The sequence below is a fragment of the Asterias amurensis genome, chromosome 4 (assembly GCF_032118995.1).
Source record: "Asterias amurensis chromosome 4, ASM3211899v1".
In the NCBI taxonomy this organism is placed as follows: domain Eukaryota; kingdom Metazoa; phylum Echinodermata; class Asteroidea; order Forcipulatida; family Asteriidae; genus Asterias; species Asterias amurensis.
Genome location: NC_092651.1, coordinates 18847876 through 19274630, shown reverse-complemented (window position 1 = coordinate 19274630; position 426755 = coordinate 18847876). Strand labels below are relative to the sequence as shown.

Below are 426755 nucleotides of genomic sequence, written 5' to 3'. Positions count from 1 at the left end.
CTGGTATGTAAATTGCACATTGCGTGCTACACATTTTGGTTAGCAAAATGAGGGAACATCGTGCTATTTTGTATGCGGCTAATGGCGGCATGACGCAGACGTGATTGTACGTCTGCTGAGTGCACATCTCTATGGTGTTTGCCAACCAATAGGGTCTGTACGCAGGCGTCGTTGTAAATACAATTTAACGAGAATTGTCTATTGTTTGTTTATTTTAGGTTAACAGTCGTCCAATGTCCATTATTTCTGTGTATGATATGAAACCTTGAGCTAACAACTCCAGTAACGTATTGTCGGACACGAGATCCTACCGACCGGTAACAAGACTAGTCACACTTCTGTTACCACTCTAAACTGTCCCGGATCAGAAATTGACCCAGATTCCGGGTCCAGTGGGGCCTGACCCATGTTCGGGTCAGTATGCAGGTGTGGCGGTTTTAGTCTTCCGCCGTGTTCAGTTTTCCGGGACTCAGTACGGCACTAACAATTGACTACTTTCGCTTGCTGTGCGCAGGCGTCGCACGACGTATTGTTACCGTATTTGGTCATTCGGAAAACTGAACACGGCGGAAAGTTGAAACCGCCACACCTGAATCTGCGTCAAAGTGGCCCAGAGATGGATCAAACTGATGCAGAATCTGAGATCAAATCTCATTTTTTAAAACCAGTCTTCGGGTCGCGTTGCCTCCGGGTCGGCCAGACCCAGATGTGGGTCAGACCTCCTAAACCGGAATCTGGGTCAACTCTCATGACCCGGACATGAAATTTTTAGAGTGCTTCATGGTCCTAAAATGAATTACAAAAAGGTATCCTTTTAACCAAAATAATGTTGCTTGCAATCAAACTGACATTATGTCTCAACGCAACCAATTAATAGTGTTCAAAAAGGTACCAGCCTATTAGTCTTTTCCATCCTCGTTTCGGATTCATTGGTTTTAATGGAAGAAAACACACGATAACCGCATTGGTATTATTATGTCTATTGAAGTGTTGGTCCCTGATCGTTCATACCAAAGATCTTCTAGGGAGCCGCAATTAAAACAAAAAGTAAGCATGTCAGTAATATTTGGGACCTCGAGTGTCCCGTCACATCATGACTTTTCAACAGGCCTGCCCTACGCGATAACATAATTTGAGTTATTTGAAATGAGAGAAACCCAAGATCAGGGCGAGGGTTCACAAAGTCAGAGCCTACTGATTCGAAAATCACAACTGTTCGGCATTTATTCAGGCTGGTTTGGATTTACTTCCCCAGGAAACATGTCTGAGATTGCAATCGATGATGTATAACGATACAAGTTTATCCAAAGGACCTACATTAATTTGATATCAAACCAACACACAAGGTTTGGGGTTGCCTGAGTTTCACATCCCCCTTGGTTGGGTGTTTCCCTGACTCCCTTGTTCGTTTTGCACATTAACCGGACTTGGAGAGAAACAACTTTTACATCGCACTGTAGAAATTGAACAAAATGGCAACGGGGAATATTGTTAGGTGTGGCCACGATTGGGGTCTCACATTCCAGACTGATTTACATGTATATCTCATAATGGAAGTCTAATGTTAGAGGTTTTATACATGATTGGCCGAGCTGACAAAGTAGTCACAGACAGTGTTAGTGTATTATGTGATATGATACGAGAATATTTGGGCTTAACACAATGTGTGAGTCAGGGGGATGTTAAGGTAACCATGCATGGAGGAAGATGATGTAAACAAAAACACGCACAACTTAAAGCATGAAAACACATTGTCCTTAATTAATCAATTAACAATTTGAGAGCTTGTCAATGGTAACGTTTCTGTTAATCAAGTGAGGTTTGAGGAGACGCGTTTCTGTTTTGTCAAAAAATCGTTTACTTTAATAGAATTTGAAGCTTCAAACAATAGAAAATAAACACTGAATATGAAAATGGATTGGATTGGATATAAAATTACGCATGGTTCGTCCCATTGCAGTCAGCCCATCATGCCACTTTGCTATAGTCTAGCTATATTGCCACGATAAAACACCAAGGTACAGAATGACTTGCAAGAAGTGGAAATAATCTTGCAGGAAATTCAAGTGATCGTTAGGCGATGTTCGTTTCTGGCATTTTTATTGGGTGAGTTTAGGCTCCTTTCCAACACACCAACACACCGTTTTCGCACCACGGCTGTAAAGACCGGCAACCTTATAAAAGACCGAAGTGTGGTTCACGGTCGCGGTTTTGATGCCGAGTGACAGGCGGCCAGGGCACCCCCGACCTCTTGTTGTTGGCGTTGGCGTTTTGCAAGTCAGCGTTCGGAGTTCCCGAGCTGATAATGGCAAAGTGGGGAAGTGAATGGATGAACTTCGGATGTTATGGAGGAGGAGGATTTTGTTTTCAAACTGATCTGCTTGTACCTAAGTGTGACGAGGTAGTTACTGGGGATGTGACGTCACGTTTCTATAGTTACCCATGTTGTTTCGTTTTTACCCGTTGATGTAACTGGCATTTGACAAAATTTGTTTACAACCGAGAAATCAGCAAGTGGAGTGGCTGGTATGGTTTCCAGTTTGATTAGTACTTTATCATTTGATGTCGGTGGATAATGGAAGTGTTTAGTTTAATATTATTTTATCAAAGGTGTGTGTATCCTTTCTATCGACACTCTAATACCTGGAATTGTAACATGAAGTCGCAGTTATTAGCCAATAAATCACCGTCAGATAGGAAACAGTTGACGGCTTGAAGTCACATGAAGTATTGCTCTAGCTTCTGAGATGTTTGGGCTCTGAAAGATACAGTAGGAAAACCGACTCTCAACCTGCTGTCCAAAACTATTAGTTACCAGATAAGTTTTCTTTAAAGAGAGTTGATATTTTTTTCTTTCTGTTACAATATAGGTTTGTTTGACGGGAGATAACGAGAAGTTGAGGGAGACATAACCCATTTATGAGCCCCCACCCAACCCTCATCTTTTCAGCCCCCACCCCCATGTACTTCCAAATCATTGATGCCCCAAATCACACTTATTTCCCGCACACTCCTTGTCACAGAGTACCGCACCTATATCAGTTTGTATGGTTCATTCGATATAAACACAAATAGCCACATTTTGTTTCGAGTGCAAAACTCCCCAAAGTATACACCCTCAATCATTTGACATTTTCCCAACCGGAATCAGCAAAATGCTATCCTTCCGTTCTCTAAATCGGTGTGGTGTGTTTGCAGTGTAACGTCATGCATTGACTGATCGCCAATATCTAGGGGGAAGTGTGGAAATGTCTTGTCTGCTTTCTGTATCTTTCAACACAGTCATTCCTTGGCCTAGTTACCGGTCTACATGCAAAGCTATGCCCATTGGTTATCATTATGTCTAAACGCAAAGCTTGCCCATTGATAACATTATATAAATGCTACCTGGCTGATTTGTACGGAAGCGTATTGCCCGCCACATGGATATTAAAACAAATCTCTTATCGTGCACGCACGATGTACATACACAAAAAGTGGTGTGCTTATGGTGTGCGTACACGATAACTTATCGTGTACGTACACGATAACTTATCGTGTACGTACACGATAACTTATCGCGTACGTACACGATAACTTATGGTGTACGTACACGATAACTTATCGTGTACGTACGCGATAACTTTGGGCTTACGTACGTGCACGGTACGTACGCGATAGTTTTGACTTATCAATGTACATGATAAGTTTGGAATTGTCGTTTACATGATCTTACCGTGTACGTACACGATACTTTCAAACTTAATATGTACCTTCGCGATAACTTTGGACTTATTGTGTACATATACACGATAAGTTTGATATTATCGTGTACGTGCACGATAGTACATGAAAACAATTCAACTTAATGAGTTAAGTAGCATACATTGCTTTAGGCCTAATGATGAAGGAAACACACTCGAACACGTCAACGGGTCACAATATTTGAATACGCGTGAGACTCGACCAATCTATTCCTAAACTAATTATTTCCAAATAACATGTACAACTTTCACAATTGGCAAATTATCAAGACCCTACTTTGTACTAAAGGGTTTGTGTGTGGGTGGAAGGGGTGTGACCTTGACAGGGGTAAAAGACCGGTCAGTATCAGCCAAACCACTCAAAACTAACTTCATTGCGAAAGAAAACCCCCCTCTTACTTTTATGCCGAGCCATTCTTGAGGCTTCGAGCCAAGCCTCACCCACGGGTGTTTTTTTTTTCCAAACTCCAAACCGAAGACATAACAAATTAACGTCAAAAATTGGAATGGGGGCGTAAGATTAACAACTTTGTAAAACTCTTTTGGAAGTTAGAGTTCTTGACACTGTGACGGGATGATTGGGTGCGGTTGTTAATGCCCACGTAAAAAAAGAGCTTGCAATAACACGTTAATAAGATTTACGTTCATCTGTCAAAATGAGACCTAAAAGCACCTTATCCTTGGCAGCTGGTACAAGGTGAATTTAGTACTTTAAGACATTACCCACCCTTGTTTACCTGAAGACGAGCAGAGTATACTGTTCGAAACGTCGAGACCAAAAGAGTTTTTACCCATGGTTGTACCCGCAAGTTTACTATTAATGTTGCTCCCATCTCTCAATATTACGTTGTCTTTTAGAAAAAGAAAAAACCCCCACTAACGCATTGTGGTTTGAAACGACGCGTTGTATCAAAATGGTGACAACTAAGCCCTGCTGCGACAAGACTTTGACCCACGGTGCTGGTGCTAGGTTAACAAGAATCTCAAAGTGGTCTTTGAGTTTGTCCTAGCTTATTTAAGCCCTGTTGTCAAATTTCAGATAGACACTCTATCTATTACTTATTTTATTTCTTTTAAGAAAAAACATAAACAGAGACAGGTATACTAGTATGCCATCCAATCAAAGTTTACCTTTGCGACCGTGTTAAAAATTGTCCTCCCAGCTTTTTGAGTTAATAAGTTCGGAATGCAAAATACCTGGGAAAGCCACGAATTTTCTATTTTCTCCAGGGTCAAAGTAATTTAGTCATAGTGAGCAGAGTGATGTGTGTATAGGACTTGATAAGGTCAGATCATTGGTCAGCAGCGACATCTTCTTGAAAGATATGGGGTCAAGGGTAGACTGGTCCCCTGTCCTTATCCACAAAGATAATCCACAAGGATGAGGACAGGTATTGCTCATGAAACACGTCATGCACGTCGAATTTAACTACAAATCTCAATAAGGAAATGTGAACTATGTTGAGAGGTCAAAGGTGATTGTGTACATGTCGGCTCTGAAGCCTCGAAATGTGACGTCAGATGATCAGGCTAGGTCAAGGGTCGGACTGCTACTCTTGTCAACGTAAGGCTGATTTAGGGTTAGGTTATTATCAAAAGTACATCACAGTCACATGTGAAGGATCGACCTACTTTTTACTTTAGGCCTAAACTTCGTTCCGAGGAAGCCCATCCCATTGCTAAAAAAAACATGTAATATATTTAAGTTAACAACAACATTGCTTTTTATTGAAGTTGAGTTGATATGCGACCACTCCTATCACTGCCCAAAGCCTCCATGAGGAAATATCTAGCTTCTTAAAGTCACCTGGAAGTGGTATTTTTTCAAAATAAAGCTTTTGTCACTAATATATGTGTTTTGATGAGTGGAATGTGAATAAACAGTTTACTAAGGTTTTAAAAAATCAGTTCTTATGTTATTTACAAACTTAAGAGTAGACCCCGACCCGAGAGGGCGCTGTTCGTGACGTCAATCGAGGCAGACTTTTCCTGTAATGCGTAGAGTAAACACAATTGCAAAGTACATGTACGGACCAAATCGTGAGTTTGTACGTTTCAAAAAACATTTTTTTTTTTTTTTTTTTTTTTTTTCCCGGCAATGCCGACCGGGTGTATTGCTGCTGAACGCAGAAAAACACTTTGACTTGGACGTACATGTACTTTGCACGTGTGTTTACTATACGCATTGCAGGCAAAGTCTGCCTCGATTGACGTCACAAAAGGGGTAGGCGGAGTCAGCCCCCAAACAACTTTATATATTTTTTAAACATATAAATCGTGACAAACAATTACTAAAAAAATTGTTTTATTGTTCGTAAGCATATACTCTTATGTTTGAAAGAAAAAAAATTATATTTCCAGGTGACTTTAAACTTCCTAGTCAACCCCCATAACTGCCTGCATCTGGTCAATCTCTTGCAGAGATTGTTTACTTATGAAAAACAAAAGTACATGTTTGCATTTAAATAATACTAATAGGCCTAGTGTTTTCCATTGATATGTTATTCAATCGACGGTTTTCATGCGATTTCTTATTCCACTGTGCGGTCCCAAAGTTGACTACACGCCATTTCTCTTAATGCGACGTTTCTTTACATCTTTGTGATGTATCAAACGAAATCAAGTCATTGTAAACAAGTTTTTTTTTATTATGAAAACGGGGCCATACTCACTGTAAAGTTTAAACGAAATAACATGTTTGACTATACAAAATATACAGACATCAGATATCAAACAAAATGGCGAAAGGACGTAATTATTTGTCTACTTCCATCCAATTATTGCTGATGATGTTGCTGTAATTGTCGTCCTCTTCAAAACGTCTGTACAGTTCTGTCAGCATTTTCAGTAGGGCCTATTACATATTACAATAAGAGGAGTTAATCAACTGCTTTGTTTACACATGTGATTCCTTATTGACTTTAAGCCATGGCAACATTGGAACCGTTCTCCAATCAATGACTAAGAGATGGACCGAGTTTCTTAAACAAAAATCTTACCAAACCCTTTAGCTATATCGGGTATAACTAGGTACTTCCTCTAACAGGGTGCGGTCGGTGTAGGGAAGTTCCGTATAAAAACACAGACTCGCGTATTCGCGGCATCACATCGCAAGTAGCTGCTTTTATCTGCGCTGTAAAGCACTCAGAGCTGCCAGCGTCATTTTACCAACGGTAGGGGTAGTTTTTGAGAGCTAGAGACGGCGTACCTCTGTGTTTGAATCACAGTAAAGGATAGCTGTATCTATCGGAAGTGAGAGCAGATCAGTGGGTAACGATTTAGGTAAGAACATTTATATGTTTTGTGATATATTTTATAGTGTAATAAGACTAGTTATGTACACTCAACTCGAAATTCCTGAATGCACTTTCAACGATAGGCTTATGGTAAGGTCTTATTAAGACGATTTGTGTATACTGTCATGGAGTTTAAAATAATACATTCATGAACTCCTAGGATTGGTATGTGCCATCAATGCCTCATATCAAAATAATGTTTTCTGTGAGAGCTTTGAATTATCATCCATGTATAACCGTATTGTGCGTTTACCACAAGAAACATACACAGGTTGTTGGCGTACAGGTAGCCAAAGCGTCTCAGACCAGGGGCCAATTTCATAGAGCTGCTTAATCAAACAATTTGCATAAGCACGAAAATAGCTCGGTTATTTTACACATGTTACTGGCCCAAATTTCATGCCATATACATTGCTTGTGACTGGTATTTAGCTGTAGTTTACTTAGCATAAAAATTGAGTGGAGTCTTGGCCGATAATCTGATTTTACTAAGCAAGTATTTTTTTGCTTAAGCACAATTTTGTGCTTAAGCAGCTCTATGAAATTGGGCCCAGAGCCACATACAGTCAAATCGGTATTCAACCCATCAAATTTGGTTTCTTTTTCCACTAAAACCGACGGGCAACTGATCTTTATGCACTCGACAAATCAAGTTTGAACTGTAAAAATTATTATTCCGCCGCTTTAAACTCAACTCACCAAATTCATCAAATTTCAACACGTCCAAGAAAGTTGAACACATCCTTTCTTTAAAATGTAAATCTATAACATCCTACCATGATTTTTTTTCCAACATGCGTCCAGAAGAATTTTCATAACTCGGGAACGCATTCTAATTATAGGTTTCTAATTCAAACCTTACTGGCACTCCGAGATCTCATTGTTCCCGGTTTTGGTTAAACAGTCGTAGGCTCTTAAACTGTGTCCATCCCCAGACTCAGACACTTCAAAACAATAACAAGGATCGTAGGAAATACGTAATTTAGGGAGGATGTGCTGGGAAATTAAATGTACCGAGGGAAAGAACAACGGTGTACGCCATAAAACTTCATTTTAAATTTGTCGTGAATAACAAGTGCTCGGGCCATCTGCTTACTCATCCTTGAAGGCACTGGACTTATTTTTAGCACAGAAACTTACTTGGTAATGAGCAATGGATAGCTGTTGCTGGTAAAAAACATTTTGTGAAACGGCCCCTTTAAAGTAACGTGGTGTTTTCGAAGGAGGTTATATTTCACTCAGATATAAAACAAACTTCAGGCCGGAAGTATTTTCTATGCATCTGAAAGCACATAAATTTGTGTAACAAGATATTTTCTTTCGTTATTCTCCTCCCAATTTGATGACCATTTGAGTCAAAATGTTCTCAGATTTGTTGTTTAAGCATAATGTTGGGATACACCTAGTGGGAATAATTTGTCTTTGACAATATTGCTAAAGGTGTCCATCGTGCCCTTAAAGAATGAGGCAATTTGGAAATATAGTCTTTGACTCGAATTCACGAAGCATTAATATTCACGGTATGTTGAAAGCCAAATCAAAGCCACTGTCAATGATTGGACTGACATTATCACATGATCTGCTGCGTGATCCGATTGGACTAATACTGATCAATTTGCGAGTGCCATAGAAAATTCTCGTAAACCTACTGCGACCAACACCCTTTGGTTATTGTGTACCTTAAAACTGAAGGTTTGGACCTTTTCTCGGAGGAATTTAATGAATCATATAGGGTGAAGTTTTAATGGCCTTTGAATCACACTGCTAGATCCTTCGCAAGAGACCCATATAAGGTCAGCATTGTGTTTGCCACGGCTCACTTTTGGCTCTCCCAGTAACCTGGGAGTTAAGAAAAAAATACCTGAGTCATTTCAGTGCATTTCCTTTCACTGCAGTGCCAAAAGAAGTCAGACTTTGTTGCAGGATTGGAAAGTGAACGTGTCATGGCCAGGACAGCTGGGGGGCCTTCAAGGAGGGGGTGGGGTCGGGTGAAGGGGTTCTAGAGGGAGGACAAGGATGTTCAAGACGTTGATGCGGTGTTTAGTGTGTCAACCGCAAACTTCCCGATTCTTGAGAGGGGGGCGTGGGTCAGGGATGTGGCAAGGGAAAGGATATATTATCCTGTAGAACAACAAGAAGTCACTAATAATCTACTCAATATTTGATATCCTTAGCTTGTCAGATTTAAGTTCTAACTCATGTGGTCTATTTGTAAAGACAAAAACATTCATGGCTAAGCTTCCAACACAACTTCCGCTTGACCGCAAAGTGACGCAAAATGACGCACAATTTGTAGAGAGACTTTTGAAATAAAAATGCACATAATAAATGTCTTTGGACATTATTTTGTGTCTAAATTTATTCACTGTGCAATTGAATCATTGAAGTGGTATTGGTCGAGGGTCCCCTTACCAGTGTATAAAATGTCTACACCACTATAAAGTAAAGATTACATAATGTTGTTGCTGTTAACACATAAACCAGGCGTTCCAACACAAAAATCTGTTAGTTCCTGAAAACTCTGTGTTTCGCCCGTTACAGAATTTGCGAAACTTTTGGGCCATTGCCAGTAGTTATGCATTGGCAAAACCAAATGACTTCGGTTACGGCTCTTGGCTACGACTGTTGTCTGTGGCTATTGGCTGCGGCTGTCGGCTAGACGGTAACAAGGACTTTTGGCGGGCGGCAGTAGCCGCTGCCGAATTCGGACACGGCCTTGGGCCGATTCTATAATTTGGAACACAAGGCCCTGCTTAGGAGTGTATAGACATTTTGTCATGCTGTCCGTCCATCTTGGTCATGTTCCTCGAATCGGATAATAAAAATGAAATCTATAATTAATTTGCATTAGGAACCAGACTTATTTGTTCTTCCAGCCTCACATTGATATCAATGGGAGAAAATCAAGATGGCCGCACGTTGATAAAGGTCAATAGGCCTACTTTATTCGTAATTTATTCCGTAACGTCATTGTGATCATTTCACAAAGATAGTGTCTTCATACTTATCCCGATGTCACTTACATCAATTTCTCCCTTCTTCTCATCCCAATCAACAGGTTCAGCTGTCTGTTTTTCCGTTTCAACAGATCAAGGTTAGCTCCTTATTTGTTTTTACCCAGTCACCATGACGAAGGAAGAGGCAGCAGCAGAGGAGGTTAAGACAGAGACCAAGACAGAGACATCAACAGACACACCGTGAGTATTAAACACAACCAGGAAATCACGTCTACTTTGTGTGGCGTCGATGGGGTCAAGAACTTCCCCACTCATACCCCCGCCCTCCCTCCCCCCAAAGAGGGCCACCAGGAAGGAGGTCAATGGTTTCAGGGGGTTGCTAAAGTTTGTTAGATCAGCACGCTGCGAAATTTCCTGTTTTGTGCGTATCATTCAAGCATGCACTGCCTCCTCTTAACTCTAAACTGACTGAGGAAATCAGCTTTGACAATATTGTGTTAAAACCGTAACAGCTAATAAGGCACTTGGCACATTTGGTAGGCCTATTTTGGTGTATCACACATAACAAACACAAATCTGTGAAAATTTTGACTCAATTTGTCATCAAAGCTGCAAGAGATATTAACAGAAAAAACACCCTTGGTGCACAAATCTTCAGATGCATAACAAAAGGCTTTAGCCGAAGTGGAAATTGCCTCTTTCTAAAAAAAACTGTTAATTTATTCATTTCTCAATACCTTTTGCCAACTCTGCGACCATTGTTTATCACACACAAAAGTCGTGACGTTGGGAGGCTAAGTATCGAGGCGCTGAAAAACAGACTCGTGGCTTCAGAGTTGTTTTCTTACTCCATACCTGTAGATTTCGGAGATAAAGGATGGGTCAATAATATGGCAGGGGAACATCATTAAATGCACTCTATACACGTTTGGTAATTGTCAAAGACCAGTGTTCTCACTTGGTGTATCCCATCAAAAAGCTTAAACAACAAGCCTGTGACAATTTGGGCTCAGTTGGCCATCGAAGTTGCGCGAAAATGAAATAAAATATATTTTAGTAAATAAAATTACCTCTTTCTCAAAAACTACGTTACTCCAGAGGGAGTCGTTTCCCAAAATGTTTTATACTACCAACAGCTATCCAATGCTCGTTACCAAGTCAGTTTTTAAGTTAATAATTGTTTTGGGTAGTTACCAAACGCGTACCTTCCCTTTAATTGCAAGTTTGAAGGACTGGGGTGTAAAGTAGATGTAACCAATCTGCTGATGGATGTTAAGTTATCATCAATCGGCCCTAATACATTGTTCCCTTGTGAAGTAACGATTTTTGAAAAGTCTGACATTTTTCTAATCCAAAGATTGAGTAATAACATTTACTCTTGCCGTTAATTTCACTGCTCCAATTCTCCCATAGGCTATACTATATCTTCCGTTGAACATAGGAAATCAGCGGCCGTGACAAATTTAGGTTATCTGAAAATGTTTGACGGAATGTTTCGAGAATGTAAATGAACTCTGTGTCTCGTCTAAAAGCAAACGTTCAAGAACGTCCTCCAATTAAAACATCATTGTCCCTTGGCTGTGTAATAATATTGACCCCAGCAAAGTTCACCATCTTAGAGCATCTCAGACGGCAAGGTTCGTCCTGTGTCACTGTCAAAATTGCATTAAATAGACCCAGAACAAACCCATAATCCGCCCCCACTGTATATACAGATGTCGTTATAGCAGATTGCTTAGTCTGCGCTTCCGGCACCCACATTACATTAGGAGAGAGGGAGGGGGAATATGGGATGGGGGTGGGGTCAGACTCAGATGTCAGGGTCGCGTGGGGTCGGCATTCTCCTAATTCAATCAGTCAGAGGTGATTTTTGGGGACCCCTGGTCCGGATGAGAACCCGTATCGGTTGGTGACTGACCCCTGTGACCCCGACCCCTGAGGAGCATGACGTCATCGCCTCAGTGCCCGAGTGCACGTCGTCAAGTTGACGTTCTAGTTCGCTCCGAGAACGCCCTACTATTACAGTTCCCCTGTTAGTTTAGTATTTGTATGTTCGTTTATTCCAGCTAGTTATAACCGAAATTCTAGTTTTTTAGACGTTCACGTTCTCTTTCTGTGAGTCTTCGTATGTACTCAGTTCAAACAACCCAATTATTCACCAATAGGGCTATAGTATTTTGATGTTCGTTGTTCTTTGCGTGTGCATATGAATTTACTATTAAGTATTTTAGTAATTGTATTTTATTGTTCTTTGTACTTCATGCCTAAGCCAACATATCCGTACAAAAGTGGACAATAAATGCTATCAAATCTAACTCTTTGTCTATCTAAATTAAAATGGTGTAATGTACAAGTTGGAAGAATGGAAAAAGACTGACAGCAAGTTTGTTTCTCTTTCTTTCATTTCAGAGCCAAAGAAGGTGCTACAAACGACGCCTCGACCACTAAACCGGCAGAGGGTGGTGAAACAGCGGGGTCAAGCGATGGAGGTGGCAGTGGGGGCGAGGGAGGAGAAGCGCCCAAGGAATCTGAGAAGAAGGAGGCAGACTTCAATAAGTCATCCAAGAAGAGGAGATGGTTTTGGTCTAAGAAGGGCGAGCAGGGTGGAGCAGAAGCAACGAGTGGGACAACGGGAGAGGGCCAAAATAGTGGTACTGAAGGAGGTGGGTGTTTGGAGCTGAATTTGTTTTTAATTTTGTTTTGTAGAACCTAATGTCCAGCTGTTGTAATTTTCGACAAAATGTAAAAGGTCGCTCTTTATTGCTCATAAATAATCACCATCACCATCATCATCTATCGATGTTTTCTACTTGAGTCGGAACCAAGCGCAGACTGGGCCCAACTTCGTAGAGCTGCTTATGCTTAACAAATTGCCGTAAGCAACCATGAACAAGATACCAGTAGCAGATGAAACATGTGACTTTGTATTTTGGCTGGTAATCTTATTCTTGTAAGCATACGTTTGTTGAGCTCAGCTACTTCAGTTGTACTTTAAGCAATAACTTTGAGAATGTGCTAAGTAAACTAATGGTGCACTCTCTGGTTACCTTCATATGTGACCAGTTTTAATTGAGCTTTGGCCTTTTCCCAACATTTGCTGTGTCCAAATACAGCTACAATAGTGTTGCTAAGGACGTCCTATACTTAAACCCATGATGACGTCGAAAACTAGCCGTAGCTGTAGCCGCAAATTTGGACACGGCCCTGTCTAGGGCTATGGCTCCAGATCCAGACGCCGGACCACAGCATTGATGAAAACAAAAACCAATATGAAGCATACAGCTCTGTGGCACCTAGCAATTACTTCCTTTAATCAGTTTTATGAATATAGGCCTAGTTCAATTATTGTATTATTTATCTGCACATTGGATGGTAGCCATCCCAGACCGAAGTCCCATGACTGCGAAGCATAGAGGATGTATCTTAATGTAATGTCGCCCGAGTAGACTGCGGTTTTTAAAACCACACTTAAGTCACAGTCATGTTACAAGTGACGAATCACACACACACACATTGTCAGCAGTCGTCTAATGTCTCTAAGGGTTTTTATCCGCTTTAGCGGGTGCAATTTCCTGGGAATAAGAACGCTGGCAGGAAACTGGGACCTGTACATGTTAGTTTGTGACTAGGTCTCTGTAAAAAATTGGAAAAAAACCTTACCCAGATTCAAATATTCCTTCTAGGTCGGGGTCATATTGTGTTTTCATAAAGCTTTGAAACAGAAAATAATTCATGCGAAAAATCTCAGCTGGGCATGTGGTCGCAAAAGTGTAAGCTTAATGAACTTTTTAGTTGGTTAACCTTTATTTACTGAGCAAGTTTGCTGCCGTGCTTAGCACATGTTTGTGTTGAAAGACATTAAATGACGTTTTGCAGGGGTCTCATTTTTGCTGATAACTTTATTGCTTAAAAACGCACAATTTTTACCGAGAAAAAATAATTACCAATCAAAACTATGTGTATACTGAACATGATTCTGGCTAAAAGGGGCACCCTTCCTTCAAATCTTTCAAAATGTTGCTGTTTGGCATACGATACCACACGTCCCCCTCAGCTTTATTAGGCCTAATCGATTGTTTGGTTTTTCTTGATCACACAGACAAAGAAACACCCGCCGAGAAGGCGATGAGCGACTCCGAGATGGAGGCCGAGATGCAGAGACGAGTCAAGGAACTCGAAGCCGAGAAAGAGAAACTTGCCGCACGGATCGACCTCTACAACAAATACGACTCGCTGGAAATGGACATATCGGACATGACACAGGAACTGGAACGAATCATCAATAAACACAAGGGCAAACAACCCAAGTCAGACTCAGAAGGTAAGGGTGAAACGCAGCTGCAGCCCGGGGCAGGCAATCAGCAACAGAGGGTAACCAACGGGCCGCTTGGCATCCGGAAGTTCTTAAGAGTTAACCCGCTCGGGTATTTCTGAAACAGGATTCAAACATACGAAAGACCGGCGTACCCGTATACACCTTTTTCATGGTACAGTCATCTTGAGTCCCCCCCCCCCAATCAAATCAATGTAACAAAACTGAGGTTGGAATGAGAAATAGTCTGGTTCCTTTTTGTACAATGAATACTGACATTCATTACTGTTATGGACGCAGGGATGATGATCAAGATGGTTGCGACGTGACAATGGTCTATTGGTGTAATGTATACTGGGGTAGAGCGCATTCCAAACTGCTTTTCTTGGCTGAATTTGTACTAGGGGTAGCCTATAAGAAGTGCAGCTGTGGCTTTACTTGATACTTCATTGACTTTCGTTATTTATGTAAATCGTGGAAGAAAGTTCACTTGGTCGATTCCCAGTCCACTATATTGGTCAGTTTATTTATTATATGTGTAGCTAAGCAGCAGACAGTATTCACAGTATTCTTTCAATGATATCCTAGAATGATATTTTATTTTAAAGCAGAAACGCCGTATGAATTTCACATTTTCACAACCTTCCATTACCCTCCATTTTGTTTCGTTGCTTTCAGAGTTGTTAGACACAATTAAGCTTAACCCACTTGAATCATTAAAAGGGGCTAAAATATTGTACTCAACCTTTATAGAATGTAGTGGTGGGTTTAGGAATTTTGCTCTAGGGTTGGAGTGAGGATATATTCCACGGGATTTTTGCCCCTTTCAAATGACTTGAGTTTTTAGAAGGTCGGTCAGGAGTCAGACCCGACATTCAACCCTTCTCAACACGACCCTGAAACCGAGCACTTTTTCTCCTTTCTACAGGCAATGGACACCCCAAACCAACCGCACAGTAACTGGATCGTGGTCACATCTCACCAATTCAATGAAAAACTGAACATTTTGTCATCTGTACTAAGTACAAAAAAAGAAGCAATGTGTAAATTTGAAAATCTTGTAGAAAATCCACCTTCATGGCAATGTATTTTTTAGGAAGAAAGGAGCAAGCCAGGTACTGTGTGAAACACACATGTACCGACTCATATTAATCAGAATGCTTTTTTGTAAAACTTGGGCTGAAAGTATATTATTGGTTCATGCATGGGTGTATAGCAGTGGGACGAGGAGGCGGAAGTGACGTGATTTTTGAACCGGAAGTGAAAGGTCACCAAGAAAGCGAACGATAATATGATCGACACTGAAGCGGGAGGTCGTCGCATTGAAAAGATCCGCCTTTATAAGTTTTGTTATTAATCTTACTCTGTAAATCTCGTGGGATTATATACATACGTATTGAGGGTCTTGTGACATCCTTTGTGGTAACCTTTATGTTGTTTAACTCATTTTGTTATAGATTCATAATGAAACAACTCGAAAACCGAATTCACAACCAAGTGTAACAAAATCATTGTCCGTAGATACAGCCAGATCCATTGACATAATATTTTGGCGGATCCAGACAACATAATTATTTCACAAAATTCCTAATTATTATACACCCTTTTTGGTTTTGCCATCCCTCCAATCTTATCCTGGATCCGCCCCCTCCAAATACCCAACAAGATCGGGTGAAAATGTGAAATTCATATTGGCCCCATGGGGAAATTCAATATTGTAATAGTTGACCAATGTGAGGTAATCTTTATAAATAAACAATACAGCAATATAAATAGCACTGTAAATAGCTTTAAATGCTGACATTATTGGGATAATTTTTTAAAAAGACGTTTCAAAAAAAGATAGAAAGGAAACCCTTAGCCCTACCACTAAACGAACGGATAACAACCTTAAGAGTCACCTTTATGGTTAAATAGCAGGTTGGTGAGTCTATTATTGCAAGGGGTGTCGGAGAAGGGTTTAATTTAATACAGCTATCAATATAATTCCCTACGAAGAATCTTAATGATTGTCTCCCCCCCCATGTAAATAATGCGTAGGTATGATCATGTTTATTTATAACTTTATTATCCGTTTCTCGCCTTAACTTCATTTCAAAAAATCACAATGCTGAGTGAAATGCTGCGTACAATTGTGACAACCAAATTGAAAATTAAGACATTTTTCTTTGAAATTCCTCGACAAAAATAGCCTTTGTACACTAAGTATGTGCGCCATGTATTTCATTATTAAAACCTCATAATGCCAATAGGAGCTTCTGATTTTCATGTTGTATTTTGATATCTCTGATTAATACTTGCAAAAGAAAGAGTAAATTACTTTTACTGTATCTACCAAGATCATGCACAGTCTTGTCTAATTTCTGTTCACCCTTACTTTAGCTTAATACCAATCCCAAGATATAAAATAAGGTGTTCAATAAAATTATAAGTATTCATTTACACCGGGCTCCAGTCTGGTTGCTTTTATTTTCTCCTGTGTCCTCTTATTGAGAGCAAAAATGAAATTGGGTTTTCCTCGCGTAATATGGCACAAAGAAAGTGGATACCAAACACGTGGCTTAAGGGTGTAGTCGTTGTATTGCCATGATTGAATTGAATGGAATTGTACACAGTTGGACAATTCAATAAACGTTGTAACCTTTGTTTACAACACGTGTGGCCTTTCAAAATTCTTTGACTTTTCTGGCAGGCAAGATACTGCACTGGTCATGATGGGTAAGTTGACATTTTGTGTCATAATTTTCACATAAATCCCAAGAGTTATGAAAGTAAAAGCTTGACAAGTTTTGAGATGTGCCCCCTTTCATCATACCAAAAGTTGACACAGTGCAATCTCCATAAAATATAACGTTGTATGTCTTCTTCCATTGGGCTCTGTACAATTGTGCCTGCAGGCAGTCCAGGCTTAGTGCCTCTTTCGTAAACATGACTTTGTGATATCACACGTCACATCGTCTATACAACCGATACAAAACCCAAAATCAAAGTCTGTCATTAACTGTCTCAATGACTAGCCAGGGGACCAGTTTCTACCTCCATGGTCCATCTTGTCTGCCAGCGTTTTCACCGGTCCATGGTGGTTCCCTTTGACCACTGGGGGACTTTCCCGCGTTTTTGTTTGAAGCGATATGAACAATCGGTGATTCATACTCAGCCAGCCGGACTTGCTCGGCACAATTTTGACTGGTCTTTGGCCATTTTAACCTGTATTTGCCAGTGGACCACTGAGAGAGCTTTGCATAATATTAACATAATGAAGAAAATTTTTCAATGAAAATCGTTCGCTTCTGAAGTGTTTAAAAATATTTACGAATACTGCTAAGGACATCAAGACTGCTGCTGCAGCAGGCCCCCGTCACCATGCTTTACAAACCCTTATCCTAATACAGTTTTCTTTCTTCTGATATTACTGCCCTGACCATACCATCAAATGGCGAGCAGGGACTCAAGAAACCTCGAGAGAACACCATCAAGTGGCTTGAAGTCACTAAACTACCAATTTGATTTATACATGCAATGTTCTCCTTGGTCTAGAGATTAAACGAAAGACGAAGAAAATCACTGCAGCAAGTTCCAGTCAAATGAAAAGTCAAAGCATTTATAGCTTTGTACATACAGTGTATAGGTACATTCACATGTTCAAACTTCAAACAATAGTTATTCACAAGCTCGTTACATGCTGTTTCTGTAGGTTTTGTTGCGTGAGCATTTCAACACACTCCTCTGGATCATTTCTCCTGAGTGGTTGGTAACCTGCCTCTACTCTGTGCTTATGTAGATGAGGTCCCCAGTCTGGTGTTGGCTTCAGAGATATTCGTACCCGCTGTCGTGGATGAAAGAAGACAACAACAAAAATCGAAATTAGTTTGTGCATTATTTGTTACAATAATAAGTTTTCTCAATATAAACTGATGACGTTTGAAAACTCTCTTAATAAGTTCTGGTGGTTCTAAAAAAGAACCTTTGGTTTAAGAAATCGACGATTTGATCGGTATGCTCTGATCGTTTCAAGGATAAACTTTCGAGATGTTAAAAAAAAAACGTTTTCCAGAACCACAAAGGTCGATGTAACTCTGCAAACCTTGACAGATTTTACTCCTAAAGATGAAAAGTTTCAAATCTTACTTTCCTGTTAGCATAATATCAGTTTGTGGTTATAAATAAATTAACATGATATTTTCAAAAAATATATATTGTTCCCAGCTCAAGTAACATTTAGCAAACTCTACTATGACGAGATACTCATTAGAAAACCGTCCGTTTGCCAGGAACTATTTTAGAAAAAGTACGTCATTCATGTATATAAAAAAAAAGGCCCAAATCTCCAATCATGTATGTGTGTTATCAGAGGATTTCGTATCTCTTACCTCGAGTATGGTTCCCTGTAGTCCGCACATGTAAAACACAGGGTAAATGAGTGGTGGTAAGAGTGAGGTTATGGTCAGGAGCCAGCCGAGAGCAAGTGCCCAATCAGGGTAAGGGTCGCCATTACCGTATGTTAGTGGTGTATAAGCAACAATGGAGGATATGACGAGAGCCTAAAGTCGAAGGGAAAGAGAGGTTATACAATTTAATTTATTGCCGAAAACGATTTGGAAAGACAATGATGACTTCCAATAACACTTAACTGTCAAAATAAAACAGACGAATATCTTGTTGGCTCAGTTACAGTTCTCCACAAGTACCGCGAATGTAAAACATAACAAAACTCAAAACTAAAATTATAAAAAAAATTAAAAAGCAATCTGAATTTAATCACAGATAAATGTTGAATCATAAAATTTTATTTGTACTTTAAAGGGAAGGTACACATTTGGTAATTGTCAATTACCGGTGTCCTTACCAGTCTTCTCACTTGGTGTATCCAAACATTAATGCATAAAATAACAAACCTGTGAAATTTGAGCTCAATTGGTCATCGGAGTTGCGACAAAATGGTGAACGAAAAAACACCCTTGTTGGACGAATCTATGTGCTTTCACAGGTAGGAATAAAAGACTTCTAGCTAGAAGTCTTTTATTATTTTAGTGAGAAATAACCTCTTTCGTTTCCCACAATATTGTATACATCAACAGCTCTCCAATGCTCGTTAACAAGTCAGTTTTTAAGTTAATACTTTTTGTTTTGAGTAATTACTAAACGTGTACCTTCCCTTTAACACCCATAACAATAAATACAAAAATCAGATGCATATTTCGCTCTACAAACTTGGGCGTTAGACGAACGGCTTCTGTTACTTTGTCGATTTTTCTATTTTTTAATTATTTCAAAAAAAAAATTCTTCTTTTTGATAACTGATTTTTTCATATTTTGTTTTCTTTTGAAGAGTCTTACCATCAGTGTAATAGGAGTGACAATCCACCATGATATCTTCCAGTATTTATTGAGTTGGAAACCAAGCATATATTTCAGATCCTCTAGAAACCTGTTGACACCTGTGTCAAATTAAAATATATACAACATCAGAATGGCGACACTTTTAAGAAAACCCCGAAGATTTTTTGTAATCATTTAATGAGGGAGGAATTGTGAATTGATCGATTGATGTAGGCCTACTGACCAATAACAACCATGTCTGACATTGGTCCTTCGAAAATGCCTCCACTATGCCCCGCCCGGAAAGGGTGATCTTTTGAAAAAGATGTTGCAGCGTTTGCACCAAACTGTTCCACTCGCTTTATCATTGCCAGGTCTTTCCAGGCACTGGGCATTTTACTCAAAATATTTGTTAGCATAAACACTTTACTTGGTAACAAGCAATGGAGAGCTGTTGATGGTCTAAAACATTGTGAGAAACGGCTCCCTCAGAAGTAACGTAGTTTTCGAGAAGGAAGTAATTTTTCACTAAAATATTTGAATTTGATTTAGAGACATCAGAATATAATTATGAGGTCCCGAAATCAATCATCTGAATGCACACAACTTCGTGTGACAAGGGTGTTTTTTTTTCCATTATTATCTCGCAACTTCGACGACCATTTGAGTTCAAATCTTCACAGGTTTGTTATTTTGATCATATGTTGACGTACACTAAGTGAGAAGACGAAAATATTACCAATAGTGTCCATTGTCTTTAAAAGGGAGGATTATTTTGTTCAACTGTACTGTACCAGTGGGCGGGGACAGTGGGAGAGGGGGGGGGGGACAAATAGACTGGTCAATGTCACGCTGTTAATATTATTCAAACATTACCATAGAAATGGCCAACAATGATGACCTCCAATGTTGACACAAGAAGCAAGGAAATATTTGCAGCAAATGCGTTCATCAGTGTCACGATGTGTATACCACCCTGGAGAAAACAAACATTCAAATCTCTAAGTCATGAAGTTTCATACAAGCAAAGCAATAGAATTGCATATAAAGTCAAAATTAATTGTATCTTGTTCGTAGAAGACCACCCGTGTTTAGCACGGGGAAAAATAACGCAGAGGAGAATACTCGTTTTCCCTGCCATTTCTATGCCATAGTTTTTATATAGATGGGCAGAACAAGTACATTTTTCAGGTCATTTTCCATTTGATAAGTTCTTGGCTCACTAGTTTAAAAAATAAATGGGTTTTAGCAATCAAGTCTTCTGCCACCTAGTGTTCTCAAGACCCTCTGATATTGTTACCTGTGTAACCATGGGTAGCCCAAGAAGAAAGCAGACGACACACAGGATAAGGGTGAGCAGCGTCTTGTACTTGCGTAGATTCTTGAAGCTTCCCTCGAATTCATCCACTAAGCCTGTGATGATTGCTTCGAATAATGTAAACTTCAGACAGAAACATAAAGTACACTTTAATATACAGAAATATGATATATAGGCACATAGGCAAGTTTGTACAGGGGTGGATTTCACTAAGGGTTAAGACTAGTCTTATCTCGAGTTAGGACGACTTGCCTTAAGTTTTTAATAGTCCCTAAAGAGTCCTATAGGACTGGTCCTGTTATAGGACTTTCTTTGTGAAATCGACCCCTGGAAAGTTGGTAACCAGCCGTCGATTTCACCAAACTCTTCTTAATTTAGGATTAATCTCAGGACTTAGGACGAGTTGAGTCCCGCATCCAAATACGTAGGACGAACTGAACCCATCCTAAGTTAGGACGGGTTACTCGTCCTAACTCGAGTTAGGATTCATCCTAGAGTTTCGTGAAACCGGCTGCAGGAGTCTTTAAAGGCAGTGGACACTATTGGTAATTACTCAAAATAATTATTAGCATATAAACTTACTTGGTAACGAGTAATGGGGAGCTGTTGATAGTATAAAACAATGTGAGAAACGGCTCACTCTGAAGTAATGTAGTTTTCAAGAAAGAAGTAATTTTCCACGAATTTGATTTCGAGACCTCAAGTTTAGAATTTGAGATCTCGAAATCAAGCACCTGAAAGCACACAACTTCGTGTGACAAGGGTGTTTTTTCTTTCACCATTATCTCGCAACTTCGACGACCAATTGAGCTCAAATTTCACAGGTTTTTTATTTTATGGATATGTTGAGATACATCAAGTGAGAAGACTGGTCTTTGACAATTACCAAAATTATTATAAGTTAGAAAATATTAGAACCTCACCTCACTTCCAATCCCAAGCATAAAGACCATGATAAAGAACAAGATCGACCACAAAGGGGCTAGTGGCATTCTTGCAATTGCTTCGGGGTAGGCGATAAATGCCAGCCCGGGCCCTGTATAAAGAAAATAAGAAGATGGGTGGTTAGTCAGAACGTGCACTGAGGATGTCGAGCGCATTTGCCTGATCTGCGTGCCAGAAACTAGATTGAGGAACAATATCATGAAGTTGAGACATTTTGCAATATGGCTAAAATGGCAATGGCACGACTTGCCCCAAAGCATTTGCGTGTGTATATATATAACATCCGTACTAGAGCATTGTGTGTGTTTTATTTCTACGGTACCATTAAACAACCCATTGTGTAGATTGAAGTGGTGTATAAGCAGAGGCGGCAGTCCCACCCAAACCCAACCCAACCCGTCCCGCTCACAACTCGTGCCCCCACATGAGATTTACAAACTCAACCAGTCCTAGTGTCCTGACCAATTTCAGTGTCAAGCTGACCCATAATGTGGTTAAACATAGGATTTAACTTGAGTGTTGCGTCAGTTTGATCCATTTTGGGGTAAAATGTTTATTCATCTGACCAAGAAAAGGGTCAAGACCCATGTGGGACCCGGATCTGGTTCAATCCTTATCTGGGAAGTAAGAGACTGCAGTCAAATTATAAATAAAGGTCAACATAAGAAGGAAAGCGATTCAATGGTTTCAAGAGGTTATGTGATGTGTGGAAGAGAAACAACGAATCCCGTTTTACCAGAAGCGACGACTTTATCCACCGTCGTACCAGCATCATGCGCCATAAATCCCAGCACAGAGAACACAACAAACCCGCCGAAGACGCTAGTGAAACAGTCAAGCCAAGCTACGATCACAGCATCTCTGTCAAAATGCAAAGGGATAAACTATTACAAGTCCCATGTTGGATTTGACCCAGATTCCGGGAGGTCCTGTAGGGGCCTGACCCATTTCTAGGTCAGTATGACCCGGAATCTGTGTCAAAGTGACCCACAAATTGACAAACTGACGCAGAATCAGAGTTAAAAACGAACCCATTATTTTAAACCAGTTTCTGGATGAGCCTGACCCAATTAACTTGTGTCAGTCCAGCCCCCACTCCTTCCCACCTCCTCTAGACTTGACTCAAGTCCCAATCACGTGGGAGTCCATTATTTTCATTCCCATCGCCTAACGTTAGAAAACACCCCAACCTGTGCCGCACTGCGGGACCACATTAGCTACATTTTGACGGCGGATATGCCAGGGACCTCTCGCACGAGAACGGGACTTGAATCAAGTCTACACCCCCTTCCTGACCTGGAATCCGGGTAATGTGTCTGACCCAGGAGAATGTATGGAGACATGCTGATTTACAATAAAAAAGTTCACTATGTGGCGTCAGTGCATTTTCAAAGTAACAATCGGGGCTACCAAAATTTGTTAAAATCCTTACGCATACAAAACCGAATCACGACTGTTAAAATATTGCACAGTTAGGCCTACAGTCAAATGATTGTTCATCCTGAAGTGAACGTGAACTATTGAAGGGCTGATACTTCGTTCGCGTAAGGACAGTTTCAGGCCTGTTATTACACAGCTATAGGCCTCAAAGATTATGCTCTCTGTTGGCCTTGGAACATTATTATGCACGTTTCCAAATGGCATTTTTGTCACTCTCTGATGGCTTGAACTACTCGTGCAACTAAAGTGTATTTTGAATTACGCGCGTAGATCATGCTTTTGGTGATAAGACTCACTTATGACTATTCTGATGCCACGTGTTGTAACTTGATAGCGTATGTAGTGTGCCGAACGTACAACCGAGAGAGAAGAATACTTGTACTGCAGCGTCTTGCCATACCTTTTCAATACATAAATGAAAATTATGATATTATGTTTGTGCCATGTTTTCCAGCAAATAATACTAATTTTTACTAGGTCCACATTGATGTTCATCTATGAGCTTTGTCATTCTTCGACGAAGGAAATAATTTATTCAAACTTAAAACAACTCCTCGTCAATTTACAAAGGGTTTTGTCATAAGTTAGGCATTGACATCGTCTGTGTGTCCTCCGGAAACTTCCGATGTTAGGCAGATTTAAATATCGGTTTTAATATTTAAGAGTTTTTCTAAGCAAACCATGCACTGAAATTCGGAAAACCATAATGATGCTTACCTTGGGTAAGAGAAGCTTCACGGGATCGGGTTTCATGTAGAAAACGATACCATCTATAGCGCCCTCAAGTGTTATACCACGGATAAAGAGGGCCACCAGAACAAAATAAGGGAAGGTTGACGTCACATACACCACCTGTGTAAATCAGTTAAAACAATCTTGCACATTATTAAAGTTTACATAAAAGGTTGCTTATTGTGAAACTACATAATAAAACGATAGCTGCCAGCATTCATTTAAGAGACAAAATACGTATATATTGATGGATTTTAGAAGGGAGTAAATAATAAGTACCGATTTATAATAGAGGGTAAAATGTCTTGTTGACTGTTTTTTCTGTCCATAGATATAATTTTACACGATGGTTACAACTAGAACAGGGCCGGTGAAGGTTATACAAAATTTTAAAAAACTGTCATCTTGAGATATGTAAAACTTTTGCAGTTGCCTCATATTTTTTTTAATGCACTAAGTTCGCCCTAAACAAGGCTTAAAGACACTCTAAGGGGGCTACCTGAAAATAACTCAGGAGAGCTGGAGGCAGGAATTGATATTCCTCTAATATAACGGGAATGTTTTGATAAGTGACAATGCAAGTCTGACTATTTCTAGGCATTCGAGCTGATGCCAAAATAAATATTGACGTTTAATAATATGTCCTCCATGATGTAACCATTACAATCCAACAAAGATACGATACACATTGTTATCACGCAATTTTAAGCCATACTTAAAAGCAGCCGAGGTCAAAAAAACACATGATTAACAACTAACCAAAATACCGTATCACATAAATCTGTGACTGGTTTCCTCTGCTTTAGTTTTGTCCTGCATTAAGCCACAGGTTCTAAAACAACCCTTTGCACGGAAATAATAATTTTAGAGTGAGGCTGTTCGTCAAGAAAATTATTCACTATTACTCGTTATTTTCTGATCAGCCAAATAGACTCGAGAACTTCAATTGAGAACTTGGGACTGTACATATTTTGGTAATTGGAACTCACTGTTGTTTCAATCATAGGCCTACTTGTGGATAATTATACCATAAAACTAACCTGTGGAAAATTCATTCCAAAAGGTGGAAGCGTTTTTGAGATGTTGCCGAAAATGTCCACGCAGGAGGAATATTTAATCTGCCGTTGGAATACACTATCGAATAAGCGTTACAACGGTAACGCTTTTGAGATTCAAATAGTGGTAGGTAAAAGTGATAGATTTTTCCATAACCGAAGTGAAAGGTTTCTCAAAAAGCATTTTATCTACAGCTGCTGTACTTTTTAAACCAAGTAATTATTTAGCAAAATTAAAGGAACACTAACTTACTGAATTTCTAAGAAAAGAATCGTCTATATAGATCACAGATTTACATATACGGTCTAATGATGATGATAGAATAAAAAATCGCTTGAAATATTTTTGTCTGAAATGTCATATTTGATTACAAATAAATAAAACTAAAACTCCTGTTTGAGGTTCACCGTTCAGTGAACGTTTCATTCTTTTTTTCTTCATCAGATGGCCGATCGATCTCAAACTTCTACAGGTTTGTCAGTTTGAGTATAAATGGTGGATTACATTAAAGGGTCTATGTAACTTTTGTAGGACATAAAACACAATGTCCACAGATTTACACTAAACTTACAAAGTTTGAAGATAATGATAGTAGAAAGCTTCCCTGAAAATACTACGTGCTGAGGTGCTGTAGTTTTTGGGAAATAAGTAAAACAATGTCATGAAAATAAATTATTTTAATCATTTACAAACGTATTTTCATGACATTGTTTTACTCATTTCTCAAAAACTACAGCACCTCAGTGAGTAATATTTGAAGGGAAGCTTTCCACTATCATTATCTTCAAACCCTGTAAGTTTAATGTAAATCTATGGACATTTTGAAAATGTATCCAAATCCTTTAAGTGCTTACACTACCAGAAACTGTTTTGTTACATAAACAAAATCTGAAATATTCCTTTAAGACGTACCTTTCCAGATGACTGTATTCCCTTTGCTAGAGACAGGAAGACTATAAGCCAAGCCAGTAAGAGGCACAACGTCAGGTCCCACTTCACCTCACCCAGTTTGTCTATACCGTCTGACATGTCTAGAACACGGTTACTGGAAATTGTCGAGGAAAGATGACATTGGAATCAATGAAAATAAGAAATTACACGTGGAAAATCAGGAAGAAAAGAAGCTGAAACAATCGCTGTGTAAGATAAAACAAAACGGAAGGTAGTGGAAATACTTACAAGACTAACTAATGAAGACCAACCGATGGTCATGCAATTTTATTTTCGAATGCATTTAGTGAAAGTGCTAACCTCCCTTGTTTTAGGAATAAAACAGTTTGTTCAGCCTTGTGCGATTAGCATAACATGGAAACTGAATGATATGGTTCTGTATTACATTGCACAACATTAGAGTGGTTAGAACGATGTTCTGATCTTTTTTACTATTCTACCTCTGGGAAGATATGGGAATTTGGGGAATTGTGCCTTTTTATGGTTGTTTGATAGTCAAACAATTAGGGCCATCGCAGATTAGAATTTTGAAAAAGTGACTGGAAGTATTAACCAGCGAGTTTCAAAAAGGCTGCACTTGCCCGTTGTTCTTTCTGGGACAAAAAAATCGATTAATTATTTAGACCATACAACTCGTAATCTTCCAAAAAGTATACTATTAGTTGTATATTATATATCTTTTATTTGAATTAAGAGTAAAAAAATATGCATTTATTTACTAGAAGTATTCCTCGCTAGGTCGAATCGCAACAAAAGAACCGTTCGAAGTTGTGTCATTGTCACTTAAACTTGCTGTTCCATTCGCGATGTCGTAAGTGGCACTCGTGTCATTGGCAAATGTGTCGTTGAAGAAGGTGTCGTTGATCCCAGAGTTGTCACTGGCCTTGGTGACTCTACAATTGGGTGTGTTCCAGTAGTTGTCGCAAGTCTTCCATGGCAGTTCCTTTGTGAATGAGGCGAAGAGGTAGAACAGAGCGTAGGCGATGATGACATTGTAGAAAGTGGCAACGAAGAATGTCATTGTTATCATACCAAATCCAAGCCCTGGGATATAAGAGAAAGATTGACAAATTGGTCATTGAATGCAAGGTTTATACGAACAAAAACTGGTTTTCAATTTTGAATTCCTAAGTTTATTTTTACAAAAAACGGCTTAAAGTAGGCCTACCAATATCATCCTGTGAAATAATTAATTTCCTTACTGACTCTGTTTTGAGAAATCGAATAAGCTTACCCCGAAAGACATTCCTCCATGTTTTCTAGGAAAACAATAACCACAATATTTTGGTGAAATATTGTATTGTTTCTACTAAAAACAAGGCGAGGATTTGGAGAGAAAAAAATGTAACTCCAAACAGCTAAAAAATAACCGCTAACAGCTATAATGTACCATACTGTCATTACAACTCTTGAACAGTCTGATAAAACGGTGTGGCAGAAGATACTGTCGCCCTGGATATTCTGTCCCCGGAGATTCTGTACCCCCCCCCCCCCCCATACGAAAAACAGTGTACAAACTACTTTGGATAGCGCCCTCTTTTGAATCACTCTCCTTCAGCCAAAGTGAATTTCCAATGGGGGACAACTTCTCCGGCGGGACAGATTTCATTGGGGCCACCGATGCTCATTGCTTCTAGTGACTCTATAAATTGTTGCCTTACCTTTAGCTATAGGGGTGCACTTCCAAACACTAAGGCATCCTAGGCTGGAGAACTGCCCCATCGCCATCTCTAAGTAGAAGATTGGCAACCCGACTACAAGCATCATTATCACGTAGGGAATCAAAAAAGCACCTAGAGTAAAAGTTATGGGTTTTGTCAGTTTGTTATATAGACCTTTCTTTTGTTGATAAACAAACCGTCTTGGTTGGCATTCACGATTCACAATTCACGAGTTCTGAAAACTTCCAATTAAATAAATTAATACCTCCAATTAATTGATTTGTTTTCAACAAAATCAATACAAATGTTGAATTTTTTTTGTACATTGTTACAAACAGTAACGACCTGTTTTTGATTTGCATTTATGGCTTTTTTCCAACCAGGGTTGGCAAAAACTCGGGCTGTGACATTGCAAAAGAAAGTGGTTAAACGTGGGGTTCGTACCCGTATTCTGCGTCACGTTGACCCAATTATTTGTGGGTAATTTTGACACAGCTCCGGGTCATACTGACCCAGAAAAGGGTCAAGCCCAACGGGACCTGGATTAAGACAGGTCAATTCTGTTAGGTAAAAGGCCCTAGATAAGTTACGGTCGTCCGTCTCCTGAAAAGATAAAAATAGTTACCGATTTCGGATTACCGATGGCTTGGTTATTGCTTATGTCCCACTAGTTCTCAGTTGGCGGCCGGGATAGATACATCCACATACTGCAGTTTGGGCACTAGTCTATAGTTCTTCAATTCTGTGTTGTTGTTGTTGTTGTTGTTTTTTGTTTTTTAGTTTTTTTTAGTTTAGGCACTTTAAATAATAAAAAAATAAAAAAGGTTTAATAAAATCATTGCACTCATAATGTATTTTGTGAAGTTGTCATTTTGTATATGCGTTTGCGAAGTTCTCCAAGTGTTTTGACCTACCTCCACCATCTTCATAGCACAGGAAAGGAAACCTCCAGACGTTACCAAGACCCACGGCGTAGCTCACGCAGGACAGCACAAAGTCGAGTTTTCCGGACCAGTTGCCCCTCTCCCCTCCTCCATCCTCCATATTTACCTCCTGCTCTTTCCCGGTCTTTGCAACCACACTGTTGTGAAGATCTCCCTCCATTTTAGCTTCTTTGAGTTTTTCCATCTGTACAGCAGTCGAAACTGTTTGTGACTTTAAGCATCAATTAAAGGAACACGTTGCCTTGGATCGGACGAGTTGGTCAAAACAAAAGCGTTTGTAACCGTTTTTTATATACTTCATATGGTTGGAAAGATGTTTTAAAAGTAGAATACAATGATCCACACAAGTTTGCCTCGAAATTGCGTGGTTTTCCTTCTACTGTGCGAACTAACACGGTCGGCCATTTATGGGAGTCAAAATTTTGACCCCCATAAATGGCCGACGTGTTAGTCGACGAGGTAAAAAGAAAACCACGCAATTTTGAGGCAAGTTTGTGTGGATCATTGTATTCTACTTTTACAACATCTTTCTACCCATATGCATTTTATAAAAAAACGGTTACAAACGCTTTTCAAAGACCAACTCGACCGATCCAAGGCAATGTGTTCCTTTAAGTTATCAAATGCTTGCTGCCTGTGAGGCTGTGCTGGAGATCCACCAGATGGAGTTTGCTCAGTAGCTGCAGATAACATAGACACAGAAGATAGTACCTTCTGCAGCATGCATTCAAGAACGGCTGAATTGTGTTTCCATCATCAGCCGAAAAATCAATACCCCAAATTTATTATAATGTATAAGGAGAGCCGGTTAAAACCAGTGTAAACACAGTTCATGGACATCGCACACAAGAGCAGAGCAACAAACGAGCAGACTGTATACTGTTTGAAACGTCAAAACCACACTGACTCTTCTTTCAGAGCCAACACTTCCCCAATATACATTTACACATGGTTGTACCCGCAGTTAACTATTTATTTGTAGTTTCTTCCTATTTCTCCACACTATGCAAAGCTTCAAACAATACTAACAAAACAGAAGTTTGCATACAGCTTAACTTCAAATTATTCAAGGGCAACAACCCAAACAAAGTCACACACGACGTGGCATACACCGAGTACAGCTTTATAAATAGCTGACGGACCAATTGCATGTCAGTGTCCAACACAATCTTTATCATAATATGAAAAGGTTATCACATCATTATCTTGATATCATCGTTTGTACATGACGACAGTGCGTGTGTTGTGTTTGCTAGATATTATGGTTAGTTGAAGTTCAACAGTTCAAGGGAGCTATTATTCTTAACAATTACCTGTGGAGTTCCTGTAACAGTCAAGATATTTTATTATAATGAGTAATTCTTATAAATAATGACTATGGTATTGAGAATTTGGCGCATAATTATAGGGCCGACATGAACATAACGTGCATCCGAGGTCCACTTTCTGCATCCACGCAGTCTATTATGGTCATTGGTCTTGGGTAAGAAAAGAAAGTCACATAATATGAAAGTTCCAGCTGAATACAGCGTCTAAAAGAGAAATATTTATACTCATAAGAATGTCGAATCCTTACACCAACCTGCCTTACACCAACCGTCAGAAATCTAAGAAAAGCTTCATGAGTGATTCGTTTCTGAGATAAAGGCACCAGACACTTTTTGTATTCGAATAAGCATAAAAAGGTACTTGGTCACGAGCAATGGTGAGCTGTTGATCTAACTAAAAAAACTGTGAGAAACGGCTCTCTACCCTCCGAAGAACGTAGTGAGAAATTAAAATTTCTCACTTAAATATTAAGACACTTCGGGCCTGAAGTCTTGTTATTCATCTGAAGGCACAAACTTTTGCAGCAGGGGTATTTTTTATTTCATTGTTCTCTTGCAACTTTCAAGACCGATTGAGCCCAAGTTTTTTCACAGGTTTGTCATTAATTTATGAATGTGTTGGGATACAGTGAGAGCTGGTCTTTGACATTACAAAGGTGTACAATGTCTTTAAATGTTTGAGTTGAAAAAAACTAAACAGCGGTCGCGCTTCTCACCAAACAAAGTTTATACTGTCATTAATTTGTTTACCAAGTATTTACCGATCTCTACGACCCTCCTTTAAGGGCAGAATGACACATAAATTAATGGGGTTTGTTCTTGGTTTCTGTTACTTGTGTTTTCTTTATTTGTTATCCACAAGCTACGAACTGTTGACAGGTTGTTTTTATAGTACCAGTATATTAGTTGAAAACCAATAGATAAAAGTTATTAATTTTGCCAAAACAAAATGATATATCTTGATAACACAATATTGTTACCATCATGCTAAACTACCAAAAGGAAAACCAAAAATATGTTTCGATATTTCTACGTTTTATCTATAATTAAAGATGACCTGAACAATGTGACATTCCAATTTGATCCAACAGGCGGGAATGTTTGCGTTGATGTCAAAACGGGAAGCAAGTCGGTTGTAGGAAATTATACACGGGCTGCGCTGTAGGAGGAGAATTCAACAGAGGGCGCTATCGGAAGAAGTTTGTACACTGTTCGCCGTAATGGCGGACAGAGTCTCCGGGGGACATTATCTCCTACCACAGTGACCAAAAAGTTTCTTTAGTGAGTGGTGGTTTTGTGAGTGGTGGTGGCACCATTGATAGAGCCCTGAGAGTAATGTGGCGTAGAGCTCTGCGGAAAATGTTGTGTTTGGGCCGGGTGGGGGCCCGGGCATTTTGTGACCCCGTTAACGCGTGCGCCAAAAATGCTTCTAAAAGTTTACCACACGCGCTTGGCTTGGGCCGGGGGTGGTATCTGCAACATTAGTTACAACGTGTGTAGATTATTATCGACTCTTGCAAAAAGTAAACAGGTGACGGGATAATAATTTATCATGGGAAACTTTCTTGCCAACATTTGGCCAAATCCAAGACGGGTGTCAGCTAGTGCTGTAGACGGACTAGCTTTCAGCAGTGAGAACCGCTTGCTGACGTTTGCTTCTTCAGCATCGACGTCCCGTGGTGAGCCGATTCACCAACGAGTATCATCAGTAGATCACCTCGAAAGGCTGACTGAACTTCACAATTGCATCGTCATGGGGAGACTGAATGACTTCAGACGGTGTCTTGATGTGGTAGTTACCGGCAGCGTGGATGAGCTGTTCCCTGCTCGATTGGTAGCACCTCGACTGGCCAGCCTTGCTCCTATGACTGGATTCTGTCGAAGTGAACCTCCCACGAGTCTCTGCCTACTCCATGAAGCCGCTAGTCGGGGCCGACCCGACATGTTGATTCTGCTCCTCCGGGCTGGTGCCTCACCCAACGTTCTAGACTCCAAAGGGGAATCAGCACTCCACCACGCTGCCAAGAATCCAGAGTTCTGCCATTCCTTGCATTTTCACTGCTGTACCGATCGCTCCCAGCTGTTGAAACGATGGGCATGCGGCAGCCATCACTGTGTTGAGATACTGTGCTCAGCACCAGGTGCTGATTTGAACATCCGCAGTCAGGTCGACATGGGTACCCCTCTGCATAGAGCTTGCGAAGCAGGTCGAGAGGCGATCGTAGAGGTGCTGCTATCCCACGGAGCCAATCCGAATGTCCTGAACAGGTACGGAGAAACCCCCGCAGCCATGGCACTAATCTCCGGGCACGAAGTGGTTTTCCGTCGGTTCCTTGATATGGGCGTTCTGCAAGGGAGGATCGACGCTATCCCGTTCATCTTGCACACTGCAGTCAATGCATATGTAGAGTTCCCTGATTTAGAGAAGTTCAACAATATCACTGGGATCCTCCAGTACGACGGGGACTTGAACGAGCAAGATCACCTCGGCAACACCGCACTTCATTACGCTGTTGCCGGCCGCATGGTCGACTTCCAACTGGTATCGACTCTTCTTACCAAAGGCTCTAACCCCGACTTATTGAACAAGATGGGTAGGAGTGCTCTGATAGAGTTTCTCTTCTCACACCAGACGCACATCAACAACGCTAACATCCGGTCCGTGGTTCTCCTTGCCTCCTACATGACAACCACGCCGTCCATTCCTCCAGGGCAGGTGTTTGCCGTCAGCAACAACCCACTGTCCCTGTCGACTCAATTGTACGATGAGATCACCGAAATCGTCCGTCACGTCTCCCGAACTGTGCCGTCTCTTGGCCACCTCTGCCGGCAGACACTGAGGCGCGGCATTGGACCTCATCACCTCGGGGACCCATCTGTTATGGAAACCCTACCCCTGCCTGTATCTCTAAGGGAAAGCATCAGCTCAAACCGAGTAGACCCAGAAAGTTTTTGCGGTTACTTACTGGATTTTCTTCTTGAGAGGGAGTTTTCAAATGGAGAATCCATGATGGCCACAGTATAGGAGTATTACACAATGACTCCATGTTATAATTTTGAACTGTTGCTAGAATGCAGATTTGTTTTACATAATATGAATTGTTTTAATGGAAGAAAAAAAAACTCCATAAGCCTACAAAAACTATGTGATGTTATGTGCGTGAGACCTTTCTCTCTATATTGCATGAAATGTATACCATTTTGAATAGATTGCGTAGGCCTATTCGCACGTCTGTAGGCCTACTACATGTATACACACTGGTAGACCGGCTGTAAAGCTCATGTTTTTTATATTAATATTGAGAAAAAAAGAAAAGAAAAAACAGTCATAAGTAACATAGAATGGGGTAAGCCTTTGTGTCCGATAAAACTTTCCTTTCGCCTTTTTACAGAGTTATTGCAGTTAATGCAGTATTAGGCGGCACTCCCCGGTGCGCCTAGGAGCAATTTTGTTCCCCTGCACATTGGATCATGGAATTGCCATCCTGAAAAATTGTTTTCCCTGTTTATCCCTTTTTTTAATCGATTGAGAAAAATCGTAGTGCGGAAAAGAAAATTGCGGCCGGTGTCAGATGCAATTTTGTCCGCCATGCGATACTGTCCGCTCCGGACACTTTTGCATTATGCAATCGTGTCCGGGTTATGCAAGAACCGTCCGGCGGACATGTACATGTACATGTATGTGCGCTCGTAAGCGAGCATGCATGCACTGAATTCACTATTTTATGCAGCATGAATATTCACGTATTTTATGATTGCAGCGAATACCCAAAGGCCGAACATTTCCCACATGTCATTCATGACATGCACTTAGCTCGTAAAAAAAATGACGGACGTGTTCCGTCGACCAAGGGCGTTTAATAATTTACTGCAAGGACGGTTTTGCACGGGGCGGGCGGACACAACTGCACATGCAAATATGTCCGGGCAGACACCATAAATTGCATTATGCAGCAGCGTCCGGGCGGACACGATTGCATATGCAAAACCGTCCGGCGAACATTATTGCATTGTCCTCCGGATAGTATTGCATGCGACACCGGGGCAACTGTAAGGGGTGGGATCTCTATCATCAGTGGGTGGGTGGGAGTTTCTGTGGAATGAAAAAAGACCGAATCATTTAGAAAGGCGCCCTCATTTGACGAAGATGTTCAATGTTTAACTAGCCAAGTCCGTCAAGAAAAAGTGTAAATATTCATAGTTGATATTGAACTAAGCGTAAGATTTTAGCCTATAACGTACATTTAAGAAGAAAAAAAGTCATAATTTATGCAAGTTTTAGGAGATTCATGTAAGAAAATTACTTAATTTTAAGAGTATGACAATTTGACATTACGCCCGCTAGACTTGAGGAAGTTTAATGACCTGACGACACGGCCCACAATTCTTCATGATATTTCCTGTGAACCCGTATTGACATTCATGACACTAAAATCGTAGTAATTTCTGCGTACTATTTCTTCTTCAAACTATGCGAAATGGACACCCAAGTTGACCCAGAAGCCGAGGTAAGGAAACTTCAAAGTCTGGTGAAGAAATTAGAAAAGCAAAATGAACTGCTCCGCAATAAAGCTGGTGGCATAGGCACCGACAAAAATCATACGCCTCCCCAAAAATCTCGAGTGCGGCAGAACAACATGGCGATTTCTGATGTGACAAACCACAACGACCGAGTGAGAACGGCAAATCATTTGGAGAATGGTTCTGGTGACGAGGACCGGGCAAATTATAGTCTGATGGATGACAGTGTTGAACTTTTGGACAGTGAAATCAACGACATGATGAAAGAAGAGGAAGATAGTTGGTAAGTATTGCAGTCAGTGCCACTAAAACCTAGAGTCTAGCAGCTACAGTACATGTAACCTAAATTATATTATTTTAAATTGTGATTAATGTGAATACACTCGACTTGTGTTGTATTGTATTGTATTGGCTGTATTCTGTAAAATTAAAAATGTATGTGACCATGGAGCATTGTTCCGGCATGGGTCATGGTGTGACTGAATTTATTTTGTTAATAACACTACACAGCATGCTGTCCAATACTGGACGTAGATCCAGTAACAGTAACCAGGGCACTGTACTAATTAATAAATAGTTTGACATCTGTTATGTGGGTGGTCGTACTGTAGGCCTACTGCAGATGTGTATGTTATGTAGATGTCACAATTTCTTTAAAATTTTAAAGGAGCACAGGGCACCGGTTAGTCTGGACCTGGTTCAATTTTACGCTGACCAAAGGTCTTGCACTCTTGAAAACTTTTATAAATTTTAAATTATGATGATTATTAATTCATATATTTACCCGACTTTTGTGTATGTTTTAGGTGTTCATTGTAGATGATATTTTATTCCTCAAAACGAATGGCAAATTATAGAAATGATTTTAGTTTTTAAAAGTATGTCGATTAATGTGTGAGCAGTGAGCACATACAAAATATGCATATTTTATATGCAACAAATGACATGCAACTCCGGTCAATTCTCACTTATGTTTTAACTGAATGGTGAATAGAAGTTAGAACCAACTCATCGTCAACAAAATTTTCCATATTCATTTAAAGACAGTTGGACACTATTGGTAAATGTCAAAGACCAGTCTTCTCACTTGGTGTCGTATGCATAAAATGATAAACCTGTGAAAATTTGAGCTCAGTCGGTCGTAGAAGTTGCGAGATAATAATGAAAGAAAAAACACCCTTGTCACACGAAGTTGTGTGCTTTCTGATGCTTGATTTCGAGACCTCAAGTTCTAAACTCGAGGTCTCGAAATCAAATTCGTGGAATATTACTTCTTTCTCAAAAACTATGTCACTTCAGAGGGAGCTGTTTCTCACAATGTTTTATATTATCAACCTCTCCCCATTACTCGTAATCAAGAAAGGTTTTATGATGATAATTATTTTGAGTAACTACCAATAGTGTCCACTGCCTTTAAGGCCTGCTTGTTTGTGTAGCCAATTTATGTATTATAGGTCTTTAAAAAGGACAGCTAAATCTGAGTTTTTCTTTTGTACATTCAGGCTTGGAATACTTCAAAACTTGTTTTTATGAGTTAACCACATCATGTCTGATGATGTCTGTAGGCCTGTGTATGCTTTGTTTTTGAAAGTTTTGAAAGGGCAAGGGCACCAAGGCATTTTTCCCTTGGTAAATGCCACCCTGTTAGGGCACCCTATGAGGGCACCCTATGAGGGCATTGTAATTTTCTAATGGAGCATTTTAAGGGCACCAAGGCAATGACCTGGGGGCATGGCGGCAATTGCCTTCGCTGCCTCCATGGAGTATCATGCCTGGCGTGCCTGGTGTTGTAGCAAAAGGCTACATGTAGCTTTTTTTTTAATTGACAAATTAGTTTAGTCATGACCAATCATCAGTGATGAATGTACAGATATTAAGTTACTTTACTACAATTCTGGAAGCAGCAGGTATACAAACTTGTATTAGATTCCCTTAATTTTGTGTAACAAAAGAGAATTTAAATTTTGATCATTTTCTACAATGCTTGAGTCATGCATGTGTAATCTAATCCCTGTTCTTCAGATACTTACTGGACTATCAATAGCCAAAATCAACAGTCCAGTCTACAGTCTACATATTGTGTGTACACACACAGTAGTAGTTTTAGTATTGGGTCATTAACCGCACAACTGTGAACATCTGGCCATCTAGTATTATTTTCCCTGACATATCTAAAATGTATTTGTGCTAATTTATTTGTCACAAAAGAAACCCATTAAATGTAGGTTGCTCACTAAAGTACAATCATTGTGTAACAGTAAAATAATACAATCCTCTAAACTTTCAGCAAGATATCATGATTTTTATCAAGATTTAAGTTCATGATTGTTCTAAAAATTATTGTTTTCTAATTGTACATGTGTACTTCTGGCATGTCTAGCTGTTTGGTGCAGATGAAATTCCTCAGTGCCAAGCGCATCATGACAAAATGAGCTCTGTAGTACTGTGTACTGTGTACATTTGTGTACCTACATTACGTACATGCACACCTACCCCTGGCGACCTTACACTTTCGTATTATACTACAGTGACGTCCTGGATATCAGGGTCCATTTCTGGGGCGGAAAATTTTCAAAGCTTCATAACTCAAATCTTACCTTGCAAGAAGCCACTCATTTCAACCGATTCACGTTCCATGGGAGCATGTTTATTTTTCTGCGGTGGGTTTTGGTCGACATATATTCTTCACAAATCTGAATTTTCATGAAATAATGTAGCTCCCAGTGTTAAGAAATTCTCGTTTTTGTTCGTATTCTTGAAAACGCGCAATCTGCTACGGTTGCAAACTCGGCACCCATTTGGAAATTGAAATAACCCGATCCTCGACAGGTTCGACGTCGTATCGATGATACATAACTTATAAATAATATGTATTTTTCACTGTTATAGTGAGGTCGCCCTTTTCAAAGATCTGTATCAAAATAATTAATATTTATTTTGTGTAAACTTTTCAAGACGTTTTTGAGTCGAAAACACGTAATTTCGATGTCCAAGTATTTTTTGGGAACATTTACACGAAAATTTGATCCAATAAAACATTAAATTCAAAATAAAAGGTACTTGTAAATAATTTCAAATACAGACTGCCGTGCACTGTGTTCTATTACAAGATGATCGTAGCCCACTTTAAGGCTGCTGAGTTGCCAGATTCCACTAAACACCGGTGAGCACACTGTCGCTGTGCCGCCGCCGTGGTGGGGCAAAAGTCCCCCACGGCCGACGGCCGCGATGTAGGCAAAACACGCTCCCAAATCAAACTCTCTTCAAAATCAAAAAGTCATTGTCAACCAAACGCTAACATTTTCCATGCATTTTCAAAGCCCAATACATCAACAAATAGCGATGCACTTTCACCAACATGATTGGGGAAAAAAAAAAAAAAAAAAAAAACTGACCGTGCGGACGTAAAGTTTCCGGGGAAAAAAATTGGTTATGGTCATGTAAGCTAGCATGCCTACGAATTATTTTAACTAAATTCAAACCAGTTTTTATGGTGTTTGGTTTGATATGGTTGATGGACCAAAATAGGCCGGTGCCGAGTTTTTTTGGTGCCGAGTTTGTTGGACCAATACAGGCCGGTGCCGAGTTTGTTTGGTGCCGAGTTTGTTGGACCAAAACAGGCCGGTGCCGAGTTTGTTTGGTGCTGACATTCTTGGTGCCGAGTGTGTGCCGAGTTTGCGAGGTGCCGAGTTTGCTAAGTGCCGAGTTTGCTGGTGCCGAGTTTGCAAGGTGCCGAGTTTGCTAAGTGCCGAGTTTGCTGGGAGTTTGCAAGGTGCCGAAGTGTCGGGTACCCACTAAAACAGGCCTGATACTCAACTTACATGTAGGTCCATGCCCCTGTTTTTGCCTCGGTGGCCCTTGAAATGTTCTGGCAAACCCCCCCAAAAATACATTTTCCAGTGGTTGAACACCTAACATGTGTCTTAAAAAACAAAAAATTACATGTAAAGTGAAACAAGATTTTGTTTAAGAATCTACATTTTATTTTTATGGTCGTCACTGTAGTTTTAAAAACTAACTTTGAGTACTTCAGTGGATTGTAGATTACACCTAAAGGATCAAAGGCTTTCCTTGGGCATCCTGTTATAGGACTAAATCATTTCCTGTATGTCATGTACAGGTTTATGTGGTTGGGAATGTGGTGTGTAGTATTAAAGTCACCTGGAAGTGGTATTTTGTCAAAATAAAGCTTTTGTCACTAATAATGTGTTTTGATGAGTGGAATGTGAATAAACAGTTAACTAAGGTTCTAAAAAATTAGTTGAACTTATCTTTTTTACAAATTTAAGAGTAGGCCCCGACCCGAGAGGGCGCTGTTCGTGACGTCAATCGAGGCGCGATATTTGAACATTAAATGCTGCACAGTGCTGAAAAAGACGTCGGACCGGACCACTAGGCACTATTACTTGTGTGAGTCTGACCAGCAATGCAGCCTGACCCCATCTTTAATTGTTTTACCGCATCCAGCAGCAATACACTTGGTCGCATTGCCGGAAGAGTGCAAGAAAACAACTTTTTTGAAACGTACAAACTCAATGACTTGGACTTGCATGTACTATGCACGTGTGTTTACTCTACGCATCAAGGCAAAGTCATGATATGTAAATCTTGACAAACAATTATTAAAAAAATTGTTACTAAACATTACTCTTATGTTTGACAAAATAAAAATTCTATTTCCAGGTGACTTTAATTTTGGTTGCCTTTGTCCTCTGTACTTTCCCCGAGCTCTGTGAAAAAAAACACCTGTAGGCAAATTATTACTCTGTTGGGTATATTATTACTCAGTTGGGATTCGAACCCATTACCTTTGCATCTAGAGCAGTTGTCTAACCAACTATATGCCACCGAGATTGCCCAGTAGCTACAGGCAGTTTGAACTCCACATTATATTTTAGCAGTACAGACCTCCAAAGTGATTTAATAGGTTTAATTTGCATACGCACATAAATTTATATGTTTAAAGACACGGGACACTATTGGTAATTGTCAAAGACCAGTCTTCTCACTTCTCAACATGCATAAAATAACAAAACTGTGAAAATTTGAGTTCAATTGATCGTCAAAGTTGCGAGATAATAATGAAAGAAAAAACGCCCTCTTCACATGAAGTTGTGTGCTTTCAGATGCTTGATTTCGAACCTCAATCTAATTCTGAGGTCTTGAAATCATATTCTTGGAAAATTACTTCTTTCTCGAAAACTATGTTACTTCAGAGGGAGCTTTTTCTCACAATGTTTTATACTACATGTACAAGCAGCTTCTCATTACTCGTTACCAAGTAAGGTTTTATGCAAATAATTATTTTGAGTAGTTACAAATGTACCAATTAGAGTCCATTGCCTTTGATCTTTACTGCGGGTTCTGCCCACAGTGGTTGGTGCCTAAAAAAAAACGTTCGGCCCTCAGAACTCTGCAATCACCACTGGCATTACCATTTCTACTTCCAATCACCACAATTTTTTTACAATTTTGAATGAATCTTGCCTTGAGATTTCCTTTGAAAGGTTTTAACAAAATGTAAAATTTATACCTACATGTGAAACACGTACCAGTTTGATAATGCAAGTACATGTGTCATAGTGGTTTCTTTTACAATTGAAAAGTTTTTAAACAAGGAACTAAAGAACGCTATTCCTGACAATTGTTTCCATGGTGGAAGGCCTCCGTTCATGTCGTTCAATTCAATGCAGGTTGCTAAATTAAGAAAATTTGGTTTCCCGGAAGATGTGTTGGCTGCCACGGCCAACTGGTCAACTGTTATTTTCGCAATGCACAGGGCTCACAGTCGCACTGGGGAAATTTTGTTTTAAAAGTCTGTTTATTAATTGTTGTGATCAAGTTCTATTGGGTAACAATAGCTTTGTTTTATTTTAAGGTTGTACGTATCCCCCTTGAGGGTGCTAACACCAGAGGAGCGAGCCATCAATGTCTATGACTGGGTAAGACAAGATCTGGATCATCCCAGTGAAGAAATGGAGTCTGCCAAGAGGTCTTTGCAAGCCAAACTAGACGAATTATCAAGAGGTACGTACAACCCCCCCCCCCCTGTTTCCCAACCAAGTTTTCCAACAAACACTCCCATTCCTGTCCCCTTAAAGGAACACGATGCATTGGATCGGTCGAGTTGGTCTTTGAAAAGCGTTCTGTAACCGTTTGTTACATTGTACAAAATCGGTATATGGTTAGAAAAATTTTGTAAAAGTAGAATACAATGATCTACACAAATATGCCTCAAAATTGCGTGGTTTTCGTTTTACCTCGTCGACTAACACGGTCGGCCACTTGGCCGACCGTGTTAGTTCGCGACGTAAAATGAAAACCGTGCAATTTTGAGTGATACTTGTGTGGATCATTATATTCTACTTTTAAAACATCTTTCTAACCATGCATTCCATACATGCCATAATAAACGGTTTCAAACGCTTTTCAATTCCATAACAAACGGTTTCATAGACCAACTCGTCCGATCCAAGGCAACGTGTTCGTTTAATTATGTTAAAAATCAATTTTAAGCCCATTGCCCTTTTGAGATGTGTTGGTCACTATTATGAGCACACTGTATCTCCAGTGTGGGTGCACACATATTTACCCAAACCAAGTAGTTCCCTGCCAGTGGTAATGTGTCCACCCTAAATGTATCCCAAAATGGCTAATTAGTAATTGTCACTCATCTGCTTGTGTTTCAATGCCAGGTTAGTGAGTTAATCAAGAATGCCAAAAATGATATTGCAATTGCATAAAGATATCATCATGTCCATAGCTCTTCAACACCGGGAAATATTTCTGATGTTACTGCACGCTGTATGGGGCGCTATTAGTATTACCATCCGGCCTGTCTGGTATGCATGTCCCCAATGCAATCGACATGCCAATCCAACACATACAAATAAATAGTGTAAAGGGTACCTCCCAGATTTATGCTAATTGATATGACCGTCAATCATACATCATGTACACAATTGTAATAGTGAACATTGACCATTGATAGACAGTTCAGCTCTCAGTGTTTATTTATGTTGGGCCCAGCCCTGATAAAAGTACAATTTTGTTCCCTTCAACATGTTCAATTCAACAGTACAGCAATTTAGGTAAGAAGCTTAACCAAAGGCTCTGCAAAATGTTGGAATATAGGCCTATGCTTTAGACTTAGTCTACAAACACCAGTCTTGCAGAAACTTTCAGGAACTAGCAAAATTTTCTCATAAGTAGTGTAATATTTAGGAATAGGATACAATGAGCGCACAGTTGTCAAATTCACATGCGCTGAACCTTCTTTTGGGTATCAGACATTGTACATGCCTTGTTGTGGCCTCGGTGCCTTTTGACTAAACATGATATTTAGTTCCTTCAAGGCTCAATTTAATGAAGCTTTTTAAAAACAGAAAAGTCTTGCTTTAGAGCAGAAATGTGTTACCAGTCAGAATACTATTATCACAAAATGACAAAATGTTGACTGGCTCACTGGAATCCCTGCTAATTTTTGCTTAGCAAATAAATTTGTTTACTTTCACTATTAAAGGCTGTATGATAAATTGGGCCCTATAGATGGGACCTATAGGCATCTTGAGACTGGCTTAATGTACATTGCACAATACCCTTTCTCTCCCCTGGACCTTTAACATTTAGACATTAGCTGAGGTGTTAACACACATGTCATGGAAGGACAAATTATATTAACATGATTAAATACATGTATCATGTCTATCAATTTCATTTTAATCCTCTGGTGTTCAATAAACACACACAGTGAATCAAATTGCAAGAACATTTCCACCAGACCAAAAGGTTCATGTAGCTCATTATGGACCAGAAATACTTTTTACCAGAAATACTTTTTACCAGTCCTCAAAATATATTGCCAAACTAAATGCAAGAGGTTTGGAGTTGAAAAGTTTACATTGTAACTGTAATTTTAACATTTTCACCAATTTGAAAGGGCAAGGCCTTTCATTTTACAAATGGCTTTTTCAAAAATCTTCAAGTCTTAGGGAAACTTTTGACGGGTTACCAAGGCCAAGACCAGTGTAGTAGAGGCCATGGTTTTAATTGGTCAACTCTGTCTGACCTCATCATCCCTTATGTACCAGCCCGTCCACTCCGCTCATCATCACAACATTTCACCATACCATCCGTTCGAACTAAATCCTTCGGTTCAAGGACTTTCTCTAGTGCCGCCCCCCAACTTTGGAACTCTCTTCCCGGCTACATCCGCTCTTCACAGAGCATGGAACAATTCAAAACTCTGCTCAAATCACATTTGTTTTGTATTGCCTTCTGTTCAGTTTAATCCTTTTGTTTGCATTTTGTTAGCGTATTTTTTGTTAATTGGTTGCTTTATTGTTTGCCTTTTGTTTTTTTGTTAAGCACATTGGTATTTCTTTCAGTTATGAAATGCGCTATATAAGAATTAGCTATTATTATTATTATTATTAATTCCAGGCTTTTTGATATTATTATTTTGCTCAGCTGTGGGTGGAACCCCGACACTGTGCAACCAAATTAGATTTTTTTATTTATTTTTTTAGTTACTGAAGAATTGTTATGGATTTGTAAACTATCATTGTAGGCCTCTACAGTACATGTACACTGTTATTTGCATTTTTTAGCCAATCCAAATAAGAAATAAAGTGTACTAAAAGGAATCATTTCCTCACACAAGAAGGAATTTCAGACTGGAAATGTCAGGACAAATTGTATTTTATCACTTACTTAGTAAGTAAACGTCTGCTTTACCGGTTATTTTTGACTAAATGTTTACTGGATATTATTTTTCATCAGCCCAGAGAAACAGCATGGGACCCAATGCTTTGGTTAGCCAGCAGCACCAACAGCAACACCAACAACAACAACACCAACAACAACACCAACCTGTCATGGTGGATGCGTCAGTGGGTGTAGGTCAGTAAAGTGCATGTAAAGATGACATTGTTTTAGGGTTTATACTTCCTGCGAATGTGTTTAGAATTTTGTTGTCACAAATGCGCAACAAATAATGAGCTGTGTTAAATTCTGGTGAAAGTTTCTCTGCGAACACACTCATGTGATGTCAAAATTCACTTCTCATTCGCAGGAAGTATGAACCCGGCGTTACTAAGATACAATAATAGACCGATCCATTAGGCTCCGCCCACTGCGCACGTGTGAGCAAGAACATGTGCCTCTCTCCAATGCCATTCTGCACAACTCTGCCGTGCGTGCCAAACATACACGCACGCGTGTCAGACCTGAATTTGTCAGACTTTTGGTTGTGCAATGGGTTGTGATTGGTCAATACATAATGGGACAGGGCTTAATGGAACGGTCTATTACATCGACCCTGCAAATGAAAGACATTTTAGAAACCTCAAGTTTGTTTGGCAACCTGAACCAGAACTATGTTTGTGCTTAGGTCATTGGTTGAGTGTTGTTCACATGTTCGGGTCAGTGGTGATGACGCTTTGTTATGACCATAACGTAACAGAGTTGATGGCTCAGTTGAAATGGTTTCAAGTTCTCAAATAAAAATAGATATTATACTAAAATATGCAAAATATTTCCTTACATACTCTTCTTCAGGCCGACTAGAATCCTCCCCATCACCATCACCAAAGTCTCCCCAGTCCAGTGCCTCCTCTAGCCACTTTCCGTACCAGTCCTCAACGATGCCTCGGAGGGAGAGGGAACGAGAGAGAGAAAGAAGGATCAGCGGAGACAGGAGACCCAGCGATGAGCTGGGTTACACCAAACTGGAGGATGTAACTGATGTCCAAATACTTGCCAAGATGCAGGAAGATAGTAAGTGGATCTTGTCGAGGGATAATTAAGTGTACGGTAACCAGAGCCCAATTTCATAAAGCCTGAAAGCACAAAAACATGCTAAGCACAGAGGGGTATTGATTAACAGAAAGAGGTTACCAGCCAAAATGTTATTACGTTTGCATTGTTGCAACTGGTGCCTAACTCATTTTCTGCTTAAAAATAAATTAAAATTATCCAGCTTTTCTGAACACTCATATGAGCCCCTCCACTTTCTATCAAAAACAAGAGGCTAAAATAAATATCAAACAATGGGCTCAGAGGTCTGGTGTACCTGCTCTTCAATACCAACAGTAAAAGCAGTGTTTCCTCCTCCTTAAAGGAACATTACAGAGTTGGTTTTGCTAGCGATGAAGTTGCTGGCAGTGCAAGCATTTTATGTAATCCCACCATATACATAAACTGACAAACATGTAGAAGTTTGAGATCGATCGGCCATCTGGGTCACGAGAGAATAGTGAAAAAACGATTACAAATTTTGCATTGCATCGATGTCAAAACAAAAAATGAATAAAACTCTCACTGAGCGATAAACTCCATACGCGAAATTAGATTATTTATTTTTCATAAAATATGAAATTTCAGACAGAAATATTTCAAGGGATGTTTTCTACTATAATCATCATTAGACCATGTAAGTTTTATGGAAATCTGTGGTCTTCAAGATTTTTGTTTCTTACCTATTCTGTAACGTTCCTTTAAATAATCTCACTCAGGTCTAAGACAAGCCATGCACCAATCTCCCTCCAATTCTCCAAGGAGGGCCGTCACCGGTATCTCACCAGCCTCCTCAGAGAACACCCTCCACAGACCGGCCTCTCGGACAAACAGCCACGGTAGCAACGCTGACAAGGACGAGGCCCATGAGGCACACCTCGCAGGCGCCGATGCAAACGCCAAGACGTCAAATGTGGTACGGCGGAGGCCCTCGCTTGAGAGAATAAAGAAAGTTGAAGGTGGGTAGAAGTGACTAGACTGATTCCTGTTCCTTATCCGCAAGGATAAGTACAGGTATTGGTTTACATGTGTATACATGTATGGTTGATTTAAGTACAAACCTCCACAACCATGAAAGCCATGTGAAATGACGCGAGGTCAAAGGTGATTATGGATGTGGGCTCAACAGCATATCTCTGTCGTAATTAACAAGCCTCATAAGTGTGGCATCAGATGTTCAGGCTAGGTAGAAGTTACATGCTCCGGCTTGTAAACAAACTGGATGGGTCTACTAGTAATATGAGACGTGTAAGGATACCTTGCACATTACTGCTAAGTTGACAATTGCTTAGCAATATTTTTGGCTTAAATTTGGGCCAAGTTGCAGTGGGAATGAAAAGCTCAGGTCATCATCAACATTTTCCTTTCATGGATCCCACTGATTCTCCTCTGTTTGGAAAGCCAGTTCCTATCATTGACATAAATTGCAGATCACATTCCATTTCCGTTCAAATATTTTAAATTTGAGAGCCACTCTAGAGGTCTGTGAAGTATTCCTGTACTAATAGATATTCCCATTCCTACACCATACTCATACTAAATTTGTGTACAGTTAGCCTACGTCATTTATTTCAGCGCATTCATAATCAATTGATTTCACAAATAAACCAGTTATGACATTGCCAAAACTACCAGCAAAAGTGTCTTATGATTTGTCATTTAATAACAACATGATTTGGGCATTTATAGAGTGTTATTATCACAGCACTTTACAGAAGTTCCACTTATTTTTGTCCATAAGTTTTCGGTTTAAATTGATTATGGCTGTAAAGTTCTTAAGAAGAAATTGTGATATTAAACATCCTACTTCACTTTATAGTCAACAGAACATTACTTGTTCTGGATATTATGAAAAGCAGGGATTCGAACCCACCACCTGTTGGTTACAAAGTCCACCAGTTTACTCCTCTAATGTTTGAAAATGATGTGGATAACAATATCTCCTTTCCTTATAACTTCTGGGTATCCTTTAAGCGTCTGCATGTTCAACAATTTACCACTAATATTCCATAAACTTGTTGCACGGGATACATGTAATTCACTGTACTCGATTCCAGAACACCAGTTAGTGTCGTACTGATCCATCTTCAACTCATCTTCCGCCCACTACTTCTGCCTGCCACTCCCCTCCACCTTCCCTTGTCCCCCTCACCCCCATCCTGTCCCGTTTGTCGACACCCCACCTCCTTTACAAAATGCAGGGGATACACGTAGATATAGTTATGGAGCAAAGATGGCGCCCAACCATACCGCTGATAACGGGGACAGTATCACAATAGCCGAGTTGCAGAAACTCGCGCTTGGTAAGTGTGCGTCTGCACGGTCTCAGAGCTAGATGCGTTGGTTGTGGTCATGTGGTAAAGGTTTGCTACGCAAATGTGCCATTTTGTGTACTTTTTTTCGTCAGTGCATCTGGTAGGTAAAACTCTGATGCAAAGTTACTTTTCTTCAAAAGTCTGGTCACCGTAAAAAAAATTATATTATTATTATTATTATTATTATTATTACCCACTATGTTTGTACCATGTCGTTACCACATTTGGTTTAAACATATCTGTGCAGCACCACCCAAAATGAAACAGGAACCCTCTTCAAATCAGGCATACAACATCTCAGCCTAATTTCCTATTGTTGCCTTCTCCTTTTTAATTGGCCTTGAAAACTGAAAAACAACTGCCTGTTTGGTTTTCTACGCAACAATGCTGCATGGTTGTCAATTACTCCGGATATGCATACGTGTAACTATGCCCAACCAGCAGGTCTGAAGCAGCAGCCCTTGATGCATGTGATTTGTGCATGACCTGTCCTACATGTACAGTACCCTCTAAGTTAGCAACCCTCTGTTTATCAAGATCAAAGATCTATAAGTGGGATAAGATTTGTCAAGAGCAAAGTGCATCACAATTCCTTTTATTTGATAACAGATTCAAACCAACGACCTTCTGTCGTAAGTTCAAGATGGGAATTCGGACTGATATGTAAAGTACATGTATGCACTGGACACCATTTCAGTAAGCAACTCTTTCGATGCACCAAGAGATCAGTGCAGACAAGGACCATTGCTATCGATGAATACTAAACATTTGCTTACTGAAATGGTACTTAGTGTACTTGAACAGTAGATAGAGATCCAGTTCCCCATCTTGCTTCTAGTGGGCTATACAGTCTTTGGTATAGACTAAGGAATGTTGCAGAAACATTTTTTGTTTTCATGTTGTTTGCTTTTGTATGTTGTTTTATGCCATGGATTTTCTTGTGATCCTTTGTCTTACATGTACAACTGTTTTGTAATTGTGTTGACACTTTTACTTTTACAATTTGTTGTTAAGAATTGTGCCTTTTTGTGTAATTTCAGAGAGGCAAGCAGCTCATAAGGGCAGCCTACCCAACCTGAACCGAACCTTCACCAAGGAGAGTCCCCCAGCCACGCCCCAGCCACCCACCGCAGCCACCGTCTCCCCCCAAAACAACCACACAGACCCCACAGAATCCAGGCTCAAACACCCAACCAGCCCCTCACCAACGCGGTCCTTGCCAAGCCCAGGTAAAACAAGCTCCCTCAAACAGCCATCACCGAGCAAACTACGGACCGCCTCGCCACAGCGCAGCGGGATACCGGTTAGATCGAGTGTCTCTGCTGAGCGGAGTGGTATTCCAAGGCCCCGGTCGGCGGTTCTCAGCCCAAGATCGCAGTTACTTGTTCCAGGAAATAGGAGGTAAGCCTTTAGTGTGGTACCTCTGCATGTTGATTCTCAGGGTTTAGTGGAGAGATGACTTGCAAGGCCCAATTTCATAAAGCTGTTAAGCAGAAAATACTGCTTGACAAATTTCTTTGCTTTAAGCGAAAATTGAGTCGGGCACCAGCCACAACAAAGCATGTGATTTGGGCGGGTAACCTATTTCTGCTTAGCAATACTATTCTGTGCTAAGCACAGTTTTTGTGCTTACAGGCTTTATGAAATTGGGCCCTGACCATTCCTATTCATCTGTGATGTGTGTCTATTGCTTTGCAAACCTGTCTGCCAATTGGACTGTCGTCCTGTAGTGCCTACTCTCAAGGAAGAGTATACAAATTTGGATTTACACAAGTATAATTGACCTGGGCCAAATTTCATGGCTCTGCTTACTGCTGAATTCTGCACTTACGATCGCCATTCTCTGCTTACAGTGTAAGCACCAATTTCTGCGTTAGCTGTGTAAGCGAAGGATGCCTAGTAACGTTGAATACGCACACACAACCAAATTGCCCCTGCTAACATGTGAAATAGACGCTTGATGTAAGTGCAGAATTACTGCTTCAATAAGCGCCAATTCTTTGGTTAAAGCAGAGCCATAAAATTGGGCCCTGTTCTGTACTACTTACATGTAGGCGGAACGTCAAACCCAGAGTAGCCTTTCTCAATTTGAAATCTTTGTCCAATCTCACCAAGTAAGATCTGAAGTGTGTGCTGTGTTTTTTGAAAACTCAATTGAATAGTATGAACATTATTTCATATTTTACTTGTGTTCTAATTAAACACAAACTAACAAAGAGTTTTTTAACCTGCACTTCAAATGAGGAGTGATTTCGCACAATTGGGAAAATACCTGAACAGTATGTAAATATATACCTGTTTACATGTACAATGGGTTCATTGCTTGCAGGTGATATTTGAATCAAAAGGGAACACCCTATCTCTATTGGGTTTAAAATATCAAAAATTTGGGACTGTTTTTGTTCACGCTACAAGCTCCAGTAGAGCCACCAATCAAGTCAAAAGAAGGCACTTCCGTTATTGACAGCCTTGCTTGTACATTCATGCAGTTTTCCATTGTTTTGATCGCAGCTATGAAAGCATAACAGATCTAGATTGATAACATTATTTGGATTGAAGCATAACTTTAAACTTTGGTTTTGTTGTTGATGTTGGCTGCCATGAAAAGCAGTATTGAATGGAGTTGTCAATGATTATGTGTGTGTCTTGTAAATGTACATGTATGATCAGCAGTTAATGTGCATGCAAGCCATGTGTTTAGCGAATTGTCAAACAGCCAAATCCCCAGCACAACGTTACTTGTATGTCGCATTGGCATCCCTAAGGGGTAAGGGGGGAGTAGCTTGAGCCCCCACTGCCCATTATGCCAATGAACGGCAGCTACGATGTACAGGTATGGTGTGGCTACCCAGCAAGATTGGTGTGAATATTGTGCAACAGTTGTGTGATTTTATTTATGTACTCCCCACAGCAGTGATACAGTTGTATATTTGACAGCATTATGTGTGGTTTTGTAATTAAAAGCAAAGATTGCCAGTGTAATTTGTGAATGAAGCTGTTTTCAAGCAGCTGCATGGCATGACAACAGTGATAATGTTCTTGTAGTTGTGGGGAAACTGTACAATAAATGTAAAATAATTACTGTACTAAACATGGGTAGATGCATTACTCTACAATATACATGTACGTTCACCTTTGCATTTATACCTTTCACTGACTAATATCACTCATAATAAACGTCAACTTAAAAAAAAAAAAATTACACTTCAGTGTTTACAAATTTGCTGTCAGGGTTTGAATTTAAAAAACTCATAATATTGTGTGTACTGTAAAGATTGCATGATCATTTGTGTACACATTTGTTTTTGTGAAGGTATTAAAGCAAAACACGTATCAAACACGTACATTGTACATTTTAGTAGAATGCCCTTGTTTAATGTTTATTCTAAGTTGTTTACAGCTACCTCTCATGTTTGCAATTTTGTTCTTCTTTTGATGAATGTTCAATAAGTTTTTTAGATTTGCTTTTGAATTGATATGCACAGCCCTCCCCCCCCCATGTAGGTCTGTACATATTTTATGGGTAGAACCAGTCATCTCTCTCTCATGCGACATAATTAAAAACCTAGTCAGCTTGTTCTCAGAGGTAAAGTGGCTATCATGTGTATTTTATGTTTAAAAGCTATAAGAATTTGCTACAGCTCTTCAGGCAGTATAAACACGTTGGCACATGCGTACATGTAAGTGCATATGTATAAAATTCATCCACATTTTTTAGACTAGAAAGTTTTTTACTTTTTACACACTGGATGCTATTTGATAAATCTTTTAGTAACGACTGATTTTGTGTAGCGATTGCAGCACTGAGCAAGGGAAATTATTCAGTTAACTTAAACTCTAGAACTTTAATTTCCACCAAAAAACAAGAACAGAAAAAAGGAGAACAAGTTAAAAAAAAAAAAAAAATGAATAGGGAGAGATGTCTGGTTCCCGTTGTACTTGTAGACCTACTGTAGTGCATTTGTTGAAAACGTCTGTTAAAGTACAGTAGTTTTAAACTCCAAACGCTACATGGTTAACCTTAATACTGCATTGCAAGATGGCCATTCTATTTTCAGGGGGGACAGTCCGATGATGAGGGAACTCAAAGAAACCCAACAGTCAGAATGGTAACCCTTGGCTGATAGATCACCAGCGGGTAGCCAGGTGAAAATATCTTCAATCCTTTTACCCCTTTCGTTCTTACATGTCTTAGTTCAGATAATATTATTTGCTAATCAACAGAATTAAGTTTAGGTGGTTGTATTTCTGAAATAATTTTTCCCCCTTAGTTTGTTATTAAATGTTTAATATTTTATTATTGAAACAATTTATTATTTTTATTATTATTTTTTCTAAAGTACATGTAGTAACACTAGTAAGGTTATTATTTGTGTTTACCTAAAACATAAACTCGCAACTCGGACATTAGACTTGTGGACAAGTCGTTAAATGTCTGTTGTGGTGATAGTGTTCCGACTCTATTTATGCTATTCCGAATCTCCTCGCAGTTCCCGCGGTATTTTCGCGAGACTGCTGGCCCTGCGAGACTACTGCTCTCACGACTAGTATAAGTCGGCAACCAGCAGTTTGCGCTAGAGCAGTGATCTTGCGAGAGTACCGCCACAACTCGACTACATGTGTCTCACCGCAGCAGACCATTAACGACTTGTCCACAAGTCTACTCGGACATCTGAGCAACTCTAGATTGGCAAATGTCTGCTATAGAATGGCAATTTCTTTTTTCAGGACTCAGGAAGGTACTGAGTATACAGTGCTTCACTCGTATTTAGCATCATGGGTAAACACAAATAGTATAATTTATCTGTGGTGCATCTAAGTAAAGGACTAAGGCTATTGACCCAATCCACCTGATGTCATCATCGGAATAATCTTGGATGCGCCATACTGGTGGGCAATGTCACTCTGCGTTATTCAGTGAAGTGCACATTTTAGACGACAAGGTGTTTACACGTAAACCTATTGCCCACCACCATGGTGAGTGTGGCACAGTCGCCACGTGCCTGCAAGGGTCAATAACTGACTAAGTAAAACAAAAACTGTCTGGCCCTGGGCAGGAATGAATAATAACTATAACAACTACTGTGGGATGAATTCATTATTTGTGGGGTTTATAGACTTCTCTGGCAATGGTTGCCTGCCTGTTTGCAAAGTATAAGTATTAACGCATTTGTTTGTACAACTCGTTAAGATTTGTACAAAGAATGTGTATATCCAGAAGCTTACATAGTTTAGGTAAAATTTAGCATACCATCCTTTATATTCACACATTGCCTGCTGGCTGCTAAAATGTACATGATGCACACTAACCTTAACAATAAACTAACAAACTGAACTAAAAGTAACTTGATACAAAGCATTTTTCCTTATTATTTATTAAGAATTTCTTTTGAGCAAACCAACTAATCTAGAAATTGTGCCTGCAATTGCAAAATGATCTTGTAACAGGTATTATCAGAATAATATTAATATATGATTTATTTATTTACATGCATACCATCATGTATGCTGGTAATAATGTGCACAATGTATACAGTAGATTGTTATTCACTCAAATTTCTTAGACATTTTATCAAAGAACTGTCCCACATCAATCAAAATCCATCACCATATGGATTCTCAACATTGACACAAAATATATGAGATGGACTCTAAAAGGTAACCAGTTGTAACGACCTCTGTTGACCTTATCAGTAATGATCCCATATGTTGCCTTATTGGTGAGGTCAAATGAGGTTGCGACTACCAGTTACCTTATAGAGTCTTGGCTCCCAATACTGTGGCTACATTTCTGAGGATTTTAACCATTCAGAGATAGATTGCTTAACTTGGGTATTTGTAGTGTGTGAATTATTGCAATACAAATGTAAATAAGGCATTAATAGTTATAGTGAATAATTTGTTACCGAAAACAATGTATTATTTTTTGGTTATTCTAACAAAAACGGGGTATTTTTTATGATGCTGGAACTTGGAAGTAAAGTATTGGTTTCCTATACAAACACTATTTGACTTGTATTAATGTGCTGTTATATTGGTTTCCTAACACACACTGATACAAGGATACAGTGTATCCAAACTAGTGGCTTCAGCAGTGGCTATGGATAGATTGCTGACAACTGTAGCCAAAGTCGCGTTGATTCAGACACAGCCTAAACTAATAAACCCCTTGCATAACGCAAAACACTACAGTGTTCAGAAGCAACTCACACAATTTTACATGCGCGCACACAAAGGGCAGCCAATGATTTGCCTCTTTTGGCCATAGTAAGGGCGCTTTTTAGAGGCTGTATCAGACTGCTTGAGCAGTGGCTATGGAAAGGAAGCCGGAAAACTCCTTTTTATAAGTGTTAACACCGTAGCCAATGGCCATATAGCCACAGCCAAAGTAGCTTGACTATGGCGCGGCTTAAGAATCACTAACCAGGAAAACATCAACATTGATTGCCGCTTGAGAGAGAAAGAGGGTAGAGCCTACCGGGTTAAAGGAGCTTCCTCAAAATGGTGAAACTAATCTTTAGCTAACAGCAGGTCCCAGTGTCATAGAGCGGCCTTTAAGCACGAAAAGTTGCTTAGCACAACAAAATAATGCTTACCAGAGTCAAGTTACTATAATTTGTAACTGGTAACCTGCATGTTCTGCTTAGCAGACATTTTGTTGAGAATGTTTTCTGCTTATAAGCAGCAGCTCTATAAAATTGGGCCCTGAACACACCTCTGCATATTTTGTTGCTCATTACTTTTCTTCCGTCTTATAATCATCCTCTTTGCTGCTCTTTTTCTCCCTCTCTCCATCTCTATCTCTCTGTAGCTCATTAACAATGCCCAGGAGATCACGTAAGACTAAAGATGATTCATGGAAGGATGGATGCTACTGAAGAAACAGTCTCGCCTCATCATTGCCAGGAGAATGCTTGCTAACCCCCTATCAAAATTTGTCAAAATTTTCTTATGGTAGACTTAAGACCAGTTCATACTTCCTGCCAATGCGATAAAATTTTTGACGTCACATGGCTGTTTTCACAGCGAATAATTCGCAAGTGTTAAACAACTGCGGCAAAGTTTTCGTTGTGAATTTGTGGCGTCAAAATTCGTATCACATTCGCGTTCGCAGGAAGTAAGGATCAGGCTTTAACCTTCAAACGCTTTCGGGAGAGTAATGCAATGAGAGTTTCGTCACGCAGGACTTTTTCCTCGATTGAACTTAGCTTAACTTCATGGCATTATTTACAGCAGAAATATGTTCTTGTGATCACCATTCTGTGTGCTTACGGGCCTAGTCACTAGTGTGGCTAGTAGACCATTCTGTGCTTATTGGCCTAAGAAACGGCCTAAGTCTCAGAAACACAATTTTCTTGTCTGTGCAATTCATAGACGCTAAACCAATGTTTGTATGAGAGACATCAGCTGTTGAAAGCTTGTTGTTTATGTCTCCTTGTGGGAGCTTCACCGAGTCCCCTTGTTGGGAAGATCATACAAACAAACAAACAAACATACAAACAAACAAACAAACAAACAAACATTTAAAATGGATCCAAAATAAAGAAAGAAAATAATATGTACAGAAATTGGGAGATACTTTTAAAAGAAGAAAATTTGTACACTTAGTAATAAATTTTCTGCTTGGGTTTTCACAATTTGTACACTTCCTGTAGCAATGTCATGAAGTTGAGCCAAGTTGTACATGTACATATAAATTGCAAAGATAATCATAAAACCATTTATTGCGCCAAACCTTTTACAAAAAGTCGCTGTAAGGATTTATTCCAGAGACCAGGGAATTCCCCTCGTTGAACTGAACTAATTTCTTGTTTTTAAAGGGCCTTGTTACACGAGGCACATTTGACAGGCGACTCGGAGGCACCCAAACTGCACTTCATGCAATAAAAACACTTCAGTTGCATGAGAGACCTTTGTAGAAACAGTGTCTGTCTATCTTGAAGAAATTGATGAAAACATTTTCATGTGAATGTGTTTTGTCTTAGAGATTGCCTGGAAAATGGTTGCCTGTAGATTGCCTTCTGTGAAAATGGCCCTAATCAAGCAACAGGGGTGTTTTCCAAATCTTCGCTCACGCTCAAGCTCGGGCTTCGTCATCAATTTTGAAGCAGGTTGCATTTTACATGGTGTTTCCAGTATCAATTAGAGCCTAGTGCCCAAGCCTTGGACCGAATTTCACAGAGTTGCTTTAGCAGAAAAAAAAGCTGAACATTTGCCTGCTTAGCAAAAATGACCAGGATACCAGTCCCAAATTGTACATGTGATTTGGCGTTTTGGCTGGTAACCTTTTTCTGGTGAGCATCGTTTTGTTGTGCGCAACTGCTTTTTGTGCTGAAGCAGCTCTGTGAAATTGGGCCCAGATTTGGAAATAACCAGAGCCAAAGACAGTAAATGCATTAATACATTTCCAATATATATTTAAAAAAAACTTTAAGGTGTAATAAATGTTACAGTGCATGCTGCTGGACTAATCAAAACAAACTAACACTATTAACCAGGACCCAATTTTAAAGAGGTACTAGAGCGAAACATTTTGCTTAACAAATTTCTACTAAGAAAGCTAAACAGGAAACAATTTCCTAAAAAAACTGGCAAGTTGTGAATGTTTGAAATATAAAAGTTAGGAAAATTTGAAAACTTATGTAGTTTCAAAACTTTGTATGATATACGAACTATTCTGACCACCTATGCATTATCAAGAATTGTCAAGGGTACAAAGAATTTACAAAGAGGTATTAAATATTTTGGTCACCATTTTTATAACCCAACAATTACAAAAGGTACAGATACTATGAACGCATTGATTGTTGGTTGGCCTAATGGGTTGAGTATGCTGCTAGCCTTAAAGACACTGGACACTATTGGTAATTGTCAAAAACCAGTCTTCTCACTTGGTGTATCTCAACACATGCATAAAATAATAAACCTGTGAAAATTTGAGCTCAAATGGTCGTCGAAGTTGCGAAATAATAATGAAAGAAAAAACACCCTTGTCACACGAAGCTGTTTGCTTTCAGATGCTTGATTTCGAGACCTCAAAATCTAAATCTGAGGTCTCGAAATCAAATTCATGGAAAATTAGTTCTTTCTCAAAAACTATGTTACTTCAGAGGAAGCCATTTCACACAATGTTCTATACTATCAACAGCTCCCCATTACTCGTTACCAAGTAAGGTTTTTATGCTAATAATTATTATGAGTAATTACCAATAGTGTCCACTGCCTTTAGCAAGTTTTGGCTGATTTAGTTATGGCCATCTACGACTATTGCTTAGGATGATGCTAAGGACACCCTAGTCTTCAATGCATGTCCACAATGCGATGTCACCGTAGCCTATAATTCGGACAGGGCCTAAAACATTGTAGGTGAATATCGCAAGGTTAAAAAAAAAAGGATCATTATTAACATTTTTAAGATCACAGTAGTAATCATGTTTGTTCAATCTTAAGGTAACCAGAGGTCAATGGCATTTTAGGAAACAAACCTGTTTGGCGACCTTTGACTTTAAAGTAGCACAACGATGAAAAGGTCAATATGTATTTCTGTAAAAAAAATTCAAATGTATATCAACGTTCGATTCAGTGTGTGAGATTGCAAATATTGTAAACAATAAGTGTGGATTGTGACAGGTTTATGTAGGGTAATGATAGATATAGATCACATACCAGAAAATTGGGTTGTCCAAAGGGCCCTGAAATTTTACAGAAGGCAAAATTTTGTGTCTATTGCCTGGCTGTTCATTCTTGAGCTGCCTTGAGGCCTTCAATTACATGGATGCCATGGCCTCTCTGTTGCCCCTGGCCTTGGTGCCCCTTTAGAACTTTGCCACAGACTTTAAGATTTGCCAACTGAAGTGCCCCTTGAAAAGTGAGAATGGCCTTACCCTCTCAAAGATGAAATTCCAGGGCTGCTGATTAAACAATCAATTCCGAAAATATTTTACTTAGGTTGTAGCCCGAATTACACCATTGTGCGATATATACTATACACTTGGTGCTTTGGTACAGAGACAAAAATGCGCAACCAGTCATATGAACAGTTTGCTTCAAACGGTCTTTTGGCAGGAAACCATTTTCTGCTTACGCAAACAAAATGTTTTGCTTAGTTAAAAGCAAATTACCTAAGCAGGTGTAATTTTAAAGAGCTGCTTAAGCAAAAATAAGTGCTTAGATCATTTCTGCTAAGCACAAATTACCAGGATACCAGTCATAAATGTAAGATGTCATTTTGACCGGTATACATACTTGGCTACTTTTTTGTGCTTAAACAGCTCTATAAAATTGGCCCCTGGTCTTGAACTTGATGGTCCCACAGACATTTAATTGTACTTTTCTAAATGAAGTGCTCTTTCACAAGAAAAAATTGTGTTGTCCTTACAAATATGGAAATCCGGGTGTCATCTGAAATTGTCAACTTGTCATAAAGAAAGCTACATTTGTAAACCGTTTTTTGATTAAAATAACTCTTCAGCCTTCTTCTGTAGCAATTTGCACTTAATGAGTAATGTGGTATATCATTATTTATATAAATAAAGAGATCAAAGATAAGGTTAATTATCGATTAAGTGTTGTAATGCAAGGGTCTGGCAGGCTGAGAGAGCCCAGAGGCTCAACAAATTAACGTCATACTTTTAATGAAAATATTGATGATCAATCTTAGCTCAGCATGAAGCAGCCATGCAGCTTTCAACTCAAAAGCAGGGGCGTATTGCAATAAAACGGTCTTAGTCAGCGGTCTAAGACCAGTCAGTTATAGCAGGCTATCTGCCTTAGACGGTCTTAGCAAATCATCAAATCATCTACAACTAACAAATGCAGCACCATCTTTAAAAACCAAAACAAAGACCGATTATAGCCAGCTCAGAGCAGGCTTAAGATTTAAGACTGGCCATAATTATAGACCACGCTATTGCAATCGGTCTATAATTAAAGACTGTCTAAGCGTGTTTGAAGTTAGCCGGCTATAGCGCATAGACCGGCTTAAGACCGCTTGGTGCAATCCGCCCCTGGTTTCTTTGTGCGTTAAATAGTTGTTATATGGCGTAGAGAAAACTGAAAAACAGTGTACAAAGTAAATTTTATTTACTTGGCCAGTCCTCCTCCTTTTACAAAGTTGCAATTCTGAAGAGATCTAAAGCCATTCAAATTTCAGATTGTTTGCTATTATTTAGTTTTATTGTGTATGCACAATTAGCACCACTAACAGAATGAATGGAAAATGAGAAGAAATGCTCACTTTAGACGTGGGAGGAAAACTATGATAAGGTTGCATACAAAATATCAGTTGAACTTAACCTTTTTTGGCATTTGAAAGATGCTAGTGGATCAAACACAAGTTCTGGTGGCCAAGTAATTAGAGAGTGGGTTCGAATCCCAGGGTTCGAATGACTCTTGTGTGCTTGAGTGAGGCATGTCATCCAGGATTGTGATGTAAATGATTAGCAAACTGTGCACTCATTTGATTTTCTGGTGCTGCATGTTTCTAAGGAGATGAGATGGTTTTTAGGAGAAACTTAGGGGGTAATATTTCTTTAAGGTGCTTTAAGGGGCCTATTTGGCTTGAAAAACACATACTATATATTATTATTGTTCACCATAGTAGCATGTCCACTGTCAGAAAATATGACAGGACATGCAACATGTATTTTAGTGGAATTTACTACTGTCTAATTGATGGAACTTTTTGGAGTGTAAGCTACATGTATTTTGTACTTTGCCTTATTTCTTAAACTGGGGAACCTTTTTTTCTTTTCTTAAAAATGAGGATGTTTTTCAAAAACAAGGAACTACTTTTTAGTAGAGACAAATAGCGCTTGGCAAAAGCTGAATACCAGCTACACAGAGCAAGGGTAAGCTGCCAAGGGGTTCTGCCAAGTCTCTGGTTAAATCCTCAGAGACTGGTTTCCATTCAGTGTACAAGAATAGTCTGTGCCAATTTTATAGTAATCTTTAAACCCTATAAACCAACCCTGCGTACACAATTTAGAGAGACACATACTTCTGGAGATTGATAAGAAATCTTTGGGCTGATTGTCTGATTTGTCTAATAAAATTAAGTTTAGACCTGACCAAATTTAGTACCTGCAAGGGTGTTGCTGGATTACATTTTTGATATAAACAGCCCCCCCAACATTTGTCATTGGCTTAATTTCAGAACACATACTGTTTAACAATAATGTCAAAATGAGTTGGAAACCACCATGTGGTAACAATGTAAACAGAATGTGATTTTGGCTGGTAACCTGTTTCTATTAAGCAAGATTTGACTGTGCTTAGCAATTGTTCTTGTGCTTACAAGCTTTTATGAAATTGAGCCATTGTGATGTACAGTCTTTTGGGGTTTAGTTAGTAAAAGCTTTAAAGGAACACGTTGCCTTGGATCGGACGAGTTGGTCTATAAAAAGCATTTGGATAACAGTTTTTTATAAAATGCACATGGTTGGAAAGATGTTTTAAAAGTAGAATACAATGATCCACACAAGTTTGTCTCGAAATTGCGTGGTTTTCCTTCTACTGTGCGAACTAACATGGTCGGCCATTTATGGGAGTCAAAATTTTGACCCCCATAAATGGCCAACGTGTTAGTCGACGAGGTAAAAGGAAAACCACGCAATTTCGAGGCATGTTTGTGTGGATCATTGTATTCTACTTTTACATCTTTCTACCCATATGCATTTTATAAAAAACGGTTACAACTGCTTTTCAAAGACCAACTCGACCGATCCAAGGCAGCGTGTTCCTTTAAGAGTAGCACAAGACTGAACAGGCACAATTTAGTTTTAGTGGTTTATCTGTTTGTTTATTGCTGAAAGAAATGAAGAATACAAAAAAATGCATTTTCATATTCTGTGTATAATTTATTATGTACAAAGCTGTAAAGAGTTTTAATTTATACTTTTTTGAGAGTTAGAAAAAAAAGAGAAATACAATAATGGATCAACAGCAAAACATGTAAATAATAAAAAGTTATAGTCCGAGGTTGCCGTGGGATTAATTCAAGAAGAAATTGATGTTTCATTTTGGGATTTTTTTTTAATTTACTCAAATTTTGATTCCCCTTACTATGTTTTTTTTTTTACTGCAGTTACATGTAGTCCTTTTTGTTATTGCAATTAACTTTTACCCTCTTCTGCAGGTAAACAAAATGTATTTTATCTCTTAATTTTTAGTACTATTTGTACTTTGGTTTGAGATGTTTCCATTGATAACGTGCAAGGAGGGAGAATGTCGTGTTTTAGAAGTAAAGACAAATTTAGAAAGTACACTATCTTCCTGGAACCAATTTCATAAAGCTGTTAAATAAGTGGAAAATACTGCTTGACACATTTCTTTGCTAAGCAGAAATTGAGTGGGCCGCCAGTCACAACAATGTAAACTGAATTTAATTTGGCTGGTAACCTGTTTCTGTTAAGCAACACTTTTCTGTGCTTAGCAAGTTTCTGTGCTTACAGCCTTTTGAAATTGGGCCCTGGGGTGGATTTCACAAAGGTAGTCCTAACTTAGGACTAGTCCTAGGCAATGCTAAGAGATAGGATCAGTCCTAAGTTAGGATGAGTTACTGGTCCTAACTTAGGACCAGTTCTATCTCTTTGCATTGCCTAGGACTAGTCCTAAGTTAGGACTACCTTTGTGAAATCCACCCCTGGTCTGCTATGAGACATAGATTAAGGTTGATTTCTGACTTCCATGATTGATTTTATTGTCATTGTATAACATTATTGCATTTTAAGTCACAGATTGTAACACAAAAATATAAGATAAAGCATATAAAGTAAGCTAACTATCGCATTGAACTGAATCATGCAAGTGATATAATGAAAATGGGTATTATTTGTTTTGCATGTTTTTGTTTCCATTCAAATGAACTGAATAAATATTATGTCAAAGACATCTTTATGAAGTGTTTTCCGGCTTTAGTGTTTCATTCTGTCATCTTCAGTGTTCAAAATGATTGCAAACTATCTATAAGATCTTCATCTTAGTTTAGCCATGGGTTAAGCACATCATTTTTTGTGTTCAAACTGCTAAAACGTTGATGGACAAAATAATGGTTCAGGACGTTAGTTTTTGTGTCCTGTTTGCTAATTGGAGTCGAGCTTTGTATAATTTTTTATGCTCTCCCTTGTTCTCTTTGACCAATACAATTGTATCCAAAAAGTTGTACTTGATTTTGTCAATTAATTGTGATACATCATCTGGAGGGGTAAAAAATATAATTGGGTGATTTCTTGATCAGTTTGTTTTTCTTCATATTACATGTATGGGTAGGACATACTGATAAATATTTCGGTTTTAAATGATGCTTTGTTCGTGAAGATTGTCTCTTCGCTTCATAAGTACATTTCTTCAATTGGCAATGCCATTAAAGATTGCCACTTTTCCTAGTTTAGTGGCGAATCGAGTTATTCGAAAATACAAAGTCGTCCTTGAGCCAAGACTATGCGAAATTTATCGACCATTGTTTCCTGTCACTGTTCGTCGCTTGGTGGCGCTTTGCTAGAAAATCTTACTTTTTGATTATCTGCACTTTGTTCAGTATTTCTAGTAAACATCGAGAATTATCCCCAAGTTTAAGTAAGATCCCGAATAAATCATGTTTGCTAACATTTCCAGAGTTTTGCTTCGAAAAGGTAAGTAATGGATTACCTATTTCTTTGCTTAATTTGGCTGAAATTCAACCGAAGATTTTTTGGTATCGAACAAATTTGTATAAAAATCGCTTCACTCATCGACCATATCTGACTCACGACACACTTCGTAGCCTGGATATTTTCGGGGGGGGGGGGGGGGGGCATTACTCTAAAAGTGGAGGCAGTGCTTATAGGTTTGTGATTTTCATGCTTTTATTTTGGAAGGTGTACACATTTTCCTCTTATTCTTTTCTTTTTTGTGAGAAATAGTGCAATTTATTTTTGTATTGCTTGGTTTGGTCTTTGGACTTTGGCCTGGGGCACCTCACCTGCTTGGTGGGGGGGGGGGGGGGGGGGGGGGGGGCGGTATACTCTTCCTGGCCCTAGAACTATGAATGAGGTTCGTTCCACTATTGTTACCATAAACCTCATACAGCACTAAAAGCCCTGTTCGTATATTTAAATACATTTTTGTATGGCGTCACCACTTTTTCACTCGTTTAAATTAACATTAAGTTGAAACCCAAGCCTTTTTTAAGCATGGAGGAATGAATAATACAAAGTACAATTATCTAAGAAAACAATGAAGGGTAAAATCAAACTAATTCCTCAAATACAAAATACTTTTACAAATTGTGTCTTTTTTGTATTGGGTTCAAACAAATGATTTTGCTAGTGCTGGTTATTTGTTTCATAGGCGGTGTAGTTATTATGTATTAACTTGCAAGAAAATTATTTTGATAAAAGATACATGCTACATGTACATGTAGGCACAGCCACCACCTACCACACATGCCAAACCAATTTTTCAAACATTACCTGTTGGCTATTGCTGTCCAGCAGGCATGTCTACCAGGATGCCGTCACTGGTAACCCGGACACCAACTACTGTCGTACGTCGCAGCATGGCCACTGAGCCCATGGAACTACCCAAGTTGTCAGGTGCTATCTGGATGGGTGGTGGTGTGGCGTTTTTCTTCCTAACTGCAGCCTGGGTAGGTCATTTTGTTATCTTTCTTTAAAATTTAGATTTTGGAAATGTGCTCAAGCCTTAGCAGAGGCAACGAAGGCAATTGCCTCCTTTGCCCCTTGGTCATTGCCTTGGTTCCCTTGTAATGCTCTAATAGAAATTAATATTTTCCTCATAGGGTGCCCTTTACCAAGGAGAAAATGTGTATCATACAGGCCTGCCTGTGCTTTGAAGTTGGGGGGGGGGGGGTTGTCATTTCCATTTTAATATTTTTACTAGGCCTGCAGCCGATTTCACAAAATGCTCGAGTTAAGACAAGTAACTCGTCCTAACTTAGGATGAGTTCAATGCGTCCCAACGTCTATGGATACATAAGTTAACTCGTCCTAAGTCCTAACGTCCGTCGATGTCGGTTTTTTCCCATAACCGATATATCGAAAATTTAATATCGAGTATACTCGATATATCGAGTATTTCCCGCGCGCAAGATGGAATCCTAAAAACAGCACTTGGTATACTCATGGAGGTAGAAATATATATACCGTAGACTGACAGTTTAATAGGGTTACATTTCAACCTGTTTTTGTCTGATCCCCCGAACTTGTTTGTAGTTCAAACAATTTCAAATTGCGTAGTCCCGCCCCGATTATTTCTGGTTTTACAACAAAGTATGATCGCCGCTACCGCTGGCTTGGCCATTTGGTGAACGCTCACCACAATTCTCGATTCGTGATTGGCCATGATTGGCCGTCTCAAAATGACACAGAGCCTTTGTGAGTTGCGTGACTCGCCGACATTAAGGTGTCAGTTGCCGATGCATTGACGTAGAAGTGTCAATCAAGTTGTCCGACAGGCGCCCGGACTACCTTTACGGTTGAAAATGGTTGAGATAATCATCGAAAAAAAATCACTAGAAAGTCCCGCAAAACACAGACCTACCACTCCGCATGCAGTCACATAGTCTCCAATAAAGGCTCGTAGTCTTTTTACTTTGCATTCTATAACAAAGGCAAGAAACATTGAATGCTAGAACGCCCTCTACTGTCGAAATAACGCAGTGCATCACGCGTTACCGCCTTGACCAAAGACTGCACGTGTCTGTGCATGCTTGGGCAAACGGGTTTTCCCCCCGAATTGCAATAACCATACACGCTGGTGTGCACACTTAAACCGTACAAAAGCATAGTCTTCGCTGGTACGCACGCAATAGCCGCCGACAGCGTGGTCTGTGCTGCGAAGCATAAAGTTCCTCGGAAATGTTAGCTTGTTTACCGAAAACAACACAACGTGTAGGCTTTATTTGACTACGAAACCTTGGATTGTTAGAAAGATTATTTTACTATATAACGTAAGATTGTTTTCTTCCTTGTTTTCTTTTGTCTTGTTGATTCGGGGAAGTTTTTGCGGGGTGAAGACGCATTGATTTTGATCACATGCGCAATGGGAAGTTGCATCTTAAACAGCCGATGGGGCAGCAGCGGCGGTTTCTTTTGAGGTTTTACCGAGCGCTCGCCGCGGGGTCGTGAACTTCTGCGGCGGGCCGGCGGCTGATGGCGAAAACACAAAGAACAAGCAGACATACTTGGTTGTAAAACGTATTTTATTTAATAGGGCAACTCAAAATGATGAAACTACATAACGACGACGGCTTTTCTAATACTCAAACACAGATTTCTTTTAAATAATCGGACACTCTTTTGGTATTTTCGATATCATTTAGGAACATCGAAATTTTCAAAACATCGAAATTATTTTCGATATATCGAAAATCCGATATTACGATATGATTATAAAAGTGATATCGGCGATTTCGATGTCAAAAAAATATCGAGTTTTTGAGTATTTTCGATATATCGACGGACGTTACTAAGTCCATAAGTAAGATTAGTCCTAAGTTAGGAGTTTGGTCATAGAGGAAGGGTTTGGTGAAGTCGACGGCTGATACTTCATGGAGGTTTCCTCTGTTGCTCCTGGTTAATGTTGCCTGGGTGCCCCTTGAAGTGTTCCAATATAGAAAGTTACAACTAATACTTGTTTAAATTGTTGAATACAATTCATACTTTCATGCTTGTAGGTTGATTTGTAGGATGAAAGTATTTTTTTATTACCCACCTTTCTTGTCATGTTCACTTTATTTACCATCCTGTACATTCAAGTATTTTGTTCACCTTTAATATTTTGTGTTTGTTTTTATCTTATAAATAATTTCATAGTTTGTGTTTTTGCCACATTCTCAACCATTTGCCCTATTTTGTGCTTCATTGATCACAAACATTACTTTATTTTTTGTAGGGGGTTAGTACTGGTTAAGGTCTGCTTTTAATGGGCCCCTCCACTTCCATTCTCAAGAAATGTTTGTTATGTTTTGCTTTGTACTTTATAAATTTATTTCTTATTCTTTGCCTATAGGCCTAGTTGTTATACTTCTACGTTTATGTTCCATTGTTTATCTTGTGTAGGCTTATGGATTAGAAATAAAAATGAATTGATTTGAGATTGATGTATAATTGAGATCAATTATAAAGTTTTTTTGAAATCGAGCTCCTAGTCTTCTTTCCAGTCACTTTTTGTTTTGTTAAAACCCACAGGTGAACTTCAATGATCTGGTTGTGTGGGGTACCGCTCCAGAAAGACCAAAGTCTGTATAGAAGATTACATTCAGATTTATGTAGCAACGATCTCACTCAAAGGGTAAGCATATACTCTTTAAATTTAACCAAACATAAAAATAATAAGGGCAATTTAAAGGCACTGGACAATGTTGGTAATTACTCAAAATAATTGTTCGCATAAAAACTGATTTGGTATCAAGCTGTTGGTATGATAAAACATGGTAAGAAACGACACACTCTGAAGAAACGTTTTTTTTGGGAGAAAGCAGTAATTTCTCACTAAAATGTTTGAATTTGATTTTGAGACCTCAGAATTTGATTTTGAGGTCCCGAAATCAAGCATCTGAAAGCACACAACTTCGTGTTTTTTTCTTCCATTATTGTCTTGTAACTTCGACGAATTCAATTGAGTTCAAATTTTCACAGGTTTGTTATTTTGTGCATATGTTGATATACACCACCTGAGAAGACTGGTCTTTGACAATTACCAAAGATTACCAGTGCATTTAAATAGCGCTCAAGTCCATCACGCAGCCACGCTCATGTCGCTTCATTATTACCCCTGCTCGCTGGGACATTTTATTTCATTCCTTAAAACACCCTCAGCTTCCTTGTGGAGTATAAAGCCTGTGTTGCCAAATATGTAACTACAGTGCACTGAGCTAAATCAATCACAAGAACATCTCTGCCCACTCAGATACCCATACACCTCTGGTTGAAGAGAAGCAGTTCTGGTAAAGCATCTTGCTCAGGAACATAATAATGTCATGACCAGGATTCGAACCCACATTGGGATGACTTAAACCACTAGAACTTGAATATGATGCTTTAAAGCCATGGACCCTTTCGGTTCAGAAAAAAAAATAAAAGTTCACAGATTTACACATAACTTGCAGGGTTTACAGAAGGCAATAGTGAAAGACTTCTCTTGAAATATTATTCCATGAAATGCTTTACTTTTTGAGAAAACAGCAAAACAATACAAATTCTCGTTAACGAGAATTACGGATTTATTTTAAACACATGTCATGACACGGCAAAACGCGCGGAAACAAGGGTGGGTTTTTCCGTTATTTTCTCCCGACTCCGATGACCGATTGAGCCTAAACTTTCACAGGTTTGTTATTTGATGTAGAAGTTGTGGTACACAAAGTGTGGGCCTTGGACAACACTGTTTACCGAAAGGGTCCAACGGCTTTAAACCATTTGGACATGACATCCTATTTGGATGGATCGAGACCAAATGTTTTTGCTGTTTGTACAAAATAGTGTCCGATGTAGGAGAGGTCCAAAGGGTGCATCTCCTTTGAACACCTTTGGTAATCGTCAAAGACTAGTCTTCTCACTTGGTGTATCTAAATGTATGCTTAAAATAACAAACCTGAGAAAATTTGATCTCATTTGGTTGTCGAAGTTGCGAGATAAATGATAAAAGAAAAAACACCCTTATCACACGAAGTTGTGTGCTTTAAAGATGTTATGTCAGATTTTTGGCCCCAAGCATTAAAAAATTGCTTTTTTTGGAGTGAATGGTATTTCACAGAGTATAACTTGCTCTAACGAAAAAAAAGTTTTGTACCATCAACCTCTCCCCATTACTCGTCACCAAGAAAAGTTTTATGCTATTAACAATTATTTTGAGTAATTACCAATAGTGTCAACTGCCTTTAAGATGTTTTTACATGTACGTAACACAGCCCCTTAAATACCACTTTGGTTGAATGGGCTACTGTGTATAAACAAAAAACTAAATAAATAAAAGAATAATTCATACCTAAGATAATGTAAGATCTTTGCTGTATCATTATATACATTTTTAAATTCTAAACGATTTGATTTTTATCTTTCAGATATGCGAGTCACATTGCACAATGTAGAGAGAAGTCAACCTAACATGCATGACTAGTCAAGCATTTTGACCATCCAAACATATCCATGTTCTTCGTTGCACGACCTTGGTCAGTAGTAGAAATTAGTTTGTTAATATAGTAATGATGCAGTAAGACAAACCAAACCTTTAAATACATTTGACGTCATCAACCATTCGAGATCACTTAGTGATCACCTTCATACATGCAGTCCAACCACTAACTTGTTTCTTGACTAGCTTCCCTCGCCCAACTTCAAAGGTGAAGAAAGCAGGGTCATTTTGACATCGGTGAGGTCTGCAAGCTGCCAAAATATGGGTAATTGTAGAGTTTCTTCTAGAAATTGTAAAACAGGGTATATTTATTTCAAAAATTTAATCATTGCAAATCCTATATTCACACCCATTTTTCCTGGTGGAAGTCGTTAAGCACTAGAATTCATCTCAGAGCTTTGAGTTCAGCCTGTTGCTCTTCGTACTGCTACCTTGCAGTACTGGAAAACAAATGTTGTGCTCTGCGGGCACACTGGAACATATTTTGGTGTTTGCAAAGACAAGTTGCAAGCAAAGCATAAAGATAGAACTCAGCTTTTCTGGGGCCCGCTTAAGGGCCCTGGAAGCTTTTGCATCCTAAGTACTCTGTAGTGCCAACTGAGCCACCATTTTGCACTTAAATGCACTTAACAAATAATGATGGTCCTTCAGAACCTACAACACTTCCCATTCCTGTAAAATGTATGCGTTGCTGTTAAGTTTAAAGATGCACTTAAAAAAAAAAGGGTATTTTTTTCAAGTAGTTTTGGACCAGTGTGCTTTGCTTGGAGTGAAATGATCACCATCGTGGTAATAATGGGGGACTTATGAGATTCAGCAGACTTACCAGGTAAATCCATTGTTCTTGTTAATAATATGAGCATGCTCAAAACGACAGAAACAAATCAAAATTTACGTTGTAAGTCTGCTGCCACCTAGTGTTCAAAAGTCTCCCAATGGAGGTTTACTGATGGTTTATGGCGTAGTTGCACATGGGTAGCTTTACAAACTGAATCATTGTTGAATGTTCTGGTAGATGTAGATTGCATAATTCATGTTGAAGTGTGAGTAGGTATTGCACAAGATTATTTGGCTTGTGTTTATTCAAACGACATTCGTAGAACTGCATTTTTATGAAAAGCATCATGTAGTAGTCAATCTAGTACATAAAAGTTTATAAATTTTATGAATTTAAATAATTGTAATAATTTCATCATGCTTCAAGAACCACTGATGAAAATATATGTGACAAGGTTTACAACAGAAAATTAAAAGTTTCAGAGGTCCCTATTACAAAAATATTAGCAGGACTGGCACCATGTATCGTTACATTGACTATGTTCGGAAAACATTGTCTTAAAAGAAACAATCTGTAATTTATTGAAGTAAACCTGCTGTGTAAAGTACACCTTTTCTCTAGTTTGTTTTCTACAGAAATAAACCAAACGCACAATCTGATTCATAATTCCTTGAATTTTGAAAATTAAGAATTTTATATTTTTAAATTTGTTCAAACAGTTTTTTCTTGCATTTTGTTCTCAAACCAAAATGTAGAAAGGTATTATTGGGAACTGATTTTCTTCCAAGTAACCTGGCTGCTATTTAGAGGCTATTTATGTGATATCGCACTTTCATATTTAGTTTTTTACTTGCAATATTTATCAGCATTATGGAAACATCAACAAGATTGTCGCAATAAAACAGTGAGGAAACGTCACTTTGCAAAGAAATCATCTGAGTTTTTTATTAAAAGTGTGCAAATCTGGACTCAAGAAGTTTACATTATTATTGAAATGTTCACTAACAAAGGGCGCACTTTTATTTACCCGCTCAAAGAAAAAAAACAACACTGGACTGCTTTGAAAGCCGTAGTCCGCCTTACAACGGGTCTGTCTGCCCCATATGTACAAATCCCATTCTTATTAACTTCAGTTATGGTATTCTCCCCTCTGAAAATTTCTCCCTAGTCTGATTTCTGATTATTTAGCTATTTGGAAAAAATAAAAGAACTATTGTGATTTAATAGTGGATTGTTATCAAGGCCCACACAGCATGTAAGAAGTCGGGCCTTTACTCGATAAACATTTCCATACCAACTCAACAATGTGGATTACTCGATAAACATTTCCATACCAACTCAACAATGTGGATTACATCACGAACATCCAACTCCTTGAGAATGTTCCTTCGATAGCCACAGATCCTCCCCTCCAAAAAAAGCCCAAAGATGATAAAACAAGGTGAAAGTCAAACAATTCTGATACATCCAAAAGTGGTAAACGTAATGCAAAACAAATCAGGAGTTGCTGGAGTCGTAACTCTAGCCCCTCCTCCCGCTTATGACGTAGACTGGAATATTTACTATATGGGTAAAACTTCTAACATTAATTTGTTCCACAATTTGTTTTTCACTTTCAATGTACACATCGATCGCACGTCATTGTCACACAAGTGAACTTCATATTATGCACTGGTAGTACCTTATCATCAAAATACTCACAAGAATCACTTGAGTTATGTGCGGTAGAGTTACTACATAGTTTTTGTTAAGCGGAACATGAACCTGAAACCTCTGGCTATACTGTGCCAGCGCTTCACCAACTGAGTAATCTTGTACTATACTGGTTATCTCCCCGTTTTGCCAATATGTTTAGTCGGGGCGCAAGTCATGAAGCCGTTTAACCATTAACTGCCGTATACATGCAGTATACACACATCTACATCTATGTGAGTTCTCACCAAAGCCTATTCAGCATCTAGATGAGGAAATAGGCTGCTGTATATACATTTTGTATGACATGATACCAATACAAACTCTATTCTACATGAAAAGGATCACAAGGTAGCACATGTAACTATATCAAAGGGATCATATTCACAAAAATTGAATATAATCCTTTTGATATAGTTAAAAGCATATTTAATATGCTTTTAACATTTCAATAACTTTTTTTAAAATATAATAAAAGGCAAGCAAAATGAACAACACTTCATCACAAAACTAAAACTTGTCTCTGTAAGTTGCAACATTTTGACACTTTTGGTCTGACCGTTCAGTTTTAATGTTCATTGGTCTGTCCAGCAGTTCCTAATGTTCCACATTGCTGTGTAAATGCAAGCAAAACTTATTACACACTTAAATGTGTAGGCGTATACATAGTTTGCGATTAATTTCCAGCCGTCCCTCCAAGAGTAGCCCCAGGATTCGGTGGCTATTGGTACCCGGCGACGGCTGAACCAGGCGGGCCTACGACGGAATACGGAGGTGGTCCCGGTGGTACTGCTGCCACGTTGTAATGCACAACACCGGGTTGGTTACCAGCTGGTAGATGGACACCAGGAGCTGCGGCAGAGCCGCGTGAGATCATGTATGTGGAGTTCTGATTATAAGTGGTGGCAGAGGTGGGATCAGTGCGAGACCTCTTCTTGTTCTTCATTTGCTTGCAGCAGACAGCACCGAGCATCATAACGAATATAATGACTAGTATTGAACCCGTCACGATACCCGCAATGGCTCCCACAGTCAGGTAGCCTTGTTCGACTAAGAGAAAGAAACAATTTTAAACGGCACAATTATTACTAACAATGCTTAACAAAAAAATTATACATTATTATTAATTGCAGCCCCTTTACTTTTCCCATTCACATATTTTTGTTTAATAAAACCGACGGTGGCTGGTCAAACCATGCTCAAACGTCTGACTCCCTTTCGGTGCATTTGGGACGCATTCAGTTGTTTCCGAACACAGGGGACACGACAAAAGGGCAAACGGGTTCAGATAAAGGTATGACGTACTTGCTGGTTCACACACAACTGCAGCAAGCTCCGTATTCCCGTAGCAGTTCTCAATGTACCATCCCCGGTGTGGGCATGATGCCAGTGTGGTCTCGTCCCCGTAACAGCCAACGTTATCCAGGAGGACGCGCATGCCAGCTGACCCGGCCTTGTAGTAGTCACCGTTACGCTCTCGCGCCTCTTCGGGATTACCGTACTTCAACTGCCGGCATATTACCTGCAGATAACAAACCAAGATGGTATTACAATATGTACAGTCGGCTCTCGTTACAACTAAGATCTCGAACTGGTCAAACCTCTTATAAAGTTACCGTGGAACGGTGTTAAGACAGAAAAGCAAACAAAGAACCACTATAATAACAGAAATGAGGTATCGGGAATTATACTTGGTTGTAGCTACCACGGTCGGAGCCGGTCGGCTATGACCGGCCCCAGCTTTTGCCGACCGGGATCCAACAAAAAATATCAAACTCCGACCGGCATAAATTTATGTAAAACTGTTTTAAATGCCATTGAAATAAGTGAAAAATAAAGAAAACAATCATGTAAAACTCCTAATTAGATGTGTATTTTATTTCTGTAAAAACAATCAAAACAATTTTCTCTCCAAAACCGCGATCTTCTCCGTGATTGTTGCTTAAAAATAAGCAGCTTGAATGCTGCGAGTTCTATGGAGTACTAAAAAAATCACGCACAATCTCCGGTAACCAAGATTCCGCACGCTGTGATTGGCCATTGATGGCTGTTAATAAATCCATATTCATGATCTTCTTGGCTAGCCTTCTTCACAATACACGCTCACGAACGGAGTAAAGAATTGGCGAACGTTGTGCATCACGCCTGCAGACTGTATGCACAATGCACAGCCTTGGAGGAATTCTAGTAACATGGACAACTTCTGCCAACAGAGGGCGTTGCGGGCCAAAGTTCATTGAATTATTTCTCAATGTGTGTTGTTGACCGATCGTTGATTCACGAAGATTTTGTTGCAAACGGAGATCAGAACATGTTCAAAACAAACAACTCTCAAACAACAAGTTCATTCAAATGGTTGTTGATAATTTAGGGCATAAATTAAGAGATAAAGTCGTCCAATTTTAGGGACTTCACTTCCGTGTTTTTTTTAATATTTGTTTTTAGTTTCAATTTTTTTTGTAACATACATGCAGCAGGCTAGTGAAAAAACCTGCGGGCGATCAAGAATTTTGGTTGACTCGCCCGGCGGGCGGTTGAAAATAAAGTTATTCTGATAGGCGGACAATGTTGATGGGAGTCGTCGAAGTTGCATTAAATTTTTATTTAGAATTTTATTTAGATGATTTTCCTGTCTATTAATACTTGTGGAAAAAAAAAATGAAATGACAAGAATCAATTTTTGAGTTTATTGAATGTACTTCGTTGAGAAATTGTCAATGAATACAACTCAGTGAAACATGGCTTTTCTATTTTACTAATGTGCTCCTTTTTGAAATGGAATAGTCTAGATTTTGCGGGTGATCGGACATGTGTCCCGTCATCCTGTGTTTCTGAACTTGTCTCTCCACTTTGATTGCCTACTGATGAATATATGCAACTGCAAGCTTTTCAATTGATGAACTCAACACTCAAAAATTCTGCCTAGTAGTCTACCTACCCTATTTTGAGATGGGATTTAAATCGCAAACAGAATATTAATTTTATTTATTTTACCCTAACATTTTACTTTAAAACTTAATAAGTATTTATTTTCTATGGCTCCCTGGACATGTTTTTTCCTTTGACAATGGCTATGTCAAGGCACAAATGGGCAAGATAGAGCCTGGGGAACCAATCAAAGCTTAAACAAAACCTAAAAATCCAACCGGGTTGTGAGGCGCTACGCTGCCCCTACATGTACACCCACCCTCTCGACCATGCTCTCGACAAAGCATCCAATTTGCCCTAGCTACAACCTTGTACTTGATTCATGGAGGAAATTATTCCTCCATGCTTGATTCAAGTCCCGTTCTCGTGTGAGAAGTCCGCAAGCATATCGCACTCGCCGTCCAAAAATGTGGTCCCGAGAATGGAACAGGTTTGGGGGAATGCAGAGCATCACAAAACAATAATTTCTGTCTGGCGACGACACGAGATTGGGAGTTTACTCAAGTCTATTGCTGGGTTGACGGTGGTGGGGGTTAAAACTCTCGAGATTAAAACTCCTCTGTAGTGTAATGAAAAGGGCTTTTAGAGTGTTTTGCACTTACCTTGGAGTCGGAGTAGCCCCAATAATCGTTACATATGGTTCCCCATATCCCACTGCTGTAATCTCTGTGGTATACCTCCACCCTACCTTCAAAACGATTGCTTCCACCCATCAAACGTACTGCATAATCTGTACAATGAGAATAACAATCGAACATTGTTTGCTTCACTTTTTTCTTACATAATGACTCGTGTATACGTGTACACAATTTTCAGTAAAGCATAACCCCTTTTTTATACTACAGAGCCATGGTTTATTTTTCCCGTGAAATAAAAGCCTGGACACATCCAATGAGTTTTTAACCCTACCGCCACCCAAGCAACCGTTCTAACTATCCCAATTTGGCAACTCCCGGGGGAGTAGGCCCTAGCTGTGTTATAGGAATATACACGGTCGTCTCACGGGAAAATGTTTTACCCCTTGACCCTACCCCTGATCAGGGTTAATTATTTCCTATGGGAACAAGTTAATTCCTGGGAAATTCCCGGGAGTTTTTTTGTAGTGTAAAAAGATCGACCAAAATTGTCCGGGAATTTCCCGGGAACTACATTTTATAGTGTGTGAAAAGGGCTTATGACATGGCAGCTGTTAAAGGGTAGATGAACTGGCAATCAAGCTTGGTTTCCCAGAATAATTATGTGCACTAAGCTGCCTTAAACTAACACGAAAAGTTGCTGTTCAGCAGATCAAAATTATGTACGAGAATAAGATAATAGCCACAGTACCATGTCTCATGTACGTATTGCCTGGTATCCTGCTCATTTCTGCTCAGCAATAATTGTCTGCTTATCCAGAGAGCAGCTTAATGCAAAGAAAACTGAGGCCATGCCGGTGTCGCATGCAATACTATCCGGATGACATTATTGCATATGCAATAATGTCCGCCGGACGGTTTTGCATATGCAATCGTGTCCGCCCGGACGCTGCTGCATAATGCAATTGTGTCCACCCCCGTGCAAAACTGTCCTTGTAAGAAATTAAACGGAGACCAGACACTTCCACCGTCGGATAACTCGTCCGTCGGACAACTCATCCGTCGAGCAACTCGTCCGTTCGGACAACTCGACGGTGTTGTCTGACATTCAATTAAACGCCCTTGGTCGACGGAACCGTGTCCGCCATTTTTGTACCTGCTAAGTGCATGTCATGAATGATATGGGAAATGTTCGGCCGACAATTGCATCTGACACCGGCCCTGTAATGTAAAATATTGTCCAACATTGCTACATCCCCAAATGAAGGACAGTTTATGTTATTGTCTCAGTCCCTATACAATATCGAGGAGTATGTTCGTATTGTTGTCTTTCTTCATATACGGTATACTCTAACGTCCGTCGATGTCGGTTTTTTCCCATAACCGATATATCGAAAATTTAATATCGAGTATACTCGATATATCGAGTATTTCCCGCGCGCAAGATGGAATCCTAAAAACAGCACTTGGTATACTCATGGAGGTAGAAATATATATACCGTAGACTGACAGTTTAATAGGGTTACATTTCAACCTGTTTTTGTCTGATCCCCCGAACTTGTTTGTAGTTCAAACAATTTCAAATTGCGTAGTCCCGCCCCGATTATTTCTGGTTTTACAACAAAGTATGATCGCCGCTACCGCTGGCTTGGCCATTTGGTGAACGCTCACCACAATTCTCGATTCGTGATTGGCCATGATTGGCCGTCTCAAAATGACACAGAGCCTTTGTGAGTTGCGTGACTCGCCGACATTAAGGTGTCAGTTGCCGATGCATTGACGTAGAAGTGTCAATCAAGTTGTCCGACAGGCGCCCGGACTACCTTTACGGTTGAAAATGGTTGAGATAATCATCGAAAAAAAATCACTAGAAAGTCCCGCAAAACACAGACCTACCACTCCGCATGCAGTCACATAGTCTCCAATAAAGGCTCGTAGTCTTTTTACTTTGCATTCTATAACAAAGGCAAGAAACATTGAATGCTAGAACGCCCTCTACTGTCGAAATAACGCAGTGCATCACGCGTTACCGCCTTGACCAAAGACTGCACGTGTCTGTGCATGCTTGGGCAAACGGGTTTTCCCCCCGAATTGCAATAACCATACACGCTGGTGTGCACACTTAAACCGTACAAAAGCATAGTCTTCGCTGGTACGCACGCAATAGCCGCCGACAGCGTGGTCTGTGCTGCGAAGCATAAAGTTCCTCGGAAATGTTAGCTTGTTTACCGAAAACAACACAACGTGTAGGCTTTATTTGACTACGAAACCTTGGATTGTTAGAAAGATTATTTTACTATATAACGTAAGATTGTTTTCTTCCTTGTTTTCTTTTGTCTTGTTGATTCGGGGAAGTTTTTGCGGGGTGAAGACGCATTGATTTTGATCACATGCGCAATGGGAAGTTGCATCTTAAACAGCCGATGGGGCAGCAGCGGCGGTTTCTTTTGAGGTTTTACCGAGCGCTCGCCGCGGGGTCGTGAACTTCTGCGGCGGGCCGGCGGCTGATGGCGAAAACACAAAGAACAAGCAGACATACTTGGTTGTAAAACGTATTTTATTTAATAGGGCAACTCAAAATGATGAAACTACATAACGACGACGGCTTTTCTAATACTCAAACACAGATTTCTTTTAAATAATCGGACACTCTTTTGGTATTTTCGATATCATTTAGGAACATCGAAATTTTCAAAACATCGAAATTATTTTCGATATATCGAAAATCCGATATTACGATATGATTATAAAAGTGATATCGGCGATTTCGATGTCAAAAAAATATCGAGTTTTTGAGTATTTTCGATATATCGACGGACGTTAGTATACTCGACCGTGCAGTGGGGCACTGAAATATTATTCAGAACCAAAAATAAATAGAGCACGAGTAGGGGCTTCATTCCTTCATATTCAAGAGCAAATGAGTGGGGCTTGTTCCCTTTGGATCTTGCTTGGAATGAGTGAGATAATGTGTGCATTGTTATGCACATTACCTCTTTCTTTTTGTCTTGTTCTGAAATAGCCTTGATCAAGGCTGTTGACGTACTGTTCCCCGGCCCGGTTCGCGGCACACGCATGCAGTGCATACACAAATGTACATTACCATACATTGTACAGCGAGAACAGTATAGTGTAGTCGTGAGAACGGTCGTGTCTTTGTATTTTCAACCTCATACACGTGGCTCAAACAACACTACTTGGGAGGTACCCAAGTACCGTAAGTGTACCGTATACAGATGGTACATGTACATGTACAGTAAGTATGTGTACATACGCTGTAGTACACGTATTATATGCACTGTGTTATGTATGGGGGTGCGCTGGCGGAATTCAGTGATGGGGACTGGGATTTTGCAGATCGCGGCTGGCTGTAGCGCCTTGATCAAGGCTAGTTCTGAAATGACGTAACGGTGCTGTAAGAAGTGAATGAGTTTCTTTGTGTAAATAGCTGGGTCAAAGACTACAAATGGAAGATTGGAACATTCCGAGCTGTCATGCTATATGCATGTTGTACAGAGATGCATAGCGTTTGCTCGTGGTCCTATATATAGGACCATACACTTCTCCTTGGACATTCACCGAAAAACTGCCGACCCGTCCGTTTGTACATTAAAAATGGCGCGGGTTATAAGGTGTTGGTTTGCTGATTGGTGGTTTTGGAATGATCGAGAATCTCACTTGTGTGAGGTTTACTGACGGTACGTAAAGGGTAACATTATTTGTTTGTCTTTGAAGTTTGGGACTGAACTATGCGAGAATTATACGCTGACTGATAATTATCTGGGAAGGACTTTATCGAGCTCGGAAAGTAGTACCGCCTACAAATTGAGATGAATATCTGTGGAGTGTGTGGTATGGGTTGAATATCTATGGATGTGTGATATGGGTTCGTCTAATGGCTCTTTCATGACTGCTACATTGGAGTTCGTACATGGTCACCAATGGTACAACACTGGTGAGCGAAGAACTAACATAATTCTTCCCCGTTTTCTTGCAGGTTGTATACACTGTTTGTAAGAGTGATGTCAAACAATAATATAATTACTAATAATGCAAAACTTATAAAGCGCACTTTCTAATTTACCCGACTGAGAAACTTTTTGTGTGTGATGTAGGCCTACTTATTTTAAAAATCGAACTTAAAGTCACCTGGAAGTGGTATTTTTTTTAAATAAAGCTTTTGTCACTAAAATATGTGTTTTTATGAGAGGAATGTGAATAAAAAATTAACTAAGGTTTAAAAATCTTAGTTTTGATTGTATTTACAAATTTACGAGTAGGCCCCGACCCGAGAGGGCGCTGTTCGTGACGTATTTCAAGGCGCGATATTTTGAGAGAAAATTTGTAGTCGGGCCCCCGTACATTACGTCTGGGAACATGGTACATCAAAACAAATTAAGACACGATTTTACACACATACGTACATTGAAACTTGAACATGTTGAACGCCTAGTGGTTTTTACAAAAGCTATTGCTGCTATTTTTATTTAACTATGCGACTTTTTAGTGACCAAATGGGTTGTAAGATGTGGGTCTGCCTATGTATTATTATAGAAATACGGCCACGGAGCAGACGCACGCACGCACTATGGCTGCTGTTTAATGGGCGGACGGTCACATAGGACCTGCACGCACGGTGAATCGCATGCGGTACCAACAAAAAATCGTGTCACTTGGCAAAAGCTAAAAACATACCCTCAAAGTTCAAACTTACCCGAATTTTTTCACGTTTAACAAATGCTCCTCTGAGTTCGTCACGTCTTTCAGATACCCTCCCACTAGCTAGAAAAATCGTTGGGACGGCGTCGTGTTTAAGAATGGCTCTTCTCGTCATGTCAAATGAGTTGTGTATCCAGGATTCGAAGCACGACGGCTCTAAGTGTTCGCTGCAGCGCTGAAAAAGACGTCGGACCGGACCACTTTGCTCTAGTTAATCTGACTTTCGCAGCCCACAACCGCCTATACTTGGGATCTGCAGGAAACAGATGAAGACTGACCCCATCTTGAGTTGTTTTGCTGCATCCAGCAGCAATACACCTGGTCGGCATTGCCGGAAAAATGCCAGAAAAAAACCTTTTTCGCAGCGTACAAACTCACGTCTTAGAATTACATGTACTTTTGCACGCGTGTTTATCTACGCATCGAGGGGGTCTATGTTTGATCGAGGCAAAGTCTTCCTTTTCCTACGTCACAAAAGGGGTAGGCGGAGTCAACCCCCCAGTCACTTAATTAATTTTTTTAACACATAAATCGTGACAAACAATTACTCAAAAAATGTGTTTATTGTTAATAAACATATACTCTTATGTTTAAAAGAAAAAAATCCTATTTCCAGGTGCCTTTAATGACTTTGGCATGTGTAATGCATAGATTGGAAGAATCAAATGATGTCATTGTCGACTGATTTTGGTTGTCACTCGCCACGTCATGTGGATGTTTGATATGCCGTGAATGTACATTTTATTTCACAAAAAGCATTACACAGCCTAATTGGAACGTGACTTCTCCGCGTTGTAAGCCATGTTGTAAAAACATGCACATCCTCAGAGCCCGTATTCATCACAATAACTTTACATAGGAAGTCTATGGCACATTTTAGATTTATGTGGTATGAATAGTATATAAATTTTTACCTTTTTACGAGAAAGGTCCGGGAGGGCACACCTTTTTTGATGACAGTTTCTAACTTTTGTTTCTATAACAGTTTTTGACTTTTGCCTTTCCCTGGACGGCCTCTGCTTGTTTTCATAATTTGTGTATTGTCCAAAGAATTAAAATTAAAATAAACAAATAAATAGTTATTATGCGCAAGTGCCGTCTTGAAAAATGCCGCAATGTGTCTTCGAAAAGAGAGAAAAAAATCAGGCAGCCAAGATGGACGCCATGCTGTAAATAGTTTTCTAAGATTTGAACTGTTTTGTACGGAGCTTCAGGAGTGCCATCCCACATATATTTGTTTCTTTGATTCGCATTTCATCCTCAAACATTATGCGTGTGGGTCATGCGCATTGGTGGAACGTACATGAGTGATGATTGCGATTTGGGGGTTTTGTGAATAATATATGTACATATTTTCCAGTTTCGTAAGACATGTAGACCACGAAATCTTTTTTTTTTGTGGAAGATGGAAGTTTTTTTCGTTTTTTTTTCCAGAGCTTTTTCGTTAAAATAATGAACGAGTCCCAACTTGAATCAATTTAGCTTTGGCATTATAAAAGCTGACAAAAAGTAAAATAATCGTTAAAATTAACGTTATTTCAGTAGTTCTAGGCCCTAAAGACAAATTAAAAGGGGAAATTATATTTTTAAATTGCCCGTACCCCCATAAATGAAACAATCAGTAACTGAATAGCGGCGAGAAAAATAAAGAGCCACACTCACCATCAATGGGGCTGCATGCAACGGCAGCCACATCCCAATCATCAAGGCATACAGTCAGGCTCGCACCCGTTTCATACTTAACAGTCTTGCAGTTCCCAAGCGAACTCTCTATCCCATAACAATGCAGCCAGCTCACCGTCACCACCATGTTGTTATTCCCGGGGAACATGTCCTGTGACTTCGCCGTACGCGTGTGGAGTCTGTAACCGAGTTGGCGACATACAACCATGGCTTCCTCATTGCCGAATTCTCCCGCGCAAACGCCACCCCAGCTGCCGTTGTTGTACACCTGAACCACACCTTCGTAAGGTGATACCTCATTCTGTCCAGTGTCGAGTCGAACATCACCGTCTGTAAAGGGGGTTTAAAGGAAAACCCATTTTGTAAAAAAATATATATCTTGGACCACCTTTAAAGATAAGGCATAGATTAGGGTATGCTCTCAGAACTAATGGCAACTTAAGGCTTGAAGCCTACATCAGCTTTATATAATAATTTTGAAAAACATTTAACTTCGAAGTAATTTGGTATTAAAAAAGTGTATCATTAACATCCCCTTTTTAAATGTTTATATGTGAAGCGTTACTGTCAGTAACGTTTCTCAGATTCTTCCAGCTTGGTCATTTGCTCCGGATTTTTGCGATATCTCAAGCAATCACCTTTTGAAATGAATTTTTTTCATGTTAGTTGTATTGCATAGGCCCACATGTGCATTTAAAGATCAAAACAATCGGACTATTCAAAAAAAAAAAAGTTTTATTTTGCTTTTCAGTTCAATTCAATTCAACAACGTTTATTTCCATTTCACAAACAATATTACAAGTATTATACAAAATAAAGATTAACATTAAAACAGCTAAATGATACTAAATAATAAAAGTAGGAAAAGGACAGAGTAAGTGAAATGGTGGCAATCCCCGTTAAGCGTTTGCTTGATTTGGGGATGGCAATCAGGACAAGACAGACAAAAAGACAAAAACATTTACAGACATACGGACGGTAGGGACAGACAGGTGGGCAAACACAAAGCACTTACAGAAATAGCTGCAAGAGTTTACATGAATCTACGATAAGTAATGATTACAAAACTAAGTATTAATACAAAACAGAAAAATAGCTAACACATAGTAGAATTAGAGGAAGGCTTTGACTTCACGTTTCAATACATTCAATTGAGGAAGAGCTTTTGATGTCACTAGGAAGCTTGTTCCAGTTGGCCGCATCAGAGTCCCGAATCGTGTGTTTGAAAACTTGTGTCATGCGCTTAGGAATATGAATGTTTGATGAAGTTCTGGTGTTATGGTCGTGAATGTTGTAATTAAATGTAAAGAGCGATTGGAGGTGAGTGGGAAGTTGTTTGTTGAAGAATTTGTGCATGAAGATGTTCTGATGGTATGTGTTGCTGTTATCGAGGTTAAGAAGGTAGAGTTCTTTGAATAGAGGATCCGTATGAGCAATGTAGTGTTAGTGAGCTTTTAAATATGCAGAATCGGTATAGTTATCAGTGGAAATTAGCTTCAATCTGAATGGTTCTAAAACTCAAATACCAACCATTTTGGAGAAACATTTCCTTCTGCAATACTTTAGAAGGAAATAGCATCTAAAAAAGATCAATCTTTCTTTCCTTGTTGCGTTTGCTGCCATCGATTTGTGCACTTAGACCCATAAAATGTTATTATAAACAGCGTGATCACGTAATTTCGTTTGGTTGGATGATTATGTCTATTCAAATCTAGGCGATGGACATAACTTCAAAAATGTGTAATTAACGTGTCATCGTTGCTTTCCCCCCTTCTTTTTTAATTATTATCAACAGATAAAAATCATCAACTGTCTAATAAAACAAAATAGAATGAAAACTTCTTCCACTGCAATGCATTGTGTTTTACCTGTGAAAGTGTTGGATCGAGAAAGAGAAAAAAACACCCAAAACAAACATAACACTCAAACCACAAAACAAAATAGCATCAAAGAACTCACACCAAATGGTTTGCCCTTTCCTTTACTGTTTGATTTCAAGCAGATATCAAACAAAAAATAACAATAATTTCTTTTTTAAATTCAGCATTTTCAAGGCAGTGAGTTGTCAGCTTGCTTTAAATATAATTTAAATCACTAATGCTTACCTTTAAAGTATGCAGTTGTGCAGGTATTAACTATGGCCGCTACCACGATAACAAGCAAACTGACGTCAGAAGCCGATCTCATCATCTTTTAAACACGGGGAAATATTGTTCGTAGGATTAAAGCATAAAACATACACCAATATTCTTGCAAATATCACAGGATTGGGTTTACAGATTTAAAATTAGATGATTCAAAGCACAAGTGCTGCACGGGTTCCAAATGGCGTCGGTGCTCGGTGTTCACGGTGCATCGTATGAGGGCAACACACTATAATAGATTAATTATTAAGAGACTACGAGCTGTGTACTATAGAATTCAGAGTCCAAAGACTAGACTGATTTTAACATTTCTTGTTTTTAGACCTCTTTACAATAATCGGCAGTCAGAGTTAATGAGTAACTTGTTTATAGACACGAGAGTAACGTCACTCACAGTGGCTAGTGACAGGCTGTACCACTCGGCCCGAAAGTGTCCAGTGAGGGAGACGTTGGTAAAGTTGCAGTGGTATATTAGATGGATTGTCAAACTATCAGGAAATTGCCTCATACCTTTGACACAAATTACTGTGATTTCAATTTCGTTCCCTGCAGGTTCGATTCAAGTGTCTTTGTTGCACTGTCTTGACTAACTCCAACTTGGTACCCAAGTTTGTTCTTTTTTAGCGCTATCTTGGCAAACTCAAACTTGGTATATAAAAGTTTCTTTGTGGCACTTCTTGGCAAACTCGAACTTAGGTACAATACATGAACAAGTTACCTTTTGTTGTAGTATCTTGGCAAACTCCAAATTGGTATTCAAGCACCTTTGGGGCAATATCTTGGCAAATTCAAACTGTGTATATACGTTTCTTCGTGGCACCATCTAAGCAAACTGTAACTTGGTACATGTATCTACGTTTCTTTGTGGTACTACCATAGCAAACTCCAACTTGGTATCCAATCACCTTCACTGTAAAAAAATTGGGTAAAAAAATTCCCAACTTTTTACCAAATTAAGGGCGAATAGTGAACTCCAACTTTTGGGCAAAATATTACCCATCAAAGTTAGGCACTCTGATTGCCAAATAATTAATAATAAAAATAATTGGGTAATCAATAGTTGGGTATATTTTGGTAACCAACAGTTGGGTAATTTTTTTTTACCCATTTTCTCGGGTATTTAATACATTATCAATAACCCACTTATTGGGCGATGGTTTTATTAAAGGAACACGTAGCTTGGATCCGACGAGTTGGTCTATTAAAAGCGTTCTTGAAACCGTTTGTTATGATCCACACAAGTACATGTATCACTCGAAATTGCACGGTTTTCCTTTTACGTCGCGAACTATCACGATCGGCCATTTATGGGAGTCAAAATTTTGACTCCCATAAATGGCCGACCGTGTTAGTCGACAGGGTAAAAAGAAAACCACGCAATTTCGAGGCATATTTGTGTAGATCATTGTATTCTACTTTTACAATATCTTTCTAACCATATACATTTTACAACAAACGGTTACAGAACGCTTTTCAAATACCAACTCGACCGATCCAAGGCAACGTGTTCCTTTAATGATTTAACCTTTTTCGGTGTTATTCAACAAATGGTGAATATATTTAACCCTTTGATTTACAGTTTCTTTTGTGATACGTCATACAACCAGGCATAGAAAATATATTTTCCACGATGGCAAACGGTAGTGAGATGTGACCTTGGCATCTCTCTCAAAATCGAGAGGGTGCTCAGTGGTTTGTAGATGCTATGGAAGGTTGGTTTTTAACTAAATACAGTTTGTTTCCTGTTCAGTTGTACACAGTCGTGACAATCGCAGCGCAAGCACGGATACATGCCAAAACCGGCGTTGCACATAATGGCATGATAAAACTGAAACTAAAGACTGAAACTATTTCAACAGTAGTGTCACTTTGTTGCTCCCTCTGCAACTGTCACGACTATGTACGACTGAATAGAAAACACAACTTCATATTTAGTTAAAAACTAACCTTCAAATTTGATCTATGTCTACTGGAAAACCCCGCTCGTCAGAGCCACTCCGCCACTCGCCATGTTGGAAAATATCGTTATGTTTTTTGTTATACCTTGCCCAACTTTTGGGCAACTCTTTGATCGTAGTGCGCATGATCGGATGATTTTGACCAACTAATGTGCATCACTTTTACCAACAATCGAATTTAATTAAAATTACCAAAAAAAGTTGCCCAATAAATAAGCAAAAGTGTAACCAACAGTTATGATAAATTCAGATTACGAATTATTTGCCCAACACTTGCCCAACTTTTGTTCCACTTTTTAAACAAAAAATTGGCAAACAAAATGTTTGCCCAACAACACCAATTATTGGTTTTGTTGGGCAATTATCGACCAATAATTGTTGAAGTTACTTTGCCCAACAAATGATTTGACCAACGTTTTTGCAGTGTTTGTGGCACTATCTTAGCAAACTTGAACTTGGTATCTTTGTTGTACTATCTTGGCTAACTATCAAAGTTTCTTGGTGGCACTACTTCGGCATGACTCAAACTTGGTATTATAGTATCTTTATGTGGCGGTATCTTGGGAAACTCAAACTGTCTATCTAAGTTTCTTCGTGTACTATTGTGCATCATGTTGGCAAACTCCCTGCACCTCTAAACTTCAAGACGATAACAACAAAACAAGATGGACGCAACTTGTAAACTGAGTAACCTGTTTATTTGCATAACAATTTGCATAAACAATACTAGATAAAAGAGACCAAACTCTCTAGTTGAAAACCACTGATTACAATGCTGAATGGAGTTGGTACCACTGACCTTAGGTTGTACCAGCCTAAAGTAAAAAGAACCACTATTGAGGTACGCAACAACATCGACTTTAAGACGTGTTTTATTAAAAATTATCATTAAATTGTTTTATTTTTTATTGTGGTTCCAATAATCTTGCAAGGAAAATCATACAAAATCGTAAAAAATAGCCTCCCTATTTCTTGAATTAATTGTATTTTCCTCATTTATTTATTTAAAAGAATATATCTATGATTAATATCAGTGTAAGGGGTATCGCGTGGTGTTGATTAAAATAATAGCAACAACATAACACACAAGCACTGTACAAAAAACAGTTGCTTTTGGTGGTAGGCATATTACATAAGCTTCAATGTTTAAACAAAATTATATATTTTATTCTCGAGTATATTTCACGAGACACGTTGATTGCCATCGAACACTATTGTTTACAATAGCTGGATATATAGTTTGGTCTCAATTTTCTGAAAGTACAATTTCGTATAAAACTAATAATTAAACAGCAAAATTATTTGGCAACTTGCACTTAATCTTGCATTAATGTCTCTACGTCACACCACTGACGTCACAATTTACTCCATTCCCATGTGTGACTGTAGCTATTATTAAAAGTTTTAAGGCACTAGACCCTATTGGTTATTACTCATAATAATTGTTGACATAAAAAACTTACATGGTAATGAGCAATTGAGAGCTGTTGATAGTATAGTATAAACAATGCGAGAAACGCCTCTCTCTAAAGAAGGGTAGTTTTTCAGAAAAAAACTCGGATAATAAAAACTTCAGCTGAAGCCTTTTATTGTGCACCTGAAAGCATACAAACTAAAGCAACAAGGGTGTTTTTCTAGCATTATTCTTTTGCAAATTCGATGACCAATTGTGCCCAAATTTTCACAGGTTTATTATTTGATGCATATCTTGGGACACAACAAGTGAATAATTAAACTGGTCTTTTACAAATTCCAACTGTCATAATTAGGTCGTTTGTAACAAATAATTTGCTTTAAATGAAATCATGCAAAATAACCATTGTCTCCTGACGATGACTAGAGCAAGCTAGTCGAAACGTTGAGACCAATTCAGAACTGACTCCGCGGCAGTACAGTTATTACGATCCTATAAGCTAAAGTAGTAGTCCAGTCTAATTTCTATACCATCCGCCCTGGTAATAGTTATAAAAACAGAACAGTTCTTTTCAGAACTGAGAAGTCTCCCGAACCTCCGATTATCTACTCCACGGCAGTAGAATAAGCAAGACAGTTCCCTAAGAACAACTCTACCTGGCAAGTAGATACACACATGGTGTTACCGCAAACCAAATATACATTGATACCCCACCATGCAATGACTCAAGTCCTATATACAAAATAACCATATTAAAACATTCTTCTTGTTAGTACGAAAGAAATAACACGTGTAATTACTAATTGCATCCTCCAACAATTCACATTTCAGTTATTTATGAAGATATCATCTCGTTTGATTATAGGAAATATGTATATTCTGTGAAACCTCTACATATATTAAGTTAAAACCGCCAACAAATGTACACACCGTGTCGAACTAAAAATCTATCCAATAAACTTTAAAAGTTTTTTAGATAAAAGTTTGTACATCATAAACCCGTTCACCGAGAAAGACACTTTTACACTCACACAAGTATTTATAACAGAGCTTGGTGTACAACAAAGGCATTATATCTCGTAATATTTATACGATGTTTTTTTAAACTATAACTTAACAAAGCATACTTCGTGAATATCAACCGAAATGGTCATTTCCTTCGTTTTAATCCTTGTGTTTCTTTGATTATACTAAGGCCCGTTCACACAGGCCCCGATAACGAGAACGAAAACGAGATCGATAAAAACCGCACAGCCTCGATGGGTTGAATTTCTCCACACAGAATACGCCCACGCTTATTCAACCAATCGAGGGCGTCGGGTTTTTTTTTTTTTCGTTCTCGTTTTCGTCTCGTTATCGGGGCCTGTGTGACCGGGCCTAAAGCCGTGTCCGAATTGACGGCTACTAGTACAGCTACGGCTATAGATGTCCATACAAAGCGTGTCAATTCCCTAATCACTACTCATGTCGTTGGCTATTAAGTTCCACCAACTTATAGTAACTAATAACATTAACTATACAATTTAACACATTGAACTTCGTTCATTCACTGAAAGACGCGACAATTTTAATTTTCACATTTAAAAAAGTGTTTTAGTGGTTTTAAACCTACACTAAAAGGCACATGATGGCAAAGTTTCCAGAAAAAAACATATTAATCCCACCACCATTCATAATTATATTTACAAATCAAAACCAATCACACACTTTATTGTCATGCGTATGATCTCTGGCAATCTTATAAAGCCATACAGATTTATTGTTACCAGTTAAGGTTGCCAGCCCAAAATACCACACCACAATGTGTGACTGGTATTCTGCTCAGTTTTTTGTTCTTGGCAGCAAGTTGTTAAACAACATGTTTGGCTTAGCCAGCTCTTCGATACTGGGCCCTACAGCAAAACGACTATTAATTCGCACACAACATTGCGTATCAATTCAAGGCACTTGATGGAATGATTTTCTCTGCTCTGTGGCAGAAAATGGATTTAGACAAAAGGTCATTGCCATGGTAATAAACTGGGTTTGCCTGGATAAAAGTCAATTAAAAAAAAGTTTCTGAGTTTCTCGTAGTTGAATGCATCTACACAGTACACATTCAACCCTGTATGATCACATAATGATAACATAGCCCCTTTCACACTACTCTATTCCCCAGGGTTGCCCCCTGAGAATAACGGTCAGCCTTTTCATACTTTGATCGCTTTCCCCCGGTCTGCCCCGGCAAAAGGGCATACCCTGGGGAAACCCCCGGGGTCAAGGCCGGTTTATAGTCGGTCGCGCGATGGTCGCCCGATGGAAATCTTGCGCGCAATCCTAAGACTGAGGCCTGAAAACTGTGTCTTTTTATGATCGCGCGTCAAGATTTCCATCGCGCGACCATCGCGCGACCGACTATAAACCGGCCTTTATTCTCAAAACGTGTAGCAGTATGTGGTGAATGCATCTACATTTACACAGCACTAGAACCCACCATTAAAGCTAAATTTTCACTGACGACTTCGCGAGCATCATCCACATTACACATGCTATGCTGGACTTCCAGGCACTTCATGCAGTACATGCCCCTGTCTGTCTGCGAATTGACAATCTTAATGACAAAGTCTTTGGCCTCGTTGGACTGGGCAAGGCCCTCCATCATAGGATGTATACTATCATCCACAACGTCATTTGCTGTAAGTGTCTCGTCATAAAGAAGTCCGAGGGATCGGTGACCCTTAAAGTCCTTACACTCTTTTCCTGTCAACCCTAATGCAGTACCGATGATCTCGGTTATGTCTCGCTCAGGTGAAGATTTCAGCTCCGGTTTGAGGGATCTTCTTAGAGGCAAATTCCCAAATATGTCTTCAAGTGTGGTTGAACATGCATCATTTAGGGTGACATTGACAAATTCTAAAAAGAACAGAAGTATTCACATATAAAGTTTCTTTAAGAGGGAACGTGAACAAAAAGGGATGTTGTGCAGTGCTGTTGACTGTACTGCAATGTTTCTAACTGTTTGTAACTATACTCTGGCCGCATATGGCAGAAATGTCCGGAGTGGGAATGTCTTGGCCGAGTGGTTAAGAGCACCGAATTCAAACTCTGGTGTTTCTAATCAGCAGACAGTGGCTTGAATCCCAGCCATGACACTTGTGTCCTAAAGGACGAGACATTAAACCATTGCTTCGTCCGTCGGATGGGACGTAAAGCCGTTGGTCCCTTGTGTTGTGTAACGCATGTAATAGAACCCAGTGCACTTATCGAAAACCCTAATAAGGTGCTACATAATTGGGTCTAAGAATTCATCACTTCAATAACCTATCTTTCTTAAAGTTTGTATATACTCGGCGCCTTGGGTACCTCGTCGGTAGATACGTTCGCTATTATAAGACTTCGATATTATTAATATTATTATTATGAAAATGCAGTACATAATACAAGCGGGCAACACCAACAGTTGAAAAGGACACTATGCTATATTACTTATCTTGATTCAACTGAAGTTTGTCAAACGGGGGGGGGGGGGATAGAAAAACGGTATTTCCTTTTTATAGGGCAAAAACAACACAGAGTTCGTTTTTAAAAATCACACATCCCTATACATTGGTGGTCTGTCTTTGTGTCTTACCTTCAGTGTTGATTAAACCCTCTGCGATGCACTCAAACTCCCCTCTTGTAGTAACTCTACCAGCCTTCACTGTATACATCTGGTGTGGGATCAGAACACCTTTTAGTTGATACTCATCCAATCCATCTGTGTTTATCCAATTTTGGAGAGGATAACGAGGGTTTGAAAAACATGAACAAAGTTGCAGAGCATTGCAGTTGAGACTCTGTAAACCTTTCACGGTGGCTGTTTTACTTTGACGATCTAACTGAATCTGCAATTGTTTATCTATTGGAAATGGCAAACACAAACAAAATCAAACAAACATTAGTGCTTTAACTAATGAAAATGGCAAATTCAAACAAACATTAGGTCAATCAAAGTACCGGAAAGGCAGTGCATGCATTGCAAATGAAATTTTTTCGAACAATTATTTCCCAAAACTTTGTAACTAAGTAAAAGATATCTGTTAGGACACCAGCAGTGCACTTCATACACAAAATCAACCCACATTAGAAGCACATCAACTCAGTAATTGGCAAACAAATGAACGCCAAATTTAAGTACCCATTTTGCTGTATACATTATATATACTAAGCGCCTTGAGTACCTTGTTGGTAGATACGTGCGCTATATATATACAAGACTGCGATATTGTTATTTTTATTGTTATTTACTCCTTGGTGATGAGTAGCAAGTAAAGTTACATGGTATTTGTGGGTGATTTAACCCTATAGTGGCGTGTAATATCCTAGTTGTCTAACACACCAGACTGAAATTCTGCAGATGTTCTGATCAGCAGAGTGTGAATTCGAGTCCCTGTGGTGCTTTTTCTTATCTCTATTACATTGTCCAAATCTCAAATGGAACCATCAATTTGCTTCCAAAGTTTACTCCATGATGTAACCCCCCCCCCCCCCCCCCCCCCCCCAGGCCTGGAGAGGCCCTCTTGCGATAGAGCACTTTTAGGGAATACTTACATTTCCTGACGGATATTTTAGTCTCCTCTGTAGAGTTGATCCAAAGCTTTTTCCAGCATTTTACCTTTCTGCACAGTTTGTATGAAAGATAAAATGATACCAGCGCCAGACTAATACTACCTACAACTAAAACCTTGACGTAAACATCTGAAAATCCTTCAAGAGAAACAGACAAAATAAGCAATTAAAATTTGAAGGTTCTGTGAAATAAAATTGAAAAGGTTTATACTAAAACTGTTAAAAGACAGGGCCTTCATTATTTGTAAAGCTATTCTTTCAGAGGTGTAAATTGACATCGGTGATAAAGAATATTAATTTTGGTTTTACCCCTACACCGATGTGTGTTAGCACTGTATACTCAGCGTTAACGTCCGTCGATATATCGAAAATACTCAAAAACTCGATATTTTTTTGACATCGAAATCGCCGATATCACTTTTATAATCATATCGTAATATCGGATTTTCGATATATCGAAAATAATTTCGATGTTTTGAAAATTTCGATGTTCCTAAATGATATCGAAAATACCAAAAGAGTGTCCGATTATTTAAAAGAAATCTGTGTTTGAGTATTAGAAAAGCCGTCGTCGTTATGTAGTTTCATCATTTTGAGTTGCCCTATTAAATAAAATACGTTTTACAACCAAGTATGTCTGCTTGTTCTTTGTGTTTTCGCCATCAGCCGCCGGCCCGCCGCAGAAGTTCACGACCCCGCGGCGAGCGCTCGGTAAAACCTCAAAAGAAACCGCCGCTGCTGCCCCATCGGCTGTTTAAGATGCAACTTCCCATTGCGCATGTGATCAAAATCAATGCGTCTTCACCCCGCAAAAACTTCCCCGAATCAACAAGACAAAAGAAAACAAGGAAGAAAACAATCTTACGTTATATAGTAAAATAATCTTTCTAACAATCCAAGGTTTCGTAGTCAAATAAAGCCTACACGTTGTGTTGTTTTCGGTAAACAAGCTAACATTTCCGAGGAACTTTATGCTTCGCAGCACAGACCACGCTGTCGGCGGCTATTGCGTGCGTACCAGCGAAGACTATGCTTTTGTACGGTTTAAGTGTGCACACCAGCGTGTATGGTTATTGCAATTCGGGGGGAAAACCCGTTTGCCCAAGCATGCACAGACACGTGCAGTCTTTGGTCAAGGCGGTAACGCGTGATGCACTGCGTTATTTCGACAGTAGAGGGCGTTCTAGCATTCAATGTTTCTTGCCTTTGTTATAGAATGCAAAGTAAAAAGACTACGAGCCTTTATTGGAGACTATGTGACTGCATGCGGAGTGGTAGGTCTGTGTTTTGCGGGACTTTCTAGTGATTTTTTTTCGATGATTATCTCAACCATTTTCAACCGTAAAGGTAGTCCGGGCGCCTGTCGGACAACTTGATTGACACTTCTACGTCAATGCATCGGCAACTGACACCTTAATGTCGGCGAGTCACGCAACTCACAAAGGCTCTGTGTCATTTTGAGACGGCCAATCATGGCCAATCACGAATCGAGAATTGTGGTGAGCGTTCACCAAATGGCCAAGCCAGCGGTAGCGGCGATCATACTTTGTTGTAAAACCAGAAATAATCGGGGCGGGACTACGCAATTTGAAATTGTTTGAACTACAAACAAGTTCGGGGGATCAGACAAAAACAGGTTGAAATGTAACCCTATTAAACACGGCCGTATCATACATAAAATAAGATAGCGCCCTCTTGCGGATGACTTTTGTCATTTAAACCCCGCCTCTTTTGCGTGGCGCAATGTGCCCATCACGGAAGTAACGGCCTAATTTGCATACAAGATAAACAAGCGGCACCCCTGATTAGTTTAGGTTAATTATTCAAACAATTTTTTTAAGTGGGCGTATCTATGACGCAGTGGTTTGTTTTCTTTATTTACTTGGGTCAAAGGTCAACTATTTTTTAATCTTGGGCCAAGTTTAGACATGCTGTTTTCTCCAAACGTTTCGAACGTACTCGCCACAATGTCACAAAAAAACGGCAAATCAGACCAAAATATAACTTAACATTTTAGAAACGTGAGCCATTCACAGAAGGAGTGTGTATTTTGCAGAAGATCGTGGGTCTAAAAAGGTAAGGGCAGCTCGGTTTTTATCCTAATTTTAAGACAAAGTTTGACAATGTTTTTCAGTTTTTCGTTCGTTATACGGACGTGTACACACGTACAACACATGTACATACATTACGTTTTTCATAAACGTGTTTTGTGTATAGGCCACGCGTGGAACTATATGGAGACGGTCGGTCATGTACACACGTGTAAAGTGTACATGGTCGTGTGTGGCCTAATCATAATGAAAGCATGGCTGCTCTGTGATTCGAAATAGGAAGTAAACTAGTCAACTTGGGTGTACATATACATTGCAATAACAAATTAACAATCAACACTTTGACGAAGAGCAGAACATTAAGAATTAAGCACTTAGAAATAGAAGTTTAGAACGGAACAAGTTTATTTTATGTACATGTATTTCAATCCAGAAACCAGGGTGCTGTATTCCTATTTTTGTTTTGTTTTATCCTGAACTGAAGGGAGTTATAACACAGCACCCCAATTACTGTCTCTAGTTATTTTTGGCACTCTACTCCTGGTAAATTTTACAAATAATTATAACAAGCACTCAATATATACAGTCACTTATCAGTCAGGCCTAATTTAACTATGCTAACTTTTGTTGACAAACTTTGAGTTGGAGATTCAAAGTTGGAAAGACTGTAAAGCTACATTTGCAAGAACAGTAGATCTACGTATTGTCGTCAGATACACTTTTGTTTTGTTTATCCGACTTAATTTCTTACGCTATTTATGTTAATCATGTTACCCCCCTTCTATAAACATGTTAAAGTCAATATTTCAAAAAACACATTTTGTGACTGGTTACATTCAAAATTTTCTATTTGCATGTATACGTAGATTAAATCAATATTGTTATCAGAAACATTTATTCCTCCTTTGGTCTTTTTACAGCAGTGATCACCTGAGCCTGGATTTCTGGTGTGGTGCTAACATGATGACGCCTCATGATGGTGAGAAGACGCTGCAGATTATCTTTCATACCATGAACAACACGACCTGTTCTATTGAACTCAGTGTGGACGAGCTCGCCACCCTGCTCGTTCATTAGTCCAAACCCTACACCAAATCTCCGAAGCTGCTCCACTGCATGGCGTTCCAGGAGGTGCATCTTGGGGGTAATTGAATGACCTGGAAACATCCTTCGGTATGAAGACATGAAGTCAGTGATACAGGCGTCTGAAATGTAATTACGTAAGACATATTAAATAAAGCTGTGGCATCAGAGGATCTATAAAATTAAGAAAATAATAAAAATTAAAAGTAATTTCCCCACATGATTTTATTACATACCAATTTGATTTAAGTCTTCTGTTGACACAGCTTTGGCATGATTAATGGCAAAGTGTACATCGGCGAACTTCATGAATATTTCCATGAAGGTTTCACCAATTGATGAAGCCTCGCGTATTAGGTCGGTGTATCTGACAACTGGGATGGTGTCACATATCATATCTTTCATCACATTCTTTGGCGTGGCTGTAAGGTCTTTGATGACTTCTATCTAAATTAAAATGAATAAAAACACTCAAAATGTGTAAGTTTGTTTATAAATAGGCATATTTGGAACAATAAAATACAACTAAATTGAATGTGAATGTACCCTGCAACACTTCTGTACGTGGTTGCCCACAAAGGCCTTCCCATGATACGCCTGTCTTTCTACTCTGTGTCTCTTTAGGGTGTCATCAAGACCACTGGCGATGGGTCCGGTGCCAAATGGCAGATCTGCAACATTCTGCGTGTGTTCCTGTCAAACAACAATATGACGTACAATATAGGTAAGTAGTTGGGTAATTTGATGTTGAAAAAAAAACCTGCAGCTGAAATTAAATTTCAAATAGTCTTAAAGGAAAAATGTTTGAATTACCATTTCCTCTAGTTCACATCGGATCTTAAAGGCCTTGTTAGCAATTCCTTCGAATGCTTTCCCCGCATTTTTTTGGTCTTGAAAAAATTGCAATGGTAGCTCCTCTTCAAGTTGTTCTAGCTCTTTTTGTTTTTGGGTCATGACACTGTCGATCTTCTGTTGCCTTTCAAACTCATTGGAGATCTGCTGTTCAAAGTTGGTTGCACTGTTGTCGTCGTCCTCATCAGCAAACTCCACAGACCACTTATACAATTTAAGGTCAATGTTGTGACAGCTGCTTTCGAACATATCAAACAACTTTTTGTAGATGCCGAGGGATATGTGGAGACTAGGAATCACCACCTGTACAAGAAATTACAAAAACATTTGTAATTAATGTTGAAACACAAAAAGTTACACCAAATGTAAACCCACATGTATCAATAACTTACTTGATCAATCTCAACAGGAATCATTGCCTTTGCTATGACACTGTTTGATACGTCTTTTGCCCGAACCTTGCGACAGCCATCTTCCTGGTATGCTTTGTAACTTTCTGCAAGTGATGCAAGGCTTCTGTACTGAACACTTTGATCTTGTTCTTCCAATGGAGCCTGCATGTCAGCCTTTGAGGTGTGACAATATAAGCAGCAATAACGGGCTGTCAAACAAACAATATATTAAAATAAGCAAGCAGATTGTAATTTGCATCGTAGTATTACAGAAGGAATGTAAGAAAACAAAATTGAAAGGTTTATTTACCATTGCAGCTGCAGATGCCATAAATCTTGGTGAGAAGTTCGTAGTCTCCAAAGACGAATGTGCGGATTATCTTCTCTCTAAATTCAACATGTTGAAAAGACAGATTTGTGTGTTAGTTATCCAAATATATTAATCATTAAGAAAACATTGAAAACCCAATTCAGTTTTATTTTTAATATACCTTTTCAAATCCCCCCCCCGTAATTTTAGATGGTGAATTTGAGATGCGTACTACTGTTATGGTTTACATTACCTCCAAGTCTGACGTTGAAGTGATGACAGCTGCTCAAGGATCGGAATGAGACACTGTAAGTTAGCAGTCGAATCTGGAGCTTCAAAACAAGCGAATACCACAGTGTTTTGAAGAGAATTGGGGCGGTGGGTGTTGGCGATTTGGAAGGCGAGTTTAAAGGAGGTTCCTCCTTTATCCCCACCTACCTTAATCCATATCTCGTTCTCGGGAATAACGCCGTTATGCCAAGTCAGGGATCCTTTCCTACACAAGCAGACACAAACAAATTAATTTTGTTATAACCACAAAGATTTTAAATTTTCATGCGATTGGTTAAAACTTGATGATGTTTTTGTTTTATTTTATTAGAATGCACTTACGATTGATGTCGTTCAAGATAATCAAGGATCATCGCAGGGAGATCCTTCACAAACACAAAGGGGACATCTACAGTGACTTTTCCATTTACCCCAGTAGCCTTGTTGGATGGAAGGAGCATGGGCTGAAGACAACCGTGTAAGTTGTCTTTCAAGAGACTGCTCTGTCGTTTCCGCATCTGTCGCTCTGATGTCACTGTCACTCCAAGTGTACCAAGATATCTGCAAAGGCATCAGTACAAATCTTGAAAGATTATCTTTTTAGAACTGTTGAACTATTTACAAGCAATGGTAATTTCTGAATTGCTTTATTTGATGCATACAATTAGGAAAAAAATTCAATTATTGAAAAGGATATGTCATCTACCTTCGCATTTTGCGGATCTGCTCCCAGGCAAGCTGGCAATCTCTCATCATTGCTAAAGCACGATCAGGTGTAAAGCTTTTGTTGTCAGATGGCTGATTTGTGGACACGTGATTGTTGGTAGTGGTCTCTGCACTTTTACGTTTAAGTTGAACACAAGCGGACTGGAAAAAGGATAACAATGATTTATTAATGATTTACTTTTAGTTACTGACATTTAAAATCAAACTTGAACACAGTATGAACATACTTTTTGAATGTACTTACCCTACCAGGGGTTTTCAGCTTTGCAGTTCCATGAACCTTCAGCTTGTGCCATGTCCACCTGTCTGCTGCAGCTTCAATTTGGGGTGGAATTGGAGTCCCTCTTACATGCTGTGAAGCAACTTTTTCCAGAAGTTTGGCTGCCTTTATGATTTCTGACTCCTCAGATGAGGGTGGAGGTTCACTGGGTGCATAACACAACTTGCAATGGCAGTCGGCTTTTTTTGAGGGGCATTCATGCGATAGCATTTTCTCTAATTTCCCTAAAGAGCCACATTTTGAGCAAGCTGTTGTCAATGTGCTCAATTGAAAGCGTAGAACTCTTGGGCATGGTGATACATTTGTGAAGTGTACTGGCTGCCTACACACTGGACATGGTACCTCAGGGCTGTTGTTGTACTTAAACCAGGAGGATAGGCAAATGGCACAAAAATTATGCTCACAGAGTGTTTGGATGGCTGGACTGCTCAATATGCATTGACAAATGGGGCATATGAAAATGTTTTGCTCCTCGGAAGATTTGCCACAAATTTCAAGCAAAGGGCTTACAGAAGTGCAGTTGTCCTTTTCTATTCCAAACAGATCATGTGTTGGTAAAGTACACTTGTTGGAATTAACAATTACAGATTGACCGGGTCGCTCTCTGTTCGGTTGATGACCCCCAACAGTTTGCCTAGAAAACTGCTCACAGATATCACATTCACCAGTCCTAGGATGCTTTGTCCACTTTAGTCTTGGTAAACGTAATGCATTTTCATGGTCAGGACTACTATCTAATCTGTCGCCCTGTGATGCATAGCGTAGAGATCGTGAACATTTATAGCAGACTGATCCAGGGTGAACCTCCGGGTTATCTTCCCATGTACTTAAATTAAAAACAGCATACGCTTCTTTTCTGTACTTCGAACAGTCAACGGGTTTTGTATTACTCTTACCAGCTTGTTTTTGTTTTGCAGTTTCTAGCCTTCTTGCACATATACGGCACAATTTTGCCAAAACTGCCTGGTGGTGCTCCATAATTTCTTGAAAAGTTCCATTGTATTGTAAGAAGTAATTAAAATAAAACAAAATAAAATTTGCTGAACCAAAACTGTGCCAAATGTAACTTTTATTCCTTACAGTGTCTCGACTGAATTGTATTCAATGCTAATGATGATGAGAATACCTAACGATGGTGCGCCGCTTACGTTAGAGATTGTTTTCTTAAATTTTAAAGTTTTAACACAATTGAACTTGGCGCCATTGCTAATGTGGCTATCTACGCAAATTAATCAAATGCACACATTTTGTATTTGCGCACTACGTTAGAACGCAGAAACCTACTGCGCAAAACAGGTCGGTGCGCACACATTCATTATTTGCGCAAATTTTTTACTTTGCGCAAACCACGTGAACAGACGTAAACTTTTGTCCCTATTTTCTCCTTGAAGTATTGCTTAACGTCTCTGTAAACTATAGTATGAACTTATTTCTCTAGTATTAACTAAATGTCCAGTCAGTTTAACTCTAATAAGATCAAAACCCACGTTATGCACAATTAAAGGACTTTGAATTCCCAAAAAGTGGTGTCCGGAAACTGGACATACCTGGGGGTATGTTGACGACGCGTGGGTTAGTTGTGTGAAGCCGCGTGGGAAAACACCGAACAGCTAAAACCTTGCTGAATCTGACGGCCACAACTCGATAAATTGAGCTGCCCTTAGTTTAAAAATCAAGATTTATGTAGACATTTGAGTAAATAATCCAAATTGTAGGTCGGTTTACAAATAAAAAGTTATTTTCTTTTATTTTACGCGAACTTTTGTCCGTCGGTTTTCGCCACGAATGTTTTAATTTTCCACACGATCGTGTTAAGAAACATCGTTTTTTAATATATTTCTCACTGAAATAGTGTTTCTAATACATGAAATGTATGACCTTTTAAAACATATTTAACAACTCACAACTTAAATTCGTAAGGGGATTTGTCTTTTATTATAAAACACATGTTTAATTCAATGTTTTGATTCCCTAGTTACGGACAATACGACGCCATCTTTGTCGTTCACATTAATACACATTATTGGAGTAACGAATCTCTAACAAATATTTTGGTGCACTTTATTGACACTGCGTCAATGGAATTGGGACGGCCGTGTAAACTGTCAGTCTACGGTATATATATTTCTACCTCCATGAGTATACCAAGTGCTGTTTTTAGGATTCCATCTTGCGCGCGGGAAATACTCGATATATCGAGTATACTCGATATTAAATTTTCGATATATCGGTTATGGGAAAAAACCGACATCGACGGACGTTACTCAGCGTTTACCCAAGCTCTGTGAAAACAAATCACAGGCATGTTACTCTGGTGGGATTCAAACCCACGATTTTTGCTATTCTAAAGCAGCGTCATACCAACCAGACTTTCCTAGCTTTCCTTTAACATATTGCACGAACAAATGATTACAAATCTTCAAGTCACCTCAGACTAGAACCAAACAAAGTAATGGTATCCTGTAGAGTGGTATATTCTTTATCTTAGAATGGTATATTCTTTATTCTAGATTGGTATATTCTTTATCCTAGAATGGTATATTTATCCTAGAATGGTATATTCTTTAACCTAGATTGGTATATTCTTTAACCTAGATTGGTATATTCTTTGTCCTAGAATGGTATATTTATCCTAGAATGGTATATTTATCCTGGAATGGTATATTCTTTAACCTAGAATGGTATATTCTTTATCCTATAATGGTATATTCTTTATCATATAATGGTATATTCTTTATCATAGAATTGTATATTCTTTATCCTAGAATGGTCTATTATTCTTTATCTTAAAATGGTTTGTTCTTTATCCTAGAATGGTATATTCTTTATATTAAAATGGTATATTCTTCATCCTAGAATGGTATAATCTTTATCCTCAATGCAAATTTAACATCTATAAATGGTATCCTAGTTTGTGTGTTCTTCCCCTTATATTTAGGCTGTGATGACCACAATCCAACATAATGACTTTTCTTTTACAGGGGGGGGGGGTACAGTTGTTTTAGTTTTTAATTCACATCAGTTTGTCCTTACCTCCATTGGGTGTCAATGTAGTTACCACTTGAGATGTGCTGCTATGGGTTCTTCCCGAAGTCATTAAAATAGTATCTGCAAAAGCACATTAAGAGAAATGAAAATAAATATCATTTATTGGACTATATGCATTTTTATTTAACAAATTTTTGTTAGGAAAAAAAGGAAAATTTCCTGGAGGGGACTTGAACCTCCGACCTATGGCGCTATCTAGACCAATTGAGCTAATCAATGGTTCTGCTGGTGGTATCCTCATTACTAATCCTCATGTTGTCAGTGTCTCTGTCCCGGGCTTCCCAACAGTCAGAGGCCATTTATGTACAACCAGTAGCTGTCATATAGCCAGGGATCACCAATTGGTGTTGTACATTTGCTATTTTGTTTGTCTCTGTATTTATATTCGATTCTGTTGGCTTTGTGTTCCGTTTATGCAGTTGCACCCTGACTTGGGACTAGTCAAAATGACTCTTTAGGAAATGTTAAAAACTTAAAGGAACACGTTGCCTTGGATCGGACGAGTTGGTCAAAACAAAAGCGTTTGTAACCGTTTTTTATAAAATGCATATGGGTAGAAAGATGTTGTAAAAGTAGAATACAATGATCCACACAAGTTCGCCTCGAAATTGCGTGGTTTTCCTTCTACTGTGCGAACTAACATGGTCGGCCATTTATGGGAGTCAAAATTTTGACCCCCATAAATGGCCGACGTGTTAGTCGACGAGGTAAACGGAAAACCACGCAATTTCGAGGCATGTTTGTGTGGATCATTGTATTCTACTTTTACAACATCTTTCTACCCATATGCATTTTATAAAAAACGGTTACAAACGCTTTTCAAAGACCAACTCGACCGATCCAAGGCAACGTGTTCCTTTAAGGCTAGTTGTAGAAGTTAGGACCCAAACTTGAGATAAGACTACTCCAGCCCTGGTCAAGTGTATTGAAATCGGCCCCTTAGTCAGTGTTGGATGCACATTATTACTTCAATAACCACTCAAGCGAACCAACTGTCCTTTTGTTCACTGAGGCAAATGACATAGCAAGAAGGGATCCCTGTCGAAAACACACACCTTTATTATTTAAAACAACTGAACCGCTGAGTTATATTGTTAAACCCTGCAAAGCATATAATTCCAACCCCTTCCTTGTCTGGTCAAAATTTGTGCGTTTTGGCGGTTCGTTAAAAGCCAAAAGATATTTTTAAAAATCGTTAATTAAAAGATGCCTTTTGAAAGATGCTTAATATTGTTTACTGTAACAACGACCCGTGAGGCTATTTCTTAATTCCGGAAATCCCCATGCAAAGTAAGGAAGACCCAAAATAGGCCCCAAATCACCCAAGCTTGTATACCCCTACAACCGTGAAACTCCTATTGTCCCTCTTTTGTTTAAACTTGTTCGCAACAGCTCCTATTGGTTTTGTCCACAATTACCAACTGTGTACCTTTTATCGAACCGTGGACTCAATTTCCTTTTTTGTTATAGGTCCCCGGTTTGAATGTTTATACCTACTCAACCTCTCATAAATTGTGTTTGTTGTGTTAGGCCCACTTGTTATCACTGTGTTGTCATCAGTTACCAAATAATGTAGCTTACGGTCGATCCAGAATTTACTGTTCACACAATATTATTTTAAGAAAAAGGAGGTCAAAATGCTTTTAGTTTAAGCTATTACGCATATTTTATTTTTTTTTTGCCATATTTTAGTAATTGTATAGCTACAAAGATATTTTGTACAAACATTAACTGTTTTGTCAAAATTTGTATTTGTTTAAAGGAATTTTACAGAATTTGTAAAGAAGAAAAACTCGTCTTAGATCACAGATTTAAATAAAACGTACATGATCAATGATGATAATTATAGTAGAAAACATCCCTTTAAATACTTCTATCTAAAATGTCATATGATGAGAAATAACAACAACAAAATCCCGTTAGGAGTTTATCGCTTATAGTGAGCGTTTAATTTTTTGTTTTTAAAACCGAGGTCATGCAAAATGTGTAATCGATTTTTTAAAACTATTTTCTTGTGACCCAGACGGTGAGACGGCCGATCGATCTCAAACTTCTACAGGTTTGTCAGTTTATGTATATGGTGGATAACATAAAGTGCTAACACTGTCAGCAACTATTTTGCTGGCAAAAAAAAAAACACTTTTGTAAGATACGGGTACTTTTTCAAAATGTCCACAGATTTACATTAAACTTACAGGGTTTGAAGATAATGATAGTGGAAAGCTTCCCTTCAAATGTTACTAACTAAGGTTTTGTAGTTTTTGAGAAATGAGTAAAACAAGTCACAAAATAATTTTGGTCTCATGAGACCAGAACTATTTTAGCATATAAAATCCCCTTAACCAGTTATGATATTAAACCAAAACCATAGCATAACTGGTTAATACGTTTTTACATGCTAAAACTGAGACGAAAATTATTACTTTTACTCATTTCTCAAAAACTACAGCACCTCAGTAAGTAAAATTTCAAGGGAAGCTTTCTACTATCATAATCTTCAAACTGTGTAAGTTTAATGTAAATCTGTGGACATTGTGTTTTTTGTTATGAAAAAGTACATATACCCTTTAAAGACACTGGACACTATTGGTACTTGTCAAAGACCAGACTTCTCACTTGTATCTCAACATATGCATAAAATAACAAACCTATGAAAACTTGAGCTCAATTGGTTGTCGAAATTGCGAGATAACTTTATGAAAGAAAAAACACCCTTGTCACACGAAGTTGTGTGCTTTCAGATGCTTGATTTCGAGACCTCAAACATCTAATTCTAATTCTTGGAAAATTTCTTCTTTCTCGAAAACTACGTAACTTCAGAGGGGGCCGTTTACCGAAATGTTTTATACCATCAACCTCTCCCCACTACTCGTATACCGAGTAAGGTTTTATGCTTATAATTATGTTTTTTTTCTTTTTCTAATAGGCGAGAGAGTGCGAGAGAGTGCTTGTTCAATATATGCTTTACTGAACTTTTGAGTCGCATTTGTTTGTTTGTTTTGGAAAAACATCACCAATCCCGTTCAACTTACTTTTGACTCGCCTTGTATTAAAGAGCTGCTTGAACGAAAATGTCAAGTCGTAAACTTTGCTGAATTCCACTTAAAATGTTTTCGATGAATACTTAAAATGTTTTCGATGAATAAGGAAATCGAGTCATATGATTATAAATAGGTTTCAATTGTGTAAAAAAAACCAATCATTTAGTATGCCCTTATCCAGAGCTTTTCTGCGAGATTTGCGAAAAGCCCCGTTATACGTAATCACTCTCAAAACGTCATAAGTAGATAAAGCCGCTTTGTTGCAGCGCGGATGTATAACAAAGCAAACTCCCACAAATGACGTCAGCGGCATTGTCCTTTGACGCCCGCTCTCAACGGCAGAAGTATTTTTAGTTTTTCAAAAAACCTTTAGGTAGGGGCCTGATTTTTTAATCGATAATTACGAAAAGTTCAGAAGTGTACACATATCAAAATCACATTAAAATGGTGAACAAGTGCATTATAAACAAGTAAAAATACCATTTCTGTTGAAAACATTCCGCTCAGGTAGCTGTTAAGGTGGAAACATGCGCGGTTTCGTTCGCACTGAAAACATGTAATTGTCCGTACTGGAAATGGGTTAAAGGCACTGGACAAGTATTCTCACTTGGTGTATCTCAACATATGCATAAAATAACAAATGTGTGCAAATTTTGGCTCAATTGGTCATCAAATTTGCGAGATAGTACTGAAAGAAAATTCACCCCTGTTGCATTACTTTTCGTGCTTTCGGTTGCATTTCAGCCATGGTCTTTAAGAGAAATTACCTCTTCCTCAAAAACTACGTTACTTCAGAGGGAGCAATTTAGTATGCTAACAACCATTTTGAGAATACCAAAGAGTACAATACTTTAACATTCGTAGTGGTAACTAGTTATAACTTGCCGGTCTGGAAACAATTTTATACTTCATACGCGGAAACATGTTACAGTCCGTTGGAATACAGTTCGAGTTTGTAGTGGAAACGAGTTACAGTTCTTCTGGCCGTATGAAAAAAATGGTTATAGTTCGTAGTTTATATCATCATCACTGTACATGACCATATACAGTTCGTAGAGGACACCCATGTTGTAATTCTTTTAGTGAACTGGAAACCAGTATATCATTCGCCGTCGATGGAAACAATATTATTGTAGTTCGCAGTAGAAACAGGTTAAAGTTCGTGTTGAAATATAGGTACACTCATTCTTTCAGTGAACTGGAAACCTGTGTATCGTTCGCCGTCGATGGAAACCTTTGCTAGGGTATAGCAGTAGAAACGGGTTATCAGATTCAGCGGAAATAGGTAACGGTTCACGACTGAACAATATGCATTCTTGTTTTGTATGTTTAATACAGTTTGTAGTAAATACCCTAATTCCTGTTCCTATTGAACGCACTTAAAAAGTTACACAAGATTTTCAAAGTTGTGGTTTAAAGACTGTACCTACAGTTCGTAGTGCACACAGTCTCCATCGGATACAAGGAGCCTGGCTCTGTGGGTATCTTCACTCAGTTCACACTGATTTCCTCTCAAGTTGAAAGACTTGCATCGTTGGTCTTTGTGACAAGCCAGACAGCACTGCAACTTCCCCCGTACGGTGAGGGTCTTAAAGGTGTGGTCAGACAAACAACGATCGATAGCGACAACAGAGCAACTTACGGAGTCGGTTATTACGGGAACTGGACGTTCGCACATGACATGCTTTTCAGTGTTGACACATGGAAATGACCCCCAGTTAGGAAAGTTTGTACTGAAGACAGAACATAGACTATCTGGGGAAGGACTGTTCCACCAGTCAGAGCGGTAACGAATGTCTGAGGTGTCTCCGATACAATCCCAAACCCCATCTCCGTCTTCGTCCGTACAACCAATCCAAACACCGGTAGAGAGTGCCAAACCCGAGTTAGTAAAATCCCACATAAAATCATATTCTTCTTTTGAGTTAGGCGTGGCAAGATGTGCATCAAGTTCGTTGCAGATTTCAACGGCATCTTTCCATGTACGCATTAGGTTTAATAAGCTCTTGTAGCAAGACCCTTTCCATTGCTGCCATTCTTCAGGACAGGCTCCGTAACTCACGGCATTCGTGCCCGGCAGAACCAGCAACACGACTAGGGACAAGGAGCCAAATACTACAGCGTGATACCCCATGATAATCACACAAAAGATAGAGACAAAATTGAGTACATGCAAACTTTTTACAGCTTGATTCTGACTCTGACAAAAACACCGTGTGTTGTTTCGATAACGCAGTGCAAACTGAAGTCAGCTATACCTGTGTATTCCCGCTGGCAAAAAAAAAACCACACCCCCAAAACACGGCTTCATTCTAGCTTCAGAAACGAACAGGAAATGACGCAGTGTGTGGCGTCTTCCTCATTAAACTGTTGCATCAGAAACTGGTAACTATGGGTGGTATCGCGCGAGCAAGTTATTAGAGAGAAAATAACGCCATATGTAATGCAACTGTGTTGATATCTCCGAACCGTTTGGTAAAAACATGGCGATCAAAAGATTGTGGTGTTTAATGTACGTATATTCCAGCTGTTTTAAAACCTTACGTGCAACCACCCACCCACATAGCGATCGTGTTCGCGGGGTTCTGCTATTGTTGTTTTACTATTTCAATTCTCTTGTGGGGTCCATGTTGAACAAAGAAGTGTCATGTGTGGGTCTAGTGTTCAATTGTCTAAAATACCCCCACAAGAGCGCTGCTCCCGTAAGCACACACACACAACTTTATACGGATCAAGTTTGGATCCAGCAATTTCTCTTTATTAATTCCCTTTTATAAAATAATAATTATAATAATTTGTTTTTAATATAGCGTCTTATATAAAAAAATCTCAAAACGCTGTACAGTATGTTACATATTATAAAAAGAGTAAGCAAAATACAGCAAAATTACATTGTACAATAAGAACGACAAAAACATACAATGACAAACACCAATACGAGACAATCAACAATAATATAACACTTAATGTAAAATTGTCAAAGGTAATGTCTTTTAAAAAGAAATGTTTTGAGATGGGTTTTAAAAATATCAAAGTTGGTGATAATCCTCAAATGAATGGGTAAGTTATTCCCAAAAATGGGAGCATAAATAGAAAAAGCCCGATTTGATAAAGAAAAAACATTATACAATGTGTGTTCTTTGATTCCTTAATAGGCTTTGGCCTGAAGTCTTTGATATTATGAGTGTGAGAATTTACATTTTACATTACGCTACGTTACTTCAGAGGGAGCCGTTTCTCGATGTTTGACAGCATCTTAAAGTGGTCGCACTTGCTTAGTTTTTTAAGTGTCAGTTTGGCATATTCTCACTCCTTTTGCCAGACCCAGAGGTTTTGTTTTGTTTTAATCTTTGTACACTATAATTCCCCTTTAAAGGCAATGGTCACTATTGGTCATTGTCAAAGACTAGCCTTCACAGTTGGTGTACCTTAACATATGCATATAATAACAAACCTGTGGAAATTTGAGTTCAATCGGTCGTCGAAGTTGCGAGATAATAATGAAAGAAAAAACACCACTGTCACACGAAGTTGTGTGCGTTCAGATGCTTGATTTCGAGACCTCAAATTCTAAATCTGAGGTCTAGAAATCAAATTCGTGGAAAACTACTTCTTTCTCAATAACTACTCCACTTAGAGGGAGCCGTTTCTCACAATGTTTTATACTACCAACCTCTCCCAATTACTCATTACCAAGTAAAGTTTTATGCTAATAAATATTTCAAGTAATTACCAATAGTTTCCACTGCCTTTAAAAGGAAAGGTTTAGCTGTTTTGTGTCTCAGTCTTGGTCTCAGATTCGACTATTGGGTCTCGACTACAACACTGTCAAGCACCCCCCCCCCAAAAAAAAAAAAAAAAAAAAAAACCACCAAAAAACACACCACATATTGGTTGGGGCTCATGAGTATCATAACACTCCTCCACGATTTCTTCGGTCCACACTTGACATCACTCGCTTGGATGTTCCCCGAGCAAACAGTTATAGGTCAAAAAGCTTCAGTGTAGCTGGGCCAATGAGTTAAAGGCAGTGGACACTATTGGTAATTACTCAAAATAATTGTTAGCATAAAACCATACTTGGTAACAAGTAACGGGGAGAGGCTGATGGTATAAAACATTGTGAGAAACGGCTCCCTCTGAAGTGAAACAGTTTTCGAGAAAGAGGTAATTTTCCTCGAATCTGATTTAGAATTTGCCCTCTCAAAATCAACAATCTAAAAGCGCACAACTTCGTGTGACAAGGGTGTTTTTTCTTTCCTTATTATCTCACAACTTTGATGACCAATTGAACTTAAATTTGCACAGGTTTTTGTTTGTATGCGTATGTTGAGATGAAAAGACTGGTCTTTGACAATTACCAATAGTTTCCACTCTCTTTAAAGGGTCTATGTAACTTTAGTAGGACAAAAAACGCAATGTCCACAGATTTACACTAAACTTACACAGTTTGAACATAATGATAGTAGAAAGCTTCCCTGAAAATACTACGTGCTGAGGTGCTGTAGTTTTGGGGAAATGAGTAAAACAATGTCATGAAAATAATTTTCGTCTCATGAGACGAAAATTATTTTAATCATTTACTAACAGATTTTCATGACATTGTCTTACTCATTTCTCAAAAACTACAGCACCTCAGTAAGTAAAATTTGAAGGGAAGCTTTCCACTATCATTATCTTCAAACCCTGTAAGTTTAATGTAAATCTATGGACATTTTGAAAAAGTACCCAAATCCTTTAAAGGGAAGGTTTAGCTGGTTTTGTGTCTCAGTCTTGGTCTCAGATTTGACTATTGGGTCTCGACTACAACACTGTCGAGCCAAAAAAAACCACCACCACATATTGGTTGGGGTTCACGAATGGTAGTATCATAACACTCCTCAACGATTTCTTCGGTCCACACTTGACATCACTCGCTTGGATGTTTCCCGAGCAAACAGTTGTAGGTCAAAAAGCTTTCAGTGTAGCTGGGCCAATGAGTTGAAACAATCTCCCTTCCGTCAAATGACATATTCCCTAATGTTAGGGAATCTGTTACTCTGTCTGCATTTCTGCAAGTCCTAAAGACTCGCCTTTTTTCCATGTTAATTTCTTTCTCTAGTGCGCTATGATCTTGATGGAATGGCACTCTTATAAATGTGAATTGTTATGTTATCATGTGGGTCACACTTACCTTTAGGACTGCTAGATGTAGCCTCGTACTCAGTGGTTGAAACAGGTTGAGGTTGTGTTGTTAGGGGTTTGGTTACTGGAGTCAATGATAAACAAAACGTAAAATTATGCATACCAGTACAATACTCACTCGATGAAAACACTTTGTTGGTTAAGGTTCTGAGGCTTTGTTTGAACGGCAATCAATATAGAAATTCAATTGCCAAAGCTTTTTTCAGCTTTGTCTCGTAAATATCCAACAAAAATATACAAAGTCCTGTTACAATTTTCCAGTCTAACTTTCCAGTCTAACAAGTAACTTGTCCTAACTTGAGACAAGACTAATCCTAACTATTTGTGAAATTGACCCAATAGGATTAATCCTATCTCGAGTTAGTAACCTCGAAAAGTAACATGTCCTAACTTAGGATTGGTTCAATGTGTCCCATTGTCTTGGGATATGGAATTTAACTCGTCCTAAGTTAGGAAGAGTTTGGTGAAGAGATCATTGACTGGTCCTTTCTCTTTGTTAAGAAAAGTCAAAAGTCATTGAAACCCTACCTTTTGGCTTCCGGAGCTTTTGACACAGCGTTTCATTTGCTCGTGGATTGCTCCCCAGTCCCATGGTGGAACTGCATATCTTGGGGCAGAACCCATTTCTATAACACGACCTGTAGACGTAGAGTATTCCTCTTTGATCCAAGTCATACGGATCCTCTGGGCAGTAAGAACATTGTACACACTGGCGACCTAGACAAAACTCTCTATAGGGAAGGTAAATGGGAAAAAAACTTATTGTAAAGAAAAAACTCCATAGGATTTGGGTACTTTTTGTGACACAAAACACAATTTCCACAGGTTTAGGACAACTTTCCGTATGGCGCCACCACTTTTCCACTAATTTTTACAAAAAGGGATATCTCATTGAGGTAAATCAGATACTATATTATGAAAAAGTGGTGGCACCATACGGTAATTTTTTTTCCAGACTTACACTAAACTTACACCGTTTGAAAAAAATTATAGTAGAAAGCTTACCTCAAAAAATTACTAGCCGAGGTGCTGTAGTTTTAAAGAAATGAGCAAAACAAAGTCACAGAAATCCATTTTACATGCTAAAATATTGAAGCCTTTAGAGACGAAATTTATTTGTGTTTTGTGTCCTACAAAAAGTACCCAGACCCTTTATCATTTATTAAACAACACTCGCTGAACCTTTAATCTTGGCCGAGCGGATAAGAGCATAGAACTCAAGCTCGGGTGTTTCTGTTCAGCAGAGTGTTGGTTCGAGTCCAGGTCGTGACACTTGTGTCCCTGAGCAAGACACTTTACTTTTATTGCTTCTCTTCACCCAAGGGTAAATTGGTACCTGTGAGGGCAGAGATGGTTCTTGCGATTGATTTAGCTTGTACATGTAGAGAGCATATTTGTTGCACATGCTGTATACTCCCCAAGGAGCTGACATGTTTTAAGGAATTAATGTTGCCAATTGCCTCCATGCCCCTGGTCATTGCCTTGGTGCCCTTGAAATGCGACAGTAGAAGTTTACAATTTTCTCATAGGGTGCCCTTTTTTTAAGGGGAAATCGCCCTGGTGCCCTTCCCTTTCAAAAACAAAGCATACAGGCCTGAGTACACAATCGACATGTACTTACCCACGTGAGAGGTTACACTGGAAATTGCATTGCTTCTCATCGGTGTCCATCATGCGTATCTCTGAACTACCCATTCTGAACACCATTACCAGGAACAGTCCTTTCAAGATGTCCTGTTGAAATAAAATAAAACGAATAAACGTGTCTATTATTAAACCTTGTGTAAATGTGTACAAATAATTAAACATTGTGGAACAAATTGCAAAACTTTATGGAAACTGCTCCACGTTTTGGATTTGGTTTGGCCCTCTCCTATGGCGAGGTATTCCAACCTTATATTAATGTTATATTATAAGTCCAAACACTGGAAATGATACACGAGAAGAGTTTATTGGTGGAAATGTGCAACATGCTAGCCAAACTGCCTGTAAAGTAGTACCAGACACCCCCCCCCTTCTTGGGGGAGGGGCAAGGGAAACACAAGATGGGTTTCAAAGTTGAAGTACCACTGTAGAAGGTTAATTGCTGTATATCCACAAAAGAGCACAATACGGAAAAGTTTCCGCATGGCGCCACCACTTTGACCATAAAGCCATTGGACACTTTTGGTACAGAATTGTTTTTTAAAGTTCACAGATTTACAAATAGTTTACAGGGTTTACAGAAGGTAATGGTGAAAGACTTCTCTTGAAATATTATTCCATGAAATGCTTTGCTTTTTGAGAAAACATTAAAACAATATTAATTCTTGATATCGAGAATTATGGATTTATTTTAAACACATGTCATGACACGGCGAAACGTGCGGAAAAAATGGTGGGTTTGATGACAGATTGAGCCTAAATTTTCACAGGTTTGTTATTTTTATTAATAAGTAGTGATACACGAAGTGTGGGCCTTGGACAATACTGTTTACCAATAGTGTCCAATGGCTTTAACGAGATATCCCTTTTTGTAAAAATTAGTGAAAATGTAGTGCCGCCATATGGAAACAAGGCATCAACATAGCTAACAGTAGTGAGATAGAAAGCTTGATAGATATAAAGATAGATAAAAGTACTAGCCTGGTAATACTAACATATAACCAAGTGCTGTTTGTTTCGACCTTGTGTATACATCATACATAAAATACGTGTTTTCATGGTCTAATTTACTACAAAACAATAAGTTGACACTAACTACAGTACACCGAAAGATAATTATTGTTGACTTTATTTAAGAGACAATGAACTTGGACACGTTGGACGTGTGTCTCACACCAAACACTCAAGTCTCAACAGTACCCTCTCACTCAGAAAAGAACAACCATTGGGGTTTTGGATAATCATAGAGGAAGGACAGAGAAGGGAGAAGTTTCATAATGTTTTCTTTACCTTTTTCTATACTCTAATTGTTCTAATAATAGTTATAATACTCTTTGATAACTTTCCGTATGGCGCCACCACTTGTTCACTAATTTTTACAAAAAGGGATATATCAATCAGGTAAATTTTACTATATTATTTCATCTCGAATGAAAAAGTGGTGTCGCCATACGGAAACTTTTCCCGCGCGGTTTATAATACCGTACTACTACTACTACACGAGGCACTAGGCATTCAATCAGTCAAAAAGGGGTAATTCCCCCCAAAAAATAGTTGGTCGTTCTCCTTGCTCAATGGGTCTTACCATGGTCTTATTGTCAACCTCAGCATGTCTGGACCCTCCACAGCATGGGCTGGAACGCCTTCGAGGTGGTGACACTCTCTTACTTAGTACATGTTGAGAATCAGTCAAACAAATCCGGATGAAACGAGAGTCGATCGAGGAGAGTAAACAACCCAGTTATTTTGCTTTCATTTCCGGGAGTGTAGTTGTGTGGCGCCCTCTGTCGTTGATTATTGATTTCCCATTATTGAAGACTTTGTGTCATTAATGATGGCCTCGAGGGGTCATCGTAAATTGGATTATCAGCGTAAGCGATGGTGATTTCATTATCACACTAACTTCGTGGCACTCCCGTGAAAACATTATTAAGCTCATTGTGTTAGTTATCCATTGTTTGCACTTTGGTTGTTGGTCGTTGCAATTTGGGTGAATAGTACCAAACCCCGAAAATGGCCCCATTTGGCTTACTAGTCACTATGGCCAAGATGGAGTTAGACTTTACTTATTCTGTGTGGAAGTTTTCTATAGTTACAAAATGCAATATTATTAAAAAATCGCATATTATTATTGAAAAGAATAAAGAAGATGAGTTGTCAGCTAGTAAACGGTTTGATTTGATTACAGTGGGCTGAAGCTGGAGAGACATTTGGTTGATATTTGGTGCGGCACTGCCCTCTTTTTTCTTGGTTTATCTCTCACCCACGCTTCTATTGAAGCATGAGTCTGAGAGCTTGCCCATGAGAGGGGCTGTCCAGACTCGCATATTCTACCTCCATGCTTTTATTGACAAGCACACACAGCGCAGCAAACGAAAGGAAAACTGATTATGGCCATGCACCCCAAACAGCCGGAACAGGAAGTTTTATCTGTACAACACACTGCTGGGAGCGTCCGGAATAAACAATGAGTGTAGCTATACATCCTACGTTGACATTGAATTATAGTTAAATCGCCTGATGAACCAATATGCTACCATAATTGCCACCTTTGCTGTCCTGTCAAACCCTAGACTACTCCGTCGAAACAAAATCCCCCAACTTGGTATTGTCTTCAAAACGCATGTAAGTATGATGGGTTATTAACTGAATACATTGTTATGTTCCAGAGTGGTGCACCTTGTTCAATGATAAGCAGTATAGGCCTAAAGCTAAAACATGTAAAACAAAAACAAAATGTGACGTCATATTGAACATTATTTTGTTGATTTCAGGCTTCTGTTGATTGTGTTGGTTTTTCTTTTTTAAATAGAAGATCTATTTAAAGGTTGTAGCTGTGTTTTGATTCAAAATAAATATTGTGTTGGTTTACTAACAGTGTTATTTTTTAGATATTTGGTACGGTAGAATCATAGAATAATATAGTATTTTGGTTAGGCCATTTTTGGATCTTAATATTAATTTTGTGTTTTTGTTGCGTGTTTGAGATTGCCGTTACAATTTCGGTTGCTGAAACTGTAAAAGTTTTGTTTTTTTGTTGTAGAGGGGGTTTAATACAGTTCACTCCTATTTCATCATACCATACTGTGTAGCGGTGTTTTATTGTTTATATTTTTATTTACACTATTTAGCATTAGGTTGTCTTCGTGACTAACACTGATTCAGGGGCAATGTACGGTGGGTGAGAAACGCCATGCCAATCATGAAAGCTTGTTGTTGTTGCCGAGTGCGAGCTGGATGTATTTTCTCTGGGATCTTTTCAATGGTGAGTTATCAAGATATCTTTGAATACGCTTTCTAAAGGCACTGGTGGAAACCATTGGTAAATAATCAAAATATATGTTGGACATTTGAACTTATTTGGTAACGACCAAGGGAGAGCTGTTGATAGTAAATTCTCACACTCATAATATCAAAGACTTCAGGCCAAAGTCTATTAAGGAATCAAAGAACACACATTGTATAATGTTTTTCCTTTATCAAATTTTTCCCTTTTAACTTCGACGACCGCAAGTTAATCCAAATTTTCACTCAGATTTTTTGTTCTGTTGGGAGAATGTTGGAATATACGCCGAGTGAGAATGTCTTTCCGAACGTGACATTAAGCTTTCAAGTTACGAAAGAACCTTATCACTTCCCACTGCATGATTGTAAATAGAAGTTCCTCCACAGGTTTACACTTTAGTTGTCACAAAGCAGAAAGAAAACCAAAAGTGAAACTTCGATTTACGGTTGAATAACAATAAAAAGTGTACATGCCAACTTTCTTTGTTTAAATATCTCGCAAAGGATCGCGAGGACATGAAGGTACAGATTCCCTTTGTGGGCAATATTTTTGAATAAGTACTTTTTACAATTATTGGGCGCACTAAATCCCAGTTCTTTTATAGCCTATCAAAAACGTTTATATTCTTTTGATAGACTGTGAGGCTGTGGACACATGAGAAATGTTTGAGCCTTGAATTTTACCTGCAGTAAGACTGATCTAATTTTATCAGCAAGGATATTATAGAACGGTCTTTGGAATTTGATGATCTAGCCAGCCTTTTTACATAAGAAAATTGTGTCCGAACTCGTCCTTAGCGTCATATGCACGTTGAGGACCAACTTGCCCATGAAATAAGCTTAGTCATCAAAATAAATTGTTCGTCCCTGAAAAACAACGGATTGTTATTACCTAATGCTTCCTTTTCCCCTATAGGTGACGTCATTGTCATGGGCGGCATGGGGTGTCTATAACTTGTTCGACTCTGGACTTTTACAAACGGAATCAGGTGAGTCAGCTTCGGACAAGGATTGTGGTCGAAGGGGAAGCGGGCTTAAGCGGCGCTATGAAATTGGGCCAAGTATGCTTTGCGGCAACATGGCGCGTGCAAATGGCCTTTTATGTGTGTTTTTTTTTTTTTTTTTTTATTTAAAAAAAGTGTCCGGAGCGGACAGTATTGCACGGGGAACACAATTGCATCTGACACCAGTATGTAAATATTCTAGAGAACCGTATGCTTTACGTTCCTTCAACAACTTGGAGTAATTGGTTTTTTTTCCCTCAAAACCTTCTATCATGGTAAATGCATACCCAAATTAACCCTGAACAGTGTAATAATCATTTATACCTTTTTGTACACTTATTAAACTACAGTGTCAGACGTTCCACCATTTTATTACGGATATGCAGTCGGTGTCGGGTTGTGGCTATTTCTCTGTATCACATCCTTCTTCATGGTGGCGGGAGTTTGTTGTGTGAGTATTATTTCAAAACTGTCCATCACAACGTCAAACTTTGGCCATTTGCCATAGAGTGCGCCACCAACGGTGTTCCCTCGAGATGACATAATAATTCACGCGGTGTGTCGTGGGAACAAGCCTGCCGTCGATTTCACCAAACTCTTCCCCACAATAGGATTGATCTTAGGACTTGAACGAGTCACTGCAGCCTGGTACTGTAACATGCAAACCCTAAGGACTAGTTACTCGTCCTAACTCGTGATAGGATTAATCCTAGCGTTTTGTGAAATCGGCTGCTGAACATCTGACGCCACACGTCGAGGCTCGTGATCTACCAGGGATCTTCATTTTAACCCACGTCCATAGTCACCCTTAACCTTGCTCCTGTATATTCACATTTAAATGCGACGTACATGTGTATACAAAGCCAATAGCCAAAGGTTATGTCTGCCTCCTTGGTGGCCCAATTTTCACGATATGCCTTACCGGGGAATTTTGCGCTTACGGTCCATACAACAGTTGTTTTTTTCTCTGCTGGTATAGTAAGGTTGCTCCTGGACTTGATTCAAGTCCCGTTCTCGTGCGAGAGGTCCCTAAGCATACCACGCCAACTATAAAACAAGCCGTCTGGAACTGTGCCCGTTCTTATTTATAACTTTATATAATTATGGTTCCACCGTCAAAATGTAGATGTTGTTGTTGGCGGCGCGGCACAGGCTGGGGATGCCCGGTGCGCAAATTTCGTCTTACGTTAGGCGATGGGACATACATTTTGTGTGTAAAATAATAGGACTCTCCCACGGGATTGGGACTTGAGTTAAAGACAGTATACACTATTGGTAATTGTCAAAGACCAGTCTTCTCACTTGGTACGTATCTCAACATATGCATGAAATAACAAACCTGTGAAAATTTGAGCTCAGTTGGTCGTCGAAGTTGCGAGATAATAATGAAAGAAAAAACACCCGTTGTCACACGAAGTTGTGTGCGTTTAGATGCTTGATTTCGAGACCTCAAGTTTATTTCTAAACTTGAGGTCACGAAATCAAATTCGTGGAAAATTACTTCTTTCTCGAAAACTACGTCACTTCAGAGGGAGCCGTTTCTCACAATATTTTATACTATCAACCTCTCCCCATTACTTGTTACCAATTTAGGTTTTATGCTGATAATTATTTGGAGTAATTACCAATAGTGTCCACTGCCTTTAAGTCTAAGTGCACCATGAAGACGGGCTCTGCTTGCTTGCCCGGCAATGTCGACTGGGGACTGGGCATCAGCTGTGCACAGTTTCCCCTAAAGCAGCAGCCGGTGTGACAGTAAATCCTGTGCATCCCCCCCCCCCCCCCCCTCCCCCCGGATGATTCTGTCCCCCGTTTATGGTGAACTGTGTACAAACTTCTTCTGTTAGCGCCCTCTTTTGAATCATTCTCCTCCAGCCAATGTTAAGTTTCCTTGGGGGGGCAGCATCTCCAGTCCAGTGGACAAAATCCACTGGGACACCGGCAACCCCTCCCCTTCTTAGAGAAACTAGTCTCCTGGTGTCACCTATAGCTTTCAATGCACTCTTTCATTGGTGTTGTTTTAAACTCCCTACAGGATCGTCGTGGTCTTCTCATACCATACATAGTGGCTGATGTTCTTGTTATCCTGGTTCAGTGCGTCTTGTGTGCCTTCTATCTGTATATAATGATTCAGGTGAGATAGACAAACTGGAACAAATTTAGGACCTTTTCGAAACCACGATTTGTGGCTTCAGGCTCCTTGAACTATTTTTGAAAGCGATTGTTTTTGGTATCCAACAAGGGAGGAGTACTGGACCTGTGTGGGAAGCCGAAGCTAAAGCCTTGCTTTAGAAAGCGCCAATGGTGCAATCAATTTTAAAAGCTTGTATCATCATGGATTCCTGAATGACGCCATCATCAATTTCCGCGAGGGTCATTTTAATCATCGGAGTTCAAACTGGAAATCGTGCACAAGAACGTTTTACACCGCGCGTAACTCACAGCGAATAATTGGACTTTATTACACTTTTCTTTCAGAACCAGTGATTCCATTGGGTCATTAATTCATTGGATAAACGTGCAATGACGTAAGCTTTCCATATCTGTTTCCATATCTGATTGGTCCGAGGTGTCGTTTGGCAGCTGCACTTTACGGTTGTATGCATTGAATCTAAGTGAAAGGTGCAGATGGGTGGGGATTGACCTAGGCCACTCTTTGGCGTTATTCACGAGCATGGAAAGACGCAGCTGATCAGGCTAGACTTTATTGGACTTAGTGAGGGCGCTGTTTGGGTTTAGTGACGTCATATGCAATGGGTATATTTAGCTATTACTTTTTTGTGATCGTTTCTCTTGTGATTTATATATATCTCTATTGCGTTTATCTCTTAAGGTTTTCGAAGATGGTTACCTGTACAACTTGGTGAATCTCATTGCTTTGTCTATGGCAGCTGTTTTCGTTGTTTTATACGTAAGTTAAAAAATTGCCACAAGACCTTGCGTTCATTATTTTAATTGATAACACACCTCTTGCTTTGTCTGTATTCTGGTAGGCTGAAACACGGTCACGTGGGATGAACTAATATAGGCTAGTGATCGCGCGCGCGTGTTTTGCGGGAATAGTACCAGAGCGGGCACTAGACTTTGCAAATAGTGCCCGCGGTAACAGCGCCCTCTCTTGACTTGAACCGTGAACAAACTACAAAATTCCCTTTTCTGTTCATATTTGACATTTTAAGACCGACCTGTGTTATAAAACACATATTGACTGGCATAATTCGGTAACTAGTGTACGTCTATTCCCCTCGGGCCTGTGAGTGACCAGAAGAGGGGCCTATTTCCCTCGGCCTTCGGCCTCGGGAAATAGGTCGCTCTTCTGGTCACTCAAAGTCCCTCGTGGGAATAGACGTATACTAGTAACCTCGTTGCCAGTCAAGATGTGTATAATAATCACTTTTTTTTTTTGAAGTTTTGAAACGGGCGTAAAGGACAATATTTGCTATATTTTGAAGGATTTTTAGCAAATGAATGTACACGCTTGATTGTATAGGTGACCGGCAAAACATGATTTCATGTCCTCACAAGAGGAGGCTATACATAGTATCACAACCAAAGCCGTACCATGATGAGAGTTTCGACAGTTTTTGATTAGAAGCCGTTTCCATTTTCATAATCAAACGCATGGGTGACCTCAGGGTTCAAAATTGGTGCTGTATTTGGACCGAAAATGGTGTAGGCATAAAGCAACCGCGTGATGACCAAAGAAAACTGGTCCTTATATGTCGAAGCTCTCTAAATACACACAGATCTGAACAAGACACTCTCATATCAAATATTTTGTTTGGATGGTTGTTGAGTCATAAAATCTATATAAACTGAAGTGTTTGAGCAGACCCGAGTTGAGATGGAATAAACTTAAAGACACTGGACACTATTGGTAATTGTCAAAGACCAGTCTTCTCATTTGGTGTATCTCAACATACACATAAAATAACAAACCTGCGAAAATTTTAGCTCGATTGGTCGTCTTGAAGTTGCGAGATAAACTATGAAAGAAAAAACACCCTTGTCACACGAAGTTGTGTGCTTTCAGGTGCTTGATTTCGAGACCTCAAAATTCTAAACTTGAGGTCTCGAAATCAAATTCGTGGAAAATTACTTCTTTCTCGAAAACTACGTCACTTTAGAGGGAGCCATTTCTCACAATGTTTTATACTGTCAACCTCTCCCCATTACTCGTTACCAAGTGAGATTTTATGCTCGTAACCTTAAACGCGTACTAAGTAAACATTAAACCGTGCACATGTACATTGTGCTCATTTATAAACATGTATTCCGGTACCAGTCTGTTCTGCATTCAAACAGATTGACACGACAATAGGAACATAATAATTTTAACTGGAAAAAAGTTTTTGCGTTGTACACTTTATTTATGATACAACACGTCATATAAAAAGCTCAAAAAGTCGAGCATATTCAAAATGTTTTTACAAATAACTAGTGCGCTGACAATTATTGTCAAGAGTGGAGCCATTGAGTTTCCTTGCATTTCTTGTGTAGGGAGGTTACATCTTTTGCAGACGTGGTTTTAAAAGTCTATGCTTATCAAAACAGCCCCATTTATTACATTCATCCTGCTAGGCTACTTTATAATAATAATAATAATAATAATAAACATTTATATAGCGCCAAATCCATTAAAAATGCTCCCAGGCGCTTTACAAGTAAAAAGATGAATTATAATCAATCAAACACTTTATGTCATTTTTGCTTTACTCAAATAGTAAACATGTACTTGTCGATATTTTTCATGGAAATAAATGTGTATGTGAATTTGAATTTAAAACTAAAATGATGACTTAATAGTTTTTTGTGACTCATTCATCTGCAGTCATTGAGTCTACTATGTGTGATTTCAAGATATCAGGAACTCCGCTACGGAGAAGATGCAAGGGTTATCAGACAGGTAAGTATAGTTAGACTGAACACCTAAAGTCACACTTCGAGGCCCTTTCACCTACATTCATGCACTGCAAATCCCGTTGGTCAAAAATTTCCCAACTTTTTTGCCCAACGTTGGTTCAAATATCAACTGACTACATAATTGGGCATAACTTAACCAACAGTGGTTGGGCAATAACGTTTATCCAATAGTTGGGCAAACAGTTTAACAAAAAAAAGTTGGTCAAATCATTTTACCCAACAGTTGGGCAATAACTTTTGACCAATAGTTGGGCAAGTTTGTTTACCATTATGTTGGTTAAGATGTTGCCCAATAATGTAGTCAGTTGATATTTGAACCAACGTTGGACAACCGTGTTGGACAAAGGTTGCTACCCAACAAAAGTAGCAATGATCGATTATTTGTTGGTTACTCCTTTATTCAATTGTTGGTTAGGCCAAAAAAAAAAAACGTTGATCGTCCGGATTTTTCCAAAAAGAGGAAGATGAGGGCCCTTTTTTTTTAACGTAAAATATGATAAAAATAATAATAATACCATTTATATAGCGCCTTTTCCTAAGGTTACAAAGCGCTCAGAGAATGACAGGAAAAAACAAAAAAGGGAATGCAAACAAAACCAAGAGGAAAACCACGACTAGGCAAAGCTAGCAGCATTTAGCCAAGAAAGTCCCGCGCAAAGCCGGTCTCTCTTTGACTAAAACCGCAGGCCAAGCATGCGAGATTTACTGATTGAAAATGAATGTTTTCAGAGACCTTTTGACAAGGTAACAGAGCTAGAACTTTTGGTTGAGTTTGGAAGGGAATTCCACATCCTAGGGCCTGCAACTGAAAATGCTCTGTCTCCTGATTTTCTGGTGGTTCGAGGAATATACAAGTTGCCCTGTGAACGTAAGTTGCTCTTTGTAGCCCTGGTTTCTAATGAGTTGGAAATGTATGTGGGAAAAGTACCAGACATACACTTAAACATGTTTAAGGCCAATTTGAACATTATTCGTTTTTCTACTGGGAGCCAGTGCAGCTGTTTGATCAGTGGTGAAGTGGGGACATGGTTTGGGTAGGAGAAGATGATACGGGATGCTCTGTTTTGTATCTTTTGTAACTTGCTTAAATCAGATTGCTTGAGACCACATAACAAAGAGTTGCAGTAGTCCAATCTGGAGAGTACAAGTGCCCTAACAGCGGCGTGACAGGCTTCAGCGTCAATGTACTTTCGGATTCTACCAATATTTCGGAGGTGGTAGTTAGCTGATTTGCAGACTGATGTGACATGATCACTCATCGACATAGTATTGTCGAAGACAACACCAAGATTCCGGATGGAAGTTGATGGGTGGAGTGTGCTGTTGTTTATAGGGAGAGTCAGATGGGCAAGATGTTTGTAGTTACAGCTTGAAGAGGCAATGAAAAATTCAGTTTTCTCTTCGTTTAGCTGAAGCTTGTTGCTTGACATCCAGTGTTGAACGTCACTGATGCACTTCGAGAGCTTGAACAACCCGCATTCTGCATCATTGGGGATTTGGGGGTCAAATTCTACGTAGATTTGGATGTCATCTGCATACATGTGAAACTTGACCTCATGCTGACGAAGAAGATCACCGATTGGGGACAGGTACATGGTGAAAGCCTGAGGACCTATAACAGATCCTTGTGGGACACCGAAACGAAGAACAGTTTCATCGGAGGTGACACCGTCAGGTAGGATAACCCGACTCTTACGATTGTTGAAGTATGACGTGAACCAGTCGAGCGCTGTGTCGGTTATACCAAATCTGTCATGGAAGCGTTGCAGGAGGGTTTGGTGGTCTAGGGTATCGAAGGCGGCGGAGAGGTCCAGCATGACCATGAAAATGGCATTGTTTTTGTCGATTGCTCTAAGGATGTCATTTTGTACATGAAGCAGAGCAGTCTCGGTGCTGTGATTGGGCCTGTATGCTGACTGTAGAGGCTCTGCTAGCTGATGTTGAACAATATGTCGGGATAGTTGTTCGCAGGCGATCTTTTCCATAAGTTTGGCTAGGTACTGGAGATTAGAAATGGGGCGATAATTTTTGAGTACTTCTTTATTAAGAGATTGTTTTTTCAGGCTAGGAGTGATGACGGCCTTTTTGAATAGCTCTTGGAAAACACCTGATGTCAGTGAGGTATTTACAATCTCCGTTAGCTTCGGTAAGAATGTAGCCGTATGCTTTTTGAATACCCAAGTTGGAACTATGTCGAGCTGGCACGATTTTGTCGCCGAGTTTTTGATCACTTTATGAAGGTAATCTTTGGTGATCGGCATGAAATGCGCGAACTGAGCACTTGGGGGGCATGTATGGAGATCAGCCGATGAAGTTGAATCAAGTTGAACGTCATCCATATGAGCTCGGATATTTTTAATTCTGTCAGTGACAAATTTACTGAAAGCTTGAGCAAGAACTGTGGGCGAGTCCTGGATTGATGGGGTTAACCGGGGTTTACCAGTGAGGTTATTGACGATGCGGAAGACTTCATTTGGACTGGATCCTATCAACGACTCTCTATAGAAGACAGATTTAGCTTTGACAAGCACTTCTGCAAGTTTGCGTTTGGATTGTTCGTAGTTCGTGCGGTCACTGGGTAGTCTGGACTTTCGCCACTTGCGTTCCGCTTGACGACGTCCGCGTCTAGCGTCATCAACATCGTTGTTGTACCATCTTGGTTTAGCGCGTTTGGGCTTTGGTTTAGAAGTCAACAACGGTGCATGGATGTCTAGAGCACAGTTTACTGCAGAGTTAAATTCCACGACTGCCGTGTCAACGTCGCCTTCACAGGTGACATCGTGGAGACGTTCTGTTAGTTCACGAGCAAAAGCATCATGGTCAATCTTACGAAAATTACGGAACTTTGATGCCATGAGCACGGGTTGAGGTTTAATGAAGTGAAGTTTGCAGTTGACAACACCGTGGTCAGAGATGTCATTCATGTCAACTGTGCAGTCACTGACCAGTTCATCATTATCAGATTTTACGATAATGCCGTCTAAAGTGTGTCCAAGTTTGTGGGTAGGGCCAGTAACAAGTTGTTTGAATCCATAGGCTGTTAGTGTAGTGTGGACGTGAGATGTATCAGGTTTGTGAGGACAATCAAAGTGAATATTAAAATCACCAAGGCAGATTAGTTTTCCAGGTAGCTCATCAATGTATTCGATGAACCGATCGAAGTCACTGAGAAATGTAGATGTCTTAAGTTTGTTTCTTGCAGACGGAGGAGGTCTGTAGATTACTGCTAAGTGGAGGTGATGCGTGGTATCAGATATAAGAGCATGCTCAAATGTACTAGTTTCAAAATTGTCACATGGAACATGTATTAAGTGAAGCTCGTCACGAAAGATGACAGCAATACCTCCATGCTTGTCCCCGGGGCGCGGAATGTTAATGCACATGAACCCAGGTGGGGTTATCTCGTTAATGATTACTTGATCATTAAAGCCAAGCCAAGTTTCTGTTAAAAACATTATATCAATGTTCTGGGATATAATGTAGTCGCAGATGATCAGGGATTTGTTGCAGGCAGAGTGGACGTTCCAGTGAGCTACATTAAGATAGCTTGATTCATTGTCTTGCGAGGGTTGTGACATAGATGGTTGCAGACCATTTCGGACATTTGGAATAGTGCTCTTAATTTTACGGTGGCGGATATGAGAACCAGCCCGCCGACTTCGTAGATGAAGCAGTCCCAGGTCCTTAAGATTTTGGAATACATGGGTTGGCAATGTACACAAGTTGTTGCTAGGTTTTAGAACAAGAAGTTCAGATCTAGTGTACAGGAGAGATGGCATTGAGTTTGTTTGTTCAAGCTGTACACTTTCATTCATAGTGACGTAATAAGCAGAGTCAAGCATTGTTGTGTCCATGGTGATAACAATGCCCAACGGAGTATAGGCAGACAAAGCGTATACAAGACTTACTGTTAGCAAGGTGACTGGAAACATCCTGCAAAACATCCAGAATATTTCAGCAAAACAAGGTCTGATTTTTCCTTTACAGGTCCTAGCTGATGCACTACACCATATTCGAAGCTATGTCAAGAATTGGGTGGTAAAATCCAAGCATAACAAGAATATTTCATTGAGATTTCCGGAGCAAATTCTCATAAGCGGCAGCAGCAAAAACAGCGCCATATTGCAACAAAAACTTCAGTTCGGAAAGGGCATTTAATTTGCGGTACTCAATCCACACTGGATTCATCTGATATGTGCAGTATATAATGTTTTCAGCCAGTCATTCCTCTTCACTTCTGCTTCAACTTCTGCTTTGTTGAATCTGCTGGAAGCTGGGCAACTGTTGGGTAAAATGATTTGACCAACTTGTTTTGCAGTGCAGGCGGCCAGCATTATCATAATGTGCTATGCCCATTTTGTGTGTGCGCATGGTCGGCCTGCCAGTGGTCGACCCAATGTTTACATGAAATGGCTGTTACAATGTAGATGACAAAATTCTAGGTCACCGAAAGCGTCAAATGCTCGAACTGACTAATAACTATAGCAAAATAAACTAAGGTTAAATAATATCATCGCCACAAATATTTGACAAGCAATCTTTGAAAGGAAAATTAAATTTGATCTATCGAAACCCTTAAAACTAATTGTGTTCATCCTTTTATAAAAAATAAAATAAAAAGTCATCCATACAATTCCTGGTAGCCGTTAACGAGACGCACTTATCACTCCTACGGGGATTCCAATCTCCTGCCCTTTGTGTTGAACATGGAGGTTTGAGTTAATTTATACCTTGCTCAGGGCAGCCTGCTTCCGAGTAAAAGTTATTGAGTTTTGGCCCCGAGCCGCATGACTTGTCCTTGTTTTCCCCGTGTTACAATAATAACAATAATAATAACAATACCTTTGAACGGGTTGTATGTAGTCTTGAAATCAAATCGGTAACTGTTGTGCGGTAAAATGCCCTTGGTGTGATAATAAATGCATTTTGAAATAATCTTATTCTGACTATATACTGCGTTGCAAAAATTATTTTATTTCTTGACTTAATACTGCATTATGTCTTGTAATGGATTATTCCTCAAATCCAAAAGGCCCAAGTTATACAGCTCACAATTTAAAGGTAAATAAATTTATCATGTCAGAAGTAACCTGGTAAGAGTCAGCAATCAACAGTGTTCATTGCCCTTTTTTTCTCTTTTTTTTTTTTTGCTTTTTTAAAATAACAATTTCCGAATTATATTGGGTCTATATAATTTTGTCGATATAACTGAGCCCGATCAAAAAGTCCGGAACACAACGGATTTAATCTAACCCTTGCCTTTCGATCGTTAACGACAACGGACTGTTCAGCCATTTCCCCAACACGGGAGTAAACATCAAACTATTCACGGTGAGCTCCGTCCTGCTTTACTTCTGAAAACTAAGCTGTGTCCCTACACATTAATCAGTGTATTCTATGGGTAAACCTTTAAATATTGGTTGTTTTTGCATCTAACCTATAACGTTTCAGAGAAGCACTCCATTCCCCAATCTCGAAGAGTATTTTTGACAGCCAGCCGCCATGATAATGCTTGTGTGTGTGTGTGTGTAGGCCTACCACTACTATACATACAGTACGAACGTTGTACATGTACATAATACTAAATCATTACAGTTTTGTTACAATATTGCGCACCGGTAACTTTGCCCAACAACCAGAAAGCTTTGTGCACAACACCATTGGTTACTGTGGTAATTTTGACCAACTTTCGGGCAAATCTTGCTCAACTACAATAATATATACATTGGACCAACCAGTTAACCAATAATTTGGTCAACTTTGCCCAAGCGTGTTGGGCAACGGTTTTGTTTAACCAACGTCCATTATTTGTGACCAACAAATTAGTAATGCATTTACCCAACACATTTTTTTGACCAACAAATTTGCAGTGTGTCACTTACCTCTACAGCGGTTCGGAACTTTTCGTGTGCTCTCGGAACATTCCGGCACGGTTCGCGACGATCCCCCACGCAGCAGGTTTGGGGAGTTGTTACATAAGAGTGGACTAACCACTAGGACCTGGTTGTTAATGATTTCATGTTTAAAAGATGCAAGCACTGCTTCAGACCTCTTTATTCAAGTTCATTTGTAGCAGCAGGTTTGGGGAGTTGTTACATAAGAGTGGACTAACCACTAGGACCTGGTTGTTAATGATTTCATGTCTAAAAGATGCAAGTACTGCTTCAGACCTCTTTATTCAATTACATTTGTAGCAGCAGGTTTGGGGAGTTGTTACATAAGAGTGGACTAACCACTAGGACCTGGTTGTTAATGATTTCATGTTTAAAAGATGCAAGCACTGCTTCAGACCTCTTAATATTCAAGTACATTTGTAGCAGCAGGTTTGGGGAGTTGTTACATAAGAGTGGACTAACCACTAGGACCTGATTGTTAGTATTTTCATGTCTAAAAGATCAGTACTGCTTCAGACCTCTATTAAAGTACATTTGTAGCAGCAGGTTTGGGGAGTTGTTACATGAGAGTGGACTAACCACTGGGACCTGGTTGTTTATATTTTCATGTTTAAAAGATGCAAGCACTGCTTCAGACCTCTTTATTCAAGTACATTTGCAGCAGCAGGTTTTGGGGAGTTGTTACATAAGAGTGGACTAACCACTAGGACCTGGTTGTTAATGTTTTCATGTCTAAAAGATGCAAGCATATGCAAAATGACGTCATAAGGTCATTCTCGCTCGGGTATTCTCCGATGGGCCGAACCGCTGTGGAGTTTAGTATTTAGTGCCTTCCTATGATATAATACACACGTGGACACAGCATGCAGACGACCGAAAGTGAGCTTTCAGTATCTGTGTTTTGATTGGTTCAAGGTGATGTTTGTCAGCTGCACAAACATAATACATACAAACATAATGTATCCAATGAAATCATTAGTTCTAAATAGCAAGTACCTGCCTAAAGACAGGGGCTTAGTCTAGTAATCTCTTCTCAAGTATTGTGGACAGTATTCGTGTTGCGATTTCGGCAACTTAAACAAAAATGAACGTCCCAAATCAAGACTAGTGAGGATAATCAATCATACGCTCTTAAAAATCCCGGGGTAAGAATTTGACCCATTTCTGGATTTTGGGGGGAATTTTGATTCAGATTATGCGTTAGTTTGACCCATTTGTGATCATTGTGACTCAGAATCTGGACCATAGTGACCCAGATCACAACAAAATAAAAACGAATAGCCACTTCAATTAATTTTATGTTCAAAACGCTTGATTGAGATTTACAATGCTCACTGTGCTTGGCATTAAAACTGCTAAATCCACCAGACTAAAAGCCATCATTTGAAGCCTAAAAGATCTCTCATGACTTATCCGCTCCAATGATTAATTTCTACAAATTGATTGGCTAATTGCCATAATATTTAGTCAAAATAGTGAGATGTCCTACTACTATAAAAACACCCAACTGGATGACGTGTTTTACCTCAGTACCTTCGTCAATAGTACCTTAAAAACACGATTTGACCTTTTAAAATTGCAGCACCTGCAATACCAAAGCCATTGTTTGCAGCTAAGATACCTCTCATGACTTATCCTCTCCATTGCCTAGTTTCTACAAATTAATTGGCTAATTGCCACAGTATATAGTCGAAGATATGTGTCTCTTCGTGAAACCTCAAAAGTTAGATGTGCTCAGAACACACAACTGGGTGACGTGTTTTTACCTCAAGAGAAGGGCGCGCATGTCACGTCACTCTTCGTGAAACCTGAAAAACGATTTGACCTTTTAAAACTGCAAAATCTGCCATACTAAAGCCATTATTTGCAGCTTAAAGATGACTCATTCTCTCCATGGACTAATTTCTACAAATTGATTGGCTAATTGCCATATTATAGTATTTAGTCGAAAATAAACGTCTCTTTGTGAAACCTACAAAAGTAGTGTTTTTGACGTAGGAAAGGGGCGCTCATGACACGTGATCGCACGCACTCTTCGTGAAACTCGAACAACGATTTGACATTTTTAAAGGCTCTATAGAGACTATTGGTAATTACTCAAAATAATTGTCAGCAGAAAAACTTACTTGGTAACAGCAATGGGGAGCTGTTGGTAGTATAAAACATTATGAGGACCGGCTCCCTCTGAGCAACATAGTTTTTGAGAAAGAAGTATTTATTTCACTAAAATGTTTAAATCGAATTCGACCTCAGCTGAGGTCTCGAATTCAAGCATCTCAAAGCACACAACAGTGTGCGACAAAGGTGTTTTTTATTCCATCATTCTCTCGCAACTTCGACGGCTATTGAGCTCAAACTAGATTTTCACAGGTTTGTTAGTTTTGCATGTTGAGATTCACCAAGTGAGAAGACTGGTCTTTCACAATACTACCAAAGGTATACAGTGCCTTTAAGCCTATGTTACAATCTTCTGTATGCATTTGGGGGGACCTGTGGCTCTTTCACAATACATTCGTGAAAACGCAAAAATACATTTCTTGAGATAAAGGCCCCTTTAATACTTTAGTAATCATAAATTTGTCATTTATGACGTGGTTCTCGTGGAAACGGTGACGTTTGTTTGTCTATACCAAAGAGTCTGGGAATATAAAGGGGTTTCCCCTCTGATTCGCAATCTTCTAAAAAGCACTGCAATCGAATCCTACGGAGGTTCTTTGTCAATGTAATTGACCCCCACGATAGGCAGCACAGGTCATAAAATCACACCGAGTTTCCCCCGCCCACACACGGGGAATGGACGAATGCACAGTGACGACTTTGGTGCCCGCCATTCATATCCTGTTGTGTTCACAAGGTTAAATATTGTGAAATTATGACGATTGTGAAATGGCTTTCCAGATCAAGGGAGCCAAATATTGTATTGATAAAATTAAAAAAATAAAAGATGACTTCCATTTTTATTCTTTTGGTACGTTATTTAGGAAAGTTTCATTCCGGTACAATCTGCAGCATTTGGTATGACTTCGAGAAACGAGTCCAGACGTTACTAACATCCGATTGGTGTAAAATGGATTGCATCAAGGCTATAGCGATGACCTGGGCTCAATTCCATGAGCGCGTGTAAGCACAAAAACAAGACAACTCTCGCTTAGTAAAACAAAATAGGTTACCAGCCAAAATACCGTACATTTACCATGGCTGTGACTGGTGTACCCGGCTCATTTCTTGCTTAGCAAAGAATTTTGTAAAACAAAATGTTCTGCTAAACAGCTTAATGAAATTGGGCCCTGTTCAGTTAAGCAATACTTTGTGTGCTTAGCAAGTTTGTGTGCTTATAGGCTTTATGAAATCGGGCCATGTGGCTAATGTTAGTTTCTGTTTCGTCCATACAATTATATTGTTTATCCATGTATAAATAATAATTGCTTTGCGTAATATAAGTACGACGTTAAACAGTCGTGGCTGAAAGTTCCATGTGTCTTAGGGTGTCGCCTTACCCTGCGGCTGTTTTATGTATGAGTGTTCTCAAAACGGGGACAACTCTCAATAACTTGAATTGTGAATATTGTATCTTTCTCAACGATTTACACACTTTTCCTGACAGAACAGTATGTCATAAAAAACTCACTGACAACAAACTACACACTACTGAATCTTGAAAACGGCACAGACATTTTAAAGGGTCTGTCTTCATTTGGCTTGGGACCACTCGAATGTTTCAATTCTATGTTTTTAGATATACAATAAAGCTAACCCATGACATGTTACTACAGTGAGTGATTTACTATTTGTAAAACCATGTAAGATAATTAATTTAGTTACCTTAATTTGCTTAAAATTAAACATTCAATATAGGTGCATCGTGGATGAATGTATACAAAGTTAAAGGCAGTGGTAATTACTCAAAATAATTATTGGCATTAAACCTTACTTGGTGACGAGTAATGGGGAGAGGTTGATGGTATAAAACATTGTGAGAAACAGCTCCCTCTGAAGTGCCATAGTTTTAGAGAAAGACGTAAACTTCCACGAATTTGATTTCGAGACCTCAGATTTAGAACTTGGGGTCTCGAAATCAACCATCTAAACGCACACAACTTCGTGTGACAAGGGTGTTTTTTCTTTCATTATTATCTCGCAAGTTCGATGACCGATTGAGCTCAAATTTTCACAGGTTTGTTATTTTATGCTTATGTTGAGATACACCAACTGTGAAGGCTAGTCTTTGACAATTACTAATCGTGTCCACTGCCTTTAATGGTTCATTTCTTTTGGATGTATTTCTTTGTGGAATTGTATACCGGTTGTTAGAATAAAGTCTTTGTTGACTGTTTGTGTTCCACATTTAGAATTTTAATAAAATTTATCGCTCTTCACGGCAAAAACGTTGGTCAAATCATTTGTTGGGCAAAGTAACTTCAACAATTATTGGTCGATAACTGCCCAACAAAACAAATAATTGGTCTTGTTGGGCAAACATTTTGTTTGCCCATTCTTTGTTTAAAAAGCGGAACAAAAGTTGGGCAAGTGTTGGGAAAATATTTCGTAATCTGAATTCATCATAACTGTTGGTTACACTTTTGCTTATTTATTGGGCAACTTTTTGGTAATTTTAATTAATCTCGATTGTTGGTTAAAATTATGCACATTAGTTGGTCAAAATCGTCCGATCATGCGCACTACGATTAAAGAGTTGCCAAAAAGTTGGGCATTAAACAGTAGAACAAAGATATTTTCCAACATGGCGAGTGGAGGAGTGGCTGTGACGAGCGGGGTTGTCCAGTGGATATAGATCCAATTTGAAGGTGAGTTTTTAACTAAATATGAAGTTGTGTTTTCTATTCAGTCGTACTTATAGTCGTGACAATTGCAGAGCGAGCAACACATTGACACTACTGTGATAGTTTCAGTTTTATCATGCCATTATGTGCAACGCCGGTTGTGGCATGTATGTGTGGTTGTTGTGTTGCTTTGTGTATGAAATACATGCATGGAACTATCACTGCATTGCTTGCGCTGCAACTGTCAAATTTGCGGTGGACCTATAGCCAAATAAACATAATCAAAAACAGTCAACCCTAGTTTGTAGCAACATGATATTAAAACAAAATTGAATTAGTTAGAAACAAATCATAGGCCTAAGAGATATTTCAGCCCATGAATTGTAAATAACAGAAAATGTTGAATTTTGTCAACATTCTTTTTAATATAGGTTTTCTCGGTAAATTTCGGAAAATGAGCAGCCAATTTAACCACCAGCCTATTCTATTTCGCACGAAATCGAATGCTACTAAAAAGGGTCATTCGATTTCATTTTAAGACTAGTCAAATCTACTTTTTACGTCATTCGATTTAACAAAATAATAATTAAATTTAACAATTCATCGAAGCTGCATTCAAATTCGCAGGAGTGTTTTTGAGGCGTGTGTTTAGTCATTCAATTTCATTTTGAGGCAGTCAATTCGGATATTTGTGCAGTCTTAAAAACGCTTGGTTAAGTTGTTGTTTCCTTATACGAATGTTAAAGGCATGCGGTTAATGTTTTGGTACTCTTGAACATAATATGCCAAGATGTCTGGCACGCCAACAGATGGTTGGTGAATATTTACGAAAAACAACAACTGGAAAAACATTTTTTTATAAAAAACATTCAAACACATTCAAATGCCAGGTCTTGGTCAGTTAACCATTGAAGGTCTCCCGAAAATAATAAAGAAGAAAACAACCCTTATGGGGCCCAAGGTAAAGTCTACTGGAAACATAAAATAAAGAAAATAAATTTCCATTTTTTGAAAGATTGATTGCTCAACTCGACTTCGCCTTTTTGAAGGGAGCATTCCATCTTGAACCTGTGAAGGTACGAAACGGTTTGCCTTATTACAGTTTATCTGTTTACTCGTATTTCTTTAGTCGTACTTATTTGAATCCTCGGTGAGCGAAATTGATTGTGTCTTTACGAAATTTAAATCAGCAAAATCTCTAGTCGAACCAGCTTTGCTAAATTGAATGATGATTGTGTGTCATGAGAAAGAATGAGTGTGCTAGGAACTTGAATGCCTCAAAACGAAACTGAATGACCGAATTCTGAACATGAAATTGGCTGCTCATTTGCCGAATTTGACCGAGAAAACCTATACTATTGAGTATTTGCTAACATTCGGCTGTTATGGAAAGGTCTATATCTTAGTATTCGTCGACGTTTCAAAATGACAGTACCCAACATCCAACAATGTAAATTGTTGGATTAATTTCGTGTATTTTTAAAATTTTCCATTTCATGGGTTTAGGCCCTATATAATATTTCTAGGTCTGATGTTTCTAACGTTTTAAATTTGTATCTACTTTTGTCTGCATTTTTGAATCTTTTTTATGTCGGTTATTTTTCGGTTTAAAAGTATTTAGCCTATATTTTTTTAATTGGTCATGATTTTTGTCTTTTAGTTTTTATTGTTAGGCGCACTGAGGAATCTTTGATTTATAATGCGCCTTATAAATGCTGTTTATTATTTTTATTATTACCAACTTGAATCGTTTCATGTTAACATTTCTTTTACATTGATACTGTACAGGTCTCCGCTGCGGTATCTTTGGCCTATGGCACTTGGCAGATAACACTACTCGCTGGCGTTTATTGTGAGTTTACACTTAGCATTATAGCAAGTATTTTTATCAAGTTACATATTGAACTGACCCGACCTTATACAATCAGAATAAGTGTTGGAAATTGTTGCTGAGGGAAGTATAATCATTAACCCTGGACGATATCGAAAATGTTGACCGGCGATATACCCAGCAATGGTCCGGTCCCTGCGATCGGGGGCCCATCAGTGGGTGCAGATTTTTCGTGAGGCATGTGCCCGAAAGTTATTGTCGGGTAATCAAATGGGTAGCAATGGCTCTATCGCACGGGGAAAACGGTATTACTGCAAGGAGGAAAACAAAAAACATGATGACTTAATTGTGATTATAACTAAGGTTTAGATATATTGAAATTGAGTGCTTTGTGGTGTCCCCGTAATTTTTTAGGTTTGTAAAAAAAATCGTAAGTCTTATAAGATCATGTTATTCCCGGTTTCTTCAAGTTACAAGGCTGACGATCTGATCAATTACACGAATGCCAATGAGACCATGTCCTTTGTTGTCCGTGGTGTTGACCTTGACCTTTGACTGTAATCTTTGACTGCAAGTTTTCAACCGAGTTCGACCTGTCGTATAGATTTTTCTTATGTTTGTTTAAACTCATTTTGTGCAGATTATGATGGTGTATTAGAAGCAACTTTCATTACGTATTGCATTAGTGAGGGCCTCTGGGCACTGGTGTTGATAGCATCCATCCTGGTCCTGGTCGGGATATCAGTGGTAAGTAGCTAAGGCCCAATTTCATAAGGCTGCTAGGCATACAAATTTTGCGTTGATAACAACACAATTACCAACCACTATATTTTCAGGATAAAGCAAACAAGACTAGTAACAACCAATGTGCAATAAACCTGTTTCTCTCATCAAGGAAGAAATTTCATGCTAAGCGCAAATTGTTGTGCTTAGCAGCTCCATGAAATTGGGCCCCGGTAGTTTGCAGTGTGACCATGTGTATAATTTCTTGCCAAGTAGAGTTTGTTCTTTACATATAAATAGCAATGTTTTTTACATTCTACTACCGCGGAGTAGGTTTTCGGATTTTTGGCGAGCTGCAGAGCATTAAGAGCCTATGTAATACCAATTTCCGTCCGGCGTTCGTCTGTCCGTCTGTCCGTCCGTCCGTCCGTCCGGCCAGCCGTCCGCGATTAGTGGAAATGTTAAAGTTTTTGGTTCAAGTTTAATTGTTTGAATTGAGTTGTTTTTGCCTAAGTGAGATTGTTAGATACAATTGCCAGTCATTTTCAGTAGTTTTCAGCTATGTTTTCAAATAATGTTGAAGTTTTTGGAATAAAAAAATATGTTTAAGTTTTTTGTAATAACAAAGAAACAAACTCAAAATGAAATCTTAAAGTTTAGAAATAATTTGTAAAAACAAATTCTCTGTCACTGGTTCCAGTTGAATGAGCTGAAACATTGAAAAGCACAAATGTTCATAACTCCTGATTGCAATGATGTACTGACTTGAAACAAGTCAAATATTGCTTCTTTCATGTAGATTCATGTATGAAAAGATCAAACTCAAGATAAATCACTGGTGTCAGTTGAATGAGCTAAAACAATGAAAAACACATTGCTTCTTACATGTAGATTCATATGAAAAGATAAAACTCAAAGAATTTATCACTGGTTTCAGTTGAATGAGCTAAAACAATGAAAAACTTATGCATAACTCCTTATTTCAATGATGTGATGACTTGAAACTTTAATCAAGTACTGCTTTTTACATAAACATTCATATGAAAAGATGAAACTCAAAGAGTGCATCACTGGTTCCAGTGGAATGAGCTGAACTAATGAAAACCTAAAATGGTCATAACTCCTTCTTGCATTCACGTAATGACTCGAAACTTGAATCAAATAATGTTTTGTTAGATTCATTATATTATTAAAAGATAAAATTCAAAGAATAAATCACTCGTTTCAGTTGAATGAGCTAAAACAATGAAAAATGTTCATAGACATAACTCCTTATTTCAATGATGAACTGACTTCAAACTATTGCTTCTTACATATAAATGCATAAGAAAAGATAAACCTCAGAGTGCATCAGATGATTCCAGTTGAATGAGCTTAAACAATGAAAAGCTTGAATAGGCCTAACTCCTTATTGGCATGATGTACTGACTTGAAACTTAAATGAAATATTGCTTTTTTACATAAACGATAAACCTCAAAGAGTGCATCACTAAAGAGTGCAAAATGTGAATCAAATATTGCTACTTACATGTATTTAACATGAAAAGATAAAACTCAAAGACCACTGGTTCTAGTTGAATGAGCTAAAGCAATGACAACCTTAAATGGTCATTACTTCAAACTTGTCAATGTCCCCACCCCTTTGACAATCAGTTGATCAAATGATTGGGGGTTTTTCGGGGTTTTTTTGGGAGACTTTTCAGTTCTAAACAGAACTGTCCTGCTTCACCTGGGTTAGTTGTTAAAAGAAGGACAGTTAAAATCAGGTAGTAGTTAAAAGCAGGACAGTTTTTTTTTTTTAGAACTGAGAAGTCTCCCGGAAAAAAAATCAGCTCCGCGGTAGTAGAATATGTAGCAAAACCGTTAAAAGAGCAAACTCTCCCTGGCAAGTAGATATGGTGATAAAGGTGATGTATGCAACATTTTTTTAAGCTAAAAAGATACCTTTAAGAATTAGACTGCATGCTTACTGAGTATGAATTTCGATGAAAATAGCAAAGCAATTTTTTCTGTGAAATAATTTTTTTCTGAAAATTAAGTCATTTTGGAGAAAATTACAGGCTCTGAAAACTATAAAAAATAAAATAAAATAAAAGATAATAAAAACTGATTTCGGTTGTTTGCAACAAAAACAAGGACAATGTGTGTATGATACTGATCTTTTTAAAATGTTTTTTTCACTTCCATTTATTTTGACCCGCGCAAAGGATGAACCCTTAAAATAATGTTCACACGTTTTTGTTTTTATGTCCAAGTGTGTTGTTCATCATGCACGCAAAATGTTAACACTGTCTGCGACTATTTTGTTAGCTGATACCAATCATGTATAAAACCTTAAAGAAGTACTTCGGCGAATTTGATTTTGACGAAAGTGCCATTCAAACTAGTTTACAACGTGTTTGTTATAAGCGGTTGTATACAAATTGGGGCTCCCACGGCGTATGATGACGTAGGCCCCTAACGGAGCTTTTCGCGAATCTTTCATAAAAGCACTGGACAAGGGCATTCAAAATTATTGAGTTTTTTGCACAATTCAAATCCATTTTTACTCACATGACTAGATTTTCTTCTTGATTGAATAATAAAACAATTTCAAACAATTTCAATAAAATTCACCAGAGATCACGACTTGCCATTTTCGTTCCAGTAGGTATTTTAAAGACACTGTTTTAGTGTATCTCAACATTGCTTAAAATAACAAACCTGTGAAAATTTGAGCTCAATCGGTCGTCGAAGTTGCGAGATAATAATAAACCCTTGTAACCCTTGTTACACGAAGTCGTGTGTGCTTTCAGATGCTTGATTTCGAAACCTCAAATTCTAAATCTGAGGTCTCGAAATCAAATTCGTGGAAAATAACTTCTTTCTCGAAAACTACGTTACTTCAGAGGAATCCGTTTCTCACAATGTTTTGTTCTATCAACAGCTCTCCATTACTTGTAACCAAGTCAGTTTTTATGTTAAAAATTATTTCGAGTAATTACCAATAGTGTCCACTGCCTTTAAACTTAAATCTCATGTTTCTATTTTATTTATCTCATGGTAGAACCAGCGTGGGTACCTGATTATGTTCATGGTGATGAAACCACTTGTCATCTTGCTTCAGGGATTAGCTTGCATCTTTTATATCGTCCTGGTTTTTGTAAGTCTGGTTATTCAAACACTGACAATGCCAAATCTTCCAAATATTAGATCTTCTTAAATCTCCCGAAAATTAAATCTTATTGTTTTATTAATGATTTAATCTACACACTCGATTGAATCTACACACTCAAATTAAAATCCTTATCCATTGTCAAAACAAAAACGAAATTATCAATTCCATGATAACTAAACGTCAATGCTTTAAATGTTTTTTGTATTCTTTTTGTATTCAAAAAGTTGTGGCAGGATACGTTAAGTATATCCTGTGATTGATATGGTGTTTTTGTGTTTGTTTGTTTGTCTGTTTGTCTGTCTGTCTGTCTGTCTGTCTGTCTGTCTGTCTGTCTGTCTGTCTGTCTGTCTGTCTGTCTGTCTGTCTGTCTGTCTGTCTGTCTGTCTGTCTTTGTCTTTGTGTTTTGTATTTATTGTTTGTTTATTTATTTAGGTTGGTTTTTTTTACTCCCAAAACAGACTCTTGGATATGCTAACCTAATTTCATTGGTGATCTTGTTGCCATTTGTCGTCATGGACGTAAGTAATGGTTGTGTAACCCAACTTAATTTTTTGGTTAGATAAATCAACATTGTCACAATGGAAAGACGAATCTAATTTTAAAGGCACTGGATACTTTTGGTAGTTACTATTAAAACAAATGAAGCATAAAAACTTTATTAACGAGCAATGGATAGCTGATGATAGTGTAAAACATTGTGAGAAACGGCTTCCTCTGAAGTAACGTAGTTTTTGAGAAAGGGTAATTCCTCACTCAAATAATAAAAGACTTACTTCAGGCCTAAAGCCTTTGATTATGCAATTGAAAGCACACAAATTTGTGCAACAAGGGTATTTTACTTTCACTATTCTCTTGCAACTTCGATAACCAGTTGAATCCGTTTTCACAGGTTTGTTATTTTATGCATAAATGTTGAGATACACCAAATGGGAATACTGTTCTTTGACATTAACCAAACGTGTCCAGTGCCTTTTTAGTCTCCAAATATCGCCATGATGTATGAAGTAGTAAACGATTTGCTGTGGTCCCAGTTTGCAGCAAGATTTATGTCAACTGTTCCAACAGTTGTCATTATTAACTGTTCCAACAGTTGTCGTTATTAACTGTTCCAACAGTTATTGATGTAGCTTTGTTAAACCAATTATAGCTGTAACCAATTATAACTGTATTTTAGTCCAGTATATAAAATTGGCTGCTTGGGCAAGTCTGTTTCATCTATACGTCTTGTACCCTTTTTCATTATAGTTGTAGTAAATGAACGATGATTCATTACATCAACCGGGATCAGAATATTGCCAAACTCGATGGACATTGGCAGACATAGGCCGTGTCCGAATTGGCGACTTTGGCTACAGCTACTGCTAGATCAGCGCGTCTGTCAGTAATTTTGTTCTTGTAATTTTTAACAATAGGCCTTTAATGAATGTCAACACGTCTTTTTAACTTCTGCCGGGTTTTTTATTATTATTATTTTTTTATATTTTAAATAAACCTTATTAAATTGAACTGAATTTAATTGAATTTGCAAAAATTATTTTATAATCTCATTCTTTGGTGTGATGTCTTCTATAGGTGTTATGTTTCCTGGTCGTGACGTCACAGTACCAGGAACTTCGAGATGGACGCGGTCGCCTTGAGGATGTCATTGCTGCCAGGGTAAATAAAGTTTGCTGTATTTTAAAAAATCATTACAACTTCTGTTTAAATTGCCCATCTATCTCCCTAGTAGACGTAGGCATTTACCCGCCTGAATCAATGGTACCACTTCCACCAAACCCCGTCTCTCCAGTGCTGCTGCCTTAAAGGCACTGTACACTATTGGTAATTACTCAAAGTAATTGTTAGCATAAAAACTTACTTGGTAACAAGCAATGGAGAGCTGTTGTAATTTTCCACTTAAATATTTTAATTTGATTTCGAGACATCGGAATTAGATTTTGAGGTCCCGAAATCAAGCATCTGAAAGCAAACAACTTCGTGTGGCAATGGTGTTTTTTCTTCCATATATTACCTTGCAACTTTGACGACCAATATTTTGAGTTCAAATTTTCACAGGTTTGTTATTTTATGCATATGTTGAGATACACCAAGTGACAAGCAAAACATCACCATACTCTATTTATTACATTTATCCTGCTCTTTGTTTCCTTAAGTTATTTGTTACTTTACTCCGTATATACATGTAGTTATTGATATTTTTCATGGAAGTATGGGAATAAATGTGTATTTGAATTGAATTGAATTGAATTGTTATTTTTTATAGAAATATCAAACATTCAATATTATTGTCAATACATGACAGTTTGCTTTTCAAAATGGACGGTATTCGTGTTTTTGTCAAGTCTGTTCATTTATATATAAACAAATGGAGATCAATGGTTTTAGATTGCCATTGAAGTTAGCTTCGTTTACTTCAAACGAGGTGGTAATTACAAGTTGACAAAAGGTTGAACAAGGAAGTGTTTACTGGCATTTTTCACTATGAATACTTTCATTTTATTTGGGTGGATTTTTGAAAATATGTTTGAATCTATTGCCCGTATATATACTTTGCTAATTTCCTATTAATGCTGTGTTAACTATGTCATTGTTTTAGTTTATCGTAATAATTTTTATTGTTCGGCACATTTTGATCATTTGTTAGATGGCAAATGCGCGGTATAACTATCTCTGATATTATTATTATAATTATGATTTTTGTTCACTTCAAGAGTAAGGTTTGTTCGATTCTTTTTTATTTCAGTATCGTTTCCGGGGGCTGTCTTCTTAATTGGTACTTAGTAATGAAAACTTTCTCTTGTTTCAACCCTTTTTTGGGGGGGGGGGGGGGGAGGGGATTAAAGTAAAGGTTATTGGGTATACCCTATCCTTGTGTTTGTTCTTCTTATTGTTGTTTTTTAAATTGTTTTTATTGTTTTTACACTGAATTTTAGGCCTACCTATCCTTAAATTCAAGTGGAAAACCTTTTTATTTCCATTGTGCCTAGAGTTTTAAATAAGTTGTATTGCTTATTTTATTTTTTTTACAGACCACCACCCACACTATTGTGACCCATCCTGGTATGGGTGGCGCTGTTGTTCTAACCCAGCAGCAAGGGTACGTTGTTCCCCAGCAGGGATACCTAGCCCAGCAACCAGGATACCCAGCCCAGCAACAGGGATACCCAGCCCAGCAACCAGGATACCCACCCCAGCAACAGGGCTACCCACCCCAGCAACAGGGATACCCAGCCCAGCAGGGTTACCCACCCGAGCAAGGATACCCACCCCAGCAGGGGTACCCACCTCCAGGTGATGACCCCCCAGCTTACCCAGAGAAGGCTTAAAACAAGCTATGAGAAGATGATCCTGTGTATTGTCAACTAAGCCTACACGGTCAGGTTTATTAAAGGCACTGGACACTATTGGTAATTACTCAAAGTATTTGTTAGCATAAAAACGTACTTGGTAACAAGCAAAGGAGAACTGTTGATAGTATAAAATGTTGTGAGAAAAGGCTCCCTCTGAAATTAATTAGTTTTCGAGAAAGAAGTAATTTTCCACGAATTTGATTTTGATGTCTCGAAATCAAGCATCTGAAAGCGCACGACTTCGTGTGACCAGGGTGTTTTTCCCATTATTATCTCGCAACTTGGACGACCCATTGAGTTCAAAGGTTCACAGGTTTGTTATTTTATGCATATGTTGAGATACACCAAGTGTGAAGACTGGTCTTTGACAATTACCAATAGTGTCCAGTTTCTTTAATAAAAGTGTTTAGCAGCAAAATGTCGTTTATCAAATGAGCCAACCCCAATCATTCTTTGGCGTCATTTTGAGATACAAAATAATGCAGCTGAACAGGTTTATTAAATCAAGCACCATGTGCCATAGATTTGAGGTAGAAGTGGCGTTTGTTTAGCTTCAAGAAACCCTGACAAAGTTGTCCATGAAGTAATGGCTGAGTGGGTAACATTAGGGTTAAAATGGGCCACTTATACACTCTAGGGGAAAAACGGGAAACTTTTAAAGGGTGTCAAGCAAAGCCATTAAAAAAAGGAAAAATCACATTTAATAATATGGCATAATATACAGTACACGGGTTTATTGTTACTAAGTACATGTGACTTTTTCGGGAAACTCGTAAAGCTTTAAAGCAAATCATTGTTTTGCTTTAAAATAAATAAAATAAAACGTTTTTGAGAGACCAACAAAAACCTACCAACCGGTAGACTACATGTCAATACAATGTTCGAACACAAATTGAGACTCGGAGTTGAACTATTTTGGTATCCGAACTTAATATATAGAAGTATTAACTGTATATTGTGCCCTATTCCTCTTATCTTTTGTAAATAGCTATAGATTGCTTTTTTAATCGAAAAATATTCTTATATTCTTTATTGGCAATTCAAGTGTCGGCATTTTTGGGGGTGAGTACTTAATGTGCATGGAACAGCTTGAATTTCGGCCGTGTGCCTATTTTTCAATATTTTTGTGTGTTAATGTGCAAGTTCGCCCTAAACAAGGCTAAAAGCCACTCTAGGTTAAGGGCTACAAGGAAGAAAACATAGAAATGCAGGAACTCAGTGGAGCTGAAGGTAGGAATTGATATTCCTCTTTAAGGGTCTATGTACGTTTTGTAGGACAAAAAAACACAATGTCCACAGATATACACTAAACTTCCACAGTTTGAAGATAATGATAGTACAAAGCTTCCCTGAAAATATTACTTGCTGAGGTGCTGTAGTTTGAGAAATGAGTAAAACAATGTCATGAAAATAATTTTCGTCTCACTGATCATGAGACGAAAATTATTTTAGCATGTAAAAACGTATTTTCATGTTTGTTATTTTATGCTTATGACTGGTCTTTGACAATTACCAAAAGTGTACATTCCCTTTAAAAGATGGCAGATCATAGGATGAAGGGAAACATGCACCAGGCAAGGAGTTCCAAATACATAGTTATTTAATATCTGCTCAAGCACAACAAGTATCTCAACAAAACACATTTTACTGAAATGCAGGGGTATTACGCGTATATACTACCGTCTTTGACAAAGCTATACCGCTTATATATTTGCTTAAGCAGAAGAATGAAAATAACCAACCCCTTAAGAAGCTGTATAATATTATTTAGTCTCTGACCGGTAAAGATGCTCTCAGTTTGATTAATTATGTGAATTTATACACATATACTAAATAGCTATGTTAATCAATCTGTTGCTGATATTTTTTCAATCGTGCATTTTTTTCGGTTTCGCGGAGTGGGAGAGAGTCGGAACGCTATCACAGTGACATACATTTAACGGCTTGTCAACAAGTCTAACCAGACTCTGGCGACAAGCCACATTTTTAGGAAAATCCATCCATAATCGACAGTTTTCAACTTCCATTCACATTGACTTAATTTAATGCCGCTCGAGTTTGCTATTCTATTTAATCAATGCAAATTTTTTCGGTTTCGCAGAGTGGGAGAGAGTCGGAACGCTATCACAGTGACATACATTTAACGGCTTGTCCGCACGTCTAACCAGACTTTGGCGACAACCTACATTCTTTTGCAAAATCCCTCCATCATAGACAGTTTTAAACTTCCATTCACACCGACTTCATTTACTGTCATTATGAAAACTGTGAACACTCCGGGTGCTCAAGGGATTGAAACATAATATTATAATAACCGGTGTAATTATCTGCATATTATGTTGACATCTTAGCGAGTTTTCTACCACAAAAGAGAACCCTTTTGCGTTTGGTTCTGATTGCGTTCGATGACATATCCGTATTCCCTTTCCTATGTGTTGACAAATGAACTGCTCTATCATTAGCTGACAAATATTGCTGATGTTTATATTCCGTGTTTTCGAGTATATTTGTAATCCGAGTTTTAAACATTTAGTAATTTTGAATTTTATGTTCGTATCGTTTTCCCCTTGCTTCCACGATAACTATTTTGTTAACGCAGTATTGTGGATGGTCACATTACGCTTCCGTAGTCGGGCGATAGCAAAACTTTCAACATAATGTATGACAAAATTCAGTCATTTCTGCAAAATTTCAAATAACAAAAAACAAATGCATTGTTTGGTTGTTCTATTTTCAACAAAGTCAACACTATTTTTTAACAATTGTGAAACATTGTTATTAACAATTTGTTATTGCATTGCATGAATGGCTTCCACTAGTAGTTTTTCTTGGTTGACAAAAACTTGGGCTGTGACATAATATAGCAATAGAAATATAGAAAATAATATAGAAAATAGAAATAATTTAGGTAATAGAATATGTTTCCATAATCAGAGAGGACCTTAAGATGATAGATAAGGACACTTTGTCTGCTTTCATAAAAACTAGTGTATGTGGTGGAAAAATAACTAAAACAGAAACATTTTGGGGATATATTATAGTATCTTTGTATCAAACATTTCTTATTTTCAACGATGTATTTGTGTCCCCAATCTGTGGCACCGACCCGTTATTTATTTGTTTACAATTGTTATTTTATTTTAACGCCAGAAAGTCGCGTTATTCTTGGTAGTGCTGTTTTTCTTTTTATGTGAATGTTCTGGTATAACTTATATATTTTTTACTCATGCTTTTTATTCTTTTATTTCATGTTAAAAAAAAACGTACTTTATTTCCTACAAATCAACGGGAAGGGATACATTGTTTTGTAGGCCCTATTGTTTGCAGAATAACAACTAACAACTTTCCAATTATTATTATTAATAATGTGCATTCCATTATTATTAATAATGTGCATTCCATTACATTTATTTCCATTCGTGCCAAGTATTTTTGTATTTCAAGTTTTACTCAGAATTAAAAAGGTTTTTGCTGCAAAAATGTGTTCATTGTTCTTTTGTTAAAAAGAGATGGGCTCCCTTGTCGTAGTTCTTGAGAAGGAGGTCATTTCTCATTCAAATATTTTAAAGACCTCGGACCTGAAGCCTTTTTATCAGCCATCTGAAAGCACACAAATTAATAATATTGTGAAACAAGGGTGCTTTCTCTTTTATTATTCTCTTGCAACTTCGATGACCAATTGAGCCCAACATTTCTCAGGTTTGTTATTTTATGCATATGTTGGGATACACCAAGTGTGAAGACTGGTCTTTGACATAATATACCAAAGCTGCCCGATGCCTGTGAGGTCTACAATAATGACCAATTGAGCCCAACATTTCTCAGGTTTGTTATGCATATGCTGTGATACACCAAGTGAGAAGATTGGTCTTTGACAATTACCAAAGGTGTCCGGTGCCTTTAAGACGGCTACAATAACCAGAGTAGAACCCGCAAAAGTTTTAACTCCGAAATTGGAAACTTGCCTTAAGGGAAAGTTCGAAACTTGACCCCAATTTCTCGTCAGAGCAAGGACCTTGGTGTTTATTTGGCCGCCACATAGAGAGATTGCAGTTACTGGTGGCTTAACATTAAATCATTTCGGGTTTTTTGTTTAAAGAGAAAAAGATATTAAATAAATTCAAACGTATACAGCACATTCCCGGATTACAGAACACAAACATTGGTTTAGCGTCTATGATCTTGAATTGCACAAATCAATACATTGTGACTCGGTAACATTAGAGGTTTAAAGGAACACGTTGCCTTGGATCGGTCGAGTTGGTCTTTGAAAAGCGTATGTAACAGTTTGTTATAGAATGCATATGATTACAAAGATATTTTAAAAGTGGAATATAATGATCCACACAGGTATCACTCGAAATTGCGTGGTTTTCCTTTTACCTCGTCGACAAACACGGTCGGCCATTATGTTTTGACTCCCATAAATGGCTGACCGTGTTAGTTCGTAAAGTAAAAGGAAAACCATGCATTTTCGAGGCAAATGTGTGTGGATCATTGTTATTCTACTTTTTAAACATCTTTCTAACCATATGTATTCTTTAACAAACGGTTACAAACGCTTTTCAAAGACCAACTCGACCGATCCAAGGCAACGTGTTCCTTTAATGTTATACCACCCTTTTCTCCAGAAGACGATCAGAGCATACTGACCGAAACGTCGAGTTTGAAACCAACGGTTCTTTTCTCCATAAGACGATCAGAACAAACTGATCGAAACGTCGAGTTAAAACCAACGGTTCTTTTCAGAACCACCCCAACTATTTTAGAGATAGTCATTGTACGGTGTTACCGCAAACCTTTCCATAACATTACATAGACAATACCTATACATTTGAGAAGTCAATGGTTAGCTTGGTAGGATTTGAACCCACAACCTTCCCTTGTGATTGCAAGTCATGCAGTCTAACCATGATTTGTGTGTGATTTCCACACTGCCTGTGGTGGGACAATATTTCGAATGTGTCTCAAGCGTGTAAATGATTTTAAAAGCAATGGACACTATTTTACTCAAAATATTTGTTGGTGTAAAATCTTACTTGGTAACCATCATTGGAGGGCTGGTGTCGCATGTAATTATGTCCTCTATGCAATACTATCCGGAGGACATTATTGCATATGCAATACTGTCCGCCGGACGGTTTTGCATATACAATCGTGTCCGACCGGACGCTGCTGCAAAATGCAATTGTGTCCGCCCGGACACATTTGCATATGCAGTTGTGTCCGCCCCTGTGCAAAACCGTCCTTGCAGTAAATTAAACCCCCTTGGTCGACGGAACACGTTCGCCATTTTTTTACAACCTATTAAGTGTATGTCATGAATGACATGGGAAATGTTCGGCCTTTGGGTATTCGCTGCAATCATAAAATACATGAATATTCATGCTGCATATTATACGTAGGTTCAGTGCATGCACGCTCGCTTACGCGCGCACATACATGTACAGTCATGTACATGTCCACCGGACGGTCTTTACATAGCCCCGGACACGATTGCATATGCAAAAGTGTCCGGAGAGGACAGTATTGCATGGCGGACACAATTGCATCTGACACCGGACATTGCGAGAAACGGCTCCCTCTGAAGTAACATAGTTTTGAGAGAGGGATACTTTTTCCCTCAAATGTTTGGAAGACCTCAGGCCTGAAGCCTTTAAGTTTTAGTAGACATCTTAAAGCACACAAAGAAATTGTGAAACAAGGGTGCTTTTTCTTTTAATACTCTCTTGCAACTAAACCTCCGAAGACCAACTGAGTCCAAAAAAAAATGTCACGCGTATGTTTGGATACACCAAGTGTGAATACTGGGGTCGATTTCACAAAGAGTTAGGACTAGTCCTAACTTAGGACTAGTCCTAGGAGATATACAAATTGCATGGATAGTCCTAAGTTAGGACGAGTAACTGGTCCTAACTCGAGATAAGACTAGTCCTAACTCTTTGTGAAATCCACCCCTGGTCTCTGACAATTACCAAGGGTATCCATTGGCTCCGCTTTGCCCATATTCGATATCTTGGAGACCGAGGGGTGGGAAGGGGATGGAAAACAAAGGGAATTTAAGACTCTGGTGCGGCACAAAGAATTGTCTGTACAAAGTCTTATGGAAGTGTTAAGTACATGGACATTATGATACGGCATTAAATAAGACTGGTTCCAAAAATGCTAAAAACGCCTCTTTTCTATTTCCGTTTAGCTTCTTGTTCTGTTTAGATTCTAGGTTTCTGTGGAGATATTTGATCTTGTAAAGGCTCTGCATAAATGTTTTTGGTTCATTCGTTCATTGTTGGTTTATTCTTTAAAAACAAAACTCCCATGGCGACCTAAGGTCGAATAACAGGAAATCTACAGAGATTTAAAATTTGAAATAAATAAAATGCCATATACATAAATTGGTTAAGGCGCAACATATTTACCATGTATAAAAAATTTTGGTTTAAGTTTGTGAAACTTTTTTAACTGCAACATAATGCACGAATACACCTTTAAGACACCACACGTTTAAGGTCGGGTCAAACGGCAAAGCCTAGACTTGCTCAGTCCGTCAAACGCCCCGCCCTCAATCTACGCACCATTCGTTGGTATCTGTATACGAGCAGATTGAATTCGTACACTGATGTACGAATCGCACATACCAAAACATTCCGCGATCTATCGCTCAGACTCGGACGCCATTTTTAGAGAAAGTTTGTTGTCTTTCTTGGGTTGGAAAAAGCTGTAAAACACGGATTAAAACGATCAAACCTGAGAAACAGTGTGATATCATGGCGATAATTAATAAGTGTTGCTGTTTTAATAATGTTCGCTCTGGTTCCTACGCTAGTGGAATCTACACAATTGTAAGTATTTGTTTACTTATATTCGTTATCTATAGATGTATTGGTTTATTTATTTATCTATCTATTTATCTGTTTGCTTATAAATTATTCATTATCTATTTATCTATTAATTTAATTGTTTATTTGTTTATTTTGATTATAAGATGATTAAGTGCTTTAACTTTAAGTGTTTTCTTTGGATGTTTAGGGTTACATTTTGTATAAAAAAAACTCTAATTAAACTCTAAAGTAATAATGTTAAAGCCTTGCAAGAAATGTTGCTACTTTCAGAATGAGTGTTATTGTATCTTATTTAGCTTCTTGGCCTTAGAAATCAACTTGCATCATAAACAGAAGTTCAAGCAATATACTGTGGGGGGAAAAACACAGTTGAAATCAATTTATAACTAGACTCATATAATATACATCTGTCTTTTAAAGTGAAGGGTTTAAGTCAGTTTTTACCCCAAATATCATTCGGTATCCAAACATGCGTCGGTTTATTTATAGAGGGTGGGTTATACCGGTCATCGTGAATCTAGCATCTTGCAAAATCACATTGCACAGCAGCCAGCGCGCTTGACATTCAGGCGACTGTTGCATGTACCAATTATTTTAATTCATTAGTCCTATTCGGGTGACTGTTACATGTACCAATTTGGATTCATTGGTCATATTCATCAGGCGACTGTTGTATGTACCGATTTCAATTCAATTTAGTTATATTATTCAGTTGACTATTGTATAATGTACCAATTTTAATTCATTAGTCCTATTACAAGCGACTGTTGCATATACTGATTTCAATTCAATGTTAATCTTATTTCCATTCCGAACAGTAAGTGTCAGAATGCGAAACCAATATTGTGGAGGCATGCTCCCTTGAGCAAGGCCTGTACATAGTGGAGTTCCCTTTTGGAAGAGAACATAAACATGATTTTTTTAAGTAGGCCAAGTTAAACTTAGACTGTGTTGACCAAAAAGTAACAAAGAAAGTGGGGGTAAGGATCATAATCACTCATTGCGCATGTGTTTTCTAAACCGAATGTGTTAAACGATGTTTGAAAGTTCAGGAGGAGTGATTGACATATTGTCTTCATGTTTGTTTTCAGAGCTATGCCTTTCTTGGGTTCATCTACTTTGCATGCAACATCGTCTTAACTGCACATAATAGTAGTAAGTAATCTTATTGTTACTCGTATTTAGTTGTAAACCTTATACAAACTTTCATTACCAGATGGTGCAAGATGGTCACATATAACTTGTTTTGTTGGTTTTGTTGTTGTTTTTTACAAGGATGTTATTAGTACTAAACTTTTTGACGGATGTCCTTTGTTTTTTCATCTTATCAACATTTTGACGATAGGTGCAATTTCCATAAGTTATAAGTTTTGTGTTCATTTAGCTGTGTGTAGCGCGCCTGTTGGGGTCCATACCGTGGGGCTATTTAATGTCAGAGGTCACAACAGTTGTCTGTTCGATTCGTCGTAGACCACGTAAAACCCTTATCACTATTTTTAGAAAAATGCAGTGGACACCTTTGGTAATTGTCAAAGAACAGTGTTCTCCCATCATATTGACTCAATTGGTCATCGAAGTTGCAAGAGAATAATGAAAGAAAAAAAAGAAAAAAACCTTGTTACAGACATTTTGAGTGCTTTCAGATACCTGAAAATGGCTTCAGACCTAGATGTCTGTTAATATTTGAGTGAGAAATTACCTCTTTCTCAAAAAGTACATAACAGAGGGAGCCGTTTCTCACAAAGTTGTATAGTATCAACAGCTCCCCATTACTCGTTACCAATTAATTTTTTTATGCTAACAATTATTTCCAGTATTTACCATAGTGTACACTGCCTTTAATCTTCTTCACAGTGATAATGATACATACATACTGTGGCGATTACGCTATACCAGCAATCACGCAGTGAACACACTGTCCTATATTTTATATAGAAGAAAAATAAATCTGAGGGATTTAAAAACATTCTACTCCCACGGACGCCAGCGCGTGCCACCATCGGCACACTCAGGAATGTTGAACTTAATTCAATCCGAGCTTCAATTTCAATTGGACTTTCACCAGTCCTTTGATTGGTATTGTTAACAAATTGCTGTCTTGTATATGTATATTTTATAATTATTTTGTTAAAGATATTTGGAACATTTAAAGGAACACCGTTGTTAAGATGAGTGGAATATTTATGCGTTTCGTTATAGCAAACCTATGGGCTAGCTACATATTTTGAAAGAGACAGTTTCTCCCTGAAACATTTTAATCTGAAAAAGACTAAAGAACTTAAGCCCTTTTCCCAGAGTAAGTTTTAACTTGTACAAGTTACAGTGTATGTTTAAAGGCAGTGGACACTATTGGTAATTACTCAAAATAATTATGAGCATAAAACATTTCTTGGTGACGAGTAATGGGGAGAGATTGATGGTACAAAACATTGTGAGAAAGGGCTCCATCTGAAGTGCCATAGTTTTCGAGAAAGAAGTAATTTTCCTCGAATTTGATTTCGAGACCCCAAGTTTATTTTAGAGCTTGAGGTCTCGAAATCAACCATTTAAACACACAGAACTTCGTTTGACACGGGTGTTTTTTCTTTCATTATTATCTCGCAAGTTCGATGACCGATTGAGCTCAAATGTTCACAGGTTTGTTATTTTAAGCATGTGTTGAGATACACTAACTGTAAAGGCTAGTCTTTGACAATTACCAATAGTGTCCACTGCCTTTAAAGGTAATTATTGGTAATTATTCAAAATAACTGTTAGCATAAAAACTTACTTGTTAACCGAATGCAGAGCTGTTGGTAGTATAACACATTGTGAGAAATGTTCTGCCGTTGTGTATTCGCTGCAATCATAAAATACGTGAATATTCATGCTGCATATACATACATGTGCAGTCATGTACATGTCCACCGGACGATTTTTGCATCGCCCCGGACACGATTGCATATGCAAAAGTGTCCAAAGCGGACAGTATTGCATGGCGGACACAGTTGCATCTGACACCCCTCTGAAGTAACGTAGTTTTTGAGAAAGAAGTAATTTCTCACAACTTGTGCAACAAGGGCGGTGTTTTTATTTTCCAATCCATATACTCTCGCAACTACGACTACCAATTGAGCTCATATTTTCACAGGTTTGTTTTTTTATGCACATGTTATGAAATCTGGGATTTGACAATTACCAATTGTGTCTAGTGTCTTTAACTGAGCAATGTTGTCGCACTTTGTATTTATTGGTGCCCCGCGTGACGTCACGAAGCTGCGACTCTAACTGGTGTAACTTTTTTGTTTTCGTTGTGTTTTCGTTGTGTAGATGAAAACAGTTACTTCATCTCTTCGATCGTGGGGATGATATTCTGGGGTCTGGCCTTCATTACGGCTATCTTCATGATGATTGGGGTATACCAAGACCTGAAGGGCATGCTGATCCCATACATCATAGTCAAGATCTTCATCATCCTGGTCCAGTGGATATTCTTGATACTGTACATTATTAGACTTGTGGTAAGTAGAGAAACTTGCGTGGCGTGATGGGAGTATAATGTGCGTTTTGGCTACCCCAACCAGAAACTTGAGCGTTTCCGCGTGTTCGGTTGAGCATGGTGACGAGGTTGTTCAGACCAACCGGTAGACCGACATGTGGACTCGATTTGGCTTTGGTTGGGGTCGCCAAAACTGCTGCAACGTCATGTCCCCGAGTTTTTGCCAATCGAGGTCGCAAAACTATGGAAAGCCATGAATGAAAAATATAAACAAATTGAATTTATTGGAAACAGATCAACAAGTCGTGTGAGATATTTCAGCCCATGAGTTGTTGTTGAGAACATGGTGAATTTTGTCACAATGTTTTGAACACGATTGATTGTTTTGCTGGACATGCCAACCGGCACAACGACAATAGAAATGTGTGAGGTGAGTGGTAGCACCATGTCGGTACATTGGCACTGGAAAGAACCGGTACCCTTGTCAACCACCGGTTCTTTTCAGAACCAACACTACTCGCTAGAGATGAAATTTATAGATGGTGCTACCGTAATACTTGAGATAAGTGCAATAATTATGTTATTGTGACATGGGGTACAATACCTACTGTTGTGTCTGCATTGTGTTCTGAGGAATCTCAGAAACTTTTAGATGGTTTTAAAAGCCTGGCCAACATCTAAATTTATCCATAAAGAACCCTCTTTGATTTACATCCAATTAATACGATCTCATATATACCGAAACAATATTGTTAGACAAACCTAGATCTATTCTTTTGATAAAGTGGAGCCATCTGTTCAGCCATCTGTGGATGTCTTGAAAAAGAAGTCATTAATTTGAAATTATATTTTAACAATCATTTGGGATGTTCAAAATGCGTTCGTGGAAGGCCTGGTACTCCTTCATTTAAAAGTAGCCCTCCTGGGCAAATGAGGCCTTGTTTAATGTATTTTTTTCATGTTTGTTTCAGCGTGTGTTTTATTGGTATTACCTTACCTTCAGTCTACTGCTGGTTGCCATAATCAGCATCAACGTAAGTATAATCTCATCTCGTGGCACACTTCCTTATACCAATTTAAAGTAGGCCTAGTTAAAGGCATGCACTGGACACTATTGGTTATTACTCTAAATAATGATTAGTATAAAATCTTACTTGATTACGAGGAATTGAAAGCTGTTGGTAGTATAGCACATGGGAAACGGCTCCCTCAGAAGTAACGTAGTTTTTGAGAAGTATGTAATTTCTCACTCAAGTAATAAAACCCTTCAGGTGAAGCCTTTTATAAGGCATAAAAGCACACAAAGTTGTGCAACAGTGGTGTTTTTTCTTTCGTTATTCTCTTTCAACTTTGAAGACCTATTGAGCTCAAATTTGCACAGGTTCACAGTGTTATTTTATGCATAATGTATGGATACACGAAGTGAGATTAAAGGGCTTTGTTACAACACGTTTCCAGTGCCTTTGGAAGTGAACTCATATACACGGCTTTACTTTGGAATAAACTATATACATACGCGAAAAATAAACTTGACTTGTAACTGCAAAAATGCCAACATGTGCTGACAGCGGCCCTCGCTGCAGGGTGTCAATAGACTTGATCGCGGTTATTCTTCTGCATCTTGCGCCCGAACTCGCTATCTAAGGCTAAATGACGAAGAAAGATCACAAGATGGCGCTGTTTGTAGCGGTTATCAGGACGACTAAAAAGCCACGATCAAAGACTTGGAACCAAGTCTAGGGTGTCAAAGATGGAAGTCTAATAATTACTGTACATTGTTTTTTTTTTTGTTTTTTTTTTTAATAGATAATGTGTCTACTCTGCGTGGTGTCTCAGTACCAGGAACTCAAGGCAGGACGCGGCACGGCACTAGATGTCTCTGTCCCCGACCAATAGCGGGAATTCAAAATTTAAGCAGACACAAGTAGGCCCAATAGTGTTTCTGGTTTTCTAATAAAAGAAAATTCTTCCTTTTCTTAAAAAAGAATGTCAGTGTTCTATAGAGTTCTATAAATGCATACTTGCAACTGTTCAGACCTTTTTGTGTTGTATCAGGTCGCCAAATTTCTGACGAGACATCAATGAACAAGATCCAAAAGTTCTGTCAAAAGAGGATGCCATTTGCTTGTGACCGTATAGATTTTCGAACACGGGATACAGTGGGTTGTTTTACATTGTTTGAAATACATACATGTGTGTATGCAATAGCTTTATTTGCATGACTTCTTGCGTCGTTATCTAATGACTCATAAAACTTCTTTTCCTATTTCTGAGATTTGAATGTTGCCATGCAGGTACGAAAATGTGTTCCTGATTGGTTCACAATTACATTGTGATAAACTATCACAAACATAATGGTGTAAGCATCCTTCGAGCTGACTTCATCTGAAATGTCCCCGTTGATTAGAAATGAAAACGTTTGACTCTGATTTCTGACGGTTTGTGTCCATTCCCGAGTACCAGATAAGCGGTTAAGTTCATGACGTCCTTTAAAAAAAATACTTTTGACAGTTTGTTTTGCTGTTTTCTCAACAAGCATTCAGCTGAAAGGTCATAATGTGACTTTTATTGGTCTGTGTTAATGATGTTGCCAATAAATCGGCAAACGTTTAATAAAATACAATTTATGATTCTGCCTTTAAATTGGCACAAGGCATTGGTTTACAGACAGTCGTTTAGCTGCCGTGTTGGAATGACAGAAGACGTGTTGACATGTTTAATGTGTTTGCAGTTACATGGGCACCTCCGAAAAACAGCGTTTCACTGAGAGTTTTCCCCATCAGGGTAAAATAAGAAATAAATACATAAATTGATTGAGGTTTAAAAGCTTATCGCCATATGAGCTTTTTATAAAAATAACACAACTTTAATCTTTTTTATTTACAAATTATATGGTGCTCTGATGGTTAAAGCATTTATGGGTAAAATATCAATGTATAACTGTAGTCACCATACGAAGTTTAGGAGTTAAGAAATGCAGAATTAATTTACAGGTTGATAGAAGTAGTGTGGTTTTATTCCTTGTTTGGAGATGTTTTTACTACAGTTTTAGTATTTCTACACTCTTTATGTGTTTTGTGTGTGATTTGAGTATGTGCTGGCTTGATTTTTGTTTTTGGTTTGTTGTTAACTTTATCGATGTATGTAAATAAAACAAAATGCAAGTATAATCCTGCAACAGTGCTTGCAGGAATATTTTGATGAAGTGTTATAAATTACAAGACAATGCAATGTTCTAGATGCAATTGTGAGAATTTGTTTTGACACATGTACGGAAGAGCCATTCTACAATCTCTAAGGCTGTAGACATCCAAAAGTGGAACAATGGGTGATTTTGACCAAAATCACATCGTATCTAATCGTTTAAAAGCTTTTATTGTATGACTTAATGTTTAATTTGGAAACAAAACTCACAGTCTACTAAAAGCGTTGTAAAGGATAAGAAGTCAAATATTCAACTTTTGGTGCATTATCAACAAAGACTCTCCAGAAGCAACTCCCATTGGCTTCTTGTGAACATTTGAGCCAGTATGTGTGAAGTGAATATGGAACTATAATACGTGTGAATTGTATTATGGGCCCATTTTAATAGGGTTGCTTGCGTGCGTACAAAATTGTGCTAAAAGTTATGGTTACAAACTAAAAATAACGCAAAAAATAGTTAATGGTCTGACGTTTCGACTCTAACTATTTTTTGCATTTATACCATCGGTCAATTTAGTTGGTAAGTTGTTTGCAACAGCTAATTTCTAAACTAAAAGAACATGACACAAGTACCATTTTTTGACGGTAACTTGCTCATGTTTGATGAACCAGGAAACTGTTAAAGGCAGTGGACACTATTGGTAATTGCTCAAAATATTCATAAAACCTTTCTTGGTAACGAGTAATGGGGAGTAGAGGTTAGTAGTATAAAACATCAGATTTAACATAGCATAAAGACCTCAGATTTAGAGTTTCATGGCTCGAAATCAAGCATATGAAAGCACACAACTTCGTGTGACCATGGTGTTCGTGACCTTCGTGTGATCGGGTGTTTTTTCTTTCGCAACTTCGACGACCGATTGGGCTCAAATTTTCAGAGGTTTGTTATGTTGAGCTACACCAACTGTGAAGACTAGTCTTTGACAATTACCAATAGTGTATAGTGTCTTTAAAGGCAGTGGACACTATTGGTAATGACTCAAAATAATTATCATCATAAAACCTTTCTTGGTAACGAGTAATGGGGAGAGGTTGATGATATAAAACATTGTGAGAAACAGCTCCCTCTGAAGTGACGTAGTTTTCGAGAAAGAAGTAATTTTCCACGAATTTGATTTCGAGACCTCAAGTTTAGAATTTGAGGTCTCGAAATCAAGCATCTGAAAGCACACAACTTCGTGACACAAGGTTCTTTCTTCTTTCATTATTATCTCGCAAAGTCGACGACCGATTGAGCTCAAATTTTCACAGGTTCGTTATTTTATGCATATGTTGAGATACACCAACTGTTAAGACTAGTCTTTGACAATTACCAACAGTGTCCACTGTCTTTAAGTAAAATTGTCTGCTTTAAATGAAATTGAAAATTGGGCCCTGCATTGGGGTGAAGCAGCGGATTTGTTAGTGTTACTTTTTTTTTTTTTTTTGCAGAGGCCTTCCTCCAAGTTTGACATGTTATATAAATGCATATTATTGTTTTACTGCATGATGAGTGACGAGTTGCTTAAAGAAGCGTGAATTCTTGCCACCGATAGCAAAATGTATGTCAAGTGATTTATCATAACCGGATTTCTAGGTTCACATGATCTGATGTCAAGTTAAAGGTTCATTATTGCACCAAACACATTTTGTTTTACTTCTTCATATACCTTTTATTTGATTTATTTATTTGTCTTTAAAAGCTTTTCTTTGTTCATTTATTTGTAATTGTACCTGTTAATGATAGAGCTTAAGTTATTAAAAAGAAATCGGTTTTTGAATAGGTTCTAACATTATTTCTAACGAAGAAGCTATGAAAATAGAGAATAATACAGTTTTGTTTTTGTGCAAACATTTTGTTTAGTGTATAACTGGCACTCAATGTTGTTCCTGTCTGTATGAACTATGCTAGTGAAACTGCCATTGTACTGCTTTTCAATAGGGATTTGGTTTCCTAAATATTTGAGAAAAAAATTGAGGTTGGCAATTCTATAATACTACACTCTAAAAACTCCCGGGTCCGAATTGACCCGGATTTGGGTCCCAGGAGGCCAGACCCATTTCTGAGTCCGTTTATGTGACCAGGAATCCGTGTCATTGTGACCAAAAAAGGTTGAAGGAAAGGTACACGTTTGGTAATTACTCAAAACAAATATTAACTTAAAAACTGACTTGGTAACAAGCATTGGAGAGCTGTTGATAGTATAAAACATTGTGGGAAACGACCCCCTCTGAAGTATCGTAGTTTTTGAGAAAGAGGTAATTTGTCACTAAAATGATAAAAGACTTCTGAAAACACACCAACTCGTCCAACAAGAGTGTTTTTTCTTTCATCATTTTCTCGCAACTTTGATGGCCAATTGAGCCCAAATAATGTTCACCAAGTGAGAACACTGGTCTTTGACAATTACCAAACAAGCGGGGATTTTGACTCGAATACTGGGAGACATTGACACGGATACCGGGTCAAGCTGAGGAGCTGACCTTGGAGTTGTGTAAGTTGTGGGCAGGAAACGTGTCAATGGTTTGAGCTATGGTGTTGTCATACATGTAGAATGATAGGAATCTCATGAACCATGAGAGAGTGGTTACTGAAGTAGGGATACCACATAAGTCAATCAACAATTGCTCGCTCATTATGCGTAATATGAACAAGAAGAGAAGGCCACAACCTGGAAATGCCGAATGCCGACCGACGACCAATGCTCAGATGGTTGGTTCAAGTGAATAAAACCGGCATGTCACTCAACAAACCAAGCAGCATTTAACATTGTGCACGGCTTTCAAGAAATCTTCGTTCTTATAAAAAGTGACCAAGTCAAATGGTGAACGCAGCTTCGCTCACACTGCCTCAATGAACAATCTCCAAGAACATCTAAAAAACATTGACCCCATTGTTAAGTTTAAGATTGGTTTAATTCATCCATCATTTTTTGTTTGTTACCTAACCTACATCTTGTCTTTGTATTCTGTTGTGTTTTTTCTCAAGAGCGCTTAGGGACATGTTTTATTACTATGTGTTGTGCGCTATACAAGAATTGTTAATAATCATTATAATAGCCAAAGAAAGATATCAGTGGCTCTTCATCGTATGATGCGATCGATGAAGAATAAGAAGAAGTTAACGCGGATTGGATTCGAACCATGTGAGAATCTGTCTGCACTCTGACGGCGGTGGCAGCAGGGGCAGCAGGGGATTTGAAGAAAAATAGGCGCATGCAGGTAAGTCAGTTTAGGTCAACTTTCGGATTAATTTGATTGATAATCTTTTTTTTATTTTTTTATTTTAAGAAAGCAGGTTTATGAACCTGGTTTTTTTTCACACCAAAATCGCGTGGTTGATATTTAAGTAGGTTCGTGCCCTTCTTGTGAAACGACTATTGCGGCAAAGACTCAGTCAGCCCTTCTCTTCCCACCAATAACATGTTTCAAGATCAAAATATTGGCCTCATGGGACTTTATTTTATATTTCATTTGTATTTTTTTATTGAATTTACCCTTGAAGATTTGTTTATTGATTTTACCCTACTAAGATCTTTGGACACCCCCCCCCCCCCCCCCCCGCCCAGTCCGCCACACCACACACACGATTTAGATCGAGGGAAGGCCAACACTTGAGGGCGTTTGTCAAGCAAAATAGGATGAGCTGACATTTCGACAGGACATGGCAGCGCGAAAATCTGAAAATCTGTAAATCACAGCAGGGTTGCACATCTCTAGCTACTCAAGAACACGGTTTACCGAAGTGTTTGATGGATCTGTGGTGGTGAGTCTAAATTTAGGGAAGATTTGAGGGATACAGGTGTTCGAAGTTTGAACTTTAGAAATGATGTAGACAGGCCTACCTCTGCGACTAGACTGCGCACCACCACCGTGATGCAAAGTAATGTCGTTTATAATTACGGTCCTACTAGTACTACTACTTGCCGTCAACTCGCCGACTTGCCGTCAACTCGCCGTCAACTCATGTTCGTGCCGTCAATTTATTACATTTACATGAACAATTTATAAATGGGGCACGGAAGGGTTAAGTCTGGGCTAAACTACATCTTTCTCATGGTTTTCGGTACAAATTCATTCACAAAAACGACTTTGTGTTGATAAAAAAAAGTACCAATCATTGACATCTTGGGCCAAGACTAATCAATGTGAAAAAGCAAGATGGCGGCCAACGGTTTTGCTGCTTCGAGAAACTTTTTCACAAGAAAAAAACTCAAATTTTATTTCGAAATATGACCTAAAACTTACTCGAATTCTCTTTGAGCTGATACTTTACAGTTCTATGCTTCTTTAGTGGATTTTTAAATGTATATTGGTGGAGTTGACGGCGAGTTGACGGCGCAAGTGAGTTGATGGAGAGTTGACGGCAAGTAGAAGGACCCGTGTAATTATGCGCGATGCAAAGTATCGTCGTTTATAATTATGCGCGATGCCTACCACACACAGCCCATGAACAGTCACACGCGGCACACACACACACAGTGCCTATCTACCTAGCCCCTATCCCTAGAGCATGACATGCATGATCATCAATGAGTACAAACACATTCCTGGAGTAGGCTATTTTTGTTGTAGGCTGCAAACGTTCAGCTCTGCAGTGCTACTGCAAATTGCAGTGCAATGTGAGCATATAATTTATAAAACTGAACAAACTTACTTCATTTCAAGTTCAAGTTCAACAACAAAAGGACACCAGGGGCCGATTTCACAAAGCTATAAAATTCATCGCAACACAAATTTTCAGTATCACCATAGTGATTTGTATTGTGACATCACACTTTACTAAGCAACTACGATTGATTTGCAGTTACGATCAATTTTAGATCTTTGTGAAATCGGCCCCAGGCCGAACTCGGGTCGGAGTATAAACTATAATGCAATGCTGTGTCACTATCAGTGTCAAATTCACAATTGCAGTTCTTATCTTGATTTAGAGTTTTACTTTTAGTTGCAAAAATTAAACCCTCCTCTCGACACCTCCTGACGCTGTTGGGAGGAGGGTAACATTTTCGCAACTAATCTTGATTTTGATTGTCAAAGTCACTCAGTTAAACATTACAGAATTGGTTTTTACTAACAAAACATTTGCTGGCAGTGTAAGCACTTTATGTAATCCACCATAAACTGACAAACCTGTAAAAGTTCGAGATTGATCAGCCATATTCTGGGTCTCAAGAGAATATTGTTGCGATAACGTAACCCTCCTCCCAACGGCCAAGCGGTCGGCGGGAGGAGGGTGCTGCCGTCGGGAGGAGGGTTACGTTATCGCAATTAGACTTCCAGAGAATAGTGAAAAAATGATTACAAATTTTGCATTGCATCGATGCCAAAATAAAAATGATTCAAACGCTCACTGAGCGATAAACTCCAAACGCGAAGCTAGATTATTTCTTTCTCATCAAATATGACATTTCAGACAGAAATATTTCAAGGGATGTTTTCAACTATCATCATCATGGTCTTTTAGGTCGTGTAAGTTTTATGTTAATCTGTGATCTACACAATTTTTGTTTCTTACCACATCTGCAATGTTCCTTTAATTATCCAAATATTTGTGGAGATTGGAGAAACACCTTGACTTGCACTTGTGATGAAGATGCCATTGCCTGTGTGTATCTGAATCTTAATAATATAATAATAATACCAAACTCAAAGTCTTCTGTGTCTACCAAACTCAAACCGCTCGGCCGCGATACATTCAGAAGGCTTTCCCTGCAATGAATTTACACTAGATCGTAACTAGGGGCCTTTCTCAAACCACGGCTTGGGCTTCGGCTCAGGCTTAGGCTCCGCGTGCTGTGTACGCAGCTTGCATTTAACCTGCATTTTGGAGCAGCGCGTATTGCACGGATATCAGCACGCGGAGCCTGAGCCGGAGCCCAAGCCGTGGTTTGAGAAAGGCCCCTGGGTTCTCCCCAAGATTTTTTGAAAGGCACTGTACACGTTTGAAAATTGCAAAGACCAGAGTTCTCACTTGGTGTATCCCATCATTAGCATAAAATAACAAACCTGTGAAAATTTAGGCTCAACTGGCTATCGAAGTTGCGACAAAAGTATGAAAAAACACCCTTGTTGGACGAATTTGTGTGCTTTCAGATAGGAATAAAAGACTTCTAGCTAGAAGTTTTTTGTTATTTTAGTGAGAAATTACCTCTTTCTCAAAAACTATGTTACTTCAGAGGGAGTCGTTTCCCACAATGTTTTATACTATCAACAGCACAGTGCTTGTTACCAAGTAAGTTTTTAAGTTGATATTTGTTTTGAGTAATTACCAAACGTGTACCTTCCCTTTAAACGGAGTAATTCTGGACCCAAAAGTTTGTTCTTGCATCATTATAGACCTATTGGCTGCAATTTGCATGTGTTGGTCTGTTGGGATTACCCTGTTTAAACGTTTTTTTTTTAATCCCTAGAACTATCAGAATAAAGCGTTTCAAATTACTAGACATTAGGTATTTGTGAACAACACAAAGCTGTTCCGTGTTGTTTTGCTTGGATTTTGTGCTTCAATGACCTATATGAATAATAAATACAAATAAAAATCTTGACTATGTCATAAATGTTCCAACCACTACGTCAGAATCAGAACAGATAATAACAAACTCAAAACTATTCTTTTTATTTTTTCCCAAAGATTTGATACTGAAAGTGTCAAATTCTTTCACAGCTTCAGCAGTACATTGTCCTTCTACCAATGACCTGCCGTGTTGTCCTTCACAAATTAGCTGACATGTATGGGGTAAGCGATCTCGAAGAGGCTCTGCCAGTTGACCTAGTCCCAGTTAAGTCTGTCCACGTTGAAGTCTGTCAAAATGCCAGCAGGTAAGACCAGTCTTGGAAATCATTTATTTCTTAGAAGTAGGGTCATAGATTGGTAAACACTAAACAAATATCTGAATTGCTACCCACGATAGTAGAGAAGTCTCCCAAAGTCTCCCACAACTTTTTCTCAATAATTTACCCTTCATGGATAAACTTTCCCACAACTTATTATTGAATAGTCATGCCTGGAATTAAATCTTTGAGAGGGCAAGGCCATTTTGATTTTACATCTGGCAATTCCATTTGGAAAATGTTAAATTTTTTGGGAAACTTTTGAAGGGGCACCAATAGATTGTATTGTGCCGGGCCAGGAACAGGACGGAAACAAACAGTGCTAGGACCTTTGTGTAGAAAAAAATTTCTCTCGAAATTGCTGATTGTTAAAATAGTAATAATAATAAAAAATATTATTGAACATTTCTTTTGTGCTTTGTCTGTCAAGGATGCCACTCCTGGTGCAAAAACAAGAACTCTGCTATACACTAAGACAGTCAAAGGCCGAAGCTATGATTTCCAAAATAGATTGTTTTTTTATAATGGATTAATGATGAATGATTTGCTGACAGTACGAGACATCGAGAGGAAATCAAAGAGCATGTGACGAAGCTCCTCCATCGTCAACAGGTGTCATACGGAGACATGAACATCACAGAGTTTGACGAACCTTACCTGAAGGAACATGTCAAGTGGATCTCAATATGCGACACCGAGCTTGAAGGGTCAGGCCAAAAACAGGTGGGTGATAGTAATATTACAAATATTTAATACATTACGGTAAAGCTCCATTAAAGAAAGAGGCCAGAATAATACACCCTTTTCGACTATACCAACTCACACCTGATATCTCCATGTAATTCCTTTACCAAACATTGGGCGCTGATCTTTTAATTGGATAATCAACAAACCAGTAGTACTGCTGACTAACCTACTGCTGACTGCCCCAGGCAAAAGCAAATCGAACAGATCATGCCAACTCTGTAGTCCCTTTGCAAATCCTACAGTACTAGATATTCTGCCTTTCCCATCATTCCACTCGCTCCCTTGCACTGCCCTTACACATTAATTTTTAAAACCACGATACACTTTCGGAACAGAACAAAAAAAAGTTCACAGATTTACAAACAAACTTACAGGGTTTACAGAAAGTAATGGTAAAAGACTTCTCTTGAAACATTATTCCATGGAATGCTTTACTTTTTGAGAAAACATTAAAACAATTGTCAATTCTCGACATCAAGAATTACGGATTTTTAGTAAACACATGGGATGACACAGCGAAACCTGCGAGAAACAAGGGTGGGTTTTCCCGTTATTTTCTCCCGACTCCGATGACCGATTAAGCCTAAATTTTCACAGGTTTGTTATTTTATCTATAAGTTGTGATACACAAAGTGTGGGCCTTGGACAACACTGTTTACCAAAAGTGTCCACTGGCTTTAAGCTGTTAATTTATTTAGATTGTTTAGGCCACTTATAAAATGTGAGAGACTAAGTTCTAAAAACTTTTGAAGTCATCATGCAACAAGCCAAGTTTCCAAATATTATATTTATCACCAAATATAAAGAAACTGGCATATAGTTAGTTTATGGTATGGCCCTTTTGTTTATGACTACTGGTAATCAAATTTGCCTGCCTATGACTGTATGCAGTAATGGTTCTCCATCAAAGTACCAGGCCTTGAAATACCCCACAGCACTCACAGCAATTGCCGTGGTGCCCTGTGCTTTTGCTGTGGTGCACTGTACAAGGTTCTTGTATAAATTTACATTTTTTTTCATAGAGGTGCCCCTAAAGCCCGGTTCATACTTCCTTTGAATGCGAATGCGAAGCAAATTTGACGTCACATCCTCCTTTCGCAGCGATATTGGCTAGGGAGTAGAGCAGAGGGCAACTGCTGCGAATTGTTCGTTGCGAATTTGTGACGTCAAGATTCGCTTTGCATTCGCATTCGCAGGAAGTATGAGCCGGGCTTTACATGAGGAAAAAACTGCTGTGCCACTTCAAGAGCGAAGTTCAAGGCCTAAGTTACCCAAACAGCTCGACTATAATACTCTGGATGTCTTTACTTTCATTAGTCTTTGTTTCTTTTAAATGTGTACAGGCGATTGACTTGTGCCAGGCAGGGCTTCATCTGCATGTATTCCAGTTGTCTACTGATGGGCCAGCAATGGAAGAATTAGAGGATGAAGACATGGCGGCTGCCTCTCATTGGTTGCTACCTGCAGGTAATGAAACAAAACTTAACTAAAATAACTAAGGAGTGTTGGCTCTCGGAAGAGCCTATTTGGTCTCAACGATTTGAACAGTATGCTCATCTTCAGAGTATACTGTTTGAAACGTAGAGACCAAATGGGTAAATGGGTACCTGTGAGAACAGAGATGGTTCTTGTGATTGATTAACTTAGTGCGCTACATATTTGGAAGCACAGGCTGTGTACTACCCAGGGAGCTTAGATGGTTTGAGGAATGAATTAAGTGACTAGGGGTACTAATGTTGGAAGCGCTTTGAGATGCCCTTCGGGTGTATAAACTGCTATATAAAAAACGATTATTATTATAGAGTAGCATTTGAAACTTTGCATGGTGGAAATACGATATGGAAAGGTTTGCGGTAACACTATGTAATGACTATCTCTAAATGAGTTGGGCCGGTTCTGAAAAGAATTATTCTCTTTTATCCAGCTGATTTTGATGGGATCTGGGACAACCTGGTCTTTGACTCCTCTATCAAGTCACAGCTCCTACAGTACGCTTCAACTACCCTCCTCTTCTCCGACTGTAAGGTCGACTCTAACATCATCTCATGGAACAGAGTGGTCCTGCTACACGGTGAGATTTCACAACCAGTTTTACCGAGTTGTAGCTAGACCAATTTTAGTGGTTGGCTCTAAATCTAATTTAACAGTAGTTTCTATGATTTTGTTTTCACAGGACTCGGGAAGTACCGAGTGTATAGTGCTTACACACATTGGTGTAAGGGTGAAAACCAAAATTAATATTCTTTATCCCCGATACAAATTTAAAGGCAGTGGACACTATTGGTAATTACTCAAAATAATTATTAGCATAAAACCTTACTTAGTGACGAGTAATGGGGAAAGGTTGATGGTATAAAACATTGTGAGAAACGGCTCCCTCTGAAGTGACATTAGTGTTCGAGAAAGAAGTAATTTTCCACGAATTTGATTTTGAGACCTCAGATTTAGAATTTGAGGTCTTGAAATCAACCATCTAAACGCACACAACTTCGTGTGACAAGGGTGTTTTTTCTTTCATTTTTATCTTGCAACTTCAACGACCAATTGAGCCCAAATTTTCACAGGTTTGTTATTTTATGCGTGTTGAGATACACCGATACACCAAGTGAGAAGACTGGTCTTTGACAATTACCAACAGTGTCCAGTGTCTTTAACCTGTATTACAAAATTATTCATGTTTAATTATGGGACCATCATTGCTGAAGTGCAATCTGTGCTTGGCAGCACAGTCCTGGGTGAAAATTGTTAGTTCTTGGCAGGATTGCCTGGCACCGGCCACCATGGCTACAACACTAATGCAGTTTTAAATCGTTAATGATAAGTAACTATTTTGAGTAAACCTGGGGAACAACCATTTTTAAATTTCTTCTGGGAGGAGTGTTGCCTCTGGTATGGTCTTGAACTTTTGAGCCTTGTATTCTACTTGTCTGTAAGAGTTATGCGCTTGTTTCATATCGCCAAATTATCTTGATCAAGTACCATTGGAAATAATCTTTCTAGGACTATTACTTTGTATCAAATATAAAAAAGTTAACCTTTATAAGTTTGCTTTTCAAATTTATTTTTATCATTCCCACTCTGTTGTTACTGATTGTATTTTTTAATAAACTGTCAGGACAGTAGAATTCACAAAAATGACCTCTGGGTGTGATTTTAATTCTGCAGGACCCCCAGGAACTGGAAAGACTTCACTATGTAAAGCATTAGCACAAAAACTCAGCATCCGACTCTCTGATAGGTAAGAGGTTTGAAGGCAAGACATGTCCTTGATCACCGCCATCTTCCACGGACAGTATTCGTCTTACTGACCTTTGAACCCATTGCACAAAACTCAGCACACTAATATATAACACAGGGATTTCCTGTCCCCCATTTGTGGAGTCGAAGTGTACACCAGAGTGTGAGTTCGAGTCATGGTTGTGACACTTGTGTCCTTAAGCAAGACACTTTACCATTATTGCTGCCTCCTGGCGTCCTTTGGATGGGATGTACAGCCCTTGGTCCTGTGTGTTGTGTAACGCACGCAAAGGAACCCAGTGTACTTATCGAAAGAGAAGGGGGTTTGCCCTGGTATTTCTGGTCTATGATTAGCTGCATATTGCTCCCCAGCACCTTCTAAACCATTGCATGGTGTTGTGTTAAAGGCAGTGGACACGTCTATTGGTAATTACTCAAAATATTTATTAGCATAAAACCTTACTTGGTAATGAGTGGTGGGGAGAGGTTGATGGTATAAAACATGGTGAGAAACGGCTCCCTCTGAAGTGACGTAGTTTTCGAGAAAGAAGTTGGTTTCCACGAATTTGATTTTGAGACCTCAAATTTAGAATTTGAGGTCTCGAAATCGAGCATATGAAAGCACACAACTTAGTGTGACAAGAGTGTTTTTTTATTTCATTATTATCTCACAACTTCGACGACAAATTGAGCTAAAATTTTCACAGGTTTGTTAATTTGTGTATATGTTGAGATGACTGGTTAAGAAGACTGGTCTTTGACAATTACCAATAGTGTCCACTGTCTTTAAGGAGAAAGGTCTCACACTTTAAAAACGTAGCTCCGCACACCTTGCAGGAAACATACTGAGTAGTGAAACGCCTTGAGCATCACTGATGAGTGATGGATTTGAGCACCATATATAAAGCCACTGTTATGTAATCCATAAAAACTTTTGTCTGTCAATATTTTCCCTTCATGACTTGTTGTTACTTTTTATTTGTGATCGGCAGGTATCACTATGGGCAGCTGATTGAAATCAACAGCCATAGCCTCTTCTCAAAATGGTTTTCTGAGGTAAGCCAAAGCCGCAGCCACACATGCTTATTGACCTTTCTTTTGTTTACAAACATTGAACTCTAGTTTGAATGGGAGGCCTTGATTAGCGAAAAAACTGTTAACAATATCTTGGATTTTTTTTCTCACTTTTACAGGCTTGATAATCTTCCTACTGAGTCTGAGTTTTGATTAATGTGCTTTGGGGAAAATCAGAAAAAATGTGATGAAATAGCCTGAAACATCTGCTGCACTGTGTGTACATTTATGTTAAGCCTTGTGTTCCATAACATGTTCCTCCCTTTTTCCCCCAATTGACCAAATACCATTCATGTTTTAAGTAAATTGTAACTTTGTTGTGGAGTATAAGGATTGTGAATTGTTATAATCACTAATATTTATATATAATTGATAGCATTATTGATGAATTGTTGATCTGTTGTATATTTTGCTGCCCATAATTTTCCAACCACTGTTAGGCAAAAAACTTCTGGCTGTGACAGTACAAACAAGGGTCATTTGATTCTTGTGTTGACATCACACCCACCTACTGTGTCTGCCCTTGTTCTGCCATTCATATTGCATGAAGTTGTATGGTGTTCTTGTCTTACTGGGTGCACGTGTTGCCTACAATGCGCTCTGTACAGTAACACAATGCATTTATAATTTGTATTTTGCTGTGTAACTTTTTAATAATGATGTTCTTATTTACTCTTTAAATCAGTGAAAGTATATTGACAAACACTTAATTATTGATTGTCAATTTACTGTTTCAATCATTTCAAATCATTCTATGTTTTTTCGTGTTGTATACTTTTCTCTTTATTCACAGATGATTTTGTGTTCTTGTTATACTTTTTACAAATTTCTCTATGCTATTTTTATCTTCAGAAAATCTTATACATTGAACTATGTTTTCTCTGAACATTATTGTATCATTTGTTGCGGCGTGTCTCGGCCGAGCGGTTAAGAGCACTGGAATCAATCTCTGGTGTTTCTGATCAGTAGAGTGCGGGTTCAAGTCCTGGTCATGACAATTGTATTCCTGAAATTTCTATTTGTCTAAAAGATGAAAATTACTACTGTGCCATGTTTGGACCGAGCGGTTAAGAGCACTGGAATCAATCTCTGGTGTTTCTGATCAGTAGAGTGCGAGTTCGAGTCCAAGTTGTGGCACTTGTGTCATTGAGCAATACACTTTGGCATAAATTGCTTTTTCCTTCGGATGGTCTGTTAAGCCAGGTCCAGTGATTGGTAGTGCACATGAAAGAACCCAGAAAACTTACTGGTGTGTGTGGTTCACGTAGCAAGCACCCTTGTTGACAGGTTTGCTCAGGCTTGCAAGCTACTTTAACTAAGTTCACTTATGAGACATCCTTGGTGTCATTAACATTATCAATAATCAAATAAATTACTAGTAATGTGATGTATTGTTTAGGCCTATCTTTATAGAACATTTTAACAACAAAATCTTTACTAATTTGTATGCTGTAGAAATATGTTGAGTAGGATTTAAAGATGATTTCATTTTCAAAATGTTTTTAAAAGTTAAGAAGCATACCTCTTATATGCATCTTCTTTTTAAGGTTATTGCCTTCTCTTATCTTGGGTCTATTTTACAAAGATAGCTTTGACTTAGGACTAGTCTAACCTAGGAGGTAAATAAAATTTAATGCTAGTCCTAAGTTAGGACGAGTCACTCATCCTAACTCGAGATGAGACTAGCCTGAACTCACTGTAAAATCCACACCTGGTCTCTTGCCTCTTAGTCAAGTAAGCTGGGCATTATTAGGAAGTTTCAAAAGAAATATATAATGCATTATAAGAAGCATCTTGTTTTTAAGATAATTTCTTCCTCTCATCTGGTCTCTTTGCCTCCCACAGAGCGGTAAGCTGGTCATGAAGATGTTCCAGAAGATACAGGAGCTGATAAATGATCAAGACGCTTTGGTCTGCGTTCTCATTGATGAGGTCAGTCAACTTTGCCCCCCCCCCCCAAAAAAAAGTCTCTGTGTGGTTCATTCAATAACTGTTATTCTGTTGTTGGACAGTCATAGCTTGGAGTGTTCGTGTCATCTAATTGGTCGGACTTGAAAAGTGATGATGTGGTAGTGTATCATAAGTTTTAAATTGCTTACAAAGGAGTTGTTCAGGGATGTGATTTAGCATTATAATTACTTATTCGATCAGAACAAAACAAAAACAACAAAAAAACAATACAAGGCAAACATTTAGACTATAAAACTAAAACTTATCTCCGATGCAAATTTCCACCTATTAAAACAGAATAACAAAGCAAAACATAATTACATTACAATAACGTTCATGCGCAATGAGCGTCAAAATTAGCCGATCCCAGTGCTATATGTCTATTATTATTAGTTTTATACTGTAGATCTGTGGTCTTTTGTCTAACATTAATTTTTCCTTATATTTCCTACAAATTTTAGGTGGAAAGTTTGACGGCAGCCAGAAAAAGTGCAGTAAATGGCACTGAGCCGTCTGATGCTATCCGTGTGGTCAATGCTCTACTAACACAGATTGACCAAATCAAACGGTAATCACGCCTCCATCATTCATAATAGTTATGGCTAGGAAAAAAAAATAGTGATAATAATACATGAATAATAACTCGTACTTATATAGTGCATTTCATAATAATATCTCAATGCACTTTACATTAGTGCCCTGGTCATTAGGCCAATAAAATTCTTTATAATAGTATACAACCCCGGGCTGCCAGTGGCTTCTTCATCATACACAATATCAACCTCCACCCTCACAGGACCCATTTATACCCCTCGGTGAAGAGAAGCAAATATAGTATTACTTGCTCCTACAAGTATCATGACCGGGATTTGAACCCACACTCGGGTGACTTTACTTCCAGAACTTAAATTCAATGTCTTGACCACTCAGCCATGACACCCTTACAAAATAAATTCTTTAACATATACAAATTTAGGTTCTTCCTGACTGAAGATTATCTAACATAAAGACATATTTATTACTAAAAAGAAGTCAGAGGTTTACAAATAATCTGCTCATAGAGTGTCATGGCCAAGTGGTTAAGAGCATAAAATTCAAGTTCTGGTGGTTAAGTTAGCAGAGTGTGGGTTTGAATCCTAGTTGTGACACTTGTGTCCTTGAGCAAGATGCTCTATACTATAATTGCTTCATTTCACCAAGGGGTACAAATGGGTACCTGTGAGGGTAGAGATTGATATTGTGTATGAAAAAGCCTTTGGAGCACTACAATTGCCCAGGGTTGTATACCCTCCAGGGAGCTGAGAAAGATGTTATTGATCCAATGACCAGGGCCCAATTTCATAGAGCTGCTTAGCACAAAAATTTGCTTGGCGAGAAATTTCTTCCTTGATAAAAACAGGATTACCAACCAAAGTTCTATTTGTTGTATGTTGCCTGTTACTAGTATTCAGCTGTTGTTTGCTTATCCTGAAAATCACGTGGAAATTTGGTTGATAATCCTGTTTTTATTAAGGAAGAAATTTCTTGCAAGCAAATTGTTGTGCTTAGCAGCTCTATGAAATTGGGCCCTTGGCACTAATGTAAAGAGCATTTATAGGGTTATTGTAAAATGTGCTACCGGTATATCAGAATTCGTTGTTGTTATTTATATTATTTTAAGTATTCTCATTTCAACCCACAATTGTACCCACAGTGTGTTAAATCTTTTTAGTTTTTTCTTCTGCAGATATCCGAATGTCTTGATTCTGACGACATCTAATGTGACAGAGGCAATTGATCTGGCGTTTGTTGATCGGGCGGACATCAAACAGTACATCGGTCCTCCATCACCGCCAGCCATCTTTAAAATATTTCATTCTTGCGTCAAAGAACTCATGAGGGTAAGCATGGCTTATTCTCAGCTGATACCCCTAAAGAACATAATAGCAAAATGATAAACTTGACTTTTGGCGCAGCTTCAAATGCTTTTATTTTCCAACAAGATCTGGTCAATTACCAGTTTCACAAACAAGCATGGCATAAATCTGAAAAATGCTTTTTTTGCGGGTCATTGCTGGTTTGAAGAGAACCGTTTTTATATGACGCTATTGCTGAGGTCAAGCAACTTAGGCAAAATCATAGATTGTAGAGCTCTATCTTTTGTTGGAACTTAAAATATATGCAAGGCCACCATTTTAGCAAGCAAATGTACTGTTATATCATTGATAGCAGCAGTGGTCCTTGTCTGCACTGATCTATTGGTGTATCTAAAGAGATGCTTGCTGGAATGGCGTCTGGGGCACAATTGACATTTCTTATATCGTTCCTTTCAGTAGCTTTTTTTACTGGGATAAATGTTTGTTTCAGGGGCTGATTTCCTTGTTCTTAAATTTGAAGACTGGAATACTCTCCTTGTTTTGTTTTAAGCAAAGACGCATAATATACATGTTGTTTATTTATTTATTTATTTGTTTGTTTACTTGCAGGCTAGGATAATCGACCCAGCCCAACAGCTTCTTGACCTTAGGGGTCTTGAGGTCATGAGGTTCATCGAGAATGACGCAACAAAGCTGAGTCACAGACTAAAGGAAATAGCATTGTAAGTCCTACAGATAGGTAGGCGGGAATCAGGCAAAATGGAGACAGTTGAGGGCAGCAAAAAGAACCTCATTCCCAGGGGTGATCGTTCTTGCCACGCCATTTTCTTTTTGCTTGACATAACCCCTGGAATTTGTTTCATTAAAATGTGCTAGAATCTATTTTATATGAATGTAAAGCCAAGGTTCTTCTCTTTACTGAACAACTGATGGGAAATGTTGGCATTCTCTTGAATACATTTGATTGATTTTGTAAATTTATCTGATTTTCAGTAAGAGTGAAGGACTGAGTGGTCGAACACTACGGAAGCTTCCATTCCTGGCGCATGCTCTTTATGTTAAGGTAAATTACCCATAATTCTACATATAGCAATGATTTCTGTGCTTAGCAAGTTTTTTTGTGCTTACAAGCTTTTTTTTCTGTACGATTGCTTTGCTAGTCTCGATACTGATACTAGATGATACTGTTTTAAAGTAGACATAGTTTTAAAGTAGACATAGTTTTAGTTCATTGCCATACAGTTCAGTATTTGTCACAATATTTATTTGATTAATTTTTTTACCCCACAATTTGACAATATTTTGTATGTATAATTTGTTGTACCTTTTGTTAAAGTAGGGCTACTTTTCACTCAAAATGGAAACAAATGTTATATTAAATTGAATTGAATATGTTGACTCAAACAGTGTGCACCGAACCCCAAATCTGAATCACTGATGTCTGGAACTTCTTCATTTGTTCTTTGTTTTATTCTCCAGACGACTCCAGTATCCTTAGAAGACTACCTCTCTGCCCTCTCCGATGCGGTGGACAAGCAGTTCAAAGAACGTGAGGAACTGGCAGATACATAAAATTAAAATCATTCCATCAACCAAGTATTCATCTACCAAAGGAAAGAAGTTTCCAGTCGTCCCCCCAAAACCCCAAAAAAGGAGTGAAAGCTGCAAAAGTTTTGATAAGTGAATCGGCTAAAATGGAGTAGGTGTATAGAAATGTATATTTCAATAGTGTCATCTAGTTGTGATGTTGGGCCTAATCCAATTGCTAAATCACCTTTCATCCTGAGTTTGGTAAACTTTTAAACCAAAGCCGGGGGAAGGTCACAAGCGTGACAGTGGATGGAAGACATTTAAAGCCATTAGACACTTTCTGAACGGAACCAAAATTAAAAGTTCACAGATTTACAAATAACTTACAGTGTTTACAGAAGGTAATGGTGAAAGACTTCCCTTAAAATGTTATTCCATGAAATGCTTTACTTTTTGAGAAAACATTAAAACAATTGCCAACTCATGATATCGAGAATAACGGATTTATTTTAAACACATGTCATGACACGGCGAAACGTGCGGAAACAATGGGTTTTCCCATTATTTTCTCCTGACTCCGATGACCGATTGAGCCTAAATTTTCACAGGTCTGTTATTTTATATATAAGTTGTGATACACGAAGTGTGGGCCTTTGGACGATACTGTTTACCGATGTTGTGCGATTGCTTTAAGACAATATACGGTTCTCACTTTACGTTACAAAGTGTTTAGTCGGCCATCTTTACATGAAGCGACATATAGGGTTTTTTGATCGACAACTTTGCGGTTTGCGTAAAAACCACCAAGGCACATGGTCATTTTATCAAATTCCTGGCATCTGGTCAGTGAATTCCCTTGACCGAGTAGACAAATTAGAATGCTTGCGAATCTCAGAGCCACAACATAAGCTACCCATAATGATAGCATTTACGGGAACTATAGGAAACTACATAAATTTGTCATATAGTTTTATTTCTTCCATAAATTAATTCAATCAGCTTATGGATCAGTCTCTAGAGCGCTAACTTGCTCTGCGTTTTGAAGCCACCCTGGGCGCAGACATGTTTGATGTGTTGCGTATATTCAGAACGATTTTAATTGTAAGAGAACACACATTGCCGCGATTTGTTTACATTTGGCATGTGCGCTTACGTACGCTTTTCAAAGACCAACTCGTCCGATCCAAGGCAACGTGTTCCTTTAAACCCATTTCTTTGTAGCAATTCGTTTTGACTGCCAATAATGGAATTGGTTGTACATTTGTAAAATTATTTTGAATTCTGGAGTACAATTTTGCCTACTTTTGTTTATGTTATTGTACAATATGTGTCATTTTAAAATAAAAATGAAACATTGGGCCAACCTTTTTAAAATTTTGTTTGGGTTTATTTGTTTATTCGATTGCCCTGTTTGGAGGTTTTATTTCTGTGTGCAAATTTATTTAAAACCCATGAAATTTCAACGGTAGAATCAACAGCAAAGGAAAACAAACTTTTAAAACAGAAATTACTCTCTCGTAACATTAAATTCAAATTTTATTTAACTACACAATAAAATATATATTTGATTTGCGATAACACCATGTGTGTATCTACTTTCTAGGTAGAGTTTGGTCTTAGAGAACTGTCTTTTTATATTCTACTACCGCAGAGTAGATTTATCGGATGTACGGGAGACTTCTCAGTTCTAAAAAGAACTGTCCTGCTTTTTAACTATTACCAGGGCGGATGGTATAGAAAATTGGCTGGGACTACTACTTTAGCTTATAGGATCGTAATTAACTGTTCTACCGCGGAGTCAGTTCTTGAATTGGTCTCAAACGTTACGACTAGCTTGCTCTAGTCATCGTCGAAAGACTAGTACATTAAAGTATTGTAGTGAATGTACAGTAAACAAAAACTTTAGTTGTTCACACCCAAAATGTTTACCACTTTTTGAGGGGATTTAGGGATTGAATACCCATGTGTGATAAGCACAGTATACTCAGTGCAAATGTCAACCTTGATTAACTTTGTATATAATGTTGAAACGTTTCTTCTTTATTCATTGTTTAAAAATAATTTTATTTTACTACAGCAACCAACAACTGCAGAAAAACATTGCATCTTCCCTTGATCATGAACCTATAAAGAAGACAGTCAAAAGCAGGAACTATCTATTCCTTTATCACAATAAATACATAAATATAATCTTACTGTATATTAGTAGCGACTTAAATTTTTGGATTGTGGACGATTTTTTTTTCTCTCAACATATTTTGACAGATGATCCTGTTCCAAAATGAAAACGTACAAAAACTTTGAACATGCCCTGTCAATGCTCAAATTAAATTTAACATGCAAAAGTGTTTGTACATGTATGTCACTGATGAGCCTGTCAGGATCACAACAATAATTATTATTATTTTTTGTCATTTTCACTTGTCATTGGCAGATTGAGAAACGAACGATTTTAACTTTCTTAAATCTATAAAATTTGCTATTTAAAATTCAAATGTAAAGTTTCAGGTCAACTCTGCCAAAACAGACCTGCATCTTCAAGGCATTTCTCTATTTCTTAAAATATTCTGGCACTGGTTTTAATAATTAAACTGTAATAAATATATGCTGAAACCTGTATGCAGCAGTGACTTTAACTAAATGTACATGTAAAATTAACAGACAAATCTTATTGCACAAACACAAACTTTAACACATGTAGCCTCAAATACAAACTACACAATGACATAAAATAAAATAATTTAGGCTAGCTGGAAATGTACATCTAAGACACAGAATCCTTTTTAACTCAAAGAATTTTCATGCTCTTTTTAGGTGTTGGGGCTTAAACTGAACATCTTGTTTGTTTTTGTGAATCACATTTGTGGCAAAGAAGATTTACTGATCTCTTTGCATGTGTCACTTTCTGTGTTTGAAAATACTTTTGAATTGGAAATCCATAGCAGTTTTTTTCTGAAAATTTACATACAGTACTGCACAACTTAATAAATTTTATTGATCCAAAAATCAATTAATACTTTAGTTAGTAAGGCACTTTGCATTTATTGCTTAAACATTAACCAAAATAAACAAGTTATACCTGAAAGTGATGAACAGTTTGAAATACCCAAGTTAAATAATGTTTAAGTCCAACAGTCATCGAAACAGTTACCCCAATAAATAAACATTCTATTTACAAACATATTTTAAGGCATGCGTACAACATTGGTAATAATGGTCAAAAACTAGCATGCACACTTGACATATACACACACACACAAATTTAAAAGTAAGAAAACTTAAATATTTCCACTGTTTTCAAACATATGTTTTCAAACTCACAAGATCAAAACTAATTGTTTTACTAATTTCCCAGAAGCTATAGCATTTCAGACAAAAATATTTAAAGGAATTTTTTTCCACCATCTTTATACTTTAAGTTCAAATGTACAAATATATACTGTTAAAGGAACACGTTGCCTTGGATCGGTCGAGTTGGTCTATAAAAAGCGTTTGTAACCATTTTCTATAAAATGCATGTGGGTAGAAAGATGTTGTAAAAGTAGAATACAATGATCCACACAAACATGCCTCGAAATTGCACGGTTTTCCTTTTACCTCGTCGACTAACACGGTCGGCCATTTATGGGAGTCAAATTTTTGACTCCCATAAATGGCCGACCGTGTTAGTTCGCACAGTAAAAGGAAAACCACACAATTTCGAGGCAAACTTGTGTGGATCATTGTATTCTACTTTTAAAACATCTTTCCAACCATATGCATTTTATAAAAAACGGTTACAGACGCTTTTTATAGACCATTTCGTCCGATCCAAGGCAACGTGTTCCTTTAATCTTTACAATCTTGTGCACACCCTTGAAAAGCTACCCACTAGACAAGAAAACTATTCTCAACAAGTGAATACCAGTACACTGTGCAAGTCTTGTGTGTATCCCAACATGTCCCCATTAAACTGCAGGATTTTGCTTCTTTTAAAGTATTAGAAATAGTAATCTAAGGTTCCCAAAATGTTTGAGTCAATCAACACTTGCACAGTTTATAGTGATTGGCAAATTTACTATTATTGCTAAAAAGTGGGAGTTTTTTCAAGACTAACAAAAATGACTAAATTAAAATGGCAAAGCCTTTTTGAAAGTTATTTGAATAATGTTTGGTACAATGTATGTAGTCACAAGTTACCACTTTAATTTGTTGAAATCCTCAGACGATGATAACTCGGAGTAGACGGTGTGAGTCTCTTCTCAGCATTCTCCATTAGGGCACAGCTTGTACACAGCATTAATTGCCTCTTCAACACCTTGATCCGCAGCATACCTCAATAAGTCACGCGCCTCACTGGAAAAAGTAATAACAAAATGTGTACACACTAATTAGCCACACTGAAGCTTAAAGGTGCCTTCACCTTACATTGTCAGTGACTACGTGCCAAACTGCGATTATTTATACAAGCAACAGAGGTCACTGCCTCCATGCCCCTTGCCCTTGCCTTGGCAGCCTTGGTGCCTTTGGTAATTGTTATGCTTTAGTGCCCCTTGTCATTGCCCCTGGCCATTGGTTTGGTGCTTGATGCCCCTAACTATTTACATTGGAACCCCTCTGGCCATTACCTTGGTGCCCTCTAGCCAATACCTTGCCTTGGTGCACCGCTGGCCATTGCCTCAGTGCCCATGAACCTGACCCTGGCCACCTGGTCATTGCCTTGGTGTCTCTGCCCATGAGTGCCCTCTGGCCATTGCCTTTGGTGCCCCTGGTGCCTAACAGGGCACCATAAGCCCATAATTCTTTGGTAAGCAGCCCCATGAAATTGGTCAAGTTCAATAGTGCACCTTTAAAGGGTGTGTACAGACTGCTACTAAAGTCATCCCAAAGCTTTCAAAATTAGACTTAGAGCATGAGTGGAAAAGCATGAATCTACCAACACCAAGCATGCAATCAAGTACATCAATTCAAAATTAAAGCTGCATTCTTTTTTTATGCTTACTCTCTGTCTTTGAGGTCCGTCTTGTAGCCTTGTAGATGACCAACAGCAAGGTTATGAGCAGCGTGAGCATGTCCTTTATCAGAAGCATACCTGTAAATAAAAAAATGTGTATTTTTAAAAATATAAACATTAACATTATTTCTGTTTTCTTCCTCTATGCTTTCTCTCCTGTTCTTGTTTTCAAATAAGCAAAACAAAATGAAATTTCTAGAGCAAGTATAACAGATTTCATTTAAAATGTTAATGAATTTTACCGTTATCAATAAAATAAGACTTGTTTTTATTCAGATTTTGTAAAGTGGAAGAAGGCTTTCTTTTTTTTTACTGATCAGAATTAAGTTTAATCACACTAACAAGTTTAATTGTTCTTATTTCTCAATTTCTAAATCTTAGAAAGAAAACAATTATTTGAATTTGTATACATTGAGTTTACATAAATCGGCTTATAACAGAAAATCATCTCTATTAAAAAAAAAGAAATACCACGATAGAGTTAAAAGCTAGGTCCAAACAGAATCATAAGTTTTAAAAGAACAGTTTGGTTTTTTTGGACACAAATTTTGGTAATTTTTTTAAGAATCTTACTTGAACCATCGCATAGCTTGGTCCATGTTACGATCCACTCCTCGTCCAAAGAGATAACGCTGTCCAGTCATGTGCATGGCATGCGGTTGGCCCAGATGAGCGTAGAAATGCGTCACATGGAAATGTAGATTGTCAAAGTGGTAATACGCATAGTAGATAAAGCAGAAAACCAAGCATACCGCGAGGATCTGGATTAGGGGGAAAATTTTGAAAATTGTCAGAAATTTAAGGTTGGATAGTTCATGAAATATGCAGAGAGATACGGACGGCAACCAAATTAATTATTTAGATTTTAGTAGACTGGCACAATCAAGACAATTAACATATTTAATAAATTAATGTTTCTTCCCCATCTCCTTTCCTTAGATTTTAGAAGAGCACACACGCACGCAAATTATATTGAACACAAGGGCTGAAATTAGGTTTTATAGACTTTGCTATGAGAATTTGATTTTTAAAATGTTTTAGGCCTATAATTACAACTTATTATTACATTTTTATTACAATTTTTTTATAACATAACATTTAATAACAATTTTGCTGATTTTTCTGAGGGTAAACAGAATAAAAAATCGGAATAAAGTATGAACATATGTGCCTTTTGTTAAATAACAACAGTAGGCCCTACAAATTGTTGCTGTAAAAAAAAAAGAACCACAATACAGCAATTTGCAATCGATTTACAAAATATCGGCATATGAAAATTATCGATCGCCATCTTCGCAGGCAAGGAAGAGCAAACGACCATCATCCATATTTTTTAATTCGTACCTCCAAGAAAAATGTCAACCAAGTGTCGGGTTTCTTCCTTCTTGCCAAGTACACCTTGCCCCCGAATGGCAAACTAGGATCCTCTCCACGATCCTCATCATCAGTGAAAGCTGTCTGCTCTTCTTCATCCAATAGTGGGGTTCTATCCGAGGAAACAGTCACCCGGGATCGCAGCCCATCGTTCAGCGCATCGGCAAGTACATTGGCCGCCATGTTGTTTACGTTCTCCAAGCTACGGTTTTTAGACTCACACGAGTCGTTATGCGTTCATTCCGCGCACACTGAATTTAACAAGTCGATATTTATTGACTTATGCTAATAGGCACAGGTGTAACATCTGGATGTGTGTGCGGCGTTAAATAATGTCAGAGCGCAAGGACTATTTTATTCATTAAATACATTTGACAGCAGGAAAGTGCTTAGATAAATAAAGATACAGCCAGAACCGACTGATAATCGATTGCTTCCCAATTGCAAAATTTCTCAGAGCCAAAAATGTACAGCACATTTTGCGATAGCCAAGCACCCGTAAATGTTGGGTTGTTATTGCTCTAATTGGTCTTAAAACAGCTCGATAAGGTGGGGCTAGTTTGGGAACAACTATGTGTAACTGTAAGGCGTTGTAAACGAGGCAAATCATAGGCAGCCAGCTCCATAAAATCTCCAATAAGAATATTTGTTGACCTTTTAAGTTTTCTCAATATTTTCTTGGGGATAGCTACAGTTACAAGATTGTATCTTGAATTGTATCTTGAATCTAAGTTTTCCCTGTGCACAGTTATTTGCCTCAAAGTTGCCTGAAAGTTTACCAGTGTAAAAGGGCCCAAACCAAAAGTCACCCCTCCCCCAATTATGCAAATTACTTTCCATTCAAGTGACTTGGTCTAAAACTTTAATTGCGTGGTGTGGCAAGAACTAGAAAACAAACTCAATATTATGCTTCACAATTCACATTTATTTCTCAGCATTTTTGTAAGCTTGGCTTGTATAACATTTTATGTAACTAAAAACATAAAAATAACTTCTTAAAGAAAACTTATTTTTTAAGTAGGGATTTTTTCATCTCATCTCCTACAAATTTCACAATATCACCACTGGACTCCAAACCTTGGATAGTTCTTTCCATGTGACATGCCTCCCTCCCCTTTTATTTGCTTCATCAGAAAGCAACATTATTTTCTTAAATCAAAAGTCAAACAATTTACAATTAACCATCATTGTGTCTACTGAAAAAAAAATCAATATTGTGTTTACTGAACAAAGTTATCCTTAATCAATATTGTGTCCACTGAAAAGTTATTATAACCAAAATTGTGTCCACTGACAAAAATGCTTTCGGTACTTGATCAAAATCTAGGGAGGGGATTAAAACTATAAAAGCACCCTTGTATTGAAAGACTGTTCATATTTCTGAAACATTTGTAAAAGAATTCTTTGCTAATCTGTGCGGAAAAAATCTCTTAAATGTTATTATATTTGCAGTATTTTTTTTTTCCCGCAAGAGAGCATGTGTGAACCAGTGATGCAAAACCAGTAATAACAACAAGTTTTTCTCTATATTTGTATTTTTACATCTCTTAAAATGTTGTAACAATTTGGACAACCCCAAGTATGTCCAGTGATTCTTAAATTCAGACTTTGTTTTCTTTTTGCATTTTAATTTTACACCTACAATGTTGAGATTGAAATATCCTGTGGAAATCAAAGCCATGAGAGAATTTCAGATTCAGAACCTTGCAGTATAATAAATTTTAACAATATCAAAACAGTTTAAAACTTTAACAAATAACATAACAATAATATTGAAATAGAGCATCAAGCAATAAATTTCTTTCAGTTTTTAAACTTGTTCAGCACACAGATTTATCAAGGCATCATCGGCTTGCTGACAAAACGTTTCTGTAAATTGGGTGGGACTATCCCTTATAGCACAATCAAGTAAAACATGAATATATAACTCGATGCCAGTTACCATAGACTGTGCAAGTCTCACGTTTATTTGAACTTCCCTGACCAAGTTGGTTCAATCCATTTGTAGTTTTAGTCTTCGTTTGACTTGTTTTCTCATAAATGGAGGGTTTGCACAGTCTACTGCAAACACAACTTCAAGTCGAATCTCTAAGACTTGGATGAAAACCTGAATAACTTTGCCAGCTGCAAATTAGTTAGAATGCAGCTTTAATTTATCATCAAATGAAAATGCCTTTGAGTGGTTGAAGTTTATTCTAAGTGGATGATAATTAGCAGTGGCTCGGGGCCCGCTTTTATTTGGTGCTTACGGTTTAAAATTTAGCACTAGGCCTACACAGATGCAATAAGCGTTTAAGTGTGTGGTAAGCAGCGCCATGATATGGTTAATACCATGCAGTGTTTAAACGATATTGCTAAGGTGAAGAGGGATACTGGCAGAAATAACAGGAATGTTTCAACTTTGACATCATATCTGGTCAACTCCTTACTTATATAAAAAAAGAATATTACCAAAGGAAATGTCCTGTGGTATAATCCATACAATAATCTTTATGCAAACAATTTTCAATCATTCTTAGAATGCAAAGCTGTAATACTGTATAATTATACAACTTTATACAAAGATATTGTCCACAACGTCTATCTGCATGAATAATTACAAACCCTTTTGGCACAAAGACTTTTGACAACGAGTAAATACTATTCCACATTGCCACAAATTGCAGAGTCCCACTGTGGGTCTATAACTACAGCCATACATTGACGCTTGAGCTCAATTTCATAGAGCTGCTTAAGCAGAAATGTTGTTTAACAATTTTTTGCTAAGCAAAAATAAGCATGATACCATCTACAGATAGTACATGTTACATGTTATTTTGACTGGTAACCTTAATCTGGTAAGCATGCTTTTGGTGTGCTTGGCAACTTTTGTTTTGCTTAAAGCAGCTATTAAATTGGGCCCTGGTCAGCACACCCACCTGACACCATCCACACAAGGAAGGCATGGGTGCGACTGAACTGAAAGCTTTGCAGCCAACATGAAACTATGTTCCTTGTCCCTATGGACAAATTGAAACCCATGTTTTAACCAAGTGTGCTGTGACAGGACCCCCTGTCAACTATCCCACATCGGTAACCACTATTTGGGTACTTTACCTCACCAACAGCCAATTAGGACTAATTTAGTTCACATATGATATAATGATATATATGTACTTTAAAGCATTCACAATATACATCTTGCTTAAGCTTAGGGGTTTACACACTTACGTACACTTTCTTACTAAACAGTGCTGTTTGTAGGATTACAAGGTTTAGAATGTACGGTTGGAAAGCCAAAGTGAAGGCAACAGTTGTAACATTACAAATCAAAATGCTAAAGTTCCTTTCTGAGACTTTTTTCTGAAACAATTTGATTTCAAAAAACATTAGAAGTTAAGTTTCTAAGACAATTTGACTTTCTCCAAGAAATTTAACTGAAATAATAATTGGGGTTATGTTTGTATGTGGTATGTTTGTATACACGGGTCCTCCATGAAGTTCATTAAAAGTTCAACCAACTGTTTCTAGTGGAATACTTCAAGGAGACCACGCCCATGTTTAAAGAAACTGCCTACATTAACTCCAATGCCACTTACGCAACCTATTTTGTGATACCAAACTTGCTGTGTGTTTTTTTTGGTCTGGGATGCTGCTGATCTTATTTTGCTGCTAAGATCACGAATTAAACGTTGATATTTTCAAAGCAACTCGGTGCTTCAGAACAGGGGTTGTCCACCAGTCAGGGCCATGATGTTGAAGTTCATCTCCGTGGGATCAATGGCCATGATTTTCTTGCACACAGCGGCAGAATCCTGACAAGGAACAAATATTTATATTGACGTTAAATAATTATAATAATAATAATAATAATATTGATAACAATAACAATAATACTAGTGGCTCTTATATACCACTCATATCCCTCACTCAGTGCTGCTTAAGGTGTTTCTACATAGCAACATGTAATAGTTTACAAGGTGTTGTTCTCAAACCAGGAACCAGAGTGAACGCCTTCTCTTTTCAATAAGTGCATTAGGTTCTTTAACATGCATTACACAACACACAGGCCCAGCAGCTTTACGTCCGATACAAAGGACACATGGTTAAAGGAACACGTTGCCTTGGATCGGTCGAGTTGGTCTTTGAAAAGCGTTTGTAACCGTTTTTTATAAAATGCATATGGGTAGAAAGATGTTGTAAAAGTAGAATACAATGATCCACACAAACATGCCTCGAAATTGCGTGGTTTTCCTTTTACCTCGTCGACTAACACGGTCGGCCATTTATGGGGGTCAAAATTTTGACTCCCATAAATGGCCGACCATGTTAGTTCGCACAGTAGAAGGAAAACCACGCAATTTCGAGGCAAACTTGTGTGGATCATTGTATTCTACTTTTATAACATCCTTCCAACCATATGCATTTTATAAAAAACGGTTACAAACGCTTTTGTTTTGACCAACTCGTCCGATCCAAGGCAACGTGTTCCTTTAAGTGTCTTAATTAAGGACATAAGTGTCATGACCGAGACTCAAATCCACACTCTGCTGAACAGTACTCAATCTCAGGCCTGACGTCTTTTTTCTTGTTTTCATAAATTTCAATTGGAACATTGCAAGGGACACCCGGGCAATGAACAGGGGCAACGGGAGGCAATTGCCTCCATCGCCTCCATGAAGGATCAAGCCCTGCACTCTGATGCGCTGCATTCTTGATAAAGTTGCCTTATGAATGTTCATGGCCTCACCTTTAAGAAACTGTCCTTGCTGGTCAGACCATGATAAACTGGGCGAGGTTCTCGCCCGTCCAGCTCATACAGAGAGCCATCAACATTGACCAAAGTTATGAAATGTGCAGTCACCTTATCCTCGGCAGCAGGTGCCTGTTAATTAAATTAATAATGAGAAAAATTAATGACACCTCACCTTGAGAAAGTTTTCTGCGCTTGTAACACCGTGATTGATGGGGAATGGCTTGCAGCCGTCAAGCTCATAGAGGGCGCCGTCAGTGTGGACCAGGGCAATGAAATGTGGCTTGACAGACTCTTCAGCAGATGGTGCCTGGAAAATGTTCAACAATTTTGATTGAATGGGAAATAAGTTTAGGTTGAATTGTGTAACTGGTTAAGTCACTTTTGGAGAGTTTTGGAGCATGGGTTGCAAAAAAGTTGGTTTGAATATTGGTTTGATTCCAGTTTTCTTTGGCAGACAGGGTTTGCTTAACATGCCAGTTGATACTTTGTTCTTAGCAAAGGTCATTGATCACAAGGTGAACAAATTTGATTGAATGGGAAGTAAGTTTGAATTGTTGAAGGGCAAAGGAAAGTTGTCCTTAACATCACAATAAGGAAAGTGTAGGTTTTGAATATTTCGAGGGGCACACAGGCAATAAGCAGGGGCATGAGTGCCCCATTGCCTCTGTGACTTTGTTTAACCAGTGATTATGTCTATAGTTCTCCTACCGCGGTCTGTCCTTCTTGAGCGCTGGAGCTATGAGCCTCACAGATCCCCACATCACTCTCTAGAGAAGCACCCCTCTCGGCTGCATCCAGACCCTTGGTCTTTTCAGAGAACTCTGCAAGAATTCCCTCTGTAACACATGAACAAAAACAACAATGTGACGACAACTGCATTCTATCTTAAGCCCTTTTCACACTGTATCTCTTACATCCTCTTTGAATACAGCCCTGGGACCGGGGATGCCCTGGGAGTTATTTTACCCCACAGTTACCCCGACGCACTTTCACACTGTCCTCGCCTAGGCTCCATGGAGTTTCGATTGCAAGTTTCAAGAATACCACAGGGTTTTACCACTCACCCCTACTCCAAGAGCAGGAGTGGATATTCCCCTGGGTATGACCATTTGCCGGGGTAGATCAGGGGTAACATGATCCAAGTGTGCAAGGGATATCCCCCCCCCCCCAACCAGGGAGCTGAGAAAGATAAACAAATGTTATTTAATCAATCAATGACCATGGCAACACTCTATTGTAAAGTGCCCTACATAAGAACTATTATAACCCAGTTTGTTACCAAGTTTGAAGTCGCCCCCGTCCTGGTTGTTCAGCACAGCGTGTAGAACTCCGATCGTACCACATGCATTCCCAATGGTCTGCTTCATGAAGTAAACATCCTCGCTCACTTTCTGGCTCTCCTTTTCTATCTTGGCACAGAGTTCAGCTTCCGCACTTTTGATCTGAATTGGTAAAAATTGGCAAAGTTAAAGAGGTAGCTATTTATTTATTACATTCAATGTTTTAGGTTAATTTTTTTAATATGGTCAAGTAGAGATTTAATTCAATATTTTGGGTTAAGCAGTCTTGTCCCACTTGTGTTTTTTAAGAACCTGGTAAGAATGGATGTCTTGGTTAACGTTGCTTTGCCCAATTTAGGGGTGAAACGCCTAAAATTTGTTGTTTCAAACAAAACCATAAAATACTTCATCAGCTCTGAGCAGAAGGGGCTTATAAGACCATAGAGCAAGCCGGCTCTGAGCAGAAAGGAATTTTTAAGACATATAAAGACCCAGTCGGCTCAGAGCAGAAAGGACTTATAAGACCCAGTCAAAGGACTTATGGAAAGAATAAGGACCTCAGAAAAGGACCAGTCAGAGCAAAAAGTACTTATACCCCAGTGTGTGTCTTTGTCTTTTAAGTACCCACTGCTCCAAGCTGAATGTTATTGAGAGAATCTCACCTTATCTCCCTTTGGAAACAGCACAATGAGTGCAACCACAGGTTGTGGAACCATTCCCAGTAGATCATCATCAAGGCCAAGAACGTCAACAAAATGCCACTTCTTAGGAACGCCAATGTTGTGAATGTACTGTGGACAGATCAAAAGCACAAGGGTCAATCAATCAATGACCATAATTGGCACTGTTTGAGGTTGTGACGTCATTTGCAAGGTGTTTTTTCTTTAAGCCTGGAATTTCATCTTGAAGAGGTCAAGGCCATTTTTTCGTTTTGCACAGGGCACTTCCATTGGAAAATCTTAAAGGTCTATGAAAAACTTGATAAGGGGCACCAAGGCTAAGACAATGGGCAAAAAATACCATGGCTTTCAGGGCCTCCATGTAACTCTAGGCCTTGACCTCAGTGAGACAAAAATGGTTGGTCTCGCTACGCTTCACACTAACCCCTCCCAAATCCTGTTCATGAAATTTGGGATTGTAATGTAGGGCCAAATAGTGAATGTTCATCACAGGACCATTCGAATGCATTCATAACACTCTTGAAACTCCAAGTCCAAACACGGTGCAAATTTACCATAGATTTGAGGATTTTTGAGGATTTCCCACAGTTTTCTGGTGCATGCCCCCCCCCCCTTAAGACAATCAGATATTTGCAGTGCTCTAAAAAAGGGGGCGTGGTCCCTGGACCCCCTCCCCCACCCCAACCTTCATCCTTAAACACTGCTTCTTGAAGTTCTAGGCATGTTTTTGTTCTTGCTCTTTGATACAGTACTGTTTTCTTAGAACACCTTGATGCCAGAAATACATCATAAAACATACTCTTCTTCTTTTTGCATAATAAGAGGAGATTATATGATCTTCAGCTCACCTTGGTCATGACCTGTGTAAATACAAGAATAAGAACAAAATAACTAAAGTTAGTAAAATCAACAGATGTAAGTCACGACAAAGCAAAAGGTTCATGAATATAAGCTTACTGGCATAAAGACTCCCTAGCTCTGGTATTTTCATCATGACATAGAAAAGTCAACAAAAAGATCAGTCGCAAGAAAAAAATATTGAATGATAATGAATTGCAAAAAAAACCATTTTTTTTTAATTTGAAGTATTACTTTGAAAGATTACTTGTGTGACAAATGAAAGTTTTGGGTACACTAAAATGGTTGAACAATTTATTTTGTGAATTATGGCATTGTTCCCATTGTTCACATTGTAAAGTTCGTAAGACCATGGAGGAAGAAGGAAGACATAACCCTCTGGTCTACTCCATCATGTCGATGTATGACCTTGTTAATTAGGAAGGATAAAGGGAGTTTATGATTATCCCATCAAGTCAATCATTCCATGTCCACAAGTATTCTCAGGTAAAATTAATATTTAACATGTTTTAATTTAAGGGTTCGGAAAAGTTTCCATATGGCGCCCCCACCACTTTTTCATTTGATATGAAATAATACTAATAGTATCTAAATTTACCTCATTGAGATATCCCTTCTTCTAAAAATTAGTGAAAAATGGTGGCGCCACACGGAAAGTTATTCAATTGCCAAGGGTTCTTCAACTTAAATTGATTTTAATTTATAATATTTTTAAAACTAAAACTTTAACTTTTGACTTTGATGAGTATTTAATTAATAATTTACTATATTAGTATCATACTAATAGTATATAAACTAAAAGTAAATAATAAAAGAAAGAAAAAAATTACAAAATATTCATAAATTTATTTAACAATTTTTAGATGCAACCTTCTGGCTGTACCTTGTCCTTATAGATCATGATAAATAGTTCATTCATCATACATCATTGTGTTCAGACATTGACTAATAATTATTGAGACAACCAAGGTTGCAACCACACTGATCTGAGTGAGAGGTGGTAAAAATAAAAAATATAATTACTTCTTCTGTTTTTTCCTTTTCATGTTTTTTCACAAAACTGATAAAATCATTGATCCTCCATCCCAATCTAATACTTACATCGGGGTTTGACTCCAGTGGAACCCATCGTGGTTTTGAAGCCATAATGAATGAAATCTCAAGTCAAAGTTGTTACGATCAGGAATTCACAAATTCAGCCCCGTGTCTACTGTCTGCTTTTACCTGGGAGTGGTGACAGCTCGACCTATGAACCGCAAATTTAAATTTTTCGCACGTGTAAAATGATGTGGGAAAATGACAGTGCTAAATAAAAGGATGGATTGGCGCCCTCAATAGTTCATTGTGTTGTTGCTTTAAAGACAATAATAACACCTCAAAAACTGCTATCCGAAATTGGGAAAATCATCACCCACCTAAATGATCAACGCACAAAAAACGTAATATGAAATTATTTTGTTATTCTCTTTGACATGCCCTTTTGATTCAACGGAGAGTCAACATACCTCACAACTATTATTGTTACAAAATAGTTGTGCTGCAAATATATTATGAAAACGACTACTCCTTTAATGCAATTAATTTATTTGGTTCATATTCGTGATCGGGTTAGTAGGTTCATATCGCGAGTTCATGTGAGGTTGAGTCGGCTGGTCGTTTTATTTTTAGACTCTCTAAAATCTCACGGCAAACCATTCGCATTTTGAAAGTCTTTCCTCGAATAATGTAACATTCCTACATTTAGCTTCCATCTGAGCTTACTTCAGTTTGATGTTTTACTTTATCTTCAAAATTCTACTCTATAAACGTTTTATTCCATTACTTTAACAAACTTGAACAAGTCTAAGCTACCCCAGTCTGGTTAAATTCGAAATTGGTCAAAATTCATTTTGTATGTGCGCCATCAATACATTTCTTTCTATTATTAATTTTCACTACACTTTTGCAGATTGGCGCTCACACACATCAGACTTTGACTAGCATTGTCTTTGACAGCAGAAACTCGGTGTTGTTTTTTGACATAAACTGAGAAGAGAACGAAACAGTTCATGTTTCCACTCATCCAGTGATGATTTCCGTCCATTCGGATCAAGAAGGTTTGACCTAAAGGTGGATAGATCTAACTAACCAAATTAACAGCTGATTCTCACACGGACTTCCGAACTTGTTGTGTGATGGAATCGCCAACGAGCGAGAACGTGCCCGCCGAGCAGGCGAAGGACAAGCGGGGCGACGATATCGACGGGTTTGTGGCCGTTGAAAAACAGCGTAGAATCTTCAAGATCATTGTGATTGGGGACTCCAATGTGGGCAAAACTTGCCTGACGTATCGCTTTTGTGGAGGGAAATTCCCGGAAAAGACTGAAGCAACGATAGGGGTGGATTTTAGAGAGAAAAATGTTACTGTGGATGGTGAAACAATCAAGGTAAGTAGTTCAAATGAAGTTGTAAACAAAGTTAAACTTAAGAGTGGTGAGGTCGGCAGGTCGGTGGTTCAAATCAATCCCGCTCCAGTAAATTTGTCTTCATTCAAAACACCTACCCAGTCAGTTCCCCTTTGTGGTTTATCATATCTCCTGACCTCAAGATAGGCGTAATTAATTTAACATTAATGTTAACAGTAACACTAACACTAACAGTGACTTAACACTTCATTAAATTTACAAAATTTAATAAGGAAATGCAAAAGGAAAGTTTGCCTGTTTTATTTAAATTTTAACGCTGTATAACTTATTAATATTATGATTTTGATCTTAAATCATGAGAAAGAAGTGGTGCCGGACTCAATAGGATGAGCACAAATTTAGGTATTTTTGACGTACCCAAACAAAGGCTGAGGGTATATTTTATAAGGTTCACATTATGACAATTTGAATGTAATTTTTACTGTGTTTAACCTTACACTCAGTGGTCAAACAAGAAAATTTGTTAAATCTCATTGTGATATACGAATGCCTTTTTATATTGTTTTTTTATTTATTTTTAATCTTGTTTTATTGTATTGCAAGTAGTTAAACCATTAATTAGGTAAAAATTAATTGTTTAACTACTTTCAATGAGCAAGTACGTATGTTAACCCACCTGACACGGACGGTGCCCTCCAGTCACGGAACCCGCTGTGAGAGTATAGGATTTACAACAAAGGGTGAAAAAGTGGTGGCGCCATACGGAAAGTTATCCGATTTTTGTGCTTAGCAGCTCTATGAAATTGGGCCCTGGTCAGCACCAATGTTTCTTTCCTTGCCTTAATTCCACCTCAGGGACCCAGGTTCGAATCACCATAGGGGCGCTACCTATAATAAGTGGATTGGGTTGGTTGTCAGTCCCTACCGGATTACATTGAGTAACATTGCAATGGGTTTTCCCTGAAATAATTCTCTGGGGTTTCCCTTCCACATCTAAAAATAAACTGAATTTTCCTTCCGTGTATTCTCTCCATGTGAGTACTTGGCAATACAGTAAATTAGGAGAGTCCTGCGCTGAGCTTCACGCCATGACAAAAATTAAGTAAATGAAATGAAATTTGCATTGTCATTTGACAGTCTGCAGTCAAGCCAAGACAGATCTACAAGTACAATGCATCATACAACGTACTGACTATTGACGTAGTGCCATTGCTCTATGGTAATCAAGGTCACAATATTGTCTGTGTTCATTCAAGCATAAAGGATAGAGCAAGGACCAGTGCCTTGCTCTATGATTTAAGCATGAATGAAGGGGCTCACCTTGGTATTTTTACTGTGTCTACTATGTTATAAATACAACTGAAGACATGTGTAAAATTTATTGGCTACATAGTATGTTATCATTTTAAATTTAAAGTGAACCTTACAAAATTATACAATATGACCACATGTACCACACACTGTACTTCGCTCATTTCAAAGCCTGAAAATACATGCATAGTGCATTATTTCTTATTCCGTTTTTACTTTATTAGCACACAGACCAAAATTTACATATTTGTAGAAACATCACATTTTTTTCTTGTTATATATTTCATCCCAGCCCAGACTAAAAACCAAGGAATTTTGTGATTTGTTAGGACTTAGGTCAATAAAAGTAACTAAAGAATACACCAGTTGAGCTGATAATATCATTCATTAAGCATTTTTAAAGTTTCATGAAGGTACATGTAGCATATGGTGAAGCATTTGTTATTTTCAACACTATTTTTTTTCAATAAAAAAAATCAATTTGTCCTCTGCATTGTTTCCTTTTTCACCTGTACACACATTGTTTATTTGTTTTGTATACACATTTTTTTCTCTTTGTGTTCTCGCTGTCTGGGCCAAAAGCGTCCCATTTTAAGTAAACAGAATTATTGAATTGAGTGCGAAGTATTGATTATAATTTATTTTAAGTTTGCCTCATGGTAAAATAGTGTAAAAACTAAACGCCTGACTTAAAAAGGAACACGTTGCCTTGGATCGGACGAGTTGGTCTATAAAAAAGCGTTTGTAACCGTTTGTTATAAAATGCATATGGTTAGAAAGATAATTTAAAAGTAGAATACAATGATCCACACAAGTTTGCCTCGAAATTGCGTGGTTTTCCTTTTACTGTGCGAACAAACACGGTCGGCCATTTATGGGAGTCAAACTTTGACTCCCATTAATGGCCGACCGTGTTAGTCGACGAGGTAAAAGGAAAACCGTGCAATTTCGAGGCATGTTTGTGTGGATCATTGCATTCTACTTTTACAGCATCTTTCTACCCATATGAATATTATAACAAACGCTTTTCAAAGACCAACTCGACCGATCCAAGGCAACGTGTTCCTTTAAAGCCATTGGACCCTTTCGGTACAGAAAAAAAAAAGTTCACAGATTTACAAATAACTTACAGGGTTTACAGAAGGTAATGGTGAAAGACTTCTCATGAAATATTATTCCATGAAATGCTTTACTTTTTGAGAAAACATTAAAAAAATATCAATTTTCGATATCGAGAATTACGGATTTATTTTAAACACATGTCATGACACTGCGAAACGTGCGGAAACAAGGTCCGATGACCGATTGAGCCTAAATTTTCACAGGTTTGTTATTTTATATAGAAGTTGTGATACACGAAGTGTGGGCGTTGGACGATACTGTTTACCGAAAGTGTTCAATGGCTTTAAAACAAGATTCCCAATTATGTTTAATGTTGACTTTTAGTCTGGGTAACATGAGCTGCAGGCATATGATAGACGGTAGGCCCTATTCAATGGAATTCCATTTCATTATCCCGATGGGAAATTTATTTTGGCCTTTACAATATCATCAAATTTACAAAAAAGTACATAAAATTAAGTTTTACCATAATAAGTACAGTACAAAAAACACTGCACAAGCCACAATAAGATAAAAATATAAAAGTATATTCAGAGATACCCTGATATATATATACAATTCAAGTTTACCAATAAAAGTAAGAGGGCTAGTGTCATAAAGCATTCTGGACCTAAGCCTTCCGGCACCTGTTGCTAATAATATACATTCTATCACATTCATGGCATACCCATGTGCTATTGTCAGTTTTTTCCATGATAAAAGAGTAGGGCCTACGCATGCATACACACTGTCAGTGTCACACAGCACAGCGATTGTCATGACATGCATGATGGTCATTTAATATGTATGGTACGTGTATTGCATAAATGTAACAGATTATGTACCCCATATCTGTGTTTTGTGTAATGCCAACGACACTGAGAAGTGGACCTGATAACTAAACGGGTCTGCATTAATACCTGGACTTGAAACACCATGTGGACTTTGCACATGTCCACACAGTGTTTTCTATCTAGTGTTGAAGAACAGAATTTTCCTTCGGTGGATAGGAAAAAAAAGAATATATAAAACTACTGAGTGACAGACTCAGAGTTGTGCATACTGTGTCTGTACAAACGATGTATCATTTTGTATGCAGGTACAAGCACTTTGTACAAAAAAATGATAATAAGCAAGTGCTGTCAAACCTCAATGTGTTTTGAGTGTAATTGTTGTCCTGTGTTGCATTAATCACCGTCAGCTGCTCCATTTTAACTTTTAAAGGCACTGGACACCTTTGGTAACTGTCAAAGAGCAGTATTCTCACTTAGTGTACATTACCATCCCAACTTGCATAAAATAACAAGCCTGTGAAAATTTGGACTCAATTGGTCATTGAAGTTGTAAGAAAACGATGAAAGAAAAAACACCCTTGTTGTAAATGTGCTTTCAGGTAATTTAAAAGGATTTCTGCCTGGCCAGAAGAAGTCTTTTGTTATTTTAGTGAGAAATTACCTTTTCTCAAAAACTATACTTCAGAGGGGCATCGTTTCTCACAATTGATGTTTTTGACTATCAACAGCTCTCCATTGCTTGTACCAAGTAAGGTTTTATGCTAACATTTTGAGTAATTTACCAAACGTGTACAGTGCCTTTAAGGTCAGAAAAATTTGCAATTTAAATTGATAGTATTCTGAAATGTGCAGGTACATGTAGGCATGTATCACTATCCTGTGTGACCTGTTTACATTTAAAAATAAAACCACAGAACCTGGATTTCCTACAGGCTCAATTTGTACACAGCTCAATGGAAGACGATATTAAATTTTATATTTTATGGAGATTGATCCGTGTGATTTTTATCAACTTTTAAAATGAAGAAATAGGGCATCTCTCAAAACTTGTTCCTCTATCACCAGGCCTTGAACTTCCTTCTTGAAGGGGCACAGCAATTTTCCTCTGTAAAGGGCACTTCTATGAGGAAAATGCGGATTTGTATTGAAACTTTGTAAATGTCACCGCAGCACAAAGTCAGGGCGCCACAGCAATTGTTGTGGGTGTTGTGTGTTAACTTGAGAAATGTGTAACTTTCCTGAATTTATGTGGAAATTGTGACACCATACAGAGACATTTTTCATATTTATGACCAGGCATGTACCTTGCCTACCATAAAGACCATTTAGTAAAATGGACTTGGGCCTGTGATCGACTACAAATTCAAGTCCTGCTTGCAGACTCTAGTTTTAATTTGAGTACTCACTGTACCTTCATTTACGCACTGTGTAATGGGGGTTCAATGTGTGACGACCCACTTTTCAACTGACAGCAAATTTAAACCAAATTTGTGTTTGACCCCCAAAAAGTGGACAATGGGACAGGGTTAGGGTGCTTCTGATTTTGATGTACATGTATGTATTGTACTTAATGGTAGCAGAGTAGTATTTCTCAAATGTTTCATAGGAAGGCAGTTAAAAGGAAATGATTAAAATTCGGTCAGAAGAAGTAGAAGTTGTCGAAAGCAAAAGAAACCAGGAAAGCTACGCAGAAGGAGGTGAGAGTGGGGGATTGTAAATACATGCCATACAGTATTACATTGTATGTTCCAACACCCACTAAATGTACGTACAATGTACACTATTGTTATTGTTTTAAAACACCCCTCGTGTATTTTCCTAATCCTAACACTAAACCTTAACCTTAGCTCTAACCCTTCACCCTAGCGAGTAAATCGTGCAATTTTTCGGAACATAGGGTTGCTGGAACCATCTGTCTATTCCTCTTTTTGTATATGGAGGAGAGATTCCTCCATGTTGGAACCAATTGGGGTGTCAGAATGAGTGTTGTGTTCTTACATGTCAATATAGGTAATAACAGACAAGGAAACAGGTGTAACGTTGCGTCAAATATTTGGGTTCTATTCACGTGGTTTAAAAACAAGCAAAACAACAGAGCTCTCGTACAACGAGATCTCGCGTGAAACAATGACATCATATTCTATAAATAGATCACTGAGTCTGCATACACTACAATGAGCAAACACCCCTGTATACAAAAGACCATGACCAGATAATGTAAGGGCACACCTATTTCATAAGGAATGACCTCAAATTGGTTTGAGAGTTCAATTGCATTACAAAGGTGTTGATATTCACACTGCCACACTATAATTGGATCAACACCTGTACTGTTGGCTAAATAGCATTGATACAAAATCCAATTAGAATGTAAACCCCATCTTGGTGTGCACTGTGATCCTGATGGGCATGTACAGTAGGAAGTGACCCCAATGAGGTCAACCACTCCCACAGCAAACAATGGGTGCGTTCGTTTAGCTCCCCTGGGTCGACCCCAGTGCGTGGCGTTTGTTTTTACCAGGACGAACATGGGCAATTATCTGCACACACTTGTCCTGGGAAAAAAAAAACGCCACACACCGGGGTCGACCCAGGGAAGCTAAACGAACGCACCCCAATGTCAATTGTAGTATGTAAATATAACTCGCTTCCATGTACATGTAGGGTTTCACATATTTCACACTGTATGTGTTCCTTATCCCCGTGGAATACAGTCCCAGGCCTTTTTTTTAAACTAACGGTTACCCCTGCGCACTTTCACACGGGGTGTCCATAATCCACAGGATTACGGTTGGATGTTTCAAGATTGTCCCAGGGTTTTACCTTCGTACTCCAAAGCAGGGGTGGCTCTCCCTGGGGTATGCCCATTTGCCCGAGCTAACACATGGGATTCGAACTGCCTCTTGCCACCGGGCTAGCTCGGGGTTTTTTTGTCAAGACTGCTCTAGCAATGAAAAAAGTCTTGTGTTCGTATCCAACCTTGCCTGTGGATATTTTAAACAGGTCTCGGGAAAAGTACTCGCTTTACAGTGCTTAAATACACACTGGTGTAAGGGTAGAAACAATTGAAATTCTTTATCCCCAAAGCAAATATATAACAAATATAACATCTATTTGAGGGTTAAACTATTGAACTCTTCGAAAAATCACAGGTCGCTTTAAAAAAAAGAGGTGCAGTCGTAAACGTTATTTAAGTTGTTTACAAGAAAAAGAGGATGCCTCCATTAGAGGAAGCAACAAGTTTCCTCCATGATGATGTGTGCAAGAACAACATGTGGCTGGATCTGACTTTGACCGACGTCAACCATTGAGCCAATGAATTCTACATTGTTGTGAAAGGGCAATTCGATGCTGTTAAATTCAATTCAATTCATTTCAATGCAGTACACGCACCATTTGCAATTTACAGTGTGCTCTCTACTCTACACAGTTTCCCCACGAGAGGCTGTTTTCGCATTGAATTATTTGAAAAGGTTTTAAACAAGTCCACTCTCATTGCCCATCACTTGACCCTGATTGTTTATGGCATAAGACTGTACATTTTGTGATCCTTGGGAAAGCTTGTCAAATCAGCCATTTTAAAGATCCCAGCTGAGGGTGTAGTTGTTTTTAGTCGACCACTTTGGGGAAGGGGGTTGGATACGTGCGAATTGCGTGTCCATTATCGTGCATATTTCAGTCAATATGCAATAAAAACAATTTAAATGATTAATTTCACAAAATTAATTTTAAAGATAAAACCGTTTATACATGTAATGCTACAGAATAAACATTTGGGCATTTAAAAACCAAGATAAACACCAAGTAGATTCATTTAATGAACACCTTGTTTCAATTCAGTGTCCTAGTCCTCAGGCCAAACTTCAAAAATTTGGGTACAGATCGAACGCCCACAGGTTTGAAAAATCCTTATGAGAACTCTGATACACCAGACAGTAATTACAATAATGCATACATGTACGGCCTGTACGTAGTGCCTAGTGCATTAGATCAGTGTTACCTCACAGGATACTTCCAATTGTCAAGACTGTCCCAGGCCCAAGACTAAAAGACTGAAGACAGTCAAGGGTAGAAGAGAATTGTGAATTACCGACTTGCCAATATCAATCAACTCCCCACTTCTCTACATGTACCTTAGACCTCTAGGGATTGACTCCATAATGTTGTCAATGATGCAGTAGATGGCTCGGAGCCAATTTTATAGAGCTGCTTAAGAAAACAAAATTACTAAGCACAATAAAATTATGCTTACCAGAATAAGGTTACCAGCCAAAATACATGTACCCTGTCACATCCTTCTCATATTTGCTTTAAAGCCATTATACACTTTCGGTAAACAGTATTGTCCAAGTCCCACACTTCGTGTATCACAACTTATATATAAAATAACAATCCTGTGGAAATTTAGGCTCAATCGGACATCGGAGCCGGGAGAAAATAACGGGAAAACCCACTCCTGTTTTCGCGCGTTTCGCCGTGTCATGACATGTGTTTATAACAAATCCGTAATTCTCGTTAACGAAAATTTATATTGTTTCACCGTTTTCTCAAAAAGTAAAGCATTTCATGGACTAATATTTCAAGAGAAGTCTTTCACCAATACCTTCTGTAAACCCTGTAAGTTATTTGTAAATCTGTGAACTTTTTTTTTTTTTCTGTACCGAAAGGGTCCAATGGCTTTAAATCAGCGCTACTTACATTGAGAACTCCCTTGGGTAATTCAACGGAAGGAACCTTCCACCCTCCATGAGAGCATCTGAATAATTTACCCTGAAAAATGGGGTCCTCTTGGCAGTGAGTGGGAGTTGTTAATGTACTGGAACATCTTTTATGCAATTTTGACTGGGCTAAAATTTTTACTATTTAAATGGAGAGTTGTTTTTTCGTTCCGGTGAAGTGGACTTCTGGTGCACCTCGTGGCCAGCTGATTCTGTACACAATTTAAGAGATCAGACTACACAATACTGTACTTAAACGTAGTGAACTCCAACAGTGTGCGCATTGCATGAAATTAGATCGTAAAATTTCCAGGGGGTTTTATTCCATGGAATTGGCTAGCTGTAATTTGATTGAAAAGAGCTCTTTTATAACTATATAATTTAACAACAATGTCCGGTTCATACTTCACACGCAAAAGCAAAAGTGAATTTTGGTCAGCAGATACGGTTTTTTTTAAAGGAAATTTTGCTTTCGCATGAAGCATGAACTGGCTTCAGGGTCCAATTTCATGGCTCTACTTACCAAGAAATTTGTGCTTATGTAGTACACAATTCAGTAAGCCTCAAAATCTATGGTAAGCAGGGCCATGAATATGTTCCTAAATCCAGGGATGAGATTGTTCAGACTTTTGGCTGAATTCAGACTTTTTATGTCGGCCTGTGAAAAAAAAATTGACAATAAGTTTTTCCACAAATAAAGAAATCCTGTTCATTGGTCTACTTCTCTAGTGTTGTGGATACTGTTCCCAAAAGCTCCTTGGAATCTATAACCCCAGGGGTTATCAAACGGTAGAAATGCCATCATTTCAACATACTTTGAATTTGTATCTAAGTTTCAGACTTTTTTTTAGTAATGACTCTCATCCCTTGTAAATCATAAACCAGCACCCATAATTCAATCTTTCTCTCAGCAGTGACACATTAGAGAGTTTTTTATTAAAAGTAAAACTTGAAAAAGTGAAAATGCTGGCCGACTAAAGTGGCAGATTTGTGAGGAAAGACCATCTTTTAGCTCCATCTTGCCAGTTAAAGAAATAAATCATGTACTGTATGTAGGCTAAGCCCCGCCAAGGGCATGGTTGTAGTTTGTTTACACATGATGTTTCAAGTGCATACAAATGTAACACTGTCTAATTATGAGTTTGCACAAAATTATTAATGACACACAATATAAGGTTACGTACTGCATGCAATTCAATGGACTGTTTGTTTACAGAAAACTAGCAATTGAGCTCAAACTTTCATTTTGACAAGTAACCATGACCGGCTGAGTCATAATTGGCCTGGGGATTTCCTGAACACATTATGTACATTAGGTCTGGAAACTTTTTGCTTTTTGCTTTTTTGATTTTTCCTTTTTGTAAATGTGGCTTGGTGGTACTTCCCTTAAAAGTTTACCGTACTTGGACCCTACTAGGCCCACTCAACATATTTTGTACATATTTTGTGGTAACAAGGTTGTTACGCATTGATTTTGCTTGTTATGGGGAATTTTCAGGGATGCTTAAATCTATTTATGGTAAATCTTTTGTTCTCGTTAGTGTGTTACTGTGCACAGTCACAGTGTACAAGTAAGCGACACCCAGGCTTACTTAAAAGAGCTGCTAACTCTTTCAATACCCTTTGTAATTGAAATATTTTTAGGTAGGCCTAGGCTTATATAACATGTGACACATTTGTGTTGCTACTTAAGGGAGTGCCTTAAAATCTGAATGAAAGGACTGTTCACACAAAAACTTGGACCGCTCAATTGAATTGTCCTAACTTACTGTTGTCGGGGCGTATTAACTCACGTAACATGTAGGATTGTTCCAGAAATTGGGTGCAATGCCGCGGTCTGGCAAACGGCAAAATTGTCTATTGTTCTAATGGATTGCCCGCATATGCCTAAGTATCGCTCTCTTGCACCTAGAGTGTGCACGACTCTTTGCTCCCTAATTATCAACAAACTAAACAAAATGCTGAATTACATGTATTTAACTGCATCATTCTTTTTCCAGCTATTATTGTTGCTCTCATGTGTACATTTTATCTATCTACAACAAACCGTCTTTATAAGATTTAATTTTTAAGATTAATTATACGAGAACTTCTGTAAGGGTCTTGTGTTATCATTTATGGATTGTGATATTTCCTAACTTTTAAACAATTTGTTGTGTTTATTTTGTGATTTTGCTGTAGTTATCAGTTTAATCATTATCCTTTTGCTGTTGTTTATTTAATTGTTTCTTGATTATTTTGTATGGGCTTGTGTATGGAATGGGTGCAATATAATTCAAAAAATTATTATTATTTAATGGTTTAACTTTTTTATTTAAGACTATTTATTTTTAATTTCTCATTAATAGTTTGTTTACTATGTCATTGTTTTAGTTCATTGGATTAACTTAAGTGTAAGTTGCATTTGATCATTTTTAGTTTGGAAAATGGGTGGTATACTGTAAGTATCCTTATTAATGTTTAAAGAAACATTCCGCAATATTTTACTCTATCACACCCTTAATCCATTCTCTTTTTTGTCTTCCCGCATCTCCAGCTCCAACTGTGGGACACGGCCGGCCAGGAGCGTTTCCGCAAGAGCATGGTGCAACACTACTACCGTAACGTCCACGCAGTGGTCTTCGTCTACGACATCACCAAGATGTCCACCTTCGAAGGTTTACCCAACTGGATCGACGAGTGCGACCGACATTCCCTGTCGCCAGACATTCCCCGTATAATGATCGGGAACAAGTGCGACATCGAGGACAAGAAAGTGGTCGCAACGAGCATCGCGCAGAAATTTGCGGACGCCAACTGCATGCCACTTTACGAGACGTCGGCCAAGATGGACGAGGACGCCGATAAAGTGGAGAAGATCTTCACGGATCTGTCCACGCAGTTGAAGAACTATAGACCGATCATCCCTCTGCCGTCCCACTATGGGAGCAAGGATAAAGGAAGTAGCAGGGAAACGGTCAGGCTACCATCAACTGTCAGCCCGAAGAAAGATAGTTGCTGCCCATGCTCCAGTTGAGGTTCAAATAAGCCGTCAACTCTAAATATATGTATTTCTAGATTTCAAGATTAAATATACGGCTTTAAAAATTGCCTGTACATATGTTGCTCAAATCTTATCTTATCATAGTCTATGAAGCTTGATACATCTCTTCCCCCTCCCCCAACCTAATGTTTAGTGTTTCAATGCAGGAGAAGGTTGGTTAAAAAATAGTTGGAGTAGCAAATAGTTTTTTTATTGCTAGGTCAATATTATTCTATAGGCCTACATCATAAAAGCCACAAATTCTATTCACAACAACTTGAAAATGCTGATTCTCCTTGGTGCAGGTTATTGACTTCAAAATATAGTCTTTGTATTTTTTTTTTTCAATAATGAAGATTGTACATGCCACACCCTGTCCTTCACTGCCTTTTATTTGTTAAACTTACATGTAAATGGCAAGGCAGTAGAAAGCGGATCTTAAGCATTGACGTCATCCCACTGCCATCTTATTTAGAGGTAAAACCATGTTTGAACAAATGCTAAGCCTACACCTTTGGACCTCTGCTTTAGGGTGCCTTATTACGGTGACGTCATTTAAGGTCTATCAAAAATTTACAAGGGAAAGCTCCCCTGGCTGGGTTGTACATTATGAAGGGCTTGGATAATTGGTAAATAAAACAATTTATCGTCGCAGAGTGCCACTTATGGTAAATTCAAGCTGAAGTTACCATACATTCTGAGGATAGACAAAGATAAATTCACCAGACAGTGATGTACATACGAACAGACAGCGTTACATTATGTACAATTTATATTGTCATTTTAAATTGTGGATGTAAGAGTTTAGGTAGCCCTAATTGTCACAGACAATGGAATTGAAACTGATGATGGAAAAATAACAATCCTCTTTTTATTGTTCACATCAGTCAAGAAGCAGCTCTTTCTCAGCAAGGAATGGAAATATGCCTACACTTATAAATTCAAAAGACAAATTTTCCCTGTTGTCAATACTGTGTAATGTATGTATAATGGCGTCTACCTGTCCATGTACATGTACATGTACCCGTCATTTTGTTGATGCACAGGCCTGGAGTTTCATCTTTTGAGAGGGCAAGGCTATTTTCATTTTCAAAATCTTAAGTTTATGGGAATCATTTGAAGGGGCACCAAGGCCAAGATCAGGGGCAACAAAGACCATGGCCTCATCGTAATTCCAGGCCTTCCTGCCTCTGCACCCATTCCATATTCTAATGATATTACATGGGGGGTTGAGTTTCAAAGAAAAATGTCCATGAGGAGCAAGTTCAAGTGCTATTTTTCAAATCAACTTTGCAATTTAAACCGCAGGAGTGATGTCTGTTTCATGCAAACATGTCTATAGTCAATTGGCTCCTCAACTAAAGCCAAGTATTTTAAGCATCACTAGTGCAGAGTGCTATTTCTGTGTAATTATCAAAATTGATCTCTACATATTCTGCGCCTTGAACATTTTTCAGATTGATTTGGCACATTACAAATACCTATTATTATTATTATTATTCAATTTTATATAATACTGCACACAGTGTGTGTAGTCATGTTGAAGTTTTTCGGGGGATCAATTAAATTCAAGTTTTTTGTGCTGTACATGTACATGTACTCAAATGTGTGTGCCACCTTATGATTCAAAACAGAATCGTGATTTTGTGATTTGTATACTGCATCTGGAAACCAAAGATTCAATTTTGTTCACTCGTGGCATGTGAATGAAACAGCAGTTTATTTGGCATACAATAGCATTGCATACTACTACTGTTTGACTCTAATGTCAAACTGGTCAATTGATTCTAAAAGTAGAGTCCTAATTTCTCTAGAGACGAAAAACAAGCTCTGTGATCTAATCAGCGATTGAGACAACTGTCAAGTCACTCAGCACTGCACTGCACTAATAATACCTCATAGTACAGTGTGTACTGTACAGGGCTAGAAATTAACACTGGACTACATGCCCGAGGACTGTAATTTTAATGTCAGACCAGTAAACTCACAATGGGACAAGCTCGATGGTCTTGTGTTTTTCATTTGAAATAAATGTTGACTGTGAATGTGGTGATAGTTATCTTTCAATTCTCTTTAAAGAGTATTGAAGTACACTTACACAGAAACACAAATGAAATAGATCCTTTTTCTGAGCGCTTGTTCAACTAATTTTGTTTCTGGTCTTGTCAAATAAATTCTGGTACAGAAACAATTTTGAGCTACATGTACATACAAGCCCTTAAGTCTTTTGGACTTTTCCCCCAAATTCAAGAGCCCTGCATGTGTACCAGCCCACTACACCGGCCGCAATGGTGATTGGCTGTCTTTTTGACATCCTGTTTTGAAATTGAACACCTTCTTAACAATATTTGGTTAATGAGATATTGCCCAACTCACAAAGACAGCCACTTCAAGATGAGTGACACACTTAACTGATTGTGGTTATCAACCCAAACCAACTGAAACCAGGGATGCGTTGCCACCTCCTCCTGGGGCTGAAACAGGGTTCCCCTTCACAGTTCGTAAGGATGAAGGCAAGGGTATCCACTCGAAGCGTAGGGTGCGTATTGGTGGTCGTAACCAATAACTGTTTCGGTCACTGGCCAGTGGTTAACCCATGGCAAGTTTAACCAAAAAAGCACCCCTGGTTTGCAGAGCAGTAATGCACTACCTTCCCAAACTCACATGCCTGTACTGTACATGTATGTACTTGTACTTTAAAGCCATTGGACACTTTCGGTAAACAGTGTTGTCCAAGGCCCACACTTCGTGTATCACAACTTCTATATGAAATAACAAACCTGTGAAAATTTAGGCTCAATCGGTCATTGGAGTCGGGAGAAAATAACGGGAAAACCCACTCTTGTTTACCCCACGTTTCGCAGTGTCATGACATGTGTTTAAAACAAATCCGTAATTCTCGCTATCAAGAATTGATATTGTTTTAATGTGCTCTCAAAAAGTAAAGCATTTCATGATATAATATTTCAAGATAAATCTTTCACCATTACCTTCTGTAAACCCTGTAAATTATTTGTAAATCTGTGAACTTTTGATTTTTTGTCTGTACCGAAAGTGTATAATGGCTTTAATACATCAATCTAATCGTAGGCAGGTTGTATGATCTAATCAGAGAAACCCATAAGACTGATTACTACGTCAGTATGTGCTCTGCCCTGCGCTAATTAGTAATTACAACATGTACTGTATGTGCACATACATCTAGTACCAGCTTGGTAATCAGAAGGGCATCTGATCGTGTTACAGACACTATGTTTAATTTCATCCTACTTTACTTAGCAAATCGGGACATTGATTTGCTCGTAAATTTTATTTACAGAAAATGTAGACACACTATTTCTACATTCGGATTTTGAATCCAAGATGCTAGGCAAGTCAGGCAGGAGGATGAAGAGGTTGAGAAATACTCGGGCGGCATTTTCAAAGAGCTGCTTGAGAACAAAAAATAGTTTATAGCACAACAAATTTATGCTTATACCAGAAAAAAAGGTGACCTGCTAAAATACCATTTTACCTATACCAAAGGTAAACTTTTGTTTAGCAGAAAAAAGGTGTTCAGCAACATTTTCTGCTTGCCCCTCAAACTGCAGACAAGACTGTGAATCAGCCCTGCCCAATTTTAGAGGCTTGCCACTATAAAGGCAAGGCTGATGGAAACTCCTTAAGTCACCAATGTGTTGTGATTAACAAAAGAACGGATGAGGCATTCAGCCCCAACCCCCCCCCCCCCCCTCCCCCTGCATATTGCCTGGATCTTGATCAAATGCCAGCAGAATTGTCATGTTTGTATGTAGTGATGCTGCTCATGTACTTGTCAAACATTAACAAATGCACATATTGACTGAATTCCTGTGGCACCATCCCCCGATAAATTGCTAGTAGCGTTGTGGGGGTGTTAAATTTTCCACTCTGTAGTGTGCTGATGTGCACATTTTAGGCAACAAGCGCGCAGTTATATCGTGCACCATATATCTTTATGATGCATTTTGACTCGCCAAATTGCAATCTTAGGCGGAGAGTAGGCGCATAAAACGTTACAAAAGGTTAATGGGGCAAAATTTTACCCAACTGCCATAGATGTCTTCGCTTACGTTTCATAGAATCACACACACTTTGCGGAGTGTAGAATTCTGTAGTAGGCAATGCCATGAAACTGGGTCTAGGCCTGCCAATGGATTTTTAAGGATTTGGTTTTCTTTTTCTGCCTGGACAAAAAAACACTTGAAAAAAGTGAAATAACCATTAAAGGAAGAAAGATGTATGGCTCATTTTATGTTCAAAGTCGGAGTTGTATAACTGTTGTGGTGTAGAGAGTCTGCCATTCCTCAGAAATGTTACTCTCAGGAATTTCAGGGGGTTCCCGAAAGGATTGTAGGAAATGGAATTCATGGTTTATCTAACCACTGCAGACATGTATGTATGTAGGCTTGATGTAGGCTTGAGTATACTGTTCGTAGCGTCGAGACCAAACTGGCTCTTTTCAGTGCCAAAAGAGGACTATTACATGGTTGTTACCTTCCTTTCAGGGGGTTCCCGAAAGGATTGTAGGGAATTGAGTTCATGGTTTATCTAACCACTGCAGACATGTATGTATGTAGGCTTGATGTAGGCTTGAGTATACTGTTCGTAACGTCGATACCAAACTGGCTCTTTTTGGGCCAAATGAGGACTATTACATGGTTGTTACCTTCCTTTCAGGTGGTTCCCGAAAGGATTGTTGGAAATTGAATTCATGGTTTAACCACTGCAGACATGTATGTATGTAGGCTTGATGTAGGCTTGAGTATACTGTTCGTAACAACGAGACCAAACTGGCTCAAATGAGGACTATTACATGGTTGTACCCTTCCTTTCAGGTGGTTCCCGAAAGGATTGTTGGAAATTGAATTCATGGTTTAACCACTGCAGACATGTATGTATGTAGGCTTGATGTAGGCTTGAGTATACTGTTCGTAACGTCGATACCAAACTGGCTCTTTTCTGGGCCAAATGAGGACTATTACATGGTTGTACCGTTCCTTGCTTTATGGTTGTACCCGCAAGTTTACTATTAATTTTTTTATAGTTCATTCTTGTGCTTGCATTTGTTATGAGTAATGGGTATTAATCTTTAAGTGCTAAGCATACCGACACCTCTTAAGATTTTGTCCTGTCTTGTCTTTACTTGCACAAACTGCCGTCACTGGGCTATCAACATGCAGACTCATTTAATCGGGTAGGGTGGAAAATATCACAAAGAGTAAATAATCTTAAAATATTTGCTCTTTGTAATATTTTCCAGCATACCTGTATTTATGAAGTAAACACGAGCATAAAGTACATGTAGGCCTTTTATCTTGCTCTATGCATCAACTATAAGTATCGTATAATTATTATTAATAAATACAATTGTTTTGGAGACTATGATATTGTTTTCCTTCATGAAAACCCTAACACCCTCAATTGATTTACTTGGGTTATCTCTCACTCTAACGAAATCCAAAACCTTATGGTAACTCAACACCCAAGCTGTTGGACTCGTGACTATGGTGGTAAGCCTGATCCCATCAGTATTTCAGTTTACTAGTGCAGTCCTTCAGTCCAATAGAATCGCAAACGAAACATGCAGGTGGGAGCTTTTCTCAAGCTAGCATCTTGCTATTGAAACTTGAATATTTTATGACGATCACCTTGAAATAAATTAATTTACTCAAACAAAATGCACCGTTAAGGCGTTTTGTTTTCGACCATTTATTTTTGTGGGGTGTTTTTTAAAACTTGAACATGCTTGAAAATTTTCCCAGTTTTGGTTTTTCATACTTAAATTTAAAGGCACTGGACACCTGTGTAACCGACAAAGACCAGTATTTTCACTTGCTTTAACCCAAACAACAAATCTGTGAAAATTTAGACTCAATCAATTGGTCTTACAAGTTGTAAGAGAATAATGGCTGAAAAAAACATCCTTGTACAAACTTGTTTGCTTTCAGATGCCTACAAAGGGCTTCAAATTTTTAGTGAGAAATTACCTCTTCCTCAAAACCTACGTTACTTCAGAGGGAGCCATTTCTCACAATGTTTTATACTATCAACAGCTCTCCATTGCGTGATAAGTTTTGATGCTAAAACATATTTTGAGTAATTACTAAACGTGTCCAGTGACGTTAATGTGCACAAGGACCTTCTAGTGAAAGTGGAGTGTTTATGCTGGTACATGTATGTAAGCTAATCCCGTAACTTGATGCAACCACAAACAGCATTTGATGCTATTACTATCACTCGTGGACGGTGTGTCTGGCATTTACAATCTAGCGTAATGTTAAATGTATGCAGAGATGACCTACTTGCCTGAGATGGTGGATGGGATGTTGTGCAAGGTACATGCATATTTTAGAGGTTGCATCCCACCACAAAATAAACCCATGGGTGATTTTTTTTTTTATAGGTCTGGTCTTTGATTTTTTTGTTTGATAGTTGAGCAAACATTTATGTAACATTGACCACATGTTTTGGGTTTGTGTTTTTGTGGATGCATTCGACTGGGGGGGATTGGTTACCTGTGTGAAGCCGCAGAGCTACTTGTATTTAAACAAATGTGACAAAGCCATAACTGTACCATGTATTATTATCAAAACGTTCTTGAAAAACAACCAATGATTTCCATAACTTTGCAAGTAACTTAATTACAAGTACGACTGGTACATGTAGTTCAACCATGTGTGCTGTAAATCTATTGTGTGAGAAGTGGTTGCTCTGAAAAGGGGTCATTGGTTTGTTGTCAGATCTTCTAACTCTCCCTGATTCTGCAGAAAGTTCCCTGAAAATTAGCCTGAATCTTTCCATGTTCTGATGAACAAGTTTGACAATCTCCCTGATTATGGAAATTTTTCACCCTATGTGGTTCTAAATATCTTCCTTATTGGTGAACAAAATTTTGTGTTCATAATGTTGAATGTAATTTCTAATTACTCCCTGATTGTTATACACCATTCTTTCATTGCAAGCTGCAAATGTTGGCATCAGCTCTGATATGGACTTGACAATTCAAACTTTAATTTAGAGAGATTTTTACATTAACACCATGTGAATATCTCTTTTGAGCAGCTAGTGGTTACCCACTCAACGTTTCAATCAGTATGCTCTGATCGTCTTCATGAGAAGAGTACAAACGGCGTACTCTGCTCATCTTGTAATTTAATGACAGACATGTCTTGATATTATTAGCATTTCTTGATACAAGATTGATTACATCGTCCTCCTCCCCCGAGGCAGAATTAATCTTCATGGTAATGCCATCTAATGAGAATTATCAGTCTTACTTTGAGAGTCGAGTCTTGAGTCTAATCTCCGAGATTCAAAATGGGAGTGGATGCTTCTGATGGTCCAAGATAGATGTCCAAAGGTTTTTGTTGTTTAAGGAACACGTTGCCTTGGATCAGTCGAATTGGTCTTTGATAAGCGTTTGTAACCGTTTGTTGTAACATGCATATGGTTAGAAAGATATTTTAAAAGTAGAATACAATGATCCAAACTCATTTGCCTCGAAATTGCGTGGTTTTCTTACTTGGTCAGCCATTTATGGGAGTCAAATTTTTGATTCCGTGTTTCTTGACGAGGTAAAAGAAAAATTACTCAATTTTGAGTAAACGTGAACATGTATGGTAACTCATGTACAAGAAAGGTGTACTGGTACAGTTTGTTTGTACTTGTGTCAGGGGTCTGGGGTTCAAATACCAATGAGGACCATTTGATTTTTCTCTCGTCCCATGTTTGGTTATTTCACTTCTATGGTGGTTAGGCAGCTTACCAAATATTGTGTTTGATAAGATTGGAATGACTGGCTCTGTGATAAGCAATGGACCTGCAGTCCTTCTAAATCTTTCACATAGACAATTGGATATAGGAGACATTTTACCATTCCTTGCTGTATGTACAGTAAAATAATAATAATAATATTTATTCGGGCAATCACATTTACAAGCACATATACATACATTAAAAATATTTAAGAAAACAAAGTAAAACAACAGTGGGGTGCCCAGGAGAGCATAAAAGTTAAAAAAATAACTGTCGCCAAAAGGCGTATGTCTCCTAAAACCCTAAAAATACATTAAGGCAAGAGGGGGCATTTAAAAAAGCACAGAAGATAATACAAATCACTAAACAGTTTAAAAAGGCAAACAAGCAAAGACATACACAGAAAAACACACCTAAAATGATATACGTAAAAAAAAAGCAAGTCTATACATCAAAATGGTTTAAGAGCAATACAACAAAATTCCGATGAGGGGACACAAATGAAATGACATTAAACGTGTATGCACATAAAGGGCCCATTTTCATTTAAAGCCTGTTTGCCCCAATGTTTGCTAAGCACAGAGTAGTATTGCTTAACAGAAACCTGTTACCAGCCATAATTACATTAGGTTAACATTGTTGTGACTGGTGCCTCACTAATTTTTTGCTAAGCAAAGAAATTTGTCATGCAGTATTTTTAACAGCTTTATGAAATTGGGCCCTGCAGTATCCTACTACAGTACATCTATGTACAAGCATGATGCACACTTTCTTTAAATTTTTGACACTTAATTGGCTTTCTTGCCCTTTGTCATTATTTATAGTGTCCTTACAAGCAGGTTTGAATTTGTGCACAAACATGAATGAGAAAGCTTCAAAACGCAAGACAAATAAGCACTTTTGTCAATATTCGTGTAGCTTGAAATGCATAGATTGCTCACTCCAAGGTTGTTTAACAGCCTACACATTAACAGACATGATATTCCTCCTACTTAAATAACTTAGTCTGATTTCCGATGTTTGGCCATAAAAAGTGATTTAATAGCCTGAAATAATCATTTAAACCTACACCATGTAGGTCAGCCCTTAAAGGCAATGGATACTATTGGTAATTACTCAAAATATTTATTAGCATAAAACCTTACTTGGTAACGAGTAATGAGGAGCTGTTGATAGTATAAAACATTCTGAGAAACGTCTCCCTCTGAAATAACGTAGTTTTCGAGAACTTCGTGTGACAAGGTTTTTTTTTCTTTGATTATTTATCTTGCAACTTCGATGACCTATTGAGCTCAAATTTTCACAGGTTTGTTATTTTATGTATATGTTGAGATACACCAAGTGAGAAGACTGTTCTTTGACAATTAACCAATAGTGTCCAGTGTCTTTAAGTTCTCGATAAAAATATCCCTACTTTTTTTCCCAAGGGACAAATGTAATGCCTGTATGACAGCACATGCACTGGCAATGGTAATGCTGCAGACAGTGCAACCCCAAGTTGCACCAATTTGGTGAAATTATCATGTGACCTTTATAAACTAAAGAGTAATAAAAGAGAAAGTGTTTAGTCTATCATCTGCCAATCGGAATTGAATGGGAAGGTATCTGTTTAGTAATGACTCTAAAATCAATGGCAATAAATACTTACTTGGTTAGAAGTACAAACAGCTTTCGATAGTATAATAACAACAAAATTTCACATTAAACATATCAATGCTCTTTACATTAGTCAATTTCATAGAGCTGCTTAAGCAAAAAATTTGCTTAAGCACGAAAATAGATCGCTTATTTTTCACATGTTACTGGCAAAAATTTAATGCCATATAAATTGCTTGTGACTGGTATTTAGCTGTTGTTTACTTAGCATAACAATTGAGTGGAGTCTTGGCCGGTAATCTGATTTTACTAAGCAAGGATTTTTTTGCTTAAGCAAAATTTTGTGCTTAAGCAGCTCTATGAAATTGGGCCCTGGTCATAGGGCCAATAACATCCTTGTAATGTTTCTCAGCTCCCTTGGGAGTATACAGCCCTGAGCTGCCTGTAAAGCTGGTGCTTGTGGCTTTTTCATACACAATATCAACCTCTACCCTCGCAGGTACCCATTTATACCCCTGTGTGAGGAGAAGCAATTATAGCAAAGTATCTTGCTCAAGGACACAAGCGTCACGACCGGGATTCAAACCCACACTGCAAATCATCTTTTTACTTGGAAGTAATGTGGTTATGGACAAATTTATCAGTTTTTATCCCCTAAAATTTGAGTCTGAGAATCGTACTGTACAAAGCACAAAAACATCTCAGAAGCAATTACAAGAAATTGGGCCATGCAGATTATTAAAAGATCAAGTTATGCTGACACAATAAGTGAATATCCGTGAACAACTGGTAGAGCACCAGGCGCCAGCACGTTAACACAGAGGTTGCATGTCCAAGTCCTGCTCTAGTCAAGTCCTGCTCTAGTCCTGCTCTAGTTCAATCTAAACAATTATTGTATTAAGTATAAAAATGTTGTTTTTCTGCAAACAAAATTATGGAATCTTGCCCAGGTCCTATGTTTCTTTTCCTCTATCTATCCAACCTTTTTGCTACTTTCTTCTAGCACTAAAAAGACAAATCTAAAATGTCAAAAATGTATTGAATACTGCACTACATTGTACCATAATAAATGTGCACAGATGTAGGCCTACTTCTACTAGTATCCGTTTGAATTTATTATGTGAGAGGTAATTTTTTTAATTGACTTTTGCTATCCGGTTGCATGTGACTTGCTTGTAGAAAAGATTTATTATTCTAATGTAAACAGAGCTCTGTAAAGTAATATGTAAACAGATATGCATTATATTTTTTATATTTAGCAGGTGTGATAAGTACATGCTGAATTTATGCAAATTGCTTTATATAAATATATGGAGGCGTAGGGGTAGTGTTACCAAATTAAGAATGATAATAATACGCTAAAAGCCACACTGTATGGACACAAATGTTTCAAATGCTTGATTCTAAATCAAGAAGATTTTATGAATAAAGTGGGATATTTATATGTATATAATAATATTAGTCATTTTGGAAATGAAAAATGGGGTTTGGATAGAAAGCTGATGGGTCGAAGGTCATAAAGCCTTTGAGAAGACCGGTCTGCCACTGGTACCCTGCTTTTGCTGAGCAGCATTTTCTGCTAAGAAGCTAATGAAGTTGGGCTAAGGTCATTCCTGAAGTATTCTGCTTACATGCAGTTTTTTTGCTATAGTTGACAAATCATTTGGTATCGTTAACCAGCTTTTCGAAATTGGGCTCGATACTGTTTGTGTGAAGGGGCAAGGCAAGGCAATTTCAAAATGATGACTAGTTTATTCACTTAAATGCTTCCTTGTACTTCCTTGTGTGCATTTTATTTTCAAAATTGAATTCCATTTTGTACCTTTTTGATCTTGTTTTTCATTTGCAAATGTTAATAATTTTCAGAATTATGTCTTGTAATTTAAGAAAATAATGATTTAATAAGGTTTTATTTTATAGTTCTTGTTATTATTTAAGCAGTATAACAATGCATATTAGGGTTTCTTAGTGGAATCCATTTTGGAAAGCGAAACAGATTAGAATTTAAGCTCCCTAATGGCTTACTTTGAATGCCCTACATGTACACTATTTATAAGCTTTACAAATAATAACTTCAGCCATTTAGGAGCCATACAGATTATCAATATCAAGAATGAGAAATGTTGATCGTTTTTTCCAAAATTGTGCGTGGGTGGGTCAAAAGAAATAATTGAAAATAAAAATTCTTTTTAAAAGAACTGTGCGTACAGTTCTGTAATGTTAGCAGTCAACCTTGTTTCGATAGCTGAACTCTGTGCCTGTAGGGGGAGATGCCGAGAGTTTTCTCTTTGGTTTCAGCTTAGCAAAAAAAAAGTTACTACAAGCAGTATTTTCTGCTTTACAGATTTGTGAAGTTGGGGCCACAATTTCAAAATGCCTATTGACCCATTGCACGCGTATCACACGCGGCGACCAATGCCACGCTCACCATGTTGGTAGCCAGTTAGGTTTATGTGTATTAACGCCGTGTCGCCTAAAATGCTCACTTTACTGCATAATGCGCAGCATAGAGTTGTATATAAAAACGCACAGTGAAATTGTCCACCAGTATGGCGCATTCGAGATTTTTCTGCTGATGACGTCAGGTAAAATGGGTCAAAAGCACAAAAACACTTACTCAGAAGAATCGGTTAACCAGCCAATATTCCTTACACTTTACTTTGTTGCAACCGGTGCCCCACTCATTTTTTTTCCCTCAGTAATGAAATTTGCTAAGCGATCTTGTCTGCTTAAATCAGCTTTGTGAAATCAAGCCTTGGGATAATGCATCTATCCCTGTGGACACTCAAACTACACAGAGAAGCTATCAGGGGGTGATATTTTATTTACATTCTGTTTTTGTACTTTTTTGGTACACATTTTTTCAATGTGATTGGTCGACCATTATGGGCTGAGTTTAACAGATTGTTGTATTATTGGTGAAAGTTTTGAAAGTTGCTTTTCAATTGAGAAAATTCACTTCAGTTTTCTGTTACTCTGCATGCAAATTTCTGTTTTTGACTTTGTAAATGATTTTGCAAGCAAAACATTCCATTTATGTGCTTTCATTTTGTTCAATATTTTGATGCTGTGGGATTAAAACTTTGTTTTGGAAACAGGAAATTTGAGTTTTGTCAGTTGATTTCCGGATCATGTGTAGCAGTCCTACATGAACATGTATGCCTTTGTACATGAATATGTATTTTTCTACTTGAACATGTATTAATCATCTGAATGATATACGAGCATAGTATACGTTGAGAATCGTTGAGACCACATTGGCTCTCTTCAGAGCCAACACTCCCACAAAAGAGATATACACATGGTTGTTCCCACAAGTTTACTATTTATTTATAGTTTCTTCCTATGACATATCGCACATATTTCTCCCGTTTACCTTTTCTGAGTTTGTCGTACTTGTAATAGTGAGCTATATGAATCATGTAAACTAAAAGTATATAGGGGGGCTTAAGTATAATATTATAGCACCCTTATCCTAAAAGTTGGAGTTGCAGCACCCACATCACCCTACTTCTAGAAACTATAAGTTTTTTTGTTTTTTTTATGCAAGTCGCCTGACACACAAGGCCTGAAGGCCACTTCAAGGTGTGGGCTACAATTATTTTTTCCAGAGGCCATTGCCACCTACTCCTAGGGCTGAAACAGGGTCAACCCCTTACCAGTCTATACGGATGTAGGCTTGGGTATCATGAATTCGAAGCCTGGCCGGTAGAGCAGAAAGCACTACCTCCCCAATTTTATGTAGCAAGTGTCACGACCGGGATCCGAACCCACACGCTGATCAAACACCTGTGCTTGAATCCGGTGCTCTTAACCGCTCGGCCATGACACTGCCATAAACACTCCCCGTGAGCATAGTTTCTAGAAGTAACATCACCCCACTCCTTGTTCTTGCTGGGCTGTAGCGCCTGTGAAAGAATACAACACAAACTGTTTTTCCCAAACAATACACTCTCAGTATAGTTTTGGGAATTAATAGTGCCTTCCATAGTACACAACTTTATGAGCATAACTTGGCATAAAAAGGGACAGAAAGTTCGGTTTCAAAGGCCTCTTTGAATTTGACGGTTGGCGTTTCGAATCAACCTCACCAACTGTTCACAGAAGAACACTTTAAAATGTTTTTTCATCCAGTAAAACGTAATGCATTTCTTTGTATGGATTGCAACTTGGAAAAATTAATATCTCTCCCATAAACACATGTGTCGTTGTTCATACATTGTTGCAGTTTAACAAAGGACTTGTGAATTGGCCTTAAATAATGTGACCTTGCCTTCAAATCCCCGGATTTGTGGTTTTTTTAAAATACCGCAAACAATTGTGCCTTTGTTTTGGGCAGAGTTTGGTAAGTTACTGAAAGGTGATCTATTCCAGTGCTTATAACACATTGTTGTGGCGGTAAAAAGCATAAAATAATATTTTGTTTCAAAGGCGGGGTTTACTTTTGGTAATATTGTCCAAGATTCTCTCTCGGTGTGCCAAACATATATACATGTAAGCATAACAAACAAACCTGTGAACATTTTTGCTCAATTGGAAGTTGCACGAAAATAATGTAAGAAAAAAACGTTGTTGCATATGACTGTCTTTCAGATGCCTTTCTCAGATTTAAATTTTTCAGTGAAAAATGATCTTTCTCTAAAACTACATTTACTTCAAAGAGTGTGGTTTCTAACCATGTTTTATAATATCAATAGCTCTCCATTGCTCTTTTTACTCGGTACCTTTATAATTGCTGTGTGTGAGTAGAGTCTATCCTGTGCCATAAGGATTTTTCTCAGGGCCCTCAAGTTTTGCTCCCTTCAGAAAAATCAAACACTTTTGATCTCTGACTGTGCTCTGTGGTCATTATTTAGGTTGATGTAGCTGGCTGCCAAAGGCGCCTGTACAACACATGCCTGTGGGCTGTTTTAGCCCGCACTTCCTTTGAAATTAAGGAGCAAGGATGATTAGCCCCCCAAACTATAATTAATATTATTATCATCATATTACCTATTGTCCATCAGCAGTGTTGTGTGGATGCATTGTAACCATCTGCTTTACTTTTATACAGTCTGTTTTTATAACAAGTTCCCAAATTGTCCTTGAGCAACTTCCTGCATTAATTTGGACCCTGGCGCTATCCCATAGGTAAAATTGTGGGATATCAAAACAAAATATTCAAACCAAAAACTTTGACCAATGGAAATGAACGTGTATTTTCAGAAATTCAGACATAGAGAAGTGGCAATTTGAGTTTGTATTGAAGTCTGCATGGCAACTCTGTTTTTTCAAGCTCAGCCCCTTTGCTCTTTATATTAAAACCATGTTTGCCCAGAGGTCCCTTCATTGTCATTTCAGCTGTCGCACTGAACTATTTCATTTTGGAGTATGTTATTAAAGGTGCAATAGTGTTCATGTCCGCTTCCCCTGCAGCAAAGATTGCTACATCAAATTCTGACAAAAGTCATTAGAATCTGTTGCAAGAATGATTAAATCCACAAATAAAACCATTTGGGAGATAGCTTGAATACAGTGTGTAGTACATGACTTGGTCAGGTTGGCGTAGTGGCGTCTTTTCTCGCCTTCCACCTCCTAGGACCCAGTTCGAATCCCACTGGGGGCACTAAGTGGATTGGGTTTTCAGTCCGTGCCCGACTGCATGGGTTTTACCTGGAATAATTATCTGGGGTTTTCCTCCCATATTTAAAACTGAAAAATGTCTTCATTGTCTTCTCCCCTCGCCCAGTTGTTGAACAGGCTTTGACAAGATAGATGTAGATGCTAAGTCACAAATTATATGTAAATTTGAATTCCTCAGACTATAGGAGACAGTTGTTACATCACATAGTTTGGGGCAAGTTTTTGTATAGCAACCTCCAGATCAGCAAACCCTTGTACCAATGTGTTTAATACACGTCTGCATTAAAAAAAAATTGTTGTTCACTGTCACTTACGCAACTAACTTGCCACGAATCATGTGACATAGCAACTGTCTCTAACTTTTTTTTCCTTTATTTTTCCCTTTTCCCCCTTATTTCTTTCTTCTTTTAACCCAGGGGCAAGGTCATAAAATGATTTGATATGACCCCAATATGTCTATAAATGCAAGATGAATGAAGTCGGGTACAATTAATTTTGTTCCTTGTCATGTGATTTGGGGTAAGGTTTTTAGTGCTAGACAACCTCCTCGTAATACGCGTTCCATTGTTAACTATGTATGGGTGTCTGTCATGTAGTTATTATATTTATATCTTATACAACTAAACCATGTTACATAGCAACACTGTATTATAAGGTCTGAGGTATTCAAATTGAGCATTCACTTGTGACCAAACAAGGCATTACATCAGACATCATTCAAATGGCACTCACAATAATGGCTTACAAGACCCAGTTTCATCAAGCTTATAATAAGCAAAAAAAAACTTGCTAAGCACAGAAAAAACTTGCTCAAAACAGAAACTAATTACTAGCCACAGATCCATAAAGTTAACTAAGTTGCAACTGGTGCCCCAGTCTGCCAAGCAGTATTTTTTGCTAACAGCTTTATGATATTGGGCCATGGTGTCGGGGAGAGGCAACTGACACCTTAAAAGTAGCACAAACCTTTTTTTTTTTAAATCAGCATGAACATAGCAACAAATTCATCAAAATCCGATCAAAACACATCAAAGTAGCACAAACCTTTAAAACAAAAATCATGAACAAAGCAACAAATTCAGCAAAACCCAATCAAAACACACATAGAAAATTCCTTTAAAATATTTAAGTTAAATTTATTGTTGAATTTGTCTCTTTGATGGTTGTATGTCAGTTCTTATACATAAAGCAATCATCCTTTTTGTACAATCTTAAATTGTTAAATAACTTTGTTAAAGCACTGAGTGTCACACACTGGTGTAACAGTCTGGAAAAAAAATATATATTTATATTCTTTAACCCCAATGCAATTCTTACATCAATTAAGTTAAATAAACAGCTGAATACATTTTCAGAGGTGCACTTTCTTTAAATCAAAAGTTAATGAAATGCCACATAATTATGCATTCTTCCATTGAGCTATTTTGTGTGCCCATATGGAAAATCAATGCTCTGTGGCTCTTTTGTAGGCTTGTGATCTATTATGAACCATCACTTTGTCAATTAGACCACGGTAATTTGTACTCCGTTAATTCTTATGTTCTGAGCATAATATTAAGACAAAATTATACCAAGCCCTGTGCTACAACTAGAAACTTCCCACCAAAACTCACAACTTTTTTGCTAAGAATAAGACCTTTCAAAAATTAACACCCAAATTGAGCAAATAAGCTAAGCATTTCTTAACAATACAGCAATTAAGCAGTTTGCAAAAGCTATTATTTACCTACAGGTAACTTTTCTCCAAAAATGTTTGTTTATAGACTTCCATGCAATACTGAACTGGTTTGAATGATAAATGTAAAATGTAAAAAATGTACATTTGTAGTATTTTCTACATGTAAGTAAATCACACTTTATCAATCAATCAATCAATCAATCAGAGGGAATTTATATAGACTAAAATCAACCAAAGTTGTTCGAAGGCGAACATTATGAAGTAATATAACGTTTAAGATAGATAAAGCTGCGAAGTTAAGAAATTTGACAAATCTGTAAAAATACATCTGTTAATGTCAGCTCTTTAAGACATGTTATAACTCAAATAAGCATGTAGAAAATCTTTATATCTAAATTAAATAGAAATCTATAGGTTATTAAATCAAATGATTCTGTGAATTTAGTCCACTTGCCTTTATGGCACAATCAGAAGTACTGTACCTCAGAGTTTTGATGCATGCCAGGGGCTTACCCGGAAACTGTTCGCGAGGCTGAGATACGTTGTGATAAACTCAGGGAAGACTGATTTAGTGACGAGCTGTCTGAAAATTTCGGCTGCCATTAGAAGACGTTTTCTCTGCTCGGTGGTACCGTAGTTGTGATTGTCTTGAAGCTGTCTGTCCAGGAATTGAAGGCAGAGGGTCTTGACGAGGGAGAAGGTGATGAGTTGGTTGTTGTCCTCGAGACGAGCTCTGTGGCGTATCCACTGCCACACCTGACACAAAATAGAATGTGGATTTTGGTTTTTAAAAGTTTATGTTTGGTCTTGACAACTGTATCATTTCCAAAAGAAATATAGAGCTTTATGTACCAGAACTTGTCATTTATTTCATAACACAATCCCACAGCGTAATGAGCACCAATAACGGGATGAATAAAAGACAGTGAAGAAATGTTTTTCGTTTTTGGAGGGAAATCCCAATAGAGAAAACCCACACACAGGCTTTGTTTAATCTGGCCATTTTTGTTTTTGCTTGTACTGTTTTTTGTATCTTTGTCTTTGCATTGGGTTTTTTGTTTTTTTTATTGTAAAGCGCTCCGTTCTTTGTGGGGCGCTATATATAAATGCTTTCATTATTATTCATACAGGGGTTCACAAAAGTAAGACAGGTGAAATGTAGTGTGACAATCTGATCCTTAACTTGTCATTCCCGAACTTGATGAACGTAAAGTGATTGGACCGAGTAAAAAAAATTCCCTGAAGTATATAACTTACCTGAGATCTTGAAATTTCAGCAGTTGCAGAATCCTCAATTGCTCCTTTGTAGAAAAAGTGACCTTGTCCTACGTAAAACAGGAGCCAAAGTGGTTTTTAAAAGTTGAAGATTTTTGAGGTGAAAACACCAACTGTGTTGGTGTCGGAAATGGTTTGCTGTTAATGAACTATCAAAGTATTTTTACCCCTTGGATAGTAAAGCAGTAATTGGCAATTGGTAATTTGGCACAGGTTCCATGTAAAGTGTTAACATACTGACGTTTATATACTGTCGATGACTAGAGCAAGCTAGTTGAAATGTTGAGACCAATTTCAGAACTCACTCCATGATAGTGCAGTTAATAACGATCCTATAAGCTAAAGTAGTAGTCCCAGTCAATTTTCTATACCTTCTGCCCAGGTAGTAGTTAAAAAGCAGGACAGTTCTTTTCAGAACTGAGGTTCCTGAGAAGTCTCCCGAATAACCTGATAAGTCTACATGTACTCCGCGGTTGTAGAATATAGAAAGCCAGATTTCTAAAGAACAAACTCTACCTGGCAAGTAGACACACACGTGGTGTTACCGCAAACCAAATATAATATATGAATGAATACTGTACCTTTCAACCAAGACTCGATGAAAAGAACAGCAACTGCTATGTTGTGTTTAAGTCCTGCTAGCGTCACACCACCCTGAATCAAATAAAAAATACTGAAAATGTTTTAAAACTGTTAAAGGCTTTGAGAAAGACTCTGCTAGGGTCGAAAAGTCAGGCAAATTTTTTTAATTTCTTTTTTTGCATTAGACCATATCGGGTAGGTCCTTTTGGTTGGTATGAAGATCAACAGCTAATTCTATTTCTCAAATAAGTAGCTAGAATTAACTGTTGATCCAAAGTTAATTATTGTCTGTCTGTTTAGTGATGACACATTATTGGTTTTAAGATTTGGTCTTGTCATATCTTCTAATTCCCAGGAAGCTGAGAAGTGATTTAGATGAACGAATTGAATGGTCAAAACAGTATATTTATGTGCCATGAGCGTCAACATTGGCAGATTGTGCCACTGAAAAACAGTCCATTATTGTACATTAAAAACAAAATTCTGAATGGAATTGAACAAAGATGTTTTTCTTTTTACCGAGGGCATCATCAGCAAGTCATCTCTCGTGACCTTTACATCAGGTCGTAGCACATGGTACTGGTTGGCAGATGGAGCATACATCTCAAAAAGCTAACAATAGTGAAAAGGAGGTAAAGCAAAATGCAAGTGAGACATTTACTCTAAAATTCAACATTAAAGCAGTAAACTGTATCATATGGACCTTATGCATTGCACTGCTAAAATGGTATCCTTGAAACAAGAAACAAATTTTTTTTTCAGGAAAAAAAATTCTTTCTTGTGTCACCCAAACATTTTATTGAAAAGTCATTCTAATGAGTGATGGGTGATTCTTTTTCCTGAAGTCTCAAAAAGCTGAAATTAGTGAAAAGGAGGAAGGCACAATGGAAGTGAGAAAATTTATGGTGAAATTCATTATTAAAGTAATTTGCTCTATTGGTAGAAGACTGCTCTATATTCCGACAACCCTGTGTTACATGCTGGGGTTAGGATTAGGGTAAGGGTTAGCAAAATATGATAGCAATGTAGGAACATTTATATAAACGTATGACTCTACCTGTTGCATTGGTTTGAGCAGGCGTACATCATACACCATGAATCCATCAGCGCCTGCCAAAATCTCCACCAACTTTGCCCTGAAAATAAAATGGTAATCAAACACTTTTTTTATCAGTTAAAAATTTCTTCTTATTTTTTTAATGCATATTACTCCTTCGTAGTTCCACCAGTCCCTTCGGCGATTAGCTCTCAAGAATCACTTGTAATAAGACTGGTTTTTACAACTTCATTCCTGTTGTTTTACAGGTTTACATTTGTTTACATTTATTATTGAAAGTTTTTCAATTGGAAATCTTCACCCCCCCCCCAAAAAAAAACCTTTCTGAGATTATACTCGGAAATCTTACTTGCACGCAGCATCCATCAGGCGGTCATACTCTAAGCCTTGTTTCTGCGGCAGCAATGTAGCGCTCATCCCACCTGTTGCATGACACCCTCGGCCATGGCATGTCTTGATCGTCAACGCCATGTAACTCTTTAGAAAGTGTCGCTGCATGTTGACGTACTTGCTGCGATCAGGGAGCACAAACTCAGGTCTGTTTCCTGTTGAAGTGCAAAACACACTTGAGAGAATGTACCAAACTACAATTCTAGATTGTATCTTGTGCAGAACACATTTGTGGGCAGGGATGGGGGTAGTGTTGAGAGCTTTACTTGTAAGCTAGAAAGATTGGGTTGACTTTTACAGTCTAATTTTGCAAGCTTATTTGTTTCTTTTCCCCATTGTATTTTATATAATTTGTAATGTTTGCTTTCAAATTTTATTTCCAAAAATGTTTTTATTTTTATGGTCAATTAGATACAAACATCTAGGCTGTATGAATATTTTTTATATTGTCTTTTCCTGTAATTGGCAACTCGTCCACTGTTGGTTTGGTAAACAACCCAAAAAAGACATGTTTAGTACCGGTAAAACACTTGTACTGGTACCTATGTACGTACTCAACAAGAGCTTGTGCAGACCTCCCCGTCATAGCACTTATAGTGTCCTTGAGCAGGACATTTGACCAACATATTTAATATCTTGTAGGTCTTGTGTACCGGTAATTCACGTAAGAAAAACAGTACAAGCTTGTTGACAAGAGAAAGGGTTGACCCTTGTTTTTCTGGCATGGATGGCTGGAGCTTGCACCACATCATGTTTTTAACCCTTACAAGGTGCTGTGTTATAAAATCAAACACTTTCCATCTCTGACTGCTCTGTGGTCACAATGGGTTGATGTGGCTGGCTGCCAAAGGCGCCCTTGCATGCCTATTTCTCAAATGCATTGTAGCCGCGTCCTTCGCAGCTCTTAGCTCTTAGAGTAAGGATGTTTAGCCTCCCATATTATTATTATTATTATTAGGTTTCATAATTCAAACATGTCATAGATGTCATGAAATAATGAGCCCTTTGATCTCCCCCATTAGGTGTGATGATGTAGGAATTTTTTTGCAGGCCTGGAATTTTATCTTTGAGAGGGCAAGGTCATTTTCTTTTTGCAAAGGGCACTTCAATTGGAAAATCTTTGGAAAACTTTTGGAGGGACACCAAGGCCACAAGACCAGGGGCAATGAGGCCCGTCAATGTTTTTTTTTGTTTTTTACATACGAACTATAAAAGCGAACCACATTTTTTGTTGTGTGTTACATTCACAATTGACGAGTGTTGCAGCTACAAAAATGAATGGAAAATGGAAGTTAAAATCATACGAATGATTTTGTTTTCTCTTCTGTACTGGCGCCAGTCATCTTTCTCCTAAAAATTTACTCAAGTGTGATTTGTGATCTTACCGAGTTTATTAATGAAGGATGCAGAGTAGTCCCAGATACCACAGTTTAGTCCAGCAGAGTGAGTGCACAGTTCGTACAATATCTCATGCATCTCAAATGCTGCAAAGACATTCTCGATGAGAACCGTGGCTTTGATTGTACCAACTCTCAGTCCAAGCTTTGAAGAAAATTAGAAAAGAATATGACTCAAAAATAAAAAGTTTTAATCTTTCATGAAATTTTTGATGAAAGTTAATTGAATCACCAGAGTTCTCGGTACCGTTACTTTATTTGATTGTTTGCTTGTTTTCTAAGTATACCCTTAGTGCTTATGTTTGGAAAACAGAAAAAGTCTTAAAGGAACACGTTGCCTTGGATCGGACGAGTTGGTCTTTTAAAAGCAGTTGAAACCGTTTGTTATGAAACACATATGGTTAGAAAGATATTTTAAAAGTAGAATATAATAATCCACACAAGTATCACTCGAAATTGCACGGTTTTCCTTTTACGTCGCGCACTAACACGGTCGGCCATTTATGGGAGTCAAAATGTTGACTCCCTTTTTTGTGATTATTTTTCCTAAACCATCATACAACAACCAATGTCAACATTATCAAGCCACAAAATCATTTAAAGTACCAGATTCCTAATACCTGTGATGGTTAGTGTAATGTGAATAAACTCTGGTTCATACTTCACAGGAATTGCAAAATTCTAAAAGTGAGGCAAAGTTTCTTCACAACGAGAAAACAGTGCGTACAGTAATAGGAGACTTTCTGGGATGATGGGTGGCAGCAGACTTACCCGGGTAAGGCCATTGTTCTCAGAATTATGCGCACGCTCAGAACTACGTAAACAATGGAAATTTACCCGGTAAGTCTGCTGCCACCTAGCGTTGGAAAGTCTCCCATTGTCTGCATCCAATATTTCGAAAGTGCTGCTACAAAATTTAATTGTCATCTAGTTTACCTTTTGCTCTGCAAAAACAAAGATATCGTTCCATAGTCTGGCTTCCTTGTATCCTTCAAGCTGCAAAAAACAGATACAAAACAAAGAAACAAACAAAATATCAAAATCAGCAACAAGTAGACGCACTCAGACAGGTTGGATCAAGACAGAAACTCAGCATGGAAATTTAAAGATCCTAGAATGCAAATTGAAGTTGTTGTTTCCATTTTTTTCTTCTTTTTTTCTTGAGCGCCTCTAGGTGGTGCGATGGGGCATTATAAATGCACATTATTATTACCACCCAAAAATGCTAATTTCTGGGTCTATATACATACCTTGGATAAGTAGAAGAAAGGTCCGCTTTCTTTGGCATGAAGGATCTTGGCTGTATGGAACATAAGAAGTCCAAAGTCAAAGATCGGACCTGGAACCTCCTTACCATTCACCTGACACAAAAGACCAAGATAACAAAAACAAATAATTAGTGCTCTCCCGATCAGGGTCTCTAAGTTTTAGAGTTCTGATCAGCAGAGTGTGAGTTAAGGTCCAGGCCTTGACACTTGTGCCCTTGAACAAGACACTTAAAAATTGTTGATTTGTCTTTTGGATGTAAATAGCCAGATGCTGAGGGTGGACCGTGCTGGTAACCTCTTGCATAGGGCGCTATATAAATGTTTTTTTAAATATTAATATTATTTTTGACTGGAGCCTTGCAAGAGCCCAAGTCCAAGCCCAAGTTCACAAAAGACCCATGTAACATCAAAAGCAAGTCCCATAAAAATCCCAACTCCTAATTTTGAAAGAGTTTATAAGAATCAAAAGCAAAAGACAACCAACCAGCATATTATGTTCCACCATGTTCCATGCTCTTGGTCTCAGCATTAACACTGGTAGCATCTCAATTGATGGCATTTTGTTATACAGCGTGCCATGGACTGCCTTGTAGATGTTGAACATCCCACCAAGCTGTGTCTGCCATGTTGGGCAGTGGCCATCATCAAAATCGGTCTGGAAAAAAGGAGAACACGTCTTAAGATTTCAAATCATTGTGTCAACTTAAAATGTCATCATCTCAATGAGCCGATTTCCAGTTCCTATTCTCAATAAATCTCATGAGGTAAAATACCACAACAGTTGAAAGATTTTGCAACATTTTGTTCATCAGTGATGAAGAATACAATTTGTTTTTACCTTACATCGACGTATATTAAACATCTGATACCCAACCTTGTGATTTGCCTGTGTATTTTTTTCATAGAACTTGGGAAAGTACTGAGTATAGTGATACACATTGGTGTAAGGGTAAAAACAAAATATAATTTTGTAAAAAATACACTTAAATAATAATAAGTAACTACATGTATTTACTAGTAGTAGACTTGCATAACAACGCTGTATAAATCTCTGTTGAGAGGGAGTGTCATGGCTCTGAAAAGAGTTGGTGTGGTCTTGATGTTTCAAACAATAAAATTGACTTGTCTTTCAGAGGAGTATACTTAAACATGTTACAATCATCCTAACTGATGGATCAAAGATTACACACAAGTTTTAGCCAAAAACATTTAGGCAGAGCACAATCCATAACAGTGAATAAATAAGAAAAACTTGTATCCAACCTGTATCCCTTGAGCGCAGGATTGTAACGCCAGAGAGAAATGTGTGGTATTAGCCGGTGAGACATCCCCAAGATCCAAGTGTCTGTTTCTGAGACGTCTTGGGACTGGGTCCACCTTCCATGACCCTGCCCTGATGTGGCTTGTCTCGGGTGAGAAGTCCGGCAGACCTCGCGTCTCATCCAGATGAGCCTTCTTCAAAATCCTCTCATTTAGAAGCTGTTGTTGAGAGAATTGACAAGTACAACTTTTGGTTACCAGTATTGTTGGCTCGAGTCGGTGACTTGCACTCGAGTAAAACTTGAGTCGCCAATTTCACTGACTTGTAGCTTAACTTGGGTGAAAACTTGACTTGAGAAAAACTGTTTGTTACATTCTTTACAAAGGAAACAGCAGCACAACATTCTGTTATCAAGAAACTTTTCCCGCCTATCAAATCCATCTAAAAAAGATGTTGCTTTCTGGAGAGTAACGATAAAAAAAGTAGTCTTGTACCTTGTGAACTGGCTGTATGCATTTATGTGATGCAACTTCAGTATTTATAAATATTTTGTTTAGTTTTCTGTAAAATGATTACACCACATCCAGGAGAATCAATTTGCCATAGGGCACTATGCCCCTAACTTATGTACATTTCCCTCTATGTAACTAAGTCAGCACTTGGGGTGTTGTCAGGGCCTAGTGTTGTAAGGGGTGTTCTACCCCCACCCCACCACCTGTGGTGAGGCACATGGGGAGGCATACTGAAGGAAGGGGACTATTCCATTTGGGATCAGCTTCAATATCCTAATTATAAACCTGTTTGCCCACTGTGGATAACGATAATAATCACAGATCAGAAGTGACAGTGCTACTTAGCAGTTACCTGTTCCACTCTTTGATCAAAATGGCTTGCGATATCACTTATGAATTTCAGTGCTGGGGGTGTAAGCAGTGTGTTATAAGCCTCCTCCAGTCCAGAAGGTGGGTTTGCCAGGCTGATGGCAGGAGCAGCCTAAGAAAAAGAAGGGGGAACAAAAAGACAGTTGTTTAACTTTAGGAAATGATTTTTACATCAACTTAATCATAAACATGGATGAAATTGTTTGGCGCACCATTGATAATTAGGCTACTGGATGGTTTTAATCCCACCCAAACAGCCCAAAATTACTTTAAACTGTTAGGACTCAGAAAGCACCTTCGCATTTGGTCTTTTATCACATTTTCGATGTCAGGGTAGAAAAAACTATGACCTCTTATATGCTTGAGTATGAACACATTACATGTACATTTATTTCACGCCGCCTCTGGAACTCGCAGCGGCGCTTAGAACCCATGCCCCCTTCCCCCAAAGCTATGATTTGTAAAGCTGTGTATCGAGAGATTTTGTGGCATTAAGGGACCAGTTTTCTGTGCTTAGGGCCAATGTGGTTGCTAGATGCCATTTTCTGTACAAATGTACAACCCAATATGCACTAGACTAGCCTGGCACCCTTTATTTTCAAATGACTTGTAATCGCAAGTTATCTCAACTTTCTTTCAGAATACACAGCTCTATATTAAAATATTAGCCTAATTCATGAGTAACGTATAAACCACTAAAGATTGTTTGAAGCCATAGAGTTATATAAAAGAACTACAGGGCGCACTGGTGATGCTGCTTGCACAAAGTGAAAGGACTGCAAGGAGACACGCACGCCATTCTGCACGCGCTTTAAATATGAAGTACATGTTGGAGTTGGAGTTTATTGAACGCTACACTGACGTGATGCTGTTTTGTCAACTTACAAAATGGCAGCACAAACGCTGTGCGATGCTGTTTTGTCAACTTAAGAAAATGGCTGCATGTGCGCATGCCGGGCCGCGTATATAGGCCAGTGCGCCCTCTAGTTCTTATATATAACTCTATGTTTGAAGCATGCATAAATGTTTGGTTTAAGGACATCAATTGTATGTAGGCATGTCTCACACTTCTTGAAAATGGTTTATCTATGGGAAACAAGGCCCCCCCCCAAGGCTTGTGTGTATACCAAGGAGATAGTTTTTTTAATGATCACTCTTTACAGCCATTATGTTAACATATGTGCGCAATCCCAGTTATCTTTGTGTAAACAAAAATTAAAACCTGGCAAACATATTTAATAAAATTATTGAAAGAGCAAACAAATTAAATGCAAGGTAGTGAAGATTGAAAACTAAATTTCAGAGTTTTTTTGAGGGATCCAAGAGAATTGTTTTAAGGGGTCTCTGTGTATAAAAGGCCATGTCACACAGGGGAATTTTAGGCAACTAATTTGAGGAAACAAACTGCACTTCATGTACAAGGAACACTTTGGCAGCACAATATACATGTACATTCTTATATGTAGCTGTAACTCACTAGTATCCACAAAGGAAATAATGAGAGAACTGAAATGTGAATGAATTTTCTTTCTAGAGATTGCCTGGAAATAGTTGCCTCTAAATTGCCCCATGTGACATGGCCTTTAGCAGTTGCCAGAACACTGATCAACCAATTTGTTCAAACTGATGAAAAAACGACCAATACTTATGACATCGTCAGGTTTCAAAAATTTATTCTCGTAAAGGAACATTTATTTGCAACACAAAATCAACAAACTTGAATTCAAGAAATCAACAAATCTTAAGAAAAATATATAGACTATAATCAACTTATAATTAAAATAATGCACGTTTATCAAATCAACTCAACTTCCCATTTTATACACTGTCAACGACTTTTTTTAACATTAGGAATATAAATTGTCCAAACAATTTGTTAAACGTTGGCAAAACAAAGTGGCCAAAAAGTACTATAAAGCATGCTTTCAAAAGAAACTTTCAAAAAGAAAATATTTGTTTAAAACTTAAACCATTATTTCCAGATACAATGACTGCTTGTAGGAATCTTCTTAGGTTCAAATAAGGTGAGCAAATAGGAGCTTGCAAGTTAAATTACTTCCAGAAAAGCATTCAATTTGATACAAGTGGTGTAGACTTTTTATCAAATAAGTTATCAAATAATAAACCACAAGGGAAACTGACTGGGTATATTTGTTGAATGATTTGGGGTGTTGAAGGTAGAAAATTTGACTAGAGTATGATGCGAACCAATGACCTCCGGATTAACGTGCCGGCACTCTACCAACCAAGCTATATCTAGCCTTGTGTTGGTAGAGTGCCACACATTGATCCGGAGTCGTTGGTTGAAGTCCTGCTCTTGCCAAGTGTTTCTTTATTCAACCCCCCAAATCAAATGTTTTGTATTTAGTGATTTTGTCAGGCATACAATTTTGATTGTGGCAACTGAAAAAGCATGATATTTTTCAGTCTTCAAATGCTATTTCCTTAACTCTGGCAGTTTTTCAGACTGCAAAATTTCTCCGGAGGATTGGTACTGGAGAATTGGTTAAAGTCACCTGGAAGTGGTATTTTTTCAAAATAAAGCTTTTGTCACTAATATATGTGTTTTGATGAGTGGAATGTGAATAAACAGTTAACTAAGGTTTTAAACAATCAGTTCTTATGTTATTTACAAATTTAAGAGTAGACCCCGACCCAATAGGGCGCTGTTCGTGACGTCAATCGAGGCAGACTTTGCCTGTAATGCGTAGAGTAAACACAATTGCAAAGTACATGTACGGACCAAGTCGTGAGTTTGTACGTTTCAAAAAAAAAAAAAAACATTTTTTCCAGCAATGCCGACCAGGTGTGTTGCTGCTGAATGCAGAAAAACACTTTTTGAAATGTACCAACTCACGACTTGGAAGTACATGTACTTTGCACGTGTGTTTACTATACGCATTGCAGGCAAAGTCTGCCTCGATTGACGTCACAAAAGGGGTGGCGGAGTCAGCCCCCCAAACAACTTTATATATTTTTTAAACATATAAATCGTGACAAACAATTACTAAAAAAATTGTTTTATTGTTCGTAAGCATATACTCTTATGTTTGAAAGAAAAAAAAAAATTATTTCCAGGTGACTTTAACCAAATAATATTGAAAAGGACTCAAATGACATCATTCATTATCTTGGTGGTCTTAAAGGCACTGGACACTTTATTGGTAATTGTCAAAGACCAGTCTTCTCACTTAGTGTATCTCAACATTTATGCACAAAGTAACAAACCTGTGAAAATTTGAACTCAATTAGTCGTTGAAGTTGCAAGATAATAATGGAAAAATAACACCCTTTTCGCACGAACTTGTATGCTTTCAGATGCTTGATTTCGGGACCTCAAAATCTAACCCTGAGGTCACAAAACCAAATTTGTGGAAAATTACTTCTTTCTCAAAAACTATGTACTTCGAGGGAGCTGTTTCTCATAATGTTTTATACTATCAGCAGCTCTTCATTGGCTGCCATTGCTTGTTGCCAAGGAATTTGTTATGTTAACAATTACTTTGAGTAATTACCAATAGTGTCCACTGCCTTTAACAGTTATGCACCATGAGCCTCATAAGAAGCCACAGTAGAAGTAAGAAAAATAAGTTTGTAAGAAAAACTAAAACCAAAATTAAATTTCAAGAAACTATTAGGGGAAATTAAAATCATCCCCTCAAACAAAGACCATTTCAAACAAATAATAACCATTATTTCACAACTTTGTATCAGTTGAAAAAAAAAACAGAATCAATAGAAGATAGATCTAAAATTATATAAATTTACAGTACAATTGATGAAACTATATCACTCACAAAATATACAAATTTCTTAAATAATTATTTACAAAACAAGTTCCTTAATGCAAAAGCTACCTGCCGTTTCCTTGTAGTACACTTTAGACCAAATTAAGTGTTTAGTTAAAAGTTAAAACTATACATGTAGGTGTGGTATATGTAGGTGTGGTATACGTTTGGCCATAATGGCCTTGCCCTGCCCTTTGGGCAATGTTTTCTCACAGCCACAGCTGACTATCATTGTTTCATGTAAAGTGCATAGTTGATGGATAATGGCACCCCACCGCTTCACAACCCCCCCCCCCCCTTTCCACTCGCTCTAAAAATGTCCTCATTCTATGGAAACGGTGATCATGACTGCTCTACATATTCCAGAACCCTTATGTTCCACATTACCCTGAAGATTTACATGCTAGGCTCCGAAAAATACACTAGAGACGTAACCATGGGAACAGCCTTACTGGTGCTATACAATTATAAAGGTTCAAAAGCCATCAGTAAATCGTGTAAAAAGTGAACTGTTTTGTTGTGGAATTTATACTTGTATAATTTCCAACACGGTGACCGGGGCCCAATTTCATCTTTAGCACAAAAAGTAGCTAAGCACAAAATTTATGATCAGAATAAGGTTAGACCAGCCAAACTACTATGCCACTTGTACAATTTGTGACTGGTATCCTGCTCATTTTAAGCTAATAGAAGAAAAATTTTCAAGCAAATACTTTGTACGTACCTTTAAAAGCAGCTCTATGAAATTGGGCCCAGGGCTTTTTGGTTGAGACCTACATTTCAGACCTACTACTTTCATTGTTAGCAGCTTGTGCATTGAGCCTTTTTGAGTACACCTGTCCTTTCCGGGACATGTTTCCTACCTGGAGGGGTATCTTCTTCCACAACACATCAATTTAAATAATTATCGGCTCAATGCACAAGCTTGCTCAGGGAACCATACCCTTACAAGCCTTGCTTCTGTATGGGTCCCCAACAGTTTCACAAAAGTTCAATGCTTATTATTCATTTAATTAATCTTATCAAACAACTATTTATTTCTTTATTTCCAACTAATACATTGCCTATGATTTGATACTGATTGTGATTTTGAAACTGTGGAAATAAACTAAACTGAAACTGAAACATATCTTTGTAAACAATGGTTGTGTCCAAATTGGTTGTAGACGCCAATATAAGCAGCCATTGTTTAAATGACATGTGTTTATAACAAATCCGTAATTCTCGCTAACGAGAATTTATATTGTTTTACCGTTTTCTCAAAAAGTAAAGCATTTCATGGACTAATATTTCAAGAGAAGTCTTTCACCATTACCTTCTGTAAACCCTGTAAATTATTTGTAAATCTGTGAACTTTTTTTTTTTTCTGTACCGAAAGGGTCCGATGGTTTTAAGCAGCTCTATGAAATTGTTCCTGGCCTTACCCGTGTTTGATTCATGAAGCGCACTCCCAATTATCATTCATATTTTAACATATCATCTCATATAATGAGTTTGAAAATGCCTGAGTCCCTTTTGATTCTGATCCAATAAGATGGTCCAAAATTTGAGCCATCCGGCAACTGAATTTTTCGTGTTATGATTATTGTTTCTTTAACATGACCGATGGTTCAGAGAACACCAACTTGATGTAGTTGACTGATGGATCCGTTTCCACTGGAACCTCCATCGTTGCCGAGGGAGGTTCAACAATCTCCCCGAGAAGATGTTTCAAACGCTCGTGACTCCTTAAGGCACTCCGAGATGCAAAGATCTTGTCACAGAATGTGCACGGGAACCGTTTGTTTCTCCCGTTGTGAATCAGTTCGTGATCGCGCAGGCCAGTGGTGCGCGTGAAACTCTTGCCACAGGTATTGCAGATGTAGGGTTTCAGACCCAGGTGGCACTTCTCATGTCGCAGCATTGCCGAGCTCGAGACAAAGGCCTTGTCGCAAGTGTTGCACTTGAAGGGTTTTTCTCCTGTGTGACGTCGCTCATGATTCAGGAGGTCTCTCTTATCTCTGAACAGCTTGTTACAGTAGGAGCAAGACCGCGTACCGACAGTGTGGATTTTTTTATGTTTGTTAAGGTACTTCTCCTTCTTGAACTTTTTGTCACAAATATTACAGCAGTACTTGTAATGACCTTTCTGATCGAGATTGGTGATCTTCTTTAAAAAGATACACTGCCTCGAGTGCAAAGGCTGTAGTTTGCCCACGTTGGGCTTCTCTAATGGGTGGTTCTTGACTCGGTGCCTTCTGAGGCTGCTCCTGGCTAGGAACACCTTAGGGCAGCTTATGCAAGCAAACGTCCTGTCGTTGATGTGAGTCCGTTCATGATCAGTCAGATTTGTTGGTTGAGTGTAAGCCTTGCCGCAGATCTTGCAGACGTAGGGTTTCAGTCCGGAATGACTTCTCTCATGCTTATTGACACCAGCCTTCGAGGTGAACCCCCTCTCACAGATGCGACAGAGGAAAGGTTTCTCGTTAGTGTGGGTTCTATAATGAATAACAAGACCTCTCTTGTCACCGTAAGCCTTCCCGCAGACGTCACAACTGAAAGGATTAATGTGGCATTTCTCATGAGAGCGCAGCCTCTTCTTTTCAAAATAGGTCTTGTCGCAGTACTGACAACCAAACACAGTGTCTGAGTAATGACTCTTTTTATGAATCTGGAGGTATCTAGGACGTTTGAAAGCACTGCCACAAACATCACACACATGAGGTCTCTCATCTGAGTGGGATATCAAATGATTTTTTAGTTTGAGTCTACTGCCAAAGACTTTTCCACAGGTTTCACACCGGCAAGGGTCCTCGGGAGACTGCGATATATCACCATTGTGGTCGGAGGCTTTTGCTTTTTTCTTCTTGTGCTTTCCTGATTTGTGCTTCTTTGACTTGTGCTTTCCTGATTTCACCTTGTGCTTTTTCTTAATCAGAGGGGGTTGCAATTCCTGCTCCGTTATGGGTAAGCCCTGGGGATTCTGTTGAGCCCAGGCATTGAAAGTGTTTGATAGACCAGTCAAGGCCTCGAGGGCCTCGACTGCTGATGCTATTTCCATCTCTTTTATTGTATCCGACTGATCGTGTACTGCTGACTCAGTTTGGTTTGGGTCTTGTGGCGGTGCTTCCATGAGCAGTACAGTCTGTTTAGGGTCAGAAGGAAGGCTCTGAACCAGCTTCATCTCTCCAATACCCTCCCCATGATGATTGATGATCTGATGATGATGATGAGGTTGAGAGTGGTCTATGCTGCTCACAGGCAAATAGGTAACCATGTCACCAGTGACTATCTGATGGTGTGACATCGCTGGCAGCGTAGTGAAGTGATCAGTGCTGCCGGGGAATGAGGTCACCATCAAGTTCTCCTCCATCTGCTCCGTGGTCATCCCGTGGGAGACGTTCATGCCATCGTTGGGATCATCGGTGATCACCTCTACTTGGACGTCGTTGGGTTGCACTTGAGGGATATCCTCGACCAACTGTTCGGACACCATGTGTATGACGTTCTCCTGGTCGCCTACGGCATACCCGTCATCCACAAGGCGGATTTCCACGGTGTAGGCAATAGATGAAGGGTCGCCCTCATCCATGACTGCAACCTCGTGTCCCGAATCCATTATGTCTGGTTGGCTCATTTTACGCAATGAGGGTTTTTCCCCCCCGACAGGTTTAGTACTTTACAGGATCCCTGCCTGGTTGGTTCTTCTTGTTCATAACACAACACATTCCCAATATTTGTCAATGTGTATGTGTGGTTAAACCGTCTGAAATTGAATAGAAAATGAACATGTTTGTTACAACAGGGTTGCCAAATCAATAAATGCGTTACCTTGTTATCAAATCTTAATAGTGAAGTCTGGTAATTAAACAACAAGATTACTACACTTGAATACACATTTTGTTTGTTTTTAATTTACAATAGAAACGTTTTTAATTTTTTGATGTTTGTTTGTTGTTGTGTTTCTTGATGTTTGTTGTGTGTTTTTAGGGGTTTTTCTTCCTTTATTTCCTTGAAAATGTTCTTATCAAAACAAACCCGAGGAAATTAAAAAATTCTATTGGCACCAAGGGGCACTAAGGCAATGACCAGCAAAACCAGCAAAACCAGCAATGGTGGCAATTGCCTCCATTGCCTCTGTGAAGTATTAAGCTTGCCCAAAAAAATAAGAAAAAAACAAACCAGACCTGATTTATTATGGGAAAGGCCTCTGTTCGGATTAAGAACTGCTTGTAAGTTTGAATGTTCAACCATGAAATCAATATAAAATGAAAAACAAATAACAACTGTACTTTTCTGTCATCTGTTCTGAATTGTGAGCACTTTCTCAAGAAGAAAAGATAAAATATTATGTATTTTACATTTCATGTTTCTTTTCATTGATAAAGAGTTGTGTAATGTGTAACAAAGAAATGTACAGAAAATCAACACGCATGTCAGTTATTTTTTAACATAATAGTTTGTTATTTTAAATATAATTGACAATTGACAACCCTGTATCTGTCGACAAACATGTACATTAACTTCAACTGCTTAAATTTACATTATACCCACGTTTGTTATTTGAACTTGTCATAGGGAATGGACCAACCAACTATGGACTAACTAAGGAAGGCCAAGGATCATTGGATGATCACAGCCCCTCCTTCATGCATGCAGCACCCCCCCCCCCACCACCCTTCCTTTTGCTGTCGGTACTGCATGCTATGTGTGTTCAAATAAATTTAATCAAAATAACCATATCATGGATTCATGCAATTTCAGTCAATCACTCAGGTCAGGGTGATCAATTGCTCTTGATCTTAATGAAACTGAATGTGTTTTTGAGTCTTCTTTTCATATCATAATTTTTATCATCATCATAATATTTTAATAAGAGTTAGCGATAACGTAACCCTCCTCCCTGGCGGCCGTCGGGAGGAGGGTTAGGTTATCACAACCACATAATTATTCACTGCAACTGCCTGGTTGATTTCACACACTAAATTTGTTTAAAAATTCGATTTTTATTTTTTTTTTATTTTTTTTTTTAGGTAGGCCTAGGCCTAGGTCGGTGGGACTGTGTAAAGAAAAAAAGGAACACTGGTTGCACCATTTTCCGACTGCCGACCACTAACTTACTATAAGTGTAATACTATTTAAGGATATGACAGAACAATCACCATCGACAACGTCAAAATTTAAACTGACTAAGCTTTTTAAAATAAAATTCATTTCTAAAACATAACGATGGGTCAACATGATCAAGGAAGTGACTGCCACTATATAAAACTACAGCCAAGCTCAGCTGAATTTATACGATTCAAATCCCAGATTTCACAGCAATCAAACAAGAACAAATGTGCATACCTATCGAAAGCTTAGCTCTAAAGTCTGATGTAGAAGCGTTTTTATAACTAAGTGACATAAATCTGTGTCCCAAGACAACACAACAAAAACAAAGCTACCGATTGGAGAGCAGACGAAAAAAATACCGGGGACAGCTAGCAGAAGACGGACTGAACAAGCCGTTCTCCAGTCTTGAACCGGTCACAAGACACGGGACAAAGCAGCAGTGAGAAGAGGCGGGAAAGAGACTAACAATTTCTCGACTCGAGATCGTCTACAAATCGAGATTTTTGCCGTACTTACCATTGCTATGTATCGGGTGGAACAATTGCGTATAGATCAATATCTTATGAGTAGATATTGTGGATGAAAAAGACTAAATTATCGCTGTGATCTTTAGCAGGCGGGCGGAAACATCGGCCATTTTGATCATCATGAGCGAACTTTTCGACGAGTGCGTCATTTTCACTGGTTCTCCATTATTACCAGATTTTCGCTCTATCTAGCAACAAATTGCAGAGTACCAGTCGAGTACCCCCCCCCCCTAATCAACCGATGCACACGCAGCAACCACAAGAAAGAGGGCGCTCCTTCATAACTTTTGAATCCAGTTATTCGATTTTGGCAATAATTATTTCAATGGAAATTTGCAATGCTGTGTGTCATGTTTTATGTAGGCCTAATCCACAATTTATTTGTTCTTAATGTTATAGAAAAACTACATTTTTCTTACAATAATCTTTGAAAGAATTGTTTCAACTCCCGCTGCATTTAAACTTCCATTTGTTTTTATTATGCCTAAATGACAATGGAAAATGCCCGGTGTCAGATGCAATTGTGTCCGCCATGCAATACTGTCCGCTCCGAAAACTTTTGCATGCAATCGTGTCAGGGGCTATGCAAAAACCGTCCGGTGGACATGTACATGACTGTAGTTGTGCGTGCATGCACTGAACCTACATTCTATAATATGAATAATTGTTTATTCACTTGCTTTATGATTGCAGCGAATACCCAACGGCCGGCCGAACATTTCCCATGACATTCATGACATGCACTTATCTTGTTAAAAAAAAAATTTAAAAAAACGGCGAACGTATTACATTGATCAATGGCGTTTAATTCACTGCAAGGACGGTTTTGCACGGGGGCGGACACAACTGCATATGCAAATGTGTCCGGGCGGACACACTTGCATTATGCAGCAGCGTCCTGGCGGACCGTCGATTGCATATAATGCAAAACCGTCCAGCGGACATTATTGCATATGCAAAAATGTCCTCCGGATAGTATTGCATAGAGGACATAATTGCATGCGACATCGGCATTAATTTGAGAATCACATTGAGCGATCAGGGTGGGGGCGGGGGTCGGTCAAAACAAAATAATTGGCTTTGGATGGACACAAAACTGGAATCTTGGTAATATTATACAGAGCACCCCGAAACTATCATTATCGGCTATAACCTTTTGGGGAAAATTAAAAAATTAAAACCGAGCCTTGGAAGCTTTTGCTATAATTTTGCGTGGTTTGAAAAACAATTATCCATGTTTTCTGATAAAAACAAAAGAGCTTTTCAGGCCCGCGGGAACTGGAGGCTCGGCGAAACTTTAGTGCGCCGCGCGGCGCACGGGAGTTTTGAAAATCCAGGTTTGGGATTAAAAAAAAAGGAGGTCGTATTTTTCTTATTCAAACAAATCAGTATTGATGTTTCTGGCTAATAAGATAATGATGTTGAAGAGACATCGGGCAACAAATAAAAGCTAGAAACTCTCTCAAATCTATCGGCCGCAAATGAAATGACGTCTAAAGGCGGTTCTATAGACGATGCGAAGACTAATGACTCTTTCAAAGCAGTTTCCTCATAATTATTTGTGAATTTTGTGGTGTCCATCCATAATAAAACAATAAATAGTCAATGGCTTTCAGAATGGAAAAACCCCACCATGTCATTGACTATGACTCACTATGTTCTTGTTTCTAAATAATAAACAATAATGTTATTTATATAGGGAAACTGTATGACTATAATGAGGCCTATCATTATTTTTATCAAACCATTTGGAAAACAAATCGAGTCGATTTATTGAAACCCTTGGAGTAAATAATATCGCCTTATTTGGTGGAACCTTAGAACCTCAAAGTTCACACATATTTTTTTGTTCTCTGTCAAATCGGTTTTTGTTGCGAGGGCAGGGACCGTAAAAGACAGGCCTCCGCTCCCCCCGATGTGGCTCGCTGGCCGGTGCAACTCGTAGAGCGCCCTCTTGCCTAATAAGGAAATCAAAAGTTGGGCCGTGAAATTGAACTGCGCTTGCGCTCTTGAGAACCATCTTGTTCTTTACCACGCGGTTCTGCACAGAAATTGCTATAGAAATCGTCTAAAAATTGTGACTTCTGCTGGAGATATTTGGCTTTATGACGCAGGGTGTACCATGCCATCGGCTAATCCACTACCTCCGAAGGAAAATACTCTTTTTAAGAGAGTTTTAGTGAGTGTATACTTTGTTTTTTTGTTGCTGATTTGGTTTACGATGATAACAATTTTATGCATGTTGTATGGTCATTATGACGTTTTTCTGTACAAAATACGTCTATTTCCGACATATGAAATTTCAATTTAATTTTTTTTTTAACAACGTAGTTTTGGAAGTATTAATAATTTTTTAATTTTATTCATACATATGGAAATAGTTTCGGTATCCATAGTTTATTTACTGTAGAAAGTATCTATTCTTTCATCCTTTTCTGCTCAATTCTGACTCCTTCTTAATCTGATTCAGAAATCTGAGTGGGTGAGTGCTATTTCTGGTCCTATTTATTTCTTATTCATCATAATTCTGCACATTGAATGATTCTGAATCAGAGTGAGTGAGTCTCCAGTAAAAAAACAAGACAATTTGGGTACTTTCATATTAAAATCAAGACCTACACTTATTGAATTTGAAGCATTTGAACTTAATTGAAGCATTTTGAGACCTCAAATTAACACACGGCAGCAGCCACATCAGTCACAGTCTGACAGTTGGTCGCACTAAATACAGACAACTCACGACCCCTAATAATTTTTAAAAGCACTGTAACAGAACATTTGAACATAAGTTAACCCTTAAATATATGCACAAGAGTCCTATGCATCTAAATCACTTTCAAACTGTTGAAAAAATGGTATTTTTAATTGTAAAATAAGTGTTGTTTTTACCCCAAATTTTGTAACGAACGGAAAAATCTGCCATGTTGTCTTTCGACTTACCTGGACAATTCCATTACACCGCAGGGGTGATGCAATGCGAGATGATTATTTACCGTTTTATGTGCCCTCTCATGGAGTTGAAAAAATATTGTATTTAAATCTCCCCTTGTAAATTGAAATTCCAAAGTGGCGGCTTAGTTACTTTACGAGAGAAAAAAGAACAGCAGCTAAAACTGAAAAGATAAAAATACAACTCAGCCCTTCAGAAATTACCCCTGCGGTGTAATAGAATCACCCAGTTATGTCGAAAGACAACATGGCGAATATTTCCGTTTGTTATTAAATTTGGGGTAAAAAAACACTTTTTTTACAATTAATTTTTTTTTTCAACAGTTTGAAAGTGATTTGGATGCATTATGACTCCAGGCATATTTTTAACGGTTAACTTATGTTCAAATGTTCTGCTAAAGTGCATTTAAAAATTGTTGTCGTGAGTTGTCGGTATTTAGTGCGACTATCACAGTTGTTCTGGAGCTGGTCTGTGCTTTTGCTTTGTTGCCCTTGGAAAAATTTCTGTATCCTGCCACCATCTTTCATTCCCTAAGTTAGGAAATAAATCAGTATCTACTTACTCAAATGAGATATTCCTTTTGCTTTGGTGAAAAAGAGTGAAAAAGTGGTGGCAAGATGCATAAATAATAGTTCTTTGCCCTTTGCAATGTTCCAATACAAATTTACCTAAAAAATACCCAGCTTAACAGGAAAATTGACTGACGAGAGATGTGTCTTCGTTTAGACGTTTTCTTGCTAGCAAAATTGTTCAAATAAAGATTGCTGTGTCTCTTCAAGTTCAATGAGATACATTTATTAATATTTTGTGAATAAGGTTATAAACATTCCTCTTCTTTTAGATGATTTCTAGCATTTATAGATGATTTCTAGCATTTACAAATGTATACTACAAATCATCTAAAAGAAGAGGTTTTTTTTAAATTTCTTTTCTTGTACAAACCTTTTTGGGAAACGTTGCAATTTTTCAGCCATACTGAGACAAATTTGCTTGGTGATCCAATATACAGCCAACAACTTAAAAAAAAACAGATTCTGCTGTAATTCTAAACAAAAAGGACTTTTAATGCCAGGTTGTTATGTTTTTAATCTTTTATTTTTAATTTCATGTTACTAATGTTTTATTTGTATTATTTTTTAACAACAAATATTATACTACAACCTACTCAACTTGATAGAGCAATGGACATTTTGTGTAAAGCTCCTGGGTCTATTTAATCTTTATGTAACATGTTAATGCTCTTTCTTTTCAGAAATGCTACGAGCAGAAGCTGTATAAGAATGGATTGAAATTTGCAAAGCAGATTTTGACCAACCCCAAATTCGCTGAACATGGAGGTAAATATTTTAGTGTACAGGAAATTTGAAACCCTCTGCTTTCTCAAAACCACCCAAAAAAGTTGAATACATTATAGTAAAGTGTTTTAGAACCCTGATATCTGATTTCTTATCGGATTTTTTGGTTGAACTTGAGTAAGAATCATCAAAGTGTTTTCAGCAACTTCGCTTCTTGGCTGCAGTTGATAGCACTAGCAGTGCTATTAAAGAATCACGAGAGGGTGTGCGGCTACATTGTGTGAATATCTCTTTTATGTAGAGTTGGTTCTGAAAAGAACCGATGTTTAAATAACCTGTTCTTTTCAGAACCAGCACAACTCAATAGAGATATTCACATGGTGTTACTTACTGCAAACATTTCTTAGTTATACTTCCACCATGCACAGTTTCAAGTCCTTCTTACTAAAGGATTGTAGTAGTAATAGATACCCCCCACAAACAAACCTTTTTGCTCTCCTTTTTCCCATTTAGATCAAATTCTTAAAATCATAAAGATAAAACCACTTTGAGTGCCCCAGGTTGCAGAGTAGGGTGCTATGAGATCACAGTTCAGTTTTTTTTACAGCCTATCACATCCCTAAACTATACAAAATGTTTACCAATTTCACTTACCATTACCGTTCGTTGCTAACCATTAACCATTACCATTATTTGTCCATGTGCAGAAACACAGTCCATGAAGGGTCTGATCCTAAACTGCCTCGGCAAGAAAGAGGATGCGTACGACTTGGTAAAAAGAGGACTTCGAAATGACCTTCGGAGTCACGTGTGTATCCTTGACAAAAATAACAAAATCCTTATTGGAAATAATTATATAACTAATGAAAGTGCGAGTACAGCCTTGTATAAATCTCTTTTGGGAGGAGTGGCAGGGCTCACTTTTTTACACTTGACCACAGATCCCAGGCCAAGGATTTTAGCTCCACCGCGATTTCACCAAACCTTAAGATTAATGCCAAGACGAGAGAGGATGATCCTAGCCCTTTATGAAATTGGCTGCTGGGCCAGTTAACTCATTTTGACCTGACAAGTCTGACTGTCTTGTGTTTTTCAATTGAATAACTACATTAATTAAGACAATTATTATAAATCTTCTCTAATTGTCTTAGTAGTGCTTGTTCATAGCATTTCTCATTGTGGTCTTGTAAAAAACATCTGGCTGGTAAATATCTTGAGCTAAAATAGCCCAGCGGTCTTGTGGATTTCTCCTCCCCCCCCCTCCCAAATTTGAGCCCTGTTGGGGGTATCATAATGCACTATGCCATTTAATTATGACCTGCAAAGATTAGTTAAGTGTTGTCCTTAATTAGTTACGTCATTCAGGTTGGCACGTTTACGGACTGCTACAGAGATCAGACAGGAAGTATGACGAGGCTATCAAGTGTTACAGGAACGCCCTGAAATGGGACAAGGTATGGAGATGTTTGTTTTATATTGTCTGGACATTCACACGCCTGAAATTTCATATTTGAAAGGGCAAAGCCATTTTCATTTTGCAAAGGGCAAACTGGTGGCAGTTGATCTGGGTCGATAGTTTAAATCAGTTCAGCATAGTCCTCGTAATCTTAATGACACTGGACACTATTGGCAATTGTCAAAGACTAGTCTTCACAGTTGGTGTATATCAACATGTGTATAAAATAACAAACCTGTGAAAATTTGAGCTCAATCGGTCGTCGAAGTTGCGAGATAATAATGAAAGAAAACAATTCATACCATGGTCACACGAAGTTGTGTGCTTTCAGATGCTTGATTTCGAGACCTCAAATTCTAAATCTGAGGTCTCGAAATTAAGCTTGGGCGATATCACGATATTATCGAATATCGCGATATTAATTTGGAAACGATTTCGATATCGGATGGATTTGGTTTTAATCGAAATATCGATATATCGCGATATCGATTAAATATCGCGATGTATTTGCTAGCTGAGACCATAGAGTAAGGATAGAGATCTTGCACCCCATAGGTTTGGAGTAAAACCAGAAGAATAGGTCATTAGAACACCTCTCTTATGCTATGACTGTCTCTTCTACAACTTTCACTTGGAGCTTGAAGACTGATGATCAGGGGCTTCCCTTAACTTTTTTTTTCAATCGCCCGCCGGGCGAGTCAACCAAAATTCTTGATCGCCAGCAGGTTTTTTCACTAGCCCACATGTAATTACACACAAAATTTTCAAAACGAAAAAAAAAAAAAAAAAACCACAAAAGTGAAGCCCTTAAAATTGCTTTTTTTGAGGATTTTATATCTGAATTTTTACCTTAAACTATCCCTTTTCCATCAACAACAACTTTAATGACTTCGTGTTAGGGGGTCGGTTGATTTGAACATGTTTTGAACTCCGTTTGCAACAAAATCTTCATGAATCAACGATCAGTCAACAACGCACATCGAGAAATAATTAATGAATTGTCCCGTAACGCCCTCTGTTGGCAAAGGTTGTCCATGTTATTGGTTGTCCAAGGCTGTACATTGTGCACAGTCTGCAGTCATTATGCACAACGTTCGGCAATTCTTTACTCCGTTCATGAACATGTACTGCATTGAAGTCTAGTCAAGAACATAATGAATATGGAATTTATTAACAGCCATCAACGGCCAATCACAGCATGCAGAGATTTGGTCAGAATGGACTTTGGACGACTGTGTGCGTTGTGTATGTGCTGTGCATACTGCATGGACGTACCACCAGTGGGCGACCATGTACTGTGAGGATACTCAGCACCATGTGGTTTGTGCATCGTGTTTTCAATTGATTGTACGTGTTTTCTGATACGAACGACAGCAATTCCGGTCCCGATCACGACAAAATTAAATCTAGCAAGTTTCTAGAATTGTCAAACTTACTAATTTAAAAGCTTTAGTAGAAGTTTTCTGTGGGATTTTGCCACTGAACCCTCATTTATATGTGAAAAGGAATAATTATTTGACTCGCCCGGCGGGCTAGTGAGAAATGGTTTTCAGTCACCCGCTGCTATTTTCACTCGCATTTGGCAATCAGGCGACAGCTAATTTCGAACCCTGTAATGTCAAATTTAATTAATGGCGATTATATCGAATATCGCGATATATTGTCGCCGATATATCGTGAATAAAATAAATCGATATCGCCCAAGCTTACTCGAAATCAAATTCTTGGAAATTTTCTTCTTTCTTGAAAACTACGTCACTTCAGATGGGGGGGTCGGTGCTCACAATGTTTGATACTATCAACCTCTCCCCATTACTCGTAATCAAGAAAGGTTTTATGATAATTATTATTTTGAGTAGTTACCAATAGTGCCCACTGCCTTTAAAGTCAATGGATTACGTTTGAAGGGGCACCAAGGGCAATACTAGGGGCAATGGAGGCTATGGCCTTCTTGACCGTGTTATTCCAGGCATGTAGTTATAGACAATGTGACCTGTGACATCACATGTTTACAAAAGAGCCACAGAGGCTGGACTTCTTGCAGGCATTATTTGTACTCGGCTCAATGGAAGAAAACATAAAATCTTATATTTTATGGAGATTGCACTGTCTAATTCTTATCAACTTTTGATATGATGAAAGGGGGCACATCTCAAAACTTGTCCAGTTTTCTTTCGTAACTCTTGGTTTTATGTGGAAATTATGACAAAATGTCAACTTTCACATCGATTTGATCACATCACACCTATACTTCGTTAATAACATTGGCTGCCTGTTTCGTACAGGATTCATTGTAAAATCCTGTTGTTGACATTTAAAGCTCTTCATGGTCTTTCTCCAAAGTACATACATGATCTTGTTTCCATCCGGAAAGTATCTTCTTATAAACTTAGGTCAAGGAATAATGGTATTTTGTTGGAGTATCCTTTTGGTAAAATGTTGACAACATTTGGTGATAAGGCTTTTTCTGTGGCAGCCCCTAAGCTTTGGAATGCGCTACTGCTTCACATACGTAGCGAACAGAAACTCATCTCTTTTAAATGTAATATAAAAACCTATCTTTTTAAAACCGCTTTTTAGCTTTTTAATGTCTTCTTCTATGGTCACCTTGCCAGTTAGTTTAGAATTTTAGCATAGATAGGGTTAGAGGCGTCTGTCTCCTGAAAAGGTCAAAACATTACCGATGCCAGCAGAGATAGGCCTATGTAATAAGTAACTATTAGTTCTCTGTTGGCGGGACAGACGTATCTCCATACTTTTGTTTGGGCACTGGCCTGGTGACCAGTCTTTGTTCTTTGTCTTTTTCTTCCACTCTGTGCTTCTCTGTTATACGCCTCTGATCATTTTGTATGTAAGGGGCGCAATATAAATTTTAATTATTATTACTATTATTTGTCCAGTGTAGTATGTGGCCTGCCAGAATACTCGTAGAATGTACAAGGTCACACTTCTTGTGAACAAGGTTCACATGGTCTATAACAGAAGGCTTGACAGTCGTTTTGCAGTAGATTCCTGTCGCTTTATCAAAACGATTTGATTCCGTTCTCTTCCCAGGACAATCTTCAGATTCTGCGAGACTTATCTCTGCTGCAGATTCAGATGCGGGACCTCGAGGGATATCGGGTGAGCTGTTGATTTCTTTTACACCGACCTTCAAAATAAGGGACACAATTTCCTAGGAATAGGTCGCTAGAAGGAAATTAGGGAACTGCTGGGCAATTTTAGTAGCCAAGCAAAATGCAATTGATAAGGGAAAAAAAAATGCTATTCCATGTATGGCAGTTTGGCTGAGAATGTAATCTGTGGAAATTTGTCTTTGGGAAAACATACTTGATGAGAAGGTGGGTCAGAGAGGTTGGAGACAGGAAGGGAAGGAGATTGGTAGATAAATTTGCTTGTAACCTGTTTTTGCAAAGTGAGATTTAAAATAAAAAATAAATTAGTTTTGGGAATGGTATGAATTTTTTAGGAGCTCACAGAAAGCTAAATCATTTTTATTACTCACCAAACATAATATATTATATTAATGACTTAGTTTTAGATGGTATTTGAGGCGATAAAATAAATAGCAAGACAAGATCTCAAACAACGAACCTACACCGAAAAGAAAATATTCACTTATGGTGTTACCGCAAACGGAATAAACACCTGCGTTTAATTAGACAAATTAACTCTTGGAACGTTCACCACAAACATGGTTAATTTATACTCCATGGACGATATGCAAAAATCTTCAAAGCAAGTAATTGATACTTAAGTGATTGTGAGGCATCGGCTTTCAGTAATTCAATTCATTAAAGATGCTATGTCAGATTTTTTGTCCCAAACATTAAAAAATAGATTTTTTTGAGTGAATGGTATTTCAAAGAGTATCACCCGCTCTAACGAAAAAAAAATTTACTTTTACTTTTAATGGTCACGAACCAAGACAAAAATTTAAAAAGTTTCCTATCAAATACATAAGAATTGGTCACGTGATATATTGTCGGGATTCCGACAAAAACTAACTTTGAGCACTTTATTTCACTGCTACTAATAATTGGCGGACTTTTTCGAGCAATGGCTCAAATGAAAGCTTGTAACTTTCTCGACCCCTATCAAAATACCTATTGAATTTTAAATCAAAATTTTTGGGTCAAATCGGCCAAAAATCTGACATAGCATCTTTAATACTCCCGTTCGTAATATTTGGGCCAACATTGAGGACCTTTCAACTGCAAGGGTTGGGTATGATAGTATATAGAACCATACGTGCTGTGCAGTATGCATTCACCAATGCAAACACACTATCCAGGATGGATCGCGAGTAAAAATAGAACACTATAGCCAGACTTCACAAAACCACAGGTGTGAGAGTGTACAAAGCAAAATGTATGTCAAATTTTAGGGGATAGAAATATGTATTTACAAAAGCGGTTAACCAGTTCAACGTCCCGACCCTACTTTAAAATTTGTCTAGGGCATGTCCTTTCTAAAATCTCACATGAAATGAGTTTATGTACATATAAAGTTTTAGTACGAATTCATTTTTCTGTTGTGATTGTTAAGCAATACCCAGGGGAGTTGCGGACCCATGCACTATATGGAGTTCTTTAGCCTGACGCAGATATACAATGAAGCCCGTTCTTAAAATACATATTTTTAAAAGCAACACTTTTAGCTCTGTTTGTCTGGATAGATCAAACAGCTCAGAGGGAGCGAGAGGAAGCCTTGGCTTGTTGCCAAGGCAACCTGAATACTTAACTACACCCCCCCCATGTGTATATGACTCATAGCACTCCTGATGCAGTCATACAAGGAAGGTCTTGTCCGAGTGTTTGTAGGCTCCGCCCCCTCCTCCTCGTGGTATTGTTTTCTTATGAGCTCTCTCCTGTCAGGTTTTTATTTTTAGGAGCAGGCAATTCACAGGGGGCCTATTTCTGTAGCACGGGTGAAACCTGATGCATATTGGCCCTTTGTAAACACAGTGTGTGTGTAGAATCAGGCCTTATACCTAGTTCTTATAAAAGAGAAGTAGTTTGTGCGTACGAAAAGGCACCTCAGTGAGGGAAAAGTACATTTCTATTGGAAAATTTCTCTGGGCACCAAGGCAGTGACCAGTGGCAATGACCAGTGGCAATGACCAGTGGCAGTGACCAGTGGCAATGACCAGTGGCAATGACCAGTGGCAATGGCCAGTGGCAATGGCCAGTGGCAATGACCAGTGGCAATGACCAGTGGCAATGACCAGTGGCAATGGCCAGTGGCAATGGCCAGTGGCAATGGCCAGTGGCAATGGCCAGTGGCAATGGCCAGTGGCAATGGCCAGTGGCAATGGCCAGTGGCAATGGCCAGTGGCAATGGCCAGTGGCAATGGCCAGTGGCAATGGCCAGTGGCAATGACCAGTGGCAAAGACCATTGGCAATGACCAGTGGCATTGCCTTTGTAAAATATTGGCGCTTGATTTCATAAAGAGCTAAGACTGGTCTTGACTGCAAATCGATCTTAATTGCTGAGCAAAATGTGGTGTTAAATCATAGGGCAATTTAGTGACAAATCATCTAAAGATGAATCTTATTAATTTGTTAAATCTTATTAATTTGTTAAATCCACACCAGGCCCGTAAAACCCCCAATATTCACATAGACTGTAAGCATTTCCAATGGAAGTGCCCTTTCATATTGAGAATGGCATTGACCCATCAAATATGAAAATGCAGGCTTATAGTACTTCTTGTTGGACCCAAAAGATCTTGGCATAATTTCATAAAGGCAAATATTACAGTATGTAAAACAATATATGGCATAAACCACAGTATTTTTATTTGATCAAGAAGGTTGGTTGGAGTGGTTGTGGGCATTCACTATGGATTTGAATACATGGGTCACGCATCTGTGTATGGAAACCATGTGATGCTTTGCCTGTAGTATGCAGCGGTTATGAAATAGAAATTTATGTGAGGAACACCCTACTCCTTCTGCAGAAAAAGTATCCGCTTAAATGTGTGGGGTTTTGTTTGTTTTGAAATTGATGCTTGACTGTTTTTCTCAAAATGATTTTTTGGCTGATCAGCTAATTTCCTCAGCTAATCAGCTAATTTTGGTTTTCTCATCTGTGCAGTTAATTTTGAAGATATAATTTTTTTATTTTTTTTTGCTATGTGTGCCATTGCATGCCTGCCTACATGGATTGTGTTTCATGATATCTCTACATTACGATCAACATGTGGCACTAGAAAGCACTGTAGATGGTATGATAAATATTGACAAATTCAGGCCTGATACTTAACGGAGGCAACAAAGGCGATTGCCTCCATGGCTCCTGGTCATCGCCTTGGTGCCCTTAAAATGCTCCAGTAGAAATTGCAATTTCCTCCTAGAGTGCCCTTGACCAAGGAGAAAATGCCTTGGTACCTTTGCCCTTACAAAAAAGAAGCATACAGGCCTATTGTATTTTGTATTTTAATTCTCCACAATATATCTTCCAAAGCCCCTTATGCCCCCTTCAACGTCCTTACATTATTCTATCTTTCCCCCATGTCTGCAGGACACACGGTACCAGCTACTGTTATTAAGACCTGCCCAGAGAGCATCTTGGATTGGCTACGCTATGGCTTATCATCTGCTCAAGGAGTTTGATATGGCACTCAAGATTCTGGAAGAGTTCCGAGCCACACAAGCTGTGAGTTTATGCTTTGTTTAGTCCTTCACCATTTAAATTTTTCACCAGTGTAATTTATAATTTTTTTCAGTTTCCAAATGTTTGTACTAGTCTTATGAAATATGCTTACAGAGAATGGGATTTTTTTCTAATCTGGGCCCAATTTCATAAAGCTGTTACGCAGAAAATTCTGCTTAGCAAATTTCTATTCTAAGCAACAGAAACAGGAGGTTGTTGGTTCCAACCCCGCTCTAGAAAACTTTTCATTGTTCAACCCCAAATTATTCATAATTTACCAAGTCAGTTTTCCATGTGATTTATTGATGGTATCTTAATAAAAAATTACTCAAAATGATTGTTGGAAAATCATTTTGCACACTTGGCCGTGTCCAAATGAATGGTTTCAGCAGTGGCTACAGCTTATTCTTCAGTGTTGCCAGTGCAGCCGTAGCCGATGTCCCTTGATTAGAATCAGTGTTGTAGCTACGGTGTGTGGTCCGGTGCCGGGCGGGCCTACCCAGAACTAACTAACTAATTTAGTCCAGCAGTTTGATCAAAATACACTGTGCTGCCCAGCGCAGATTTCCCCCTGATTGCACTTCAGCAATGATGGCCCCACATCTAAACATATGAAAATTTTTGTTAAACCGCTCGCCCCTGGTGGACTAAATTGGATTTAGGGCCCACCACTCAAATAAGTCAAGCTACAACACTGATTAGGATACAGCCTGAAAACTAATTTTACTTCGTCCTTGAAATCCACAGGTGAAACCCTATGACTATGAGCACAGTGAGTTCCTCCTGTACCAGAACCAGGTCTTGCGTGAGTCTGGGGACTACGAGAAGGCACTACAGTTTCTGGAGAAATATGAGGCCCAAATATGTGACCAAGTATCGATATTAGTAACAAGAGGTAAGTGTCTTGAGTGGGTCCTTATAACTCAAATGTAGCTCCTCGTATATGTCATGTGTGGAATTATACAGAGGCCATGAAGAACATGGCCTCCCTGCCCCTTCTCTTGGACTTGGTTTTCCATAGACTCCAAGATTTTTCAATGGAAGTGCCCTTTGTAGATGATTTCAAACGGTCATACAGTAGGAGAGTTAAAGATGTATAGGAGACTCGGGTACTTGCCTTAAATGTTTTTGCCAATCCACCCCCCCCCAAAAAAAGGCATAGTTAAAGGCACTGGACAGTATTGGTAATTACAAAAAGTTATTGTTGGCATAAAAACTTACTTGGTAATGGAGAGCTGTTGGTAGTGTTAAACATTATGAGAAACGGCTCCCTCTGAAGTAACATAGTTTTTGAGAAAGAGGTAATTTCTCACTCGAAAATTTAAAGACCCCAGACCCTTTTATTAAGCATCTTGAAGCATACAAATTTGTGCAACAAGGGTATTTTAATGTTTAATTATTTTCTTACAACTTTGAAGACCAATTGAGTCAAAGTTGTCAGAGGTTTGTAATAAGATGCATATGTTGAGATACACCAAGTGAGAATGCTGGACTTTGACAATTACCAAAGGTTTCCAGTGCCTTTAACCGCATCAAGTGTCAATGATTTGTTTCCTTTTCCTATCTTGTTGCAGCTGAGATTTTACTGCAGCTAAACAGGGCCTCTGAGGCAACCAGCATCTACGAGGAGTTAGTAGAGAGGAACCCAGAGAGTTGGAGTAACTACGAGGGACTAGAGAAGTGTAAAAACCCTCGTAGTGAGGAGGAGAGATTAGAGATCTATACACGAATTGCAGAGAAGTTTCCAAGGGCTGCTGTTCCCAGGAGAATGCCACTCAAATTCACAACGGGTAAGAGTGTCCTAGATCGAACATCTGACGTCACACTTTGAGATACCAGCCTGACCGGATGTTTGGATCCGTACAAATGTACCTTTGCCCTTACATTCATTTCCCACAGAGATTTGCAATCAATTGCAAAGTGAATAAAACAACAACTACATAATGTACACATATGCTGCATGCAGACTTTCAGAAGTGCAAGCTGCAATACATCACCTCGGACCAATCATAACACAGATATGGAAAGCTAACGTCACGGCAGGTTTATCCAATGAAATCATTGTATCTAATGAAATCATTGGGCATGTTAGACCAGTGCCTGCCTGTATCCACAAGAGAAAGGGGTGCAGTCAAAGAGTATCCTGGCATTATGGGGATCGGGTCAGTTGCTAAGTTAGTTGAGTTTACTGCCCCGCCACTAGCCTCTGACTTGCAGAACTGTGTTCACTTCAAGCCCTGACAAAATACATTTTGATTCATAGTGTTATCACAAACCTCCAACTTCTTGTACTTTCATCATTTAAAGTATTTTTCAAATACACAGATGATTACATTGCATTTTTTTCACAAATGCTGTAAATCTGTTTTGTGTCCTCCTTGGCCCAGGTGAGAGATTTGAGAAGCTTCTAGATGAGTACTTACGGCGATTACTGAGGAAGGGTGTCCCTACAGCATTCGTCAGCGTCAAGGGACTCTACAAGGAGTCCTGGAAGGGGGAGGTTATTGAGAGAATCGTATTAGGGTATCTGGAATGCTTAGAAAGTGACAGCAGGTTCAGTAGAGGTAGGCACAAGTTCCCGAGATTTCAGGCAAAATGAGTCGTTTGTCCACCTAGTTCATTAAAAAAAATATATTTACATTTGTAAAGAGCATAATCTTTTCTTAAATACTGTTAAACCCCCATGTTGATACCACCTTTGGTTCAAAAGTTGTAAAAGTAGAAACACCAAATGATAAGAGAGAATGAAACTGAAAAAGTCCAGTTATTTATTGAACATATATCAGCACATTTTCTTTCAATGCTAACTTTAACATTTTTTATGTTATTTATCATGAAGGAAGTTGCCAATATAAAATAAGAGACACCACAAATTATCAAAGTGCAATTTAGTAAAGATGTTTAGACAAAAAAATGTTGCTCCACCGCTAAAATATTCTGTTATTAGCAGGGAACCAGTTGAAGAAAGTTCTCATTACATGGCAAAGATTTTTCTGTTCTGAACTTTTTTTGTGCGTAACAGCTTTATGAATGAAGGCCGACAAGTGATCAAATTTGAAAACAAATGATTGCAGGAATTTTGTCGCAATTTCATGCCCCGACTTATTTATTTTGAAATTCCAACAATAATTTACTATTTATTTAATGAAAAGCTTGTATTTTCAATCCGACCACTAGATGACACAGACTGTGACCCAGAAGCACCCACGGTATTACTGTGGACGTTATACTTCTTAGCTCAACACTATGATCAGCTAAGGAACATGGAGAAAGCCTTAGAGTATGTGAACAGGGCTGTGGAGCACACGCCGACACTCATTGAGCTGTTCATTATCAAGGCCAAAATATTAAAGGTAAGGGAGGATTAAAGGGAAAGTTTACTCTTGGTAATTGTCAAAGACCAGTATTCTCACTTGGTGTAACACAATGTGCATCTATTTACAAAATAACAAACTTTTGAAAGTTTGGACATGATCACAATTTTCAGCTTGTAAACATATTTGTCGTAACTTGGGTTGTAACAACTGAAATTAGCTGCCGCCCATTTTGTTTAGGTTTTCGGATAAAGTCCCCTTAATATAACATACATGCATACAATAGTACAACAGAGCATTTGACCCATATAACCCATAGTCACATTAAAACAATAATCATCTTTCAGTGCAAGCTTTTGGGGGGCATTCTGAACTTAAAATGCCCAACTTAGTCTTTCTCATCAAACAAAATGTATTAGTGATTTGTTTTGCCTTGGTACAGTTCAAAGTCAACAGTATTTATTGAGTGATAATGTCCCCATGTAAATTATGGGTCATACATGTACGATTTATGACACTTATTTAGTACATTAAAGAGATTGTACGTGTATGATAGTGGTGCTTTCTAAACGCATAAAGTAGATTGTGCATCTACGACCTTAGCAAGAGTTAGGCAATGTTTTGTGTCCTTGCCAATCCTGTATTAATGCCTCTAAAACCCAATGACTATTCTGTATGCAGCATGCGGGTGATGTAAAGAAGGCAGTAGAATGCCTAGATGAGGCACAGTCCCTGGACACGGCTGATAGGTTCATCAACTGCAAATGTGCAAAGTATCTACTGAGGGCGAACCAGGTCAAGGCTGCGGAGGACATGTGTGCAAAGTTCACAAGGGTAAGTTTTAATTTGGTGGTTATTGGTTCAAATCCTGCTCTGGGCTTTTTTCTTTGAAGGTCAAGCATCCAAAGGTCACATTCTAGTTATTCTTAACCAGCATCATCATCATCATTTAGCAGTCACAACCAAGATCCTATTCACAACATCATGCCAAAAGTGTTTATTTCTCATCATGTGGCCTTTTCACACTGTGATTACTTTACTCCCTGGTCTGCCCCGGCAAATAGGCATTACCTGAGGAATAGTTCTGTGGGGTTAGTGGTACAACCCTGGGTTTTCTTGAAATGTATAACTGGAACCCAGGGGAAAGGAACACAGTGTCTAAGTGTGCCGGGGTAACCGTTGGGTAAATTTCGTTTTATCGTATCGTTGTCTCATATTGTAAGTTACGACCGATTCCCAAGTCTTAATCCTTTTTAAGAGGTTCCATTGAGTTTCAAAACTTCTTGTTCCTTGATCCTTCTCGCTCAAGTTTTGACTTGTGTTTCCTTCTCTGACAGGAAGGTGTTGGTGCAATGGAGAACCTGAATGAGATGCAGTGCATGTGGTTCCAGACGGAGTGTGCTCTCAGCTTCCAACGGCAGGCAAAGTACGGCGAGGCCCTCAAGAAATGTCACGAAGTGGACAGGGTAAGGACTAGGTCTTGGCCCAAGACGTCAGTGATCGATAGATTGTTTATGTATGCTTTTAGAAATTCAGAATTAGTGCGCCCTCTTACAGCATTATGTAATCAGCTTGACATGCTGTCACTAACGTCTTAGGAATACTGCAGCATTGGGTTAACCTTTCTTTGTTTTCTCCCAAACGTAAATGCACATGCAAAGAAATTGGAAAATCAAGTTAAAAAAGTATATGCCAGTAGGCCTATAATGTAAGATTTGTTTCTTTCTGTGTTTTGTTTTTGTGTGGTGAACTTTGACTCTTACTGAGTATACAGTACTAATCACAGTGTTCAATATAAAACCCAAATAATCTTCAGAAAAGTTTGAACATACTAAGTCTCTTCACTTTTGCATCAAGTATGAACATGTCCTTTTTAAATTCGATGTATTAACAAACCTTTTCTGTTTCCATCTTGTCTTTCTGCAGCATTTTACAGAAATCATTGAAGATCAGTTTGACTTCCACACGTACTGCATGCGCAAGATGACGCTACGATCCTACGTCAGTCTCCTCAGGCTGGAGGATGTCATCAGGACCCACATTTTCTACTTCAAAGCTGCCAAAATTGCAATAGAGGTGAGTGAAAAGAGTTGACAAATGATAGAGAAATAGCAAGTCTTGTCCTAAACCTTTGGTTTTTGGAACCGTTTGATTATTTTAATTCTGTATAAATGTAGATGTACACAATTCAAAAGGTGGTTGCAGTTTTTGAGATATCGCTGGAAATCTGAGGTGATTATGGCCACGCAGGGAGAATAATCCCTAATAGAAACACACATTCTGAGAAGCGTTACTCTCTGATTCAAATTTTGGGGCTTAACAACTGTTATCTTCTAACCAAAAGTTTTTATTGGCATAAATTTTAAGAGTGATAACCAAACATATACCTTCCCTTTAAGCCCAGGCAACTCCTTAGGCTCCATGTGGTGCCATAAAAATGTGTTGTATTATTATTATGCGTCATAGGGACCCATATCTTTGACTTTAAAGGTCACCATTTCAACTGGGGTAATGTTGTAGGAACAGGCAGGCACCATACCAGCTGACAGTGCCATCGAAAACTGAAAAATAGTGCTTAAAAGTGTGATAAATGTTGAAATCTCTCCGTCTGACCACCAGGTCTACGTCCATGTCCACGACAAGCCGCTGGAGGACCTGGACAAGGAAGAAGACCTCGACATGGAGAACCTCAGCGACAAGGAGTTGAAGAAGATCCGGAGTAAGCAGCGACGAGCCCAGAAGAAGGCCCAGAAGAAAGAGGAGGAGACCAAGGGCAAAGTGGGCGGAGACAACAAGACGCAAGGTGGAAAGAACAAACACGACCCCGATCTGGACGGCCCGAAGGAAGAGGAGCTGGTACCGGACAAATTGGCCAGAGTAAGTTTGGATCAAAGCGATTGGGATGGTCGAGTGGTTTTGGGCACTTTACTTAAGTTCGTGTGGAACAGGGGTAGATTTCACAAAGATGGTCCTAACTTAGGACTAGTCCTTAAAAACTTAAGGCTAGTTCTTTCCTAACTCCAGGTAAGACTAATCTTAACTCTGTCAGAAAAGCTTGGCAGGAATGTTAGTCTGTACCTTCCCACAGGCATGGAATTTCATTTTTGAGGGCACTTCCACTAAAAAATCTTAAAATTGAAGGGGTACCTGTATATGAAGTCACTATTTCTGTTGTTAATTTGTCAATAATTTGGGGTAAATTTTTCCTTGTTCAACTCCCAAATTATTTAAATTTGACCTAGTCAGTCTCCCTTGTGGTTTATCATTTGAAAATTTTCAATATTTGAAAAATGGAATAATTACAAATTTAAGAACATTTTAATTTTGGATGGTTAATGTATCACCCAATTTAAGAGGAGAATAAGTAAGCAGTCTTTTTGGATGTGTACATATTGTTATTGATGGCTTTTGTTTTCTAGTCAGTCATATACATATTTATGTATTTACCTTCTTCTTTTGTGCACCTGTTCTGACTATTTTGTCCCTATTTGATTTATTCCTTACCAGGTTGACAAGCCTTTGGAGCAGGCCATCCACTTCCTGAAGCCCCTACAAACGCTAGCCAAGAACAGAATACAAACACACCTCTTAGCTTTTGAAATCTATTTAAGAAAAGGTAAGATACCTGGGGCCAATGTCTTACATCTGCTTCAGCTGAAAATGCTGCTAAGCAAATTGCAGCTGAGCAGACTTTGCTTTTATAAAGTGCATTAAAAAGTTATGGAATTTTCAATTGAGTATACATTTAATAGTTACAACTGCAATAATTAACACAAATAGTTTGATTACAGTTCATATTAAATCTGATAAATTCTGTTTTCTGTAGAAATTGTTGGCAAAATCATTTTGTTTTTTTTATAATTTTGTTTTGTCTCGGTTTTTTCACAGACAAGCTGCTATTAATGTTGCAAGCAGTCAAGAGAGGGCACTCGTTAGAACCAACAAATGCAGTGCTTCATGAATGCTTAGTAAAGTTAGCCCTTAAAGGTAAGACCCTCTGACCTGTTGCCACAGAACTGCACACCTGACATTGGTCTAGCTCAACAATAGTCTTAAAAAGACTACAACAGATACATTTATTGTCAAGTTCAATTTCAGAAAGGCAGTATGTCAGCAGCAGAGTGTGGGCTCAGATTGTGAGAGTCATGACAGTAGTGCCCTTAAACAAGCCACTAATCCACAATTGCTTTGGAAAACGTTGAAAAGGTCTACCAGCCTGGCTCCTGGTGGATTATTATACCCATGCCTTATGGACTGTGAAGGGTGTAGCCTTGTTTCAGCCCCAGTAGGTGGCAACTTGCCTGGTGACAGTTGATTTGTGTTGACGGCCCAAATCGGTTCAGTGTAGCCCGCACCTTGAAGTCGTTAACCAGCCGTGTGATGTAGGATGATGTTAAATTCAGGCATTATTTTCTCGAGTGGGTGAGAATTCAGCCAAGACCGTTGTGACCAGCCAGGCTCTAATTTAAATAAAACTGTATTTAGCACCACATTGCAGACTGACGTAGTTTGTCTGTAACAGGCCTCAAAATAACCCACGGCACCCACAGCAATTTTGCTGTGGTGCCCTTTGCGAAGTTGCAGTACAAATTTACATTTTCCTCTATGAAGTGCCCCTTACTAGAGAAAAATTGCTGTGCCCCTTCAAGAGCGAGATTCAAGGCCTGCATAGTAGGAAGGTTTATTTTTAAATTTTATTTTACAGTGAATGAAAGGGCAGACATAGCAGCACCAGTGCAGACGGTACTGTCTGGTGAGTTGGAACGTCTACTCCAAGGTAAAGACTTGAAGCAATTCAATGAAGATTTCATCAGTGCTCATCAGATGTCACAGGAACATCGCATCATTGGTACGTCAACATTCCCATTATACACCTTTCCATTGTTGAGAATCAAATCGCGCTAGTTGGAATGGACGATTGAATGTTAACAAAACATTCAGATGTTCTAGCAGATGTTATGTACAAAATTCAACATTTTCTGTAAACTGTCAATAGAATTCAATATATCCCATGATTGGTTGCTTTGTTTCCAACAAATTTTACATTTTTTTCAAAAAAATTTGTGTTACACTGTCACCAACTGTAGCAATTTTTTTGCTTTGCATTTTGGGTTTTAGCTATCACTATGACTTGCTAATGATGTACTGTACTTCAACGCAGGTCCATTTCTGATTTCTGAAGATATTCAATCAAAACGAATTTGATATTTTACTGCTGAAAAAAAAAAATTGTTTAAGTCTCCATTTCTGTGTTTTGTGTATCTTCAGGAGCTAAATGTCTGTTCCACCTGGACCCATCAAGCTTAGAGAGAGCAGTAACCTTAGCAACGTACCTTGGTGATGACCTCTCAGGTAGAAATTTGCAGGTACGTAAAACCGTTTAGGTTTCTTTCTTAAAATCTTCAACTCTTTACTTCCAAGGAGTTCTGAGTAGGGAATTTGATGGGATCAAGCTTAATGAGTTGCCAGAAATATCAGTATGGAGAAACTAGCCAAACAACCTAAAAGGGGTTAAGTTAAAAACAAACTAAAAAAAACATGCCAACTTCCTTGACTGAAAAATATCATAAAGAAGGGGTTAAAATTAGCATTGAGATAAGATGTGCCGATGTATTTACAAAAAAACAATTTCATTTTAAAACCCTTTTTCTCAGTGGTCCAGTGTAACAAGGTTCTCTTCAGTGAGAATTGCAGATCTTGTAAAGTTAAACATGTTAGGCAGTTTCCGTTTTATTTTTCACAAACAAAGTTTCTTGTCTTGATGTGTTTTATTTTCATTCAAACCACCAGAACTCCTCCTATGCCCTCACCCTCCTCCACGACTTCTTCAAGTGGGAGTCGGCCGTGCCAGCCTACCGCGCCCGGTGCCACCAACTCTTCGCCTATGCAACCGTCTTTGCACCCACCACTGAGAAGAAGCAGATCGAGGCCCCCGAGCTCTGTAATAAGGCTAAGGAACCTGTGACGGCTGTTGAGAACACGCAGCACACCAAGGAGCAGCCGCTGTGTAATAACACGCATGTAGAAGCGGAGGCACAGCCTGCATGCTAGGTTTGGGTGTAGTCATTGTCTCGCTTCGGGGTTAGGGATCGGGGCTGGGGGGTGTGGGAAGGGGCCGGTATTCAAGAAGAGAGGGGTTTGATTATTAAAGGAGGTCTGCAGCCGATTTCACGAACAGTTCAGTTAATCCTATTTAGAGGTAGGAATTCTTACTTATACGATGGTTTCAATGCGTCCTTACGTCTATGGTTAACGGAACCTTGACTCATTCTAAGTCCGAGGATTAATCCTAAGTTTAGAAGAGTTTGGTGAAATTGAAGGTAGGGCCCAATTTCATGGAGGTGGTTTAGCAGAAAATATTGCTTAACAATTTTGTTGCTAAGCAAAAATGAGCGGGATACCAGCATGGTAGTTTGGCCGGCAACCTCATTCTGGTAAAGCATAATTTTGTTGTGCTTAGCTATTTTTTTGTGCTTAAGCAGCTCTATGAAATTGGACCCGTTGTCGTTATCTTGTCGAGACGGTGTGATGAAAACACCTAAATCTGTTTCTTTCTTCTTGCATTATGAGACCTACCCTTGGTTTTATGTGTGTCTAAATTATATCTGATCTCATTTGGGGCAGATGGCTCCAGTGTTGTAACTTCTTGATTTGCGGCAATACTGAAAAACGAAAAAACCTCTGATTCACAACTAAAACATTTTCTCTTTGGCCCATAACCTGAGTCACAGCTTCATTTTGACAGAAAAGGGAACAAAACCCCCGTCTTTGAAATACGCCCCTCAATTGATTAAACCAAAGTTGATGACAATTTTAACTGTCTAGTAGTAAGCAATATTTAATGTACCCGACTGCAAACTGTCTGCTTAGGGCTTTCTTTGTTTTTTAATTTTGTTTACGCCCTGTACTGCCCTCGATTTTTACCTAAATCTTAACAAATTTTCTGATGTTCTCTAAAACTCATATCATTCTCCCTTTGACCTTAATTGTGATGTAAGTTCTGACATCAAGAGGAGTGTTTACTATTTGTGTTTGTTTGGGGTATGATGTTCCACTCAATATTTTCATGTATTTGATAGGATACAAAGCACCAGAGGTTTTTCTTATGATGTGTTCAGTAAGATTTGAAATATTGCATAGTGGGAACACAATCTAGCATAGTTTGGTGGAGATACCATGTACATTTAACTGTCTCTATGAGTTGTGGGGGTTCTGCAAAGGTGAGGGCCTAAATTCATCGCTCTGCTTACCGCCGAATTCTGTGCTTGTGATCACCATTCTTCGGGCAAATGCAGATATCTGCAGTAGCTGTGTAAGTGAAGAATGCCTCATGTGGACTACACACATGCTCCAGCAATGATAGATTCCCTGCTAACCTAGGAAATACGCTTGACGTAAGCACAGAATTTCCCGCTTTTGTAAGCACCAAATTTCCTGCTTTTGTAAGCGCCAAATGTTTCATTTCAGTAAGCAGAGCCATGAAATTGGGCCCAGTATGCTTTGATTCTCCTGAAGACAATCAGAGCACATTGATCGAAACGTCAAGTTGTTATAACACCGGTTCTGTAGAACTGTCACAACATTTTTTATGTACATGGTGTCTCTGCAATCCTCACTTGATTAAAGAGATTGTTTTGTATTGTGTCATCAACTTTTGCTTAGCAAATACGACTGCTGCACAACTTCAGAACGATCTTAGCCCTTTGTGAAATCGAGCGTTTGGGTACATTTAAGCTGCAACTCAACTATTTGAGAGATAGACTTCTATTTCAGCTGATTGGTGTGGCTCAAAGTTGTTTAGCCAAACTTGCAACAACAATATTTGAAGGGTTTTTTGTTGTGATTGCACCAAAAAACTTTCAAATAATGTTGAGTGAGTAACACTGCTACCGGTACAAGAGTTGTTGTTACGAACAGAAGTGAGGATCCAAATTTTCATATGTTTTTTATTATTATTGCATTATGAATTATGAAAACACTCGTTTGGTGTTTGAGTTGCTGTTTGCTGTTTTCTTGAAGATCCTTGGTTAATATTCTTAGGATTACTTGAATCCTCCTATTCAGTTCACTGGTAACATACCTTCTGGGCTAACGTTGGGTGCATGTGTTTCTGATGTTTGTACAGCTAACACTGGTACCACTGATTGCCACAAAGTACCGCAACTTCCAAGCTAGCAATGGGTGCTGGGTTTCTTCTGTTTGTACAGCTGGTATTATCAGGAAACCCAATAGCTTGTGTACTGTGGACTTTGTCTCTACAGTCTGCTGTGGTGTTTTGTGGCAAGGACCAGCTGGATAGGAGAGTATACCGATAGTAATAGGATTTTAAAGTGCATCTTAATCTGATTAGAATACCATATTCTTCCATTGCTAACACTGGTACCACTGACTGCCACAAAGTACCACAACTTCCAGGCTAGCAGTGGGTGCTGGGTTTCTTCTGTTTGTACAGCTGGTATTATCAGGAAACCCAATAGCTTGTGTACTGTGGACTTTGTCTCTACAGTCTGCTGTGGTGTTTTGTGGCAAGGACCAGCTGGGTAGGAGAGTATACCGATAGTAATAGGGTTTTAAAATGCATCTTAATCTGATTAGAATACCATATTCTTCCATTGCTAACACTGGTACCACTGACTGCCACAAAGTACCACAACTTCCAGGCTAGCAGTGGGTGCTGGGTTTCTTCTGTTTGTACAGCTGGTATTATCAGGAAACCCCATGGCTTGTGTACTGTGGACTTTGTCTCTACAGTCTGCTGTGGTATTTTGTGGCAAGGACCAGTTGGGGCAGGAGGGACCGATAGTAATAGGGTTTTAATATGCATTTTAATCTGATTAGAATACCATATTTTTCCATTGCATAATCTAGTTATGATTTCAAAGCAATGATGTTTGTACTGCTTCAGTTTATCCTACAGCAGCAACTAGGAGCAAGTTCGAGCAAGTGCACCATGGTTAACTAAAGGTTGACCATTTTGACTCGAACTCAGGCCGGTCGACCATTGGTTGACTACTGTGGTCGACCATTTGGAACCAGCCATGAGCCCATGGTTTCTTCACTGGTCCCAGTAGCATGTTCCGTTCTAACATGTGTAAAGCTCAAGAGGGGAACCTGTGACAGTATAGCGAAAAAGCGTAAGGTTGATTAGACTTCCAAAGTGAGTCGTTCTAGTGAGTGCGTCACTGCGCGCGTACGTTGCTGGTCAACAGTCAATCACAGGTCGACTAAATGTGCCCACTCGGACTTGCTCTAGGTATAAAAGGGACCGTGTTGTCGTGATCATAGCAGTCCTATGGCTGTACATGACATGAACTCTCATGATCCGTAGAAATTTAACTAGTTTGTCTGCTCCCACCTGGGCCCAATTTCATGAAGATGCTTAAACAGACAATTTTGCTTAGTAATCATCTGCTAAGCAAAATTTAGCAGGATACCAATCTTAGATGGGAGATGTGACCTGGCATTTTGGCTGGTGAACATATTCTGTTCAGGATAATTGTTTTGTGCTTAGCTACTTTTTGTGCTTAAGCAGCTCTATGAAGGCCCAATTTTATAGAAATGAAAATATTGCTTAATAATATTCTGCTAAGCAGATACAAGCAGCATACCAGTCACAACATGTTTGTGTGACATGGTAGTTTAGCTGGTAAGCAACATTTGGTTATGCTTGTGTTTTGTTTCTGCTTCTGTGTCAGCATTCCCCCATTTGCATTGTCAGACATTCTATTGTTTTTTGTTTTTTTTTTGGTTTTTTTTAATAATGTGGAACTGAACTGCGGAGAACTTTGATTTTAAATTGAGGTTAGAATATGACAAAGATGTACGACCCTTGATGGCTAAATTAACATGGACAAAAATGGCATGAACAACCAATGCGTACGGACTACCCAAAATGATACTAAAAGTATGAAAATCCCTAGATACTGTGAGTGTATTTTGTTATCAAACATAGCTTGTATTTCTGTTTTTCAATAGTCGCATTTACGTTAGTTTTGTACCTCATTAAGAATTTCCACTATCGAGAATGATTTATTTGTTCTCTGTTTACCACAAAACACTTTTTCAGCCACTGCCTCTGTTGGTCTTGGCTTTGCTCTCCCCTTCAAAAAGAATTCCCAGCTCTCAGCAAAATGAAATTGGACTTGCCCTCTCAAAGAGGAAATTCCAGTCCCGGCATTTGATATTATGTTAATATTATTTGATATTATGTTCATACTGACCCCAAGAATGAATTATATGATTGACACATCTAGCATTAGGAGGGAAAACATGTCAGAGAAGGCAACCCATTTTCCAAAAAAAAACAGCAATTTCTTTTAGGATTAGTACAAGTTACCAAAAGGAATAACACTGGTTCCAGAGGTGGCGTAGAATGTATGCAAAAAATATGTAAAGTGTAGAATAACTGCTTGTTTGATAAAGTATTGTCTCTGTTAAGCTATTCATTGTTTTTCTTTTCTACTTTTAAGGGTAGCTGATGTGAAAATTTGACTATTTCTATTTGAAATTTGAAAATAAATTTCTATAATCGAATTTGAATTCTGGCAGAAATAAAGCTTGGAATAAAATAAAAACAGTTTCAAAGACTTGTCTCAGATCTCGGAATGTTAATATACGTGTTGCGTCACTTTTGTGGAACCAGTATTTATTTCCTGTTACAGGTATAGTACCTGATTATATTTTTAAAAGTATGTGTTTGCTTTGAATCATATCTAATATCTGCCAACTGCTTCAACCTTGCGACGGAAGCAAATGCTAGATACAATTGTTTGCCTATTTGACAACAAATTATTTGGGAACTTTAAACACCCATTTTGATAGGTTTGATAAAGTTTACTTTACAAAATAATCGGCCAATGATTAGTTGTAGTTAATTGAACACTAACAATGGGTTATTGTCTAGATCCCAACACTAATTCAAGTCAGCCAAGCACTCACAATATTACATGTTATTAGTGCATTGTGTGTTGTGTATGCAAAAGGTTTGTGTATGGTTTGTTTTGAAATGGCACTATCTGTCAAAATTCATTCAGAGAGAGTCTTATAAGCCTTTTTGAGGTATGGCGGACGTGACACGCGCGCGTCACATGCCACGACTGATGCCGCGCTCACCATGTTGGTGGTCATTAGGTTTACGTGTAAACGCCACGTCGCCTAAAATGCGCACTTCACTGAATAACATACTTAACAGTGTTGTAGCATTGTGTCCGCCATACCTCAAAAAGGCTAATTGTTTCACCCCCTGCAAATTTAACTTCCCTAATGTTTGAATACCCACAAAGGCTTTCGGTACTAACTGGTATCATAACTTAACCTTCAGATAAATTTCACTCAGCGTTATTATTGTTGCTTGGGTGGTTTGGTTTATACTAATCTTGTATCATACATTAGCCATCAGGTATGAGAATTTTCAAACTTTTCTCTATATCCTTTTCTCCTACAAATTGGCATGAACTAGAGACTCCATTGAGATTGTACATGTATAGACCTTAGGTCTTACTCTCTTTTATTTAACAACTTTTTTAGCTTGTACATAACTGACATATATTTCACCAGGCATGATGCTTTATTCTTGAAAGACAAAGGGCACCAGAAGGTGGTTTCTCTTTTTTAAAGGGCACCTCTACATGAGGAAATTGTAAATTTATATTTGAACTTTTCAAGGGGCCCCAAGGCAATCCTCCTTGAAGCATCAGACCTGCTTTAGCTATCCACTTTTCAACCCCCACACCTCCACCACAGAATTTATTTTACAATAATTACTAAAAGCACATTTTTTTCTATACAAATCCTCTTGCTTAAACCTTCCTTTGATTTTTTTTTTTTTAACCATTTGTCATGACTTTGCACAAATGATTTTACTTGATATTGTGTCTTACTGTCTACTTTCGTGGTTTTGTATCAAAATCAAACTTGTTCAATAAGCCAAACAGTATTGGTTTTTGGTTTAAAATAACATGTTAGTTTTAAATAAAAATCTCATTGGAAAATAATAAAAATTTTGCAAATAGCATTTGGAAACGCCTCAAATTATCATTGCTATGTTGGCCACAATCAAAATAAACCTAATGCGATCAAACCCAAAATCTGAAACAAAACAAACTGTTTATTTAATCATTTATAAAACACTAATAAAACTTCTGGTTTGGTTCAATTTTTCACACATCTTTCTATAAAATATAAAGCTGGTGTTTCATTGGAAACTAGATTGTTAAATGAACTTAAGCCTACTCTTCCAGAATTTTTTCAAGTTATCCTATTTGTCACACTAGTATGTTGTTACGCTCTAATTTTTAAGTACTTTCTTTGAGCAGACCAAAAATGGAAAAGTGGCATTTTGCCTAGTTTTTTTAATTGAACAAAATGATTTAAATTTCCCAAAGATGAGATAATGAATTGCCAAACTCATTTCAGAGATGGTGAAATAACTGAAAAAAATGCAAAGGCCTTTTGTATTCAAATGTCTTTTTACAAGTAATGTTCTGGAAAGGATTGCTGTGTTGGCTGTGGCTGTTGCTAAGGTAGTATAGCCAATGCTTCAACACAGGTGTAGGCCTACTTAGTGATAGCTGCAGTCGCTAGTTCAGAAGCGGCCTAAGGTTTGCAGGGGATAAAAAGAAGACTGGCACCTTTTATTTTCTTGTGAATCAATGCTGTGGAAACTATTGACAAGTCAGGGAGTCAGACAAAGTCAGCATTATTACTGTCTAAAGTGTAGAATTTGATTATTACAAAACCAAGTTGTATAAATATTGCATTTGTTGTGGTTAATTATCATTAATATTTTGGGGTTTGTTTCTGTGAAATATAATAAATATCAAATCCAGATTTGAAATACACTGAATGTTAATTTTTGTATTTATTTAATTTTTTTATCTTTGATTTCCTCCCTGAGAATTGTGTTTTCAAAATTTATTTGTTGATTTTTTCTTTCTTTGAAACTTTTTTAACACTTCAAACCTATTTTATTTTGGGCAATGAGGGCGATATAACGCACGTCGTCTGTCGCCTGTCTGTGGAAATGAATTTTGTCGGATCTATTTTACGGACAAATTATTCCGCGATTTCCGTTTAGTAATGTTTTACTTATAGCAGTAACTGGTTAGATTATTAGGGAATCAAATCTACAGAAAATTTGTCCAAAACACTAAAAATTACAAATTTCAGTTCACATAATTATGAGAAAAATGTGTGAATTTAGGGACTACTTTGATGTGGAAGAACCAAATAAGTTTGACTGACTGAGGTTATAAAGCAAGATGGCGACCATGGTCGGCCAGTCGGCGATGACGAATCGGTCGCGGATATCATGTAATTATCTTGGAATTTGTGTATCGTTATAATACATCAGAAAGGTGAGTAAATTAATGAGATTTTATTTTGTAACATCCTGTGATTTGAGGAAAATTCAACATTTAGAACTGACACAAATTGGGTTTGTTTTTTCGCTGTTTTCACACGAAAACGAAACCCCAATCAGTCATCCTGCGTAGACAGTCTTGCCTCTCGCAGTGGGATGAGCCGCGCTTTCGTTGAAGACATGGGGGCTCAAAATTGTGAAACGAAGGTCGAGTTGGTCATTAGCACTGATTGGTGAAATCTTCTTCATTGCTGTTCTTATTCCACCATGATTGCAGTTTTTTAAAACATCTTCGTTTCATAAAAATAGTAACCCTAACTAACCAAGCTAAGGCTGTTTTTTGGCTTGTTTTGGAATCAAGTCAAGTTGGCAAACATAAACAACAGTTTTTATATACCAATCCAATCCAATCCAATCCAATGACAATAATGTCAATGACTGACAAATTCTGAATCTGGTAAATAATCTAACTAAATAAACTAGGCATTTCTTTATGGGAAACCTTCCATTTCTGACTGCCCTTTTACAAAATTTATGGTTGTTGCCTTGTTGGAATTGTTTACTTAAAAAAAATAATAATAATATTCCTCGACTTGAGTTGAGAAAATTGGTAGTACTAATAATTTTTGTTATTGACTTTTAAAAAAGAAAACTCAAGTGACATTTCATTGTGCAACCGAAAGTCTCACGCACTCATACCCAATGGAACTAAAATGGTGTTCAGAAATTAGCATTGTCAAAGTCAAAAGGTGACCAAAAAATGGCCTGTCTCTCTCTCTGTAGTCTGGACATTCTGTAAAATTTTCTGGACATGTAAAGATATAATTTGACGTTAATTAGGCCTAATGAAGATAATGTGGCATTCGTTAATGGCATGTTCGCCCACTGATATGATTAATTCCTGACTTTTTGCCCCAGGTTTTAAAAAAATAAATACTTTCAATGATGTGTCCAACCTTATGGTTGTAGTTGAAATGAAATAATTTAACATTTTAATTTTATACACGCAGGTCCCGTCCACGGGCACAAGGACATATCCATGGACGAGCAGACCATCTACAATCTCTTAGAATGCTCGGTGTGTTTGGAACCGCTGGACGTCACAAGTCGTGTGCTTCCGTGCCAGCACACGTTCTGCATGCGATGTCTGCAGCAGATTATCAACACCCGCAATGAACTAAAGTGTCCCGAGTGCAGGGATGTGGTCCCCTGCCGGTTGGTGACGGACTTGCCCACCAATATATTGCTGGTACGACTATTGGATGGGTTGAAGAGACCGGGGAAGGCCCCTGGGTCTCCCCCACCCAGGACGAGTAACGCTGGGATCGGTGGGGTCGGAGGAGAGACGACGGTGAGCACAAGGAGCACCTCATCAAAGGTGGGTGGTTCCTAGGGTTAAGTTTTTGGGTACCAAGGGAGTGAAGAAGTGGGGATCATATTTGAAGCGTGGAAATAGGTTGTTTACATCACAAAATTTAATACAGTGGTCTCGGAGTAATTTATGATTTGGCAGGCAATAAATTGAGGACGTGTGGAAATTAGTTTTGCTCCTTCTTAAAATACCTCTAATTCTAGCCACATATGGAGTGCCAATACGCTGGACTTCCTCTGTTTCATAGCCCTACACCCACAAAGAGCATCAGCAGGTGAAACGATTTTTTTGGCTGTATTTGCTGAACGTTTCACCCCAGTTGACACTTACCATCGCACAAGTGTAGAGAGTTAATAAAAAAATGTGCAGACATTTGTTTGAACATTGTCTGCCCATTATGTGGCATTGCCAATTAGTTGAGTCAAGTTTTTGCCGAAAGTGTTAGTCCACAAAGTAAAAGGAAATCCACACAGTTTAGAGGCATGTTTGTGTGGATCATCATAATCTACTGTGAAAACATCTTTTTAACCATATCGATTTCATAACAAACGGCTTTAAATGCTTTTCATGGACCAACCAACATCCGCTCATAATTTTGTATTTTAAAGATATTGTTAAACATTGTCTGATTGTGAGTTTGCTGGCCTGATGCTAAAATCACTGGCATCTGTCCCGTGGTCAAGTGTAAATTTTGAGCCCTGTTGTTGCTCTTTATACAGTCAACTAATAATTCCTACTGTTGAACGGCATGCATGTGAAATTGTTAACTATAATGATAATTTTTTATTATAGATGATCTTATAGATTTTTTGTATTATTAATTTTGTTTTGTCCTTATCAAACCTCAGATGAATACAAATATTAAATTATAAACTTTTAGTAGGAATGGTCACAAGTTTGTAAAACATTTCAAAATTTCAGCCTTGATAAACCTATATGTATGGATAGACCTCCAATTTGGTGATGATTGGTTTTTATTCTTCCTTCGGGCGTTTGGATTTTTCTGTTGGTGAATCAGAAATCAGTCATGTGGCTGGTTCGGTTTGTCATTGTTTTGTTTTCTTTGTCAGGCACACGTGCTTCCCAATTCGTATTCAGTTCTGTGGTTTTGTGATTATCCAATCCCTGACCTTTTGAATGAAAGTATCAATGCTCTACTTGAATGCTTCTTATTCTTCTAAACAAATGAAATCATTGCCAAAGAAAAGAGAGTTTTGCGCAATTTTCTTTTTAAAAAGAAGTTTGATTTTCCAGGTATTTTCTGCTGATTCGGGTCCCACCTCTTGTTGCTGTAAATGCAATCACTGTTGTAGTTTTTTAAGCAGACAATAGTGGCATACATCTTGTGTGTATGTGGTTAGCCTGGAGATATGGTGTGTGGCTGGACCCCCTTCATCATTCATTCTTTTGTGGTTCATAAGGTGGTTCATAAAAGTACCACTCGTGATTGGTACATGTGGACGGGAAAAAATAAACAAAACGATTGCTGGTGATGACAGCTCCTTCTTTTATGTATGTTTTTGAGGACTTAAAACTGTCTACATGTATACTGTGTAAGAAAACTGTATTTGGTCTCAGTGTTGCTAAAAACAAAAATTTTATTCCTCAAAAACAGAGGGGAAAAAGCCAAGACAAATAAGACTAAAAAGACAATAAACATAAGACATTTGGGGTGTACACCATGTAGAAGATCTATTTTGAATGATTGTCTCCATATTTATAATAAAATACATGAGACCCCAATCCCCTTCCCATAAACATTGAAACCCAGTTATTTTTTTTATTTTTTTTAATGTGACCCATTTTTATGAAGTGCCAATGATTCTTTGTATGGTTATAGATTGTTGAAAACTTGAATGTAGGAGTAAGTTTTCTTTTCAGAAAATCAAACAATTTGTCATGCATTGTTAAAGTCATAACACCAGGAAGGGATGGGATAGTTTTTATTTTAGGAGGGTTGGGCTGGATGTTTTGTTCAGTGTTAGAGTTTTGTGGTTTTTTGTGGAAAGGGGTGTATATTTTTGTCGTTTATCCTACCTCAATGAGTTTGTGAAGTGGGGACAGTTAATTTTATTATTACAAATTTTGTGATTTATGGGCATCATTTTTCCCCTCAGACTTTGTGATTTATGTCATTTTCATGGTCCTTTTTGTATTTCCAGTAAAGTGACCTGGAGGCAAATGTTCACCAAGAGAAGGGTTTGTTTTGTAGGCATGTAACCTACATGTAAATTTCCTGATAAAAAACTTTGAGTCTAGAATTTTAAGCGGGAGCCCAGGCCCACAAGCCATTTTTTAGGAATGTCCACATTTCTCAAATATCATCCCTGATTTAGTGGTACAACACTTCAATTTAGTGCCAGTAGTTTTAGTTGATCTACAGTGTAGGATACCACTCAGAGTTCTCCCTTGTACGGGCTTTAAAACAGTGGTCCACAAAGCCAGTTAAATCACTCGAGGACCAGTTAGAATCCACTCCAAGTGGTCAGGCTGGTAAGTTCAGCGTTGAAAAGCTAGGATCCTTACTTCTTGGATTATGGAGTAGTGAAAAATGTGGTGGACTACTCAAAATGACAAGCAAGCTGGTCCTTTTGGCCAGTCCCTTAAAATGTTTCAGGAAAATGCTGTCTTTATCCTACAATCTAAACCACAAGACACAATGGCTCCACAGACAAGCTGATTTCCCTGAAATCCATAATGGTATGGTAGCCAGGGATAGGTGACTGATCTAGAATAGCAAGCTGGTATTTCTTGCTATGCCTGGGGGTATGTAGGGACATTCTATCCAGCAATATGGAAGGCTGATGATGGCGAGATCCTTTCTCTCAGTAATAGGGTTCTGTTTTGAGTTGTTAAAATACTTGTGGTGATAAGGTGCACATGTGAAGGATTCTTATTGAAAAGAACTACAGGGTTGATAGTCTTAAAATTTGACTCAACTGATTCTACTGTTTATAACCATCACCAAAAAAGACTAGCAGTGACCAAGTGTTGATGCCAAAATTTAGCATTCAATTATACTTGGCATTTTACTTCACTCTTGGAAGGGGCACAGCTATGTCCCTCTAGTACACGCTGGCACGGTTGGCTTGTGTGTAAAGCGCTCGCCTCTCACCAAGGTGACCCCGGTTCGATTCCCGGTCGGGGTCATATGTGAGTTGAGTTGTGCGTTGGTTCTCTGCTGTGGCACGAGGGTTTTCCATACTATTCGGTTTTCCTCCCTCAGAAAAAAATCAAACACTTTCGATCTTGGCTGTACTCCGTGGTCATAATGGGTTGATGTGGCTGGCAGCTGATTGCGCCCTTGCATGCCTGCTTCTCGAACACGTTGTAGCCGCGTCCTTCGCAATTCAGCTCTTAGCTGCGAGTAAGGACGATTAGCTCCCCAAATTATTATTATTATTATTATAGTAAGTAGGGCACCCTATGAGGAAAATGTCAGTTTGTACAGGAACCTCTCACAGGGCACCAGAGCAAAAGCACAGGGCACCACGGCAATTGCTGTGGTGTCATTGGTTATTTTTAGGCCTGTGTACTATCATCCAGAAAGAGATTAATTTACATCAAGAAAAGATCATGATCTTAAGATTACCTCATTCAAAACTTCGAATTTTCAACAAATACTTTGTTGATCATTTCGGGAGGAGGTTATTATTATTTTGAAAGCATAAGAGGGCTGTTCTGTTATTGGTAGCTTTCTTTACTCATTGGTGATTTCCCTACTTGACGACTCAATGGTGATTTTCCCACTTGGCGACTCAATGGTGATTTTCCCATCACTTCTCCTTTGAAAGTGAGCCAGCATGTTTTGCATACGTGTCCTGTTGCAATGTCAGAACCCATTGGACTTAATCAGATTTGCTTTCTTCAGACCATTTTTCATTCAATGTGAAACGACACGTCCTTTAGCTTCCCTGCAGAAATATAAATTGTTCAAAGGGTTGCAATTTATTTTAGTATTTTTTTCCTCCACCTACAATTTTATTTCAGGGGGTAAAGAATGAGAACAGATTCAGTTTCAACCTTTTCCAGAAATTTGCTCCAGGCATAAATGGAATAAAAGAATTAGCGTGACATCTGTTGAAAAAATATATTACTTTTTTGAGAGAGATTTGTTTGGGTAGTTTTTATTATGAGGTGAAGCTGAGAGCTGTTGCTTTGTGTAAAGATATAATGGGATAAAACCAAAATCTGCGAGATTAGGATAAATAAGTTATAATGAGGTTTTTTCACACATTTGCTTTGTTAGCTTTGAACAGAAAGTTTAGTCATTACCAAGAAGTGTACAAACTTTGCTTATTTGCTGAGGATTTGGCTTTAAGTTTGTGTATTGGTAGACTTAGGATTTTAGTTTCATCAGATAAAAAATTTGTAAGAGGATCAATGAAATTAATATTTTTCTTTTTACAAAATGTGAAACATGTAATAAGTTTGTTTGTTGTAGTGTGCCTAAAGCAAGCTGCCGAGGCACAAAGTTTATGAAATTTCTGATTATTATTGGAGTTTAGACAAACTTTAAAGCCATTGGACACTTTCGGTAAACAGTATTGTCCAAGGCCCCACACTTCGTGTGTCACAACTTATATACAAAATAACAACCTGTGATAATTTAGGCTCAATCGGTCATCGGAGTCGGTAGAAAATAACGGGGAAAACCCACCCTTGTTTCAACACGTTTCGCCGTGTCATGACATGTGTTTAAAATAAATCCGTAATTCTCGACAACGAGAATTGATAATTGTTTTAATGTTTTCTCAAAAACTAAAGCATTTATGGAATAATATTTCACGAGAAGTCTTTCACCATTACCTTCGGTAAACCCTGTAAGTTATTTGTAAATCTATGAACTTTAGGAAATACTTTAATTTGAAGGGGCACCAATGCTAAGTTCAGACCTCAGAGGCAGTTGCTTTGTATTATGCAAGTTCCCATAATTCCCAATTAATGTAGCAGATTTGTGTGCAGATTAAGTGTCCTTCAGTTGCGTGAAATTTGAAATTAATGCTATATTATGATCTGTTTCATGATTTAACTTTGAGGTTGAGGCCTACATAATTGTCTAGTCACTGCTCTCAAGAAATGCCTTGCCCACTGAAGTATCATAAGACAAAACAAAATTGGGAAACAAATCACAGGGTTTGCACTCTTTCAGTGACTTAGCCAGCCTGACCAGTAACAGTGTGCCTATTCACTAACTACATTTGCCACCCAGAGCTCTTGAAGTTCTACAGAAGTGAATTTTTAACTAGCCACCCAGAGGTCTAAAAGTTAAATGTGATTGGTTCTCCGGTGTTTTAACTGGCTTTTGGTTAGTGGACCCCTGTTAAAGGCAGTGGACACTATTGGTAATTACTCAAAATAATTATTATCATCAAAACCTGATTTGGTAACAGTAATGGGGAGAGGTTGATAGTATAAAACACTGTGAGAAATGGCTCACTCTGAGGTAAAGTAGTTTTCGAGAAAGAAGTAATTTTCCACGAATTTGATTTTGAGACCTCAAGTTTAGAATTTGAAGTCTCAAAATCAAGCATCTGAAAGCACACAACTTCGTGTGACAAGGTGTTTTTTCTTTCATTATTATTATGGGTTAAACAATCTACTGTTGGTTTTGCCAAAACATAACTATAGGTTGGTTTATGGTAAGAAAATGTTCACTTCCCACGATATTTAGAAACGACAACCAAAATAGTAATCCAATAAGTAAAAGCTGGGCGTAAATTCATAACTCCCTTTCCGAAGGGTGTCATGCTTTCAAAGTCATACATGCATAATATTTCACTGTTTTGTGATTATTATTATTTTCATGCAGGATTAACTCTAATCCCAAACCATACACTGGTTGATATTCAGGTCAAGGAGCTATGGTTTTTATTATTACTAAATAAATAATAAGCGCAATCCACAATAAAGCAAAACAAAACATACTTGTATACAATCAAATACACAAAGGCTATGAACCAAACTGTAAATAGTTTTAAAAGTTGCAGTGCACTGGTCTGGACATGTTTGGTAATTGTCAAAAACCAGTATTTTAAACTTGGTGTATCCCAACACAAAATAACAAATTTGTGAAAAATTGAGCTCAATTGGCCGATGCAAGAAAATAATGAAAGACAAGTTGTTGCACAAGTTTATATGCTATCAGATGCCTGAGGAAGGCTTCAGGTCTGAAGTCTTCCTCAGATTTAAATATTTTTGTGAGAAATTACCTCTTTCTCAAAAACTAAATTACCAATGGGAGTAGTTTCTCACAATTTTGTACTGTCACAAGCTCTCTGTTGCTAATTACCAAGTAAATTTTTATGCTACATGTAATATATATTTTGAGTTATTACCTACATATTAAGTGTCAAGTGCCTTCAACGTGGGTACAAAGTAAAAAATAATCCATCAAAAGTTTTTTCTCATCGAAAAAAAATTGGCTCATGCTTTTGAAAGCGATAAAAATCATTTGGAATAATTTTTTTCCTGACTCAACATCGCTGAACAGGGCTTAACATTTCTTAACATTTTACCCCAGGGCCTTTGCCCTCATATCTTGACATCAAAGGTATTATTGATGAATTGAGTTTGACAACTTGACATTACATTGAAGTGTATTTCAGGCAATCAAAACCCTCGCTGAATGATCTAAGCACATTCTCAAGGCCGCAGACGCTAAACTAATCCCAATTGAAAAGACAGTTATGAAGTTTTGCCTTACACTAATACATGTATGATGTTACAGCACTGAGCTTGAATACACTAAGTGCTTTTTCAGAAAACGAATGTGGGCATGTGATGGGGTTAGAATTGAGTTTAAGACCACATAAAGTATTTGCCTCATCGTGCTCCCTTTGTTAAAGCCATTATACACTTTCGGTAAACAGTAATGTCCAAGTCCCACACTTTGTGTATCACAACTTATATATAAAACAACAAACCTGTGAAAATTTAGGCTCAATCAGTCATCGGAGTCGGGAGAAAATAACGGGAAAACCCACTCTTGTTTCCGTGCGTTTCGCCGTGTCATGACATGTGTTTAAATTAAATCTGTAATTCTTGCTGGCGAGAATTTAAATTGTTTTACTGTTTTCTCAAAAGATAAAGCATTTCATGGACTAATATTTCAAGAGAAGTCTTTCACCATTACCTTCTGTAAACCCTGTAAATTATTTGTAAATCTGTGAACTTTTTTTGTTTCTGATCAGGAAGTGTATAATGGCCTTAAATAGCTGTGCACCGGCCAAATGCCAGTTACAACTCATTTTTGTGGTGATTTTTGTGTAGACAGCAGCCCTGGTATCAACTGTATCGTTCCTTTACCTCACCCTGCATGCCTACATTTGTAATTTGAGATATTCAATTTGATTTTCTTTTTTAATATTGTTTTGTGTGTTTAAAACAGAAATTGTTTACTGTAAAATCTCCTTTAACAATTGGAGTAATTTCTTTGCATACAGACAATTGTCACTCCAAAAAACAGGTTTTTTTCATGGACAAACGACCTGCAATGAATGCTTACCTGTCCATCCCACTCCATCATAATTTGGTTGTGTAATGTCAGTTTGTAAGGACACCTGCATTCCTGAATTGTGTTTCATTATTTTAAGGACACATTCTTAGAATTTTGTGCACTGGGTGGAAGGACACAGTGTTGCAATCAATGAAGTGTTGATTGACATGCTCATAGAGATCAGTGTAATAATAGTCATCATTTAAAGTATGGTTGAGAAAACTTGTGAACAAAATGTTTTGACTACAGTCAACATTTTGTACAGCTTCTTTATTGGGACGAGTCAAGCACCATGATTGTTTGATTCAGGGGGGGGGGTTCCAACTCATGGCCATCTTTTTATCATTAGTACCCTGTGTTCAAGCACACTGATAATTACAGTCCTCCAAAAGGGACCAGACTAAATAATTCTTCCCAGCCTCGAAATGGTCATGTGGATATCCAGGTTGGATACTTTTTGTTGAGCGCTAATATTCCTCTGTGTGCACGATGATCGGATCATCGGAATTGTTTTTAGTAGGATTTAAGAAAAGTCCGGTTTTTGGTGAAAATGTATGACTCGTCCTCTTGGAAGTCCGAGTCATGGTATTGATGGTTGAATCCGAGTCACTGGAATTGTGACTCAAGACGATTGACTCAAGTCCAAGTCCTGGACTCGAATCCTACAACTCTGAGTAAAGGACTCTTCTTCTTTATGATTATGACAAGCAGTGAGAAATATGAGTTCATACAGGAATACTTGTCAAGGGCATTTAGGGGCAAATGCCTCGATTGCCTCTGTGAAGTATCAAACTGGGAATTCACTTACAAAACTTTTGTACAAAATGTGTGCTTTACATGTAGAAACGATGGAAGAAAAAAAACCTGTGCAGCAATGGTACATTTCTAAATTGTTATTATTGGTTTAGCTGCATTTACACTATCGGTGAAAATGTCCCATAATGTGCAGTCATGCACATTTTATGAGTGCCATCGAATACAAGGACCTACAAACAAGACTAGTGACCCGTTACAAATTGCTTACAAATTTATTTCTTCTCTGAAATATTTAGAAAATTATACCCGACCCCCCTAGCAGTTGTAACCAATAAACATCATTTATAATATTAACTGTTGACAGCAGATTCTTTAGTACCATATCCTTCTTTATACCAAATACAAATTTCACACAGATTTTTCAAGGTAATTACCATTATTTATTTGTTGCTTGTCCAGCAAAACATGCAATTTATCCAAAACATCAATTCATATTTTGGCCACTGAGAGTTGTAGATCCTTTCATCGGAGGAATGAGAGGAATAAAACAGCATGTACATGTACATCTCAGTACATGTTTAAAGTTGAAGGTTGAATCATCACTCACTGATGGAAGTACAGGTTGGATTCAGGGGCCGTTTTCACAAAGCAATTAAATTCATCATATAATACAAATTGTCAGTGATACCATAGTGACAAATTGTCAGTGATACCATAGTGACAAATTTTCAGTGATACCATAGTGACAAATTGTCAGTGATACCATAGTGACAAATTGTCAGTATTACCATAGTGACGAATTGTCAGTATTACCATAGTGATTTGTATTTTGACATCACACTTTACTTAGCAACTACATGTACGATTGATTTGCAGTTAAGATCAATCTTAGCTCTTTGGGTAAAAGCAGCCCCTGTTCCGGTTTGAATTTCCCAAGAGACTGCAGATAGCATTTTCAATATATTTATGTACATTTTTTTGAATGGGACCACTATGAACCCCCATTTACCTGAAGCTTGGTGAATTTCATTATTGTTGTCCTATGGAGTGGGAGAGCAGTGCACTACCACCCCATGTTTGTTGACGAGGCTCAGGGATCACTTTTACCTTGCAGGCAATCCAGGGGTAAACAGGATTAAGGCTAGACAGTCTGGCTTCTAAAAAGGCTCTTGGGGGGGGGGAGGGGAGGGGTGTGCAGGCAGGGGATAGTCCCAGTTGCCAGTGCATCTGCACTGAACTGAAGAGTCTTAATTGTTGTGGCTTTTTTGTTATCCCTACGTACCATGGTACCCCCACCCTGACTGGTTCAGTGTATGTTTTTACCTAGATGGTTAGTATTGAAGAAACACTGGATCAGGCTACCTCCATGATCAGACCATGCATGCCTCTGATCATGGAGGTACATGTAGTCTGATCCATGGCCATGGTCAGACTTGGTGGCACTTGTAATGCCATGATATTAGATTATTACTCACAATGCCGGGAATACTGTACGCAGGTGTAGGCATAGGCCCAAGATTCTCAAAACCTTTCAAATTGTTATCCCATTAAAAAAAAACATTAAATTAAAAGTGTTATCCCCTTATCTGCCGCCACTGCTCAGGTTCTATCATAAACTTGCATGTGATCCCTAGCGACACGGCAGAAATGGCTTGAATAGCTTCTGACTGGCAACCCCCCTCCTTATCCCCTCCCAACCCCCCAACAAATCTATTTACAAATAATAGGTAGACTTCCAAAATTATTGCTACATAGATGTAGCTAAAGTTGGTAGAGTGCCAGCATGTTAATCCATAGGTTACAGGTTCAAGCCCTACTCTAGTAAATTTGTCCTTGTTCAACCCAAAAGTTTTTATAAATTTACCAAGTCAGTTTCCCCTAGGGTTTATCACTTGACATTTTGTCTGCCCAGTTCAATGATGATTGCAGGCTATGCATTTGTGCAGGACAATGGTCGAAAGCTACAGACTTCTTGCACAAACAGAATCAGTATGGAGGCCTCTTTAGTTCTGACCAACCATCTTCAGACCCTGGGATCTTAAACTCAGTTTGCAAAACAACCCAACTTTCCATCATAACATGAACAAAAAGAAATTTCACAAAAAGTCTGATTGCTATTGTTGTACCATCTGGTTTAATTCTTAAGTCAGTGCACGGCATAAAAGCCACATGAAAAGCTAATCATGAGGCAATCTTACTGAAAAGAGTTAAACCCCACATGACCTTTGAAAATACTACTCATGTGGGTAATTTATCAGCATCATGAAAGAGAACCCTTAATACACTCCCAAGGCTAAACCTTTCAGAAGTCATAACTTGAAATCTGTTAACCTTGATGAAGCCATCTGCCTCTGACCATAGGCACTAGTTAGGACCCTTTCCATGGACTGGAGGGGGATGGAAGCAAGGAACACAGTGCAATTTAGTCTGACTCAAGTGTGTAGACTGCTATTGTTGTGTATCGTGTTTTGAAAATGATTTGGAGGTTTGCGTGGTGAAGATTTAGGTTTTAGGAGACACCTGGGTTCTCTCTTCATGAAGCTACACGTAGCATGACTACGTAAGAGCATTACCATGTACTGTAGATCATCTTTGGTTTTGGTATCTCCAGGGTTTTCTCCATGCACAAGCTGCATGTAGTGTAATCCGGGCAATATGCGAAAATTGCCTGCCGATCAAGCAAATTGCGTGTCGATACGTGCAAATTGCTTGCTGATACATGTCAATTTCGGCAGATACGCAAACAAAACAAAATGAAAATGTGTTTTTTTATTTCACAAAAAAAACATCATATTGCACAAAACAAAATGAAAATGTGTTTTTTTATTTCACAAAAAACATCATATTGCACAATATGGCTTTTTAGAACCAAGATAAACACCAAGTAGAAAACATTCCAAAGACCTTGTTTTCAAGTCAGGGTCCTTCGACTAAACCTCCATAAATTTAGAAAGCCCCACAGTTTTTGAAAATTACTGGAGTAAACCCTGATCTCTTTAATCAGAAAAAAAAAATACAATCAACCATCCTGATAATGTCAGACAAGAGTGAATTCTCAGGTGGAGAAGTCAGTGAAACAGTAGAGTGAAACCATGTGAAACTGGACCCCATCCTCTCCCCCCTCCCTCTTCTCGTTGTACTTGAGTCAGACAGGGAAAACACCGACAGATGGCCATTTCATTATCTGGCTTATGGGGGCAACAGCTCTCCTGACATGCATTTGTTACTGTACTGAAAGATCAGCGACTGTAATTACCCTCACTGAATTCTGAATTATTGTAGCTGCACGCCACACTTGTACTTTATGCATCAACTCCCAAGTCTGTAAATTATTTGGAACAGCTACTTTTTCCCGTGCTTTTTGTACACAGTTACTTGGTTGTCTATAAGTGAATCTTCCCCACATGTGGTGTCAAGGTGAAATTGGATTCGCTATAATTCTAAAATACTTTTCAGAAATATTTTTTCCGCATTTGATCATCGCAGGGAAGCAGATGTTTGTACTTATTCTGGTTGGATAGATTCTACCTGTATCAGTTATATTCTATTTTTTTCCAGATGTGCGAGCAATGGTCCCAATTTGAACTGCCTCTAGCTACCGGGCAACCTCAGTTGTCTAGTGGGTAAGACACTGCTCTAGAATTGCAATGGTCGTGGGTTCGAATCCCACTCGAGTAACAATGCCTGTGATATTTTTTCACAGGACTCGGGAAAGTACCGAGTATACAGTGCTAACACACATCGGTGTATGGGTAAAAAAAACTAAATTAATATTCTTTATCCCCAATGCAAATTTAACATCTCTTAGGTCCAAATTTAGTGGACCTGTACTTGTATCATGCTTGTCCGAGGTTTCCCTTATGTACAACGTGTCATATTCTTGTGCTATTCTTGTGCTTTGGGCAATAACGGTAATACGTGTAAACTAAACTGAACCCCCTTCCCCTGGACAAGATTTTAAACTTCTAGAAACCAATAACAAAACAAAAAACATATTTGGTGGATAGATTATGTTCTTTTTGAGAACTTGTCTGGCTTTATATTCTACTACCACAGAGTAGATTTTACGGCAGTTGTAGAAAAGTCTCCGGAATTTCTAAAAATCTACTCCACGGTAGTGTAATATAAAGCAAGACAAGTTTTCAAGAAGAACTCCCCAGTAAACTAGATACATACATGTATGTACATGGTGTTACCGCAAAACAAATAGGGCCTAAATTGATACCTCACCATGCAATGCCTAAAATCCCAAACAAAAAACATGAAACTTCCTAGCAGAAAATAAGAAGTTCTTGTTACCACCAGGCTCTCTGTCCAATTTCTAGATTGAAACTTGAGTTGAATACTTCATCCTAGAGGGCTGCTTTTTCACACCGGGCTAAGGAAGGACCCATGATAAAGTAGTCTTATGATAACTCAGGCCTGATACTTCACAGAGGCAACAAAGGCAATTGCCTCCTTGCCCCCTTGTCATTGCCTTGGTAGAAATTTACAATTTCCTCAAGAAGAAAATGCCTTCGTGCCCTTGAAATGCTCAAGTAGAAAATTACAGTTTCCTCAAAGAGAAAATGCCCTGGGTCTTGGTGCCCTTGCCCTTTCAAAAACAAAGCATACAGGCCTGTAAATTGTAACCGACCCCTGATCCAAGGCACTTCTTGGTTCACTGGCGGTCAAGGCAAGACGCTTTAAAGAGAGAGTCAAATACCCAATAGAAAATTTTTAATTCACTCCAAACCTCGTGATTTCAAGATGGTGCAAAGAAAGTTTTTATCAAGAATTCAGGCTGGAAATCTTTCAGCCGGTTTCCTCTTTCTTTTTTCTTTTGTGTCCCAGATAATTGAAAAACACTTTACAAAGTTGTATGGCTGTTTCCCTTTTTTTTGAAATGCAATGTTGCTGAATGAAACTGTTCCATGTGTGCATGTAACACAATCTCTTTTTAAAAACTTTAAAGGGTACTTATAGGCCTACTACTACCTTTGGTTGTTTCGAAACTTTCCACCGTTTTTATCATATACAAATTTATACATTACAATGAAAATAACCTGTGAAATGTTCATTTCAAAAGGTGGTAGCGTTTTTGAGGAAGCGCTGAAAATCTGGAGAGGTTTACGGCCATGTTTGAAGAATAATTTGTAGTTTTAATCTACACAATCTGAGAAAGGTTTCTGGGTGGACAGTACTGTTTCTCTAATTCAAATTTTGGTCGATAGAAACTTATAATTTTTTTCCATATGTACACGTTTCTTTGAAATGAAATATTCTCAAAATGCATTATACTTTCGTAAGCCACTGTACTTCTTACCAAGTAAGTTTTTATTGTTGTTGATTTTAAGATTGAATACCAGAGATTTACCTTCCCTTTAAGATGCTATTGCTTTTACCACAAGCTGAGCTACCAGCAGTCAAGTCACCTCCATCCTGGAAAGTGCCAACCCTGAACAATTTAATTGAGTCCTGATGGTTGACACTCCCTCCATTTTATGCAGAAAATCCTCCAAGAAAAAGAACCCCTGCATTCCTCAAATGTGGTTTTCGGCATCCCTGGTTCTTATTTCCCCCAATTTATAATGGAATTATTGGTTGCCTAAAGAGGATTTCCGAAGTGTTTATCAGGAATGTTGTCCCGTTTCTGGTTTCACGGTGGGTGAATTTTAAATAATTTCAGGGCGACCACAGGGATTGTTGTAGTGAAACCACAATGAACATTTGGAATATTATTTCTACATCATAATTTAGGAACGCTTGAATAAGTGTGTTACATTTTTGTTCACTTGCTGATATTTTTTGAAGGGGAGATTCAGGCTTGCAAACGTCATAAACAGGATTTGTTGTCGCAAAAACCGCACTGTGGTAGTTTTGAACACTATTTCTACATGACCTGAACCATATTAAATAAGGAACGCTTGAATAAGTCTGTTACATTTTTTCCACTTGCTGACCTTACTTGAAGGGGAGATTCTGGCTTGCAAATGTCATCAACAGTCCTCCACATATTTTAATTTTTAGTTTAAAGTGATCACCGCAGAGATGTCCAAATATAAATATTCTAAGTCAGGGATAACTCCAGATGCATTTGAACTATTGGTGTTCTCCGTAGAAGCATTTTGTCAAGTTTTTTTGTTTATGAAAAAAAGAATTAGCTAGCTACCAGAAAGATTCTGCTTGGGTTGAAACATCAGACAATTTTTTTTCTTTTCAAAAAAGGGTTTAGAGGGTTGAGCATTTTTTTGTGCAATCCGAATGCTAAAATATTGAGTTGCATATTGTTGATTGTTGAGTAGAAACTGATACATTTTGTGGGGCTTTTGATATGTGCTATACAATGGAAATGGTTCAGTGTCTCTGTATTGATATCACACAAGTTTCCATTTCAAAATGGCAAATTTGTATGAATGCATTCTTGGTTTATTCTATTTCTGATACAATGGACTGGGTCTGTTTGAATGAACGTTTTTTACCAAAGTTGTCCATCTAAAAAGCACAGATCATATTCACAATATGTGGTGCTGCACTACGTACAAAGACAAGCAATAGGCCTATCCTTTGTAAACAAAAGTAAAGAAATGTAAACGTGTACAGAAAATGTGATGCCCTACTGAAGGCAAAAAGTGTGAGTGTAAAGTAAAGACAAGACAAGTGTAATTGTGTAAAGACATCATAATGTTTCAAAGTGTGTAAAGACAAAAAGGGTAACTGTAATGGAAGAAGTGTAACTTTAAAGATAAGATGCAGTTGTGTAAAATCAAGAAGTGTGTAACTGAGAGACACGCAGTGTAACTGTGCAAAGACAAGAAGTGTAGCTGATTCGTTTTGTCAGGCACAAGGTCTGGATTTGGTTTCGTCAAACCACACAGATTACACAGGGTTTCATCACATACTGGAGTAGAGTGGGTGGAGTGCAAAGACCTCAACCAGGCAGCCTGAACTTTCACAGGTCACTTTGTGGCATGTTGCTTTTAACCCTTGGAAAGCCTTGCGTATACACATGCACATCACACTCCCTCCTCTGCCTGTGTCAGCTGTAAAATGTAAAGTAACACCCCAAGATTTGCATGGGCATGGTAAGGCTACACTCTTTGTAGGTAATGAGCCAGATAAAAATGTGGTCATTGGGATTCAGAGGCGGGCTTATTATGTTTCATGTCGGGAGACTCACGGGCTTGAAAGTGCACGGTGCTTGGAAATGGAAAGGTGCTTAGATCATGCCTTGAACTGTAGACTTAAAGACACTGGACACTATTGGTAATTGTCAAAGACCAGTATTTTCACTTGTTGTATCTCAACATATACATAAAATAACCAACCTGTGAAAATTTGAGCTCAATCGGTCGTCGAAGTTGCGAGATAATAATGAAAGAAAAAACATCCTTGTCACACAAAGTTGTGTGCTTTCAATGCTTGATTTCGAGACCTCAAATTCTAAACTTGAGGTCTCGAAATCAAATTCGTGGAAAATTACTTCTTTCTCGAAAACTACGTCACTTCAGAGGGAGCCGTTTCTCACAATGTTTTATACTGTCAACAGCTCCCCATTACTTGTTACCAAGTGATGTTTTATGCCAATAATTATTTTGAGTAATTACCAATAGTGTCCACTGCCTTAAAGGCAGAGCTGTCAACTCTACTGATACTGAAGAGAGAAGATAAACCAATCTTTCCATGTTCTGATGAACAAATTTGAGAATGTCCTTGATAATTTAAACTGTTTCCCTATTATTAAATGCAACTCTAAACATCTCCCCGATTTTTGTACAGAATCTCGATGATTGCAAGATGCAAATGTTGGCCAGTTCTGGACCTGGTATTGTCCTTTACTCTGTACAAGAACACTAACAAAACATTTTTTGTTCCTAATTTCAAATTAAATGAGCTCTGAAATTCTTGTCAACGAGAACCTGACTAGTCTTCCCTTCCAGTCCCAGTTCTGGTACATTATTTTAAATGAAAGAAAAACCAACATTATTCAATATTATCTTACATATTTTCACATGATATGGGAGTGGTAAATAATTTCTGCTTAGCAAAATAAATAAAAATGACACCAATTGAAATAAGTACACAATAACATAATTTTGTAACTTTTTTTCTGGTAAGAACAACTGTTTTACATTGGGCAAATTTGTCTGCTGTCAAAGCATCTCCATGATTGATATTACACCAACTCCATGACACACACTTTAATGCCAGCCCTTCCCAACTGTCGTGTGTATTTAGAATGCAGTAGTCAGCTTCTGTGGGTCGTGACTCCTAGACTAGATGTGAAGTGAACTTCAAAGTAGACATGATGTGTGAACTAAAACCTGGGTGTTGTCATAGACAGGTAGTCTACAGTGTCAATAGTTCATGTACAGTATGTAGGGCAGGCAGGCTGGCTGTGTCAAGGTGGAACAGAATCCTGCCAGGACAGTTTCCCATATGCAGTAATTGAACACTTTTGTTTGGAAACACTCATGCACTTGGGAAAAAATTCCAAGCCAGGCAAGAGAGACAATTGAGTTGAGACAAAAAATAAAGACGGACTCCATGTACATCATGGGATACGTATACAAATGTACATGTATACTATACATGTACAAACATTGTCAGGGCCAAATTTCATAAAGCTGTTTAGAGCAGATAATACTGCTTGACAAATTTCTTTGCTAATCAAAAATGGAGTGGGGCATCAGTCACAACAATGTAAGCTTAGTGTTATTCTGGCTGGTAACCTGTTTTGTTAAGCCATACTTTTTTTGCTTAGCAAATTTTTGGTGCTTACAGGAATTATGAAATTTGGCCCTGGCCTCGTAATAACACTTGGCCCCTACAATAGTTGCTCCGTGGGGCGGTGTGCTTTTTCTGTGGTGCCCTCTGCAAGGTTCCAATACAAACTTGCATTTCCCCATTGAAGTTCCCCTTACCAGAGGCAAATTGCTGTGCTCATTCAAGAGTGAAGTTCAAAACCTAATCTGGGGCTGTACTTGAGAATGATAAACTGTTTTTTAAAATGTAGCATGGGTATTATAGTCAGTTTTAAGATTATGGAAGAAGAAATTAAATGTTTGTTGAGGTCCTTTTCTTTTGAATTTATAATAATATATTAGTCAGATGAACACTCTAATAATAAATAAATCTTCATATCCCGATCAAGGTCCTCCTTCCCCAGGATTTTGAGAAACTGGGGGGGGGGGGGGGGCATTCTTGACCCAAATCTTTTCAACCTTGGCCAAAGCATACTGAATTGATATGAGGTCCTCGGAGTAGTGTTTACTAGATCTTTATTTTGGGTTTGAAAAGCTCGTACTGCACAAAACAATCTTGGTTTTTCAGATTTTGTGTGAATTTGATCTTAAATCCAAATCAACCTGCAGTTCATGCATATCCGCCCGACATCGGCTTGCTTGTCCATGGGGAGAAACCAGTCGCAAAGTATTTCTGAATTCACACTCATCACTCTGAGCATGCTCTCAGGGTAAATTCGTTCTGAGAAATCTAACAATGTCTCAGACCCGACCTCTGAAAAGTGCCTGTGGATTTCAACCTACTTTAAGTCATACAATTTTCACTTGGACTCTGCATGCTTTTGACTCCAAACTTGGTTTTAGGTCAAGTACAAGCCTGAGTGCCCCCCCCCCTCCAACCATTAATTTGATAGCAGCACAGCTGTTGGTCATCAACTCCAAGCCAAATCAGACAGACTTTTCCCCCTCCAAACAAAATAAATAACCTCCAAAATTGGCTGCACTTGATCGCTAGATCACCACTTTTCCGATTTAATAAGTATTTGTTAAAATCTGTGACCCACCCACAGGGTATTTTTACAAATGACAGGGGGCCTTTTTTTTAGGGGGTTAATATCTTAGCGGACTGGATGAAGCCGAGGGGGGGGGGCCTATTGTTAGCAGCCATAAATAGTTAGAAATGGGGTCGGGTGAAGGTCAAAGCCCTCTGATTCCGAACAAATGGATCGGATAATCCTGACTTTTTGAAAGTTATTGTGGTGGTTTTCTTTTTTAAATGGCTGAAATGGGTATTTTGATTGCTCTGTCCGGCCTAGTTTTACATTCAATAAAACAAAATTACAAATAAGTTGTTGTATACCAGGGACCATAAATTACCTGGCAGTAAGCCACAGACACTGACCAGCTTAAAGTGAAGTTGTTTTCCCTTTAGAGTGGCAGACTGAGTTTAAAATACAGCTACAATTTTAGTCTTAATCCACTGTTGTGTATGTGTGTAAAATTGAACTACAATTGTATTTTGTTTTTGCAAAGTTCATCATAAGTGTTTAGAGCTGTTGGTTGGAAACAAATATCCCTTGTCCTTTTAAGTAACACTTTCTCCTCCTTGATAATTTTGGCCGGAAACTTTTAAAAATTCAAATTAAAAAAAGAAAATCAGCTTTTCCTACTGTAACATAACATTAACCCAAACCACCAAACCCACCAAAATCCAACTGCATGATTCTGTTGGACTGAGGCCCATTATTTGGCTACTGGTATACCCTCCAATAGTTTGTAATGTTGGTATTTTTGTTTTGTTTTCTTGCAGAATTCTATACAGAACCAACCTTGTGCTATGGCCCTGTATAAATATGAAGCGCAAGAGCATGGGTGAGTTCACCTGTTACAGCGTACTTCTTTTTTATCAACATAATATACAAAAACGACTTTTATATTATTATAAGGGGCGTTGCAAAAGTTGGGCACGTCCCAAGTGCGAAAGAATGTTGCTGTCTGTAAGCATTTAATAATAATAAAAATAGTACTCTTACATGAGATCAGAGTGCTAAAATACAATGTACACCTGTAACAACAAACTTCTGCAATATTAAACAAACACAGATGAAGAATCTGTGATTGAATTGGAAAGCACAATCTGAGATTTGTTTCATGCAGAAACGTTTCTCAGACTGAAATGTTTCAAATCCCTCTCTCTTTCTTAAACCACATTTTTATAGCCATTTATTTTTCAAGAAGTTGCCAAAGGTATAAACCCTTTAAGCGTCCTCTTATTAGCAGTTTATCAGAATTGTTAGGGGAAAAAGAAATAGATATGTCAATAAAACAGCGGCACTTGCTATAAAGAGTAATGGATCAACTGTTTCAAAAAATGATTTGCTCTTTTCAGTTCAATGTTTTTTTTTTCCTTTTCTAGATAAATTTTTTTGGGGCCATGACATGAATCCCTATTCAAAATGAATGAAGATGTATTATGTACTATACATGTAGATGTTACAGCTTCATTGGTCATCACGTTTTTGAGAAAAAGAATGAACAAATCACAGAAGAATGTTTTTATGGAGAGCCAGGACATGCTTAAGTAATATTTGTCCCTATGAGGCGAAAATTATTTTATTGGAATTATTTGACTAATTTTTCAAATATAACAGCACCACACCATGTCTACCATCATTATTTTTAAACACTTTTGTGTTCTGTGTTGTACAAAAAGTACCCAAACCCTTTAGGCAGGTTACCGCAATTGTTTGGTAAAAGTTAAATAGAGCCATCAATGAATAAGCTCCACATGCTATTGATATCAAGAGTAATGCTACAAATATTCACAAAAAACATGTGCTCAAGTCGTTTACACTTTGTATTTATACTTTGACATTATTCTGTTCCAGGGACCTGTCTTTCAACAAGTCTGACATCATCCTACTCCACAAGCGGATTGATGATAACTGGTACCAAGGGGTAGTCATGAGTACCGCAGAGCAGTTACTCATGGGTAACGCAGAGCAGATTGGATTCTTCCCGGCCAGCTATGTACAGGTGCTAACCCCACTGCCTCCTGACCCACCTCAGTGCAAGGCCCTCTATGACTTTGAGGTCAACGAGAGAGAGGAGAAGGACTGCCTTACATTTACTAAGGTGATTCTCAACTACCCTTAGCCTTCGTAAATTAAGGGAATCAGTGTGTTGTGAAGAGGTTTTAAACTAGTGGTTTAAACCCGACAAGGCCTGGTTCTTGAAAATTTGGCTTGTTTGGTTAAAATACAAAGTAGTGAATAAGGTTATGGCGTCAACATGCATATTCCTTATGCTAGTTCTGGGGCCACACATAGGCTAACTATGTTTAAACGCTTCTGGTAGTGGTTATATCATCCGTTTAAACACCCCCACGTGATGTCCTCTCAACCACTCGAAATGGAGAAACTGTCCTAGGTATCTATAAATAATATTTGATATTGTTATATTTCAGGGCTTCAATTTGGGGAACAAATCTACAATGGTTGATTTAAGCAGCTTACACCCCCCTTTCAGACAGGTGTGCCAGAGTTGCGGCGAACCAAATAGGTTAGGAGCCACTCTAGGTTGACCCAAATAGATTTTGGTTTCAGACAGGCGAACTTAACATACATTGACTCGATCTTATGACAAGATCAATGTCTGAAATCAAGGCGCTCCAGAGTCGTTTAGAACGTCTGCAACAATCGATCTTTCAACTTCTAGCGCGTACAGTCGCTCTTAACTGTTTCAGACGTCAAACTCAGAATTTTGTGTGGCGCGACTCCGGAGTGCCTGTCTGAATTAGGGTTGTTTATATCTGAGGAAGTTGAGAAAGTTAGAGGAATGGTCTAAAAATATGCCCGACGAACAGAGATAATAATATTTAAGGGCCGTGATCTATCTACTATGCGCTACATAAGAACAAACTATTATGTTTTAATACTGCAGTATAAATGGAGTTTTTTTCCCTAGCGGTTTCTGCCTGTTCACACATACTCATATGATGGGAGACTAGAGATCATTGTAATGGTTATGATAACAGTTCATTGGCGCTATGGAAATACATCCCAGCTGGTCTAGATTCATCCTCGTCCTCCCCCCGCATCTTCCTGTCAGTGTCAGACACAAGCTTACCAATGATTCCCATCCTCATGATATGTTGTGGCCTTGCCATTCGGACGCCATCTGGCTCCCATGAAAGATGGGAATCAGCGGGGTTGACTGGTGCCCATGACGGGGAAGACCAGGGGCCTTCTCTTTTCAGTCCGTCACGCTTGGCCTGCTTTGGACCGGAACATCCAACCACATTTTTTTACGATGATATGGACTTGAAGTAACAGCAGTTAATCTAATAAATAAATGATTGGACGATTTTGAAAATACCTCGTATTCCAACACTCCATAATGTTGATGCCAGCGTCACATCATTATCTTCAGGCCTGGTAAATCGTTCTTAGATATTAGGTTTGCCATAACACCAAGTGTGTATCTACTTGCTGGGTAGACTTGTTTTTTTTTATAGGTTCTCTAACGTTCTTGTCAGAGCATGGCAGTTTCTCCTCAATAGTATACACCAATCCAGCACCGCGCTCCATTTGCTGCGGTGTCTTCAGTGCCTACACTATGCATAAAAAGACAACGCAGTTGTTAATTTTTCAATAGAGGGCCCTACCAATTTTGTTTGTCGGATTGATCTGTAGGGCACATCTTCATGTATGAGGGCAAAATTTGGTGGAACTTGTAATTAAATTTCATAACTTCAGGCCTTGAACTTCGCCTTGGAAGGGGCACAAAAAACAACAATTTTCTCTTGTAAGGGGGGCACTTCCAAATTTGGATTGGAACTTTGCAAAGGGCACCACAGCAAAACCATTAGGCACAACAGCATTTACTGTCCCTGTGGGTAATTTGAAACGTGGAATTTCCTCTTGCGAATTAAAAAATGAGACTTTTTTTGACCTTTAATTTAGGGGTCAATGAGAGTGCCCTTGTTGTGAACTTAGCATAGAAACACATGAACCTACAAACATACACTAATTCATTATCCTTGCACTGCAAAACACAGTGCTTTGTTTCGGACGCTTCTTGCGCTCAACCAGGTTCTTCGTTGAGTTAATTACAAGTCAATATTTCATGGCCTGTCGAACCTTGTCACACTTGTTTAATTTTGAGAGTCCTTTAGGGACTGCGGCTTGTAATGTGATTACCATTTGTAATGCAGTTAATGTAGTTTTCAACTGCCACAACTAACTTTGCACGCTATGTGCACTTACATGTAAATTATGGACCATCAAGGCTGGGGTAGTGTACCGTTTTGTGGTTACATGTTCATGTACCGCTCGTAATTTATGTTCCATGTGAGTGGATTGGGGTACATTTTTATTGAAAGAGTTATGAGCGGAAATAATCTAATTTTCTTTGTGACGGACAAAAGAATACCGCCCAGTCTGTTTTCTATATATGTAACTTTGTAAGTGCATGTGATAACCATTCATTGAAATTTGCAGACGCTTGTGAAGTGCATACATTGAAGCCCCATAAGGAAAGTTCATGTTTCCTAAATAACTGACGGAGCCTAAGCCAATTAGCCTAAGCCGTGGAAAAAAAAACTGTCCTGCACTCTGAATTCCAAATGTGTATAAAAAAATCTACCTATAGATGGTCAGAGTTGCAACATAAACATAATAGATCTCTTGCTTTGACGTCACACTCAGCTACTGTCTGTCAAATTGCATGTAAAGATAAGGTGTGCGTTGCCTGAATCCACACTGCACAGGGAATCCTCCTCACAAAATGGCACTACCAAGACTCATCATGGGTGATGACGTCTTTTGATGTCAACACAATGTCACGGCTCAATGTCACGGCTCTGCTTACCGCTGAGGTTCGTGCTTACCATCATTATTCTCAAGTGCCAAATTTCTGCACTAGCTGTGTAAGAGACGAATGCTTAGTAACATGGAGGTACGCGCACCAGACAAAAAATCCCTGCTAATCCATGACATAAGCTTGATGTAAGTGGAATTCCCTGCTTCCGCAAGCTTTGATTCTGTGCTAACGGTCAGCAGAGCAATAAAATTGTACCCTGGTTAATAGCAGAAACCTTTGTAGGCTGGTTTCACCATGCTCCGATGCCAATAGACAATAGGAAATATATTAATTATTTATTCAGTGAACCAGTTATTGCAATTCATTACACACGGCTCTACTTGATGAATTAAGGCGATTGGGTTAGTGATAGCGTAGTGGTGTCTTTCCTCAACATACATGTCTTGGACCCTGGTTCAAATTCCATGCATTGGGTATTCAGTCCCTGCTTGATTGCTTGGCTTTCCCCCTGGAATAGTTCTCTGGGGTTTTCCTCCTGCATCTAAAACTGAAACTTCTTTCCTTGTGTTCTTCTCCATGGGGTCTTGGCTAGTATAGTGATAAAGTTTGTTTTTCTACTAGTCCTTGGCTTCACAACCAGAATTATCAAGATGCAAAAAAATGAATTTTTAAATAATGAACTAAAATTACAGCGACATTTAACTTTCTTTGATTCTTTTTTTGTTTTCCTAAGGATGAGGTGCTGAATGTGATCCGACGCGTGGATGAGAACTGGGTGGAGGGCAAGAAAGGAGACAAGATTGGCATCTTTCCTCTCTCTTTTGTCGAGGTAAATTAAACCCTTAAATATTACTGTCTATTTCTGGAGACAACCTACCCATACCTCATTATGACTCAGTATTGGCATCATCTATCTATCTACTGTATGCACCTACAGGAGAGAATATAATCTTTATCAGATTTGACTTGAGTCTGATATGAGCCCGCAACCTCAAAAAAGGTGTCAACAATCGTACACAAGTGGATATACCAGACTGTACAGATTTGACTAGTAGCTCAGTTGGTACATCTACAGCACTGGCATATATTAATCTGGGAGTCATACATGTAGGTTAAAATCCCACTCTCGTAAATTTTACTTCGTTGAACCCCAAATTATTTGTAATTTACCCAGTCAGCTTTCCTTGTAGTTTTTTACTTGTTTTAGAAATAAAATAAAAAAGTTAACATTTTACCAAGATTTTCATTCAAACCTCAGTTCACAAAGACAACATAGTCAACACAGTACAAGGTTTTGCTTTGATAGCCAGACACTATCCCTTTCTTTAAATATTCATGATAAGCGTCTGTACGCATGCATGTTTTTTGAACGATGTCCTAATTATTTTTATGGTAAGATCAAAAACCCAGACTGTAGGCCCTACAGTTTTGACTACCAGTACAAAAAAAACTACATAAAATTTATCTTTACACCAATTTTATATTCAGTATTTTTTCTTGTTATTGCAATGTTCATCCAAGGCCACAGCGATAGCATGCAGGTTTTTATATTATTTACCTTTCATTGTGGACTCTTTTGTTCCGAGTCGCTGCACTTCTCGTCTCTTATGTACTTTGTTTTGATGGTCCATTTAATACGAAAAAGCCAAGTATAGATCAAAAGAAGTGTACACAGCCGAACAATCAACGAAAGGACAAGTTTATGATCGGGTTTTGTGCGGAGACGATAAAATGTTTGGATAGTGGTTGGCATTGTTACTGAGTAGTAACACCTGGGTGTCTTGCTCTACGGTTTTTATTTTGGGGTTCAAGGAAAGCAGCAGTATTGGAAAGACAGGCTGTAGTGGGAGCGGTACGCGTGATTCCAGCAGGGTACAATTTGAGGAGGAGACCATGGGCAAATGCCTAGAGCTAGCAGTTTGTAAATTGTCGGGATAACTTCATGAAAAGCTCCCCTGAAGCACCAGGTTTTCTGTAAGGGTGTTGGTACTTTTTGTATGACACAAAACACAAATGTTCACAGATTTACACTATGGTTAGAAAGCTTCCCTTAAAGACACTGGACACTATTGGTAACTGTCAAAGACTAGCCTTCACAGTTGGTGTATCTCAACATATGCATAAAATAACAAACCTGTGAAAATTTGAGCTCAATTGGTCATCGAACTTGCGAGATAATAATGAAAGAAAAAAACACCCTTGTCACACGAAGTTGTGTGCATTTAGATGGTTGATTTCGAGACCTCAAGTTCTAAACCTGAGGTCTCGAAATCAAATTCGTGGAAAATTACTTCTTTCTCGAAAAACTATGGCAATTCAGAGGGAGCTGTTTCTCACAGTGTTTTATACCATCAACCTCTCCCCAATACTCATCATCAAGAAAGGTTTTATGCTAATAAATATTTTGAGTAATTACCAATAGTGTCCACTGCCTTTAAAATATAACTTGCTGAGGTGCTGTAGTTTTTGAGAAATGAGTAATAATAATTTATAATAATTTTTTGAATTTATATTGCGCTCTCTCCAGGACCAGCCTGTTTGAGAGCGCATAACAAAAACACAATTCCAGTAAGAAAATTAAAATAATTAAAGTTAAGCCATCCGAAAGCAATAAAATGCATAAATTAGAGCAAAAATCCATGACAAGTTATAGCAAATAATAATAATCAGTAAAAATTACATCAAACATACAAAACAGACTGAAAATACCATACAGAAGCAAATTATACTTAGAACATAAAAACAATTTCACAAACAAAGTCTGTCAGCGAGAAGTATGTACAATAGAAATTGCGACTCCCCTGAAAACATTGCTCTGTGATTTGTCAATGCCTGCATGCATTCGTCGTCGGCAGTGTGCCGATGGCTGCCCAGTGGAATGTTTAAAATTATTAATTTGGTGTGTTTCTCCCAGAACAATCAATTAGATACAAAAGGTTTTTTGAAAAAATGGCAAAGGTTTGTATCAAGAACAAATGATGCAAAATATCTATTGGATCGCAAATTTGCAATCCACTTTTTTTAAATTTGCAAAGCAAATCATCCACAAATTGCATCACAAACTGCAATACTGGCAAAATCATTTGCTGCTTTAAAATTTAAATTAGTCAAAAAGCCGACAGACAGGTTAAGATACCTACTAGTCCTGCTGGCTAGTTTTTAAGAAAATTAAACCAGGTTTTCGCTTTTACATCCAGAAAATTATACTTGTAGAAAAAACCCTATAAAGTAGGGAAGTTAATTTTCACGCGAAGTACACCTTTTCTATTAAACTTCTCAGTGATTATAGGGACTCACGAAGCCTGTATTTCAATCAGTGAAACTTTTGTGGAATCAAGCCCCCCCCCCCCCCCCTTAAAAAAAAAGAGTTTAATATTGCACTTTCAGATCATGCCACAGACAACAAAGGGTGTTCTGTTAGCCAATAATTTCCACTTGATTGATTGCATCTGCTGTTGTATTTTGCAATGTTTTTTTTTTTTTTTTTTCCATTGATGTGGTTCACCTTCAGACGGGAGCGAACGTGACTTTTGCTCAGCCTGAGTGTCATTGTAAACATTGGATGATGTAAAAATGCGTGTTCCTGCACATGGACATGAGCCTCAGAGACAAAGGTCCTTGAGAAGGCGTGTTCCTGAACATGGACATGAGCCTCAGAGACAAAGGTCCTTGAAAGAGATCAAGAGGAGATCCCCCCCTACACACACAACCCCATTCATAAAATGATACAACTGAGTCATTGTCAATGTACACCGTCACTGGTTGTGAAGATCATTATCATCACACGACAATGCTTCTTGCTAAAGGCTACAATTTTTTTGTGAATGTTGGTTTAAAGGCAATGTGGACACTATTGGTAATTACTCAAAATAATTATTATCATAAAACCTTACTTGGTAACGAGTAATAAGGAGAGGTTGGTAGTATAAAACATTGTGAGAAACAGCTCCCTCTGAAGTGACGTGGTTTTCGAGAAAGAGGTAATTTTCCACGATTTGATTTAGAGACCTCAAGTTTAGAATTTGAGGTCTCGAAATCAAGCACTGCAAGCACACAACTTCGTGTGACAAGATTTTTTTTCTTTCATTAATATCTCGCAACTCCGACGACCAATTGAGCTCAAATTTTCACAGGTTTGTTATTTTATGCATATGTTGAGATACATTAAGTGAGAAGACTGTTCTTTGACAATTACCAATAGTGTCCACTGTCTTCAAATGGACTACCGGTATATAAGCCTTTGGTTTTTGGAACAGTGATTGGAACAGCGATTGTTTTGATCGTACGTAGTATGCACTACATAAATGTAGATGTTAACAATAAAACTAACATGTGAAAATTTCACTTCCAAAGGTTGCTTTGGAATTCCTGAGCGGTTATGTCCACTCTGGAAGAATAATTCCTAAAAGGAATAAACAATCTTCTCATATTCCAGAGTTGGGGGCATAAAAACTTGTATCTTTTTACATAAACTTATATCTTTTTACAGTCAAAGTGCAAAATGGTAAGAAATATATACCCTACCCAAATTACAGGCCACTGGTGAGGTAGTGGTCACAAAGGCCAGATTGATATTGAGAAATTACTTGCAGATTTCTGAGGTCAGAGGAAATTTCATTCCAGGAGTACAAACATGTTTTCCTAAACATTTAAAACTATTTAGCTTCTGACCATGAAGGTACATTATACTTAATTGCTAAACTGAATGTAAGAGCCGGTTCTACTTTGTCAATTCAACAAATGACCTTTCCAAAAGGTCATTGCTCATTTAAGAAATGAAATTGAATTTTCTGGTTGATTAAATTCAACTCCATTTTTACATATGTTTACAAGGACTTATGTAAGTGACCTCAGCCAGGGTGTGGACAGGTGTTGTCTAGATGCTAACTTCAACTCTTGTTGTCTGTAAACTAACTTGTGTGATCTACTAACTTTGTGTTAAAGATGCTATGTCAGATTTTTGGCCCCAAACATTAAAAAATAGATTTTTTTGAGTGAATGGTATTTCAAAGAGTATCACCCGCTCTAAAGGACTTTTTCAAGCAATGGCTCAAATGAAAGCTTGTAACTTTCTCGACCCCCATCAAAATACATGTACCTATTGAATTTTAAATCAAAATTTTGGGGTCAAATCGGCCAAAAATCTGACATAGCATCTTTAACCAGGCAGGGCAGGACTCAGATCTTCCACAGACAAAGTTCTTCTTACAATTTCTTCAAGTTCCAAATCCCTCGGTGTTAGGTCTTTTTTAATAGCTGGCACCTTTACTTTGGAACACTATTTCCACCAACATCAGGAACTAAAACCAACATAAATGTTTATATAAATAAAGTAATTGACATTGAAACACAATTAAAGCTTGCGACAAGGGATGCCTTTCTTTTTGTTAGAAACCCCATTTGCCAATCACGCACAAATTTGTGTGATGATAACATAGGTTCAATGATCGCATGAACATCAGTTGAGCAAAATTCTTTGTTGTTTACAAGTAAGAGAGAAAATAGAATTAGCTGTTGCAAACTACTTACCAACCAAATATACAAAAAAGTAACAAATATACAGTTAAAATATAAAAGTTAAATATACAAAAGTTAATGGACTGTCATTTCGACCCTAGCAGAGTCCTTCTCAAAGGCTAAATGTCTCATTTGAAGGCTAAATGTTTACAAGTAACCGGAAATAATAAGAAAGCCAACATTATTTTCAATATTTGATTTTCCGTTTTTTTTTTTTCACCCAACAGCTGAATGGTACAGCCAAGAATCTAGTGGATGCCCATGCAGGCATTGATAGAAGCTCTGGACCATCCCATCAGTCACAGGGGAGTGGAGATGCAAGCAGCGGTAGCCCAGATCAAGCTGGTTCCTCAGGTCCAGAGGGTAGTAGGTAAGTGTCGGGCAGACAGCAAACTCCATTAGCCTGTCAGCCTTTTTTAGGTATGGAGGATGCTATAGTATTGCACTGTGTGGTTTGAGTGTCCTGCAGTAGATTTCATGAAATGCGAGGTTAATCTTGAGTTAGGATTAGCAACTCGTCCTTACTAAGGACAGGTTCAGTGCGTCCTAACGTCTATGGTTACGGAATTTAACTCGCCCTAAGTCCCAAGATTAATCCTAAAGATAGGAAGAGTCTCGTGAAATCTGCGACATGGTTCTGCCCACAAGGGTCGGTGCCGGAAACCCCGCCCGGGCACTCAGGATTCCCCAATCACCACTAGAAGAATTTCCTCTGTTCCGGGCCATGACACATTTTCTAAATTGTTAAACTACACTTGCAATTTCCTTTCAAAGATTTTCAACGAAATGTCAAAATGGGTATTTAACAGCAAATTTTTTATTTGAAGCCATTAATTTTTGAGCACTTCTTTGATTTGAATCTTTTTACATGATCTACCGTAACTGATCCATTTCACAATGGTTTCAAGGGAAACACCACTTAAAAAATCCTATGAACTCTGAGTGTCTACAGACAGATTTTCCAAAACCTAATAGTGTCACAGTGCTGTGTCCACCATACCTCAAAATGGCTTGTTGATAGGAAACTCAAAATATATTTGGTTTGCGGTAACACCATGTGTGTATCTACTCGCTAGGTAGAGTTTGTTCTGAAGAGAACATTCTACTCGCTTAGAATATAAAGCAAGATAGTTGTCTAAAGAACGAACTCTACCTGGCAAGTAGATACACACATGCTGTTACCGCAAACCAAATATATATTGATACCTCACCATGCAATGCCTCAAATCATAGATATGAACATCCTTGGGAAATGGGCCATGTGATTAATCACATAATTCTGGTTAAAAATAAATTGATAGGAATCAGATGTGTCATATGATTCATGATGTTTTTTCTCTTTTATATTATATTTGTTCATTGATGACTCACTGTTTTTGGATTTGCCAGGAATATTAACGGGGCCATTCCCTCCTCAAGCCTTGGTCCTTGGCCTTTGTCCCCATTCATAAAAACCTCAAAATGTGGGCATGCAATTTTATACTCTCAATATCTTACAACGCTTTGGTTTAATGTGGTTTGTTTTTTAGACAGCTTCGTTTATCACATGTAGATAACTGGGAGCTTCATTTGTTGTCAATTATTGGTGTTGTGTTGTAACCAGCAGAATCAGTTCCTTATTTGTTCAGCAGATGTTAAACTCTTTGTCAAATTTGGGAGACTGACATTGTAATATACATACAATAGCTCAGTTGGTAGAGCACTGGCTTGTAGGTCACAGGTTTTCAACCCTAGTTATTTTTCCTTTTTTTTTTTAAATTGATAACAAGACTTTGGACAGAAAGTTAAAAATTGTATGGCCATATATAATCATACAATAAACTTTTTTTAAAGATGGAAGTTTTTTTTCCAATGGCAATGTACCAATATCCATTTTCATGAAACTGTTTATTAGAAAATGAAGCTTAGCAAATTTGTCTGTAGCAGATTAACACTTACACAGAAAATGCTTGACTTGGAATGCTAGTTAAAAGTAACTTCTTTTCTCTGAAGAGCTATGCAAATTTGTGTAAGAATGTCACAAATGCAGATTGTCACTTTAAAGGGTCTATGTAACTTTTGTAGGACAAAAAACACAATGTCCTCAGATTTACACTAAAGTTACTCAGTTTGAAGATAATGACAGTAGAACGCTTCCCTGAACATACTACGTGCTGAGGTGCTGTAGCTTTTGGGATATAAGTAAAACAATGTAATGAACCGTCTCATGAGACAAAAATTATTTTAATCATTTACAAACAAATTGTCATGACATTGTTTTACTCATTTTTTAAAAACTACAGCACCTTAGTAAGTAAGATTTGAAGGGAAGCTTTACACTATCATTATCTTCAAACCCTGTAAGTTTAATGTAAATCTATGGACATTTTGAAAAAGTACCTGACTCTTTTAACTAAACAATTCTTATACGATGTTCATACTTCAGTAAAAACAAGGCCAAGAGACATTCTTTCCCGTACCTACTAAACAAGAATAAAGATGCCCCGCCCACAACCAGCACCACCACAGCTAGCACCAGCAACAGCAGCAGCAGCAATAATAACAGCAATAGGCATTCCATGGAGATCAGCTCACCCGTCCTGCTGCGTTCCAGTAACCCCACAGCAGCGAATCTCATCGATAGTAAAGCGCCGTCGTCGTCGTCTCAAGCTGCAGCTGGTCCTGCAGCAGTTTCTACGACTGGAGGTGCAGCGCCCACTGCGTCAACCACGACGGTGTCGGCCGGTGCATCGGGTGTCAACTACAGGAAGAAACCTGCACCATTGACTGGTATTTCGCAGGTATGTGCTTTCAACGCTTTGTTATGACTATGTGTCTACAGTGTTTATAATGTGCGATTGATCATTTTTGTGGGAATCGCGCAATATAAATCTCAAATTATTATTATTACTATTGTAATTTGGCAATCGACTTTACAATTTTTCAATGGAAATGCCCATTTGTAAAATCCAATGGCCTTGCCCTCTTGAAGATGAAATTCCTGGCCTGCGCTGTACAGTGTTGAATAATCAGTTACAAAAGTTTAATATCAATCTAGAACCATATACACATGTAGAATACCCAACCAAAAACAGAACTACAATTAATGAACTCCTGTTTCTGATTACAGTTGTTTTCTATTAATATTTGTTGGCAGTTTTATTGACTTCTTGTTTGACATCTTTAATCTATAAAGCACCTTGAGCATCTCTAAAGGTGGATTTTGGCACATTACAAATATTTTTTTTATTATTTCATCTTATCATTGCATGCAAAATAATTTGTTTGTTTGTGCCGAGTCGGGCTACGTTCCATATCCTTAGATCTCAAGGGTTTTTCTCAGGATTTTCGCTGTTCCCAAAAGCGCTGCAGATCTATCTTGAAATTAATCAATCTGCTATTTTCCTTTTATTAATGTAGAACCCAGCGATCACGTCTCGAGGTCCTAATTCACCCAGTCTAGCAGCGTCACCAACGGTCACCCCGGCCGGCAATGTGGAATTCAGATTTGGTGGTGAAGCGCCGGCCTCTCCCAAACCCAAAGTAGAAGTGTAAGTTCACAGATCCGCTGAGGCAACCTTTGGAATCCTGGGGGATTAAATGAAATGAATTTCATAAACATCCCTTGAATTTGTTTGTTTTGGGATTTAATTGGGGAATTTAGGCCTATAAGTTTTGTTTTCTTGTAATGCTTTTCATTTTGCTGTTAAGCGCTTTGAGGAATGTCAATTCATATTGCGCTATATAAATACTGTTTTATTATTATTGTTTAATATTATGCTAGAACACGGTCTGCTATGTTGTAGAACCAAATTGTTTAGTCTACAAGCTGTGTAAACCGTATGCTCCGCTGGTTGTCAGGCCTTGAAATTACATTTGCATTTTCCTCATAGGAGTGCCCCTTACTAAGTTTTGGTAGTCTTGGTTCAAGACTCTCCTGGATTTGTAACAAGAGAGCGCGCTATCACCCCCAACGCGCTATCAACCACGAATCGCTATCACAGGAGAGTCTTGGCACATTCGTTAAATCTCCCCTCAAAATCGGGGGGGAAACATAATGCGCGTGCGTAGGTTTCCCGCAGAGCCCGCCCCTTTTTGGGGGGGAGATTTTAACGAATGTGCCAAGACTCTCCTGTGATAGTGGTTCTCGAGTGATAGCGGTTCGTGGTTGATAGCGCGTTGGGGGTGATAGCGCGCCCTGTTGTGACAAATCCAGGAGAGTCTTGAACCAAGACTAGGTTTTGGTTGTGTTTCAAGATGCAGGCAAATTGCGGTTGTTTTTTAAAATCACTGCTCGCTAATTACATACAACACACCATAGTTCTCTGCGTGAACAACTCTTACTATGGAATTAAAACAATCAAATGGTAAAAAAAACAAAACAAGGTATACTTTTCTTTTAATACTCTGCTCCGTGTAATCTTTCTCAGTTGTGTGGCCATGTATTCCTACAAGCCCACCAAGGGAGATGAGTTGGAGCTCAAGAAAGGTGACTTCTACACGGTGACTGAGAGGTGCAAGGATGGCTGGTACAAAGGGATGTCAGTCAAGACCGGAGACATGGGGGTGTTCCCTGGAAACTACATGCAGCCATACAGGTAAGGTAACCTCTAAGAAACCTGTTTCCCTTAATAATGGTCCACTTTTAAAATAAGGGAATACAAGGATAGCTAAGAGTTCTTAAACGGCCGTTTAAAACCGGTTGGGTCGTGGTCGTGTGAGAGGGCCTTTATCGCACTGCAATAACCCTGCAAGGTTTTAAACAGCAGTTTGAGAACGAGTCACTACTCTTTTGTTCCCATTTTATAAATGCCTTTTTGGTTAAAAGGCGTAATAAAGTAAGAAACTGTGTAAAACTTATCTGTTTTCTACAATCCATGTAGAACATTAAACCTATTGCGGTTTAGTAATTTATTTTTGTTATAACAATTCTTTTGCTATAGGCATGAAAGATCGGCCAGAAAAACTCCAACCACAGTCAGCAGTACATCTGAAGGTCGTACTAGCAACACATCCTCAGACTCCCCAAGGCAATCTACATCTGCCCCTACCTCATCAAGCAGTCAGGGTATGAGACCAAGGTTACCTAGCGATGCTGCATCCCGTGCCAACTCCCACAGGGTACCTAGTGACGCCCCGGCCAGCCCGTCGCCCCTCCAGGCGATGAGACCCCGCGTGCTCAGTGACGCTGGCTCCCGCATGTCATCTCAACGGATAGCAGCGGATCTTTCGACAGCTAGCTCAACGCCAGTGAGCCTGAGCTCGGCAACAACTCAAACATCCAGTTCAAGAACTTGTGCAAATGCGTCCCGAGCTACGGGGCAATCTGCTCAACCCAAGTCGCCGTCCCCGATACAGACGGACAGGAGAACCGTTTCACAAATTCCAGATGGACAGAAAACTGTTGCGCAGTTGCAAAGTGAGAGGGCGGCCCAACAGTCGCAGTTCCGGCCGCCTCCGCCAAACCAATCGGTACGCCCAGGTGTTTCTGCGATGGGGCAGACCAGACCTGCTGGACACTCCGAGAGAACAACAAGGGGTAGCCCTCCTACTGTGGGGACACAAACTGCTGCTGTGACAGCAAGGACAAACACTGGGCAGTCCCAGCCCCCTAGTAGACATTTACAAGGACCAAGTCCACCCTTGAGTGTTAGACAACGAGTGCCCGTTGGACAAGCGGTAGCAGGTTCTCCACCCACTCACAATGGTGTAGTGCAACGAGTGCGGAGTCCAAGCTCACCCCAGCAGGATAGTGCTGTTGCTAGTGATGCGGAGCGCGTTGTGAAACCCAGGGGATCACCTGTGATGGGACAAGGGTCTCCAAGAGGCGCGGTGGCTACGCCTAGTGCTACCCCGCCGCTGTCCACGCCTCCTCAGGTAGAGCATCACATGAGTGCCAAATCAAAACGTTATTCTGCCACAGAGGCTCGGCTGCAGCAAGCGCCCAAGCCCCGGCGGCACAGCGAGAGCGACAACGACCCAGTGCGATCACGCAGGACACTGCTTGCCAAAACAAACTCCCACCAGCACCCGCCTCAATGCAACCCTCAAATGCACCCTCTTGCTCCTGGCCCCGCTGCCCAGCAGCAGTCAGGCAAAGCTCTCTCCACCACAGCACAGCCACACCCGAACGGCAAGCAAACCACACCGTCTTCCTCAGGCCAACAACAGACCAAACCAAATAGTCCTAGTGTGCACAGGGTATTTGACCTTTCACCTTTTTCAACCCCACCTAATTCCACTGCTCCTGATTGTAGTGCGCCCTCGCTTGGCAATCCTGGTAAAATTGACAAGGTAAGGGGGGCTTGCAGCTTGTGCTGAAGGGTATTGTACAGCATTGGTTTTATGAAAGGTTCATTCCATCCTTTAGCTTCAATATATATTCACATAAATTGAAATAGAGTAAACAAACTTAGGAAATGTTATCATAAGGGAGTGTCTCAAAAGTCGGGGCACTTTCTAGGCACAAAGGAATGTTTTTGTAAGCACACACCCGCAATCCAGTGGACCACCAGATTAGTCTGCTGGTTAGCGACTGTGTGCCAAACTAACATGTGAACATACATGTTAGCATTTTGAATGTTTCAATGAACCCTTTTGCGGTCCGACAGTCCGATCCATGTCCGACCGCATGGAATACTTAACCAATCCAATTGGAATGTTCCAAACCAGTGCTGTACTGTATCCTTACATTGCTTTATTAGATCTTTTCTTTTGCAATTCATTTAAATATTTTTTGTTGATTGAAAATGATGCACCCTTTATGATTTAAAATCTTTCAATGCAGAAAGGTTTTCACCTCATCGCCACAGCATTGTGTTTTTGTTTTGACCACCCTAGGGACCTTATGCATTGACCTCATGCCTCCATCTTGGAGGTTAAACAATGGACAATGCGCATCTATGTATGCGTCTTTTGGCCTCTAGCTGGCGCTCTGCTCAAAAGACATGGCCAAGTTTGTGCAAGAAGTTTCATTGACTATAGTTTGACTGAGTTACATGTAGCATGGAACTCTGTCGACGCTGGTTGGACTACACTAGTCAACCATTTGGAACCAGCCTACTGGGCATGCATGAGTTGCCCACTTAAAGACACTGAACAGTATTGGTAACTGTCAAAGACCAGTCTTCTCACTTGGTGTTTCTCAACATATGCATAAAACAGCAAACCTGTGAAAATTTGAGCTCAACTGGTCGTCAAAGTTGCGAGAGAATAATGGAAGAAGAAAAAAAATTCCCTTGTTGCACAAGTGGCTTTCAGATGGTTGATTTCGAGGCCTCAAAATTAAATTCTGAGGTCTCGAAATTGAATTCAAATATTTTAGTGAGAAATTACTTCTTTCTCAAAAACTACGTTACTTCAGAGGGAGCCATTTCTCACAATGTTTTAAACTTTCAACAACTCTCCATTACTCGTTGCCACGTAAGGTTTTATGCTAATAATTATTTTGAGTAATTACCAAACGTGTACAGTGCCTTTAACCACTATTTATCCATTGGTCCTTGCATGAACTTGACCCATGATGTGCATAAGGACCATTCAGACCCGGTTCATACTTCCTGCGAATGATGTCACAAATTCGCCACTAATAATTCACATCTGTTGAAATGTGCTGAACTTCTGCAAAAACATAAGCAGCAAAAACAGCCATGTGACGTAAAAATTTGCCTCGCATTCGCAGGAAGTATATGCCGTGGTGTTAGTTGTAGTCTGTAGTGTACATGTGTTGATTTTAAATCTTGGCTGTTTGCATCAATGCTTTTTTCTTGAGTGTTTGAAAGTCATTTAGTTGTTTCATCAGAAAAAGACACTTTTCCAAATATTTTTTTCTTCTGATTTTAGGCGAACTATTTTCCTGCATGAAACCTGCTGTTTTGTTTTGGCTGATCTGATCTAAGCATTTCATCAGTGTCAAATTGCATGAAAGTCCATGCCTGATTCTTCATGCAATAGAAGCAAATGAACCCTTGCACCTGGTTATTGCCTTGGTGCCCCATGAAATGTCAGTTTGCCTCCTTGAGGTGTCCTGTGACAAGAACAAAGTATCAGGCCTTGCGGTCAGGTTCCCTGTGCACACAATGATCGCATTACATGTAGACATCCAGCCCCAATACTTATTTCTATTAAAGACACTGGACACTTTTGGTAATTGTCAAAGATCAGTCTTGTCACTCGGTGTATCTCAACATATGCATAAAATAACAAACCTGTGAAAATTTGAGCTTGATTGGTCGACAGAGTTGCGAGATAACTATGAAAGAAAAAAAACACCCTTGTCACACGAAGTTGTGTGCTTTTAGATTCTTGATTTCGTGACCTTAAATTCTAAACTTGAGGTCTCGAAATCAAGTTTGTGGAAAATTACTTCTTTCTCAAAAACTACGTCACTTCTAAGGGAGCCGTTTCTCACAATGTTTTATTCCATCAACCTCTCCCCATTACTCGTTACCAAGTAAGGTTTTATGCTGATAATTATTTTGAGTAATTACCAATAGTGTCCACTGCCTTTAAGGTAAACAGACTAGACATTGTCTGTGTCCCTCCAAACCCCAACCCACCCCCTAGTCATAGTTTAGTAATGCTGATTTTTTTTTGTGGCGAAAACAGAACAGACGGTTGTAGTTTAAAGTCAAAATTCATCTTTTTGCCGAGCAGGCCCCAATTTCATAGACCTGCTAAGCACAAAAATTTACTCAGCAAGAAACAGCTTCCTTGATACAAACAGGATTACCAACAAAATGTCCATTTGATTTTGCATATTGCTCGTTACTGGTATTCAGCTGTTGTTTGTTATCCTGAAAGTCATGTGGAAATTTGGTTGGAAATCCTGTTTTTATGAAGGCAAAAATTTCATGCTAAGCAAATTTTTGTGCTTAAGCAGCTCTATGAAATAGGGCCCATGTAGTTTCTATGGTATTTTAGCTGGTAACCAGTCCTCCGAGGGACACTGGGTGGCAGCAGACTTACCATGTAAATCCATTGTTCTTGGAAATGTGCGCATGCTCAGAACATCAGACACAATAGAAATTTACCTGACAAGTCAACTGCCACCTAAAGTTTCAAGAACTTAGACACTCTTGTAAGAGGTTAAGTTACCAAGGGTCGATTTCACAAAGGTAGTCCTAACTTAGGACTAGTCCTAAGCAATGCTAAGAGATAGGACTGGTCCTAAGTTAGGACCAGTAACTCATCCTAAGTTAGGACTACCATTGTGAAATCCACCCCAACACATGAAAGAAAGATGTGTAAAATTAATCAGATATGCTTAATCAGCTTTATCCAATAAGCCCCTTAAATCCACTCCCCTTCTTACCACGACAGAAAGAGAAAAAGGACCGCAAAGTCTCCAAGAAGCGCCCTCAAGGTAGTACCGAAGACGGTGCCCCAATCCCCCTGACACGGGGCAGTTCCCTCCCTGATGGACAAGAGTTGAATCCCGCTGAGCCTGGCCATTACTGCCCTAGCCCAGGCCTGACGGTACCCAGTACCCAACCACCCAGTACCCAACCACCCAGCACCCAATCACAGGGTGATGGTAGTGGGGAAGAGACCCCACCAGTAGTGGTGGCTGCTGGGGTTAGTGATGGTGCTAGCGGAGTGACGGAGAGAAGGGATAAACCACCTAAGACAACTCCTCCACTTGTCAGAGAAAGGTAAAACCATTGTATCATTTCTCGTTTAATCATTTAAAGGCACTCACTCACATTTGGTAATTTTGTCAACGACCAGTTTTTCCAACATAAATATGCTTAATATAACAAATCTGTGAGCAATTGGGACAAATTGGTCATGGAAGTTGCAAGAAAATAATTAAAGAATAAAAAAACACCCTTGCACAAATTTGTGTGCTTTGAGATGACTGCTTTCGTAGATTCAAATATATTAGTGCAAATTTACCTCTTTCTCAAAAACGACAGGTGGGAATGCCAACAAACTCCCTAAGAACTGGATCTTGTTTGAGATTTCTTTGACAGAATCTACTCTTACACCTGTTTATTGACAGAACACAAAAAAGCAATGACAATTAACCGTATTTCCAGGAGAAACTTCATGTACATATATCCTTTTTTAGCTCAAAGTTATTTGCAAATGACACCCACTGTATTAAGTCACAAAATGATTCCTTAGCAGACTTCATTTGTGAAAGGCAGACGTTTCATTGTGGTATATGGAACATTTCTAGGGGCACCAAGATAAAGTACTTGAGGCAAGGAGGCAAGTATCTTGGCGTGGTTGTGGCAGACATGATATTCTTACTAATTTTGTCTGATTTCCGATTTTTTGCCTTTGTTAAAAATCTGAAAAGTTGTGATGAAATAGCCTGAAAAGGCTTTGAAATCTTACACCATTGGTACATGTAGGCCAGCCTCTGTACCCAATAAAATGTTCCTACTCTTTTTCCGAATATTATGCAAGAAGTACAAGTTATTACCACAATGAAACTCTGAAAGACATAACTCTATAAGTAACCTGATCTATGTCTCTACATCTCAGGTACCGTGTCGTCGTGCCATACCCTCCCCACAGCGAAGCCGAGCTGGAACTCAAGGTCGGTGAGACTGTCTTTGTCCACAACAAGCGTGAGGACGGATGGTTCAAGGGCACACAGCAAAGGACCGGTAAAACTGGTCTGTTCCCAGGCAGCTTTGTGGAAAGTTTCTAGGTATCTAGGCGTCATCCCGGCAGCTTCAAGGAAACTTTCTAGGCGTCAAGACCGGCAGCGTTTTGAAACTTCTAGGCGTCACCCTGGTAGCTTCATGGAGAGTTTCTAGGCGTCAACTGGGCAGCTTCTAGCAGAGTTTCTAGGCATCACCCCGTGAGTTTCGTGGAAAGTTTCTAGGCGTCGACCCGGCAGTTTTGGGGAGAGTTTCTAGGCATCAACTTGGCAGCTTCGAGCAGAGTTTCTAGGCATCACCCCCAAAAGAAACTCACAATTACGGTAAGGGGAAGATATGTTTTTATTTATTCCCCATGTATCGCCATGGCATGTATCGCCATGTATCGCCATATTGGCATGTATCGCCATGTATCGCCATGTATCATCATGTTTCACCTTTTTATTACTTGGTCAAATTTCATAGAGCTGCTCGAGCAGAAAATAATGCTTAGCATTTTCTGCTTAGCATGAATGAGCAGGATACCAGTCACAAATGTTACTTGTGGCGTGGCATTTTGGCTGGTAACCTTATTCTGATTTAAGCATAATTTGTCGTGCTTATTCTACTTGTTTGCGCATAAGCAGCTCTATGAAACCGTGCCCTCGTCATTTTATAACTGCTTATAGAAAGCATGAACAGAATTGGTGGCTTTCATGTAAGAAACTCAAACAAGCTTTCCCTCACTAATTTGCCATTTGAGACCTTTGCAAATGTACCCCTTTTCACAAAACTTGTTGCTTGGAAAGTTTTGGATCCGTTAGTTCCTTCAAGAATTTATCGTTTTAACCAAAGTGACGTATTCATTTGTTAAAATTGTGGCATTCGTTGTTAAAAGTGTGACTTCAAATCAAAAACCTAATCTTGAATCTTACTTTAGAAAACTTTTGAAGATTTCAGGGATTTCGTTTAACGATTGAGTCCCCTTAGTCTGATCAGAGCACTGTATCCAAAGAGATTATAAATTTATTAGACAAGCTTGTCGAAAATCTAGAAAAACAAAGGAAGCTTTCTTTAAAGCAAAACTGATGTGAATTTAATTTTTGTAAAACCCTGTTAAAAAAAAAAAAAAAATGGTGGTGGGAAAAAAAATTTGATGACCCAACGATCATCTACTATGAGTTTATAACAAATCATGTAGTTGAAGAAACCAAACTCTAATATAGAAATAGTAGCGCGATTTGTAACACCAGCTATATATTTTTTATTGTCACGGCTGGTCATTTCTGAATAACAATTTAACAGTATTATTACTATAAATAATGTACGTATGTTCTTATAATTGCATCATACAAATTGTCTAATAGCTTTAAATGCTCAAAAAATGAACTATTTATGAAAAAAAAGTAATTAAAGTAAAAACAGTACATCTGATGTGTAAGATGATATAAAGATAAGAGTAAATTATATATTCAAGTCATTTTTTAAATTGTCACTTCGAAAGTAACAATTGCTTTGAAAATCTACATTTCATCGACGATAATCCTTGAGTTTGATGCCCTCTTAGCAGAATGTAAAGTTAAGTAACTTTTGCTTTGGCTGGAAGTATTCATACTGTAAACAGTAAATCCTTTTGTTTTTCTTTAATTTTCTATTATTCAACCTTTCATAATAATCTGGTATTGATTTGAAATTATAAGCCAACATTTCAAGGGCAAATGGGGAACCCACACAGTCAGGTAGGGACTGAAAACCCAATCCACATATTGAATGAACCTTGGTGAGATTCGAACCGAGGTCCCAGTGGTGGAAGGTGAGGCAAGACACCACTACACCAACCTGACCATCAATTTGAACAGTGATCAGAAACTATGATCAAAAACCACTTATTATGGTGAAGATTTATCATATCGATGTTATACAAAAATACAATGCACAACCAGGCCTGATACATGTTCCAATTGGACAGCAAAAGTCAACACAACTGTTCATTTTTTTGCAGGCGTTTATTTTCTACATACTTACATTTTCTTTCTTTTTTCCCCAACAACGAAAGTCATGGCAGTCTGAATTAAAGACACTTTCTTTTTCTGGTGGCTCCCAAAATGCAACTCCTCTTATCTTTAAATACGTGATAATATGACAAGTTTTGGGTTAGCTAGTCACCATTTAAAAATTAATCTGACAGTGGATTACACAAAGAGCTAAGATGTCATTGGCTAATCGTCATCAGCATTAGTGCTTTGTGAAATCAAAAGTAAAATCTGAGTAATTATTTATGGAAATCAAACCAAGATGAACAATAACTCTGTTTGTTAAGCCAAACCTAACAAGTCTTTCATTCACTAAGGTTATTGAGTTATTTATTAGGTTTATTCTAAGGTACAACCTACATGTATTCATGTTAACTTAACTACATAAATGTTGTTTTTAAAGTGTGTATGTACCTTAAGCCCTCGCTTCAAAGACTATGTAGTGATATCAATTTGCTCTCCTCGCTCTAGTGCTTATCAAACCCTGTTGGTAATGAGCCCTGATTTGTCCAAAGTTCATTACGTTAAGACGCTATCAATACATGTATCTGTATTGGTCCCTTGCACCCATGTCATCCAAGGCTTCGGGAACCAAATTTCAAAATTGCTATTTTTCATGTTTTCAGAGAGTCATAGCCTTGCAAGATGGAAGCATTAAGTGCCATTTTGAGTTTATAGAACCACTGTTCTTCAAGTTTGTTATTAACCCCAGGTCCCTAGCAGTGCCCTGAGCTGTAAATGGTAAATTACTACTTTCTTTTTAGAAATGGCAAATAACAAGTCTAGAGACAATCACTGCGGTCAAGGCATACACAAGCTCAGAGCTCACTTCCCGATTTTTATTTGGTCACAACTTAGAACTTTCACAAAGGTCACGCAGTTTGTTGTAACCAAAACAAATGTGTTATAAATAATAATAGGACCAATTTATAATAGACAGAACATTGGCACAGGACACTGCTAGGACTAAACAGAGGTGTGTTAAAAAGAAGATGTGGTTAATTTGTTACGCTTTGGAAAGTTGTTGAATGTGGCAATAAGCTAAGCAGGTTAAGTTGATGCGTGTAACAATCAACTTTTGCCTTACTATTGCTAAGCCAAAGTATGGTGTTCATAGAAAGTGCTCTTACTAGCTTTTGAATATAATGATATCCATGTACACCCTTCCCATGAAATATGTTAATCGCACATAGTGCGTGCAGAGAAAATTTTTGAATGGCAAAATGAGGGAACATCGTGCTGTTTGTATGTATGCAGCTAATAACGGTGTCACACAAGGATGTGATTGCGTGCCTGCTTAGTGCAAATGTCTAGGGTGTTTGCCAACTAATAGGGTCTGTTGCACGCATGCGTAAGTGTAATCAGCATACTCCATGGGAAGGTTCTATTGGTTTGTGAAAGAATAGGAAGTGTTCATATTATTGTAACTTCTTTTTCTTTGCAGTCTTAACCAGACTGTTGCTTCCAATTACTTGACACTATTACCTGGATACATTGGAACTATTTTTATATCGTCTTGTACTTTGTTAATGATTTGCTTAAGGGCTTCTCTATTCTCAATGCAAAGGTAAATGCACAGGAAAATGAACTTTTAAACTACAGCTATCATTTTAAACCATAATATTGCTCATTATTTTTCTGCCAAAGTTTTAAACAAGCAGTACTTGTGTCTTGTAATTGTTTTTATTTGAATCCCAATTTGAAGCAAAATGCTGGGCTCACCCCTTTTGATTTTGTTTAAATTGTTGTACTTCATTTTTTTAAAGCAGGGCTTGCCCCTTAAAAATTCCTAAATCGCATTCACATTCGCAGGAGGGTTTATTACTGCTAAAAATGTACAATTTGAACAATGATTTTTCATCACAATGAGAGGCTGAAATATTTTATAATGAATTTATTTGTTGCTTTCATTTGGATATTATGAGAAGGGGGATACAAACACTCCCGAAGGTAAATCTTTCATACAACAACAGATGTATTTATTAATTTCCTGTGAAGTTTATGGATAGACAAGTAACGGCACAAAAGTAGAGTCCTTATAGACTATTTCACAGTGCGGCCATTTTGATGTTGTCATCAACACAACTGTAACTTTTGTATCTTAGCAAATGAATTGCCCATTTTTTGTTAATCATAGTTAAACCAACCTCTTGTACTTTACTTTTGGCAAGAAAAGTGTCGCTAATAATATGTATAATATATATTATATAGACTTTATACTTTGTTATCGAATGTATAGAAGGAAGTATACCAAGCCTACTCAGTGAAAATGCACCTCATTAGTTTCCACTTTGGAATGTTTTAAAGGCAAAAAGTACAAATTTTCATGCAAAATTGCAAAGTATACAAGGCTATATATAGCCTTGTACACATTTTCATGCAAAAAGTACATGTTTTCATGCAAAAATTGCAAGGTATACAAGGCTATACACATTTTCATGTACATATTTCATGCAAAAATTGCTAAGTACGCAAGGCTATAGTCTTGTCATCGCTTTCATGCAAAAATTGCAAAGTATTCAAGGCTACATATAGCCTTTTACATATTTTCAGAAAAAATTGGCAAGTATCCAAGGCTATATAAGCCTTAAACACATTTTCAAGCAAAAATTGCCAAGTACACAAGGCTATAGCTTTCATGCGAAAATTGCTAAGTACACAAGGCTATATATAGTCTTGTCAACGTTTTCATGCAAAAATTGCAAAGCATACAAGGCTATATAGCCATGTACATATTTTTATGCAAAAACTGCCAAGTACACCAGCCTTGTACAAATTTTCAGGCAAAAATTGGAAAGTATACAAGGCTATATAAGCCTTAAACACATTTTCAAGCAAAAATTGCCAAGTACACAAGGCTATAGCTTTGTACACATTTTCATGCGAAAATTGCTAAGTACACAAGGCTATATATAGCCTTGTACACGTTTTCATGCAAAAAATGCAAAGTATACAAGGCTATACCCTTGTACACGTTTTCATGCAAAAATTGCAAAGTATACAAGGCTATAGCCTTGTACATATTTTAATGCAAAAATTGCTAAGTACACAAGGCTTGTCAACGTTTTCATGCAAAAATTGCAAAGTATACAAGGCTATACGCTGTCAACGTTTTTATGCAAAAATTGCAAAGTATACAAGGCTATAGCCTTGTACATATTTTAATGCAAAAATTGATAAGTATACAAGGCTATGTCAACGTTTTCATGCAAATTTTTAGCAAAAATTGCAAAGTATACAAGGCTATACGCTGTCAACGTTTTCATGCAAAAATTGCAAAGTATACAAGGCTATAGCCTTGTACGTATTTTAATGCAAAAATTGCTAAGTACACAAGGCTTGTCAACGTTTTCATGCAAAAATTGCAAAGTATACAAGGCTATAGTCTTGTCAACGTTTTCATGCAAATTTTAAGCAAAAATTGCAAAGTATACAAGGCTATAGTCTTGTCAACGTTTTCATGCAAGTTTTTAGCAAAAATTGCAAAGTATACAAGGCTATAGTCTTGTCAACGTTTTCATGCAAATTTGTAGCAAAAATTGCAAAGTATACAAGGCTATACGCTGTCAACGTTTTCATGCAAAAACTGCAAAGTATACAAGGCTATAGCCTTGTACATATTTTAATGCAAAAATTGCTAAGTACACAAGGCTTGTCAACGTTTTCATGCAAAAATTGCAAAGTATACAAGGCTATAGTCTTGTCAACGTTTTTCATGCAAATGTTTAGCAAAAATTGCAAAGTATACAAGGCTATAGCCTTGTACATATTTTCATGCAAAAAATGCAAAGTATACAAGGCTATAGCCTTGTCAACGTTTTCATGCAAAAATTGCAAAGTATACAAGGCTATAGCCTTGTACATATTTTAATGCAAAAATTGCTAAGTATACAAGGCTTGTCAACGTTTTCATGCAAAAATTGCAAAGTATACAAGGCTATAGCCTTGTACATATTTTAATGCAAAAATTGCTAAGTATACAAGGCTTGTCAACGTTTTCATGCAAAAATTGCAAAGTATACAAGGCTATATAGCCTTGTACACGTTTTCATGCAAAAATTGCAAAGTATACAAGGCTATAGTCTTGTCAACGTTTTCATGCAAGTTTTTAGCAAAAATTGCAAAATATACAAGGCTATAGTCTTGTCAACGTTTTCATGCAAATGTTTAGCAAAAATTGCAAAGTATACAAGGCTATAGTCTTGTACATATTTTCATGCAAAAAATGCAAAGTATACAAGGCTATAGCCTTGTACATATTTTAATGCAAAAATTGCTAAGTATACAAGGCTTGTCAACGTTTTCATGCAAAAATTGCAAAGTATACAAGGCTATAGTCTTGTCAACGTTTTCATGCAAGTTTTTAGCAAAAATTGCAAAGTATACAAGGCTATAGTCTTGTCAACGTTTTCATGCAAATTTTTAGCAAAAATTTCAAAGTATACAAGGCTATAGTCTTGTCAACGTTTTCATGCAAATTTTTAGCCTTGTACACGTTTTCATGCAAAAATTGCAAAGTACACAAGGCTATAGCCTTGTACACATTTTCATGCAAAAATTGCAAAGTACACAAGACATTAGCTTTGTACACGTCTTCATGCAAAAATTCCAAAGTATACAAGGCTATAGTCTTGTCAACGTTTTCATGCAAATTTTTAGCCTTGTACACGTTTTCATGCAAAAATTGCGAAGTATACAAGGCTATAGCCTTGTACATATTTTCATGCAAAAATTGCTAAGTACACAAGGCTTGTCAACGTTTTCATGCAAAAATTGCAATGTATACAAGGCTATAGCCTTGTACATATTTTCATGCAAAAATTGCTAAGTACACAAGGCTTGTCAACGTTTTCATGCAAAAATTGCAAAGTATACAAGGCTATAGCCTTGTCAACGTTTTCATGCAAAAATTGCTAAGTATACAAGGCTATACGCTGTCAACGTTTTCATGCAAAAATTGCAAAGTATACAAGGCTATAGCCTTGTACATATTTTAATGCAAAAATTGCTAAGTACACAAGGCTTCATGCAAATATAGCCTTGTACATATTTTTATGCAAAAACTGCAAAGAACACAAGGCTATAGTCTTGTCAACGTTTTCTTGCAAATTTTAAGCAAAAATTGCAAAGTATACCAGCCTTGTACACATTTTCATGCAAAAAGTACAAATTTTCAGGCAAAAATTGGCAAGTACACAAGGCTATAGCCTTGTCAACGTTTTCATGCAAAAAATGCAAAGTATACAAGGCTACACGTTTTCATGCAAAAATTGCAAAGTATACAAAGCTATAAGCCTTGTACATATTTTCATGCAAAAATTGATAAGTATACAAGGCTATGTCAACGTTTTCATGCAAATTTTTAGCAAAAATTGCAAAGTATACAAGGCTATACGCTGTCAACGTTTTCATGCAAAAATTGCAAAGTATACAAGGCTATAGCCTTGTACGTATTTTAATGCAAAAATTGCTAAGTACACAAGGCTTGTCAACGTTTTCATGCAAAAATTGCAAAGTATACAAGGCTATAGTCTTGTCAACGTTTTCATGCAAATTTTAAGCAAAAATTGCAAAGTATACAAGGCTATAGTCTTGTCAACGTTTTCATGCAAGTTTTTAGCAAAAATTGCAAAGTATACAAGGCTATAGTCTTGTCAACGTTTTCATGCAAATTTGTAGCAAAAATTGCAAAGTATACAAGGCTATACGCTGTCAACGTTTTCATGCAAAAACTGCAAAGTATACAAGGCTATAGCCTTGTACATATTTTAATGCAAAAATTGCTAAGTACACAAGGCTTGTCAACGTTTTCATGCAAAAATTGCAAAGTATACAAGGCTATAGTCTTGTCAACGTTTTTCATGCAAATGTTTAGCAAAAATTGCAAAGTATACAAGGCTATAGCCTTGTACATATTTTCATGCAAAAAATGCAAAGTATACAAGGCTATAGCCTTGTCAACGTTTTCATGCAAAAATTGCAAAGTATACAAGGCTATAGCCTTGTACATATTTTAATGCAAAAATTGTTAAGTATACAAGGCTTGTCAACGTTTTCATGCAAAAATTGCAAAGTATACAAGGCTATAGCCTTGTACATATTTTAATGCAAAAATTGCTAAGTATACAAGGCTTGTCAACGTTTTCATGCAAAAATTGCAAAGTATACAAGGCTATATAGCCTTGTACACGTTTTCATGCAAAAATTGCAAAGTATACAAGGCTATAGTCTTGTCAACGTTTTCATGCAAGTTTTTAGCAAAAATTGCAAAATATACAAGGCTATAGTCTTGTCAACGTTTTCATGCAAATGTTTAGCAAAAATTGCAAAGTATACAAGGCTATAGTCTTGTACATATTTTCATGCAAAAAATGCTAAGTATACAAGGCTTGTCAACGTTTTCATGCAAAAATTGCAAAGTATACAAGGCTATAGTCTTGTCAACGTTTTCATGCAAGTTTTTAGCAAAAATTGCAAAGTATACAAGGCTATAGTCTTGTCAACGTTTTCATGCAAATTTTTAGCAAAAATTTCAAAGTATACAAGGCTATAGTCTTGTCAACGTTTTCATGCAAATTTTTAGCCTTGTACACGTTTTCATGCAAAAATTGCAAAGTACACAAGGCTATAGCCTTGTACACATTTTCATGCAAAAATTGCAAAGTACACAAGACATTAGCTTTGTACACGTCTTCATGCAAAAATTCCAAAGTATACAAGGCTATAGTCTTGTCAACGTTTTCATGCAAATTTTTAGCCTTGTACACGTTTTCATGCAAAAATTGCGAAGTATACAAGGCTATAGCCTTGTACATATTTTCATGCAAAAATTGCTAAGTACACAAGGCTTGTCAACGTTTTCATGCAAAAATTGCAATGTATACAAGGCTATAGCCTTGTACATATTTTCATGCAAAAATTGCTAAGTACACAAGGCTTGTCAACGTTTTCATGCAAAAATTGCAAAGTATACAAGGCTATAGCCTTGTCAACGTTTTCATGCAAAAATTGCTAAGTATACAAGGCTATACGCTGTCAACGTTTTCATGCAAAAATTGCAAAGTATACAAGGCTATAGCCTTGTACATATTTTAATGCAAAAATTGCTAAGTACACAAGGCTTCATGCAAATATAGCCTTGTACATATTTTTATGCAAAAACTGCAAAGAACACAAGGCTATAGTCTTGTCAACGTTTTCTTGCAAATTTTAAGCAAAAATTGCAAAGTATACCAGCCTTGTACACATTTTCATGCAAAAAGTACAAATTTTCAGGCAAAAATTGGCAAGTACACAAGGCTATAGCCTTGTCAACGTTTTCATGCAAAAAATGCAAAGTATACAAGGCTACACGTTTTCATGCAAAAATTGCAAAGTATACAAAGCTATAAGCCTTGTACATATTTTCATGCAAAAATTGCAAAAATTGCAAAGTATACAAGGCTATAGCCTTGTACATATTTTTATGCAAAAATTGCAAAGTATACAAGGCTATAGCCTTGTACATATTTTTATGCAAAAATTGCAAAGTATACCAGCCTTATACACATTTTCATGCAAAAATTGCAAAGTATACAAGGCTATACGCTGTCAACGTTTTCATGCAAAAATTGCACAAGTATACACTTGTCAATATTTTCAGGCAAAAATTGCTAAGTATACCAGCCTTGTACACATTTCCATGCAAAAAGTACAAATTTTCAGGCAAAAATTGCAAAGTATACAAGCCTTGTACACATTTTCATGCAAAAATTGCCAAGTACACAAGGCTATAGTCTTGTCAACATTTTCAGGCTAAAAGTGCGCAAGGCTTGTACATACAGCCTTGTACACATTTTCATGCAGCAAAGTACACATTTCCATGCAAGTACACAAGAAAAGTTGCCGTGTTTTAAGGAAAAAATTGCTAAGTGCGTACATTGTAAGGCTACATGCACAGGGGCCACTATCTTAGCGCATAGGGACTTCTCTGTGATTGTGATATGCGCTCTACAAAAATGGTTCATTATTATTATTATTATCTGTCCATGATATAATGTGATTGGTTAAAATACCTTACTCCATGTACTTGTTGCCAGCCTTCAAACAGTACAAGTTGAAGTATTGTCCTCCATGTAAAACCTGAGTTGAAGTTGAAGTCTTAAAATGGTTGTTACACACACATCAGAATGGTCACAACAGTAGGAGGGTTAGTTCTGCATACGTGAACTTTATTCCCATTTGCTTTGATGCAATCAGAGCCAATTTAAAACTGTTGCAAACATCGTACATTTTCCGAGGTTAGGAAAATGTTTGCATTTAGAAAACAGAATATGAGCCAACATGTCATGTGACATTTAAATACTTTTGTATCATGCATGCAGCTTTAATGATCAGTAAATGTTTAATAGAGCAATCACAAAATACTGTCCATCAAATTCATTCAGTGAATAATAAAATAACAGCTAAACTTAGTACATCATACATCATGTCATTTCGGCTGACAATCTTGTCTCATTACAGCACTATTTTCCTGTCCTCGGCTTAAAGACACTGGACACTACTGGTAATTGCTAAAGACCAGTGTTCTCACTTGGTGTATCTCAACACATGCATAAAATAACAAACCTGTGAAAATTTGAGCTCAATCGGTTGTCGATGTTGCGAGATATTGATGAAAGAAATAAACACCCTTGTCACACATGTGTGCTTTCAGATGCTTGATTTTGAGGCCTCAAATTCTTAATCTGAGGTCTTGAAATCAAATTCATGGAAAATTACTTGTCTCCCAAAAACTACGTCACTTTAGAGGGAGCCGCTTCTCACAATGTTTTATACTATCAACCTCTCCCCATTCCTCTGTACCAGTAAGGTTCTGTGCTAATAATAACTTTTTAGTAATTACCAGTAGTGCCCATTTCCTTGAAGTCCACCATATTTGATGTAAACGCCCATTAGAATATGTCAAGCTGAAAAAAATATATATAAGCCAGGTTACCGTAATAGGTAATAATATATTGAACAGTTTCCAATTACTATATGAAACACAATTTTAGATTTTGCCTTCCAGCCTTTCTTTATGACTTAAACTAGTAATAATAGTGTTAACTTAAATAATACAAACTATACAGGGTTAATGTAGTCTAAGAATGCCTTAAAACAGTACTGTGTTTTTGCTAAAAACCTCTGTTGAAGTACTGCATTTTTTTGTATCCCAAGTTTAAGAGAATGTGAATGTTTTGGTATTAATCAGTTGTTGTTACTCCCCATATCAAATTTTCAGATTTGTGAAATTGTTGTAGGGCACGAAAAAAGGTTATTCAAAGCGATAACGGGCAAATAAATGGTTTATAAAGATGGCCAAAAACAAAAGGCAAAGCAGGGAAGGGCAGGGAAGTTCCAACAATTGATTGATCCAAAGTAAAAACCAGTTTTGTATTCATTTCAATTTTTTTTTTTAAACAAGAACTTCGTGCGTAACGATCCAAAACTTAGGTAAAGGAATAAATGTGAAAATATTAACCATAAACGGAAAGAAAACAGAAGAACTGGCTTTGTGTCGATTTGTGTTTGTGTCTTTGTGAACCAGATTATTATTTCAGTATAGAGGATTTTCAGATCATTCTAACTAGTTTTTAAAACTCAAAATAGAAACTTCACAGTTTTGAATAGTTTACTTGTGAGCTTGGGCTCCGTAATGCCAAATATCAAATGCATAGGTGCTCACCAGAGCCAGACTAAGAATAAGGGCCCACTGTCAGATAGCTGCTAAGCAATAGCTTTATCTTCAATCATGCTTACCACATTCAGGTTAGCAGTGCTAATGGTGTGTGATTGTACATTGCGCGTGTTGCACTGTCTCACTTACTCCTTGACAGTGTTTAGGTGGATCCCTCGTGTAGGTAGGTTGTGCAGGGCCTGTAGTTCTCAGATTCGCTGTGGGCGTTTCGTAGTCACTATCACCAACAATCATCGTCACAGCTCCATCTTGGAATCAAACTGGACAAGAAAAACAATTTAAAAAGAAAAATTTGTCACTAGCTCAAATTTAATTTCAAAATTTTCCTTACCACTCCAAAATTGTCGTAAATCCTCTGTAGGAAAGTTTCTGATTGTGGAGGACTGAGGGTTGTAGGCAAAAACAAGTCGCTTATCACTGGGACTGGCATATCCATATGTTAGTCCTTACATAACATAAGAGTGCAGAATAGTGATTGAGGGAGTGAGGGAAGAGTTGTGATTCTTTTACTCTTTCTGATGATTAATCTCAACCATGAGAAGGAAAGAAAGCACTTTAAAGCACTTTACACAAGTAATGTACTACCCTACATGTACTTGTAGTTCACTGAGCCTTAAAGACACTGGACACTATTGGTAATTGTCAAAGACCAGTCTTTTCACTTGGTGTATCTCAACATATACATAAAATAAGAAACTTGTGAAAATTTGAGCACAATCGGTGGTCAAAGTTGCGAGATAATAATAAAAAAAAAAAAAATACCCTTGTCACACAAAGCTGTGGCTTTCAGATGCTTGATTTCGAGACCTCAAGTTCTAAATCTGAGGTCTGTAAATCAAATTTGTGGAAAAATACTTCTTTCTCAAAAACTACGTCACTTCAGAGAGAACCGTTTCTCACAATGTTTCATATTATAACACCCCTTGCAAGTATTCTGCCTGCTCATTGGTTTAGAGCGCGTCACATGACATGTCTTAGTTTTGCTAGACTACGGCCGTGTGAAAGTGCGTCGGTTTGCCATGCGCTAGTCCGAAGACTAGCACACGGCGCCGTGCGCTAGTCCGACAGACTAGCACACGGCGTGCAGTACCCAGACGTCCGTTGCGTGTACGAGGATGATAAATTAATAGTCTGTAACCATTTCGGATTGCACGACACTACATGCAACACAGTAAGTAAAAGTGTTTGCAATCTGTATTCGCGTCGTCCGTGGTTTGCAGCATTCATGTCTGTAACTTAATAATAATAGTACAGTATTTAGAATTGTTTGGGGTGTTATAAAACAAATATTGACTGCTTTTACTCGTGCAATGGTTAAAAACTATGACTCCCTCGGTGATATCCTAGGAGCGTTCTATTTTCCCTCGGCTCCGCCTCGGGAAAATAGAACGCTCCGGGGATCACCTCGGGAGTCATAGTTTTAACCATAGCACTCGAAGCAGTCAATATTTGTATACTATCAACCTCTCCCCATTACTCGTTACCAAGTAAGGTTTTATTCTCATAATTATTTTGAATAATTACCAATAGTGTTACAAAAAAAATAAACTTTATGCACATGACATCATATGAGTCAGGCACCCTTGCTTAGAGTTCAAAAGGAGTCTGGAAGTTTGTCCACCCTGTGTGTTGCACATACAAAGATGTGAATTTTATTGTTTTTTCCATCTTTTTATCTCTAAGCGACATGATGACGTCAATGCGTAAGGTCCATACTGAAACAATCAACAGCATTAGCAGCAAAATGGATGCACAGGTTGCTTATCGTTCACATCAACATCTTTTACATCAAAGGTACAATTTTAGTCCTTGTTGATGAGAAGAAATTAGTGTGAAGTGCCATGCCCTAAGACAGAAGTGTTATAATTACAAACATGTAGTATTTGAACTCTGATGACTTGGGCATCGGAACTGGAGTGTGATGTGCTAAACTACTGAGCCTAGAAACACTCAATAGCTTCAGAATCTTTGAACAGAAAACGTTTAAATCTTCTGACGCTATTTTCAGTCTCTGAGCTAATGGTACTGTACCCTATGATACGTCTGCCTCCAAATCTAGGTAGCCTTGTCCTCAATACATTTAGGTAGCTTCATCATCAAGGCATCTGGGTTGCCTTGTCTTTTCAACAGATCTAGGTAGCCTTGTATACAAGAAATCTTCAGAGCCTTGTCTTCAAGGAATCGAGGTAGTCTTGCCTTGAGCAGATCTTGACAGCCTTGTCTTAAGATATAAGAGATAAGAAACCTCATTACTCTCCAAGAAAAAGAAATTAGATCGCTTGCACAAGTTTAAAAAGCACCACAAATATCAAACAGTTAACAAGTTACAAAAGGCAGATACATTAATATACACAAGAAACAATGCACCACATCCACACACACCCAGTCAGGCCATGTACACAACAATAGGAAAATATTATGACAATCACTATTGTTAAAAATAAGCAAAGTTTGAACCAGTACTAATCTTGTGTACAATGTGTTAAATAACTTAATACCTTTAGGGACAATAGAGTGAATATGGCGTTTAGTGGGAGCAGATCTAGGTAGCCTGTTGGTACTCTTGTCTTCAAGAGATCGTGGTAGCCTCATCTTACAGATGTGCAAGGGCATCAGAGCATCTTGGTCTACTTTAAGAGGAGTTGCTGGGTGTCAGAGGAATCCTTCACTGCCAAAGAAAATGAACTTAAATGAATAAATAAAAACCTTAATCAGTCACATTATAATTGGGCCAGAACAAGATGACAACGAATGCGTCCAGCCTTTGACTTTGAGAAACGGGCGATGTAGTAGTGACCACGATTTGAACCCACACTCATAAGCCGTTTTCGCATTGTACTTAAAATTGTTAACTTACCGCCAACAAATTGTCAACTCACCAATATTAAGTCCAAATGCAAACAGCTGGTTACTTGCGGGCCAGTAGGTTAAAGCCATTATACACTTTCGGTAAACAGTATTGTCCAAGTCCCACACTTCGTGTATCACAACTTATATATAAAATAACAAACCTGTGAAAAGTTAGGCTCAATCGGTCACCGGAGTCAGGAGAAAATAACGGGAAAACCTATCTTGTTTCTGCATGTTTCGCCGTGTCATGATTGTATTTAAAATAAATCCGTAATTCTCGCTATCGAGAATTGATATTGTTTTAATGTTTTCTCAAAAAGTAAAGCATTTCATGGAATAATATTTCAGGAGAAGTCTTTAACCATTACCTTCTGTAAACCCTGTAAATTATTTGTAAATCTGTAAACTTTTCTTTATTTTTGTACCATAAGTGTATAATGGCTTTAACATTACCCTGCCGGTAAATTAACTTACCCATCCGTTAAGTTACCAGACCCCAAAGTCCAATGCGATCGCGCCTTAATACTCAACCATCAGAACTCAAGTCTGATGATTCAGCCTCAGTGCACTACAAAGCATCAGAATAAATCAATTGAAGTAATTAGACAATTCTGAAGTGCTACTGGTACAGTACCTTATTGTAACGTTGTCTCAGGTCTTAAGAAGCCTCGTCTTCACAATCAGGTGGCATTGTCTTGAAGACATCTTGCCATGCCTTCAGGGCCCAATTTCATAGAGCCGCTAAGCACAAACATTTGCTAAACATGAACTTTCTTCATAGATAAAAACAGAATAACCAACCAAATTTCCACATGATTTTCAGGATTAGCAAACAACAGCTGAAAACCAGTAACAAGCAATACGCAACAAATGCAAATTTGGTTGGTAATGCTGTTTTATCAAGGAAGAAATGTCATGTTCAGCAAATTGTTTTTAGCAGCTCCAATTTGGTTCGAACTATAAACCTTTCGGAGACATTATCACATACCATAATTTCCTGCGGATAAGACGCGTCTTATCTGACTTTCTAGACCACAAAAACATCATCGTGTCTTATCTACAGGTGCCCCTTTTCTGGTGTCCCTTTAATTCAAAGTGATGGTCTTTGTTTCAAAAATTCTTTCAAAGCTGCAATCTTACTCAATAATGCAGTCAACCAAGGCTTAACTCTCCAGATACTGAGAGCGTATTTTCATTCCAACAGTGCTGCAATGTAATGGTCCCCCATGCCCATGCTTTCATTCCAAAACGCCAAAATGCATTGATCCACCTTCATGATGGTGCTTTCAGTCTAACAATGCCATCGTACAAATGTGTAAAAGAAGTTTTTTTTTTTCTATTTAGGATAATATGATAAGACTTATGTTTCTAGATTTGTTCTGTTTTTTAATGATTTGGACTGTCTTTTTACGCTCTTTTTATTTGTAACTGTATTCAGACATTCAGACAATATGGTATCAATCTCTTTTTTGATGATGTGGTGGCTCTGAAAAGAGCCGGTTGTTTTGTCTGGTTTGTGATCTTGTCCAGACGTCTGGAAAAGCATCAAAGTCGTCACAATAGCCAGCAAATTGTCGTCAAGTTCTGTTGCCTGAGATGTCTTGAACTTGAATGATGTTCGCCTTCCTGAAGCTATTGATGAAACTTGAAGGTATTACAACAGCCATTGCCATCAAGACCCAACCACAGACATCAGTGAAGGTTGCCCCGCCATACCTGCCAACATAACAAAGTCAGAAATAGGGAAGTTAGCCAGATCTGTGTCTAGGAACCCACACTTTGGGGGGGTGGGGGGGCATTTTAGAAACTAGTGCCTTATCCGCTGAGCGTCTTATTTGCAGGAGATTACATAAGTTATGAATCTGCTAGTTAGCATTTGGTGGTGGTTTGGTTAATTTTTTGCAGGTCATGTAGACTTGACTATGAATTTATCCAACTCTTAACTTGGGCTGAAAGGCATCTTGAAGTAGTTAGTGTCATGACATGGGTGTACCATTGTGTACCTAATTGATCATACCTCATGCTAAACTGCTCACAAAAAGTTAGGAAACTGTTTTCAATCAAGTATATGTTTATCATTTATTACTCTGTTTGTATTAAGTGGTATATCACTGCAAAGCTGAGGTGTTCCTCTTAAATAATGAAAATACAATTGCAATGGTGACATGTTTCTGAAATTGGCTACATGAATGACAATGAGGCAAAGTCACAAATCAAATGTGCCAAAATTACCGTTATCTGTACTAAACAGTCAATAGGTAATCAAACCGGTCAAGCTCCAGAACCATGAATGGTTTACACAAAGATTTGCACCAGTGAGATTACCCCCATCTCTTGAAAAACACGATTAGGATCAGTAAGTTGCCTTGCTCGCTTGAATTACAGTGTCAATTGTTTGTTGATAAAAAAACACAAAATTGCTAATTTTTGGCACATTTGATTTGTGACTTTGTCTCTTTCTCACTCATGTGGCCAAGTCCAGCAACATGTAATCAGGCCTGTATGCTTCGTTTTTGAAAGGGCAAGGGCACCAAGGCGTTTTCTTCTTGGTAAAGGGCACCCTATGATGAAATTGCAAATATGTACTGGAGCATTTCAAGGGCACCAAGGCAATGACCAGGGGACACAGAGGCAATCGCCTTCGTTGCCTACGTGAAGTATCAGGCCTGTGTAATCATTGCAAAAGTGGTGTCATTTTAGAGAGGAACACTTCAGCTTTGCATTGATATTTATCTTCTTACAAAGAGAGTAATAAATAATAAAAATGTACTTGATAGAACAAAAGTTTCCTAACTTCTTTTGAGCAGTTTATATTGCTTTTGTAATTTCGACATCAATGTGCAATACTGTATTCTGGTTTTGTATGACAGCATTGAAGTAACGTTACTGAATGAATGAGTGGAACCCACACTCCAACTGGAATATTTAAACAGAAGTAAAAATCTGGGGAAAAAATAATTATCTGAGTTTCTGACTCTGTACCTTATGATTAGTCTGTCTACAAGAAGGTAGCCTTGTGTTCAAGCCATCTTGGTAGCCTCATGTTCAAGCCATCTTGGTAGCCTTGTCTTCAAGCCATCTTGGTAGCCTTGTCTTCAAGCCATCTTGGTAGCCTTGTCTTCAAGCCATCTTGGTAGCCTTGTCTTCAAGCCATCTTGGTGGCCTTGTGTTCAAGCCATCTTGGTAGCCTCGTGTTCAAGCCATCTTGGGAGCCTTGTCTTACAGATGTGCAGGAGCAACAGAGTGTATTGGTCCATCAAGTGGAGGGGGGTGCTGGTTATCTCAGGAACTTTGTCTGCCAAAGAAACTGAACTTGGATTAATAACTACATCTAAAACCTTCATCGAATATCACTTATTCTGCTGATACAACTATGTCTGCCTGGAGAAACTAGAATAGTCTGACTGCTTTTTGAAATTCACATCTTCGTCATTGTTCTGTGGTCCTGTAAAAGATTTAATGCCTTGGGCCTTATTCACGAAGCTCTCGTAAACTGTTCAGGTACCTGGCTCTTAGTAAGACTTTAGTAAGACTGTAGTAAGCCCTTACGTGTTATTCACGAAGCATTCTTACCGCTTTACTACTGCGTTACTTACTAAACCTCTCGTAACGCCTTCTTAAGCGGGAACGCGCTTGAGATGAACAGTCATGGGTTTGTTATGTAATTCACTGGAGCGTGATCTCATTGTCCAGAACAAGTATTTATACAGTGACTGGACTGGCTACCATCATTTTGGAGAAATTGTCACCCTGCGTACATGGAGAGCCAGACTCAAGCCAGGAGAAAGACCGTTTTCCCGCAACGCGAGGAGGAGGCAACGGGGAATCGTTGGAAGGCGAATTTCTCGGCTACTGAGATAGTCAACTTAGTTGACCTTGTTGCATTGAATTTGACGGTGCTTAACAAAAAATGTTCGGATGTTGTAACGCTGAAGAGAAAGGCCGACACTGGGAAGAAATTTCGCGGAGAATCAACTGTGTTGAAAAAGTCCTCAGAACTACCTAAGCGGTTCATCACAAATGGGATGACATGAAGTCAAAGGCAAAGCAGAATGCGGCCAAAGGGAAAAAGCTGATGAAGCAAACAGGAAACTTGCCACCCGCACAAAACAACTAAATTAAAATCAGTAATAATAATAGTAGAAACAAATAATCATAACAACTAAATAGTTGGTTCCAACATGTCACATTACAGCATTTTTATGCACAAAAAGAGGAGCACACGATTTCAATGGTACCTGGCATTTGCATCCCTTTGCATGACACCATTCTGAATACCCACGCCATTGCTTTTGCAAAACTGGGCCACACACTTCGATTGATTTTCTTCAGTTTTTCCCCGTTCATTTCGGTGGTAATACGCTTCGGAGAACCCTTTTTTGTTTGTATTTTGTGTGGCCATATAGTATATTTAAGGCTATAGTTTTGTTGGTGTTTTTTAAGTTGTTTCTTGGACGACATGGCCGTGGCTGAGGTTGTACGAGGAGGTCAAATGAGGTCGGATGCAGAGCCAGCGAGGAAATTCAGGTAAAATTGAATGGAACAACAAGAAACAAAGGCGTTTTTGATAGAATTTCCACGAAGATGGATGAGAGAGGATTTCAGAGAATTGCCAAAGAAAAACAGAACAAGATGAAAAACATTGAACGGGACTAGAGGACTAGACCGCAATAGATCATAACAAAAGGAGCGGCGTTAAGCGAATGGAAATCCCTTACCAGGATAAACTTGACATTATCCTGAGCGATGAGCCATCCACCGAGCTGGTTGTGGTGTTTCAGTCCTCGCTGGACAGTGAAGAAGAGGATAAATTTGTTGACGACTCCTCCCCTGACAACAGCATTACCACCGATGAAAGTATAAACGACGATGATGCTGAAGAGATCGTAGACAGTATTTTGACCGATATGTCCGCCACATCGCCCCAAAACCAGCCAACATGTCCAAGCAAAACTGGTTGGTGTGCTTTACTATTTTTTTTTTTTTTTTTAATATCCGAGTGTGTATTGTTGGTTGAAAGGTAACTCAATTTAGATGTACATGTAACCCTGACTCAAATGAGGTCTCAGGTTACAGTATATTTTGTGTTAACAAAATATGATCTTTATTTCGTTGTATAGTTTTGATTTCCCTTTTTCATTGCTCATGTGTTTATTCCACATGTGCATTTTCAATTTGCCATGGTTGTGCATTTTCTCTAGTTATGGTTTCCCTTTGTTTACTTGTGTTTACCAGCCAGGCTATTCAGCTGGTGCCATGCTATTCAACTTGTGTTTTATTCATGCTCTTTTATCTTCACCTATCTATTCAAGCCTGCTTGTAATCTCTACCTTTCTTGGAGGAAGTGGAGGTACATGTACACCTTTTGTTTACTTCTGGGAATGGCCAGTACCTTCCTTTAATCCACGACCACAAACCCAAGCTGTGAAGTCGTAAAGAGTTATCTTTCCTTCACTCCCTCTATTTCAAATGGACCAAACAACTTTAGAGCCATTCTTTAAAGTGATATTTTTCAAACTATCCAATGAGAGTGAACAGCTGACCTAAGCTGACAACTTCTACTTTTAAATGAACGTTGGCTCTCTATAATAGGTACAGAAGACCGAATGTGATGTGAAGAAGATTGACTGGCCCTCTAGATAATAGTACGAAGGCAGATTTCCATCCATTTCATCAGTGAACTATCACAAGTATAACTGTTTTTAACATTTTTGTGAGCTTATTGGAAGAAGATGTACTTGTACACCGACACGTGAAGTGTCCTTCCGCAATAAGAGGAACTGGATCGTCTCCCAACTGATGTTTGGACCTCGCCCGTAGGACGCGAAACGTGGTTTATGGTCTATTTTAGATTTGGCGCCCGTTCATCCATCTGAGCTCATTTTTGTATTATTTAAATATTACAGGATCATTTAATTGTAAAGTTTATTGGTGATTTATCTTTCAAATAAATCAGAGTTTCTGTTATTGTGCATCATGTCTCGAATTCTCTAAGCTTGGATTTATTTCAAAAAGGGAGTTGTAAATTTATTTTCAGTTCCCAAAATCATTTTACTATGATTTACTAAGAAGTATTATTGTCAACTCTAATTAACTCTAAATCATGAATTATTTATCATAGACTTTACTATTGCGGCTTCACAATTGTTGATTTCTTATTTTAAGAATGCACTTCTCCCTTTGTTTTCATAGTTCAATACACAACTGAACTAAAACTGAGGCCATTTTAAAAGATTATAAAAAAAGAACCCATAAAAACGTCGCAGCCAGGCTGAATTGCATTTAAAATATAGAGCATAGCCAAAAATGTATTTTTTTTTAAAATCACAAAAGAAGTATTTAACTGTGTTATAATTAACGCTATTTGTATATTGAGCCTCATCATTAGCCTCCTCCACAGGTACTTGTGGGTATGGTTCCAAGAAAAATTAACTAGACAAACTAATTGAAACTAAATTCATTGTGACAAGGCGCATTTGTTCAGCTTACAATACACAGTTGAACAACATTGAGAAACTACAAACAACGCTGAAGACATTTAAAATTACGTTTGGAAAAACTACAGAGATTTCAGATGCTCAAGAGACACCAAAACACTCCAAGTGTCAAACTCAATATTACAATAGAAATATTCATAGATTTAACAAAATCTTCCGAACAGATGAGTCTGTACGAAATTGACTGAATTAACTGTAGGCAATGTACAAGCCGTTCTCCGGTTGTACAAAGCCTTAAATGACAGCACAAAAGCATTAGTCTCGCAGCGACCAGCAGTCTCATGAAAATATCATCGGTGCTGCGAGAATTGTAGAGATGAGTCAGACCAGTATTACCAGGCCAGATATTTATTTACGACTTGTTCACAAGTCCAGGGGAAGGGGGAAGAAGCAAAGCGATAGAGTTTAGCGAGAAGAACAAAAGTTGACCTACTAGTCAGGAAGAAAATTATTTTAATCTGTAGCACATATTATTTCCTTTATCCATGGAGTCCTTTCTATTGACTGCTTGAATAACAACAGTTATTGCTCAAAACAAACTTATTGTTTTGCAAATTGTAAGGGGAAACCAGTCCATGCATTAATTCAGTAATCAGTTTCTCAAACACAAAGTAAAATGGCTATCTACTTGAAAACTAAAAACACATGTTAGTACCTCTTGAGGAATCGATTGCACAAAAAAGGTTAAATGACTGAAGCGATGACTGAAGAAATTTCAAAAATATTACTGGGGCTCGCAAAAAACAAGGCCTTGCTGGAACCACAGAGCCCCTTGACTTCATTGCCCTAGTTCACATTCCTATAAATAGGGGAAGATATTGTGTGGGTTTTATAGCATCCCAACCCCCTTCTTAAAATTAACTCACAGAGCACCTAATAAAGCAATCCCATTATCAAATCATGCTTCCTCATACCATGCTTCTTCGAGCTCTTTCAATAAAATTATTGCTCAGGCAAAACAAAAAATAATAATAATAATAATAACACCAATTGCAACGATGTGAATTTATTCACATGACATTCTGACTGGTAACCCCTTTCTGCTGAGAATGATATTCCTCTGCTTAACACATTTTTGTGCTTACCAATAATGAAATTACGGTAGGCCAAGGCTGCTATTCTCTTTGAGTGTGTTTAAGCACACTTATGAAAAAACAGAGTTTTTTTGTGGAGCTGTACAACTACATGTACATGAAGTGTGTAGGAATTTGCTTTGATAAAAGTAAGTTCTTGACCCATTTTGCATCTTAACAAAAATCAATTAAGAAATGACATATTTTTTCCTAAAAATTTCTTGTATATTTCCATTCTTTGCAGTAATGATTTGTGTGAGTTGTATTGCCTTGAACAACGCTTGCTCATCCATACAAAGGACCTGGTTATCCTTGCTCTATCACCAACCAGAATTTCACTATTTTCTGATCATTTGTGGTATATAAAAATAAAAAAATTTTTGCTTCTGGCTTTGCAGCTCACTGCTTGCATATTTTAACAAGAGTGTCAATTGTTTCAAGTAAAGAAAGTAAAGATTAACTTAGGCTGCCAATCAAGAACTGGGTTATCCTTGCTGTGTTATTATCCAGAATTTGTCTTTCAATCTCGGATACATCTTCATTAGGTTTTCTTTGCTATTTGATGTGTAGCACAACCCTTTCAAATTTCTTGTAGGGACCTATTTTCTGTCAAAGCGTGCATTTGGTCACTGCTTGCATACTTACATGTGTAACATGAGTGTCATTTTTTTTATTTTTATTATGATCAAATGAATATGTGTAGTAAATTGCACCGGACTCACTTGGGAGCAGTTATAATCAAGAACTGGGTTATCCTTGCTGTGTTATTATCCAGAATTCGGCTTCAATCACTGAACATCTTAAATAAGTTTTCTTTGCTGTTGGAAGTGTATGTAGCACAATGGTGGCAATGCTGCATACTGCAACTCCATGGATAATAAACTGCAACAGCACTTCCAATCCTGTGACAACTGGTACAGATGACTCCGCTATACTGCAACAAGTATCAAAGAGGTGCTCTTCACAGTAAGATTTGGTCATCGTAGGATTTGTTGTGCAGTAATTTGTATTGTTCTGGCGAAGCTGAATATAGTAAGTGTCATCATAACTCTTAGTATTTCCAACTGCACACTCCAGCAAAATGTTTTACAAGCTAATGAAGTGATTTTGTGGTGTTCAGTCAGTAGCTGATGGATGTAACCTGACATAGTGATCGCTCATCATGGAGGAGCCTTCAAGGTCTAACTCTACGTATGTCCTGTGACAATTGTTACAGATGACTCAGCTATACTGCAACAAGTATCATGCAGATACTCTTCACAGTAAGATTTGGTCATCCTAGGATTTGATGTGCAGTGATTTGTGGTGTTCTGGCGGTAGCTGAACATAGTGTCTCAGCTTGGCAGATCGTTCAATGACTAACTCTTAGTCTTTCTTGTGACAATTGTTACAGATGACTCAGCTATACTGCAACAAGTATCAAGCAGATACTCTTCACAGTAAGATTTCGTCATCCTAGGATTTGATAAGTGATCTGTTGTATTCTAGCAGTAGCTCATCATGGAGGACCAGAGGCATTCAGGTAAAGTTAATCTGCAATCTCAGTTGAGTTTGTAGAGCTTGTTAAAAGCAGTTTGTTCAGTCCATTATGTCGCAGCCAAATCCATCAAACACTCTCATTTGATAATTCAGTAAGAGCAACTCACGTCACTGTAGGCAGAATGTTATTTCCACCGTTGTACTTTTCTAATGTTCACTCAACATTTTCAAAGTTGTTCTTTCCGGTATTAACAGCAAGGATAACCTTTGTTACTTTTACTTGTTCATCTTTGCATCTCAGAACTTTGCTGAGAAAGATGTTCAGCATTTTGTACCTAGTTATTAACAGCATGGATAACCTTTGCTCCTTCTTGTTCATCTTTAGGTATTTCCAATGTTGACTCAGAATTTTCCAAAAGTTGTATTCCTAGTTCTGATTGCAAGGATAACATTTGTTTTTGTTTTTGTTGCACTCACATTTAAAAAAGCTTAAATCGGTTTCATTTTTTCATCCCATTTTTAGTTGATTTAAAAGTGTTAGAGAATTATCGGGATTACCCTGCGCCCTCATTAAAAACCAACAATCTCACAGCAAATTGAAGTTTTCAAAGTGGTTCATTCTTATGCCAAACATACTATCTGTTTTAGTTGCAAAAACGGGCCGCATAAACAAATTCAGTTGTTACCTACTCCACATCACTCCACTTCATTGTTATTTTCTTTTCTTCTAATTATTCAAGTCTTTTCTTTTTGTTTCATCTGTGCATCGCCTATCATGCACTGTAATGTAATATGTCATATAGATACACAAAAACACTTTTTGATTGGTTTTCAGCCAGTGTATGTCTAGCATGAACTTTACATTATTTTAATACTTCCTAATCGACCAAACAAGTTCCATAAACCCCCCCCTCTCTCCTGCCACTTTCTCTGTGTATTTGTGGTGTATGCCACCAGAGAGATGAAAGTTGGCATTATGAGAGATGGCATCATTGCATGATTTGAATCATGAATAAGCGAATGGGATTGCTTTATGAGGCAAAGTATCGAAGTAGGATTTCTACATCATTATACACAGGACATTGTGTCGTATACACAAACAGGTTTGAATAAAATTGCAAATTAAAAGCATTCAGTCTCTGCTTAACAGTCAAACAACCACTCTAGTGCACGCAATTCCTTTCACAAACATCATGGCCATCCAACCTGAAATATACCAACAGTTTTGCCAAGTACGATTCTACTTTTTTCATAACATTTTATATTCCATTGCACTTTTTTTCTTAAGGATTGAAGATAAAGTTATTATAAATATTGCGGAGAGTAACTACACCTGATCATTAACTTGTACTTGAGATTTTCTTGCGGACAAAACCATGGATTAAGGATACATTACAAGACAGGTTTTAAACTTAATAGAGAGCACTTGAGCTCTGAATCAACAGAAGGCAAGGCTTGGTCATAAACTCAATGCTCTTGCAAAGATTCTCAAGAATTTAGATGAAAATATTGTTATGGGAACTATAACAAAGACAGGATGTTGATCATTGTGTACTAACAACTGTATAGTAGTTGAAGAAAAAGTAAAATAGAAAAAAGAAGGATGTGCCCGTAAAGGATATTTTGAGCATAAGATTGAGGAGATATATAGGAACGAAAGTGCCATGCAGAGTGATGATAGTAGATGGTTCCATAAAGATTGTGTAGAGATGAAGGGTGTAGATTTTACAAATGAAAGATATGAATGTCCGGTTTGTAAAGGCGAGGTTCAGAATGTTGCAGACATTGCGCAGCAACAAGAATCAATTGTAACCAGACAAAAAGAAATGGTAATAGACCTAAAATAATAATAACATAGATAGTACGAAAGCCGAGTTAGACAAGATATACAAGGAGGTCATGGCACAACTGGGTCCAAGGGATAAGAAACTTGGAGACATTCTAGAAAATAAGTTGAAAGTCAAGAAGCAAGCTCATCATTCCCAGTGCTTCGTAGGAAGTCATTGTAAGACTATCCTGATCCTGAAACCCTGACAATTTCAGCCATCACTTGTATCAACAACCAGCAAGCATTGAATGGGGTCAAGTGGCATTCACCAAAAGAAGTCTGGATGACCAACATTTGCGCTGAAGTATTCTAGGAGCAACCTGGAGGCCAATTTGAGAATCATACATATACATTAGCAGCACACAACCACTGGTTGAGCAGGAATGAGGTTTGGAGAGTTTTTTGGGATGCCTGCAAACTAGGGAAAGAATCAACCACAGTCATTAAGCCGTAACATGCATCAATAATGAGCAAGCGTTGAATGGGCCGGGGTCAAGTGGCATTCACCCAAAGAAGTCTGGATGACTACCATATTTGCTCTTAAGGATTGTTCTAAGCAACAAATTATTTGTTTTCACCGATTGTGACTTTATTGCGGACTCACAATGGAGATCTAAAGTGGAGGGCCATGTGAAGCTGGAAGGTCAAGGCTACCAAATGGCAGTGAACTGTACGCCAGGTGAGAACCATCAGTTGTTGTCATTTCGGATGGGACAAACAATGTGAGTAACTCAAACTGCACCATCGAAAGTGCACGGAAAGATGTTTGTGAGTTAGTTGACTCTGTAAGTTTTGCAAGAACTCAGATCGAACCAGCGCCGCATCCACAGCCGCAACCGCCACATGCTTTTCCATCCCATTTCCCTACATCCCTGGGGTTTCCCGCACATAGGCCCTTCCCTGTCCATTCTCAGCCCCCAGCTGCTTATAAATGTCCAGCCCCCCAAGATCTCTCTTTTCCTAGGGGATGTGTCATCTAAGGGGCACGGTGATGACTTTGACTCCTGGAGATTCAAAGTCGATGCCCTGCTTGGAGACGGCACATGTTCGAAGCAGATTTTGGCCCCATATGTCCGCCAGTCGATCCGTGGGGAGCCCAGTCGGCTAATACAAACGCTTGGCCCCATGCTTCAATTGGGGCCATAGTCCGCGAGCTGGAAGGAAGCTACGGCACAGTCCAGGATTCTGGACAACCCTGACTAGTACGAGAACATAAGCCAGAAGATCTTATCTGTCTGATAACCAGGCAGATCCAAAGAACGGGGGAAACACCGAGGCAAATAGCCTGTTTCACCATTCCATTGCCCAGCAACCAATACTGCCAATTAGCCATGACCCTCTTCATATAGCTCCACTCGCACGACATGTAATGTGGAAGGACCACAAGATTCAACTACCCACAAGTAACAAACAAATTTATGCTGAAATTACCATGGTCTTGTATGTGATGAAATATTGTAAGAACAATTGCACTTATTGAAATATAAAAAAAAGTTTTAATTGTATAAATTAGTTTTCTAAGCAACAAATTATTTGTTTTCACCTATTGTAACTGTATTTGCTAAGATCCTTTGAAACCCCAAAAGGCGTTTGTTGTTTTTATTTTGTTTTCCCTCCCATTTAAGTTTAAACTTCGGCTTGGGCTCATTTTTCTTTATGGTTATGAGCTCCAAACCTTTCACCTAAAATATCTAAATAATTTGCTGGCGATTTTTGCCGTCCGTTTTGGACCCAAATGTGACGACGGCCAAGTCAACCTCAAAATGTGAACGTGACAACACGTACGATAAAGTCAAACAACGACGATTGTACCAGAAGAAATGAGCAGCCGAATACAAGTGGCTGTGTTATGATGATGCCAAGGGCCTGATGTTCTGCAAGACATGTAGATCAAGTGCAGTAACCAGCATTGGCAAAAAAACTAGGAAATGTTTCCTTCAAGGGCACAGATAACTTTAAGATCGATTCTGTTAGGCTCTTGCCACAAGTGAAAACCACAAACTTGCAGTCGACAGACAGAAGGCAAAAGAAAGGGCCCCAGGAACAAGTCCAGCCGAAATTATCCATGAACGGCGCCGCCGTGAATCGTTTAAAGATTCTGTTTAGGAACGCCCACGCTATCGCCATCAAATGCCGCCCGTTTACTGACTACCATTGATAGCAAAACTTGACGTCACCAATGGCCTTGATATTGGTTCTGCCTACCGGACTGACAAATCAGCTCGTCAAATCAGGGCGGTGCATCAGAGTTGGCAATGAAGTAGTGTTACAGAAGGAGCGGATCATGACCGTGAACAGGTCCCGCATACACAATGACATGCAGGGTCTGGTAACAAGTACAGGACAGGATAAACCTGTCCTATGCCATTCTGGTGTTTATCACTGAATATGCAAGTTCAAAAACTTGAGAATTATTGCGGTATCATTGTTTCTTAATTCCTAAATTGCCACAGAGGTGGCAAAGAAGTCGTCCTGAAAAAGGAGAGGATCATGACCGTTTACAGGTCCCGCGTACACAACGACATGCAGAGTCACGTAGTACAGGACAGGATAAACCTGTCCTATGCCATTCTAATCTTCATTACAGAATATGTAAGTTCAATCTATAATTGTGTGTAGTTTTGCTGTTTCTTTAATATTCCTAAATTGTCACACTCATTAATCAAATGATATGTAACATGTTTTTTTTACGTCTCATCCATGACCTATTCAACTCAATTTAATTTATTTAACTGGTGTATAAATAGCTGTCATTGTTCTGGTTCAGTGCCATTGAATTTTCATTATTTCTTAAAAATTTAAAAAAAATGTCAACACAATCCATATTGAGTGGACACTAACTTACACTATAAAGCAAATATTTCAATTTCTCAACTTGCTACGTAGTTGCTTGAGAAGGCACAGATGGCCAACTACCCTTCAAGCTCTGCTCAAGAGTACTTCAGCAGCACCATTGTGCCCACCGCAGTAGCCAGATATCAGACTGATGCTGTAGAATGTGAGAGCCCAACCGCAGTAGCCAGGTATCAGACTGATGCTGTAGAATGTGAAAGCCCCACCGCAGTAGCCAGGTATCAGACTGATGCTGTAGAATGTGAAAGCCCATAGCCCCAATCCGGACGCCAAGTCAAGAGTAGTTGACATCTTAATGCAGGCCATTGATCAGTTTCCCCTTGGAGAGGTAAGCATTTGTCTCCTTTCTATTCGTAACTCTGTATTTTTGAAATATTTAAAAGAAGGTTGAACGTTCTGTCGATCATCCAAAATAATTCTTAAAATCCAGGTGTTTTCATTAACATGTCCCACTCACTTGTTACAAAATGATGTGTGAAGCACAGATACCACCACTTCCACAACAGGCCACACCGCACCGATTCTGATGGCCCCGCAGAATTTGTCATGACTTTGGTCGGGAGCCAACCACTAGATTTGACCCTCGTGCAGTTAAAGTAGTAGCACCACCCCTTGACCAAATTGACGGCGTCTTCACTACCAGTTCACTCGGACGGGTTCCAATCGAATTTATATTGATGCATATCAGTTGCACATAGTAACATATGACAAGGCCGTAGAACTGGCAAGATTAATATTGCCAATTGTAGATAACCATATTTTGATGTAGTCATGTAAGTCAAGGGTAAGTCAATGTTACATACAGACAGGAAAGGAGGACATGAGACTATAACCAAGCAACGGAGGAACTGGCTAAGCAACTAGAGAGTCATGATGAAGAGGAAGGCCTATAAGCACATTGTTATGGTGTCTTACCTGGGTTGTAATTTTGTATAGGTAAAATTCAATTTGATGTATGTTATTAACTCTGTGCTTTTTATCATTACAAATCTTAAATTAAAATGTAATAAATATTCCCAAAGCTACTAACAGTGATGAATCGTCGTGTGAAAGTAAACAGAAAGAACACCCAAGGAGATGTGGGACGGGCCTTCTCCTTAAAAGACCTAACCAAACTGCTTAGCCAGTATGGAATTGACCATCCATCAAAGATTGTTTGAAGGAGCGTCTTAAACAAGGATCGCCTCATGAAGGACAGCATTCAAGGGTACCATAATACCGAGGAACACACAAGATTATTATTAGCAGATCATCGCTAAGAAACACTAACCATAGAAACCAAGGCCTATGCTTGATTCGCTTGATTCTTATAGACTGTCATTATAGAATGTTGGATGGTGATGCCACCACAGAAGAGATCAAGGATGATCTGGCACTGCCACTGGAGAGAGCAACCTAGTGATAAGTCCCCCTTGTGGAAGAAAGTATAAAGAAAGACCAAGCAGATGTGGGACGGGCCTTCTCCTTAAAAGACTTAATCAAGCTAATTTGCCAGAATGGAATTGACCATCCGTCAAAGAAGGAGCGTCCTAAACAAAGATCACCTCATGATGGAGAGTATGCAAGGGTACTTGAATAGTGATACCAAACACACCATTATCAGCAGATCTGCCCTTCGGAGTACTAACCCCCGAAACTGGGCCCTATGCCTGGTTTCATACTGACGTTTTAGCACGAGAGAGGAACAACAGATTGGAAAGGTATTTAGCCTTCCTTGATACCGTGACCACATACAAGACTATTTGCGCTTCAAAGTACTAACCCCCGAAACTGGGCCCTATGCCTGGTCTCGTACCGACGTTTTAGCACTAGAGAGCTAAAATAGATTTAAAAAAAGGTATCAAAATTCATGCATGTCCCACTCACTTGTTACAAAATATTGTGCGCAGCAACATTCTGTTAGTACAATTATAATCTCAACAATGGGAAATTATGCTGAATACAATTAGTACATTAAAGATTTGTAACATAAGTTTTATAGCTGGGCAACTTCCATGTCTTGCTTTAGGTGATGTTGTCATAGTGAAAAGTGTGCTTGTAAGTTTTTATTAGTTGAGTTAAATTTATTTTAGATGCTTGTAACAAATCTAATCTCTATTGCTTTTAAATTGTTAATGATCCTATTGTGAAGGCCTTAGTATTTTGCTGTACTATATTCTTCTTGTGAATTTTATTTTTATTTTTATTTTACATGTAGCCTGCCGGCTGCGACAAGCAAATTTTTAATGTAGTGAGTTATGTTGAATACTTGAATATGTTGAACATGTATGTTTTTTCTCTTCACCAATTACATACAATTAAACACGCAGGAATGTCCAGCTTGTTGAGGCTCAGGGCTCTTCACTGTTGCCACTTCAGACAGTATACTTTTGGCTTTCCCGCCAACGCACCAGCGGCACCCTCCCAACAGTAGCACTTCAACATAAACCAGGCCAGGAGTTCTTCAGCACGGACGATTTAAAGACGATTGGACGATTAAAACGAACGAATCAACAAACTTGAACAACTCAAGACAAAAATAGTCAACATTGCCCAACAGCAATCCTGCCATTTGTCTGCAATAATTGGCCTGGTGTCGAAGGAACTAGGCGACACAGTGAACCAGAAAACAGGAGAAGTGGTTCATTATGGTTGTGTTTTATTAATTGCAACTCAAGTTTGGCCTTTGCGGACCACCTATTAAAATATGAATGTATTCCAGAAATAAGATAAAATGAGTTTAAAATACTATGTTCTGTGATGTATAAAATTATCCGAATATGTAGAAAGAAAAACACATGAGCATAACCACAAGTCCTCTTTGGGGGCTCTAATGGCTGATCAACGATCAAAATGAGAGGAGTTTGGCATCACAGCATGCGCAATTTCAGAGTCAGAAGATGACAAATCTACAGGTAGACCATGAATTCCAAAAAAGAACCTGGTATGGTATTGGCCAATTAGTGCCTATAAATTGATCCACAACTGTTCCTTTCTGGAAGAGCGGCAAAAGCGAAACAATCTTAGTGGGAATTGTCAGACAACGTGTCTGCATTGGTCAAAGAAGAAAGTGCTAGCATACCTCCAATGGCATCTGCCTTCCTAGATAAAACAATGGAGGACTGCAATGACGAAATTACGGATGCTTTCCCAAGTGGTTCAGCATCCAGTCTCCTGTGGGAACAGCAAAAAGTTGCCCTAAAGAATCCCGCCATTATCAGATGGTGTATTGCGCTGCAATCAAAGTCTGCAGTAGCCTACAACCTTCTCCGTGAATTAAATTTCCTGAGATTGCCCCACCCCAACACCCTACATCCCTACAGCCATTTCGCAACTCCAGCCTCAGGGTTTAGTGCTGCAATGTTGGAGCATGTTGTAGCTGATTTTAAGTTATATAGTTCACCCAACAATCGAGAAGTGTCTTTGTTGTTCGACAAAATGAAGATAAAGTCAGGTTTGGTGTTTTCCGTCCGCTCTTTGGAAATTGAATTTTAAAAAGACATTATTATTTTTTTTAAAAGCCTGTAAAAATTGAAGACCAAAAAAAAAAGAAATTTTTTGTGTACTTTTTTTTTTTTCAGGACCGCGTCAGATCAATCCCAAGCGAAGCTCAAAGAATAAAGGGGCAGTCAAAAGTAAGTGATTTTGAAGTAAACTTTTTTTGTGCAAAATGGTGTTTGAAGCTTTGTATGGTGTGGAACGTATATATATAAATACGAATAGTAAACTTGCAGTTGTACCCGCAAGTTTACCATTCATGTTTAGATTTATTGTTACTCTTTTTCTTTGTGCTGTTTTTGTGGTAATCCTGACAATCTAAATTTTGATCTAGTGAGATAATCAAAATGGTATTCAATCTTGAACAACCTTATTAAGAAAACATTAAATGTCAGACAAGGAGAGCAAAAAGCGTCTAACAGACGAACAAATCGAGCTGTACATGTAAAGAAAGTTTCAAGCCTGTATATTTACTCCCAGGGAGCTGAGGTCTAGTTAATGGAACAAATTGATGCCCAATGACCAGGGGTAATAATACTGGAAGTGCTTTGAGACGCTATTCGGGTGTGAAAAGCGCTATACAAAGACTGGTTATTAATTACGTAAGTACAAACGCATTTCTTAAATTTTATTTTTCACTTTGCATTTTTCAGAGGAGAGCAACACACAGCAAGTTGGGAAAGGTATGATTATTTTTAATTTCATCACAATATAAAAAGCCTTAATAAGTTCATGGAGTCATTTTCGTTTATCTCTTGAAACTTCAGAAAAGGGACAGGTATTCCACCCTACAAATTGTAGGCCCTCTGCATCGGTCCATAAAAACAACATTTCAAAATTGAAGACAAAATAACATGCGTGTTACCATTTTGATTACATTCTGTAGGCATCTTTTATTACAGGAACAAGGCACCACGACCTCATCGCCGCAATCAAAATCACCCATGTCATCCAGTCACCCTCCCAAAGCCAGAACGAGTCGATCCAAAGTAAGAGACTTAAGAGCATTGTATTGTAGGAGAGACTGTGCTACTTTGTTTAACAGATGATCTGTGCAATTTTGGGGTGATAATCCTGAAGAAAAACTTTGCAATCCAATTGGACTAACTATTTATTAAGAGAACAGGATTACTGGTGTAAGTTGATTAAAGAAAAGCTAACTGGCGGGGTGTCAAAAAACTTTTGGAAGTAGTGGTTACTTACTATGTAAAATTACGTAATGTAAGCATTCCTTAAGGTTTACTTGGATCTCAAAAAAACATCTCGTAAAAAAATCTCTAAAAAGTCAGAGAAAGGACTCAGAAAGGGTTTAGAAACCCAATAACCACTGTGGACCCATGTAGTCACCATGTTCCACTGTTAAATACCTGGACATTTTCCTTAAACAACATAATCACATCAGTATATGTCCACATGTATGCAAACTCTGCAAACCATCACTTTCGACAACGAGACAAAAGCAAAGCTAGCCAGTGTGGAAGCCACAATTATCTCCTCCATCAACAATGTGATAACCTCTGGAACCCCACCATCTCCATGGCCATTCACATCTTCTCCCACATCCTCTCGTGCTACATTGCCAACACCGAAATCATCTTCCAGCTTGTCATTGGTCCACCATCAACAAGGAAAAGTCAGGCCATCAAAGATTTCGCACCCGATCCTATCACCACCCTTTTCCGAGAAAAGGACATACCCAATCCCCTCCTCCAAAAATGCACCTCATCCGGGCTTGACAAGAAACTTTCAGACAACAAATGCGGCTACAGTGTCAGTGCAGAAATATCAGACTCCATGTCAAGACTGCTGAAACATGATGACAGTGACCCTGCACTCCCTTGTAGAGCTACTTACAGTGATGAATCATCGCGTGGAAGTAAATAAAAAGAAATACATTAAGAAGCAGATGTTTGACTGGCCTTCTCCTTGAAAGACATTTCAAACTGCTGTGCAAGTACATGTAAGGTATTGATCATCCTTCTCAGATTGTTTGGAGGAGCATCCTAAACAAGGATCACCTCATGAAGGACAGTGTGCAAGGGTATCTGCATTCCTAGAGAAAACAATGGAGTACTGCAATACGAAATTACGCATGCTTTCCCAAAAGGTTCAGCATCCAGGCTCCTGTGGGAGCAGCAGAAAGTCGCCTTAAAGAAGGGGAAACAAATGCGATGGCACCCCGCCATTATATTGTGTAATGCACTGCAATCAAAGTCTGCAGTAGCCTACAACCTTCTCCGTGAATCAACTTTCCTTAGATTGCCCCACCCCAACACCCTCCATCCCTACAGCCATTTCGCAAATCTAGCCTCAGGGTTTAGTGCTGCAATGTTGGAGCATGTTGTAGCTGATTTTAAAGTATATAGTTCACCCAACAATCGAGAAGTATCTTTGTTGTTCGACGAAATGAAGATAAAGCCAGGTTTGGTGTTTTCCGTCCGCTCTTGGGAAATTGAATTTTAAAAAGACATTATTTTTTTTTTAATAGCCTGCAGTATTTCTTTCTCTAATAACTAAATATTGCTTTTGTAATAACTTCACATGTCTTAACTTTTATTTTTATGTAATATTCATCTCAAAGCCAAATAGAGACTTCTCTGTGATTGACATTATGCGCTATACAAGAATGGTTCAATATTGGTTTTTTTTTTTTGCAACTCTGTAATGTTTGAATGCAATACTGTTTCTTTTATCACTAAAGAGCCTTATTCAGAAATACCGAGACTATGATGATAAAATGTAAAAACAAGGCATGCCCATTACTTCATTATGCAGATGCTAAGTATGTTCTCTTGTTGTCTGTAACACACAGTTAAAAATTAAATTAAAAAAAATCCACTGTACAAGCTCACAATGTTTCATTTATACTTTCAGTCAGGGCGAGAATTCGGAGAACACGACAAGGTGATTCTTGCAGGTCATATGCACCATCGGGTGTCGACCCAGAGCCACTACTATAAGACGGCTTCATCTGCGTCATCAGTTGCTGCATATGATCTCATACAGAGTATGGACTTACAGTTGTGATGCTATACTTTTTAACCCTCCCCCGAGACAGTGCCACTTTGTTTCACTTACTTGCATTTTTATGCCTAAATTAATAATAATAATTGAAAAATACCAGGCTTTCTGGTAATCCAACTTCATACCTTCGTGAAACAAACTGCCCAAGTTAAATGGCCATGCTAAACCAGTGGTCATGTAGTGATGGATTCCACACATGGTGGCCAGGGCTGTGCCATTGCTTTGTGTACAACAAGAAGATATAAACTGCAGTTGACCAAGATTAAACTTTATGCTGGTGTGTTTTTCAAGGAAATTATTTCAATGCTTCTTTTAGCAACGCCTGGCTGATCCAAGCAGTTGTTTCCACCCAACCCCTATTTGATTGTAGGTTTTGGGTTTTTATCAGCGTGCGTAAATCAATCATCATAAGGCACACTTTTTTTTCTTTTTTTTTTAAAGAGGAGCAGAAAAAATGGTGCAAAAGAGGTTGAGTCAGAGAAAAAAATGTTTTTTTTTTTCTGATTGTTTTTTCCAACTTATACATAGACCCTCTGAAAGGTGTTGGGCTTGGTGGATTAAGCTTTATTTACAAAGGCTAATTCAGACTTTCCTGAGCCCAGTAAACTATAGTTTCATGCAAAAAAATGAATTTTTTGGTCAAACTCATGGTAGGGTTATTTAATAAAATAAACATTGCAATTGCCTTTTGTTGTCTGTTAAGATAAATGCTGGTGCCTGGACCTCTGGAGGATCACACAGAGCAGTAAGTTTTCTTGATTGTACCTAAATTAAATATATATCTTTCACCCAGTCTACTCTAAGCTACATGCAATCGGCATAGGTCAGGGTCAAAACAAGATTTAATTTTATGAATGTATGTGTTGAATGTATGTGTTGAACAGGCTTTTCCCACAAAGAGTAAGTAAGAGAAAAATGATTAATACTTCTGCACTTCTAACTGTTTACCATCATCATTTTCTGGTTACATTGGAAATGGTGGGAAGGTATAATATACAATGTAAAAGATGCACAGTACATTGTAGGAAAAGTTAAACGTCATGTCACTGTAAATTATTATTGTCATTATTGATAAATGTTAATCTTCATGGAATCAATTTTGTTTATCTCATGAAACTAATGACGAGAGACAGGTATTCCACCCTAAAAACTGTAGGCCCTCTGCATCAATCCATGGAAACAACATTTCAAATAAGAAGACAAAATAACAAGCGTGTTACCATTTTGATTACATTCTTTTGGCATCTTTTATTACAGGAACAAGGCACCACTTCATTGCCGCGATCAAATTCACCATTGTCATCCAGTCACCCCCCCAAGCCAGAACAAGTCAATCCAAAGTAAGAGACTTAAGAGCATTGTATTATAGGAGAGACTGTGCGACTTTGTTTAACAGATGATCTGTGCAATTTTGGGGTGATAATCCTGAAGAAAAACTTTGCAATTCAATTGGACTAACTATTTATTAAGAGAATACGATTACTGGTGTAAGTTGATTAAAGAAAAGCTAGCTGGCGAGGTTTCAAAAAACTTTTGGAAGTAGTGGTTACTTACTATGTAAAATTACGTTGTAAAACATTTTGCAATGTTGGAGCGTGTTGTATAGCTGATTTTAAGTATATAGATCACCCCACAAGCGAGAAGTATCTTAGTTGTTCAACAAAATGAAGATAAAGTCAGGTTTGGTGTTTTCTGACATTATTATTGACTTTGTCACAGAACTAAGCTAGCTACCACTTGCTTTTCAGTGCCTATGGTATCAGTCATTCAAGATGGCACACGCAAAAATAAGAAAGCAGCAAGATGCAGCATGGAGTTCTCTTCATCGTCGGTTATCGTCCATGTCTTTTGACATCGACTGTGTCTTCCCTGATAAAGTGGCCGACTACATTCGCACCAAGGCTGACAGCATCAGCAGCTGCAGTGGATACATCCTGGCGACTGTATTAACAACCATATCTTTCGTTGCTGACCTGCACACCTTACTGAAACACTCAACGGGCCATAAGCAACAGCCCAACGTCTTCCAGCTTATCATCGGTCCACCATCAACAAGGAAAAGTCAGGCCATCAAAGAATTCGCAACCGATCCTATAACCACCTTTTTCCAAGAAAAGGACATACCCAATCCCCTCCTCCAAAAATGCACCTCATCCAGCCTTGGCAAGAAACTTTCAGACAACAAATGCGGCACGTTGTCAGTGCAGAAACATCAGACTCCATGTCAAGACTGCTGGACAGTTTTTTTCATCCCTAAAAAGAATTCGGGTCATCTCGTACCCAAGTCAACTCGTACCCAAGTCAACTCGTACCCAAGTCAACTCGTACCCAAGTCAACTCGTACCTAAGTCAACTTGTACCCGAGTCAACTCGTACCTGAGTCAACTCGTACCCAAGTCAACTCGCACCCAAATAAATGTTTACAATTTTTTTTTACTCGTATTGATAAATATTGTAGTTTAATTTATTTATTTATATTGTTAATCATACATTTAGCTATTCATTGTTGCAATGATTTTGTTTTCTTGGTATTTTTTCATGTTGCAGTTTTTTTTTACTTAGGCCCTATCGGTGGGGAGTTAGAATGAATTTTTTGGGTTTTTTTATTCGGAAAAAGATAATAAGAACATAACGCAAATGAATGAATTGAATGAATTCTTACCATGAAATTTTCTTTTGGGAACACACCAAGGTAAACATGAAGGGTTGCGGTTTTTTTTTCATTGAAAATAATCAGTCTCATTATGAACATGGAGGTCGAAATATTTATACCTCCTTGATACGAAGAACTAGTGTGCATCTGATCTGTTCAACGCCTTTCACGGCGACCCTTCAACACGGGAATTTAAAAGAAACCACAATGGATCTGAATGAATATCCTAGCGGAAAAAAGGCAGAAATGAGATGAACAAACATTATTAAAAACGAAATTCGTGAGATTATTATTAATAAAAGTGAGCTCCATATGATGGTAGAACATCATTTTTATTTCCCATCGCTTACAAAATCACGCCGCACGGAAATTCTCCGTTTCGGCATACAACGTACGTTGTACGGTACGAGTTGACTTGGGTACGAGTTGACCTGGGTACGAGTTGACCTAGGTACGAGTTGACTTTGGTACGAGTTGACTTGGGTACAATATTTTGGGTACGAGTTGACTTGGGTACGAGTTGACTTGGGTACGAGTTGACCCGTTTCGCCTAAAAACTGTAGGCCTTCTGCATCGATCCATGGAAACAACATTTTAAAATAGACGACAAAATAACAAGCGTGTTACCATTTTGATTACATTCTTTTGGCATCTTTTGTTACAGGAACAAGGCACCACGACCTCATCGCCGCAATCGAAATCATCCATGTCCACCAGTCACCCTCCCAAAGCCAGAACGAGTCAATCTTAAGTAAGACACTTAAAAGAGCATTGTATTATAGGAGAGACTGTGCGACTTTGTTTAACAGATGATCTGTGCTGTTTTGGGGTGATAATCCTGAAGAAAAACTTTGCAATCCAATTGGACTAACTATTTATTAAGAGTACAGGACTACTGGTGTAAGTTGATTAAAGAAAAGCTAACTGGCGAGGTGTCAAAAAACTTTTGGAAGTAGTGGTTACTTACTATGTAAAATTACGTAATGTAAGCATTCCTTAAGGTTTACTTGGATCTCAAAAAAACAACTAGTAAAAAAATCTCTAAAAAGTCAGAGAAAGGACTCAGAAAGGGTTTAGAAACCCAATAACCACTGTGGACCCATGTAGTCACCATGTTCCACTGTTAAATACCTGGAAAAGCATTGCATGTACAGCGTTCTTAGAAACATTAACAGGCATGATACTTAACAGAGGCAATAAATGTGACTGCCTTCGTTGCCCCTGGTCATTGCTTTGGTAAATAAAATCTACTAGAAAAATAAAAAATGGATGCATCTTTAATAGTGTATGAACTTTGTTTATTAGTATTTAGATGTTATTGTACAATGTACAACTGTAACAAATAAAATATATGATAGATGATAGGCTCAAGATAATGAAGATGTATAGAACCGGAAATCCAGTTGTTTTTCTCACAGTTATTGGAGATTTGTCTTGGAGTGTTTCCATGGCTGGTGTAGATGTTTTGGAAGAAATAATGCCCTTGAAGAAATTGACGGCCAGATACCTACATGTATGACCCCGAAAGAATGTGTACAAGCATGGCACTATCAGGCATAGAAAATGCTTACACACTTACACGCAAGGTTAAAGATCAGAGTGGCTGGAGGGTGTTTAATAGTGTTACTGTTATATCGACATAATGAACTTCTCCCTCAAAGAGGATGATTTCAAAATAACCCTAATTCCAAACAATGCTTTCTTACCACTTTTTTGGCACTTTAATGTCGGTTTGCAACAAAGGGCAAGGCCTCATGACAGACTCCTAATATCGGTTCCACTGTGCCTACGTCCATCTGAACAGCTGCTTGACTATTTAACTTCAGTTAATATTGGGTTTAGTCACTATACTCAGGTAAACACTTGCCATGCCAATTTTGGAAGTGACTTAGGTACGAAGAGCCTGACATCAAATTTTTAGGTCTGTTCTGCATGCAATGATCTACATGTGTATCATATGTCAATAACTCTACAACTACAGAAAAAGTAACAACATTACAATAAGGCTAAAACATGCAAGTGTATAACTTCAACCATTCCTTATACGCCATGACAAAACTTAATCCCTGGCCTCCAAACTAACGCACTCGCAGTTTTACGCAGTATCACATCACTCTTTACTATGCACAAAAGCTTTTTTGCTTTATTTCTTTTTCAATAAAAAAAAAAAAAATCCCAAACCTATTTGGTAGTTTCTTATAATATTTAGTTTCATGCCCACTGACTCTACCAACAGATCTAAGCACCATTTTGAACAAACAGTTTCCATGTCAATGATTGCAATTTTGTAGCGATTATTGTTAAAGGAACACGTTCCCTTGGATCGGTCGAGTTGGTCTTTGAAAAGCGTTTGTAACAGTTTTTTAGAAAATGAATATGGGTAGAAAGATGTTGTAAAAGTAGAATACAATGATCCACACAAACATGCCTCGAAATTGCGTGGTTTTCCTTTTACCTTGTCGACTAACACGTCGGCCATTTATGGGGTCAAAATTTGACTCCCATAAATGGCCGACCATGTTAGTTCGCACAGTAGAAGGAAAACCACGCAATTTTGAGGCAAACTTGTGTGGATCATTGTATTCTACTTTTAAATCATCTTTCCAACCATATGCATCATAAAAAACGGTTACAAATGCCTTTGTTTTGACCAACTCGTCAGATCCAAGGCAACGTGTTCCTTTAAGTCCAGGTCAATTTCGGTAATCCAAAGTTGCTCCAAATGATAATTCAAATTTAATCTTAACTCTCTTACTCAAACACCAACGTATGTGCAATTATCAAGATTCAACATTTCTATTTCAACAGGTCATCACCGAGATGGTTCAACCCGTGCTTGAAAAGGTACATTTGCAACAAACTCTCCACAACGTCCAAGAAGCTATCCTTCATTTCCCGGCACGAGCCATCACCTACAGGGCCTTTATTTCCTCAGGACCACAAGCTATGCGAAAGATAGTTCCCTAGGGCCTTTATTTCCTCAGGACCACGAACCATGCGATAGACAGTTCCCTAGGGCCTTTATTTCATTCCTCAGGACCAAGAACCATGCGAAAGACAGTTCCCTAAGGCCTTTATTGCGTCAGGACCACGAGCTATGCGAAAGATAGTTCCCTTGGAATTTACTTATGCAATGAGTTACCTGACTAACTATGGTAAAGTACTTACTGTGAAAGTCCCCCGAGCGAAACCCGTGCAGATTTTTCTAAAGAAACACCCTGACACTGTAACCCAGTTTGAACTTGTCGAGGAAATCCACGTCCAAGACAGATTTAGTGCAAACACCAGTCTCAACATAACCATCAACATTCTTCAAGCTGTCATCGACAAACAGAATCTCCCCAACGACTACTTCACTAACGTCTAGCAAAACTCAATTCTTTTGCGACTACTTTACACCCTATAATGTACAAATTTAACAAAGAAAGGTTAACACGTTCAAGCCATTCCCAAATTTGTTTGTGGCAAATCCTTCTGTCTTTATATTTTGAAAGTTTAATGTCCTTCCGTCTGAAACTAAGGGAGAACCTCAATCGTCTTTATATTTTGCTTGTTTTGTTGAGTTCATTACGATTTCTAAATGCTGCTTTATTTGCTTTTAAGGGTATAAGTTCCATCAAATGCTACTATCGCAAATGTTGTGATGTTAGTTTTTACCCATCAAAAGAATAATACATTTTTATAAATGAACTGAACATGCTGAAGGTGGCTTACCACTGTTGATGCAGAATACTAGAAGTTCATCTTCGAATACATACCCCTTCAACTCAGACTTCAAGGTAATTATTCAGTTCTTGTGAATGCGTGAAGATCCACCACGCCATCTTTGATCACTACGCCATCCGAAACGTGTTACTTTATATAGACACAGGTCAACTCCTTGTGCCCAAGTCATCTCAATGCCGTGTCCTTGCGGTGAAATGGACCAGTGAGGTACACTTTTTGACCGACTTATGGGGCTAGTTTCACCCATGTTTCATCCAAAACAAGTCGACGTGGTTGACGTTGAAGATAGCAGCCACCTCCCGGTTTTCGCGTTATCAGTACAGAGGGACCGGTACTGAGACAGTTTTGAACTGTAACAAACTTAGGAATACCAAACTATCCAGGTTAAAAATGCAGGTGATGCACACAACGAATGGATTCGGCAACTGACTGCTAGCCCAAATGCCGCTTGGACGGCCGCTCCAAAACCACAAACAACTTCCAGGAAGTAGGCGGGCGGACAATGGCCGGGTGTTTATTGGCGCAGTCCAAAACTCACACTTGGCCGGCTGTTATTGTTGTCTCCAATGGGCACATTTTATGGAGCTATAAAACTTGCATTGAGGACAAACAAGCAACTATTCTTTATGCCAGTCTTTTAGGGTTCGTCTTAATGGCGTCAACTCTCATTCCTTTCGTATTGAAATTAAAACAAAAGGTACCGCGACCCCCTGCTGCGCGGTGCATGCATGAATGCAAGACGTCAAATCCAGGCACGTGTTAAAAGCATTCGGTGGGACAGCTAGAGCGCCCTCTGTAGTTTGAATTTGCGGCAGGCGTAAACAAAGATTGTAGGGGGGTGCACGCCACCAAATGATCGCCCGTAGCGCACAGTGCAAAATAATGTTCAAAAAAACACGAAAGTATACTTAAAAGTCTCACAGCTTTTAATTTGAAAGGGAAAATTATTGACTGACTCTTGAACTGTTAATCTCTGCTCAATTTTATATGGGGAGTCTCTGGGCCCGTCGAGTTATTCTCCCTCTAAGCATGGAGGTTACCTCCATGCTCTAAGTAAAAACACTCCTTCACAGGTCTTATTTTCAAAGCGTCCGAGCATCAATCTTGAAAAATGTCCCTCCACCTCTCAGCAAATAGGACCATTTATTTCAGGGCCTATCCAAAATACCTCAAGTTAACCCCCACGTCACCATTTGGCAACATTTTTACACTGAAAAACTTTATGTGGGCTCTAAAATCTGTCTAATATGTGCCGCTGAGATCGAACTTTTTTTAAGGGGCCATTCAAAAAAAGCCAATTGGTTAAAAAAATAATTATGTCAATGAACAATCCTGTCCAAATTTCGATTTCAACACTCATTTATAGGGTAAACTCAAAATTGTTCTGATTTTTTTTCAGTGAGATTAATGTAATTATCATACTCCAATTTCAATGAGAGAAAACCCCACAACCCCTCAAATGCCTCCTGCATCAATTAATAAAATTTATAAAATTTTTATTTGATAAAAATGCTGATGACTTGTAATTTTGAGGGGACCGATTTTCAAGTTGAATTCATGCTTTGAAATGAAACAACATCCTTATCTAATGCCATTCCCCATTACTTGATCTATTGCGGGCATATAGTTCTTAATATATTTTATTTTCCAAGCTTAATTCACTTGATATTTCCCCAAAAGTATAATTTTCCCCACCCCAAAACTGTGGGTGCGTTCGTTTCAGCTTCCCTGGGTCGACCCCAGTGTGTGGCATTTTTTTCCCCAGGACGAACGTATGCAGATAATTACCCACGTTCGTCCTGGAAAAAATAAACGCCACACACCGGGGTTGACCCAGGGAAGCTAAACGAACGCACCCTCATTTGTTTGATTCCACCTGTTGATTATTAGAACAACTTATTTCTAATAGTACTTTTGATATAAGTGTGGCAAGAGACAAAGACTAGTTTTGTATTTGAAGTTTCTTTGATTTTAGTTTTATGCATTTTTCTTTCTTTTATGTACTGGAACTATACTTTTCAGCCAGTAATCATTTTTATCATAGTTTTGCTCTATAGTGTCATACAAATATCTTTGCTTTTTAACTTCTTGTTTGGTTTTTAATGTTTTGCATTTACTCTTATTTTTAATAGACTTCTTGAAAGTTTACCATTGTATATAAGTAATTTAGCCAAACCAATTCCCCCAGTTTTTCATTTTTTATTGTAAACATCCTGATTTCATGGCACCAATGAGTCAGAAGTGTCTTATATCACATACTATGTAAGAGGTGTAGTATCCCTTAATTGGTTTAAATACCCTGTCTTATTTTGCCTCAGGCATGCACATGTCTGGGGAATAGTGTGACCTTCTAGCACCCATACTGCACTGGCTAGTGTAAGTGTAACAGTCTCACACAGCTGTTATTGTTTCACACTTAATTTACTTTCAAGATTAGTGATTTCTGTCAAAGGATTAGCAGATTTATTCTTAGGTATTTAATTTTAGTGTAGTTTATATTTTTGAATGGCATAGTATTAATTTTAAACTTGGCTACTGGACACCGACAGAGGACGGATAGTGTAAGAATTAACCCTCCAAGTTTCTTCAAGAATTACACTTTGCCTCTGTCGGACATCTACGTTGGATTGCGCCAGCCCAGCTTTATCACCACAATAATTATATTTTCATCCCCTGTCCTGCTCTAGGCCGAATCCAAATCAAGAGAGCCAGCAGGACAGCGTTTCATCAACTGTATTCATCTTCACTGCATTTTATTCGTCTAACCAGTTGTACCAGAACTAGTAATCCTGTCCCCTGATCAAGGACAAGGAACTGTTTCTGAAGTCTTCAAGTTTACCGTCATAATCTTCGCAGCCCCAATATCTTCAACTTTGCTGGAAAAACTTTTTCTTTGTCACACCATCTTCAATTCAAGTATCTTCAATTCAAGTTATCGTCAGCATCCTTCCAAGTCCACCACAAACAGATAGGCCATTCATTTATTTTTGTTTTATATTTCCATTGTATAAAGTTTCATTGTTATTTTGTTGCATTTTAATTGTCGAGACCGGCCGGGTGTTTTTCTCTCCTTTTGTACTTGAGATTTTATTATTATCTCATTTGCATTGTTTAAATACAGCGTTACAAATTCGCCTCTCCCTTTATAGTAGTCGGGAATTGAATAAAACTTTCTTTATAACTATGTTTACAACACCACTTAAACAGAGTGTCTCTTGTAAAATTTACACAGAGTGCGCTAGCCGCACTCAAACCTATTACACAAGGATGGTCCCCGCTAAGCAAGATGCTTACATCTGTCAAACTGAAGAGCACCCTTGAGGGAGAAAACCTGCCTCCAAGTTCGCAAAACAATCTAACAGCGCATGAGAAGAGGACCAAAGAAGCGACCTTGTTTGACAACGCCATGGTAGACCTCAAGGCATTCTGGGCTGGTCAGACATTTGATGGTTTTCGCATCACCTCTTCCCACCACCCCTGCAATCACCCACACGAGCCATTCAATGACTATGAAACAATCCACCCAATAGTGTCATAGTGTCACCCAATAGTGTCATTGAAAGCCAAATTCTTGGTGAGAGCTGCCAAATCGGTTGGAGAAATTCGGAAGAATCGCGGGATCAAAGGAATCGCCAACACAACCTCAGCACTACATGACATACCTTGAACTCACTGCTTTGTCCAACAACATGGTAAACCTAGAGACAATGCCATCATACATGGAAAAAGATCTTGGGAAATGCCCTGACTGCCCTTGCTATTATTTTCCCCTCAAAGACAGACAAGAGAAGACATTCTTCTATCTTTGGAATTTCAGATTGGCATTTCTTTGTATCTGATGACAAGAAACTAAAGTATGGTTCCTTCACTGGGCCAAAGAATTTATTTACAGAAAATTGCCTAGACACTATTGCCGCATCAAAAACAAATCACAATCCCCAACGACCACCACTACAGCGCTCGGGCCTGGGTGAACTATTGTTTGGAGTGTGCTGCAAAATTCCCAAAGGGATGCGCTGTTAAGTCGTTGGACAATAAGAACAAAATTAAAGTAGGTTCGAAAACTTTAGATCCACATCTCAATATCAACAAGTTCTTTCCAACAGGGGATGCTCCAAATTACTTTGACCATGACTTCCCCACCCAAAGCTACATCATCACTCCTTGTGGTTACCTTCGCAAGGAGCCTCTGAACCCACCACAGCAGACTTAAGACAAGCTCGGAAGAGAACACTTCAGAAAGTGCTTCTTTCAAATGTCACAAAAAATCTGTTCAGCACCAACTTTTCAGTGTGTCACCTTGTGAAACAATGTTAACAATCTCAGAGCAAATTAAGAAGGAAATGCTCAAGCCCTCAGAGCAAAATTGATTACACTATCCAGGGATTATCAGCAAGCTTTGCCACATCACTTGAATTTCTCTCGAATGTCACAAAAAATCTGTTCAGCACAAACTTTTCAGTGTGCCACCTTGTGAAACAATGTGCACATCCTCAGAGCAACTTAAGAAGGAAATGCTCTTGAAAGCCCTCAGAGCAAAGCGAATTAAAATATCCAGGGATGTATCAGCAAGCTTTGCCTCAACACTCAAGTTTCTTTCCGACGTCACAAGAAGTCTGTTCAGCACTAACTTTTCAGTGTGCCACCTTGTGAAACAATGTTAACATTCTCAGAGCAAATTAAGAAGGAAATGCTCTTGAAAGCCCTAAGAGCAAAGCGAATTAAAGTATTCAGGGATGTATCAGCAAGCTTTGCCTCAACACTCAAGTTTCTTTCCGACGTCACAAGAAGTCTGTTCAGCACTAACTTTTCAGTGTGCCACCTTGTGAAACAATGTGCACATCCTCAGAGCAACTTAAGAAGGAAATGCTCTTGAAAGCCCTCAGAGCAAAGCGAATTAAAATATCCAGGGATGTATCAGCAAGCTTTGCCTCAACACTCAAGTTTCTTTCCGACGTCACAAGAAGTCTGTTCAGCACTAACTTTTCAGTGTGCCACCTTGTGAAACAATGTTAACATTCTCAGAGCAAATTAAGAAGGAAATGCTCTTGAAAGCCCTAAGAGCAAAGCGAATTAAAGTATTCAGGGATGTATCAGCAAGCTTTGCCTCAACACTCAAGTTTCTTTCCGACGTCACAAGAAGTCTGTTCAGCACTAACTTTTCAGTGTGCCACCTTGTGAAACAATGTTAACATTCTCAGAGCAAATTAAGAAGGAAATGCTCTTGAAAGCCCTCAGAGCAAAGCGAATTAAAGTATTCAGGGATGTATCAGCAAGCTTTGCCTCAACACTCAAGTTTCTTTCCGACGCCACAAGAAGTCTGTTCAGCACTAACTTTTCAGTGTGCCACCTTGTGAAACAATGTTAACATTCTCAGAGCAAATTAAGAAGGAAATGCTCTTGAAAGCCCTCAGAGCAAAGCGAATTAAAGTATTCAGGGATGTATCAGCAAGCTTTGCCTCAACACTCGAGTTTCCTTCGGACATCACAAGAAGTCTGTTCAGCGCAAATTTTTCAGTGTGCCACCTTGTGAAACAATGTTAACATTCTCAGAACAAATTAAGAGTAAGGAAATGTCGAAGCCCTCAGAGCAAAAAGTATTTACAACATCCAGGGATGTATCAGCAAGCTTTGCCTCAACACTTGAGTTTCTTTCAAATGTCACAAGAAGTCTGTTCACCATGAATTTCTCAGTGTGCCACCTTGTGAAACAATGTGCACATTCTCAGAGCAAAGACAATGGAAATGCTCAGAGTAAACAGGCATATATGCTGTTTTGCAAAAGAGATTGACAATATTGGTTCCATGTGTAAATGAAGGAGGACAACTGCCAAAGCACTTCTTGTGTGACACACAGAGGTTGCCTGACAAAGGTTAATGTGCATAGAACTTAAAAGAGAATATTCAGAGTCTGATGAGGAAACAGAATAAAAGATAAAAAGCTTACTGGAAAGTGAACATATATTTGACACTTTCATGTAAAAGTTTTGTGACTTTGAATTGGATGAGGTATAGATCCTCACCCTGTTTGCTCTTTGATCCATTCTAAACGGCCGATATCTTGGGGCATGGAATGGAATAAGTGTCAATGCAGGAGTAAAATGGATGCTGAAAGAGGAGACAAAGAACCATCCATCTAGGGATGAAGTACAATTTAAGCAGGAATCAGGAACTGGAAGCGTGGAAAGAAAAGTTTGCAGCATCTCCATCAAAGCATAACCAGAGAAACGATGTTTACGTTCTCAGAGTAACAGACAGATTCACACAAGAGAATTCGCAATCGAAGCACAATCAGAATCAGATGATGTTTGTTTGGTGCAGGGGTAATTGTTCTTTTCTATTCCTTTTTAAGTGGTTGCTTAACCGTGCAACTATTTGTTACTTAAAGTCACTGCTTACAAGTCAATTTACTTTTAAATTTCTAAAAACAAACTGTATTTTTTATTTTTTATTTTTCCCTGTAGTTTAAAAAAAATCTATTTAGATAAAATGATATATGCCATTGGTTGGAGTCATAATGCGTACTGCTGCACCAGATGATCACCAAGATTAATACAACAATCGCAAAATGACCCACTCCATAGTGTTACAAGCTGTGTGTGACAACAACAAAAAGTTCACAAATTGCTCTGCTGGCTTCCAAGGCTCAGTACTTGACGCAAGAGTTTTATACAACTCACAAACAGATGGAAAGCAATCGACCTGTGATTCCTACTACCCGTTAGGTGATAGTGCATCACCTCAATTCCAAGCGACTAGTGCCATTTAAAGATGTTGGTTTAATTTGAGCAGCCAACAAGGTATAACTCCAAGCATTCTCAATCAAGGGATGTTATATAACGTACCATGGATGACCACATTTTACACTTCAAGTATTAGTCACTAATCAGCCATTCCAATAGCATCACCATTGTTAAGTTAATTGTTGCTGGTTTGAAGAACTTTTCCCTCATCCAACTTGACATGCTGTCTACTAAAACAGATTTCTTTGGCAAATAACTTATACCTACAGATGAAACTCTTTCCAAACTCCAACAGAGGCAAGTAGATGATTCTTTATTCAAGATGGAAGCTAGTCTCTCTGCAACTGTTAGTGTGCTTGAAAAACAGTATGAGCGATATTTTGGCACTGACTTAAAGCCATTGGACCCTTTTGGTTCAGAAAAAAAAATAAAAGTTCACAGATTTACAAATAACTTACAGGGTTAACAGAAGGCAATGGTGAAAGACTTCTCTTGAAATATTATTCCATGAAATGCTTTAGTTTTTGAGCAAACAGCAAAACAATATAAATTCTCGTTAACGAGAATTACGGATTTATTTCAAACACATGTCATGACACGGCGAAACGCGCGGAAACAAGGGTGGGTTTTTCCGTTGTTTTCTCCCGACTCCGATGACCGATTGAGCCTAAATTTTCACAGGTTTGTTATTTGATATAGAAGTTGTGGTACACAAAGTGTCTGCCTTGGACAACACTGTTTACCAAAAGGGTCCAATGGCTTTAACCGACTAACTAAGAATAGATACCGAGTCTGCTCGATGCCACAACAAAGATGCTGAAGAATTAACGGGATGTTTAGTACTTCAAAAGTGTGTGCTCAAAATGCAACAATGTGCTACTTGTCATCAAAAGTACGTGCTCAAAATGCAACAATGTGCTACTTGTCATTAAGGATCCAGGCGGAAAAGAACAAGAAAGGAACAAGGTTATTGTACACAGATAGTCTTTTTAATAGTTACAAGTTTATCGCCTGTTGTATTTATGTCCTTCCCTTTATTTAATTTTCCTTTTTTACTCTGTCACTTTTCTTTATGCAGGCTGGATGAACACCAATGTGTTGAAGGACTGGGTCAAGTGATTTTTCAAGGGTAGACCAGGATCCTTCTTCAAGAAGAAATCCATGCTAATTCTGGACTCCATGACGGCCCATAAGGACCAGAGATTGGCCCCACAGTCATCACCAGCGCCTTGCGTGCTGCATCCCGCGCTAGGTATAACGAACAGAGGTTAACGAACAGAGGTTCACATACAAATGTTATCATTTCGCTTGATTCATGATTCTATTTTTTGATTTCATTATTTCCCCATAAATGGGGAGTGGGCCGAATCCTGGAGGTAGTGCAATACCAGGCCAACCCGTGGCCAGGACGAGGCAAGCCCCTATTCCATGGCCCAGATCCAAAAATCAGTTTAATATACTGGCTGCTCAATGAGCAGCGTTTCAGATATTAAGCTGAAAAGAACAGATACTACACATGATCTTAGCCAAAAGGCCGAGAAGCGATAATGCAATAAAAGTTACGAAGGTAGTGGTCTTTTGACAGTGGCTGGGACTCCATGGTTGTCACTTTTTTTAACATAAAAAACACCCAAAAAATAGCTTGCCATTCAACATGCAACGCTCTTCAATATCTTGGGGAAAAAAGGATATTTTACTCTCCATTCTCCACAAAAAACTTTTCCATAAAAATGCTCCTTATTCCTAAAAACGGCAACATAAATTAATAAAACTTGTGAGAAATCATTCAAGTTGCACAGCACTACAGATTTCGGTAAAACACTCCCCTTTAAATCAATATTTGGTATTAATATTCATGAATCTACAGCAGCAGTGTACACAAATCCTGCGCACAGAGCAGATTAAGGTCAAATTATTCACACACAGTCCCTCATAGTGTGCATTTTGTACAAAGTACTGAAAAGTATTGATTGTGCGCATGTAATACAGTGTATCACACTTATCCTTCACACACAGAGTGCAGTGTAGCTCCACCCACACACAAGGTCATTGATCCAGATCACACACACAGCCAACAGGGGGCAGTTGTAAATTTAAGTTTGTTCAGGACTATCTAGGCCCCTACAGAAAATTAAAACACACCAGAAAGGGCAGCTTCAGTATAGTAGCTGAAGTGACCACCTTGTAGAGCAGGGGGAGGGGGGGGGGGGAGGGTGAATTAAAAACCAGATCCCCAAAAGCTCTGAATGGGACTCGGTGTGAATTGAAGAGTACTCCCTTAAATGATAATGGTGGGGGGGGGATTCCATGGGACCCAATGATAGATCCCTCAGGGCCTCAGATTGAGTAGTAACACTAGGCTAAGTACTCTACCACTACTAAAAAGGTACTAATGTGAAATTAAAGGTACTATTCTTAAAAAACTGAAACTAAAATAGTAAAACACATGCAGAGACGGATGTGTTCAAGAACACCAGCCTTCTTTTGAGACTTGGGTTTGCTTCAATGACAAGTTTTATCAGTACAAGCATTTCTTATGACAAATTGTTTAACTCTGAGAAGGCAGCCTTTGAAGAAGTCAAAGATGATCAGGGACCCTCAAGAGCCACATCACGCTCTACTAATATCTAAAAAAATATATGATCTAGCCAAGCTGGCTACAGCTGCAACAAGCATTGATCCAACAGTAACAACTCGATCTTACCAAAGAAAAAAAACCTAAGCTAATTATCTTGTAAAACAGCAGCAGCATCATTTACACAGCTAAAGATTCCTTTTTCCCTGTGCACAACTGGTGCTTATTTAAATAATTGGAAAATGCAAAAAAAATGGTTTTTAAAATCCTGCAATCTTGTGTGTGTGATGTGTGCATTGGGCTGATTTCGAGCATCTTTTATATGTACTCGAGTATAAACACTATAAGCCTAGATATGAAGATATGAAAATCACATGGCAATTGGTAAAACTTCAGCAGAGGTCGAAATTAAGCATATTTTCATTTAAGGGAACAAAATTCCTTCACCTCGCCCAACACCTCAAGAAGGTGCACAAAATACTTGATGCCAAGAAAAGGATGTATGAGCTGGGGAGGGTGAGACAAAAGTAAGTAACTTCATGGTATCACTCTACTTCCAAGCAAAGTACAGACAGAAGTATATCGATTCTCATCATTTTAACAGCCTCTACGATCTTTTATTTTGGATGATGACAGAAGAGGACACAAACATTTAATTAAACCGCACAACACAACACTTATTAATTGTACCTACATGGTACTACACAACCATACACAAGTCAATGGACACTTAATTCACAACTATACGCAAGTCAATGGGAATTGACACAACCATAAACAAGTCAATGCGAAACTACACAACCATACACGAGTCAATGGAAACTTCACAACCATACACAAGTCAATGGACACTTCACAACCGTACACAAGTCAATGGGAATTGACACAACCATACACAAGTCAATGGGAAACTACCATAGAGCTATATTATATTGACTAGAGCGTTAACACCCTGTTATACACGCACTAAGGTGTTGAAGCTGTGTGGGCGCATCCATGTTTATGTACAAACCAATATATACAAAAGCTTGAAATTTTGTACGGCAATTGTACGGCTATTTGCATGATAGTGCGTTTGTTCTTTTTTTTGTGCCATCGAAGCAAAAATGCAGTAAATGTGAACGCACAATCTGCTGATCAGCTACACAACCATACACAAGTCAATGGCAAACTACACAACCATACACAAGTCAATGGGAAAGAACACAACCATACACAAGTCAATGGACACTTCACAACCATACACAAGTCAATGGGAATTGACACAACCATACACAAGTCAATGGGAAACTACACAACCATACACAAGTCAATGGACACTTCACAACCATACACAAGTCAATGGACACTTCCCAACCATACACAAGTCAATGGGAATTGACACAACCATACACAAGTCAATGGGAAACTACACAACCATACACAAGTCAATGGACACTTCACAACCATACACAAGTCAATGGGAAACTACACAACCATACATAAGTCAATGGGAAACTACACAACCATACACAAGTCAATGGACACTTCACAACCATACACAAGTCAATGGACACTTCACAACCATACACAAGTCAATGGGAATTGACACAACCATACACAAGTCAATGGGAAACTACACAACCATACACAAGTCAATGGGAAACTACACAACCATACACAAGTCAATGGCAAACTACACAACCATACACAAGTCAATGGGAAACTACACAACCATACACAAGTCAATGGACACTTCACAACCATACACAAGTCAATGGGAATTGACACAACCATACACAAGTCAATGGGAAACTACACAACCATACAATGGACACTTCACAACCATACACAAGTCAATGGACACTTCACAACCATACACAAGTCAATGGGAATTGACACAACCATACACAAGTCAATGGGAAACTACACAACCATACACAAGTCAATGGACACTTCACAACCATACACAAGTCAATGGGAAAGTACACAACCATACACAAGTCAATGGACACTTCACAACCATACACAAGTCAATGGGAATTGACACAACCATACACAAGTCAATGGACACTTCACAACCATACACAAGTCAATGGGAATTGACACAACCATACACAAGTCAATAAGAAACTACACAACCATACACGAGTCAAAGGACACTTCACAAACATACACAAGTCAATGGACGCTTCACAACCATACACAAGTCAATGGACACTTCACAACCATACACAAGTCAATGGGAATTGACACAACCATACACAAGTCAATGAGAAACTACACAACCATACACGAGTCAATGGACACTTCACAAACATACACAAGTCAATGGACACTTCACAACCATACACAAGTCAATGGACACTTCACAACCATACACAAGTCAATGGACACTTCACAACCATACACAAGTCAATGGGAATTGACACAACCATACACAAGTCAATGGGAAACTACCATAGAGCTATATTATATTGACTAGAGCGCTAACACCCCGTTATTCACGCACTGAGGAGTTGAAGCTGTGTGAGCGCATCCATGTTTATGTACAAACCAATATATACAAAAGCTTGAAATTTTGTACAGCAATTGTACGGCTATTTGCATGATAGTGCGTTTGTTCTTTTTTATGTGCCATCGAAGCAAAAAATGCAGTAAATGTGAACGCACAATCTGCTGATCAGCGCACAAACTGCGAGTGTCATGTGCGTCATGATTAAAAGACGCGTTTGCTTTATTTAGTACGGCAATCAAGTCGAAGTTACGATTTTCGTAGCACGGATGTACGCAAGTGGGGGGCAGTTGCGTATGTAAGAGACAATGGGAAACTACACCACCATACACAAGTCAATGGACACTTCACAACCATACACAAGTCAATGGGAAACTACACCACCATACACAAGTCAATGGAAATTTCACAACCATACACAAGTCAATGGACACTTCACAACCATACACAAGTCAATGGGAAACTACACAACCATACACAAGTCAATGGGAAACTACACAACCATACACAAGTCAATGGACACTTCACAACCATACACAAGTCAATGGACACTTCACAACCATACACAAGTAAATGGGAATTGACACAACCATACACAAGTCAATGGGAAACTACACAACCATACACAAGTCAATGACCACTTCACAACCATACACAAGTCAATGGGAATTGACACAACCATACACAAGTCAATGGGAAACTACCATAGAGCTATATATATTGACTAGAGCGCTAACACCCCGCTATACACGCACTATGGTTTTGAAGCTGTGTGGGCGCATCCATGTTTATGTTCAAACCAATACAAAAGCTTGAAATTTTGTACGACAATTGTACGGCTATTTGCATGATAGTGCATTTGTTCTGTTTTATGTGCCATCGAAGCAAAAAATGCAGTAAATGTGAACGCACAATCTGCTGATCAGCGCACAAACTACGAGTGTCATGTGCGTCATGATTAAAAGACGCATTTCCTTTTTTTAGTACGGCAATCAAGTCGAAGTTACGGTTTTCGTAGCGCGGATGTATGTTAGTGGTAGGCAGTTGCGTATGGGGCGCCGTTTGTCCATTAATTGTTTGACACTTTTAAGGCATGTTTTTACCATGGTTTACAGCAATTACATGTAGATATAGACCATAGAAACTGTTGCCAAATCCTGTTATGGTTTACATACCAGTAAAGTATTTGTTGTGTATAAGTTTATGGTTTACAAACCATGAGCATACAAAAAACATTTACAAATCATGGTTCATAAACCAAGAAAATTTACGCATCTTAAAAACATGGTTTATAAACCATACAAAATGAAGCATCAAATTCATGGTTTACAAATCATGGTTTACAAACCATGAAAATTGAGACATCTAACAAACATGGTTTATAAACCATGAAAATTGAAGAATAAAAATCGTGGTTTACAAATCATGGTTTATAAACCATAACAAATGAACCATAAAATCATGGTTTGTGACAATGGTTTATAAACCATGAAAATCGAGACTTCTTAAAAACAATGTTATGCTAAACTGAACACATTTTTTATAGGAATTTGAATGACACAAAATGAAATTGATTGAATTCTGAATTTGAAACACAGAAAAACGCATGGAAATTAAATTGGCTGTACTTTTACCGGAATTTACTGAGAAAACCTATATTATTACTTTATTGGACATTCAAATCAAGCATATAAAATTACAGAAGAAATACATGAAATTTAAACTGATGAAAAACCAAGGATATCACAGAAAGCTGATTAAAAATTGCTTCTTTCCATCAGAGTCCTTAGACATACAAATAAATACTACACTAAAAATTGCACAAGAATCAGTGAACAATGGCAGTAAAAATTGTACAAAACTGTTACATATTAGATTGAGTATATAAACCACAAGGGAAACTGACTGGGTAAATTTGTAAATGATTTTTGGGGTTGAACAAAGAATTGACTAGAGTGGGATTCGAACCAACGACCTCCGGCACGTTAATCCGGAGGTCGTTGGTTCGAATCCCACTCTAGTCAATTCTTTGTTCAACCCCCAAAAAAATTAGATTGAGATGAGAGATGTTGTTTTACTGCCCTTTCAAATTGATAGCAATTGTTAGAACACTTGATATTATTAGGAAGTATGTTCCTCTGATGAATTCCAGTATAAAACAAATAAGTTCATGTGGATTGTTGATAATCATGGATCAAGGTTGGTAGTATAAAACATTGTGAGAAATGGCTCCCTCTGAAGTGCCATAGTTTTCGAGAAAGAAGTAATTTTCCTTGAATTTGATTTTGAGACCTCCGATTTAGAACTTGAGGTCTCGAAATCAACCATCTAACGCACACAACTTCGTGTGACAAGGATTTTTTTCTTTCATTATTATCTCGCAAGTTCGATGACCGATTGTGCTCAAATTTTCACAGGTTTATTTTATGCACATGTTGAGATACACCAACTGTGAAGGCTAGTCTTTGACAATTACCAATAGTGTCCACTGCCTTTAAGAGGTCCAATTGTTTTTCAAATCCAATAATAATGCAGATGTTACTTCCACATTAATTTAGTTGGTTATGTTTCACATCGAAGCTTAATCGAGCTTCTTTAGACTGTATTTTCCCCTAGAATAATTCTCTGGGGTTATCCTCATACATATAAAACTTAAATTTTCTTCCTTATCTTCTCTTCTTTGGTTCTCGTACAGTGATTAAGTTTGCTATTCTGACAGTTCTTGGCTTCACAACCAGAAAAAATTAAATGAAAGGAAGAGGGGATGGGTACTTCTTACCGTTGTCACATGTTAGTCCGTCGTAGCCAGGGTCGCAGGCACAGGTAAACCCATCAGCTTCTTCGTAGCATGTGCCAAACTGACACGGTAAGTCCGCACAGTAAGCCACTATAATCAAAAAGGAAAAGTCGCTGTTGGTACATGTAATACAACTTTTATTCCAAGCTCTCTGCTTTTCCAGCAATATTAAGGAACAAAATTTAACAAAAAGCTTCCTTTTTGTGGCTAAACCACGTTGCTGGGCCCAATTTCATAGAAAGTTTTTCAGATAATCTTTAATTGGAAAACACATCTGAGAAATTACAGACAGTTAACGCTTCTCAGATTAAAATAAAAAGATTACAAAAATTGTGGCAAAAAGACTGATCTTTTTACAATACCACATTTCTTCGTAGTAAAATATTTTTCAAAGTGTTTTTTAAGCTGCTATTAAGCTTTTAACCAATAGTTTTTATCCCAATTGGTTTTAAGAGTGATAGCAAGCAAACACATTCCCTTTAAATGTCTGAACTAAGAAAGTTAATAAATCAATCAATTTATTTAAAACCTTTCAAATAAATAAATTCAGATGTAAATAGTGAATTTTGTATATGAGAATGCATCTCAACATTACCTCGTTCACAGAGATCTCCCATATAGCCCGCTGTACAGTCACAAGTGTACGTGTTCACTCCATCCCTACATACACCGTTCTGGCAGTCATTACTCCCTGCGCAATCATCAATATCTGCACCAATCAAAGAAATTCAACATTCTTATTTTTCAAAGGTTGAGGTAATAAACATCTACTTGTGATGGAGTACTGAGAACTTGAAGATAACATTCAGTAAGGTTTGCAATAAACACCTGAGTTGTGGTGGCTCTTAAAGGCACGGGGGAACGATTTCACAAAGAGTTAGGACTAGACCTAAATTAGAACTAATCATAGAAAATATTAAAAACTAAGGGCCAATCCCAAGTTAGGAAGAGTAACTCGTCCTATGGCTCGAGATCAGACTAGTCCCAACTCTTTGTGAGATCCATCCCTGGACACGTTTGGCAATTACTCAACTTATATAAAAACATAAAAAGTTACTTGGTAAAGAGCAACAGAGACCTGTTGAAAGTATAAAACATTGTTAGAACCGGCTCCCTCTGAAGTAACGTAGTTTTTGAGGAAACTTCTCACTAAAATATTTGAATCTGAGAAAGACTTCAGGCCTGAAGCCTTTCTGATGCATCTAAAAGCACACACATTTGTGCAAAGTTTCTATTTCAGAGACAATGTGTGGCTATGAACCAATAGGAGTAAAGTGGCGAGGACAAAGGATGTTTAGAATGAAAGGATGGGTTACTGGACCATAAAAGTGGTAAATGTATTGTTCGACAACAATGCAGGGAGACATGAAAGGGTAGGATTAGAGAGCAAGTTGCATCATGTTGCAACTAACAATGGTCAATTAATAAGAATAGCAAGATCAAAGGTATGATGATTTATTATATTTATTTATATAACTAGTTAGTAATAAGGGAATAAAAGGGTAGCGACAAGTTTTTAAACTGCTGTTTAAAACCGGCAGTGTCGTTGACGTGTGATAAAGGGCCAATTATTGTCTGGCAATGACCCTGCAAGGTTTTAAACAGACGTTTAAGAATGAGTTACTACTCTTTTATTCCTATTCATCACTGCCTTTTTGTTAAAGAAATGTTAAAAAATACAATTATAGACACTTTAACAATTGAAAATTTGAGGTTTGAAATATTTTTGTCAAAAACTTTGTGAAGAATCTGTTTGATGCACATGGGTTGTGTGTACCTGCGCATGCTTAGATTACGCATGCGCGCGTTATGTAAGCGCGCGAGCTTATCACGTGCTGTTACAAATAGCTATGAATTGCGTTCCGCGTTATAGTCTTGCACGCCCGCACGCGGAAGCCAGTCGGTTATAAACTTCTCCAGCTGGTCATTATCAGCTGTTTAAACACCCCCACGAGACTCGCTCTCTACCAATAGGAGTAGCGAAACTGTCTGGGATATTTATTAGTAATTAAAGTGCTACATTTTATTTTCCTCTAAAAGCTAAGACATATAAAAAGTCTGAATTCAGACCCCCAAAAAACAGCTGAAATTTCAGCCGTGTTTATGTCAAGTAGCAAATCAATTGTGAGTTTACATACAATTTTGAATCAACACTAACACATACACCATCGTGTGACCGACTATAAACAGGCCTTTAGAAAACGCTAAGGCTTATGTGGTACTTGCCTTTCTGCCCGAACCATGTACCAGGCCTGCTAATGCACGGAGGCAACAAAGGCGATTGCACCCCTGCCCCTGGTCATTGCTTTGGTGCCCTTGAAATGTTCCAGTTAGAAATTTACAATTGCCTCATAGGGTGCCCTTTACAAAGGAGAAACATTCCTTGGTGCCCTTGCCCTTTCAAAAATGAAGTATACAGTCATGATGTACCCTAACAAGAGCTGTGGATCTTTAATCATGTGGTTGCCATTACTCTGGAAAGACTTCTACAGCCTATAAGGTTACCACTATAAAACAATCATTCGTAAGTTGGTTAGTCACAAAGGGGTGGTTAAGTGGGGATGACAAGACAGCATGCTGGATAAAAACTACCGCGACTAGTGACCATGCCAGTGCCTGTAGCGTCTCTAGGCCAACACTTACAAGCTTGTATACGCCTACAACCGCGGACCTCCTACCATGCTCCTACTGTCCCTCTTTTGTTCCAACAGCTCCCATTGGTTTTGTACACGTTTTCCAACTGTGGACCTTTCCCGAACCATGGAGTCTATTGTTCCTCTCTTGTTATAGGTCCCCGGTTTGAATGTGTATATCTACTCTATCACACATGACTTAAGGAATTCTCAACATCACCTGTGAGAGATTCAACATTATAGCAGGAGTGCAACCTGTTCCTACATTTGTCACACACTGAGTGAGAGGTGTCAGTTTGTGCAGGTGCATTTCAGGGGATATACTTTGGGGTCTGGCATGCACATCAGAGTGAGCAATAATAACAGTCAGGAGGTGTGAGGGTGCGATTAACATGTGACATCATCATCATCATCGACACCCACGTACCTATACTGCAAAACGTCCCTTCGTACCCGGGTTGACAACTACAGACAAACCCGTCAACAATGTCAATGCAGTTGACGCCATGTTCCCCACACGGCACTGACAGACACTCGTTAATATTATTGTTGCACGTATTGCCGTCCCAGCCAGGGGGGCATTCGCACCCGAAGTCAAGGCCAACGATGAGCAGGTACCCTGGTTGGTGCATGGGGAGCTTGTGCAACCCAGCACATCTTCAAGATGTGGACGGAGGTGTGTTAAACGGATTTAGGTACAAAAATCAACTGGTTAGAACAACCGACAGGATGCAACAAAATATGACTTGCAGTGATATCATAATGCAAATTCATATTCTTCTTTTGTAGTCTCATTTTTTTCAGTGACTTTTATTAGTCTTTAAGCTTGTGTACTTAATTTGGGTACTTTTTGTAACACAAATCAAATGGTCCACATATTTACATTAAACTCACGATTTGAAGATAATGACAGTAGAAAGCTTTCCCTAAAATTATTAGTTGCTGGGGTACAGTACTATTTGAGAAATAATTAAAACAATGTCTTGCATGCTAAAATAATTTTCGCCTCCTGAGAAGAATATTATAAATTATATTTGTGATTAATATTTCAAAATCTGTGTGAGTGTAATGTAAATCTGTGGACATTGTGTCTTGTGTCCTACAAAATATACCCAGGCCCTTAAAGAGTTTTTAAAACAAAGTTTTGCTAATGGTGCAGTAGAAAAGGAGATGTTCAATGGTGTTCTAAAAACCATTGAACCGTTGTCGATGCAAAAGAGCTTACATCTGTCACATTTTGTTTGCCAGAAAAAGTGCTTTGTGCCATTGTATAAACCAACTATATTTGAGAAGTCAACAAACATTCATGGTTTTTATTATTAGCCTCATTTCAAGTGGAGGTTCCATTTCAAGACTTCCATTATTTATTACAATACTTGACGTTTTCTTTGGTTACAGTAAAAATATGAATTTTCCTATAATAAAAAAAAACACAAGCTTGCCTGCCCCCAAGATGCTCCAGGACCACATAATAGGGCTGCAAGCTGTTAAGCAGTAAATTCTGCTTGACAATTTTCTCTGGAGTGAGGCACAAGTCACAAAAATGCAAACTTACCGTAACTTTTGCTGGTAACAGATTTCTGCTAAGCAATACATTTCTTTGCTTAGCAAGTTTTTGTGCTTTCATGCACAGATGTTAAAGACAATGGACAGTATTGGTAATTGTCAAAGACCTGTCTTGTCACTTGATGTATCTCAACATATGCATTAAATAACAAACCTGTGAAAATTTGAGCTCAATCGGTCATCGAAGTTGCAAGATAATATTGAAAGGAAAAAACACCCTTGTCACACGAAGTTGTGTGCTTTCAGATGCTTGATTTCGGGACCTCAAAATCAAATTCGTGGAAAATTACTCCTTTCTTGAAAACTACATTACTTCATAGGTAGCCGTTTCTCACAATGTTTTTTACTATCAACCTCTCCCCATTATTTGTAATCAAGAAAGGTTTTATGATAATAATTATTTTGAGTAATTACCAATAGTGTCCACTGCCTTAAAATCATTATCTAGTAAACTCACCAGTAGAGTAGACCAGTTAGAACATCTCATTCACTGGGTTGGAATCACCAGAAAATGAAAAGTACAAGAAATTTGTGGTAGAGCTGACATCGTTAGGCGGTGAGAGAGATGGGCTGTCCGTTTGACAAAACTGACCCAAGAGATTGGCTGACTGGTTGGAACCATCATAGAACTGCAACCATTTTAAGTGCGAGTCGTATAAAAAAAGGAGAAAACAGGTGGAACAAGATCATTTATTAGATGGAAATTTGCATCGGGGATAATCAATAATAATTTTTGGTTTTACCCATAGGCATAGATGTGTGGTTAGCACTGTATACTCGGAACTTTCCCATAGCTCCGTGGTATTGATGGTCTTAATGTAAAAATCAGCTGCCAAATTTTGGACTTTTAAAATGTACAAGCCACCATTGCAGGTTATCAAACAATACGCCTAAGCACTGTATCCTCAGTGCTTTCGCGAGCTCTTTGAAAAAAAAACATATTCGGGTGGGCTTCGAACCAACGAACTTTGCAACTCTGAGATCGTTTATGTTGGATTTGAACTTTGCATTGTTGGAGTACAATCAAGTGAGGTTTGCGGTAGCACCAAACAACCCTCTTTTGAGTAAGTGGTAGCTCTGAGAAGAACCAGTGGTTGACAACTTAACATTAGCTAAGTGTGCTCTAATTGTCTTCATCAGAGTATACTGATTGAAACGATGAGTTGTCAAAAACCAGGGCCAAAAATTTGCTAAGCATGTTATTTCTTCCATGATAAAAACAGGATTACCAACCAAATTTCCATTTGTTGTATGTTGCTTCTTACTGGTATTCAGCTGCTATATGCTTGTCCTGAAAATCACGTGGCAATTTGGTTGGCCTTCCTGTTTTTATCAAGGGAGAAATTTCATGCAAAGCAAATTGTTGTGCTTAGCAGCGCTATGAAATTGGGCCTAGTTCGGGTCAGAAGGACTACTACTCAAAATAAACTTGGTGCTACCGAAAAACCTCACCCGAGTCTAAATAATAAAAAAAGTATTAAAATAAAATACTCATGACACTTTTTATAAACAGTTTCTGTTTTCATATGATACAAATAAATTTGTTAATCTTAACATACAGTCAAATAATAAAAGACCCAAATAAATTATAAATTAAACCAAAATTAAAGTTTGAGATGAAGAATACTTGTTGCCAGGCAAATTAAAGGCAGTGGACACTATTGGTAATTACTCAAAATAATTATTAGCATAAAACCTTTCTTGGTAACGAGTAATGGGGAGAGGTTGATAGTATAAAACATTGTGAGAAACACAAGGGTGTTTTTTTCTTTCAGTATTATCTTGGGACTTTGACGACTGATTGAGCTCAAATTTTCACAGGTTATTTTTATTTTCACAGGTTATTTTATGCATATGTTGAGATACACTAACTGTGAAGGCTAGTCTTTGACAATTACCAATAGTATCCAGTGTCTTTAACTCTAGAGACAAGGCATTGCAAAGATATTTAAAACTACTGGCCTCGAACTGCTGGTCTAGTGTAATATTCGAGGCCCTGTTTATAAAGATCATGTAATGGAAAAAACATTTCAGGCCGGTTACCAATGCCATTTATTCTTTACACCCTCATCAAGAATCGTAATGATGACAACATCACAACGAGACAGGAAATATGCAACAGGTGGGACCACGGCATCGGTCTCTTTCAACAAGGAGAGGGGTTTGTGTCTTAAAGGAAATGAGAGCCCTCACGTCGCATGGTGTGGACAGGTGCAAAACTGCCACTGCAAGGATGAACGATTGTCTCTTATTATCTCAAAATAATTTTGAGTGAAGGTGTTTTTTTCTTCTCATTTTGTAATCTTTGTTTCTTGTCACGTTCGATTGTTCTTCGCAGTGCAGTGGGATAACCAGAGGGGGAGGGGCTTTAGCCTGCCCCAGAACTATTGCCCTCCCCTCATTTTAAAGACATGGCAAAGCAGGGGGCACCATGGTAGAGGAGGGGCACCATGGCAAACGACAGGCAACTGAGGCTATGGCTTGTTCCGTGTACTTCCATGCCTGGCCTTAAATGATACATTTAACAGTGGTCGGGTTGGCCTAGTGGTTTCTTTCCTCACCTTCCACCTCTAGGGGTTCGAATCCCGTCGGGGACACCATATTAGGATTTGGGTTTTCAGTCCCAACCTGATTGTTCCCGGGTTTTCCTTAGAACAACTCTCACAAATAAACAACATGGGAAAACTGACTGGGTAAATTTTAAAATGATTTTGGGGTTGATCAAAGAAAGATTTACCAGATTGGGACTTGAACCAACAAACTCTGGATTAATGTACCAGCGCTCTACCAACTGAGCTATCTAGTCCTATGTATAATGTTGGTGGTCTTCCTATTTTGTCACTATATTTTATTTTGTTCACCCACATCTCAAACTGAAACTTTCTTCCTTGTCTTCTCTCCATTGTTTACTGGCCTGTATAGTGATTTAGTTCTCTTTTTCTGAGAACCAATCAAAATAATTAAACAATTAAACCTAACCCCCAATTCCTTGTGCCCCCCCCCCCTTCGTACCTGGATGTTAGACGCCGTACAGTCGTTGTTCAGAAGCAATTTGTCAAAGTTAACATTGATGCGGTGACCGGGGTCTGTCTGTAACAGCCAGCCACAGCTGATGTCACCTGGGTAGACGTCAGGGTACAAAGGGCTCTCAATGAACCCACTGCCTCCCGCTGGTACAGTGATCGTCTGGCCAGAGCATACTCCTGCGATGAATCAGATCATTTATTTCAGAGATTTTTATTTTGAGAAATAGGTAAAGATGTTCAATTCATGTTAAAGCCATTGGACTCTTTCAGTAAACAGTGTTGTCCAAGGCCCACAGTTTGTGTACCACAACTTCTATATCAAATAACAAACCTGTGAAAGTTAAGGCTCAATCGATCATCGGAGTCAGGAAGCAACGACGGGAAAAACCCACCCTTGTTTCCGCGCGTTTTGCCGTGTCATGACATGTGTTCAAAATAAATCTGTAATTCTCGTTAACGAGAATTTATATTGTTTTGCTGTTTTCTCAAAAAGTAAGGCATTTCATGGAATAATATTTCAAGAGAAGCCTGTCACCATTGCCTTCTGTAAACCCTGTAAGTTAAGTGTAAATCTGTGAACTTTTTTTTTTTCTGAACCGAAAGGGTCCAATGGCTCTAAGGTGAGAGCTACCAGCACTTTTACATTGCAGTACGCCATTTGTGCGCTAGATTTGAATAATGTCTGGTAAAATTACGTACTTGGTCACAAGTTACTAAGCAAGTTACCACTTCAAAATTGAAAACTATTGTGCAGGTTTGCCCCAAATGATATTACTCACATGCGAGGCTTGTACTCGTATAGGGAGAAGAAAAACAAGGCTAAAAAGCCACTCTTTGTATGGGGCTACAAGAAGACAAAATTATTAAGAATGCAGGGGAGCTGCAAGTAGGAATTGATATTCCTCTCAAAACAGTCTATATATTGCAGACAGGGGGTTCCAAAGAGATGCAGTATGTGGTATAAAGCTGTTGGAATGGCTCGTTGATCCACATCTCAGCAGATCAAGAGTGTATGGGTGAGAAGAAGCAGAAAGTCTGGTTTCATGCTCTTGACCTAAAGCTACAAGAAGCAAAATATACCTGTATATAAAATCATGAACCCTTCATAGGTGTCTGTACCATCCGAATGAAAATGAAGAACCAAAGAGTGGCCACTGGATAGAAGTGGCGTGGAAAATTCTTGCCCGCAGAAAATTTCACCGCCGAGGAGTGGAGCATCAGTGTTTTCTCCATCATAGATCTGTCAAATAAATTTCAAATAATTAATTTGTACATTGCCTGGTACTCATGCAGGCATTAGCCTTCATTGCCCCTGGTGGCCCCAGTGTCCTTTACAAGTTTCCTTAAAGGGATATGTTGCCTTGAATCGGTCGAGTTGGTCCATGAAACACAAACAATGCCTACAAATTGCGTGGTAAAATCGTTTTCCTTTTACCTTACGAACTAACACGGTCAGCCATTTTGTGGAGTCAAACACTTGACCCCAGAAAGTGGCCGATTGTGTTAGTTTACAGCGTTTAAGGAAAACCATGCATTTTCGAGGCATGTTTGTGTGGATCATTATAATAATATCAAAGTCCTAACCAGCGCTCGTACCCTACCGATACTCAAGGCACTGAACGATATACAAAACATCTTGCTAACCATATCAATTTCATAACAAAAGGTTTCAAGCACTTTTCATGGACCAACTCGCCTGATCCAAGGCAACGTGTCCCTTTAAAATTTTCAAAAGGGAAGTGCTCTCTGCAAAATGAAAATGGCCTTGCCCTTTCAACATGTTCAAAAATGAAATTCCAGGCCTGTGACATCACCAGATATTCCTATTAAATTGGTAGCCAAATATTTTTTTTTTTATTTCGCTAAAAAAAATTAGCTGTCAAATTTTCCTGTGTACAAGTCGCAGCTTATCTGACTTTCAAAATGTATCGTAGGACATCCTGTTTTCAAGGTGTCCCTAAAATCGAGGCAAATCTTTTACCTCTCTGTGCGCAATGTAAACAGTCCCTATAGATAAAATGTTTGTGGTTTGACTCCCTTGAAAAAAATGTAAAATAAAAACATGTAAGGCTCCACTGGTTAGTTGCACTTGTAAATGGGTCTGTCCACACTAATGGGACCATTTGATGTTAGTTTTTTTTTATAAATGGGTGACAAAAATAAATAAGAAGAGTTTTGTCAAGCTTGTTTCCCATGCACATTCCAAATCACTTCAAAGTCTTTGTTTGCAAAGAGCAAGACACATTTGTCTGTATTTTAGCAATAACTTGGGATTATCTTCAATATGATTATGTTTGTAACAGGGGAATGTTGGACAGACATTTCAGACATAAATGGTGAGAAAGGCATAATAATATATTTAAACAGATTGCCAAAAATGTTGTCCCCTACAATGCTGTCCCTGTAAAGAATGTTTCCAGGCAAAACCAAGACATCTGTTTTGGTACTCAAGAAACTACAGAGAATTATTTTGAAGATATTAGGTTTGTAACATGGACAGATATTTGTCACAATATGTCTGTCCATGTTAAAAACAAACATTCATACCAGCTGAAAAACCTCAAGGTACTCTTGGTTTTACAGATAACCATAAATATAGGGGCAATGGGTCTAACTTAATTAGCCTTTGAGTAAATCAATTAATTAATTATTTGTGTCATCCATTTCTAGTCAATTCCGACACAAAATGTCTGTCCTCGTTACAAACAATGCTGTCTTAAAGAAAACTGCGTAACTTCTTAAGTAATAAGACATTTGTTATACGGTTTGGTAAGCACACTCACTATCAGCAGAGAATTGTACAAAACAAAATACAGGGAAAAATGTTGTATTTTGTGTACCCTCCCAGTTACAGTCCAAAAAGTTACCTTTTGGAACAAAAAAGACCCATTAGTGTGGACAGACCCACCTGCAAAATATTTGGTATTTTAGGCATTTCTACAAAGTACAAAAAAATGTCATAATGTTGGGGCCATAAAAGAAATTGCCAACCGAAAAAGTTTCATCAAACACTATTTCAATTCACAATTCATGATGATCAAATAATGTCATTGAACATTCTGCTGAGCATTCTGGGAAAAAAATACAGAGGTTAAAAGAAGCCATGTGCCTTATATGATTTTCTAATATATTTGGAGAATTTCAAAGTTATCAGTGTTTATTTAATACGCTTTATTTTAAATGTAAAGAAGTATAAAAAAAAAAAAAAAAAAAAAAAAAAACATATATTTTTTGCAAATTAGCATGGTAATTATTAGAATGTCATAACAAAATATTTTGAATAAAATGAAGACAAGTAACTGCTGGCTATACAGTCATACAGAAAGTCTCACAGAATACTTGTAACCTGTAGTCACTGCAGATGTTTCCTCCACGTATGGCTTCACCGGGAAACCTTACTTTCTCGTTTGCCTTGAAAACAGGAAAAACTCAAAACAAAATGGGACCAGTTGAAGTCATCGAAGATCAGTGTGTGGTGTGAAAATTTCAATATCCATCAAGTATGTTTGTATACTTCTTATAAACAAATGAAACAGTTGATAATGGCATCATCATTATTTTGTATCCAATTACAGAAAAACAACATAATACCTTGAAAACAGGACACCACCAATTCGGGTTATCTAACTATTTTGGAAAATTTCTGTACGGCGCCTCATACGATTTGAAATAATATAGTATCTAATTTACCTCAATGAGATATCCTGTTTTCTTTTTACAAATGAGTGAAATAAAAAAGTGGTGCCGCCTGTGATATTATTTGCTTTGGCCCAAAGTCTCACAGAACTCAACTTGACTTTGGCCATGTTTTTGGGGGCTGTGACTACTCTCCTCTAGAGTAGGGGAGAACTATGCGATTCTTTCCACTCTCCTCTCCTACGTGGAGATTTCCCCTACGTGGAGACGTGAGACGATAGCGGAACGAACCTCATCAGAGTTATAGGAGTCTCGCCTACTTTAGCTACCCCTCCTCAATGAAAAAAAAAAACTGGTGGCAGGATACGGAAACGATTTTGGCACAATCTAAAAAGTAGACGAGTTAACCAATTCAAGATGGCTTACTTGTCATTATTGTTCCTGTTTGTCTGGTGAAACTCACATGACATGACACTTGAGTACCATACGGAATAACTGGGCATTTTTCAAAACTTACCGAGGTGGCTTATTTGATATTTTACATCTACTTTTGGAGCAGTTTTTCCACGAGCACGTACACAACAAATACACACGACTTGTACATTATATAACAAGGAAGTGCACTGTGAATGATTGCGCATGTGCATTGCTTAGTTTCAGACCGCACCAGCTCCTGTCAGTCAGCGGATTGGTTAGTAAAGCTACATTTTCATTGGTGGAAAGTCCTAGACAAAAAAAAAACATAAAATGGGTGGGGATGTTATTCTTATTCCGTTGTTGGGTCTCAAAGATCATGTTCGTAAAGCAAATTCCCTACAGCCGGAATGGTTTAAATTTCTGTTTGACGATGTGTTAGAATTAACAATGCACTCTTTTAGTTTTAGTTTCACAAGCGATGACAAAACAAGTGTCTGTTACAAAACTCACTGACTGAAACTGCGCCATACAAGAAGTACAGAGTGCAGTGTAGCTCCACCCACACACAAGGTAATTGATCCAGATCACACAAACAGCCAACAGGGGGCAGTTGTAAATTTTCACTTGTAAGTTTGTTCAGGACTATAGGCCCCTATAGAAAATTAAAACACACCAGAAAGGGCAGCTTCAGTAGTAGCTGGTGTGACCACCTTGTAGAGCAGGGGGAGGGGGGGGGGGGGTGAATTAAAAAGCAGATTCCCAAAAGCTCTGAATGGGATTCGGTGTGAATTGAAGAGTACTTCCTTAAATGATAATGGTGGGGGGGGGGTCCATGGGACCCAATGATAGATCCCTCAGGGCCTCAGATTGAGTAGAAACACTAGGCTAAGTACTCTACCACTACTAACAAGGTTCTAATGTGAAACTAAAGGTACTATTCTTAAAAAACAAACGAAACTTAAATTGTAAAATACATGCAGAGACGGATGTGTTCAACAACATCAGCCTTCTTTTGAGACTTGGGTTTGCTTCAATGACAAGTTTTGTCAGTACAAGCATTTCTTATGACAAATTGTTTAATTCTGAGAAGGCAGCCTTTGAAGAACTCAAAAGTCAAGTCAAAGATGATCAGGGACCCTCAAGAGCCACATCACGCTCTACTAATATCTAAAAATATATGATCTAGCCAAGCTGGCTACAGCTGCAACAAGCATTGATCCAACAGTAACAACTCGATCTTACCAAAGAAAAAAACCTAAGCTAATTATCTTGTAAAACAGCAGCAGCATCATTTACACAGCTAAAGATTCCTTTTTCCCTGTGCACAATTGGTGCTTATTTAAATAATTGGAAAATGCAACAAAATGGTTTTTAAAATCCTGTGTGTGTGATGTGTGCATGGGGCTGATTTCGAGCATCTTTTATATGTACTCGAGTATAAACACTTATTCCAGCTTTGGTATTGCTTCCAACCTTTGGAAGCCATACTTTTTTTGCTACATGTATGCTACATGGATCTACATGTATGAAATTGGATCAATCTGCATCCAATTTCATAAAGCTTGCTAGCCAAAAATTTGCTAAGCATGAAATGTCTTCCTTGATAAAAACAGGATTACCAACCAAATGTCCATTTGTTGCATGTTGATGTTGCTTGACACTGGTATTCAACTGCTGTCTGCTTATCCTGAAAATCACGTGGCAATTTGGTTGGTAATCCTGTTTTTATCAAGGAAGAAATGTCATGCTAAGCAAATTTTTGTGCTTAAAGGCTTTGTGAAATTAGGCCCTGGTGTTTATCTCCCCATGCCTGATTAATAAAACTTCAGCAGGGGTCGAAATTAAGTATATTTTCATGGTAATTAGCAGGGCTAGTAACCAAGAACTTTTGTAGCCCTGATGAATTTTTTGTAGCCTGGAAAAACCTATTATATCACGGCACAAACTTCAGCACAGTTTATTGCTGTTTGTGATATTGACTTGTTCATTATTTCCCCACTAGCCCGCCAGGCTATAAATCTGGTAGTCCAAGGCTAGCAGCAATTTCGACCCCTGTTCAGATAAACATGTTTGGATTTGAAACAGAATCCATCCAGTGATTCTTTATATTTTTTTGTTTAAAGATACTACATTTCTTTTCAAGTCTCAAAAAAAAGTCTGTCTCCGTACAATTTTGAGGAATTCAGGTACATAACATGACCAATGCACCATAACTCCTTCTGCTTAGTCCAACTATAAGCCTAGATATGAAGATATGAAAATCACATGGCAGTTTGGTAAAACGTCAGCAGTTTATTGAGCATTTTGTAAGCTTGGGTTTTTGGGCCAAAATTTAAAAATCTGTGATGCAGGCATCACAAAATTTTCAGATTTCAGGTCAACAAATTTTGGGTGATTTTATGGTTTCAAATGATACAGAAAGTACTATTGAGCACATTTCGTCAGTGTGGGATAGGTAAACAAGCCAAAGATGGAGATTTATTGAGCATTTTGTAAGCTTGGGTTTTTGGGCCAAAATTTAAAAAATCTGTGATGCCGGCAACACAATATTTTCAGATTTCGGGTCAACAAATTTTTGGTGATTTTATGGTTTCAAATAATACAGAAAGGACTACTGAACACATTTTATCAGTGTGGGATGGATAAACGAGCAAAAGTTTGAGATTTATTGAGCATTTTGTAAGTTTGGGTTTTTGGGCCAAAATTATAAAAAATCTGTGATGCCGGCATCACAAAATTTTCAGATTTCGGGTCAACAAATTTTGGATGATTTTATGGTTTCAAATGATACAGAAAGGACTAACTACTGAACAAATTTTATCAGTGTGGGATGGGTAAACGAGCGAAAGTTTGAGATTTATTGAGCATTTTGTAAGTTTGGGTTTTTGGGCCAAAATTTTAAAAATCTGTGATGCTGGCATCACAAAATTTTTAGATTTCGGGTCAACAAATTTTGGATGATTTTATGGTTTCAAATGATACAGAAAGGACTACTGAACACATTTTATCAGTGTGGGATGGGTAAACGAGCAAAAGTTTGAGATTAATTGAGCATTTTGTAAGCTTGGGTTTTTGGGCCCAAAATTATAAAAAAAATCTGTGATGCCGGCATCACAAAATTTTCAGATTTCGGGTCAACAAATTTTGGGTGATTTTATGATTTCGGGTCAACAAATTTTGGATGATTTTATGGTTTCAAATGATACAAAAAGGACTACTGAACACATTTGATCAGTGTGGGATGGGTAAACGAGCAAAAGTTTGAGATTCATTGAGCATTTTGTAAGTTTGGGTTTTTGGGCCAAAATTATAAAAAAATCTGTGATGCCAGCATCACAAAATTTTCAGATTTCGGGTCAACAAATTTTGGGTGATTTTATGGTTTCAAATGATACAGAAGGGACTACTGAGCACAGTTTGTCAGTGAGGGATGGGTAAACGAGCGAAAGTTTGAGATTTATTGAGTATTTTGTAGGTTTTGGTTTTTGGGCCAAAATTTTAAAAATCTGTGATGCCGGCATCACAAAATTTTCAGATTTCGGGTCAACACATTTTCGGTGTTTTTATGGTTTCAAATGATACAGAAAGGACTACTGAGCACATTTTGTCAGTGTGGGATGGGTAAACGAGCAAAAGTTTGAGATTTATTGAGCATTTTGTAAGTTTGGGTTTTTGGGCCAAAATTAAAAAAAACTGTGATGCCGGCTGCACAAAATTTTCAGATTTCGGGTCAACAAATTTTGGGTGATTTTATGGTTTCAAATGATACAGAAAGGACTACTGAACACATTTTATCAGTGTTGGATGGGTAATCGAGCAAAAGTTTGAGATTTAAGATTTATTGAGCATTTTTTAAATTTGTGTTTTTGGTCCAAAATCCAAAAAATCTGTGATGCCGGCATCACAAAAATTTCAGATTTCGGGAAACAAATTTTGTGTGATTTTATGGTTTCAAATGATACAGAAAGGACTACTGAACACATTTTGTCAATGTGGGATAGGTAAACGAGCAAAAGTTTGAGATTTATTGAGAACTTTGTAAGTTTGGGTTTCGGGGCCTAAATTAAAAAAAATCTGTGATGCCAGCATCACAAAATTTTAAGATTTCGGGTCAACAAATTTTGGATGATTTTATGGTTTCAAATGATACAGAAAGGACTACTGAACACATTTTATCAGTGTGGGATGGGTAAACGAGCAAAAGTTTGAGATTCATTGAGCATTTTGTAAGTTTGGGTTTTTGGGCCAAAATTATAAAAAAATCTGTGATGCCAGCATCACAAAATTTTCAGATTTCGGGTCAACAAATTTTGGGTGATTTTATGGTTTCAAATGATACAGAAGGGACTACTGAGCACAGTTTGTCAGTGAGGGATGGGTAAACGAGCGAAAGTTTGAGATTTATTGAGTATTTTGTAGGTTTTGGTTTTTGGGCCAAAATTTTAAAAATCTGTGATGCCGGCATCACAAAATTTTCAGATTTCGGGTCAACACATTTTCGGTGTTTTTATGGTTTCAAATGATACAGAAAGGACTACTGAGCACATTTTGTCAGTGTGGGATGGGTAAACGAGCAAAAGTTTGAGATTTATTGAGCATTTTGTAAGTTTGGGTTTTTGGGCCAAAATTAAAAAAAACTGTGATGCCGGCTGCACAAAATTTTCAGATTTCGGGTCAACAAATTTTGGGTGATTTTATGGTTTCAAATGATACAGAAAGGACTACTGAACACATTTTATCAGTGTTGGATGGGTAATCGAGCAAAAGTTTGAGATTTAAGATTTATTGAGCATTTTTTAAATTTGTGTTTTTGGTCCAAAATCCAAAAAATCTGTGATGCCGGCATCACAAAAATTTCAGATTTCGGGTAACAAATTTTGTGTGATTTTATGGTTTCAAATGATACAGAAAGGACTACTGAACACATTTTGTCAATGTGGGATAGGTAAACGAGCAAAAGTTTGAGATTTATTGAGAACTTTGTAAGTTTGGGTTTCGGGGCCTAAATTAAAAAAAATCTGTGATGCCAGCATCACAAAATTTTAAGATTTCGGGTCAACAAATTTTGGGTGATTTTATGGTTTCAAATGATACAGAAAGGACTACTGAACACATTTTATCAGTGTGGGATGGGTAATCGAGCAAAAGTATGAGATTTATTGAGCATTTTGTAAGTTTGGGTTTTTGGGCCAAAATTTAAAAAATCTGTGATGCCGGCATCACAAAATTTTCAGATTTCGGGTCAACAAATTTTGGGTGATTTTATGGTTTCAAATGATACAGAAAGGACTACTGAACACATTTTATCAGTGTGGGATGAGTAATCCAGCAAAAGTTTGAGATTTTTTGAGAATTTTGTAAGTTTGGGTTTTTGGGCCAAAATTAAAAAAATCTGTGATGCCGGCATCACAAAATTTTCAGATTTCGGGTCAACAAATTTTTGGGTGATTTTATGGTTTCAAATGATACAGAAAGGACTACTGAACACATTTTGTCAGTGTGGGATAGGTGAACGAGCAAAAGTTTGAGATTTATTGAGAATTTTGTAAGCTTGGGTTTTCGGGCCAAAATTATAAAAATCTGTGATGCCGGCATCACAAAATTTTCAGATTTCGGGTCAACAATTTTTTGGTGATTTTATGGTTTCAAATGACACAGAAAGGACTACTAAACACATTTTGTCAGTGTGGGATAGGTAAATGAGCAAAAGTTTAGGTTTATTGAGAATTTTGTAAGTTTGGGTCAAAATTAAAAATTTAAAAAAATCTGAGATGCCGGCATCACAAAATTTTCAAATTTGGGGTCAACAAATTTTGGGTGATTTTATGGTTTCAAATGATACAGAAAGGACTACTGAACACATTTTATCAGTGTGGGATGGGTAAACAAGCAAAAGTTTGAGATTAATTCAGAATTTTGTAAGTTTGGGTTTTGGGTACGAACTGAAAAAAATTGACCATGCGGGTATGGTCAAAAATTTCCGATTTGGGGTCAACAAATTTCCTTTGGTTTTATGGTTCTCAATGATACAGAGTTTGGACTACTCAATACATTTCATCAGCCGAGACTGGGTAAACAACAACTTTTTTTAGATTCATCAGAAAAAACAGTGATGCTGGCTTTACAAATTTTTTGGGTGAGTTTATGGTTCCAAATGATACAGAAAGGACTACTGTCACAAGAGGGCTCTGTAGTTTATGGTATTATTTGATTATGTGCAGGACATGTCTAGACAGCTAAAACGTAAGTTTGGGGCGTTGCCCTACCTCATTGACCATATATGGTATTAACAGGGTTCCATTTGTAAGTTATTTCTTGCATAGTAATGAGGTGATTTTGTATTGGGAACCTTATGGGGAGTGGAATGTCTTAGGTTCAGATCCGTCCAGCATCTTGAGGAGTACATTAGCACAGTTTGGTGTTAGCCTAAGAAGCGATTGGCGCTAGCCTAAAGTAGTGGAGTCATGTTGAGCGATAGCCTAGTAATGTTTGGCGATAGCCTAAAGTATTAATGTAGTCGCGATAGCCGAAGTATTGCAGTCGTATTTGGCGATAGCCAAGGGGTATAGCGATAGCTGTTTAGCTGATAGATAAATAATTTGGTGGATGCAAGGGCAGTGCAGCAGAGGACAGACGGTCCAGACTCCGGAGAGACTCCCGGGCCTAAGGATTGGTGATGTAAACTTGAAACAAACTTATATTGCAGGCAGTGGGCGGTGGAAGCCAGAAGAGTAATTTATGGCCCAATAGTCGTCGAGACTTTGAAGGATTATTGTTGAACTGATTTGTGACATCGTAATTTAATAACTTATTTGTACTTTTCTTTTCCTTTGTTAAATTGGTCCAAGTGTAAATACTCAATTGTAAATAAATAAGTTAGCATAAAACGCATTAATTCACAAGTCACCGTTTATTTGTAATTTTGTGGTGTGCTTGGAGGAACAGTTTTCTTTAGTTTTGATTTTTGGTATTTGGGATAACACGGCTTTGTGACAACTACTGAGAACAATACTGGCATGGGCAAATTTTCAGAGTTGGGGGTCAGACAACTTTTGGTGTCTTTATGTTTTCAAATGAAACAGAACAGTTTACTGAAGACATTTCATAAGTTCAGACTGAGTCAATCAACCAAAGTTTGAGACACATTGAGAATTTGTTGATGTTGAGTTTTTAGTAAAAAATCTGAAAAAATCTGCCATGCGGGCATGGGACAATGTTCAGATTTAGGGTCAGACAATTTTCGGTGATTTTGTGCTTTCAAACGACACAGAATAGACTACTGAAGACATGTTATCAGTGCTGACTGGGTTAATGAGTAAAAGTTCAAGATATAATTGGATTTTTGTGAAGTTCTTAATTAAACTTCCTCTATGGTAGGTTCCAGTTAAATATTGGAAGACAAAATCAACCAAGTGTTGTCTCATTGGTTGCCATTGTTGAAAGTATTTGCAAAGACTTCTGCTTTTTATGGGGAAAAAGAGTTATTACATGTGCATATATAATCAAGATTACTAGCAGAGAAAGCAAACAGTAAGCATGGATTACCTTCAGGCTATACGCTGTATGCATCATCAGAGGCGCAGAGACTCTTGGACAATATGGAGAGCAGCAAGTAGTACAACTGGAATGGTGCAGGCAAGATTGCAGGGTGGGAAGAAGAGGCGTAGGGTGTAGAGGTGGCAACTGTCCTGTCTCAGCTTTCACCAGCAGTTTGGAGGGAAAATGACCTAACACAGTGTTATTAAACCAGTTCAGAATAAATTCTTACACTGATTTCTGACCAAGCTTTACTTAAAAACCAATGATTTTGTTTAGGAAAGATCAAATAATTTGTTTAAAGGATGAATTATATCCTGTATATTTCAATAATGCAATCAGGAAGTAGCTACGATATCTCAAAGTGAGTTCAATGTGTGAAGATTTTGATAATGCAGATTGTCTTAAATGTTGGTACAATTACATTTCAAGTGTAACACTCCAAAGTGTGCGGTGCTAGTATTTCAAGCCTGTATCTAGTACACAATACTTCTTGTACCAATTTAATTTCACTTTTCAGTTCACATTCACACAGTTTCACAAGTCATCTGTTATTGTTGTGAACCATTTTGATGGTTTAGAGGATGGGCTAACACTTTACCAAAATCTCCAACAACAAAAATGCTGAATACTGCCTGCTATTGAGAGTTGGCTGACCAAATTCTCCAACGCTGAAAATGTTTCCAGTGAAACAGAGAGAGTGTTTGTCTCTTGAAGGTTGACTCGCTGATGAGATCAGGGGAAGTCGGTAGGCATGAAGACAGACAAACTTTTGAGAAGCACCCAGTGAAATTCAGTCACCCATCAGTGGCACAGGGATGAAGTTTTTAAATGATACAGAATGGAGTACTGAACACATTTTATCTCTGTGGAAAGGGTATATGAGAAATAGTTAAAAATTTATTGAGAAGTTTGTGAAGTTTAATTTTTAGTCAAAAAATATTTAAAAATCTGTGATGCCGGCATCAAAACATTTTTAGATTTCGGGTCCAAAATGTTCATTGATTTTATCCACATGATACAGAACGGACTACTGAAAACATTTATCAAGGCAGATCATTTTCTCCATTACTTCACAGTGTAACGTTTCTCTAGATCATTTTTTTACAAACACTGATAAAGGCTTCTAACCAAGGGCTTTGCAATTAACTTTAGATTGATCACCAAATTTACACCTTCCCTTGAACAACCTCTGGCGTACAGGGGCGCTTTAACATATGAACCCTAAACACAAAACCTTGGTTTCCTAAAAGGCTTTACTTGGTGCAAGACAGGTAAGCTGTCAGGGAAAAACATGATTTTCCTCAGGGTGAGGTATGAAACCTCCAGGCCTGCAAGAGCACTTTTATTCCAAGGGGTGCTGGGTTTTGCCAGAGACACGGTAGGCGAAGCCAATACGGCGTGGGGTCCGCAGCCCGTTTAAGGGGCTCGCAGCCCGTTTAAGGGGCCCAGATTTCTTTGGGCTCCTAGATGCTCAGCTGTCATGCATTCTGAGCCATTATTTGGCACTTAAATTAATCTTTCGGAGGTGGGATACTATCAGCAATTTAAAAAAATAATAACCCCATAATGCACTTCATTTAACAAAAACAAAAAGGAAATACAGCACTAAATATTCTATAAAAGGTTTTTTTTTAAACAGCATCGACAGCTATATTCTAACAAACCAGGGGCGTCAATCCTTCTTGACTCTGGGGGGACATACCATTTATAGCATGGGGTCCGGGCCCGCTTTATATATGAAACCTCATGACTGCAGCCTTCAATGGATTCCAACTTCTGACTACGAACTTGGGGTAAGATCTCTGCCAGAGGGTTTTAAGTAAAACATTTACATTAAAATTATGACTCACTTGTAGACTTGTTTCCGGACTCACTTGAGTTCATCAGATGTTAGAGCAAGATTTGGCTTCTTCCATGAGAAATAGTCTGGTACTTCATGATCTTCTACCTGGGTGTCTTCTCTAAATCGTGTGTCTTCTCTTGATCTCGGACAAAGCTTAAGAAAAAACAATAATTCTACGCTTTTTGTGAAACGTACTCTACAGGATTAGAAAGAAAAAAAAACATCACTGTTCAAATTTGGTCTGAAGTTCATACTAGAACCATGACATGTTTGCATTCACAGGTTTGTTATTTTAAATGTTAATTTATGCATTATTGGGATATATACCAAGTGAGAAGACTGGTCTTTGACAACTAGCAGAAGTGTCCAGTATAAAACATTGTGAGAAACGGCTTCTTTTGAAGTAACATCGTTTTCGTAAAAGAAAATATTTCTCACTAAAACATTTGAATTTGGTGTTAAGACCTCAGAATTTGAGTTTGAGGCCTCGAAATCAAGCACCAGAAAACACAAAATTTTGTGTGACAAGGGTGTTTTTTCTTCCATTAACAATTTACAACTTACATAACTCAAATCAAATAGGCCACTTGATAGAAGGTATATAAGGCCCATAATCTGAAACTCTGCCATGAATGGCTGATGAACTGCACATGGATTATCCCTGTTGTTATAACTGTTGTTGATAATCCATGTGCAGTGGCGTTTGTTGGCGAAGCAAAAAGTCACCTAAATCTACTTTTAAAGTATAATTTAGCCAGTTTTGCATCAACCTAAGTAGCCTACCTTATCTTTAGAACAATATTATGTTGTTTTCAAGATCTCATAGTCAAAGTGGATGCCCAGTAGATGATCCATACTCCTGCTGCGGCACATGCTGCGGCACATCTTGAAGTAGAGGTAAGCTTTAGATCCAAGGCAGCACTGGTCCAAGTCAATCCTCTGCAAATAGGAGAAACAAAATGATTAATCCTTACCAACTGGTATCCTTTACAATCTAGCTAATAATGGTTGCACTTGAATGTCATTTGATTCAACAACTATAATCTTCGCCTGAGGCTAGAAACACCAGAGTCTGACAATTTCGGACAGTTCATGGCTAATGTAAGCTTGTACTTTGAAGGGCCTCTCATTTTCACACACAGCCCATCCCAATTACAATTGCCACCCAGAACACCATGTGTCCAGACTGGCTGTCTGGGATTTAACAATATTTATGTGTTTTTTTATTCTAATGACTTCTAGCCACCTTCATTGGTAGGTTTAGAGGAGGAGTTGAACCATGGAGATTTCTACCTCCATGGTTAAACAAACCCTTATTCAAAGCACCGCAGGTGTCCAAAAGATAAAAAGGACTTAATCCAAAATGGGCTTGTGTTCACAGTGAGTTTATTATTGTCCAGCGGACTAAACTAGCCCATGAGGTAGAATATTTGGTCTTGCATCAGCGACCCCCCCCCCCCACACCCATGGCTAGTTCCAGTTCATTACATTGCGCATGCGTTTTCCACAGAGTTTGGATCTGCTATATGGACCTCACGGTCAAACAAATACGGCCAAATCACTTCATATCCTTGGGCCACAGCATGCAATTCCATTTCTGTGCCCGCTGAAATTCTGATTCGCCCTGTCTTCGATCAAGAAAAAAATATTACACGCTGTTTGAAGCTTCAAATTGTTTTCGAGAGTGAAATTTAAATTTGAAATATCTCACAACTATAGTTGAGTAGTCGTAGCCTACACACATGCTCATGTTACTTTAACAAAAGTGTTTTTCAATCAAAAATTAGTCTGGTACATCACTGTTAAATAAAGTTGTTGAGGGAAGGAACTAGTACAACCAAACTTTGGTGTTAATTCTCGGTCCTATGTGTGTAGCTAGCTGTGTTTATGTGCCACTTTCTTGGTAAAACAAAACCTGTTCATTGTCATAAACCTGCGTCAATTTTAAAAAGTGGTACTAAAAACTTGTTCTGTTGCGATGTCCACTTGGAACTTTTTCGACGAAGGGAAACACCGTGGACCGGCACTGTCAGAGACTAAATAAAGGTAAGGCCGCCAGCAGAGAGACGCGAGAGACAGATGTTTTGCTTGTTCATACAGACACGCTAGTATTCACTGTCGATCCATACACAAGGATGACGTAACCTTTTCTGCCACGGTCGTTTGGGCTCAAATAGACCAGAAGAAGCAATAATTTTTGGGGTTTAGTTTAGCCTAGCTTTGTGGATCAAATTGACCCTGGCAGACCAGATCTGGGGGGAGGGGTTGAGCTTTGAAAAATCTCACGCATTGCTGGCCTGTGGACTTGGCATCTCTGGAATTGTGTTTGGTTGTGTATATTCCCGTTGACTTGTGTATGGTTGTGTCAATTCCCATTGACTTGTGTATGGTTGTGTCAATTCCTATTGACTTGTGTATGGTTGTGTCAATTCCCATTGACTTGTGTATGGTTGTGTATATTCCCATTGACTTGTGTATGGTTGTGTATATTCCAATCCATTGACTTGTGTATGGTTGTGTATATTCCAATTGACATGTGTATGGTTGTGTTGTTTCCCATTGACTTGTGTATGGTTGTATAGTTTCCCATTGACTTGTGTATAGTTGTATAGTTTCCCATTGACTTGTGTATAGTTGTGTCAATTCCCATTGACTTGTGTATGGTTGTGAAATGTCCCATTGACTTGTGTATGGTTGTGTCAATTCCCATTGACTTGTGTATGGTTGTGTATATTCCCATTGACTTGTGTATGGTTGTGTATATTCCCATTGACTTGTGTATACTTGAGTGTATTCCCATTGAGTTGTGTATGGTTGTATAGTTTCCCATTGACTTGTGTGTGGTTGTGTCAATTCCAATTGACTTGTGTATGGTTGTGTCAATTCCCATTGACTTGTGTATGGTTGTGAAGTGTCCCATTGACTTGTGTTTGGTTGTGTCAATTCCCATTGACTTGTGTATGGTTGTGTCAATTCCCATTGACTTGTGTATGGTTGTGTCAATTCCCATTGACTTGTGTATGGTTGTGTATATTCCCATTGACTTGTGTATGGTTGTGTATATTCCAATCCATTGACTTGTGTATGGTTGTGTATATTCCAATTGACATGGGTATAGTTGTGTTGTTTCCCATTGACTTGTGTATGGTTGTGAAGTGTCCCATTGACTTGTGTTTGGTTGTGTCAATTCCCATTGACTTGTGTATGGTTGTGTATATTCCCATTGACTTGTGTATGGTTGTGTCAATTCCCATTGACTTGTGTATGGTTGTGTATATTCCAATTGACTTGTATATGGTTGTGTTGTTTCCCATTGACTTGTGTATGGTTGTGTCAATTTCCATTGACTTGTGTATGGTTGTGAAGTGTCCAATTGACTTGTGTATGGTTGTGTAGTTTCCCATTGACATGTGTATGGTTGTGTAAACTGCGCCAATAAAGTATCTAAACACTTACAAATTGTAAGATATATCGGAACCTGAAATAGTATGCCAAAAAATAATTATTAATTTCGAGTCACCGTTAATTTCTGCACATTTTGACACATCTTGTGTTGCGCTACGATGTTGTTTAGTGGATTTATGGACACTTGAGTGGCTTAAGGTCGAATTTCAAAAGTTGTAAAAGCCCCTATTCAAGCTAAATCATTGTATTGTGACGAGTAAGATCAGCATTTCTTTTGCCCACCTTTTATAAACAATTTTTTTTTGTCGCTTGTTTGATAAATCACTTGTGATGAACATCAGCAATAATTGTCAGTAACCAAGTAAAGGGGTCAAAGATGGGAGGCATACAACAATATGGGTTAAGAGCCAGAATCTCTGATTATGATGAGAAAGGGAAAGGTGGTTCAAGACAACAGGAAAGATGTCTCAAATGACCAAACAGGAAAGAGGACGGATCGTTGGTTTGATAGAAGCCGGTATGTCGATGCGAGCTGCAGCTCATGGTTACAACGTCACCAGCGACAGTCAGTATATGATGAAATGGCTACCAAGCTCAGGGAAATGGGGACGATCTGTCAAGGAGTGGCCATCCGAGGGTGATTTCTGCAGCAGAAGCAAGTGAACAAGTCCATAAAGCCTGACACCACTCTCGAGGGATTGCGACGCTTCCTGATCAGGAAATGGCAGGGGATTGACCAGGTACAGATCAGAGGTCTCATTGGGAGTATTAGAAGACGACTCCTTGGCGTTCAGGACAGTGATGGAGGACACACTAAGAACTGAGGACAGGATATCAGCAGTTTTAGAGTTATAGACACGGTCAATAAATTTCATGGTCAAGTAAACGAAACGAGTTTGTTTCTTTTGTCTTGATTTTGTTTGTGTGTGGTGCTTGTGCGAGTTCCCTTCTGGAATTGGGGTGAATAGGGGCTTTTGCAACTTTTGAAATTCGACCTTAAGCAACTCGAGTGCCCATAAATCCAACCAACAACATCGTAGCGCAACTAAAGAAGTGTCAAAATGTGCAGAAGTTAACGGTGAATAGAAATGAATAATTATTTTTTTGTATACTGTTTCAGGTTCCGATAAATCTGACCATTTGTAAGTGTTTAGATACTTTATTGGCGCAGTTTAGTTTCCCATTGACATGTGTACGGTTGTGGAGTTACCCGTTAATTGTGTATGGTTGTGTAGTTTCCCATTTGTGTGTGTATGGTTGTGTAGTTACCCGTTAATTGTGTATGGTTGTGTAGTTTCCCATTTGTGTGTGTATGGTTGTGTAGTTACCCATTAATTGTGTATGGTTGTGTAGTTTCCCATTTGTGTGTGTATGGTTGTGTAGCGTCTCATTTAAATTGCAGACCTACCAAGTCTCACGCATTAGGCGTGAGACTCAAGCATTTGGGCTCTGTCTCACGCTCACACACACAGCAAATATTTTCTCACGCATTGGGGCCAGACCGGGAATAAAAGTAAAAATAAACGTCATGCATTGCCAAATTGCGCTCGTGTGTCAGAAAAAAACAGAATCTACAATGTTTGCACAATCTTCAGATTGCACGCAGTTTATCAGAATCATCATTTTTTTGTACAAACTTTGTACAATCAGAGCACAAATTTGCATATTGCACACGCTTTTGCTCTCTCAGCAGGTTCTACTAAAATTCGGCAGAGCGCAAAACGCTTATTGCGCACAAGTTTTTCCCAATTCGTTTTAGCAAACTCATTAAATGCGCTCCACTAGCAAAGACACAACAGGCAGAGGAAGTGAGCGGAGGATTTTGGACATCATTTTTAGTCAATTTTCTTTTAGTTTGGAAGGAAATAATTTGACACAATCGTGCATCCACATTAACCATCAACATATGCTGTGTACCTCATGTTAGTTTAAATTATTATGAAGAGGTTTTTGATGCATTTTTGAACACTTTTTTGTCCACAATTAAATTTCAGAATTTTTTATTTGTAACAAAAATTAAAAAAATTATAAAAAAAGAAGTTGGGCGGCGATTTCTAAAGGCCTTCTAAAACGGGCAATTTTTTTTCCGAATGGGGGAGGGGTTGAGCTTTGAAAAGTCTCATGCATATTTTGGATTGAGGGGTTTATCCCCACGTCTGAACGTACCCTTAGACCATGTCACACTGTTCTTCCTCCATGCACTGACCAATGTATAAATGTCCTGTTTTCTCTTTCGGTCATTAGTTCTTCTCTATCTGCTCTCCTTGACAGACCTTCTGGCTAGCCCAGTAAAAAATAAATGCACTGTGAGCCCAATCCAGTCTTCTTGTATATTCTTGCCTTATCTTCTCATCTCGACACTTCTCTGGATATGCATCGCTGTATCGCTTCATAAATAAACAGCAGTACTGTTTTAAGCCCAAAGAGCACAGCGTAACTGAGTGTACAGTGTACTGTTATTAACTATAGTACTGTAGCTAAAAATACAATAGTACTGTTTACACAAACACTATGCATTCAATACCTTCCATGGGTCGATCCCCGGTCTGCCCCTGGTACGTTCAAAAAGCTTTAACGTCACCACTGTTTCTAGGGGCTCACCCATGTCAGCCCAAAGTGCCCTGTTTGTGGAACGACTGGGTCACTTGGGGCTGGCCCGAGGTGCATGATGTCACCACAAGAGGGTGAGTGATCGTTCGATAATAGCTCTTGTCAGGGGCTCACCCGACAAAGTTTAGAGCACCAGTAAAAAATATTTGTATAAGACCAGGGAAATCAGTCTGAAAAAGGTGTTAAGTTTTGCATAGGACATTTCATTTCCAGAACATGTTGAGTTTAGAACAAAGTGAGAAAAAAAAAAATGTCAACAATCAATTCAAGATTTCATACGTTTGTTAAAATGCGCAGTACATAGTCTCCACTAAAATGATGTAAAACAAACCATGCCAACTGTTTATATCTCTAATAGTAAATTAATAGAAATTTAAATTTGAGGTCCAAATTGCTTTAATGTACACCAGTTTAATTAAAGAAAATCAAATCCTTAAAGGAACACGTTGCCTTGGATCGGACGAGTTGGTCTGTAAAAAGCGCTTGAAACCGTTTTTTTATGAAATGCATATGGTTGGAAAGATGTTTTAAAAGTAGAATACAATGATCCACACAAGTTTGCTTCGAAATTGCGTGGTTTTCCTTTTACTGTGCGAATTAACACGGTCGGCCATTTATGGGAGTCAAAAATTTGACTCCCATAAATGGCCGACCGTGTTAGTCGACGAGGTAAAAGGAAAACCGTGCAATTTCGAGGCATGTTTGTGTGGATCATTGTATACTACTTTTACAACATCTTCCCAACCATATGCATTTTATAAAAAACGGTTTCAAACGCTTTTCAAAGACCAACTCGACCGATCCAAGTCAACGTGTTCCTTTAAGCAGTTTTTTTAAAGAGTTTTAGCAGAGACTTTATCATGAATAAAAGGCTGGCTGAGCTGATTGTGTGTTTTTGGTGTCTTACAAATGACGATGCAGGTGTTAGAGCTGAGGTTTTGCTCCCATGTTATGCTCTCTACCCAACATGCCCAATGCAGTTATAGATGGGTACAAGTTGTAGCAGAGGCCACCCTAAGCTGCACTGGATAGATAATCAGGAAAACTGTTGTATTCATTTAGAGTACTCCAGCATGGTGAGTGATCAAATAGTGACATCATCTGAGAGTGGTCTATAGGTGGATTGCACATAGCGTCATCAACCGCAATACTTAATTATAAACACTGGATAAGTGCACACGTGTCCGAGATGCACACAACTCTTGGTCAATACCTTTATACACGTGCACGATTTTTGATGGTCAATGACATCATGTGCAATCCATTATCTATTGATGAGTGGTGTACTTACCTTCCAATCAGATCCATGACTTTGGTAACTAGTGGAGATCAACTTTGGTTGTCTCTACTGCAGTCCATCTTCTGCATCATATTGAGAGAGTCCAACTTGTGGAGATTCATCAGGGTCTTGAATTGTTCACATCGTTGGCTCTTGACAGTGAAACGAAATGGTTATTTTTCCAAGTCTATGCATTCATGTATCAGTTTGTTGTAACCATAGAGCACATGAAATTTTGTATGTAGATTCCACTCACTGGTTTAACCACAGAGCTAGGACCCTTTAACTCCAATGGGTCATTAAGGTAATTGTAATGTAAACATTCTTGGGAGAACCCTTTTTCCCCAGACAATGATTCTTTGCCCAAGGCTATTTATGGTTTCCAGTGTATCAAATTCTCAAACTGGGGTTGCTGGTTTAAGGCCCGGTCACACAGGCCCCGATAACGAGAATGAAAACGATAACGATAAAAATGCACGCCCTCGATTGGTTGAATGAGCGTGGGCGTATTCTGCGTGGAGCAATTCAACCAATCGCAAGCGTGCATTTTTATCGTTATCGTTCTCGTTATCGTTATCAGGGCCTGTGTGACCGGGCTTTTTACACTATATGGTGTATCTTTATATTGTGTGTGAGTATGCATTTACTTGTAAAAGTTGTAGTCACTGACCAGGGTTCATGTTGGAGAGTCATGAATTTATGAGTGTATTGTTTAAGCTTTTAGTCACTGTACTTTTTTGTTGTGTTACCCATTTTCTTTACACATTGTTTTAGTGATCATGGGAGGGGCTTAGTAGAGCATATAAAAGAGCATGTTTTGCCCAAATCTAAGTGACAGACTTGGGATGCACTCCAAGGAACTACTGGATCTCATCAGGAGAAACAGTGGACGACTGGAGGAGGGAGGACTGGATTAGATCATTGGATCCTTGAGGATTGTTTAGGGAAAGCTCGCTCTGTTTGGGTTAAGGAACAACCCAACACACAGAGACTGTTATCCCAAGGGCTTGCTCCACTAGTAGGAATCCCCTAAACACTGCGCCAGCCACTGTCCTCGCTTTGACAGCCGTTTACTGTGAACCCTAGCCTAGTGGGTCATTACCACACTTAGTCCCACCTACATGTAGTATAATTTCACTAGACAAAACATAATATTGACTAATTGCCCCCTTGATAATGTATACCCTGTTGTTAGGTGAATAAATATAATATCTTTGTTTCACTATCTCTGGCAGTGGACACTATTAGTAATTGTCAAAGACTAGCCTTCACAGTTGGTGTATCTCAACATATGCATCAAATAACAAACCTGTGAAAATTTGAGCTCAAACGGTCATCGAAGTTGCAAAATAATAATAGAAGAAAAAGCCACCCTTGTCACACCAAGTTGTGTGAGTTTAGATGGTTGATTTTGAGACCTCAAGTTATAAATTTGAGGTCTCAAAATCAAATTCGTGGAACATTACTTATTTCTCAAAAACTACTTCACTTCAGAGGGAGCCGTTTCTCACGATGTTTTATACCATCAACCTCTCCCTATTACTCGTCACCAAGAAAGGTTTTATGCAACCAATTATTTTGAGTAATTACCAATAGTGTCCACTGCCTTTAAGGAATTCCCCATTTACTCAAGTGTTCAATTTAAATCCTGGTGGTATATTTCCGTCCAACGGATCCACGTACTTTTCTGCCAGCAGGTCACGCATCTTTCCATGTGTTGGCGACAGTGTAGTTACAATTACTTTGTCTTGGCTTAAATTTTCCTGATTTTTATTTAGTTTACTTTGCGAAACCTTTGGGCCCTAGAACCAAGACTCAGTAAAACCAAATACAAACCTGGATTTGAACCTGGATGGGGAAAACACGAGTTATTTCTAATCCTACGAACCCGTTACCACAGCATCACTGTCTGGTTCCACCATGGCTGATCATTGTGTCCAGGCTTCAACAGTTGGGGACCAGACTTGGCGTACGCCTGGTTCCCTCTGGAGTGAGAGATACTTCTCAGGATTCTTCATGCACCTGTTCGTTCTTCTGTTCTGGAAATCTCTTTCTTTCTTTCGCAGACAATACACATTTAAAATGTTGTGCGCGCTTGATATTTGTTCTGTCCGAGAACTCATTTTTTCCATTTCTTGTGTGGTATTACAGTTTATTCTTATGTTTATATCGCTGCGCTTAAATAATAATAATAATAATAAATGAGACTTATAAAGCGCATTTTACAAAATTCAATGCGCTGGAAGAGTGCTACGGAAAAGACGATTATGAGAATAGATGTGTTTTTAATTTACTCTTGAATGTCTGGAGTGTGTTGGTGTTCCGAATATGACTTGGTAGGGCAATCCAGCACCGGGGACCAGCGACTGAAAAGGACCGGTCCCCTGCCATTTTGTGTGTGCGAGGGATTGTAAGATTCTGGCCGGAGCGGAGCCCACTCCGGCCAGGTTTGTTGAAATTTAGCGACTCTGTAAGGTATTGTGGAAGTACGTTGGAGAGTGCTTTGTGCATGTTCACTGATGTTTTGAAGGTGATGCATTGTTTAACTGGTAACCAGTGTAATTGTTTGAGAAGAGTGGATGCGTATGTGTATTTGGGTTGCAAGAAAATGATACGAGCAGCATTGTTTTGGAGCCTTTGTAGACGGTCAATGTCAGCTTGCTTAATACCATTGAGGAGAGAGTTACAATAATCCAGTCTAGACAACACAAGGGCTCTGGCAGCAGCGTGGCATGTGTTTGTGTCAATATATTTGCGTATTTTGGAGATGTTTCTGATGTGATAGTTGATGGACTTGCATGTGTGACGTGTGTGCTCATTGTCATGGAGCTGTCGAAAAAGACGCCTAAATTTCGCACTGTTTGAGATGGCTTAAACGTTGTGTTGTTCACGTTCACAGTCAAGTGGCTGAGAACTTTCTGGTGATGAGGAGAAGCAGCAATGAAAAATTTAGTTTTGTCTTTGTTCAGAAGAAGTTTGTTTGCGATTAACCAGTTTTGAACATCGGTGATGCAGTTTGACAATCTGAAAAGAGCACATTCTGCGTCGTTGGGAATGGATGGGTCGAAATCCATATAAATTTGGATATCATCAGCATATGTATGGTATTTGATGCTGTGTTGGCGAATAATATCGCCCACAGTGCTTAAGTACATGGTAAAGGTAAGAGGACCAATAACAGAGCCCTGTGGGACGCCCAAGTGAATGTGGCTCACATCAGAGTCAGCCCCAGAAAAAACTGTACCCAAGGTTTAAATTACAAAATATGTGAACATTATTCACTTCGGAACAAATAAAGTGGAGATCCAAATGTCTTTACTGTAATTTATGTGGGATAAACTGCAAGTACTGCAGGTTATATAACTTTTAAGTATTCTCTTTGATGTATTTATCAAATATAATCACTAGCCTTAACATAAGCACAGATGCACAAGCATACATGACCCTAGAACCAAATTTTTTTGGAGTTCATGGCAGAAAGGGAGTGGCTAATGCTTGATGCTCATGCAAACTCCAACGTCTCATTACAAAATATGGTGGTGTCTACTAGATTAAACTAGTCTTAATTAATTGGGTAATAGTACAGCTCTTGTTAAGTGTGTTTTGAGAGATAAAAGTTAGTCTTTGCACCAACTTTGACACGCAAGTAAACACGATATACACCATTAATTTAATTTCAATGACCTAATTTGGAGTAATAATACTATTCTTTATCACTAAGATAAATGTTAGCCTTGACACAAAGCACAGGCGTGCAACCATACATGATATAGGCCCTAGAACTTTGTTCTTACGGCAGAACTTTTGTCATTCTGACAATAGAGGGGGTGCTCATGTTAAATATTCCAGGTACTCATTACAAACTCATTACAAACTTTTTCAAGTTAACCCTAAACAAGGACACAAAATGGCCTAACTTTATTCATTTGTCACTCTGGCAATAGAGGGCGTGGTCATCCTAGCGCTACTTCCTGCTACTCTTTACAAACTGTGTCTACTAGATTAAAATGTATCAAAAGATAAATGTATATCCTTTACATTAAACAAGGCATGCAAGCATACATGATAGGCATACAGTGCCTATAACTTAATTTAAGTTCTTTCTTATGGCAGAACTTTCATCATTTTGACAAAAGAGGGAGTGCTCATATATATATATATTCTCAGTAAGCCTACTCATTACAAACTTTTTGAAGTATTTATCAATGATAAATACATAAAAACAGATGCAAAAGCATTGGTTACAAGATATAAAGCAATTTTTAAGAGCTCATGGCAGAACATTATTATTTCTTTCAGTTTTGACTATAAAGGAGGTGTTTGATGCTAATTCCAATTCCCACGACTCATTACAAACTTAGGCATATTGATACATGATATCTGATATATATGATTTTATATATATGAAGTTTATTTTTGTGGTAGAACTGACTTATTAATCATTTATTTGCTTGTCTGACAATAGAGGGCACCCTTACTGCTTATAAATGTGACTTCTTGCTACTCCTTGCAAACTTAAGATGGTTTCTATTTTAGACTAATTTTATACTAAATTAATCCGGTCGTTAATGTCAGAGCAGTCTGATTAGTCATTCTACTTGATGTGGTACATGTATGTAGCTAAGTTTTCCAAAGGTCCACGAGTAAAGATTTTTAATATATGTGTTTGAAGAGAAAACCATTTAGCTTTAACAAACAAAGACCTAATTCAGAGAATGTTTGTTGATGTCATTAAAATTAATTTTCGTATACCAAAGGGGGTAAAAGAAATGATGTGGGGAGTTCGTGTTTCCACAATTAATAAAAAAAATGCAAAACTTTTTTGGCTTTTTATTATTATGCCAGTATTTAAGTATTACATTGAAGAAACTTAACATGTCAAACACTGGTCCTTCACAGCCCAAGAAAACTTCTGCCCAAAAATAAAACTTTTTGTTTGCATCACTGGCTATGACCATATGCAATACAAGACAGACCATTAGAACTAGATGCCATAGTGGCATCATCACAAAGGAAGGTAAATTAACGTTGACCAACATCAACCAGCACCTATATTATGTTTGGGGTTTTTTTATGAAAAAAATGAGGAGAATATTGGGAGGAAATTGTTAGTTCTTCGCTTACCTCCATCCATTGAATCTTGAAATGAATGAGCTAGCTCAAACTGATGATGCGTTCATCTCTTCCATAGACTGGTAGACACTGGCGAAGCACACACCACATATCCATAGACAAAACACACACACAGAGTCAATCCATAGACAACACAGCAGACACACGGCATGCAAGGGTTGAACTTTGTTCATTGAAGAAAGTCTCTTCACATGATAATAGTCAGTACATGTTACAGAGTAGAGTTTTTAGATTCATAATTTCAGGCACTTTGAGTTCATAAGAGTTTAGTATCAAAAAGTTAAAAAAAAGTTAAGTTTACATTTCCTTGGTTAGGCACAGAGTTCATTATAGGCCTACCAAGGTTTGAAAAGTTTGGTAAAATAGAAGAAGTTTAGTCCACATTTCCTTGGTTAGAGTTCATATACCAAGTGTGAAGAGTTCGGTGAACAAAGGAAAAATCAGTTCAATTGAAGTACTAATCGCTCATTAGACAAACTGAATTATCACCGTCCTCTCTGAAATTCTTCCAAAAGATCATGTCTGAAGTATTTGAAGTTCATGTTTATTTCTAGTTTTGATCTTTGGGAAGAAAATTCGCATGAACGAACACTACTTGCCCTTGCTGAAACGCTGCCACTACGACTGAGGTCTTGTCGAAACTGCTGACTGGTCTCGGCCTCCGGAGGCAATGCGCGTATTTGAATGCATGCCGTGTGTTTGGCGTCTCTCTCCCCTTCATGCTCGTGTCTCCAGTGAAGTTAGTCTAACTGTTGGCTACAGTCTTCAGGCTAAACTCCGTGGAATTCGCACAGCCAAGAGTTCCACAATGAAGTCGGTCGACAGTTTGTTTTGTAAGTTCAAGTTGCAGACGTTCGTTGCCTTGTTCTCAAGGGCACTGGCCGACCTCGTGAAGAACTCTCAACTCAAAGCCGGTTGCAAACTCAACACAGAATGTTCGCCCAAATGTGAGCCACAAATTCATTCCAAAGAGAATAAAAATGTCCCCAGGCCGGTGGTGGAAAGGTGGAACAACAGTCCGAACATGGGGGTAGACGGGTCCGAGTCACATAAAAATTCAGCTTTCTCCAAAACAAACCCACGTGCGTTTAAAGCACTATAGCTGCAGCACACACACCCTCTTTGAGCTGACACTTTTCTAGAAATGGCATCTCTTCCATCCAAAAAGTGAGCAATTCGACAAACCGCATGTTTGCATAAAATAAAGGAAACCCGTTCCGTTATCGCTGGTATGCCGAATTTCGGCCAATCGAATGCCTAGTAAAGGCAAGTGGAAAATAAGCCCCGCCCATTGCTCACTTATGCTGTCACATCTCATACACACACGTGGGCGACAACAACTTTGGCTTGATGTAAAGTTTTCCTGATTTGCATACTAGAACAACAATCATGTAAAGGAATGTACAGACGGTGTGCAAAATGTCGTCCGTTAGCTTTTTTGGATGTTGAATAGGATTGGGCATGTTGAGATAGCCTATTACATGTAATACACACACAAGCCTCTAAAACAGAAAGGTAGACCTACTTTTCTTTACCTACAAATCTTAATTTCGATTCAATTGCCAGTGTCAATCGTACAACATGCACGCGCTGGTGTTTTGATTATGCCAAATAAATAAGATGACAACCAATATTATGGTAGGCTGCCCACACCACAAGACAATAATAAGGGCATAATAAAGCAAATAAAGTTATCTAATTTCTAAAAATAAATACAACAATGTTGTATCAGTAAAGGAATGTATATTCAAGTAGTAATACTTTGTAACAAATAAAATCTTAGACGCCAACGATTGTCTGGGAATGAAACTTTTGTGGTTTTTAATGCATCTCACTAAAAAATTCTGCCTTCTTTAATTTCTAGGGAACTAATGCTGTTAAGCATACAGTCACAACTAAACATACCGGTACTTTATTATATAATCCAATGGTTTTTGCCAAGTATTTGTATTTATCTAAGCTCATGTATTGTCTGCTGTGAGGATCCGAAGGCTGGTTGTAATAATCCATCAACAGAGGGCGCTATTTACAATTAACGGTCTCAAAAATTTTGGCAATTTTGGCGATGCATCACCCGCAAATGTACATATTCACCTACTATTTTTGTTCACAAATCTAGCCTTTCTTTGTTTTGCCTGTAAGCAAGAAAACTTGCTAAGCACAGAAAAGTATAGCTTAACAGAAACTGGTTACCAGACACAAGGCCACAATTATTTCCATAGCCCCTGAAGAAATTGATAAATTACACAAACTTTTTTCAGGGACAAGAGACTTCCATGTTATTTTTCATGTATCTTCCCCCCTCCCCCTTCCCCAGATTGATGATAAACAATGAGTAAAAGTTTACTCAAAATCATTGTGTTTCTTCAAAAGACACAGCTGTGATTAGTCGAGACACAGCTGTGATTAGTCGATAGACCACGTTACCAATTACTTCCCACACACAAACAGAAATTTAAACATAAAACCCCACATTTGATAAGAATTGCACCATAGTTTAATCACTGGTGGAATGAGCTAAAAGGCCAGTGTCCAAACCTGTCCAGCTAATTACAGGTCAACGTCTAGCCAGACTGCGATTGGCCAAATTTTACAAACAATTAGTCACTGAAATGATTGCACCACATTGTCCTTCATGCCAAGTATAAAGATTTGTATCAAATAAATTTGTTTAGCTAACGAGCTCTTCATGCAAATTCAAGAAGTGTATAAATATGATTGTTCAAACCCCCAAATCGTTTAGAAAGTTACAAAGTTACCCAATCAGTTTCTCCAGTGGTTTATTTTGTTCAGAACTGTTTATAGACGATGGAATGTGTGATGTAGTAATTCATGTAGTGGTGCTTTATAATTGTATATCCAAGAACAATAGACCTTTACCATGCTGTCTCCATATTGGTCATGTTTCTTGTATCGAATAACAGTTATGAATGATAATAACAATTTTGCAAATAGGAACCAGACTGGTTTGTTCACCAAGCCTCGGTTTGGTTACATTGACGTCAAGGGGAAAACTTCAACATGGCTGCACCATGATAAAGGTCTATACCCTACTCTTTCTGAATAACAATACAACAAATCACTGTCTGAAATGTCTTCAATTATATGTACGTTTATTTGATATTTACACTTTCTCAATTCCTGCTTTTTGTTTCAACTTCCCACACCACACGTCCACATTTTACAACTTACAACTTACACACTGGCAATTTTTCTGACAATTTGTATAAAGAAGGACATAGATATAGTCTCCCAACAGAAAGGAGCATCAATGTACAAACACACACATCCACATGTTAACTGTGCTTAGCAGGAACAAATGTCGCTAAGAAACTGTATGCAGGGAACCGATCACAAGCAATATACAATCACATGGCATTTTAGGGAGCTAGTAACCTGTCTATCTGCGAAGCAAAGATTTTCTATGCTTAGTAAATTTGGCTGCTTTTCTTTGGAATTGTGCAGATATGAAAATTTGTCGACCTCCCCAATGTGAATAGGTGGGGAACGGTTCCCTGAAGGTTCATCGACAAACTGTTTTGCGGCCTTCTGTATCTACACCTGTACCGGTCTTAAGTGACCAGGGGTGGATTTCACAAGTTAAGACTTCTTTTATCTCCAGAATAGGTTGAGTTACTCGTCCTCACTTAGGACTAGCCTTAAGTTTTTAATATCTCCAAGGACTAGTCCTAATCTAACTCTTTCTGAATGCTGTAAATCAAGCACTTTGTGCAGACAGTATAAGTGCCTATTTTAACGCATTCCTGATTTATCATTCCAACGTACTGATGACTGATATGCAGCAAACATAGTAGTCATCATGTAAAAAAAAAAGCAATCGGTTTGGCGTAAAATTCTGGCAGGAATGTCTTTAATTCTAATGGAACTAATTGACCAGTTTGTACACACTAATATCGAGTGACATCATGCATATCCTAATTTGAAAGTCTAGCCTTAAGCTGTGTCCGAAACGGTGACTTCGGCTACTGCTGTGGCTAGATCAGTGTTGCTGACAATGTTGAAGAATAGGCAAAGGTGCGCATTCTAGCCGTAGCTGTAGCAGAAGTCATTGTTTCGGACATGGCCATAGTCCATCTCAAAAGTCGATTTTACATGGCTCAATTGTATAACATCATTTTTATATGTTTTTTTTATCAATGTTCTTTTGTGCGGACACTATACTAAATAGCTAAACTCTTTTTCTTGGTACCCGAAACAACTTTTTTTTAATTCCACTAAGCTCTTAACAAAAAGCACAGCGTATAACTTACTAAAAGTGTTAAGCCTAACCTCTTCAGAGAAAGCATTTAAGAGAGTCTTTCACGAAATATACTCAACTACTGCAATACAATACTGAGAGATGCTAGCTGTATAAATGTCCATTTATATAAAAACTCCCCAAATTGCAAGTTTGCTATGCAACGACTGCTGGTACACATCTGATAAAGAAATGATTTCAAAACATAGTTAATGGTCTGACGTTTTGACCCTAGCAGAGTCTTTCTCAAAGTGTCAGGTCAATAACTAACTTTTGCACTTATACCATAGATCCTTTGGGTTGGTAAGCAGTTTGCAACAGCTAATTCTATTTTCTCAGAAATGATTTGCAATAACTTTCTTCTAGCATTTGAGAGATTCCACCACTGTTAGGCTGGCAGGACGGCAGATGAGCTCTTAAGATGTGGGAACATGTTGGCAGCTGCAAACTTTTTTTTGACAGACAAAGTCTTTGAGCTGACATGTCAGTAAATCACAAGGCAATCAGATTTCAGATACATGCAGTGCATATAATTTTATGTACCATGAAATTTTCCCAACAATCTTCAGTCCAACTCAAACCCTATCAATCCATCCACCCCAACCCTTCAAATATGAAGCCTGGTTCATACTTCCTGCAACAAATAAATCGCAACAGATGAATTGTGTTTAACTAGTGTGGAACATTGGGTGCAAAAACAGCCATGAGATGTCAAAAATGCTTTACATCCACGGAAAGTATGAACCAGGCTTAATTCTCTATGGATCCATAGTTGAAGGGTTGGAGCGACCAACACTTCAACTATCACTCATGTTCCACCCCCTATCCTTCCCTATCCAACCCCAGTACACTCTTACCAGCCGGGCAGTGAGGAAGATCTGGCTTTGGAATGCTGGTGATCCTTTGTAAGTCATCGTGGCAAGCATTGCAGAAATGTGTTCGACCAAAGCAGAACACAGCAACTGAACGGCAGTAGCGGCACTTGTACTCCAGGAAATCTTTCCCATGCTTTGGACACATCTGGGGTCAAACAAATTGGAAAAAGGATGGAGCATTAGTTAGGAGGAATTTGGTTTGATAAACAAAACATTGTTTGCAAAACGTTGTATTCAAAATTGTTCATATCTTGTTAGGTGAAATTCCCTAAATGTTGTATTAACTCTTCTATTTGTCGTACATAAAACTAGTTGTAACACAAAAAATAGAGACCGTACGCCCACAGTTTTCTGATTTGGAAAGAGGACGCTTGAGGATGCTATTGTGACCTTGTTTTGGGGTGGTTGACATTCACAAATGAATGAACAATAAATGTGTCCATATGACCAAATTAATACTCAAATAAATAATCCATGAAACGGTTAACTATGTAATCAGTAATTCTACAATTATCTCAACAGTTATTTTGACCCTTTGTTCTTTATCATGCTTTTGGCTCAATACAGCTGTCTTTGTATTTGTATGTGGGGGGGGGGGATATTCCCCCTTATTCGGTTCTGTGCTTAATGCATTGTCTCACTGGGCACCATTAAAAAAGCAGTGTTGGTCTCCCCGGGTTAAACAATACATAAAAACAAGAAATAAAACTTTGGTGTAAAACCCCCTACCTGAGCCCTGGATACATCCGAGCATGCTCCACACACTAACTCAGTTGGGTCATAGTCACCCTGTATCCCAACCTCTTGATCGCAGCGAGCTTCACCTCCGTAATAAGCCTGAAGAAACCAGGGAGAAACAACCAACATTAACATTGAATGCATTGAATACATTATAACATCAATGCATTTTTAAATGCATTTTTAAAATTATGAAACATATTTGGGATGATACCAACTAAATAAATCTCTTTTGATTGATGGTGGTTGTGAGAGGAATGGGAGGACTCAACAGTTGGACTCCATACTCTTCCCACCATCAGGGAAAGTATATACATGCGTCGTTATCAAATTTAGCTCTCAAACGTGCAAAAGGCGTTTTTATCAAAAGAGATTTATCTACATGTCACCGCAAAAATATATCTCATTATCATTCCACCATGCAAACCTTCATGTTTTATAAAACTACATTTAATTGTTGTCTTTGGACCAGCACCATTTTCATAGAGCTGTTTAAACACAACAAAATAGCTAAGCCCAGCAAAATTATGCTTACCGGAATAAGGTTACCTGCACATCCAGCCAGCAACCAACTCACAAGCTCCATCACCATCGGTAGTCCTGCATTCTCCTGAAGATGAGCAGAATACAACATCTCTTTTCAGAGCCAACACTCCCACTAAAAAGATTTGCACATGGGTGTACCCTTAAGTTCATCATGTATTTATAGTTTCTTTAAATTTATCCACATCATGCAAAACTTCAAACAATAGTTAAATAAATGTTGTCCAATTGCACAGCATCAATTCAATTCCGAAGACAATGAAAGAAATGGAAAAACTGTAATACTGTTGCTTTGGACCATTAAAGCTTTAAATAAACTCTGCGACTTTTATTACAGCGAGCTAATACACCCAAATAAAAAGTACGGTTCGACAGTTTCAATGAAACTGGAAAAATTTCTTTGACTTCAACATTTTAGTTACAATTTTTTTTTAAAAACCATTTCTAAAACAAAATGTCGACAGAGTATGTAGACTACTGTTTCTTTTCCTTGACATACTGTTCTCTTTAGATAGATAGATAACATCAAAGTACCTAACAAGTTCACAATGACAAGTTGACAATTACCCTTTGTGGCAGTTTCTGGGACAAGTCAAAGGGTCATCTTAGCCCACATTTGAAAGTTGGCTGTTAAAGTGACATGTTGCACTGGATCAGGGCCTAATTTCATAGCATTGCTTAGTGGCCGATTTTGTGCTTACTGCGTGACTACCATTTCATAGCGCTGCTAGCCGTAAGCTACCGAAGAGGCATGCTAACCCTCTGGTGCGTTCCGCACAAAATTATCGTTAAAGACAGTGGACACTATTGGTAATTACTTGAAATAATTATTGGCATAAATTCTTTCTTGGTGACAAGTAATGGGGAGAGGTTGATGGTATAAAAAAACATTGTGAGAAACGGCTCCCTCTGAAGTGGTGCCATAGTATTTGAGAAAGAAGTAATTTACCACAAATGTGATTTCGAGACCTCAGATTTAAAACTTGGTCTCGAAAAGCACACAACTTTGTGTGACAAGGCTACTTTTCTTTCATTATTATCTTGCAACTTGAGCTAAAATTTTCACAAGTTTGTTATTTTATGCATATATGCTGAGATACACCAACTATGAAGACTAGTCTTTGACAATTACCAAAAGTGTCCACTGTCTTTAAGCAGCGTTATGAAGTTAGGCCCTGGTGAGTTGGTCTATGAAAAATGTTGTAACCATTTTTTGTTTAAAAAAAGTAAACCTAAAGTAACCTACAATAATCCACACAAGTATGCCTCAACATTGCCGGTTGTGATCTGTCTTTTACTTCCTGAACTAAAATGGTCCGCCATTGAGTGGAGTAAAAAATTAGACTGAACAAAATGGCATGCCATGTACGTTAACCAAGCATGCCAAGTAAAAGGAAAACCATGCAATTTTGAGGCATGTTTGTGTGGGTCATATTCTACTTTTAAAGGTATCTTTCTCACAATATGCATTCTATATCAAACGGTTTCAAAGGCTTTTTCATAGGCCAACTCGCCTGATCCAAGGAAACACGTTCCTTCAACAGAAAAACTTTTGAGGAATGAAAAGTTCATCAGGTAAGGTGTCAAATAGTCATGACCATGGCTATAGCCCTCTAATTCAGATACATGTACATGTACAGCCTCGTGTCATAAATATTACAAGTGAACAATTAGGAAACCACTTTGGATACGCAATTTTGCAGTGCATACATGTACATATAGACACATGTCCATGTACATATACATATGCATTTTGGCTGAACATGTAGTTTGTTTTGTAGTAACATCTCTAAAGGTTTATGTTCTTAAAATATACTAGCGTTGTTTTTATTCAACTAATGGAAATTAGTCTTTGTGATTTTATAATTATTTAGTTGTTATGATTCAGGGTATTCCATTTTTTTAAGGAATAATTTGAATAATTTGAATAATTTGAAAACGTTTTTAGAGTCAGCCATCTTGAAACTAAGCCTAACCGAGCCAACAAGTTGGTTACTGTATGGTGTTTGAAGCTTTGCATGGTGTGGAGAATAAGAATAACTATGAATATAAATATGAATAGCCCTGAGTAAAATCTCTTTTGAAGGAGTGGTGGCTCTGAAAAGAGCTGGTTTGGTCTTGATAATTCCAACAGTATACTCTGCTTGTATTCAGGAGAAAGATGAGCAAGAGTATACTGGTCGAAACGCCAAACCCAAACCGGCTCTTTTCAGAGCTCATGGTTGTACCCGCAAGTTTACTATTCATATTTATATTTATAGCTACTTTTACGTCGGTTACTGTTTGGTCGGACCAGCCTTGTCACTGTTACCGTGGTTCAATCAAACGCACGAAAAAAACACTCAACCAATGTCAAAAGCTCAAACATGCTTCTGGTTTGGGTGATTAAAACACACCCTTAACAACATGATTCGCTTACCATCCCCGATCCTCTCTAAGGGAAACGTGACATTGGTATCAGCCATGTAGCCAGCTCCTGCACTCAATAACCTGCCAAGTGGTGAATGGATGTCAAAGAAGAACACTTGCTTGAGATACATATTGATGAACTTGCCAAAGTGGAACTCATCAAATCTGCAGACCAAAGATAAATTTATTTTGTTATAGGCAATCCACTACAATAGTAATACTAATAACCAGTTTTTATATAGTGCTTTTCACACCCGTAGGGCGTCTCGAAGCGCTTCCAACATTATTACCCCTGGTCACTGGGCTTTAAATCATTTCTTAAACCATCTCAGCTCCCTGGGGAGTATACATCCTGTGCAAAATTAATATGTGTTTCTCGCCTAAATCAATCACAAGAACCATCTCTGCTCTCACAGTTACCCATTTACCCCTGGGTGGAGAGAAGCATCTATAGTTATGTGTCATTGCTCTTGCACAAGTGTTACGACCAGGATTGAACCCACACTCTGCTGAACAAGCGCACCAGAGCTTGAGTTCAGTGCTCCTATTCGCTCAGCCATTACACCCTACAATAAAGGGAGCCTACTATGTACCGAACAGGCCTAAAATAAAATAATATAAATCATAATGCATGCTTGTACGCTTCGTTTTTTGAAAGGGCAAGGACATGTTTAAAGGTATCTTTCTCAGAGTTCTGCATTCTTTAACAAACGGTTTCAAAAGCTTTGTCATAGACCAATTCGCCCGATCCAAGGAAACATGTCCTTTTAAAAAAAACTTTATGGAATGAAAAGTTCTTCAGGTAAGGTGTAAAATAGTCATGACCATGGCTATAGCCCTCGAATTCAGATACAGCCTCGTGTCATAAATATTACAAGTAGCAATTAGGAAACCACTTAAAAATATATTTGTAACAAATTCGGATAAACAATTTTGCAGTGCATACATGTACATGTACATTTATTTTGGCTGTACATGTAGTTTGTTTTGTAGTAACATCTCTAAAAAGTTTATGTGCTTAAAATATACAATGTTGTTTTTATTCAAGGAGTATACAGCCTGTGCAAAATTATGCATTTCTCGGCTAAACCAATCACAAGAACCATCTCTACGCTCACAAGTACCCATTTACCCCTGGGTGGAGAGAAGCATCTATAGTTACGTGTCATTGCTCTTGCACAAGTGTTACGACCAGGAATCGAACCCACACTCTGCTGAACAAGCGCACCAGAGCTGGAGTTCAGTGCTCCTATCCACTCAGCCATGACACCCTACAATGTAGGGAGCCTACTATGTACCGAACAGGACTAAAATAAAATAATATAAATCATAATGCATGCTTGTATGCTTCGTTTTTTGAAAGGGCAAGGGCACCAATGAATTGCTCTTTCATAAAGGGAGAACGTACAATGTAGGAGGCAATCACCTTCCTTGCCTCCAAGAAGTATCAGGCCTGCATAATGCCACAAACATAAGGCTGTGGCAAGATGTTTTCACAGCATCCTTGTCAAGGATGCGTGAACAAATCCTTGACAAAATACAATACAATGCAGATCAATGATAAAATAAATCAAGTACATGTATGTGTGTGCTAACATGCTGTAGGATACATCTTCTTGCTTTGAAAAGCAAGATCTCAATTGAATAGATTTGGCAGAATGTCAATAAGGAACTCCGATTACTTTGTGATACACTGGAGGCCTTTCAACTTTGTATTTATTATACTACAGTGTTGTTCTTGATGTGAGGGTTAGCCTTTAGTCAAGGCGCACGCGGCATCACCACGAGCGGCGAAGCTGCGAAGGCAAGCGCCTTTACCAACTCGTTTTGGGGGCCTTATGTTTTTCAATACATTTGCCAACGACTTTGGTGGGAAAAATGCATAATGCATTGCGGCGTGGTGAGTTGCTGGCCAATAAGAAGCCACCATTACTTGCATGACCTCACAAGAACGTTGGATGCAAATTCGTTACACTTTCTCCCACCAAAATCGTTAAGTATTTCAAATTCAACAGGTCACCAATTCTTCAGTTTGAACCCACCACAAACTAATTTTTTATCCTATTTGTTGCATCAGGCCCTGCTGGTATAACACAGGGATTATTACACTAAAAAGATTCATGCAAAGGTACCGCTGACCAGCTTGTGATCGCACAAAACACAACGCACATAATCACACAGTATACAAATGCACCATCCAGCGACACACACAGACATCATTTAAATTTACAGGCCTGTACCCTTCTTATACTTTGCGTGCGACAAACAATGCAAGAAGGACCTTACGCTATGTTTTTAAAATCAGAGTTGATAGATGACGTTTTACGACCGTCAGCCACCAATAACTACAATTTCATTTGTACTATCCCAGTGTACACAATCAAAACTTATCCCACACACTCAATACATTAGGCCTGGGCGAATTATTCGAATATCCGGTTAATGGCGAATAGGTTTTCCTATCCGTAACCCGCGAATGCCTTTTTTTTCTTTTATCGGATATCCGCATAGGGCGCAAATACCTCTGTACAAACCGGATAATTCTGTAATAACAACCGAGTAACCGGATATTCTTTAACTATCCGAATATCCGCGGACGTCGGGCGACAACGGATATAAATGTTTCGTCTGAATCCTTATGAAACTTCTGTTAAGACAGCATAAAACAGTATAAATTAAGTATTTAACTATGCTCACCTCCGTGAAGAGTTAAAACAATGACATTTCTGACGTAATTTGTCCAAAGATTACACAAGTTTTCCTTCACATAGAGTCAATTACGATCAAAAGAAAAAGCAAATCGCCATCTTTAAATTAGATCCGGTCATTTTTATGAATGAACCGAGTGACACTGTCTAAAACTAATATCAATCCGCCCATAAGATCTCATTCACAAACGAACAGCGCCCTCTATTGGCAAAAAAAAATTATTCGAGTATCCGGTTAACTTCAGATAGTTGGCCAGCGGTATCCGAATAACAAAATTTCACTATTCGCCCAGCACTACAATACATTCATGATGCTTTTATTTCCCTTTTGTTGAGTTAAATTAAAAAACATTTAAAAGCTTGGTACTCACTATTGTTTTTCTGTCGCATCGCAAGTTTTTTGACTTCTCAATATGCTCAACGCTTTATTTTTTGGTCACCTGGAATGCTCATGACATGTTATTACATTCTGAGGTGAAAGTTTGTTCTTTCATGCATTGAAAACATAAAAGACTTTCCAGCTGTAAAAATAACTTTTCCTGAGAGTTAAATCCTTTGTGATCTGTTGTGGGCGATATCATGGAGAATGGACACGTGTAGTCCAAAAGTTGCTCTCTACAACCAAATGGCCCCTCCTCAACCATAGAAAAAGTTTGTATACTTTTTCTATGGTTGAGGAGGGGTCGTTTGGTTGTAGAGAGCAACTTGACACTTAGTGTTTTGAAATGATATCAAAAATCTTTCTTTTTAACCTAAATAAATTGTTTAATGGATTTATTTTATTCTTGGGGGTTTCCTGTCTGTAGATTTGTTTATTTACAAATTATTTTACACATGAAAATCTCTTTTCAAATTAAGCGAATTTCCCTTTGAAGTTCTCGCACACGGCGTAACAAAGTGTGCAAAAAGACGTGACGTAAATACACTTTCGCCCATGGTTTGAGAAAGTACAAAATTACAGTTCGGCGCCCCCCTACTGTCGGTCTATAGATTCTTTATGTCTGTGACTGCATCAAGAACGCAGAGCTTTTTTTAAAGATGTTTTTTAATCTAACTCAACAAAAAGTAATACAAGCACCATGAATGTATATTGAGTGTTTCGGATAAGTTTAGGGTAGTGTAGTTCAAAGGAAACTTCAGTTATTGGTGGCTAATGGTTGTAAAACTTTCATCAATCAACGCCAATTTCAAAATGTGTAGCGTTAAGGAGGCCCAAAATATTAGACCTCTAAGGCTCACGGGGAGCCTTATAGTTTCTAGAAGTACTAAGAATATGGTCTTTCAACTTCTCAAATCAGGTAAAAAATAATGTAAATTTTAGTCAACTTTGTGTTCCTATTGTAAGGGAGAATTAAACCCAGGCAGAAGTGCACGGCACTGACTAACATCCTTACTGTTTACCCAAATCACCATGGTAACTTGAAAAAAAAATAATAACAATACTAATAAAAAGTGTGAATAATTACTGGCTTTCAAATCTGACTTTTTTTTCTTTTTTTTTTTTTTCTTGATATTTAAAATAAAGCGTATAAATAAACTGTGATAATTGAATCAACAAGCTGATGTTTAAACTTTAATATTAATAACAACATTAATATGACTATGAGGGTTAAAAATTAAAATCTCAAAAAATATAATAAAATCATATTTATAAGGCACTAGCCCTATATATAGGACTCTTTCTCTGTACACAGGAACAGAGCCCTAACTGTTTAGGCCTGTTTCTGGGGCGGGAAAAGTTTCACAGCTTCATAACTTAAATCTTACCTGCAACAAGCCCCTAATTTTCAACAGATTCACATTCCATGGCGGCATATATTTTTCTGCTGGGTTTTGGTCCTCATATATTCCTCACAAATCCCGCCATTTTCGTGAAATAATGCAGCTTCCAACGTTAAAGAATTCCCCAAATTGTTACCCACGTGTGTGCTTGCGTGTGTGCGTTTGTGTTAATGTTTGTGAGTGCGAGCGCCCATTGTGCACACCTCAAAACGCGCAAAGTAAAAATAAAAATGAAGTGAACGTGACGCTTGAGTCTACGGTGTCCTCAAAGAGCAGTCAAAATGTACGCAAATGTACGCGAACGCATGGAAAACTGTGAGCATTGATCTAAACGGGAATTCTTTGACCTTGGAAGCTGCATTATTTCACAAAAATGACGGATTTGTGAGGAATAGAATGTAAATCTGTTGAAATTTGTGGCTTGTTGCAGGTAAGATTTGAGTTATGAAGCTGTGAACATTTTCCGCCCCAGAAATGTACCCTGATGTCCAGGACGTCACTGTAGTACAAAATGAAAGTGTAAGGCCGCCAGGGCTAATAAGGCACATGGCTTCTTTCCTGTATTTTTTTTTCAGAATGTTCAAAAAAATATTCAGTCACATGATTTGATAATCATGAATTGTGAATTGAAATAGTGTTTGATGAAACTTTTTCGGTGGGCAAACATTTTAACAAGGCCTCAACATATGACATATTTTTGTAACTTGTTTGTAGAAATGCCTAAAGGCTAAATTACCAAACTTTTTGCATTTACACAATACAACTTACAACTACAAGTGCAAGTATTAAGTAATAAGTAACCACAAAATAAACACAACATTACGACTGCAAGAGACTAGGACTACAAGAGACTAATCACAACTTGCGCATGCCTATTTTAATCACAACCATTCGTGGTTTGGCTTCATAGGTCGTGTTGGTTATATGCCTCGTTTTGTCACATACCTAAGTGTTTTTTCTAAGTTTTGGTCAATGGAGAGGAGACTCTTTGCTTGGCGCATAAAACCACACAATTTTTATCTAGGCACTGTTTACATCACGCACAGAGAGGTAAAGGATTTGTCACAATTTTAGGGACACCACGGAAACAGGACCACCTACGATATTATAACTCCATCAACAAATTATCACGAAATAGGTGCTGCATAAAAACCCATTCACCTCGTTTCGGTTGAGAACCTTCAAAACAAGTCATACAAAACACTTCTTTTGATCATCCAAACACCCAAATTATTACTGTAAATGGAAATATAATGAGTCAATATGTATTTACCTGTGTCCAAGGTCTGTAGGGTGGAGGAAAAATCACCAATTCATAGCAAAGGTGTTCCGTAAATCCATGGAGCAATAAACTAGTTTATTGCTCCATGGTAAATCTTAGTATGATTTGTGTACACTTGTCACAGTGGAAACAAAAACAGTAACTGGCTGCAACACAGCGCCCTCAAGAGGCGAGAATCCAAGAAAGAAAAAGAAATTAATAAAAGTTTTAAAATTTAATTATAGACTAGCGGGATGCCGCGCGGCACCCCGTTAAATGATTAGGTTCAATTATATAGTGCTGTTTACATAAGTGTAGTGTAAGTTATTTTAGATTAGTATATTGTAGTTTAACTTTGTTAAAAATATTGTGAAAATAATTTAAAGGAATTTTTAATTTGGTTTTTAATTTGATTTTTAATTTGATTTTAATTAATTTAGTTTAATTCAACTAAATTTAGATAAAATGTCTAGTTTACTGTAATGTGTAGCGCAGTTTTGTGCCATGATGAACCTACCTAATAAGGCAGAACAACGCCCCCCACCCAGCCCCGCTATTAAGGAAATATCACATGACATTGATGAAAAATCGCATGACATACCCAATTACATGACATACATAATTAAGTAGAAGCCATAAGCCCATAAACAACAACCCCCCCCCCTCCCGGGGCTAGGAAAATGTCACATGACATACCCAATAAGCCTCAAGTGCCACCCTGCCCCCCTAATAACAAAATGTCACATGACATGCACCCCCAGCGCCCCCTCAGAGAAATGTCACATATGACATACCTAATAAGGCAAAAGCCCCCCCACCCCCCTTTTAAGGAAATGTCACATGACATACCCTTAGACAGAAGTGCACCCCCAGCTTATACAGAAATGTCACATGACATACCTAATTAGCCAGAAGTGCGCCCCCCCCCCCCTCCCTGCTATTAAGAAAATGTGACATGAACGCACTCCCCCTGCCAAATACCTAATCAGGCAAAAGTGCACCCCAGCCCCACCTCCTATTAAAGAAATGTCACATGACATATCTAATTAGGCAGTGCCCCCCCCCCCCGCCCCCCCCCCCCCCCCCCCCGCTGTTAAGGATGTCACATGACATACATGTACCTATTAGCCAGCCCGTCCCCATCTCCCCCCCCCATTAAAGAAATTTCAGACAACCCTATAGGCAGAAGTACCCCCCCTAAAATAGCCAGAAGACTGCACCCCCCTTGCTGTTAAGGATGTCGCATTAAATACCTAATTAGCCAGAAGTGCACCCCCCCGCCAATATTAACATATCAAGGAAATGTCACATGACATAGGCAGAAGTGCATCCCCCACCCAGCCCCGCCCCCTATTAAAAAAATTGTCTTATGACATACCTATTCTAATTAGGCAGAAGTCCAACACCCCCCCCCCCCCCCCCCCGCTAATAAGGACATGTCAGATGACATACCCACAGGCAGAACATTTAGGAAATGTCACATGACCCACTAATTAGCCAGGAGTGCAACCCCCCCCCCCCCCCCCGCTATTAAAAACATGTCAAATACCTAATTAGCCAGAAGTGCACCCCCCCCCCCAGTAAGGAAATGTCACATGACAGATACCTAATTAGCCAGAAGTGCCCCCCTCCCATGTAAGGAAATGTCATATAACATATACCAAATAAGGCAGAAGTGCAACCCCCCAGCCCCTATTAAAAAATGTCACATGACATACCCAATAAGGCAGAAGGTACCCCCCTAGTAAGGAAATGTCACATGACATATACCTAATTAGCCAGAAGTGCCCCCCTCCCATGTAAGGAAATGTCATATAACATATACCAAATGAGGCAGAAGTGCAACCCCCCAGCCCCTATTAAAAAATGTCACATGACATACCTAATAAGGCAGAAGGTACCCCCCTAGTAAGGAAATGTCACATGACATATATTTAATAAGGCAGAAGTGCACCCCCAGCCCCCCTTATTAAACAAATGTCACATGACAACCTAATAAGTCAGAACAACGCCCCCACCCCCGTTATTAAGGAAATGTCACATGACATTTATGAAAATATCACATGCAGACCTAATTATATGACATACCTAATTCGCCTCAAGTGCAACCCCCCCCCCCCCTAAAAACAAAATGTCACATGACAAGTGGAGCTGTGGAGCGCCCCCCAAGAGAAGTGTCACACGACATACCTACAAATGTAAGGCAGAAGACCCGGCCCCCACCCCCCCCCCCTATTAAGGAAATGTCACATGACATACCCTTAGGCAGAAGTCCACCCCCCAGTTAATACAGAAATGTCACATGACATACCTAATAAGGCAAAAGTGCACCCCCAGCACCACCCCCTATTAAAGAATATCCCCTGCCCCCCGCTATTAATGTCACATGACTAGCCAGAGGTTTACCCCCCCCCCCATTAAGGAAATGTCACATGACATAGGCAGAAGTGCATCCCCAAAGCCCCACCCCCCCCTATTAAAGAAATGTCACTTGACATACCTAATTAGGCACTAGTCCAACACCCCCCCCCCCCCCCGCCCCGCCATAAGGTCACGTCACTTGACATAGCCAGAAGTGCACCCCCCCCCCCCATTAAGGGAATGTCACAGGACATAGCTAACTAGGAAGAAGTACCCCCCCCCGGCTAATACATATTGGCCAGAAGTGCCCCGCCCCCTCCCCAGCTGTTACGGAATTTTCACATGACACACCTAATCAGCCACAGTGAACCTCCCCCCCCCCCCACCACCCCTATTATTATTATTATCTATATCAGTTTTTTGTAAATGAGATATAGCTAGCCTACCGGTTCATTACGATTAATGCTTACTCGGTAGTGATATTCCTGGTAGTTATTATAACTTTGTGTTCCTGCATTTTCCTGTCTTTTCAAAGCCCCTTCGTAATTAATTGTCATTGCTAACAAGTATTGGTATATTTGAAATTGCTCGCGCCCGAACACTAAAACTAATTATTTAGATCTAAAAAGAACACAATCAGAACTTTGTGTCTCGGTTTCTGTTCACAGTGTTTGGGCTTATTATTGTTGCTTTCTTCGGAAAAGAAAAAGGTTTTTATAAGGGGGAATTTATACTATTGTTTATGTTTGTTCGTGTTCTGTTTTAGCTCAATTATCTTTGATGTAATATATTTTTACAATAGCCAAGAGGTGACGAGAGATGAATAAGCCCCATTAGTTGTCAGGGTGCCACTATAGGCCAAAAGTCTTGCGCAAAACTGGGTTATCATAAATATTTCCATGGCCTCAAATTCTTTTTAATAAATATTGTTTTGGGGTCATGCAATTAATTGTGTCGCTAGGGGCCTATAACAATTTATCACAACCTGGGTGCTATGTGCTTCAGCTTTTGAGGAGACGTGATAAATATAGGCTTTGAGATTGGTCCTATTTGGCTTGGGAAGTGAAAAAGTGATCATACTTGCACCGGTTTAGGAAAAACGAGTATGGCCTAATAATAGGCCTGGGCGAATTGTTTGAATATCCGGTTAATGGCGAACAGGTTTTCCTATCCGTAACCGCGAATGCCTTTTTTTTCTTAACCGGATATCCGCATAGGGCGCGAATAGCTATTTATAAACCGGATAGTTCTGTAATTACAACCAAGTAACCAGATATTCTTTAATATCCAAATATCCGTGGACGTCGGGTGACAACTGACATGAATGTTTTGTCTGAATCCTAATAAAACTTCTATTAAGACAGCATAAAACATCATAAATTAAGTATTTTACTATGCATACCTCCGTGAAGAGTTAAAACGATCACATTTCTGGCGTAATTTGTTCGAAGATTACACAAGTTTTCCTTCACGTAGAGTTATCCACGATCAAAAGAAAAAGCAAATCCCCATCTTTAAATTAGATCCGGTCATTTTTATGAATGAACCGAGTGACAATGTCTAAAACTTATATCAATCCACCCAGAAGATCTCATTCACAAACGAACAGCGCACTCTAGCGACAAAAATTTATTTTTTTATTATTTTAATAGCGCCCTCTAGCGGCGGAAAAAAATTATTCGAGTATCCGGTTAGTTTCGGATAGTTGGCCAGCGATATCCGAATAACAAAATTTCACTATTCGCCCAGCATTACCTATAAGCAAAAATTCCGAAAAGCTGACCTGCCAAAAATTGAAAAGAAATCAGATGTTTTATTAGTTGTACGAAAATATATTTGATTGGTTTTCAAGAGGTTCAGATACCTAAAACAGTTTTTAAAATAATTTTTGAATATTAATTAGCACAAGCATTGATTGCAGATATACGACTCTATGAGCACCTTTTAACTTACAGCTTTTTGGTTGGCGCCCTCTCCGTGTGAACAAACTGAGATGCAAAACACTGGGTTGAACTTCTGCCTAAATGCATATTCATTAATATGCAAATCAAACTGTTTATTTGGGAAATAGTGCGAACACAGGGTAAGGAAACCACCATTCATGATCCAACCATTAAAAGGTATCAGTAGACAGTTTACCCAAAGCAGTTACGCTACAAAATATGACGGGGTTAAACTTTAGATGGTTTATAATACAGAAAATAGTATTGGCTCAAAAATAAACACAACATTACGACTGCGAGAGACTAATCACAACTTGCGCATGCGTATTTTAATCACAACCATTCGTGGTTTAGCTTCATACGTTGTGTTGGTTATATGCCTCGTTTTGTCACCAGTCACGTACCTACTTGTGTTGTAACTCTATGAACAAATTATCACGAAATAGATGCTGCATGATAAAAACCCATTCACTTCGTTTCGGTAGAGAACCTTCAAAACAAGTCATAAAAAAACACTTCTTTTGATCATCCAAACACCCAAATTATTACTGTAATTGGAAATATAATGAGTCAATATGTATTTACCTGTGTCCAAGGTCTGTAGGGTGGAGGAAAAATCACCAATTCATAGCAAAGGTGTTCCGTAAATCTCTGCATGATTTGTGTACACTTGTCACGGTGGAAAAACACAGTAACTGGCTGCAACACAGCGCCCTCAAGAGGCGAGAATCCAAGAAAGAAAAAGAAATTAATAAGTTTTAAAATTTAATTATAGACTAGCGGGATGCCGCGCTTCGCGCGGCACCCCGTTAAATGATTAGATTCATTTATATAGTGCTGTTTACATAAGTGTAGTGTAAGTTATTTTAGATTAGTGTATTGTAGTTTAACTTAGTTAAAAATATGTTTAAAATAATTTAAAGGAAATTTTAATTTGATTTTTAATTTGATTTTAATTAATTTAATTTAATTCAACTAAATTTAGATTAAATGTCTAGTTTACTGTAATATGTAGCGCAGTTTTGTTCCATGATGGATGTAGTGATGCAGTTTTACGACTAACCTAATAAGGCAGAAGAACAACGCCCCCCCCCCCCACCCCCCCCCCCCCCCCGCTATTAAGGAAATGTCACATGACATTGATGAAAAATCACATGACATACATAGTTACATGAAATATGTACATAATTAGGCAGAAGCCCATCAACACCCCCTCCCCCCCCCCCCCCCGGCTAGGAAAATATCACATGACATACCCAGTTAGCCAGCTCAAGTGCCACCTGCGCCCCCCCCCCCCCTAATAACAAAATGTCACATGACAAGTGGACCCAAGCGCCCCCCAGAGAAATGTCACATATGACATACCTAATAAGGCAGTAGTGCACACCCCCCCATACCTAATTAGCCAGCGGTGCACCCCCCCCCCCCTAGTAAGGAAATGTCACATAACATATACCTAATTAGCCAGAAGTGCACCCCCCCCCCAGTAAGGAAATGTCACATTACATATACCTAATTAGCCAGAAGTGCCCCCCATGTAAGGAAATGTCACATGACATATACCAAATAAGGCAGAAGTGCACACCCCCCCCCCAGTAAGGAAATGTTACGTGACATTAACCTAATTAGCTAGAAGTGCCCCCTTATGTAAGGAAATGCCCCAACGATATCAGGGAAATGTCACATGACATATCTCAATTTTTTTGCCAGAAGTGCCCCCCCCATGTATGGAAATGTCACATGACATATACCTAAGGCAGAAGTGCACACCCAGCCCCCCTTACTAACCAAATGTCACATGACATACCTAATAAGGCAGAAGAACAACGCCCCCACCCCCACTATAGACCTTTTCGCAAATACTGGGGCGCGCGCGTAAAGCTTGGAATTAGATGCATTGTGGTCTAGCTGGTAGCAAAATTTGATTCATATCTATCCCACAATGCACCTCACTCAACAGTCTGCGCTTGCGCATTGGTATTTGCGATAAGGTCTATTAAGGAAATGTCACATGACATTTATGAAAACATGTCACATGCAGAAAACTTAATTAGCCTCAAGTGCAACCCCCCCTCATAACAAAATGTCACATGACAAGTGCAGCGCCCCCCCCCCTGCAGAGAAATTGTCACATGACATACCTAATAAGGCAGAAGTCCTTGCCCCCCCCCACCCCACCCCCTACTAAGGAAATGTCACATGACATATACCTAATTAGCCAGAAGTGCCCCCCCCATGTATGGAAATGTCACATGACATATACCTAATAAGGCAGAAGTGCACACCCAGCCCCCCTTACTAACCAAATGTCACATGACATACCTAACAAGGCAGAGAACAACGCCCCCACACCCGCTATTAAGGAAATGTCACATGACATTTATGAAAAATCACATGACATACATAATTAGGCAGAAGCCCATCAACACCCCCCCCCCCCCCGCTAGGAGAAAATGTCGTCACATGACATACCCAATTATCCTCAAGTGCCACCCCGACCCCCCTAATGACAAAATGTCACATGACAAGTGCAGCGCCCCCCCCCCCCCCCGCAGACAAATTGTCACGTGACATACCTAATAAGGCAGAGGTTTACCTCCCCCTATTAAGGAAATGTCACGTGACATAGGCAGAAGTGCATCCCCAAAGCCCAACCCCCAGCCCCCTATTAAAGAAATGTCACATGACTTTAGGCAGAACTCCAAGACCCCCCCCCCCCCCCCCCCGCTATTAAGGTAACGTCACTTCACATAGCCAGAAGTGCACCCCCCTAATAAGGAAATGTCACAGGACATAGCTAACTAGGAAGAAGTACCCTCCCCCTATACTAAGGAAATGCCACAAATACCTAATTAGCCAGAAGTGCACCCCCAGCTATTTAGCAAATGTCACATACATATATAGGCAGAAGTGCACCCCACCCCCCCCCCATTAAAGAGATGTCACATGACACACCTAAATAGGCAGAAGTGCACCACCCAAGCCTGATTGTTCGACACACCTAAATAGGCAGAAGTGCACCACCCAAGCCTGATTGTTCCCATCCAACCCAGACTCAGAGACAATAAAGCAAAAATTCACACAGTAAACAGTTTGTACCTTTAGTGCGTTTTATTTGTATACAAAATCAAGGCAAAAATATTCTAGAGTAAACAAACATAATAGCATAAAAACGTCTCAAAATAGTAACAAACAAACAAACAAACAAACAAACAAACAAACAAACAAACAAACAAACAAACAAACAAACAAACAAACAAACAAACAAACAAACAAACAAACAAACAAACAAACAAACAAACAAACAAACAAACAAACAAACAAACAAACAAACAAACAAACAAACAAACAAACAAACAAACAAACAAACAAACAAACAAACAAACAAACAAACAAACAAACAAACAAACAAACAAACAAACAAACAAACAAACAAACAAACAAACAAACAAACAAACAAACAAACAAACAAACAAACAAACAAACAAACAAACAAACAAACAAACAAACAAACAAACAAACAAACAAACAAACAAACAAACAAACAAACAAACAAACAAACAAACAAACAAACAAACAAACAAACAAACAAACAAACAAACAAACAAACAAACAAACAAACAAACAAACAAACAAACAAACAAACAAACAATTAAACAAACAAACAAACAAACAAACAAACAAACAAACAAACAAATACTATAACCAGACAATAAATACTTAGAAAACAAAACAAGCACACATATACAAGAACAACTAAACTCTTACTAGACTGAAAACAGACACTAAAACAAACTCACATAAACTCAAACAAACAAACAAACCATCAAACAAACAAACAAATCCTCTTAGTGGACAATGAACACACAGAAAACAACACAAGCACAAAGATACAAGAACAAACACACTGAATAAGCAGAGAGCCATGAGTAAGCAGAGAGCCATGAGTAAGCACAGCCATGAGCAAGCAGAGAGCCTCGAGTAAGCACAGCCATAAGTAAGCAGAGAACCATGAGTAAGCAGAGAACCATGAGTAAGTACAGCCATGAGTAAGCAGAGAGCCATGAGTAAGCACAGCCATGTGTAAGCAGAGCCAGGAGTAAGCAGAGCGTCATGAGTATAAGCAGAGCCATAAGTAAGCAGAGAGCCATGAGTAAGCAGAGAGCCATGAGTAAGTACAGCCATGAGTAGGCAGAGAGCCATGAGTAAGCAGAGAGCCACGAGTAAGCAGAGAGCCATGAGTAAGGAGAGAACCATGAGTAAGTACAGCCATGGGTAAACAGAGAGCCATGAGTAAGCAGAGAGTCGTGAGTATAAGCATAGCCATGAGTAAGCATGGCCATGAGTAAGCACAGCCATGAGCAAGCAGAGAGCCATGAGTAAGCAGAGAGCCATGAATAAGCAGAGAGCCATGAGTAAGCACAGCCATGTGTAAGCAGAGAGCCATGAGTAAGCAGAGCATCATGAGTATAAGCCGAGCCATGAGTAAGCATCGCCATGAGTAAGCACAGCCATGAGCAAGCAGAGAGCCATGAGTAAGCACAGCCATGAGTAAGCAGAGAGCCACGAGTAAGCAGAGAGCCATGAGTAAGCAGAGAGCCATGGGTAAGCAGAGAGCCATGAGTAAGCAGAGAGTCGTGAGTATAAGCATAGCCATGAGTAAGCATGGCCATGAGTAAGCACAGCCATGAGCAAGCAGAGAGCCATGAGTAAGCAGAGAGCCATGAATAAGCAGAGAGCCATGAGTAAGTACAGCCATGAGTAAGCAGAGAGCCATGAGTAAGCACAGCCATGAGTAAGCAAAGAGCCATAAGTAATTACAGCCATGAGTAAGCAAAGAGCCATGAGTAAGCAGAGAGCCATGAGTAAGCAGAGAGCCATGAGTCAGCAGAACCATGAAGTTCGCTCTGTAGCATTGCCTTTAATAACAAGTTATTGCATTAGGAATCAAACTAACATGCAGCTTTTAGTTGCAACATGAATGTGTTTATGTTTATATTTATCTATTGACATTCAATAATGGAAGCTTATTATTGTTAATTTCTGCAGAACAAGGGCCAGCTTTGGTGTTTTTTCCCATAAATTTCCTAGAAACTGATCTGAAAAGATCCTGAAACATCTTATGCTGCTATTTCTCTCACCTGGTTAAGAGAGATTTTTAGAAAAACATGTTGTTGAAGATATGCTGTTATATACTATTACTACTACTACCTCTAATATTTAAATATTTACTGATAAATTATTTCTATCTACTGCTACTTATCTACTTCTACTTCTAATATTTACTGAAAAACTATCCTAGTACTATCTTAAACTACTTTAATGTTATATACTGGCATAATTAAATATTCTAATACCATTCTACTGCTACTTATTTACTTATGCTTCTAATATTACTGAAAAACTATCCTAGAAAAACTATCCTAGTACAACATTAAACTACTCTAATGTAATATACTGGCATAGTCAAATATTCTACTACCATTCTAAAGCCAATTTCACAAACGCTAGAATTAATCATACCTCGTATAAGGACGAGTTAATCATTCTTACTTAGGATGGGTTCAATGCGTCCGAACGTCTTCGGATACGGAATTTAACTTGTCGTAAGTCTTAAGATTAATCCTCAAAAAGGCAGAGTTTTGTGAAATTGACGACTATTGTAGGCCTAAACTTAACTATTTTTTCTTTGCTGAGAAATAAAATAATCTGAAATGTCATCTTCAAGAACATCTTTTCAGATCTTCAGTCTTGCCAGGTGAAAGAAATCATAACTTTTGTGATACAGTTCTGCAATTTTGTCACAGGTTGTGGTCTAATTTTTTGGGTCATGTCAAACAGTTTGAGGATCAGTGGTATGGATGATCTTAAAGCCATGCCTATTATTAAGTATACCTTGCATGTATTATAGGGTTCCCACAACACCCTGTGCTTTTTCATAATGCCCTTTCATAGTTTGTCAAATTTATACTCGTATTTATTTTCATCTTTGTTAAAATGTACCTATAGGTATCCCCATACAGCGGTGGTGCTATTTTATGTCTTTTTCTCTGTAATTTTTAAACGCAATTTAACCCTGTATAACGCCACATAACTCAGCTACCAGTTGGTTTTTAATAAGAATGAATGAATGAATGAATAAATGCATAATAATTGTATGCATAGATGCGCCTTATACTAAACGAAAACTACACTTGTTACAAATATGCGAATTATCAAACACCAAGGGGGGGGGGGGGCTTAGAAGCAAAGCTCAAACATGACTTCTTGCGACAGCAGATCTATCAAGTTCAGAAAATCACAGTTAATGAAGAAAACATATAAATGTGGCTTGTGTTCCTATACCCACACAAAGTTCAAGCAGGAATATTACGAGCAGTAAGCAGTGAGTAGTGTTCTTTATAGCCTCAGTTTGAGAATACATGCACAATGACAATGAAGATCAATTGGTTTTCTGTATTAAACTGGTTTAAAAACTAATTCCTTTGCCTTATTTTATAATAATTTGGGGGGAGGTAATTACTCGCAGCTTAGAACTAAATTGCATGCAAGGGCGCCTTTGGCTGCCAGCCACATCAACCCACGGAGCACAACCAAGATTTAAAGTGTTTGATTTTTTGAAAAGCTTTACATCATTATGCAAAACTTTGTTTGGAAGTTTGTATATAGATGATGCAAAGCAGAAACAACAAACCTATCAAACACAAGTGCCCAAAAAATGCATTGAAGCACAACAGTGAATAGATGACAAGGTTGAACGCAGCCCGGCCGGCTATTGGCGCAGAACCGAGCATAACGACAAAGACGACGGCGACGATCTATTTTAACGACACTCAATATGGACATGGGCTAGAGAACTAAGCATTTCACAACCGAAGAAAGGCATCTTCACAAAAAGAGAATTTAAAAAAATTATGTACAAAATTTTCTTTCAAAAAAAAAAATGTTCCCAAGAAATACATTGAACATTATGAATGGCATATCACATTACAATGTAGAAGACCTTTAGAGTTGCTGTATCAATTTGAATACTCTCAGCCTCAAATCTTCAAATTTCCATGTAGCTTTTAGTGGAGGATTTTTGAAAATTGAGGGCACTCCAAAATTTAATGCAACTAAAACATTATAAGCACAAGAGTTGTCTAAATACTTTAAGGCAGGAAATGCATCATGCACTGTGTGCAATGTGTAGTGTACAATTTATAATAAAAACGAAATAGCATTCAAAGCAATGCACATAATTTTATGTATCTGTATACAAATTTTCCAATGTGGTGAACAAGCATTTCTTGCCTTACTCTCTTGTCCTAAAGTTACTGTATGTACCAATAATTATCAACCATGATGCCCTTCCCAATTGACTACTCCCCAGTTCACCATTTAGAGGATATTGAAGGATTCAGGGCTTTAAAAACAACCTGCTTTTAAGTAAAAACTTTGTAAACTTATAAAACAATGTTTTGGCCATGTTTCATTATATTTAACTTTTCACCAATCAGCAAAAAAGGCTGTCACACCAAAACACTGCTTTTAACAGATTCAAAAGCACCACTGCACAAGCAACAGATCATGATGATGAAGAGAGAGTCAGCATCTTATCATCAGAGATAGTGTCATCTGAAGAAAGAGGTAGCATCTTATGAGCATCAATCCAGTAACTACAGGGAGAAGCTTGGTAGAGGCAGTGCTGTTTCCCCACACAGTGAGTATTGATTCACAAGCACCATTGCCTCATTCAAGTCTCCTTAGATGAAGAAGCTCATACATGTACATCAATGTTGTCCTCTCTGAAGTTTTGAACAATGACTGAAGATAGAATTTTATAGAAGAAAGAAACCGCACAAACCATGTGGTCAACAACATCCTGGAATCAGTGCTTTGAATCTGACCTGTACGTCAACTTGTGGTCGGACAAGCGACTTGATTGATGTTCATGAACAAAAGAATGTTGATCGCTGAGATGTTGGCAATCATCAGTGTTGGATAAATACCCTTGTCAACCAATAGACCAGTCTTTAACTACGACCAGGGGCTGTACACACATGAAGTCCAGGGTAGCAAGCAAATTTTATATAGAAGTTCCATACATGCACACTAGGCAGATGTACAACCATCGATACCTTGAAAGTACAAAGCATTGTCACTAAATGTTTATAAGTAAACTTTAAACATGTTGTCATTGTGTACAGTTGTGTATATAGATGCATCCAATAAAGCAGATAGGGTTCGTGGCGCCTGGAGGCAAGATGAGAGGATGATGCCATGTCACAAACTTAACCCATCGCCCCCCCCCAATAAACCTCAGAACATAAAATAAACACAACACACTATATGGCACATGTCCTCACCCTTTGCCCCCACCCCCCTAGCTACATCAAGGTATGCATCTAAACTAACATTTTGACAACTCCTACAATAAGTACATGAGTTCCAATGCTCAGATGACTTGGCTATTATACATTCTAAACTGCAGTTCACAACAACTATGATTATGGTTCTCAACCCACATTCTATGACCCGGCCATCAGAACTTGAGTCAAGTGCGAAGAAATCTTACACCTTACAATAAATGCTGCTAAAAATTCTTTCATCCAAGTTTGCCAACTAACTACGACAACGGATCTGGATCCCACATATGACTCAGACATCAGGATTTGGAGTCCGTGAGTTCAGTGCCGAGATGAGTTAAGTGTCATGATAACATGACCACTTAAAATCAACTATTCTGAGTAATAAAGTTCACCACAGACTTAACTCTGACTACAGATCTTTACCCGTATTCTATGAATAATAAGCCATTAGAACTTGTGAGCCAAGATCACTTGTCCATTTACAATCCTTGCTGCTGAGCACTAAAGTTCACCACAGGCTTAACATTCTATATGTGAATCTGCAATGGGAACTTGAGCCAAGATACCTTAGCATTTACAATGAATATTATCTACAAATCAAACTTTTAAGACAAGAAGTTCCACTCCAACCTCCTCATGACCCATCCCAAAATCTTACAAATTACTGACCAAAAAACCCCTCAGAAACACCAATTGCCCAATTTCATATACTACTGAAGCATTAAAATACTGCTTAACACATTTTAAGGAAAGGCAAAAATGACAATGTCTAGTCACATGGTTCAAGTGACACAAATTTTTTGCTAATAATCTTAGTGGTGAGCATAATTTCATTGTGCTTAAATACTTATGCATGCTCAAAGCACATCAATGAAATTTGAACAATTTGAAAAGTTAAAAAGGTTAAAACGCCTCAAGAATTTACAACTACTTTTTGTTTCTCCAGTAGGATGCTGATTAAGCAAAACATCCAATGCTAAAACAAAATATCTAGCAAAAGTACTCAGACAGGTTAGAATTCCAAAGTGTGTTCAAGGTAATTTTGTTTGCTTGTTTCTATTTTCAACTGAAACATTTTTTTTAAAAGAGGGTACTCTTTCCCACAGCAGAAATGGAAATAGTTGAAACTTATTTGTAAATGTTTGAGCTCCTTTACAATCCTTTTTCCGTTAATAGTAATCTCTTACGACATTGCGTCACACTCATGCATCTGAGGCAAACCATTGATTTAGCTACTTCCAGCTCCAAAAATGGAACAAAGCTAGTGACAATTTACAATCAAATCATCTAAAGCACTCAAGTTCACCACTTGCTTATAACATTGGATTTTGACCCACATTCTGTGACACAGCCATCAGAACTTGAGCCAGAGAATGTTGGCCAAGATCCATAGTCATAGTTGAGCATGCGGTAAAATTTTAATGCTACAAAGAGTTCATTTGAAACGGTCAAGTTTTCTTGGTTCATATTCCAGTGGCTGAGTTGTAGACTGCTGGCCAAGATCCATAGTCATAGCTAAGCCTGTGGTGAACTTTAATCTTTATAGAAGCATCAATTGTAAATTGTGTGGATCTTGACCCACATCCTAAGATTCGGCCATCAGAACTTGAGCCAAGATGACCATTTACAATCAACACTTCTATTAACATTAAAGTTCACCACAGGCTTAACTATGACTATGGATTGACCAACAATCTACGATTCAACCATCAGAACTTGAGCCAAGATAACTTGACCATACAATCAACCCTTCTAAGCATTAAAGTTCAGCACAGTCTAAACTATGACTATGGATCTTGACCCACATTCTATCAATCTGCCGTTAGAACATGTGAGCTAAGATAACTTGTCTATTCACAATCAACGCTTCTTAGCATTAAAGTTCACCACAGGCTTAACATTTCTATATCTGAATCTGCCCAACATCATAACTTGAGCCAAGATAACTTTGCCATTTACAATGAAGATTATTTACAATTAAAACTTTTAAGACAACTAGTTCCACTCCAACCTCCTCATGACCCATCCCAAAATCTTACAAATTACTGACAAAAACCCACAGAAACACCAGTTGCCAAACTTCATAAAGCTGCTAAGCATTAAAATACTGATTTACCCATTTTAGCAAGGGCAAAATGACAGCACACCAGTCACATGGTGCAAGTGACATGCCTATACAACTGCTATCCTTAAGTCTGGTAAGCACCATTTCATTGTGCTAGCTACTGTAGAACAAAATGCCGCTAAACATTAGTTATTTCATATTTTTCTATGAGCAATACACACCGGTCACATGTTCCATGTGATATGAATTTTTTGCTTGGTACCCTCAGTCTGGTAAGCATGAGTTCATTTATTTACTTTTGCTGCTGAAAGCAGATCAACGAAATGTGAACATTTTAACAAAAATTAAAAAGGTTAAAAACATTAAAAAATTAAAATTTACTATTATTGTTCTCTACTCCAGTAGGATGCTGATTAACCAAAATATCTTATATTAGAACAAAATACACATCGTGTGTTTGATCTAATGTGTGTTCAGGCAAAATTTTGTTTGATTGTTTTACTATTTTCAACTTCAATTATTGTTTAAAGGGGGTACCCTTCTCTGCAATTGAAATGGGAACAGTTGTTTACTTTTTGTTTGTTAATAGTACTCCCTTAAGACGTTGCGTCACACACACGTGCATCTGAGGGACACCCAACGATTTAGCTACTTCCAGCTTCAAAGCTGGAAGATAATTTGAAAACAACGCTTTCAGCATATCACAATTTTTTTAAATGATTAGCTTTGAAAAATTGTCCAAGAAGCATATCATGTATAGTGGTACAACTTGTGATACACCTAGAGAGAATGTGGATAAAGATCCATATTGAAAATTAAACCTGGGGTAGTTCTTTATGCTTAGAAGCGTTGATTGTTAATGGTGAAGTTTTCTTGCCTCAAATTCTGATGGCTGAATCGTAGAATGCGTGTCAAGATCCATACCCATAGTCAAGCCTGTGATGAACTTTAAGTTAATATAGAAGGTTTCATTGTAAATTGTGTGAATCTTGACCCACATCCTAAGATTCGGCCATCAGAACTTGAGCCAAGATGACCATTTACAATCAACACTTCTATTAACATTAAAGTTCACCACAGGCTTAACTATGACTATGGATCTTGACCAACATTCTACAATTCCACCATCAGAATTTGAGGCAAGAAAACTTCACCGCTAACAATCAACACTTCTAAGCATTAAAGTTTACCCCAGGTTTAATTTTCACTATGGATCTTGACCCACATTCTCTCTAGGTGTTGCACAAGTTGTACCACTATACACGGTATGCTTCATGGACAATTTTTAAAAGTTCATCATTTAAAAAATTGTGATATGCTTAAAGCAGATTTGTAACATTGGGCCCAGATTGAACATTTTCAAAAATTAAACAGTTACAAATAGTTTAAAAAGCTAAAAGTTTTAAAAAAAGTTAAAAATTTAAAAATTTAAAACTTAACACTTATTGGTGTCTTGGTCGCTCATTATTGCTCTTGAACTACATTAGATATGACAGTCCTCCATCAGTATCAAACATGACATAGAAATCACTCTGTGACTGGACTTCATGAAATAAACAACCCATGTAGGTGTCAACTATGCAGTTCTTGCATCTATACTTCAGTCTGGAGTCTCCACTTATACATGTTTCCCTTGACTAGTTCACCATTCACTCTTATTGGTATCCTGGTTGGTAATTATTGCTCCAGAACAACATTAGATAGGTCAGTCCTCATCAGTATCAAACATGACATACAATCCACTCTGTGACTGGACTTCATGAATGAAAAAACAACCGACAATGGTGGCAAATATGCGGTTCTTGCATCTATAATTTTCCTTGACTATGTCACCATCAATACTAATTGGTATCCTTGTTGCTCGGAAACTACATAATTTATTCCTCCATGATATGACAGTCCTCCATCAGTATCAATCATGACATACAGACCACTCTGTGACTGGACTTCATGAAATAAACAACGTTGTTGATGGCAAATATCCAGTTCTTGCATCTACATCTATAATTCTTTCCTATAAGTGTTTCCAATGTAAATGTTTCCCTTGACTATTTCACTATCAACATTGGTATCCTTGTTACTCTGAAACTACATTAGATATGACCGTCCTCTATCAGCATAAAACATGGTTCATGACACACAATCCACTCTGTGACTGGACTTCATGAAATAAACAACTGATGTTGGTATCAATTATTTATGTACTTGAGTCTGTAGTCTCAAATTACTTTCGTTTCCAATGGTTGTTTCATCATCAACACATAATTGGTATCCTGGTTGTTCATTGCTGTTTTTATTAGATATGACAGTCCTCCATCAGTATCAAACATGACATACAATCCACTCTGTGACTGGACTTCATGAATGAAAAAACAACCTACAATGGTGGCAAATATGCGGTTATTGCATCTATAATTTTCCTTGACTGATTGTTGCTCGGAAACTACATAATTTATTCCTCCATGATATGACAGTCCTCCATCAGTATCAAACATGACATACAGACCACTCTGTGACTGGACTTCATGAAATAAACAACCGATTTTGGTGGCAATTTTGTTTAGTTCTTGCATCTACTTCCATCTGGAGTCTCCACTTATTAGATGCATTGTGATTAGCATCCTGTCATACCAAAGATACATCTTTTGAGAAAAGGAAACTTCTGGAATGTCTTCACGTGATATGAAGTAACTTCAAACAAATGCCCTCTCTGATGGCAGCATCTTCTGACTATCTATGGTTGAGAAGTAGATACAGGTATCTCAGTAGTTCAAGCAGGTTTGATTACAATGAAGATGAGACAGTTCCCAGGGTATAATGGACTGTGCTTGAAATCTGATTGCCTTCATCTGGCTGACATTCTTAATGTAATGTACAATGAGGACAAAAGCTGGCATGCCATTTTGTTACATTTCCTTGAATGTTTCTCAGGTTATACACACTTTCATCAGTCAGTGTCTTGCAGAGATATCTTCCATTTACCTGAACATCCTAAAGAAGATGGAGAAGATGTCCAGATGCCTTGTCTGACATAAAACAGTCTTTTTGATGGTTAAATGCAGCAGAAAATATTGCAGTAACAAGATATGCAGGTTTCTTATAGCAGGCTATTTTCATTGATGGATCAGTAGGGGTTAACTTAAAATAACATAACAATTAAAATTTATAAGGTGCTATTCCATCAAGATCATAGCGCAATAGAACAAAAGAAATCTCCTCACTTGGCTAAAAAGACGTGAACATTCTGGGGTTAACTTTGCCAAGACCAAAAAATGTCATGCTTAACTAACACCATGGATCTGACCCATATTCTATGACTCTGCCAACAGAAATTGGGCCAAGATAATGATTAGCTATTTACAATGAAAATTATTTACAATTAAAACTTCTAAGACAGGAAGTACGTTTCATTACTCATGTAAAGATCTTTAAAGTTGCTGATAAAAACTACAAAACACCAATTGCCCATCTTCATAAAGCTGCTGAAGCAGTAGAATACTGCTTAACACATTTTAAGGAGAGGCAAAAACAATAGTGTTTTAGTCACATGGTCCATGTGACATGATTGTTTTAGCTAATACCCTTAGCCTGGTCAGCATAATTTCATTGTGCTTAATTACTTTTGCGTGCTGAAAGCAGATCAATGAAATTTGAACATTAATTGTTGAAAAAGTTATTTTACATTTAAAAATTTAAAAGTTAAAAAAGTTAAAAACGTTAAAAAATTCAAAATTTACTACTATTTTTCTTTTTATCCAGTGAGATGTCGATTAAGCAAAATATCTGATGCACGAACAAAATATCTAGAAAGTACCAGTACTTTCAGTTTGAAACTCCAAATTGTGTTCAGTCTAAATTTGTTTGTTTGTTTTCACTACTTTCAACTTTTTTTAAAAGAGGGTACCCTTCCCTGCAGTTGAAATGGAAATAGTTTTAACTTGAGGCACACCCAACGAGTTAGGTTTACTTCTGGCACGAAAGCTGGAAGATAATTTGAAAATTTACAACAAACACTTCTAAGCATTCAAGTTTACCACTTGCTTATAACATTTGATTTTGACCCACATTCTATAACTCAGCCTTTAGAACTTAAATGTAAATGGTCAAGTTTTCTTGCCTCAAATTCTGACGGCTGAACCGTAGAATGCGGGTCAAGATCCATACCCATAGTCATGCCTGTAATGAACTTTAAGTTAATATAGAAGCGTTCATTGTAAATGATGTGAATCTTGACCCACATCCTAAGATTCGGCCATCAGAACTTGAGCCAAGATGACCATTTACAATCCACACTTCTATTAACATTAAAGTTCAGCACAGGCATAACTATGACTATGGTCTTGACCCACATTCTACGACTCTGCCATCAGAAATTGTGCCAAGATAACTTGACTCTTTACAATCAACGCTTCTAAGCATAAAGGCTGAATAAAGGCTAGATAAAGGCTGGTCGCCTCATATTCTTACTTTAGGGTTTTTCCAGGCCATCACTAATTGTTGTTACGGATGGTTTGGCATTATTGGATAATGACGACCAGTTGTAATCAAAGATATAGTAATGTGTGTTTGTTCATATTTCATTACTTTTCACCGACTTATCTAAGAATGGCTTATTGCAACAGGCTTAATGACTGACAAAGCGAAGACCGTCTAAGACAGATAGCTGACTATAACTGACAGGTGAAAACACGTAACATTCTGGGGCTATTTTTGTTTAGCACGAAAACTGTGAAAGTATGATCTAAGTCTAGTTTCATAGAACTGCATAAGCAGATTCATTTTCTGCGTAACAAAAATGAGTATTGCACATGTGTCATGGGGTCTTTACTGGTAATGTTTATTCTGGTAAGCATAATGTTGTTGTGCTCAGCTGCTCTTTGTGCTTAAGCAGCTCAGTTATTGAAAGAGCTGCAGGATTTCAATTTCATGAAACTTCTTTAATCAGAAAAGTTAGCGGGAAACCAGTCAAAATCAGTACATGTGGATTGGTACTTTGCCTGGTTACTCTAGTAAGCTGGTAGTTTTTGCTAAGCTGTTTTTGTTTAAGCTGCTCTTTGTTTAAGCAGCTCTATGAAATTGGGCCCTAAAATGAATCATCAGCTGCTGATCCATCTTGATCCACTTTGGGTCAGGTCTCATTGAAAGTTGTTAAGCAGCAATTGCTAATAAGAATATAAACCTGCTAACCATTTTTTCAAATGTGTTTGTGAAATTGAAACCTTTGCAATGTGTAATAACGGATGACCCCCAAACATCAGGTTTGGTTTTACATACATCTAAAAACAACTATTTGGATGAAAGAGGTTTTCAACTTATTTTCAAAATTAGATCCCAGATTATAGGACACTTCTGATTGGTAATTAAATTATCCTGCGTTTGTCTTAACAAAGGTTGGGTTGTATTTAGATGAAATTGCTCCCTGATATTAGTTTCACATTACATTTGGTAATATTATCAAAGATTCTCAGTTGGTGATCCGCACATTTTGCATAAAAAAACAAATCTGTGAAGAATTGTTTCTGATGTTTAATACTATAAACAGTTATCCAGAGCTCGTTTAACTACCAAGAAATTTTGATACTAACAATTACTTGAAGTAACAACAAATAGTGTCAAATGATTTTAAGGAGTCAAATTTTAAAGTCTGATAATAAAAAAAATTGAGAATATTGATACAGCACCCAGTATTTTATGTACAAAGTATTCAGTTCTCCAATTACCCAAAGTCAACATATTGCTAACATGCCATTCACACAGTCACATTGTTTCCCTCGTCCTTTGGTTTAGTCCAATAAATATTGAAAGTAATCACAATGGAAAAGGCATTGTGATTGTTAAAATGATGCCTGCTACACACATGGTAAAATGCTGCTATTTGCCAGACCCGTTGGTCCAGCACGCGATGTCCATATTGAGGGCAAATCTCAAACAAATCTGGTTTTGTTCGGAGACATGGTCTGACCAATGGCAGTGAAGGAGGGTCCTTATAATAATATCATATCCTGACCTCGGGAGTCATTACATACTTGAATCATGCCGACCTATATGAAAAGGGTCACACGGGAAACTTGTCCGGCAGCGCAATATGTAACCGTTTCGATTCACTAGCGCATTCATTACACAAAGCTGCTACTCCTGCCCGATGCAATAGTGGTTTAAAGACAACAAAGATTTGTGGGTATAGGGAATACAGCCAAATCAAGATATACTGTCAACTTTTGTTTAGCAAAGTCAAAAGCTAAAAACCACTAAAATTGTTTACTCAGGAAAGAAGCTTAATTTCCATAGAGTAATGCCTCATTGAGTAAAGTCTCAATGAGTTATGCGAGTAATGCCTCCATGCCTAATTGAGTAATTACTCATTATTTGAGATTGATATGATACTACTGTCACAAGAAGTCATATTCGATTATACAAATTACACACTTGCAATAGGGAACAAAAATGGGTTAAACTCAGATGTTTATAAACAAATTGTTCTGTACCTTCACAGTAGAAACTTTGCTTTACTCTTCAGCAATCACTTGAGGTGTCCTGCTCAGTCTTGTTCTTGAAAATGTTCACCAGTGGTAGGATCCAGGTCCAGGGGGGACTGTGGCCACTAAGCCCCCACCAGCATCCAACATCCGTCCAAAGTGACACTTTTGAAACTCCTTCTGATTTCCTTCGTTCATCATCAACATCAGTCAATGAAGGCTACTGCCTGGTGATGTAGTAACAACCGTCTACTTCTCCTGGGTTGTGTGGTTGTGTCGCTACCGTTAGTTCAGAGATCCAGCTGACTTGTGGTCTTCCAACCCCGTGTCCATGTGTGGTTCCATTAAGCACTGCTGCTGCAAGACCATCCTAGCGTACTGCATTGGCAATTCAGTAGCAACTCTATAGAAATAAAAATAAGATACACAATAGTGAATTGTTTTCAGAACAGGCTTAATAGCAAAAGCAGGCACCATGAAGCCAATGATAGCACAGTTTGGTGTCTGTTACTCAAGAATTGTTAACAGTAAACAGGTTTTCTTATTGCAATAGTAAAAAGGTGGAATGTAACTGTAAATCGAGTTTGATGTTTTGACTGGGATTTTAAATGTGAAAATAGATTTTGCTGTTGGAAAATTTGTCACAGCAAAAAGAATTGGTATAGTGACTGCTTCTGTTGTTTATGTGTGTTGTGTTGTGTTGTCATTTGTCAGCCTTTGTCAAGCTGTTTACAAACAATAACTTGCATTTTTGTTGGGGTGATTTGTTTTTGTTTGTTTGCTTTTTTGGCGGCGGGTGGGGGGGGGGAATTATTAGTTTATCAGATGGAAATATTTCTTTGGAGAATTGGAACTGGATATGAGTTTTATAACAGAGAGTGAGCCTTTGGACTTATTCTAGTAAAAGTTGTTTGGGTATACTTAATTGGGTATACTTAATTGGGTATACTTAATTGTGAAAATGGCTTTTTTGTCAAAAGAATGATGAACTTGCACAACGATTTTTTTTAGCTGATACAGCTATTGCTGGCAAAAGAGAATAATTAATATTGTTGGGCCACTGTAGGTTTCTAATCAATTGAGCAACACTGGAGGAATTTCATGCTTAAGAATATTAACTTCCAAAAGGATTTTAATTGTCAAAATCTAATAGTTACCTTAAAAGTCACTCATATTTTGAATGACATAACTAAAGTTATTTACTAGGTTGGTAAGCTGGCAATGCTCAAAAGGTGCAGCCACAAGGCTTGTTAGCATGCAATTGTTAACATTGTCAATCAATGTTAACATTTATTTCTAGCAAATTCTACCCATGCACACGCAAACACAAAGTTGCTATTTGTTCCTCACCAACTAAATAATTAAAACTGCCTGAGCATATTTTCTCTAAATCATTTGCATAATTTTTGGTGAAAAAAGTCTGAAAAGATAGTCTTTTGGGTACAAATTATGCTTTTGAATTTTCATTTTACTTGGATTCAATCAATTCAATTTTGTGGAAAGCTTTGTACTTCAGGAACCTAGCTATGCTTATATAATACCTTAGAGCATTTATAGACAAATTGGGTGGGACTCGAACCCACAACAATCTGCATAGTTGTGCAGATGTCACACCTTGTCACGCCTATCAATGCTGAAAGGTATTGCAGGAGCTTAACATAGGGAAGTCGCTGAAGCACAAAATATAAAAACTGAAAAACAAATAAAGATTTTTTACCAAGTAAACCTAGGAAACTTCAGCATAAGTTGAACCCAGAACCATCCAAGTGAGATCAATGCAAGTACATAATGCATACAAGTTGCTCGTGTACAAAAAAGGTTTTTGTGAAAATACTTTGGCATGACATTTCAATCCTTTTAATGTGTTTAAGAATTTTTTTCTATGGGATTTGAGACATTGCATGGTGAGGTATTGATATACATTTGGTTTTTGGTAACACCATGTGTTTTGTCTATTGCAAGGTAGATTTTGTTCTTGCTATTTATTCTACTATCACAGAGTAGATTTTCAGAAGACTTCTCTGTTGCGAAAAGAACCGCCTGCCTTTTAACTACTACCTGGGTGGAAGGTAGAAAATCGACCGGGAAAACGTCTTAAGATATTAGTTCGCTATTAACTTCACTAAAACAAAGTGAATTCTTAATTGGTCTCAACCTTTGGACTATAGCTTGCACTAGTCATTGTCAGGAGACTGAAGAGATGTGAGAGAAGTGGGAGTAAGTTCAGAGGTTTCAGTGTACAGTCAGTCACTGCTTTGATTGGTTCTATGAGGAGCAAAAGTTGAACCCAGAATCATCTATAATGCATTCAATGGAAGTACATAATGTGTATAAGTTGCTGGTGTACAATAAGGCTTTTGTGAAAACACTTGGCGTCGCATTTCAATTTTTTCTGATGCTGTATATAATATTTTTTTAACTTAAGCATTCTAGCTCTATATGTATATTCAATGCCTTCAATCACCTATAGGCAAATTGGGTGGGACTCGAACCCACAACAATCTGCTAAGTAGTGCAGATGTCATACCTTACACCAACAAGATTGTGAATAAATGCTCAAAAGTATATGCATCTACTTTGCTGAAGCAAAAATTAAAACACGATATTCAAGTAGATATGCAGGGTTTTTCCTTCAAGTAAACATGGAAAACTAAGACAGAAATTGAACCCAGAACCGTCTCATAAGTTGAACCAGGAATGGAAGCACACGTACAAAGCTGGTTTACAAATATATAAAGTTTTTTAACCAAACAAAAGTAGGAAACTTCAGCATAAGTTGCAACCAAGAACAACCAAGTGAGATCAATGGAAGTATAGTAAACTTCAGCATAAGTTTCAACCAAGAAACATCCAAGTGAGATCAATGGAAGTACAGTAAACTTCAGCATAAGTTTCAATCAAGAAACATCCAAGTGAGATCAATGGAAGTAGAAAACTTCAGAATAAGTTGCAACCAAGAAACATCCAAGTGAGATCAATGGAAGTAGGAAACTTCAGCATAAGTTTCAACCAAGAAACATCCAAGTGAGATCAATGGAAGTATAGTAAACTTCAGCATAAGTTTCAACCAAGAAACATCCAAGTGCGATCAATGGAAGTAGGAAACTTCAGCATAAGTTTCAACCAAGAAACATCCAATTGAGATCAATGGAAGAACATGCAAACAAGTTGCTAGTGTACAAAAAGGATTTTGTAAAAATACTTTGGCGAGACATGTCAGTCATTTTAATGTGTTTAAGAAATTGTTTCTATGGGATTTGAGGGATTGCATGGTGAGGTATTGATATATATTTAGTTTGTGGCAACACCATGTGTGTAGATACTTGCCAGGTTGAGTTTGTTCTTGCTATAATCTATATTCTACTACACCACGGAGAAGATTTTCAGGGGACTTCTCTCAAGTCCTCTGTTCTGAAAAGAACTGCCCAGCTTTTTAATTACTACCTGGGCAGAAGGTAGAAAATCGGCCGGGAATATTACTAAAGTTAATAGGATAGTTATTAACTTCACTACCACGA

General features: G+C 38.4%; 20 protein-coding genes, 2 long non-coding RNA genes, 1 other non-coding gene and 1 pseudogene across 38 annotated transcripts; 12 read left to right on the top strand and 12 right to left on the bottom strand.

The window, feature by feature from the left end:
- The first annotated feature begins 6858 nt into the window (after positions 1–6858).
- Positions 6859–16750, top strand: LOC139936521 (uncharacterized). 2 transcript variants are annotated; one of them, XM_071931353.1, is made up of 5 exons: positions 6859–7025; positions 10128–10236; positions 12406–12659; positions 14096–14317; positions 15237–16750. In XM_071931353.1, exons 2-5 carry the CDS (start codon positions 10166–10168, stop codon positions 15266–15268), a joined length of 579 nt encoding a protein of 192 aa, XP_071787454.1. In that variant the 5' UTR covers positions 6859–7025; positions 10128–10165; the 3' UTR covers positions 15269–16750. The 2 variants fall into 2 exon arrangements, with proteins under 2 accessions (XP_071787454.1, XP_071787453.1); XM_071931352.1 differs by having other exon boundaries at positions 10098–10236.
- A 132-nt stretch (positions 16751–16882) lies between these two features.
- Positions 16883–28896, bottom strand: LOC139936520 (sodium- and chloride-dependent glycine transporter 2-like). The gene is made up of 13 exons (XM_071931351.1): positions 28645–28896; positions 27731–27862; positions 26789–27113; positions 26031–26163; positions 24048–24182; positions 23627–23730; positions 22627–22751; positions 21869–21981; positions 20928–21068; positions 20504–20603; positions 19646–19746; positions 18679–18849; positions 16883–18134 (listed from the first exon to the last, which is right to left on the bottom strand). The coding sequence occupies exons 1-13, from the start codon at positions 28856–28858 to the stop codon at positions 17973–17975; spliced, it is 1956 nt and encodes a 651-aa protein (XP_071787452.1). The 5' UTR covers positions 28859–28896; the 3' UTR covers positions 16883–17972.
- Positions 28897–31462: 2566 nt separating this feature from the next.
- On the top strand, positions 31463–33784 carry LOC139936215 (ankyrin repeat domain-containing protein 61-like). Its single transcript, XM_071930989.1, has one exon. The coding sequence runs from the start codon at positions 31555–31557 to the stop codon at positions 33025–33027; it is 1473 nt and encodes a 490-aa protein (XP_071787090.1). The 5' UTR covers positions 31463–31554; the 3' UTR covers positions 33028–33784.
- Positions 33785–34415: 631 nt separating this feature from the next.
- On the top strand, positions 34416–60514 carry LOC139935780 (SLAIN motif-containing protein 2-like). Of its 3 annotated transcripts, XM_071930361.1 has the most exons (9): positions 34416–34806; positions 40402–40550; positions 43305–43424; positions 44082–44300; positions 45038–45277; positions 46520–46621; positions 47674–48034; positions 50692–50779; positions 53445–60514. In XM_071930361.1, exons 1-8 carry the CDS (start codon positions 34481–34483, stop codon positions 50744–50746), a joined length of 1572 nt encoding a protein of 523 aa, XP_071786462.1. In that variant the 5' UTR covers positions 34416–34480; the 3' UTR covers positions 50747–50779; positions 53445–60514. The 3 variants fall into 3 exon arrangements, with proteins under 3 accessions (XP_071786462.1, XP_071786461.1, XP_071786463.1); XM_071930360.1 differs by lacking the exon at positions 50692–50779; XM_071930362.1 differs by lacking the exons at positions 46520–46621; positions 50692–50779.
- A 6462-nt stretch (positions 60515–66976) lies between these two features.
- LOC139935709 (neurotrypsin-like) lies at positions 66977–81526 on the bottom strand. Its single transcript, XM_071930246.1, has 5 exons — positions 81247–81526; positions 79121–79471; positions 72767–72894; positions 70542–70758; positions 66977–70286 (listed from the first exon to the last, which is right to left on the bottom strand). The coding sequence occupies exons 1-5, from the start codon at positions 81329–81331 to the stop codon at positions 69958–69960; spliced, it is 1110 nt and encodes a 369-aa protein (XP_071786347.1). The 5' UTR covers positions 81332–81526; the 3' UTR covers positions 66977–69957.
- Positions 81527–85810: 4284 nt separating this feature from the next.
- On the bottom strand, positions 85811–109886 carry LOC139936412 (uncharacterized). The gene is made up of 8 exons (XM_071931234.1): positions 109711–109886; positions 108103–108215; positions 107010–107212; positions 106471–106545; positions 98242–98316; positions 89227–89382; positions 88268–88534; positions 85811–87549 (listed from the first exon to the last, which is right to left on the bottom strand). The coding sequence occupies exons 1-8, from the start codon at positions 109711–109713 to the stop codon at positions 87110–87112; spliced, it is 1332 nt and encodes a 443-aa protein (XP_071787335.1). The 5' UTR covers positions 109714–109886; the 3' UTR covers positions 85811–87109.
- Positions 91617–93998, bottom strand: LOC139936599 (uncharacterized). The gene is made up of 6 exons (XM_071931440.1): positions 93933–93998; positions 93623–93831; positions 93192–93533; positions 92925–93071; positions 92615–92825; positions 91617–92500 (listed from the first exon to the last, which is right to left on the bottom strand). The coding sequence occupies exons 2-6, from the start codon at positions 93788–93790 to the stop codon at positions 92190–92192; spliced, it is 1179 nt and encodes a 392-aa protein (XP_071787541.1). The 5' UTR covers positions 93791–93831; positions 93933–93998; the 3' UTR covers positions 91617–92189.
- On the top strand, positions 92371–94684 carry LOC139936601 (uncharacterized). Its single transcript, XR_011785983.1, has 4 exons — positions 92371–92507; positions 93003–93102; positions 94143–94240; positions 94534–94684. It is a non-coding gene; the product is annotated as an uncharacterized lncRNA (long non-coding RNA).
- LOC139936600 (V(D)J recombination-activating protein 1-like) lies at positions 94720–96577 on the bottom strand. Its single transcript, XM_071931442.1, has 2 exons — positions 95173–96577; positions 94720–95069 (listed from the first exon to the last, which is right to left on the bottom strand). The coding sequence occupies exons 1-2, from the start codon at positions 96184–96186 to the stop codon at positions 94905–94907; spliced, it is 1179 nt and encodes a 392-aa protein (XP_071787543.1). The 5' UTR covers positions 96187–96577; the 3' UTR covers positions 94720–94904.
- A 709-nt stretch (positions 109887–110595) lies between the features above and the next one.
- LOC139935707 (uncharacterized) lies at positions 110596–127597 on the top strand. The gene is made up of 8 exons (XM_071930244.1): positions 110596–110750; positions 111257–111390; positions 112327–112399; positions 112765–112865; positions 114450–114548; positions 115248–115325; positions 117246–117320; positions 126213–127597. Exons 2-8 carry the CDS (start codon positions 111319–111321, stop codon positions 126279–126281), a joined length of 567 nt encoding a protein of 188 aa, XP_071786345.1. The 5' UTR covers positions 110596–110750; positions 111257–111318; the 3' UTR covers positions 126282–127597.
- Positions 127598–127779: 182 nt separating this feature from the next.
- Positions 127780–140540, top strand: LOC139935708 (uncharacterized). Its single transcript, XM_071930245.1, has 7 exons — positions 127780–128036; positions 129801–129864; positions 130484–130590; positions 133613–133708; positions 134182–134241; positions 135296–135379; positions 136753–140540. The coding sequence occupies exons 4-7, from the start codon at positions 133634–133636 to the stop codon at positions 137047–137049; spliced, it is 516 nt and encodes a 171-aa protein (XP_071786346.1). The 5' UTR covers positions 127780–128036; positions 129801–129864; positions 130484–130590; positions 133613–133633; the 3' UTR covers positions 137050–140540.
- Positions 140541–143716: 3176 nt separating this feature from the next.
- LOC139936158 (uncharacterized) lies at positions 143717–152375 on the top strand. Its single transcript, XM_071930910.1, has 5 exons — positions 143717–143912; positions 145004–145067; positions 147222–147412; positions 148362–148424; positions 149197–152375. The coding sequence occupies exons 1-5, from the start codon at positions 143838–143840 to the stop codon at positions 149284–149286; spliced, it is 483 nt and encodes a 160-aa protein (XP_071787011.1). The 5' UTR covers positions 143717–143837; the 3' UTR covers positions 149287–152375.
- Positions 152376–154204: 1829 nt separating this feature from the next.
- On the top strand, positions 154205–171456 carry LOC139936410 (pachytene checkpoint protein 2 homolog). The gene is made up of 13 exons (XM_071931231.1): positions 154205–154339; positions 157208–157395; positions 157962–158130; positions 159498–159621; positions 160079–160225; positions 161320–161392; positions 162384–162447; positions 164311–164397; positions 164877–164983; positions 166142–166295; positions 166881–166993; positions 167265–167334; positions 167751–171456. The coding sequence occupies exons 2-13, from the start codon at positions 157268–157270 to the stop codon at positions 167841–167843; spliced, it is 1329 nt and encodes a 442-aa protein (XP_071787332.1). The 5' UTR covers positions 154205–154339; positions 157208–157267; the 3' UTR covers positions 167844–171456.
- Positions 171457–171555: 99 nt separating this feature from the next.
- LOC139936260 (uncharacterized) lies at positions 171556–174367 on the bottom strand. The gene is made up of 4 exons (XM_071931050.1): positions 174139–174367; positions 173368–173555; positions 172783–172872; positions 171556–172136 (listed from the first exon to the last, which is right to left on the bottom strand). Exons 1-4 carry the CDS (start codon positions 174349–174351, stop codon positions 172043–172045), a joined length of 585 nt encoding a protein of 194 aa, XP_071787151.1. The 5' UTR covers positions 174352–174367; the 3' UTR covers positions 171556–172042.
- A 705-nt stretch (positions 174368–175072) lies between these two features.
- LOC139936359 (ubiquitin carboxyl-terminal hydrolase isozyme L3-like) lies at positions 175073–181717 on the bottom strand. Its single transcript, XM_071931165.1, has 6 exons — positions 181712–181717; positions 180846–180974; positions 180183–180345; positions 179612–179739; positions 179076–179210; positions 175073–177962 (listed from the first exon to the last, which is right to left on the bottom strand). The coding sequence occupies exons 2-6, from the start codon at positions 180897–180899 to the stop codon at positions 177867–177869; spliced, it is 576 nt and encodes a 191-aa protein (XP_071787266.1). The 5' UTR covers positions 180900–180974; positions 181712–181717; the 3' UTR covers positions 175073–177866.
- A 1917-nt stretch (positions 181718–183634) lies between these two features.
- On the top strand, positions 183635–207784 carry LOC139935779 (putative Ras-related protein Rab-33). The gene is made up of 2 exons (XM_071930359.1): positions 183635–184147; positions 194587–207784. The coding sequence occupies exons 1-2, from the start codon at positions 183896–183898 to the stop codon at positions 195064–195066; spliced, it is 732 nt and encodes a 243-aa protein (XP_071786460.1). The 5' UTR covers positions 183635–183895; the 3' UTR covers positions 195067–207784.
- Positions 207785–211107: 3323 nt separating this feature from the next.
- On the bottom strand, positions 211108–229399 carry LOC139935934 (malate synthase-like). 3 transcript variants are annotated; one of them, XM_071930578.1, is made up of 13 exons: positions 229254–229399; positions 219839–219967; positions 218977–219192; positions 218198–218368; positions 217696–217806; positions 217382–217441; positions 216434–216590; positions 215008–215203; positions 214659–214737; positions 214121–214213; positions 213601–213673; positions 213002–213069; positions 211108–212500 (listed from the first exon to the last, which is right to left on the bottom strand). In XM_071930578.1, the coding sequence occupies exons 1-13, from the start codon at positions 229254–229256 to the stop codon at positions 212228–212230; spliced, it is 1629 nt and encodes a 542-aa protein (XP_071786679.1). In that variant the 5' UTR covers positions 229257–229399; the 3' UTR covers positions 211108–212227. The 3 variants fall into 3 exon arrangements, with proteins under 3 accessions (XP_071786679.1, XP_071786677.1, XP_071786678.1); XM_071930576.1 differs by lacking the exons at positions 211108–212500; positions 213002–213069; positions 213601–213673; ... (7 more) ...; positions 218977–219192; positions 219839–219967 and adding an exon at positions 221527–227388; XM_071930577.1 differs by lacking the exons at positions 211108–212500; positions 213002–213069; positions 213601–213673; ... (8 more) ...; positions 219839–219967; positions 229254–229399 and adding exons at positions 221527–227388; positions 228972–229228.
- A 1891-nt stretch (positions 229400–231290) lies between these two features.
- On the top strand, positions 231291–255521 carry LOC139935827 (N-alpha-acetyltransferase 15, NatA auxiliary subunit-like). The gene is made up of 19 exons (XM_071930424.1): positions 231291–231443; positions 233467–233551; positions 234217–234321; positions 234875–234963; positions 238020–238088; positions 241492–241626; positions 242371–242518; positions 243198–243413; positions 244011–244187; positions 244801–244976; positions 245619–245771; positions 246275–246403; positions 246864–247013; positions 247557–247814; positions 248445–248553; positions 248826–248924; positions 249643–249786; positions 250206–250303; positions 250728–255521. Exons 1-19 carry the CDS (start codon positions 231387–231389, stop codon positions 250986–250988), a joined length of 2658 nt encoding a protein of 885 aa, XP_071786525.1. The 5' UTR covers positions 231291–231386; the 3' UTR covers positions 250989–255521.
- A 2676-nt stretch (positions 255522–258197) lies between these two features.
- Positions 258198–304493, top strand: LOC139936263 (E3 ubiquitin-protein ligase SH3RF1-like). Of its 4 annotated transcripts, XR_011785926.1 has the most exons (13): positions 258198–258292; positions 259308–259675; positions 278457–278518; positions 279535–279781; positions 283203–283298; positions 288214–288356; positions 290412–290766; positions 291386–291516; positions 292396–292563; positions 292909–294259; positions 297287–297618; positions 298460–302934; positions 303008–304493. XR_011785926.1 is itself a non-coding variant. In XM_071931056.1 (12 exons), the coding sequence occupies exons 2-12, from the start codon at positions 259337–259339 to the stop codon at positions 298626–298628; spliced, it is 2976 nt and encodes a 991-aa protein (XP_071787157.1). In that variant the 5' UTR covers positions 258198–258292; positions 259308–259336; the 3' UTR covers positions 298629–304493. The 4 variants fall into 4 exon arrangements, 3 of the variants coding, with proteins under 3 accessions (XP_071787157.1, XP_071787156.1, XP_071787155.1); XM_071931056.1 differs by having other exon boundaries at positions 292909–293842; positions 298460–304493; XM_071931055.1 differs by having other exon boundaries at positions 292909–294166; positions 298460–304493.
- A 30170-nt stretch (positions 304494–334663) lies between these two features.
- On the top strand, positions 334664–339412 carry LOC139936446 (uncharacterized; annotated as a pseudogene).
- An 8455-nt stretch (positions 339413–347867) lies between these two features.
- On the bottom strand, positions 347868–348060 carry LOC139936763 (U2 spliceosomal RNA). The gene has a single exon (XR_011786018.1). It is a non-coding gene; the product is annotated as a U2 spliceosomal RNA (small nuclear RNA).
- Positions 348061–353626: 5566 nt separating this feature from the next.
- LOC139936335 (bone morphogenetic protein 1-like) lies at positions 353627–373655 on the bottom strand. The gene is made up of 6 exons (XM_071931132.1): positions 373204–373655; positions 362686–362845; positions 361592–361782; positions 359037–359208; positions 354976–355089; positions 353627–354470 (listed from the first exon to the last, which is right to left on the bottom strand). The coding sequence occupies exons 1-4, from the start codon at positions 373228–373230 to the stop codon at positions 359053–359055; spliced, it is 534 nt and encodes a 177-aa protein (XP_071787233.1). The 5' UTR covers positions 373231–373655; the 3' UTR covers positions 353627–354470; positions 354976–355089; positions 359037–359052.
- Positions 373656–373789: 134 nt separating this feature from the next.
- On the bottom strand, positions 373790–387787 carry LOC139936368 (uncharacterized). 2 transcript variants are annotated; one of them, XR_011785949.1, is made up of 5 exons: positions 387459–387787; positions 382347–382486; positions 375824–375979; positions 375048–375213; positions 373790–374060 (listed from the first exon to the last, which is right to left on the bottom strand). It is a non-coding gene; the product is annotated as an uncharacterized lncRNA (long non-coding RNA). The 2 variants fall into 2 exon arrangements; XR_011785950.1 differs by having other exon boundaries at positions 375048–375193.
- Positions 387788–389270: 1483 nt separating this feature from the next.
- LOC139935989 (E3 ubiquitin-protein ligase MYCBP2-like) lies at positions 389271–423385 on the bottom strand. Of its 7 annotated transcripts, none has more exons than XM_071930672.1 (7): positions 423247–423385; positions 406931–407059; positions 402054–402223; positions 396301–396455; positions 393888–393996; positions 393330–393437; positions 389271–392745 (listed from the first exon to the last, which is right to left on the bottom strand). In XM_071930672.1, exons 4-6 carry the CDS (start codon positions 396419–396421, stop codon positions 393365–393367), a joined length of 303 nt encoding a protein of 100 aa, XP_071786773.1. In that variant the 5' UTR covers positions 396422–396455; positions 402054–402223; positions 406931–407059; positions 423247–423385; the 3' UTR covers positions 389271–392745; positions 393330–393364. The 7 variants fall into 7 exon arrangements, with proteins under 7 accessions (XP_071786773.1, XP_071786775.1, XP_071786774.1 ...); XM_071930674.1 differs by having other exon boundaries at positions 393888–393948; XM_071930673.1 differs by lacking the exon at positions 402054–402223.
- Between the last annotated feature and the right edge of the window lie 3370 nt (positions 423386–426755).

What these genes read in the sequence shown, in the direction of transcription:
- LOC139936521 (XM_071931353.1), top strand. Translation starts at nt 10,166, where the DNA reads ATGACGAAGGAAGAGGCAGCAGCAGAGGAGGTTAAGACAGAGACCAAG. An exon ending in GAGACATCAACAGACACACC is followed by an intron (nt 10,237 to 12,405) that starts GTGAGTATTAAA and finishes CTTTCATTTCAG; the next exon opens with AGCCAAAGAAGGTGCTACAA. An exon ending in AAATAGTGGTACTGAAGGAG is followed by an intron (nt 12,660 to 14,095) that starts GTGGGTGTTTGG and finishes TTGATCACACAG; the next exon opens with ACAAAGAAACACCCGCCGAG.
- LOC139936520 (XM_071931351.1), bottom strand. Translation starts at nt 28,858, where the DNA reads ATGGAAAAACTCAAAGAAGCTAAAATGGAGGGAGATCTTCACAACAGT. An exon ending in TGGCATCAGAATAGTCATAA is followed by an intron (nt 22,752 to 23,626) that starts GTGAGTCTTATC and finishes GCATTTTGACAG; the next exon opens with AGATGCTGTGATCGTAGCTT. An exon ending in TGCTTGGGATTGGAAGTGAG is followed by an intron (nt 21,069 to 21,868) that starts GTGAGGTTCTAA and finishes TTCTGTCTGAAG; the next exon opens with TTTACATTATTCGAAGCAAT.
- LOC139936215 (XM_071930989.1), top strand. Translation starts at nt 31,555, where the DNA reads ATGGGAAACTTTCTTGCCAACATTTGGCCAAATCCAAGACGGGTGTCA.
- LOC139935780 (XM_071930360.1), top strand. Translation starts at nt 34,481, where the DNA reads ATGGACACCCAAGTTGACCCAGAAGCCGAGGTAAGGAAACTTCAAAGT. An exon ending in GAGAATAAAGAAAGTTGAAG is followed by an intron (nt 45,278 to 46,519) that starts GTGGGTAGAAGT and finishes TACAAAATGCAG; the next exon opens with GGGATACACGTAGATATAGT. An exon ending in CTTGTTCCAGGAAATAGGAG is followed by an intron (nt 48,035 to 53,444) that starts GTAAGCCTTTAG and finishes ATCTCTCTGTAG; the next exon opens with CTCATTAACAATGCCCAGGA.
- LOC139935709 (XM_071930246.1), bottom strand. Translation starts at nt 81,331, where the DNA reads ATGATGAGATCGGCTTCTGACGTCAGTTTGCTTGTTATCGTGGTAGCG. An exon ending in CACAACTGCATACTTTAAAG is followed by an intron (nt 79,472 to 81,246) that starts GTAAGCATTAGT and finishes CCCCCTTTACAG; the next exon opens with ACGGTGATGTTCGACTCGAC. An exon ending in AGTTGTGTGTGAACCAGCAA is followed by an intron (nt 70,287 to 70,541) that starts GTACGTCATACC and finishes TCTTTCTCTTAG; the next exon opens with TCGAACAAGGCTACCTGACT.
- LOC139936599 (XM_071931440.1), bottom strand. Translation starts at nt 93,790, where the DNA reads ATGCAGGCTCCATTGGAAGAACAAGATCAAAGTGTTCAGTACAGAAGC. An exon ending in TTCCTGTTGAGATTGATCAA is followed by an intron (nt 93,534 to 93,622) that starts GTAAGTTATTGA and finishes TTTCTTGTACAG; the next exon opens with GTGGTGATTCCTAGTCTCCA. An exon ending in GATGTGAACTAGAGGAAATG is followed by an intron (nt 93,072 to 93,191) that starts GTAATTCAAACA and finishes GTTGTTTGACAG; the next exon opens with GAACACACGCAGAATGTTGC.
- LOC139936600 (XM_071931442.1), bottom strand. Translation starts at nt 96,186, where the DNA reads ATGGAGCACCACCAGGCAGTTTTGGCAAAATTGTGCCGTATATGTGCA. An exon ending in AGCTGAAAACCCCTGGTAGG is followed by an intron (nt 95,070 to 95,172) that starts GTAAGTACATTC and finishes TCCTTTTTCCAG; the next exon opens with TCCGCTTGTGTTCAACTTAA.
- LOC139936412 (XM_071931234.1), bottom strand. An exon ending in CAGTGTAACCTCTCACGTGG is followed by an intron (nt 107,213 to 108,102) that starts GTAAGTACATGT and finishes CCTTCCCTATAG; the next exon opens with AGAGTTTTGTCTAGGTCGCC. An exon ending in AAAGCTCCGGAAGCCAAAAG is followed by an intron (nt 106,546 to 107,009) that starts GTAGGGTTTCAA and finishes CATTGACTCCAG; the next exon opens with TAACCAAACCCCTAACAACA.
- LOC139935707 (XM_071930244.1), top strand. Translation starts at nt 111,319, where the DNA reads ATGCCAATCATGAAAGCTTGTTGTTGTTGCCGAGTGCGAGCTGGATGT. An exon ending in TGGTGGCGGGAGTTTGTTGT is followed by an intron (nt 112,866 to 114,449) that starts GTGAGTATTATT and finishes AACTCCCTACAG; the next exon opens with GATCGTCGTGGTCTTCTCAT. An exon ending in ATGCAAGGGTTATCAGACAG is followed by an intron (nt 117,321 to 126,212) that starts GTAAGTATAGTT and finishes TACGTTATTTAG; the next exon opens with GAAAGTTTCATTCCGGTACA.
- LOC139935708 (XM_071930245.1), top strand. Translation starts at nt 133,634, where the DNA reads ATGTTCATGGTGATGAAACCACTTGTCATCTTGCTTCAGGGATTAGCT. An exon ending in TTTATATCGTCCTGGTTTTT is followed by an intron (nt 133,709 to 134,181) that starts GTAAGTCTGGTT and finishes CTCCCAAAACAG; the next exon opens with ACTCTTGGATATGCTAACCT. An exon ending in TGCCATTTGTCGTCATGGAC is followed by an intron (nt 134,242 to 135,295) that starts GTAAGTAATGGT and finishes TGTCTTCTATAG; the next exon opens with GTGTTATGTTTCCTGGTCGT.
- LOC139936158 (XM_071930910.1), top strand. Translation starts at nt 143,838, where the DNA reads ATGGCGATAATTAATAAGTGTTGCTGTTTTAATAATGTTCGCTCTGGT. An exon ending in CTTAACTGCACATAATAGTA is followed by an intron (nt 145,068 to 147,221) that starts GTAAGTAATCTT and finishes TTCGTTGTGTAG; the next exon opens with ATGAAAACAGTTACTTCATC. An exon ending in TGTACATTATTAGACTTGTG is followed by an intron (nt 147,413 to 148,361) that starts GTAAGTAGAGAA and finishes TGTTTGTTTCAG; the next exon opens with CGTGTGTTTTATTGGTATTA.
- LOC139936410 (XM_071931231.1), top strand. Translation starts at nt 157,268, where the DNA reads ATGACCTGCCGTGTTGTCCTTCACAAATTAGCTGACATGTATGGGGTA. An exon ending in AGCATCCGACTCTCTGATAG is followed by an intron (nt 161,393 to 162,383) that starts GTAAGAGGTTTG and finishes TGTGATCGGCAG; the next exon opens with GTATCACTATGGGCAGCTGA. An exon ending in AGACTAAAGGAAATAGCATT is followed by an intron (nt 166,994 to 167,264) that starts GTAAGTCCTACA and finishes TCTGATTTTCAG; the next exon opens with TAAGAGTGAAGGACTGAGTG.
- LOC139936260 (XM_071931050.1), bottom strand. Translation starts at nt 174,351, where the DNA reads ATGGCGGCCAATGTACTTGCCGATGCGCTGAACGATGGGCTGCGATCC. An exon ending in GGTTGACATTTTTCTTGGAG is followed by an intron (nt 173,556 to 174,138) that starts GTACGAATTAAA and finishes CCCCTAATCCAG; the next exon opens with ATCCTCGCGGTATGCTTGGT. An exon ending in CAAGCTATGCGATGGTTCAA is followed by an intron (nt 172,873 to 173,367) that starts GTAAGATTCTTA and finishes TTTTATTTACAG; the next exon opens with GTATGCTTCTGATAAAGGAC.
- LOC139936359 (XM_071931165.1), bottom strand. Translation starts at nt 180,899, where the DNA reads ATGGTTCCACAACCTGTGGTTGCACTCATTGTGCTGTTTCCAAAGGGA. An exon ending in CGGGGGCGACTTCAAACTTG is followed by an intron (nt 179,740 to 180,182) that starts GTAACAAACTGG and finishes CATGTGTTACAG; the next exon opens with AGGGAATTCTTGCAGAGTTC. An exon ending in GCGCAGAAAACTTTCTCAAG is followed by an intron (nt 177,963 to 179,075) that starts GTGAGGTGTCAT and finishes GTTCCTTGTCAG; the next exon opens with GATTCTGCCGCTGTGTGCAA.
- LOC139935779 (XM_071930359.1), top strand. Translation starts at nt 183,896, where the DNA reads ATGGAATCGCCAACGAGCGAGAACGTGCCCGCCGAGCAGGCGAAGGAC. An exon ending in TGGATGGTGAAACAATCAAG is followed by an intron (nt 184,148 to 194,586) that starts GTAAGTAGTTCA and finishes CCGCATCTCCAG; the next exon opens with CTCCAACTGTGGGACACGGC.
- LOC139935934 (XM_071930576.1), bottom strand. Translation starts at nt 227,259, where the DNA reads ATGAGCCAACCAGACATAATGGATTCGGGACACGAGGTTGCAGTCATG.
- LOC139935827 (XM_071930424.1), top strand. Translation starts at nt 231,387, where the DNA reads ATGCCATCGGCTAATCCACTACCTCCGAAGGAAAATACTCTTTTTAAG. An exon ending in GGGACCTCGAGGGATATCGG is followed by an intron (nt 238,089 to 241,491) that starts GTGAGCTGTTGA and finishes CCATGTCTGCAG; the next exon opens with GACACACGGTACCAGCTACT. An exon ending in AGTAAAGTTAGCCCTTAAAG is followed by an intron (nt 248,925 to 249,642) that starts GTAAGACCCTCT and finishes TTTATTTTACAG; the next exon opens with TGAATGAAAGGGCAGACATA.
- LOC139936263 (XM_071931054.1), top strand. Translation starts at nt 259,337, where the DNA reads ATGGACGAGCAGACCATCTACAATCTCTTAGAATGCTCGGTGTGTTTG. An exon ending in TTCCTCTCTCTTTTGTCGAG is followed by an intron (nt 283,299 to 288,213) that starts GTAAATTAAACC and finishes TTCACCCAACAG; the next exon opens with CTGAATGGTACAGCCAAGAA. An exon ending in CCTCCACTTGTCAGAGAAAG is followed by an intron (nt 297,619 to 298,459) that starts GTAAAACCATTG and finishes TCTACATCTCAG; the next exon opens with GTACCGTGTCGTCGTGCCAT.
- LOC139936335 (XM_071931132.1), bottom strand. Translation starts at nt 373,230, where the DNA reads ATGATGCATACAGCGTATAGCCTGAAG. An exon ending in ATACAGCGTATAGCCTGAAG is followed by an intron (nt 362,846 to 373,203) that starts GTAATCCATGCT and finishes TTTATTTGACAG; the next exon opens with ATCTATGATGGAGAAAACAC. An exon ending in GTTCATGATTTTATATACAG is followed by an intron (nt 361,783 to 362,685) that starts GTATATTTTGCT and finishes GATTCATCGCAG; the next exon opens with GAGTATGCTCTGGCCAGACG.
- LOC139935989 (XM_071930669.1), bottom strand. Translation starts at nt 393,972, where the DNA reads ATGTTGTATTCTGCTCATCTTCAGGAGAATGCAGGACTACCGATGGTG. An exon ending in GTGCAGGTAACCTTATTCCG is followed by an intron (nt 393,438 to 393,873) that starts GTAAGCATAATT and finishes TGGTTTCTTCAG; the next exon opens with GCTTATTACGGAGGTGAAGC. An exon ending in CGGATGTATCCAGGGCTCAG is followed by an intron (nt 392,746 to 393,329) that starts GTAGGGGGTTTT and finishes GTTTGACCCCAG; the next exon opens with ATGTGTCCAAAGCATGGGAA.